Genomic DNA, 576,716 nt, shown 5'->3' on the forward strand with positions numbered 1-576,716 from the left:
CTAATGAACAGGCGAGCGAGTGGTTGGGCCCTAACACTTGGGCCTACCCTACGTATTTTATTGCGTCGCGACGGGACGCTCGAGGGTCTGCGACGCAACACCAAGTGTCGCCAAGATGGTGATCCATCTTGACAATAGATCCTTTAGAACGATACACTGGCTTTCCGAGCAGCCCTTTTTCCAAATTCCAAGTGTCGCCAAGATGGCTCCTCCTGATAACAGATTTCCCAAACACCCCCTTTCTCAAAATTCCTTAGGCTGCTCTCCTACCCTACCTCCCACCCCTTCGGTAGGCCTAAGTTTAAATACCGGTCCCAAAACAGGAGAACGTGCAGTCTTGAACATCAGACCAGCAGGGTCGCATTGTCGTTCCGGGCATCCATTGTAAAATTTACCAATTGTACGAAAAGTCTAATAAACAATCTAACATTCTTTAATTCGGAGTTACCTCGACGACACTGGAAGAAACAAGTATAACAAAGGCACGATATAATCGAGTGATTTATTTATTTAACGTTGCTTCGCGTTTATTTGACTATCACAGAATCTCACATTCTTAAATGTAAATCTTATTTAATGAGTAAATGATTATAAAAGAACGACTCTTTTACTTCCAATTTCACTCTCATCGACAAGTGGTCTGATTCTACTCTATTTTCCATGTGTTTTCAATTCTTCAACTGTATGCGTTTCGTATTCACTACTACGTAATCGATAACTGAATCAGCTTGTCTTTCTACGTATGTATGTATGTTCCCTGCTTTCATTTCCATTTATATTTCCGTTTAATAATCTCCTTTCTTCTTGCTTTACGCTGTTTTCTTCGCTGCACATTCTTCTCTTCATCTTCTTTTATTAATGCATTTCTTCTCTGCTCTATCTTCTTCATACTTTCCCCACGGTCCATAAATTCCATGTTTTTTTTCTGGGTAATTTCTTCTTTTTAACATTTTTCCTTGACATCAGTTATTCCTTTTACTGTTTTTCCTTTATTTGAAAATTTTAATTTTTTTTTGAAGAATGATATTTTTATTTATAAATTTCAGGCATCCTTTTATCCAAATTTTATCACCTCTAATTAATCTCTAATTAATCTCTTCTAAATGAAATCGAATTCCTTAATGTATTGTTTAAAATTTCCTATTTTCCGCCATTTTTCCTTGACATCAGTTTTTCCCCCTTTTTAAATATTTCTTAATTTTTTTTGAAGAATGATATTTTTATTTATAAATTTCAGGCATCCTTTTATCCAAATTTTATCACTTTTAATTAATCTCTAATTAATCTCTTCTAAATGAAATCGAATTCCTTAATGTAGTGTTTAAAATCTCCTATTTTCCGCCATTTTTCCTTGACATCAGTTTTTCCCCCTTTTTAATATTTCTTAATTTTTCAGAATCACATTTTTATTCATTTTCAGGCATCTTTTTACCCAAATTTTATCACTTCTAATTAATCTCTAATTAATCTCTTCTAAATGAAATCGAATTCCTTAATGTAGTGTTTAAAATTTCCTATTTTCCGCCATTTTTCGTCTCCCTTTTTCAATCTTATTATCTAATTTTCTTTTTACCTCGAGGCTCGAATGAAAATTAAATTTTCCTTATACTATAACAAGCCATTTGATCCATTTCCCATCAGTCTCCATTTTCTGACAATCTATCTTATTTTTTTTTTGCTATTTGTATCAATTTTCTTCACACTTATTTTTCCAATCTTGTGAAATCGTGATTAATGAATATTTTCCTATTTTCCAATATACTCCTTTCCTCATTATTATTTTTCTTTTTTTAATTCTGTTATTACATTTTCATTATAGTGCACACTGTAATTATATTTTCACACTTTTCTTATGCATTCCAATCATTAAAATCGATTTCCTTAATTTAGTGTTTAAAATTTCCTATTTTCCGCCATTTTTTATCTTCCTTTTCCAATCTTATTATCTAATTTTCTTTTTACCTCGACGCTCGAATGAAAATTAAATTTTCCTTATACTATAACAAGCCATTTGATCCATTTCAGTCCCCATTTTCTGACAATCTATCTTATTTTTATCTAATTTTGCTATTTGCATCAATTTTCTTTCCATTTATTTTTCCCCTATTGTGAAATCGTAATTAATGAATATTTTCCTATTTTCCAATATACCTTTGCTCCTTACAATTTTTCTTTTTTTAATTCTGTTATTATATTTTCACACTTTTCTTATTTTCCAATATACCTTTCCTTATTATTCTTCTTTTTTTAATTCTGTTATTATATTTTCATTCTGTTATTATATTTTCATTATAATGCACACTGTAATTATATTTTCACACTTTTCTTATGCATTCCAATCATTAAAATCGATTTCCTTAATTTAGTGTTTAAAATTTCCTATTTTCCGCCATTTTTCATCTTCCTTTTCCAATCTTATTATCTAATTTTCTTTTTACCTCGATGCTCGAATGAAAATTAAATTTTCCTTATACTATAACAAGCCATTTGATCCATTTCAGTCCCCATTTTCTGACAATCTATCTTATTTTTATCTAATTTTGCTATTTGCATCAATTTTCTTTCCATTTATTTTTCCCCTATTGTGAAATCGTAATTAATGAATATTTTCCTATTTTCCAATATACCTTTGCTCCTTACAATTTTTCTTTTTTTAATTCTGTTATTATATTTTCACACTTTTCTTATTTTCCAATATACCTTTCCTTATTATTCTTCTTTTTTTAATTCTGTTATTATATTTTCATTCTGTTATTATATTTTCATTATAGTGCACACTGTAATTATATTTTCACACTTTTCTTATGCATTCCAATCATTAAAATCGATTTCCTTAATTTAGTGTTTAAAATTTCCTATTTTCCGCCATTTTTCATCTTCCTTTTCCAATCTTATTATCTAATTTTCTTTTTACCTCGACGCTCGAATGAAAATTAAATTTTCCTTATACTATAACAAGCCATTTGATCCATTTCAGTCTCCATTTTCTGACAATCTATCTTATTTTTATCTAATTTTGCTATTTGCATCAATTTTCTTTCCATTTATTTTTCCCCTATTGTGAAATCGTAATTAATGAATATTTTCCTATTTTCCAATATACCTTTGCTCCTTACAATTTTTCTTTTTTTAATTCTGTTATTATATTTTCACACTTTTCTTATTTTCCAATATACCTTTCCTTATTATTCTTCTTTTTTTAATTCTGTTATTATATTTTCATTATAATGCACACTGTAATTATATTTTCACACTTTTCTTATGCATTCCAATCATTAAAATCGATTTCCTTAATTTAGTGTTTAAAATTTCCTATTTTCCGCCATTTTTCATCTTCCTTTTCCAATCTTATTATCTAATTTTCTTTTTACCTCGATGCTCGAATGAAAATTAAATTTTCCTTATACTATAACAAGCCATTTGATCCATTTCAGTCCCCATTTTCTGACAATCTATCTTATTTTTATCTAATTTTGCTATTTGCATCAATTTTCTTTCCATTTATTTTTCCCCTATTGTGAAATCGTAATTAATGAATATTTTCCTATTTTCCAATATACCTTTGCTCCTTACAATTTTTCTTTTTTTAATTCTGTTATTATATTTTCACACTTTTCTTATTTTCCAATATACCTTTCCTTATTATTCTTCTTTTTTTAATTCTGTTATTATATTTTCATTCTGTTATTATATTTTCATTATAGTGCACACTGTAATTATATTTTCACACTTTTCTTATGCATTCCAATCATTAAAATCGATTTCCTTAAAATCATTAAAATCGATTTTCACACTTTTTTTCTGTATTTTAATATTATTCCTTTCCTCCTTATTATTTTTCTTTTTTTAATTCTGTTATTATATTTTCACACTTTTCTTATGCATTCCAATATACTTTTCCTCATTATTTTTCTTTTTTTAATTCTGTTATTATATTTTCATTCTGTTATTATATTTTCATTATATTTTCATTCTGTTATTATATTTTCATTATATTTTCATTATATTTTCATTCTGTTATTATATTTTCATTATATTTTCATTCTGTTATTATATTTTCATTATATTTTCATTCTGTTATTATATTTTCATTATATTTTCATTCTGTTATTATATTTTCATTATATTTTCATTCTGTTATTATATTTTCATTATATTTTCATTCTGTTATTATATTTTCATTATATTTTCATTATAGTGCACACTATTATTATATTTTCACACTTTTCTTATGTATTTCAATATTATTCCTTTCCTCCTCATTATTTTTCTTTTATTAATTCTGTTATTATATTTTCATTGTTATATCACGTTATTCATGTTATTCACTGTTATATTTTCACACTTTTCTTATAATTTAAAAATCTTCCTCTTCTCTATCTTCTCTTTTACCCTTTTATCCAGCTTTTCTATTGACTTTTCTATTTTTCCAACTCTTCCAACAATTAATTTTCCCCAACCAGTTTACCATTTTGAATTTTAATTTTTCTTTTTATCTCCCTTCCATTTTAGCTTTCAAATTTCTGTTATTTTCTTCTACGCCTCCCATTCATTTCTTTGTTCGATGTTTTGCAACATATTCCCTTATTCTCCTTATTATTTTTCTATTTTTTAATTCTGTTATTATATTTTCACACTTTTCTTATAATTTAAAAATCTCTCTCTTCTTTTTCTTCCCTTTACCCTTTTATCCAGCTTTTCTATTGACTTTTCTATCTTTCCAACTCTTCAAGTTTTTAGTTTTTAGTTTTTAGTTTTCCCCAATCAGTTTACCATTTTGAATTTTAATTTTTCTTTTTATCTCCCTTCCATTTTAGCTTTCAAATTTCTCTTATTTTCTTCTACGCCTCCCATTCATTGCTTTGTTCGATGTTCTTGTAACTTATTCTTTACTTTTTCTTTTTCCGTTAAAAAATTTCTTCATTTTTATTTCTCATCTCACACATATCATCTCAATTTGTTTACCTCTCACTTTCTCCTTCATATTTTTCATTTCCTCCAACACCACCTTTAGCATTTGCAGTATGGCGCTATGCTATACACCCTTCTTTCATTTTCTCCGTCTAAATCCTCCAGTTGCTAACATATTCCTTTCTCTATTCATCCCATTGCATCATCCTTCTCCCTAACGGCTCTTGGGATATTTAATCTCTCTCGTTCTACATTCCTTTTCACTCTTAAATATTCGAATAACGCTTATGGTCTCTCTTTCACGTGTTATTTTTCATTTTTTTTGACAATTTTCTTCACCCACAACAATGTTTATTATATCTCTCTTTCTGCATTCTTAATTACCAAACAGAGCTAGGTAAACATTATTTCAAATAATAAATAATTCAGTCTATTTTAGATCACACGTCTTATTTATTAAACAAATTTTTATAATAATAAAATTTTTTCCCAGGTGTAGCTGAACATCCTCTATAACACATACAAAGAGGCTTCACAATCATTTTACATAAAGTAGAGCTAGGTAAATAATTATTTCAAATAGTAAATGATTCAGTCTATTTTAAATAACAAGTGTACTTTCGATAATAAAATATCCTATTTATCGAACAAATTTTTCTAGTATTAAAAATACAAAGGGTCTTCACAATCATTTTGCATAAAGTAGAGCTAGATAAATAATTATTTCAAATATTAAATGATTCAGTCTATTTTATATCATACGTGTTATTTATTGAACAAATTTTTATAATAGTAAAATTTTTTCCCAGGTGTGAACATCCTGTATACCACAATCATTTTACAAACATTAAAATTCAAGTTGGACAATTGGTGTTCGTGGTGAGAACGGAAAACCAATTTAAGTTACGTTTTCGACGTTCTTTGGTCGACTGTGCGTCGCTGTTTCGGAAGACAGTAGTCGCGGGTCGGTTAGCCGGCGCGCGATGCGCGCGCACGTCGGATTTCCGCGGGAGTTGGCGCCTCCGCCGCGCTCCGTCCGCGCGTCGGCCCCTCAGTAGGCCACTGTCACTCCGTCGAGCTGCATTTGCCCGCGGAGTACACTTTCTCCCGCCCACGCGAGATTACAGCGCGCGAATCCAATCGAATTTTCCCGCGAGTCACTCGATCTCCAGGTTATCCTCTATCTTTCTCTCTCTTTTTCCCCCATCTATCCATCTTTCTCTTTCCCTCTCGAGAGATCGTCAAATCCTTATTACACAAGTACATGTGCAAACAACAACGATACCCTTGAATCACTTCCACCGGTTGTACACTCGATATCCGCGATCTCTACTAAACTCGTATTCTTTGATCGTTGATTTACGCACCGATTTAATCAACCTCGAGGATCGAGCTTCCGTGCACTTCTGACGCTCAGGTTCCTCGTGTCTAGCTGGTGCATCTTTCGTGAACGTAAAAAACGGAGACTTCTCTTCCCTCTAGTTATCGTCTTGTGTCTTTTTAATGGTTGTGGCGTCCAGGAACGGTTTACGGCGACTTTCATTGTCTTTTATATGACTTTTCTCTCTCGGGCGTGCTTGGATTTCATCAGGATGGTAACTCCTATCTACCAGCGCCAAGTTGTGGTCAAGGCGTTCATCCCCTGGTCCGGACGAATTTTGCCTTTCGACGGATCTTCATTGTCCGGAGCAGTCCCTTTTTTTCTTTAAAGAATCCTCATCCTCATTCTTATCAAGTGTGAAGAAGCCTCCAGGCACTACGAACCCAAGAAAGGGAATAGTACCAGAAAACTTGAAACTGTCCTCCTTTTCCTGCAAGTGAAACTTTGCTCGTTGGTAGCAGTGCTTTGTACGAGATTACATCGTTTCGTTCTCTTAATTAGATCGTGATTTTCTCGTGCAACACTTTTAATCTGAATCCGAATGTATCAAGTTCTTTGTTCGCTGAAATAAAGAGGCGAAGCAGAGACACCGAAAATCTACTGGAAGCTGCTCATCCATTAACGCGATGCACGTGCTTCTTTCTCGATTTACCAAAGGCTTCGCGGGCTTTAAACGCGGAAAAAGAATTACGCTTCCGACGCAATGCTTTCGCGACTTCGTAAAAGGCTCCTGGAGGACGTTTGCGGAATAGATTTCCCTTTCCTTTCGGTTCGTTATTATCGAGTAGCGGGATAAAAGGGTCCACAACGTTTCTCTCGTTATCCTGCTTCTCACGTTACGTTACAAAATTCAATTTTATATCAATTTTAATTCTTTTTTGTTCAATTTATAACATCAGCTGCAAGAATATTTCAACCCTCTGCTCTCCTGTGTCGAATTTGACTCGACATTTTTTCAAGTCCAAACCAAAGAGATATACATACACTTGAAAAATTCTTTTTCGTTAAATTTATATTCAGCTGCAAGAAAATTTCATACTATCTGCTCTCCTGTGTCGAATTTGACTTGATATGAGTTTCTATCTCAGAAACTCCTTTTTCAAGTCCAAACCAAAGAGATATACACTTGAAAAATTCTTTTTCGTTAAATTTATAACTTCAGCTGCAAGAATATTTCAACCCTCTGCTCTCCTGTGTCGAATTTGACTCGACATTTTTTCAAGTCCAAACCAAAGAGGTATACATACACTTGAAACATTCTTTTTCGTTAAATTTATATTCAGCTGCAAGAAAATTTCATACTATCTGCTCTCCTGTGTCGAATTTGACTTGATATGAGTTTCTATCTCAGAAACTCCTTTTTCAAGTCCAAACCAAAGAGATATACACTTGAAAAATTCTTTTTCGTTAAATTTATAACTTCAGCTGCAAGAATATTTCAACCCTCTGCTCTCCTGTGTCGAATTTGACTCGACATTTTTTCAAGTCCAAACCAAAGAGGTATACATACACTTGAAACATTCTTTTTCGTTAAATTTATATTCAGCTGCAAGACAATTTCAAACTATCTGCTCTCCTGTGTCGAATTTGACTTGATATGAGTTTCTATCTCAGAAACTCCTTTTTCAAGTCCAAACCAAAGAGATATACACTTGAAAAATTCTTTTTCGTTAAATTTATAACTTCAGCTGCAAGAATATTTCAACCCTCTGCTCTCCTGTGTCGAATTTGACTCGACATTTTTTCAAGTCCAAACCAAAGAGGTATACATACACTTGAAACATTCTTTTTCGTTAAATTTATATTCAGCTGCAAGAAAATTTCATACTATCTGCTCTCCTGTGTCGAATTTGACTTGATATGAGTTTCTATCTCAGAAACTCCTTTTTCAAGTCCAAACCAAAGAGATATACACTTGAAAAATTCTTTTTCGTTAAATTTATAACTTCAGCTGCAAGAATATTTCAACCCTCTGCTCTCCTGTGTCGAATTTGACTCGACATTTTTTCAAGTCCAAACCAAAGAGGTATACATACACTTGAAACATTCTTTTTCGTTAAATTTATATTCAGCTGCAAGACAATTTCAAACTATCTGCTCTCCTGTGTCGAATTTGACTTGATATGAGCTTTTATCTCAGAAACTCCTTTTTCAAGTCCAAACCAAAGAGATATACACTTGAAAAATTCTTTTTCGTTAAATTTATAACTTCAGCTGCAAGAATATTTCAACCCTCTGCTCTCCTGTGTCGAATTTGACTCGACATTTTTTCAAGTCCAAACCAAAGAGATATACATACACTTGAAACATTCTTTTTCGTTAAATTTATATTCAGCTGCAAGAAAATTTCAAACTATCTGCTCTCCTGTGTCGAATTTGACTTGATATGAGTTTTTATCTCAGAAACTCCTTTTTCAAGTCCAAACCAAAGAGATATACACTTGAAAAATTCTTTTTCGTTAAATTTATAACTTCAGCTGCAAGAATATTTTAACCCTCTGCTCTCCTGTGTCGAATTTGACTCGACATTTTTTCAAGTCCAAACCAAAGAGATATACATACACTTGAAACATTCTTTTTCGTTAAATTTATATTCAGCTGCAAGAAAATTTCAATCTATCTGCTCTCCTGCGTCGAATTTGACTTGATATGAGTTTTTATCTCAGAAACTCCTTTTTCAAGTCCAAACCAAAGAGATATACACTTGAAACATTCTTTTTCGTTAAATTTATATTCAGCTGCAAGACAATTTCAAACTATCTGCTCTCCAGTGTCGAATTTGACTTGATATGAGTTTTTATCTCAGAAACTCCCTTTTCAAGACCAAACCAAAGAGATATACACTTGAAAAATTCTTTTTCGTTAAATTTATATTCAGCTGCAAGAAAATTTCAATCTATCTGCTCTCCTGCGTCGAATTTGACTTGATATGAGTTTTTATCTCAGAAACTCCTTTTTCAAGACCAAATCAAAGAAATATACATTTGAAAATTACAAAATATAATAATCTTTAATTAACATAAATTTCAAATAGAACACTTGAAAGCATTGAAATGCAGCTGATAACAAAATTGAAATATAATTCGAAGTGCAAAGGGTTAATAATCCGCCTTGAATTTGAGTCTAGTTTGCTTCTATCTCGAATATCTTTTTGCAACGATCGAATAGTACGAGTAATCCAATTTGCAAAAAAAAAATCTCGCCAAGGGTGGAAGGGAATTCAAGGGTGTCGATTGTAAACGACGTCGACTGATTCGTCCGGCGTGAAAAGTCGCTTTTGGGGATCCAGCGAGCCGGAAGTTCCTTTCCTCGAGCTGTCAAAGGCCTCTCGTACCCCTTTAATCGGCGCGAAGGGGGTGGAAAATCGACTCTTTGATTTAATTCTCGCTTTCAGGCCGGTGAAAGTGTCCCCGAAAATGGAAGACGGGGGAAACGTGAAATTATTCTCGATTTTGGTGCTATTAACGCTGTATCGTTCTTTGCCCCATTGACAGAGCGGACGGAGTGGACCATCCACATAAATAAATGCGAGATCTTTGCAGATGCGCGCGACAGCTGTCGATCCTGCGTCGATCACGTGCATCTCGAGCGGGCTAATGCCACTATCGACGATTTCTCGGTATAATTAACATACTTTCTGTTGATCAGACGGCGGCTGACATCGCGGGGATCCCGATCTACGTAACCAGCAGCGGATATCGATTCAATATCGATCGGATATATCGTTTCTCATCGTTTGACGAACATTTCGCTCCGCCAGGGCTTCATTTTTTCTCACGTACAGGTCTCCCCCTCTGTTTTTCCCCCTCGATCTCTGGTAAACACGTGAAATTCATACACCCTACCCCCTACCGGTAGCCCGCTCCTACGACAGATGCGCACAACGTTTGGAAATAATTTGTGCGAGACCGAACGTGCGGGATCAGAGTTCGATCGAAGTTGGAAAGTTTCGTGATGCAGTGATCCGAGGAGACCGTGACACGCCGACTCTCAGCCGCACCAGAGAGAATGGACAAGGACAGGCATGCGCAAGGTGAGTGGTATTTTTCGTTTTGTTCGTCGATTATTCCGTTCTCGCGGTTTCTCGATCACAGAGGGATGCTACAATTTAAGCGAATTGCCCAGTGTCGCCCAGCGAAATCATTTTTAAGAACGGGGATTCTATAACACCGAACAGTAGCTGGAAAAAGGTCGCCGTAAGCAGACCATAGAAGCAAGGCAATCAAGCATTCTCGCGACTAAAACCGTCCCCATAAACGTGGACTCCTCGACAGCCTGCACCTCGCGTGCAAACACCATACCTGCCCCAACGACAAACATTTTCCCAAAATATTTAAACATTTAAAGAAGAACATTCCTGATACACCCTCCTCCCAAGCACCACCGATTAGAAGCCATCCATCTCGCCCTTTCCACTGATGAAACCAACCATAACTTCACCGAGTCGAAAAGCGCCGAAAAGATACCTCTGTTAGAGAGAAATCAGTCAACGCTCATTCAGAATACACACCAAGAGTCATCTACTTGTTTTCAAATAAAGACTCAACGAACGACGTCTTTGCTTCTGTGAAGCACCCTAACTACTCACACAATTTTAAGTAGGCGTGTGAGGTACGCGTACAAACATCTAGATCCGCGAGATGAGAACGATCTTTAAGTGAATTTCGTGGCAGAGATCAAGCAATTGATGTTCCAGTGTTCACAGAGTGATCTAACTGCAGAGAATTTGGGTGTACTCTCTGAGGAAGCACAACAACACTGTTTCAACCCTTTGCAAATCAATAGAATTCAATTTCATTGTCGTACATTCCCGAAAAAAAGCATAAAGATTGCACAGTTTGCTCGAACTGAGAAATACCTGAAGGAAGAAGGGAAATCAATCTTTTTTGGGGGGGGGAAACAAGTTTCAAGAGATATCATTGTGGGTGGATGTTTGGAACGTTCACCGATTGCCTAGATCCGCGAGATGAGAACGATCTTTAAGTGAATTTCGTGGCAGAGATCAAGCAATTGATGTTCCAGTGTTCACAGAGTGATCTAACTGCAGAGAATTTGGCTGTACTCTCTGAGGAAGCACAACAACACTGTTTCAACCCTTTGCAAATCAATAGAATTCAATTTCATTTTCGTACATTCCCGAAAAAAAGCATAAAGATTGCGCAGTTTGCTCGAACGGAGAAATACCTGAAGGAAGAAGGGAAATCAATCTTTTTTGGGGGGGGGAAACAAGTTTCAAGAGATATCATTGTGGGTGGATGTTTGGAACGTTCACCGATTGCCTAGATCCGCGAGATGAGAACGATCTTTAAGTGAATTTCGTGGCAGAGATCAAGCAATTGATGTTCCAGTGTTCACAGAGTGATCTAACTGCAGAGAATTTGGGTGTACTCTCTGAGGAAGCACAACAACACTGTTTCAACCCTTTGCAAATCAATAGAATTCAATTTCATTTTCGTACATTTCGTACTGTTTCTGTGAGACCAATGATCGGTATCTTGAAGTTCAAATTTTAAAAATATTTCATTTTTGCAATTTCTGCTGCATTAATAAAAACTGAGTTTTTGATGAGATTTATAAATTAATTTGTTCACGAAAGCTTCTAGTTCGTTAATTTCATTAATATTTCTTGTTTTTTTAAGACGAATAGTGATCTTGAAGTTCAAATTTTAACAATGTTTCATTTTTGCAATTTCTACATATTTGCATTAATAAAAGCTGAGTTTTTTATGAGATTTATAAATCAATTTTTCACGAAAGTTTCTAGTTTATTAATTTCATTAATATTTTCTTGTTCCTATAAGACGAATGATCGTTTTATTTTGAAGATTTTTCTGTACTTTCCGGGTGAATTCAGTATTCGAAGAAGTTTATCTTCAACATTGATTTTTGAAAATCAAGGCGGAAATATGTAATTGAAAATCGAGCCGAAAGGAAGCGCAGAAAAGGTCGCAACCATTGAGGCTCGAGATGATGCTTTCAGCCTCCATAAATCCAGGTTTTTATTCAGGAATAATACAGCTACCGGATAATCTCAGGAAGAGTATAAAAATTATAGAAATATTTTATCTGTACAATTAATATAACTTTGATGTCTGATAAATAATACATTTGATGCACGTGAAATTAATAATAACACGAATGACCTACTTTCCATGTTTCACTAAACAAGAGCTATCGTGATAATGATGAATTATATGACGAGAAAAAGTTATTTGTTCGATTATTAAACGAGACTTAGATTCTTTAGTACACTGACTTTTGAGGAAAGAATTGTCATAATTTAATTGACATACGTAGATTTAATAATAAGTCGATATTCTTTTATACAGGGTGTTCGGCCACCTCTAGCAAAAATTTTAATGAGCGGCAGTAGAGGCCAAAATAAGACGAAAATCAAGAATACTAATTTGTTGATGGAAGCTTCGTTAAAAAGTTATTAACAATTAAATTCAAAAATTTCAAATCGTTCTGGAAAAATTATTTTCGGTTGCGGGGGTCAACTATAATCATTTTTGGTGAGTACACATACCTCCGAAATCCTATCTACTTTCGAGAAAAAAAATCGAGTAGGTGCTGAAATTTTTCGGCGAAAAAAAAATTTTCAAATCGTTTTAAAAAAATTATTTTCGGTTGCGGGGATCAATTACAATCATTTTTTATCATTACACATACCTCCGAAATCGTACGCACTTTCGAGAAAAAAATTCCTTACTGAAAATCCAATTAGGTGCCTAAATTTTTCAACGGAGAAAAAAAATTGCAAATCGTTGTGGAAAAATTATTTTCGGTTGCGGGGGTCAATTGCAATCAGTTTTTGTCATTAGACATACCCACGAAATCCTGCCCACTTTCGAGAAAAAAAATAGAGAAGGTGTGAAATTATTCGAGAAAATTAAAAAATTGCAAATCGTTGTGGAAAAATTATTTTCGATTGTAGGGTTCAATTACAGTCATTTTTGGTGAATAGACATACCCCCGAAATCTTGCGCATTTTCGAGAAAAAAATTCAGTAAGGGCGGCACTTTAAACGTTAATAACTTTTTAACGAAGCTTCCATCAACAAATTGGTATTCTTGATTTTCGTCTTATTTTGGCCTCTACTATCGTTTATTAAAATTTTTGCTAGAGGTGGCCGAACACCCTGTATATGTAGGTATATACAATAAACTTTTAATTTAATCAAATTTATTAACGATATTGCAATGTGTAGGACATAACAATTAAAACTAAATTCAAAGATTTTTGTAAATATTAATTTCAAAATTCTTCAATTTTGTAAACATTAATTTCAAAATTCTTCAATTCTGTAAATGTTAATTTCAAAATTCTTCAGTTTGTAAATATTAATTTCACAATTTTTCAATTTTGTAAACATTAATTTCAAAATTCTTGAGTTTTGTAAACATTAATTTCAAAATTCTTCAATTTTGTAAACATTAATTTCAAAATTCTTTAATTTTGTAAATGTTAATTTCAAAATTCTTCAGTTTGTAAATATTAATTTCACAATTTTTCAATTTTGTAAACATTAATTTCAAAATTCTTGAGTTTTGTAAACATTAATTTCAATATTCTTCAATTTTGTAAACATTAATTTCAAAATTCTTTAATTTTGTAAATGTTAATTTCAAAATTCTTCAGTTTGTAAATATTAATTTCACAATTTTTCAATTTTGTAAACATTAATTTCAAAATTCTTGAGTGTTGTAAACATTAATTTCAAAATTCTTTAGTTTTGTAAACATTAATTAAAAAATTCTTCAATTTTATAAACATTAATTTCAAAATTCTTCAATTTTATAAACATTAATTTCAAAATTCTTCAATTCTGTAAATGTTAATTTCAAAATTCTTCAATTCTGTAAATGTTAATTTCAAAATTCTTCAATTCTGTAAACATTAATTTCAAAATTCTTCAATTTTGTAAATATTAATTTCAAAATTCTTCAGTTTTGTAAATATTTCGACGGCAACTCACGTTCGAACTAATAAATTAATGAATTAAAATTGAATTCGTTTCTACATAGATACTCGAAAAAAGTTTTGACATCGTTAACTATCAGTTACTCGACAATTTAATAAAGTAGAAACATAAAATACGTAATTTATTGCAACATTGTACGAAGACTTTTATACAGAAATTGAAACAGTTACGAAGTGATGTAAGCACTTAAAAAGCTCGTAGAATTTTAAGAGAAATTCTCTTTGAGACACGAGGTATAGCATTTTGTAACCTATGTAAAATGTTAATTTCTTGACTGAAGCTTTATTAAAAAGTTATTAAAAAATAAAACTAAAAAATTTCAAATCATTCTAAAAAAATTATTTTCGGTTGCTGGGGTCAATTACAATCATTTTTGGTTATTACACATATCCCCGAATTCCTAATCATTTTCGAGAAAAAAATTCAGCAAGTGGGCAAATTTTTTGACAAAATTGAAAACTTTCGAATCGTTTTAGAAAAATTATTTTCGCTTCCAGGGGTCAATTACAATTATTTTTGGTCATTACACATATCCCCGAAATCCTACGCATTTTCGAGAAAAAAATTCAGTAAGTGGACAAATTTTTTCACAAAATTGAAAATTTTCAAATCATTCTAAAAAAATTATTTTTAGTTGCAGGGGTTGATTGCAATCATTTCTGGTCATTACACATATCTCCGAATTCCTAGCCATTTTCGAGAAAAAAATTCAGTAAGTGAGCATATTTTTTGATAAAATTGAAAACTTTCAAATCATTCTAAAAAAATTATGTTTAGTTGCAGGGGTTGATTGCAATTATTTTTGGTCATTACACATATCCCCGAAATCCTAATCATTTGCGAGAAAAAAATTCAGAAAGTGGGCATATTTTTTGATAAAATTGAAATCTTTGGAATCATTCTAAAAAAATTATGTTGAGTTGCAGGGGTTGATTGCAATCATTTCTGGTCATTACACATATCTCCGAATTCCTAGCCATTTTCGAGAAAAAAATTCAGTAAGTGGACAAATTTTTTGTCAAAATTGAAAATTTTCGAATCGTTTTCGAAAAATTATTTTCGATTGCAAGGGTCAATTACAATCATTTTTGGTGAATAGTCATACCTCCGAGTTCCCAGCCATTTTCGAGAAAAAAATTCAGCAAGTGGGCAAATTTTTTGCCAAATTTGAAACTTTCGAATTACTTAAAAAACTCGTAGTATTTTAAGAGAAATTCTCTTTGAGACACGAGGTACAGTATTTTGTAAGCTTCACATTGGCAAATGCTCGCTTTCCAAAGGTTTCAAACAGAAAGTTGAACCCAATCAAATTGGAAAACTTATTTTTCGATTCACAATGAAAACTGTAACCATAAAGATTTAGCTAATTGTTAAAGCAATTACGCATTTCAACGTTTCTCTAAACAAAATACATTTCTCTACTAGTAGCAAAGTTTCTTGAAACTTCCATAAGTACAATACTGATTAGAATTTTACAATAATTTCTACGTTTACTCGTAGGTTGAAAATTCCCATTTTTTAATTATCAAATTTCCTGGAAAAAAAACTGTCTCAACGTTGTCGTAAGGCTAAAGTGAATTCCCCATTACCATAATTGATTTTGTAGAAATTATTTTCCCACTTCGAAACGTTTTCAGTGGAGACTCGTAAAATGGCGGCACGCGAAAGGTGAACATTAGGGGGAAGCGATTTTAATAGAAATTCTCAGCGAATGAGCTCTCCAAGTATCGAACGACGTTCCACTCGCGTGAGAACAAACACCGTTTACAAGAGAATTACTTTTTTTACGATGATGCCCAGGTAGCTCTATTGTTCAGGCTCGGTACAGCGGGTTTATGGATGTGACTTCTCCGCTATTTTTGAGGATTAGGCCTTCAAGACATTGTTACTTGATAAATTAGGATACGGCCATTAAGGAACCTCCAAACTCCGCACGGGACTTGGAATCCTTGGAGCTCTTCCTTGCCTCAATAGCGATTGACGTATCGTAAACCTACGGGAGCGCACATCTGCAGACCACCGGGGTCTTGGGGGCTTTCGCTTTCCCAAATTGTTTATAAAAAGGGCAACGTTCTCGCTCACTCCTGCATGGTGTACCTGGACACTGGACGGCAGGGCGGGCGGGAATGTTGCAAACTGTTAGGAACCGCCCTGCCAAGGTGACGATGATGAGGATTGGCTTGATCGATCCTCCCTCCGGTAGACAATGTTCGTCGTTGCCACCTTGGCAGGGGAAACCGAGGTTTCCTTATGGGGGAAGTCGGAATGGGAAGGCAGATTGATCAACTAACGTCGTAAGAGAAACCACCTCAAGAATCAGTCTCCGCAGACTTCAGTTTGCGTATCAGAAGCGACATCTTCTGAGGGTTAAGGGCACAGAGTGGCTGTGCAATAAGCAACGACCACGAGCAAGATTTGTGCATCTGCGGATATTTGTTCCTGGCCGAAACATCTATGTTTCTTTTTATCTGGCTTAATCGCTTCGCGACTTACGCTTTGTTCCATTTAAAGTCCTATTCTATTTTTTGTGCCTCGCGTGGTAAATCCCTTTCCTCGAGCATACCTTTTCCGTCCATCCCACTGACCTCCCTAGACGCCGAGGAGAAACCTCAGCTACTTACTTACTTAGGCGCTCTAATTCAGTTAAACGAGAACTTCAGGTTAACCGTCGACTCCAAACCCCGCGGCGGAAGGCTTCCAATATACAAATGATTGCTATTTTACTTCGATAAAACGGTTCGCCATTTTTTCTTCAACCACCAATTGCAAAGTGAACGTTTCAATAATTTATTCACCGCTCAAAATAATTGGATCATTCGTTCCCCACAAGTAGTCTATATTTCGAGAAGATATTACTATCTTTCAGGCATGAATTAATTCTGTTTTAACACATTCACTGTCTGAAATCCTAAAATTGTTTAGGAGACCAAAAACTTTCATTTTAGGCAATTTGTAAACTACACAATTTAAAAGTTGTAGTAGTTTCCTTTGTAAACTCATTAAAATTTACGAAGCCTATTAAAATTGATTTTCTTTAGCATTTTAATTTGAGAATTAATTGTTTTAGTTACACTGTTAAAAGTTCTGTGACCCATATATGGGTCACGTGGCAGTCAAAGTGTTAATTGAGATAAACTACATTTTGTGTAAAATGGGTATGATTTCGGGGATATATCTATTCGCCAGAAATGATTGTAATTGACCACTGCAGTCGAAAATAATTTTTCCAGAACGATTTGAAATTTTTGAATTTGGTTGAAAAATTTCACACTTTCTCGAATTTTTTTCTAGAAAATGGGTAGGATTTCGGGGGTACGTCTCTTGACCAAGAATAATTGTAATTGGCCCCTGTAACCGAAAATAATTTTTCCGGAACGATTTGAAATTTTTGAATTTTGTCGAAAAGTTTCACACCTTCTCGAATTTTTTTCTAGAAACTGAGTAGGATTTCGGGGGTACGTCTCTTGACCAAGAATAACTGTAATTGACCCTTCCAACCGAAAATAATTTTTCCAGAACGATTTGAAATGTTTTTTTTTGCCAGCAGTTTTCCCCTGTTGATTTCTCTTAAAATGTAGTTTTGATTTTTAGTAATTTTATTTGACGCGCCATAGAAAAGTTGTCTAATACTTTTTTATAGGTGTCCATGGGCTTTACTTCAGAAAAAAGTTACATTGAAATATATTCACTATTGTAGGAATTATGGCTGCTTGAAAATTGGCCCATTTTTATGGGGTTTTTGTAATTTTATAGGGTTAGAGAGCAACTTTTCTAATATTTTTGGTATTTCTACATATTCTTGATTAAAAAACGCGTCGTTTGCATTTTTAAACATTAAAATCCTCCAATTCGTTCAGGAGTTATGACGTTTTAAAGAAACGCATGAAATTTCGGAGTAACATTTCTAAGCCTGAAAGTATATTATAGGTAATGAATTTTTTTCTCAAAAATGGGTAGGATTTCGGGGATATGTGTATTCACCAAAAATGATTGTAATTGATCCCTGCAACTAAAAGTAATTTTTTTAGAATGATTTAAAATTTTTTAATTTTGCCAAAAAATATTCACACCTACTCGAATTTTTTTCTCGAAAATGGTTAGGATTTCGAGGTTATGCCAATTCACCAAAATTGATTGTAATTGCCCCCTGCAACTAAAAGTAATTTTTTTAGAAAGTTTTGAAATTTTTTAATTTTGCCAAAATATATTCACACTTACTCGAATTTTTTTCTCGAAAACGCGTAGAAATTCGGGGATATGTCTATTCACCAAAAATGATTATAATTGACTCCTGCAAACGAAAATAATTTTTCCAAAACAATTTAGAATTTTTGAATTTTGTCGAAAAGTTTCACACTTTCTCGAATTTTTTTCTCAAAAATGCGTAGGAATTCGGGGATATGTCTATTCACCAGAAATAATAGCAATTGACTCCTGCGACCGAAAATAATTTTTCTGGAACGATTTGAAATTTTTTAATTTCGTCGAAAAATTTCACACTTTCCCGAATTTTTTTCTCGAAAATGGGTAGGATTTCGGGTGTGATATATGAAGTATATATTGGGAACGGTACTTCAATGTCGTGATCGATTTTGAAATTAAAAACTCTCTCATCAAAATGGCTGAATGGGCGGAAGCATTGTCACGATGCGAAATCCACGACGAAGCAATTTCAGATCGAACCCGTCCGACTCACTTCGCGGAAACTTTTCAAAACTCGATGATAAAAAAGTTGGTTGACACTTTCATTAAGTAAAGAAACTAAAGTTTTCAGAAATACGCAGCTAAGTAGTCTTTTAATCCCTAATAACGATGATTTGTCTCGCTAGGCTTCATTAAAAAGTTATTAAAAATAAGATTAAAAAATTTCATTCGAAAATCATTCTAAAAAAATTATTTTCGGTTGCAGGTGTTGATTGCAATCATTTTTGGTCAATAGACATATCCCCGAAATCCTAACCATTTTCGAGAAAAAAAATTCAGAAAATGGTCAAATTTTTTGACAAAATTGAAAACTTTCGAATCGTGTTAGAAAAATTATTTTCGATTGCAGGGGTCAATTACAATCATTTTTGGTGAATAGTCACACCCTCGAATTCCTAACCATTTTCGAGAAAAAAATTCAATAATTGGGCAAATTTTTTGACAAAATTGAAAGTTGCAATTCATTTAAAAATTAATTATTTTCGTATGCAGGGGTTGATTGCAATTATTTTTGGTCAATAGACATATCCCCGAATTCCTAACCGTTTTCGAGAAAAAAATTCAGTAAGTCGGAAAATTTTTTGATAAAATTGAAAACTTTCGAATCATTTTAAAAAAATTATTTTCAGTTGCAGGGGTTGATTGCAATCATTTTTGGTCATTACGCATGCCCCCGAATTCCTAACCATTTTCGAGAAAAAAATTCAGTAAGTGGGCAAATTTGTAGACAAAATTGAAAATTTTCAAATCGTTTTAGTAAAATTATTTTTAATTACAGGGGTCAATTACAATCTTTTTTGGTCAATAGTCATACCCCCGAATTCATAATCATTTTCGAGAAAAAAAATTCAGAATATGGGCAAATTTTTTGACAAAATTGAAAACTTTCGAATCGTTTTAGAAAAATTATTTTCAATTGCAGGGGTCAATTACAATAATTTTTGGTCAATAAACATATCCCTGAAATCCTGCGCATTTTCGAGAAAAAAATTCAGAACTGTCGGAACTTTAAATGTTAATAACTTTTTAACGAAGCCTCCATCAAAAAATTGATATTCTTGATATTCGTCCTATTTTGGCCTCCAGAATATCCCATTAAAATTTTTCTGTCTGTATGTCAAGGTCAAGTATTAGTTAATGCAATTAATTATCATATTTTTATACTACAATTTATTGTATTTCCAATTTTGCAATTATTTTCATTATTAAATATAAACCTGTAGCCATCTATAACATGACGCAGAATATTTCACGAACGAACGGAATTGAGGCGCTGGGATCGTCAAAACGTGAAGTTTACGCCAACTTTTTTGTTATTTTCATGAACCATCGCGTGTCACTAAATTTTTCGGATATATTTTTGTACAAATTGAAATACAAGCTGAATTGTCATGAAACTCGCTACTCATCTCCACTCGTGGGAAAGTAACCACTTGCGGAGTAACTTTCAACCTGACCTCATTTGAGCAAGTTTACGTTTCCTCTGGTTTTTGAGTCGAAAGCCAAAGCACACATGTAAACTGAATACCTGTGAACTTAAGACAGAAACTAGGTAACAAGAAGATGTGTTACTTGATAAGAACAACACCCGGAATCGACCACGAGCAGTATTTCTGATCCTATTAGGGCACAAATTTCCTCTCTAACATTAATTTCGGCGCAATAACAAGTTTGTCCCATCAACTAGGATTTAATAGTCGAGATCCAATTCATTAGTTTAAGAGTTCGACTCGTTGCATATACGTGCTCACTCTGCAACGTTAGGAAATCAATTCTCCGATTCAATCGAGGACTCCACTGTTCACACGTTCAATTTATGATCGCCAAAGTATCGACTTTACACGTGTCAAATGCTTCTTTTGAAATACAAATTTCTCTTTTGAAATACACATTTTCCGTAGACATCAATTATCAATATTTTCCCCTCTTTTTCGCGAAGAAAGAATGCTATTAATCAATAATAAATAACGTTCACTCATTCCTCCAGAAAAAATCTTAATAATCTGATAAAATATTTAGAAACTAGAAACATTCGTTAACGCGTGTTATGCTTTACGTGTGCACATTGTACTCGTTATTACTGCAATTATAATTTTCGTTTAAAGGGGGCCTGAATTTAAGGGTGAACTATTAACGAAATGAGGAAAATTTCCAGCAGCAGGATGGAAAACAACGATAAATATCGTTCACTCATTCCTCCAGAAAAAAATCTTAATAATCTGATAAAATATTTAGAAACTAGAAACTTTCGTTAACGCGTGTTATGCTTTACGTGTGCACATTGTACTCGTTATTACTGCAATTATAATTTTCGTTTAAAGGGGGCCTGAATTTAAGGGTGAACTATTAACGAAATGAGGAAAATTTCCAGCAGCAGGATGGAAAACAAGAATAAATATCGTTCACTCATTCCTCCAGAAAAAAATCTTAATAATCTGATAAAATATTTAGAAACTAGAAACTTTCGTTAACGCGTGTTATGCTTTACGTGTGCACATTGTACTCGTTATTACTGCAATTATAATTTTCGTTTAAAGGGGGCCTGAATTTAAGGGTGAACTATTAACGAATTGAGGAAAATTTCCAGCAGCAGGATGGAAAACAGAGACGAAATAAAGATGACTGGTAACCTGGAAACGAGTTTTTATTGCTTTCGTGTTTTGGAATCCTTAAAATTACGTCGTCGTTGTACGAACCGAGGGCTTATCGCCTGATTTTTACATTTGTCACGAATGCAAAACATTTTACGATGCATCCGACACTGTATATCGGCGATTCTGACGTCGATAAAACCGTTTTATGTAAACGTGCAATTTTTATGACGTTGATCCTGGCATAAAAATTTATAACGTTTCAGGTTATTCACGCAAAGGTACGACTTTTTCCCTCTGAAGTACGTTAAACAAATGTTTTGTGTGTTTCTTTTTTCAATTTCAATCTACTCGTGTTTCCTTATTGTTAACAAATTGATATTTGTTTGCACGATATCAAATTTGTGAATAACAATCAATGAGAATGCTCGTACAACGCGCCTGTATGACCCCGTATAACGCGTTGTGTGCAAATGATTCACGTTTAGCTTTTCTAGTTAAAGGGACTTTAAATCGAATATTAAGGAAAAACTATGTTATGAACGAAACATGAGCGTTTTATTAAAATCAAACTAAGAACATTTTAAATAAAAAAACTTATACATACGTAACTAAAAAATAGTTAATTTCAAAAATAAATTACATAATTCCAAAAACAGTTTTATTACATGTTAAATTAATGAGGATGTAATTATCGTGCTTTTGCAAACTTTAAATTAAAAGAAGATCGTAGATAGATTAGTACGTGTCAGCTAAATTGCAGTAATTTTATAATTAAATATATAAATTCATTTTTATAATTAAATTCTATAATGAAATAAAAACGGCCATAACTCCTACAATAGTGAATATATTCGATTGAAATTTTGGGAGGAAGTAGAGTTCATGGATACCTATAAAAAAGTATTAAACAACATTTCCGTACAGCGTCAACGAAATTTATTAAAAATCGAAAACGAATTTTTAAGAAAAATCGATGCCTAAATTTTTCGACGACAAAAAAAAATTTTAAATCGTCCTAAAAAAATTCTTTTTAGCCAGAGGGGTTAATTACAATCATTTCTGGTGAGTAGATATACCCTCAAAATCTTACGCACTTTCGAGAAAAAAATTCTTTACCGAAAATACAATGTCTGACTATAAACGATTCCCCATGCGAATGTTTAAAAAATCATAACTTCTGAACGGATTGAAGGATTGTAATGTTTAAAAAAGCAAACAACGCGTATTTTATTGAAGAATACGCAAAAATTCTAAAAATATTGGAAAAGTAGTTGCTTAACCCCGTAAAGTAAGAAAACCCCCATAAAAATGGTCCAATTTTCAAACGACCATAACTCCTAGAATACTGAATATATTGGATTGAAATTTTGGGAGGAAATAGAGTTCATGGATACTTATAAAAAAGTATTAAACAACATTTCCGTACAGCGTCAACCGAATTTATTAAAAATAAAAAACGAATTTCTAAGAAAAATCGACAGGAGTAGGTGCTGAAAGTTTTCGACAAAATTAAAAAATTTCAAATCATTCTAAAAAAATTATTTTATACTGCAGGGGTCAATTACAATCATTTTTGGTGAATACACATACCCTCAAAATCTTACTCACTTTCGAGAAAAAAATTCATAGGTACAGAAATTTTTTGACGAAATTAAAAAATTTCAAATCATTCTAAAAAAATTGTTTTTAGCTAGGGGGGTTAATTACAATCATTTCTGGTGAATAGACATACTGTGGAATTCCTACGCACTTTCGAGAAAAAAATTCATAAGTACAGAAATTTTTTGACGAAATTAAAAAATTTTAAATAATTCTAAAAAAATTCTTTTCAGCTAGGGGGGTTAATTACAATCATTTCTGGTGAATAGACATACTGTGGAATTCCTACGCACTTTCGAGAAAAAAATTCATAAGTACAGAAATTTTTTGACGAAATTAAAAAATTTTAAATAATTCTAAAAAAATTCTTTTCAGCTAGGGGGGTTAATTACAATCATTTCTGGTGAATAGACATACTGTGGAATTCCTGCGCACTTTTGAGAAAAAAATTCATAAGTACAGAAATTTTTTGACGAAATTAAAAAATTTCAAATCATTCTAAAAAAATTATTTTATATTGCAGGGATCAATTACAATCATTTTTGGTGAATACACATACTTTCAAAATCCTACACACTTCCGAGAAAAAAATTCTTTACCGAAAAAAGAATGTCTGACCATAAATGATTCTGAAATTTCATGCAAATGTTTAAAAAATCATATCTTCTGAATGGATTGGACGATTTTAATGTTTCAAGATGCTAAACAATGCTTATTTTGGCGAAGAATATTGAGAAATTCTAAGAATATTGACAGACTATTTTTCTCAGAAAACAAACAATAAGAATAGAAGTTAATATTGAAAAATTCATTCTACATACATTATAAGAAAAGTCGTGAAGTTAAATGGAGCTAAAATAACACGAAATTAGAGTGTTTCAGAAATATTATGCCTCGTGTCATCGTTATTTGTAAATTAGAAGAAAAATATTGTCCCAAAATAGTTTTATTTTCACATTTAATTGGCATAGAATTTTTAGCTTTTAAATTAATGAGGATGTAATTATCGTGTTTTTGCAAACTTTAGATTAAAAGAAGATCCGTGAGCATAGAGGATAGATTAGTACGTGTCAGCTAAATTGCAGTAATTTTTGTCGCGTCGTACAGAGGACGTAGATCATCGTTATTAATGGCGGAAGTATTCCTTCTTCCATCGTCACCTTTAATACGATATATCTGGTAGCTGATAGTTCCTTAGAATATCAGAAAATTGGTCGAAAAACTGAATTTAGGGCAATTTTATGGACCATGTGTCTCTTTTGTTTTCCTTTTGCTTTCAAACCTATGAAAACCAAATTTATTAAAAATCGAAAACGAATTTTTAAGAAAAATCAAGATTTAGATGCCTAAATTTTTCAACGGAAATTTAAAAATTTCAAATCATTCTAAAAAAATTCTTTTTAGCTAGGGGGGGTTAATTACAATCATTTCTAAAAATTTTATGGTATCAATTATAAGGTATCAACATGAAAGGTATCAATAATTATATTAGATTGCTCAAATCTCGATACTTTGCAACACTTTGTATATTTAGAAAATATTTTCTGCAATCAAAACTGCTACCAACCAGGAAAGATTTTGTGATCAGAGACACGTGGATGCATCGATAGTGTTTTTAGAGACGATTGAAACGTGTATTTGTGAATATTTTTTTTTTTTTTTTTAATTCGAGTTTTACGTCGCATCGACCTATGGGTCATTAGCGACGATTAGGATCTGTTTCCTTCTTTCTGGGTATTTTCTATGTGCTTCTTTGTCGTCAGAACTTCTGTCGATGTTATTTTATATTTCCGCCTTTGGGCGTTGAATCTCCTGCATTCGAATAATAGGTGGTTGGTTGTAATGGTTTCCTTGCAGACAGTGCACATTGCTGGTTCTGTTTTCTTAACACTTTACCGACCGATAGCCTATTAATCGACTGTTTTACCGACCAACGCTTACCGACCGATAGCCTATTAATCAACTGTTTTACCGACCAACGCTTACCGACCGATAGCCGATTAAACAACCGCTACCGGTCGGTAAAGTGTTAAGTATTCATGTGTGAGTTTGCAGTGACCAGTTCTATTGTTTCACTGCAATCGAAATCTGTTTCGCCATGTGAAACGTAACTAATACGTCACGATATGAATTGACCTTAAGTATTATGTCGACGGCGAGCAATTCGTCGCAAATATAAGCCGTATATTGGCTAAGATTCCGGTGATATATTCTCCCTTGACATTTAATTAATCCGTCTAGTCAATTTTAGCTGCATCCTGCCGCCTGTCTCCATAATAGGGGTCCTTTGTCTCTGCACTGCTTGATACTAGTAATTTATGCTTTTTGTGGAAAACAAGTCCCTCGTACGTAATCTCTACTTTCGTCATAAAAAATTGAGAAAACGAACGACTTCCCTAACGAGCTTTCCTCGCGAACGTGGAACAAAAGTGTAAACGTTATTTATAATTTGGTACATAAAGGTTGTTCAATCTTTGTATTTAATTAATCCAGTGCAAGGTCATTCGTTCGAAAGAACTATATTGCACAGCAAAACGAGAAAATGTAGAATAAAATAACGAGGTTTCACGAGCTTTTAAACGCGTTTCAAAATTTCTGATGAAAAATGTACGGTCACGTGACTGGCGTTTTTCCATATATTTCAATTATTCGCTCCAGTATTTAGCTTTCCTTGCCAAGCTAAATCGTTCAAACGTCGAAACGTTAAATTTTTCTCTGAAAATTGTCCACTCTTTTTCTTGTTTCCAGGCATTTCTGTGTGATTTATAGCACGTTGCTATCACAGCTGACTTTTTGCAAGAATTTATTAACTGAATAATCATATACAATTTTTATTCTTTTTTAAACACTGTACGTGATACGTAACTCTAAGGCAAAATTTATAAATGACAATTTTATAGAATTTTTCTTAATAGTGATGGATTTATAGACATCGATACAGATGTATGAATAGTTTAATTTTCTTTTTGAACAGATCCATTTTCTACCTTCCTTTTTTTAAATGCTTTATTTTGTCCTTTCTTCTTTTCAATCATTAATTTCTTAGACAAATTCGTTTTTAATTCCTTTCCCTATTTTTTCTCATATTTCTGTGTTATTTTCCTTAAAAAATCATAAAGAATTTATCGTGAATTAAATCTGTGTTATCTTCAATAAAAAAATACATGTCTCTTGCTTTTGGCCATTGTAAAAATCTATAAAATTCTATTAAAATCTGTTGGGGATGGCGAAAGAACATTGTGGATATTTTTTTAGTGAGAAAACAAGGCCAGAACTTGTGTGATCAATACATGAATGTAAACTTGGGCAAATATTGTATTGCAATATGAATTAATGTTCGAAAAATCGTTGGCTCCGAGCAGCGTTTGTATGTGGAGCATTCTTATACAGGGTGTTCGGCCACCTCTAGCAAAAATTTTAATGAGCGATAGTAGAGGCCAAAATAAGACGAAAATCAAGAATACTAATTTGTTGATGGAAGCTTCGTTAAAAAGTTATTAACAATTAAATTCAAAAATTTCAAATCGTTCTGGAAAAATTATTTTCGGTTGCGGGGGTCAACTACAATCATTTTTGGTGAGTACACATACCTCCGAAATCCTATCTAGTTTCGAGAAAAAAAATCGAGTAGGTGGTGAAATTTTTCGGCGAAAAAAAATTTTTCAAATCGTTCTAAAAAAATTATTTTCGGTTGCGGGGATCAATTACAATCATTTTTTATCATTACGCATACCTCCGAAATCGTACGCACTTTCGAGAAAAAAATTCCTTACTGAAAATCCAATTAGGTGCCTAAATTTTTCAACGGAGAAAAAAAATTGCAAATCGTTGTGGAAAAATTATTTTCGGTTGCGGGGTTCAATTACAATCGGTTTTTGTCATTAGACATACCCACGAAATCCTGCCCACTTTCGAGAAAAAAAATAGAGAAGGTGTGAAATTATTCGAGAAAATTAAAAAATTGCAAATCGTTGTGGAAAAATTATTTTCGGTTGTGGGGTTCAATTACAGTCATTTTTGGTGAATAGACATACCCCCGAAATCTTGCGCATTTTCGAGAAAAAAATTCAGTAAGGGCGGCACTTTAAACGTTAATAACTTTTTAACGAAGCTTCCATCAACAAATTGGTATTCTTGATTTTTGTCTTATTTTGGCCTCTACTATCGCTCATTAAAATTTTTGCTAGAGGTGGCCGAACACCCTGTATAGTTTTTGATCGATTGGAACGGAACACGTACCGCTGTAATCGAATGGCGAATCACGTCTGGGGGCAATTCGTAAATAACATAGTGCCACGAAGGATTTCCAAATTACGTAATATTTGATGGATTTCTAGGCAACGCGACGTTATAGAGCGTGTGGAGTATATGGTATTATTTACTAAGCAATCTAAATCACGTTCTGTTAGTGGAAGTACATGCAGATTACGTAATGATACGGGAATATGCATTCGAGTCGAACCATAAACGTTTTTAGCAATCAACGTTGTCGCTTTATTGTATTTTTCAATCTTCTTTTGAATTTTTTGGCTTCACCCTCTCTTTGCATTAGAATCTATTATTTTTTGTGAAATTTTGAGACCAATTGTAGCGTATAAACAGATACCACATGATATTAATGGTATTTAAATTGTTATTTGTTGATCATGATTCGAGATTGATAGCAAATCTTCATTCATCAGCGAACAATTTTAATAGGGAATTCTAGAAGCCAAAATAAGTCGAAAATCAAGAATACCAATTTGTTGATGGAAGCTTCGTTAAAAAGTTATTAACATTTAAAGTTCCGCCAGTACTGAATTTTTTTCTAAAAAATGCGCAGAATTTCGGGGGTATGTCTATTCACCAAAAATGATTGTAATCGACCCCCACAAACGATAATAATATTTTCAAAACGATTTTAAAGTTTTCAATTTTGTCGAAAAATTTCACACCTTCTCGAATTTTTTTCTCGAAAGTGGGTAGGAATTCGAGGGTATGTCAATTCACCAAAAATCCTTATAATTAACCCCTGCAGTTGAAAATAATTTTTCTAAAACGATTCGAAAGTTTTCAATTTTGTCAAAAAAATTTGTCCATTTACTGAATTTTTTTTCTCGAAAATGCGTAGGATTTCGGGGATATGTATAATGACCAAAAATGCTAGTAATTGACCCCTGTAACGAAATATAATTTTTTTAGTATGATTTGAAATTTTTTAATTTCGTCTAAAAATTTCAGTATCTACTCGAATTTTTGTCTCGAAAGTGGGTAGGAATTCGAGGGTATGTCAATTCACCAAAAATCCTTATAATTAACCCCTGCAGTTGAAAATAATTTTTCTAAAACGATTCGAAAGTTTTCAATTTTGTCAAAAAAATTTGTCCATTTACTGAATTTTTTTCTCGAAAATGCGAAGGATTTCGGGGGTATGTGTGAAGACCAAAAATGATTATAATTGACTCCTGGAACCGAGAATAATTTTTCCAGACCGATTTGAAACTTTTGACTTTAATTGTTAATAACTTTTCAACGAAGCCTCCATCGACAAATTGGTATTCTTGATTTTCGTCTTATTTTGGCCCCCAGAGTCCCCCGTTAAAATTTTTCCCAGGTGTATCCCAGCACCCTGTATATAATGTATGCAAAATTAATCTATAGCGACATACCCATTTCTGGGTCATGTGTTAGTTCTTGATCCGCTGAACATTGAAGATATTGGCCACTCTACAGTGCACAATATGCACCAGGTGTTCCATTTTAATCGATACCTGCAAAAGAACATCGTTCGAGTGATTAAGGATGCGAATAAATATTTCGTAAAAGTTATATCGAGTAATTAAGTAAACAAGCTGCAATATTTTATTTAGAACAAATGCATTTTAATTTGCAAAATGTCTCTAAATAATAAGAGACCATGACATTCTTGTCGAAGGTGGAATAAAAAGGATGAAAAAGATATTTTCTTTTGTTATAGGTCCATAAAACAATAAAGATTTGCATAATGCCATAATTGCATTAAATACAATGCTGTAATAGTAGTTTTGTAGAATTAAACTTGTTGTTTTTTTTTTCTCCCCTTTGAAATTGTATCCATATTTGTTTTCCTCTGTTTATTTTAAAAAATTTCTCTTTAGCTTTTTGAAAGAATTATATTTTTTATTTTTGACAAATTATATAAATACAAGGTTTAAATTTAATATGAAGCTAATTCAAATTACATAAAATGACAACTAATTTTTTAACTGAAAATGAAAATGAAAGCATTATTTGACCTCTTCAGGGACATTTGTTTTTTTTGGGGTCTATTTATTATTGACAGTAACTATAATTATAGAAAAAAAAAAAACTCCACATATGTGGCCAAGGGTGTGAAGAGGTTAATTAAAAACCACCAAATTATTACTTTCTACAGGAATATAATGTTTGGGATGGTATGGATATCAAAAACAAGGAGAAGCATTGTCAGTATTAGCCTATTACCTATTTCTCTATGCATAATAAACAAAGAAACAATTACTAGCATCACAAAATATACTTTGTTTTTGAAAAAGTAAAAAGTAGAGTTAGACAAAAATTGGCCAAAAGAACAAATATATGATCTCAAAAAAAAAGAACAGAATTTTAGTTGGGACAGTATAAATAATAATAATTGATACATTCATTGGCCAAAAGAACAAATAAATAATTTCAAAAAAAAAAGAACAAAATTTTAGTTAGGACAGTATAAATAATAATAGTTGATACATTCATCGGCTAGAAGATGAAACGCCCTTGAACATTTTGTTCCAAGTCGATAGCGTATTTAGTTCCGGTGATATAAAGCATCAAAGGTTCTCATTCATGGTGTGGCGTCGCCTTCCATGCTCGCCACCAGAGGGTTCGCGCTCTCACAAGCGCTCGACCAACCCCTCGGTTGCTATATATACAATCTTCAATCGACTTCCCAATATCAAAGTCGTCTAAGGCAGGGCCTGTTAGAATTGGAATTTCAATAATAATCACGACGTCGAAAGGTCAAGAAAATTCTTAGAAATACTACGAATTCTAGGAAACACACACGCGCTCGTAGTAAAAGTAAATTCATAGAAATTGTAGGGGTCATTGTTCACTCCCATTGCTCACGTGGTTAGGCTAAGTCAGCACAACGTGAAAGATAGATAGATAGATAGATAGATAGAGAGAGGGGGGGGGGTTCGTCGTGTGAGACGAAAGTAGAGACACTGGAATTTAAAAAATTACGTCTCCCTTTAAACGACGATATCTCCAGATGGAAAGTGAGATCATCATAAATCAAAAACTACTTTAAAAAGTGGCCCAGGTATGCAGAAAACACGAGCAACGCGTCTAAAGTTTGAATACCATAAATAGGCCAGATTGTTTATTAAAACATTATTATAACCAGTGAGTAAATTATTCCGGATAACTTCTCATTCGATTCTGTTAAATGTTTCTGACGTAACCGGCACATGATTATTTCAGGAAATTTCGTTCGTTCCGAAAGTCCGTTATTCTCTATTTAACAAGACTAACGGGAATTCAATTGTGCCGGTTAAATGAGCTGTCAAAATTTGAATATGCAGTCAACGAGAGCTAATCGGTCTCGCATGGACACAGATTGGATATAAAATACGATCAATGGGAAATCGAACAGCGATTTTGTATTTCTATTTTTCGGAGCAACGATTAGGCTTGTGGATACATCGTTTATTAAATGATTTCGGAGAAAGAATTTCAAAGAAAATTACTGTTTGTGAAGATAATCTAGATAATTAGATATGTAAGCAGTTAATTCTGGAGAAAAGAATTATTTACGAAAAAATGGCTAGTAATTACTCAAATATCCTGAACATAAATTTAGATTCGTTTTTAATTAAATAAACCATTTATAATTCAGTTTTATGACACTCCAGTCGTATAATTAATAGGAATTGCTGAAAGTTCTTTGTGTGTACAGAGTTAAAGTAAATTTCAAAATAAACATAGAAGACAGCATAGAATATGGTAATTGGTATAGTCATTGGATAGAGGATGAAATGCCCTTTAAAATGAGTGTTCATTCAAGTCGATAGCATAATTAGTTCCGGAGATATAAGGGTTCGAAGCGTTTGTTTACTTTTCAAATTGGTGAAACTTCTTTGGATGCACAGAGTCAAAGTAAATTTCAAAATAAACATAGAAGACAGCATAGAATATGGTAATTGGTATAGTCATTGGATAGAGGATGAAATGCCCTTTAAAATGAGTGTTCATTCAAGTCGATAGCCTAATTAGTTCCGGAGATATAAGGGTTCGAAGCGTTTGTTTACTTTTCAAATTGGTGAAACTTCTTTGGATGCACAGAGTCAAAGTAAATTTCAAAATAAACATAGAAGACAGCATAGAATATGGTAATTGGTATAGTCATTGGATAGAGGATGAAATGCCCTTTAAAATGAGTGTTCATTCAAGTCGATAGCCTAATTAGTTCCGGAGATATAAGGGTTCGAAGCGTTTGTTTACTTTTCAAATTGGTGAAACTTCTTTGGATGCACAGAGTCAAAGTAAATTTCAAAATAAACATAGAAGACAGCATAGAATATGGTAATTGGTATAGTCATTGGATAGAGGATGAAATGCCCTTTAAAATGAGTGTTCATTCAAGTCGATAGCCTAATTAGTTCCGGAGATATAAGGGTTCGAAGCGTTTGTTTACTTTTCAAATTGGTGAAACTTCTTTGGATGCACAGAGTCAAAGTAAATTTCAAAATAAACATAGAAGACAGCATAGAATATAGTAATTGGTATAGTCATTGGATAGAGGATGAAATGCCCTTTAAAATGAGTGTTCATTCAAGTCGATAGCATAATTCATTCCGGAGATATAAGGGTCGAAGCGTTTGTTTACTTTTCAAATTGGTGAAACTTCTTTGGATGCACAGAGTCAAAGTAAATTTCAAAATAAACATAGAAGACAGCATAGAATATAGTAATTGGTATAGTCATTGGATAGAGGATGAAATGCCCTTTAAAATGAGTGTTCATTCAAGTCGATAGCCTAATTAGTTCCGGAGATATAAGGGTTCGAAGTGTTTGTTTACTTTTCAAATTGGTGAAACTTCTTTGGATGCACAGAGTCAAAGTAAATTTCAAAATAAACATAGAAGACAGCATAGAATATAGTAATTGGTATAGTCATTGGATAGAGGATGAAATGCCCTTTAAAATGAGTGTTCATTCAAGTCGATAGCATAATTCATTCCGGAGATATAAGGGTTCGAAGCGTTTGTTTACTTTTCAAATTGGTGAAACTTCTTTGGATGCACAGAGTCAAAGTAAATTTCAAAATAAACATAGAAGACAGCATAGAATATGGTAATTGGTATAGTCATTGGATAGAGGATGAAATGCCCTTTAAAATGAGTGTTCATTCAAGTCGATAGCCTAATTAGTTCCGGAGATATAAGGGTTCGAAGTGTTTGTTTACTTTTCAAATTGGTGAAACTTCTTTGGATGCACAGAGTCAAAGTAAATTTCAAAATAAACATAGAAGACAGCATAGAATATAGTAATTGGTATAGTCATTGGATAGAGGATGAAATGCCCTTTAAAATGAGTGTTCATTCAAGTCGATAGCCTAATTAGTTCCGGAGATATAAGGGTTCGAAGTGTTTGTTTACGTTTCATTGTTGACGTCGCGAGGTCAATGAACTCTTCTTGGAAATACTGCGTCACTCTGTCACGACTCATGTGCGAGAGAGAGAGAGAGAGAGAGAGAGAGAGAGAGAGAGAGAGAGAGAGAGAGAGTTGTTTACGACGTGTTAGATGGAGACAGAGATAGTTGAATTTAAAAAATTACTCCTTCATTTAAATTACGATATTTCCAAAACGGAAAGTCGAATCGACATAAAACGGAAGTCATTTTAAAGGAGAGGTATTATCACCTCTAACAGTGGTTCAATTATGAAGAATACACTAATAGTTTTGGAATTGCACGCGTTTAAGGTTTTAGTATTTTTAATACGTGTTAATAGATTGTTGTAATAGTGGCTCAATTATTGGAAAAAACACTATTTTTAATAGGCGTTGTTAGACTGCATTAAGACAATGAAAATTGAATATTCTCCCATTTCATCCTTGCTATATATTTCCTGTTTACATCGGAAGTTACCTAGAATTTCATATCAAATGTTATTCGGTTTTTTTACAAAAAAATATAAATTATTCAACTTGCCAGATTTCTCGACAAAATTAAAAAATGTCAAATCTTTCTGAAAAAATTATTTTTGGTTGCAGGGGGTAATTACAATCATTTTTGGTGAACAATTATACCTCCGAATTCCTAGCCATTTTCGAGAAAAAAATTCAGGAAGTGGGCAAATTTTTTGACAAAATTCAAAACTTTCGAATTGTTCTGGAAAAATTATTTTCGTTTGCAGGGGTCAATTATAATCATTTTTGGTCTTTACACATACCCCCGGAATCCTACGCATTTTCGAGAAAAAAATTCAGTAAATGGAAAAATTTTTTGACAAAATTGAAAACTTTCGAATCGTTTTAGAAAAATTATTTTCGATTACAGGGGACAATTACAATCATTTTTGGTCAATAAACATATCCCCGAAATTCTACGCACTTTTGAGAAAAAAATTCATTACCGAAAAAAGAATGTCTGACCATAAGTGATTCTGAAATTTCATGTAAATATTTAAAAAATCATAACTTCTGAATGGATTGGAGGATTTCAATGTTTCAAGATGCTAAACAATGCTTATTTTAGCGAAGAATATTGAAAAATTCTAAGAATATTGACTATTTTTCTCAGAAATCGAACAATAAGAATAGAAGTTAATATTGAAAAATTCATTCTACATACATTATAAGAAAAATCGAGAAGTTAAATGGAGCTAAAATAACTCGAAATGTTAGAAATTCTAAATGAAATTTTAAAAACGTTCATTCGACCAGTCATAGTAGGTTTATTATTAAAATGATATCAAAACATATCGCTGTTTCTAAGCTACGAAAATTACATTAAATTTCCAAGGCACTGAATACAAGTTTGCTCTTTTTAAGAAGATACATTAACCAATCAAGTTCCTACGTACAATTCTGGAACAATTTCTGTAAACGTTACTATTTAACACAATTACATAGTATCGCGAAACGGGTAGCGATATTAAGTGAAATTTCACCGCGGTACCAGAACCTCTCCCTGTCGCTGTTGCTCTCGAGAAACTCAATAAACTATTTGCAAACTCATTCCCACGAAAATGTCCGATTAACAAGCTCTCGTGGAGCAGGTAATCTGCATAATCGCGGAGGAATTGCAGCCCACCGAACATCACACGTAAAAGTTTCGAGAAAAACCTATTACGCAGCTCGCGGAATTGAATATTCAAAGTGGTTAGAAACAAGTACGAATGTGGAACCGAGGGAACCGCCACTATGTTGTTCCAATCAGGCTCGAGTTGCGCGGCATTATTCTCTTTTTGTCCTCCTCTGCCGCCCGACCGGCTCCCAGTGATCGATACCTATATTTGAATGCAATTTAAATCTCCTTCAATCGCCTCTATTAGACACACAAAGCTTTATACTTGCTAGATTGAAACAATGCAACGTTTGTTACATTAAAAATATTTTTAAAGAAATTTCTTTTTTTCCGTCGAAAAATTGAGGCACATTCTTGAATTTTTTTCTCGAAAATGCGCGAGATTTCAGGAATATGTGTAACGACAAAAAATGATTGTAATTGATCCCTGCAACCGAGAATAATTTTTTTAGAACGATTTAACAAATTTTTTTTCCACCGAAAAATTTCACATATTCTCGAATTTTTTTCTAGAAAGTTGGTAGGATTTCGGGGGTAAGTGTAATGACCAAAAATGATTGTAATTGTCCCACGTAACCGAAAATAATTTTTCCAAAACAATTTGAAATTTTTTTTTCCGTCGAAAAATTTCACAACTTCTCGAATTTTTTTCTCGAAAATGCGCAAGATTTCGGGAATATGTGTAACGACCAAAAATGATTATAATTGATTCCCGTAACCGAGAATAATTTTTTTAGAACGATTTGAAATTTTCTTTTTCCGTCGAAAAATTTCATACCTTCTCGAATTTTTTTCTCGAAAATGCTCAAGATTTCAGGGATATGTCTGATTATAAAAAATGATTATAATTGACCCCCGCAACCGAAAATAATTTTTTTAGAACGATTTGAAATTTTTTAATTTCGTCGAAAAATTTCTGTACCTATGAATTTTTTTCACGAAAATGCGTAAGATTTTGAGAATATGTCTACTCACCAAAAATGATTGTAATTAACACCCATAGCTAAAAATAATTTTTTTAGAATGATTTGAAATTTTTTAATTTCGTCGAAAAATTTCTGTACCTATGAATTTTTTTCACGAAAATGCGTAAGATTTTGAGAATATGTCTACTCACCAAAAATGATTGTAATTAACCCCCCATAGCTAAGAAGAATTTTTTTAAAAAGATTTGAAATTTCTCTTTGTCGTCGAAAAATTTAGGCAACTACACGTTGATTTTTCTTAGAAATTCGTTTTTTATTTTTAATAAATTTGGTTGACGCTGTACGGAAATGTTGTTTAATACATTTTTATAGGTATCCATGAACTCTACTTCCTCCCAAAATTTCAATCCAATATATTCACTATTCTAGGAGTTATGGCCGTTTGGAAATTGGACCATTTTTATGGAGTTTTTCTTATTTTACGGTGTTAAGCAACAACTTTTCCAATATTTTTAAAATTTCTGCGTATTCTTCAATAAAATACGCGTTGTTTGCCTTTTTAAACATTAAAATCCTTCGATCCGTTCAAAAGTTATGATTTTTTAAACATACGCATGAAATTTCAGGTGAATCGTTTATGGTCAGACATTGTATTTTCGGTAAAGAATTTTTTTCTCGAAAGTGCGTAGGATTTCGGGAATATGTCTCTTCATAAAAAATGATTATAATTGACCCATGCAACCGAAAATAATTTTTCCAGAAGGATTTGAAATTTTTGAATTTAATTGTTAATAACTTTTCAACGAAGCCTCCATCAACAAATTGGTATCCTTGATTTTCGTGTTATTTTGGCCTCTAGAATCCCCCATTAAAATTTTCCCCAAGGGTTGCCGAACACCCTGAAAATATAGAATAACTTCTTTTCGTTCAAGGTACATACACTAAAATACGGTATAATTTTGCTCTATTGCTCAGATCAATTGCTCGATTTACTAACAAAAGTACTACTGATCACTCTCACGGAACACCATTCCACGGAAAAAGTGTAATAAAAATCAACGTGTTAATAAAGTCGTTTTGCTTCAAATTGTTCACGTTTCAAACCTACGTTATTCCAATTAGAGCCAAGTAGCTCGAATTTATTCCCTTTGTGTCTTCTTCCGCGGCCCCAGTCGTCTTCCATCGGATACCTGTGCCCGAACACAATTTAAATCAGCCTGGATTGCGTCTATTAGATTTACAAAGGTTTCAGACTTGCAAATGAAAGGGGCGAAAGAACGGTCGCGGGGCGAGGGATTTATTGGACAGTCAGCGCTTTTAGCGCGACTCGATAAGCCGGAATCAATGGCCATCCGAACATCGGTGTGCCTGGTAACTGGCGAACGAAATTCGTTTCCGGAATCAGAATCGATTCGCGAATGCACTCCCCCTCTTTTCACCCGTTTCGAACTCCACGAAACAAGATCCAGGACCGATACATTCGCCCATACTATACGATCCTCCAGCTCCAGCGATTTCTTCGATTCGAGATAACCCTGGAAATCGAGCTTTCAACGTGAAAAATCGTAATCCGTTCATACCGGCTGGCTCGATCCTCTCGATGAGAAATGATACAGTCGTGAACTCGATTCTTTCGATGAAAAATTGACGCGTTGTTGGCGACGATGGCGAAAACTGGGCTCCTTTGAGCGTGATTTTCTCACTGAAACGAGAGAAAATTGAAATTAAGTTGTATTTTACTATTCCCTTTGAGCATCAAACAGTTCTCGTCGAATGAACGTTCGAAGCACTGCAATTTGTTCGATGAGTCCTCAGAAAAAGATAGAAAAACAAATTATTGCCTCGTCGTAGTCTCCTTTTTTAGCTCCACACACTTTTCCAAGCGTTTCTCCAACTTTTTTGATGCATTCAAACAGTAAGGTTTTGGAAGGTCCTCAAAATAAGCGGTGATCTTCTCGTTTGTTCAAGATCCGCGCCAAGTGTCCATTCTAGACTTCGAAGTGAAGAGAAAATTGAAATTAAGTTGTATTTTACTATTCCCTTTGAGCATCAAACAGTTCTCGTCGAATGAACGTTCGAAGCACTGCAATTTGTTCAATGAGTCCTCAGAAGAAGATAGAAAAACAAATTATTGTCTCGTCGTAGTCTCCTTTTTTAGCTCTACACACTTTTCCAAGCGTTTCTCCAACTTTTTTGATGCATTTAAACAGTAAGATTTTGGAAGGTCCTCAAAATAAGCGGTGATCTTCTCGTTTGACATAAATCATTGTCCTTTGAGCCATTTTTTTAAGTTTGAACATAAAAAAAGGCACTGAGAGTTAAATCTGGTGATCACGATGGACGTTGTCACGATTCGAAGTTTAATTCCACGATATTAGGCATCGAAACTGCACATTTGTGCATCCATTGCATCGTCTCGATGCAAGAGGAAGTTTCTTGCTTCGATCGGCAATAAAAATGAAACTATACGGTGGATATAACTGAGACTTTGACAGCTGTCTAGTGTGTCATGGTTCTTACTAAAAACAGACCATTTTCGATGCTACGAGCGCCAGGTCTTGAATTTTTTAAGGCCTCGAACAACCCTCGTATATGAATTTTGCAGGCTCCCACGTTTGACATAAATCATTGTCCTTTGAGCCATTTTTTTAAGTTTGAACATAAAAAAAGGCACTGAGAGCTAAATCTGATGATCACGATGGACGTTGTCACGATTCGAAGTTTAATTCCACGATATTAGGCATCGAAACTGCACATTTGTGCATCCCTTGCATCGTCTCGATGCAAGAGGAAGTTTCTTGCTTCGATCGACAATAAAAATGAAACTATACGGTGGATATAACTGAGACTTTGACAGCTGTCTAGTGTGTCATGGTTCTTACTAAAAACAGACCATTTTCGATGCTACGAGCGCCAGGTCTTGAATTTTTTAAGGACTCGAACAACCCTCGTATATGAATTTTGCAGGCTCCCACGTTTGACATAAATCATTGTCCTTTGAGCCATTTTTTTAAGTTTGAACATAAAAAAAGGCACTGAGAGTTAAATCTGGTGATCACGATGGACGTTGTCACGATTCGAAGTTTAATTCCACGATATTAGGCATCGAAACTGCACATTTGTGCATCCCTTGCATCGTCTCGATGCAAGAGGAAGTTTCTTGCTTCGATCGACAATAAAAATGAAACTATACGGTGGATATAACTGAGACTTTGACAGCTGTCTAGTGTGTCATGGTTCTTACTAAAAACAGACCATTTTCGATGCTACGAGCGCCAGGTCTTGAATTTTTTAAGGACTCGAACAACCCTCGTATATGAATTTTGCAGGCTCCCACGTTTGACATAAATCATTGTCCTTTGAGCCATTTTTTTAAGTTTGAACATAAAAAAAGGCACTGAGAGTTAAATCTGGTGATCACGATGGACGTTGTCACGATTCGAAGTTTAATTCCACGATATTAGGCATCGAAACTGCACATTTGTGCATCCATTGCATCGTCTCGATGCAAGAGGAAGTTTCTTGCTTCGATCGACAATAAAAATGAAACTATACGGTGGATATAACTGAGACTTTGACAGCTGTCTAGTGTGTCATGGTTCTTACTAAAAACAGACCATTTTCGATGCTACGAGCGCCAGGTCTTGAATTTTTTAAGGCCTCGAACAACCCTCGTATATGAATTTTGCATGCTCCCACGTTTGACATAAATCATTGTCCTTTGAGCCATTTTTTTAAGTTTGAACATAAAAAAAGGCACTGAGAGTTAAATCTGGTGATCACGATGGACGTTGTCACGATTCGAAGTTTAATTCCACGATATTAGGCATCGAAACTGCACATTTGTGCATCCCTTGCATCGTCTCGATGCAAGAGGAAGTTTCTTGCTTCGATCGACAATAAAAATGAAACTATACGGTGGATATAACTGAGACTTTGACAGCTGTCTAGTGTGTCATGGTTCTTACTAAAAACAGACCATTTTCGATGCTACGAGCGCCAGGTCTTGAATTTTTTAAGGCCTCGAACAACCCTCGTATATGAATTTTGCAGGCTCCCACGTTTGACATAAATCATTGTCCTTTGAGCCATTTTTTTAAGTTTGAACATAAAAAAAGGCACTGAGAGTTAAATCTGGTGATCACGATGGACGTTGTCACGATTCGAAGTTTAATTCCACGATATTAGGCATCGAAACTGCACATTTGTGCATCCATTGCATCGTCTCGATGCAAGAGGAAGTTTCTTGCTTCGATCGACAATAAAAATGAAACTATACGGTGGATATAACTGAGACTTTGACAGCTGTCTAGTGTGTCATGGTTCTTACTAAAAACAGACCATTTTCGATGCTACGAGCGCCAGGTCTTGAATTTTTTAAGGACTCGAACAACCCTCGTATATGAATTTTGCATGCTCCCACGTTTGACATAAATCATTGTCCTTTGAGCCATTTTTTTAAGTTTGAACATAAAAAAAGGCACTGAGAGCTAAATCTGATGATCACGATGGACGTTGTCACGATTCGAAGTTTAATTCCACGATATTAGGCATCGAAACTGCACATTTGTGCATCCCTTGCATCGTCTCGATGCAAGAGGAAGTTTCTTGCTTCGATCGGCAATAAAAATGAAACTATACGGTGGATATAACTGAGACTTTGACAGCTGTCTAGTGTGTCATGGTTCTTACTAAAAACAGACCATTTTCGATGCTACGAGCGCCAGGTCTTGAATTTTTTAAGGACTCGAACAACCCTCGTATATGAATTTTGCAGGCTCCCACGTTTGACATAAATCATTGTCCTTTGAGCCATTTTTTTAAGTTTGAACATAAAAAAAGGCACTGAGAGTTAAATCTGGTGATCACGATGGACGTTGTCACGATTCGAAGTTTAATTCCACGATATTAGGCATCGAAACTGCACATTTGTGCATCCATTGCATCGTCTCGATGCAAGAGGAAGTTTCTTGCTTCGATCAACAATAAAAATGAAACTATACGGTGGATATAACTGAGACTTTGACAGCTGTCTAGTGTGTCATGGTTCTTACTAAAAACAGACCATTTTCGATGCTACGAGCGCCAGGTCTTGAATTTTTTAAGGACTCGAACAACCCTCGTGTATGAATTTTGCAGGCTCCCACTGTCGCGACAAATTAAAATAGGGTATTGTTGTATTTAAAAATAACCTTTGAAATTGATACTTATATAATTTAGTGTGGTGATATGGTTATCATAGATAAGAAAGTGAATTTTATTTGTAATGGCGATGTATCTAGAGAATATGTGTTTCATGGCTGAGAGAGAGAGAGTGTTTTAAAACAAATGTGAGCTAGAAGACGTGTCTCACTAATTGTAAGAGAGGAGAAAGAGAAAAAATCTTACTCGTTTTTATCAGTTTTTAATTGTTCGTATCTTTTGTATAGTCGTTGTTTAAATAAATACATTTTTGTCCATTTTACTCGCATTTAGTACCGAAACGATGGGACTTAAGATATCGTGTTATAATATTGCGTGTCTTCGAAGATTTTATATTTTAATATTGAATATACAGGGTGTTCGGCCACCTCTAGAAAAAATTTTAATGAGCGATAGTAGAGGCCAAAATAAGACGAAAATCAAGAATACTAATTTGTTGATGGAAGCTTCGTTAAAAAGTTATTAACAATTAAATTCAAGAATTTCAAATCGTTCTGGAAAAATTATTTTCGGTTGCGGGGGTCAACTACAATCATTTTTGGTGAGTACACATACCTCCGAAATCCTATCTACTTTCGAGAAAAAAAATCGAGTAGGTGGTGAAATTTTTCGGCGAAAAAAAATTTTTCAAATCGTTTAAAAAAAATTATTTTCGGTTTGCGGGGATCAATTACAATCATTTTTTATCATTACACATACCTCCGAAATCGTACGCACTTTCGAGAAAAAAATTCCTTACTGAAAATCCAATCAGGTGCCTAAATTTTTCAACGGAGAAAAAAAATTGCAAATCGTTGTGGAAAAATTATTTTCGGTTGCGGGGGTCAATTGCAATCAGTTTTTGTCATTAGACATACCCACGAAATCCTGCCCACTTTCGAGAAAAAAAATAGAGAAGGTGTGAAATTATTCAAGAAAATTAAAAAATTGCAAATCGTTGTGGAAAAATTATTTTCGGTTGTAGGGTTCAATTACAGTCATTTTTGGTGAATAGACATACCCCCGAAATCTTGCGCATTTTCGAGAAAAAAATTCAGTAAGAGCGGCGCTTTAAACGTTAATAACTTTTTAACGAAGCTTCCACCAACAAATTGGTATTCTTGATTTTCGTCTTATTTTGGCCTCTACTATCGCACATTAAAATTTTTGCTAGAGGTGGCCGAACACCCTGTATAGTGATACATACCGTGATTGGTCAGTGTTTTTCGTTAATAATTCAAAAACGAAGCCCCATCCGACATTTTTGCAAAGGGAATTGTTGTTCAGAATCAGTCATTGTCTCAGCTACCCCCCATTTCCGGTTCTTACACTATTTACGGGACACCCTGTATACTGCATATATTACGAACGTGCTTGACATTAACTTTTGGTACCGATAATGAACACTTGATCGATATATTGTATAATGTTGAATAGTAGGCACGAGATCAATCCAATTACATACTCATTAATTCCAATAGGTATCAATTCTCCGAGCATTGTATTGACGTATCAAACAGGGATGGAATTGTTATTGATATTAGCGAGATGTTATTGCGTGCTTGTAGCATCGGCACATTTCACGCATCGAATATCATTGAGATCTCAATAAGACAACGACGTGTATACCTGGTGTAATTCTTGGACCAGGATGGTTAATAAAACGACGCGCATCAAATAAAACACCAACACTTTCCTAATATCTTTATTAATCACTTATCGAATATATCCTTCTCTCCACGCGTGCACGTTTCCCTTTCAATCCTTTTTCGTTCTTCCCGCACTTCTTTTGTTTTTCCCGCTCGTCATTTCTCTGCTCGGCTCCTCTCGGCCGCCTTCGGGCATTTCCGTTCTCTCCGGACACACACACACACATGCATCCACTATTTCTTACACTGGTAATAGTTGTGTGTTCCATTAGTATGATTATTATGGATTGTTTCAATATTTCGTAACTATTTCTCACGTTATTCGTGCGTGTCAGTTTTCATTTTCAAAGAATATTTTGAAAAACCCTATTTTGTATGAATTCTTTTTTCCAACTACTTTAATTAATTTAAAATGAAGGAAGAATTATTTTCGTAACAAAAAATGAAACGTAGTGAGACGTTGTCTCCTAAATTGATATTGAAATTGATAGTTTTATACTATATTATTTTCGTCAGAATTTATTTATTGATCACACATATTTATTGATATCCACGAAATATATAGAATTTTTTTTTTCAATATAAAATTATCATAATTGGCCATTCTGCATGTTCTAAAACGTAGTATAAAAGAAACTTAGTCTTATAATTTCCATAGTAGTTAGACGTTATCTCATATATTGATATCAAGTTTTATACTATACTATTTTCGTCAGAATTTATTTATTCATCACACATATTTATTGAATTACTATAATATTGGTAAAGAAGGTAAAGTTTAAACAATTTTAAACATTTTTAAAAGTAATTACTTTTATCGATTTAGATCACGTAATTTTTGTTGTATCTATTTTCTATTTACTTTTTTATTTCAATTACTATAATATTGGTAAAGAAGGTAAAGTTTAATTATCGAGTTTTCAATGATTTTTTTTTCCATTTTTGCGGACTAGAAAAATATGAAATTGATACGAATCGATACGATAGTTGCATATCCATAAGTCACAAATTGATCGAATATACTCCTCAGGAATGTTTGATACCAAAATATCAAATATAAAAATATATTTCAATTCCACCATTGTCAAATGGCCATCGATATTATCGACGATATATCAAAACTAACAAAAGAAACAATTTTTACAATTTTCATCGATTAGATTTCGTAATTTTTGTTGTTGTATCCATTTTCTATCTGCTTTTTTATTTCAATTACTATTGATAAAGAAGGTTGATACCAAGTGTATCCTACTAAATATTTTGGTGTCGAATTGCCCCGGGAGTATCAACACCTAATCGTGTCAGTCTCCATCGTTAATGACAACATATACTGTTCACGTGTCTTATCGCTGTAGGTTGTGAACCACAGGATGCAGGAAATTCGAGACTCCCTTGCCACTGCTGCACTATCTCGTTCATTGTCCCTGTATCTCGTTTATCCTCCCCGTTTGAAGCTATATACTCGACCTCAACCCAAAACGAAGAGTCCATCCCCCGAACAAAAATTGCTTCCTGATACGGATGCATAAAAACGAACAGATATCTAATCGTGTCTCATAATGTGATCTGGAAAAATTCACTCAAGAACCGATGAAACTACTATTATTATTATTATCAATTGTTCATAAAAGGGATCGTCCTATCGAGTACAATAATCATACAAAAAGCAACGATTTTTCAAAATTGACTTTATTAAACGAACGCAAGGGATTGTATATTTGAAAGATGCATCTATATAAAATAAGAGAGAGCCGATTTTTATGTTCGCGCAAAACTCAAGACCTATTGAACCGATCTTCCTCAAATTTTGACACGTTATTCGTGCATACTCTAGGACGGACATAGGCTATGTAGCGTGTCTCAGAAGCGCGTTATTAACGTGTAATTTATATGCAAAGATTTCATGTGTACGACTGTTTGGCAGACCACGTGACCTCTGTATACGACAGTTTACTGGCGCGCGCATGCGCATATTCGGCTCGCGCGATACCTCGCCCGTAGCAGCACTGCGATGTTACCGCCAGGTGGCGGAGCTTATCGAGCGCTTTCTCGCGAGAGAATTGCATTATCGCGGATATACATGTCAGGACGATCGTCTGGTCTTAAATTGCTTTTGTACAAGGTCGGGGGGAGCCGATACGGGGCATGCTAGTAATTATACAAAAAGCAAGTCGATACTCAGGAGAACGATGTTTCAAAATTGACCTTATTAAACGAACGCAAGGGATTGTGTATTTTAAAGATGCAAAAGTGGATGAGAGAGAATCTATATTTTCAGTGTGTATTCAAAAACATTCTATCGAGTACAATAATTATATAAAAAGCAAGTCGATACTCAGGAGAACGATGTTTCAAAATTGACCTTATTAAACGAACGCAAGGGATTGTGTATTTTAATGATGCAAAAGTGGATGAGAGAGAATCTATATTTTTAGAGGATTTAAGTCAGTGTTGAAACAGGTCGTTGAGAGTTCCACCATTTTATATTATTGGTTGCTTCATTTATTTTCCATATTACATTTAAATCAGTTAATTTGGTTATCTGGCAATAGTAGCCTATTTTACAAAAGGAATTGCCATACATAATTTTGATGTAATTAGATCATTATTTTGCAAAAGTACAATTTTGATAAAATTAACATAAATTCACAAATTCTATTTAAATTTATTTCCCCTCAACGTCTTAAGAGAATTTTTTGAATCTTTTGAGAATTCATTTTTCTAGTATTCTAATGGTAAATCCTGTGACCCATATATGGGCCACGTGTCAGTCAAGGTGTTAATTCGTTAAGTTTGAAAATTACATGGAAATGTAACAGAAACAATTTATCAGCTACAATATAGCATTCTATTATTTTTATTTAATATGAAAAGTTGGAGAACTATTAAAGGCAGCTGTTCTAACGGTTCAGGCGCGTTAATTAAATTTCTCAACGGCAAAGTATATAATGAAAGCAGAGGCGGCCATATTGGATGCGACGGAAAGCGAAAAGTTCCATCGAGTCTTTATCCGTAACATTTTCTTCATTAATTTTCCCTCGTCTTTATCGATTCTTCGGGTGTCTTTGAGGAGTGTTTTATACAGAATCGAAGCAATAGTCTGAATATCTCTCTAAACGATACACAAACGGCGCGTCTAGCTTTCATTATCAACCAATTTAACAAGAAAAGGTAGATTTTCGGTTCAATAACACGTTAGAAGCGTGAAACGCGTTGCAAATTATCATCGTTACGAAATTATTATAGAATTAATAATCGAACGCGCGACTGCAACGATTGCCTGCAGCTAATTGCATTGTTCCGTTACGCTCCGGCGCGAAAACGCGTGTTATCATTCAGAATCCCGTATAAAATGCATTTTGCACCGTAGATTCTATTAATCTCTTCACAGTCAAGAATAATAATGGCGACGCGTCGAAGACGAGCGTGGTAATCAATTTTCAACGTAGCAAGATGGTGCTTTGTCCGTATTTCCCAACATCGTAAATTACGTTATCACAAATTATCTAGTGCGCACAGCTTAATCGGAAGAGCACGTGCTGCTGGGCGAAGCTGTGAAATTAAATTCCGCCACGGAGGTTAGAATGCTCAGTCAAATAGGCAACTTGCTCAATTCGATACTCGCGTTTACAAATTTTCTCTCGTCAAACGTGAATTTCACGAGGCATTCTAAGTTTCTCGAATCAACTTCGGCCTTCTAATTGGACGTTGGGAGTTATTCGTTTAAAGATACCCATTTATCTATATATATAAAAATAAGTTGTCCTATGTTCGTGATTTTATAACTCGAGAACCACTCAACCGATTTTCAAACGAGTACATGCGTTGGAAAGGTCTACTTTCACTGATGGTTTATAAAAAAAAAACATCGAAAAATTTCTACGAATATGCGTTATACGCGCACTTTTATGATGGTGTGTTTTCCCTATATATACTATTATATAAAGAGAGAGCCGATTTTTATGTTCGCGCAAAACTCAAGACCTATTGAACCGATCTTCCTCAAATTTTGACACGATATTTCTGCATACTCTAGGACGGACATAGGTTATGTAGCGTGTCTCAGAAGCGCGTTATTAACATGTAATTTATATGCAAAGATTTCATGTGATCGACTGTTTGGCAGACCACGTGACCCCTGTATACGACAGTCTACTTGCGCGCGCATGCGCGTATTCGGCCCGCGCGATACCTCGCCCGTAGCAGTACTGCGATGTTACCGCCAGGTGGCGAAGCTTCTCGAGCGCTTTCTCGCGAGAGAATTGCATTATCGCGGATATATATGTCAGGACGATCGTCTGGTCATAAATTGCTTTTGCACAAGGTCGAGCGAAGCCGAGACGGGCCATGCTAGTTGATTATATATTCTGACTAAGGAAGAAATTGTCAGAAATTAAACTTTTGATTTCTATTTTGAACTAATTTTATTTTCAAGATAAAGAAGAATATTAATTGTAATTTCGAGGATGAATGTTTATTCTTTCATGAGTAGAAATGTATAAGGTACTCGATACGAAGAAAACAAACACAAAACATAGGAATAATAGCTAAATGTACAGACTTGTTGCATTTGAGATCATTAATAATGTGTATTTAGCCAAAAGATTTACATTAATGGGCAAAAAATGAGCTTCTCTGTCTTTATTGCATTTCAGATTTTATTAGTAATGTGTATTTGGCCAAAAGAATCGCCATTAATGGGCAAAAAATGAGCTTCTTTGTCTTTATTGCATTTGAGATTATTAGTAATGTGTATTTGGCCCAAAAGAATCGCCATTAATGGGCAAAAAATGAGCTTCTCTGTCTTTATTGCATTTCAAATGATTAGTAATGTGTATTTGGCCAAAAGAATCGCCATTAATGGGTAAAAAATGAGCTTCGTTGTCTTTATTGCATTTCAGATCATTAGTAATGTGTATTTGGCCAAAAGAATCGCCATTAATGGGCAAAAATTGAGCTTCTCTGTCTTTATTGCATTTCAAATCATTAGTAATGTGTATTTGGCCAAAAGAATCGCCATTAATGAGCAAAAAATGAGTTTCTTTGTCTTTATTGCATTTCAGATTATTAGTAATGTGTGTTTGACCAAAAGAATCGCCATTAATGGGCAAAAATTGAGCTTCTCTGTCTTTATTGCATTTCAGATTTTATTAGTAATGTGTATTTGGCCAAAAGAATCGCCATTAATGGGCAAAAAATGAGCTCCTCTGTCTTTATTGCATTTCAGATTATTAGTAATGTGTATTTGGCCCAAAAGAATCGCCATTAATGGGCAAAAAATGAGCTTCTCTGTCTTTATTGCATTTCAAATGATTAGTAATGTGTATTTGGCCAAAAGAATCGCCATTAATGGGTAAAAAATGAGCTTCGTTGTCTTTATTGCATTTCAGATCATTAGTAATGTGTATTTGGCCAAAAGAATCGCCATTAATGGGCAAAAATTGAGCTTCTCTGTCTTTATTGCATTTCAAATCATTAGTAATGTGTGTTTGACCAAAAGAATCGCCATTAATGGGCAAAAATGAGCTCCTCTGTCTTTATTGCATTTCAGATTTTATTAGTAATGTGTATTTGGCCAAAAAAATCGCATTAATGGGCAAAAAATGAGCCTCTCTGTCTTTATTGCATTTCAAATGATTAGTAATGTGTATTTGGCCAAAAGAATCGCCATTAATGGGTAAAAAATGAGCTTCGTTGTCTTTATTGCATTTCAGATCATTAGTAATGTGTATTTGGCCAAAAGAATCGCCATTAATGGGCAAAAATTGAGCTTCTCTGTCTTTATTGCATTTCAAATGATTAGTAATGTGTATTTGGCCAAAAGAATCGCCATTAATGGGTAAAAAATGAGCTTCGTTGTCTTTATTGCATTTCAGATCATTAGTAATGTGTATTTGGCCAAAAGAATCGCCATTAATGGGCAAAAAATGAGCTTCTTTGTCTTTATTGCATTTGAGATTATTAGTAATGTGTATTTGGCCCAAAAGAATCGCCATTAATGGGCAAAAAATGAGCTTCTCTGTCTTTATTACATTTTAAATCATTAGTAATGTGTATTTGGCCATGAGAATCGCCATTAATAGGCAAAAAATGAGCTTCTTTGTCTTTATTGCATTTCAAATGATTAGTAATGTGTATTTGGCCAAAAGAATCGCCATTAATGGGTAAAAAATGAGCTTCGTTGTCTTTATTGCATTTCAGATCATTAGTAATGTGTATTTGGCCAAAAGAATCGCCATTAATGGGCAAAAATTGAGCTTCTCTGTCTTTATTGCATTTCAAATGATTAGTAATGTGTGTTTGACCAAAAGAATCGCCATTAATGGGCAAAAAATGAGCTCCTCTGTCTTTATTGCATTTCAGATTTTATTAGTAATGTGTATTTGGCCAAAAAAATCGCATTAATGGGCAAAAAATGAGCTTCTCTGTCTTTATTGCATTTCAAATGATTAGTAATGTGTATTTGGCCAAAAGAATCGCCATTAATGGGTAAAAAATGAGCTTCGTTGTCTTTATTGCATTTCAGATCATTAGTAATGTGTATTTGGCCAAAAGAATCGCCATTAATGGGCAAAAATTGAGCTTCTCTGTCTTTATTGCATTTCAAATGATTAGTAATGTGTATTTGGCCAAAAGAATCGCCATTAATGGGTAAAAAATGAGCTTCGTTGTCTTTATTGCATTTCAGATCATTAGTAATGTGTATTTGGCCAAAAGAATCGCCATTAATGGGCAAAAAATGAGCTTCTTTGTCTTTATTGCATTTGAGATTATTAGTAATGTGTATTTGGCCCAAAAGAATCGCCATTAATGGGCAAAAAATGAGCTTCTCTGTCTTTATTACATTTTAAATCATTAGTAATGTGTATTTGGCCATGAGAATCGCCATTAATAGGCAAAAAATGAGCTTCTTTGTCTTTATTGCATTTCAAATGATTAGTAATGTGTATTTGGCCAAAAGAATCGCCATTAATGGGTAAAAAATGAGCTTCGTTGTCTTTATTGCATTTCAGATCATTAGTAATGTGTATTTGGCCCAAAAGAATCGCCATTAATGGGCAAAAATTGAGCTTCTCTGTCTTTATTGCATTTCAAATGATTAGTAATGTGTGTTTGACCAAAAGAATCGCCATTAATGGGCAAAAAATGAGCTCCTCTGTCTTTATTGCATTTCAGATTTTATTAGTAATGTGTATTTGGCCAAAAAAATCGCATTAATGGGCAAAAAATGAGCTTCTCTGTCTTTATTGCATTTCAGATTATTAGTAATGTGTATTTGGCGAAAAAAGAATCGCCATTAATGGGCAAAAAATGAGCTTCTTTGTCTTTATTGCATTTGAGATCATTAATAATGTGTATTTAGCCAAAAGATTTACATTAATGGGCAAAAAATGAGCTTCTCTGTCTTTATTGCATTTCAGATTTTATTAGTAATGTGTATTTGACCAAAAGAATCGCCATTAATGGGCAAAAATTGAGCTTCTCTGTCTTTATTGCATTTCAGTTTTTATTAGTAATGTGTATTTGGCCAAAAGAATCGCCATTAATGGGCAAAAAATGAGCTTCTTTGTCTTTATTGCATTTGAGATTATTAGTAATGTGTATTTGGCCAAGAAAATCGCCATTAATGGGCAAAAAATGAGCTTCTCTGTCTTTATTGCATTTCAAATGATTAGTAATGAGTGTTTGACCAAAAGAATCGCCATTAATGGGCAAAAAATGAGCTCCTCTGTCTTTATTGCATTTCAAATGATTAGTAATGTGTATTTGGCCAAAAGAATCGCCATTAATGGGTAAAAAATGAGCTTCGTTGTCTTTATTGCATTTCAGATCATTAGTAATGTGTATTTGGCCAAAAGAATCGCCATTAATGTGCAAAAAATGAGTTTCTTTGTCTTTATTGCATTTCAGATTATTAGTAATGTGTGTTTGACCAAAAGAATCGCCATTAATGGGCAAAAATTGAGCTTCTCTGTCTTTATTGCATTTCAGATTTTATTAGTAATGTGTATTTGGCCAAAAGAATCGCCATTAATGGGCAAAAAATGATCTTCTTTGTCTTTATTGCATTTGAGATTATTAGTAATGTGTATTTGGCCCAAAAGAATCGCCATTAATGGGCAAAAAATGAGCTTCTCTGTCTTTATTGCATTTCAAATGATTAGTAATGTGTGTTTGACCAAAAGAATCGCCATTAATGGGCAAAAAATGAGCTCCTCTGTCTTTATTGCATTTCAGATTTTATTAGTAATGTGTATTTGGCCAAAAAAATCGCATTAATGGGCAAAAAATGAGCTTCTCTGTCTTTATTGCATTTCAGATTTTATTAGTAATGTGTATTTGGCCAAAAGAATCGCCATTAACAGGCAAAAAATGAGCTTCTCTGTCTTTATTGCATTTCAAATGATTAGTAATGTGTATTTGGTCAAAAGAATCGCCATTAATGGGTAAAAAATGAGCTTCGTTGTCTTTATTGCATTTCAGATCATTAGTAATGTGTATTTGGCCAAAAGAATCGCCATTAATGGGCAAAAAAATGAGCTTCTCTGTCTTTATTGCATTTCAAATGATTAGTAATGTGTATTTGGCCAAAAGAATCGCCATTAATGGGTAAAAAATGAGCTTCGTTGTCTTTATTGCATTTCAGATCATTAGTAATGTGTATTTGGCCAAAAGAATCGCCATTAATGGGCAAAAAATGAGCTTCGTTGTCTTTATTGCAATTCAGATCATTAGTAATGTGTATTTGGCCAAAAGAATCGCCATTAATGGGCAAAAAATGAGCTTCTCTGTCTTTATTGCATTTCAAATGATTAGTAATGTGTATTTGGCCAAAAGAATCGCCATTAATGGGTAAAAAATGAGCTTCGTTGTCTTTATTGCATTTCAGATCATTAGTAATGTGTATTTGGCCAAAAGAATCGCCATTAATGGGCAAAAAATGAGCTTCTCTGTCTTTATTGCATTTCAGATTTTATTAGTAATGTGTATTTGGCCAAAAGAATCGCCATTAATGGGCAAAAAATGAGCTTCTCTGTCTTTATTACATTTTAAATCATTAGTAATGTGTATTTGGCCATGAGAATCGCCATTAATAGGCAAAAAAATGAGCTTCTTTGTCTTTATTGCATTTCAAATGATTAGTAATGTGTATTTGGCCAAAAGAATCGCCATTAATGGGTAAAAAATGAGCTTCGTTGTCTTTATTGCATTTCAGATCATTAGTAATGTGTATTTGGCCAAAAGAATCGCCATTAATGGGCAAAAATTGAGCTTCTCTGTCTTTATTGCATTTCAAATCATTAGTAATGTGTGTTTGACCAAAAGAATCGCCATTAATGGGCAAAAAATGAGCTCCTCTGTCTTTATTGCATTTCAGATTTTATTAGTAATGTGTATTTGGCCAAAAGAATCGCCATTAACAGGCAAAAAATGAGCTTCTCTGTCTTTATTGCATTTCAAATGATTAGTAATGAGTGTTTGACCAAAAGAATCGCCATTAATGGGCAAAAAATGAGCTCCTCTGTCTTTATTGCATTTCAGATTTTATTAGTAATGTGTATTTGGCCAAAAAAATCGCATTAATGGGCAAAAAATGAGCTTCTCTGTCTTTATTGCATTTCAAATGATTAGTAATGTGTATTTGGCCAAAAGAATCGCCATTAATGGGCAAAAAATGAGCTTCTCTGTCTTTATTGCATTTCAAATGATTAGTAATGTGTATTTGGCCAAAAGAATCGCCATTAATGGGTAAAAAATGAGCTTCGTTGTCTTTATTGCATTTCAGATCATTAGTAATGTGTATTTGGCCAAAAGAATCGCCATTAATGGGCAAAAATTGAGCTTCTCTGTCTTTATTGCATTTCAAATCATTAGTAATGTGTATTTGGCCATGAGAATCTCCATTAACAGGCAAATTGAGCTTCTTTCTCTTTATTTAAATATTATTGCAATATACTTGATTATTATTAATGTATTACGAATACTAGTAATATAGTAAACATGATGCAATTCGTTTTAAATTACTTTAATCTCCAAATAAATAGATAAAATGCCTATATCGAAGCAAAGGAAAAGAATTAGAATTTTTGTTTGTTTCTCTTCAATTAATACATTTCATCGTGTTGACTTTTGTTGTAGCTATAATGAAGCTCCTTTAAACAAAATTACAATGATTTTCGAATGCTTCACACGCATCACATACATCCACTATTCGATATCTGCTCAAAACCTTCTAACTTTCATCAGAAACGTTCTTCAATATCGTTAATAATTCCAAATTGTCTACGAGTGTCGATCGATGAGGGATCGTGGAAGTTATTACTCTGAATTTAACACTAGATTTACGGGCATTGATCGCGCGTATATTTATTGATACCTTTCATGTTGACGATTATCATAAAATACGATTTTTCTTTTAATTAGAATATGCATTCATGCCATTGCATCAAGCAAATTCAACGTAAGTTGTTAAAAAATAATATTTACGCGTTCTGCAATTTTAAATATGGAATCTGGCATCCGTTAAATTGACGGCTTCCGTAAATCTAGTGTTAAAATATATTTTGTTATAAACAATGAATGAACAGACAAGGATTTCAGTATATAGTGATCGTGAGCGCAAAGAATTGATTTATACAGTGAACGTGAGAGGTACAGTGGTTCGATAGAAGCGTCTGAACAGCTTCGATTGGAACAATAATATTCGTCAGCCTTTGATAGAAAGTGGCCCTAGAACAAGGAAGAACGATTCTTTGAAAGTTTAAAGGAAAGTTCAAGGTTGGCTCGTTAGCCAATCGAAATGGGTCGAACGACACTCAAACTGAAAAGAATCGCCTAGCGAAGCTTTCAACGATTCAGCGAAAACCTGCGCAATTATTTTCTAATCAAGCTCGACGAATTGCGATTGGATCACCATTGAGGATCGTGACGGGGGAGCGTAATCGCGGATTAATACCTAACGGAGTGCAAATACTTAACACCATTCAAACAGCGTTAATTAACGAGTCTGTTCAATTTGGAGATAGGCAACAATTCTCTTTCTATATTTGTTTTTTTTTAAGTTTCAAGTTTTACCAGAAATGGTATAGAATTTTTAATCGAACTTATAAAATTCTTGCAATTTAATGCCATTTGATAGAATTTTTATCGAATTTAAAAATAAAAGTTGCTTTTTAAATTTTTAACATAATCATTTTAATAATATTATAATTATAATAATGGATTTTCTTCCAATATTCGAGAAAGCAATTTTTGCTTAAGAAATTCAATTTTTTTAATGATGTATTGCAACTTTTTTCAATTTCGAGTTTTTATATATTTTTTTCTTTTAATTTTTAGCATGATAACTCGATTTTCTTCCAATATTCGAGGAAGCAATATTTGCTTAAGAAATTCAATTTTTTTTTTTTATAATGTATTGTAACTTTTTTCATTTTCGAGTTTTTATATATTTTTTTAAATTTTTAACATGATTTCCATCATTAACATGACTCGATTTTCTTCCAATATTCGAGGAAGCAACATTTGCTTAAGAAATTCAATTTTTTTTTTTATAATGCATTGTAACTTTTTTTATTTTCGAGTTTTTATATTGTTTTTTAAATTTTTAACATGATTTCCATCATTAACATGACTCGATTTTCTTCCAATATTCGAGGAAGCAACATTTGCTTAAGAAGTTCAATTTTTTTTAGCGATAGTCATATTTATATATTTTATATATAAATAGAATTATTATGCCAAACGTGGATCTACGTTTTTGAAATTTGACAAAATTTGTACAGCTTGGAAAACAGGAAGAAATATATGCACAAACTTTGAAATTTATATTTTGAATAAATTTCTAATATAACCGAAGATAGGCTTCTAATCAATTAAATTATCACAATTACAAAGCTTAAATTATTCGTAATTAGTCGTAAAATCATTCAGAATTACACTCGATATTAGTATATCACTAAATTCTATTTTTTTTACGAAAACTAAAATGAATAGAATTTGCATTAAATTCTCATTCACATACTTTTCAAAGAGGGGGCGTTGGGAGCGGGGTTAATAATATTCTAAATAAAATCATTCAGAATTACATTCGATATTAGTACATCACTAAATTCTATTTTTTCTATTTTTTTTTAAGTTCTATTTATTTTACAAGAGGGGGGTTGGGAGGGGGGTTAATAATATTCTAAATAAAATCATTCAGAATTACATACGACATTAGTATATCACTAAATTCTATTTTTTTACGAAAACTAAAATGAATAGAATTTGCATTAAATTCTCATTCACATACTTTTCAAAGAGGGGGCGTTGGGAGGGGGGTTAATAATATTCTAAATAAAATCATTCAGAATTACATTCGATATTAGTACATCACTAAATTCTATTTTATCTATTTTTTTTAAGTTCTATTTATTTTACAAGAGGGGGGTTGGGAGGGGGGTTAATAATATTCTAAATAAAATCATTCAGAATTACATACGACATTAGTATATCACTAAATTCTATTTTTTTACGAAAACTAAAATGAATAGAATTTGCATTAAATTCTCATTCACATACTTTTCAAAAAGGGGGCGTTGGGAGGGGGGTTAATAATATTCTAAATAAAATCATTCAGAATTACATTCGATATGAGTACATCACTAAATTCTATTTTTTCTATTTTTTTTAAGTTCTATTTATTTTACAAGAGGGGGGTTGGGAGGGGGGTTAATAATATTCTAAATAAAATCATTCAGAATTACATACGACATTAGTATATCACTAAATTCTATTTTTTTACGAAAACTAAAATGAATAGAATTTGCATTAAATTCTCATTCACATACTTTTCAAAGAGGGGGCGTTGGGAGGGGGGTTAATAATATTCTAAATAAATCATTCAGAATTACATTCGATATTAGTACATCACTAAATTCTATTTTATCTATTTTTTTTAAGTTCTATTTATTTTACAAGAGGGGGGTTGGGAGGGGGGTTAATAATATTCTAAATAAAATCATTCAGAATTACATACGACATTAGTATATCACTAAATTCTATTTTTTTTACGAAAACTAAAATGAATAGAATTTGCATTAAATTCTCATTCACATACTTTTCAAAGAGGGGGCGTTGGGAGCGGGGTTAATAATATTCTAAATAAAATCATTCAGAATTACATTCGATATTAGTACATCACTAAATTCTATTTTTTCTATTTTTTTTTAAGTTCTATTTATTTTACAAGAGGGGGGTTGGGAGGGGGGTTAATAATATTCTAAATAAAATCATTCAGAATTACATACGACATTAGTATATCACTAAATTCTATTTTTTTACGAAAACTAAAATGAATAGAATTTGCATTAAATTCTCATTCACATACTTTTCAAAGAGGGGGCGTTGGGAGCGGGGTTAATAATATTCTAAATAAAATCATTCAGAATTACATTCGATATTAGTACATCACTAAATTCTATTTTTTCTATTTTTTTTTAAGTTCTATTTATTTTACAAGAGGGGGGTTGGGAGGGGGGTTAATAATATTCTAAATAAAATCATTCAGAATTACATACGACATTAGTATATCACTAAATTCTATTTTTTTTACGAAAACTAAAATGAATAGAATTTGCATTAAATTCTCATTCACATACTTTTCAAAGAGGGGGCGTTGGGAGGGGGGTTAATAATATTCTAAATAAAATCATTCAGAATTACATTCGATATTAGTACATCACTAAATTCTATTTTTTCTATTTTTTTTAAGTTCTATTTATTTTACAAGAGGGGGGTTGGGAGGGGGGTTAATAATATTCTAAATAAAATCATTCAGAATTACATTCGATACTAGTACATCACTAAATTCTATTTTTTCTATTTTTTCTAATTTCTATTTATTTTACAAAAGTAATGATATTCTAAATAAAATCATTCAGAATTAAATTCGACATTAGTATACCACTAAATTATATTTTTTTTACGAGAACTAAAATGAATAGAATTTGCATTAAATTCTCATTCACATACTTTTCAAAGAGGGGGGCGTAATAATTGAATAATATTCTAAATAAAATCATTCAGAATTAAATTCAATATTAATATATAACTAAATTCTATTTCTTTCACGAAACTAAAATGAATAGAATTTGCATTAAATTAAAATACAATGAATTAATTAAAAGATGAAAATGTAAATGTTCTTCAAACAGACATAAGTTACGTTTGACATTTTTAAATTCAACTCGTTTCCATTGCTTTAGAATATTTAATGAATGTATCTCGATGCTTTCTTAAGGCGATGACGATTTCGCTTGGAAAAGTAACTACCGGGACGCGTGGCTACGCTGACGAAACAGTTTTTGCAGCGAAATTCCTGACGCAGGTTGCATTTAATTGCAATTTGAATGCATTATGACAGGGGAGCAAGTACAATGTCGCAATCTGTGAAGCCATTCCGGTCGCGGAGCATCGTGAAAAGTATGAATATAACTGTAAAATTTCTGAAGGGATTTTACTTTAATCTCGCGGGCACTGGCTCTTGTAGCGATGCAATTTATGAAAGAGTCCCTTCTACTGTGCATTTAGAATAAATTCGTGTGTAAGACGGGTTAATTGCGTTGCTAATTTTGCTCGTTAAGGCTCAGAATCTTCCATGCAAATCTTCAAAACGATTTAAGATAAATAAAATTATAACAAGGAAAGAAACCTTAATACTTTTTGGGTAGAGATTAGAAAATTGCTTGGTCCAATAAACACTATAGAATTCAAATTAAAAAAAGTAACAATTACATTCTCCAAGTACACAGATACATAAGAATGCATAAAATCATTTTCAGAGTATGCATTATTCGATTCAATTTTATCTTCATTTCTAATCATTTTGAAGATACAGTTGTTTCAGTTACGCGAGACACCCTCTATATCACACGATCAATATCATGCTTTCAAAATATTTAATTAAATTTTCAGTGTAACAGTTTAAATGAAAAATTACAGTATGCACTTCATGTTTGATACAGAATTATTTTATGAAGCATGTAAAATCTAAAATATAATATGTTAATTCAGCAGCTCCCAACAAAAAAAAAAAGTTATTAATAATTATGTATAATTTTTAGTTTTATAATAACAAATTGACTACAGTGATATCTTAAAATGAAACACAATGAAATTCTTATGAAAGAGCCTTATGGTATAAAAGAAAGTTATTTAATAATAAGAAAAGTTAATTTTTAGTTGGATAATAAAAATTGACTATAGTGATGTTTTAAAATGAAATTACTCGATCGAGTTAAGTGTTTCATTTGAAATTTATCTGTTAAAATATCTGTTTTATTAGATTGTTGGATAGATATATATATAACGGTTTAATAATAATGAACAATACAGAAGTGATACATGTTGGTGCACGCAATAACGCGCGACGACTACACAACGAACTCGGTGGAAAGCGACGCAACGCTCATGCGCGCACACTCCTCTGCGCATACTCACAGGCGCACACTCCTCTGCGCATACTCAGAGGCGCACGCTACCGGGATGTGTGACAAACTTCCATAAGAAATAACGACAATTATCTAATACGATTCATTTAACAAGCTTAACATATAAATAAAGTGAAATAACTCAATAGAAAAAGATTGAAATAATAGTGTCTAAATAATAGAGTCATATAAAGTGATAATAAATTCGTACTATCAGTTGTCACTTAACTTTAGATCCGTTTTTATTTTTCTCTACAGAAATCCATAAGATAAACATATAAATATTTAATTTCACTAATCGTTGGAATGATTAGTAACTGAATTAACTTCCATCATGTTTAATTTACACTGTTGTTGCATTTTCTAATTTTCAAGATATACAAAGGAGCTCCTGAGATAAAAATTTATGTCGAATCACACATAGGAGTGCAAAGGGCTAGAACGTAGGCGATTTTTACTAGTGTTCCGTGTATTTTCTACACGCTGCTAAACGAACTATACGGCGTTACCGGTGGCTCGTAACGACGGCCTTTAATAAACATACGCGCAAAAAACCAATCAACCATACACAGGTTACCGAGATGGAAGCACCCTCGTGTAACAACTAAGCTTCTTAGAGGGCTGGCCGGCTTCGTTTCGCGATTATTGGATTACTTGTTCCGTGTACTTCGGGTCTCCTCGTATTCATACGTGCTCGATTATCGTTGACTCGTTCTACTGTCATTTTTCATTCGCTTCTCGCCTCGCGAAGAGAAATTACGAGCGACAGGGCAGGGGAAACTCGTTCGTTCCAACTTCTGCTTTTTATCGCATTGAAAGTCGATATATTTTAAGGATTTCTAAAGAGATCAAACTGTGGGCAATTTTTCGAAAAAACACGTCTCATTTTATTTGAAATATATTCCTCTTGTGGTTATAAAATGATTTATAAAATAATATCGACATGTCAGCAACAGAGGTGGACGACTATTCGAATAATAATAAACTAGTCGAATTAAAAACTGTTGGAAATGCGGCCAATGTCGGCATTGTTGGCGCGCCTGTAGCCGGTGATGGCGTGGGGTTTCCCCGTTTATCGAGGGCACCACGTAGTCGATCGGTGAGGGCGCCACCATAACGCAAGCGGATGCGCCACCTTGATTTTGGGAGTTCGTCTTGCGACGCGTAAGAGAATGCATCGAAATACAGTTTTACTTTTCCCGGCCATGTGGTGGCATGTAGTATTTCATAACCTCTAATAAAAACTAACGATTTGTTTAATTCAATTCTAATCTGTTGGTTGTAATGTTTCATTTTGTGATTAGAATTTTTATTTTTATTTTGCTTTATTGTTGGAATTACACAAAAGGGTGGCATAAGAGGAGACATCTAGCCATTTAATTAATTAAAATTTGTATTTTTATTTTACTTTATTGTTGAAATTACACAAAATGGTTGCATAAAAAGAGACATCTAGCCATATGCAAAATTAATGGACGTTAATTATTATATTTATAGTTAAACAATATAAACTGATAAGATGAAAATTTTTATTTTTATTTTACTTTATTGTTCAAATTACACAAAATGGTTGCATGAGAAAAGACATCTAGCCATATGCAAAACTGACGTTAATTGTTATACGTATAGTTAAACAATATAAACTGATAAGATGAAAATTTTTATTTTTATTTTACTTTATTGTTGAAATTTGCACAAAATGGTGGCATAAAAAGAGACATCTAGCCATATGAAAAACTGGTGGACGTTAATTATTATATTTATAGTTAAATAGTATAAACTGATACGAAACCTTTGGTAGATAATGTTTTCTAAAAGTTAATTTAGAAACAGAAAAATTCATTATAAAAAGTAGTTTGGGAGATGTAATTATGCTTCTCAATTATGCTACATTTTATTATCGAATAGTCATAGTTGATTATTGTCATAGAAGTTCCAAAATAGCAAGTTACTCCAAATAAATATTTATATTGCCCCCTTTAATATCAAATTACTATTAGTAGATTCCTCAATATAATAAAATCAAAATCTTGGTAATTTTGACAATATTTTCCCAATAGTCATAGTTGGTTACTGTCATAGAACTTCCAAAATGGCAAGTTACTCCAAATAAATATTTATATTGCACCCTTTAATAAAAAATTACTATTAGTAGATTCCCTAATATAATAAAATCAAAATCCTGGTAATTTTGACAATATTTTCCCAATATTTCGTCAGACTTAGCTGTCTGAATGAATTTCTCTGAATGTCTTCTCTTGAGAATTAATTTTTCTAGTATTATAATGGTAAATTAATTTAATTAATTAAGCAATGAAATAAAATTGTTCATTTTTCACATATGCCTAATAATAGAAGAAATAAGTTCGTCACATATTGTGGCGTTGCTTCGATTGTATAGCAATCGAAGGGTCGGTCGAGCGCTTGTGAGAGCGCGAGCCCTCTGGTGGCGAGCATGGGAAGCGACGCCACAATATTTTCCCATTATTTCATCAGACAGCGTCCCAGATAAGTGTAAATTTAAAAAAAACATATTGCACATTTACTAACAAGTGTAATATCAATAATGCAAGTATTTAATACAATTAAATTGGCGGGACATTTGAATTATTAACCCCTCGAATGAAAATAACGAGTCTTGTCCGGATGATTTCATGAATAAATTTATGGAATTTAATAACAACCAAAATTCATATTAAATGATCTGATCAGATTATGCTAGCTCGAAAATAAATCACCAGGCAAGAGGTTAATTCTATATATTTTGATAGTTCTGTTTAAAAAGTCAAAATCTTGTTAATTTTGAGAAAGTAATAATACAAAGGAAAATAGGAAAATAGGAATCTATAGTAATAAAATGGCACAGCGAAATGGCGTTTATGGCACTCGTAAAATGACTAGCCAGCAATCTGAAAATCGTCGAATCTCTTTTTGTCTCTTTTCTCGATTTTTACTCAAACATTGACTACAGATCTTAAAGACAGCTGAAATAGACTGCTGGAATCATTGAAATCAGATCCAAAGTGGTTGTTCGAAGTTATTGAAGTATTAAACTCGACATAACGTTTGAAACTAGAACCATGATTGGAAATAAAATGCTTGTAACAGCTTCTTTTTATAGTAAATATATTTTCTTTGTTTATGAATAAAATTTTCGTGTCTAAGAAATTAAGTTGAAGCTTTTAGAGCCGTAAGGAACAACTCGTTTCTTTTAGAATTAACGTTTCGTCTGAACCTGCTCGTAGTCTCATTAGTATTCCGTGAGCATCGTACTGTTCTATGAATATTTACAGTTTGTTCTCTCGAGAAAAGGGCTGTTTACGTCCAAGTTCGTAAATGTGTAATTTTTCAAACTTAATGCTGTTCATCCGCGACACTTTCTTCATGGTTTCTCTTTTGTACTTCGCCTTCGACAAACCTTTGTTAAATTTCAAGAAAATCCAACGATATAAAAATCAAAAAATATTTCCAAAGCAGTTTCTAAAAATATTGACTCTAGAAACATCACAAAAGTGTTCGAACGACCAAAAATTTTCTTAAAAATTGTGAAATAAAAGCATTGACAAATAAAATAGAAAAAAACAAAGTGTTTATAAAATAAAATCAAATCTAATGACTCTGACTAAATATTGCCTATATTAATAGTTTTGTGTAAAGTGATTTTCATTATTAACGTAAACGACTAAATTCTGCTAAAAAAAAAACTAAAACTTCTTTACCGACCAACGCTTACCGACCGGTAGCCGATTAATCAACCGCTACCGGTCGGTAATGTGTTAAAAACGTGTAATTTTGTCGAGAAAAATAAATTTAATATACTTTAATCAAATAGATGTAATTAAATTTTGGAAAAGAAAAAGTGTACTATTATAAAAGAGTTTGCAACTGTTCGAGACAAAATTATAAATAAAATATTCAGCATTGGGCTTCAATTATTTTTAATTACAAAAAATAAGTATCATTTTTTTAAATTATGAGTTCCAAGAAAGAAAAGATTCTAAGAAGCATCATACTGTCTAAAATGAAATTTATATATCCTACAGGAAAATTTTTCATTTCTTGAAATTACCATACGTGACAAAAAAATGATATATTGTATTAGAGTGCTCGAAATGTCAAGACCTTTTACACCACGTTCATGCTATGAATGTCATTTCACCCCTCACATGCTTCACAGCGTGGATTTTCACCTGGATCTGACAATTTTTCAAAAATTATTCCAAAGATTTTTCGATTTAACAAACAGTTTAAAATTAACTATTATTGTATTTTTCGGAGGCATATTACTTCCTTAAACAGTTTATTATTTTCAAAATTAATAAAAATATAATTAGAATTAATTTTAAAATATTTTTAAAACATCTGTCGAATGCTTTTTAATATCCTAAAAATTTGATATCAGTTTGAATATAATATAATCTTAATTCTTGTAAAAAGAATTAAATCTGGTATAAACATTTCCATAACCTTTGTTTACAATATCTTTTGTACTTTGAATCTACTTTCCAAATTATTTCCATATACTAAAACTCCAGAATGAAAAATCCTTTACATAAAACTTGTACTTTCGATCATCTAATAACAGTTTCCACGGTAATTATTATTTTTTCGTTTCACGGTTAAGTTAAGTTCGTTTAAGCGACACGTTTAACATCGAACGCGCGGTTTCTGTGCAATAAAATATTCAAAGGCCCTGCCACGTATCTGTCCAACGGAAAATTTGATCGAACGTGTACACCTAACCTAATTAACTGCATTGGGTAACTGTTTGACCGTCGACGACCCTAATAGTTCTTCAATTATTCCTCTATTTGCGGAATATTTACAGTGGCTATTAATTGTTGGACCATCAAACGATTGGACGAGCAAACTGCTACGTAACTTTAAACCAATTGTGGAAACTGTACACGTTGGCTCTTTTCCTTAATTGGTATTGTATTTCTATGCTTCTATATTCACTGACAGAATGTTTTTCACTAAAAAAAAAGGTTATTTTAAAAAAATTCAACGTTAATTGAAATGATATTTAGCACTGTTTCTAAACTATTACAGTAGAGGGCGCTTTGGTCGTCTCTCGTGTCGCAGCTCGTAATAAAACAGTTTTTAAGGTTAACCACGCGATACACTATGAAGAATTATTCTAGAGATAATTCTAGACCCAGAAGGTCTATTTTAAATCCCCCACCCTTTATAAAGCTTCATTTTTATACCTTTGAATTTACTTATTTTCAACTTGAGATTCTTCGATACATGTATAGCTTTTTCTCGTTTCAAATTACATTAATTTTTTGTGACCAATTTATCTTAACACTTTACCGACCGGTAGCGGTTTATTAATCGGCTATCGGTCGGTAAGCGTTGGTCGGTAAAACAGTTGATTAATAGGCTATCGGTCGGTAAGCGTTGGCCGGTAAAACAGTCGATTAATAGGCTATCGGTCGGTAAAGTGTTAATAAACGTGACCAGTACAGTTTACCATGTAAAGTAACGACAATATAATTTTATCACAGAAATATAAAAGTTTGATGATAGAGGGAGCAGTTAAATGATGTAACAAGGTTTACCTTTGTATGGCTTCCATGATTTCGTAAGATATGAGTGTTCATGAATAAAATTGCATAGTTTTGTTACGTTTTCCACTCACGAAACGTATTTTATAATTAACACTTTATTATATTAAGTAAATGCATGTATAATAGTTATTTTCGCGTAACTGTTACATCTCCTACGTGTACACTGGAAGCACAGACTCGCGAGAGAGTCGGGAGGAACACAGATGGCGCTGTTGTCGGCAATAGCGGGGACCTATTTAATTTTGGGCCCGGAGTTCCCCCCTTATTGGCCATTCCCGACAGTTTTAAACATATATGTATCGAATAATGCATTTGAATAATCAGAATCAAAACAAAATACTCTTATCACTGATAGTTTCGTTCGATATTGACACATTCGGTGCTTTAAATTCAAGATACAGCGAACAATTTTTCAAAATAAGAAATAGAATAACGTAGAGTTGGAAATTGCATTGGTGACTCATGAAATGTTAACAGAGCTGGAACGAAGTCTCGTCGTACCCTGTACGCATACCAGACTTACAAGGGAAGTTTGGAAATTAAAAAAATTATGAAACTTTACGTACAAGTAGGTCATCCACGACGCATTTTCGTTCCTGCCATAATTCATTTTTAGGGGGTGAAATCAACCCGTGAAGAAAATCGAGAAGTTCATTCCTCGTCGAATATCTCGAGAACGGCGGGGGATATTGAAAAAGTTTCATCAAAGGCTGCATATTTTTTTTTATACACAAAGTAACTGACGTTTTATTCTCGAGATAGCATAATCTGATCAGATCATTTAATATGAATTTTGGTTGTATTTAAATTCCTTAAATTCATTCGTGAAATTTATTATGCCAATTTAATTATTTTAAATATTTATATTATTGATATTAGACTTATTAGTAAATGTGCAATATTTTTTTTTAAATTCACACTTAGCTGTCTGACGAAATATTGGGAAAATATTGTAAAAATTACCAAGATTTTGATTTTTATTAATTATTTGAAAATTTATTATGTCAATTTAATTATTTTAAATACTTCCATTATTGATATTAGACTTATTAGTAAATATGCAATATTTTTTTTTAAATTCACGCTTATCTGGGACGCTGTCTGATGAAATAATGGGGAAAAATTGTGACGTTGCTTTCCATGCTCGCCACCAGAGGGCTGGCGCTCTCACAAGCCTCTCACCCTTCGATTACTATATACAGAATCGAAGCAGCGCTACAATATATGACAAACTTATTTCTTCTATTATCAGGCATAGGTGAAAAATGAACAATTTTATTTCATTGCTTAATTAATTAAATTAATTTACCATTATAATACTAGAAAAATTAATTCTCGAGTGAAGACATCGAGAGAAATAAATTTGAATAGAATTTATGAATTTTAACAAAGTTACGAAAATAAGTAGTAAAACAAATGTTAGGTTATGTAGCCTTACAATGGTCTAAAATTAGCATTTTAATTTTGCAGAATATTTTATACAGTTTTGATCTGACAATGAACGTGTTAATTCGAGGCAATTTAGTAAAAATTCTTCCACAATAACGAAACGATATTAATATTCGGTAGTAATCGGTTCATATCGTCTTAAAAGTCGCATAATTATGTATTTTGTATCACCCAGGATGCAGGTGTCCCGGAAGTGGCGGAATTTCATTAATACAAATTACTGTGTCGTGAATAGTTATTCTCGGTCATAGGCAATATTGTCAATAAATCAATCAGCAATCATAATCGAAACCTGATGCACCCGAAGTTCGGTATATTGCGGTCTCCGCGTGCTGTAATAACTTTATCTCGTTCTCGCTACGTTGACCACAGAACAGTATTGCGCCATTAAGTTTGGCAAATTATATAATGAGATCGGTAATGCACAGTCTGTTACGGCGGACTAGTTAACGAGGAACGCTCGAAATATCGCGTAAGTATTATTGCACAAACGCTCGATAACTGCTCACGGTTCGGAATAATAAATTCAATTCTTTGCAAGGGAAATCGCTTCTTCGAATTATTTTAAGCAGATTATACGAAGATTCGTAAACACATTATACGGTTTAATTGCAATAAATTTATTGGATACACATATAATGGAATTTAATAAAAATAATAAAAAAAGTCCGGTTTACGTCGCTTCTATTAAATCTTTCAATTCTTCACAGTAAAACGAGTCAACATTTGGATGAATTTACTTCTATATGTTGGCCATTTTATGTTCACTTTAGAGATCTCAAACTTGGACAATTGATCTTAGTAGATGAGCTACGATAATTTTGATTTGAGACATGAATGCTGTTGGATGAGCAAGAATTTTAATATTTTATTAGTTTTCTTTTGGTACTATACCGGGTGTTCGGCCACCTCTAGCAAAAATTTTAATAAGCGATAGTAGAGGCCAAAATAAGACAAAAATCAAAAATACTATTTTGTTGGTGGAAGCTTCGTTAAAAAGTTATTAACGTTTAAAGCGCCGCTATTACTGAATTTTTTTCTCGAAAATGCGCAAGATTTCGGGGGTATGTCTATTCACCAAAAATGACTGTAATTGAACCCTACAACCGAAAATAATTTTTCCACAACGATTTGCAATTTTTTAATTTTCTCGAATAATTTCACATCTTCTCTATTTTTTTTCTCGAAAGTGGGCAAGGATTTCGTGGGTATGTCTAATGACAAAAACTGATTGTAATTGACCCCCGCAACCGAAAATAATTTTTCCACAACGATTTGCAATTTTTTTTCTCCCATGAAAAATTTAGGCACCTAATTGGATTTTCAGTAAGGAATTGTTTTCTCGAAAGTGCGTACGATTTCGGAGGTATGTGTGATGATAAAAAATGATTGCAATTGATCCCCGCAACCGAAAATAATTTTTTTAGAACGATTTGAAAAATTTTTTTTCGCCGAAAAATTTCAGCACCTACTCGATTTTTTTTCTCGAAAGTAGATAGGATTTCGGAGGTATGTGTACTCACCAAAAATGATTGTAGTTGACCCCCGCAACCGAAAATAATTTTTCCAGAACGATTTGAAATTTTTGAATTTAATTGTTAATAACTTTTTAACGAAGCTTCCATCGACAAATTAGTATTCTTGGTTTTCGTCTTATTTTGGCCTCTACTATCGCTCATTAAAATTTTTGCTAGAGGTGGCCGAACACCCTGTATAGAGTGAGTCAGTAATCATTGTTATCGTAACGATTTCCAGAATTAATAATTGGACTTTTTGATGGAGACTTTTCTTTCATTTATCGAAATGTTATTCACACTTTTTCACGTTTTTGACGTTTTTTACGTTTTCTATGATCTTCTTATTCCTTATATTTCGTCTGATATTCTGATAAATAATATCAGAGATTTCATTAAATCATTTTAGAGTTTACTTTTAAGCCAATTCAGACTGATTTACATTAAATGTCGAATTTATTTTGAATACTCTGATTGGAAGATTGAAATGACTTGAAATTCTGCTATTATTTGATGGAATTTTGTACATATTACACCAATGAAGCTAGCAAAGTTAGTAGAAACTTTGCATTTGAACAAAGTAAAGTGTTTAGAGTTGTTCTCTGCTTTTATAATTGCAAAAATTGTACAAACTTGCATCAGTTAGCATAAGAAAAGTGTGTTGTTTGGAAACTGTCGAAGACGAAGAATATAAAAAAGTCGTAACGCGGGGTTATAAAACTTGCTACAATACTTACCAATATCCGGTAACCGTCGAACAGATATCGATATTTCATAAAGAATATAAAACTACTCGAAATCAGGTCAAACTCCCCCAACTCATTAAAGGAATCCTTCCTAAGTACAGAAAATGTTAGGAATATCCTTAACTTTATCCAAAGAAACAAACTCCTTTACGGTTCCATTTTAAATATCTTTTATCAATAGTCTAAGTTGTTAATGACTTAATTCTTTAATTAAATGAAAAATAGTGTATTTTATTATACAGGGTGTTAGGCTACTGGGGAAAAAATTTTAATGAGAGGGTTCTAGAGGCCAAAATAAGACGAAAATCAGGAATATCAATTTCTCGATTGAAGCTTCGTTAAAAAGTTATTAACAATTAAATTCAAAAATTTCAATTCGGTCTGGAAAAATTATTTTTGGTTGTGGGGGTCCATTACAATCATTTTTGGTGAATTGAGGTACCCTCGAAATCCTAACCATTTTCGAGAAAAAAATTCATTACTGAAAATATAATGTCTGACCATCACTGTCTGTTTCCCTGAAAATTGAAAAGTTTCAAATAATTCTGGAAAAATTATTTTAGGTTGTAGGGGCCCATTACAATCATTTTTGGTGAACAGACATACCCTTGAAATCCTAACCATTTTCGAGAAAAAAATTCAGTAAGTGGGCAAATTTTTTAGACAAACTTGAACATTTTTGAATTGTTTTGGAAAAATTATTTTCTATTGCAGGGGTAAATTATAATCATTTTTGGTGAATAGACCTACCCCCGAAATCCTAACTATTATCGAGAAAAAAATTCATTACTGGAAATATAATGTCTGACCATTACTGTCTGTTTACCTGAAAATTGAAAAGTTTCAAATAATTCTGGAAAAATTATTTTAGGTTGCAGGGGTCAATTACAATCATTTTTGGTGAACAGATATATCCCCGAAATCTTACCCAGTTTCAAGAAAAAAATTCCAGTAGGTGCGAATGTTTTTTGGCGAAATTAAAAAATATCAAATCAGTCTAAAAAAATTACTTTTAGTTGCAGGGGTCAATTACAATTATTTTTGGTGAATAGACATACCCTCGAAATCCTAGCTATTATCGAGAAAAAAATTCATTACTGAAAATATAATGTCTGACCATCACTGTCTGTTTCCCTGAAAATTGAAAAGTTTCAAATAATTCTGGAAAAATTATTTAAGGTTGTAGGGGTTCATTACAATCATTTTTGGCCATTACACATACTTCCGAATTCCTAACCATTTTCGAGAAAAAAAATTCAGAATGTGGGCAAATTTTTTGCGAAAATTGAAAACTTTCGTATTGTTTTAGAAAAATTATTTTCGGTTGCGGGAGTCAATTATAATCATTTTTTATGATCAGACATATCCCTGAAATCTTGAGCATTTTCGAGAAAAAAATTCGAGAAGATGCCTAAATTTTTCGACGAAAAAGAAAATTTTCAAATCGTTCTGGAAAAATTATGTTCGATTGCAGGGGTCAATTACAATCATTTTTGGTGAATAGACATAACCCCGAAATTCTAACCATTTTCGAGAAAAAAATTCATTACTGCCGGAACTTTAAATATTAATAACTTTTTAACGAAGCCTCCATCAACAAATTGGTATTCTTGATTTTCGTCCTATTTTGGCCTCTAGAATCGCCCATTAAAATTTTTCACAGGGTTAACTGAACATTTTTAATACTTAAGAGAAATTAAATTGTTATTTTGTTGTCTTTTGGTTAGACTAGCAGAAAACTGTAAATATATCTATATATTCTTGCAAAAATTAAAAAATAGAACTTATATAATCGCATTGTTGATTTTTAACCTCTTCAGGAATGATTTTTTTTTTTCTTGTCTTTTTTTGAGTCTATTTATTATTGAAACTAACTATAATTATAAAAAAAAGAAACTAAACGTTCACATATGTGGACAAGGTCGTGAAGAGGTTAATGAATCTGAAGAAATTAGTATCTGTCCTCTGTTAATAAATTTTGCAATTGCATTTCATATCCCAAATATTTATTGATCTGAATATTATTCTATAACTAAGTTATTATATTGCAGTTATGTCACTTTGTACAATTTAAATAAAAATATCTTCTTATCGTAAATAGTTTAAATTTTCCGCGAAACTTCGAGAACTGATCCACAGGGCTAAGGTAGAAAGAAACGTTCCATAAAGTTTGCAAATAAACGCTTTGTCTTAAAGTTCGATACAACGTTGTACCACTCGATTTTTAGACGTTGGGCAACTTTAAAAACAAAAAGTTTACTCGACAGAAGTATCTTCGTACGGGAAACTCGAGCAAAGAATGCCAAGCTTGCATTCAAGCATAAAGATAACATTTTGAAATGAGATTTTAAAAATAGTACGACACCGAATATACTTTGAAATTTTTATCAATAAAAAAACATCTAACTACTTCGATCAGGTAAGCAGAATTCATATAATATTTATTTCTAGGTTTAAAACAAAGTATTTATTCACAAATTTTATCAAATTTTCATATCCTTCATCCATTCGTAAAGAAAAATTTGAATAAAATTGAGTTAACTCCAGAAATAGAGGATTTAAAAAATAGATGATAATTGGTATTATTAGAAAGTCGATAGTGTTAGTATGGCACCCAAAAAAATATAAAATAGAAATAGAAATAGAAGTTAGCTCCTGAAAATTATACAACATTTATTTGAATTAATTAAATTCATAGAAAAAATTTTTTAAATTAGAAAAAATTCCAACAAAAATTAGTTTAAACGAATGTCGTACAATTTTGAGGGGTTAACTTGATTTTATTAAAATTTTCCTTGAAAATTTCCTTGGAAAATGTTATCAAAATGGTTGAAGTTGTGTGCCTCGTCAGTATAGTCTATCAATGGAAGGAAAAATATGGATCCAGAGGAACGACGTCGCTAAGATAAGAGCGGGGAATGCTCGTTACAAAATCACTTGGCAAAGTGAGCCACTTTGTTCGAACTGTTAGACGCTTGATAGTCGTTTAGCGCGTAGCATTGCGGATACGATTACTATTATAGATAGAAGACGCTTCATGCGCGTGCACTCGTCACCATGCTCGCGATTTACGTCCATCTTGAAATGGAGATCATCGAAAGTAGCTTTAATCGACGGATTGCTCCACTTAACGATGTACCCTAATTAGTCTCAGTTTATACGAAGTAAATAATACTTTGCTACTACTCACCCGATTAAATAATATTTTATTTCATATTTATTTCAGCTTTTACTCCAACGTTTACACAAATTTTATATTTACTTCGCACAGATTTCATTGGACGAGTTCTGCAAATTGAAAGGACAATTTATTTTGCAAACAAAATTATTCCATAACTCTAAAAATAGCGGAGATTAACCTAATAATATTTATTGTACTACTCTATATACGATGTGTTTTAAAAAGTTATTAAAGAATGTTAAATCATTCTGGAAAAATTATTTTCGGTTGTAGGGGTCAATTACAATCATTTTTTGTGAATAGACATATCCCCAAATTCCTACGCGTTTTCGAAACAAAAATTCGAGTAGGTGTGAATTTTTTGGGGGGAATTAAAAAATTTCAAAACCTTCTAAAAAAATTACTTTTAGTTGAAGGGGTCAATTACAATCAATTTTGGTGAATAGACATAATCACAAAATCCTAACCATTTTCGAGAAAAAAATTCGAGTAGGTGTGAATATTTTTTGGCAGAATTAAAAAATTTCAAATCCTTCTAAAAAAATTACATTTAGTTGCAGAGGGCAATTACAATCATTTTTGGTGAATACACATATCCCCGAAATCCTACCCATTTTCGAGAAAAAAATTCATTACCCATAATATAATTTCAGGCTTAGAAATGTTACTCCGAAATTTCATGCGAATCTTTAAAATGTCATAACTCCTGAACGGATTGGAGGATTTTAATGTTTAAAAATGCAAACGACGCGTATTTTAATCAAGAATATATAGAAATTCCAAAAATATTAGAAAAGTTGCTCCCTAACACTACAAAATAACAAGAACCCCATAAAAATGGGGAAATTCTCAACCAGCCATAACTCCTACAATAGTGAATATATTTCAATGAAACTTTTTTCTGAAATAGTGCCCATGGGGACCTACAAATAAGTATTAGACAACATTTCGGTAAAGCTTCAAACAAAATAATTAAAAATCAAAAACTAATTTTTAAGAAATATCGACAGGGTGTAGCTGCTGGGCAAAATTAAAAATTTTCAAAACCTTCTAAAAAAATTACTTTTAGTTGCAGGGGTCAATTACAATCATTTTTGGTGAATACACATATCCCCGAAATCCTACCCATTTTCGAGAAAAAAATTCATTACCCATAATATAATTTCAGGCTTAGAAATGTTACTCCGAAATTTCATGCGAATCTTTAAAATGTCATAACTCCTGAACGGATTGGAGGATTTTAATGTTTAAAAATGCAAACGACGCGGTTTTTAATCAATAATATATAGAAATTCTAAAAATATTCTAAAAATTGCCTCCTAACCCCGCGAAATGAAGAAAACCCCATAAAAATGGGCCAATTTTCAAATAGCCATAACTCCTACAATAGTGAATATATTTCAATGAAACTTTTTTCTGAAATAGTGCTCATGAGCACCTACAAATAAGTATTAGACAACATTTCGGTAAAGCTTCAAACAAAATAATTAAAAATCAAAGACTAAATTTTAAGAAATATCGACAGGGTGTAGCTGCTGGGCAAAATTAAAAATTTTCAAAACCTTCTAAAAAAATTACTTTTAGTTACAGAGGTCAATTACAATCATTTTTGGTGAATAGACATATCCCCAAATTCCTACGCGTTTTCGAAAAAAAAATTCGAGTAGGTGTGAATTTTTTGGGGGGAATTAAAAAATTTCAAAACCTTCTAAAAAAATTACTTTTAGTTGAAGGGGTCAATTACAATCAATTTTGGTGAATAGACATAATCACAAAATCCTAACCATTTTCGAGAAAAAAATTCGAGTAGGTGTGAATATTTTTTGGCAGAATTAAAAAATTTCAAATCCTTCTAAAAAAATTACATTTAGTTGCAGAGGGCAATTACAATCATTTTTGGTGAATACACATATCCCCGAAATCCTACCCATTTTCGAGAAAAAAATTCATTACCCATAATATAATTTCAGGCTTAGAAATGTTACTCCGAAATTTCATGCGAATCTTTAAAATGTCATAACTCCTGAACGGATTGGAGGATTTTAATGTTTAAAAATGCAAACGACGCGTATTTTAATCAAGAATATATAGAAATTCCAAAAATATTAGAAAAGTTGCTCCCTAACACTACAAAATAACAAGAACCCCATAAAAATGGGGAAATTCTCAACCAGCCATAACTCCTACAATAGTGAATATATTTCAATGAAACTTTTTTCTGAAATAGTGCCCATGGGGACCTACAAATAAGTATTAGACAACATTTCGGTAAAGCTTCAAACAAAATAATTAAAAATCAAAAACTAATTTTTAAGAAATATCGACAGGGTGTAGCTGCTGGGCAAAATTAAAAATTTTCAAAACCTTCTAAAAAAATTACATTTAGTTGCAGGGGTCAATTACAATCATTTTTGGTGAATACACATATCCCCGAATTCCTACCCACTTTCGAGATAAAAATTCATATATATGGAGAAATTTTATTAATAATTTTTAACAATAATTTTGTTAATAACTTTTTAACGAAGCCTCAATCAACAATTTAACAACATTGAAAATATGTTATATACTAATGTTGTTCATCATTTTAGAATTCATAAATAAAATTGAAAAATTCATTTGATCGACGATGATTACCAGAATATTTCGTATATTAAATTCTAAACAATATTTGTCATTCGAAATTTACATTGCAAAGATACTACACAACAATTTCAGATGGACACACTCGACTGCGAGAAGCACCGGACCGCGCTAACGAGGATACAACAAACAAAGCTTTGACCTCAAATAATTGAACCTAGCGAAATGGATATTTCACACGTTATTACAATCTAGCATGATCGATTGCACGAGAATAGAGGTACAAACGTTGAATGACAGGAATTATTCAATATATCCGCGGTTGTAAAATATTCTCGATCATTTTTAAACAATGCAACAGTCAACTGCGTGATTTGTATTCAAAACAGATCAATGCTATTCAGTCTGATTGGCGTAATAAAAACAATGCAGTGGTACATCGACTAATTAATGCAATTTTATTTACCACGCTCCACGTGTTCCAAAATTTATTTAAACCGTGAAAAATTCGATTCCCTTCCGGTGGAAGAAATTTCCCCGCTCCGTTCCGGAAGTTTGCGAATGCACGCGAATTTCGGAACACGAAACCGGGACAAATGTTTCCCCATCGTATTACACGCACCGTGTAATCGAATCTTTCGCTGTCGAGGGGCAATATTAAGCGTAATTAAGTTTCGCGATGTTATTTCATTATCTACTGGGAAGGCAGAGTACTTTGCATCGCGAATATCAGACGTCTGACACAGTTCGATTGAAAATTTCGTTCTCATTGACCAACGATATTCGATTAAAACGCGTAAAGGATGCATCGTGATCGTGTTAGATTGTTGGATACATATATATACATATATAACGGTTTAATAATAATTGTAAAATGAAAATCAGGTGTCCGTGGTGTGGAGTGCACATCCATTTATTAATGTATCACACATTAATTACAACAGTACAATGAAGAATAAACTATAAAATCATTATAACGAAGTATTCGCTTGAATACGCGAAAGAGAGCACATGCTCGTAAGCGAGACTCGCAGGAAGAGGGCTATGCTGCGCACGCATCGCACATAGGTCGCACGCACACATGCGTATAGCCGGAAGAGCAAACCGCTTCAACACTCAAACGCGCGTTCTCATTCGCGCACACTCCTCTGCGCATACTCACTGGCGCACACTCCACTGCGCATACTCACTGGCGCACACTCCACTGCGCATACTCACTGGCGCACACTCCTCTGCGCATACTCAGAGGCGCACGCTACGGGATGTGTGACAAACTTCCATCAGAACGTCTATTAGAACGAATAATTGATTTCTTTTGCCGCAGACGATCGTTGAATTCTATTTGAATATTATAAACAAGTTTTCTAGTAGATGTTCATAGTATTAACTGATAATATAGTTAATTTGTTGAATTGTATTTCATCCATCGCCATGCCACCTTCCTGAATTCATTATTTTTGAAGGTATGGAAATCTACAGAATTTCTTTCGACAAATTGAAAACTGATACGTGTTTCTACGTCGAGTCCCCTAAATAGCAATGTTAAATTAAAGTTTGTAGAATCAAGATGCACGTAAATATAACCCACACACTTTTAAACAAAAAAATAAATACCACGTGGCATGAAAATCATGGAAAAGAAAGCGAATTCTTTATACGCGCGAACAGACGTATTGAGGTCTAGGTTAGGACTGAATTAGATCTGGGTTAGGTCTGGGTTAGGTCTGGGTTAGGTCTGGGTTAGGTCTGAATTAGATCTGGGTTAGGTCTGGGTTAGGTCTGGTTTAGATCTGGGTTAGATCTGGGTTAGGTCTGGATTAGATCTAGATTAGATCTGGGTTAGGTCTGGGTTAGGTCTGGATTAGATCTGGGTTAGATCTGGGTTAGGTCTGAATTAGGTCTGAATTAGGTATGGGTTAGGTCTGGGTTAGGTCTGAATTAGGTCTGGGTTAGGTCTGAATTAGGTCTGGGTTAGATCTGGGTTAGGTCTGGGTTAGGTCTGAATTAGGTCTGGGTTAGGTCTGGGTTAGGTTACGATATTTGATTAAAACGCATAAAGGATGCATCGTGATCGCCTATTAGAACGAATAATTGATTTCGTTTCTTTTCCCTGACAAAGATTTCTACGTCGTGTCCTCTAAATAGCAATGTTAAATTAAAGTTTGTAGAATCAAGATGGACGTAAATATAACCCCTTGTGTCGCCCACATACCTTTAAACGATAGAAGAATACCACGTGGCAAGAAAATCATGGAAAAGAATGCGAATTCTTTATACGCGCGAACAGACGTATTGAGGTCTAGGTTAGGACTGAATTAGATCTGGGTTAGGTCTGGGTTAGGTCTGGGTTAGGTCTGGGTTAGGTCTGAATTAGATCTGGGTTAGGTCTGGGTTAGGTCTGGTTTAGATCTGGGTTAGATCTGGGTTAGGTCTGGATTAGATCTAGATTAGATCTGGGTTAGGTCTGGGTTAGGTCTGGATTAGATCTGGGTTAGATCTGGGTTAGGTCTGAATTAGGTCTGAATTAGGTATGGGTTAGGTCTGGGTTAGGTCTGAATTAGGTCTGGGTTAGGTCTGAATTAGGTCTGGGTTAGATCTGGGTTAGGTCTGGGTTAGGTCTGAATTAGGTCTGGGTTAGGTCTGGGTTAGGTTACGATATTTGATTAAAACGCATAAAGGATGCATCGTGATCGCCTATTAGAACGAATAATTGATTTCGTTTCTTTTCCCTGACAAAGATTTCTACGTCGTGTCCTCTAAATAGCAATGTTAAATTAAAGTTTGTAGAATCAAGATGGACGTAAATATAACCCCTTGTGTCGCCCACATACCTTTAAACGATAGAAGAATACCACGTGGCAAGAAAATCATGGAAAAGAATGCGAATTCTTTATACGCGCGAACAGACGTATTGAGGTCTAGGTTAGGACTGAATTAGATCTGGGTTAGGTCTGGGTTAGGTCTGGGTTAGGTCTGGGTTAGGTCTGAATTAGATCTGGGTTAGGTCTGGGTTAGGTCTGGTTTAGATCTGGGTTAGATCTGGGTTAGGTCTGGATTAGATCTAGATTAGATCTGGGTTAGGTCTGGGTTAGGTCTGGATTAGATCTGGGTTAGATCTGGGTTAGGTCTGAATTAGGTCTGAATTAGGTATGGGTTAGGTCTGGGTTAGGTCTGAATTAGGTCTGGGTTAGGTCTGAATTAGGTCTGGGTTAGATCTGGGTTAGGTCTGGGTTAGGTCTGAATTAGGTCTGGGTTAGGTCTGGGTTAGGTTACGATATTTGATTAAAACGCATAAAGGATGCATCGTGATCGCCTATTAGAACGAATAATTGATTTCGTTTCTTTTCCCTGACACAGATTTCTACGTCGTGTCCTCTAAATAGCAATGTTAAATTAAAGTTTGTAGAATCAAGATGGACGTAAATATAACCCCTTGTGTCGTCCACATACCTTTAAACGATAAAAGAATACCACGTGGCAAGAAAATCATGGAAAAGAATGCGAATTCTTTATACGCGCGAACAGACGTATTGAGGTCTGGGTTAGGTCTGAATTAGGTCTGGGTTAGGTCTGGGTTAGGTCTGGATTAGGTCTGAATTAGGTCTGGGTTAGATCTGGGTTAGGTCTGAATTAGGTCTGAATTAGGTCTGGGTTAGGTCTGAATTAGGTCTGGGTTAGATCTGGGTTAGGTCTGGGTTAAATATGGGTTAGGTCTGGATTAGGTCTTGTAAGCAACCTTTAGGTTTGTAATGAATGAGTTATATTATGTGAGAGTTTCGATTGAAGGCATTGCCGACTATGTGTGTGCGTTTCGCGTGAAGTATGTATTAGAAGTTGTTCATTTTATTAGTTAATCGTTTGTTAATAATAATTTAGTTAGTTACGTTCGAGCCAGCTTTCTGTACAAAACATTGAATTTAGATATTAAAGGGAAAATATCTCACAGTCTAGGTTAGGTCTGAATTGGGTCTGAATTAGGTCTGGGTTAGGTCTGGGTTAGGTCTCCCATTGCATCAAAAAATGCAGGTACTCTTGTATTAAAATCATTACGACACAACGACTAATAATGTATACTGTGTCATGCTAATATCGGTTAATATTAATAAAGGAAATTGAAATAGAAAATCTAACTTAAACCTAATCCATTATATTAGTTACTAGGTAGAATAGTAAAAAAATTATATTTAGTTACAAGGCTCAATTACAAGCATTTTTAGTGAATAGACATACCCTCGAAATCCCGACCGTTTTCGAGAAAAAAATTCGAGTAGGTATGAAATTTTTGGACGAAATTAAAAAATTTCAAATCATACTAAAAAAATTGTATTTAGTTACAGGGGTCAATTACAAGCATTTTTGGCCAATAGACCATACCCCGAAATCCTATGCATTTTCGAGAAAAAAATTCGAGTAGGTATGAAATTTTTGGACGAAATTAAAAAATTTCAAATCATACTAAAAAAATTATATTTAGTTACAGGGGGCAATTACTAGCATTTTTGGTTTATAGACATAACCTCGATTTCCTATCCACTTCCGAGAAAAAAATTCGTTTCCGAAAATCTAATTGTGAGGCCAGAAATGGTTCCCTGAAATTTCATGTGAAGCTTTAAAATGACATAACTCCTGAACGGATTGGACGATTTTAATGTTTAAAAATGCAAACGACGCGTTTTTTAATCAAGAATATGTAAAAATTCCAAAAATATTCGTAAAGTTGCCCCCTAACCTGGTAAAGTGAAAAAAACCCCACTCAAAATGGTTCAATTTTCAAACAGCCATAATTCCTACAATAGTGAATATATTTCAATGAAACTTTTTTCTGAAGTAAAGCCCATGGGTACCTATAAAAAAGTATTAGACAACTTTTCTATGGCGCGTCAAATAAAATTACTAAAAATGATTAAAAAAATTTTTTGATTGATCAAAAAAATATTGAAATGAGATTTCTATGAAAACGAGAACATACATTGTTTTTGTAACAATTTGAACAAGGAGTAAATAGAAATTAATTTGATCAATTTAATTTGTCGATTGAGATGTTTCAATTCTGATTTGTATAATTAATTTATTTCAATCATTAACAAGATGTAACTTTTCATCACGAAACATGACGAATCTTAATTTGATGAACGTTATTATACTTTTAGTGGTTGTAATTTCCGTATCAATAAATATAAATACAATTTTTCATTTTCACCGATACTGCACTTTTTAATTAATTTTTAAAGTCCTTTGATTATCGCCTGAAAGCACACATTTCAATACTCTGTGTAATCTCTGAAATTTAATTTCTTTCATTTAAATTTTTATTCCGATTTGTAGACCGTGGTCAGCATCGATTAATCTCTAAATTCATTTTGCCAATAAATTCACAGTTTATTTAAGAGTGAAACGCATACGATGTTAAGTAAACATTTTTTAATTTTGTGTTCTCCATTTTCTTTCTAAATAAATACTCAATAAAATTCATTGTATACGCTTCTAATGTGTTATTGCACGTGGCTTCTTTGAAAAGAATATTTGCAATATTTATCGTGATCTGATAAGATTTTTCATTATTATAATTTTCGATCGAAGAACTTGTTTCCTCAGGAGGAAAATCAATATTACTGGTTAGGTTTCCCTCAATGGCTACCTAGCTGGCGCCAGTATACCTCTGAAAGTTCTGTGGTTAAAGATTCAAAGTAGAATGCGTCGGTAAATTATCAGCCGCTGGGTGTCTGACCATATCTCGCCATTTCTACTGACATTTACCAAATTAGAGACTTAAACTTCACGAAACAAAGGCAACCATATTTAAAATACAGAAATTTTACACTAAATGTCATTTAAAATATTATTATTGTCGTAAAATTATCCTAACTTAACTTTTACGTGAAAAGTTGCAGGGAAACTCTATATAGTTAACTCTAGTGGCCAAAAATGCTTATTATCAGACTTTCAAAAGCTCCAAGTTATTTACTTGTTGACAAGTGTTAAACAATCGTGCAAATTTTAATATTTCTATTTTTATTTATAAATGGTGGGATTTTAGAATCCTTGAAATTTCGAAATTCTCAACTCTTTTTTGAATAATTCGGTAAAAAGGATTCTAAAATAATTTTGATCAAACACATTGCACCAAAGAAATCGTTATAATCGAGATAACGTAAATTAGTTTACATCAAATACGACAAAATAATTTTTCTTTTTCTCTGTTTTAGTACCAAGAGTAATTTAATAATTCAAGTATTTTTTATTCATTTAACATTTCGACTAAAAATAAATTCCTTATTTTAAGTATAGAAAAAGACTACGAGTATTCGTTGCAAAACGTAAACAATTTAATAAACAAAGTAAATTAGTAAGCTATGTCACTATAAAGTAAATTAGTAAATTATTATCGACGTAATAAATAATACAAATATTTATTTAAAGTCGAATTAACATTCAAAAGTAACATTTTAATGAAAAAAGACAAGTTACAAGTACTTATATTGTTACTTCTTTATCGAATTATTCAAGATTTCGACTAAAAATAAATTCCTTATTTTAAGTATAGAAAAAGACTACGAGTATTCGTTGCAAAACGTAAACAATTTAATAAACAAAGTAAATTAGTAAGCTATGTCACTATAAAGTAAATTAGTAAATTATTATCGACGTAATAAATAATACAAATATTTATTTAAAGTCAAATTAACATTCAAAAGTAACATTTTAATGAAAAAAGACAAGTTACAAGTACTTATATTGTTACTTCTTTATTGAATTATTCAAGATTTCGACTAAAAATAAATTCCTTATTTTAAGTATAGAAAAAGACTACGAGTATTCGTTGCAAAACGTAAACAATTTAATAAACAAAGTAAATTAGTAAGCTATGTCACTATAAAGTAAATTAGTAAATTATTATCGACGTAATAAATAATACAAATATTTATTTAAAGTCAAATTGACATTCAAAAGTAACATTTTAATGAAAAAAGACAAGTTACAAGTACTTATATTGTTACTTCTTTATCGAATTATTCAAGATTTCGACTAAAAATAAATTCCTTATTTTAAGTATAGAAAAAGACTACGAGTATTCGTTGCAAAACGTAAACAATTTAATAAACAAAGTAAATTAGTAAGCTATGTCACTATAAAGTAAATTAGTAAATTATTATCGACGTAATAAATAATACAAATATTTATTTAAAGTCAAATTAACATTCAAAAGTAACATTTTAATGAAAAAAGACAAGTTACAAGTACTTATATTGTTACTTCTTTATCGAATTATTCAAGATTTCGACTAAAAATAAATTCCTTATTTTAAGTATAGAAAAAGACTACGAGTATTTTTTGCAAAACGTAAACAATTTAATAAACAAAGTAAATTAGTAAGCTATGTCACTATAAAGTAAATTAGTAAATTATTATCGACGTAATAAATAATACAAATATTTATTTAAAGTCGAATTAACATTCAAAAGTAACATTTTAATGAAAAAAGACAAGTTACAAGTACTTATATTGTTACTTTTTTATCGAATTATTCAACCTTGTGTTCGATCGTTCCATAACATCGATATGAATTATTATTATTATTTTTAAGGTGTTTTAATACTGAAGTAAGGAGCGTTAAATCTTTATTTACGTTCACTCATGCTCACTCATAGTAGAACGTTAATTAACTGAAATATTGATCCAAGGAAAGCTTATTATCGGAAATATTGATTATTGGAAGAGGAAAGTCCTGCTTTTAATTAACCTACTTCGATCGATTACACAAAAATTCGTTAAAATACATTATTGAAAATGTTTCGTTTACCTGCTATTTCCTATAATCGACGTTCTTCGCTTAACTAACATTTGTTACATTTAAAAATAATCGTTGAACGATATTTAATAGCTGCTTGCTTCGTTTCAATGGAATTTGCAATGATTTGCAATGGATGTGCAATAAAGTATAAAATTTATTCTCTGAAGAGAAGTATGTCGATATTAAATACAATACTGATTTCATTTCTGTGTTGAATGTTACTTGAAATTAAATTAAATATCGAAGCAATATCGAGGACAGTGCAAACGAAAGTTATTACGTTCGATGGGGAAATAGATCGAAGATCAAAAAATTTGTTCAATGGGGGGACAACAATGTGAAAATTTTAATAAAAGCCACACAGACGATCGACTATGGATCTCATTTGCGGTTTGAACTTTTGAAGTATTCGCTTGCGGGGTGGTCGTTCGAACCTTCGCGAACATCAAGGCTGCAATAATCAGATTCTTGAGAGGGTTCCTGTCACCGCTCCAGGAATATCCACCTACGTGCGAGGAGACGGAATAAGCGAACCTACGTCGCGTAAGTTATTTAACGACACTGCCTGAAAATATCCATTTTCTTTGTGGTATTCTACGTTTCCACGAATGGGTAGACTCGGATAGGACGGTACGATGTAACAAATAGACGCGAATATTGATCTAGAACGTTGCATTTAGGTTCAGAATTAATAAAATGCGAAGGGATGATTCCTAAATTGGAAATTCAAAGAATTCTGAAACTTTGGGGATATACAGGGTGTTCCACCATCACTGGGGGAAATATTAATGGGAGATTTGAGAGGTAAAAATAGGAAGAAAATCAAAAATATTAAATTCTTGATTGAGGTTTTGTGAAAAAGTTGTTAAGAAGTTTTGAATCATTCTGGAAAAATTATTTTACGTTGTGGGGGCCAATTATAAGCATTTTTGGTGAATAGACCATATCCTGAAATTCTACGCATTTTCGAGAAAAAAATTCGAGTAGGTACTGAAATTTTTTGACGAAATTAAAAAATTTCAAATCATACTGAAAAAATTATATTTAGTTACAGGGCTCAATTACAATCATTTTTGGTGAATAGACATAACCTCGAAATCCTAACCATTTTCGAGAAAAAAATTCGAGTAGGCTGTGAATATTTTTTGGCAAAATTAAAAAATTTTCAATCATTCTAAAAAAATTACTTTTAGTTGCAGGGATCAATTACAATCATTTTTGGTGAATACACATATCCCCGAAATCCTACCCATTTTTGAGAAAAAAATTCATTACCCATAATATGATTTCAGGCTTAGAAATGTTACTCCGAAATTTCATGCGAATCTTTAAAATGTCATAACTCCTGAACGGATTGGAGAATTTTAATGTTTAAAAATGCAAACGACGCGTATTTTAATCAAGAATATGTAGAAATTCCAAAAATATTCGAAAAGTTGCTCTCTAATCTTATAAAATTACAAAAACCCCATAAAAATGGACCAATTTTCAAGCAGCCATAACTCCTACAATAGTGAATATATTTCAATGAAACTTTTTTCTGAAATAGTGATCATGGGTACCTACAAATAAGTATTAGACAACATTTCGTTAAAGCTTCAAACAAAATAATTAAAAATCAAAAACTACATTTTAAGAAATATCGACGGGGTATAGCTGCTGGGCAAAATTAAAAATTTTCAAAACCTTCTAAAAAAATTACTTTTAGTTGCAGGGATCAATTACAATGATTTTTGGTGAATACACATATCCCCGAAATCCTACCCATTTTTGAGAAAAAAATTCATTACCCATAATATGATTTCAGGCTTAGAAATGTTACTCCGAAATTTCATGCGAATCTTTAAAATGTCATAACTCCTGAACGGATTGGAGGATTTTAATGTTTAAAAATGCAAACGACGCATTTTTTAATCAAGAATATATAGAAATTCCAAAAATATTCGAAAAGTTGCTCTCTAACCCCATAAAGTAAGAAAAACCCCATAAAAATGGGCCAATTTTCAAATAGCCATAACTCCTAGAATAGTGAATATATTTCAATGAAAATTTTTTCTGAAATAGTGCTCATGGGTACCTGCAAATAACTGTTAGACAACATTTCGGTAAAGCTTCAAACAAAATAATTAAAAATCAAAAACTAATTTTTAAGAAAAATCGACAGGGTGTACCTACTGGGCGAAAAAAAACAGTTCAAATCGTCTTGAAAAAATTATTTTCAGTTGCAGGAATCAATTACAATCATTTTCGATGAACAGAGATATCCCCAAAATCCTACCCAGTTTGGGGAAAAAAATTCGAGTAGGGACAGAAATTTTTGGACGAGATTAAAAAATTTCAAATCATACTAAAAAAATTATATTTAGTTACAGGGGTCAATTACAAGCATTTTTGGTGAATAGACATACACGCGAAATCCTACGCATTTTTGAGAAAAAAAATTCTTTACCGAAAATATAATGTCTGACCATAGCATTGATATGTTTCACTGAAATTTCAAGCAAATCTTTAAAATGGCATAACTCCTGAACGAATTGGACGATCTTAATGTTTAAAAATGCAAACGATGCGTATTTTAATCAAGAATATGTAGAAATTCCAAAAATATTAGAAAAATTATTCCTTGACTTCGTAAAATGAGAAAAACCCCTTAAAAATGGGCCAATTTTCAAACAACCATAATTCCTACAATAGTGAATATATTTCAATGAAACTTTTTTCTGAAGCAGAGCCCATGGGCACCTACAAAAAAGTGTTAGACAACTTTTCTATGGCGCGTCAAATAAAATTACTAAAAATCAAAAACTACGTTTTAAGAAAAATCAACAGGGGGGAAAAATGGGCCAATTTTCAAACAACCATAACTCCTACAATAGTGAATATATTTCAATGAAACTTTTTTCTGAAGCAGAGCCCATGGGCACCTACAAAAAAGTGTTAGACAACTTTTCTATGGCGCGTCAAATAAAATTACTAAAAATCAAAAACTACGTTTTATGAAAAATCAACAGGGTGGAAAAATGGGGCAATTTTCAAACAACCATAACTCCTACAATAGTGAATATATTTCAATGAAACTTTTTTCTGAAGCAGAGCCCATGGGTACCTACAAAAAAGTGTTAGACAACTTTTCTATGGCGCGTCAAATAAAATTACTAAAAATCAAAAACTACGTTTTAAGAAAAATCAACAGGGGGGAAAATGGGCCAATTTTCAAACAACCATAACTCCTACAATAGTGAATATATTTCAATGAAACTTTTTTCTGAAGCAGAGCCCATGGGCACCTACAAAAAAGTGTTAGACAACTTTTCTATGGCGAGTCAAATAAAATTACTAAAAATCAAAAACTACGTTTTATGAAAAATCAACAGGGTTAGGTCTGGATTAGATCTGGGTTAGGTCTGGGTTAGGTCTGGATTAGGTTTGGGTCAGGTCTGGGTTAGGTCTGGATTAGATCTGGATTAGGTCTGGGTTAGGTCTAGGTTAGGTCTGGATTAGGTTTGGGTCAGGTCTGGGTTAGGTCTGGATTAGATCTGGATTAGGTCTGGGTTAGGTCTGGATTAGGTCTGGGTTAGGTCTGGGTTAGGTCTGGATTAGGTCTGGATTAGGTTTGGGTCAGGTCTGGGTTAGATCTGGATTAGGTCTGGGTTAGGTCTGGATTAGGTCTGGGTTAGGTCTAGGTTAGGTCTGAATTAGGTTTGGGTCAGGTCTGGGTTAGGTCTGGATTAGGTTTGGGTCAGGTCTGGGTTAGGTCTGGATTTGATCTGTATTAGGTCTGGGTTAGGTCTGGATTAGGTTTGGGTCAGGTCTGGGTTAGGTCTGGATCAGATCTGGATTAGGTCTGGGTTAGGTCTGGATTAGGTCTGGGTTAAGTCTGGGTTAGGTCTGGGTAGCCCTGCCCCCAAAATCCTACCCAGTTTCAAGAAAAAAATTCGAACAGGCATGAATGTTTTTGGCAAAATTAAACAATTTTAAATCATTCTAAAAAAATTGTATTTAGTTACAGGGGTCAATTACAAGCATTTTTGGTCAAGAGACATACATCGTATATTGAATGGTTTTTTTTGAACACATCATCGTATTTATCAGAGAAATGATGAGGACATATTTTGTTCTTTGGGGGATACCGAAAGATCCTGAATGAATTGTTCATTTTCAAAAAGTGGGTATTGTTTAACGTTCTTCTTTACGCGTCATTCAGATACAAACAATGTGACAATAAATGCGTCAAGGCAGATGGGACCCGTTGCTCGTAAAAGAAAAGGAGCATCCGATTGTCGCAGTTTTCCTGGATTCGCGAAGGGTTCGTGTCTAGAGCATGTCGAAACGAGCTCGTAAATGGAAAAACATCCGGCTGAGACCAACGACCCGATATCGCTTAGCGAGACTTGCGTCAGACGCGGCACGATTTTAGCATGTAATCGATGGCGATATCACGGAATTGACATGCCGCAGAAATGGGAACAGGAAGCACTTTAGAATTGCGAAACTTTTCGCGTACGATTCGGTCGTGAATACTTTTAGAATGTTTCGAACATGTTACGAAACTTGATAAAGACTTGGAAAGGGGTGGAAAACTACGGAGTTTTGTTTAGGACCCTAGGTTCGCAAGGAAACCTAGAATCAGCGCACAGAAATAACGAGAACCCAAAAATTTCGAGTCTGGATTGGATTAGGTTCCCAAAAAATTTTGCAATTCCCCAGAATGTTTGCAATTAGAGAATATTTGGATTTCTGAAGGCGTCGAGAATCCCAAAATTGTCAGTGTACCTAACACAATTAGTGTTTTCAATTTTATATTAATAGACTAAATAAATAAAAATAAATTGCATTGAAAGATGACTCGAAAATCTAAAATCTGAAATTACAATTATATCAAAGCTCTAATTTTGTATTAAAATTGTATCATTCTTTAACTAGTAACTAATTGAAACGAATAATAGCGTAGCAACATGATTAGTTACGAGTACCCAAGTCCAAGTAGAAATGACTAGAAATGGTCAGACGCGTTAGCTCGTTCGTCGCAGAAATTTTAAACTTCTCGTGAAAGTGTTCTATAGCATAACAAAATTAAAATGAACATTGCAAACTCACACAAAAGAAAACCGCGTAAGAAATATTGTAGACTAGTTATAATTCGCGCCGCGTGAAGCAAACAAAGAAAACGCGTGTTATCGAATTCCACCGCTAGGCGGCGCCCTTGTCGCCTCAGCTTGGTCGCTGTATGCGCCGCGTGTGTTATAATAATAATACTTTGATCTTATTAATGCCGATTATTACCAACATATTGCCCCTACTATGTGTTTATACTAAATTTATCATCTTTTTTAACCCTGGTGTCTTTGTTTTTACTCAACACATAGTTTGTGTAAACTTTAAAGTAGAATAGCGACGTTTTGGAGACAGAAGCGAAAGAATTTTTAACACATTACCGACCGATAGCCTATTAATCGACTTTTTTACCGGCCAACGCTTACCGACCGATAGCGTATTAATCAACTTCTTTACCGACCAACGCTTACCGACCGATAGCCGATTAATCGACCGCTACCGGTCGGTAAAGTGTTAATAGAAACGAACTTCAGATATTATGCGGTACCCTTACTTTCTATGAGTGTCATAGTTCGTGAAAATTGGCTCTCTAGTGTCGGAATTCCTAGGAATTCGAGCTAGAGAAGAGCTAGTTTCCAGGAAAACAGCATTGCAATTGGGCTCCGCGACACACGAATGTTCCTATTTTCTCAGACAATTGTGTTCCTACATCTATGTTTCCTCTGTTTATTAGTTAGTTAGTGTTTGTTATTCTATTTATGTCTTCTCTACTTATCTAATTCAAAATCAGCAACAGAAATGAACTTAGAAATTTCGATCGATATAGTGTTCCTTATTGTTTCTTTCATATTGCATTTCGTATGTTTCTTAAAAGCTATTAAATAAAAATAAAACAAATATAAAATGAAAGCTAAAAGAGTTCGTAATTCCCTGAAACAAAATCTACGGCAGCAAATTTAAAAAATTAGTAATTTACTTATAATGTTTCTTTATAAATTTTTAGTTTCTTTTTTAACAATATTGATCCATTACGATCTTTCGTTAGACTGTTTAATACGAATCTTAACAAGGTTTGATTTTTTAGGTTTGCAGAAAACTCGTAAAGTAAAGTGTTCCGAGTTAGTATTGAATTTTATCCTCAGCTATTCTAATTGCAACTATAGCGTGAAATCGAATGGTAGGGAATGACGAAAATTTATCAACAGTTAAACCGGACGTTCCCCAAATGCGCCACGGGGTATCAGGTTAATTAATTTAAGTAATTAACTTTTTTAACAGAATTGGCCCGAGCTCGCTAATTAAATTCCGAAGTGTGAGTTGTGCGTGACCTTAATACACTATGCGTTCATTCGAACGTTTCAAACCGGGTTTTCCGTGCCAAAACATTTTATTGCAAAGCCATACTTCAATGGAGCATTCGAGTCTACAAAGCTGTAGAATTATTTTAGAAATAACGAGATCTATTCGAAAAATAACCAAACTTTTTTAGTTGTGCGTTTGTGTATCGTCATAGCAACGAACAGTTGACTTCTTTTGGCAAAGCCATTGTATCGTTGTTAAAAAATTTCTTTGAATTTTCATTAAAATGTAGTTCAACGCTTTTTTGCCAAGTAATGAACCTGGAGACTGTTGCATTTTATTTCTTATATTCTAACAAATAATATTCATGCGATCAGGCTCAAGCACGATCAAGAAAATTTCGAGCTTCGATACAATTATCTATTTTTGTTTCAAAGTACGAATCGCTGATGTTGATATGTTTGAGATTTTAGAAACCCCCCTTTTGTTTCTTTTCTATTAACACTTTACCGACCGATAGCCTATTAATCGACTGTTTTACCGGCCAACGCTTACCGACCGATAGCGTATTAATCAACTTCTTTACCGACCAACGCTTACCGACCGATAGCCGATTAATCGGTCGGTAAAGTGTTAAATTATACATTTTATCATCAAGTTCAGAATATCGAACGCCACGAACTTATGGGATCACCTAATAATTCTCTTAGAATTGCTCATTGTTTCCAATTCACGCGAAAATCTTGTAATTACGTTCGATTAAATTCGATTTTCATGAAGAATTAATTTCCTGTTTTCTAGTAACCAATAAACGAAATTAAAACTGGAGAAATTCGTTTATGAATCGATGTAGAATATATTATGGTTAGTATTAATATTAAACTTGAAAATAGTTGTTTAAGGTTTTATTTTACGGTTGTATATCGTTTTAAAAAACAGTGTTTCAGATAAATTGCGTTTAAAGTTTCATAATGGAGTGTTCAAACTCGCGTATCGCTGGCGCTAACGAGCCGTAACGTGCTTAATAATGCAAATTCTGATACGAGTTGCATATTATTGTGAAATTGAAAGGAAAATGTTTCAACTTTTAGAACAGCACGTTAACATTCTCGTCCATGTAGATTTTAATAGAAACTTTTCCCAACTGCATGAATAAAATTCGATGCAAGTTTGTTTCGCGTAAAACGATTAAAAACCGACTGATTCTCTCGCTAACGAACATAATCTACACAATTTTCCTTTGTTTAAACATATTTAACCTTTTAAAAATATTGTGTTATTGTTTTACAAATAAAAGAAAACGATTGTTTCGAATTTTATGGTAATCTCCTGGGATCATAATAAAAAAGCATTGCAAATTTCTCAAATTTGGCTCGTTTTAAAAAGAATATTACTAATTTTATCCACCAATTTGTAACTATAGAAAAAACATAAAAAAAAATCAATTTTATCTGCTGGGAAAACTTATGGTTTTTTGGTTTTTCAACAATAATCATGATAATAAAATAATATCATTCGTCAAAAAAATTCACGTTTATTCGAATTTTTTTCTCCGAACTGGGTAGGAATTCGGGGGTGGGTCTATTCACCAAAAATTATTGTAATTGATCCCTGCAACTAAAAGTATTTTTTTCAGAATGATTTAAAATTTTTTAATTTCGTCAACAAAAATTCACGTTTATTCGAATTTTTTTCTCCGAACTGGGTAGGATTTCGGGGGTAGGTCTATTCACCAAAAATTATTGCAATTGACCCCTGCAACTAAAAGTATTTTTTTCAGAATGATTTAAAATTTTTTAATTTCGTCAACAAAAATTCACGTTTATTCGAATTTTTTTCTCCGAACTGGGTAGGATTTCGGGGGTAGGTCTATTCACCAAAAATTATTGCAATTGACCCCTGCAACTAAAAGTATTTTTTTCAGAATGATTTAAAATTTTTTAATTTCGTCAACAAAAATTCACGTTTATTCGAATTTTTTTCTCCGAACTGGGTAGGATTTCGGGGGTGGGTCTATTCACCAAAAATTATTGCAATTGACCCCTGCAACTAAAAGTATTTTTTTTAGAATGATTTAAAATTTTTTAATTTCGTCAACAAAAATTCACGTTTATTCGAATTTTTTTCTCCGAACTGGGTAGGATTTCGGGGGTGGGTCTATTCACCAAAAATTATTGCAATTGAACCCTGCAACCAAAAATAATTTTTTCAAAATGATTTGAAACTTAATTTCGTCGAAATATATATATGGTATATATGGTATATTGTATATACTGTACTGAGTAAAAAAGGTTTAGTAAACGTAGGTCGAAAGGTCAACCGTTTTTGAGATACAAACATTTCTGTTTGCTAGTATCATGATTTAGTTACTTATTTCAACTTCTTGGTGAATACATTACTATCCATAAAATGGTCGATTTTTTTTTTTTACAAAAATTCACGTTATAAAAATAATTCTTCCTTTTTCATATGTCTCTTTATAAGCAAATCAAAATAAATTTTTCAATTTACAATTTATTTAAATGGAACCACCAATTAATTATTTACCAAGTATAACAGTATAGTATAACTAAAACTAAAACTAAACTAAAATTTGTTTTCGATGTATGATTTTAAATTTTCATCACAAAATACATTGCACGTTTGGTTTACGAGATATAATCTTTTTATGCCAGAAATTTGCAAACGATTGTGTTGTTTAACTTTTACCAGGATTGTAGATTACTATTGTGAGAAACTTAGGTTTGAAATACGAACTCGAAGCTTCCTGCAATGCGACATTCCCATTTCCAGGTCACTTTATTTCTTTGCTAAATTCATCCATCTTCTGCGTGCTCCTAACAATCAAACATGGTTAAAAATCCAGCATAGAAATCATTTTATTTGAAAATAGAAATAAAAGTAACATTTCGAACGATTTTGTCACACATATAGCAATAATAGGGGACACAGACGAAGTAATTAAAAGAATCGAAAATGGCGTGAAAGAGGTCAATAAACTGAAACAACATTGAAAAGTGAGGAATGTAGTTTTTGGGCTTAAAAATTGTCGAGCTTTTGTTTCAGTTTTGTTTATAGAGCGATGGAAGGTAACAGTAACAGTGGAATTAAGGCCACGCGGAAAACGCAGAGAAATCCAGTGTTTCACGATGACTTACGAAAGCGGGTAAAATCATTCGGGCGTATTAAGCGCGGTGCAACATTCTTTTTGCCGCCACTCACTTTGGCACTTAGCCGAAAAAGAGGAGAAACATGTGTGCGTGTGTGTGTGTGTGTGTGTTCTGCATTTTCATTAACGGTGAATGGCCTGATTATTCCTCGATCATCTCATGTGTGATGATATCAAACAGTGAGTTACTTTTAAATTTATTAAATTAACTAATATTGAACTAATTTTTTTTGAATAATTACAAAATATAAATAAAATTTCTATAATATTACATTATAAATATAATAATATTTCTATTAAAATTTAATTAATATTTATTTATTTTTGTTAAATTAAAATTAATATTAAACAATTATATAATTATATATTTATAAAATGTAATCAAGATATCAAATTTTTATAATTAGTTCTTTCAACTGAAATAGGTAGAAAACTATGATTTGACTGAACATTGACCAAAAAATAATCCTATAATATATATTTTGCAGTTTCAAACCAATTTAAAATTTCATGTTATTAATCAGCAGAATTTTAGATTTTTGATTATTATTTTTTTTTCTTTCTTCTTCTGTGTTAATTATTCAGATACTTCTTTTTGTAGAATGTTTATTGTTTATCGTGTTTATTAGGAAGTTTTTCATGAGTAATAGTTCGGAAGTTTAATATTAAATTTTTTGAAACACTCTGTTTATGAATAAAAATTGATTTGGTAGATTTCAAATTAATTCATTAAGAATTTTTTCAAAAGTAATATTTCTGAAGTTTGACAACAATTTTTTTTTTTTTTTCTTTCATTAGTTTAGAGTTGCATCAACAATAGGGGTGATTAGCGACTATTATTGGCCTGATTTATCTGTCTATGATAGTTATTTGGTTGGAAGCTTGTGGAAGAAAATTTATAGGATTATCAATTTTTTGAAATAGCCTGTTTATGAATAAAAATTGATTTAGTAGATTTTAAATTGATTAGAAACGAAGAACTCGACAGACAGACGATAATTAGAAAAATTTGTGATTTAGATACCCTATTTCCAAGTGAATTTTGTCTAAAATATAGAAATTACAAAGTAGAAGAAAGTGTATATCTAATCTTATTCCTAAGCATAATTTTAGATTTCTAATTATTAAGTATTTTTCCTCCCTTCTTCTATATTAATTATTCAGATACTTCTTTTTGTAGCATGTTTATTATTTTTCATGTTCATTAAGAATTTTTTCATGAGTAATAGTTCTGAAGTTTAACATTAAATTTTTTGAAACACTCTGTTTATGAATAAAAATTGATTTGGTGGATTTTAAATTGATTAGAAACAAAGAAACTAATAGACAGACGATGATTAGAAAAATGTGTGATTTTAGATACCCTATTTCCAAGTGGAATTTGTCTAAAAATATAGAAATTACAAAGTAGAAAAACATTGTATATCTAATCTTATTCCTAAGCATAATTTTAGATTTCTAATTATTAATTATTTGTTCCTCTCTTCTTCTACATTAATTATTCACATACTTCTTCTCATATCACGTTTATTATTTTTCATGTTAATTAAGAATTTTTTGATGATTAATAGTCCTGAAGTTTAATACAAAATTTTTTGAAACACTCTGTTTATGAATAAAAATTGATTTAGTAGATTTTAGATTTAAATTGACTCTATTTCCAAGTGGAATTTGTCTAAAAATATAGAAATTACAAAGTAGAAAAACATTGTATATCTAATCTTATTCCTAAGCATAATTTTAGATTTCTAATTATTAATTATTTGTTCCTCTCTTCTTCTACATTAATTATTCACATACTTCTTCTCATATCACGTTTATTATTTTTCATGTTAATTAAGAATTTGTTGATGATTAATAGTCCTGAAGTTTAATACAAAATTTTTTGAAACACTCTGTTTATGAATAAAAATTGATTTAGTAGATTTTAGATTTAAATTGACTCTATTTCCAAGTGGAATTTGTCTAAAAATATAGAAATTACAAAGTAGAAAAACATTGTATATCTAATCTTATTCCTAAGCATAATTTTAGATTTCTAATTATTAATTATTTGTTCCTCTCTTCTTCTACATTAATTATTCACATACTTCTTCTCATATCACGTTTATTATTTTTCATGTTAATTAAGAATTTTTTGATGATTAATAGTCCTGAAGTTTAATACAAAATTTTTTGAAACACTCTGTTTATGAATAAAAATTGATTTAGTAGATTTTAGATTTAAATTGACTCTATTTCCAAGTTGAATTTGTCTAAAAATATAAAAATTACAAAGTAGAAAAACATTGTATATCTAATCTTATTCCTAAGCATAATTTTAGATTTCTAATTATTAAGTATTTTTCCTCTCTTCTTCTACATTAATTATTCACATACTTCTTCTCATATCACGTTTATTATTTTTCATGTTAATTAAGAATTTGTTGATGATTAATAGTCCTGAAGTTTAATACAAAATTTTTTGAAACACTCTGTTTATGAATAAAAATTGATTTAGTAGATTTTAGATTTAAATTGACTCTATTTCCAAGTGGAATTTGTCTAAAAATATAGAAATTACAAAGTAGAAAAACATTGTATATCTAATCTTATTCCTAAGCATAATTTTAGATTTCTAATTATTAATTATTTTTCCTCTCTTCTTCTATATTAATTATTCACATACTTCTTCTCATATCACGTTTATTATTTTTCATGTTAATTAAGAATTTTTTGATGATTAATAGTCCTGAAGTTTAATACAAAATTTTTTGAAACACTCTGTTTATGAATAAAAATTGATTTAGTAGATTTTAGATTTAAATTGACTCTATTTCCAAGTGGAATTTGTCTAAAAATATAGAAATTACAAAGTAGAAAAACATTGTATATCTAATCTTATTCCTAAGCATAATTTTAGATTTCTAATTATTAATTATTTGTTCCTCTCTTCTTCTACATTAATTATTCACATACTTCTTCTCATATCACGTTTATTATTTTTCATGTTAATTAAGAATTTTTTGATGATTAATAGTCCTGAAGTTTAATACAAAATTTTTTGAAACACTCTGTTTATGAATAAAAATTGATTTAGTAGATTTTAGATTTAAATTGACTCTATTTCCAAGTGGAATTTGTCTAAAAATATAGAAATTACAAAGTAGAAAAACATTGTATATCTAATCTTATTCCTAAGCATAATTTTAGATTTCTAATTATTAATTATTTTTCCTCCCTTCTTCTATATTAATTATTCAGATACTTCTTCTCATATCACGTTTATTATTTTTCATGTTAATTAAGAATTTTTTGATGATTAATAGTCCTGAAGTTTAATACAAAATTTTTTGAAACACTCTGTTTATGAATAAAAATTGATTTAGTAGATTTTAGATTTAAATTGACTCTATTTCCAAGTGGAATTTGTCTAAAAATATAGAAATTACAAAGTAGAAAAACATTGTATATCTAATCTTATTCCTAAGCATAATTTTAGATTTCTAATTATTAATTATTTGTTCCTCTCTTCTTCTACATTAATTATTCACATACTTTCTTTCTCATATCACGTTTATTATTTTTCATGTTAATTAAGAATTTTTTGATGATTAATAGTCCTGAAGTTTAATACAAAATTTTTTGAAACACTCTGTTTATGAATAAAAATTGATTTAGTAGATTTTAGATTTAAATTGACTCTATTTCCAAGTGGAATTTGTCTAAAAATATAGAAATTACAAAGTAGAAAAACATTGTATATCTAATCTTATTCCTAAGCATAATTTTAGATTTCTAATTATTAATTATTTTTCCTCCCTTCTTCTATATTAATTATTCAGATACTTCTTTTCGTATCACGTTTATTATTTATCATGTTCATTAACCCTTTGCACTCCGAATTATATTTGAATTTTGTTACCAGCAGCTTCCAACGCTTTTAAGTGTTTTATTTGAAATTTACGTTAGCTAAAAAGTAGGAAAAATTTAAACAAATAGAGGAACAAACAAATTCAATTAATCAAATTCAATTTATCTGTTTTATTTACATTATTGTTGTATTTTTTAATTTTCGACTCGACAAAGGAGCTCCTGAGATAAAAATTCAGTCACACTCGACATATGTAGGTGTGCAAAGGGTTAAGAATTGTTTCATGAGTAACACATAATCCTGAAAAGCCAATTTTCAGAAATACCCTGTTTATTAATAAGAATTAATTCAGTAGATTTCAAATTAACCAGAAGCGAAGAAATCGACAGTCAGGGATAATTAAAAAACCGTATAATTTAGATACCCTATATCAAATTTGTCAAAAAGTCCAAAAAAATTACAAAGTAAATATTTCATTCCTATATAACATACCAAACGATCGAATTTGATCAAAGTCTGTACCAAAATATTAAATCGATGGAACAGTCAGCCCCGATGTGAACTCATCCGTGGTAGTGCTTTCGCATTTCATTGTCCAACAAGAAAAATTTCTCATCAGCGATAGCAATAGCGTTTCAAGCAACGCGGAAGACACGAGAAAGGATCTTTCAAATATCAAACGTTGGCGTAAAGCTAATGTATCGAGTCAGTGGTGCTCCGTTCCTCCTTCGAGCCACCCCTTTCGAAGCCCTCGACATAAATCTCTTCTCGCTGAGCAAACGAGCGGAGTAACGGGACTTAGGGACGATAAAAAACGTCCACACTTCGCCCGTGGACATCGTCCATTACGTTTTTACGAATCCCTGCGATCAAATATCATCGACTTTCCTTAATAGCGACCGCTAAATCATTTTTGTACACTCCGGGGGCGCCCTTATTTTCATTCTTTCGTCCTCTGACGCGTGTATATCCGACTTTTATTTGTTGCCTTTCCGCGCAAAAACATTACTCACGCCAGTCAAGGTACATCAAATTAGTGTTTTTTTTTATTGAGTGATCAGAAGGGAGGATAAATCAGAAATTTTGTGGAATGAAGGGGATTGATGGATCTATTGTGTACCTTATTATAACTATAAATAATGATTTTAATCCCGTATACTTGATTTACGGAGTTGTCGGTCTCGTAAGGGAGGAGAAAAATCAAATGAAAATTTTAATCGAAGTTTACTACGTTTATATTAATAATTCATGTTCTATTCATATGTGTACAGTTATTACAATAAATTGAGCTTTCGTTATTATTCGTTTTGTGTTCGAGAAGCTTGCAGCAAAGGGAATTTAATGCACCTCGACTAAATGCTGTATTCTTTCGTTGCTAAGAACAGAAAGCTTTGAAATCTTTGGAGCGTAAAAGTAGATGTTGGAAATAACCTCGTAAACCTTCCTTTTCCCAGACGAACGAAGATTTTCCACATTTTCAACGCCTCGAAGGGAAAAATTATAAAAAAAATACTGTTCTGACTATCTAATAATTGTTAATCATTTCTCTTAAATTTACATTCACGATAAACGAAGGGAGCAATTATAAAAACAATACTGATCTGAGTGTCTGATAATTGTTATTCATTTCTCTTTTTCTCGGCGAAAAAAAACATATCAAATCGTCTTGAAAAAATTATTTTCGGTTACAGGAATTAATTACAATCATTTTCGATGAATTGATATATCCCTGAAATCCTGCCCAGTTTCGAGAAAAAAATTCGAGAAGGGACTGAAATTTTTGGACGAAATTAAAAAATTTCAAATCATACTAAAAAAATTATATTTAGTTACAGGGGTGAATTATAATCATTTTTGGTGAATAGACATACCCCCGAAATTCTACGCATTTTTGAGAAAAAAAATTCCTTACCGAAAATATGTCTGACCATGAATGAATGATTCTCCTGAAATTTCATGTGTTTCAAATTATTCTGAAAAAATTATTGTCGTTTGTGGGGGTCAATTAGAATCATTTTTGGTGAATACACATATTCCCGAAATCCTACGCATTTTCGAGAAAAAAATTCCTAAACGAAAATATAATGAATGGCCCCTGGAAATTTCATGCGAATCTTTAAAACGTCATAACTTCTGAACGGATTGAAGGATTTTAATGTTTAAAAAGGCAAATAACGCGTATTTTGGTAAAGAATATATGGAAATTCCAAAAATATTTGAAAAGTTATTCCTTGACTCTGCAAAATGAGAAAAACCCCATAAAAATGGTCAAATTTCCAAACGGCCATAACTCCTACACTAGTGAATATATTTCGTTGAAATTTTGGGGGGCACTAGAGTTCATCGATACTTACAAAAAAGTGTTAAACAACTTTTCTGTACAACGTTAACCAAATTTATTAAAAATCAAAAACAAATTTCTAAGATAATTAAAGGTGCCTAAATTTTTCGACAAAAAAAAAATTTCAAATCGTTCAACAAAAATTATTTTCTATTCCGGGAGTCAAATACAATCATTTTTGGTCATTAGACATACCCCCGAAATCCTACCCATTTTCTAGAAAAAAATTCGAGAATGTATGAAATTTTTCGACGGGGAAAAAAATTGCAAATTATTTTGGAAAAATTATTTTTGGTTGCGGGGGTCAATTGTAATCATTTTTGGTGAATAGACATACCCCCGAAATCCTGCGCATTTTCGAGAAAAAAATTCATTACTGCCGGAATTTTAAACGTTAATAACTTTTTAACAAAGCCTCCATCAACAAATTGGTATTCTTGATTTTCGTTTTATTTTGGCGTCTAGATTCTCCCATTAAAATTTTTCCCAGGTGTGGCTGAATACCCTGTATAATTACATCCATTAAGTAACAAAATTAACTATCATTAATAAAAACACACTGGAGTAATATTATGAAGTAAGAGTCTCGAGTTGAAGATAATATTCTCTCTCCCAAGAGCAAACGAACGTTGCAGAGGATTCTTAATACCAACAAAAACAATCCTTTCCAACATTATGTGACCATACTCATTAAAAAGCAGAATTAAATAGGATTATCAAAATACTGCGACATTATTACAAACAGAGAGTAATGAACGTGTTTAAATGTTAAGTTCTTTCCTATTAAAAATAAAAGTAAACAAATATTACAGAGAATATTCAATTCCAACAAAAGCTACAACTAAAAAGCTCTTTTTAGTTTATTAAAATGATAATTTGATATTTTCCAATAATAATTCTAAGAGACTATCCTTTCGAATTGTTTACATCGTTGCAACCACCATATAATCAAGTTCCATTTAAACGTGTTTATAGTGTTTTTTGGTCCCATTGGGACTTGAACCCGGATTATTCACTGGGTGGGAGTCCGAGTGCCTAACCACTGGGCCATCGGCCACTATATATATTTATATATAAATATAATATTATAAATTTATATATATTTATAAGTCTTGTGTTTGTTATAGTGTTGGGTTATGATATTGTTGCAAAATTTGCAAATAAAACCTATTTAGTGTTTTTTGGTCCCATTGGGACTTGAACCCGGATTCACTGGGTGGGAGTCCGAGTGCCTAACCACTGGGCCATCGGCCTCTATTAAAACGTGTTTATATAATATTTGAATTTCCAATACCTTTTGTTGGGGTTTTGAATAATTCCACTTGCACACATAACTCAATATTTTAGTTATCACACATAATACAGATATACAATAAGCATAAAAAAATACAAACTCAAATAAGCATACGCCTAAGCACGACTACATGGCGCATACGGTGGGACGAGCAAACCCCCTTCACCTTTTCAATATTATTCGCTTATATTGTGTTGCTACGTTACTCGTGGTTAACGAACAAGGCCAGAATTTTATGCGTCTGAAAATTGACTCGACGCCAACCACGCCACCAGTCAATCCCCCTTTCTTCACCTATTTTCGAGCCCCGACTACATCTCAATCTCCACGGTCTCCCTTCCACGGAACCACTCGGTATACTCATTTTCGTGCACCTATATCTATCTTTGCTCATCCGACCCTTGAATTAAATTACACCCCGGAGGTTGGGAAACGAAGCCGCAACCAGGCTAAAGGGGCGACCACAACGAAGACGTTTCATTTCGTTCCGGTTCCGTGTCGTTTCGCTTTTCCCCCTTTTGTACTTGTTGTTTTTCATTTGCTCTTCGACTGCGGGCGCTGTAATTTTGCAACGAGAACAGAGCTACTCCAACACCAAATCCTCACAGGTCTCATCGTTTCGATTTTATTTCATATTTCTCTCTTACGAGTTATTTAATTTTAATTCTATTTGTTAATAAATTTACTAGTAAAAAATTTATTGGGAAAGTCATTATCTCGTATTGAAAATGCATGTCCTACAGATACCGATAATTGAACAAGTTTCGTATAATTATTCTATCGATCCCCAACGGAGCAAACAGAATTATCTTTATTAATATTGAAATTTCATTTTATACTGCTCTAAATAATTTGGAGATCGTGGATCTAGTACGTTCGAGGGGTTGTTCAGTTTTCTTAGAAATTCGTTTTTGATTTTTAGTAAATATGTTTGACACTCTACAGAAAAGATGTTTAATACTTTTTTGTTGATATAGATGAACTCTACTTCTTCCCAAAATTTCAATGAAATATATTCACTATTGTAGGAGTTATGGCCGTTTGGAAATTTGACCATTTTTATGAGGTTTTCCCTCACTTTACGGGGTCAAGGAACAACTTTTTCAATATTGTCAGAATTGCTACACATTCTTGATCAAAATACGCGTTATTTGCCGTTTGAAACATTAAAATCCCTCAATCGGTTCAGAAGTTATGACATTTTAAAGATACTCATGCAGGGATGATTTATAGCCTCAGATTAGATTTACGGTAAGGAATTTTTTTCTCGAAAATGCGTAGGAATTCGTGGGTATGTGTAATCACCAAAAATGATTGTAATTCACCCTTGCAACTGAAAATAATTTTTTCAAAACAATTTTAAAATTTTCAATCTTGTCAAATAATTTGCCCACTTTCTGAATTTTTTTCTCGAAAATGGTTAGGAATTCGAGGGTAAGTCTATTCACTAAAAATGATTGTAATTGCCTTCTGCAATCGAAAATAATTTTTCCAAAACGATTTCAAATTTTTTTTTTTTAGGCATCTACTCCCTTGTTCAGTTTTCTTAGAAATTCGTTATTGATTTTTAGTAAATATGTTTGACACTCTACAGAAAAGATGTTTAATACTTTTTTGTTGATATAGATGAACTCTACTTCTTCCCAAAATTTCAATGAAATATATTCACTATTGTAGGAGTTATGGCCGTTTGTAAATTTGACCATTTTTATGAGGTTTTCCCTCACTTTACGGGGTCAAGGAACAACTTTTTCAATATTGTCAGAATTGCTACACATTCTTGATCAAAATACGCGTTATTTGCCGTTTGAAACATTAAAATCCCTCAATCGGTTCAGAAGTTATGACATTTTAAAGATACTCATGCAGGGATGATTTATAGCCTCAGATTAGATTTACGGTAAGGAATTTTTTTCTCGAAAATGCGTAGGATTTCGGGGGTATGTGTAATCACCAAAAATGATTGTAATTCACCCTTGCAACTGAAAATAATTTTTTCAAAACAATTTAAAAATTTTCAATCTTGTCAAATAATTTGCCCACTTTCTGAATTTTTTTCTCGAAAATGGTTAGGAATTCGAGGGTAAGTCTATTCACTAAAAATGATTGTAATTGCCTTCTGCAATCGAAAATAATTTTTCCAAAAGGATTTCAAATTTTTTTTTTTTAGGCATCTACTCCCTTGTTCAGTTTTCTTAGAAATTCGTTATTGATTTTTAGTAAATTTGTTTGACACTCTACAGAAAAGATGTTTAATACTTTTTTGTTGATATAGATGAACTCTACTTCTTCCCAAAATTTGAATGAAATATATTCACTATTGTAGGAGTTATGGCCGTTTGTAAATTTGACCATTTTTATGAGGTTTTCCCTCACTTTACGGGGTCAAGGAACAACTTTTTCAATATTGTCAGAATTGCTACACATTCTTGATCAAAATACGCGTTATTTGCCGTTTGAAACATTAAAATTCTTCAATCCGTTCAGAAGTTATGACGTTTTAAAGATTCGCATGCAATTTCCAGGGGCCATTCATTATATTTTCGTTTAGGAATTTTTTTCTCGAAAATGCGTAGGATTTCGGGGGTAGGTCTATTCACCAAAAATGATTGTAATTGATCCCTGCAATAGAAAATAATTTTTCCAAAACAATTCTAAAATTTTCAATCTTGTCAAATAATTTGCCCACTTTCTGAATTTTTTTCTCGAAAATGGTTAGGAATTCGGGGGTATTACTATTCACCAAAAATGATTGTAATTGACCCCTGCAATAGAAAATAATTTTTCCAAAACAATTCTAAAATTTTCAATCTTGTCAAAAAATTTGCCTTCTTTCTGAATTTTTTTCTCGAAAATGGTTAGGAATTCGGGGGTATGACTATTCACCAAAAATGATCGTAATTGACCCCTGCAATAGAAAATAATTTTTCCAAAACAATTCTCCAAAACTTTGGAGTATTCGTATTCGTTATCTCCCATTCAGGGGTTGTTATTACTCAACCCGAAAGTTTTAGTATCCAGTTTTAGAAGTTTAGAGCTGTCATTAGCAGCAGCCCACGACAGAGGAGTATTAGGTCTCCGGAGCTGCAATATTGGAGACGTTAACGACTGTTCGTAGAATCGCGAAGTCGTTAGTACACGCTCTTGCAACCTTGGGGTTATCAGTATTTGCCCTCGCTGCTCGAGAGTTGTCAATATCGACGATTCAAAGAACGTTGCTACGGATTTCTACCTCCCCTTTTTATTTACTGTCAATATCCGGGGATCGACTGTCGTCTTTGCAACTCACGATCGTTAGCAGTGGATCTCGCGACTATTTCTTGGTTCTTGGTGTCCTCTTTCGAGTCTTGAGGATTCCCCATTGCGTCCATGTTAACAACATTTCAATGTGTATTGATTTTTCTTTCAATCTTTACTTGTTAAATAGTGTAGATTATCAGACCATTAGATCGTCAGACTATTGTCATATTAATTGATGAAAATTTGCATGATGTTTGGTGCAAAAATATTGCTTGAAATGTTTCCTTTACTGTTGATATTTCAATCATCAATCTCTACAAAAAGTATTGATTTTTCTTTCAATCTTTACTTGTATACAGTGTAAATTAACGGATAAAAAAATAAGTAGATTTACCAATATATTGTCAGGCTATTGTAATATTAATTGAAGAGAATTTGCAAGATGTCTGATGCATAAATAATGCTTGAAATGTTTCCTTTACTGTTGATATTTATACAGTGTATATTAACAGAAAAAAAATAAGTAGATTTACCATTAGATTGTCAGGCTATTGTAATATTAATTGAAGAGAATTTGCAAGATGTCTGGTGTAGAAATATTGCTTGAAATGTTTCCTTTACTGTTGATATTTCATCAATGATCAATCTCTACAAAAAGTATTGATTTTTCTTTCAATTTTTCCTTGTTAAATAGTGTAGATTATCAGACCATTAGATCGTCAGACTATTGTCATATTAATTGATGAAAATTTGCATGATGTTTGGTGCAAAAATATTGCTTGAAATGTTTCCTTTACTGTTGATATTTCAATCATCAATCTCTACAAAAAGTATTGATTTTTCTTTCAATCTTTACTTGTATACAGTGTAATTTAACAGATAAAAAGATAAGTAGATTCACCATTAGATTGTCAGGCTATTGTCATATTAATTGATGAGAATTTGCAAGATGTCTGGTGCTGAAATATTGCTTGAAATGTTTCCTTTACTGTTGATATTTATACAGTGTATATTAACAGAAAAAAAATAAGTAGATTTACCATTAGATTGTCAGGCTATTGTAATATTAATTGAAGAGAATTTGCAAGATGTCTGGTGTAGAAATATTGCTTGAAATGTTTCCTTTACTGTTGATATTTCATCAATGATCAATCTCTACATAAAGTATTGATTTTTCTTTCAATTTTTCCTTGTTAAATAGTGTAGATTATCAGACCATTAGATTGTCAGACTATTGTCATATTAATTGATGAAAATTTGCATGATGTTTGGTGCAAAAATATTGCTTGAAATGTTTCCTTTACTGTTGATATTTCAATCATCAATCTCTACAAAAAGTATTGATTTTTCTTTCAATCTTTACTTGTATACAGTGTAATTTAACAGATAAAAAGATAAGTAGATTCACCATTAGATTGTCAGGCTATTGTCATATTAATTGATGAGAATTTGCAAGATGTCTGATGCAAAAATATTGCTTGAAATGTTTCCTTTACTGTTGATATTTATACAGTGTATATTAACAGAAAAAAAATAAGTAGATTTACCATTAGATTGTCAGGCTATTGTAATATTAATTGAAGAGAATTTGCAAGATGTCTGGTGCTGAAATATTGCTTGAAATGTTTCCTTTACTGTTGATATTTCATCAATGATCAATCTCTACATAAAGTATTGATTTTTCTTTCAATTTTTCCTTGTTAAATAGTGTAGATTATCAGACCATTAGATTGTCAGACTATTGTCATATTAATTGATGAAAATTTGCATGATGTTTGGTGCAAAAATATTGCTTGAAATGTTTCCTTTACTGTTGATATTTCAATCATCAATCTCTACAAAAAGTATTGATTTTTCTTTCAATCTTTACTTGTATACAGTGTAATTTAACAGATAAAAAGATAAGTAGATTCACCATTAGATTGTCAGGCTATTGTCATATTAATTGAAGAGAATTTGCAAGATGTCTGATGCAAAAATATTGCTTGAAATGTTTCCTTTACTGTTGATATTTATACAGTGTATATTAACAGAAAAAAAATAAGTAGATTTACCATTAGATTGTCAGGCTATTGTAATATTAATTGAAGAGAATTTGCAAGATGTCTGGTGCTGAAATATTGCTTGAAATGTTTCCTTTACTGTTGATATTTCATCAATGATCAATCTCTACAAAAAGTATTGATTTTTCTTTCAATTTTTCCTTGTTAAATAGTGTACATTATCAGACCATTAGATTGTCAGACTATTGTCATATTAATTGATGAAAATTTGCATGATGTTTGGTGCAAAAATATTGCTTGAAATGTTTCCTTTACTGTTGATATTTCAATCATCAATCTCTACAAAAAGTATTGATTTTTCTTTCAATCTTTACTTGTATACAGTGTAATTTAACAGATAAAAAGATAAGTAGATTCACCAATATATTGTCAGGCTATTGTCATATTAATTGATGAGAATTTGCAACATGTCTGATGCTAAAATATTGCTTGAAATGTTTCCTTTACTGTTGATATTTATACAGTGTATATTAACAGAAAAAAAATAAGTAGATTTACCATTAGATTGTCAGGCTATTGTAATATTAATTGAAGAGAATTTGCAAGATGTCTGGTGCTGAAATATTGCTTGAAATGTTTCCTTTACTGTTGATATTTCATCAATGATCAATCTCTACAAAAAGTATTGATTTTTCTTTCAATTTTTCCTTGTTAAATAGTGTAGATTATCAGACCATTAGATCGTCAGACTATTGTCATATTAATTGATGAAAATTTGCATGATGTTTGGTGCAAAAATATTGCTTGAAATGTTTCCTTTACTGTTGATATTTCAATCATCAATCTCTACAAAAAGTATTGATTTTTCTTTCAATCTTTACTTGTATACAGTGTAAATTAACGGATAAAAAAATAAGTAGATTTACCAATATAGTGTCAGACTATTGTCATATTAATTGAAGAGAATTTGCAAGATGTCTGATGCAAAAATATTGCTTGAAATGTTTCCTTTACTGTTGATATTTATACAGTGTATATTAACAGAAAAAAAATAAGTAGATTTACCATTAGATTGTCAGGCTATTGTAATATTAATTGAAGAGAATTTGCAAGATGTCTGGTGCTGAAATATTGCTTGAAATGTTTCCTTTACTGTTGATATTTCATCAATGATCAATCTCTACAAAAAGTATTGATTTTTCTTTCAATTTTTCCTGGTTAAATAGTGTACATTATCAGACCATTAGATTGTCAGACTATTGTCATATTAATTGATGAAAATTTGCATGATGTTTGGTGCAAAAATATTGCTTGAAATGTTTCCTTTACTGTTGATATTTCAATCATCAATCTCTACAAAAAGTATTGATTTTTCTTTCAATCTTTACTTGTATACAGTGTAATTTAACAGATAAAAAGATAAGTAGATTCACCATTAGATTGTCAGGCTATTGTCATATTAATTGATGAGAATTTGCAAGATGTCTGGTGCTGAAATATTGCTTGAAATGTTTCCTTTACTGTTGATATTTCATCAATGATCAATCTCTACAAAAAGTATTGATTTTTCTTTCAATTTTTCCTTGTTAAATAGTGTAGATTATCAGACCATTAGATTGTCAGACTATTGTCATATTAATTGATGAAAATTTGCATGATGTTTGGTGCAAAAATATTGCTTGAAATGTTTCCTTTACTGTTGATATTTCAATCATCAATCTCTACAAAAAGTATTGATTTTTCTTTCAATCTTTACTTGTATACAGTGTAAATTAACGGATAAAAAAATAAGTAGATTTACCAATATATTGTCAGGCTATTGTCATATTAATTGAAGAGAATTTGCAAGATGTCTGATGCAAAAATATTGCTTGAAAATCAAAATCACGTTAATTGACCACACAAATTCAAATCACGTCTGTCTTTTCCAATCACTCGTTACTCTCTCACTTTCAACCCTTTTGCACATAAGTTAACATCGAACCAAACTACAGCGTGACACAAATATTCAACACAAATCTCCTACACTAATTTTATAATCTACTCTGTTCAAAGTTTCTAATAGCCCCCACGAAAGTATCAAAAGTACTAATAGATTCTATACCAGAAAATTATTTTTAATTAAGTGCATTCTGTAGTTCCTTGAGAATTAAAATTCCCCATAAAAGCATAAACATCCGCAGTCTACTAACCAACAAGGTGCACGTGACCTAAAACGCTCAAAAAAAAAGATGGAGGCTACGACAATTAAAAGTTCAGCCATTATTATTGTGAAAAGCCCTGTATTTTCGATTGCCTTGGAAACCAATGCACAGAAATCGTAAAAGTTGATACGAGTATAGCCAATCGAGATATCGTCGAGTAGTATGGCGGATAAAATTCGCTAAACGGTGTCTCGTTTCACAGGAATCGCTAAACTATCTGACTGTGCCGTTAAACAATTTCCAAGGAAACCGATGTTCCCTGAGCTGTGAGAAGTACGCTCCGTCGGTCTTAGGAGCTTTTCCGCTCTATCGGTTCGCCCCTCTTTCCATTGTCGTTCACGGGCTTGGTGGCCGTCTACAAGGTAACACCCGTTACCTTGCCAGCAGCGTAAAAACAGACGCTTACCTTCCGTATTATTACACCAGCAATCGTTGCAGCGTTAACTGAAATTCCACTTTGAAATTGCGCAAACATCCCCCCCTACCCTCTCTTTCTCTCCTCCCCCCTCTTTCGTACGACCTTATTTACAAAGTTCAACTCCGCGTGGCTTTAGCGCTAGCCACCTCTAATTTACCTTTCGGCTCCCATTTGCCTGCGGAAATAATTTGCGCGCTGTTCCTCGAATCGCGTTACGAATCGCGTAACGTTACTATTTGAACGCTGGATTAGTCCAGAACACCGCGAAAGGCGATTAAAAACAAAGGCTTTAACCAAATTTTCGGGGAACTTTGAAAATATTCGTTGGTAATTTTAGGCAAATAGGCGTAACTCTCTTTTTGCGTTTTTTATTTACTTGAGTTTGATTTAAAATGGTTCGTGAAGTGTTTTAATACAATTTTGATTTGGAAACCTTTGTTGTATACCAGGTCTGTAAATATGAAACCGGAATTTCCCCATACGTGGCGCAAGCTGATAATGTTGTTACCTTCAGACCGTTTTATTGGCGCCATTCTTTTGTTTCGACATGTGATAAGGATTTGCAACTCACAACAATGCAAGTTTCATACAATAGCATAGTTTTTAATAGCGTTGAACATGTCGAATTTTGTGCCTGGAAACTACGATTTGCGGACAGCATTGATTTTCTGTTATCATTTGAAGAAAACCGCTGCAGAATCGCATCGAATGCTTGTCGAAGCTTATAGTGAGCATGCTCTTGGCAAATCATAATGCTTTGCGTTTATTGTTTTTGTCCCTTGGTCCAAAGCAAAGAGGTAGTAATTTCCACTGGATATATGAAAATTAATTATAATTGATTTTTTTCTTATTATTACGATAACTTTTTTCTATATCATAAGAGTATTTCATAAGAATTTTATTGTATTCAATTTGAAAATTTAATTATCGAAATATTTGTAAACAGAAAATTGAATTATATTTATTATTTAATTTTTACACTTGAATTTTACAGAAGAATTTAATTGTATTCAATTTAAAAATTGAATTATTGAAATATTTGTAAACAGAAAATTGAATTATATTTATTATTTAATTTTTACACTTGAACTTTACACAAGAATTTAATTGTATACAATTTAAAAATTGAATTATCGAAATATTTGTAAACAGAAAATTGAATTATATTTATTATTTAATTTTTACACTTGAATTTTACACAAGAATTTAATTGTATTCAATTTAAAAATTGAATTATTGAAATATTTGTAAATAGAAAATTGAATTATATTTGTTATTTGATTTTTACACTTGAAAATTACAAAATACAATGATTTTTAATGAACGTAAATTTTAAATAAAACACAACTCTCTTTTCTGCGTTTTACACTTGAAAATTACAAAATACAATGATTTTTAATCAACGTAAATTTCAAATAAAACACAACTCTCTTTTTGCGTTGTTTTTTGTTTAGTAGACTTTGATTCAAAATGGTTCGTAAAGTGTTTTAACACAATTTTAATATACAGGGTGTTCGGCCACCTCTAGCAAAAATTTTAATGAGCGATAGTAGAGGCCAAAATAAGACAAAAATCAAGAATATCAATTTGTTGATGGAAGCTTCGTTAAAAAGTTATTAACGTTTAAAGTGCCGCCCTTACTGAATTTTTTTCTCGAAAATGCGCAAGATTTCGGGGGTATGTCTATTCACCAAAAATGACTGTAATTGAACCCTACAACCGAAAATAATTTTTCCACAACGATTTGCAATTTTTTAATTTTCTCGAATAATTTCACACCTTCTCTATTTTTTTTCTCGAAAGTGGGCAGGATTTCGTGGGTATGTCTAATGACAAAAACTGATTGCAATTGACCCCCGCAACCGAAAATAATTTTTCCACGACGATTTGCAATTTTTTTTCTCCGTTGAAAAATTTAGGCACCTAATTGGATTTTCAGTAAGGAATTTTTTTCTCGAAAGTGCGTACGATTTCGGAGGTATGTGTAATGATAAAAAATGATTGTAATTGATCCCCGCAACCGAAAATAATTTTTTTAGAACGATTTGAAAAATTTTTTTTCGCCGAAAAATTTCAGCACCTACTCGATTTTTTTTCTCGAAAGTAGATAGGATTTCGGAGGTATGTGTACTCACCAAAAATGATTGTAGTTGACCCCCGCAACCGAAAATAATTTTTCCAGAACGATTTGAAATTTTTGAATTTAATTGTTAATAACTTTTTAACGAAGCATCCATCAACAAATTGGTATTCTTGATTTTCGTCTTATTTTGGCCTCTACTATCGCTCATTAAAATTTTTGCTAGAGGTGGCCGAACACCCTGTATATGTTGCTTTGAAAACCTTTGTTATAGATATTTAATGATTTTGTTTATAACATGATCAGGCAATTTGTACAAATGTTTCGACGTTAACCCTCTGCACTCCTCGAATGTGACTCGACATCAGTTTTTATCTGTTGGTCCAAAGCAAAGCGATAATAATTTTCACTGGATATATAAAAATTAATTATAATTGATTTTTTCTTATTATTCGATAACATTTTTCTATACCACAAGACTATTTCATAAGAATTTTATTGTATTCAATTTTAAAATTTAATTATTGAAATATTTGTAAATAGAAAATTGAATTATATTTATTATTTGATTTTTACACTTGAAAATTACGAAATACAATGATTTTTAATCAACGTAAATTTCAAATAAAACACTTAAAGGCGTTGGGGAACTGCTGGTAACAAAATTGAAATATAATTCGGAGTGCAAAGGGTTAATATTCAACGAGAAAAAGGTAATCTACCATAAAAATTATCATTGTGAATCTTTTATTACAAAACCTACGAATTTGTCGATAGTTGCTGTTATATGATTCGTTGCTATGCTGTCGATATTGCATATGGCTCAAAAGCTTATAGTCTCATATTTCTACCCTGTCTCGTAATCTTACACTTGAAAGTTACAAAATGCAACAACGGTGTAAATAAAACAGATATTTCAACAGGTAAATTTCAAATAAAACACTTAAAAGCATTGAGAATCGCTGGTAACAAAATTGAAATATAATTCGAAGTGCAAAGGGTTAAAGGACGAACGTTGTTCTCATTTTATTTTCCCATTATTCCTGTTTCTAACACCAAGTGTTTAAAAGGACGACGAAAAATTCCCAGAAAATGGGAAAACAGAAAGCTTAGAAGCTACTCTTGCGTTCCAAGTTTGAAATGGCGATGCAATGGCCGCCACTTTCATTATATTTTACGTTCACCGTAGATTCTAGTATTCCAAACAGCTTTATTTGTCTGCAAATATTAATGTATCGTTTCAAAATCCATGCAGAAACGTTTGACGTGTGTTTCTCTTGGCTCGAAAATACCAGAGGAGTATCAAGGTTAATAAATTCTTGGCGCTTGGTTCAATCATCTTTTACCACGCACATTTATGCGTGCATTAAACAGTGCACCAACAATAGGACCACTAAAATTTCGTGTTCGAGAACTGCCAAAAGCAAACACAGCCAAGAATTGTTCTAAGCTTTGTCGTGCTTGATTCTTGGCAAACGAGTTTCCCGGAATTATCGTAAACATTTCTAATCTTTCTTTACGATTCAACGATCTTGAAGGATTGTGGGAGTTTTAGAAAGTATCTAATTAGTAATTGCAAAGATTAGAGACGAAAGTAACAAATTTTTAGTTTCTATATTTTCGTGGAAGCTTTTTTTGCGATTATATAAATTAAAATATTAAGATTATAGCAAATTTTTTACGAATATATTTGAAGTATAGAATTTATAGTACTTTTGATACTTTCGTGGGGGTTGTTAGAAACTTTGAACAGAGTAGATTATGAAATTAGTATACAGGGTGTCATGTAAATAGTGTGAGAACCGGAAAATGGGGGGCTGAGACGATTCTGAAGAACAATTTCCTTTGCAAAAATGTCGGATGGGGCTTCTTCTCTTTTTTTTTTGAATTATTCACGGAAAACACTGACCAATGCACAAAGATAAGTGCACAATGAGTTTTTCCAGTGGTATAATAATATCTTCTCATAAAATGAATGAAGATGATGCATTTATGGGAAATTTTAATTTTCAAAAAACTACAGAATTTAGTTAATATGCAAGAATATAAGAAATACTTAAAATGAGGTACGAATTATTATATCTAGGGGTTGAGACAACCCTCTACAAAGCTCCAAATTCATTAATTTTATTAATAAAAACATGAATTTGCATGAAGATTCGCAGTCTAATGATGTCGTTTGAAATATCGAACTTGCCCTAGTTATTATGTTAAATTTAAGTCGTATATTATAAAAAACTATGCTTTTCATCGCGCTCTGCAATCAATTTCAAATTGTCTGTCATCTCTGTGCATGAACGATCGATTACGCGTGCACGAAACGTTCAAACGATGCAATAAAAAAATTTGCACGAACTCGTCGTTAAACTAAAAATTTAGATTTTGTCAAACTAATCGTATGGTTGGAAATATTGATAGCTTTTGAAGTAATTTCATGATATCTTCGAGTGCAATAAATATTCTGTAAATAACATTACGATCGAGTTAATAATGTCTGCAAAATTTTCAGCAAACCAGTAAATTTTTATATTTGAACCTTATCGTGGTTAATAATTTTCGAATTTAAGGAGACTCCGTCATGAGATTAACATAATTTCGTATAATACGGTATAATGGGTAAAAAATGTAACAGTAACAGTAATGGCTACCAGCTTTGTCTTTATTAAGCATGAGAACAGTATTAAAATGAGTATCTATGATTTTTTTCTTTGTAAAATTGCATATATTTTGTTTCGTTCGTTGACCATGAAATTACAACTGAGCTTCAAAACTATAGAAGTTTCTCTTACATGATATCGACGAAACTTATGTTCGTTGACTGAACAAGCTAGTAACGAAGCATGAGAACAGTATTAAAATGAGTATCTATGATTTTTTTCTTTGTAAAATTGCTTATATTTTGTTTCGTTCGTTGACCATGAAATTACAACTGAGCTTCAAAACTATAGAAGTTTCTCTTACATGATATCGACGAAACTTATGTTCGTTGACTGAACAAGCTAGTAACGAAGCATGAGAACAGTATTAAAATGAGTATCTATGATTTTTTTCTTTGTAAAATTGCATATATTTTGTTTCGTTCGTTGACCATGAAATTACAACTGAGCTTCAAAATTATAGAAGTTTCTCTTACATGATATCGACGAAACTTATGTTCGTTGACTGAACAAGCTAGTAACGAAGCATGAGAACAGTATTAAAATGAGTATATATGATTTTTTTCTTTGTAAAATTGCATATATTTTGTTTCGTTCGTTGACCATGAAATTACAACTGAGCTTCAAAATTATAGAAGTTTCTCTTACATGATATCGACGAAACTTATGTTCGTTGACTGAACAAGCTAGTAACGAAGCATGAGAACAGTATTAAAATGAGTATCTATGATTTTTTTCTTTGTAAAATTGCATATATTTTGTTTCGTTCGTTGACCATGAAATTACAACTGAGCTTCAAAATTATAGAAGTTTCTCTTACATGATATCGACGAAACTTATGTTCGTTGACTGAACAAGCTAGTAACGAAGCATGAGAACAGTATTAAAATGAGTATCTATGATTTTTTTCTTTGTAAAATTGCATATATTTTGTTTCGTTCGTTGACCATGAAATTACAACTGAGCTTCAAAACTATAGAAGTTTCTCTTACATGATATCGACGAAACTTATGTTCGTTGACTGAACAAGCTAGTAACGAAGCATGAGAACAGTATTAAAATGAGTATCTATGATTTTTTTCTTTGTAAAATTGCATATATTTTGTTTCGTTCGTTGACCATGAAATTACAACTGAGCTTCAAAACTATAGAAGATTCTCTTACATGATATCAACGAAACTTATGTTCGTTGACTGAACAAGCTAGTAACGAAGCATGAGAACAGTATTAAAATGAGTATATATGATTTTTTTCTTTGTAAAATTGCATATATTTTGTTTCGTTCGTTGACCATGAAATTACAACTGAGCTTCAAAACTATAGAAGTTTCTCTTACATGATATCGACGAAACTTATGTTCGTTGACTGGAAAAGCTAGTAATGATAAAAACATAGATAGTCACTGCAATTTTTACTCTTAAATACCTAGATATCGTTCGTATAAAGTATCGAAGACATTTCAAGATATCAGAGGAACATTTGCTGGAAAATATGAATCCTGAATGGCAGTTTAAATTACGAATACGATATCAAGCTGTTCGATAATAAAATGTTATCGTGGCATTTATCGAAATATCAACCTAATTGAATATTTTGTATAAGCCGTGACTCAATGACCCTAGTTTCAATGATTTCTTTCAAATTAAATTATAGTGTGAATATTAACGCCATTTTACGACGATTTTTAAATTCCTCGTGTATTATATGTAACTTTGAAAAGCGTATAATAATTAACGATTTTATTTTTGCATTTGAATTTATCAATGAATAAATAAATTGCATACACCCTTGAGAAAAATTATATTGGGGGATTCTAGAGGCCAAAATAAGGCGAAAATCAAGAATACCAATTTGTTGATGGAGGCTTCGTTAAAAAGTTATTAACGTTTGAAGTTCCAACCATAATGAATTTTTTTCTCGAAAATGCGCAGGATTTCGGGGGTATGTCTATTCACCAAAAATTATTATAATTGACCCCAGAAACCGAAAATAATTTTTCTAGAAAGATTTGCAATTTTTTTTTTCCCGTCGAAAAATTTTACACCTTCTCGAATTTTTTTCTCGAAAGTGGGTAAGATTTTGGGGGTATGTCTATTCATCAGAAATGATTGTAATTAACCCCCCTAGTTAGAAAGAATTTTTTTAGAACGATTTGAAATTTTTTTTTTGTCGAAAAATTTAGGCACCTTGATTTTTCTTAAAAATTCGTTTTCCATTTTTAATAAATTTGGTTGACGTTATACAGAAAAGTTGTTTTACACTTTTTTGTAGGTATCCATGAACTCTAGTTCTCCCCAAAATTTCAACGAAATATATTCACTATTGTAGGAGTTATGACTGTTTGAAAATTGGACCATTTTTATGGGGGTTTTCTCATTTTGCATAGTCAAGGAATAACATTTCGAATATTTTTTAAATTTCCATATATTCTTTACCAAAATACGCGTTATTTGCCTTTTTAAACATTAAAATCCTTCAATCCGTTCGGAGGTTATGACGTTTTAAAGATTCGCATGAAATTTCCAGGGGCCATTCATTATATTTTCGTTTAGGAATTTTTTTCTCGTAAATGCGTAGGATTTCGGGGATATGTGTATTCATCAAAAATAATTGTAACTGATCCCTGCAACCAAAAATAATTTTTCCAAAACGATTTGAAATTTTTTTTTCCGTCGAAATATTTTACACCTTCTCGAATTTTTTTCTAGAAAGTGGGTAGGATTTCGGGGGTATGTCTATTCACCAAAAATGATTGTAATTGACCCTTGTAATAGAAAATAATTTTTCTAAAACTATTTGAAAATTTTCAATTTTGTCAAAAAATTTGCCCACTTTCTGAATTTTTTTCTCGAAAATGGTTAGGAATTCGAAGGTATGTCTATTCACCAAAAATGATTGTAATTGATCCCCGCAACCGAAAATAAATTTTCCAGAACGATTTGAAACTTTTGACTTTAATTGTTAATAACTTTTTAACGAAGCTTCCATCAACAAATTTGTATTCTTAATTTTTGTCATATTTTGGCCTCTAGAATAAAATAAAATATAGCAGTACAACACGTGGTGAGACAAAAAACGACAATCCAAGAAGAGGCTAGAAAAAGGGAAAAGAGTGGGGGGGGGCAGCAGTCCAACCATACTCAGAAAGAAAGATATTACGCGTTTGCATGTTCAACATAAATAAATTTACAAGACAAATTGTAAATAAAAATAGGCAAATTAAATCATTTAAAAAAACCCCAACAAATTTTCAAAATCAGTTTCGTGGAGACTCGAATAGAAAATTTTGCATATTCTTGATTTATTTTTACGATGCAGAATTAATTTCGATCGTCGCGAATCATTTGATAAAATAAGCGTAACGAAACAGCCTTTTGCTTCGCGTTAGGCGTATAAATTAACTACCAGGTCGATTGAAATTTGCGGTTCTTATCATTAGTATAATTGTTGGCGAGCAAACGAACGCCGGGGAATACAATTTCGTTGATTGCTTTTAATCCAATCGTCGAGGTTCATAGAAATTTACATTTTTCTCCGCGATCGATCGCTCGCTCGTGGCAATTTTTCCAACGCGATGACTTCGATTTCGATCATCGCGAGAAAATCGTCTCCGTGCAATAAATCGAGCTGGTCAGGACCATGGCGACAGAGCATTCGTCAGATTTTATCAGAGTAATGCTCAGCGACATCACGATTTCGTAGACAACACCTACCACGGCTTCTAAGCTCATAATACGGACAAATTGTCGCCGTTTGTACTAAATAATCCCATGGAACTACCCCTTATCGACGATTATTTATTTGTCCATTCGTTTCTTTAACTGGCTGTCGTGAAAAATGAACGTGAAAGTGGAAGAAAAAAGAATTTAGAATTAATTTAATATTTATTTCTGCTAATAATCGATTTAGTAATAATTTGAATAATTTTTAACACTAGAAAGACTGAAACTTAGTATATACCTATATTGGCCAAAAGCAGTCAAAATGACTGCATTGTGAAAGACTAACTAATGTGTAAAGAAATTTGTTTAAAATTAATTTTTAATATTATGTTATAATATTATGAATTTAGAGCGCAGAAATAAAATAAACAACATGTTAGAACAAGTATCACTGCATAAAGATTCGAATAACAAGTACTACTTTAGCTTATTGAGAAACTGTAATTTATCAATAGGTCTGGGTTAGGTCTGGGTTATGTCTGGGTTAGGTCTGAGTTAGATCTGAGTTAGGTCTGGGTTAGGTCTGGATTAGATCTGAGTTAGATCTGGGTTAGGTCTGGGTTAGGTCTGGATTAGGTCTGGGTTAGGTCTGGATTAGATCTGGGTTAGGTCTGGGTTAGGTCTGGATTAGATCTGAGTTAGGTCTGGGTTAGGTCTGGATTAGATCTGGATTAGATCTGGGTTAGGTCTGGATTAGATCTGGGTTAGGTCTGGGTTAGGTCTGGGTTAGGTCTGGATTAGATCTGGGTTAGGTCTGGGTTAGGTCTGGATTAGATCTGAGTTAGGTCTGGATTAGATCTGGATTAGATCTGGGTTAGGTCTGGATTAGATCTGGGTTAGGTCTGGGTTAGGTCTGGGTTAGGTCTCATTTACACTGTTGTTGTATTTTGTAATTTCCAAGTGTATGAGTTGGTTTGGACTCGAAAAAATGTCGAATGGGACTTGACGAACAATGCTTTTAAGTGTTTTATTTGAAATTTACCTGTTAAAATAAGTGTTTTATTTACACTGCTGTTGTATTTTGTAATTTCCAAGTGTATGATATCTGTTTGGTTTGGACTTGAAAGAATGTCGAGTGAGACTTGACGAAGGTGCTCCTGAGATCAAAATTGATGTCGAATCACACTCGACATAGGAGTGCAAAGGGTTAAGATAATTTGGATTATTAACTAATCCAGACCTAACCCAGACCTAACCCAGACCTAAACCGGACCTAACCCAGATCTAATTCAGATCTAATCCAGACCTAACCCAGAGCTACCTCAGATCTAATCCAGACCTAACCCAGACCTAACTCAGATCTAATCCAGACCTAACCCGGACCTAACTCAGATCTAACTCAGATCTAATCCAGACCTAACCCAGATCTAATTCAGATCTAATCCAGACCTAACCCAGAGCTAACTCAGATCTAATCCAGACCTAACCCAGACCTAACTCAGATCTAACTCAGATCTAATCCAGACCTAACCCAGACCTAACCCAGATCTAGGGTCTGGGTTAGGTCTGGGTTAGGTCTGGGTTATGTCTCGGTTAGGTCTAGGTTAGGTCTGGGTTAGGTCTGGGTTAGGTAAGCCCAAATCGACAATTTATCATGTACTTGTATGTTATCATGTGTTGGTAATCGAAAAAAAATTAAAACTGTTATTTCAATACAGAGTCGAACTGGTCATATAAGAAATTTACTCATTTCAATAATAAGAGTCATTTGATTATTTAAAATTTCCCAAGCAGTCAAAATGACTGCTTTTGACCAATATAGGTATAACACATATACCGGAAATGAAGGAGGGAGGAGGTAACTACAATTATTAATAAACGCATTTATATGTTGTGCAAAAAGTGACAAAATTCTAAGAAATTGTGTCATTATATACATAATTGTTTTTCTAATTGAAATTAAAAAGCAGTCAAAATGACTTCCTTGGGCAATCTAGTGTTAAATACGTGTTCGACATAAAAATATTTAATTTAATTTTTTTTGCGTGTTCCACGCAATTTTCCAATTCCTAAATGATTTGGAGTTGCTTTCCTTTAACTATACACTGCTTTCGCTAATTACAATCAACAATTTTCAATGTTGTTGAGGTTTGGTGAACTGACACTCGAATTATCCTGGTGAAAAATAAACTTTTTTTGTTGTTGTTGAGAGAGTTTTAGGTCACATACACTTTGTTGGTTATTAGTGACCACAGTTGGGTATACCTTATTAAGTAAAGCAATTGGTATACTTTAATGTCTTTTAAGAAGTATGGGAAATTTTAATCCTCAAAAAACTACAGAATGCATTTGATATGCAAAAATATAAGAAATACATACAGTAAGATACGAATTATTATATTTAGGGGTTGAGACTATTCTCTTTCTATTAATTCTATTAATAAAAATCTGAATTTGCATAAAGATCCGCAGTCTTTTAATAAGGAATATCATTCGAGTTCCAAAGAGTTCCGCATTTTGTCATATCAGAATGTTTTCAGTATACTTTTCTCTAATTACGTAGGCAGCGCGCCGTAGCGTAAGCGTTTCCCTCTCGATTCCCAAGCTGAAACGGTTCGAGGCATTCGCGAATTGGCTTTCGTCTACTCGTCCCGCGGCACGCTTGCGCGGCTCCCAAGGCGAGCTTTTGAGCTTTCGAGTCGCGCCGCGAGCCGTGGCACGTGGAGTCGTCCGCTCCTCCGCTCGAGGAACTTTCCGCGTTTTTCGGTGCGCGCACACAGTCGCGCCGAAAAGTTCGCCGCGCGATAATACACGACGAGCGACACGTCGACGTCGCCGTCGCGACGCTCCTCGCGTCCCCGTGATCATGTGATCCGTGCCCAATCCCCTGTGTGCCCGCTACTTGTCTCCGAGAGATCGAGGATCGAGAAATCGGTGAGAATCCGCCGCGAGTGGTGATATTTTGTGCCAATCTGTGCTCTCTTCTCCGAAATCGCAAAACTCGAAATTCGAGTCAAAGTACCGAAAGTACCGAAAGATTTATTCAATTTCTCAGGAAAAAAAGCACTTTCAAGTATATGTTTGCTGGTTTGCTCGACCTTGCGCGAGCAAAGGTACTCTGTTCACCCCTACCCCCCCTTCTCCATCGAGAGAGATTTCGTTTAAGCTAGATCTTGGATTTTATTTCATTCCGACGGAGGAAATGTAGGTCGCGGAGCTTAGATCTTTCCTCTTCGCGTATACACCTGTCGTGATTGAATTTTTGCTATTTCAAAGCATAGGCGCGTTCAAGATAGCGCTAAATTAATACTCCGTAGGATGCAATTTTTGTACGTTCAGGGGGGGTGAGAGAATAAATTCTCTGATTTAAACCGCGAAGAATTTGCATCTTGAAGGAGAATTGCAGTCATCTGCTATTCGATTTTTTTTTTTTTGGCATAAATAATAGTTTGAAGCCTTAAAAACATTATGCGAAAGGTCTCAGTGTCGGAAACAATGTTTTTGCTGAAAATTTCGAGCCCCAAACGATGACGTGTATCCGCGTCCTGTAGCGCGTTAAATGCATTTTCCTCGGAACTATGTTTTACAAAACGGTGTGCAGCATTACTCCAGTTCTAATTGATCGATTGCTTTGAAAATTTACAGTTATCTTTACTATTATATTTATCAGGCATTGACGATCCGTTTTTTTCAAAATTGTCAAATAATTCTGCAAAATATTCGTGATAAGAACTCGTTTTTGTGTTAAAGTTCGATTTTAAGTTTCAAATATCTGCCACATTGTTAATTTTTATAGAAATTTAAATGTCTCATCGTCAATGCCTAGGACATTTATCATAGTTAATGGAATATTTCGGTTTTTGTTGTACGTAACAACCATTTTACCACAATCATGCACACCAGCTGGCCATCAAAACAAGAAGTGGCTCGGGGAACATGGCGCTGTGTAGGCTTAATTATAAATATTTTTTAAACATTGCAAAGGGTTTTTTTCAACGTTTGTTATACCTAAATACAGTGCAAAGTTTCAGGATAATTGAATGCTTACTTTATCTTCAGTGTTGCTTTAAAAAATGCCTCGTTTTCCATACCGCTAGAGGTACCAGACCCCTTAATACAATTTTTAACTACCATAGTTTTGATATTATTAAATTCAATATACTTTGACTTTCACTGCCACATCAGAACCGTATAATATATTCTACAAAAGTAAAACTACATAACCAAAAATTAATTTCACTATTTATTTTCGTAACCTTGTTAAAATTCACATTTATTTCTCTTTTATTATTATAATTTATTTTATAAGGTTTTATATAATTGATAAATTAGATTATAAAATTTTTATTTTTTAAATTGTATTTAATTTTTAGTTTTATTGTAAAAATTGACTATAATGATAGCTTAAAATGAAATAGAATTATTAATAGTTTTCACTTGGATATATGAGAACTATTAAATAACTTTTTTCTGTAGCATGATGTCTTAACTTGAGAATGAATTTTTCTAGTATTTTAATGGTAAATCCTGTCGCATATGGGTGACGTGGCAAAGTTTTAATCATTGATTAAAGAAACTTATGTCTTTTAAATATTTTCGATTTAATTTCGTTCAAAAACTACACGTAATCAAATTTGACTTTGATCAATTATTCATTTTTATTCTAAACCACTTGACAAAATGTCTACCGTGTAGTTTCTAAGTCCAAGCTATATATAAATACCATTTGGTGGTATTTTTAGTTATAAAATTGTAAAAAAGCTGTGTGGATTTGTGATTCCGATTATTTCATATGCAACAACGTGACATCCATAGAAATTTGTGTCTTGGTAAAGTGTATTATAGTAAGGAATTTAGGCGCGAATTTGCATTTTTGTGTGTTTAATTTTCTATGGTATTTTTACTTTCTTTTAAGGGGAAATTATTCTACTTTGTAGGCAAAAAAAAAATGTATGTTTATGATTTTTTTTTTGTGGGCTATTAAAGAGCGATTAATTCCAGGTTTTGTGGATATATTTGTTATGTATTTAACTATGTTTAGGAATTTTTGCAACGCATAATATCTATTGATTACGCTGTTTTTTGTTGATCAACGAACAACAGTTTTTTACGAACGGCGCGTAGCTGTTTAGGTGATATCTTGAGAACATGTTATCCAAAATCCAAAAATTAATGATATTGTTAATATAGATGAGTGTGGTTATAGCATGAAGTAGGATTTTTTCAAAAAAAATGAAAATTGGTAAAATGGTAGCTATTTTACGATAAAATATTGAATATTTTCATATATTCGGTTGATTTTTGTTAATAACAGAATAAGTATTGCATATATCGCAATTATCCTAATTTGTGCTATAGAGAGATGAGTTCTAAAGATACTGTATAAATTTCATGTTGATATCTCGAATAGTTTTTCAAGTTTTGAGAAAAACAGCTTTAAACTTTCACGTCCAAGTGTTTTACCTGCGCGCTATACATTTCAGCAAACTATAACTTCGTTAATTTTTCAAATTTCAATTTAATATTTGGTAGATATATCTTGGAGACTACATACTAAAAGGCAATGCAAGAAAAAATTCAATTCTTTTAATCCAACAAAGTAGAAAAACAGCTTTAAAGTTTCACGTTCAGTTCAGGTCCAGTTATACCTGCGCACTGTACATTTCAGCTGGCTATAACTTCCTTATTTTTTCAAATTTCAATTTAATATTTGGCAGACATATTCTCGAGACTAGTCACTAAAAGACCATGCAACAAAAAATTCAATTCTTTTAATCCAACAAAGTAGAAAGACAGCTTTAAAGTTTCACGTTCAGTTCACGTCCAGTTATACCTGCGCACTGTACATTTCAGCTGGCTATAACTTCCCTATTTTTTCAAATTTCAATATAATATTTGGTAGACATATTCTCGAGACTTCACCCTAAAAGACAATGCAAGAAAAAATTCGATTTTTTTAATCCCACAAAGTAAAAACGCCCCTTAACCCTTTGCACTCCGAATTATATTTGAATTTTCAACGCTTTCAAGTGTTTTATTTGAAATTTACTAAAAAATAGGGAAATTTAAACAAATAGAGGAACAAACAAGTTCAATCAAATATCTGTTTTATTTATACTATTGTTATATTTTGTAATTTTGCGATATATCTTTGGTTTGAAATTGAAAAAATAGGAGTGCAAAGGGTTAAGGGTATCCAAATTTTCTAAAATGGATTTTCTAATTGAACAACTCATACTACCGTGTTAACACTTTGACTGCCACGCGTCACCCATATGTTTTATTAACAGTGAAACCAAAACAATTAATTTTCAAGTTAAAATGATAAAGAAAATCAATTTTAATAGGCTTCGTAAATTTTAATGAAGTTACGAAATTAACTACTATGACAACTTTTAAGTTGTGTAATTTACAATTGTCTGAAATCAAAGTTTTGGTCTCCTAAACAATTTTAGAATTTTAGACTGGCAATCAACGTGTTAAATGTTGGTCGTTTAAATGATCTTTTGTGTCAAATTTATATTTAATATTCCCCCTTTTTTGTACGAAAGATTTGACTGTTTAACCCTTTATACACCCATTTACACCGTTGCACAAATTCCTGCTAAATCATGAGCAGAATGATTGCTTCGATTCCATAAAACAATACTAACAGAATTCATTTTTATTCCTTAAAATTTTCAAAATTTGACTTAGCATTATTTCTGAACAATACTACCAAAATTATTAAAAAAAGACATTTTATAGTGCTTTTATAATAAATATAGCCCGTTTCATGTCCATTAAATTATAGTTCCCGACAATAAACATAAAAAATCATGCATCAAAAGAGTAACTAAATAACTAAAGCTAAAATACATAACTAAGTAACTATAAATGGAAAAATGAATCGAAAACGTGGGATACCAGCCTTCCCAACGCGAGAAAATCAATTTCGAAAACGCATGAAGCGCAGTTACAGCTATCTGTCAACTTTATGGAGTTCTTCGAGGATAAATGCGTCGAATGTTGCGTTTGTCAAATCGTGCTGTCACGAGGTGTTTCACGCTCGTGTTTCCATCGCTCTCATCCTCTCTCGAACCGTTTCGTTTCACTTTTCAACGCTGTAAAAGATACACTTTTCCCATTTCCACCTTCTCGCGCTACTCTGATCCTTTGCATCAAATTATATCGACACGAGAAAGCAGATGTCACGCGTTTTGGGTGGCAATTTTTCCCGTGAGACGGGGTACACGATTCTCGAGCTAGAAATCGTTGAATCTGTTACTCCGGAACAGAAATTTTACTGAAACGGTTAATCCGTTACTTCAAGGAAGAATTTTAATTCCTGTCGGCGCTTTAATCTTCGCGACACGCAATCGAGATTCTTGGAATGTTTGAACATCGTTCAGATTCCACGTCTCACGGATGAAAATCTCCGTCTAATCGAAGACTTCGATATCAGTAAATCGATCAGGGAAACGTCGACCCTGTTCCACGAGTTTCCATCGAGATCGCGATCCAGCGACGTTGAACGTTCGGAATTGATCCAGCCACACTTGGAAACGTGCATCGTAATTCGACTCAAGGGGTCATAAGGAGTGTTTCGTTTGGTTAAATCGCGATTGTTCGTCGACTGTTAGCTTGGAAATTTCATTTGGCGCACGGTTTTCTTCTTGTTGTGTCACGAACGAAATCGAGTTCGCTATCGCGATAATTCGAACGGGGAAATCGAAACGACGAATACGAATTCCCTTTCCGATCCCGATCACACGCGTTGAGAGATACGAGACGCAGATTTTAATAAGCTGTCTCGAAGTTGCATGGGATAGAGAAATTTCAATGGGCGGTGAATACCTCGTTCCTTTTGTTCCTCCTATAATAATCGAATGGACGTGGCAAGTGCACACGATCATGCTAGTGGCGGAGTTTGTTTCGATCAGAGAGAAATAAGAGCACCGGGTTTCCATTTTCTGATGAACATTTGCTCCAGATACGATGAAAGAATTGGTTTAGTTGAATATTTATTTATTTATACGAAAATGTTTATTTATGGGTTAGGTTTGGGTTAGATCTGGTTTAGATTTCGGTTAGGTCTGGATTAGATCTAGATTAGATCTGGGTTAGGTCTGGATTAGATCTAGATTAGATCTGGGTTAGGTCTGGGTTAGGTCTGGATTAGATCTAGATTAGATCTGGGTTAGGTCTGGATTAGATCTAGATTAGATCTGGGTTAGGTCTGGATTAGATCTAGATTAGATCTGGGTTAGGTCTGGATTAGATCTAGATTAGATCTGAGTTAGGTCTGGATTAGATCTATATTAGATCTGGGTTAGGTCTGGGTTAGGTCTGGATTAGATCTAGATTAGATCTGGGTTAGGTCTGGATTAGATCTAGATTAGATCTGGGTTAGGTCTGGATTAGATCTATATTAGATCTGGGTTAGGTCTGGGTTAGGTCTGGATTAGATCTAGATTAGATCTGGGTTAGGTCTGGATTAGATCTATATTAGATCTGGGTTAGGTCTGGATTAGATCTAGATTAGATCTGGGTTAGGTCTGGGTTAGGTCTGGATTAGATCTAGATTAGATCTGGGTTAGGTCTGGATTAGATCTAGATTAGATCTGGGTTAGGTCTGGATTAGATCTAGATTAGATCTGGGTTAGGTCTGGGTTAGGTCTGGATTAGATCTAGATTAGATCTGGGTTAGGTCTGGTTTAGGTCTGGGTTACGTCTGATTTACGTCTGGTTTAGGTCTGGGTTAGGTCTGGGTTAGAATTGTTGAGTTTGCACGTGTGTGCCGACTAACACAAACTCGAAGGACCACCTTCGTTTGAAGGAAATTAATGGTTGTGTATTTGGTGTTTATTGAATTCAATAAGTAATACAGTAACGTTTCTAACTATGATTCTGTTGCTAATCTAACTAAACTCTTCCAATGTTCTTCTTATATACTAAAATTGCCGATGAGGCGTAAAGGACCTGACCAATCGGTCGACGTCCCTGGTCGGGGGTTCGATTTCCAAAAACCGCCTAGTCTAGGTTGCCGCCCACCAGTCGGGGTACAGACTAGACCTCCCTGGAAATGGAAAATTCCTATCACCCGACCGGGGACCGTGCCCAGGTACTAAGGTCGTTACTCGACCACGCGACTAGTTGTAAGGTTTATGACACGTCAATCGCTATTGAGGACGACGGAGCAGGGCCCTTCCTAATTGCTTCAATTTTTGTAATGATTCTTTAGGGCCCTGACTCCTCGTTTAGCTGTAACTATTAACAAGCGAATTGAAATTAGCTATCCTAAAAAATAGCGGTATTCACAAGCGACCGTATCGTAAACCTCGCCAAGTTCCTAACAGCAATAGTCGTATTAAAAAAGTATTCATTTATATTTTGTAGTATATCAATACACATACATATTGTATATATCATATGTAATTTTATTCAAGAGAAATAAGAGTACCAGGTTTCCATTTTCTGATGAACATTTGCTCCAGATACGATGAAAGAAATTACTCGAATATTTATTTATTTATTCGAAAATGTTTATTTATTTATACGTTTATGTGCCTATATAAGGCAATAGATGTATTAAAAAAGTATATATTTTAAGAAAAGATGTTTCAGAATTAGAGATATAAATTTAATTGATTGGTAGAATTTGTATAAATAATATTGAAATGAATAATATCGAATTAAGTAATATTGAGAAATATATAATAATACCTTCTTATTTTTAACATGAGAGTAATTTCTAAAATGATGTATTATTAATTAATATAAATTTATACACGTTTTGTCATGATTTTATCATTTCATTCTATTCAAGATATTATTAACAGTGCAGGCAAAAAATGAATCTACAATAAAAAACATATCCAATTCGAGTACATGTATTACGTATTGACACGTTGTATTACTAAGGTACTGAGCATTGTACAGAACAATCTATAAATAATTTTATGAACATTGAAAAGTGAACTATTGAATATTCCTGAAACAATCAAGTTTCAGTCAAACCTATATGAAATCAAACAAATTCATTTTCTCTCGTGAACTTTGCTAATTAGTACACTGTGTATCTATAATTCAGAACACTTGTATTGCATGTAGAGCTTATTAAGGGTTCAAATTAATTACGTAGGTAAACCTCTAATTATTTTGAGCGGTGTGCTAATTAAAGAGATCTAACTACAAGATACGAGCATGGTTTCCTGTCTGAATCGAATGCAATATTTAATTTGAAATTTTACAAAGGCAAATTATCGTAGTCGACTAACAAATAGCCAACAGCTTTCAGAAATTTGTAAAAATATCCATTTTTCATTCGTTATTACACATCGATATTTTATTCTTGATTGATGATCATAATTTATACATCTGTGATATTAAAATAGATATTATTTTACATAAATATGTTTATTATTATAAATTTGCTGCATGAAAGAGCAGCAGTGAATGTAAATCATATGAAATGTACTCTTCGATGGATTCATTAGTATTTTGTTTACGTTATTAAGATATGATTTGTATTCATCGAAACACGGCGAAACCGATAATTGCAATTCCTTTTGTAATCACTTCAGATTGTTTGCCACCGTATTAATCACAGTGATAATAATCAACTATTGGAAAAATAATTATTGGTACTTGTTCTTTCGTTCTTCTGTTTGTGGAAATATAAGTAGACCAGAATGTGGCATTGTTTCGACGACGAATATGCAATTTTTTAAAAAAAGTCAATGTTTTTCAACGCGTTCGCTGTCTGTGACCCGTATATGGGTCACGCCGCCGTGCTATTTGATACGTCGCTGAGAATTTGGACAGTGAACGCGTTAGTGCTCGTTCTAAAGACGTATTACAGAAATGGGTATTGTTTCGACGACGAATATGCAATTTTTTAAAAAAAGTCAATGTTTTTCAGCGTGTTCACTGTCTGTGACCCGTATATGGGTCACGCCGCCGTGCTATTTGATACGTCGCTGAGAATTTGGACAGTGAACGCGTTAGTGCTCGTTCTAAAGACGTATTACAGAAATGGGTATTGTTTCGACGACGAATTTGCAATCTTTTAAAAAAAAGTCAATGTTTTTCAGCGTGTTCGCTGTCTGTGACCCGTATATGGGTCACGTCGCCGTGCTATTTGATACGTCGCTGAGAATTTGGACAGTGAACGCGTTAGTGCTCGTTCTAAAGACGTATTACAGAAATGGGTATTGTTTCGACGACGAATATGCAATTTTTAAAAAAAAGTCAATGTTTTTCAGCGTGTTCGCTGTCTGTGACCCGTATATGGGTCACGCCGCCGTGCTATTTGATACGTCGCTGAGAATTTGGACAGTGAACGCGTTAGTGCTCGTTCTAAAGACGTATTACAGAAATGGGCATTGTTTCGACGACGAATTTGCAATCTTTTAAAAAAAAGTCAATGTTTTTCAACGCGTTCGCTGTCTGTGACCCGTATATGGGTCACGCCGCCGTGCTATTTGATACGTCGCTGAGAATTTGGACAGTGAACGCGTTAGTGCTCGTTCTAAAGACGTATTACAGAAATGGGCATTGTTTCGACGACGAATATGCAATCTTTTAAAAAAAAGTCAATGTTTTTCAACGCGTTCGCTGTCTGTGACCCGTATATGGGTCACGCCGCCGTGCTATTTGATACGTCGCTGAGAATTTGGACAGTGAACGCGTTAGTGCTCGTTCTAAAGACGTATTACAGAAATGGGTATTGTTTCGACGACGAATTTGCAATCTTTTAACAAAAAAACAGTCAAGTAGACCAGAATGTGACAGAAATCTCTTTAGAATTCCAACAAAATTATGCTACAAGTTTTTCTCGCAGTTATTGATTATTTGTTATCTAATTAATTATTTTGCTCTTGAGTTTTGAAGCTTCGCTGAATTCCAGCGAATTCAAATTAATTAAAACATCAATTTAAGGATCTGTTATGATTCTAATTATCGATATTTGTTCACCTTGATTGGAAATAAATTTTAGAAGAAGGTACCATTTTCTGGATCGAGATTTAATATATATAATTTTAATTTGTCAATAATATGTTATAAAACCTTTTTTTTAGCGACTTGTGGTCAATATTTACGTATATCTAGTTGTATTGATGTAAAATTGATGCAAAATTGATGTAAATTTATTTATTTTATTGATGATAAATTTTTATCTAGTCATATTGTAGTAAAATTGATGTAAAATTGATGTAAATTTATTTATTTTATTTTATTCTATTTTATTGATGATAAATTTTTATCTAGTCATATTGATGTAAAATTGATGTAAATTTATTTATTTTATTTTATTCTATTTTATTGATGATAAATTTTTTATTAGACTATTAACATTGTGCTTAGTTACTTATTGTAAAAAGCAACATATATAGTAACTATACTAATAAGTTTGCAATTTATATCAATTCTCTATACTAAAAAATTCCCCAAAAAATTCTTTTTTTTTTTATAGAATTTTTCTATATTTCAGTATTATTCAATTCTAATATCATTATTCTAAAGATCATCGGCTATGAACGAAATGTCGAATGAAAAATGAAAGATTTATTTATTGAATTTTTATTAAAATACTAAGGAAAATTACAAATTATACCTATTCACTTTATTTTGATAATTCTTGAAAAACAAACCTACATTAAGTCACATTTCACAACATTTAACTTTAATTATTAATCATATAAATATCTTACTTACGAAATGATACTTACAATTAGTCTAATTTTGCTTTGTTATGGAAAACACAGCACAGAATATTATTTTATTCAGTGATTTCTAGATCTATACAATGAATTTGATTTTTCTAAGCAGTACCTGATGTACTAATCTGAATCAAACCCAATCAAATTATATAAATTAACGAAATTTCATTATATTTGTGTATTAAATAAATTTCAAGCAAAGATTATGTTCCTATTTTTGGAAAAAAGCAAGTAACAGAAATATCTTGTTATTAGAAATCGAATACATAACAGAAACATCTCGTTATTGGAATGTATTCCATTATATTTGTGTATTAACACTAGAAAGACTGAAACTTAGTATATAGCTATATTGCCCAAAAGCAGTCAAAATGACTGCATCGTGAAAGAATAACTAATGTGTAAAGAAATTTGTTTAAAATTAATTTTTAATATTATGTTATAATATTATGAATTTAGGGCGCAGAAATAAAATAAACAACTTGTTAGAACAAGTATCACTGCATAAAGATTCGAATAACAAGTACTACTTTAGCTTATTGAGAAACTGTAATTTATCAATAGGTCTGGATTAGGTCTGGGTTAGGTCTGGATTAGATCTGAGTTAGATCTGAGTTAGGTCTGGATTAGATCTGGATTAGATCTGGGTTAGGTCTGGATTAGATCTGGATTAGATCTGGGTTAGGTCTGGATTAGATCTGGATTAGATCTGGGTTAGGTCTGGGTTAGGTCTGGGTTAGGTCTGGGTTAGATCTGAGTTAGATCTGAGTTAGGTCTGGGTTAGGTCTGGATTAGATCTGGGTTAGGTCTGGATTAGATCTGGGTTAGGTCTGGGTTAGGTCTGGATTAGATCTGAGTTAGATCTGAGTTAGGTCTGGGTTAGGTCTGGATTAGATCTGGGTTAGGTCTGGATTAGATCTGGATTAGATCTGGGTTAGGTCTGGGTTAGGTCTGGGTTAGGTCTGGGTTAGGTCTGGATTAGATCTGAGTTAGATCTGAGTTAGGTCTGGGTTAGGTCTGGATTAGATCTGGGTTAGGTCTGGATTAGATCTGGGTTAGGTCTGGGTTAGGTCTGGGTTAGGTCTCATTTACACTGTTGTTGCATTTTGTAATTTCCAAGTGTATGATTTGGTTTGGGCTCGAAAAAATGTCGAATGGGACTTGACGAACAATGCTTTTAAGTGTTTTATTTGAAATTTACCTGTTAAAATAAGTGTTTTATTTACACTGTTGTTGTATTTTGTAATTTCCAAGTGTATGATATCTGTTTGGTTTGGACTTGAAAGAATGTCGAGTGAGACTTGACGAAGGTGCTCCTGAGATCAAAATTGATGTCGAATCACACTCGACATAGGAGTGCAAAGGGTTAAGATAATTTGGATTATTAACTAATCCAGACCTAACCCAGACCTAACCCAGACCTAAACCAGACCTAACCCAGATCTAATTCAGATCTTTTATTTTAACGCGGAGGAAATCTTCAAAAAGACACCCTGGCTTTGGGATGCCAGGATAGTGTGGGATTCCTACCCACTAAAACCTCCGCGGTGGCCTTCCTTGGACGTATAGAGGGGAGCTCTGGGAACTGTCGATCCATCCAGTGCCCCCTCACGCCAATGCTCTCGCCCATCTCGGGATCTACCCACTCTTCTCTCCAACAGGCGTCGCACGGACCACTCGTGCTTCGCCCCCTTCCCTGATCGCTTATGTGCAACAGCTACCCAAATCCCCATAACTTGGGCAGCCCGCGATCCGCGATGATCGCCATCCCCGATGAGGCCCAATGCCGCGTCATCGAAGATGGGGATGAATGCGCTCTCGCTCACCCAACACAAGTGAGCAGGATGCTCAGGGGTCGGGAGGTGCCACCAGCCTGTTCCTCCCTCTCCATCTGCCCCTTCCAACTCTTCCTCTGCGATGAGGATCTCCTCTACTCTCTCTTTCTCTTTCCGCGGCCTCCTTCTGTTGCATCACTGCTTCACAGAAGACAGACACCGCCTCCCACGCGCATTGGCTATCCAACATGCGGCCAACCAGCACCTCTAACGTTAGGTTGTCACCAACCACCCTAGTCAGGACTCGACGCTCTCCAGCCCACGCCGGACAGGCTACTAGAGTATGTTGCGCCGAGTCCTGTAGGACCTCGCAATGATGACACCTGGTGGTTGCCTCTTTCCCAATACGCCACAGGTATTCCCCGAAACATCCGTGTCCCGTGAATACCTGGGTCATGCGGTACGTAAGCCGCCCACCAGCTCTGTCCAGCCACGCATTAAAATGCGGAAGGACGGCACCGACAGCTCTCTGCTCGACCCCGGCAGCAATCAGCCGACGAAACCAGCTCTCTCTGAGACACTGCCGGGCCCGGACTCTCACCAACTCGTCCTCCTCTGGTTCTGGGGGTCTGCCCCTATCCCGTAGCTCCCTGAGACCGATATAAACCCTACGGTCCCTCGTCGCAAGGAGCTCAAGTGGTGGCAGGCCAGCCAGAACCGCCGCCGCCTCATGCGAGACGGTCCGGAATCCCCTGATTACCCTGATGGCCAAATTTCTGTGCAACCGGCGCATCAACTCCGAACTGCGTCGGCTGGCCATCAGGTCTGCCGCCCACACGGGTGCTCCATACAATAATATGGACCGCACTACCCCCCAATAAAGGCGGCGCACCACGTCCCCCGGTCCCCCGATGTTCGGCAACAGGCGGCCCAAAGCTGCTGCTACCCTCTCCACTCGCGGGATCAGCCGATCGAAGTGGTCTTCAAATCGCCACCGACCATCCAAAGTGAGGCCCAGATACTTGAAGTTCTTCCCCACTCCAACGTCGACATCACCTACCCTCAAAAGTGCGTTCTGCGGTGGCCTCCCCCTCCGAGCCTGATCAAAGAAGAACATGGCTTCAGTTTTATGGGGGGCCACCCCAAGACCCAGCCCTCTAATTGCCGCGATCACTTTCGCGACTCCCATCTCCGCGAGACGAACGACCCTCCGATAACTCGTCCCACCGGCCTGCACGAGCGTGTCATCAGCATAGCATGTGACACTCACGCCGGCAGGAAGGGCAACACGCAGCACCGAATCGTACGCCACGTCCCACAGGAGCGGTCCCAACACCGACCCCTGCGGGACGCCGCACGTAACCCTATGCTCGTGCCGCTCCTGACCCCGACCCACATACTCTACATATCTCTCGCTGAGATATGACCCCACGAGCTGCCTCAGATAAGGGGGTACTGCATGAAAACGCAACGCCGCCCCTACGGCTTCCCAGGGCAGGGTGTTAAAAGCATTGAAGATCTAATTCAGATCTAATCCAGACCTAACCCAGAGCTAACTCAGATCTAATCCAGACCTAACCCAGACCTAACTCAGATCTAACTCAGATCTAATCCAGACCTAACCCAGACCTAATCCAGACCTAAACCAGACCTAACCCAGATCTAATTCAGATCTAATCCAGACCTAACCCAGAGCTAACTCAGATCTAATCCAGACCTAACCCAGACCTAACTCAGATCTAACTCAGATCTAATCCAGACCTAACTATCTAGGGTCTGGGTTAGGTCTGGGTTAGGTCTGGGTTAGGTAAGCCCAAATCGACAATTTATCATGTACTTGTATGTTATCATGTGTTGGTAATCGAAAAAAAATGAAAACTGTTATTTCAATACAGAGTCGAACTGGTCATATAAGAAATTTACTCAATTCAATAATAAGAGTCATTTGATTATTTAAAATTTCCCAAGCAGTCAAAATGACTGCTTTTTGGGCAATATAGGTATGACACATATATATATACCGGAAATGAAGGAGGGGAGAGGTAACTACAATTATTAATAAACGCATTTATATGTTGTACAAAAAGTCACAAAATTCTAAGAAATTGTGTCATTATATACATAATTGTTTTTCTAATTGAAATTAAAAAGCAGTCAAAATAACTTCCTTGGGCAATCTAGTGTTAAATAAATTTCAAGCAAAGATTATGTTCCTATTCTTGAAAAAAGCAAGTTACAGAAATATCTTGTTATTAGAATCGAATGCATAACAGAAACATCTCGTTATTGGAAGAGAATGTATTCCTAGTTACAGGAAATCCTCTTTGCAGTGGAACATACCGCTATAGTATCCTATGTAAGATTTGCTGTTTCTTCAAGAAGCTTTATACTTTCTCAAGTAGCAGTAACATTATACGGAGATTTCATAGTTTCGTCTACACACGAATACGTTTATCGGAAAGACGCTCCTTTGACATTTTGATATTTTTGATTTTCTTCCGGGACGATGTTTCTTTGAGGGTGAAAGAGTTCGAATCACGATTGTCGAACAGAGACATTCAGTTTCGAATATGGGTTAGTTTAATTAATTCTAGCCAGCATCCTCGTTCTATTTTTCGCTCAGTAGCGTCTCAATATGCAAATGCTTGCTTAACGTAGAATTTACTTAAACAAGCATCCAATTAAAAGCCGTCTCGTAGGTCGAAAATGTATGAAAAAAATCATATAACTGATATTAATATCGATACTAAAATCAGTGATTTTTTTAGAAATCTCACATTTAGCTGATCGAAAGAATTTTGAGAAAAGAATACAAAATTTTTATAAATCTTAGGATCACAAGTTAAATATTTTGTAAATATTTAAGTATTTCAATTTGTATGGTTCGAAAATAGTCTGTATATTATTAATAAAATAAAAGAAGTAATTATATATTAATATCAATTCTAAAATCAGTGATTTTTTAAAAATCTCACATTTAACTGATGAAAAGAACTTTGAAAAAAGAATACAAAATTCTTATAAATCAAAGTTAAATTAAGTATTTAAATTTGTATTTATTATTCGAAAATAGTCTGTATATTATTAATAAAATAGAAGAAGTAATATTAAATTTTAATGGGAGATTCTGGAGACGAAAGTCAAGGGTACTAATTTGTTGATTGAGGCTTCGTTAAAAAGTTATAGAAACATTTCCAGCCATACAGTATATTTTTGGTAAAGAATTTTTGTCTCAAAAGTCATTTCTGGCCAGAAATTATATTTTCGGTGAAGATTTGGAATTTTTTTCTCGAAACTGAGTAGGAATTCGAGGGTATGTGTATTGACCAAGAATGATTGTAATTGACCCCTGCAATTGAGAATAATTTTTTCAGAACGATTTGAAACACATGAAATTTCAGGGGAATCATTTCTTCATGATCAGACATATTTTCGATAAAGAATTTTTTTTCTCGAAAGTGGGTAGAATTTCGGGGTATGTCTATTGACCAAAAATGATTGCAATTTACCCCTGTAACTGAAAATAATTTTTTTGTAATGATTTCAAATTTTTCAATTTTGCCAAAAAATTTGTCCACTTCTCGAATTTTTTTCTCGAAAGTGGGTAGAATTTTGAGGGTATGTCTATTCACCAAAAATGACTGCAATTGACTCCTGCAAACGAAAATAATTTCTCCAGGACGATTTGAAATTTTCTTTTTTCGCCGGAAAATTTCCTGTCGATTTTTCCTAGAAATTCGTTTTTGATGTTTAGTAAATATGTTTAACCCTCTACAGAAAAGTTGTTTAATACTTTTTTGTAGGTATCAATGGATACTACTTTACCAAAAAATTTCAATGAAATATATTCACTATTCTAGAAGTTATAGCCGTTTGAAAATTGGATCATTTTTATGGGGTTTTTCTTATTTTGCGAGGTCAAGGAATAACTTTTCGAATATTTTTGCGATTTCTACATATTCCCCACTAAAATACGCGTTGTTTGCATTTTGAAACTTTAAAATCCGTCAATCCGTTCAGAAGTTATGACGTTTTAAAGATTTGCTTGAAATTTCAGTGAAACATATCAATGGTATGGTCAGACATTATAATTTTCGGTAAAGAATTTTTTTTCTCAAAACTGAGTAGAAATTCAAGGGTATGTGTATTGACCAAAAATGATTATAATTGACCCCTGCAATCGAACATAATTTTTCCAAAACGACTTGAAATTTTTTAATTTCGTCGAAAAATTTGTCCACCTTCCTGAATTTTTTTCTCGAAACTGAGTAGGAATTCAAGGATATGTGTATTGAACAAAAATAATTGTAATTGGCCCCTGCAACTGAAAATAATTTTTTCAGAACGATTTGAAACGCATGAAAATTCAGGGGAATCATTTCTTCATGATCAGACATATTTTCGGTAAAGAATTTTTTTCTCGAAACTGCGTAGAAATTCAAGGGTATGTCTATTGACCAAAAATGATTGTAATTGACCCTTGCAATAGGAAATAATTTTTTCACATCAATTCGAAAGCTTTCAATTTTATCAAAAAATTTGCCTACTTCCTGAATTTTTTTCTCGAAAATGGTTCGGAATTCCGAGGTATGTCTATTCATCAAAAATGACTGTAATTGACCCCCTCAACCGAAAACAATTTTTCCAGAACGATTTGAAATTTTTTAATAACGAAGCCTCAATCAACAAATTAATATTCTTGATTTTCGTCTTATTTTGTCTTCTAGAATCTCTATTATATTAAAATTTTCCCCCAGAGGTGGTCGAACACCCTGTACAAAATATTCTGTCACTAAATTTTAAACAGAGGCCACAAAGGCAGTTGAAAACAGATTAGCCAAAATTGCTTCAGCGCAAGTTTCTCAGCAGCAAGATTTAAATATTGTTGCATTTGCAAGGACCAAGCTTTGCACGAGATTCACAGTTTACAAGTTCATCAATTTCCCATTTAAACACACGGACCGTGTAACGCTTCTTTATCTCTGGAGGGGAAAAAAACAAGTTTTTCTCGTTACGTGGTAATTTAATGCACAATGTTTTCTGTCCCGGCGGAAATGCCGATTATTAATGTCGTATCTGCGTGGAACGCAATTAAACCCGGGCGTAATAGGTTTGGAGAAGTGAATTTACATGATTTCCGCGGAAATTTACCATAACCGATCGAACAAGCCTGCTGGTACAAACCACTTCCATTAAATGGTACAGTCAAGGTATATGAAGGAAACATCGAACATGTCTCTTCATTAACGTATATCGTGGTTCAACCGATTCTGAACAAATCACCGCATTCCTCTTCTGAATTCTAACGCACATACGCGAAATCCTATCCTTGGCTTCAGATTACATTGAAATTGACAGAAAATTCTGGTCTGGACATTTAGAAATTATTACTCTACAAATGAGGTTCGATGGAAGCTGTTTATTATGTTATAATAATTCGTTTTTGTGGCATAGATGCACGTTAGTAACTGCAGGAAGAAAGGAAGCAAACAAAAATAATAAAAAAAAAGGGTGACATTAGTAAAATTGTAGTGTAATGGGCGAGATTCAACGAATAATATTCACATGATTATTAAATATAACCTTGAAAGGGTAGCTACAATTATACTATTAATAAGTGACAGAAAATTCTGGTCTGGACATTTAGAAATTATTACTCTACAAATGAGGTTCGATGGAAGCTGTTTATTATGTTATAATAATTCGTTTTTGTGGCATAGATGCACGTTAGTAACTGCAGAAAGAAAGAAAGCAAACAAAAATAATAAAAAAAGGGTGACATTAGTAAAATTGTAGTGTAATGGGCGAGATTCAACGAATAATATTCAAATGGTTATTAAATATAACCTTGAAAGGGTAGCTACAATTATACTATTAATAAGTGACAGAAAATTCTGGTCTGGACATTTAGAAATTATTACTCTACAAATGAGGTTCGATGGAAGCTGTTTATTATGTTATAATAATTCGTTTTTGTGGCATAGATGCACGTTAGTAACTGCAGAAAGAAAGAAAGCAAACAAAAATAATAAAAAAAGGGTGACATTAGTAAAATTGTAGTGTAATGGGCGAGATTCAACGAATAATATTCAAATGGTTATTAAACATAACCTTGAAAGGGTAGCTACAATTATACTATTAATAAGTGACAGAAAATTCTGGTCTGGACATTTAGAAATTATTACTCTACAAATGAGGTTCGATGGAAGCTGTTTATTATGTTATAATAATTCGTTTTTATGGCATAGATGAACGTTAGTAACTGCAGGAAGAAAGAAAGCAAACAAAAATAATAAAAAAAAGGGTAACATTAGTATAATATAATTAATAAATTAGATTATAGAATTTGTATTTTTTAAATTGAATTCAATTTTTAGTTTTATAGTAAAAATTGACTGCAATGACAACTTAAAATGAAATACAATTATTAATAGTTAATATATTTTCGTAACCTCGTTAAAATTCACATTTATTTCTCTTTTATTATTATAATTATAATTTATTTTATAAAGTTTCATAGAATTAATAAATCAGATTATAAAATTTGTATTTTTTAAATTGAATTCAATTTTTAGTTTTATAGTAAAAATTGACTGCAATGACAACTTAAAATGAAATACAATTATTAATAGTTAGTATATTTTCGTAACCTCGTTAAAATTCACATTTATTTCTCTTTTATTATTATAACTATAATTTATTTTATAAAGTTTCATAGAATTAATAAATCAGATTATAAAATTTGTATTTTTTAAATTGAATTCAATTTTTAGTTTTATAGTAAAAATTGAGTGTAATGACAACTTAAAATGAAATACAATTATTAATAGTTAATATACTTTCGTAACCTCGTTAAAATTCACATTTATTTCTCTTTTATTATTATAACTATAATTTATTTTATAAAGTTTCATAGAATTAATAAATCAGATTATAAAATTTGTATTTTTTAAATTGAATTCAATTTTTAGTTTTATAGTAAAAATTGAGTGTAATGACAACTTAAAATGAAATACAATTATTAATAGTTAATATATTTTCGTAACCTCGTTAAAATTCACATTTATTTCTCTTTTATTATTATAACTATAATTTATTTTATAAAGTTTCATATAACTAATAAATCAGATTATAAAATTTGTATTTTTTAAATTGAATTCAATTTTTAGTTTTATAGTAAAAATTGACTGTAATGACAACTTAAAATGAAATACAATTATTAATAGTTTTCACTTGGATATATGAAAACTAAATATTCTTATTAATAACTTTTTTCTGTAGCATGATGTCTTAACTTGAGAATGAATTTTTCTAGTATCATAATGGTAAATCCTGTCACCCATATATGGGTCACGTGGCAGTCAAAGTGTTAATAAGTGGAGATTCTATAATTATTCTATCTTTACACCATAAAGAATGTAAGAAGATCATTTGAATGATGCTATGATTCGCTTTTTCGGATTTTTTATCCGCAGAAACGAAAGATTTAGCTTTAATAGAATGTCCATATCATTCGTCAAAGATTGTGAAAAATTATACAAGATAAATATCGTTGATTAGACACCGTTTGTGCAAACGCAATAGGAATTGACGGTCAGGTAAAGAATTCGAGCTGACAAAATCTCGACAGATGGGAGGATTCATCGCTGAAAGGGAAGAATTGGAGGCAGCTAGTTTGCAAAGCAAATATCCCTTGAAATCCCTTCTTCCGTCGTTGTCCGAGTTTGGCTTTGAAGCCATTTTAAATTGCGCACTTAATAACGACGTTTGTCGTGCAAAGACGTTGAAATTGTTACAGCGTGGGATGAAATAAACGTCATAAATTGAAATTTAACCCCTTATTCATATTTTTCGGGCTAACCAAGAATGATCAGTTTTCTTTATTGGATCTGTTTCTAAAAATACGGTTTATGTTCATTGCAATGTGGTATAATTTAAAGAAAAACAAATATTGTCAACCCTTAAGCAATTGGATTAAAGAAATATCGTTTTTCAAAGCAGTCGGACTCGAGCATGAGCGTTAAGGGGTTGAACAAAAGCTGAAGTCATGTTTATGTTCTTTAAATTACATATTAATTGCTACTAAGCTGTTAATATTAGATTCCATATTTAAAATTGCAGAACGCGTGAATATTATTTTTTAACAACTTATATCGAATTTGTTTGATGCAATGGAATATTCTAATTAAAAGAAAAATCGTATTTTAAGGTAATCGTCAACACGAAAGGTATCAATAAATAGATTTTGAATCTATTTTCTATATTTTCGTTTTATTTTGTGTCTTCATTACAACTTTCTCATCGAACGTTGATTGAATAACTATTGTTTGCTGATTCCATAAGATGTACAGATCTATACTTCCAACATGTACTAAAAGTAATAATATTCAAACATTCCTCCCAAGATTCGATTTCTCTCTTTTTCTTTTCTAGCATTTCGTCAGTAATACTTCCCCCCTTTCTCCATTTTGTTTTCTCGATCTTTTGCCCCATCATTTACCCTGGATCTTTCTTTGAACGTCTATCGGTTCGCACCTTCAGCCGAGTTTTACGTAAGCATCCGTTTATAACACTCGATTCCTTCTTTTTCCCCGTTTTCTTCCCATCCCGGATCTTCTTTTCATTTTATTGGCTCGAACGTGGCTGAATTTCTCTCGTGTGTAATTTGTATCCCCCCTAGTTTCTTCCGTCGAAAAATAACCTTCTACCCTCGTTTCCTTATTCTGTTCTCGAATACGATGGACTTTCTTCCTTAACTTTTACCAACGTGATTCTATTAAAAAAGTAACATTTCTTTCTTTCCTCTGGTAGAACATACCGAAAGACTAGGACACAATATTTTTGAAAAACGTTTATCAGAATTATTTGTGTACCTGTTAACTGCTATTCGATGACAAGTCAACTATTTTATAAATTTGCTACTATCATAGATGTGAAAATAATTATTAACAAACGAAAACACCGTAGAGCGATTTATTCAGATAAGCTTCTAATCGATTAGTATGAAATTTCATTTTATCATTAAGATTGTAAATTTTATCGAACAAATGACATATCAAGAGTTATTCATTTTTTATTTTTGTAATTTTAAACTTTTACTTTGATGAGAAATTTGTTTATATCTGACAACTATCTATATAAAATTCTCCCTCAGAGGAAATTTATTCAGATAAGCTTCTAATCGATTAGTATGAAATATAATTTCATTTTAAAATCAAGATTCTAAATTTTATCGAACAAACTTAAGAGTTATTTATTTTTTATTTTTGTAATTTTAAACTTTTACTTTGATGAGAAATTTGTTTATATCTGACAACTATCTATATAAAATTCTCCCTCAGAGGAAATTTATTCAGATAAGCTTCTAATCGATTAGTATGAAATATAATTTCATTTTAAAATCAAGATTCTAAATTTTATCGAACAAACTTAAGAGTTATTTATCTTTTACTTGTAATTTTAACTTTGATAAGAAATTTGTTTATATATGACTATTATCTACATAAAATTCTCCCTTGGAATTTGATAAAACTACATAAATTGATTGAAAATAAAGGATACTACTACTTATTATTATTAACGACGTAATTCGAACGTAAGTCATGAAACTACCCTTCAAAATTTCATTTTTTAATGTTACCTTAAAATTATTTGACAGTTTTTTAAACAAGTTCCTCTTTATTTGTGATTGAAAATAAAAACATCGTTTCTACCGTTTACAAGTACAACATTTGTGAAATATAACGAAGTATAGTCATTCTAAATTTTCGATTAGTCACAAGTATATTTATTTTTTACTTATATTAAACACATATTGACAATTGCAAATATAACAAATATTAATCGATACATAGGAATGTTTACAGTGATATTTATTTGTTTCAAAAACTTATCAAAATACCGTAACTTTAGAAAATAGTTTCATCCCTTAAAATTATATCGTTAAGAAAAAAATAAGTAGCATTTGTTTTTTACCGCCTTGGTATTATCAAAATCGAGTAAGAACATTTTATGAATGTTACTTTTCAGTCGTAAAGCCTTCTATCGAGCAATTGTTGCTCAGAGCCATACGTTTTCCAGTTGAAGGGTTAATTTCATGTAAAATTTAACTTCTTACTCGTCGAGTCACCCTTTCTCTATTAAATACTTTACCAAAAAGCTCCACTTTGAAGGAGAATCCGTATTTTCCAAGCGCTCAGCTCGTGCTCGTTTCACAGTAGTTAGCCTCAAAACTTTTGTTCCGAACCGTATTATATTTCGAAACTACCGACAAAATATATTATAAACCTACTAGTTAATAAATCAACGGTCTATGAACTTCCTGCTCAGATTTCAACACTACTTTAGCAAGAGATTAACGCTACAGAAGTTGTTCCTCTCTCGCTAAACTTCCTCGTCTCTGACTAAATAGTGAACTTCTAATGTCTCTGCTGCATTGTTTTCAACAGTGATTGACGCGCAATAAAATTCAAGAACACTTTTGCGAACATTCTAATGTAGTATTACGTGTGACACCATGTCTAAAAAATAAATAGTTTCTAAAAACAACGTTTCTTTCGTTCAACGTTGACCAGCTAATTCGTATCTACCGTACAGAGATTTCGGGTACCGATTTTTCCCCTAACAAATTCGTGTTTCTATCAATTGAATTAATGAAATGGGAGTTTTCCAGAGGGCGTCTTTTTCTTATATTTTTCATTGTCTATTTCTTATATTTTTGCATGTTCAGTGCATTCTGTAGATTTTCGAGAATTAGAATTTCCCATAAATGCTTAAAGAAGTTGCTCCTCCCTCGCTAAACTTCCTCGTCTCTGACCAACTTGAGCACTTCTAATGTCTCTGCTGCATTGTTTTCAACAGTGATTGACGCGCAATAAAATTCAAGAACACTTTTGCGAACATTCTAATGTAGTATTACGTGTGACACCATGTCTCAAAAATAAATAGTTTCTAAAAACAACGTTTCTTTCGTTCAACGTTGACCAGCTAATTCGTATCTACCGCACAGAGATTTCGGGTACCGATTTTTCCCCTAACAAATTCGTGTTTCTATCAATTGAATTAATGAAATGAGAGTTTTCCAGAGGGCTGTCTTTTTCTAATATTTTTCATTGTCTATTTCTTATATTTTTGCATGTTCAGTGCATTCTGTAGATTTTCGAGAATTAGAATTTCCCATAAATGCTTAAAGAAGTTGCTCCTCCCTCGCTAAACTTCCTCGTCTCTGACCAACTTGAGCACTTCTAATGTCTCTGCTGCATTGTTTTCAACAGTGATTGACGCGCAATAAAATTCAAGAACACTTTTGCGAACATTCTAATGTAGTATTACGTGTGATACCATGTCTCAAAAATAAATAGTTTCTAAAAAAAACGTTTCTTTCGTTCAACGTTGACCAGCTAATTCGTATCTACCGCACAGAGATTTCGGGTACCGATTTTTCCCCTAACAAATTCGTGTTTCTATCAATTGAATTAATGAAATGAGAGTTTTCCAGAGGGCTGTCTTTTTCTAATATTTTTCATTGTCTATTTCTTATATTTTTGCATGTTTAGTGCATTCTGTAGATTTTCGAGAATTAAAATTTCCCATAAATGCTTAAAGAAGTTGCTCCTCCCTCGCTAAACTTCCTCGTCTCTGACCAACTTGAGCACTTCTAATGTCTCTGCTGCATTGTTTTCAACAGTGATTGACGCGCAATAAAATTCAAGAACACTTTTGCGAACATTCTAATGTAGTATTACGTGTGACACCATGTCTCAAAAATAAATAGTTTCTAAAAACAACGTTTCTTTCGTTCAACGTTGACCAGCTAATTCGTATCTACCGCACAGAGATTTCGGGTACCGATTTTTCCCCTAACAAATTCGTGTTTCTATCAATTGAATTAATGAAATGAGAGTTTTCCAGAGGGCTGTCTTTTTCTAATATTTTTCATTGTCTATTTCTTATATTTTTGCATGTTCAGTGCATTCTGTAGATTTTCGAGAATTAGAATTTCCCATAAATGCTTAAAGAAGTTGCTCCTCCCTCGCTAAACTTCCTCGTCTCTGACCAACTTGAGCACTTCTAATGTCTCTGCTGCATTGTTTTCAACAGTGATTGACGCGCAATAAAATTCAAGAACACTTTTGCGAACATTCTAATGTAGTATTACGTGTGACACCATGTCTCAAAAATAAATAGCTTCTAAAAACAACGTTTCTTTCGTTCAACGTTGACCAGCTAATTCGTATCTACCGCACAGAGATTTCGGGTACCGATTTTTCCCCTAACAAATTCGTGTTTCTATCAATTGAATTAATGAAATGAGAGTTTTCCAGAGGGCGTCTTTTTCTTATATTTTTCATTGTCTATTTCTTATATTTTTGCATGTTCAGTGCATTCTGTAGATTTTCGAGAATTAGAATTTCCCATAATTGCTTAAAGAAGTTGCTCCTCCCTCGCTAAACTTCCTCGTCTCTGACCAACTTGAGCACTTCTAATGTCTCTGCTGCATTGTTTTCAACAGTGATTGACGCGCAATAAAATTCAAGAACACTTTTGCGAACATTCTAATGTAGTATTACGTGTGACACCATGTCTCAAAAATAAATAGCTTCTAAAAACAACGTTTCTTTCGTTCAACGTTGACCAGCTAATTCGTATCTACCGCACAGAGATTTCGTGTACCGAATTAGAACTCTCGTTCTAATAAAAAAACATGCGAAATATTTCGTCAATGACAGCCTCCATAAAAACTTAAAAATATGAAGATTCGATAAAAAGTATAAATTACGAAAAAGTCTCAAGATCAACAAGAAAATGTTTTTGAAGAAATTGGCCAATAAACGCATTAGTAAAATTTTTCGGTTGGTAAATACGATTCTCTAGCAGATATTCGGTCGAACGAGCAGTGGTGCCAACGTACTAGGTTCGTCCATTTCGTTCGTATTCCCTTTTTTCTATTTTTTCTCGATTCTTACTTTGCTACTCGGTCTCCCGCGCTTCCCATTCTCGCCCTTATCTTCGTTCGTGCATTCACGAACCCTCCCTCTGGCACCGTTCTCTCCGTTCTTTGCCCTCGCCACCCTGGCCGCCCGGTTAAGAGGCCTCGGTGAATTAATAGCTCGCGTGGTATACGTGACTCCGGAACCGAGTGGTCGCATCGAGTGCACTTCCTCGATCGTGACGTATCCCCATCATCGAAGGGCACCAGGTGCAACGAACGAGGGCCCTGCGGTCTCACCTTTCGCCGGCGTACTTCAATCCCCGGTGAAATTATTCCCAAGAATTACCCGGACACGGAAAACCGGTCACTCGCGATCGAAAACCACGATTGTAATAAAGACACAAAATTGGAATACTATAAGGACTATCGAACACTTTTCTTGGAATAACATTTCGAATTTATAGAAGCTTGAATGTGTTGTAGTCGTTAGAAGGAATTTTCAAAATGGTGGAAACTGTTGAGTGTCCAAATTGAATATCAAATTTTTAAATTGGATAATGTCCTTTGGTTTTTCCTATGGAAAGTATCACTTCTACAATAGATTGTAAAATACATATATATCGAAGAATGATTAAAAGTCTTAAGCATTTATGTGAAATTCTAATTCTCGAAAAGCTACAGAATGCACATAACATACAAAAATATAAAAAATAGACAATGAAAAATATAAGAAAGAGACAATCCTCTATAAAACTTCCATCTCATCAATTCAATTACTAAAAATACGAATTTGCACAAAGATCCACAGTTTACCAATGACGAATGTGCAGTCACGAGTAAAAATAATCGATCGCAAATGATCGTTTCGCGAATATTAATTTGCAAAAATACTCTGGTATCAAACACATAGCGCAAATTAAACCATCGTAATTTTCGCGACTTCCTCTAGCTCAGGCGCGCACGAACGCGGAATGTAATTTTCATAGCGCGCGCGTTAGGTGTGAAATCCCCCGAAGCGACGCGCCTCACCGCGAACAATAGTGATTCCACGGAGTTTTGGCGCATCTGTGCGTGCACGTTGCAGCTCGTAGGCGCATCACGGCGCTAATTCTCAGTCCGTGTAGTTCGATGGACTTTCCTCGGGACCCGGCGGTCTACCTAACGGAATTGAACTTTACTCTTTGTCGCTTTTGGCAGACCTACGCCACCCCCCCACTGAACGAGACAAACTCACCTCGTCCCTGGAGGCTCGTGATAAAGTGTTACGCTCCCGGTGCTTCGCGAGATTTTTACTGCGGCTGCACCGTGGCATTCTTCGAGAAATGTGCTGACCACTCGGGAATTTAGTGTTTCGAAAGTTTTATCAGAAACTATTTGTCTGATCGAGTTCCAATCAGATGACAACGGTTGACGAGGGACAAGCAACGTCGAATCTCGATACAACTAAACTCAATCTCCATGTATCTAATAACATCGATAACGATTATAGATCAAGTGCTTCGATTTTCGAAATATTTACTTCATTCGAAAAAGTTTCAAAGCTCAATTAGAGTTCTTACTATTCTAAATATTATATATGTTACCGTGAATGACCGAAATTGGAGAATGTCAACTTTCACCGGTGAATGTCAACAGATACCAAATACGTCGATGAAAGATCGAATATTTCATTACATTGTTGTACATTCGGACCCTCTCCGGTGTGTGTCGACAATCACAGATATGCTCTGGTGGAGGTCAAAAACAGAAGAGTCAAAAAACAAGCGACTGACTCTCTCCTGCCAAATCCTTTGTTCTGCTCGGAGTCAATCAGCTTTGTCAGTCTTATGCAAGCTTTCATAACGCGAGCAACGTTTTCTTAATTTTTTTTCCGATACCCTAATTTATACTAAATGGATACTGCAGTAAATCGTGATCTTTTTCTAACCCAGACCTAACCCAGACCTAACCCAGACTTAATTCAGACTTATTCCAGACCTAACCCAGACCTAACCCAGACCTAACCCAAACCTAGCCCAGACCTAACTCAGATCTAATCCAAACCTAACCCAGACCTAACTCAGATCTAATCCAGACCTAACCCAGACCTAACTCAGATCTAATCCAGACCTAACCCAGACCTAACTCAGATCTAATCCAGACCTAACCCAGACCTAACCCAGACCTAACTCAGATCTAATCCAGACCTAACCCAGACCTAACTCAGATCTAATCCAGACCTAACCCAGACCTAACCCAGACCTAACTCAGATCTAATCCAGACCTAACCCAGACCTAACTCAGATCTAATCCAGACCTAACCCAGACCTAACCCAGACCTAACTCAGATCTAATCCAGACCTAACCCAGACCTAACTCAGATCTAATCCAGACCTAATCCAGACCTAACCCAGACCTAACTCAGATCTAATCCAGACCTAACCCAGACCTAACCCAGACCTAACTCAGATCTAATCCAGACCTAACCCAGACCTAACTCAGATCTAATCCAGACCTAACCCAGACCTAACCCAGACCTAACTCAGATCTAATCCAGACCTAACCCAGACCTAACTCAGATCTAATCCAGACCTAACCCAGACCTAACCCAGACCTAACTCAGATCTAATCCAGACCTAACCCAGACCTAACTCAGATCTAATCCAGACCTAACCCAGACCTAACCCAGACCTAACTCAGATCTAATCCAGACCTAACCCAGACCTAACCCAGACCTAACTCAGATCTAATCCAGACCTAACCCAGACCTAACTCAGATCTAATCCAGACCTAACCCAGACCTGACCCAGACCCTAGATTTGGGTTAGGTCTGGATTAGATCTGAGTTAGGTCTGGATTAGATCTGAGTTAGGTCTGGGTTAGGTCTGGGTTAGGTCTGGATTTGATTTCGGTTAGGTCTGGGTTAGGTCTGGGTTAGGTCTGGGTTATGTCTCGGTTAGGTCTAGGTTAGGTCTGGATTAGATCTGAGTTAGGTCTGGGTTAGGTCTGGATTAGATCTGAGTTAGGTCTGGGTTAGGTCTGGGTTAGGTCTGGGTTAGGTCTGGGTTAGATCCTTTCAGAAAGAGAGGCGAAAAAGTTACGTCACCCTTGTGACGTTTTATAGCGATTGAATTACGGAGAAGAAAATATAAATCTCCAACATGTTCAACACTCACCATTAGTGCATGGTGAATGTCAACATTTACCGGTGTAAGTCAGAAATAAGGGTGTTTAACAAATATTTCGGACATACACTAAGCGACTATGTGAATGTTGACATTCACCGGTGAAAGTCGACATTCTCCAGATTTCGGTGTTTCACTGTAACATATACACATATGTATATACATTATTTTATTAAACAAAAAGGGGCTCATTAATTTGACAACCAAAATTCTCCCACAGTCTTCATGTACAACGATGTGTTTTACGAGTACACAAAAGCCAAAATGAATGGAATCTTTATAAAAGGCTAGTCGATAAACTTTCCATGAAATTTCTTACTCGCTAGTGGTAGGTGGACGTTTAACGTTAAACCTTTTATTAAAGTTCGCGGGACGTAGTAATTTTCTCTAGGGAGCTCAAAGGGGCTTTTTGCCGCGATTTTTTAAAAACAATAGTGCACGCAGGATATCCGGCGAATTTCAGCAAAGGCTTTTTCGTATCGCGGCTCTTTCCTCAGCGCTCTTTCGCTGGAGATAAATTTTAATCTCATTAATATATCGGATCAGTGGCTCGTGAAATTTTTTCCCCCTCTTACAATTTTTGCGTAAAAGTATCTGCTCGCGACGGGTAAAATGCAAATCGAGCATTGATATGTGAAAATTCTCTCTACTTTCTCTCCCGAATGAAACTTTCTATTTCTATATCTTTGAAGACGAATTTAATTTATGAAATTTTTTTGACAAGTACCTGTAGTTATTTCTCTTTTTTAATTGAAGGTATTTCGTTATATTTTATTCACGATTAATTACAGTATTTTCTCTATATAAGGAACTCGTTCACGATATAAGCAAATATAGTATCTCCACTGTGTGTGCCTCCCTATAGGCGATTCCCCAAGACAGCAGCGCCCCTGGCGGCCGATCGTCGAATTAAATTCAAATTACTAATGCAACGCTAGTGCAATAATACAAATTTTGTTATTTTTCCCTTTCCTTGTTTTGAAACTATTAACAAATCTGTGAGAGTTTTCTGATTCAACTAAGATCAAGTACAACATAGTTTTTATTATTGTTTTTCATTAATTATAATATACATTTGTCCTTTCTTTAACACGTTGACTGGCAGACCAAACTCCTCAAATTACAAGGGAAATTGAATTTTGTTTATAGACAACTGGAAACTAGCATACCCATCATTTATTATTGAATTTATTTTTGCATAGACTCGTTAAAATTCAAGGGCTCTACCCAGCTTTATTTTCTTTGACATTTAAGCTTGAGAATTAATTTTTTTAACTCCTTCATGAAAAGTATGTCAATGTGTTAAAGTGTATCCTCATCTGAAAAAAGGAATTGTAATTTAATTGACCTGTCATTTATTTACTAAAATCGTGAGAGAACTCAGAGTAAAATAAGTTGGTTAAACAGTTCAAATTCTCAAGTTGTACCTTTTTGAGTCATAGCACTATTGCACTAAACGATACATACATATATATGTACTGAAGTTATGACACGATTCAACTAGTATATATACAATATTAAATGAACAATAAAATTCATCTTTATTTCTGTTCTTCCTTTTTTCAAACTTCATCGACATATTCGTGACACTTTTCTGATTAAAATGACACCAAACACGATATAACTACGATATTTAGATCCTATTTACTAACGCAATGAGCGATCAAAGGCATGCATCGATAAGGTGACTCCAAGTCGCCTATATCGAAACACAGGCGATGTTTACGAGATCCTACACAGAATTTCATTCTACAACCTCTATTAAGAGAGGTAGAGGTCGAGATTAGAACACCGATTTCGTCTAAGCTCGCGTAAACATCGCCTGTGCTTCGCTATAGGCGACTCTCGAAGCGAAGGAACCGATTTTCGACGATGCTCAGGCTCTCAGTCCCTCTTTGTCATAAGCTCGGTGTTCTTTTCTACACTCACCGTCTCCAGTAGGCGTGAACAAAGTATCAAGAGTCGTTTCTCGTTCACGCTATAGGCGAGTGTCGCCTATATCGAAACACAGGCGATGTTTACGAGATCCTACACAGAATTTCATTCTACAACCTCTATTAAGAGAGGTAGAGGTCGAGATTAGAACACCGATTTCGTCTAGACTCGCGTAAACATCGCCTGTGCTTCGCTATAGGCGACTCTCGAAGCGAAGGAACCGATTTTCGACGATGCTCAGGCTCTCAGTCCCTCTTTGTCATAAGCTCGTTGTTCTTTTCTACACTCACCGTCTCCAGTAGGCGTGAACAAAGTATCAAGAGTCGTTTCTCGTCCTCGCTATAGGCGAGTGTCGCCTATATCGAAACACAGGCGATGTTTACGAGATCCTACACAGAATTTCATTCTACAACCTCTATTAAGAGAGGTAGAGGTCGAGATTAGAACACCGATTTCGTCTAAGCTCGCGTAAACATCGCCTGTGCTTCGCTATAGGCGACTCGAAGCGAAGGAACCGATTTTCGACGATGCTCAGGCTCTCAGTCCCTCTTTGTCATAAGCTCGTTGTTCTTTTCTACACTCACCGTCTCCAGTAGGCGTGAACAAAGTATCAAGAGTCGTTTCTCGTCCTCGCTATAGGCGAGTGTCGCCTATATCGAAACACAGGCGATGTTTACGAGATCCTACACAGAATTTCATTCTACAACCTCTATTAAGAGAGGTAGAGGTCGAGATTAGAACACCGATTTCGTCTAAGCTCGCGTAAACATCGCCTGTGCTTCGCTATAGGCGACTCTCGAAGCGAAGGAACCGATTTTCGACGATGCTCAGGCTCTCAGTCCCTCTTTGTCATAAGCTCGGTGTTCTTTTCTACACTCACCGTCTCCAGTAGGCGTGAACAAAGTATCAAGAATCGTTTCTCGTCCACGCTATAGGCGAGTGTCGCCTATATCGAAACACAGGCGATGTTTACGAGATCCTACACAGAATTTCATTCTACAACCTCTATTAAGAGAGGTAGAGGTCGAGATTAGAACACCGATTTCGTCTAAGCTCGCGTAAACATCGCCTGTGCTTCGCTATAGGCGACTCTCGAAGCGAAGGAACCGATTTTCGACAATGCTCAGGCTCTCAGTCCCTCTTTGTCATAAGCTCGGTGTTCTTTTCTACACTCACCGTCTCCAGTAGGCGTGAACAAAGTATCAAGAATCGTTTCTCGTCCTCGCTATAGGCGAGTGTCGCCTATATCGAAACACAGGCGATGTTTACGAGATCCTACACAGAATTTCATTCTACAACCTCTATTAAGAGAGGTAGAGGTCGAGATTAGAACACCGATTTCGTCTAAGCTCGCGTAAACATCGCCTGTGCTTCGCTATAGGCGACTCTCGAAGCGAAGGAACCGATTTTCGACAATGCTCAGGCTCTCAGTCCCTCTTTGTCATAAGCTCGGTGTTCTTTTCTACACTCACCGTCTCCAGTAGGCGTGAACAAAGTATCAAGAGTCGTTTCTCGTCCTCGCTATAGGCGAGCGTCGCTTCTATAGAGACAATACAGTATTCGTTCGACTCTCAAGGCAACACGATCGTCTTTTGAGCGCGCGTCCGCGAGTGACACGTTGGGAAACAGTGATCGCGAATAATTCATGGTCGGGGAATAAGCGAGAGTGCACACCATGAGTAAACAGGTGCCAAAGGGGCCGCCACCTCCGCCACTTCCACCGCCATATCCCCATCACAAGCTCTTCAAGAAGTGCAAGAGCGCCACTTTTCAGCTGGATGGAGCAACGTACACAATAGGTAATTAGTACAAATGAAACCTGTATTTTTGCTTTTAAAAATTAGTCTTTCAATATTTTCGGTTTTTAACTAATAAAAACATCCATGTTTTTCATGTTGATGAAACTTTAGGGATTTGTGGAACAGCTAATAACAATATTAGTGCTTCTTTAACACCTTGACTGATTAACCATACATTTTGTGATTATTATGATATGTTGCAATTCGAGTCAAAATAAGTAACGAGTTTTCTGTTCTATTTCCTGTTTTGATATAATACATTACTTCTGTTTAAGAATGTATTTTTGGAGATCTTAGTTATAAATCAACCCTCGTAGATCCTGCATACTTTTGTTTTCTTTGTCAAGATTGTATTCTACAATATATATTTCATTATTTTCTTTTTTTTACGCTCTGTGTTCCAAATATTCGAAATTAAGAGAATCAGGGAAAATGAAAACTGCTTTTATGTATAATAATTATAATTATACTCTTGTCCAGCGGAACAATATTGTAAACAAAGCTGAATCGCATAGTTTGTGCAAGGTAACTTGAATGACAAGTATGTTTGCCGAAATAAAACGACGATAATAGCTTGGTAAATATAGACTATCTGGTCCGTTAATGGATTGTTCTGATCGATTAAGTGGTATCTTGGTCCGACAGAGACGCATCGGATTGCTGATGTCAGGAAGAGGTGTTAAATATTGCTTATTTCACAAATACCATCATAAACTACTAATTCTTTCCTCGACATATTTAATATAATAATAGATACAAAATTTAGACTTACATTTAGAATGAATAAACTCTATTAAAATCAATAGAATCGATTAAAAGGAACGAAGATGTCTAAACGATAGATGTACACATACAGAGTGATTGGCCACAACTGGAAAAAAGTTTAATAGCAAATTCTAGAAGCCAAAATAAGACTAACATCAAGAATATCAATTTTTTAATTGAGGCTTCGTTTAAAAGTAGTTAAAAAATTTTAAATCATTCTGAAAAAATTATTTTCGGCTGCGGGGGTCAATTACAAACATTTTTAGTCAACAGACATATCTTCGAAATTCTACTCAGTTTCGAGAAAAAAATTCGTAGGTGCAGAAATTTTTCGAAGAAATTAAAAAATTTCTAATCATTCTAAAAAAATTATTTTTACCTAGGGGGATTGATTGTAGTCATTTTTGGTGAATAGACATACCCCCGAAATCCTACTCAGTTTTGAGAAAAAAATTCAGAAAGAGGGCAAATTTTTTGATAAAATTGAAAGCTTTCGAATTGATTTGAAAAAATTATTTTCTATTGCAAGGGTCAATTACAATCATTTTTGGTGAATAGTTATACCCCTGAATTCCTACCCACTTCCGAGAAAAAAAATTCTTTATCGAAAATCTAATGTGAGGTCCCCTGAAATTTCATGCGAATCTTTAAAATGACATAACTCCTGAACGAATTGAAGGATTTTAATGTTTCAAAATGCAAACAACGCGTATTTTAGTGAGGAATATGTGAAAATTCCAAAAATATTCGAAAAGTTGATCCTTGACCCTGCAAAATGAGGAAAACCCTATAAAAATGATAAAATTTTCATACATCTATAATTCGTACAATAGTGAATATATTTCAATGAAACTTTTTTCTGAAGTAGGTCTCATAGGTACCTACAAAACAGTATTAGACAACTTTTCTATGGCGATTCAAATAAAATTACTAAAAATCAAAAACTACGTTTTAAGAAAAATCAACAGGGGGGTTAGGTCTGGGTTAGTTCTGGATTAGGTCTGGGTTAGGTCTGGATTAGGTCTGGGTTAGGTCTGTGTAGCTGTTGAAATTTTTCGCCGGAAAAAAAAAATTGCAAATCGTTTTAGAAAAATTATTTTCGCTTAAAGGGGTCATTTACAATCATTTTTGGTGAATACACGTACCCCCGAAATCCTACCCACTTTCGAGAAAAAAATTCGAGTAGATGTTGAAATTTTTCAGTAAAAAAAAAATTGTTCAAATCATTCTAAACAAATTGAAGATTTGATTTTTTCCAGTATTGTTAGTTCAAAATGAACACTGTTCTTCAATTTTAAAAGTAACCATCGACTCAAAATTTTATTCCAAATTTTAATACGTTGGTGTCTGTGACAAATTAATAAATTATTTAGCTTATTTTCGTAAAAGTTACAGATATTAATGATACTGGTGCAACTGAAAAATTTCTTTCAAAATATTATCGACTGTAATAACGTAAGACACGGGTACCAAAGTGCAAACTGTTTTACCAAACAGAATTTAACGTTCTGCATGATTGTGTTAACCAATGTCGTAATTTTGAAAACACGAACTCATGTTGAGATCCACGCGTGAAGTATCATACTATCGCGCAACAGGGTCTCCGCTCATTTGCTAATGTATACACAGACCGAAGTGGCTAGTACTACAAGTTTACTCGGTCTGAATGGGTACCGTGTTTCAGCTATCGAATACCTATAAGACCCCTGGAGAAAATCGTTCCGATTCAATGGCTGTGCATCTGCACGTGAGCGAGCAGTACGCGAAATTCACTGCGTTCATTGATCCATGAATAAAGCTCGCAAAGTCGGCCGACTTGTCCTTGTTGAATGCTACAGCTTTCAACGAATACGTGCGGAAAGGGAGCCAGAAAGAAATACAGAGTGGCGGAATGTGCGCTCACAGACGCCGCAACTTATTCGATTCGAGTCACGTATTTGGAACAATGACTTATGTTGTCCTTTGACAAGCAAGTTTTTATCTCGATTCGATTTACCGACGGACATAACTTCTCGTTTCGTCTTTTCATCAACGATAACGTCGAGTCATTGTAGCAAACAAGTTGCAGAAAGTACCATTGCACCAATTATTTATGATTAATAACCGTAGCTTTGTCGAGGATTCTTATTACACAATATTTACGCGAAGTTTTCTTCATCGATTAATGTCTGGCAATGAGCAATACTCAGCTGTGTCAAAGTAATAATGAAAAATTACGTTCGAAACACGTGTCTCATTTTACGACATCTTCTTGCACAACTATGTGTTTCACGAATACCCAAAAGCCAAAAAAAATGAAATATTTATAAAAGGAAAGGTTACTGACAACTAGACTGCGGATCTTTATGAAAATTCATATTTGTATTAATAGATTTAATGAAACGAGAGCTTTGTAGAGTTGTCTTAACACCTAGATATAATAATTCGTATGTTACTTGAAGTATTTCTCATATTTTTGCATATTAAAAGCATTCTGTAGTTTTTTAAGGATTAAAATTTTCCATAAATGCATAAACATCCGCAGTCTACTGATAACCTTTCCAGAAATGTCTTGCTTGCTAGTGGTAGATGAACGTTTAACGTTAAACCTTTTATCAAAGTTCACAGGACATAAGTTCTCGTTTCTTTTCATCAACAGTAACGTCGATTATAGTAAACAAGTTGCAGAAAGTACCATTACACTGTCAGTAATGTATTTACATTGTAATTATCTATGATTGATATAACCGTGTCGAACAAAATGACAAAATCGTGTCACGGAGCCCTGGTAACTTGAAAAGTTTCGAAACCACTGCCCTAAACAGTTGCACTTCGAAGTTCGATGCTTAAGTTCTCGTTTCTTTTCATCAACAGTAACGTCGATTATAGTAAACAAGTTGCAGAAAGTACCATTACACTGTCAGTAATGTATTTACATTGTAATTATCTATGATTGATATAACCGTGTCGAACAAAATGACAAAATCGTGTCACGGAGCCCTGGTAACTTGAAAAGTTTCGAAACCACTGCCCTAAACAGTTGCACTTCGAAGTTCGATGCTTAAGTTCTCGTTTCTTTTCATCAACAGTAACGTCGATTATAGTAAACAAGTTGCAGAAGGTACCATTACACTGTCAGTAATGTATTTACATTGTAATTATCTATGATTGATATAACCGTGTCGAACAAAATGACAAAATCGTGTCACGGAGCCCTGGTAACTTGAAAAGTTTCGAAACCACTGCCCTAAACAGTTGCACTTCGAAGTTCGATGCTTAAGTCCTCGTTTCTTTTCATCAACAGTAACGTCGATTATAGTAAACAAGTTGCAGAAGGTACCATTACACTGTCAGTAATGTATTTACATTGTAATTATCTATGATTGATATAACCGTGTCGAACAAAATGACAAAATCGTGTCACGAAGACCTGGTAACTTGAAAAGTTTCGAAACCACTGCCCTAAACAGTTGCACTTCGAAGTTCGATGCTTAAGTTCTCGTTTCTTTTCATCAACAGTAACGTCGATTATAGTAAACAAGTTGCAGAAAGTACCATTACACTGTCAGTAATGTATTTACATTGTAATTATCTATGATTGATATAACTGTGTCGAACAAAATGACAAAATCGTGTCACGAAGCCCTGGTAACTTGAAAAGTTTCGAATCCACTGCCCTAAACAGTTGCACTTCGAAGTTCGATGCTTAAGTTCTCGTTTCTTTTCATCAACAGTAACGTCGATTATAGTAAACAAGTTGCAGAAAGTACCATTACACTGTCAGTAATGTATTTACATTGTAATTATCTATGATTGATATAACCGTGTCGAACAAAATGACAAAATCGTGTCACGAAGACCTGGTAACTTGAAAAGTTTCGAAACCACTGCCCTAAACAGTTGCACTTCGAAGTTCGATGCTTAAGTCCTCGTTTCTTTTCATCAACAGTAACGTCGATTATAGTAAACAAGTTGCAGAAGGTACCATTACACTGTCAGTAATGTATTTACATTGTAATTATCTATGATTGATATAACCGTGTCGAACAAAATGACAAAATCGTGTCACGAAGACCTGGTAACTTGAAAAGTTTCGAAACCACTGCCCTAAACAGTTGCACTTCGAGGTTCGATGCTTAAGTTCTCGTTTCTTTTCATGAACAGTAACGTCGATTATAGTAAACAAGTTGCAGAAAGTACCATTACACTGTCAGTAATGTATTTACATTGTAATTATCTATGATTGATATAACCGTGTCGAACAAAATGACAAAATCGTGTCACGAAGACCTGGTAACTTGAAAAGTTTCGAAACCACTGCCCTAAACAGTTGCACTTCGAAGTTCGATGCTTAAGTCCTCGTTTCTTTTCATCAACAGTAACGTCGATTATAGTAAACAAGTTGCAGAAGGTACCATTACACTGTCAGTAATGTATTTACATTGTAATTATCTATGATTGATATAACCGTGTCGAACAAAATGACAAAATCGTGTCACGAAGCCCTGGTAACTTGAAAAGTTTCGAAACCACTGCCCTAAACAGTTGCACTTCGAAGTTCGATGCTTAAGTTCTCGTTTCTTTTCATCAACAATAACGTCGATTATAGTAAACAAGTTGCAGAAGGTACCATTACACTGTCAGTAATGTATTTACATTGTAATTATCTATGATTGATATAACCGTGTCGAACAAAATGACAAAATCGTGTCACGAAGCCCTGGTAACTTGAAAAGTTTAGGAAACCACTGCCCTAAACAGTTGCACTTCGAAGTTCGATGCTTAAGTTCTCGTTTCTTTTCATCAACAGTAACGTCGATTATAGTAAACAAGTTGCAGAAGGTACCATTACACTGTCAGTAATGTATTTACAGTGTAATTATCTATGATTGATATAACCGTGTCGAACAAAATGACAAAATCGTGTCACGGAGCCCTGGTAACTTGAAAAGTTTCGAAACCACTGCCCTAAACAGTTGCACTTCGAAGTTCGATGCTTGCGTTGAACTTTGAAACGTTGTTACCATTCGCACAAGCACTTAAAGTGCTCTTAGCTTGGGGAACGTGTACTCCTGACCTTTACGAGGGCCAAGATTATTAGCCACTTTGATCTTCGTAACGGCCACAATCGTCGGACACTTAGGCATTTACGTCGGTCTTCAGCGGACGTTGGTATTTCGTACTCCCATAGTGCCTCGCGACTGTCCTTAACGACGCTTTATTATCATTGATATTCGTTCATATAATGTTGAGTGAAATTTATCTTCTCCCCCATAGTGTGGAATAAATTGATTTTTCTGAGGATAAAACTGAAATAGTAGGTCAACCCATATCTTCGTGTTACAACTTAAACCAATATTTTCATCTCTTTCTCGTTTGAGAATTCTCCTTCCTCTTCTTTTTAATAAAACTATTATATCGTGGCTGCAAAACTTCTTTAATTTTTTATCAAAATGTAGTTCAAACCCTTCAAATTGTCCACGAAAACGAAACTTTATTTTTAGACGATTGGAAACTAGCATACACAGAATTTGTCATAGTATTTATCTTTATTCGTTAAAATTCAAGAGTTCTAATTAGATTTATTTTTCTTAGCATCTGACACTGTGAATTAATTTGTTGAATTCCTTAGTAAAGAATCGTATTGCCCATATGTGGGTGATGTAGCAGTCAATTTGTTAAAATATTGACATTTTCGAATTGTTCTGAAGATTGTTCTCAATTTCTTATTAAGTGGTTTATTATTAAGTGGTTCAGGGAGGATTTGGTTTTATTATATATTAACTAAAATATTCGTGCAATCTGACTTGACACAAAATCTATATTTAAAATTTCGTGAATCCCCTGAACTGATAAATTTTCTTTCTTTTTTGTTACATTATAAATTTCATCCTCGTAAATTTGAGAATGTCGAAGAATTGAAGAGATAACACTCTCAGAATTTGAATCCTCGTCAATTTGAGAATGTCAAAGAGATGATAAGATAACACTCTCAGAATTTGAATCATCGTCAATTTGAGAATATCAAAGAGTTGAAAACATAACTCTCAGAATTTGAATCCTCGTCAACTTGAGAATGTTAAAGAGTTGATAAGATAACACTCTCAGAATTGAAGAGATAACACTCTCAGAATTTGAATCCTCGTCAATTTTAGAATATCAAAGAGTTGAAGAGATAATACTCTCAGAGTTGAAGAGATAACACTCTCAGAATTTAAATCTTCGTCAATTTGAGAATGTCAAAGAATTGAAAAGATAACTCTCAGAGTTTGAATCCTCGTCAATTTGAGAATGTTAAAGAATTGAAGAGATAACACTCTCAGAATTTGAATCCTCCTCAATTTGAGAATGTCAAAGAGTTGATAAGATAACACTCTCAGAATTTGAATCATCGTCAATTTGAGGATATCAAAGAGTTGATAAGATAACACTCTCAGAATTTGAATCATCGTCAATTTGAGGATATCAAAGAGTTGAAAAGATAACTCTCAGAATTTGAATCCTCGTCAACTTGAGAATGTTAAAGAGTTGATAAGATAACACTCTCAGAATTGAAGAGATAACACTCTCAGAATTTGAATCCTCGTCAATTTGAGAATGTTAAAGAATTGAAGAGATAACACTCTCAGAATTTGAATCCTCGTTAATTTGAGAATGTCAAAGAATTGAAGAGATAACACACTCAGAATTTGAATCCTGGTCAATTTGAGAATGTCAAAGAGATGATAAGATAACACTCTCAGATTTTGAATCATCGTCAATTTGAGGATATCAAAGAGTTGAAAAGATAACTCTCAGAATTTGAATCCTCGTCAACTTGAGAATGTTAAAGAGTTGATAAGATAACACTCTCAGAATTGAAGAGATAACACTCTCAGAATTTGAATCCTCGTCAATTTTAGAATATCAAAGAGTTGAAGAGATAATACTCTCAGAGTTGAAGAGATAACACTCTCAGAATTTAAATCTTCATCAATTTGAGAATGTCAAAGAATTGAAAAGATAACTCTCAGAGTTTGAATCCTCGTCAATTTGAGAATGTTAAAGAATTGAAGAGATAACACTCTCAGAATTTGAATTCTCGTCAATTTGAGAATGTCATAGAGTTGAAAAGATAACTCTCAGAATTTGAATCTTCGTCACTTTGAGAATGTCAAAGAGATGATAAGATAACACTCTCAGAATTTGAATCATCGTCAATTTGAGGATATCAAAGAGTTGAAAACATAACTCTCAGAATTTGAATCCTCGTCAACTTGAGAATGTTAAAGAGTTGATAAGATAACACTCTCAGAATTGAAGAGATAACACTCTCAGAATTTGAATCCTCGTCAATTTTAGAATATCAAAGAGTTGAAGAGATAATACTCTCAGAGTTGAAGAGATAACACTCTCAGAATTTAAATCTTCATCAATTTGAGAATGTCAAAGAATTGAAAAGATAACTCTCAGAGTTTGAATCCTCGTCAATTTGAGAATGTTAAAGAATTGAAGAGATAACACTCTCAGAATTTGAATTCTCGTCAATTTGAGAATGTCATAGAGTTGAAAAGATAACTCTCAGAATTTGAATCTTCGTCACTTTGAGAATGTCAAAGAGATGATAAGATAACACTCTCAGAATTTGAATCATCGTCAATTTGAGGATATCAAAGAGTTGAAAACATAACTCTCAGAATTTGAATCCTCGTCAACTTGAGAATGTTAAAGAGTTGATAAGATAACACTCTCAGAATTGAAGAGATAACACTCTCAGAATTTGAATCCTCGTCAATTTTAGAATATCAAAGAGTTGAAGAGATAATACTCTCAGAATTGAAGAGATATCACTCTCAGAATTTAAATCTTCGTCAATTTGAGAATGTCAAAGAATTGAAAAGATAACTCTCAGAGTTTGAATCCTCGTCAATTTGAGAATGTTAAAGAATTGAAGAGATAACACTCTCAGAATTTGAATTCTCGTCAATTTGAGAATGTCATAGAGTTGAAAAGATAACTCTCAGAATTTGAATCTTCGTCACTTTGAGAATGTCAAAGAGATGATAAGATAACACTCTCAGAATTTGAATCATCGTCAATTTGAGGATATCAAAGAGTTGAAAACATAACTCTCAGAATTTGAATCCTCGTCAACTTGAGAATGTTAAAGAGTTGATAAGATAACACTCTCAGAATTGAAGAGATAACACTCTCAGAATTTGAATCCTCGTCAATTTTAGAATATCAAAGAGTTGAAGAGATAATACTCTCAGAGTTGAAGAGATAACACTCTCAGAATTTAAATCTTCGTCAACTTGAGAATGTCAAAGAGTTGAAAAGATAACTCTCAGAATTTGAATCCTCGTCAATTTGAGAATGTCAAAGAATTGAAGAGATAACACTCTCAGAATTTGAATCCTCCTCAATTTGAGAATGTCAACAATTTGAAAGGAATTCTCAGTATTTGAGAGTGTTATCCACGAGCATGTTTGTATTTGTAATTGCGTGGGAGTGTGGACCCTTAAGATCGAGTCAGTATTAGTGAAGTAATCGATTGCAATTTGTATTGGGGGGAATTCCATTTGAGAAAGTTTCGAGAAGATTGACCTATGTGGCGAGGACATGCCATTCGTGTTCGAGAGTTTGGCGAACATTAACGAGTTAGAGTTAGAGAATAGTGATTAATATCTAGACAGTATGAGAACACCAACGAGTATTAGATACATATTCAAATGTAATTTTGCCACTTACCTGTTAAATATATCTGTTATCAGAGACTTCTTCTTCTATCTAAATATGCCTATTAATCAAACATTTCTTCAATAATTTAAATGAATTTTTATCTACTCTTCATGTAAATTTCAAATCAGTGTGTAATAATTTTTCCAATGGGTTTAGATCGAGACGATTCATGAGAACAATTTTTTTCACATTTTTCAATTTTTTTTTTTTTAACCTAAACACTGTTGTATTTGAAGGTAATTCTTTTATTAAAAATGGGGAAGTTAACATTATAAAAAAGGAAATATCATGTTTCTAAAATTATTTCAATTTCAAGTAATTCAATTTCGCGATTTCAAGCATCGAAATGGTCAATGATACTAAACATTGTAATTTTGAATTATTGATTTTCTATACTGTACCTTATTTTATTGCATACTCGCTAATGATTTTTATATTATAATTCACGCAACTTTATTTTCAAATTTAAACGCTATTTAAAGAACAATCACGTTTTCCAGAGATATGTAGCCCATATTACGTGAAAATAAATACGCCAATAGTCTTTAAAAGGCTTTCAATCGTCGTCTACAGGTTCACGAATGCTCTATCACGACGCAGTGTCGTCAAACGCGAAAATTGTACGAAATAGTTAAACACGAGAGAGTTTTCGCGGTGCATTTTGCAAACTGGTCTTTTAAAACGGGAATAAAACAAGCAAATGTTGGCGATGCAAAGGTGATCACCACAGCGAGAGGCTGTTTGCTTATCTTGGACCCGGGGTCACAAATCCAAATAACGTAAATTATTTAACGTCGAGCCGGAGCTTTGACGCAGAACCGGGGTACAGAACTAATGCAATCTCCTATTTACAGCTGGTCTCTCCAGGGATAATGTTTGACTAAATTAATTAATTCTTTCCATGTGATTTTAACACATTATAAATCGTTTAACCGAACCTCTGTAGCTTTATATACTATTTGTGGTGATTAATTAACAGTCCATACGGTAAACTAGCTTGATTTCAGTGAATTTTACTTAATTTTAGTTTGGAAGAGCAAATATTAAGGCAAACAAAATATTTAAAAAAAGAAAAACATATTTTACGAGATTTCAAGGTCAGATAATTAATTTGTGATGCTTAAAATAGTTCATATGGGAAACTAGGTTAATTTCAGTGATAGAAAAAAGGAATTTTACTTAATTTTAGTTCGAAAGAGCAAATATTAAGGCAAATAACATACTTTTTTAAAAAAAAACATATTTTACGAGATTTCAAGGTCAAATAATTAATTTGTTGTCCTTAAAACAGTCCATAAGGTAAACTAGCTTAATTTCATTGATAGAAAAATGTAATTTTACTTAATTTTACTTAATTTTAGTTCGAAAGAGCAAATATTAAGGCAAATAAAATATTTTTTCATAAAAAAACATATTTTACGAGATTTCAAGGTCAGATAACTAATTTATGGTGCTTAGAACAGTTCACATAGAAAACTAGCTTAATTTTAGTGATAGAAAAATGTAATTTTACTTAATTTTACTTATTGTTGGTTAGAAAGAGCAAATATTAGGGCAAACAAAACAATTTTCTCAAAAAAACATATTTTACGAGAAAAGTAGCTTGATTGCAGTTATAAAAAATAATAATTATACTTAATTTTAGTTCGAAAGAGCAAATATTAAGGCAAATAACATATTTTTTTAAAAAAAAACATATTTTACGAGATTTCAAGGTCAAACAATTAATTTGAGGTGCTTAAAATAGTCTATAAGGTAATCTAGCTCAATTTCATTGATAGAAAAATGTAATTTTACTTAATTTTAGTTGGAAAGAGCAAATATTAAGGCAAACAAAACAATTTTCTCAAAAAAACATATTTTACGAGAAAACTAGCTTGATTTCAGTTATAAAAAATAATAATTTTACTTAATTTTAGTTCGAAAGAGCAAATATTAAGGCAAATAACATACTTTTTTAAAAAAAAACATATTTTACGAGATTTCAAGGTCAAATAATTAATTTGTTGTGCTTAAAACAGTCCATAAGGTAAACTAGCTTAATTTCATTGATAGAAAAATGTAATTTTACTTAATTTTACTTAATTTTAGTTCGAAAGAGCAAATATTAAGGCAAATAAAATACTTTTTTCATAAAAAAACATATTTTACGAGATTTCAAGGTCAGATAACTAATTTATGGTGCTTAGAACAGTTCACATAGAAAACTAGCTTAATTTTAGTGATAGAAAAATGTAATTTTACTTAATTTTACTTATTGTTAGTTAGAAAGAGCAAATATTAGGGCAAACAAAACAATTTTCTCAAAGAAACATATTTTACGAGAAAACTAGCTTGATTTCAGTTATAAAAAATAATAATTTTACTTAATTTTAGTTCGAAAGAGCAAATATTAAGGCAAATAACATACTTTTTTAAAAAAAAACATATTTTACGAGATTTCAAGGTCAAATAATTAATTTGTTGTGCTTAAAACAGTCCATAAGGTAAACTAGCTTAATTTCATTGATAGAAAAATGTAATTTTACTTAATTTTACTTAATTTTAGTTCGAAAGAGCAAATATTACGGCAAATAAAATATTTTTTTCATAAAAAAACATATTTTACGAGATTTCAAGGTCAGATAACTAATTTATGGTGCTTAGAACAGTTCACATAGAAAACTAGCTTAATTTTAGTGATAGAAAAATGTAATTTTACTTAATTTTACTTATTGTTGGTTAGAAAGAGCAAATATTAGGGCAAACAAAACAATTTTCTCAAAAAAACATATTTTACGAGAAAACTAGCTTGATTTCAGTTATAAAAAATAATAATTTTACTTAATTTTAGTTCGAAAGAGCAAATATTAAGGCAAATAACATACTTTTTTAAAAAAAAACATATTTTACGAGATTATCAAGGTCAAATAATTAATTTGTTGTGCTTAAAACAGTCCATAAGGTAAACTAGCTTAATTTCATTGATAGAAAAATGTAATTTTACTTAATTTTACTTAATTTTAGTTCGAAAGAGCAAATATTAAGGCAAATAAAATATTTTTTTCATAAAAAAACATATTTTACGAGATTTCAAGGTCAGATAACTAATTTATGGTGCTTAGAACAGTTCACATAGAAAACTAGCTTAATTTTAGTGATAGAAAAATGTAATTTTACTTAATTTTACTTATTGTTGGTTAGAAAGAGCAAATATTAGGGCAAACAAAACAATTTTCTCAAAAAAACATATTTTACGAGAAAACTAGCTTGATTTCAGTTATAAAAAATAATAATTTTACTTAATTTTAGTTCGAAAGAGCAAATATTAAGGCAAATAACATACTTTTTTAAAAAAAAACATATTTTACGAGATTTCAAGGTCAAACAATTAATTTGAGGTGCTTAAAATAGTCTATAAGGTAATCTAGCTCAATTTCATTGATAGAAAAATGTAATTTTACTTAATTTTACTTAATTTTAGTTGGAAAGAGCAAATATTAAGGCAAATAAAATATTTTTTTCATAAAAAAACATATTTTACGAGATTTCAAGGTCAAACAATTAATTTGTTGTTGTTTAAAATAGTCCATAAGGTAAACTAGCTTAATTTCATTGATAGAAAAATGTAATTTTACTTAATTTTACTTAATTTTAGTTCGAAAGAGCAAATATTAAGGCAAACAAAACAATTTTCTCAAAAAAACATATTTTACGAGAAAACTAGCTTGATTTCAGTTATAAAAAATAATAATTATACTTAATTTTAGTTCGAAAAAGCAAATATTAAGGCAAACAAAACAATTTTCTCAAAAAAGCATATTTTACGAAATTTCAATGTCAAACAACTAATTTAACTAAAATTTTGAATTAATCCAAAGGATTGATTATAAAATAATATTTTATTTATATCCATATATGTATATTTACTTACGTGAAGGGTAGAAAGTCTAATATTATCTCGAAGAACCACACGATTTAGGATGAAGAAGCTTTGATCTGCCCATAAGCAACGAAAATGAGAGGAATCATCTTGTTCATGCACCAAATCGTCATCTAAAAAAATAAATGTTACGGTAATTTAAGAGATAAGGAGAATTCCGATGAAAAGTGAGTTTATTTAGACTGCTTTGTAAATACAACCGCTCGCTATCGCTTTTGAAAAGAAGTGACGAATATTAAGAAGACGTCACGCGCTCGTCGCGCTCTGAATCGCGTTGCCCCACTCCTTGGAAGAGTTCGCGCGCGGAATTAGAATGTTTCGGACCCTTTTTTCTCTCAACAACAAATAAACAAATTGTTATTACAGAAGTTGCTCATGTTTGACGCATTTAAATTGTGTGTTGGGACATTTTCATGGTAAATTGTGCAGTGAAAATGGTTACGCTGAAAAAGTGTTTAATAGAATTTGTTCCGTTTTTAAACCGATCGTAATGTCGATAAGACGGAAAGCAGAACAGTCGCAATTACGTGGGGTAATAAGCGCGAGACAAAAGGTGGAATGGTTCTTTGCAACGAGAGGACCCACTCGAGCAGTTTTTTAGGGGTAACATTAGCGGCAAGTGGTCGCCAGCGAGCACTTTAACGAGAGAAATGGTAACAAAGTATCTTTTAACCCGCAATTCCCAGGGTTTCCACGCTTGGGAAAAGTGATTTTTGCAAGCTTTAAAATAAACTCGACATTTTTTCCTTTGAGAGCCAACCGGAAAAGAACACTTTCCACGTCTAATGAGTCCACATTCGCTAGGAAACGAGAACTCCAGAGATAAAAACGAGTAATTATTACCAAACATTAAATTTTACAAGCGTAGATCTTCGGTCGTGTAATTCAAATTGTTTGGATATAAATGAATCTCGATTTTTTGCCAGAAAATTGTTGTCTTTGGTAGTCGATTTTTTTGCCAGAAAATTGTTGTCGTTGGTAGTTGACTTTTCATTTTAATTATAGAGATAAAAACGAGTAATTATTATCGAACATTAAATTTTACAAGTGTAGATCTTCAGTCGTGTAATTCAAATTGTTTGGATATAAATGAATCTCGATTTTTTGCCAGAAAATTGTTGCCTTTGGTAGTCGATTTTTTTGCCAGAAAATTGTTGTCTTTGGTAGTTGACTTTTTATTTTAATTATAGAGATAAAAACGAGAAACTATTATCGAACATTAAATTTTACAAGTGTAGATTTTCAGTCGTATAATTCAAATTGTTTGGATATAAATGAATCTCGATTTTTTGCAAGAAAATTGTTATCATTGATAGTTGACTTTTTATAGATCATCATCAGATCAGATACAAAAATTGAATATAAAATTAGAGTTATATTAAACAAAAGATTCTGAATAAAATTATATAAATACAGAGAATCGTAGCTTCAAGTATGAAGATTTTGAACTCAAATTCACAGCCAAAAAATATCTTTGTACAATAGATATTATAATAAATTCTTTTTACATATATTTTCAATTCCAATGGATCCATTCACTAACAACAATAATTATAACCTGTTTATCATTAGTAAAGTTTCTTCTTTTCTTTGTTCAATCATATTTTAAATAAATTCTAAGAGTAAAAAAATCTTAATTTTTCTTTTCATTTTATTGCAGATTTTTCTATTACAAATTAATAATCCTAACGTCAAGCGAACGTACCAATATTTTCATTCAGCAATGATGTTTACATTCGGTGCAGAGGAAGATGAAAAACTATCAACAGTGTTACAGCGTTCGAATACTATTGTTGTTTTGAGTCGCTCACCATGCCTGTTTCTAATATACAGGGTGTTCGGCCACCTCTAGCAAAAATTTTATGGAGCGATAGTAGAGGCCAAAATAAGACGAAAATCAAGAATACCAATTTGTTGATGGAAGCTTCGTTAAAAAGTTATTAACAATTAAATTCAAAAATTTCAAATCGTTCTGGAAAAATTATTTTCGGTTGCGGGGGTCAACTACAATCATTTTTGGCGAGTACACATACCTCCGAAATCCTATCTACTTTCGAGAAAAAAAATCGAGTAGGTGGTGAAATTTTTCGGCGAAAAAAAATTTTTCAAATCGTTCCAAAAAAATTATTTTCGGTCGCGGGGATCAATTACAATCATTTTTTATCATTACGCATACCTCCGAAATCGTACGCACCTTCGAGAAAAAAATTCCTTGCTGAAAATCCAATCAGGTGCCTAAATTTTTCAACGGAGAAAAAAAATTGCGAATCGTTGTGGAAAAATTATTTTCGGTTGCGGGGGTCAATTGCAATCAGTTTTTGTCGTTAGACATACCCACGAAATCCTGCCCACTTTCGAGAAAAAAAATAGAGAAGGTGTGAAATTATTCGAGAAAATTAAAAAATTCCAAATCGTTGTGGAAAAATTATTTTCGGTTGTAGGGTTCAATTACAGTCATTTTTTGTGAATAGACATACCCCCGAAATCTTGCCCATTTTCGAGAAAAAAATTCAGTAAGGGCGGCACTTTAAACGTTAATAACTTTTTAACGAAGCTTCCATCAACAAATTGGTATTCTTGATTTTCGTCTTATTTTGGCCTCTACTATCGCTCATTAAAATTTTTGCTAGAGGTGGCCGAACACCCTGTATGTATCATAACTTCTCTTTACGTTGTTGAATCCTTTTCAAATTTTACTGTCATAATCTTGAGACTTCCATCTTCCTATCGACATCTACATGTTTCAGGAAATTGCTTTAATGTACATTATTTCGGCCATTCAAGTTTGCATATGTAAGCGTTCGATGGCTGTTCAAGCCCGGCGCATTTGCCAATGCCAAGGAAATATAACCAATTAATTATACAAGGCGAAATAGCTTTCACGGTTATAAATAAGGAACGAGTATAATTAGCATTTTTTCTATTTTTTAGCAACCCGTTATTACTGGAATCGTTACGAACTTTCGCGTGCTTCGCGATTCTTATTCCGCAAACGTGAAGCTCGTAAATTAAACAATTCCGTCGGAGAGGGCATATTAAATGCAAATAGAAATGAACGGTGCAGATTTCTGCTATAAATAGAAGGAAAACGCGTTTTAGACATCGCGCGGAGAAAAATATCTAAGAATAAAAAAATTCATCTCTTCCTTTCTCTTAGAAGATTCATTTTAAAAATTTTACCGATAACTTACTCAAAAACTTTGCTATTTTTTGATAAAAATCTATTTTCCTCTCTTAATTTTGTGGTAATTTTACTTTTTTCGTTCATCAAATTTAAAATATCTCGAAAATATTCGAACACACAGAAGACCATATAAAATTGTAATAATAAACAATTTTATAAAAATTCATCTCTTTCTTTCTCTTAGAAGAATCATTTTAAAAATTTTACCGATAACTTACTCAAAAACTTTGCTATTTTTTGATAAAAATCTATTTTCCTCTCTTAATTTTGTGGTAATTTTACTTTTTTCGTTCATCAAATTTAAAATATCTCGAAAGTATTCGAACACACAGAAGACCATATAAAATTGTAATAATAAACATTTTTATAAAAATTCATCTCTTTCTTTCTCTTAGAAGAATCATTTTAAAAATTACACCGATAATTTACTAAAAAACTTTGTCATTTCTTGATAAAAATCTATTTTTCTTTGTTAATTTTTTGGTAATTTTATTTTCTTCAATCATCAAATCATTGTCGTTATTTAAAATATCTCGAAAGTATTTGAACCATATAAAATTTTAATAATAAACGTTTTTATAAAAAAAAGCAGACACAACTTTAATATAATATACTAGAAAAACGTTGGTACATCGTAAAATTATGAAATATTTTAAAATTGTTACATGTAAACAGTGGTGAATAATAAAAAATTAAAAGTATTAATTATAAAACGAATTACGAAGAAAATAAAACACAATTGCTTTCAATGGACTTATGATTATGCAACGAGTATGAAATATGATTGATATCTGTATCATCGAAGCCATCAAACGTAAATACTGACTATTAAGAACGAAAAGATTTCCATTTTTCCGTCGATTTTCCAAGTTAGAATTCACGAACCATGAAACGAGATTTGACTACTTCCAGCAGGTCGTCGTAATTAACACTAATTCAGGTACACACTTTCGTTTGCACAAAGTTCAAAGCTGCTTCGTGGTCCCGTTTTCGCAGAGTCACGCGAGAACAGAATTTTCGGGAGTTCCCAACTCTCGAATTTCACGTGTTCGTGTAATCGTTTAATGGGGTTAATGTGATACAAAATTTATTGTAACGAGCGGTAGCACATTTCGTGCACCCGGAATTCCTTTATATTTGTCCAGATTATTGCTGCAAATGCAATTGCATAATACTATATTGGTCAGCTTGTTCTTGAAGTACAATGGAACCAACAAAACTATAAAAGTTCAGAGTTTTTGGGACACTATAACTTCGTTTGCTCTAAATAATAGAATATTGGCTGGATAAGAGTTCAGTTCACTATAAAAGTTCAGAGTTTTTCAATAATGATTAATAGTTAAATTATGTAATTCTGTAAAAATTGCAGAAGGGACCCAAATTATGCCCATAGCTCTGAAATCTATTAAAATGATGATTTTGAAGTTATATTATAGTGAAAAGTACACCTGAAATTTAAAATTGATTGTTATCACACTGAACAACCAATTACTGCAAATTGAATATTTAATTTGAATAAATAAAGCAATTCATGTTTCATAGTTTTCACAAACATCGAATTTAATCTAGCGATTTTCAAAACGTATATAAAATGATCGTTTTTATTTTTTAAAAATACGATCAACTATAGTTGGATTAACGTGGTTCATGAAGCTATTTTATTTTTTCCATTTGGATAAGTTGTAATCATTAAATATATATTTCAAAGCTGATGGAAGTTTGTCACACATTCCGTAGCGTGCGCCTCTGAGTATGCGCAGAGGAGTATGCGCAGAGGAGTGTGCGCGAGTGAGTATGCGCAGAGGAGTGTTGCGTCGCTTTCCACCGAGATTGTTCTGCAGTCGTCGTGCGTTGTTGCGTGCACCAACATGTATCGCTTCTGTATTCTTCATTATTATTAAACCGTTATATATATATGTATCCAACAATCTAACAAAAGCAACGTTGACTTAAAAAGTAGAAATATCATTGAAAGTATTGATATACAGATATTTGTTTACATTATATTTGTAACATTGTTTTATTCAATATGATTTATCAGTCCTAGAAACCTGTACTCTGCCTCATTTTCGTACCTATGGACTTTCTACTTTTGTAGCTACTTACTTTTAATTAAATAGAAGATTAATTATTAAACATAAGATTAATTTGTATTCCAGTTTCTTGTAGTAATCATTTCAATTTGCATTTTGTTTCATTCAGAACGTTTTCGACCTCAATTTCCAGCGAAAAACGTAAGAAAATATTAAATTATTTGAAAGCAAAAATTAAAATCGAAAAAAGGTTTTAAATTAGGAATTAATCGACTGGAATACAAAGTAATGTATCACGTTTACATTTGAGAAAATAAACATGGTTCATATAATTAATAATATTTTTAGGCATATAGCTCTTAAGTAGAATTTGATAGCATCGCATTAGATGTCTTTCTCAAATGAAATTTATACACACATCATTTCTAAATACGCTCCAACATACACAAAGCATTATTCCGGAATACAACTCTTGTTATCTATCCCTTTCTGCACGCAAATCCAGTCTAGTCACGTCACCTTCAGAATAGGCTTAAATATTGATTTCCAATTCCTCTTGCGAGTGCCGTGCTATTCTTAACGTTTATAAATATATCGCACTGAACAATTCCCCCGCTGGACTGCCAGCATAAATTTTTAGCAATATCATAATGAAAATATTCTGTCCGCCAATTTTCCTCTTGAACACTGTTCTAAGTTAGATTCGTCGAGACATTCCAAGAAATTCTCTTTTTTATGTTATCTTTCATAAAAATTCTAGAAAAAGTTTATATCCTAGTAGTTTTCAAAATGGAATTAGAGTGACACGACAGTGATAGTTTCTCCCCAAAACAAAAATAGAAATAGAATTGTCTTTTATTCGGGTAAAAATATGAGTATCGTTTATTTTTGGATGCTCTAGTGTGGTGGATCGGCTAGTTACCTGGGTAGTCGCAGCGCCACGCGGCGGAGAGCGAGAGAGTTGAGGAATCGCGACGATGCGAGCTAATTCTTTCTTTGTAATTCACATATACCTATATTAAACTATTCATTCACTACGCAAACCACGACTGGGTTATTCAGACACCACAAAGTTTCGTAAAAAGCAATTTTACAAATATTCCTTCTAAGCGCGTATAAAATTCGTGCAATTAGAAATGAGAGAATTTCACGCGTTCCCAGTGTGGCAACATATGCACGGCCAGCAATTTCTCAGCGGGGGGAAACGCTGTGGCCGGCGTCAAGCGTTTAAATTGCTGGTTTCGCGTTGCAAAGACAAATGGGGATTACCTTCGATATCGCGATATAAATCACCCGCCGGTATCAAGACCACTATAGGCCGACAAAGCGCTTTAGTGGACGCTACCTTTGTTTTTAATCCTTGATATACTATCGCATGACGATTTCAGTAAGGTCCATTTTACATAACAAATCGCTCTCGATAATACTGCCCACGTTTATCGCTAATACAGATTTCAACACAAATAAATTTCAGTACAAAAGTACATTAATTCTGCCATCTGAATTTACTTATAAATTATTTTTTATGTACACAAAAATTGTTTGGTATTAAGAAGAACAATGTAATTAAAAATGCTATGTAATTAAGATCTATGGAATTGGAAAACAATAATTGTCGAAAAATTTATATAAGACTTGTATGCTTGAAATGCGAATTCTGATAAATGAATTCGTGACAAATGTCTCAATAATAATGAAATTTAGTAATATTAGAAATCTCTGCGAGGAAAATTTGTTTATATATCAAATAGTTTACAAAGACATTCAGATGGTAAAGTTAAATGATTCACCCTGTATATTCTTACATATTCTTGTGTAAATTACAATTTGAGCATTCATTATTTTTCAAAAATTCGATACTGGAAAACTATAATTATTTTAGTACTTTACAGTGGAATTTTAAATTCTAAAATTGAAGTGCAATTTGAGAAACTACAAACAGTTAAATTATTTAAATATATTAATTGAAAATACTAAGAATTTCTTGAATAAATTTTACTGAACGATAAAATACTGTAAAAAAATAAAATTAGTATGCCTAGACAGTGAATCCATGTGCTTTGTAGATAAATAATGTAACTATTCTTTTCAACCACTTAAATAACCATTATAAATTACGAATGTTTAACTACGAACGTTATAACAACATTAAACGTTAATAAAAATTAATAGAAAAATTATCTTGTACTCCCCAAAGGATAGCTAAATAAACTGCAAAAAAGAATCATAATCAGATGTAACATTTCCTAAAAAAAAAAATTAAGAAAAATGGTTCAATTTTCTATCATTCACACGAGACAGGATTCACTGGTAACAAGATGCTCGTTGGAAAACTTGATTGGACATAACAGAGAAGACCAAGCGTGACCATGGGACTCATCATTACCGCCCAACGTTGCGCAAGTAGGACACGATTCAGGCGAGCCGGAAAATACAGCAAACGACATAAGCTAGAATCGCAAATCTGACGACCAACATACCAAACTAACTGCTCTCGATTCCAACAGCTTCAGAGACTCGCGAAACTCGATACCAATAACCTGTACCTCTCTCTCGCAAGTGCTCAACGCGGATCACCTATTCCTATGCATATACTATTCGGAGATGAAACGATGGCACACGAACTAAAGCAAAGGGTAAAGGTGAATCATCATCTCTGTAAGCTCCATCTAATCCCCCTCGCTGTTTATGTTCTTGGATAAACCTTGTTCTTAACTTGTTTAGGGACTTGGTTCGTGATAGACTCACTTAATAATAACTAAGAACCTAATAAGTGGAGGGAATTTACATGGATCGTCGTTCCTCCATGCTTTTTGCGTTAGTTTGTAGGTAAAGTGCTAACATCTTGTCCACTAGCAGGGCCTAGTAGGCCCAGTAAGGCCCAGGACCAAACACTTCCCCCTCCTTTTTCCCTTTTCTACTGCTATTTCTTACTTACTCCCTCCATAGACCAAGTTACCACAATACCCACAACTATAGAGAGTTTTTTCAGCTTCTCTTTGAGTTATTTGCGTTTTTTCATTATTCTTTTAACACTATGGTGACATCTTTAAGTAGTTATAATAATTTTGCTGCTGAGATATTGAGAAATCGATCAAAGATTGTATATATAGCAACCGAGGGGTTGGTCGAGCGCTTGTGAGAGCGCGAGCCCTCTGGTGGCGAGCGTGGGAAGCGACGCCGCAATAAGAATTACAAGGCACATGGTATAATCTTCACTACCGAAGCAATTTCATTTTATCAGTCTTTAATTTGTAAACAAAGTTAAATGATAGACTGGAATCAAATGAAGTGCACTATATTAAAGTCAGAAAGCAACTTACCAAAAGAAAAATTTCTGGGGTAGCTCCCAAGCGTAAATGTGTGTCATCGATGTTGGATCTTGCCAAGGTTCCTAAAATATGCAAAAAGTTGATCCTTGACCCCGCAAAATGAGAAAAACCCCATAAAAATGGTCCAATCTTCAAACAGCCATAATTCCTACAATAGTGAATATATTTCAATGAAACTTTTTTCTGAAGTAGAGCTCATAGGTACCTACAAAAAAAGTATTGGCCAACTTTTTTGTAGGGCGTCAAACAAAATTATTAAAAATGAAAAACGAATTTTTAAGAAAAATCGACAGGGCGTAGGTGCCTAAATTTTTCAGCGAAAAAAAAAAATTTCAAATCGTTCTAAAAAAATTATTTTCAGTTGCGGGAGTCAATTTCAATCATTTTTGGTCAATATATATACCCCCGAAATCCTACGCACTTTTGAGAAAAAAATTCGAGAATGTGTGAAATTTTTCAACAAAATTAAAAAATTTCAAACCATTCTGAAAAAATTATTTTCGGTTGCAGGGGTCGATTACAATCATTTTTGGTCATTACACATTCCCCCGAAATCTTGGACATTTCGGAGAAAAAAAATTCAGTACGGGCGGAACTTTAAACGTTAATAATTTCTTAACGAAGCCTCCATCAACAAATTGTTATTCTTGTATTTTTCCCGATTTTGTCCTCTAGAAGTAGTGCGAGCCTACAGTGCTTCATTAAAATCAAAGTTAGAACGTCTACTACCATAATGGATGTGCGCGCAAGATGTAAATCATCAAAATCTGCAAAACTGTAGGAGGCAATTTTAAAAAATCGCATACCAATGGATTTGGAATAAAATGCTCGTCATTTTTTGTCATTATGAAAATTTCAATAAAATGAAAAATTAAGTTAATAAATTTTTTTTTATTATAAACAAATTGTATTTTTTTAAATTTTTTAACACCATGTTATTGTACATAAGAAACCATCAACCTCGCCCATTAACAATTTTTTTGTACGTCTTTCCGTTTTCGAGATAGCCGTTTCGAGCCAAAACTTCAAGGGGTGGTTTCACCCCTTAAACTCGAGTTACCGCAGCTAAAAAAAAATACGTGTCGATTATTTTTGGCTGCTTTATAAGTGTACAAAGTTTCATCAAAATCGAAGCCGGACCGTTCGCGATGGTTCCTTGTTAGTAATAAGACTTTTACTTATAATATCACTAATTTTTACAGTGTATCATTTTAATTACACTAAGGTTCCAGCTCATGTATTTTATATCTTCAATAATGATAAATTCTAAGGTACAACAATCCATCATATAGTAAATGATATTTCGACCGTTTTAAAATTGTATTATTACAATATTTTTAAGACTTACTCATTTAGAGGGCTCGTATTACGCAATTAGGGTAAGCTCAACCTAAACACAAACTTAAAACACACAATACTGTACACCAACATATTAAATAATATTCTGTTTGTAACTGGATCTACGGGCTTAACTGTAATCTATAAAATAGGCTAGATCTTCGTTCAATAAATACAAAATGTCGGAACTACAGCTCCACCTGACGGATCAGGAGAGTAGGGGAAGAGCAGCGCCACTCCTCACTGAAATAGTTTAAAAAAGGTTCAATGAACAAATGTTTTATATAACATACTTTTTGAATTGTGGATGATTAAAAACAATTTTCGAAATGTCCATTGCGTGTCCATCAGCATCAAATTTTGCACTCGGAAAATTCATTTACATATCGTCCTTTGACGAGAAGAAGACACAGTGTGTTTCCATCCCCACTCTTGCTGCAGTCCGCTGATTGGCTCTCACCGATCATCGTCACCGTTCTCGACCAATGCGTGCGAGTCAGCGGACTGCAACGGAAGTGACGATTTAATCCCTTCCTGTACTTCAACGAGTTTGATTTTGGCCCAAACACGAATATCACGAGCCAGACTCGAAAATAGAAGGTCGACCTAAACGTAAACATCACGAGCCAGGCTCGAAGGACAACAAGGACGATCGTGATTGAGTTTTAGTTCCTATCAGTACGCCACAAGAGTCGGTTACGGTTCTTATAACCTTTGTTATGAAGCAGTTTAGCATCAGTCTGGTCTGTTTACCCCGCATTGACGCCTATCATTTCAATTCGGATTTTGTCGAACTAAATGGCACAGTAAGTGGTTAAGCACGCTGTCTTATAATAATATTTCAAGTAATATTTTCTTATTTTATCCATAATTAGTCATAAATATAAACTTTGTTGTTGTTTCTTTGGTTTATAACAAGACTATATCTCTGTCAGATATTAAATTATACATATATATTATTTCTAAACTTCTTGTTTTATCTTAACACACTTTTCTCGGTTCTCTCTATAATTTTTCCTTACATTCGTTCTTTTCCCGTCGCTTCTGTTCGAGCGTCTTCTCTCTATCATTTTCCTTCTTCATAGGTGGCACCACTCATCCACTCTACTCACACACACACAGACTGACGCAGCCATAGATACAGAGGGAAGAGAACCATTATATCTTTAACATTTGTCAACAAGTACTGTTGCTTCTCATAATCAACACTGTATTAGAAATTAGTCTATCGTAGTTAGGTCTGTAGTAGACATTAAAATATTTTTAATACTTTATCATGAAGCCATTATCATACTGTGTAAAGAAATATATTATTTCGTAATTATAAAGTGGTTTTTTTCAGTTAAACAGTTGCACGAAAAATACGAAAACTATATTGTAGCAAGATTCTTGCATTTATAGAAGGTCGTTCGAAATTATTGTTTGGTTAGGGTTAGGTAGTGTCTCTCGATTATCATAGCTTTTAGTATCGTACATTACGAAGTTTTTGCTTCATTTAAGCTTCACAACGAATTTGACTTCTTATCTATACGATTATTATACTTTAATTTTGATTTTAATCGAAGTTATTATAATCGTTCTTCGTCATTAATTCGATGGTTTCTTTCTGTTTCAGGTAAATCACGAAATCTTAAAGTAGACGAATCTGCAGCTAATTTCCAAAGAAAATTCTCATCACAAGTATTTATCATAATTACTCATCGTTACCAAAGAAATATTAAGGTAGGAATAAACAATAATTACTGTTAACGATTAATCAAATATTCATATTATCTGCTTTGGTTTTTGAACTACTTTTTCTATTATTAAGTAAATTTCAAAATTCGTACGCAGTTATGTTATTGTTTGTATTACGAAAAATTTTAATGGGAGATTCTAGAGGCCAAAATAAGACGAAAATTAAGAATATCAATTTTTTGACTGAGGCTTCGTTAAAAAGTTATTAACAATTAAATTCAAAAATTTCAAATCATTCTGGAAAAATTATTTTCGGTTGTAAGGGTCAATTACAATTATTTTTGGTCATTACACATGCCCCCGAAATCCTATGCATTTTCGAGAAAAAAATTCCTTATTGAAAATGTAAGGCCTGACTTTCATGTGAATCTTTGAAACATCATAACTCCTGAACGAATTGGAGGATTTTAATGTTTCAACCGGCAAACTACGCGTATTTTAGTGAAGAATATGTGAAAATTCCAAAAATATTGGAAAAGTTATTCCTTGACTCCGCAAATCGAGAAAAACCCCCATAAAAATGGTCCAATTTTCAAACGGCCATAACTCCTACAATAGTGAATATATTTCATTGAAATTTTGGGGAAAACTAGAGTTCATGGACACCTACAATAAAGTATTAAACAACTTTTTTGTACAGCCCCAACCAAATTTATTAAAAATAAATCTTTCGACGAAAACAAAAGATTTTAGATCGTTCTGGAAAAATTATTATCGGTTGTGGGGGTCAATTACAATCATTTTTTGTCATTACACATGCCCCTGAAATCCTATGCATTTTCGAGAAAAAAATTCCTTATTGAAAATGTAAGGCCTGACTTTCATGTGAATCTTTGAAACATCATAACTCCTGAACGAATTGGAGGATTTTAATGTTTCAAACGGCAAACGACGCATATTTTGTCGAAGAATATATGAAAATTCTAAAAATATTGGAAAAATTATTCCTTGACTCTGCAAAACGAGAAAAACCCCCATAAAAATGGTCCAATATTCAAACCTCCATAACTCCTACAATAGTGAATATATTTCATTGAAATTTTGGGGAAAACTAGAGTTCATGGACACCTACAATAAAGTATTAAACAACTTTTTTGTACAGCCCCAACAAAATTTATTAAAAATAAATCTTTCGACGAAAACAAAAGATTTTAGATCGTTCTGGAAAAATTATTATCGGTTGTGGGGGTCAATTACAATTATTTTTGGTCATTACACATGCCCCTGAAATCCTATGCATTTTCGAGAAAAAAATTCCTTATTGAAAATGTAAGGCCTGACTTTCATGTGAATCTTTGAAACATCATAACTCCTGAATGAATTGGAGGATTTTAATGTTTCAAACGGCAAACGATGCGTATTCTGACGAAGAATATTTGAAAATTCCAAAAATATTGGAAAAATTATTCCTTGACTCCGCAAATCGAGAAAAACCCCCATAATAATGGTCCAATTTTCAAACGGCCATAACTCCTACAATAGTGAATATATTTCATTGAAATTTTGGGGAAAACTAGAGTTCATGGACACCTACAATAAAGTATTAAACAACTTTTTTGTACAGCCCCAATCAAATTTATTAAAAATAAATCTTTCAACGAAAAAAAAAAATTTCAAATCGTTCTGGAAAAATTATTTCCATTTCTGGGGGTCAATTACAATTATTTTTGGTCATTAGACCTACCCCCGAAATCCTACCCACTTTCTAGAAAAAAATTCAGTAAGTGCGGAACTTTAAAAGTTAATAACTTTTTAAGGAAGCCTCCATCAACAAATTAGTATTCTTGATTTTCGTCTTATTTTGGCCTCCAGAATCTCCCATTACAATTTTCCCCATGGGTCGCCGAACACTCTGTAAAATATTTTTTTTTTTTTTTCCAAAGCTCAATTCTGTATTTAATATATTCGTATTTAAATCGATGCTTGTTTCGGATCACACATTTTCCTTTATTGAATGTGTATTTTATCAGCAGCTTGTTATTGAAATTGTGTTGTAATTATTCAGGATGGAGGAACAGTGTCAGGCTTTTCCTCTTTAAACTGTGCCGCGAGCTTGAAAAGGCAAAAAGTCTCCTTGTTAAACTGTGCCGTGGGCTTAAAAAGGTTAAGAACCACTGACGTAGTTTCGCGATTTTTAACGTTATTCTGCTCAGGTCGCGCGACTCTCGTAGTAGATTGTACCGAGTCTGACGAGTTTGCGGTTGGCTATATCGAAGTTCAACGACTTTGTCATCTGCATTGAGTTTCGCAAGTTTGAAAACGTTGACTCATTCGTACGAGGTTCCAAGTTACCCCTTGGTTGTGAGTATTATACTTGATCGATCAAAGGTCATCAATATGCAGTCCATCGGCTAAAAGTGACTCTGTTTTCTCAGAGTCATCGATATAGAATTCAACGTTTCACTTGCAAATTGTTTACTTTTCTGACTTTGTTAGACCTTTATGGATTTATAAAGCAATCAAAAATAAGGGTCATGTGTTTATTTAGCTTTCATTTTATTTATTTGTAAAGCTATGGGATATAAAAGTACTTTCTTCAATACAAATTCTGTTCATAGTTGCTTCTTTCGATAACAGAGTCATAGAAAAGTATTGTATTCTTTATTTTAGATTCAGTGTTGCATAAAAGATTCACTCTGTATGGTACACTTAACAATTTGATGCTAATTCAAGTAAAATAACAATTAATTATGGCATAATTCAATATTAATGTATAACTAGCTATATTGCTATACTCACTGTACAGTTTTTAGATCACGATAGTACCGCATTCTGTTCTATTTATTCGGAGAATTAGGTCAAATGTTTTTGTGAGCAAGCATTTCGTGTAAAAGCTGCATGGATGATTATGGCTCGACTCGTACGTAGAATCGGGCAGAGAAAGTTACACCGTTCTAAATAAAATTCATGGAGTTTGGCACGGGCGTCATGGTTCCAGAATGTGGGTGAATACACACTGCCTTGACATTACTATCACCCACGCATCCCGCAGTCGAATTCGCATTTTCGATAGAAACCACGATCTCCTTGCATAAATTTCAATCCTTCGCTCTATACAGGGTGTTCGGCCACCTCTAGCAAAAATTTTAATGACCGATAGTAGAGGCCAAAATAAGACGAAAATCAAGAATACTAATTTGTTGATGGAAGCTTCGTTAAAAAGTTATTAATTTTTTTGTACGTCTTTCCGTTTTCGAGATAGCCGTTTCGAGTCAAAACTTCAAGGGGTGGTTTCACCCCTTAAACTCGAGTTACCGCAGCTAAAAAAAAATACGTGTCGATTATTTTTGGCTGCTTTATAAGTGTACAAAGTTTCATCAAAATCGAAGCCGGACCGTTCGCGATGGTTCCTTGTTTACGTTCGAAGATATCGATATTGCTATTCAGACCTTTTTGATCAAAAGAAACTTCCAAACATGACGTTTCGACGTGATTTGTATTCAAAGCATTTTTTGTATATTTCGAGAGAAATCTGTCCCGCAATACACCCTTTACGCGCGATCGTTAGCGCGGGCTACGTAGTGAGATAAATGTTGGATAGGAAAAACGTATACGGAGTGGCTATTGAAACAGATGGTACTGTCGTGGCACGGTGGGCTGTTCAGCAGGGGAAAAATAGGATAAAAATGACGAGCCAGAGAAAAGTGCACGCTTCTACTCTTTTTGCAATGGACGACGTTGCTGGATTTTTCGCCCGGGACGATTTATTGTCATCTTCAGGGTAATTTCTCTTCGTCCTGAACGAGTATCCACGATGAATCGATAGCAGTAATAGAGACACATGATCTTCGAACTTTCTACTAAAGCGATGTCGTTCTAATCACGCGTTCGATTTAACAAACTATAGTGCATTTCCACTGCAAATTGAAAATATCACGAATGATATCAATGTAGTCAGAAAGTGAAAATATATTATCCAGCTTTGTCTTTAAAGCTATTTTAGAAGTTATCTTTAACTTTTGTTTTTCCCTTAGAAAATTGAAGCTTCAGAAGGTGGTTAACAAAGTGGCCAAAATGAAATTAATTACATCTCTTCTTTGTACCTCCCGTTGCTAGCAACGATTAAAATGATATTTAAAAAATTAGAATTTAAGGAAGTTTTTTTATCGTTTTCGGATTCCGTATGCATCTGATTCTCACGTAAAGACGTTTCGAAAGTATGTTCTACACGCGCAAAGTGGATTTATCTTTACAAGAAATGTCATTCCACATACGTCTCTTGTATCGGTGTTGCTCTGTATTTCTATTGATATTCATCCGACATGTCGGTCGGGCAACTTTACTCTTTGTTAGCGAGACCTGGCATAAATTGCAGTGAAGTATCATGGAAGTGGTTTGGCCGGGAATCAAGAGGAAATAGAGGTTTACTGACAAGACGAATGGGTACTACGTACGACAACTGACGTCATTCCATCTGGATGCTTTTGTCCATGATGGATTTTACATAAACGAATTTCAATTAATTCCACCTTTTCTCGTTCACGCTGGACTAATGGACATCGACCGATAATCGAGCACTATTCCATGTGCTATCTACGCTTTCATCTCTTACACCCCATTAATTTCAACTTTAAATTTCAAGCTCGAAAGTTCGATATTTTATACGATCCTAACAACAAAATCTTGTCATTCCATTGTTCCTTATTATTGTCGTTTAGTCATAAAAATTCAGAAAATTTATACAGTGTGTACGGTCACACCTGAGAAAAATTTTAATGGGAGATTCTGGAGGCCAAAATAAGACGAAAATGAAGAATATCAATTCCTTGACTGAGGCTTCGTTAAAAAGTTATTAAAAAATTAAATTAAAAAATTTCAAATCAATCTGAAAAAATTACTTTCCTTTGCAGGGGTCAATTACAATTATTTTTGGTGAATAGATATACCTTCGAAATCCCATTCACTTTCGAGAAAAAAATTCGAGAAAATGTGAAATTTTTCGACAAAATTAACAAATTTCAAATCGTTCTGAAAAAATTACTTTCGTTTGCGGGTGTCAATTACAATCATTTTTGGTGATTATAGATACCCCCGAAATCCTTCGCATTTTCGAGAAAAAAATTCCTTATCGTAAATCTAATGTGAGGCTATATATCTTCCCTGAAATTTCATGAGTATCTTTAAAATGTCATAACTTCTGAACCGGTTGAGGGATTTTAATGTTTCAAACGGCAAATAACGCGTATTTTGATCAAGAATATGTAGCAATTCTGGCAATATTGAAAAAGTTGTTCCTTGACCCCGTAAAGTGAGGAAAACCCCCATAAAAACGGTCCAATTTTCAAATAGCCATAATTCCTACAATGGGGACTATATTTGAATGAAACTTTTTTCTGAAGTAGAGCTCATGGGTACCTACAAAAAAGTATTAGACAATTTTTCTGTAGAATGTCAAATAAATTTAATAAAATTCAAAAACCAATTTTTAAGGAAAATCGAAGGGGGTGCCTAAATTCGGCGAAAAAAAAATTTCAAATTATTCTGAAAAAATTACTTTCGTTTGCGGGGGTCAATTACAATCATTTTTGGTGAAAAGATATACCTTCAAAATCCCATTCACTTTCAAGAAAAAAATTCGAGAAAATGTGAAATTTTTCGACAAAATTAACAAATTTCAAATCGTTCTGTAAAAATTATTTTTAGTTGCAAGGGTTAATTGCAATTACTTTTGGTAATTACACATACCCCAGAAATCCTACGCATTTTAGAGAAAAAAATTCAGGAACGTGGACAAATTTTTTAGCGAAATTAAAAATTTTACAATCCTTCTAAAAAAATTATATTTAGTTACAGGGGTCAGTTACAAGCATTTTTGGTGAATAGAGATACCCCTGAAATCTTACCCACTTTCGAGAAAAAAATTCGAGTAGGTATGACATTTTTGGGCGAAATTAAAAAATTTCAAATCATACTAAAAAAATTATATTTAGTTACAGGGGTCAATTACAAGCATTTTTGGTGAATAAACATACCCCGAAATCCAATGCATTTTCGAGAAAAAAATTCTTTACCAAAAATCTAATGCTTCCCTGAAATTTCATGCGAATCTTTAAAATGTCATAAGTTCCGAACGGATTGGAGGATTTTGATTTTTCAAAATGCAAACGACACTTATTTTAGTCGAGAATATGTAGAAATCCTAACAATATTGAAAAAGTCGTTCTTTGACAACGTAAAGTGTAAAAAACTCCCTAAAACTGGTCCAATTTTTGAACGGCCATAACTCCTACAATAGTAAAGGTATCTCATTGAAATTTGGTATGGAAGTAAAGCTCATTTGCACCTACAAAAAAGTATTAGACAACTTTTCTATAGAGTGTCAAACAAAATTACTAAAAATGAAAAACGAATGTTTAAGAAATATCGACAAGGTGCCTAAATTTTTCGACAAAATTCAAAAATTTCAAATCGTCTTGGAAAAATTATTTTCTGTTGCAGGGATCAATTACAATAATGTTTTGTGAATAGACCCATCCTCGAAATCTTACCCACTTTCTAGAAAAAAATTCAAGAAGGTATAAAATTTTTCGACAAAATTAAAAAATTTCAAATCATTCTGAAAAAATTATTTTCGATTGTAGGGGTCGATTACAATTATTTTTGGTCATTACATATACCCCCGAAATCCTGCGCATTTTCGAGAAAAAAATTCAAAACTGACGGAACTTTAAACATTAATAACTTTTTAACAAGGCCTCCATCAACAAATTGGTATTCTTTATTTTCGTCTTATTTTTTCATCTAGAATCCCCCATTAAAATTTTTCCCAGGGTTAGCCGAACACCCTGTATATGAAATAATAAATAATAAATATATTTTTCTAAATATTTCATAATTATTAGGATGATGTTGTGAGCTTCAAAGAAAGATATTTTCTTGTTTAAAAACATCGATCGTTAATTGGCTGGAGACAGAATTATCAGTTTACGAAATAGGATCTTCCTTTTATGGAATATTTAAAAAATCTTGAAAATCGTAAGGCGATTAGAATTGCGTAACGTCTTTGTTCGAGCTTGATTTCCCCATAAAACTTCAATGTCATTACTCACGCTTTTACCATACACGTATTGTGTCTCATCTTATGTGTATCTGCACGCTCGACTCAAGTTTCCAGCCATTCCCTAATTGTCGTAACGAGGAAGTTATGGTCTACGAAATTGTTTCGGTTCCCCAGCCGACGGACGCCCCGTAAGTCAATTAAGGAGCTAGTTAAGTTCCTACGAATACTTAGAAGCTCCCAGAGGAAACTGTCGAGTTAAACGACGCGTTTCAGGAAAACCCCGTCCTTCGTTTCACAAACGTACACGAATGGTAAATTTTGCACGTCGATAAGACAACGATGTATTGCGCAAGATCGCCACGCTGTGAATAAAACGAGACCAGAGTTTTTAAATGTTATACAAACGTCCTCGAAGCTGATACATTTATCATTTCGTCGATTATAATAAAACTAATCCACATAGAATTCTTATTCTAGGGAACAAATACTACTGTGTGAATTATTTTTCCTAGCATTCGACTTTTCACGAAGGATTCATTTGGAAACTAAGATTTTATTTCGCGAAACTTTAGCGTTTACAAATCAGCGCTCTTTTATAATTTGATACTCAAAACTCGTTGAAATTATTTATATTTTCTGAAAATTCTAACTTTTCTTCTATTTAAAGCAATGGAGGTTATAAGAATGCATAATCAGCATTTCATCATACTATTTAATATTATTCTAAACGAAGTTAGCGATGGTGTTCATTAACGAATAAAAGGTTCGTTAGAAAGACTTGTACAAAAACTTGCATCAATATTCAAATTATAAAAGTATAAATTACGTATATTCGAATTATCGAATTAAAATGTACTTTATTTTCACCAATAAATCGAGTTGAAATATATTATTAATTTCCTCGACGAAAGTTGAATAAAACATAAAGAATGTTGTTTTAGTTTGAATTTGCAGAGACTGTTTTTACCATTTGAATAAAATTTTTAAAGTTTCGATACATTTTCTAAGATTCAAGTTGTTTTCGTAGAAATTCGTTATCTTCGACCGAAACCATACCACCAGTATAGAACAATATGTACACTTTATTGTCCAGATTATTATTCAAGACAAGCACTTTCATAACTTGTAAATCTGTGTTTCGTCGTGCATTTGGATTTAACGACGCGCACAACGATCCTCTGTAACTGAAACGAGGCGATTTTCTGTATTCATGCACCAAGTCGTACGTTCAATTTTACAACGTGTAATCAAAGTGCCATACTCGTAAACCTCGGTATCCATCATTTAACGTTCGTTACTTATGCTTGAGAACGATCGAAACGAGGTAGAAATATGTGTAGTATCATAGTACGATAATTAAAAAATTTCCATTTGACGCAATGAAATGTCGAATATAATTTGAAAATGCAAACAAAGGTTGGCTTTTAGTTTAGCTCTCGATAAGAATTTTCAAATCAAATATTTTTTATGATTGTAAGCACAAAATAATATTTTTATTTAACAAGGACTAAGGACACTTACATACAGAGTCTGGATATGTTAAAAATTCTTTAGGAATCCTTCGTTAAAAAGTAAAAATTAATGTGTAATAAGTATGTAAGAATTCGTTAAAATAAATAATAATTACACGTCGAATAAAATAATTTTTGCATACAAACAGGGTGTTTGGCCACCCCTGGGAGATTCTAGAGGCCAAAATAAGACGAAAATCAAGAATACTAATTTGTTGATGAAGGCTTCGTTAAAAAGTTATTAATATTTAAAGTTCCATCTGTACTGAATTTTTTTTCTCGAAAGTGGGTAGGATTTCGGGGGTAGGTCTGATGACCAAAAATTATTGTAATTGACCCCCGCAATCGAAAATAATTTTTCGAGAACGATTTGAAATTTGTTAATTTTGTCGAAAAATTTCATACATTCTTGAATTTTTTTCTAGAAAGTGGGTAGGATTTCGGGGGTATGTCTATTCACCAAAAATGCTTGTAATTGACCCCTGTAACTAGATATCATTTTTTTAGTATGATTTGAAATTTGTTAATTTCGTCGAAAAATTTCATACCTTCTTGAATTTTTTTCTAGAAAGTGGGTAGGATTTCGGGGGTATGTCTATTCACCAAAAATGCTTGTAATTGATCCCTGCAACAGAAAATAATTTTTCCAGAACGATTTGAAATTTGTTAATTTTGTCGAAAAATTTCATACCTTCTTGAATTTTTTTCTAGAAAGTGGGTAAGATTTCGGGGATGGGTCTATTCACAAAACATTATTGTAATTGATCCCTGCAACAGAAAATAATTTTTCCAAGACGATTTGAAATTTTTGAATTTTGTCGAAAAATTTAGGCACCTTGTCGATATTTCTTAAACATTCGTTTTTCATTTTTAGTAATTTTGTTTGACACCCTATAGAAAAGTTGTTTAATACTTTTTTGTAGGTGCAAATAAGCTTTACTTCCATACCAAATTTCAATGAGATACCTTTACTATTGTAGGAGTTATGGCCGTTCAAAAATTGGACCAGTTTTAGGGAGTTTTTTACACTTTACGTTGTCAAAGAACGACTTTTTCAATATTGTTAGGATTTCTACATATTCTCGACTAAAATAAGCGTCGTTTGCATTTTGAAAAATCAAAATCCTCCAATCCGTTCGGAACTTATGCAACTAAAAGTAATTTTTTTAGAAGGATTGTAAAATTTTTAATTTCGCTAAAAAATTTCTCCACGTTCCTGAATTTTTTTCTCGAAAATGCGCAGGATTTCGGGGGTACGTCTATTCACCAAAAATCATTGTAATTAACCCCCTCAATCGAATATAATTTTTCCAGAACAATTTGAAATTTTTTTTCGTTGAATTTAGTCTCCCGAATTAGATTTTTGGTAAGGAATTTTTTTCTCGAAAGTGCCTAGGATTTCGGGGGTACGTCTAGTCACCAAAAATAATTGTAATTCATCCCTGCAACCGAAGATAATTTTTCCAGAAAGATTCGAAATTTTTTTTCGTTGAATTTAGTCCGCCTAATTAAATTTTTGGTAAAGAATTTTTTTCTCGAAAGTGCATAGGATTTCGGGGTTGTGTGTAATGAAAAAAAATGATTGTAATTAACCCCCACAAATGAAAATAATTTTTTCAAAACGATTTGAAATAATTTTTTCCGTCGAAAAATGTCACACCTTCTCGAATTTTTTTATAGAAAATGGGTAGGATTTCGGGGTTATGTCTATTCACCAAAAATGATTGTAATTAACCCCCGCAATTGAAAATAATTTTTCCAAAACGATTTGAATTTTTTTTTTTTCCGTCGAAAAATTTCACACCTTCTCGAATTTTTTTTTAGAAAATGGGTAAGATTTCGGGGTTATGTCTATTCACCAAAAATGATTGTAATTGACCCCCATAATTGAAAATAATTTTTCCAGAACGATTTGAAATGTTTGAATTTAATTGTTAATAACTTTTTAACGAAGCCTCCATCAACAAATTGGTATTCTTGATTTTCGTCTTATTTTGGCCTCTAGAATCCCTCATTAAAAATGAGAGATTTACAGAAGATAGATTTGAGATTAATTGTTCGATTTGAAAGCTTTATTATCTAAGAAGTTTATCAAAGATGTTGTAACTATTCAAAAATTTTATTGTAAATATTTATTTACAATCCTGACGCTTACTTTCGTGTTTCCATATTTTAAATAATATAAAAACTAAGGGTACATTAATATTCTTGAAGAAATTGCAATATTAAAATAGAAAATTTTTGAAGAGTCCCAATATTTTTAATATATCTGAATTAATATCTACCAAATATTTGAGTGTATTTGTTTTTGTGTTAGTATTGCTCAAAGTAGCTTTGTGGTCAATTACGTAACAATAATTAGTGCTCAGAAAGCTCGAAGTTCGTAAGCGAAAAGCGTTCAAAGTCCACCTCTTACGATGAAATGAAAATGTTGGTAATTGTGCTTCGGAGGGTTATTTCTTTTTTCTTGTTTCACTATCGGCTATTTTCTTTCCCACTCTACGTGGCAAACTAGGCGCTGGTGATCTTATTTTTGTCGATACAGTCTTTTAGAGCACTTGCTCGTCTTTGTTCTTTCGCTTATTATGTTGGCACAACGTCTTTGGAAAACTTTCATTCGAAACTAAAAACGTTCAAAGCATTTCTTATTTCAATGTTTCATTGGCTTATTTTTATATTTCGTAATTTTAATAAATACAATATTAAAAATTTCTCGATATTCATTTGTTGATAATATTGTTAATGGGATAGCAATAGGAGATGCACTGTGGTCGAAAGTATAGGCACAGATAACGATAACGAGCAGAAGACTTTATTATACAGGGTGTTCGGACACCTCTAGCAAAAATTTTAATGAGCTATAGTAGAGGCCAAAATAAGACAAAAATCAAGAATACCAATTTGTTGATGGAAGCTTCGTTAAAAAGTTATTAACGTATTGTTGGATTAGCTACATCGATTTTTGTATATATATATATATTATATTAGTTTAATTTGAAATTTTTACACAACAAAATTATAACAAGAAACATTTCTTTAAAATTCGTATATATATTTGAAATTTTAACACAACAAAATTATAACAAGAAACATTTCATTAAAATTCATATACATATATCATGGTTTATCATTGTATATTGTGTATACAGATACACAACCCACACCTAACCCAGACCTAATTCATGCCTAATCCAGACCTAACCCAGACCTAACCAAGATCTAATCCAGACCTAACCAAGATCTAATCCAGACCTAACTCAGACCTAACCCAGATCTAACCCAGACCTAACCCAGACCTAACCCAGATCTAAGCCAGACCTAACCCAGACCTAACCCAGATCTAAGCCAGACCTAACCCAGACCTAACCCAGATCTAAGCCAGACCTAACCCAGACCTAACCCAGACCTAATTCAGGCCTAATCCAGACCTAACCCAGACCTAACCAAGATCTAATCCAGACCTAACCAAGACCTAACCCAGACCTAACCCAGATCTAAGCCAGACCTAACCCAGACCTAACCCAGATCTAACCCAGACCTAACCCAATTTAAAAATGGCAGACTCTATGCCAAATTAAACTAATATGCCAATCAAATATTTTATTAACAAATAGGTTTACATGTTTGTTCATTAAGAACCAAAGACAGAATGAATGAATTCTTTGCTTTTCAAAATAACAAAAATCGAATAAAACAGATGAAACAAATAAGGAATCTTCTTGATCCATAGAAACTAGCAAATCTTCAACTCCAGCAAGCTCCATATATACAGGGTGTTCGGCCACCTATAGCAAAAATTTTAATGAGCGATAGTAGAGGCCAAAATAAGACAAAAATCAAGAATACCAATTTGTCGATGGAAGCTTCGTTAAAAAGTTATTAACGTTTAAAGTGCCGCCCTTACTGAATTTTTTTCTCGAAAATGCGCAAGATTTCGGGGGTATGTCTGTTCACCAAAAATGACTGTAATTGAACCCTACAACCGAAAATAATTTTTCCACAACGATTTGCAATTTTTTAATTTTCTCGAATAATTTCACACCTTCTCTATTTTTTTTCTCGAAAGTGGGCAGGATTTCGTGGGTATGTCTAATGACAAAAACTGATTGTAATTGACCCCCGCAACCGTAAATAATTTTTCCACAACGATTTGCAATTTTTTTTCTCCGTTGAAAAATTTAGGCACCTGATTGGATTTTCAGTAAGGAATTTTTTTCTCGAAAGTGCGTACGATTTCGGAGGTATGCGTAATGATGAAAAATGATTGTAATTGATCCCCGCGACCGAAAATAATTTTTTTAGAACGATTTGAAAAATTTTTTTTCGCCGAAAAATTTCACCACCTACTCGATTTTTTTTCTCGTAAGTAGATAGGATTTCGGAGGTATGTGTACTCACCAAAAATGATTGTAGTTGACCCCCGCAACCGAAAATAATTTCTCCAGAACGATTTGAAATTTTTGAATTTAATTGTTAATAACTTTTTAACGAAGCTTCCATCAACAAATTAGTATTCTTGATTTTCGTCTTATTTTGGCCTCTACTATCGCTCATTAAAATTTTTGCTAGAGGTGGCCGAACACCCTGTATAGTGAACACAAAAACTTGTTGTCATGGTAACTCACAGGCGGGTAGATACGAACAATAGATTCTACTTAGCTGCATCGGAAGTTACTTATGACTCGACCTAATATTTGGACCTAATATTTGTCTGCAGCTTACGGCATAACAGTACGTCGTGTGCGTCTCGAAAGGGTCCGGATGTCTCCTCAGCAAGCATTTCACGGAGACTTCTCCCGATAAACTCCTACGAAGACCCCGAGTACCGCAAATTGACGTTGTTACGCATAAGTAACAACTATTGACCCGAACCGGAACAGTCGCATCTAATTATCAGAGTATTCGGAACAGTCTATATTCGTCCTGCTCTTAGACTAATTGGTATAATGTACAGGCTGAACTTAAACCTGCATCAGGGACTGAATTTCGCGGAGTGGTTTCCACTCATATCGTCTCCTCCTCTGACATGTGAACATGTTCGTCAGTATTAACTTGTTCGGTAATTAACTATGGATTTTGTAACGTTGTACACGCGCCATTCACGCGAAACGAAAATACATTTTGCTCGATTCCATTCGTTAATTTCTTTGATAACAGTCGATTGTGAAATAATTTCTTTGATAACAGTCGATTGTGAAATAATTTCTTTATATGTATGTAGATACGTGTCTTGCAACTGTAGAAGTGTTTCGAGAGGATTCGTAATGAATTTTTCTGTGGTTTATGCACGAAATATAAAACAATATCTTAAGTATCTTAAGTATCGACAATGGTTGATTCGTATAATAGAATATTTTCGGTGTTATTTGATGCTCTTTGATCAGATTGTAACAGCACTCGAAGATGGAGCATTTTATACAGAACGATGTTTTATTCTTCTATAAAAATGGAAAGGTTTATATTAAAATTTTTAAATAATCAGTGAAATAAATGATAACATGTTTCTTTAAACGAGTAATGTAAGATAAAAGTGGAAGGGTTGGATAGTGAAAATAGAGAAAAATTCAGCATATGTTGAGATCATTTTCAGCCCCAAACAAAATTATCTCTGGGTGTCAGATCGCTTTAAATTTCGCAGCTTTAATCGCCTGCAGCTTTGCGTTCTCGGTTTCTCAACTATCACTGCAACCCATCTGGTCGATATTACGAAGTAGATTAGAGAAAAATAATCAAATTTTTTATTTAAATTAAATAATTTATATGAATGACACGTGATATAGTATTTTACAAATATTAACAGTTTACAAGTTATCAAAATAACATTAACGTTAAAATAACGTTAAACTCACATTTAAGAACATTATTTTTCATTTTTATTTTTGAGAAAATTTGAATAATATTATTATACTTGCTATAATTGAATCAAAGCCATCTTTTAAATAAAAACACAATGGATTTGCTATTTTACATTCCACTAATTTATTATGAATATTTTAAAGCCTTCAAAGTGTTCAAAATAGAAAATTTTATTATCAAAGTAGAGGAAAATAAGTGATTAATTGTATAAACTTGCAATGTATCTATGAATTTATTGTTTTCCACTTGTTTTCTTAATAAAATTCATTACATTTTGTTGAAAAATATTAACTAGTAAAATATCAACCGTAAATCATTAACTAGAATATATTATTAATTTTGAAAAAATTATATTTAGTTACAAAGGTCAATTACAATCATTTTTGGTCATTACAGGTACCCTTGAAATCCTACCCAATTCGGAGAAAAAAATTCGAATAGGCGTGAATTTTTTTGGCGAAATTAAAAAATTTCAAATCATACTAAAAAAATTATATTTAGTTACAGGACTCAATTATAAGCATTTTTGGTGAATAGACATACCCCCGAAATCCTACGCATTTTCGAGAAAAAAATTCCTTATTGAAAATGTGAGGCCTGACTTTCATGTGAATCTTTGAAACATCATAACTCCTCAACGAATTGGAGGATTTTAATGTTTCAACCGGCAAACTACGCGTATTTTAGTGAAGAATATGTGAAAATTCCAAAAATATTGAAAAAGTTATTCCTTGACTCCGCAAAAAGAGAAAAAACCCCATAATAATGCTCCAATATTCAAACCTCCATAACTCCTACAATAGTGAATATATTTCATTGAAATTTTGGGGGAGACTAGAGTTCATGGGCACCTACAATAAAGTATAAAACAACTTTTCTCTACAGCCCCAACAAAATTTATTAAAAATAAATCTTCCGACGAAAAAAAAAAATTTCAAATCGTTCTGGAAAAATTATTTTCGGTTGTGGGGGTCAATTACAATCATTTTCGGTCATTACACATGCCCCCGAAATCCTACGCATTTTCGAGAAAAAAATTCCTTATTGAAAATGTAAGGCCTGACTTTCATGTGAATCTTTGAAACATCATAACTCCTGAACGAATTGGAGGATTTTAATGTTTCGACCGGCAAACTACGCGTATTTTAGTGAAGAATATGTGAAAGTTCCAAAAATATTGAAAAAGTTATTCCTTGACTCCGCAAAAAAAGAAAAAACCCCATAATAATGCTCCAATATTCAAACCTCCATAACTCCTACAATAGTGAATATATTTCATTGAAATTTTGGGGGAGACTAGAGTTCATGGGCACCTACAATAAAGTATAAAACAACTTTTCTCTACAGCCCCAACAAAATTTATTAAAAATAAATCTTCCGACGAAAAAAAAAAATTTCAAATCGTTCTGGAAAAATTATTTTCGGTTGTGGGGGTTAATTACAATCATTTTTGGTCATTATACCTATCCCCGAAATCCTACCCACTTTCTAGAAAAAAATTCACTATGAGTGGAACTTTAAACGTTAATAACTTTTTAAGGAAGCCTCCATCAACAAATTGGTATTCTTGATTTTCGCCCTATTTTGGCCTCCAGAATCTCCCATTACAACTTTTCCCAGGGGTCGCCGAACACCCTGTAAAATATATTTTTTTTCTTTTTCAAAGATCAATTCTGTATTTAATATATTCGTATTTAAATCGATGCTTGTTTGGGATCCTACATTTTCCTTTATTGAATTCGTATTTCATCAGCAGCTTGTTATTGAAATTGTGAAACATTATTTGTTACGAGTAACAATAGAAAATCAAGATGTAAAAATCGGCTGAGACACCCTGTATAACCGCATAAAAACAATGGAGCTGTCGAGTGAAGTTTGCAACGAGTATAAAAAGCACGTGCTTATGCAATCATCCAATATCTCCATCAGCGTCTCGAGACTCTGATTTCCCAAATGGGTTCGAAAGCGGATGCATTGATCCTTAAAATGCCGTTGTTGGCATTGCAACGAGGCCCTTGGTGTCGAACAGAAGAGAAGGACCTCGGTCGGTAGCAGTTTAACCACCCATCGCTACAACACTATGCGGAACCATTATCCCGCAATAGAAGGAGGAACCAACAGTATGCAGGCTGCGGTATCGATTGAATCGCGATGGGGTTAGGAGAAACCCAGCTTTGGTTAGCGAAAGGCCAACCCCCCTCCCCCCTGTCTGCCATGTCTGAACTCTGACAACATAAGCCTAAACGCCTACCATTGTCGCCCTTTCTACGGTGACACGCGTTTCTCAAAGTATACGCGAAAATTCCACCTCGATTCTTACTTTTGGCTTCCTCGACCTAGTCCCTGTGCTGGAAACCAACGAATTCTCTGTTTTCTTCCTTCACGCTCCTTTCGTGTGTTTTATCCGGCCATGCGGAAAGATAAACATGGAACACGGAATGCATTTGCAGTTACTGACCCATTTCTTACTTTTCGTCCTCATCGAATGCTCGAGGAATCATGAAAATGGCAGTGGTGTTTCATCGTTTCATTCGCAGCGCGTGAAAGTTCGTGCAACTTAATTAACGCGCTGGGCAATCTTATATATATAAAAATAAGTTGTCCTATGTTCGTGATTTTATAACTCGAGAACCACTCAACCGATTTTCAAACGAGTGCATGCGTTGGAAAGGTCTACTTTCACTGATGGTTTATAAAAAAAAAAACATCGAAAAATTTCTACGAATATGCGTTATACGTGCACTTTTATGATGGTGTTAAATAATGGCTATTATATAAAGAGAGAGCCGATTTTTATGTTCGCGCAAAACTCAAGACCTATTGAACCGATCTTCCTCAAATTTTGACACGTTATTCGTGCATACTCTAGGACGGACATAGGCTATGTAGCGTGTCTCAGAAGCGCGTTATTAACATGTAATTTATATGCAAAGATTTCATGTGTACGACTGTTTGGCAGACCACGTGACCCCTGTATACGACAGTCTATTTGCGCGCGCATGCGCGTATTCGGCCCGCGCGATACATCGCCCGTAGCAGTACTGCGATGTTACCGCCAGGTGGCGAAGCTTCTCGAGCGCTTTCTCGCGAGAGAATTGCATTATCGCGGATATATATGTCAGGACGATCATCTGTTCATTAATTGCATTTCCACAAGGTCGGGCGAAGCCGAGACGGGGCATGCTAGTTAAATATATAACTCTTTGTTGAAACTGACTTGTATCGAACAAATTTTATTATCGTTGTTGCACTGTAGCTGAATGAGTTTATTTCAGAATGGAAACTACTTGTTCGATATACCATAAATTCTTCCTCGCTATATTTTTGGCGAAATGATCTTCGTTAATTCCTGAAATTGCATAGTCGTTAAATGTTCATACATGAGACTGATGTTTCTTTGAAAACATGGAAGACGAAATTTAAAGATAAAAAGAGCAGACATTGAACTCGTTAAAAAGATGTGAAGCGATTAAAAATGCGATAGAAAAGAATAGATTATTGATCACTGACTATGTAACGTCGAAGAATTAGTAGTTCAGTATTTCTCTCCTGCGTTTAACGAGCTTCGTTAAAAGCCTTCATCGCGCAATAATCGCGGTAATGCACGACGGTACGCGATACGCAGAAACACTTTGCATACGCTTGGGCGTTTAGATTTTCCTTAAACGTATGCATACGAACTGTAAAGTTTGAAGTGACGTTGATCACGAATGTACCGTGTATTCAAAACGGACCGGACTAGAACCACGCAGGTTGAATACGATCTCTTTTTATATTTCGTCGAAGACAGGGTCGGCGTAAAAATTTCAACGCCCGTGAATAGCAGTAATTACTGATTTTGAGTCTTGTTAATGATACTTTGTGTTTGTATTTGTAAAGCATACTTTAACTTTTATCTCTGATTAATTTTGCTTATTTTTGGCGAGTTTTGTTCCCTTTTTTTGCTGGAAATTGTTCATAAATATGCTCGTTGACGCTGAACGGGGGAATTGAATTCTTAACTTCAATTTAATTACATCTTTGTTCTGCTTTACAACGCATTCGTCATCCAAACTCGCGTGAAACGCATAAATTTCGCCCCCCACGAAGGAATATCGCAGTTCCGATAGGAAATCCCAGCGTGCATACAAATGGTTTCCGTTTGTAATACCGCTAAAATATTAGGCGTTACCGATAAGCACGTCAGGCTACTCAATTCTAATCTATTTACGTTGCATGATCTTTCCCCCTCCCTATTCTGATAAAGTTTTATAAATTTTGACAGTGACTGAAAATAAGAACATTTTTTTTTAGCAAATTTAGAGGGTGAATGTACCTTCCAAAGTTTCCATAAATCTATCTTGAAAAAGAACTTTTTCAATCAATTTAAAAAAAAATAAATTAAGGGGGACTTCAAAGATTTTTATTCTGCTTTGGTAATTTTATAAAATCTAACTCAAGCAAATAAGGCTGTTTTACAACTTGATTTAATGGGAGATTCCAGAGGCCAAAATAAGACGAAAATCGAGAATATCAATTTGTTGATTGAGGCTTCATTAAAAAGTTATTAAAATATTAAATTAAAAAATTTCAAATCATACTAAAAAAATTATATTTAGTTACAGGGGTTAATTACAAGCATTTTTGGTGAATAGACATACCCCTGAAATCTTGTCCACTTTCGATAAAAAAATTCATGAAGGTATAAAATTTTTGGACAAAATTAAAAAATTTCAAATCATACTAAAAAAATTATACATAGTTACAGAGGTCAATTATAAGCATTTTTGGTGAATAGAGATACCCCTGAAATCCTGTCCATTTTCTAGAAAAAAATTCGAGAATGTATGAAATTTTTCAACAAAATTAAAACATTTCAAATCATACTAAAAAAATTATACATAGTTACAGAGGTCAATTATAAGTATTTTTGGTGAATAGACATACCCCTGAAATCCTGTCCACTTTCTAGAAAAAAATTCATGAAGGTATAAAATTTTTGGACAAAATTAAAAAATTTCAAATCATACTAAAAAAATTATACATAGTTACAAAGGTCAATTATAAGTATTTTTGGTGAATAGACATACCCCTGAAATCTTACTCACTTTCGAGAAAAAAATTCTTTTCCGAATCTCTAATGTGATGTTTCTTGAAATTTCATGCGAATCTTTGAAATGTCATAACTCTTGAACGGATTGGACGATTTTAACGTTTGAAAATGCAAACGACGCGTATTTTAATCAAGAGTATGTAGAAATTCCAAAAATATTCATAAAGTTGCCCCTTATCCCCGTAAATTGAGAAAAACCCCCTAAAACTGATCCAATTTTCAAACAGCCATAACTCCTAGAGTAGTGAATATATTTGATTGAAATTTTGAGAGGAAGTAGAGTTAATGGATACCTACAATAAAGTACTAAACAACTTTTCTGTACAGCCCCAACCAAATTTATTAAAAATGAAAAACACATTTTTAAGAAAAATCGATACTTAAATTTTTTGGCGAAAGAAAAATTTCAAATTATTCTGGAAAATTTATTTTAGGTTGAGGGGTGTCAATTTCAAGTATTTTTGGTGATTAGACACACCTTCGAAATCTAAGTAACGTATATGCAAGTAATAATTTATAATTTTCTCTTTTTTTTTATTTCTCTCATTTATTTTCAATGCGAATATTTTAAATTTAATGGTTTTTCATTTATTATTCTCAAGACCAACTATTTTCTTTTATTTCAATAATTATAGAGAACAAAACATTATTAAACAAGTAATAATTTATAATTTCACTCTTTTTTTTTATTTCTCTCATTTATTTTCAATGCGAATATTTTAAATTTAATGGTTTTTCATTTATTATTCTCAAGACCAACTATTTTCTTTTATTTTAATTATTATAGAGAACAAAAGGAACTTTTATTTTAGTAAAATTCACGTAAAATATTTCCAAGTAGAAAGGAACATTTCTCGAAGAACAGACATCTATTCTTTAGTTTTTCATTCAAATACCGGTCGAAGCATAATGTCTTTCATCTTGGATAAAAGAAGCCGTTGAAGGTCCAACTTTATAACTGAATATCTGCTAAAGAAGTCTGGGTTACGTTATGAATATCCTCAGATTTTTTGTCCAACATTGTGTCAGTCGCATAATAAATCTTGTATGCACTTGTTAGGGGAATATTAATATAATATCGATCCTCACCGATTTTAGAGAAAGACAGATTTATAGATATACATATATCTGTAACAATTTTAACAGTAATTATATCTGTAGATGATCAGTTAGGATCAATTAGGACAAAAATAAACGTAAAGTTTTGAAAAATTGCTTTTCTGTTTATAAGTATCACGCTTAATATTAAAAAAAAAAATTATATTCTTTTAACAAACTTATGCTAACACGAAATTTAATTTTATAGACAGATGTTACTGCTCATAATCGTTTTTTTTTTGCATTTTTAATAATAATAATTTTTAACACTTTACCGACCGGTAGCGGTTGACTAATCGGCTATCGGTCGGTAAGCGTTGGTCGGTAAAACAGTTGATTAATACGCTATCGGTCGGTAAGTGTTGGTCGGTAAAACAGTTGATTAATATTGGTCGGTAATGTGTTAAAATAATAAAATACATTTTTTATGTAAGGTCTACTCATGTACCTCATTTGTTGCATTAGAAAAAGAGTGTAAATGATTTGAAACACAAAAGAAATATAATTTAACGTAGTTAAGTTTGTTAAAAAACACACACATGGATTTTTGCAGTTAAAAAATGTGAGATCTATAAACTTTCATGAAGATCGATGTTTCTATTATTCTTCTATATATGTTATTATTATTTTGTTTTCAATTTACTTCAAATGTGAAACACTCCTTCACTGAATAGTCGTGTTTCCCAAATAGCTCGAATAATAAAAATTCTATTTTTTTTTTTTATTTAATTTTTACTGTTGCATTAGGGTCATTAGGGTCATTATCAACCACAATACCTTACAAACGTTTGATATAGCATCAGGTTATACAAAATGAATAAATTTTATACGTTTAACATAGAAACATAAGGTACGCTAGACACAGAGATTAAGTTAAATTAAATCAACTATCTTTATATGTTTAAGAAATTGTAATCGCTGAAATAACATTTAAAATGCCTGGAGCAGTAACCAAAGCGCCAATAAAACGCGATAATTCGACGAAATATCGTCTTTTAATTCCGTCGAGCTTTAATATCCCCTCGGTTAATAGCTCGAGATTAACCGGAAATGTCGGAGTCTGCGGTAATTTCCGGTGGAGGTCGGTAAAGCAGAAACTACGCAGAGATTGATCGTGCTTTCTGTTTCAATCGTGGTTCGCTCGGGAACCCCGTTGGAACATGTGCAACGATATTACAGGAAACTGCACGGAATCGTTGATAATTGTGCATCAATTTTCGTCGCGCGTATCAATCAAATTGTTCGATTGATTTCAGGAACGAACTTTCCAATAAACGTTCCACGAGGGACAGTTTTTTCTCTTCAATTTACGTACTGGTGGTAAACTACAGTAAACTACAGTGAACTACAGTGGTTCGCTCGATATAATTCTTCCGTGACTTTCTCACATTATCTCCTCCTTTTTTTCTCTCTTAAACACGTATGTATGTATGTAAGTGAACTTTCTGACTGCGTGCCTCGTGGCTTATCTATTGATTAATGAACGTATGCAAATGACAGGGGAAAAAACGCGTATTTAAATGTGCTGTAGAAAGGACTGAGACAGCTGCTTTCTCATTTAAATTTATAACCAACTAGTATTACGTTCGTGCACGTTAATTATATTTGAATATCTGGTGCCTTAAGGAGAGAACGGTATTTGCATAGAACGATCTTGGGGGAAAAAGTTCTTAAACGCTGTTAGCTTTAGGGATTTCATACTAGAGGGGCGTTATTATTCGAAATGATATACAGGGTGTTCGGCCACCTCTAGCAAAAATTTTAATGAACGATAGTAGAGGCCAAAATAAGACGAAAATCAAGAATACTAATTTGTTGATGGAAGCTTCGTTAAAAAGTTATTAACAATTAAATTCAAAAATTTCAAATCGTTCTGGAAAAATTATTTTCGGTTGCGGGGGTCAACTGCAATCATTTTTGGTGAGTACGCATACCTCCGAAATCCTATCTACTTTCGAGAAAAAAAATCGAGTAGTTGCTGAAATTTTTCGGCGAAAAAAAATTTTTCAAATCGTTCTAAAAAAATTATTTTCGGTCGCGGGGATCAATTACAATCATTTTTTATCATTACACATACCACCGAAATCGTACGCACTTTCGAGAAAAAAAATTCCTTACTGAAAATCCAATTAGGTGCCTAAATTTTTCAACGGAGAAAAAAAATTGCAAATCGTTGTGGAAAAATTATTTTCGGTCGCGGGGGTCAATTACAATCAGTTTTTGTCATTAGACATACCCACGAAATCCTGCCCACTTTCGAGAAAAAAAATAGAGAAGGTGTGAAATTATTCGAGAAAATTAAAAAATTGCAAATCGTTGTGGAAAAATTATTTTCGGTTGTAGGGTACAATTACAGTCATTTTTGGTGAACAGACATACCCCCGAAATCCTGCGCATTTTCGAGAAAAAAATTCAGTAAGAGCGGCACTTTAAACGTTAATAACTTTTTAACGAAGCTTCCATCAACAAATTAGTATTCTTGATTTTTGTCTTATTTTGGCCTCTACTGTCGCTCATTAAAATTTTTGCTAGAGGTGGCCGAACACCCTGTATAATCTTCGTAGTTTCGTATTTAACACTTCGATAGCCATGGTGTTATTGGGAAAAAATATTTCTGACTTTTATGAATAAATATGAGATTTTTATTTTTATCTATTTAAACTGCTTTCAAAGAATTTATTAGTAGAAATGCAAGTGTTACTAATATTGATAAAAGTACCATGTTGTCTAAATTGTATTTAACTTTTTAACTGACAAAATTGATTTCTAAATAAGTTATTGTAATTTAGAATCCTTTGTTATACTTCGTTCTTGCAATGAACATATGTTTCGAACTGTTGAATGTCTTTTTCCCTAGTTTTATGCTAAAACCAATTTAATAATAGAGATAGTGATTTAATAATAGAGCAAATTCAATTTTTAAGTGGATATTATAAATTGACTATAGCAATGTCTTGAAACGGTATACAATAAAATTCTTATGAAATAATTTTATATGCTTCAAAAATCCTATTTAATAATAGAGCTAATTCAATTTTAGGTGGATTGTAAGTTGACTATAGCTATATTTTGAAATAGGATAGAATAAATTTCTTATGAAATAATTTTATATGCTTCAAAAATCCTATTTAATAATAGAGCTAATTCAATTTTAGGTGGATTGTAAGTTGACTATAGCTATATTTTGAAATAGGATAGAATAAATTTCTTATGAAATAATTTTATATGCTTCAAAAATCCTATTTAATAATAGAGCTAATTCAATTTTAGGTGGATTGTAAATTGATTGTAGCTATATTTTGAAATAGGATAGAATAAATTTTATATGAAATAATTTTATATGCTTCAAAAATCCTATTTAATAATAGAGCTAATTCAATTTTAGGTGGATTGTAAATTGATTGTAGCTATATTTTGAAATAGGATAGAGTAGATTTTATATGAAATAATTTTATATGCTTCAAAAATCCTATTTAATAATAGAGCTAATTCAATTTTAGGTGGATTGTAAATTGATTGTAGCTATATTTTGAAATAGGATAGAATAGAATTTATATGAAATAATTTTATATGCTTCAAAAATCCTATTTAATAATAGAGCTAATTCAATTTTAGGTGGATTGTAAATTGATTGTAGCTATATTTTGAAATAGGATAGAATAGAATTTATATGAAATAATTTTATATGCTTCAAAAATCCTATTTAATAATAGAGCTAATTCAATTTTAGGTGGATTGTAAATTGATTGTAGCTATATTTTGAAATAGAGTAGAATAAAATTTATATGAAATAATTTTATATGCTTCAAAAATCCTATTTAATAATAGAGCTAATTCAATTTTAGGTGGATTGTAAATTGATTGTAGCTATATTTTGAAATAGAGTAGAATAAATTTTATATGAAATAATTTTATATGCTTCAAAAATCCTATTTAATAATAGAGCTAATTCAATTTTAGGTGGATTGTAAATTGATTGTAGCTATATTTTGAAATAGGATAGAATAGAATTTATATGAAATAATTTTATATGCTTCAAAAATCCTATTTAATAATAGAGCTAATTCAATTTTAGGTGGATTGTAAATTGATTGTAGCTATATTTTGAAATAGGATAGAGTAGATTTTATATGAAATAATTTTATATGCTTCAAAAATCCTATTTAATAATAGAGCTAATTCAATTTTAGGTGGATTGTAAATTGATTGTAGCTATATTTTGAAATAGGATAGAATAAAATTTATATGAAATAATTTTATATGCTTCAAAAATCCTATTTAATAATAGAGCTAATTCAATTTTAGGTGGATTGTAAATTGATTGTAGCTATATTTTGAAATAGAGTAGAATAAAATTTATATGAAATAATTTTATATGCTTCAAAAATCCTATTTAATAATAGAGCTAATTCAATTTTAGGTGGATTGTAAATTGATTGTAGCTATATTTTGAAATAGGATAGAATAAAATTTATATGAAATAATTTTATATGCTTCAAAAATCCTATTTAATAATAGAGCTAATTCAATTTTAGGTGGATTGTAAATTGATTGTAGCTATATTTTGAAATAGGAGTAGAATAAAATTTATATGAAATAATTTTATATGCTTCAAAAATCCTATTTAATAATAGAGCTAATTCAATTTTAGGTGGATTGTAAATTGATTGTAGCTATATTTTGAAATAGGATAGAGTAGATTTTATATGAAATAATTTTATATGCTTCAAAAATCCTATTTAATAATAGAGCTAATTCAATTTTAGGTGGATTGTAAATTGATTGTAGCTATATTTTGAAATAGGATAGAGTAGATTTTATATGAAATAATTTTATATGCTTCAAAAATCCTATTTAATAATAGAGCTAATTCAATTTTAGGTGGATTGTAAATTGATTGTAGCTATATTTTGAAATAGGATAGAGTAGATTTTATATGAAATAATTTTATATGCTTCAAAAATCCTATTTAATAATAGAGCTAATTCAATTTTAGGTGGATTGTAAATTGATTGTAGCTATATTTTGAAATAGGATAGAATAGAATTTATATGAAATAATTTTATATGCTTCAAAAATCCTATTTAATAATAGAGCAGCTTTTTATTCGTTTTATTAGTGATCAATTGTCAATTACAATTAAATCTCTAACTTGTGTTTTGGTAGTCATGGTCTTAATTATTATGCACTGTAAAATAGCATTTTGTTTATTTGAAATATTTAATTGATTATATCCGTGAATTTGTGCATTGATTAATGTTCGAAATTTTACAATTGTAGACGAAATTACAGTTTTATTTGTGTTGATATTCTATGGGCATAGTATTCGGGATAATTTCATACATTTGGAGCCAAATAACAGGGAAGGGTAAAATTAGACACGCTTGACGTTGGCATAATGCGATCAGGGTGTTTGATTTGCGCGTTGACTCGTAATTCCATGCGTGAAACGGATAATAGCGCGTTTTAGACCTCGATGAGCGAGAATTTTGCACAGTGATTGGCGTTCGAGCTGATGTGAACTTATATGCGTTCTCCTATCGTCGACAGACACACTGGCTGTATTTGCAACCATCATAATGTAAGATAGTGCTAATCTGTTTTAAATATTTGAGGTTCGAATCATTTTTGATACATTTTTGATACATTCCAATAGGTCCATGCTCAATTTAATTAATTCTACTTATACTGAGACTTAAGTGCATTTTCTTATTGCAATAATGGACCCCAATTTACAATACAAACGAAACAATAATTAACTAGAATATATTTTACTATTATTCGCAATTTAAAATTAGTCAACAATTTTGTCAACATTAACAATGTTCGGCCACCCGTGGGAAAAATTTTAATGGGAGATTCTGGAGGCCAAAATAGGACGAAAATATAGAATACCAATTTGTTGATGGAGGCTTCGTTAAAAAGTTATTAACGTTTAAAGTTTGGACAGTAATGAATTTTTTTCTCGAAAATGAGTAGGATTTCGGGGGTATGTATATTCACCTAAAACGATTGTAATTGACCCCCGCAACTAAAAACAATTTTTTTAGAAGGATTGTAAATTTTTTAATTTCGCTATAAAATTTGTCGATGTTTCTGAATTTTTTTCTCGAAAATGAGTAGAATTTCGAGGGTATTTCTATTCACCAAAAACGATTGTAATTGACCCCCCCAACTAAACATAATTTTTTTAGAAGGATTGTAAATTTTTTAATTTCGCTATAAAATTTGTCGATGTTTCTGAATTTTTTTCTCGAAAATGAGTAGAATTTCGGGGGTATGTATATTCACCAAAAATGATTGTAATTGATCCCCATAAACGAAAATAATTTTTTTAGAATAATTTGAAACACATGAAATTTCAGGAGAATCATTCATTCATGGTCAGACATTATATATTCGGTAATGAATTTTTTTCTCGAAAGTGCGTAGGATTTCGGGGGTATGTGTAATCACCAAAAATAATTGTAATTGACCCCTGCAACTGAAAATAATTTTTTTAGAACGATTTGAAATTTGTTAATTTTGTCGAAATATTTCATACCTTTTCGAATTTTTTTTCTCGAAAGTGGGTAGGATTTCGAGGGTATTTCTATTCACCAAAAATGATTATAATTGAACCTCGCAAACGATAGCAATTTTTTCAGAATAATTTGAAATTTTTTTTTTCGCCGAAATTAAGCCCCTGTCGATTTTTCTTAAAAATTCGTTTTTCATTTTTAATAAATTTGTTTGACATTCTATAGAAAAGTTGTCTAATACTTTTTTGTAGGTACCCATGAGCTCTACTTCAGAAAAAAGTTTCATTGAAATATAGTCCTCATTGTAGGAATTATGGCTATTTGAAAATTGGACCATTTTTATGTGGTTTTTCTCACTTTACGGGGTCAAGGAACAATTTTTTCAATATTGTCAGAATTTCTAGATATTCTTCACCAAAATACGCGTTGTTTGCCGCTTGAAATATTAAAATCCCCCAATTCGTTCAGAAGTTATGACATTTTAAAGATTCTCATGAATTTTCAGGGAAGCATTTTGTAGTCTCACATTAGATTTACGGTAAGGAATTTTTTTCTCGAAAATGCGTAGGATTTCGGGGGTATGTGTAATCACCAAAAATGATTGTAATTAGCCCCTGCAACAGAAAATAATTTTTTCAGAACGATTTGAAATTTTGTAATTTTGTCGAAAAATTTCATATCTTCTCGAATTTTTTTTTCGAAAGTGGGTAGGATTTCAAGGGTATGTCTATTCATAAAAAATGCTTGTAATTGACCCCTGTAAATATGTATAATTTTTTTAGTATGATTTGAAATTTGTTAATTTTGTCGAAAAATTTCATACCTTCTCGAATTTTTTTCTCAATAGTGGGTAGTATTTCGGGGGTATGTGTAATCACCAAAAATAATTGTAATTGATCCCTGCATCTGAAAATAATTTTTCCAGAACGATTTGAAATTTGTTAATTTTGTCGAAAAATTTCATACCTTCTCGAATTTTTTTCTCGAAAATGCGAAAGATTTTGGGGATATGTCTATTCATAAAAAATTATTATAATTGAACCCCGCAAACGAGAGTAATTTTTTCAGAATGATTTGAAAAATTTTAATTAAATTTTTTTTAATAACTTTTTAATGAAGCCTTAATTAACAAATTTATATTCTTGATTTTCGTCTTATTTTGGCCTCTAGAATCGCCCATTAAAATTTTTCCCAGGGCTGACCAGATTCTCTCTATAACATGATTTTTTTTGTTTTCTTTGGACTTTATGGTTAGAACATATGTTTTTCTCGAGGACGTGAAATAATTATGTTCGATCTTCCGTCTAAACGTTGTTACTAATCAAACAAGGACACTGCTTGCTTTAACTAACAGTGTAATGTAATCATAAATCGACCTAATCTTGTATTAGTCATACTATATTCAAAATACTAATGAAATAATTACTAAAATAATTCTCTGTCGAACTCGATTCGACAAAGGGTTAAACGTCATGGAAAAGAAGACTAATGACTCTCAAAATGAACCTCAAACCCGATTCGTAAGTTAAACATCACTATCCCTCAATTAAAAATAACTATAAAAATCACATTGTTGTCGAATTAAAGTTTTGTAGCATTTCCTGCAGAAGACCACAACAAACGAAAGTCAGAAAATTAATAAAAATATTACTATTAATTTCTCTCGGAAAAATTATATTTCTAATTTAAAAACTTGTTTGTTTTATATGCAAAACTCGACGAAACAACAAGATTAAAAGCCCGTCATTGGAATCGATTTCACCGCGGTTATGAACCAGTTGCAAATAAATTCATTTAGCAAATATTACGCAAGCCTGTTTTATATTAATACCGTCATTACAGCAATTCGTACCGCAAGATTAATTCCATAACATAGATTATTGATGGAAATTACGATATCGCCAAATAATCACGAGCAAGAAATAATATAAACGTTAGCGAACCCGATATCCACGGTACTATTTAGTGCGCTGAATATTTGCACAATATCTCGGGAAAATCAGCCGTAATATTGCCTACGATATCATTTGAATGATTTTACATTTCAATCGTGTATCGCTCATGCGGGAAATGTGGAGCGTCCACGGTATTCGGAAATTTATAGTACGCACACGTATTGCATGAAATAGTCAGTAAAGTTTGGCAAATATGGATCTGGAAATAGAATGTTTACTGGTTATAAAATAAACGCACGCATTATAGGCGTTTCAAAATGTCTGTCGACTCTTTCGATTCGTTCTATTCGAGCTTGAGCAAAAATACGAAATAAGAGAAACAAGAATAAATTGATCAGTGCAATATAATGAATTAGTAATCAATAATACAAAAAAAATGTAACTGATTCCTGATGCTTTAACTTGTAAATAGTTAACATTTTGGACCCACGATCATTAATGTTTTTCTGTCTAATTAAAAACTGTAAGAATTTGACGTTTCACTATTCAAAAAGAATAATAATACATCCGGAGACCATTTGATGTTTGATAGATAACTAAGGTGTGATTTATGAAGAGCAATTATTTACCATTGACACGACAATGCCTGCAAAATTTTCACGATTATTCTGCAGGCGTAGCAATATAATAAACTAATAATAAATAATACAAAAAAATGTAACTGATTCCTGATGCTTTAACTTGTAAATAGTTAACATTTTGGACCCACGATCATTAATGTTTTTCTGTCTAATTAAAAACTGTAAGAATTTGACGTTTCACTATTCAAAAAGAATAATAATACATCGGGGACCATTTGATGTTTGATGGATAACTAAGGTGTGATTTATGAAGAGCAATTATTTACCATTGACACGACCACGACTGCAAAATTTTGATTCCATGCTTTGGAATTTAAATTGTTCTTTATAAATCATATTTTTTTCATTCTTGATTTTCCTGTTTAGTTCGAATCGTGGATTTGTGAACATCCGGTATATCGTGCTCAATAATCTGGCGTCTGCATTTGCTACGAACTGCAACACGAGATGGGTTTATAGGTCAGACGTGACTACTTACTTTCGAGATTTAGAAACTCTGTATCCTGTTATCTCAGTATTGTCAATTCAATTATTTAATGGAAACGATACCCCCAATAATAATTCAGATTTGGAATAATTCAGATTTGGAATAATTCAGAGTTTCTTTCGATTTTTTAATTGTATTCTAAGAGAACTAGAGTTTCGAATTTATTTTTCGTTGCAATTAATTTGCAGTGACCTTGAATAATCCTCCATTATAGGTCATTTTATCACTCAGAATCCTATAAAATGAAGATTTGTTATTTTATTTGTTATTCTTCAGAAAAATCTTGCAAGTCTTATTTGAGTTTCGAAGAATTTATTTTTCGTTGCAATTAATTTGCAGTGACCTTGGATGATCCTCGATTATAGGTCATTTTATCACTCAGAATCCTATAAAATGAAGATTTGTTATTTTATTTGTTATTCTTCAGAAAAATCTTGCAAGTCTTATTTGAGTTTCGAAGAATTTATTTTTCGTTGCAATTAATTTGCAGTGACCTTGGATGATCCTCGATTATAGGTCATTTTATCACTCAGAATCCTATAAAATGAAGATTTGTTATTCTATTTGTTATTCTTCAGAAAAATCTTGGAAGTCCTATTTGAGTTTCGAAGAATTTATTTTTCGTTGCAATTAATTTGCAGTGACCTTGGATGATCCTCAATTATAGGTCATTTTATCACTCAGAATCCTATAAAATGAAGATTTGTTATTTTATTTGTTATTCTTCAGAAAAATCTTGGAAGTCTTATTTGAGTTTCGAAGAATTTATTTTTCGTTGCAATTAATTTGCAGTGACCTTGAATGATCCTCAATTATAGGTCATTATACCACTTAGAATTCTATAGAATTGAAAATTTGCTATTCTTTAGAAAAATCTTGAAAGTCTTATTTGAGTTTCGATCAATTTTCAAGATCACCAGTGCTTTTAAACTCTGTATCCTGTTATCTCAGTATTGTCAATTCAATTATTTAATGGAAGTGATACCCCCAATAATAATTCAGATTTGGAATAATTCAGATTTGGAATAATTCAGAGTTTCTTTCGATTTTTCAATTGTACTCTAAAAGAACTAGAGTTTCGAATTTATTTTTCGTTGCAATTAATTTGCAGTGACCTTGGATGATCCTCAATTATAGGTCATTTTACCACTTAGAATTCTATAGAATTGAAGATTTGCTATTCTTTAGAAAAATCTTGAAAGTCTTATTTGAGTTTCGATCAATTTTCAAGATCACCAGTGCTTTTAAACTCTGTATCCTGTTATCTCAGTACTGTCAATTCAATTATTTAATGGAAGTGATACCCCCAATAATAATTCAGATTTGGAATAATTCAGATTTGGAATAATTCAGAGTTTCTTTCGATTTTTTAATTGTACTCTAAGAGAACTAGAGTTTCGAATTTATTTTTCGTTGCAATTAATTTGCAGTGACCTTGGATAATCCTCAATTATAGGTCATTATACCACTTAGAATTCTATAGAATTGAAGATTTGCTATTCTTTAGAAAAATCTTGAAAGTCTTATTTGAGTTTCGATCAATTTTCAAGATCACCAGTGCTTTTAAACTCTGTATCCTGTTATCTCAGTACTGTCAATTCAATTATTTAATGGAAGTGATACCCCCAATAATAATTCAGATTTGGAATAATTCAGATTTGGAATAATTCAGAGTTTCTTTCGATTTTTTAATTGTACTCTAAGAGAACTAGAGTTTCGAATTTATTTTTCGTTGCAATTAATTTGCAGTGACCTTGAATGATCCTCAATTATAGGTCATTATACCACTTAGAATTCTATAGAATTGAAAATTTGCTATTCTTTAGAAAAATCTTGAAAGTCTTATTTGAGTTTCGATCAATTTTCAAGATCACCAGTGCTTTTAAACTCTGTATCCTGTTATCTCAGTATTGTCAATTCAATTATTTAATGGAAGTGATACCCCCAATAATAATTCAGATTTGGAATAATTCAGATTTGGAATAATTCAGAGTTTCTTTCGATTTTTCAATTGTACTCTAAAAGAACTAGAGTTTCGAATTTATTTTTCGTTGCAATTAATTTGCAGTGACCTTGGATGATCCTCAATTATAGGTCATTTTACCACTTAGAATTCTATAGAATTGAAGATTTGCTATTCTTTAGAAAAATCTTGAAAGTCTTATTTGAGTTTCGATCAATTTTTAAGGTCACCAGTGCTTTTAAACTCTGTATCCTGTTATCTCAGTATTGTCAATTCAATTATTTAATGGAAGTGATACCCCCAATAATAATTCAGATTTGGAATAATTCAGATTTGGAATAATTCAGAGTTTCTTTCGATTTTTCAATTGTACTCTAAGAGAACTAGAGTTTCGAATTTATTTTTCGTTGCAATTAATTTGCAGTGACCTTGGATAATCCTCAATTATAGGTCATTATACCACTTAGAATTCTATAGAATTGAAGATTTGCTATTCTTTAGAAAAATCTTGAAAGTCTTATTTGAGTTTCGATCAATTTTCAAGATCACCAGTGCTTTTAAACTCTGTATCCTGTTATCTCAGTATTGTCAATTCAATTATTTAATGGAAGTGATACCCCCAATAATAATTCAGATTTGGAATAATTCAGATTTGGAATAATTCAGAGTTTCTTTCGATTTTTCAATTGTACTCTAAGAGAACTAGAGTTTCGAATTTATTTTTCGTTGCAATTAATTTGCAGTGACCTTGGATGATCCTCAATTATAGGCCATTTTACCACTTAGAATTCTATAGAATTGAAGATTTGCTATTCTTTAGAAAAATCTTGAAAGTCTTATTTGAGTTTCGATCAATTTTCAAGATCACCAGTGCTTTTAAACTCTGTATCCTGTTATCTCAGTATTGTCAATTCAATTATTTAATGGAAGTGATACCCCCAATAATAATTCAGATTTGGAATAATTCAGATTTGGAATAATTCAGAGTTTCTTTCGATTTTTCAATTGTACTCTAAGAGAACTAGAGTTTCGAATTTATTCTTCGTTGCAATTAATTTGCAGTGACCTTGGATGATCCTCAATTATAGGTCATTTTACCACTTAGAATTCTATAGAATTGAAGATTTGCTATTCTTTAGAAAAATTTAAGCTTGAAACCACTTGATTTCCCGGGGAAGTGGCGCATTTGTCACGTGAAACTGAAAATTCGGAGCTTTAGATCACAGCTGTTAGAGTTTTCTAAATTATTGGACCAAACTTCCGGATCTACTGCACCAAACTTTCGTAACGTAAACATTGGGACTTGAGAGCTCGTAACTATTACATATTATACTCTTTGCATTGCAATTTGATGTATTTCAAGCTTACAAATAGAAATTTTATTGAATGGATGGGTGTATTCAGGTGTGATTTAGATATTTGAATTGAAGTTTCTACGAAAAACGTGTAAAAATCCTTCATTGGGACACGCAACAACGATTTTTCATCCTACTTCACGACTCCATAGCATCAGTCCTATTGATCGAACAGAGTTTTCTGAGAGCTCATATTTCTTGCTATATAAAGTAGTTTAAGGTATGTCTCACGCATTTTTCCGATTCGAGGCATGGGAAGAGTTTGACGAGGCAATATACATATGAAAATAAGGCACATTTACGTGACTTTTCCACACTTTTTACTCCAACTTCGACGCACTATATCACAGAGCTCTGTACATTTTATAGAATTCAATACTAATTTATTTTACTGGTAACGGGCACTTTAAATTTACAACTAGTTTTAAATAATTTAAATAAAATAAAGTTAAATAATCAACTGTGATTGTAAATGAATGTTTTGCTTAAAAATGAAGAGTCATTTAATATTTTTATTTTTCACGATATAATTTGAACAGATGTTTAGCATAAACTTTAGTTACAAACAAATTGTGATGGTCAACGTGCTATTATCTATTAATTATTTAGTATTATTAATTAGTTAACAAAATATAATTTCACACGTTTTACAAAATTATAGATTTTTTCGCTTTTTTGTCTTTTATGTTCACCAATGAATTCGTGGCTACAAAATAATTAATTTGAGACATCTGAATGCACCCAATAATGCAATCAAACTTTATATAATATTCCTTTCTGCTTCTAATCTCTAAATTAAATTCCCGTAGTTTTCTTTATTAATTTATTTTATAGATACACTGTGAGAAGATCTACTAAAATATTAGTGGAAAACCTTTCGTAATTTGTTTATTAAACTGCATTGATTGATAATACATTTTCAGAAAATTACATTTCAAGAAACTTGTCACTTAAAAAAAAAATTATTTTGAGTCGTTGAATGAGAATATTCCTTAAATAATAACTTCAAGTAAAACTTTCAAGTTTTTTCTAAAGAATCGTAAATTAATCTGGCGATGAGAAAATCCATTTTTTAGAATTCTCAATACCTAAATTCTATACTACAGAGATTTAATAAACGTCGAGTTTGCTCAAGCTTAAAGTTATAATAATTAAATAATTTCCAGAAGGTTACACTTCAAGAGACTGGTCACTTAAAAGAAAAATTATTTTGAGTCGTTGGATGAGAATATTCCTTTTATAATAACTTCAAGTAAAACTTTCAAGTTTTTTCTAAAGAATCGTAAATTAATCTGGCGATGAGAAAATCCATTTTTTAGAATTCTCAATACCTAAATTCTATACTATAGAGATTTAATAAACATTGAGTTTGATCAAGCTTAAAGTTATCATTTGTTTTGACAGTCCACTCTTTTCATCCCCCCTCAAAATTAATTAAAATCAATATCGAGAATTTTCAATGCAAATTCGAGAGCTCTGGTGGCTAAAATCAAGCTTCAGTTTGCAATTTTCATATAAAACATCATCAAATATGAAATATGAGATGGAGCAAGTAGTCTTTTGCAGATTTTTGGTGAATCTACTTTACGAACGCGCTGGCATGATCATTAAAACGAAAAGCACCATCGCTATGGCGACGTTAGCTCTCTATATTGACGTTATTAAGGTAGTTATGGCTTGCTCGGAGGAAACGTGAACCGTCATTTTGACGTTTAATGTCCGCGAGCCTCGTAAAGATTTGCTCGTCGTTACGACTCCGTGTCGCGGGGAATAACTTGCCCTCGCTGTCATAACTTTAGAAGTCTCTCGTACCTCGTAACACGAATCGATGCACCTTCCGCGATCGGTTTGTACGTCAACGTCCGTCTCGTGTGTGACGTACGCAAAAAAAATCGACGACAAGCCTCGTCCCATACGAGACGCGTCAGTTATCGAGATGATAGCTCGCGTTGTCGGATCAAATTTAAATCGTCTCGATGATAGCAGTTTGTAATCGATACTAGGTTTGGTAAAGCTTGTTAATTTTCATAAGCAAAATTGCTAGGATCAAACCTTATTACATCGACACGTTTGCTATCACCATTAAACTTAGAAAAGCCTATATTTCTTGTAAAAAATCGTTGCATTACGCCATATCGAACAACAAGCATGGAATAAAATAAGAACCACATCTAAGAAAATAAAAACACACAAAATTACTCGAGACTTCTTTCTAACTATGCCTATAGCAACAATGTGAGAAGGAAAGACAGGATAATCATAGTCAGGCTGAGAACTGGTCGCTGCAAACTCACACGTGAATACCTAATTGAGAAAACAGAACCACCAATGTGCACTGTCTGCGTGGAAATCATTACAACACATAAAAATACACGAAGTTACTCGAGACTTGTTCCAAACTATGCCTATAGCAACAATGTGAGAAGGAAAGACAGGATAGTCATAGTCAGGCTGAGAACTGGTCGCTGCAAACTCACACGTGAATACCTAATTGAGAAAACAGAACCACCAATGTGCACTGTCCGCGTGGAAATCATTACAACACATAAAAATACACGAAGTTACTCGAGACTTCTTCCAAACTATGCCTATAGCAACAATGTGAGAAGGAAAGACAGGATAGTCATAGTCAGGCTGAGAACTGGTCGCTGCAAACTCACACGTGAATACCTAATTGAGAAAACAGAACCACCAATGTGCACTGTCCGCGTGGAAATCATTACAACACATAAAAATACACGAAGTTACTCGAGACTTGTTCCAAACTATGCCTATAGCAACAATGTGAGAAGGAAAGACAGGATAGTCATAGTCAGGCTGAGAACTGGTCGCTGCAAACTCACACGTGAATACCTAATTGAGAAAACAGAACCACCAATGTGCACTGTCTGCGTGGAAATCATTACAACACATAAAAATACACGAAGTTACTCGAGACTTGTTCCAAACTATGCCTATAGCAACAATGTGAGAAGGAAAGACAGGATAGTCATAGTCAGGCTGAGAACTGGTCGCTGCAAACTCACACGTGAATACCTAATTGAGAAAACAGAACCACCAATGTGCACTGTCCGCGTGGAAATCATTACAACACATAAAAATACACGAAGTTACTCGAGACTTGTTCCAAACTATGCCTATAGCAACAATGTGAGAAGGAAAGACAGGATAGTCATAGTCAGGCTGAGAACTGGTCGCTGCAAATTCACACGTGAATACCTAATTGAGAAAACAGAACCACCAATGTGCACTGTCCGCGTGGAAATCATTACAACACATAAAAATACACGAAGTTACTCGAGACTTGTTCCAAACTATGCCTATAGCAACAATGTGAGAAGGAAAGACAGGATAGTCATAGTCAGGCTGAGAACTGGTCGCTGCAAACTCACACGTGAATACCTAATTGAGAAAACAGAACCACCAATGTGCACTGTCCGCGTGGAAATCATTACAACACATAAAAATACACGAAGTTACTCGAGACTTGTTCCAAACTATGCCTATAGCAACAATGTGAGAAGGAAAGACAGGATAGTCATAGTCAGGCTGAGAACTGGTCGCTGCAAACTCACACGTGAATACCTAATTGAGAAAACAGAACCACCAATGTGCACTGTCTGCGTGGAAATCATTACAACCACTTGCTATTCGAATGCAGAAGACACCCTAAGAGAGAAATCTAAAATAACATCGACAGAAGTTCTGGCGACAGAGAAACACATAGAAGACACCCTAAACTACCTAAAGGACATCAACATACACCACTGCATATGACTGGACAGGAAAGAAGGAAACAGGTCCTAAATATGTTGCATTTAAGTGACACTGGTCTATAAATCGTATTTAATTTACTCGTATAAAATAAAAAAGCACATAAATAAAATTTGTTAAATATTGTGAATAATATGTTTTATATTACACTGGACACTGGTCTATAAATCGTATTTAATTTGCTCGTATAAAATAAAAAAGCAAATGAATAAAATTTATTAAATAGCGAATTTATTAAGCTAATATTGTGAATAATATGTTTTATATTACACTGGACACTGGTCTATAGATCTCGTTTCATTTCCTCCTATAAAATAAAAAAGCACACGAATAAAATTTGTTAAATAGCGAATTTATTAAGATAATATTGTGAATAATATGTTGCATATTACACGTGACACTAGCCTATAGATTGCGTTTCATTTGCTCATATGGACATAAAATAGAAAAGCATTCGTGTCACACATACGTGACGTTGGCCCCTTGGGAATCGACATGTAAAGTGTGTTGAACTCGATTACGAGTATAATTTGAAAAGTTCGAGGCTTGAGAGCGAGAACGTCCTATTTCGAGTTTTAAATTATTTTCGTTATGTTCGATCACTCCTGGGAGAAATTTTAATGGGAGATTCTGGAGGCCAAAATGAGACGAAAATCAAGAATAGCAATTTGGTGATCGAGGCTTAGTTAAAAAGTTATTGAAGTTTGAAGCTTCGTCTGTGGAACGGCCACTTGGGAACAGCTGCGCACGCGCGACAGTGACGCTCTCACTCTTTAAACGTTAATAACTTCTTAACGAAGCTTCAATTAAGAAATTTGTATTCTTGATTTTCGTCTTATTTTGGTCTCTAGAATCTTCCGTTAAAATAAATAGTAACGAATAAATGAAACAAACGAAGACAGTTGTGAGTATCCCCGACAATTAAGAAGCGAATAGACAATTTTGAATCGTTATATTCGAAAAATTAGTAGACTTCTGCAACACACAACAATTACTTTCCAAGTTTCTGAATCTCGATACGTTTACTTCGTCGATTCGACATTTATCCAACGTTATCCGTTTCAAACGTGCACAACTTATCCATTGACGTGACATTAATACACTTTAAAAGCGGATATACTTCTGTTTGCTCGAAAAGCACTTTCGTCTTTGAACGAAGTACGTAATGCTTGCTTTTAGCCTATCGACCCTGGAAAAGCAAACCTGGCACGCCGAGAAGTAAGAATGCGGATGGACAATACCGAGTAATATCGAATAATGACGAGAGAGAGAAAAAAAAACATGAAATGCGAAATATCGCCACGGGAATTTAATATAAACGCCACCGTGCCGTTTCGAGGAGGGCGAGAAATATGTACAAACGGAACCGGAAAGATGTAGAAGAATTATTTTTCTTTCGTCGTAATTGCGCACGACGCGTGTTTTTATTTTTTTAAACGTTTCACCCTTTCGCGTTCATTCTTTATCGTTTTCAGTATTTTGGGAAATTGGTGCACCTCTGTACTTAAAAATAACGATAAATCTCTCACCAAACTAATCGATATTCAAGAAGTTCTGCAATATTCGAATGTATTATTAATGTAAACATTTTTTATAATTTATACATCGATTTCAGGGTAAATAATTATGCATATCGAACTCCCTAATGTGGAAACGTATCGTGTAAAAGACTTATATTCCCAGTAAAGTCCAAAATTGGCTAATTTTTATTAATTAACCTTCCTTCGAGAACTTCACGGTGAGTTCGATTTTTCAGATCGTGTCTCTATAGAATATTTTGTAATATCGTGGTCTTTTTGTGATTCTGTTTCTTTATTTAACCCTTTGCAATTATATTTGAATTTTGTTACCAGCAGCTTCCAACGATTTCAAGTGTTTTATTTGATATTTACGTTTGCTAAAAAGTAGGGTAAATTTAAACAAATTCAATTGAATATCTGTTTTATTTACATTATTGTTGTGTTTTTTAATTTTCAAGTGTATGATATCTCCTTGCTTTGGACTTGAAATAGTGTCGAGTGGGACAAAGGAGCTCCTGAGATAAAAATTGATGTCAGTCTAATAACGCGCATTAAAAATAGTTAAACTTTACACACGCGCAGTTCCGAAACTATTAGTGTTTTATTAATTATTAAGGTATCGTTAGAGGCGGTGAACCTTCCCCTTTAAAACGGCTTTTGGTTTTTGTCGATCGGAATATCCGTTTTCGAGATATCGTAATTTATGTGAAAGGTAATTTTTTAAATTCCGCTGTCTCTCGCTTCCCCGTGTTAGACAAGGCTATTAACGCGCATTAAAAATAGTTAAACTTTGGACGCGTGCAGTTCCGAAACTACTAGGGTTTTCTTAATTATCGAACCACCGTTGGCAGCGGTGAACCTTCCCCTTTAAAACGGCTTTTGGTTTTTGTCGATCGGACTATCCGTTTTCGAGATATCGTAATTTATGTAAAGGGGTATTTTTCTTAATTTGACTATCTCTGTCTTCGTCTGACGCGTCGCGCTTGGACCTCTTTGTCGCACGTGAGTCGTGACTGTCGTGACCTACTTCCGCGTAGTATTTCCAAGAATTTACTACGCACTGTTTACTATTTTCACGCGCGCGTTATCAATGAACACTCGCGAGCGCAACGAAACGTAAACAAACCCTATCTCCGAAACTAGCCACTGCATCGACTTGAAACTAAAATCGCTATATCCCCGGAACTAATTACGCTATCCACTCGTACAAACGCTCGTTTTAAAGGGCATTTCATCCCCTTTCTGATGACTATAAAAACTATTCTAATTTATTTTATCTTCCATGTTTATTTTGCAATTTACTTTGACGCGATCGACTTGAAACTAAAATCGCTATATCTCCGGAACTAATTACGCTATCGACTCGTACAAACGCTCATTTTAAAGGGCATTTCATCCTCTATTTAATGACCATATCACCTACTATAATTTACTATAATTTACTTTGACCCGATGCACCCAAAGAAGTTTCACTAATTTTCACTATAAAACTGAATCATAAATTGTATATTTAATTGAAAATTAATTTAAATTTCTATACAGAATGTTTGAGTAATTAACAGTCGACATTTTTTCATAAATAATTATTTTCTCCGGAACTACGGTATAGATATGAAACAAAATTCGTTTTCAAGGGTGTTTTACCCCCTGTCCTATGAAAATTAAAAAATTTCGACATATTGTGTTAATTTTCTGTATCAAAATAAAGTGGTAAGTATGCCTCTTTGGTTGAAAAGTTTTGAATATTTTCGCTTAGATTTTAATAGTGCATGGAAACATTTTTGCGGCCTTAAAAGAGAATTTCTTAACCCTTTGCACTCCGAATTATGTTTGAATTTTGTTTCCAGCAGCTTCCAACGCTTTTAAGTGTTTTATTTGAAATTTACGTTAAAAGTAGGGCAAATTTAAACAAATTCAAGTGAATATCTGTTTTATTTACATTATTGTTTTGTTTTTTAATTTTCAAGTGTATGATATCTCCTTGGTTTGGACTTGAAAATGTGTCGAGTGGGACAAAGGAGCCCCTGAGATAAAAATTGACACAATTTACTGTTTTCTCGTTAGCCTTGATTTTGTATCAAACAAAAAACAAGTAAAATAAATTGAATTAAATGAATTTGAAGAATCTGTGTAACAAAGTAAATTAAATTGAACCCAGTTTTGGGTGAACGCCAAAAGATTCAGAGCATCGTCAGTTCATTTGTGACAACTGTATCCCGAAAAAGGAACTTTTGAATGAAATTTATTTTGTGAGAAGAGCTTTGAAGGTTGTATACAGGGTGTTCGGCCACCTCTAGCAAAAATTTTAATGAGCGATAGTAGAGGCCAAAATAATTGATCGAACGTATGGTTTAATAAAAAAGTTTCTTTCTCTTCGTCAATATTGAAATATCTCACGGAGCATTGACCTCTTAAAGAATACTTTTATACGTAAAGAATTTCGAATAAAACAAACAAAATTCCAATGAAAACAAACATATGTACTTTTTTATTGCATCACTAAAGAAAAACGTGAATTAATAGAAAAGTAGACTTTGCTATACCATTAAACGTTATTATCTATTATCTTTTCTTTCTTCTTATCAAACTACGCTTATTATACTATTGTAAAATCATGTTTTTTTTACTTAGAATTTTTTTGAATTTCAAGGTATGTAAAGACAAATATTTCTTGTCCGATAATTATTCACTATATAATTTATATATTAAATATATAAATACATAGTATCACGTTTTTTTTAATTTGTATTTTTTGAATTTCAACGTATGCGAAGACAAATATTTTTTGTTCGATAATTATTCACTATATAATTTATATATTAAATATATAAAATTGAAATTCAAAAAAATACAAAGTAAGTATTTGTTCAGGGACCGAAAATTAATAAAATTGTATATAATAAAATGCAGAAAGTCGATTTGTATGTTTCGTTAGCACCACGTGATCGAGTAAAATATTTTTTCATATTACTTTGTAACAAAAACTGGGAGACTTCGGAATTTCTCTTAGTGAAATCGAATTTTTTGGAAGAAAGATCAAGATACTTGACATTTGGAGTTAGTAACAGTATTGTTGGATTAGATACATCGATTTTTGTATATATATACATTATATTAGTTTAATTTGAAATTTTTACACAACAAAATTATAACAAGAAACATTTCTTTAAAATTCGTATATATATTTGAAATTTTAACACAACAAAATTATAACAAGAAACATTTCATTAAAATTCATATACATATATCATGGTTTATCATTGTATATTGTGTATACATATACACAACCCACACCTAACCCAGACCTAATTCAGGCCTAATCCAGACCTAACCCAGACCTAACCAAGATCTAATCCAGACCTAACCAAGATCTAATCCAGACCTAACTCAGACCTAACCCAGATCTAACCCAGACCTAACCCAGACCTAACCCAGATCTAAGCCAGACCTAACCCAGATCTAAGCCAGACCTAACCCAGACCTAACCCAGACCTAATTCAGGCCTAATCCAGACCTAACCCAGACCTAACCAAGATCTAATCCAGACCTAACCAAGACCTAACCCAGACCTAACCCAGATCTAAGCCAGACCTAACCCAATTTAAAAATGGCAGACTCTATGCCAAATTAAACTAATATGTCAATCAAATATTTTATTAACAAATAGGTTTACATGTTTGTTCATTAAGAACCAAAGACAGAATGAATGAATTCTTTGCTTTTCAAAATAACAAAAATCGAATAAAACAGATGAAACAAATAAGGAATCTTCTTGATCCATAGAAACTAGCAAATCTTCAACTCCAGCGAGCTCCATATATACAGGGTGTTCGGCCATCTCTAGCAAAAATTTGAATGAGCGATAGTAGAGGCCAAAATAAGACGAAAATCAAGAATACTAATTTGTTGGTGGAAGCTTCGTTAAAAAGTTATTAACGTTTAAAGTGCCGCCCTTACTGAATTTTTTTCTCGAAAATGCGCAAGATTTCGGGGGTATGTCTATTCACCATAAATGACTGTAATTGAACCCTACAACCGAAAATAATTTTTCCACGACGATTTGCAATTTTTTAATTTTCTCGAATAATTTCACACCTTCTCTATTTTTTTTCTCGAAAGTGGGCAGGATTTCGTGGGTATGTCTAATGACAAAAACTGATTGTAATTGACCCCCGCAACCGAAAATAATTTTTCCACGACGATTTGCAATTTTATTTCTCCGTTGAAAAATTTAGGCACCTGATTGGATTTTCAGTAAGGAATTTTTTTCTCGAAAGTGCGTACGATTTCGGAGGTATGCGTAATGATAAAAAATGATTGTAATTGATCCCCGCGACCGAAAATAATTTTTTTAGAACGATTTGAAAAATTTTTTTTCGCCGAAAAATTTCACCACCTACTCGATTTTTTTTCTCGAAAGTAGATAGGATTTCGGAGGTATGCGTACTCACCAAAAATGATTGTAGTTGACCCCCGCAACCGAAAATAATTTTTCCAGAACGATTTGAAATTTTTGAATTTAATTGTTAATAACTTTTTAACGAAGCTTCCATCAACAAATTAGTATTCTTGATTTTCGTCTTATTTTGGCCTCTACTATCGCTCATTAAAATTATTGCTAGAGGTGGTCGAACACCCTGTATACATATACGAAAGCAGGTAGGTACATTAATATTACAATTTTATGCGTGTGTGGTTCAACTGCTGCTGAGTGGAAATGGACGATGACGTTTCGAGGAATGCCCGTAAAATCTGTAAATATTTTCACGAATACCGCCTTTATCCGTGGAAAATGTCGCATTAACAGCGCAAAACGTGTGACGCGTACCAACCTACGAAACACTCAGACCTAACCCGGTACGGCACTCGACTATATTTAAACGATTTCGCTAAATCTTGAATCCCGGCCCAATTTCAAGCGACCTACGTAATCCAAACGCGGAGAACTAATCTTCTCGTTGTTATTTCTAGTTAACTGTACTCGCCTTGTTACAACGCCAACTCAAAATTTCCTGTTAGAATTTAATGGAACACTAACTGGAAATTGCTTACCGAAGGAAACGCCTGTGATATTATTTCGTGGCAGCTTGATCCGAGAAACATAAGCAGCTTTCGAATAAGCATGATATCTCACTAATTACCTACTCTGAGAACGCTATTTTTCTTCTTAACACTTTCACTCTTAACACTTTTAAGTTGTTTAATTTACAATTGTCTGAAATCAAAGTTTTGGTCTCCTAAACAATTTTAGGATTTTAGATAATTGATTCTCAAGTCGAAATGTTAAAGAAAATAAATTTTAATAGACTTCGTAAATTTCAATGAGATCACAAAGGTAATTACTATAACAACTTTTAAGTTGTTTAATTTACAATTGTCTGAAATCAAAGTTTTGGTCTCCTAAACAATTTTAGGATTTTAGACAATTGATTCTCAAGTCGAAATGTTAAAGAAAATCAATTTTAATAGGCTTCGTAAATTTCAATGAGATCACAAAGGTAATTACTATAACAACTTTTATGTTGTTTAATTTACAATTGTCTAAAATCAAAGTTTTGGTCTCCTAAACAATTTTAGGATTTTAGACTAGTAGTCAACGTGTTAGGTCATATATTTTTGTTCGAAAATTTTCAAAATTTTTCACCGAAATCCGATGCAGGGTCCTTTTATCCACTCGGCTTTAAATTGAGCGAGAAACTTTTTTTTTTCGCCAAAAAGACCAATTTTGGGGCAGAGCATGGAAAAAATTCGATGGTTAAAAAGTGAAATCCATCCTATAGTCTCTTAATATCAGGTCGAAGTGCATTTATGGTGGACTCGACTGCATATTCTGCTCGATAAAAGCAAGTTTCCATTCAGCTTGGCTCAGTGAGTTCAGAAGTAGATTTAAATCAAAATTGGGGTGCTTAATTTCCAAAAAAACGACTTTGTACCAAAATTTCAATCAAATATATTTAATATTCTAGGAGTTTGAAAATTGGACCATTTTTACGGGGTTTAGGAACAATTTTTCGAATATTCTTGGAATGTCTACATATTCTGCACCAAAATACGCGTAGTTTGCATTTTGAAACATTGAAATCGTCCAATCCGTTCAGAAGTTATGACGTTTTAAAGATACGCATGAAATTTCGAGGAGACTTTTCTGGCCTGGAATTATATTTTCCGTAATGAATTTTTTTCTCGAAACTGAGTAGGATTTCGGGGGTATGTATAATCACCAAAAATAACTATAATTAATCCCGCTAGGTAAAAATAATTTTTTTAGAACGATTTGAAATTTTTTAATTTCTTTGATAAATTTCTACACCGACGAATTTTTTTCTCGAAACTGAGTAGATTTTCGGAGGTATGTCTGTTGACTAAAAATGCTTGTAACTGACCCCTGTAACTAAATATAATTTTTTTAGTATGATTGGAAATTTTTCAATTTCGTCCAAAAATTTCTGTCCCTACTCGAATTTTTTTCTCGAAAGTGGACAGGATTTCAAGGATATGTCTATTCACCAAAAATGCTTGTAATTTACCCCTGTAACTATGTATAATTTTTTTAGTATGATTTGAAATTTTTTAATTTCGTCCAAAAATTTCTTTCCCTACTCGAATTTTTTTCTCGAAAATGGTTAGGATTTCGAGGGTATGTCTATTCACTAAAAATGCTTATAATTGACCCCTGTAACTAAATATAATTTTTTTAGAACAATTTGAAATGTTTTAATTTTGTTGAAAAATTTCACGTCTTCACGAATTTTTTTCTCGAAAATGGTTAGGATTTCAAGGATATGTTTATTCATAAAAAATGCTTGTAATTGACCCCTGTAACTAAATATAATTTTTTTAGAACAATTTGAAATGTTTTAATTTTGTTGAAAAATTTCACGTCTTCTCGAATTTTTTTCTCGAAAATGGTTAGGATTTCAAGGATATGTCTATTCATAAAAAATGCTTGTAATTTACCCCTGTAACTATGTATAATTTTTTTATTATGATTGGAAATTTTTTAAATTCGTCCAAAAATTTCAGTCCCTACTCGAATATTTTTCTCGAAAGTGGTTAGTATTTCGGAGTCATTGTCGTAATCTCAGTTTGTTAAAGACGTGTAACACTAATCTACGTGTGGCCACACACCCACACCCGCGAATAAACATTTAATGTTTCCAATTGTAGATAGTCGGATCGTTATTTGAACCAGCAGCCCCCTCAATACCTAAATCAAACCATAATACACATACACAAACTTCACGGTTAAAAACTCAATCAATTCCAGACCACTTCAATCATCCGGTCACTCTGACAATTGAAATTCAATAACACTCTGTAATGAGTATGTCAAGTTTTCCAAGTGTTCTTGAATGACACGGTTCCGAACATGCAACAGGTTTCAGTACAAATTACGTATATTCCCCACCAGAATTCGTTCCAAATATAACAATTGGGAACAATGGGAAATCTGGTAATTCCATTTTATTAACCTAATATTTTCCCCATTGTTAATTTGAAGTCTCCATAAGTTAGATTATCTTTTGACTATCAACCACAACGAAATTTACAGTTTTAGAGATATTCGTTGAGGTGGCTGCTAACGTAATTCCATTTTATTAACCTAATATTTTTCCCATTGTTAACACATTACCGACCAATAGTCTATTAATCGACTGTTTTACCGGCCAACGCTTACCGACCGATAGCGTATTAATCAACTTCTTTACCGACCAACGCTTACCGACCGATAGCCGATTAATCAACCGCTACCGGTCGGTAAAGTGTTAATTTGAAGGCTCGATAAGTTAGATCATCGTTTGACTATCAACCACAACGAAATTTACAGTTTTATAAATATTCGTTGAGGTGGCTGGTAACATATTTACTGAATTTTTGGCGATTGTACTGGGAGTATGAAATATTTGGCCGCTGAAGGCCACTGGCCAGCTACTCCCTACTTCATAATTTAGTTATTCTGTCGCCCCAGCAGACGTTTCTTCTCTCCACGTTCGTTCTTCCAGTTCCCTTTGAGACGTGAAAAACGCAAACGTGCTGCATGAAAGCGCCAGTCATCTTTAGCGCAATGCACAATAGGAGAAGCGATATTAAACGTTTAATATTTGCTGCTCTGAATTTTTATTCAAACGCTTAAGGCGTATTCGACGAGAAAGAAGTTTCAAACATTACAGCTCACAGCTACATTGCATCCGTCTTTTTTAACAATATTAGATGTTTAACGTTGCCTGAATGAGCTCATTATCACAAAAAAATTGGTAATTGTTAGGTTTATTGTTCCATAACTTCACTTTTTTCATAAATTTTCACTCTTTTTTAGTGAAATTTTAGATTCTTTTCTACGCTGGTTGTCTCCTCCAAATATTTCACATATAAAAGTATTGAAATATAATGTTAAAAATATTAATACTACCTGAGATATTTCAACCTTTTGATCGAACGTATGGTTTAATAAAAAAGTTTCTTTCTCTTCGTCAATATTGAAATATCTCACGGAGCATTGACCTCTTAAAGAATACTTTTATGCGTAAAGAATTTCGAATAAAACAAACATATATACTTTTTTATTGCATCACTAAATTGAAGAAAAACGTGAACTAATAGAAAAATAGACTTTGCTATACCATTCAACGTTATCCTCTTCTATCCTTTCTTTCTTCTTATCAAATTACGCTTATTATACTTTTGTAAAATCATGGTTTTTTTACTTTGTATTTTTTTGAATTTCAACGTATGTAAAGACAAATATTTCTTGTTCGATAATTATTCACTATATAATTTATATTATATATATATGAATTTTAATGAAATGTTTCTTGTTATAATTTTGTTGTGTTAAAATTTCAAATTAAGCTAATAATACATTGAATTGATCATCGAGTCATGCTTGAGTATTTTTCATATGTCCACACTACGTTTCTACGCATATAAATAATTTGTAAAATAATAAATTGCAAAATGATAAAGGATTCTTCGATTTCATTTCAAATAAGGAATTTTCATATCTATTGGAATCGTATTATTTTGAAACATCCTCACACCATATAGTTTGTCTTTATCATGGCTAATTTATTTTTATATTGATATTAAACTATTAATATTATACAAAAAAAGATTATTAACACACCTTTGAATAAAAAATATAACCCCATTGTCATTTATTATTGAAACCAGCATAAACATTTTATTTTGCATCGAACAAGATCGTTACCATGGGTTCACTATTGAAACAATGTCATAGACAATACAAACAAGCGATATCGCTCACGATATTCAAATCGACGACATCCTAATCATAGAGTCATTTCTCGTTGTATATTACGTGCTCGATAAGGATTCGTATCCAGAAATGTCAATAATGCTATATCAGATTTACAATCTTTGCAAATGGAACGCAACTTGATATTCTTCAAAGCATAGATAGTTAAACTAGTAGTCACGAATACATTTTATCATTTTATATAATTTTGGAATGACCATTGCAACAGTCAAACGTAAAATATTTAAGATTAAGCGTTGAAAATTGCAAATGGAACTCAACTAGATATTCTTCAAAGCATAGATAGTTAAATTAGCAGTCACGAGTATACTTGATCATTTTATATAAGTTTAATTGGAATGATCATTGCAACAGTCAAACGTAAAACGTAAAATATTTAATATTAAGCGTTGAACATTGCAAATGGAACTCAACTAGATATTCTTCAAAGCATAGATAGTTAAACTAGTAGTCACGAATACATTTTATCATTTTATATAAGTTTGGAATGACCATTGCAACAGTCAAACGTAAAATATTTAAGATTAAGCGTTGAACATTGCAAATGGAACGCAACTAGATAGTTAAACTAGTAGTCACGAATATACTTGATCATTTTATATAAGTTTAATTGTAACAGTCAAACATAAAATGTAAAATATTTCAAATTAAGCTTTGAAAATTGAAACTGGAACGCAACTAAGGTATTCTTCAAAGCATAGATAGTTAAATTAGCAGTCACGAGTATACTTGATCATTTTATATAAGTTTAATTGGAATGATCATTGCAACAGTCAAACGTAAAACGTAAAATATTTAATATTAAGCGTTGAACATTGCAAATGGAACTCAACTAGATATTCTTCAAAGCATAGATAGTTAAACTAGTAGTCACGAATACATTTTATCATTTTATATAAGTTTGGAATGACCATTGCAACAGTCAAACGTAAAATATTTAAGATTAAGCGTTGAACATTGCAAATGGAACGCAACTAGATAGTTAAACTAGTAGTCACGAATATACTTGATCATTTTATATAAGTTTAATTGTAACAGTCAAACATAAAATGTAAAATATTTCAAATTAAGCTTTGAAAATTGAAACTGGAACGCAACTAAGGTATTCTTCAAAGCATAGATAGTTAAACTAGTAGTCACGAATATACTTGATCATTTTATATAAGTTTAATTGGAATGATCATTGCAACAGTCAAACGTAAAACGTAAAATATTTAATATTAAGCGTTGAACATTGCAAATGGAACTCAACTAGATATTCTTCAAAGCATAGATAGTTAAACTAGTAGTCACGAATACATTTTATCATTTTACATAAGTTTGGAATGACCATTGCAACAGTCAAACGTAAAATATTTAAGATTAAGCGTTGAACATTGCAAATGGAACGCAACTAGATAGTTAAACTAGTAGTCACGAATATACTTGATCATTTTATATAAGTTTAATTGCAACAGTCAAACATAAAATGTAAAATATTTCAAATTAAGCTTTGAAAATTGAAACTGGAACGCAACTAAGGTATTCTTCAAAGCATAGATAGTTAAACTAGTAGTCACGAATATACTTGATCATTTTATATAAGTTTAATTGGAATGATCATTGCAACAGTCAAACGTAAAACGTAAAATATTTAATATTAAGCGTTGAACATTGCAAATGGAACTCAACTAGATATTCTTCAAAGCATAGATAGTTAAACTAGTAGTCACGAATACATTTTATCATTTTATATAAGTTTGGAATGACCATTGCAACAGTCAAACGTAAAATATTTAAGATTAAGCGTTGAACATTGCAAATGGAACGCAACTAGATAGTTAAACTAGTAGTCACGAATATACTTGATCATTTTATATAAGTTTAATTGTAACAGTCAAACATAAAATGTAAAATATTTCAAATTAAGCTTTGAAAATTGAAACTGGAACGCAACTAAGGTATTCTTCAAAGCATAGATAGTTAAACTAGTAGTCACGAATATACTTGATCATTTTATATAAGTTTAATTGGAATGATCATTGCAACAGTCAAACGTAAAACGTAAAATATTTAATATTAAGCGTTGAACATTGCAAATGGAACTCAACTAGATATTCTTCAAAGCATAGATAGTTAAACTAGTAGTCACGAATACATTTTATCATTTTATATAAGTTTGGAATGACCATTGCAACAGTCAAACGTAAAATATTTAAGATTAAGCGTTGAACATTGCAAATGGAACGCAACTAGATAGTTAAACTAGTAGTCACGAATATACTTGATCATTTTATATAAGTTTAATTGTAACAGTCAAACATAAAATGTAAAATATTTCAAATTAAGCTTTGAAAATTGAAACTGGAACGCAACTAAGGTATTCTTCAAAGCATAGATAGTTAAACTAGTAGTCACGAATATACTTGATCATTTTATATAAGTTTAATTGGAATGATCATTGCAACAGTCAAACGTAAAACGTAAAATATTTAATATTAAGCGTTGAACATTGCAAATGGAACTCAACTAGATATTCTTCACAGCATAGATAGTTAAACTAGTAGTTACAAATATATTTGATCATTTTATATAAGTTTAATTGCAACAGTCAAACGTGATACCTAAAATATTTAACATTACACGTTGAAAATTGCAAATGGAACGCAAAGTGAGATTAAAATTTTCCAAAAAATTGTACCTGAGTTTAGAAAGCACGTTGCAAATGGAATCTGTCGATAGTGAAGTGAAAATATGTTCTAAAATTGGACATCTTGTGTATGGACGTTCGAAATACTCGAGCAGAGGTTGGATCGAACATGCTGCAAAAATTCAGAGAAGAATTCTTAAATCAAAGCTCTGCAAATACTTATAGGAGAACGGTGAAAAAATTGCTTTCGACAGAAATATGATTTATCCGATATTTGTCGTCCAATCCACGTTATAAGTTTCCTCGAAACAATTTAAGTTTTGTGATACAGATCAAATAATTCTAACAGACTTCGGCGAAGTTTCTAAGAGGACGTCGCTTTGTAATCGGATAGTTAAAATGTCTGAAAAGTTACGTGGAGTTTCGTGAAAAAGAATTCACCGTGGAAAGAAGACGGGATAATAAAGTTATGTGCTGTTTATACAGTGAAACCACGATGAATACTATTTCTCAACCATGAGGAAATATTCAGTCTAGTCTATCTTTGTTTGATAGCTAAAAATTATTTAAAAACACAATTAAAAAGCTAGCAATAACTGGAAATAGACGAGAAGAATGTTGTTTTGTGGAAAAAGCACTGTAAGAATAGGATAAATATAGAATAATTTAAACATTTAAATAAATAGAAATTTTCATGGCAAATTTGATTGTTATTTGACTTCTTAGAATTATAGAATTTTTAAGCATTTTTCTATTTATATATATTCTTGTGAATTTTACATAATTTGCATCGAATACTTTATTTTTATAATATTTCAAAAAATTATAATTGCCAAATAACTCTATTTACATAGATTTATGAATTTGTACACAATTTGCATCGAATACTTTATTTTAGAGAAATTAATTTTTATAATACTTGACAAAATTATAATTGCCAAATAACTCTATTTACATAGATTTACGAATTTGTACACAATTTGCATCGAATACTCTATTTTACAGAGATTAATTTTTATAATACTTGACAAAATTATAATTGCCAAATAACTCTATTTACATAGATTTACGAATTTGTACACAATTTGCATCGAATACTTTATTTTAGAGAAATTAATTTTTATAATACTTGACAAAATTATAATTGCCAAATAACTCTATTTACATAGATTTACGAATTTAAAAAAAATTCTAAGTCAAACTATGAAAGAATATAATACAGCACGATCAACCAAATGAATACTTTCTTGAACTATTTTAAGTAACAAAATATTCTCTAATAAAACTGATACAAGTACGAATATAAAATATTAATAATCGACCAAACATTTTAGTATTCGTTTCAAACATTTATCACTCATATTTTCAATTAAATATTGTCGACTACTACATTATTATTTCCATCGAAAATATTATTATTCTAAATTGACCTACTCGTTTCTGAATTACTGTGAATTAAGGATTTAAGAAAAGATTTCATTTGTAAACTGTTTGTTTAGCAAGTATACGTATGTTTATTGTTTTGTTTGTATGTTTGTATTGTATGTTTATTGGATGTTTATTGTATGTTTATGTTTTATTGTATTAGGTGAAGTGTTCTAATGTATTGAAACGTTTGTACAGCACTGCAAAATAATCTCTTTCTTGAGATTCAAATTGCGTTAATAATAACAAATCGAAATAATAATATTTTCGGTTTATCACTCATATTTTCAATTAAATATTCTCGACTACTACATTATTATTTCCATCGAAAATATTATTATTCCAAATTGTTTTAATTGCATTTTTTATTAAATATCAGCGACAAAAGTTCTAATAGAAAATAACAAGCACTAAACGTTTTTGGACAAATGAAACATAGAATGTAACATTCATTTGGCAATATAGTTTTAAATAAACATTACTGTAGGATAATTGTGTTGAATGTTTGTGTCACGCTGTAGTTTGGAGTAATGTTAAGTTATGTGCAAAAGGGTTGAGGAGTGTTTTGTTAAAAAAGAAGAGTGATTGGAAAGAGACAGACGTGATTTGAATTTGTGTGGATAATTAATGAGATTTTGATTTGCGTAAAAAGATTGTGTGTTTGTTGTGTTTCAAATTCGTTCATTTAGTTATATTATTTGTACATTTGTTCCAAATACAATTCTTTTTCGTTAAATCCTGCATTACTGTGTTGTTGGATATTGTAAATTAGAAAATTTGTTCGATCGTCGGGCGTTTCACGTAAGGAAGAAACAAACAAATTCGAATGCGGTCGAGCACGCGGTCGCGTGACGCGATAAAACTTTAAAAAAGTGAAAAAAATAAACGTAGCTCCCGGTCTCTCGTTGAAATGCCCAGAACGCAGACCGACCATGTGATACATCAATGTCGCCGCACACTTCCGCAAACTTTTCGCGCGGAAAACTGCTGCTTGGCGCACGAACTTCGGAGCACAGTAATTCCCCGCAAAGATAGAATTTCAAAACGGGATTAAAGTAACTGTAATCTTCCATACTCAATCGTCAGCGATTTAATATAGTTTAGACGGCTGAGAAATTCGAAATCATCAACTTCAAAGCAATCTTGTGTCAATAGATTATTATTTTCCATTAATACCTTCATTCTCCTCTATAAGAATGCCTTATTACTTCGTAAAATATGTTTGTGAATGTGTACAAACTATATTCATATACAGGGTGTTCGGCCACCTCTAGCAAAAATTTTAATGAGCGATAGTAGAGGCCAAAATAAGACGAAAATCAAGAATACCAATTTGTTGATGGAAGCTTCGTTAAAAAGTTATTAACGTTTAAAGTGCCGCCCTTACTGAATTTTTTTCTCGAAAATGCGCAAGATTTCGGGGGTATGTCTATTCACCAAAAATGACTGTAATTGAACCCTACAAACGAAAATAATTTTTCCACAACGATTTGCAATTTTTTAATTTTCTCGAATAATTTCACACCTTCTCTATTTTTTTTCTCGAAAGTGGGCAGGATTTCGTGGGTATGTCTAATGACAAAAACTGATTGTAATTGACCCCCGCAGCCGGAAATAATTTTTCCACGACGATTCGCAATTTTTTTTCTCCGTTGAAAAAATTTAGGCACCTAATTGGATTTTCAGTAAGGAATTTTTTTCTCGAAAGTGCGTACGATTTCGGAGGTACGTGTAATGATAAAAAATGATTGTAATTGATCCCCGCAACCGAAAATAATTTTTTTAGAACGATTTGAAAAATTTTTTTTCGCCGAAAAATTTCACCACCTACTCGATTTTTTTTCTCGAAAGTAGATAGGATTTCGGAGGTATGTGTACTCGCCAAAAATGATTGTAGTTGACCCCCGCAACCGAAAATAATTTTTCCAGAACGATTTGAAATTTTTGAATTTAATTGTTAATAACTTTTTAACGAAGCTTCCATCAACAAATTGGTATTCTTGATTTTCGTCTTATTTTGGCCTCTACTATCGCTCATTAAAATTTTTGCTAGAGGTGGCCGAACACATTATCATGCAATTTACTTTAATTAAGCCCTGAGAGCAAAGCAACTGTCATGAATAACAAATAATTCTTCGAAGCAATCTTGTGTTGTTTATCAATATGGCAGCCATTGATTCAAATTAACAATTTTTATAGGTGAATATTTCCTGATAAATATAATTTCAAACACGATTTGATTTGGGTTATTTTGAAGAATAGGTTGTTGAAATGTTTTTAAAAATAATTTAAACAAATTATGAATTATAAATAGTATAAAAAAGCATCGTGAGTGGACCAATTTCCAACTGGGTTAACTTTCCTAAATTGATAAATATTGATATTCAACGAATAAAATGAAACTCTTAACATTGTTATCAATTATTTTTCTTTTATTATTCCAACGATTTCGGTATGATTCTTTCAACGTAATACTTAATCATATTTCTAAGTATTTGTGTCCATTGTTTAGGTTTTTTCAAGTTGATCTATTTCAGTGGCCCAGGAACTGTGTAATTAAAATCCCATTTGAATGGCTTAAGACTTTCAAAATTACCGTCTTCCTTAATCATTAATTATGAAAAACAAATTGGTTTCCATTACTGGTAATACCAATATTAGCAGTAAGTAATGGTCAACAATTATTTTGTGTTATTACTGCTATAATAGGATTCTTAAAAACCAATTTACTTTATTATATATATATATATAAAATGGTTAGGAATTCGTGGGTATGTCTATTCACCAAAAATGATTGTAATTGACCCCTGCAACCAAAAATAATTTTTCCAAAACGATTTGATATTTTTGAATTTAATTGTTAATAACTTTTTAACGAAGCCTCCATCAACAAATTGGTATTCTTGATTTTCGTCTTATTTTAGCCTCTAGAGTCCCCCATTAAAATTATTCCCAGCAGTGGCCGAACACCCTGTATATATTTTTTTTTGATTTTTAAAAACCGATTTACTTTATTACTTTTTATATACCACATGGTAAAGTTAATAAATACATAAATAATTACATGCAATTAAATTTTCTAATGTTTCATTCAAATTCAATTTAAATAAAAAAGATATACAACGTGGTCAATATTTTACTATATACTGTTTATGGACTTTTAAATTTTTGTCGAGCATTAAAAAGGAAGTAAATAATTACGTTTTTTTCACGAATTTCATTATTCTATTCATTTCGTCAATATTCATTTTTTATAGGTTTCTCATTTCTGACTACTCTTTTATACTTGCAACCTACTTTCAATTTCATTAACAAAGTACTTAAATTCTTTTATTAAAAATACCATAGTGTCTGTGTTACAGTGAAACACCGAAATCTGGAGAATGTCGACTTTCACCGGTGAATGTCAACATTCACAGAGTCGCTTAGTGTATGTCCGAAATATTTGCTAAACACCCTTATTTCTGACTTACACCGGTAAATGTTGACATTCACCATGCACTAATGGTGAGTGTTGAACATGTTGGAGATTTATATTTTCTTCCCCGTAATTCAGTCGCTATAAAACGTCACAAGGGTGACGTAACTTTTTCGCCTCTCTTTCTGAAAGGATCTAACCCAGACCTAACCCAGACCTAACCCAGACCTAACCCAGACCTAACCCAGACCTAACTCAGATCTAATCCAGACCTAACCCAGACCTAACTCAGATCTAATCCAGACCTAACCTAGACCTAACCGAGACATAACCCAGACCTAACCCAGACCTAACCCAGACCTAACCCAGACCTAACCGAAATCTAATCCAGACCTAACCCAGACCTAACCGAAATCTAATCCAGACCTAACCCAGACCTGACCCAGACCCTAGATTTGGGTTAGGTCTGGGTTAGGTCTGGATTAGATCTGAGTTAGGTCTGGGTTAGGTCTGGGTTAGGTCTGGATTAGATCTGAGTTAGGTCTGGGTTAGGTCTGGGTTAGGTCTGGATTAGATTTGAGTTAGGTCTGGGTTAGGTCTGGATTAGATCTGAGTTAGGTCTGGGTTAGGTTTGGGTTAGGTCTGGGTTAGGTCTGGAATAAGTCTGAATTAAGTCTGGGTTAGGTCTGGGTTAGGTCTGGGTTAGGTCTGGGTTAGGTCTGGATTAGATCTGAGTTAGGTCTGGGTTAGGTCTGGATTAGATTTGAGTTAGGTCTGGGTTAGGTCTGGATTAGATCTGAGTTAGGTCTGGGTTAGGTTTGGGTTAGGTCTGGGTTAGGTCTGGGTTAGGTCTGGAATAAGTCTGAATTAAGTCTGGGTTAGGTCTGGGTTAGGTCTGGGTTAGAAAAAGATCACGATTTACTGCAGTATCCATTTAGTATAAATTAGGGTATCGGAGAAAAAATTAAGAAAACGTTGCTCGCGTTATGAAAGCTTGCATAAGACTGACAAAGCTGATTGACTCCGAGCAGAACAAAGGATTTGGCAGGAGAGAGTCAGTCGCTTGTTTTTTGACTCTTCTGTTTTGGACCTCCACCAGAGCATATCTGTGATTGTCGACAGACACCGGAGAGGGTCCGAATGTACAACAATGTAATGAAATATTCGATCTTTCACCGACGTATTTGGTATCTGTTGACATTCACCGGTGAAAGTTGACATTCTCCAATTTCGGTCATTCACGGTAACATCTATACAAATTTTTTACACTGTACTGTCCCTCCCTATCGTGAACATACTCCCTTTGGGAAGCATATAATCGGTGTTCGTATCTTTAATCGTCCCAGAGATAAAAAGTTTCCCTGTGTGGGTAGTTTTCACAAAGATTGGCGAAAACTGACAACTCCGAGGATTCATATCCTCCGAACAATTTCAAAGATAGCAAACTGAAAACTTCACTCACCGTATATCAGGCGTGTTTTAACATGAAACGAATCCCTGACATCGAGTAATGAAAATGGCCCCTAAAGAACCCTAAAGGACAATCTGAAAGACAACACATCGAATCCAAAATCTACTACAGTACCTAAAAATTACTAAATTGTACAACAACCTCTAACAATGTATTCTCCGAGTCGCTAATAACCCTTAGCGACTTTAAACAAATAAATGAAAGGCAAAGTACACCGCCCAGATGCCAGGTGAGATCCGTCGATGGGGTTGTTGCAGCCCAAGAGGCGTAAAATCATCCCCGAGGCCAATTTTTGAAACGTCTCAACAGCGTTACTCTTCACGCGTTACTTCCTCCGGTGATTTCTCTTTTCCGGTTCTATAAATACGTCGGATCGGCCATTGCTCGGGGTAACTGCTGTAAGCACGAGTTCGTTTCACGGCGAGAGTGAGTCTTTGGTGACTAATTTACTACCCTTTCGAACAGGCTTTATGGATATTTGAGACAGGGTTTCATGGAGCTGTGCCCAAGAAGATGAAGAGAAAGATAGAGGAGGGTGGTACGTATAAAGGATAGGAGAGAAGGGTGGCTGAGGGATATCCACGATAACGTCGGTGGTGAGGCGTGACAGAGCGAGTGGTCTGGGCTTGGTGGTAAAGGATCGCGTCGAAGGGGGTTGGAGCAAGTTCGGTGGTTGCGGTGAGGGATTCTATATGTACACTGGCCTCTCGAAGCCGAGGTTTCTGCACGCGTAACGTCATCGCGTGAAACAGATGTACCCTGCATACCGCGTTTGAATTTCTAATGTCTCGCCGCCGTCCGTGGCTGCACTACGAAAGAGATTCCCGCGGCTCGGTTTTGAAAACTGTTCGATTCGCGATAGGATTCGTCTCGAATGTAATAGTATTGGTAATTACAGCACATGGCTGACCTGGATTTCAACCCTTTGACGCGTAGATTTATCTATCGGTGTATCGAGAAATATGAAACCCGCCGTATCGGGTGTGAAATACATTTTGCGTTTAAAGGGCTGTGGTTAGTCGAGTGTGTCGCGCGATATCAACGACGCGAGATTTTGGATTAAGTTCTTACGACGTGTGTTAGGATAGATTCACGCGCTAATCTATATCCCTGACACGGGAATTGAATTAGGAAGGTTATGTGTTCAGAAAGTTCTCCGTTGACAACTAAAACGCCTTATCTTCTATTACATATGATAATGTTATCGCACAGAATCTGTTTTTCACTGATAATGGGTTCATTATTCCTGTCAGTTCACTCCTTGCAGAAGCTAAGGGATGTCGCGAGAAAGTTTAGTCGAATCAATAAATAATTGTTTCTGGTTTTATGCATTGAGATCTTAGAAATAAAGAACAATTGGTTATACGTTTACATCTACAGTCAAACAGATTATGTTACTTTTTAATCACAAGTACGAAGGAGAATTTTCATGTTTTCTAGTTGAATATTATGTAAATTATTATAGGAAAGCTCGGAAGAAAATTGAATGTGTATTTTCTGTGATCTAGAGATTAAGGTGTGTTCTCATGAAGTTTTATAACAATACTTCGAACATGCAAGGATCAATTACAATCATTTTTGGTGAATAGTCATACCCCCGAATTCCTAACCATTTTCGAGAAAAAAAATTCAGAAAGTGGGCAAATTTTCTGACAAAATTGAGAAATTTCAAATCGTTTTGGAAAAATTATTATCCGTTGCAGGGGTCAATTACAATCATTTTGGGTGAATACACATACCCCCGAAATTCTATTCGCTTTCGAGAAAAAAAATCGAGAAGGTGTGACATTTTTCGACGGAAGAAAAAAATTTCAAATCGTTTTGGAAAAATTATTTTCGGTTGCAGGGGTCAATTATAATCATTTATGGTGAATAGACATATCCCCGAAATCCTACGCACTTTCGAGAAAAAAAATTCTTTACCGAAAATTATAATGTCTGACCATAGCATTGATACGTTTCACTGAAATTTCAAGCAAATCTTTAAAACGTCATAACTTCTGAACGGATTGACGGATTTTAATGTTTCAAAATGCAAACTACGCGTATTTTAGTGTAGAATATGTAGAAATTCTAACAATATTCAAAAAGTTATTCCTTGACCCCGTAAAGTGAAAAAAAACACATAAAAATGGTCCAATTTTCAAACAGCCATAACTCCTGCAATAATGAATATATTTCAATGAAACTTTTTTCTGGAGCAGATCTCGTGGGCACCTACAAAAAGGTATTAGACAAAATTTCCGTACAGTGTCAAATAGAATTACTAAAAATCTAAAACTACTTTTTAAGAAATATCGACGGCTGCTTAAATTCAGCGAAATTAAAAAATTGCAAATCGTTCTAAAAAAATTATTTCCAATTGGAGGGATCAATTACCATCATTTTTTGTCAATAGACATACCCCCGAAATCCTACGCATATTCGAGAAAAAAATTCCATACCGAAAATCTAATGTGAGGCCTGAAATGGTTCCCTATGTGAATCTTTAAAACATCATAACTTCTGAACGGATTGGACGATTTTAATGTTTCAAAATGCAAGCTACGCGTATTTTAGTGGAGAATGTGTACAGATCGCAAAAATATTCGAAAAGTTATTCCTTGACCCCGTAAAGTGAAAAAAAACACATAAAAATGGTCCAATTTTCAAACAGCCATAACTCCTGCAATAATGAATATATTTCAATGAAACTTTTTTCTGGAGCAGATCTCGTGGGTACCTACAAAAAGGTATTAGACAAAATTTCCGTACAGTGTCAAATAGAATTACTAAAAATCTAAAACTACTTTTTAAGAAATATCGACGGCTGCTTAAATTCAGCGAAATTAAAAAATTGCAAATCGTTCTAAAAAATTATTTCCAATTGGAGGGATCAATTACCATCATTTTTTGTCAATAGACATACCCCCGAAATCCTACGCATATTCGAGAAAAAAATTCCATACCGAAAATCTAATGTGAGGCCTGAAATGGTTCCCTATGTGAATCTTTAAAACATCATAACTTCTGAACGGATTGGACGATTTTAATGTTTCAAAATGCAAGCTACGCGTATTTTAGTGGAGAATGTGTACAGATCGCAAAAATATTCGAAAAGTTATTCCTTGACCCCGTAAAGTGAAAAAAAACACATAAAAATGGTCCAATTTTCAAACAGCCGTAACTCCTGCAATAATGAATATATTTCAATGAAACTTTTTTCTGGAGCAGATCTCGTGGGTACCTACAAAAAGGTATTAGACAAAATTTCCGTACAGTGTCAAATAGAATTACTAAAAATCTAAAACTACTTTTTAAGAAATATCGACGGCTGTTTAAATTCAGCGAAATTGAAAAATTGCAAATCGTTCTAAAAAAATTATTTCCAATTGGAGGGATCAATTACCATCATTTTTTGTCAATAGACATACCCCCGAAATCCTACGCATATTCGAGAAAAAAATTCCATACCGAAAATCTAATGTGAGGCCTGAAATGGTTCCCTATGTGAATCTTTAAAACATCATAACTTCTGAACGGATTGGACGATTTTAATGTTTCAAAATGCAAGCTACGCGTATTTTAGTGGAGAATGTGTACAGATCGCAAAAATATTCGAAAAGTTATTCCTTGACCCCGTAAAGTAAAAAAAATCACATAAAAATGGTCCAATTTTCAAACAGCCATAACTCATGCAATAGTGAATATATTTCCATGAAACTTTTTTCTGGAGCAGATCTCGTGGGTACCTACAAAAAGGTATTAGACAAAATTTCCGTACAGTGTCAAATAGAATTACTAAAAATCTAAAACTACTTTTTAAGAAATATCGACGGCTGCTTAAATTCAGCGAAATTAAAAAATTGCAAATCGTTCTAAAAAAATTATTTCCAATTGGAGGGATCAATTACCATCATTTTTTGTCAATAGACATACCCCCGAAATCCTACGCATATTCGAGAAAAAAATTCCATACCGAAAATCTAATGTGAGGCCTGAAATGGTTCCCTATGTGAATCTTTAAAACATCATAACTTCTGAACGGATTGGACGATTTTAATGTTTCAAAATGCAAGCTACGCGTATTTTAGTGGAGAATGTGTACAGATCGCAAAAATATTCGAAAAGTTATTCCTTGACCCCGTAAAGTGAAAAAAAACACATAAAAATGGTCCAATTTTCAAACAGCCATAACTCCTGCAATAATGAATATATTTCAATGAAACTTTTTTCTGGAGCAGATCTCGTGGGTACCTACAAAAAGGTATTAGACAAAATTTCCGTACAGTGTCAAATAGAATTACTAAAAATCTAAAACTACTTTTTAAGAAATATCGACGGCTGCTTAAATTCAGCGAAATTAAAAAATTGCAAATCGTTCTAAAAAAATTATTTCCAATTGGAGGGATCAATTACCATCATTTTTTGTCAATAGACATACCCCCGAAATCCTACGCATATTCGAGAAAAAAATTCCATACCGAAAATCTAATGTGAGGCCTGAAATGGTTCCGTATGTGAATCTTTAAAACATCATAACTTCTGAACGGATTGGACGATTTTAATGTTTCAAAATGCAAGCTACGCGTATTTTAGTGGAGAATGTGTACAGATCGCAAAAATATTCGAAAAGTTATTCCTTGACCCCGTAAAGTGAAAAAAAACACATAAAAATGGTCCAATTTTCAAACAGCCATAACTCATGCAATAGTGAATATATTTCAATGAAACTTTTTCCTGGAGCAGATCTCGTGGGCACCTACAAAAAGGTATTAGACAAAATTTCCGTACAGTGTCAAATAGAATTACTAAAAATGAAAAACTACTTTTTAAGAAATATCGACGGCTGTTTAAATTCAGCGAAATTAAAAAATTGCAAATCGTTCTAAAAAAATTATTTCCAATTGGAGGGATCAATTACCATCATTTTTTGTCAATAGACATACCCCCGAAATCCTACGCATATTCGAGAAAAAAATTCCATACCGAAAATCTAATGTGAGGCCTGAAATGGTTCCCTATGTGAATCTTTAAAACATCATAACTTCTGAACGGATTGGACGATTTTAATGTTTCAAAATGCAAGCTACGCGTATTTTAGTGGAGAATGTGTACAGATCGCAAAAATATTCGAAAAGTTATTCCTTGACCCCGTAAAGTGAAAAAAAACACATAAAAATGGTCCAATTTTCAAACAGCCATAACTCCTGCAATAATGAATATATTTCAATGAAACTTTTTTCTGGAGCAGATCTCGTGGGCACCTACAAAAAGGTATTAGACAAAATTTCCGTACAGTGTCAAATAGAATTACTAAAAATCTAAAACTACTTTTTAAGAAATATCGACGGCTGCTTAAATTCAGCGAAATTAAAAAATTGCAAATCGTTCTAAAAAAATTATTTCCAATTGGAGGGATCAATTACCATCATTTTTTGTCAATAGACATACCCCCGAAATCCTACGCATATTCGAGAAAAAAATTCCATACCGAAAATCTAATGTGAGGCCTGAAATGGTTCCCTATGTGAATCTTTAAAACATCATAACTTCTGAACGGATTGGACGATTTTAATGTTTTAAAATGCAAGCTACGCGTATTTTAGTGGAGAATGTGTACAGATCGCAAAAATATTCGAAAAGTTATTCCTTGACCCCGTAAAGTGAAAAAAAACACATAAAAATGGTCCAATTTTCAAACAGCCATAACTCCTGCAATAATGAATATATTTCAATGAAACTTTTTTCTGGAGCAGAGCCCGTGGGTACCTACGAAAAGGTATTAGACAACTTTTCCATAGTGCGTCAAACAAAATTACTAAAAATGAAAAACGAATTTCTAGGAAAAATCGATAGCTGAAATTTTCCGACGAAAAAAAAAATTTCAAATCATCCTGGAAAAATTATTTTGGGTTGCAAGAATCAATTACAATCATTTTTGGTGAACAGATATATTCCCGAATTCCTACCCAGTTTTGGGAAAAAAATTCGAGTAGATGTGAATTTTTGTTGGCAAAATTAAAAAATTTGAAATCAATCTAAAAAAATTACTTTTAGTTGCAGGAGCTAATTACAATAATTTTTGGTGAATAGACATATCCTCGAAATTCTACACATTTTCGAGAAAAAAATTCAAATAGATGCTGAAATATTTCGGCGAAAAATAAAAATTTCAAATCATTCTAAAAAAATTATTTTCGATTGCGGGGGTTAATTATAATCATTTTTGGTCAATAGACATACCCCCGAAATCTTGCGCATTTTCGAGAAAAAAATTCAATTCGGGCGGAATTTGAAATGTTAATAACTTTTTAACAAACCCTCCATCAACAAATTGATATTCTTGACTTTCGTCTTATTTTGGCCTCTAGAATCCCCCATTAAAGTTTTTTCTAGGGATGACAGGACATCCTGTATACATATATATATCATTAATATTATACCATTTTTTATCATTTTATTATGATGTACAAACACCGTGAATAATAGTAAAAACGACAGCTCTAAAATAAAATTATTGACATCAATGAGAACACTTCTATTCAACAATTTTACCGAAATTACGATCGATGGTGCAAATATGGTTAAGAGAAAGAAAGTAGTCTAAACAACGTATTTATATCAATAAATGGTCAATGGATGGACACCCAAGACGTGAGAATTTTCCTCCAGGAGCGTCCAGTCGATGTAGATGGAGAGAAACTGAAGCAAATGGCAAGGTAACAGAGTGTCAGCATGAGTCAGATTTAGACTCTGGTGTCACACGAGGTATTCATTCGATAAATGAAGATTTATGTAGGAATGATCTTCTAGATCAATGGTCAGGAACCCCTTCAACTTTCAGCAGAGATAGGTGAAACTTTATACTAATAATAGATGAATAAATTCACCATAAAGTGATTTGTTCGCGACATTTATTCAATTCAACAAATTAAGTTTCCATGTATTCATGATAAAAAGTAATATATTAATATATAATAGAGTAATATATTCGATAATTCAGATTCTTTTTCTTATTAAACGATTTACGAATAATCTGTTATCTAATCATTATTATTTGAAGCTTCTTTTTCGTCAAAAATTTGCCCAATTTCTGGCTGAAAGCAACGAACCTAGCCAACTCGTGTTAACTCGAAAAGGTGGAAAGAAAACATGAGTTTATCACCCAATTTATTTTATTTCCTTTTATGCTCCGTAAAATGATCCTCTTCAGAAACAGAGCTGACAGCTCTAGCAACTGTCTTTACGTCTAAAAGTGTTGTTGCAGGAACCATACTTTCGAGAAACAATATTTCACCTGTTTGTTACATTGGACTACACATTTTTTACATATAAATCAATCCTTCTTGCCCCTTCTCAACTATACTTACACACTATTTCGAATAAAAAGCAAACAAAACAAACATTGATAAAATGAAAATATTTTTGCACTTCGAGAATAATATTCACATATTTCAAGAATATTTTCGATCATACAATTACGTTTCAATAAATGTTTACAAGAATCATGAATATTTTACTACTATGAGCTGAGCAGAATCGTTTAGAGTAATTGTGATGATAAAAATATCAAGACTTAATAAATAAGTGGTAATAAATCAGTGATGCTGCTAGTAATTTCATAAAAGAAAACCTTAATATGTTTACCAGCAACGTGTGTACAATTGACAATCGTTAGGCGACTCCAAAAGTGAAATATTAAAACACTTTACCGACCGGTAGTGGTTGATTAATCGGTCGGTAAGCGTTGGTCGGTAAAACAGTTGATTAATACGCTATCGGTCGGTAAGTGTTGGCCGGTAAAACAGTCGATTAATAGGCTATCGGTCGGTAATGTGTTAATAAGAAAATTATGAACGTGTATGATGACAATGAATTTAAACAGCAGAATAACCATTTCATTAACACGTGTATTTCATAAAGAAATAAATTTGAAATTATTACAAATATTTTTCTTTCATTTTCTACAAACAGTTACACAATATTTAATAACACATCTCACGTCACCAATTCATCACTTTTTTCTCCCCAAATATTTCACTTCTTTTGCTCTTTTTCAATAAGAAAATTATGAATGTTTAAATATAGTAAATTCTGACAATGAATTTAAGCAACAGAATAACCATTTCAATGTAATTTAATTCTACAGCTGTATTATATTCTATTTTACAAGTGTGCCAATTTAGAATCGAGTTAACAGGTTAATCGAATGTCAGGATCGAAACGAAAGGGCTTAATTTTAAACCCAACGCAACGTTTCGTGACACGGGTATGTAATTAGAAAAGTTTTCCACACCTATGCAGCCACCTTTTTCGTTTGTTTCGGTCACGCTGTTCCGCAAGGATTCTTTTTTCTCTCATTATCGTACCCTTTTTCCCCCGCCCTTCGACACGCCACTTCTCCACCGTCGTACTTCCTCTTTGAACTTCGAAACACCTCGAGTCTTTTAATATCGTGAATTATCCCTTCACCGTTCGATTTCGCCTTGGAAGAAAAAACTGACGCGACAACGCTTTGCAGTCATCAGTTTTTTGTTCATTTTCCAAATCCCTTCACTCTGATTTCACACCCTCGGTTTCGCCTTTCTTTTGTCGTCGATTTTAATCGAAGCAATCTTTTGATTGCCTTTGCAACCCCCGTGCAATAGCGTTGAGCCGAACGAACTTTTGAGCAGAAAATTGAATTTCGATAGTGGGACTCGGCCATGAACATCAGCGACCTTTCCCCCAACCCTTGTAAGTCTCGAATATTTAACCCCAATCGTTCTCATAGCTTGTCCAACTACTATCGATGCTCTGACATTGTTCTCTCCATTTCTTCTCTCGATTTTATTGGAATATCTACTTCCTCTCAGAATATAATTCAAGAATGCAAAAGAAATGAGCGTAAATTGAGAATCGAATGTTCCTTGACACGAAAAGCTCTCTTTTGAGGAATTGTTCAGGTTTTAACACATTACCGACCGATAGCCTATTAATCGACTGTTTTACCGGCCAACACTTACCGACCGATAGCGTATTAATCGACTGTTTTACCGGCCAACACTTACCGACCGATAGCGTATTAATCAACTTCTTTACCGACCAACGCTTACCGGGTCGGTAAAGTGTTAAAAAAGAGCAAAAAAAGTGAAATACTTGGGGGGAAAAAGTGATGAGTTAACGACATGAGATATGTTATTAAATATTGTGTAACTATTTGTAGAAAATGAAAGAAAAATATTTGTAGTAATTTCAAATTTATTTCTTTATGGAATACATATTATAATATTTAATCCTTATGATATTCCTTTATTAAATTCAATTATTTTAATTTCTTCTGGATTTGTAATTACCATTAAAATTGAAAATACATATGATTGAATTATTGATACTGAAATTTCTAAAATGACATCACTGTGTTAATAAAAATATATTATCACTGGAAAAAAAAGAATCTTCTATATATTAAGTAGCTTCCAAAACTAGTTTTTAAGAAGGGGAACAGAAGATTTGACTATATATTGAACGAACTTGAGAAAAACTAAACTTTACTAGATAAATTATTAATTCTCACGAGCATTATTACATACTATATACCATAATTCTTCTAACGTGTACGAAAAATTCTACATTCGATCTACGTTCGAGAGTTCTGCTTTAGCAATATTCCAAAAGATTGAGTGCAAGAGAGATGAAGGAGGATAAGTCGGTGATAGTGTGGCCCCCAGGCACATAATCTAGTATCATGGGGTCGAAATGACAGAGATAAAGGGGCGAGGTAAGAACAGAGAAGAATAAATGGATATAAAGGGGTAGGCGTAACGGTGTATAAAAAATAAATGTTAGGCGAGAGTGCTTAATTCTAGGAAGGGTGCTCGTTCGATGCAACAATCTCGAGTTCTGATTTTACAAATAGAATGATACAAGTACTATCATCGAGCCTCCTTAGCTAATGTGTGATAGTTCATTTTGTTGACGAGGTCATTAGACACAAACGAACAAAATATGAATTTATATAAGAGCAAGAACTATGGCTGAAACATTCGAGACAAAAAGAATTATTTGTAACAATGTACAATGAATGTACATGTATCCAGTGGCTGAGGAATAATCACGTCCTTTTTCTTAACACATTTTATTCTTTAATTATGTGCAGTAAGTACGATCTTAACGAGCAGGTAAAGCGATCAGGTAGACGCTGGGAGGAAGTTGTTGCTCCAGCATTTACATTTACTCGCCAACTTTACATTTCTGCGATTGTTCCGAATGTTAACAAGTTCCTCGTAACGAGACTTAGGAATTCGCTGGAAAGGTTCGTAGGTTAAGGTAGAAGCGACACACGAGGGGGAAGGAAATTGTTTACGCAAATTACGCTACGACCATCAGTTCCACGAAGTTATTATCGTTAAGAGCAAAAGATAGAATAAACGAATATGTGAAACAAGTTTATTGATACGAACGCTATTCGAAGTTATGGAATCTTGAAAATCTTGATTCTGAATGTAATGATAAATTAGATAAATTATTCAAAGCTTAGATAGTTAAACTAGCAGTCACGAATATACTTGATCATTTTATATATATATTAATTGCAACAGTCAAACATAAAATGTATAATATTTCAAATTACACGTGAAACATTGCAAATGGAACGCAACTGGATATTCTTCAAATCATAAATAGGTAAACTAGTAGTCACGGATATACTTGGTTATTCTGTATAAGTTTAATTGGAACATTGCAACAGTCAATTTTATATTTCGATTTATAATATTTTAAACTCTTCCTTAACTAAATTTAAATTTGTTTTTTTCTTTTTAAATTCGTAGCTTCTTGGTTTAATTAACTCTTTAACTAACTTGGTTTAATTAATTTAAGTGTGGAGATTTTTATGATCACTGTATAGGGGAAGCTACTCATTTTTCAGTGTGTTTGGGATCATGCTTGAAAATCTTGATACGTTCTGAATGTAATGATATATTAGATAAATTATTCAAAGCTTAGATAGTTAAACTAGCAGTCACGAATATACTTGATCATTTTATATATATATTAATTGCAACAGTCAAACATAAAATGTATAATATTTCAAATTACACGTGAAACATTGCAAATGGAACGCAACTGGATATTCTTCAAATCATAAATAGGTAAACTAGTAGTCACGGATATACTTGGTTATTCTGTATAAGTTTAATTGGAACATTGCAACAGTCAATTTTATATTTCGATTTATAATATTTTAAACTCTTCCTTAACTAAATTTAAATTTGTTTTTTTCTTTTTAAATTCGTAGCTTCTTGGTTTAATTAACTCTTTAACTAACTTGGTTTAATTAATTTAAGTGTGGAGATTTTTATGATCACTGTATAGGGGAAGCTACTCATTTTTCAGTGTGTTTGGGATCATGCTTGAAAATCTTGATACGTTCTGAATGTAATGATATATTAGATAAATTATTCAAAGCTTAGATAGTTAAACTAGCAGTCACGAATATACTTGATCATTTTATATATATATTAATTGCAACAGTCAAACATAAAATGTATAATATTTCAAATTACACGTGAAACATTGCAAATGGAACGCAACTAGATATTCTTCAAATCATAAATAGGTAAACTAGTAGTCACGGATATACTTGGTTATTCTGTATAAGTTTAATTGGAACATTGCAACAGTCAATTTTATATTTCGATTTATAATATTTTAAACTCTTCCTTAACTAAATTTAAATTTGTTTTTTTCTTTTTAAATTCGTAGCTTCTTGGTTTAATTAACTCTTTAACTAACTTGGTTTAATTAATTTAAGTGTGGAGATCTTTATGATCACTGTATAGGGGAAGCTACTCATTTTTCAGTGTGTTTGGGATCATGCTTGAAAATCTTGATACGTTCTGAATGTCCTGATTAATTAGATAAATTATTCAAAGCACAGATAGTTAAACTAGCAGTCACGAATATACTTGACTATTTTATATAAGTTTAATTGGAAAGATTATTGTAAAAGTCAATTTTATATTTCGATTTATAATATTTTAAACGATTCCTTGACTTTTTGATTTAAATTTGTTTCTTTTTTTTAAATTGGTAGCTTCTTGGTTTAATTCACTCTAAAAATTTTCGATTTGATTTAAGTGTGGAGATTTTTATGATCACTGTATAGGGGAAGCTACTCATTTTTCAGTGTGTTTGGGATCATGCTTGAAAATCTTGATACGTTCTGAATGTCCTGATTAATTAGATAAATTATTCAAAGCACAGATAGTTAAACTAGCAGTCACGAATATACTTGACTATTTTATATAAGTTTAATTGGAAAGATTATTGCAAAAGTCAATTTTATATTTCGATTTATAATATTTTAAACGATTCCTTGACTTTTTGATTTAAATTTGTTTCCTTTTTTTTAAATTGGTAGCTTCTTGGTTTAATTCACTCTAAAAATTTTTGATTAGATTTAAGTGTGGAGATTTTTATGATCACTGTACAGGGGAAGCTACTCATTCAAAGGTAACGTTCTTATATTTATATTTATTCCTTATATATGGACGTTACCTTTCAACCATTGAAAAATAAATGGTTCCCCTTAGAGTGGCCATAAAAATTTTCAGATTTGAATCTAAGCAAGAATGTTTGGAGTCAATTGATTTTAATATATAATAATAATATGGATTATATGGATGATATGTACTCGAAACTATATTATTCAATTACAACTTATTATATATGGATGATATGGATAAATGGTTCCTCCTAGAAATATAAAAAAATCATAAAAATCTTCAGATTTGAATCTAACCAAGAATGTTTGGAGTCAATTGATTTTAAAAAAACTTTGTCATCATTATGAGAGACTGTATTAAAAAAATGAAAGTAAATTGTTGATGTCAAAATTGGATAGATTAAATATAACCAAATTATATTATTGATGAAACACTAGAAACATTGCCAGACATCATACAATTTGTTAATTAACTAAATTTTTTAATTAACAGATTAGCCTTTAATTTCCTCGAAACAAGAGAAAACGGACTTTCAAAATAAATCATATATCAAGTATGCTTTCAAAAAATTTCTAATCAGACATTATGTTTCGATCGAAAGTAAAGTATAAAAGAGAGAAGAGCTTGACGAGTAGATTTTTCGTTAAAATAAGCGATCTACATAATCCCCTTGGAAATGAAAATTCCCCCTTAACGTCTAAAACTGCGTCCGTATCGCTATATCCCGGATCCGATCTCGTAAAACAATATCCCCCCCTGGCTTCTGCCAAAAGATCTCCCCCACCGTTCTTGAAAGCTGTTCAGCCGTGAGGCTCGATCATCCACGTCCGAGCACGAAGAAAGTGTCCCCGATGCTTACCTGAGGGCGAACTCACGAGGGAAACACGGTAATAGGAGGGAAACGTTGATAGCAGTAGCGGAAGAGAAGGCACAAAGAACCGATGATACAGAACGAACAAATAAGCGCGAGAGAGAAAGATGGTAGAGAGCGAGAGAGGTGAAAGGAAGAGAGAAAGCGGTGATCGACTGTCAAGCAAGGTGGACGAGGAGCGAGTGAGAGGGAGCGAGGGTCGGGTGGGTTCCATGCGGCGGAGGCGAGCGAGAGGGGGGGGAGCCTCGAAGAGAGGTGGAGATTTCGAATGGTTCAGTTGTAGCGGTACCGCGGCTCAGGTCGCACGTGTGTCTCCCGTTTCCGCGTGCTTTCCGCGCGTGCATCTCTCCCGCTCGTCTCTGTCTCTCCCCCACGCTTTCTCACACTCCTCCCACCACCCCCCCTGGGGGGCCCGACAACGCGCACGAGACCCCCCAACTGACGTCTGACCGAACACGCGGTTCCTCCACTGACGAAACTCACACAACGCAGTTTCCTCGGTCAAAGTTCACTAGTTAAAGTTCGAAAGTGATCCTGGATCGAACACCAAGAGAGAGAGAGATAGAGTGAACAGTCGAGATGTTGACAAACACCGTGACGCGGTTTTACGTGCTCGAAGATCCGCGAGGCGTACCGTGATCTTCCCTGGTTCCATCCCAAACCGATACTCGATGATAATTCGCAGAAGAGATTCACTGCGCGGCCAGCAAACTGAGTTTAATGTTATGGTAACGCGAATCGATCGCGGAATATATCCAGCCTTCTCCCCGGCGTGCGTGCAAGAAGCAGAAAGGGGTAATCGAACTATCGTACGAGGCCTCTCTTCCTCTTTCATCGTTCTCCAGCAAATTATTCCGTGGAAGAAGCTTTTTGGCTGTTTGGGATCCATCGATCGTATAGAGAAACAGGCCTGAGGATCTCGTGTCCATCCGTTGAAACGATCCTCGTTCGGAGCAAGTGTTAATCCATCAGCGGAAAGTGTCCCCTGGAGCGAACAGATCGTCCCAAGGGTAAATAGAGATCAACGGTGCTCGTTATTAAAGTCGAACTGCGACTACGTTCGTTGGAAATGAGAAAATTTGCTAAGGCAGACGTGAGACCTGAGAAACAACCAGTCAATAACATCGATCGGAATCTTGACTATTCCAACTGTTTAGACAAAGGGATTGCAAGGCTTTTTAGCTTCGAAAGTAGTCGAAATCGTGGAGCAAGTCGTTCCTGAGAATCGTTGGAAACAACCAGTCAACAAAATCGATTGGAATCTTGACTATTCCAACTGTTTGGACAAAGGGATTGCAAGGTTTGGTAGCTTGGAAAGTAGTCGAAATCGTGGAGCAAGTCGTTCCTGAGAATCGTTGGAAACAACTGTCGACAAAATCGAATCGACTTGATCGATCGGAATCTTGAATATTCCATCTGTTTGGATTGCAAGACCTGGTAGCTTGGATAGTAGTCGAAATCGTGGAGCAAGTCGTGTTCCTGAGAATCGTTAGACGTTAGCAGAGGTCAGTGTCCGCGACGTAAATTTGTGCTAGCGGAAACCTTACTGAGGAAGAGAGGAAGGGAAGAGGAGTTTGTTAGCGTCGTCGCTCGAACGGTGCATTTGTATTAGCGACGACTGGAAGATATCCTCGAAAGGTGTTTAAACACGGGATTAGCGTCGCTGGAACGGTTCTCGGGGGTCCATAGGTCGATTGATCGAGGATCAACGAACCTGAGCACACGTTGAAACGATTAAGAAAGCAGCTGTTCGAGACAGAAAATTAATAACGTAATTTGCGTTCTTGGGTGTCGTGAGATGATTAGAGGATCAGAGGCAGTTAATGGTGTTAATCCGGAACAGTTAGTTGTAAATCAGCGTTGGAAGCAATTGGAGAAGATAAACAAGTTCAGAGGGTGTAACGATTGTCGCTGAAGTTGATCAAAGCTGAGAGTAATTCGCCAGACACGGGTATCCACTTAATCGGGGCTGTGCTCGTTCGAAGCAAACAACGATGACGATACGGTTTAGAGAAAGAATGATTCTACCTGGTTGCTCTCATCGATGAACGTCGGGAGGAATTAAGATTTGACGAAGAAAGCTACCTTTGGACGTCTGACAAATTGCTCGAACGCTGGGAATAGAGAGCAAAGACATCGTCAAACAATAGCGTTGCGAAAAGGTCGGACTTAATCGTCGCGATCGTGTCGCGATCGAAATCCGGCGGATCTCGCGTCGTTCACGATCGACTGATCCCTCGATGGTAGGTAATTCGGACAGCGGGACGAAAGTAGATTAGAATTTAACGCCAGGCATCTAGCGACCAAACAAAGCGTGGATGAGCGTTTCGACTAGCGTTCTACGACGTTGAGGAGGTAAAGGGGGTGGAAGTAGACTGTTGGGAGCTCGCGAGGCAGAGAAAATCGCGTGTGTGGCGGTCAAAGTACTCGGTGTGATACGGTGCAAGTGGTGTCTTTAGGTGGGTGTGCAACAACGGCTATAATGAGTGTCGAACGCGTGACAAAGCGACGCAATGACGACGTGTTCGTCGCGATAGAGTTTCGGGGATCGTCGCGTGGCTAAGTGGGCGAGGACAGCTGGAATGGCGCGGAAGTAGCTTTCCTTTCTTCCGGCTTCCGTTGGAGAAGCTGAGTTACGAGGAGAGTGGAAGAGGACGATGATGTCTAGACAAAGCAAAGACCCTGTGCAGAAGTGCCACTCGGACCCTGGCGGCGCGAGTGCCCCGGGCACTCCTTGCAGCCCTGGTAAGCGAATTTCTCGCCGACTGGTGCCAGGCATTCCGAGCTCCGCGAACACACGCAAGTGTGTCCTCACCTTGGACGGGTACAGCTACGTGATCGGTGAGTACGAAAACCACGATAAGGGCTGAACTCCGTATCATCCGGCAGAGGGTAAGGGTAAGGATAGGGTCGGGAGGGTTCCCAGGTAAAAGAAAGAGGGATCTTTATTTTTTTTTTCTCTTCTCGACGACCTGGAGCGTGAAAACTACGAGGGTCGTTCGATATAAGCGAGACTTTCTTTTTACTACATTTATTGATTGCCATTTTCCTGAAAAACAGCAATTTTAGCTCCCACAAAGTTCGTGAGGACGATTTATTTAGCAAATAGATAAATGTCGCACCTGTTTACCAACACAATAATTTATTAACAATTTGCATATATAGAGTGCTCGGTTATTCCTGGGAAAAATTGTAATGGGAGATTCTAGAGGCCAAAATAAGACGAAAATGAAGAGTACCAATTTGTTGATGGAGGCTTCGTTAAAAAGTTATTAAATTTTAAAGTTTCGACAGTAATGAATTTTTTTCTCGAAAATGCGTAGGAATTCGGGGTTATGTATATTCACCTAAAATTATTGCAATTAACCCCCGCAACTAAGAATAATTTTTTTAGAAGGATTATAAATTTTTTAATTTTGTCGAAAAATTGGTCCACGTTCCTGAATTTTTTTCTCGAAAATGAGTAGGATTTCGGGGGCATGTATATTCACCTAAAATGATTATAATTGAGTCCTGTAACTAAATATAATTTTTTTAGTATGATTTGAAATTTTTTAATTTCGTCGAAAAAATTCACGCCTATTCGAATTTTTTTCTCCGAACTGGGTAGGATTTCAAGGGTACCTGTAATGACCAAAAATGATTGTAATTGACCTTTGTAACTACACATAATTTTTTTAGAAGGATTGTAATTTTTTTAATTTCGCCAAAAAATTTGTCCACGTTCCTGAATTTTTTCCTCGAAAATGAGTAGGATTTCGGGGGTATGTGTAATCACGAAAAATAATTGCAATTAACCCTTGCAACTGGAAATAATTTTTTCAGAACGATTTGAGATTTGTTAATTTTGTCGAAAAGTTTCACACATTCTCGAATTTTTTTCTCGAAAGTGGATAGGATTTTGAGGGTACGTATATTCACCTAAAATGATTGCAATTAACCCTCGCAGCTAAAAATAATTTTTTTAGAAGGATTTGTAAATTTTTTAATTTATATGTATATATATAGATTGAATTTTTAAAATAGTTGTAAATATAAACAAATTTATTCAATTTATATTTTTTGAAATATATTGGACAATATATCCCTGAAAATTCTGAAGCTTAAAATCCACGATATTCATGAATATAGATATTAATTAACGAAAAAGAAAACAAAAGGTTTCATCGATAAATTAAAAAAAAAAAATGCATAAAACAAATGACGTGACTTATGTGTATAACAGAGGGAAATTAGATCATTGCAAAGTATTCTTTACCATCCTATCGATAATATTTTTTTTATCACAGACAAAGGTTGCAATAACTAATCAAGTAACACATAATTTCACATTAAAAAATAGAGAATTAGTACACAATGTTAGAATGAATGATGAATATAGAATATTTGTTTCCCATAATAGAATTCTTATGATTTTCAACTATGTACATTCGTAAAAGTATAAACAAATGCTTCCTAGCAGTTCATATTAGGTATATGTATGTCTAACATTGCATACAATCTCCTTTTATTTATCAAAACAGATTTTTATCCGAGGCCATTAAAGTGAACAACACTGCACGTTTTATAGATTCTAAAAATGCAATAAAGAGGGAAGTCTCGAGATTGGGTCGACGATTCAAAGAGCTCCTTAATTTTACCGATGATACCGAAAGGCTCGATACTTTAACCTGGCCTCATGGGTATACTCGATATTTTTAACACGTTCGGTGTGGGAGTTTCGGAGCGAAATTGTCGCAGAAGTTTAGTCCGATCGCGTGGTAACGCGTCGAATGGGTGGCATCGATTGATGCGGCGATTACATCTGTCGATGCTTTCGCTGCGACACGGGACACTTGTAGAAATACTTTTAACACGATCAATGTGGGAGGATTATTACGATGAATGTTTTCCCTATTCCTTCTCTCCTCAGTTTTAATTTAAAAATGGTAAAACAATATAAAACTTGTAACCAGTAATCATTGAAAAATATTTTTTAAAATATCAATTCACGTATCGAGTTTTTTTATTGGGATATTTTTTGTTTTATTTTATTTTTACTATCGAATGAAACACAAAAATTTAGAATGTTTTCCCTATTCTTTCTTCCCTCATTTTCAATTTAAAAATGGTAAAACAATGTAAAACTTGTAATCAGTAATTATTGAAAAATATTTTAAAAAAATGATATCAATAGATGTGTCGAGTTTTTTATTGGGATATTGTTGGTCAAATGAAACACAAATTTAGAATGTTTTCCCTATTCTTTCTTCCCTCAATTTTCAATTTAAAAATGGTAAAACAGTGTAAAACTTGTAATCAGTAATCATTGAAAAATATTTTTAAAAATATGAATACACATATCGAGTTTTTTTATTGGGATATTGTTGGTTAAATGAAACACAAATTTAGACGATAAAGACACTATACTTGTATCAGACGATAGATGAATAATATTTCATGAAAATTCCAATTAAATGAATTTTTTTAATGATCGTAATAGGGAATACACTATCTTTGCTCGTGTAGATTGAATTCTAATTTGTAGAAGTATATAGTGGTTGTATTAGAAGTATATAGTGGTTGATTTGTAGAAGTATATAGTGAAGAAGTGTACATATAGTGGTTTCCTGTACACTCTAGGAGTATTACAATTATTCAATAGATGTATCGAGTTTTTTATCGGGATATTATTGATCGAATGAAACACAAATTTAGACGATAAAGACACTATACTTGTATCAGACGATAGATGAATAATATTTCATGAAAATTCCAATTAAATGAATTTTTTTAATGATCGTAATAGGGAATACACTATCTTTGCTCGTGTAGATTGAATTCTAATTTGTAGAAGTATATAGTAGTTGCTATTAGAAGTATACAGAAGTATAGTGGTTAATTTGTAGAAATATATAGTGATTTTCTGTACACTCTAGGAGTATTACAATTATTCTAATTTTTTAGGTGTTCTAGGTGTTTTAGGTATTAGGTGTTCGTGAATGATAATAAAATTGAGAAATTTAATCTTATCCTGATTGATTTAGAGAATGATTTAGTAAATTTTTAATTGTTACAACTTTCGAACTTTTTCATACAGATTAAGAAAGATGGATTTATTAGATTCTGTTTAATTTTGCCAGAAATCAATTCTATCCATTTCTAACAGTGACATATGACAATGAATAAATGTTTAAATAATCATATATTTTACTTGACCATGTTTCCAAGTTATAACTATTTTTATACTATAGTAATTATAGTTAATAGTTACTTAACTTCATAGGAAGTACTCTAAATTCAGCATACTAGTCTCTATAGTCTTTGTGTCATAGAGTTTCTAGCTCGATCACGATAGTAATCTTAGAAAAATGTTAGAAGTTTGTTTCAACGTAATAATGAACGATTTTAGAAATAAAAATCAATTTAAACACTGTCTGACTGTCCAATTCAATGGAACTCTTTTCAATATTTTTTTATCATGTCATTTTATTAATATTTTACTAAAAGAAAGGAGGACATATGACAATGAAAAAGTGTTTAAATAATCATATATTTTACTTGACCATGTTTCCAAGTTATAACTATTTTTATACTATAGTAATTATAGTTAATAGTTACTTACCTTCATAGGAAGTACTCTAAATTCAGCATACTAGTCTCTATAGTCTTTGTGTCATAGAGTTTCTAGCTCGATCACGATAGTAATCTTAGAAAAATGTTAGAAGTTTGTTTCAACGTAATAATGAACGATTTCAGAAATAAAAATCAATTTAAACACTGTCTGACTGTCCAATTCAATGGAACTCTTTTCAATATTTTTTTATCATGTCATTTTATTAATATTTTACTAAAAGAAAGGAGGACATATGACAATGAAAAAGTGTTTAAATAATCATATATTTTACTTGACCATGTTTCCAAGTTATAACTATTTTTATACTATAGTAATTATAGTTAATAGTTACTTAACTTCATAGGAAGTACTCTAAATTCAGCATACTAGTCCCTATAGTCTTTGTGTCATAGAGTTTCTAGCTCGATCACGATAGTAATCTTAGAAAAATGTTAGAAGTTTGTTTCAACGTAATAATGAACGATTTCAGAAATAAAAATCAATTTAAACACTGTCTGACTGTCCAATTCAATGGAACTCTTTTCAATATTTTTTTATCATGTCATTTTATTAATATTTTACTAAAAGAAAGGAGGACATATGACAATGAAAAAGTGTTTAAATAATCATATATTTTACTTGACCATGTTTCCAAGTTTTAACTATTTTTATACTATAGTAATTATAGTTAATAGTTACTTAACTTCATAGGAAGTACTCTAAATTCAGCATACTAGTCTCTATAGTCTTTGTGTCATAGAGTTTCTAGCTCGATCACGATAGTAATCTTAGAAAAATGTTAGAAGTTTGTTTCAACGTAATAATGAACGATTTTAGAAATAAAAATCAATTTAAACACTGTCTGACTGTCCAATTCAATGGAACTCTTTTCAATATTTTTTTATCATGTCATTTTATTAATATTTTACTAAAAGAAACATGGAGTTATCGAACATTGTGCACAAAACACTAGAATCAGTTGTACTTCGCTCGAAGCACAAAAATAACTACAACTTGGCAACATGGATAAATAAAACACACGTTTGCATGAACTTTTTCATCGATTTTACACCCTCCACCCCCCCTCGACCACTGAAATAGGCACCACGTGTTGCGAAACACAGCGATTCCAGAAACTCGGATAAGTTGTAACTTTTTTCCCCCCGTGCACAGAGGCGCAAAAAGTTCGCAGAAGAAGTCTAGTCTTCTTCTTTTTATGACTTACATCTTGCTTTGGGTGCCAAAGACAGAAATGCAATATGCAATTTCATCCTTCTTGTCATCAATTGAAACAAAACGAATACACTGTGTTTCGCAAGAAAACACGTTGAAACCCAAAATTGTTAGACTTTGTGTGTCGAGCCATTTGTCTCCATTTTCTATTATGCGTTCCGCCATAATCGGGACGTTATGAACTGGTGCATTATTCCATCGAATGCGTTCGATAGAGAAAGTGGGAATTTCGAGAATTAATATTGCACGAATAATTCTGTAGAGAAGATCTCTTTGTGTATTAATTCATCAAAATCTCTTATTAATTTATCAATAGTCTCGCGTCTCTTTTAGAGTTCATAATGTTGAATATTTTAGTCATCTGTAAATTATAGGTCACAGTTGTTTGGTAGTGAATTAGAGTTACCATTAATAAATAGTATGAATCTTTACTTATTCCAAATATTGCAACTAGATAGATAGAACAGAGCCATTTCAATATGTCGTCATAAATTCCCATATTCGACAGTTTGATGATTGACAGTCTCAAAAGCTTCCTTGGAACCAGTGAAAACTATATTTATCAGGTTAGTAGTCTCTAATTCATCTACTGAACGAAACTATGCTACTTATATACGGTGATCCACCAAGTAACTACCTTATTAATGCATTTAAAACAAATCTAAGAACAGATGTAGTATTTTTCGAGTCATTTACCTTTCTTCTTCGATATTTTTGTAATAAATGCATTAATAACGGAGTTACGACCTAAAACAATCACGTGGACCTCTCTGCATATTTCGTTCTTGGTTATTGCAGTGAAATTTTCAATAATTTCATGTTTCCAGAGTTAAATTGCAAGCGATGGAATTTTTCTCACATTCTTTAACGCTTGAAAGTTCATTCGTGTCGGATTTTCGAACATTTTTGAGCTTCATACAGGAAAAAATCTTCTGCAAAAAATAATGGAATGATCAGAAAACTAATTCAATGCTTTGTGCTAAACAATTTTCATTTCAAACACCTTTCTATGCAACAAATAATAAATTCAGATTAAGATTTAGAGTTAAATGACACTGTACACGTGTAATACAGGTGATTTTCGAGATATAAAACACATAAACATTATTCTCGATAATTTTTAATTAACCTAAGCGAGTCCAGGTTTCTCGAGATTTTATTTAACAAATTTTTAACTACTGACGCTTTTCAGAACCATGAAAAACTAAAATATTTTGAATATTTGGCCCTTTCTGTATTTAAAAGTGGCGATAAATCCCTCTTCTCGTTTAACAACGCCATTAATATTCAAAACGCAATACCTAAAGTGTTCAAAGAGATAATTTCTGGCAAGTTATCGTCTTTATGTAGAAACTTAAGAATCAGTAAGCAATTTAAGTTCGTATCGGGGCAGTTTGTTATAACGAACTCGGTACTTTAACACTACTTTATATGTAACAACACCGGGGGGAAGTTTGTCACGTGGATGCTTAAAGCAGAGATTCTTACAAAGCTTCCGACTGTGTAAATCGTACCCTTTATCGAAACTTGTAGCACTTGGTATGCATGGTGCTTCTTCCGGTTATCTAGTTTTCGAATTAACGGAACTCCCATTGTTAGATTTAATCGTTCCTGTTCCAAAGATATTACTACACTCTCAAGTGTTCCACAGGGATCCATAGATCATTAATTTAGCTGTTAATAATATTAGTTCGTCCCATATGTTCGTGTCCAATTTTCTATTGCAAACTTGAAACAATATTTTAAACATATGATGGAATTTTATGGAAAATGGTAAACCTCTTCTCGTTCAAAGCCATTGCATCGTCTCCAGAAAACTGGTTTAATTTTTTTTTTAATGTAGTTTTCAATGCTTTTCTTTAGTTGACATTTTCAAATTGTTTGTCCACTGATAAGCCTGGAGATTGTTGTATTTTATATCTTATAAGATTCGGTTTTATTATAGCTGGCACGATCAAGAAAATTTTGTTCCATGAGCTAGTGTGGATTCCAAACTTCGAACTATGACACAATATTCATTCGTAGTTCGATGCTTTTCATTCGTTGACATTTCGTGACGAGTTTTCTGTTGCAACTTGAAACAATATTTTAAACATATGATGGAATTTTATGGAAAATGGTAAACCTCTTCTCGTTCAAAGCCATTGCATCGTCTCCAGAAAACTTGTTTAATTTTTTTTTTAATGTAGTTTTCAATGCTTTTCGTTAGTTGACATTTTCAAATTGTTTGTCCACTGATAAACCTGGAGATTGTTATATTTTACATGTTTTTTATTCCATTTTGACACAATATCTATTTATTTCAAATTTCTATGAATTAATGTTACTATCCTATGAGTTTTTGTGTTCCTTCCATTTAAAACCTGTCAATTCACTTTGAAAATGTATATATAAAATGTATATAGAAGTTAATGGGCTCTATACAGGGTGTTCGGCCACCTCTATATTACTTTGTAACAAAAAGTGGGAGACTTCGGAATTTCTCTTAGTGAAATCGAATTTTTTGGAAGAAAGATCAAGATACATGACATTTGGAGTTAGTAACAGTATTGTTGGATTAGCTACATCGATTTTTGTATATATATATACTATATTAGTTTAGTTTGAAATTTTTACACAACAAAATTATAACAAGAAACATTTCTTTAAAATTCGTATATATATTTGAAATTTTAACACAACAAAATTATAACAAGAAACATTTCATTAAAATTCATATACATATATCATGGTTTATCATTGTATATTGTGTATACAGATACACAACCCAGACCTAACCCAGACCTAATTCAGGCCTAATCCAGACCTAACCCAGACCTAACCAAGATCTAATCCAGACCTAACCAAGATCTAATCCAGACCTAACTCAGAACTAACCCAGATCTAACCCAGACCTAACCCAGACCTAACCCAGATCTAAGCCAGATCTAAGCCAGACCTAACCCAGACCTAACCCAGATCTAAGCCAGACCTAACCCAGACCTAACCCAGACCTAATTCAGGCCTAATCCAGACCTAACCCAGACCTAACCAAGATCTAACCAAGATCTAATCCAGACCTAACCAAGATCTAACCAAGATCTAATCCAGACCTAACCAAGATCTAATCCAGACCTAACTCAGACCTAACCCAGATCTAAGCCAGACCTAACCCAGACCTAACCCAGATCTAAGCCAGACCTAACCCAGACCTAACCCAGACCTAATTCAGGCCTAATCCAGACCTAACCCAGACCTAACCAAGATCTAATCCAGACCTAACCAAGACCTAACCCAGACCTAACCCAGATCTAAGCCAGACCTAACCCAGATCTAACCCAGACCTGACCCAGACCTAACCCAGATCTAAGCCAGATTTAAGCCAGACCTAACCCAGACCTAACCCAGATCTAAGCCAGACCTAACCCAGACCTAACCCAGACCTAATTCAGGCCTAATCCAGACCTAACCCAGACCTAACCAAGATCTAACCAAGATCTAATCCAGACCTAACCAAGATCTAATCCAGACCTAACTCAGACCTAACCCAGATCTAAGCCAGACCTAACCCAGACCTAACCCAGATCTAAGCCAGACCTAACCCAGACCTAACCCAGATCTAAGCCAGACCTAACCCAGACCTAACCCAGACCTAATTCAGGCCTAATCCAGACCTAACCCAGACCTAACCAAGATCTAATCCAGACCTAACCAAGACCTAACCCAGACCTAACCCAGATCTAAGCCAGACCTAACCCAGACCTAACCCAGACCTAATTCAGGTCTAATCCAGACCTAACCCAGACCTAACCAAGATCTAATCCAGACCTAACCAAGACCTAACCCAGACCTAACCCAGATCTAAGCCAGACCTAACCCAGACCTAACCCAGATCTAAGCCAGACCTAACCCAGATCTAACCCAGACCTAACCCAATTTAAAAATGGCATACTCTATGCCAAATTAAACTAATATGTCAATCAAATATTTTATTAACAAATAGGTTTACATGTTTGTTCATTAAGAACCAAAGACAGAATGAATGAATTCTTTGCTTTTCAAAATAACAAAAATCGAATAAAACAGATGAAACAAATAAGGAATCTTCTTGATCCATAGAAACTAGCAAATCTTCAACTCCAGCGAGCTCCATATATACATATACTAATTTTGTATTAGTTAGCTGAAATATTTGTTGAATAAATTAATTTTACTAAGGTCTGTTTGAATTTTAACTGTTTTAAGGTTACTGTTGTGAACAAAAATTTCGTTCTGATTAAACAGTTTCGTGTTTGACGCTTCGATCGAAATGTGCGCGATCTTTTGGGATTTCTGTCTCGAAAGTTTCTTCTAACGCCATTTGCCCAATTCCTTCTGGGAGGAAACTCTAGCATGGTGGACAGTTTCTCGAGGTCGACGAAACGACTTCCTTCATTGCTATATTTCGTGCATCGTAAAAATGCTTGATCGTTACTCGAGGCGATTAAAAGTTCCCCCGTCGAAGTTTAACGATAATCTCTCATTTATAGCGTAATTTTACGCTTTTACATATTCTCGGTATTCGTTTAAACTTTATATCGACATATTCACGCGAACTAAGAATAACAATTTAAAGGGCAAGCATTTTTAACCATTTAGTATCATTCAATATGTTTTTAAAAAATAAATTGATACTTTGGAACACTATTTTTGCAATCAAAGCCAGAAATATGCAATTTTTAACGAAACTATTTTTTTTTTATCTTCGATATCGAGAGCTGTTTTCAGCTTTTAGAATTCAAGCTTAGAATCATTTCAGATTGCACAGATCAATATTTTTCCAATTACATTTGTTGCTTATACATATTATTTAATTATTCATATATTCTTTCCGCAATTTTATTCCGTTTCATTACCATATTGGAATCTTTTCTGGAATATCATTTGCTTCGAAACTAGTTTCTCGACGTCAAAACGTCAAGGTTTTATGAGATTCCAGTCTCGAGTTTCTCTGTCAATCAAGCAATGAAACGCGGGTTCGATAAAAATGCAATTAAACTTTCGATCTCGAGTCTTTTAAACAACTTATTGTTAATCAACTATTTCTGCACCATTTCAAAAGTCGTCTTCAAAGTAATAATAAAAATTCTGTACGTTCATGTGTATTAAAAGCCTCTCTGATATGCACATGATTGGTCATCGTGGTCCTAAGAGTATTGATAAGCTTTTACGCCGATTATAGTGCCCACATTCGTCGTAATATGCAGTAATGAGATTCTGCCATCATTGAAAGTACTTGCAGTAATATCCACAATAATTTCAGCCATTGTCGCGCCACTTGGAAACGTTTTCGGTGCCATTTCACACACACGCGAGTTAGAATTTTCATTCTAATTTCGATTGTGGGCGTTAATCCATCGATTAAGCAATTTTTGAAACAATGAACAATGCCTAAAAAAAAAAATTCTAAATCGTTTTGCAAAAATTATTTTCGATTGCAGGGGTCAATTACAATCATTTCCGGTGAACAGACATACCCTCGAAATTCAACGCGTTTTCGAGAAAAAAATTCGAATAGGTGCTGAAGTTTTTTCGAAATTAAAAAATTTCAAATCGTTTTGGAAAAAATATTTTCGATTCTAGGAGTGAATTACAATCATTTCGGGTGAATAGACATACCCTCGAAATTCAACGCGTTTTCGATAAAAAAATTCGAATAGGTGCTGAAGTTTTTTCGAAATTAAAAAATTTCAAATCGTTTTGGAAAAATTATTTTTGGTTGCAGGGGTCAATTACAATCATTTTTGGTGATTACACATACCCTCGAAATCCTACGTATTTTCGAAACAAAAATTCATTACCGAAAATCTAATGTGAGACAATAACATGGTTCCCCAAAATTTCATGTGAATCTTTGAAATGTCATAACTTCTGAACGGATTGGTCGATTTTAATGTTTCAAAATGCAAACTACGCGTATTTTGATGCATAATATGTAGACATTCCAAGAATATTCGAAAAGTTGTTCCCAAACCCCATAAAGTGACAAAAACCTTATAAAAATTGTCCAATTTTCAAACTGCCATAACTCCTACACTAGTGAATATATTTCATTGAAATTTTGGGAAGAATTAGAGTTCATCAATACCTACAAAAAAGTATTAAACAACTTTTCTATAGAGCGTCAAACAAATTTACTAAAAATGAAAAACTAATTTCTAAGAAAACTGATCAAGGGAGTAAGATGCCTAAAAAAAAAAAATTCTAAATCGTTTTGGAAAAATTATTTTTGGTTGCAAGGGTCAATTACAATAATTTTTGGTGAATAGACATATCCTCGAAATCGTACGCATTTTCGAGAAAAAAATTCTTAACCGAAAATATAATTTCTGGTCAGAAATGCTTCCCCAAAATTTCATATGAATCTTTGAAATGTCATAACTTCCGAATGGATTGGACGATTTTAATGTTTAAAAATGCAAATTACGCGTATTTTAGTGAAGAATATATAGACATTACAAAAATATTCGAAAAGTTGTTCCTAAACCCCCGTAAAGTGACAAAATCCTTATAAAAATTGTCCAATTTTCAAACTGCCATAACTCCTACACTAGTGAATATATTTCATTGAAATTTTGGGAAGAATTAGAGTTCATCAATACCTACAAAAAAGTATTAAACAACTTTTCTATAGAGCGTCAAACAAATTTACTAAAAATGAAAAACTAATTTCTAAGAAAACTGATCAAGGGAGTAAGATGCCTAAAAAAAAAAAATTCTAAATCGTTTTGGAAAAATTATTTTTGGTTGCAAGGGTCAATTACAATAATTTTTGGTGAATAGACATATCCTCGAAATCGTACGCATTTTCGAGAAAAAAATTCTTAACCGAAAATATAATTTCTGGTCAGAAATGCTTCCCCAAAATTTCATATGAATCTTTGAAATGTCATAACTTCCGAATGGATTGGACGATTTTAATGTTTAAAAATGCAAATTACGCGTATTTTAGTGAAGAATATATAGACATTACAAAAATATTCGAAAAGTTGTTCCTAAACCCCGTAAAGTGACAAAATCCTTATAAAAATTGTCCAATTTTCAAACTGCCATAACTCCTACACTAGTGAATATATTTCATTGAAATTTTGGGAAGAATTAGAGTTCATCAATACCTACAAAAAAGTATTAAACAACTTTTCTATAGAGCGTTAAACAAATTTACTAAAAATGAAAAACTAATTTCTAAGAAAACTGATCAAGGGAGTAGATGCCTAAAAAAAAATTCTAAATCGTTTTGGAAAAATTATTTTTGGTTGCAAGGGTCAATTACAATAATTTTTGGTGAATAGACATATCCTCGAAATCGTACGCATTTTCGAGAAAAAAATTCTTAACCGAAAATATAATTTCTGGTCAGAAATGCTTCCCCAAAATTTCATATGAATCTTTGAAATGTCATAACTTCCGAATGGATTGGACGATTTTAATGTTTAAAAATGCAAATTACGCGTATTTTAGTGAAGAATATATAGACATTACAAAAATATTCGAAAAGTTGTTCCTAAACCCCGTAAAGTGACAAAAACCTTATAAAAATTGTCCAATTTTCAAACTGCCATAACTCCTACACTAGTGAATATATTTCATTGTAATTTTGGGAAGAATTAGAGTTCATCAATACCTACAAAAAAGTATTAAACAACTTTTCTATAGAGCGTCAAACAAATTTACTAAAAATGAAAAACTAATTTCTAAGAAAACTGATCAAGGGAGTAAGATGCCTAAAAAAAAAAAATTCTAAATCGTTTTGGAAAAATTATTTTTGGTTGCAAGGGTCAATTACAATCATTTTTAGTGAATAGACATACCCTCCAATTCCTAACCATTTTCGAGAAAAAAATTCAGAAAGTTGACAATTTTTTTAACAAAATCGAAAATTATCAAATCGTTTTAGAAAAATTATTCTCGATTGTAAGGGTCAATTACAATCATTTTTAGTGAATAGACATACCCCCGAAATCCTAACCATTTTCGAGAAAAAAATTCAGAAAGTTGACAATTTTTTTAACAAAATTTAAAATTATCAAATCGTTTTAGAAAAATTATTCTCGATTGTAAGGGTCAATTACAATCATTTTTAGTGAATAGTCATACCCTCGAATTCCTAACCATTTTCGAGAAAAAAATTCAGAAAGTTGGCAAATTTTTTGACAAAATTGAAAATTTTCAAATCGTTTTAGAAAAATTATTCTCGATTGCAGGGATCAATTACAATAATTTTTGGTGAATAGTCATACCCCCGAAATCCTACGCATTTTCAAGAAAAAAAATTCTTTACCGAAAATAAACTTTCTGGCCAGAAATATTTCCATAACTTTTTAACAAAGCCTCAATAAACAAATTACTATCCTTGATTTTCACCTTATTTTGGGCTCTAGAATTAATTAAATATTAAATATGAAACATAATTATTACCTGCTCCATTCTTTCTACACAATCGTATTCTCTTATATTATTACTAGACTGCGGATGTTTATGCATTTATGGGAAATTTTAATCCTCAAAAAACTACAAAAAACTTACATTTTATATGCAAAAATATAAGAAATACTTAAAGCAAGATACGAATTATTATATTTAGGGGTTGAAACTGTCAGTGAAATGGACAAAAATGTATTTATTTAAACAACGACTATACAAAAGATACGAACAATTAAAACCCGCTGATAAAAACGAGTACGATTTTTCCTCTTTCTTCTCTCAGTGAGACACGTCTTCCAGCTCACATTTGTTTTAACACTCTCTCTCTCTCGATCCTTGATTCGTACTACCTGTTAGACTCACTCTCTCAGCCATGAAACACATATTCATATTAGACACATCGCCATGCTCACAAAAATAAACACTAGGCCACGACATACAAATAAAGATCACTTTCATATCTATTGTGAGCAATTGGGTGTGTTCACGATGCACGGACATTTTAACACTTTACCGACCGGTAGCCTGTTAATCGACTGTTTTACCGATTAACACTTTATCGACCGGTAGCCTGTTAATCGACTGTTATTACCGATTAACACTTTACCGACCGGTAGCTTATTAATCGGTTGTCATGAAAATAAAAAATATCACTAGATTTAGCTACCCTATAATAACAGAAAGAGAACAATATAGTAACCACTGTCGCAAAGTTTCATTTAACATTCCTATAAGTACAAGAAAAAGTAGATATATATAATCTAGGGTCAATCGGTACCGGTCCGGATATTTGTCCTTGTATTTTGTGTAATTTTTTGTCCAAAAAAGAAACAATATTTTCGTTAACTACGGTTTCATACACAACTCTGTTTTGAAACAGAAAACTTTGCAAAATCGAAGTTTTGCACATCATAACACGTTGACTACCAAAACGAAAACCGTTCAATATTAGAATTATTTTTACGTGAGACAAAAAGTGAAAATAAAAGCACTTCTTTTTATAGTTATAGGTTACTGTGATACTTTGTTGATACATCTAAAATAAGTATTATTAATGTTGCGGTTTATATTTTATGTATTTGTGTGTTTGTTTGGTTTCCACCAGATTTCCAAACAGATTTGTCGAACTTGGTTCTTTTTATTTTTATTTTACTTCGTTAACACATTGATTACCAGACCAAAACTATACAATTCTTTGAATTTAGACAATTTTAACGCTTTACCGACCGGTAGCGGTTGATTAATCGGCTATCGGTCGGTAAGCGTTGGTCGGTAAAAAAGTTGATTAATACGCTATCGGTCGGTAAGTGTTGGTCGGTAAAAAAGTCGATTAAGTGGCTATCGGTCGGTAAAGTGTTAAGAACGCGTCTTTCGGCGCCTACTTGTACCCGTATAGGCATTAGCCTAATCTGTTCTTGTTACTGTTGCTAACAACTGTTTATTCAACCGTTTGTGTTACATGTCGCATCTACGACGAGCTGTTCCGTATTTATGGCGTATATTATATCGGGCTTTTAATAAATATTCCCTTAACTGCGTTTAATAACCAACATCTATGATAACCATATTACAAACAACCCTCTACAAAGCTCTCATTCTGTTAATTCTATCAATCAAAATATGAATTTGCATAGAAATCCTCACTCTATTTATTAAATTACACTCATCCTTTCTCCCCTGGCTGGTCACTTGACCCAAGAAGGCGTCTGGTCGCCAAATGTTGGATGAACGTTCACCAGTTATTCGCATACTCCGCGTCGAATCGTGTTTCAACAGTCTTACTCACGCGTGTCTTAATCGTCGGAGTAATTATTCCGTTTTCTTCTGCGTGTTTTTCGCGCGAGGCAACGTCAAGTCCATAATTACAGCGGCGTCGTAAAATGCATTCGCGCGTACACAAACACCAGCCTTCTGTCTTTTACCCTAATTAAACGTAGCACGCGTGCTGGCAGAGGTGTCGCGCAAAACCTGCATAAGGTTAATTAATCGAGGAACCGCGCGAGAGGTGTAGAAACACTTTTGAATTCCGCGTAGCGCCTCTCGTACGTGGATTTTCATTGAATCGTCCAACGAACGCGGCCCATTCGTTATCATCGACACTGCAGCCAGCTTCACCCGTCAGCTTCAACGTCATTATACGTATTTCGATGCCCTATTAGCGGAACCCCGACAGAAAGGAACTTCGTCGAGCTGTTTGCCCAGTTTATTATTTCTTCCGTTTGGGAATTATACGCAATTAAAGTTCCGATTCATTGTAATATTCAGCCTCCCAGGATAACAAACGATCAATTCTCTGCAATCGACTCTGTGGATGCTGTGGGAGCTCCTAACGAGACTTTTTTATATCCAGTATCCTCATGGATCTGAAAGTAATAATTGTAGAATATTTTGGTCCACGTGTGTTAGAAGACACAATGATCCTAGTTTCTTCCTAAATATTTTTGAGTTTTATTAAACCCTTGCTCTTAAAATTCCAATGAAATGTAAACAGTCACAGAGTGCATATCGAGTACCAGAGACATTAACGTTTTAGAAAACGGGGGGAAAGAATGGATGAAAAATAGGTGTTGGATCTGAAAAGACCCACCAACTGAGGTGGGAGTGTCAACGAGTTTCGATTTACATTGATAATTCGTGGTAATATTAGTTTTATCCCTCAAAGAGTAAGACCCACATCTTACAGTTTGCAATGCTTATGTATTTAGACTTCCAACGTGTAATAATTGTAGAATATTTTGGTCCACGTGTGTTAGAAGACACAATGATCCTAATTTCTTCCTAAATATTTTTGAGTTTTATTAAACCCTTGCTCTTAAAATTCCAATGAAATGTAAACAGTCACAGAGTGCATATCGAGTACCAGAGACATTAACGTTTTAGAAAACGGGGGGAAAGAATGGATGAAAAATAGGTGTTGGATCTGAAAAGACCCACCAACTGAGGTGGGAGTGTCAACGAGTTTCAATTTACATTGATAATTCGTGGTAATATTAGTTTTATCCCTCAAAGAGTAAGACCCACATCTTACAGTTTGCAATGCTTATATATTTAGACTTCCAACGTGTAATAATTGTAGAATATTTTGGTCCACGTGTGTTAGAAGACACAATGATCCTAATTTCTTCCTAAATATTTTTGAGTTTTATTAAACCCTTGCTCTTAAAATTCCAATGAAATGTAAACAGTCACAGAGTGCATATCGAGTACCAGAGACATTAACGTTTTAGAAAACGGGGGGAAAGAATGGATGAAAAATAGGTGTTGGATCTGAAAAGACCCACCAACTGAGGTGGGAGTGTTAACGAGTTTCGATTTACATTGATAATTCGTGGTAATATTAGTTTTATCCCTCAAAGAGTAAGACCCACATCTTACAGTTTGCAATGCTCATATATTTAGACTTCCAACGTGTAATAATTGTAGAATATTTTGGTCCACGTGTGTTAGAAGACACAATGATCCTAGTTTCTTCCTAAATATTTTTGAGTTTTATTAAACCCTTGCTCTTAAAATTCCAATGAAATGTAAACAGTCACAGAGTGCATATCGAGTACCAGAGACATTAACGTTTTAGAAAACGGGGGGAAAGAATGGATGAAAAATAGGTGTTGGATCTGAAAAGACCCACCAACTGAGGTGGGAGTGTCAACGAGTTTCGATTTACATTGATAATTCGTGGTAATATTAGTTTTATCCCTCAAAGAGTAAGACCCACATCTTACAGTTTGCAATGCTTATGTATTTAGACTTCCAACGTGTAATAATTGTAGAATATTTTGGTCCAAGTGTGTTAGAAGACACAATGATCCTAGTTTCTTCCTAAATATTTTTGAGTTTTATTAAACCCTTGCTCTTAAAATTCCAATGAAATGTAAACAGTCACAGAGTGCATATCGAGTACCAGAGACATTAACGTTTTAGAAAACGGGGGGAAAGAATGGATGAAAAATAGGTGTTGGATCTGAAAAGACCCACCAACTGAGGTGGGAGTGTCAACGAGTTTCGATTTACATTGATAATTCGTGGTAATATTAGTTTTATCCCTCAAAGAGTAAGCCTCACATCTTACAGTTTGCAATGCTTATATATTTAGACTTCCAACGTGTAATAATTGTAGAATATTTTGGTCCACGTGTGTTAGAAGACACAATGATCCTAGTTTCTTCCTAAATATTTTTGAGTTTTATTAAACCCTTGCTCTTAAAATTCCAATGAAATGTAAACAGTCACAGAGTGCATATCGAGTACCAGAGACATTAACGTTTTAGAAAACGGGGGGAAAGAATGGATGAAAAATAGGTGTTGGATCTGAAAAGACCCACCAACTGAGGTGGGAGTGTCAACGAGTTTCGATTTACATTGATAATTCGTGGTAATATTAGTTTTATCCCTCAAAGAGTAAGACCCACATCTTACAGTTTGCAATGCTTATGTATTTAGACTTCCAACGTGTAATAATTGTAGAATATTTTGGTCCACGTGTGTTAGAAGACACAATGATCCTAGTTTCTTCCTAAATATTTTTGAGTTTTATTAAACCCTTGCTCTTAAAATTCCAATGAAATGTAAACAGTCACAGAGTGCATATCGAGTACCAGAGACATTAACGTTTTAGAAAACGGGGGGAAAGAATGGATGAAAAATAGGTGTTGGATCTGAAAAGACCCACCAACTGAGGTGGGAGTGTCAACGAGTTTCGATTTACATTGATAATTCGTGGTAATATTAGTTTTATCCCTCAAAGAGTAAGCCTCACATCTTACAGTTTGCAATGCTTATATATTTAGACTTCCAACGTGTAATAATTGTAGAATATTTTGGTCCACGTGTGTTAGAAGACACAATGATCCTAATTTCTTCCTAAATATTTTTGAGTTTTATTAAACCCTTGCTCTTAAAATTCCAATGAAATGTAAACAGTCACAGAGTGCATATCGAGTACCAGAGACATTAACGTTTTAGAAAACGGGGGGAAAGAATGGATGAAAAATAGGTGTTGGATCTGAAAAGACCCACCAACTGAGGTGGGAGTGTCAACGAGTTTCGATTTACATTGATAATTCGTGGTAATATTAGTTTTATCCCTCAAAGAGTAAGCCTCACATCTTACAGTTTGCAATGCTTATATATTTAGACTTCCAACGTGTAATAATTGTAGAATATTTTGGTCCACGTGTGTTAGAAGACACAATGATCCTAATTTCTTCCTAAATATTTTTGAGTTTTATTAAACCCTTGCTCTTAAAATTCCAATGAAATGTAAACAGTCACAGAGTGCATATCCAGTACCAGAGACATTAACGTTTTAGAAAACGGGGGGAAAGAATGGATGAAAAATAGGTGTTGGATCTGAAAAGACCCACCCACTGAGGTGAGAGTGTCAACGAGTTTCGATTTACATTGATAATTCGTGGTAATATTAGTTTTATCCCTCAAAGAGTAAGCCTCACATCTTACAGTTTGCAATGCTTATATATTTAGACTTCCAACGTGTAATAATTGTAGAATATTTTGGTCCACGTGTGTTAGAAGACACAATGATCCTAATTTCTTCCTAAATATTTTTGAGTTTTATTAAACCCTTGCTCTTAAAATTCCAATGAAATGTAAACAGTCACAGAGTGCATATCGAGTACCAGAGACATTAACGTTTTAGAAAACGGGGGGAAAGAATGGATGAAAAATAGGTGTTGGATCTGAAAAGACCCACCAACTGAGGTGAGAGTGTCAACGAGTTTCGATTTACATTGATAATTCGTGGTAATATTAGTTTTATGCTTTAAAAATAGAAGTAACTTAGACATCCTTCGACTTCTTTGATATTATATTTAATTTGACTGCTTAATTTTGAGTTTCAATATCTGGAATTATTTTAAAATAGGTTCTGAGATATGTTAATTGAGATCGTGATTGTTTGAATAATTTGAAACATATTGGAAAATAGAAACCTAACTTGGAATGATTATAATCAAATTATTTGGCAGAATTATTATTTCATCAATATCTTATATACTGGGTGAAACAGAAGAACCTGTTAATTTTCATATTTGTATGGTGGTTTCGAAAAATAGTGTCAACGTGACTTTCTCGTGAAACGTAGTTTTGCAAGCAGCTCCACTCGCGATAATATTGTTTTTTTTTTTTTGTAGAAAAAATTACACAAAATACAAGGACAAATATCCAAGGAAAAAAGGGACAATTTTCCAACAAAACAATTGGAAACACATATTTTTGAAAATTCGTAAAAGATTGTAACATCTTCAACATCCTTCTTGCAATATTTATCAATATTGATATTATAACTATCATAACTATTATAAATTCACTAAGTATTAGAAATATCAGATGATTTTGATTGAATCGTGATCGAACCATGGCCAATTATTTGCTTTGAATCTATCATCTTTGTTACTATCAGTTATTTCTGAGGTGTACGTTTCGAAAAATAGTGTCGACGTGACTTTCACGTGAAACGTAGTTTTGCAACCATGCTCCACACTCGCGAGAGGTAGTCGAGAAAGACGGAAACGCGGCATTAATGTCACTGTGCCGATGCAGCTTACACGCGACACTCGAACACTGTGGGGCTGAAAATGTGCCTCTATTGTGCTAAAACGATGCATTCTTCGTCGAAGACGAGTGTTTGGCTAACCAAACTTCATCGTTCTTACGCCTCGCTTCAATTTATCGGAACAAAGACGCGTTGGTTGCGTTGTGATTTCTGAGAACGTGTTCGACGAGATGCATTGTGCACTGTTTTCGTATATTTGCGATACGATTATAGAAAAGAGTGGTGTGCAAAGATTTCTGGATCATCTTTTCTAATTCTGTATTGGAAGAAGAAACATCCAATAATAATAGAAATTCTTGTCCAAATTTTTATGTGTCCTTGTATGAGCTCCAAATGATAGATCTTCTTTGAAAATTCGATTAATATATTCCTCTTTTAAGCGTAACTGATGGCTAAGATTTGCATTAACTCATTCTCTTAGACTTTGGGATTTTTTTAAAATTGTAGATAGACATTTACATTATAATTTTTATTAAGCAAAGTTGAGTATGTTACATTAGATTAGAGTTTTATAGTACACAGGAGATAATTGATCTATAAAACGTCATAACTTCTGAACGGATTGAAGGATTTTAATGTTTAAAAAGGCAAATAACGCGTATTTTGGTGGGGAATATGTAGGAATCGCAAAAATATTCGAAAAGTTGATCCCTGACCCTGCAAAATGAGGAAAACCCCATGAAAATCGTCCAATTTTCAAACAGCCATAACTCCTAGAATAGTGAATATATTTCAATGAAACTTTTTTCTGAAGTAGAGCTGATGGCTACCTACAAAAAAGTATTAGACAACTTTTCTATAGGGCATTACACAAAATTACTAAAAATCAAAAACGAATTTCTAAGAAAACTGAACAAAGAGGGTAGGCCTAAAAAAAAAAATTTTAAATCGTTTTGGAAAAATTATTTTCAATTGCAGTGGTGAATTACAATCATTTTTGGTGAATAGTTATACCCTCGAATTCCTAACCATTTTCGAGATAAAAATTCAGAAAGTGGGCAATTTTTTTAACAAAATTGAAAGCTTTCGAATTATTTTGGAAAAATTATTCTCGATTGCAGGGGTGAATTACAATCATTTTTGGTGAATAGACATACCCCCGAAATCCTAACCATTTTCGAGATAAAAATTCAGAAAGTGGGCAATTTTTTTAACAAAATTGAAAGCTTTCGAATTATTTTGGAAAAATTATTTTCGATTGCAGGGGTCAATTACAATCATTTTTGGTGAATAGTCATATCCTCAAATTCCTAACTATTTTCGAGAAAAAAATTCAGGAAGTTGACAAAGTCGACAAAATTAAAAAATTTCAAATCTTTCTGGAAAAATTATTCCTGATTACAGGGGTCAATTTAAATCATTTTTAGTCATTAGACATACTTTATTTGTTCAACCAGTCAGCTGTATTTGACGACTATAGTATCCACCATGCATAAAATTTAGTCACCATTTGCCATTTAAATTGCAATTTTAGTGAAAACTAAAATATATTCATTTTCAATATTATTAGAATCCCTTTGGAGGTCAAGAAGAAATAAAACAAAGAAGTTAAAGTCTTATACTTGTTTCAATATTCCAGTAGCTTCTGTTAATTATTTTCTAAATTAAGTAGCCTATAATTTTCGTCAAAAACAGTAACAAACACACAGATTTTAAGTTGTATAATAATATTTAATCGAATACACTTGTAAACCCTTTTTTTAGATAATTTTCATACATTCAGGGTGATTCACGCAACTGTTTCATATCATAACTTCATTTTTAGTACATTTACGAAAAAAGACAAATGACTCGAAGTCCACTGTATTTGTAGGCTTTTAGATTTTTTTTTAAATGTTTTTTTAATTCATAGATATTTTTCTACAGTGTACAGACTTGATTTTCTTTTCAAAATCATTTCATATTAACACTTTACCGACCGATAGCCTATTAATCGACTGTTTTACCGGCCAACGCTTACCGACCGATAGCCTATTAATCAAATGTTTTACCGACCAACGTTTACCGACCGATAGCCGATTAATCAACCGCTATCGGTCGGTAAAGTGTTAATATTTAAAAGGATCCATTTGCATTATATTTAGAAACAAAAATTGTTTCAACAATAATCATATAGTGTCCATGAGATGATTAATTCTGTATCATCCAAAGTAGTTTTATGTTTCCAAAGTAAAGCTACGAAAATCACTACAACAAAGGTGCAAGTGGCGTAAAACGCTCGAAAACAAAAAAAAGAAAGCATTTATAGAAGTTGTTCGTGATTTTAAAAGTTACTCACTGTTTAATATACCAGAGATTTTATATTTGATTTCTTGACCTACTTTATTGAGATCGAACCGATCGTTTTTGGTGCTTATTGATCAATTAAATCTTGATTTCTGTATCCGAAATGCCACGTACGGGCGGATCAAAATCACTTCGGTGCTCCAGGCCATTAGAGGATTATCTTGATGTGATTTACAGTCTGGAGAACGGCCTTTAGCTGCCAATTCAGTTCGATCAGAGTATAATAGAATTTGTGGCAGCACTCTGAGGAAGACTTTTGCTCTATTTTTTGCAATTCTCATAATTGTTAAAAATAGAACAACCTCGAATAATTATCACCTTCTTGTCCTGTTGCTACCTCGTCGTTGCACTCGCATTTAAGAGTATAATCAGTATTGTTTTGTAACGTATATGTACATAAATTAATTTTTCAACGAGACAAACAGTTTCGAGACATTTTCAATTGGAAAAAATTAATTAACAGTGAGCTGATAGTGCATTGCAAAGTCACTGTTATTCACGAATTTAGAGCTTCAGTTCGTAAGATATAAACCTCTAAAATACAAAATGGCTAATTTATTCTGTAAATGACTCGAGTTTGTAAAATGCAATTATTAATTCGCGTTGTAATTTAAAGTATAAAATCTAAAAATCAAATTGATGGATTCCATAATTTATAAAAATTGGTTTAATTATTCATATTGGAACCCCCCCTATATTAACGAAAACATTGAAATGCATGTTTTTTTTTAAATTACATCATAACACATGCAACACAAATTTCTAAAAACTAATATTTATGATTTATGCAATTTAAAGTATAAAATCTAAAAATCAAATTGATGGATTCCATAATTTATAAAAATTGGTTTAATTATTCATATTGGAACCCCCCTATATTAACGAAAACATTGAAATGCATGTTTTTTTTTAAATTACATCATAACACATGCAACACAAATTTCTAAAAACTAATATTTATGATTTATGCAATTTAAAGTATAAAATCTAAAAATCAAATTCATGGATTCCATAGTTTATAAAAATTGGTTTAATTATTCATATTGGAACCCCCCCCTATATTAACGAAAACATTGAAATGCATGTTTTTTTTAAAATTACATCATAACACATGCAACACAAATTTCTAAAAACTAATATTTATTATTTATGCAATTTAAAGTATAAAATCTAAAAATCAAATTCATGGATTCCATAATTTATAAAAATTGGTTTAATTATTCATATTGGAACCCCCCTATATTAACGAAAACATTGAAATGCATGTTTTTTTTTAAATTACATCATAACACATGCAACACAAATTTCTAAAAACTAATATTTATTATTTATGCAATTTAAAGTATAAAATCTAAAAATCAAATTCATGGATTCCATAATTTATAAAAATTGGTTTAATTATTCATATTGGAACCCCCCTATATTAACGAAAACATTGAAATGCATGTTTTTTTTTAAATTACATCATAACACATGCAACACAAATTTCTAAAAACTAATATTTATGATTTATGCAATTTAAAGTATAAAATCTAAAAATCAAATTGATGGATTCCATAATTTATAAAAATTGGTTTAATTATTCATATTGGAACCCCCCTATATTAACGAAAACATTGAAATGCATGTTTTTTTTTAAATTACATCATAACACATGCAACACAAATTTCTAAAAACTAATATTTATGATTTATGCAATTTAAAGTATAAAATCTAAAAATCAAATTCATGGATTCCATAATTTATAAAAATTGGTTTAATTATTCATATTGGAACCCCCCCTATATTAACGAAAACATTGAAATGCATGTTTTTTTTTAAATTACATCATAACACATGCAACACAAATTTCTAAAAACTAATATTTATGATTTATGCAATTTAAAGTATAAAATCTAAAAATCAAATTCATGGATTCCATAATTTATAAAAATTGGTTTAATTATTCATATTGGAACCCCCCTATATTAACGAAAACATTGAAATGCATGTTTTTTTTTAAATTACATCATAACACATGCAACACAAATTTCTAAAAACTAATATTTATGATTTATGCAATTTAAAGTATAAAATCTAAAAATCAAATTGATGGATTCCATAATTTATAAAAATTGGTTTAATTATTCATATTGGAACCCCCCTATATTAACGAAAACATTGAAATGCATGTTTTTTTTTAAATTACATCATAACACATGCAACACAAATTTCTAAAAACTAATATTTATGATTTATGCAATTTAAAGTATAAAATCTGAAAATCAAATTCATGGTTTCTCTAAATCCAGTATTAAATGTAACAGTGAAACAATCTAAAAATCAAATTGATGGATTCTCTAAATCCCAGTATTAAATGTAACAATAAAATATAGTAAGCAAATACAGGATAAGTTAGGTTAAGGAAGGTATGTAGGTGTAAGATAAGGATTAAGTGTAACCCTAAGGGGAAGCATTAAAATGAATACATACATACATACATAGTAAGCAAATACATACATACATAGGTATACAAATATATAGATATAAAATAAATAAATAATGTCACGTTTATTTTACATTATGTTTCAAATGAAATAAAATAAATAAATTAAATTCATATTGCTCACTTCACAAGAAATGCACCAGAAAACCAGCACTTTTAATTTCTTGCAATAGCAATGTAAGAGGGGGATGGGGGGTGGGGGGAGTTAACTAAGATCATTTAAGTGTGAATGCATAACAATTGCTTATATGTATATTAAAATGGTGTATGCTCGTTACTTTTATCTTCCATTTAAGAGGCATTTAATTATGGTCATGCAACCCCGAGTTCACTCATTTATTAAGAGTCACTCATCAGAGAAGCACTAAATATCCCAGAAGCAATCACGCTCCTTACAGATCAGTTTCGGTCGCAGGAGCAATCAGGCTTCTTGCACTAGTAGTTCAGAATCAGTTTCAAAAGTAATCAGGCTTCTCAAATAACTAGTTATAGAAGCATTCAGGCTCCACACAGTATAAGGGGGCAATCAGGTTCATCATACATATCAGCTGTCTCTAAACCACACTATTTTGTGCTCGATATCAACATTTGATTTGATGCTTGTTAAGAAGATCGATATTGGCTGAATTCGCGTGTTTAGAACGCGAATTTCTTGCATAAATGTTTCAAATAAATACGTTGCGACGTGTGATTACAGAAAAAGAGTGATTTTATTAACAGATTAACTGCCATTTGATTTTTATGTTCTTCATTAATAAGCTAATTAATGAAATTTATAATTGAAGCAAATTGCTATCCTACAGGAAAGTTAAAAGAATGGGCGAGTATTGTCAAATTCGATTTGGTTAAGATGGTTTAACACTAAATTTACCGATACTTTAAGTATAATCGATTTTTACTATGTTCTGTTTAGGTATTAGGTGCCTAAATTTTTCGACGAAACTGACAAATTTTTAATCGTTTTGGAAAAATTCTTTTTGGTTGCAGGGGTTAATTATAATCATTTTTGGTGAATAGACATATCCCCGAAATCCTAACCATTTTCGAGAAAAAAATTCAAATTGATGCTGAAATGTTTCGACGAAAAACAAAAATTTCAAATCATTCTGGAAAAATTATTTTCGATTGCAGGAGTTAATTACAATCATTTTTGGTCAATAGACATACCCTCGAAATTCTACGCGTTTTCGAAAAAAAAATTCGAATAGGTGCTGAAATTTTTTCGAAATTAAAAAATATCAAATCGTTTTGGAAAAATTATTTTCGATTGTGGGGGTTAATTACAATCATTTTTGGTGAATAGACATAATCCTGAAATCCTAACCATTTTCGAGAAAAAAATTCCTTAACGATGATATAAATTCAGGCCAGAAATGTCACTCCAAAAGTTCGTGCGTATCTTTAAAACGTCATAACTTCTGAACGGATTGAAGGATTTTAATGTTTATAAAGGCAAATGACGCGTATTTTAGTGAAGAATATGCAGAAATCGCAAAAATAATCAAAAAGTTGTTCCTTAACCCTGCAAAATGAGGAAAACTCCATAAAAATGGTCCAATTTTCAAACGGCCATAACTCCTGCAATAGTGAATCTATTTCAATGAAACTTTTCTCTGAAGTAGGTTTCATAGGTACCTACAAAAAAGTTTTAGACAAGTTTTCTATAGGGCGTTAAACAAAATTACTAAAAATCAAAAACGACTTTTTAAGGACAATCGACGTGCCTTTTTTCGGCGAAAAAAAAAAATTCCAATCATTCTGGAAAAATTATTTTCAATTGCGGGGGTCAATTACAATCATTTTTGGTGATTACACATAACCCCGAAATTCTACCCACTTTTGAGAAAAAAATTCCATACCGAAAATCTAATGTGAGGTTTGAAATGGTTCCCTATGTGAATCTTTAAAACATCATAACTTCTGAACGGATTGGACGATTTTAATGTTTCAAAATGCAAACAACGCGTATTTTAGTAGAGAATATCCACAAATCGCAAAAATATTCGAAAAGTTGATCCTTAACCCTGCAAAATGAGGAGAACTCCATAAAAATGGTCCAATTTTCAAACGGCTATAACTCCTGCAATAGTGAGTCTATTTCAATGAAACTTTTTTCTGAAGTAGGTTTTATAAGTAGCTACAAAAAAGTATTAGACAGGTTTTCTATAGAGCGTCAAACAAAATTACTAAAAATCAAAAACGAATTTCTAAGATAAATCGACAGGGATAGTGCCTAAATTTTTCGACAAAATAAAGAATTTCAGATCGTTTTGGAAAAATTATTTTCGGTTGCAGGAGCCAATTACAATTATTTTTGCTCATTAGATATATCCCCGAAATCCTACCCATTTTCTAGAAAAAAATTCGAGAACATGTGAAACTTTTCGACAAAATTAAAGAATTTCAAATCGTTTTGGAAAAAATATTTTCATTTGCAGGGGTCAATTACAATAATTTTTAGTCATTAGATATATCCCCGAAATCCTACCCATTTTCTCGAAAAAAATTCGAGAAGTTGTGAAATTTGTTGACAAAATCGAGAAGTTTCAAATCATTCCGAAAAAAATATTTTCGTTTGCAGGGGTCAATTACAATAATTTTTGGTCATTAGACATACCCCTGAAATCCTACGCACTTTCGAGAAAAAAATTCGTGTAGATGGCCAAATTTTCTTAATAATTTTGTTAATAACTTTTTAACGGAGCCTCAATCAACAAAATAGTATTCTTGATTTTCGTCTTATTTTGGCCCATAGAATCTCTTATTAAAATTTTTCCTAGGGGTTGCCTAACACTCTGTATACCAACGCGTTGCACAAAAAACTCTCATTCATAATCTTCTAAATTGTGTGTTTCAAATATTTAAATAAAAATATGTACAGCAAAGATGTTCAAAACGAACATCAGAGTCGAAATTCCACACCACTAGAAACCAGAAAAACAGCTCAGGGAACGAGAACAAATGAGAACAAAAGTACAATTGTTTTTTATACAAATCGTCGCCGTCAATTTAGCTCGTAGCGTTTTTTAAATGTCGTTCCTCACGTTTCACTGGCCCAAACAGTATTTCCCCAGTTGGAACAGATAGGAACGTTCAACTTACGAATCACGTCTAGTGTTCATTTTAAGAATCATTATTCCAAGTGCATAACACACGTTACGACATCCATATGGGACAAATTTGTGTGAAAAAAAACAATTCGTGCATTTGGTCCATAAATTGAAAAAATATCTAATTTTTGGGGCTGTGATAACTGTTGCATCAATCGAGGTGTCGTTTACAGCACGGCTTTGATGGATCAGATAGGAACGTTCAACTTACGAATCACGTCTAGTGTTCATTTTAAGAATCATTATTCCAAGTGCATAACACACGTTACGACATCCACATGGGACAAATTTGTGTGAAAAAAAAACAATTCGTCCATTTGGTCCGTAAATTGGAAAAATATCCAAGCGTGTTGAAGGATGCATTTTTGTTGTCGTGATAACTATTGCATCAATCGAGGCGTCGTTTATATCGCGACTGTAGCACCAGGCGTACTGTCACTATAAAATATCGTCGTTCATTTTGCATTCGGAATCGCTGTTAGACGCATGGGTCCGCTGTGGCGCACTTAATTCGCTCAGAGTTCATTTACATTGAACTTTGTTCGAAGCAAATCTATTTACGACGCACCGAGCCGTTACGTTGCACGGCGACGTGCGCTGCACGTGCTCGTTAAAACGCGCGAAAAAACAACAGAGAAGAATGGGACATTTGCATCGCGTGTTCCGCGAGAAATTACGAGGAAATATTTTAACGTAAGAACGGGCGCCGCGATGCACGAAATTACGAAACACCCGAAACGAGGTGATTTTATCATCCCCGTAGCTGACGCGGAGGACACCAGAATTCCACTTTTGTCCTCAGTTCGTAGCAACTGGCTGTGTATTATTGTATTTTCCTCTCCTTTTGCGAATTAACTTCGCGTACGTTGCGTCCAATTTACCAGGAGAAGTATCTCCAGCCGGAATGCGTTGAGTTTTCTATCCGCTACGCCGTGAGCTGTTCCGTATCCTGAATCCTAGATACGCGAACCAACTTCAAACGTATTTATCAAGCCCCGTTGCATACGAGTTTTTTGTTTCAATTGAATGTTTAAGGCCACATGCACCTTCTCAGGTTATGAGTGGCCACGTTTGCTTTGGAACTGTACGGTAATTATGTCATAATCATCTTCAAGGCATACAGTTTGCGATAGATTCCGATATCTTTCAGGCTAGGATTTTCCTGCACGAGTCTGTCTTATGTAGCATGCTTGTTACGCTTGATACATTATGTAGCGGATGTACGAAATCGTTAAAAACTGTAGCACATCAGAAATGTGTTAGAAAAATGATAATGGAACTCGCAAAAGTGGGGAATTGAAGGGGGTGTGCTCGTCCCACCGCAGCGCCATCTTAGTATGCGCCATGTAGTCGTACTTAGGACTTAGATCCTCTTGATAAAATTGAAATCTTAACTAACAAATACTTTCAATCTTAGACAATGAATTTTCAATGAAATTAAATTAGGATGAGCTGGAAATTAGAATCTTGAAGGGGGTTTGCTCGTCCCACCGCAGCGCCATCTTAGTATGCGCCATGTAGTCGTACTTAGGACTTAGATCCTCTTGATAAAATTGAAATCTTAACTAGCAAATACTTTCAATCTTAGACAATGAATTTTCAATGAAATTAAATTAGGATGAGCTGGAAATTAGAATCTTGAAGGGGGTTTGCTCGTCCCACCGCAGTGCCATCTTAGTATGCGCCATGTAGTCGTACTTAGGACTTAGATCCTCTTGATAAAATTGAATTCTTAAGTAACAAATACTTTCAATCTTAGACAATGAATTTTCAATGAAATTAAATTAGGATGAGCTGGAAATTAGAATCTTGAAGGGGGTTTGCTCGTCCCACCGCAGCGCCATCTTAGTATGCGCCATGTAGTCGTACTTAGGACTTAGATCCTCTTGATAAAATTGAAATCTTAAGTAACAAATACTTTCAATCCTAGACAATGAATTTTCAATGAAATTAAATTAGGATGAGCTGGAAATTAGAATCTTGAAGGGGGTTTGCTCGTCCCAATGCAGCGCCATCTTAGTATGCGCCATGTAGTCGTACTTAGGACTTAGATCCTCTTGATAAAATTGAAATCTTAAGTAACAAATACTTTCAATCTTAGACAATGAATTTTCAATGAAATTAAATTAGGATGAGCTGGAAATTAGAATCTTGAAGGGGGTTTGCTCGTCCCAATGCAGCGCCATCTTAGTATGCGCCATGTAGTCGTACTTAGGACTTAGATCCTCTTGATAAAATTGAATTCTTAAGTAACAAATACTTTCAATCTTAGACAATGAATTTTCAATGAAATTAAATTAGGATGAGCTGGAAATTAGAATCTTGAAGGGGGTTTGCTCGTCCCACCGCAGCGCCATCTTAGTATGCGCCATGTAGTCGTACTTAGGACTTAGATCCTCTTGATAAAATTGAAATCTTAAGTAACAAATACTTTCAATCCTAGACAATGAATTTTCAATGAAATTAAATTAGGATGAGCTGGAAATTAGAATCTTGAAGGGGGTTTGCTCGTCCCACCGCAGCGCCATCTTAGTATGCGCCATGTAGTCGTGCTTAGGACTTAGATCCTCTTGATAAAATTGAAATCTTAACTAACAAATACTTTCAATCTTAGACAATGAATTTTCAATGAAATTAAATTAGGATGAGCTGGAAATTAGAATCTTGAAGGGGGTTTGCTCGTCCCAATGCAGCGCCATCTTAGTATGCGCCATGTAGTCGTACTTAGGACTTAGATCCTCTTGATAAAATTGAATTCTTAAGTAACAAATACTTTCAATCTTAGACAATGAATTTTCAATGAAATTAAATTAGGATGAGCTGGAAATTAGAATCTTGAAGGGTGTTTGCTCGTCCCACCGCAGCGCCATCTTAGTATGCGCCATGTAGTCGTGCTTAGGACTTAGATCCTCTTGATAAAATTGAAATCTTAACTAACAAATACTTTCAATCTTAGACAATGAATTTTCAATGAAATTAAATTAGGATGAGCTGGAAATTTTATTATTTAGTAATTTTTTTTTGTCATATACGATATTTTATAATAATTTTATTGTATACTTGATCGTAAACTAATATTCCAATTAATTCTCATTGGTCAATTGAGAATTAATTAAAATCATAATTAAATGTCTGATTTTTTGTTATTATTTAGTCATTTTTTCTTTGTCAAATTCGATATTTCACAATAATTTTATTGAATTTCATCGTAAACTAATATTCCAATTAATTCTCATTGGCCAATTGAAAATTGATTAAAATTGTAATTTAATATCTGATTTTGTTTTTTATTATTTAGTAAATTTTTTTTGTCAAATACGATATTTCACAATAATTTTATTGAACTTCATCGTAAACTAATATACCAATTAACTCTCACTGGCCAATTGAAAATTGATTAAAATTGTAATTCAATATCTGATTTTTTTATTATTATTTTGTCATTTTTTTATTTTGTCAAATACGATATTTTATAATAATTTTATTGAATACTTGATCGTAAACTAATATTCCAATAAATTCTCCTTGGCCAATTGAAAATTAATTAAAATTATAGTTTCGTATTTGATTTTTTTTTTATTATTTAGTCATTTTTTTATTGTCAAATTCGATATTTCACAATAATTTTATTGTACTTGATCATAAACTAATATTCCAATTAATTCTCATTCATTTAATTCCAACTGAAAATTAATTAAAATTATAGTTTCGTTTCTGATTTTTTTTTATTATTCGGTAAAAATTGCAAAAATAGAGAATTTTTGGGGATTAAATTTCAAAGTAACAAAAACACTTTCCTCAAATACCTCTTAACGTATCCATTACGACAACAAAATTTTAACAAAATTACGAATTCTTCTTTAAAAATACATAAAATTTGTGAAGTCTTCCGAATAATATCGGGCTCCCGGAGAAACTGACATTTCTCGTCACTTAAACCACTGCTTAATGAAGTTTACGGAGTTCGGGACAAAGGTGCCGCCATTTTATGGCGTTAAATTAACGCGACTTCCTGTGGTGTCTCATTACTGGGTGCTTACCACGTTCGAACAAAAGACCGTAGTCGTAATTAGTTAAATTATCGATGCTCCACGGACTGGCCACGTTCTCGAATTTCATTTTTACTTTTCATGGACGTGTTTGATCGTGCGAGTTGTTAAACCGTTTAACGGCGCTGAACCTTATTTCGAAGAAACGACCATTCACGCGTATTTCCCTCTGCTTCGAGCAATGTTATCTTTTCCTTTACGCGGATACGGCTTGGCGATATTACGTTCGAGAAATCCGGTTAGAGTAGTTCTGCAGAAACGTTTCGGATTTTTCGCGACAGAGTAGAACATCTGTGTGTGATACTGCAACGATTTCGTTACACTTTCAAGGGGCATTTTCCGTGTCCTCGGAATCGAATCTGTTCCCCTTGAAACGTATCGTAGAATAAAACTCGGGTCACAGGAATAATTCAATGCTTTACCGACCGATAGCCTGTTAATCGACTGTTTTACCGACCAACGCTTACCGACTTACCGGCTGATAGCCTTTTAATCGACTGTTTTACCGACCAACGCTTACCGGCTGATAGTCGATTAATCAACTGTTTTACCGACCAACGCTTACCGACCGATAGCCCATTAATTAACTGTTTTACCGGTCGGTAATGTGTTAAATGTTTCGTAAGTGTTACAAGTTTTCAATTTCGAATGATTTACTATCTGAATTTTGCTGTTCTTGTACCTGATCAAATACGTTCTTTCTTGGTTCTATTATGGAAGTTAATTTAATATGAACTGAGAGTGAACGTCACTGGGCATTTGCAAACGTAGAGACGGTTAAAATCTTGCTTTTTACAATACTTGTAAGCTTTTATAGCGATTTTAATGTCGACGTTTATTGTAACGTTTGAAATATCTAACAATATTTCTAACTATTTTGACTACTTTTGTTGTACTTGGTAAAGCGTCTTCAGCGTTACTTTCCACACACGTGAGTTGAATATTTATTACTTCTTCGATTCAAGAGATTCTATCCTTGAAAGATCTTTGTATACGGACTTGGTTGCTATAGCTATGTACTTTTATGCAAATGTGTTTTATATGTGTACTCGTCTAATTATCAAGTATATTCGCACGTTGTCAAGTGCACCGTGCATTAGCACCTCTGGACAGTAGTATTGTGGTTTTCCGGTGTTAGAAATTCTGAACGGATTGAAGGATTTTAATGTTTAAAAAGGCAAATAACGCGTATTTTAGTGGAGAATATGTACAAATCGCAAAAATATTCGAAAAGTTGATCCTTGACCCTGCAAAATAAGGAAAACCCCATAAAAATGGCCCAATTTTCAAACGGCCATAACTCCTGCAATAGTGAATCTATTTCAATGAAACTTTATTCTGAAGTAGGTCTCATAGGTACCTATGAAAAAGTATTAGACAACTTTTCTGTAGGGCGTCAAACAAATTTACCAAAAATCACAAACGAATTTCTAAGAAAACTGAACAAAGAGGATAGGTGCCTAAAAAAAAAAATTTTAAATCGTTTTGGAAAAATTATTTTCAATTGCAGGGGTGAATTACAATCATTTTTGGTGAATAGACATACCCCCGAAATTCTAACCATTTTCGAGAAAAAAAATTCAGAAAGTGGGCAAATTTTTTGACAAAATTGAAAATTTTCAAATCGTTTCAGAAAAATTATTTTCGATTGCAGGGGTCAATTACAATTATTTTTGGTGAACAGTCATACCCTCGAATTCCTAACCATTTACGAGAAAAAAATTCGAGAAGGTGTGAAACTTTTCGACAAAATTAAAAAATTTCAAATCATTACGAAAAAAATATTTTCGTTTGCAGGGGTCAATTACAATCATTTTTGGTGATTACACATAACCCCGAAATCCTACCCACTTTCGAGAACAAAATTCAGGTTTGTGTTGAAATATTTCGGCGAAAATAAAATTTTTCAAATCGTTCTAAAAAAATTATTTTTGGTTGTAGCGATCAATTACAATAATTTTTAGTCATTAGACATACCACCGAAATCCTACGCATTTTCGAGAAAAAAATTCCATACCGAAAATCTAATATGAGGCCTGAAATGGTTCTCTATGTGAATCTTCAAAACATCATAACTCCTAAACGGATTGGACGATTTTAATGTTCAAAAAGGCAAATAACGCGTATTTTAGTGGAGAATATGTAGAAATCGCAAAAATATTCGAAAAGTTGATCCTTGACCCTGCAAAATAAGGAAAACCCCATAAAAATGGCCCAATTTTCAAACGGCCATAACTCCTGCAATAGTGAATCTATTTCAATGAAACTTTTTTCTGAAGTAGGTCTCATAGGTACCTATGAAAAAGTATTAGACAACTTTTCTGTAGGGCGTCAAACAAATTTACCAAAAATCAAAAACGAATTTCTAAGAAAACTGAACAAAGAGGATAGGTGCCTAAAAAAAAAAATTTTAAATCGTTTTGGAAAAATTATTTTCAATTGCAGGGGTGAATTACAATCATTTTTGGTGAATAGACATACCCCCGAAATTCTAACCATTTTCGAGAAAAAAAATTCAGAAAGTGGGCAAATCTTTTGACAAAATTGAAAATTTTCAAATCGTTTCAGAAAAATTATTTTCGATTGCAGGGGTCAATTACAATTATTTTTGGTGAACAGTCATACCCTCGAATTCCTAACCATTTACGAGAAAAAAATTCGAGAAGGTGTGAAACTTTTCGACAAAATTAAAAAATTTCAAATCATTACGAAAAAAATATTTTCGTTTGCAGGGGTCAATTACAATCATTTTTGGTGATTACACATAACCCCGAAATCCTACCCACTTTCGAGAACAAAATTCAGGTTTGTGTTGAAATATTTCGGCGAAAATAAAATTTTTCAAATCGTTCTAAAAAAATTATTTTTGGTTGTAGCGATCAATTACAATAATTTTTAGTCATTAGACATACCACCGAAATCCTACGCATTTTCGAGAAAAAAATTCCATACCGAAAATCTAATATGAGGCCTGAAATGGTTCTCTATGTGAATCTTCAAAACATCATAACTCCTGAATGGATTGGACGATTTTAATGTTCAAAAAGGCAAATAACGCGTATTTTAGTGGAGAATATGTAGAAATCGCAAAAATAATCGAAAAGTCGAGCTTTGACCCTGCAAAATGAGAAAAACCCCATAAAAATGGTCCAATTTTCAAACAGCCATAACTCCTAGAATAGTGAATATATTTCAATGAAACTTTTTTCTGAAATAGAGCTGATGGCTACCTACAAAAAAGTATTAGATAAAATTTCTGTCAGAAAAGTATAAAATATATGAATATTATTCGAGTAATAGTAGATTAGTAAAGTGATCGAATGATATTGAAATAGTAAAGTTTTCGAATTATAGTTGAATTTTATTCTATATTTGAGAATATTCAAGAGAAAAATGTTCAAGAAGTATTACCAACCTTATTATATATAAATAAAATCTAAGATATACGAACTTTTATGTGATTTATTGTTGCTACTTTGATAAATTATCGTCAAATTCGGAATTATGATTCACGAAAGCATTTTTACAATTCATTTGATTACAAAATAACAGTCTCAAAAAAAAACGTTTCAAATAAAAGAACTTTTACTCTAAAAGCAACGTGTAATCGATATTTCATTATTAAAGTGTCTCTAAAATTAAATTCTGCTAAATTTTCCTACAAATCCATATTTAATTCACAAATATTATTTTTACGGCGATCGTGAAACATATCCATCGTTATTTCAAATTAAATTACAATTTTTACAATTAATTTACAATTAATAAAATTAAATTACATTGTTTTTTTCGTATTATTCGTATTTAATTAAAATTTATTATTATTTTTCAAACACTTATGCTTCAATGAAATCATTTCAGCATTCTGAATATATCAAAGTCTATTTTCGTCACTTAGGTAACAATTCGTAACAGATGAAATGAAAAGAACTCGAAAAAGAATTGTCACTTGCAGCGAGTAACAGAGATTTGGTCGTACAATTCGTGATTAATCAAGAAATGCAATTTAATTTGCTCCTCCATACGAAACGAACGATATTAGTGCTCGGATTTAGAGAATTGGAATTAATAATATAACCTGCGTGCTTCTAATCGACGTATGTTACGAACAACGCGTTAATTGGGCGATTCATTCTGCTCCAAATATTACGATAACTAGTTCGCGATGAAACATAATGCCCATGTAATTGCTGCGCCATTGCGTTCACAATACGAGAAAGAATCATAATTACACGCGAACGTAAATTCACAATCGTTTATTAAGGATTATATAATAACAAATGATTGTAGTTGAGTTCTAGGGTCATTGAAATAAAAAGTATAGCCATTAAATCAAATTGGACAAGCTTCGCTGAAAGTATCGAATTATTCCTATCAATAGAATCAATAAAATAGTATTTCATTTGTGATTTTATAAAGGAAACCCATTAATTAGAAGAATAAAATATTTATGAATCTTGATGTAGCAAATTGCACGTCATTGTGAAATCAGATTACTCGTATTTAACCATACTTGGCCATAGTTGTAACCTCATCCTATCATTACCCTAATTTCACTCCGTTTCTTCATCTCCATTCGTGATCTTATAATCCATTATACAATGTGTGTCATATCATTTTTATCTTTGCTCACATTTTCATTCAAAACGTTTAGAAATAATTCAATTTAACACTTTACCGACCGGTAGCGGTTGATTAATCGGCTATCGGTCGGTAAGCGTTGGTCGGTAAAGAAGTTGATTAATTCGCTATCGGTCGGTAAGTGTTGGTCGGTAAAGAAGTCGATTAATAGGCTATCGGTCGGTAATGTGTTAAAAAATTATGCAAAACATGTTCGTGTTGCTATTTCTGCATTAAAAATCAAAGTTGGAGCAAATGTTTGTCTTATATTAACTTGTATACTCACATACGATCGTAAGAGCAATATTATCGTGAAAGTTTACTATTCAGTTACCAAAGAACCATTTTCAGTACAAAAATATACATCAGAGTGTACAGATTTAGTATAATATCGACAAATAAATATTACATTTAAAATTGCTTTAACAATATTTAATAATATTATGATTCTGTTGGAATTAAATAAAATAAACTCAATTTGTTCGATATTTGTTTATTAATTTAGAAAATGAGAGATAAGTGACAAACAAAAAGACTCTGATAACTTGAAACACATTGTACCATCTTTGTAAAAAACAAAAATAACTTTTGCTACATATTTTTAACAGATTCAGATAAAACGCAACGCTACAATTGATTTCAATATTTAATAATATTATGATTCTGTTGGAATTAAATAAAATAAACTCAATTTGTTCGATATTTGTTTAGTAATTTAGAAGATGAGAGATAAGTGACAAACAAAAAGACTCTGATAACTTGAAACACATTGTACCATCTTTGTAAAAAACAAAAATAACTTTTGCTACATATTTTTAACAGATTCAGATAAAACGCAACGCAACAATTGATTTCAATATTTAATAATATTATGATTCTGTTGGAATTAAATAAAATAAACTCAATTTGTTCGATATTTGTTTATTAATTTAGAAAATGAGAGATAAGTGACAAACAAAAAGACTCTGATAACTTGAAACACATTGTATAATACATACAGCAATGTAGCCAACCACACAAAACAAAAATAACTTTTGCTAGATATTTTTAACAGATTCAGATAAATGGGTCGCTTCGAAAAAATGTATTTTCTCCAGTTTATCGGGACTGTAAAACACTATACCACTACTAAAACACTAAACAGAAAATGTAAATAGTGGTAAAGTAAACAAGTGTATTTAAATAATTTGATAAATTAAATCCAATGTACGCAACACAGGAAAATCTTTAACGATTTAGAATTTTCTGCGATGGTAAGCTCGAAAATCGTCGATTCATGAAAACACCATGAAATCTTGCACCTTATGGCCCCATAATTTTATACAGTGGTCCAGTAACTTCACTACGCCCACAAAAATTTACGCATAGTTAACCCCCTTTCGCCACTTCCGCTCTTCTCGAGCTCTGATATCCGAAAGTGCTGACGCGAAACTTAACTCTTCTCTCCTCCTTGCTTTTTCTTCCTCTGATAAAAATGAGCTTGCAGTTTCGTTGCTGTTCGAGGAAATCGCAGAAAGTAGTTTCGAGGCAGATTATGTCTTTTTCGCGTCTACGTTTGTTAGAATAAATCAGTTGTAACGAAACCCAACGCTCTTTATTTGGTGCACGTTCAATAACCTGCCGTGAATCTCTCCTCACAATGTTTCGAAACGTTTCGAATTTGTTTGAGTTTGAGATCTCACGGATGCTCCCATGATCTCGACACTATCACCGACGTTGATCCAATTACATGTACATCACGCCATTTTTCTGTGGGTGGTTCAAGGGCAGGGATCAATTTACCGAGCAACTACTGTGAACGTTGGATTAAATTTGAGACTGGCGATGCTCGTGGACCCGTCGTCTTGACCCCGGACGTTATCGTCGGATTCAATTTAGGGAGTTGATGCACTCGACTGAAACTATTCCCGACATCGAAGTTAAGACTATTAGTTCTCGGTGTGCGTATCGTTTCGTCTTGATCGCTGGCCATGCAGGAGTTGTTTCAACTTGTCTGTTATTATTTGTTATAGAATCGATGATTCGAGCATATTGTTTTGTTTTTCTTTTGTTGTTCAGTGCAAATATGTCTCCCTGAGAGCACGCGATTAAAGAATTTTAATTTTTAAAAAGGCAAACAACGCGTATTTTAGTGGAGAATATGTAGAAATCGCAAAAATAATCGAAAAGTTGATCCTTGACCCTGCAAAATAAGGAAAACCCCCATAAAAATGGTGCAATTTTCAAACGGCCATAACTCCTGCAATAGTGAATCTATTTCAATGAAACTTTTTTTTGAAGTGAGTCTCATAGGTACCTACAAAAAAGTATTAGATAACATTTCCATACAGTGTCAAATAAAATTACTAAAAATCAAAAACGAATTTATAAGAAAAATCGACAGGGAGTAGCTAACTAAATTTTTCGACAAAATTAAAAAATTTCAAATCGTTTTGGAAAAATTATTTACGTTTGCAGGGGTCAATTACAATTATTCTTGGCCATTAGATACATCCCCGAAATCCTACCCATTTTCTAGAAAAAAATTCGAGAACATGTAAAACTTTCGACAATATTAAAAAATTTCAAATCGTTTTGGAAAAATTATTTTCGTTTGCAGGGGTCAATTACAATTATTCTTGGCCATTAGATACATCCCCGAAATCCTACCCATTTTCTAGAAAAAAATTCGAGAACATGTAAAACTTTTCGACAATATTAAAAAATTTCAAATCGTTTTGGAAAAATTATTTTCGTTTGCAGGGGTCAATTACAATTATTCTTGGTCATTAGATACATCCCCGAAATCCTACCCATTTTCTAGAAAAAAATTCGAGAACATGTGAAACTTTTCGGCAAAATTAAAAAATTTCAAATAGTTCTGGAAAAATTATTTTCAGTCACAGGGGTCAATTACAATCATTTTTGGTGATTACACATAATCTTGAAATCCTACCCACTTTCGAGAAAAAAATTCAGGTTTGTGTTGAAATTTTTCGGCGAAAATAGAATTTTTCAAATCGTTCTGAAAAAATTATTTTTGGTTTTAGAGATCAATTACAATCATTTTTAGTCGTTAGACATATCACCGAATTCCTACGCATTTTCGAGAAAAAAATTCCATACCGAAAATCTAATGTGAGGCTTGAAATGGTTCTCTATGTGAATCTTTAAAACGTCATAACTTCTGAACGGAGTAAAGGATTTTAATGTTTAAAAAGGCAAATAACGCGTATTTTAGTGGAGAATATGTAGAAATCGCAAAAATATTCGAAAAGTTGATCCTTGACGCTGCAAAATGAGAAAAACCACATAAAAATGGTCCAATTTTCAAACGGCCATAACTCCTATAATAGTGAATATATTTCATTGAAATTTTGAGGAGAAATATAGTTCACGGATACCTTCAAAAAAGTATTACACAACTTTTCTGTAGAGCGTTAAACAAAATTACTAAAAATCAAAAACGAATTTTTAAAAAAAATCGACGAGGTGTCTGAACGGATTGGACGATTTTAATGTTTAAAAAGGCAAACGACGCGTATTTTAGTGGAGAATATGTACAGATCACAAAAATATTCGAAAAGTTGATCCTTGACCCGGCAAAATAAGGAAAACCCCATAAAAATGGTCCAATTTTCAAACGGCCATAACTCCTGCAATAGTGAATCTATTTCAATGAAACTTTTTTCTGAAGTAGAGCTCATATGTACCTATAAAAAACTATTAGATAAAATTTCCGTACAGTGTCAAATAGAATTACTAAAAATCTAAAACTACTTTTCAAGAAAAATCGACGGCTGCTTAAATTCGGCGAAATTGAAAAATTGCAAATCGTACTAAAAAAATTATTTCCAATTGTAGGGATCAATTACCATCATTTTTGGTCAATAGACATACCTCCGAAATCCTACGCATATTTGAGAAAAAAATTCCATACCGAAAATCTAATGTGAGGCCTGAAATGGTTCACTATGTGAATCTTTAAAACGTCATAACTTCTGAACGGAGTAAAGGATTTTAATGTTTAAAAAGGCAAATAACGCGTATTTTAGTGGAGAATATGTAGAAATCGCAAAAATATTCGAAAAGTTGATCCTTGACCCTGCAAAATAAGGAAACCCCCATAAAAATGGTCCAATTTTCAAACGGCCATAACTCCTATAATAGTGAATATATTTCATTGAAATTTTGAGGAGAAATATAATTCACGGATACCTTCAAAAAAGTATTACACAACTTTTCTGTAGAGCGTTAAACAAAATTACTAAAAATCAAAAACGAATTTTTAAAAAAAATCGACGAGGTGTCTGAACGGATTGGACGATTTTAATGTTTAAAAAGGCAAATAACGCGTATTTTAGTGGAGAATATGTACAAATCGCAAAAATAATCGAAAAGTTGATCCTTGACGCTGCAAAATGAGGAAAACCACATAAAAATGGTCCAATTTTCAAACGGCCATAACTCCTGCAATAGTGAATCTATTTCAATGAAACTTTTTTCTGAAGTAGAGCTCATATGTACCTATAAAAAACTATTAGATAAAATTTCCGTACAGCGTCAAATAGAATTACTAAAAATCTATAGCTATAATAGTTATTATAGTTGTATTATTATAATTATATAGTTATAATAGTTTTATTATTATAATTATATAGTTATAGTAAGTATTATAGTTATAATTATATAGTTATAGTAAGTATTATAGTTATATTATTATAATTATATAGCTATAATAGCTATTATAGTTATATAGTTATATAGTTATATTATTATAGTTATATAGTTATAATAGTTATTACAGTTATATTAGGGAGCATTGTTTTAAATATTCACAAATACAATTATAATTGCTACTAATATAAAAAATATAATAAACATCAAATTTCTATATAAACTCAGAAATATAAAAATAACATCGATTTTATAGATTTTGTACACTAATATTTGGATATTTACATTTTCTCTGATTTCTGTCTACATATATTTTTAACTAATTCATATTATTTATTCATCGACATTATCTTCGTTTAATTTCATTACATTTTATTTATATTTCTCAACGTCCTTTTAAATATTACTTCATAACTAGTTTCTCATGGCCTAGAACGTCCAAATTTTACAATATTCTGGTGTCAAGTCATTCTGTTAATCAAAGATATAGTTTCGATATAGACACAATTAAACGTCGTTTTTTAATTGCAACCTATAATTAGTTATCTATTACCGTATTATTCTTAAAGTCGTTTTTGGAGTAATAACAAGAATTATGTACCGTGTCTGTTGATTCTGCACCGTCGCGTGCGTCAAGAACTCTCTCCATCTCCGATATGCACACAGTGGCCATCTTGGTTCTCGCAGTATCGATAAGCTTTTACTCCAATTATAATGCTCATATTCGCCGTAATATGTATAGTAATGAGATTCTGCCATCATTGAAAGTACACGTGGCAATGGCTGCATTTCAACGATTTCTGGGCCACTTGAAAGCGTTTCCGGTGCTATTTTCCACGCAAATGAGTTATAACTATCATTATTGCTTTGATTAGAGGCTACGATGCATCGAGCAAGCAATTTCGTTCGAAAACGTACCATATACTTGCATCTACAGTGTTAATTTGTGTTCCTACACAGAAATTTAAGTTTAACTTAATTTTATTAAAACGTATTAATACATTACGTCCTTCACGATTCTCAATCTTCAAAAAACCATACAAGTAAATAAAACAAAATTTTTTCTGTGTAATTAAAATACATTTATTGCGTGATACATATATATTGACTCAAAAAATTAATACTTATATGAACTTGAAGGTTATTAATATTTCTTAGGTTATCCTTTGCCTGAATTATATTTTGTTTATATTTTATCCGATTTTAATTTTAATTTTATCATTTATATTATGATTTGTTTCACATTTCTATTTTAATTTTAATTTTATCATTTATATTATGATTTCTTTCACCTTTCTATTTTAATTTTAATTTTATCATTTATATTATGACTATAATATATACATATATTAATTTTATGTTCTTTTATGAATTCATGTAATGTTACTCTGTAAATATATATATATAGTTGGTTTATTTTTAGTTTGTTTCGAAATCATGCAATTTTATTTTCTTTTATGAATTTCTATATATGTATATATTTACAGAGTAACATTGCATAAATTCATAAAAGAACATAAAATTGCATGGTTTCGAAACAAACTAAAAATAAACCAACTTTGCACCCAATTATCACAGAGAAATAATTGACACTAAATGCTACACAGCCAAAGGAACATTTAAAACATGTGAATATACCTTGTCGAACAAACGTACACAATTATTATTAATTCCACATACTCACGAGTTATTGAAACTTCCATATTCAGAGTAAAGACAAATGTGATATTAGTAACACGCTTTTCAACGTAAATTATTCGCTTCTACAGCTTCGACAGGTCGAACCATTTGCACGAATATGTACCATAATTGCTTAATTACCCGTGGTGTCCTCAGATCTTAGATATTCCGTTGCCTTTCGAAACGCAGACCCATGTAGCCTTGTTCATAGAAATATAACCGGTATTCGTGTTTCCATTTTCAATGTTCCGACGCTTGCATCACACGGTTTGACGACGCCAATCAATTAAACGTGGATATTAGATTCGGGACAAATTTGGAATTCTATGTATCCACCATGAAACACTCGAGTTTCGACATACGACTATCGTTTCATTTCGAATGATTCTGTCGAACGTTGCATCGATGTGTGTTACGAAAAATGTTAACAGTTGCAGCGATTTTAATAATTTTTTAACGTAATTCTAATCTGGTGTCGTTAATGTGAGACAAATTGGAAATTCTATGTATCCACCATGAAACACTCGAGTTTCGACATACGACTATCGTTTCATTTCGAATGATTCTGTCGAACGTTGCATCGATGTGTGTTACGAAAAATGTTAACAGTTGCAACGATTTTAATAATTTTTTAACGTAATTCTAATCTGGTGTCGTTAATGTGGGACAAATTGGAAATTCTAGAGGGTTATCCAAATGAAATGTCACATCTTTAAATTGAAATAAAACACAAACTATCTGAGATATTTCAGGTTTCTTTATTTTAATATAAAGTCCACTTCATAGCATTAATCGTGGAACACGATGTCATTCGAATTTACCTTTTTTTTCACAACCTCGACTCGTTTTACCCAATTTTCTATTATTCTGTTACATAATTGGGATTCTACTTCATTAATGGCGATATCTTAAAATTAAATACAATGAAATTCTTATGAAATAGCCTTATAAAAAAAAGTTGCTTAATAATAAGAATAATTTTCATATATCCAATGAAAATTACTAATAATTGTATTTAATTTCTAGTTTTATAGTGAAACTTGACTATAGTGATATCTTAAAATGAAATACAATGAAATTCTTATGAAATAGCCTTATGGTATAAGAAAAAGTTGCTATAATTTTCATATATCCAATGAAAATTACTAATAATTGTATTTAATTTCTAGTTTTATAGTGAAACTTGACTATAGTGATATCTTAAAATGAAATACAATGAAATTCTTATGAAATAGCCTTATGGTATAAGAAAAAGTTGCTATAATTTTCATATATCCAATGAAAATTACTAATAATTGTATTTAATTTCTAGTTTTATAGTGGAACTTGACTATAGTGATATCTTAAAATGAAATACAATGAAATTCTTATGAAATAGCCTTATGGTATAAGAAAAAGTTGCTATAATTTTCATATATCCAATGAAAATTACTAATAATTGTATTTAATTTCTAGTTTTATAGTGAAACTTGACTATAGTGATGTCTTAAAATGAAATACAATGAAATTCTTATGAAATAGCCTTATGGTATAAGAAAAAGTTGCTATAATTTTCATATATCCAATGAAAATTACTAATAATTGTATTTAATTTCTAGTTTTATAGTGAAACTTGACTATAGTGATGTCTTAAAATGAAATACAATGAAATTCTTATGAAATAGCCTTATGGTATAAGAAAAAGTTGCTATAATTTTCATATATCCAATGAAAATTACTAATAATTGTATTTAATTTTAGTTTTATAGTGAAACTTGACTATAGTGATATCTTAAAATGAAATACAATGAAATTCTTATGAAATAGCCTTATGGTATAAGAAAAAGTTGCTATAATTTTCATATATCCAATGAAAATTACTAATAATTGTATTTAATTTCTAGTTTTATAGTGAAACTTGACTATAGTGATATCTTAAAATGAAATACAATGAAATTCTTATGAAATAGCCTTATGGTATAAGAAAAAGTTGCTATAATTTTCATATATCCAATGAAAATTACTAATAATTGTATTTAATTTCTAGTTTTATAGTGAAACTTGACTATAGTGATGTCTTAAAATGAAATACAATGAAATTCTTATGAAATAGCCTTATGGTATAAGAAAAAGTTGCTATAATTTTCATATATCCAATGAAAATTACTAATAATTGTATTTAATTTCTAGTTTTATAGTGAAACTTGACTATAGTGATGTCTTAAAATGAAATACAATGAAATTCTTATGAAATAGCCTTATGGTATAAGAAAAAGTTGCTATAATTTTCATATATCCAATGAAAATTACTAATAATTGTATTTAATTTCTAGTTTTATAGTGAAACTTGACTATAGTGATGTCTTAAAATGAAATACAATGAAATTCTTATGAAATAGCCTTATGGTATAAGAAAAAGTTGCTATAATTTTCATATATCCAATGAAAATTACTAATAATTGTATTTAATTTCTAGTTTTATAGTGAATCTTGACTATAGTGATATCTTAAAATGAAATACAATGAAATTCTTATGAAATAGCCTTATGGTATAAGAAAAAGTTGCTATAATTTTCATATATCCAATGAAAATTACTAATAATTGTATTTAATTTCTAGTTTTATAGTGAAACTTGACTATAGTGATATCTTAAAATGAAATACAATGAAATTCTTATGAAATAGCCTTATGGTATAAGAAAAAGTTGCTATAATTTTCATATATCCAATGAAAATTACTAATAATTGTATTTCATTTCTAGTTTTATAGTGAAACTTGACTATAGTGATATCTTAAAATGAAATACAATGAAATTCTTATGAAATAGCCTTATGGTATAAGAAAAACTTGCTATAATTTTCATATATCCAATGAAAATTACTAATAATTGCATTTAATTTCTAGTTTTATAGTAAAACTTGAATATAGTGATATCTAAAAATGAAATACAATGAAATTCTTATGAAATAGCCTTATGGTATAAGAAAAAGTTGCTATAATTTTCATATATCCAATGAAAATTACTAATAATTGTATTTAATTTCTAGTTTTATAGTGAAACTTGACTATAGTGATATCTTAAAATGAAATACAATGAAATTCTTATGAAATAGCCTTATGGTATAAGAAAAAGTTGCTATAATTTTCATATATCCAATGAAAATTACTAATAATTGTATTTAATTTCTAGTTTTATAGTGAAACTTGACTATAGTGATGTCTTAAAATGAAATACAATGAAATTCTTATGAAATAGCCTTATGGTATAAGAAAAAGTTGCTATAATTTTCATATATCCAATGAAAATTACTAATAATTGTATTTAATTTCTAGTTTTATAGTGAAACTTGACTATAGTGATGTCTTAAAATGAAATACAATGAAATTCTTATGAAATAGCCTTATGGTATAAGAAAAAGTTGCTATAATTTTCATATATCCAATGAAAATTACTAATAATTGTATTTAATTTCTAGTTTTATAGTGAAACTTGACTATAGTGATGTCTTAAAATGAAATACAATGAAATTCTTATGAAATAGCCTTATGGTATAAGAAAAAGTTGCTATAATTTTCATATATCCAATGAAAATTACTAATAATTGTATTTAATTTCTAGTTTTATAGTGAATCTTGACTATAGTGATATCTTAAAATGAAATACAATGAAATTCTTATGAAATAGCCTTATGGTATAAGAAAAAGTTGCTATAATTTTCATATATCCAATGAAAATTACTAATAATTGTATTTAATTTCTAGTTTTATAGTGAAACTTGACTATAGTGATATCTTAAAATGAAATACAATGAAATTCTTATGAAATAGCCTTATGGTATAAGAAAAAGTTGCTATAATTTTCATATATCCAATGAAAATTACTAATAATTGTATTTCATTTCTAGTTTTATAGTGAAACTTGACTATAGTGATATCTTAAAATGAAATACAATGAAATTCTTATGAAATAGCCTTATGGTATAAGAAAAAACTTGCTATAATTTTCATATATCCAATGAAAATTACTAATAATTGCATTTAATTTCTAGTTTTATAGTAAAACTTGAATATAGTGATATCTAAAAATGAAATACAATGAAATTCTTATGAAATAGCCTTATGGTATAAGAAAAAGTTGCTATAATTTTCATATATCCAATGAAAATTACTAATAATTGTATTTAATTTTAGTTTTATAGTGAAACTTGACTATAGTGATATCTTAAAATGAAATACAATGAAATTCTTATGAAATAGCCTTATGGTATAAGAAAAAGTTGCTATAATTTTCATATATCCAATGAAAATTACTAATAATTGTATTTAATTTCTAGTTTTATAGTGAAACTTGACTATAGTGATATCTTAAAATGAAATACAATGAAATTCTTATGAAATAGCCTTATGGTATAAGAAAAAGTTGCTATAATTTTCATATATCCAATGAAAATTACTAATAATTGTATTTAATTTCTAGTTTTATAGTGAAACTTGACTATAGTGATATCTTAAAATGAAATACAATGAAATTCTTATGAAATAGCCTTATGGTATAAGAAAAAGTTGCTATAATTTTCATATATCCAATGAAAATTACTAATAATTGTATTTAATTTCTAGTTTTATAGTGAAACTTGACTATAGTGATGTCTTAAAATGAAATACAATGAAATTCTTATGAAATAGCCTTATGGTATAAGAAAAAGTTGCTATAATTTTCATATATCCAATGAAAATTACTAATAATTGTATTTAATTTCTAGTTTTATAGTGAAACTTGACTATAGTGATATCTTAAAATGAAATACAATGAAATTCTTATGAAATAGCCTTATGGTATAAGAAAAAGTTGCTATAATTTTCATATATCCAATGAAAATTACTAATAATTGCATTTAATTTCTAGTTTTATAGTAAACCTTGAATATAGTGATATCTAAAAATGAAATACAATGAAATTCTTATGAAATAGCCTTATGGTATAAGAAAAAGTTGCTATAATTTTCATATATCCAATGAAAATTACTAATAATTGTATTTAATTTCTAGTTTTATAGTAAAACTTGAATATAGTGATATCTAAAAATGAAATACAATGAAATTCTTATGAAATAGCCTTATGGTATAAGAAAAAGTTGCTATAATTTTCATATATCCAATGAAAATTACTAATAATTGTATTTAATTTCTAGTTTTATAGTGAAACTTGACTATAGTGATATCTTAAAATGAAATACTATGAAATTCTTATGAAATAGCCTTATAAAAAAAAGTTGCTTAATAATAATAATTTTCATACATCCAATGAAAATTACGAATAATTGTATTATTTTAATAATGTTTAAACAACAATAATTCTATTATTAATTAACTTGACTCTCCATTCAACTCGATTTCGCTATTTAAAGAATACAAATTTTAGTATGGAACGGCAAAAAGATGAATTTGATCGTAATACTTTTTATAAATGTTCTTCAAACTTGTAACAAGTAAGTGTTAATCACATATAATTAAAAACTTCGAATCAGTGCAAAAGACACGAAATTACAAACCAAGAGAATTGTTACTAAGTCTCATAATATTTTCAATTTGGTAAAAATGTAATTACTTTATTATAAGACCAGTTTGAAGGATAAAAATTTCAGTATTGTACGACAAATTTAAGATGAATTTGATCGTAATATTGTTTAAAGCAGAAATAACTCGACCGAATATCACGTTTAACCTTCATCGCGGAAATAAATGAAAAGAAACGCTCGTTTTGTTCCGGCAAATCGTTTCCCCCAAGCTGTGTAACTCGATTGCTTCCATTTTACGAAAAAAGGTTCTCCGTATTAGATTAGATCACATTTACAGACCAGCTGAATTGCTCAATGTTCTCCAGGATAGAATATATTGTTTAAACATGATTAATATCCTTTGTGTAGTGTTTACTCAAAGTCTACACATTCTCAAAAAATCAAATTATAGCGTCTTCGTTTATTAACCTGGTTTTATATAAAGTAATTACATTTTTACCAAATTGAAAATATTATGAGACTTAGTAACAATTCTGTTGATTTGCAATCTCGTCTTTTGTGTCTTTTGCACTGATTCGAAGTTTTTAATTATGTGTGATTAACACTTACTTGTCACAAGTTTGAAGAAGATTTTTTCGTTTTTTTCACGATGATATGAACGATTCGCTGTATGGAAAACGGAGATCACGATGTCCATTAATTTAAAATGTAATTCGGCGTGCAATCATCGTTAAAAAAAAAACGATGCATTATAGCAATTTCGCTCGTTAGTGCGTTAAATCGTTCTATTAAACCGTAATTGTACTGATAACTTCATCCTGCAATTTTCGTTCATCGAATCGTTTACACTCTTACGCTTCGAGTCCTACACATGCTAATTTCGCACTTTGCAGCCTCTAAAATTACCATATTCTCTTCATAACATTGATTATTTTTTCTTTTTGCCATAATACGGTCACTTTGATTGCACACAAATTTTTCAAGATAATTGCTAATCGATAGCATCGATAAAAAATAATTTGATGTCATTTTTGCGATATAATTAACCCCTTAACGTTCATGCTCGAGTCTGACTGCTTTGAAAAACGATATTTCTTTGATCTAATGGTTTAAGGGATGATAATATTTGTTTTCCTTCAAATTATACGTTGGATACAACATTGTAATTAACAAAAACCGCATTTTTAGAAAGAAATCCAATAAAGAAAACTGATTATTCTTAATTAACCCGAAAAATATGAGCGTTAAGGGGTTAATGCACGTCGAAGTATTTGTTACTTTACACTTTTGTTGGATCAGGTAATCTGTTTCGTTTAAAAATCGTCTTATTATATTCGCGTTTAAAGTTTTGCCTGTCAGTTTCCATGAAAAATAAATCGAAAGTGCCTTTCAGATTCCTCGTTGCAGAACCTGTTAAAAGTTTCCGTCGTGCAGCGTGAAAACGTTCCCTGTCATGGCGTATTATTTGCCTTCTGAACAACGTGACTACGTTTCTATTGTGTTTCCTAAAGTTTACGATAACTTGGATGATCGATGCTCTTCGTTTCTGAAATAACAATACCTCTGTCTACTTTATTAATGCAATAACTTAATAATAAATCTAATTATTTACCCTTCTCAATATGTAAGAAGGGTTCTACACTAATAAATAACGAAATCACACAATTTGAAATAATGAAATAATGAAATAATGAAATAATGAAATAATGAAATAATGAAATAGTGAAATAATGAAATAATGAAATCACACAAACCTACATTTTTTGCTACAATAGATTATTATTTTAGAAACATACATAATAATAATCTAATTAGTGTTTTATTTGCTCACCAATAGCTTGTAATTAAACATTTTAACTGGTTAAATTTTCTATCAATCTTGAACATGTATCTAATATTTTTTATTTTTGTGTTACATTTTCATTAACTTTTCTATAAATTCTGCATTTGTTTTGATAGTAACTTTCGTTAATTTTTGATTCCATAATAGATTATGCTTCCAGATGATAAGAGAACAGTTACCTTTTTCTCATGAAAAATTTCATACGTTACAATTTGTTTTTTTTTAAATTCAAAATTATTTTATTTAAGATACATATATTGGAGCTATGCAAATTAATCGATGATAGAATATTCCTATATAGATTTATAAGTGGTCAAAGAGGGTGTGAAATGAACTCTATTTCTCCCCAAAATTTCAATCGAATTCATTCGCTATTGTGGCAACTATGGCTGTTTGAAAATTGGACCATTTTTATGGGGTTTTTCTCACTTTACGGGGTCAAGGGTCAACTTTTCGAATATTTTTTGAATTTCTACATATTTTTGATTAAAATACGCGTCATTTGCATTTTTAAACATTGAAATCGTCCAATCCGTTCAGGAATTATGATAATTCAAAGATTCGCATGAAATTCCGTGCAAACTTTCCTAGTCTGAAATTATATTTTCGTTAAGGAATTTTTTTCTCGAAAATACGTAGGATTTCGGGGCTATGTGTAATGACCAAAAATGATTCTAATCGACCCCTGCAACCTAACATAATTTTTCCAAAACGATTTGAAATTTATTAATTTTGAAAAAAATTCACCATCCATTCGAATTTTTTTTTCTCGAAAACGCGTAGAATTTCGAGGGTATGTCTATTCACCCAAAATGATTGTATTACACTCCTAGAATCGAAAATAATTTTTCCAAAACGATTTGAAATTTTTTTTTTTCGCCCAAAAATTTCAGCATCTATTTGAATTTTTTTCTCGAAAACGCGTAGGATTTCGGTGGTATGTCTAATTACTAAAAATGATTGTAATTGGTCCCAACAACCAAAAATAATTTTTTTAGAACGATTTGAAAAATTTTTTCTTCATCGAAAAATCTCAGCATCTATTTGAATTTTTTTCTCGAAAATGGTCGGGAATTCGAGGGTATGTCTATTCACCAAAAATGCTTATAATTGACCCCTGCAAGTGAATATAATTTTTTTAGTATGATTTGAAATTTTTTAATTTCGTCTAAAAATTTCAATACCTACTCGAATTTTTTTCTCGAAAATGGGTAGGATTTTGAGGGTATGTCTATTCACCAAAAATGCTTATAATTGACCTCTGCAAGTAAATATAATTTTTCCAAAACGATTTGAAAATTTTTTTTTCAGTCGAAAAATTTCACACATTCTCGAATTTTTTTCTCGAAAGTGGGTAGGATTTCAGGGGTATGTGTAATGACCAAAAATGATAGCAATCGACCCCTGCAACGGAAAATAATTTTTTCAGAATGATTTGAAATTTTTTAATAACTCTATTACGAAGCGTCAGTCAAGAAATTGATATTCTTTATTTTGGCCTCTAAAATCTCCCATTAAAATATTTCTAGGGGTGATCGAACACCCTGTACACCATTGGTGGTTCTTCTGAACCCTTACGGAAGTGCAATTTTGATTAATTATTCTATATTTTGAGATTCTATATTTACCTACAAAAAGCGGCGGTTCACGTCGTGAGCTATTTTCATTAAACAGCTGGGTTATAAATTAATTAAAACAGCTGTAGGGAGTAACGTTCCATTTCTCGGTGCCTCGAGGTGTGGATTGAGGTGTCGACGGAAGCCGGTGAAAAAGTCGAGCAATGGAGAAAGACGAAAGACGAAAGACGAAAGGCGAAAGGCGAAGAGGGAAACCTATAGAGTGGAGGAAGTTAGAGAAAAAGGCACTGGTGTAATCTTCTCTAGCGTGACATTGCCTCTGTAGACGTACGTGTATATAGTTGTAGACGCTTTGCCACTCTCGTTCCAAAGAAAAGCGTGTACAATGTACTTTCGAGAACATATAGGGCATCGTCAGAACAGAAAGTAAAAATGTCTACCAGTTGTTAAAGTAACCCATCTTATAATCGATATAATTTTTACAGTTAGCTGGTTGTGATCGATTGAAATACGATTTTGTTGTCGCAGGAAACCGTTCGTGGTATATAACGAGACGGAATCCGTTAACGGTTCAGCGTTGCACACGTCGTGGTTTGCACACGGCGTGCAATCGCCCTTTTCGGTTAGGGCGATCGTCGATTGTTAAATCGAACCGTTCTTAAGACGAGCACCGTGCCGTGCGTTCATCAGATCGTCGCGAGTTCGCGTCCAGACAGAACGTAACAGATCATTATGTGTTTCACCTTATATAATAAAGTCTTCTGCTCGTTATCGTTATCTGTGCCTATACTTTCGACCACAGTGCATCTCCTATTGCTATCCCATTAACAATAGATTTCAAGTAGAATTATGAAACAACGAGTAGTCTAGTAGAAAGCATACGGCGTGATCTGTTAGTTGTGCAATCCTATTCCATACCGAAAATAGCTTCTAAGTAGTCTACTTTGACGAAGCGTGGCACCCAATCGCTTGACCCCGATTCGAACTGGATTCATCAGATGTCTCGGTCCGGAGAAACTCTGCCCGCGTACACCTATTCTCGGTCCGATGGCTTCCTACTATTACAAGAAATAACGCTACCACCAATTTAGCGATACCCATTGTGACGAGACCGGCGTCGATACTTTCGTCCATTCTCCCTGCCATCGATCGTTAATTGGATAATACCATCGCTGATGTGGTGCTTGGAAACGAGAAACTCACAGCATTTTAGTGAACTTCGTCGTTATTGGTTACCTCGTTGACTACGTTACCTCTAATGAACCGAAATACGCACGCAACTAATTGGCTAGCTTCATTAGCGGTGATTTATTAGTCGTTCAACGTTAAACCATATTTAAATCTCTCATAAATCCTTATCTGATATCTAAATTCACGTTTTTCACTTATTTTTCTATCAGAAAAGACGTAATAATTAACACATTACCGACCGATAGCCTATTAATCGACTTTTTTACCGACCAACACTTACCGACCGATAGCGTATTAATCAACTGTTTTACCGACCAACGCTTACCGACCGATAGCCGATTAATCAACCGCTACCGGTCGGTAAAGTGTTAATAATGTTTGAAAATGTAAATTTTATAAACAATGCTTGGTATACGAGATTATTTAAATGGTGGTTATTTGTTTAGGTTATGTGACTTATTTCATTCATTAACGGTGATTTATTAGTCGTTGAACGTCAAACAATATTTAAATCTCTCATAAGTTCTCATCTGATATCTAAATTCACGTTTTTCACTTATTCTTCCCATTAGAAAAGACGTAATAGTTTAATAATGATTGAAAATAAATGTAAATTTTATAAACAATGCTTGGTAGACGAGATTATTTAAATGGTGGTTATTTGCTTACGATTTGTGAATTATTTCATTCATTATCGATGATTTATTAGTCGTGGAACGTTAAACAATATTTAAATCTCTCATAAATTCTTATCTGATAACAAAATTCACGTTTTTCACTTATTTTTCTATCAGAAAAGACTTAATAATAGTTTAATAATGATTGAAAATAAATGTAAATTTTATAAACAATGCTTGGTATACGAGATTATTTAAATGGTGGTTATTTGTTTAGGTTATGTGACTTATTTCATTCATTAACGGTGATTTATTAGTCGTTGAACGTCAAACAATATTTAAATCTCTCATAAGTTCTCATCTGATATCTAAATTCACGTTTTTCACTTATTCTTCCCATTAGAAAAGACGTAATATTTTAATAATGATTGAAAATAAATGTAAATTTTATAAACAATTCTTGGTAGACGAGATTATTTAAATGGTGGTTATTTGTTTACGATTTGTGAATTATTTCATTCATTATCGATGATTTATTAGTCGTGGAACGTTAAACAATATTTAAATCTCTCATAAATTCTTATCTGATAACAAAATTCACGTTTTTCACTTATTTTTCTATCAGAAAAAACTTAATAATAGTTTAATAATGATTGAAAATAAATGTAAATTTTATAAACAATTCTTGGTATACGAGATTATTTAAATGGTGGTTATTTGTTTAGGTTATGTGACTTATTTCATTCATTAACGGTGATTTATTAGTCGTTGAACGTCAAACAATATTTAAATCTCTCATAAGTTCTCATCTGATATCTAAATTCACGTTTTTCACTTATTCTTCCCATTAGAAAAGACGTAATAGTTTAATAATGATTGAAAATAAATGTAAATTTTATAAACAATGCTTGGTAGACGAGATTATTTAAATGGTGGTTATTTGCTTACGATTTGTGAATTATTTCATTCATTATCGATGATTTATTAGTCGTGGAACGTTAAACAATATTTAAATCTCTCATAAATTCTTATCTGATATCTAAATTCACGTTTTTCACTTATTTTTCTATCAGAAAAGACGTAATAATTAACACATTACCGACCGATAGCCTATTAATCGACTTTTTTACCGACCAACACTTACCGACCGATAGCGTATTAATCAACTGTTTTACCGACCAACGCTTACCGACCGATAGCCGATTAATCAACCGCTACCGGTCGGTAAAGTGTTAATAATGTTTGAAAATGTAAATTTTATAAACAATGCTTGGTATACGAGATTATTTAAATGGTGGTTATTTGCTCACGATATGTGAATTATTTATTTATAAAATAGCAGTTATACAAAGTCCAAGAAGATTAATAAGATTAATACGAAATTGTAATATAGCAAATGGGAACAAATAAAACAGCATAATATCATAGGAAATAAACTTTTATATTTTGTAATGTTAGTAATAATGAAATATAAAAAATAATTGAAACTTTGGTTTAATTGAACAATGATACAAACTAACACTGTTGTTACTATGAATGTAATTTGTCAAAAACTAAAATTGATACTTAAATGGATAAATTGCATGATTTTACTTGAAAAAATGTCGAGTGAGATAAAAACTGATGTCGAGTCGCAATTGAATACAATAAAATTCTTACGAAATAGTCTTATGGTATAGAAAAAAGTCATGGAATAATATGAAAAAATTAGTTATATTTCATTTTCATATATCCGGTGGAAATTATAATAACGTTGGTTATTTGCTCACGATATGTGAATTATTTATTTATAAAATAGCTGCAGTACAGAGTCCAAGAAGATTAATACAAAATTGCAATAGCAAATGGGAACAAATAAAACAGCATAATATCATAGAAAATAAACTTTTATATTTTGTAATGTTAGTAATAATGAAATATAAAAAATAATTGAAACTTTGGTTTAATTGAACAATGATACAAACTAACACTGTTGTTACTATGAATGTAATTTGTCAAAAACTAAAATTGATACTGAAATGGATAAATTGCATGATTTACTATAGTATTTTGAGATATTTTAATGGTAATTGCAATGATTGATTTGAATGAATAATTTTTTATTGTTATAAGAATAAGACATTTTTATGTATATATACTTGCTTAATTAAAAATGTTACTTTTTCACATTAAAACAACATTTCGTTGATATATTATAACATACAAATTGTGTATCGCAAATTTGGAAGAAATAATTGTTATATTTATGAGGAGATTAAGTTACAACATACATAATACACAAGAAAGGATTAGTTTCAATTATTTTTATCTTCTTCTTGAAAAATAAATGTCAAATAAATATAATCTAAATTGTAATCTAGGTGTAAAATATTTTAAATTTAGTTCTTCTACATAATTTTCTTTTTGTACATAAACTATTCAGTCGATAGAAATTATGATACTACAAAACAGCATGCAACAACAATAACAAAAATTCTGATTGTACTAAAATATTAGTAGAAACTAAAATAAAAAAGGAAGACAATTTTGACAGTTATGATCCTTGAATTTTTGTCCATTTCCAGAAACACAAAAATATTGACGCATAGACGATTAATAAACTACAAAGAAAAATAGAAACTAAAATAAAAAAGGAAGACAATTTTGACAGTTACGATCCTTGAATTTTTGTCCATTTCCAGAAACACAAAAATATTGACACATAGACGATTATTAAACTACAAAGAAAAATAGAAACTAAAATAAAAAAGGAAGACAATTTTGACAGTTATGATCCTTGAATTTGTGTCCATTTCCAGAAACACAAAAATATTGACGCATAGACGATTATTAAACTACAAAGAAAAATAGAAACTAAAATAAAAAATGAAGACAATTTTGACAGTTATGATCCTTGAATTTTTGTCCATTTCCAGAAACACAAAAATATTGACGCATAGACGATTATTAAACTACAAAGAAAAATAGAAACTAAAATAAAAAAGGAAGACAATTTTGACAGTTATGATCCTTGAATTTTTGTCCATTTCCAGAAACACAAAAATATTAACACATAGACGATTATTAAACTACAAAGAAAAATAGAAACTAAAATAAAAAATGAAGACAATTTTGACAGTTATGATCCTTGAATTTTTGTCCATTTCCAGAAACACAAAAATATTGACACGTAGACGATTATTAAACTACAAAGAAAAATAGAAACTAAAATAAAAAAGGAAGACAATTTTGACAGTTATGATCCTTGAATTTGTGTCCATTTCCAGAAACACAAAAATATTGACAAATAGACGATTATTAAACTACAAAGAAAAATAGAAACTAAAATAAAAAAGGAAGACAATTTTGACAGTTGTGATCCTTGAATTTTTGTCCATTTCCAGAAACACAAAAATATTGACGCATAGACGATTATTAAACTACAAAGAAAAATAGAAACTAAAATAAAAAAGGAAGACAATTTTGACAGTTATGATCCTTGAATTTTTGTCCATTTCCAGAAACACAAAAATATTGACACGTAGACGATTATTAAACTACAAAGAAAAATAGAAACTAAAATAAAAAAGGAAGACAATTTTGACAGTTATGATCCTTGAATTTGTGTCCATTTCCAGAAACACAAAAATATTGACAAATAGACGATTATTAAACTACAAAGAAAAATAGAAACTAAAATAAAAAAGGAAGACAATTTTGACAGTTGTGATCCTTGAATTTGTGTCCATTTCCAGAAACACAAAAATATTGACGCATAGACGATTATTAAACTACAAAGAAAAATAGAAACTAAAATAAAAAATGAAGACAATTTTGACAGTTATGATCCTTGAATTTTTGTCCATTTCCAGAAACACAAAAATATTGACGCATAGACGATTATTAAACTACAAAGAAAAATAGAAACTAAAATAAAAAAGGAAGACAATTTTGACAGTTATGATCCTTGAATTTGTGTCCATTTCCAGAAACACAAAAATATTGACAAATAGACGATTATTAAACTACAAAGAAAAATAGAAACTAAAATAAAAAAGGAAGACAATTTTGACAGTTATGATCCTTGAATTTTTGTCCATTTCCAGAAACACAAAAATATTGACGCATAGACGATTATTAAACTACAAAGAAAAATAGAAACTAAAATAAAAAAGGAAGACAATTTTGACAGTTATGATCCTTGAATTTGTGTCCATTTCCAGAAACACAAAAATATTGACAAATAGACGATTATTAAACTACAAAGAAAAATAGAAACTAAAATAAAAAAGGAAGACAATTTTGACAGTTGTGATCCTTGAATTTTTGTCCATTTCCAGAAACACAAAAATATTGACGCATAGACGATTATTAAACTACAAAGAAAAATAGAAACTAAAATAAAAAAGGAAGACAATTTTGACAGTTGTGATCCTTGAATTTTTGTCCATTTCCAGAAACACAAAAATATTGACGCATAGACGATTATTAAACTACAAAGAAAAATAGAAACTAAAATAAAAAAGGAAGACAATTTTGACAGTTATGATCCTTGAATTTTTGTCCATTTCCAGAAACACAAAAATATTGACGCATAGACGATTATTAAACTACAAAGAAAAATAGAAACTAAAATAAAAAAGGAAGACAATTTTGACAGTTATGATCCTTGAATTTTTGTCCATTTCCAGAAACACAAAAATATTGACGCATAGACGATTATTAAACTACAAAGAAAAATAGAAACTAAAATAAAAAAGGAAGACAATTTTGACAGTTATGATCCTTGAATTTTTGTCCATTTCCAGAAACACAAAAATATTGACGCATAGACGATTATTAAACTACAAAGAAAAATAGAAACTAAAATAAAAAATGAAGACAATTTTGACAGTTATGATCCTTGAATTTGTGTCCATTTCCAGAAACACAAAAATATTGACAAATAGACGATTATTAAACTACAAAGAAAAATAGAAACTAAAATAAAAAAGGAAGACAATTTTGACAGTTACGATCCTTGAATTTGTGTCCATTTCCAGAAACACAAAAATATTGACAAATAGACGATTATTAAACTACAAAGAAAAATAGAAACTAAAATAAAAAAGGAAGACAATTTTGACAGTTATGATCCTTGAATTTTTGTCCATTTCCAGAAACACAAATAAAATTCTTATGAAATAGTCTTATGGTATAGAAAAAAATCATGGAATAATAAGAAAAAATCAGTTATATTTAATTTTCATAAATCCAGTGGAAATTATTATCTCTTTAGTTTGAGTCACATTCAACATAGAAGTGCTGCAGAGGTTTAAAGCGATTCTATCTGCCTGGTCGAGTATTACCGCCAAAAATTAAGCGAACTCGCACAGCAAACTCTTCGTCAACAATTTTTGGTATCGATCGTATCGAAAGAGGCGATTTCTCGAACGATTGGTTCCCCGTTCGTCGATGAAAAACGACGTTTCCTCGAGCGTGGAAGAAAAATACGCGTTGTTCGGCGACGCTGGCCGCTGAGAAACGTTCCTGTCGCCGCGAAAGAGCTTCTGCCGGGTAGTTAAACCTGCCACAGACGCTTCGAACTCAAAACAACCGCGTCGAGAACGGACGACTAAACTTGGAAGAGAACGTGCGCAGCATTTCTCGCGTCGCGAAACGCTTTGGCCAACTGGGGCTTCATTACGATTCCATCGACGCGATTGTCTTCGGTTTTCTCTTTTTCTGTGCGATCAGCATCACTTCTTTCCCTGCAAAACCGTTTTCCAAGCTTTCTTATTTGCGGTGCACTTTTCATTTCGCGGGGAAGTTTCAAAAATATGTGCAAACACTCAATTTTTTGCGCTCAAACATTCCTCCAACTAGGAGGCGTTAGCTTCGTCGAACAGATTTATAACACATTGATAATGTATAATCGATACCGTGACTAGGTAACTATTTCTAAGCTTAACTTCTAAGTTTATTTTCGCGTCTTTAAGTCGAATGTGTCCATAAATCTGGTCGACACATGAAAGAGCTAATAATGTGTCCACCCACGTGCCTCGATACACGTTTTTATATGCTTTAATACTAAACCTATCGACACTTGACACACCATGAGGCATACTTACTACTTTATTTTGATACAGAAAATTAATAAAATATGTCGAAATTTTTTAATTTTCATAGGATAGGGGATGAAACACCCTTGAAAACGAATTTTGTTTCATATCGATACCGTAGTTCCGGAGAAAATAATAATTTATGAAAAAATGTCGACTAGTAATTACTCAAACATCCTGTATAAAAATTTAAATTAATTTTCAATGAAATATATTTAAATTTATGATTCAGTTTTACAGTAAAAATTAGTGAAACTCCTTTGGGTGCATCGGGTCAAAGTAAATTATAGTAAATTATAGTAGGTGATATGGTCATTAGATAGGGGATGAAATGCCCTTTAAAATGAGCGTTTGTGAGAGTCGATAGCGTAATTAGTTCCGGAGATATAGCGATTTTAGTTTCAAGTCGATCGCGTCAAAGTAAATTGCAAAATAAACATGGAAGATAAAATAAATTAGAATAGTTTTTATAGTCATCAGAAAGGGGATGAAATGCCCTTTAAAATGAGCGTTTGTACGAGTGGATAGCGTAATTAGTTCCGGAGATATAGCGATTTTAGTTTCAAGTCGATGCGGTGGCTAGTTTCGGAGATAGGGTTTGTTTACGTTTCGTTGCGCTCGCGAGTGTTCATTGATAAAGCGCGCGTAAAATAGTAAACAGTGCGTAGTAAATTCTTGGAAATACTACGCGGAAGTAGGTCACGACAGTCACGACTCACGTGCGACAAAGAGGTCCAAGCGCGACACGTCAGACGAAGACAGAGATAGTCAAATTAAGAAAAATTACCCCTTTACATAAATTACGATATCTCGAAAACGGTAAGTCCGAGCGACAAAAACCAAAAGCCGTTTTAAAGGGGAAGGTTCACCGCTGCCAACGGTGGTTCGATAATTAAGAAAACCCTAGTAGTTTCGGAACTGCACGCGTCCAAAGTTTAACTATTTTTAATGCGCGTTAATAGCCTTGTCTAACACGGGGAAGCGAGAGACAGCGGAATTTAAAAAATTACCTTTTACATAAATTACGATATCTCGATAACGGATAGTCCGATCGACAAAAACCAAAAGCCGTCTTAAAGGGGAAGGTTCGCCGCCTCTAACGATACCTTAATAATTAATAAAACACTATTAGTTTCGGAACTGCGCGTGTGTAAAGTTTTACTATTTTTAATACGCGTTATTAGACTGTTCTGATACAGTGGAAACTGAAGATTCTCTCTTTTCATCTTTGCTACGTATTTCCTCTTTACACCGGAAGCTAACCAGAATTTTATGTCAAAGTTTGTCCAGTTTTTTTTACATCTATTGTTAGATAATGGCTTGAGAATGAAAGTCTGCTGCTGAAGTGAATCAATTAGAGTTAATTCAAAGAAATATCAGCAAATATGATTATTTACATAACCAAACAAATGTTTTAAAAGCAGATATATGTACGTCACATGCAATAAAATTGTACCTACTGTTCAATTATCCAAAATTGATTAATACACACTCCCAGTTGCTACCATAAATGATCGTTTAATGATATAGAATAGTTTTCTAATAGACACGAGACTCAATATTAGGCTACACTGAAATTCTGTGTCACGATACAGTTGAGAACTATCAGATCACGTAGAAACGATCTCAGCTTTGTGCTATTTAATACAAGCGATCTACGAACAGCGAAATTCGATATAACTTTGATATAGGTAGCATAGATACAATGTAATATCAGTGACAATGGAACTACCAAAGGTCATAAGTGTAACACCAAACTCCACAGACGCAACGAAGAAAATGTGCACCTTTGGTATACGATATAGTTGTCCCTTGGACGAAATGCAGATAGTGTCAATGACGGACTAGTCGTGATTCGAGTGACACTTGACTCGTGAAATTTGACACAGACAAAACAGAACGTGTCAGGCTTGAATCAGATAATCTCAGAATTGCATCTGATATCGATGGTGTCAGACACGCGACACATGATGGCAGAAACAGTCGATAAAGACAGGTTTGAAACTGTCGAAATACACAGAAATATCTACCGTGGACTCATACATATATCACAATAAAGAAAAACTCAGAAATACTCTAAAAATTGTGAATTAAATAGAGATTCATGAAACTCATTATTTGATTCGTACTGGAATTATAGAGTATGTACATACGTTACTCTCTGATCGTTGGAATTCGGTATTAATTGATTTCATGCCCGTATAATACGATAGAAAACGTTAGAGTCGCAGTCAATGATGTTAAATGCACGTTAGATGTACCATATTTGGTACAAAAACGCCTTCAAATGTTTTCTAGCTTTTATCATATATGCAGCTGCATTTGTCAGCAACAATAATACTCTGAAGTAAACAAACGTCAAATTAGTAAACTGAAATAAATATTCGAAAGCCCATATAAGCATTAATATTTCGAAAAGAAATGCAATATATATATGTGACGTATGCAGTATGTTTCGACATATGATTTGTATAAAAAATATATTTTTGAGGAACTCTAGTGATGAAACAAACTTCTATTTAGTTTCGACTCTTTTATCAATTTTCTAGGAATATATGAATTTACATAGAGATCCACAGTCTGTGATGAAACAAACATCTATTTAGCTTTCACTCTTTTATCAATTTTCTAGGAATATATGAATTTACATAGAGATCCACAGTCTATGATGAAACAAACTTCTATTTAGCTTTCACTCTTTTAGCAATTTTCTAGGAATATATGTAGTTACATAGAGATCCACAGTCTATGATGAAACAAACTTTTATTGAGCTTTCACTCTTTTATCAATTTTCTAGGAATATATGAATTTACATAGAGATCCACAGTCTATGATGAAACAAACTTTTATTGAGCTTTCACTCTTTTATCAATTTTCTAGGAATATATGAATTTACATAGAGATCCACAGTCTATGATGAAACAAACTTCTATTTAGCTTTCACTCTTTTATCAATTTTCTAGGAATATATGAATTTACATAGAGATCCACAGTCTGTGATGAAACAAACTTCTATTTAGCTTTCACTCTTTTATCAATTTTCTAGGAATATATGAATTTACATAGAGATCCACAGTCTATGATGAAACAAACTTGTATTGAGCTTTCACTCTTCTATCAATTTTCTAGGAATATATGAGTTTACATAGAGATCCACAGTCTATGATGAAACAAACTTCTATTTAGCTTTCACTCTTTTATCAATTTTCTAGGAATATATTAATTTACATAGAGATCCACAGTCTGTGATGAAACAAACTTCTATTTAGCTTTCACTCTTCTATCAATTTTCTAGGAATATATGAATTTACATAGAGATCCACAGTCTGTGATGAAACAAACTTCTATTTAGCTTTCACTCTTTTATCAATTTTCTAGGAATATATGAATTTACATAGAGATCCACAGTCTGTGATGAAACAAACTTCTATTTAGCTTTCACTCTTCTATCAATTTTCTAGGAATATATGAATTTACATAGAGATCCACAGTCTATGATGAAACAAACTTCTATTTAGCTTTCACTCTTTTATCAATTTTCTAGGAATATATGAATTTACATAGAGATCCACAGTCTATGATGAAACAAACTTCTATTTAGTTTTGACTCTTTTATCAATTTTCTAGGAATATGTGAATTTAAATAGAGATCCACAGTCTATGATGAAACAAACTTCTATTTAGTTTTCACTCTTTTATCAATTTTCTAGGAATATATGAGTTTACATAGAGATCCACAGTCTGTGATGAAACAAACTTCTATTTAGCTTTCACTCTTTTATCAATTTTCTAGGAATATATGAGTTTACATAGAGATCCACAGTCTATGATGAAACAAACTTCTATTTAGCTTTCACTCTTTTATCAATTTTCTAGGAATATATTAATTTACATAGAGATCCACAGTCTATGATGAAACAAACTTCTATTTAGTTTTCACTCTTTTATCAATTATCTAGGAGTATATGAATATACATAGAGATCCACAGTCTATGATGAAACAAACTTCTATTTAGCTTTCACTCTTTTATCAATTTTCTAGGAATATATGAATTTACATAGAGATCCACAGTCTGTGATGAAACAAACTTCTATTTAGCTTTCACTCTTTTATCAATTTTCTAGGAATATATGAATTTACATAGAGATCCACAGTCTGTGATGAAACAAACTTCTATTTAGCTTTCACTCTTTTATCAATTTTCTAGGAATATATGAATTTACATAGAGATCCACAGTCTATGATGAAACAAACTTGTATTGAGCTTTCACTCTTCTATCAATTTTCTAGGAATATATGAGTTTACATAGAGATCCACAGTCTATGATGAAACAAACTTCTATTTAGCTTTCACTCTTTTATCAATTTTCTAGGAATATATGAATTTACATAGAGATCCACAGTCTATGATGAAACAAACTTCTATTTAGCTTTCACTCTTTTATCAATTTTCTAGGAATATATGAATTTACACAGAGATCTACAGTCCATTATTGACTTTGGATCCATATAGACACTTATCTACTTAAATACTGGAAACTATTAACTTGTTTAACACGATCCTATATCGTGAGTGGATCCAAAACCCCAAAAGAGCTTATTTAGAAACCCTGAAAAAGTAAAATTGGTCTCCAAATATATTTTTAATTGGAGTTTTTTATATTTGTAGTCCACAATATTGATAGTAATGTGGCCTTCGAAGCAAAGTTAGTGGCCTTGAACAACGTTTGTGTTTTGTAATTTCGATTGGTGCGTTAGAAAGAAGCAATCGTAAAAACACGGTTCCCGTTTTTCGTCGATTAATCACGAATCAATTCCCCCGTTTGTCACACTCTGATTTGGCTGAGAGTTTTCTTCACGATCGAGTGGTTTCGCGCGAGCACCTAATCGGCCTAGTTCCGCGTCATCTAATCCAAAAGAGGACCGGTTCCACCGGTAATTCGTGGGATCTCTATTTCCGCGGGACGACGAGCAAAACCTATATCGAACAAGTTCGAGTGATCCTGCACAAATTTGTCGACGTTCTGTTTTGTCACGAACTAGCATTTCACGTGTTTTTGGAATGAGAAGCAAATTCATAATGGAATTTTATTCAAATTAATGAAATTTCATCTTTTCATTTTATTAGTCTTCTCTGTGTTCCTTAAAAGAGACAATTCTGATGAAAGCAGAGGTTGTTGATGAATATTTCAGGAGACTGATAGAACTGTTTATTTTGATTGAAAAGTTGCAATAGTTTGCAAGCAAGCAATAAGCAACTATGCAAGTAGTAAGCAAGCAAGCAATAAGCAACTATGCAAGTAGTAAGCAAGCAAGCATTAAGCAAGCAAGCAACATGCAAGCAAGCAAGCAACATGCAAGTAAGCAATAAGCAAACAAGCAATAAGCAAGCATTAAGCAAGCAAACAGTAATCAAGCTAGCAATAAGCAAGTAGTAAGCAAGCAAACAGTAATCAAGCAAGCAATATGCAAGTAAGCAATAAGCAAGCAAGCAGTAAGCAAGCAAGCAATATGTAAGTAAGCAATAAGCAAGCAAGCAATATGCAAGCAATATGCAAGTAAGCAATAAGCAAACAAGCAATAAGCAAGCAATATGAAGAGTTGCAATAGTTTGCAAGGAAGCAAGCAGTAAGCAAGCAAGCAATAAGCACCTATGCAAGTAGTAAGCAAGCAAGCAATAAGCAACTATGCAAGTAGTAAGCAAGCAAGCATTAAGCAAGCAAGCAACATGCAAGCAAGCAAGCAACATGCAAGCAAGCAAGCAACATGCAAGTAAGCAATAAGCAAACAAGCAATAAGCAAGTATTAAGCAAGCAAACAGTAAGCAATCAAGCAATATGCAAGTAAGCAATAAGCAAGTATTAAGCAAGCAAACAGTAAGCAAGCAAGCAATATGCAAGTAAGCAATAAACAAAGAAGCAATAAGCAAGTAAGCGTGAACACTTTTCTTTTTCGACCAAGTATCTCCTCGCTACTGGTTATTTTCGAAATTCCTATAGAAGCATTGTATATATATTTAATCGAAATCAGCTGCTGATTTTCTGTAATTTATAATTCTCTATCGATAAGTGTATTCAGATAATCTTAATGTAGGTATATATCCTAATTGTATTACGCATTTATATGCGTTGATAATAATCCTGTAGAGGGTTAGCATTCAATAAAAAAAAAAAAGTAAGCTTGAAAACAGTAACCAAGCAAGCAATAAGCAATTAAGCAATAAGCAATCAAGCAATAAGCAATAAGCAATTAAGCAATAAGCAATCAAGCGATAAGCAATCAAGCAATAAGCAATAAGCAATCAAGCAATAAGCAATAAGCAATAAGCAATAAGCAATCAAGCAATCAATCAATGAGCAATCAAGCAAGCAGAACACATTGTTTCCCACATATAACAACTTGCAACATCTTCCTCAAGGAAGGCTTCCTTTTAGAAACGTTAGAAAAAGTATATTTTGTTTAAGCAGTTAACTTTTTACTCCCCAAAGCTTGCTTGATTTGTAAACAAGAAAGAATTAATGGCTTCTCAGGCCTGCTCTCGAAATGTCGACTGAGTTCGTTGGCCCGAATTCTCTGTTTGCGAGTAATTTATAACGTTTCCGTTAGAAGCAGAAATTAAAATGCGAAGTATACGGGAATGGAGTGACGTGCAGGGCACGAATGTTGCCAGTCGGGGATGAAGGCACGCAGAAAAGTAATCACAACTCTTAAAGTAGAACCGGAATGAATTTCCAGCTTGGTTTGACGTTATAAGAAAGTTTCCGTGAACAGGGGACGGATATGGGGGGGGTCGCGAAGGGGGTGAAATTTTTATTACGCTGAAACTTATTCTTTCGAACTGTTCGTGAGATGTGTTGCACGCTTTTTCAGTTTTTCATCGATAGTCTTTGTATTAAACTGATACACAAAGGATGAGATCCTCAAAACGTGATCATGTGTCTTATTTTAATCAAGAAATTTAAAAATAAATCAATTTCTCGTCAATTTTATTTAGAAATAGCAGCTTTAATCTTTCAAAAAAGACACAATCAGTTTCCTTAAAGAACTTTTAGTGAATAGACATATCCCTGAAATCCTGCACATTATCGAGAAAAAAATTCTCGAAGATGGACTTTTTCGGCGAAATTAAAAAAAATTTCAAATCATTCTGGAAAAATTATTTTTAGTCGCCGGGGTCAATTACAATCACTTTTGGTGATTAGACGTACCCCAAAAATCCTACACACTTTCGAGAAAAAAATTCCTTACTGAAAATATGTCTGACCATGAATGAATGATTCCCCTGAATTTTCATGTGTTTGGAATCGTTCTGAAAAAATTATTTTCGGTTGCAGGGGTCAATTACAATCATTTTTTGTCAATAGTCACAACCATGAAATCCTACGCACTTTCGAGAAAAAAATTCAGGAAGTTGACAAAATCGACAAAATTAAAAAATTTCAAATCGTTCTGGAAAAATTATTCTCGGTTGCGGGGGTCAATTGCAATCATTTTTGGTGAATAGACATACCCCCGAATTCCTGCGCATTTTCTAGAAAAAAATTCAGGAAGTTGACAAAGTGGTCAAAATAAAAAAATTTCAAATCTTTCTGGAAAAATTATATTTAGTCACAGGGGTCAATTGCAATCATTTTTGGTGAATAGACATACCCCCGAATTCCTGCGCATTTTCTAGAAAAAAATTCAGGAAGTTGACAAAGTGGTCAAAATTAAAAAATTTCAAATCGTTCTGGAAAAATTATTCTCCGTTGCGGGGGTCAATTGCAATCATTTTTGGTGAATAGACATACCCCCGAAATCTTGCGCATTTTCGAGAAAAAAATTCAAGAAGGTGTGAAATATTTCGACGGGAAAAAGGAAATTTCAAATTGTTTTGGAAAAATTATTTTCGATTGCAGGAGTCAATTGCAATCACTTTTGGTGAATACACATACCCTCGAATTCCTGCGCATTTTCGAGAAAAAAATTCGAGAATGATCTCAAGATAAATCGTTGAAAATTATATTACAGAAAACGTGATTATCAAATTTGGATTCCGTTTGAACGTTCATGGATTTTTAAGGGACCTTTCCCTTAAAAATATATTAATTTTGTATCGTTAGCATAACGTATATTGAATCCTGTGGTTTGATGATGGAGCATCCTGCTAATTTTGCAAACGTGACGTAACGTTGAAGCAAAATCAGTTCTCGTGGCTTCGAACCTTCGAACATTTGCGAAACAACCAGATCGCGTTGTATAGCAACAGGCTGTCAGCCACAGGCTCGTTCATTGATGAAGATGATAAGAACGCTCCATATTACTACGAAACATTCCTCTCTGGATGAAATTTTGATGGAAAATAGATGAAGAATTTTGAGCAATTATAACACCGAAATTTATTCAGTACAACTATAATAACGTTGTAATTTACAAAACTATATTCTGATCATTTCTATACTGTTGTTTGAAAGTCTTAATAAATTATTATATTACATCATAACTTTTATTTGAAATATCGTTTCGTAAGACTACTAGTTTACGAGTAATTTTATATACGCTAAAAATTTGTCCTGCTTAATATCGAAACTGTTCTTACAAGCAATGTTCACTTCTAGAAAAACGAACTTACGAGTTCATTGTTCTGTGAATTTGAAGTGTGACTATATAAAATTGTGAAAAGTAGTTATCTGGTTTACGCAGCGAAGCCACGATATATTTTCGTTTTAATGAATTTCTGGTTTAAGATACGCTTCGGTAAGTCCCTATTCTCTCGCTGGCCTTCCTGAATAGACGATGGGAAAACCGATAATCTCGGACATGTGTGATCAGAGATTGTTCAGGACTGGAGATATCGTTTGCAATTCTTTTCTGTGCTCTGATCCAGAGCCCCTTAACACTTTACCGACCGGTAGCGGTTGATTAATCGGCTATCGGTCGGTAAGCGTTGGTCGGTAAAGAAGTTTATTAATACGCTATCGGTCGGTAAGTGTTGGCCGGTAAAAAAGTCGATTAATAGGCTATCGGTCGGTAATGTGTTAAGGTGATTGTCATCGAACGCAAATCCTTACGTTGCACTGCTACTTCGATTCACAGTATGCATCACTATAAATTGTGCTCTCTTTTCTATTTTAAATGAGACTCTGTTTGGAAAAAGAATCTTTAAGATAAGCAGGAGGCAAATCGATGTATTCAAACATTTAGGACTCTGCTAAACTCTTCTGAAGGATTACGAACAATGCACACTTATAAAATTAATCGATTATTACAGTTGTTCAGGAATGAACAGAGCCAAACGAAATAGGTGTTTCAAATGAAAAATAAAAATATTTTTTCACGTTAATGCCTAATAAATGTGTTTTGATACCAAAACTAATTTTGGTGGAGTAACGAATAAAAATAAAACTCTTGAAAACCAATGATAACTGGCAATAATAATTGAAGATAATTATTTCAAGAATCTTCAATAAGAAAAGACAAACTTCTTGAAATAGTTCTTCTTCGATATTCGTCTCGCTACGAAAGATAAAATTAAATGAAAATTTCCTGTCAGAAAGATTTTCTCTATGAAACTAACGTCCGCAGTGATTCAATAGTGTTCGAAAGTGGGACTGTTATAAATAAGATAAGGAAGTAAGAGCAAAAAGGGGCGATAGGATGCATTCCGATTTTTGCTGGCCCCGTGCATTCTCCGTGCTGCTTTCGAAGTATGAATTATGCATTCGCTTTGAAGTATCGACGCCGCCTGAATAGAGGGAGTTTGGAACGCATTATTGCGGTAAATCAATGATTTATCACCAACGATCCTACCAGCATAATTTCGAGCAACTTTTATTCAGATCGAACTACGAAGATGTATTACGAGATACGAATATTTTTAGGAAGACTGGAACCAATTTCTCGACAAGGTTCTTTTTTAATTTCAAATACATGTTGCTACGTGTATTATACAGGGTGTTCGGCCACCTCCAGCAAAAATTTTAATGAGCGATAGTAGAGGCCAAAATAAGACGAAAATCAAGAATACTAATTTGTTGATGGAAGCTTCGTTAAAAAGTTATTAACAATTAAATTCAAAAATTTCAAATCGTTCTGGAAAAATTATTTTCGGTTGCGGGGGTCAACTGCAATCATTTTTGGTGAGTACACATACCTCCGAAATCCTATCTACTTTCGAGAAAAAAAATCGAGTAGGTGGTGAAATTTTTCGGCGAAAAAAAATTTTTCAAATCGTTTTAAAAAAATTATTTTCGATTTCGGGGATCAATTACAATCATTTTTTATCATTACACATACCTCCGAAATCGTACGCACTTTCGAGAAAAAAATTCCTTACTGAAAATCCAATTAGGTGCCTAAATTTTTCAACGGAGAAAAAAAATTGCAAATCGTTGTGGAAAAATTATTTTCGGTTGCGGGGGTCAATTGCAATCAGTTTTTGTCATTAGACATACCCACGAAATCCTGCCCACTTTCGAGAAAAAAAATAGAGAAGGTGTGAAATTATTCGAGAAAATTAAAAAATTGCAAATCGTTGTGGAAAAATTATTTTCGGTTGTAGGGTTCAATTACAGTCATTTTTGGTGAATAGACATACCCCCGAAATCTTGCGCATTTTCGAGAAAAAAATTCAGTAAGAGCGGCACTTTAAACGTTAATAACTTTTTAACGAAGCTTCCACCAACAAATTAGTATTCTTGATTTTCGTCTTATTTTGGCCTCTACTATCGCTCATTAAAATTTTTGCTAGAGGTGGCCGAACACCCTGTATAACATAGTAATTCTTATTATTAATGAGAGATTCTATAGGCCAAAATAAGACGAAAATCAATTACATCAATGTGTTGATCGAGGCTTTGTTAAAAAGTTATAGAAACTTTTCTAGCCACAGAGTATATTTACGGTAAAGAATTTTTTTCTTGAAAGAGCGTAGGATTTTGAGGGTATGTCTATTCACCAAAAACGATTGCAATTGACCCCTGCAATCGAAAATAATTTTTCCAAAATAATTTGAAATTTTCTTTTCTCCGTCAAAAAGTTTCACACTTCTCGAATTTTTTTCTCGAAAATGCGCAGGATTACGGGGGTATGTGTATTCACCAAAAGTGATTGCAATTGACTCCTGCAATCGAAAATAATTTTTCCAAAACAATTTGAAATTTTCATTTTTCCGTTGAAAAATTTCACACTTCTCGAATTTTTTTCTCGAAAATGCGTAGGAATTCGGGGATATGTCTATTCACCAAAAATGCTTGTAATTGACTCTTGTAACTAAATATAATTTTTTTCGTAAGTTTTGAAATTTTTTAATTTCGTTTAAAAATTTCAGTACCTTCTCGAATTTTTTTCTAGAAAGTGGGTAGGATCTCGGGGGTATGTCTAATGACCAAAAATGATTATAATTGACTCCTGCAATCGAAAATAATTTTTCCAAAACAATTTGAAATTTTCATTTTTCCGTTGAAAAATTTCACACTTCTCGAATTTTTTTCTCCAAAATGCGTAGGAATTCGGGGATATGTGTATTCACCAAAAATGCTTGTAATTGACTCTTGTAACTAAATATAATTTTTTTAGTAAATTTTGAAATTTTTTAATTTATTTTAAAAATTTCAGTACCTTCTCGAATTTTTTTTTAGAAAGTGGGTAGGATCTCGGGGGTATGTCTAATGACCAAAAATGATTATAATTGACTCCTGCAATCGAAAATAATTTTTCCAAAACAATTTGAAATTTTCATTTTTCCGTTGAAAAATTTCACACTTCTCGAATTTTTTTCTCGAAAATGCGCAAGATTTCGGGGGTATGTCTTTTCACCAAAAATGATTATAATTGACCCCTGCAACCGGAAACAATTTTTCCAAAACAATTTGAAATTTTCTTTTTTCCGTCGAAAAATTTCACACTTCTCGAATTTTTTTCTCGAAAATGCGCAAGATTTCGGAGGTATGTCTATTCACCAAAAATGATTATAATTGGCCCCTGCAACCAAGAATAATTTTTCCAGAACGATTTGAAATTTTTGAATTTAATTGTTAATAACTTTTTAACGAAGCCTCCGTCAAAGAATTGGTATTCTTGATTTTGCATAATATTTCTGTTGCTTTTCACTCGTAGAACATTCTGATACGGTTTGATCGCGAAATCTTTGAACACTCTGTACAAAATCCAATTGCAATGAAGCTCTTAAACATCGCAGTGTATGTTAAGAAATTTGTACGAGTGTTTACTAGATAAACAACGATAAGTGTGATAAACGGAGGAAGGTTTTTAATAGACATCTGGCACCATCTATAGTTATCAAGAATAAGGATAAAAATGATGTGAACTCAAGTGTTTATGCTTGTTCAGCGTAATAATTTATTATCTCGTTACATCGCTTCACAATAAATAATAACTATCTGTAGCTTATCGTTAAAAAAATTCACTCGGCGCTTACCAGCAATATCGACATCAATCACTGCGATCACTGTTCAACGTCTGCCATTTTATCTTACGTTTCGCTATCTCGTAGCAAAATTTTTCGCACGCAAGATAGATAGAACGTCAAGTTGAAAGATAGTCGCATTCTAATCAACCGAACGTGACGAGACGCAAAATTTTTCATGTTCTTCGTTCCCTACGATCGAAACAGTGAAACGATCGCTGCCAACACAAGAGTCACGATGGAAATGCTAGCTATACTTGACGCCCCACTTTTGGGGTTTCCTGGTGAGACCAAGATGACAGAAGCTTTCGCAGGAACACTGAAAGACTGTATGTTCGCAAGAGTACTGAAAAACAAACGAAAAGTTACCATTAGGAATGGAATTGATCATTCCTTAACACTTTACCGACCGGTAGCGGTTGATTAATCGGCTATCGGTCGGTAAACGCCGGCCGATAAAACAGTTGATTAATAGGCTATCAGTCGGTAAGCGTTAGCCGGTAAAACAGTCGATTAATAGGCTATCGGTCGGTAAAGTGTTAAAACATAGTTATTATTAGACGTTTGAGAGAATTTAAAACATTGTAAACTAAAGTGGATGAAATACTCTGTTACGTTAAAAGTCATTTTTCGATGTTTCGTTCCCTTTATTCGATCTTTTTGAGAATAAAGTTACTCTAGGTTAGAAATAATCCTGTGCAATGTAACATTTTAAATGCAACGTATCTATTCATTTTTTCATTCTATTTTAAGACTTTATTGACTAAATAAAACCATGCAAGACCTTATGTGGTTCATAAATAACTGAAAGCACACATATTTACATAATTTATCCGTTAAAAATGTAATTCACACTGCTTTTTCAATCTAGTATGTGTTAAGCATCGTATAGGATCTTTAATCAACCATAAGCCTAAATTACCTAATTTCAGTTGAATCAAGATAAGTTAAAACTTGTAGACACAGCAGGTTAACACATTACCGACCGATAGACTATTAATCGACTGTTTTACCGGCCAACGCTTACCGACCGATAGCGTATTAATCAACTTCTTTACCGACCAACGCTTACCGACCGATAGCCGATTAATCAACCGCTACCGGTCGGTAAAGTGTTAAATATTATTTGGTCGATTTTGTTTGCTTACTTTGGCTTCAGCCCGGAGCCCACGTTGGTCAGTTCAATCGTTGTTTTGTTCCAATTGGCCAAGCCTGTCAGATTCACCGTAACTTTGTCCTTGTTAGAAAAGTTTATGAGAAGGGCCACGGTGTTGTTACCAGCTCTTCGTAGAACAGTCAACACTTCCTTGTTTAAAACGGCTGTTTGGAGGGTGCCCTCCATGACAGCCTTCGACGAGTTTCGTAGTCCCGTCATTCCCGTGTAAACTTTGTAGTGAGAGTAGCTGTCCTTCTTCTCTTTGAGCAAATTTAGGGTCTTGTAGTTTTTGTGAACGGGCAGCCATGTTTTGCTACTGTTACTAAAGCCTGTGAACAGAAATGGCATTAACAATTAAACACTAGAGATACACGTTCAAAAGTTGTTTATCTTTCTTGGTAGAAACTAAGAAACTTGAGAGGATACATATGCAGAAACCATCTCTTTCGAATTCTTAACACATTACCGACCGGTAGAATATTAATCGACTTCTTTACCGGCCAACACTTACCGACCGATAGCGTATTAATCAACTTCTTTACCGACCAACGCTTACCGACCGATAGCCGATTAATCAACCGCTACCGGTCGGTAAAGTGTTAACTGGGAATTTGTTATAAAAAATTTGGAAGAAAAAGAAAGAAAATTTGTTCATTCTCGACTTGAAGATTCACTTCGTGCATATGCAATTACGGCTAAGATATGATTCATGGATTACAACTGCTGTGAACACACTTTTGTGAATTAAAAATAAATTTGAATACCAAGTGTACTCTTTTATTTCGATCGATGACGTGGATGTTCAGGTTAAAAGTAAATTGCTGTTAGGTGTTAAGGAAACAAAAAATGTAAAAAAGTGTGTAGGAAAATGTTGAGACTACAATAGTAGGAAGTAGACTATCGGTCGGTAAGCGTTGGTCGGTAAAGAAGTTGATTAATACGCTATCGGTCGGTAAGTGTTGGCAAGTAAAGAAGTTGATTAATAGGCTATCAGTCGGTAATGAGTTAAGATATGTAAGTACTTAAGATTTTCATATGGATAATGATGAACAAGAATAGATTACAAACAAACGCATGATTCTATTTGCATTGCACTTTTACACGAAATAGAAAAATCACATTTTCGAGATATAGTCCTCATTGTAGCGACCAACCCTTTTTTTAAATGAATTGTTTCTATATTTTTTTAAAGATAAGAGCAACCTGTATAATAATATGCAGAGTGTACCAATAGTTTGCCTTAAATAACTCCGTTATTTCTAAAAATATAAGAAAATTGTATGGTATGAAGGATCTGTGTGTAATAATTTTTATGTAAGTGGAGAATATTTTACCGTAAATGATTTTGTATCAGTCATTGAAATTGTCTAAACACATGCAATTTTACTAGGAACAGAATACTATATCATGCTATTTAAAAAAATGAATATGACCTTGAAGTCTCTAATACTCCTCCATTTATTTAAAAATTATTACATGCATATTGCGAGCTCCTTCATACCATACAATCTTTACATAAAAAGGTCAAAAGAAGCCCAAATAAGACGAAAATCAAGAGTACCAATTTGTTGATAGAGGCTTCGTTGAAAAGTTATTAACAATTAAATTCAAAAATTTCAAATTTATATGGAAAAATTATTTTCAGTTGTGGGGGTCAATTACAATCATTTTTTATGAATAGACATACCTTCGAAATCCTATCCACTATCGAGAAAAAAATTCGAGAATATTTGAAATTTTACGACTGTAAAAAAAAAATTTCAAATCGTTTTGGAAAAATTATTTTCGGTTGCGAGGTTCAATTGCAATTATTTTTGGTCATTAGTCGTATCCTCGAAATGCTACTCACTTTCGAGAAAAAATTCGAGAATATATGAAATTTTTCGACTGTAAAAAAAAAATTTCAAATCGTTTTGGAAAAATTATTTTCGGTTGCGAGGTTCAATTGCAATTATTTTTGGTCATTAGTCGTATCCTCGAAATACTACTCACTTTCGAGAAAAAAATTCGAGAATATTTGAAATTTTTCGACTGAAAAAAAAAATTTCAAATCGTTTTGAAAAAATTATTTTCATTCGCAGGGGTATATTACAATTATTTTTGGTCATTAGTCGTATCCTCGAAATACTACTCACTTTCGAGAAAAAAATTCGAGAATATTTGAAATTTTTCGACTGAAAAAAAAAATTTCAAATCGTTTTGGAAAAATTATTTTCAATTGCAGGGGTAAATTACAGTCACTTTTGGTGAATAGATATACCCCCAAAATGTTGCTCATTTTCGTTAAAAAAATTCAAAACGAGCGGAACTTTAAATGTTAATAACTTTTTAACAAAGCCTCCATCAACAAATTAGTATTCTTGATTTTCGTCTTATTTTGGCGTCTAGAATCTCCCATTAAAATTTTTCCCAGGTGTGGTCGAACACCCTGTATATATATTTTTCTAATCAACTTGTTTCTACATTAATTAGAAACATGCTATTTTATTCTCGTTTAAATTAAAATTGTCTTGTTTAAATTGTTTAAATTTAAAGACCTGCGAGGAGATATTATTTGATTCCACAGACAGTGGTGCCCTATCAATTTAAAGGAACAACTTTGTATTACAATTTAGATATTAGGATACTGGTACAAATAACGGTGACAATTTAATACAAGAAACAACAGTGAACGAGGACGTAAACGTTCGAATGAAATTGCTTGTCACGCGTGTTGCAATCATTAGATCTTCGAACGAAGATGGATCACACGTGCAACCGAAGAAACAATTTAAGTCGACAAACGAGAAACGAAGTTGAACTGTTTCTTCGGTGGAGTGTTGCGTATCAGCGAATAGCGTGCTTAGACGATTCCTCACTCACCTGCTTGGGCACTGTCGTCCCACTGGAACGGTGTACGGCAAACATCGCGAGAATCGGTCACGTTGATCTCGGTGTTATCCGCCATGCCTATTTCCTCCCCGTAGTACGTTACCGCAACACCTGGCAAGATCATTGCCAACATTATCATCTGATCCTCTCTGTCGGGATAACGGGTGGCAACACGGCTGCGATCGTGATTCCCCATCTGCAATAAACGTATTATTTTTCACATGACAGCACCAGTATAGGTAAATATAGTGTGCTTCTGAACGCGTGTAAAAAAAAATTGGCACAGGCTGTTGAAAATTGGCGACTTTGTGTGAAAGATACACGAAAATAAGTCCTCTAATTACACGTGTAGTTCTTATTGATGTTACTCTCGTTATGGAAACAATAAGTTTGGTACGAAGTGATCTTTAAGATGTTAAAGGAAGAATTCAAGCCACATCAAAACCGTACAAATTTTTATGATGGTCTCTTGGGTCGATGGAACTTTAAAAATGAAATGAACAACAAATTAAAAGCCTTCATTTTTAAAGCCACAATATTTCTAGCACTGAAAAGTATTAGATTTTAATTTTTTGTATGTTCAAATTGTGATAATTTTCCTTAAAGTTATGATTAACACGTTGACTGCCACACCAAAACCACAATTTACAATTTTCTACGAGCTCAAAGCTTCAATTATAACCAATTGTAAACTGCATAACTTAAAATTTGTCTTCGGTATTTATTTTCGTAACCACGTTGAACATGCTCCTATACAAATTTATTTAACGTTTCAATTTCAATTTCAAAATGAATTGTTTCAGTTCCATAGTGGGGAAAATACTTATAATAATATTTATATTATTAATAATGCTTATATTATTAAAATACTTGTTCAGTTATATTTCTCGAAAGCTAATAGAGGTAGAAAAGGAAAGTAAGGGGCGCGTTTTGGTCGAGGATTGAATATATAGCAATCGAGATGTCGTGGGAGCGCTTGTGAGAGCGCGAGCCCTCTGGTGGCGAGCATTGGAAGCGACGCCACAGATGAAAACGTTGAATATGAAGAGTTTTGCGAGTTACAATTTTTTACGAGTCCAGAAACTTGGATTTTAAACAACTGTAACCTGCATAACTTAAAATTTGTCTTCGGTGCTTATTTTCGTAGCCACGTTAAACTTCGTCCCATACAAATTTATTTGACATTTCAATTTCAATTTCAGAATAAATTGTGTTAAAGTCTTGTCACTCATATATGGGTGACGTGGCAGTGAAAGTGTTAATTGTAATAACTATGTAACTACTATTGTTAGATGAGATGATGGCTACTTAGAAACTGAACGACGCAAGAGGCGGCTTCTCTTCTTAGATTCTTGGTTATTATTGGGTAAGTCGATCAGGAAGTCTCTAAAGAAGTCAAGAACCTAAACACTGGAGGGGATTAAGTGGAACTTACGGATAGTTCTTTTTACCCTTTGCGTCGTTTAGTTCGTGGATAGTGTGTCATCATCACATCTGCCAATAGTACATATTGTGAAGGGGGTTTGCTCGCCCCACCGCAGCGCCATCTTAGTATGCGCCATGTAGTCGTACTTAGGACTTAGATCCTCTTGATAAAATTGAAATCTTAAGTAACAAATACTTTCAATCTTAGACAATGAATTTTTAATGAAATTAAATTAGGATGAGCTGGAAATTAGAGTCTTGAAGGGGGATTGCTCGTCCCACCGCAGCGCCATCTTAGTATGCGCCATGTAGTCGTACTTAGGACTTAGATCCTCTTGATAAAATTGAAATCTTAAGTAACAAATACTTTCAATCTTAGACAATGAATTTTTAATGAAATTAAATTAGGATGAGCTGGAAATTAGAGTCTTGAAGGGGGATTGCTCGTCCCACCGCAGCGCCATCTTAGTATGCGCCATGTAGTCGTACTTAGGACTTAGATCCTCTTGATAAAATTGAAATCTTAAGTAACAAATACTTTCAATCTTAGACAATGAATTTTTAATGAAATTAAATTAGGATGAGCTGGAAATTAGAGTCTTGAAGGGGGATTGCTCGTCCCACCGCAGCGCCATCTTAGTATGCGCCATGTAGTCGTACTTAGGACTTAGATTCTCTTGATAAAATTGAAATCTTAAGTAACAAATACTTTCAATCTTAGACAATGAATTTTCAATGAAATTAAATTAGGATGAGCTGGAAATTAGAGTCTTGAAGGGGGATTGCTCGTCCCACCGCAGCGCCATCTTAGTATGCGCCATGTAGTCGTACTTAGGACTTAGATCCTCTTGATAAAATTGAAATCTTAAGTAACAAATACTTTCAATCTTAGACAATGAATTTTTAATGAAATTAAATTAGGATGAGCTGGAAATTAGAATCCCTGGGAACAATTTTAATGGAAGATTCTAGAGGCCAAAATAAGACGAAAATCAAGAATACTAATTCGTTGATGGAGGCTTCGTTAAAAAGTTATTCACAAAGTTGTTAATAAAATTTGCCCATCTACACGAATTTTTTTCTCGAAAGTGGGTAGGATTTTGGGGGTATGTCTATTCACCAAAAATAATTGTAATTGACTCTTGCAAGCGAAAATAATTTTTCCGGAACGATTTGAAATTTTTTAATTTTGTCAAAAAATTCGTCCAATTACTGAATTTTTTTCTCGAAAATGCGTAGGAATTCGGGGGTATGTCTATTCACCAAAAATGATTGTATTTGACCTCAGAAACTAGAAATAATTTTTTTAAAAAGATTTGAAATTTTTTCTTTTTAGGCACCCAACCCCCCGTCGATTTTCCTTAAAAATTGGTTTTTGATTTTTAGTAATTTTGTTTGACACCCTTTAGAAAAATTGTCTAATACTTATTTGTAGGTACCTATGAGCACTACTTTAGAAAAAAATTTCAATGAAATATATTCACTATTGTGGGAGTTCTGACTGTTTGAAAATTGGACCATTTTTATGGGGTTTTTCGCATTTTGCAGGGTCAAGGATCAACTTTTCGAATATTTTTGCAATTTGTACATATTCTCCGCTAAAATACGCGTAGTTTGCATTTTGAAACATTAAAATCGTCCAATCCGTTCAGAAGTTATGATGTTTTAAAGATTCACATGAAATTTTAGGGAAACATTTCAGGCCTCACATTAGAATTTCGGTAAGGAATTTTTTTCTCGAAAATGGTCAGGATTTCGTGGGTATGTCTATTCACAAAAAATGATTGTAATTAACCCGCGCAATAGAAAATAATTTTTCCAGAATGATTTGAAATTTTTTAATTTCGTCTTCAAATTTCAGTACATACTCGAATTTTTTTCTCGAAAGTGGGTATAATTTCAGGTGTATGTGTATTCACCAAAAATGCTTGTAATTAACCCTAGTAACTAAATATATTTTTTTTAGCATAATTTGAAATTTTCTAATTTCGTCTAAAAATTTCAGTACCTACTCGAATTTTTTTCTCGAAAGTGCATAGAAATTCGAGGATATGTCTAGTCACCAAAAATGCTTGTAATTAACCCTTGTAACTAAATATAATTTTTCTAGTATGATTTGAAATTTTTTAATTTCGTCTAAAAATTTCAGTAGCTACTCGAATTTTTTTCTCGAAAATGGTCAGGATTTCGAGGGTATGTCTATTCACCAAAAATGCTTGTAATTGACCCCTGTGACTAAATATAATTTTTTCAGGATGACTTGAAATTTTTCTAATTTAATTTGTTAATAACTTTTTAGTGAAGCCCCAATGAACAGATTGATATTCTTGATTTTCGTCTTATTTTTGCCTCTGGAATCTCCCATTAAAATTTGTTTCAGGTGTGTCTGAACACCCTGTATATTAACATATTTTCATTGAAATTGAAATTGAAAAATTTGATAATTTTGACGTAAGTATTCTTCTATAGATATAAGCTGATCAGTTATTGACATACCACCCAATTCGGGACTTTCTCGTTTGGCGTAAGCTTTATCCAGTTGTCTATAACATTCTGAAAATCGGTCGCAGTGGAGTTCGCGTTCACGTCTGTTATGAATTTGAAGTTGAATGGAACGTTCGCGCCAAAGTTGTAGTACTTGATCGTGTTGTTCAAATTGGTGTATGCCTCCGTCATTAGCACCTGTAATTTGAAACAATAAACAATTACATATTACACCGTTCACACATATCGAATGCAACCGCGGAAAATTTAACTGCTAATTACTATTGTAATATTAAAATCTGTAATATTAACTTATCGTTTCCAAGATTGTCTAAACAATTAAATAAATCTCTGAACATAATAATCTTGCAATGACAAGCAGAAAGATAACTAACAAATGACACTTTCATTGGTAATAAAAACAACTATTGTTTGCTAAAATTCTTCTTATTACAAGATAAAGTAGTTTTTAATTATGTCTCTTCTCATCACTGTGACTATCTCACTCATAATTTTCCAAAATATTTCCACAATAATTTTCATCTAATGTTTCAGTTTTGTACACCTAATCACGCGTTTCGAATTTTCGATTATCCTAATTGATCGTAAAAAAATTGAAATGGAATTTTTTCTTACTATTTCGTCCCTGCTAGAATCTTCAGCGTATTTGTCTACGAAATCCCGCCAACTTTGCACCAGCTTATACGTTTCATCCTGATCCTTAGTATAAATATGATTTAAGTAATTAAAATCGGTTGGTTTAGCACCTGGTGTTCCACTTTCAGGCTCGTCTCGTTTTTGTTTATCCTCGATCAAATGCGGTACAGCATCTATACGGAATCCATCAACCCCGAAGTCCAACCAATATTTGATCACGTCCTAGAAAACGTTTACAATAAATCACGATAAGTAAAATATAATTATCTTCGTGAAGATTCACCGACCGGACGAGCACAAGATATCTATAAAAGTGTTTTGTAATTACACAAATACTTTCAGTGATTCGATTACAAATAGAATCCTAATTAATAAGGCGTTCGTGGAATATATTTTAACTATCTCTGGTAAAGATGATATTACTGTACCTTCATCTCGTTCTGTACGTTCTCGTTTAAGTAATTCAAATCGGGTTGTGCTGGATAGAATTGGTGATAGTAGAATTGTTTTCGATCCTTATTATATGTCCAACCTGAACCATTGAACACACTGAGCCAGTTGTTTGGCTCTTTAGGAACATCATTTACCACAGTTCCGTTATCCCATATGTAATAATCAACATACTTGCCCGTTTTATTTAAACTCAGTTTGAACCAGTCGTGTTCGTCGGAAGTATGATTAGGAACGAGATCTAGAATAACCTGAACACCGAGAAGAAACTTATTTGCATGCTTACAATTATCAACAAATTGAATGGACAATGCGCAAAAGTTTTCGGAAAAATAACAGATCAAAATTAAAATACGCCGAACAAAGATTCTTGTTGACATTTCTAAACTCAAACGTATTATTGCAATGTACATGAGAGACTCGAATAACGTTAACACATTGCCGACCGATAGCCTATTAATCGACTGTTTTACCGACCAACGCTTACCGACCGATAGCGTATTAATCAACTTCTTTACCGACCAACGCTTACCGACCGATAGCCGATTAATCAACCACTACCGGTCGGTAAAGTATTAATATTTTTTGGTAAAGAACATTCATCGACTGTCATCAATATTTAATCGAACGACATATCATAATGTTTTTTTCTGTGTCACCTTTCAAGAAATCATAAATCTATATTAACGTGTGGAAATATCTCGAGAACTAATCATTTTATGGCCATGGTACCCTAATCATTTTTTACGTAGAATGAACAGAGGAATCGATCTGCGCAAAAAAAAATATGCGTTTCTATTTAAAGAAATGATGCAATTGTTAATTGTACATGTACTGTTGCATCTAAAAAAAATTTAAAGGCCTACGGATGTAGTGCTCCTCGAACCATTTATCTTTCTCCTTTGGCATTTTCTCGTAAATGCAATAATAACGGTGTTATAAACAATTGCGTGGACCACCCTGTATATGTGGTTCGATGAAGACATTTTTTGAAAATATCTCGAGATCTAATAATTTTTTGGCCATTGTACCCTAATCATTTTTTACGTAGAATGAACAGAGGAATCGATCTGCGCAAAAAAAAATATGCGTTTCTATTTAAAGAAATGATGCAATTGTTGATTGCACACGCGCTGTTGCATCTAAAAAAAATTTAAAGGCCTACGGATGTAGTGCTCTTCGAACCATTTATCTTTCTCATTTGGCATTTTCTTGTGAATGCAATAATAACGGAGTTATGACTCGAAACGATTACCGCCCTGTATAGCAACCGAGGAGTCGGTCGAGCACTTGTGAGAGCGCGACTCCCTCTGGCGGCGAGCGTGGGAGGTACATTAATCCTTCGAGTATCGAGGAACGAGAAAAATAGAGAAATAATCATGCACTATAAATTTTCTTAGGTTAAAAATTAATGAAAATATTACCAATTGTAACGAATACACGATTCTGCTTTTTTAACCTGATATCTATGAATGCTTCCAATCGTTGTTGGTTTTACTTTATCGAACATTGAGCTGACTTTTCCTTTTAATTTCAAAAAGAAGTCTCCTTTTCGTCATATTTTAATCACACGATATTTAAAATTCAATTTAAATTCCGCTCTCGCTGATCAGAGCAAAATAGTTAAAATTCAAATGTTTATAAACACATTACCGACCGATAGCCTATTAATCGACTGTTTTACCGGCCAACGCTTACCGACCGATAGCCTATTAATCAACTGTTTTACCGACCAACGCTTACCGACCGATAGCCGATTAATCAACCGCTACCGGTCGGTAAAGTGTTAATTTTACGATGTGTTGATTCTATCGTTAGAATCATTGATTGTTTCCTGACGCGTATAATGCAGAATTGACTGATTCTAATTATTGAATTTGAAATATTTCTAATGCAGTAATATCGAGTATGCGTATGCATGATATACCTTTAATTTCAGCTCTTTGGCCTTGGCTATAAGATTCTTCAGATCGTCCAAAGTTCCAAAGATTTTGTCGACACTTTTGAAATCTGATATATCGTATCCGAAATCGCGCATAGGGCTCTTATAGATCGGCGACAACCAGATTGCTCCAATTCCGGAATCCTTAATGTGCGCCAATTTACTCATCATACCTGTCAAAACAATATCAAACGAATGCAAATTAATTTCTATCCGACATTACCGACGAATTTTATTTTCATTCGTTATCTTATTCTCAAGTTAATTCTGTACCGATCGTTAACACATTACCGACCGATAGCCTATTAATCGACTTTTTTACCGGCCAACACTTACCGACCGATAGCGTATTAATCAACTGTTTTACCGACCAGCGCTTACCGACCGATAGCCGATTAATCAACCGCTACCGGTCGGTAAAGTGTTAAAATACATTTCTGCATAAATTATTAACTGATTAAATAAGTAATTAATTATTTGTGTGCATTTATTGACAGATACATAATTCTATAATTCATTTATACAACTTGAATAAGACTTTATACGATAGAATCACTTAACACTTGAAACAATAAAATTTCGTTTCTATCAAATATACACGTGAAATTAGTGTTTGGGATTAGAAATGTGGCTCGAAGCATACTGAAATTTTTCTGAAATTTCTCAGATCAAGTAACACTCGAACAAAGTAAATTCACTCACTTAAATCATTAAAAGAAAATCATTAAAAAACTTAAGATAGATGTTTCTTCTTAATCATTGGGGTGCAAGTAGGTATCTGTTATCTAACACTTCGAGCTAACATATACAGGGTGTTCGGCCACCTCTAGCAAAAATTTTAATGAGCGATAGTAGAGGCCAAAATAAGACAAAAATCAAGAATACCAATTTGTTGATGGAAGCTTCGTTAAAAAGTTATTAACGTTTAAAGTGCCGCCCTTACTGAATTTTTTTCTCGAAAATCCGCAAGATTTCGGGGGTATGTCTATTCACCAAAAATGACTGTAATTGAACCCTACAACCGAAAATAATTTTTCCACAACGATTTGCAATTTTTTAATTTTCTCGAATAATTTCACACCTTCTCTATTTTTTTTCTCGAAAGTGGGCAGGATTTCGTGGGTATGTCTAATGACAAAAACTGATTGTAATTGACCCCCGCAGCCGAAAATAATTTTTCCACAACGATTTGCAATTTTTTTTCTCCGTTGAAAAATTTAGGCACCTAATTGGATTTTCAGTAAGGAATTTTTTTCTCGAAAGTGCGTACGATTTCGGAGGTATGTGTAATGATAAAGAATGATTCTAATTGATCCCCGCAACCGAAAATAATTTTTTTAGAACGATTTGAAAAATTTTTTTTCGCCGAAAAATTTCACCACCTACTCGATTTTTTTTCTCGAAAGTAGATAGGATTTCGGAGGTATGCGTACTCACCAAAAATGATTGTAGTTGACCCCCGCAACCGAAAATAATTTTTCCAGAACGATTTGAAATTTTTGAATTTAATTGTTAATAACTTTTTAACGAAGCTTCCATCAACAAATTAGTATTCTTGATTTTCGTCTTATTTTGGCCTCTACTATCGCTCATTAAAATTTTTGCTAGAGGTGGCCGAACACCCTGTATATATATATGGTAAATTTTTTTTATTTTAATTTCAATTACGAACCCCAATTCGAATTTCCCTCGATTTAGAAAACAATTTTAACGACGATTTCAGTAATTTAAATAGGTTAAAAAGCTCGCGATTTTGTTCCCGACACGCAGTATTGCAAGAACGTTCGTTTTTTTCTGTTTTTATCGGACAAGTGCGACTGATAGTCGCTGTGTGCAGCCTTTCGAAGTATTATCAAATGCCGTATGGCGATAAACTTGAATATCTTGACGCATCAGAACCAAAACAGTTTAATATCGAAGGGCGTGTACGAATGTGCTTATCAGGTTTCGCATTAATATAATGAAATATTCCATTTCTGTATTTTTCATTTCATGATTCGATCTCTTCCTTCTTAGACGAGCATCTTATTAACGTATCTTTCTCTTTTCAGGTAAGTTACGAACCCAAAGAATCTACTCTTCGTGCCAATAAACGTAAGTAGAAGCTCGAAAAGTCCATGATTTTTTATTCTATTAGCACTGAACAACGAGAATAGTGTTTAGAAAAGTGTTGAACTAAGTTTTCGTTGCGATAGGCGTATTTTTATGGCCACTTCCGAATCATTGCCATGTTTCAGACTCCTATAGAAAGAATCGAACTATACAATCGAGAATAAAGTGATTCTACGTGCAAAAAATCAATCTAGAACATAAAATACAATATTTTTCTACTAAAATAACATTCTCTAAATTTGCAATAATCCTTCTAATTACGAACAACACCTAAAGATTAAGCGTTGAACTAAGTTTTCGTTGCGATAAGCGTATTTTTATGGCCACTTCCGAATCATTGCCATGTTTCAGACTCCTATAGAAAGAATCGAACTATACAATCGAGAATAAAGTGATTCTACGTGCAAAAAATCAATCTAGAACATAAAATACAATATTTTTCTACTAAAATAACATTCTCTAAATTTGCAATAATCCTTCTAATTACGAACAACACCTAAAGATTAAGCGTTGAACTAAGTTTTCGTTGCGATAAGCGTATTTTTATGGCCACTTCCGAATCATTGTCATGTTTCAGACTCCTATAGAAAGAATCGAACTATACAATCGAGAAGAAAGTGATTCTACGTGCAAAAAAACAATCTAGAACATAAAATACAATATTTTTCTACTAAAATAACATTCACTAAATTTGCAATAATTACGAATAACACCTAAAGATTGCTTGCACGTTACATCACCAACGTGAACGAAAGGAAGCAGGATGTCAGAAGCATAATTATGCCAGACTCCTCTTCTCACGAGTGATGTCATCCACAAACCTCAAGGAAGCAAAATAGAACAATATGATTTATTATTTCAGAGACGACGATTCTTCGACTTTTGCATTAACAATTCTTTTGTGATCCAAAAGCGTGACCAAATCGTTTCACGTTTTTTTCAACTCCATCTACAGACACGTACAATTTACAAGCTATTTTCAACAAAGAAACTTATTCATCATGAATAATTAACCAGAAATTTTATTACTGGGTAAATAATTAAAATTAATAAAAGTGTTAGGACACTTGACTTGTTTTTTGTAGATTTTTCCAATTCCATTTCCAACTTCATTTTTAGGATTATTTAATTGGACGAATATGATTGATTTAGTTATAGAAACTTTTGAAATTGTTCAATATTTATACAGTTTCTCTTCGCTGTATTTAAACAACAGTGTCTGCGATTAGATTTTAATTCAGGATGACTGCATAACTTCGTTGTGATCCTCTATCTTGATTACTCTTATATAATTATTTAAAACTACTGTGAAGCGTAACAAAATTTTTAATAACAATTTAACATCCTGTGCCTTTTTCCTGTACAAAAGAAGAAGAATTTTAAAATAAAACTATCTCTAAGAATTACCCTATGGTCTAAAGTATATTTCATAATTATTTTGGAGAAATTATAAGGAAAATGGAAATTTCAAAATTGAGCTTATACTGTAAAAAAAGTTTGCTCCTATGTGAAGTAATCAGAACGTTCGAACGGTACAAACCGACATACTAAAACATCCAATAAACGTGATAGAAGACAGACAGCCTTCGAAAGCACTGAAAAATCGAATAAAAATTGAAACGATGCAATTTTGCTAATAAAAAGGTTACTTTTACGGTATCTGTGATCGTTCAGTTGTCGAAAGGCAATCGTTAAAAATGTGAAATCAGGCTGAGAGATTTCAATAGGCTGAATATCACGAAGACTCGACAATGGAAGAGTTTCTTATAATATAGAGTTTCTTATAATTTGAGATATTTATATTCAATACAATGCAAAAAATAAATAAGAGACAGTTAAGCACGAAAGTTCGTCCGTTATAGTGAGATTTTTATATTGGTAACAGTAGAGTTAGAGGTTTAATTGAAATAACTGGAATGTTAAAAAATGAACACATTAAAAATCGAATAATAGGAACCAATTCCACTTTTATGCACGATAACAAGCCAAAGTTAATTGCAAAATTGTGTAAGGATTATTTGTGACAAGTATAAGAAAATTCTAGCATAACAGTGATGAAATAGCCTGATTTTCACCTAATAGAGAAGCTTCTCGAGAGCATTCAGATTGCAATAACGAAAAATATGTCCCAAATCGGAGAAGGATTAATGAAAAATCTTGGAAAAGGAATGAAAATGTCAGAAATCGTTAAAAGAACGAGGCAGATATACACCTCTAGCAAAAATTTTAATGAGCGATAGTAGAGGCCAAAATAAGACGAAAATCAAGAATACTAATTTGTTGATGGAAGCTTCGTTAAAAAGTTATTAACAATTAAATTCAAAAATTTCAAATCGTTCTGGAAAAATTATTTTCGGTTGCGGGGGTCAACTACAATCATTTTTGGTGAGCACGCATACCTCCGAAATCCTATCTACTTTCGAGAAAAAAAATCGAGTAGGTGGTGAAATATTTCGGCGAAAAAAAATTTTTCAAATCGTTCTAAAAAAATTATTTTCGGTTGCGGGGATCAATTACAATCATTCTTTATCATTACGCATACCTCCGAAATCGTACGCACTTTCGAGAAAAAAATTCCTTACTGAAAATCCAATCAGGTGCCTAAATTTTTCAACGGAGAAAAAAAATTGCAAATCGTTGTGGAAAAATTATTTTCGGTTGCGGGGTTCAATTGCAATCAGTTTTTGTCATTAGACATACCCACGAAATCCTGCCCACTTTCGAGAAAAAAAATAAAGAAGGTGTGAAATTATTCGAGAGAATTAAAAAATTGCAAATCGTTGTGGAAAAATTATTTTCGGTTGTGGGGTTCAATTACAGTCATTTTTGGTGAATAGACATACCCCCGAAATCTTGCGCATTTTCGAGAAAAAAATTCAGTAAGGGCGGCACTTTAAACGTTAATAACTTTTTAACGAAGCTTCCATCAACAAATTGGTATTCTTGATTTTTGTCTTATTTTGGCCTCTACTATCGCTCATTAAAATTTTTGCTAGAGGTGGCCGAACACCCTGTATAGATGAAAATGGATTATAATTATAATTTGATGGAATATTCTACTATAATTCAATAGAAAATGCTCTAAGTGTCTAAATACTATTGCTCGTTGTTCCTCAACAACTGATCTCATCGAATTTTCTGATCGAAAACTAAATTCTCGAAACTAGGAACACAATTTTCCGAATTATAGGAAGCTAAATAAAAACAATAGAAATGCATCTCTAATAATATGAGGAATAAAAAATACTCGAAACGAGAGCGACACCTGATAGATTGTGTTTACAGGAACAGAGAGTAATTAGCGCGTTGGAATGATTAATTACAAGGACGTTGGATCTTAGGCGTGACTTTAAACTGATTCACATTCACACATGTGTCAAAGATGGCGGCGTTAATTTCACGACAATCCGTTCACGATGGCGATCGATGGATCGCGAGGACTCCAAGAAAGCACTGTCTTATTTCGAGAAAAACCCCCCGGAGAAAATAGATTCGAGCTGAACGAAAAAAATCGCACGTTTGGTCGAAATGTCGAGGATCATCGTACCTTTCAAGTCCCCGACGCCATCGTTGTCAGAGTCCATGAAGCTTCGCGGGTATATTTGATAGAAGACCATATTTTTCCACCATCCCTTGTTCTTGATTTCGGCGGAAGTCAACGCGACCGCCGCCAGTAGGATGACAATATGACCGATGCTCTTCATGATTACGATTACGTGACGCGCGATCGCGCTGCCCGTTTATATGGAAAGTTCGACGGTAAAAAAGAACAGCCGTTCTAGTATATTTGTTATCATTCGAGCACGGGATAAGTCGCGATAAGGACGCGACGCTAGACTGGTCAGCGGCCATTTTCCACCTTGAAAAATTAAAAATTCGTTTACGACTGGATTAGGACAGCGTCCATTTCTCTACAAATTCATTTTTCTATCGATTTCTCGGATTATATCTGTGTAAAAAGATATCAAGATACAATGAAAAAGTAGTAATTCCTGAGAAATTTTAATTATTGAAGTTATTAAAGTTTGCTTACGTCATGAAATATTTTCTAAAGTTCCTACTTCCTGTTTACGTTATCGTGACGATAAACTATCGATAGCTAAGTGTATTTTAATATTCACTAGAGCTTTTGTCTTCCAAAGATCGAATGTTGTTGATGATTGATAAGTCTTGAAAAATTTGCAATTGCATTTTTCAAATGCATCGTTGCAACTTGTAAAAAGAAATGAAATTATTATACTATTCAACTTTTTCCTCTACTATTTCTTCGTGCAATGGAAGCATTAAAAGTATACTTTGAATTTTTCGTTTTCAAGATCATTTGAAAATCATATTATTATACATATACAGGGTGTTCGACAACCCCTGGGAAAAATTGTAGTGCGAGATTTTAGAGGCCAAAATAGGACGAATATCAAGAATACTAATTTGTTTATGGAGGCTTCGTTAAAAAGTTATTAACTTTTAAAGTTCCGCTCGTTTTGAATTTTTTTCTCGAAAATGCGCAGGAATTCGGGGGTATGTGTAATCACCAAAAATGATTGTAATTGATCCCCACAACTGAAAATAATTTTTTCAGAACGATTTGAAATTCTGTTTTTTCGAAGAAAAATTTAGGCATCTTCTCGAATTTTTTTCTAGATAATGCGTAGGATTTCGGCGATATGTGTAATGACTAAAAATGATTGTAATTGACCCCCACAACTGAAAATAATTTTTTCAAAACGATTTGAAATTCTGATTTTTCGAAGAAAAATTTCGGCACCCTTGACGAATTTTTTTCTGGGAAACGCGTAGGATTTCGGGGGTATGTGTAATGATAAAAAATAATTGTAATTGACCCCTGCAACCGAAAATAATTTTTCCAGGACGATTTGAAATATTTTAATTTTGTCGACAAATTTCAGCACATACTCGAATTTTTTTCTCGAAAATGCGTAGGATTTCGAGGGTATATGTATTAACCAAAAATAGTTGCAATTGATCTTCCTAGCTAAAAATATTTTTTTTAGAACGATTTGGAAATTCTTTTTTTTTGCCGAATTAGGCTTGTCGATTTTTCTTAAAAATTCGTTTCTGATTTTTAGTAATTTTGTTTGACGTCCTATAGGAAAGTTGTCTAATACTTTTTTGTAGGTACTCATGAGCTCTACTTCAGAAAAAAGTTTCATTTAAATATATTCACTATTGTAGGAGTTATGGGTTTTTGAAAATTGGACCATTTTTATGCGGGTTTTCTTATTTTGCGGGGTCAAGGATCAACTTATCGAATACTTTTGCGATTTGTACATATTCTCCGCTAAAATACGCGTTGTTTGCAATTTGAAACATTAAAATCGTCCAATCCGTTCAGAAGTTATGACACTTTAAAGATTCACATGAAATTTCGAGGAACCATTTCTGGCCATAAATTACATTTTCGTTTAGGAATTTTTTTCTCCAAAATGCGCAAGATTTTGGGGGTATGTCTATTCACCAAAAATAATTGTAACTGACCCCTGCAACCAAAAATAATTTTTCCAGAATGATTTGCAATTTTTTTTTTTTTCGTCGAAAAATGTCACACCTTCTGGAATTTTTTTCTCGAAAATGGTCGGGATTTCGAGGGTATGTCTATTCACCAAAAATAATTGTAACTGACCCCTTCAACCGAAAATAATTTTTTCAGAATAATTTGAAATTCTGTTTTTTCGAAGAAAAATTTAGGCATTATTGTCGAATTTTTTTCTAGAAAATGCGTAAGATTTCGACGATATGTGTAATGACTAAAAATGATTGTAATTAACCCCTGCAACCGAAAATAATTTTTTGTAATAGTTTTGAAAATAGTTTTATCAATTTATTTTGAAACAGAAGCGAAACGTGTTGCTACTTGATATTTATTTTACATATTTACGTTCTATCGTGTAAAAATTGAGCAACGTAGAATATTATTTATGTTAATTTGTTTTTTAACGTGGTTGTATGTGTTGTCCATGCACTGGGAATGTATCAAAGTGTTAACAAGGAGCAATCGAACTGGTTCCTCATCGCTCTATGATTAACGCAGCTACGATGTCGATGACGTGAAATGAAACTATAGTTGTAAATGTATTTGTCAATCACTTTAACTCGTAACTCATCTTTTATGGCATCCTTCACGAGCCATTTAATACCGTTTTATCAATTTATTTTGAAACGGAAGCCAAACGTGTTGCTACTTGATATTTATTTTACATATTTACGTTCTATCGTGTAAAAATTGAGCAACGTAGAATATTATTTATGTTAATTTGTTTTTTAACGTGGATGTATGTGTTGTCCATGCACTGGGAATGTATCAAAGTGTTAGCAAGGAGGAATCGGGGTCCGTGAATTAAAATATTAGAAAGCAGCGTCCGCCTTTCGAACGGTCGCGAAATACTTTGGAAAGTTAAGAAGTGAGATTCGTATGGAATCCGGCGATGGGTATCTGCGATTCAGCCGCGATTATAATTGGCAAGTAGATCGACGTGACTGTCGCCGATCCAACCCGGGCGAAACAGCTTCCATCGATCGTCGCTCTTAGGCTGATGCTGCCTTTGGGGAAAAAGTGAAATCGTATCAAGCAATTCGACTGCTGTCTTTCACACGGAGATGCCCCGAGGCGTAACGCTCACTTTTTAACACGTTCACTGCCACACTAAGCCCCTCAAATTGTCCAGGGAAACGAAACTTTGTCGGACAACTGGAAATTAGCATACCAATTCTCATTGAACTTATTTTTAAAAAACTTTAGTTAAAATTCAAGACTTCTATGTGAATTTAGTTTCTTTGATACTTAATCTTGATAATTAATTGTTTTAGCTCTTCAGTGGGAAATCATGTCACCCATATACAGGGTGTTCGGCCACCTCTAGCAAAAATTTTAATGAGCGATAGTAGAGGCCAAAATAATACAAAAATCAAGAATACCAATTTGTTGGTGGAAGCTTCGTTAAAAAGTTATTAACGTTTAAAGTGCCGCTCTTACTGAATTTTTTTCTCGAAAATGCGCAAGATTTCGGGGGTATGTCTATTCACCAAAAATGACTGTAATTGAACCCTACAACCGAAAATAATTTTTCCACAACGATCTGCAATTTTTTAATTTTCTCGAATAATTTCACACCTTCTCTATTTTTTTTCTCGAAAGTGGGCAGGATTTCGTGGGTATGTCTAATGACAAAAACTGATTGCAATTGACCCCCGCAACCGAAAATAATTTTTCCACAACGATTTGCAATTTTTTTTCTCCGTTGAAAAATTTAGGCACCTGATTGGATTTTCAGTAAGGAATTTTTTTCTCGAAAGTGCGTACGATTTCGGAGGTATGCGTAATGATAAAAAATGATTGTAATTGATCCCCGCAACCGAAAATCATTTTTTTAGAACGATTTGAAAAATTTTTTTTCGCCGAAAAATTTCACTACCTACTCGATTTTTTTTCTCGAAAGTAGATAGGATTTCGGAGGTATGTGTACTCGCCAAAAATGATTGTAGTTGATCCCCGCAACCGAAAATAATTTTTCCAGAACGATTTGAAATTTTTGAATTTAATTGTTAATAACTTTTTAACGAAGCTTCCATCAACAAATTAGTATTCTTGATTTTCGTCTTATTTTGGCCTCTACTATCGCTCATTAAAAATTTTGCTAGAGGTGGCCGAACACCCTGTATAGGTGTTAATTGGTCTCAAAATACTCGAACCAACGATACAAGATTTTTAAACAATATAGTATAGTAAAGTGTGATTTTTTAAAACCTTTCTTGGAGAATTTTTTTTAGATAAATTCTATCATCTTTTTGCCATCAAATTTACAAGGTTTATTTACACGCGTTTTAGGGACATTTAAACATTTTTTTTTGGCGAAGAAAAATAGTCAAACTTAGTCTCTGTTGAAGAAGATCTCACGGTGTCCATGATTCTGAAAATTTTGTGTTTGAAATGAAAAAATTTGAATGATGGATTAGTATGAGTGTCTAACTAACTACAAACAAACTAACTAACTGACTAATTGACAAACTGATTAACTAACTGACAAACTAACTAACAGACTGTCAATCGAGAAGTATAGAATTGGTAAAATTATGAAATTATTAAATAGAAGTCAATAGAAATTATTAAATAGATAGTTTAGGATTATTAAAAATTCTAAATCCCGTGGAAAAACTATACCAAGCAGGAGACAAAACGATGAATTAAGGACAAGTATTTTATTTCGATTTTTTATCAAATTGTACTTGTGGCCATTTGATCATATAACTATGAATAACAAATATAAAAAAAAATAATAATAAATAAAAAAAGTAGGTTGAAATTGTTTGGACCACATGGTACATTTACTTTGAATACAAATATAAAAAAAATAGTAATAAATAAAAAAAGTAGGTTGAAATTATTTGGACCACATGGTACATTTACTTTGGAAGTAAACTTTGAATACAAATATAAAAAAAATAGTAATAAATAAAAAAAGTAGGTTGAAATTATTTGGACCACATGGTACATTTACTTTGGAAGTAAACTTTGAATACAAATATAAAAAAAATAGTAATAAATAAAAAAAGTAGGTTGAAATTGTTTGGACCACATGGTACATTTACTTTGAATACAAATATAAAAAAGATAATAATAAATAAAAAGAGTAGGTTGAAATTATTTGGACCACATGGTACATTCACTTTGGAAGTAAACTTTGAATACAAATATAAAAAAAGTAGGTTGAAATTATTTGGATCACATGGTACATTTACTTTGGAAGTTTAATTTGGTATTATTTTGGGATTGAAAATGGGTGGCGATTAGGAATAAAACGCAAGTGTTATGTATAGATAAATATTATTTGCTTAAAGAGGAAATGCGTACATGTGTGTAAACGTGTATATGCAAATTCATAGTATCAGAATTCAGGTAAATCAATGCAAATTAAATATTTAATCACAATTTTAATAATCCGGTGGAACTTCTTCTAAATCCTGAACCGTGACTCCTTTAGTTACGTAAATCACTATTCCTCCAGAGACGACCTTGACCTTGTTCTTCTTCGGGAGAAGCCTAAATTAATAAACAAACAAATTATTTCAACGAACGACCATAAAACATTTTGTATCGCCAAGCAAAATTAATCCACATTTTAAATTGAAAAATTCGACAAATATTGAGTAAATATTAAATTAAAAAATTTTGTTTAAACTACAAACTGTTCAAATTGTACAATGATTATTCATAAAATTAGTATTAACACTTTACCGACCGATAGCCTATTAATCGACTGTTTTACCGGCTAACGCTTACCGACTGATAGCCTATTAATCAACTGTTTTATCGGTCGGTAAGTGTTGGCCGGTAAAACAGTCGATTAATAGGCTATCGGTCGGTAATGTGTTAATTTTCTCGAAAAGCGTGTTGGATTGGAAAGTGGCCAAAAGTATAATCGAAAAAAGGGTTCAATATATTCTCAAAAATAGACGGCATAGTTGTTCAAGGAACATAATTTCGCGATTAAACCTCGTAAATAAAATCAAATACACGTTTGAATTTCATTTCGAAGTGGAATTGAGGTTATCGAAGCTTCGATTCAAATTATTTGTAGGTTATGTTGAATTATTTCACAGAAATTCGTTGCTTTTCACGAAAACTGCATCTGATAAAGAAGTTATTATATTATAGTTAAGTACTCTTCTCTAAAGATCATTCTATCTTAAAATGTTAACGTAATTAAATTAATAATAAGTGAAACAGTCTAAAAAATAGGTTTCCTAGTAAAAGATCGTAATAAATCAATTTCGATACATTTTCGAACGCGATCAATAAATAAAAAAATGATTTCTATACATTTCCTTTCGAAATTCTATATTTATATTTTAGTCATAAAAACGTGAATGTGTGTTTTCTGAATTTCATTCAAATTGTAAATAACTAGCAACCGATTCGTGCTTTTTATTCAATCCTTATTTATTAAATATTTCAATCTTATTAAATATTTCAATCGTTAATTGTAATTTAATTTAACAAATAAGAGATAAAGAATCGATTGTCTTTTATTAGTTATTCGAAGTTGTAAGTTAGATAAAAATCTATATATATAAAAATAAGTTGTCCTATGTTCGTGATTTTATAACTCGAGAACCACTCAACCGATTTTCAAACGAGTACATGCGTTGGAAAGGTCTACTTTCACTGATGGTTTATAAAAAAAAAAACATCGAAAAATTTCTACGAATATGCGTTATACGCGCACTTTTATGATGGTGTTAAATAATGGCTATTATATAAAGAGAGAGCCGATTTTTATGTTCGCGCAAAACTCAAGACCTATTGAACCGATCTTCCTCAAATTTTGACACGTTATTCCTGCATACTCTAAGACGGACATAGGCTATGTAGCATGTCTCAGAAGCGCGTTATTAACATGTAATTTATATGCAAAGATTTCATGTGTACGACTGTTTGGCAGACCACGTGACCCCTGTATACGACAGTCTACTTGCGCGCGCATGCGCATATTCGGCCCGCGCGATACCACGCCTGTAGCAGTACTGCGATGTTACCGCCAGGTGGCGAAGCTTCTCGAGCGCTTTCTCGCGAGAGAATTGCACTATCGCGGTTATATATGTCAGGACGATCGTCTGGCCATAAATTGCTTTTGCACAAGGTCGAGCGAAGCCGAGACGGGGCATGCTAGGTCAATATAATTAAGCTTTGAAGCATGGTTCAGGTAAACAAAATAACCTACAGATAATTGGCTTTCGAAGATAAATTAAATTCGACGTTGATTTACAAACCTTTTTCACTTGAATATTTGTTACTATTAACTCATAAATTCTTCGAACGTTTTTCGAACCACCCTGTATATTTTCGTGGAGTCTATCATGCAATATAGTTCGAGTTTAATGCGACTCCAGAATAGTAAAAGCAGTGAAGCATGTTTCCACAGAAATAATTCTATTTATCACGATCATCGAGGTTCGTTAAATAAATAAATCAGCCTCGCAGCCATATCGTAAAAATTACTCACACTGACGCTGCACCGTCTCCTTTAGTGGCGTAATACAACTGCAATTCGTTCGATACGTTATCGAACACTGATAAGTCGACCATTTCTGTCTTTTTCCCAAGATTTGCTACCGCGTAAAGAGATCCATCCTTGGTTTCCCTGGAAAAGAAAAGAAACAGTAAATCTTCAAATATCTATCGACAATAATCGATCCTCAGTAAATTGCAGATGAAATCTTTGCTGCGATTTATTCGAAATCGAGGGCTTACCTGGCGATCGCTAAAACGTTCGCGTTGATTAATTTCGTGTCGAGAGTTCCAGTTTGAACAATCGGTGTTTTCTTTAGCTTAGCGAGTGCTTTGTAGTAGTGGAAGTAGGAGAATGTGTCTCTTCTTTCTATTGCCAGGTTGACGGTTTTGTAGTTTTTGTTGATCGGAAGCCAGGTTGATGAATTCGTGGAAAATCCTGGAATATCAACGTTATGGATCCAGTCACATTCTATTACTAACTCTCGTAATAGATACTAATGGAAGATTTGAATAATAAAGATAAATAAGTAGGGACTCAAGTCCATATTCACACTTTTTAATCAATTCTCTGTGCATCGCCAAGGCATTAAATTGTTAGTATAAAATTACAAAGAGACAATGTACACTTTTACTGTTTTATTGTTTATTTTATTTTTTTGTCACTTTTTTGTATGTTTTTATGAACTGTTCCGTTTAGTTAGATAAGCTTGCAAGTGACAAGTATGAAACACTATGAATCGTTACAAATTTTTGACAAATTTTGTTAGCTATTATTATATCATTTTGAAATCGATTATTACATTAGAAAGTGTGAACTATATTATTGTGAGATTTGTTTTAGGTATCAAAACGATGAATCCTAGATGTTATTTTTTAGTTGATATTACAAATGACGTTCTCGTCAGCGATTTTCATGTATCCTTGTTCATTATAATCGCAATTTTTCTGTAAAAATGTACGCATTGTACTCGAGTGGACCCTTTTACGTAAGAATTCTATGGGAGACAGGGGAAATTTATTTCATTTTACTCAGACAGCGTCTCTCAACAAGTATCACACAACATCTGTGTCTTGGGGTGAAATCTTGAATCGTAAATCTTTGAATAAATACAGTTTTCCTTCAAACAACACGAAACAAGAGAAACTATTCTGGGGGAAAGCCTTCCTTTCTTATGGCTTGAAGAAAACAATGCAAAATTGAACTTGAAATTGTTAAATTTGGAGGATTGTAAAATCTGTGTCTTGGGGTGAAATCGGGAATCGTAAATCTTTGAATAAATACAGTTTTCCTTCAAACAACACGAAATAAGAGAAACTATTCTGGGGGAAAGCCTTCCTTTCTTATGGCTTGAAGAAAACAATGCAAAATTGAACTTGAAATTGTTAAATTTGGAGGATTGTAAAATCTGTGTCTTGGGGTGAAATCGTGAATCGTAAATCTTTGAATAAATACAGTTTTCCTCCAAACAACACGAAATAAGAGAAATTATTCTAGGGGAAAGCCTTCCTTTCTTATGGCTTGAAGAAAACAATGCAAAATTGAACTTGAAATTGTTAAATTTGGAGGATTGTAAAATCTGTGTCTTGGGGTGAAATCGTGAATCGTAAATCTTTGAATAAATACAGTTTTCCTTCAAACAACACGAAATAAGAGAAATTATTCTGGGGGAAAGCCTTCCTTTCTTATTGCTTGAAGAAAACAATGCAAAATTGAACTTAAAATTGTTAAATTTGGAAGATTGTAAAATCTGTGTCTTGGGGTGAAATCGTGAATCGTAAATCTTTGAATAAATACAGTTTTCCTTCAAACAACACGAAATAAGAGAAACTATTCTGGGGGAAAGCCTTCCTTTCTTATGGCTTGAAGAAAACAATGCAAAATTGAACTTGAAATTGTTAAATTTGGAGGATTGTAAAATCTGTGTCTTGGGGTGAAATCGTGAATCGTAAATCTTTGAATAAATACAGTTTTCCTTCAAACAACACGAAATAAGAGAAACTATTCTGGGGGAAAGCCTTCCTTTCTTATGGCTTGAAGAAAACAATGCAAAATTGAACTTGAAATTGTTAAATTTGGAGGATTGTAAAATCTGTGTCTTGGGATGAAATCTTGAATCGTAAATCTTTGAATAAATACAGTTTTCCTTCAAACAACACGAAATAAGAGAAACTATTATGGGGAAAAGCCTTCCTTTCTTATGGCTTAAAGAAAACAATGCAAAATTAATTGTTCAAAATTGAACTTGAAATTTTTACATTGGAGGATTTCAAAATAACGTGTAATAATTAATAAACTTTTAAATGAGATTCTAAGTGGCCTGTAAACTGCAATATTCTCTCGATAAATGTGAAAACTTCTTTATATTTATGGTGCACGAGACATGAAATTCTGTGCTTTATTAAGACTTATTTAACGAGGTTCATCAGCTTCAAAAGTATATGTTTAGCTTCTAAATGCACCCAGTATAAAGCAATAAAAATCTTTTCTATGGAATTCTAAAATTAAAATAGAAATTTTCCTATTCATAGTCTGAGACACTAAATTTTACACTTAAATGATAGTTGTGTTGAAATTTAGTAAATATTTAAAATCATATTACATGGAAATGACTGTGTCTTCATGTGTCTTAATTGAGTTTCACTTTGTATTCAAAATTGTGTAAAAAGTAGCATAAAAATTCAATAAAAAATTCTGTAAAATTGTGTAAAAAGTAGTATAAAAATTCAATAAAAAATTCTGTAAAATTGTGTAAAAAGTAGTATAAAAATTCAATAAAAAATTGAATCAAAAATTCTGTAAAAAATTCAATGTCTTGTTTGTGACATTTAACTTAAATATGGAATTGAATTAAGTTGATTTATCTTTCTAAATTGTAACTACAGTCCTTGCTGGATGCAGACCTTTCAATCACTATGCAAAAAAGTGCATAAGAACTTGACACAGTTGGTTACACGTCTAGTTTCAATTTTATTTTACTTTCACTACTATTTGCTACTTTATTAGTTTTCTTCTAAGTCACTTTTCAGTACAGTTCAATTAAAATATTAAAAGCAATAAAAAACAGTTAAATTATTTTCTATTAATCGATTAAATTGTTCTTCTATGGCACTTATAGTTAACTATTCTTGTGTTCATCTTTACTACAATCTACATTGATAAATCAAAGTATTATAAATCCATTGATAATTAGTTTAAATCAATGTTAATTACGATTCATTAAAGATTAAGGACTTGCCATTGCCGCTTCTAATTTCCACGCCGTAACGAAAGGATTAACGCATTAAGACGATTGAAAGTGCGATGGGTCAGCAGAAACGTAGGAAATTAGCAACAATCAACCATTTTCTGTAGCCATAATCATTCCATCAATGCATACGATTATTCTTGGTAGACGTTCTCCAAGAATTTCAAATGTTTTGATCTCTATTCTCTTACTTTCTTCCAACCTAAACATTCTAATACATCTAACAACTTTAGTCATACACAGTGATTGTGTTCTCAGAATTCTTAATTTTTCAAGATTCAAGAATTCTGATTTTATTGACGAAGGATTGGAGCAGCAAATAATAGAAAGTCTTCTCAAACTTCATTGTTTTACTCCTCGAAACGTATTGTCATGAATTTTAAATATTTATTACCAATCCATATAAAAATTATTTTTTTCGTCTACCATTATACTTGGTAGACGTTCTTCAAGAATTTCAAATGTTTTGATCTCTATTCTCTTACTTTCTTCCAACCTAAACATTCTAATACATCTAACAACTTTAGTCATACACAGTGATTGTGTTCTCAGAATTCTTAATTTTTCAAGATTCAAGAATTCTGATTTTATTGACGAAGGATTGGAGCAGTAAATAATAGAAAGTCTTCTCAAACTTCATTGTTTTACTCCTCGAAACGTATTGTCATGAATTTTAAATATTTATTACCAATCCATATAAAAATTATTTTTTTCGTCTACCATTATACTTGGTAGACGTCCTTCAAGAATTTCAAATGTTTTGATCTCTATTCTCTTACTTTCTTCCAACCTAAACATTCTAATACATCTAACAACTTTAGTCATACACAGTGATTGTGTTCTCAGAATTCTTAATTTTTCAAGATTCAAGAATTCTGATTTTATTGACGAAGGATTGGAGCAGTAAATAATAGAAAGTCTTCTCAAACTTCATTGTTTTACTCCTCAAAACGTATTGTCATGAATTTTAAATATTTATTACCAATCCATATAAAAATTATTTTTTTCGTCTACCATTATACTTGGTAGACGTTCTTCAAGAATTTCAAATGTTTTGATCTCTATTCTCTTACTTTCTTCCAACCTAAACATTCTAATACATCTAACAACTTTAGTCATACACAGCGATTGTGTTCTCAGAATTCTTAATTTTTCAAGATTCAAGAATTCTGATTTTTTGACGAAGGATTGGAGTAGTAAATAATAGAAAGTCTTCTCAAACTTCATTGTTTTACTCCTCAAAACGTATTGTCATGAATTTTAAATATTTATTACCAATCCATATAAAAATTATTTTTTTCGTCTACCATTATACTTGGTAGACGTTCTTCAAGAATTTCAAATGTTTTGATCTCTATTCTCTTACTTTCTTCCAACCTAAACATTCTAATACATCTAACAACTTTAGTCATACACAGTGATTGTGTTCTCAGAATTCTTAATTTTTCAAGATTCAAGAATTCTGATTTTTTGACGAAGGATTGGAGCAGCAAATAATAGAAAGTCTTCTCAAACTTCATTGTTTTACTCCTCGAAACGTATTGTCATGAATTTTAAATATTTATTACCAATCCATATAAAAATTATTTTTTTCGTCTACCATTATACTTGGTAGACGTCCTTCAAGAATTTCAAATGTTTTGATCTCTATTCTCTTACTTTCTTCCAACCTAAACATTCTAATACATCTAACAACTTTAGTCATACACAGTGATTGTGTTCTCAGAATTCTTAATTTTTCAAGATTCAAGAATTCTGATTTTATTGACGAAGGATTGGAGCAGTAAATAATAGAAAGTCTTCTCAAACTTCATTGTTTTACTCCTCGAAACGTATTGTCATGAATTTTAAATATTTATTACCAATCCATATAAAAATTATTTTTTTCGTCTACCATTATACTTGGTAGACGTTCTTCAAGAATTTCAAATGTTTTGATCTCTATTCTCTTACTTTCTTCCAACCTAAACATTCTAATACATCTAACAACTTTAGTCATACACAGTGATTGTGTTCTCAGAATTCTTAATTTTTCAAGATTCAAGAATTCTGATTTTATTGACGAAGGATTGGAGCAGTAAATAATAGAAAGTCTTCTCAAACTTCATTGTTTTACTCCTCGAAACGTATTGTCATGAATTTTAAATATTTATTACCAATCCATATAAAAATTATTTTTTTCGTCTACCATTATACTTGGTAGACGTTCTTCAAGAATTTCAAATGTTTTGATCTCTATTCTCTTACTTTCTTCCAACCTAAACATTCTAATACATCTAACAACTTTAGTCATACACAGTGATTGTGTTCTCAGAATTCTTAATTTTTCAAGATTCAAGAATTCTGATTTTATTGACGAAGGATTGGAGCAGTAAATAATAGAAAGTCTTCTCAAACTTCATTGTTTTACTCCTCGAAACGTATTGTCATGAATTTTAAATATTTATTACCAATCCATATAAAAATTATTTTTTTCGTCTACCATTATACTTGGTAGACGTTCTTCAAGAATTTCAAATGTTTTGATCTCTATTCTCTTACTTTCTTCCAACCTAAACATTCTAATACATCTAACAACTTTAGTCATACACAGTGATTGTGTTCTCAGAATTCTTAATTTTTCAAGATTCAAGAATTCTGATTTTTTGACGAAGGATTGGAGTAGCAAATAATAGAAAGTCTTCTCAAACTTCATTGTTTTACTCCTCGAAACGTATTGTCTACTATCTCGAAAATGTTATTTTGAAACATTTTCGAGAACCCATAATAAAAATTTGTGAAAAAGTCGAGCACAATCGCCACATAATCGTGTTGTCGTCAATATCAGGACCTTACCTGCAGCTTTACTGCGATCCCACTGGAAGGGAGTCCTGGCGGGGTCTCTGGAGGTGGATTTATACCCTTCTTTTCCAGCAACGCATCCCAACGGATCCTTTGTGTCCTCCCACGAGATCTCAGCGTCCGGCATACCGATCTCATCGCCGTTGTACGTCACGCTAACGCCTGGCAATATTAGCGTAATCAAGGTTGCCACGCGTGCTCGTTGGGATCCAAGTCGCGTCATCGGTCTAGGATTATCGTGATTTCCAGCCTGCACGAACAATTTTCACCTTTCATCCCTCGAACGGAGTCAAACAGATTCGCGAATAACGAATAACGAATAATAATTTTCGATTTTTTCCGAAATTAGCTTTTGGATGGATTCCATTTCACTAATGAATTTACGAATAAAATGTAACGAAAGTTGGTTCAGGAATGAATCTAAAATACATACGTAAGTGTTCGTTCTTCGCGAATAGAATTTGGGTAACCCCCCTGAAAGGGGGTTTTTCACTGAATTTTAAGCGACAACCTTACATTTATTTGTTCATTTTTCGTGTAACGACTCGATTTGCTATATTGAAGAAGGTAAAAGTGGAATATAAATAAGAGAAACATTGAATTTTATGGAAGCAAGGTGAAAATTCTAAAATCTAAAAGTAAGAATATTTATAAGGAGAAGATGAAGCTATGGTATTGTGGGAAATGTGAAAATTGAAAGAATAGAAACCTATGGAACGCATGTAAAGCAACTGAGAGAGAGAGAGTTGAAATTGTAGATTGACGTATACAAGAAAAGGGAAGCTCGAAAATTGGACCATTTTTATGGGGTTTTACTCATTTTACAGGGTCAAGAAATAACTTTTTCAATATTGTTAGAATTTCTACATATTCTTCACTAAAATACGCGTTATTTGCATTTTTAAACTTTAAAATCCGTCAATTCATTTAGAAGTTATGATGATTTAAAGATTCGCATGAAATTTCAGGGCAACATTTCTGGCCATAAATTACACTTTCGATTAGGAATTTTTTTTCTCAAAAGTGCGTAGAAATTCGTGGATATGTGTATCCACCAAAAATGCTTGTAATTGACCCCCGTAACAAAAAATATTTTTTTCAAAATGATTTGAAATTTTTTAATTTCGTCTAAAAACTTCGGTACCTTCTCGAATTTTTTTCTCGAAATTGCGTAGAAATTCGAGGATATGTCTATTCATCAAAAATACTTATAATTGACCCCTGTAACTAAAAATAATTTTTTTAGAATGATTTGAAATTTTTTAATTTTAACCAAAAAATTTCCTAGTCTCTATGGAACTTTAAACGTTAATAACTTTTTAAAGCAGCCTCAATCAACAAATTGCTATTCTTGACTTTTGTCTCATTTTGGTCTCTAGTATCTCCCATTCAAATTTTTCCCAGGTTTGACCAAACACTATGCATATATTTGCATAAACTGTGTTAGTGGTACCAATTGTTGAAATGTTGTGATTTTAGGTGATATACCAAGCTTGAAAAACTGTAGAATCCATAAGTAAATTTACGTAATAACGATATTAGTTTGTACTTTACATAGTACTCTACTGTTAGGCACCATTTAATCCAGAGAAAACAAACTACACATTTGGATACTCATCCTCAAGAAAGTTCCTGTAAATCGTTTGCACTTACCACCCAGTTAGGATCTCCGCCACTCGGCATGTCCTCCATCCAATTATTTATCATCTTGTGGAAATCAGCTGCCGACGAATTCTTAGTCAAGTTCGCGATCATCGCGAAATTGAAGGGGAAGTGTGCTCCGGAAGTGTAATACTTCATGGTCGATGTCATATTCGTGTAAGCTTCGATCATCATGATTCTTTCGGAGTCTTTGTACTCGTCGAGGACTTCCCTCCAACTTTTGATGATGTCATAGGTTTGCGGTTGATCCTTCGTGTATATTCTGTCGGGGTAATTGATATTATAAGGGTCGTCCGTTTTCCCTGATGGGGGCTCGTCCGGGAAGTCCTCATGTTCCCAAAGATAAGCCGCTGAGTCGATCCTGAAGCCATCCACGCCCTTGTTCAGCCAGAATCTCAACACATTCTGCAAAATGTTCGTCATTTTTAAATAAATTTTCTAAATCCTCATTCAATCACCTTCAATCTAATATGACGTTTTTAACACTAGATTTACGGTAGCCGTCAATTTGACGGATGTCTCATTCCATATTTAAAATTGCAGAACACGTAAATATTATTTTTTAACAAATTCTGTTGAATTTGGTTGGTGCAATAGCACGAATATACAGGGTGTTCGGCCACCTCAAGCAAAAATTTTAATGAGCGATAGTAGAGGCCAAAATAAGACGAAAATCAAGAATACCAATTTGTTGATGGAAGCTTCGTTAAAAAGTTATTAACGTTTAAAGTGCCGTCCTTACTGAATTTTTTTCTCGAAAATGCGCAAGATTTCGGGGGTATGTCTATTCACCAAAAATGACTGTAATTGAACCCTACAGCCGAAAATAATTTTTCCACAACGATTTGCAATTTTTTAATTTTCTCGAATAATTTCACACCTTCCCTATTTTTTTTCTCGAAAGTGGGCAGGATTTCGTGGGTATGTCTAATGACAAAAACTGATTGTAATTGACCCCGGCAACCGAAAATAATTTTTCCACAACGATTTGCAATTTTTTTTCTCCGTTGAAAAATTTAGGCACCTAATTGGATTTCCAGTAAGGAATTTTTTTCTCGAAAGTGCGTACGATTTTGGAGATATGTGTAATGATAAAAAATGATTGTAATTGATCCCCGCAACCGAAAATAATTTTTTTAGAACGATTTGAAAAATTTTTTTTCGCCGAAAAATTTCATCACCTACTCGATTTTTTTTCTCGAAAGTAGATAGGATTTCGGAGGTATGTGTACTCACCAAAAATGATTGCAGTTGACCCCCGCAACCGAAAATAATTTTTCCAGAACGATTTGAAATTTTTGAATTTAATTGTTAATAACTTTTTAACGAAGCTTCCATCAACAAATTAGTATTCTTGATTTTCGTCTTATTTTGGCCTCTACTATCGCTCATTAAAATTTTTGCCCGAAATTGTGGCCGAACACCCTGTATATTCTAATTAAAAGAAAAATCGTATTGTAAGGTAATCGTCAACATGAAAGGTATCAATAAATATACGTGCGATCAATGCCCGTAAATCTAGTGTTAATATCAGATGTAAAACAGAATTTATGATGTAATAAGTGGTAATAAATATACAAATTGATTGAAAAGTTGCATTAAAGGCGTGTATACAATGTATATTCATTTTCTCATCAATTAACGTTATTAGATCTGATTTAAACACTATCAGATGAACAGATCATTGCAAATTTAAATTTCTACGCAGTTATATTGCATTTAATCTTGAGATTCATGTGTGTCAAATCCATGTTTGCAACTAAAAATTAGCTTTTACACATATGGGGTTTATTTGATATTTAAATTAATTTAAATAGTGCAACTTCATGATTATATTTCCCCATGAGACAGTGTGGCATAGTTATTATATTATTCGTGAATCTCAGGGATTAGTATCAATTTTAATTGTTGTAAATTTTAAACAAAATACGATTTATCGTTAAATGTCCTAATTAATTGCATGAAATAAACAATTTCGAAATCAAAAACATTTTTTATCCATAGAGTTTATGCATGACCAAAATCAAACTGTTATAATGAGTTTGTCATATCTTTTTTATTAAAAAGTTGCAAAAAAAACGAGGAAATTTTGCAATTTTTACTTTAAGCTTCCACCATTTTGACAATTTTCAACATACATTATCTAAAATCTCATAAATTATAAAAAATATAAGATATATATGCATATATTGCAAAATTACGTCGTTTTTTTTTGCAATTTTTATTTTAAGCTTCCACCATTTTGTCAATTTTCAACATAAATTATCTAAAATCTCATAAATTATAACAAATATATCACATCTTTTTTATTAAAAAGTTTGCAAAAAAAAAACGACGAAATTTTGCAATTTTTATTTTAAGCTTTCACCATTTTGTCAATTTTCAACATAAATTATCTAAAATCTCATAAATCTCATAAGTTGCAAAAAAAAACCACGAAATTTTGCAATTTTTATTTTAAGCTTCCACCATTTTGTCAATTTTCAACATAAATTATCTAAAATCTCATAAGTTGCAAAAAAAAACTCGGAAATTTTGCAATTTTTACTTTAAACTTTCACCATTTTGTCAATTTTCAACATAAATTATCTAAAATCTCATAAGTTGCAAAAAGAAACGACGAAATTTTGCAATTTTTATTTTAAGTTTTCACCATTTTGTCAATTTTCAACATAAATTATCTAAAATCTCATAAGTTGCAAAAAAAAAACGACGAAATTTTGCAATTTTTACTTTAAGCTCCCACCATTTTGTCAATTTTCAACATAAATTATCCAAAATCTCATAAATCTCATAAGTTGCAAAAAGAAACAAGGAAATTTTGCAATTTTTACTTTAAACTTTCACCATTTTGTCAATTTTCAACATAAATTATCTAAAATCTCATAAGTTGCAAAAAAAAACGACGAAATTTTGCAATTTTTATTTTAAGTTTTCACCATTTTGTCAATTTTCAACATAAATTATCTAAAATCTCATAAGTTGCAAACAAAAAACGACGAAATTTTGCAATTTTTACTTTAAGCTTCCACCTTTTTGTCAATTTTCAACATAAATTATCCAAAATCTCATAAATCTCATAAGTTGCAAAAAGAAACAAGGAAATTTTGTAATTTTTACTTTAAGCTTCCACCATTTTGTCAATTTTCAACATAAATTATCTAATATCTCATAAGTTGCAAAAAAAAACGACGAAATTTTGCAATTTTTACTTTAAGCTTCCACCATTTTGTCAATTTTCAACATAAATTATCTAAAATCTCATAAGTTGCAAAAAGAAACGACGAAATTTTGCAATTTTTATTTTAAGTTTTCACCATTTTGTCAATTTTCATCATAAATTATCTAAAATCTCATAAACCTCATAAGTTGCAAAAAAAAACGACAAAATTTTGCAATTTTTATTTTAAGCTTCCACCATTTTGTCAATTTTCAACATAAATTATCCAAAATCTCATAAATCTCATAAGTTGCAAAAAAAAACGAGGAAATTTTGCAATTTTTACTTTAGGCTTCCACCATTTTGTCAATTTTCAACATAAATTATCTAAAATCTCATAAATCTCATAAGTTGCAAAAAGAAACGACGAAATATTGCAATTTTTATTTTAGGCTTCCACCATTTTGTCAATTTTCATCATAAATTATCTAAAATCTCATAAGTTGCAAAAAGAAACGACGAAATTTTGCAATTTTTATTTTAAGTTTTCACCATTTTGTCAATTTTCATCATAAATTATCTAAAATCTCATAAGTTGCAAAAAAAAACGACGAAATTTTGCAATTTTTATTTTAAGCTTCCACCATTTTGTCAATTTTCAACATAAATTATCCAAAATCTCATAAATCTCATAAGTTGCAAAAAGAAACAAGGAAATTTTGCAATTTTTACTTTAAACTTTCACCATTTTGTCAATTTTCAACATAAATTATCTAAAATCTCATAAGTTGCAAAAAGAAACGACGAAATTTTGCAATTTTTATTTTAAGTTTTCACCATTTTGTCAATTTTCAACATAAATTATCTGAAATCTCATAAGTTGCAAACAAAAAACGACGAAATTTTGCAATTTTTACTTTAAGCTTCCACCATTTTGTCAATTTTCAACATAAATTATCCAAAATCTCATAAATCTCATAAGTTGCAAAAAGAAACAAGGAAATTTTGTAATTTTTACTTTAAGCTTCCACCATTTTGTCAATTTTCAACATAAATTATCTAATATCTCATAAGTTGCAAAAAAAAACGACGAAATTTTGCAATTTTTACTTTAAGCTTCCACCATTTTGTCAATTTTCAACATAAATTATCTAAAATCTCATAAGTTGCAAACAAAAAACGACGAAATTTTGCAATTTTTACTTTAAGCTTCCACCTTTTTGTCAATTTTCAACATAAATTATCTAAAATCTCATAAATCTCATAAGTTGCAAAAAAAAAACGAGGAAATTTTGCAATTTTTATTTTAAGCTTCCACCATTTTGTCAATTTTCATCATAAATTATCTAAAATCTCATAAATCTCATAAGTTGCAAAAAGAAACGACGAAATTTTGCAATTTTTACTTTAAGCTTCCACCATTTTGTCAATTTTCAACATAAATTATCCAAAATCTCATAAATCTCATAAGTTGCAAAAAGAAACAAGGAAATTTTGTAATTTTTACTTTAAGTTTTCACCATTTTGTCAATTTTCATCATAAATTATCTAAAATCTCATAAGTTGCAAAAAAAAACGACGAAATTTTGCAATTTTTATTTTAAGCTTCCACCATTTTGTCAATTTTCAACATAAATTATCCAAAATCTCATAAATCTCATAAGTTGCAAAAAGAAACAAGGAAATTTTGCAATTTTTACTTTAAACTTTCACCATTTTGTCAATTTTCAACATAAATTATCTAAAATCTCATAAATTATAAAAAATATTTTGATTTTTTTTATTTAGTCAACCTTGAAAGCTGCAATCGCCTACGTCAGTGATTAACAGTGTATAACAACACTAAAAGTTAATAAAAATTAATAAAAAAATTATCTTGTATTCCCAAGGGATAGCTAAATAAACTGCAAAAAAGAATCATAACGTCAGATGTAGCATTCCCTTAAAAAAAAATTAACAAAATAGCTCAATTTTCTATCATTCACATGAGACTCCCCTCTTAATCAATCACGTGACCAATTAGAAGGTTTATGACACGTTAATTGCTTCAATTTTTGTAATTTTGGGGCCCTGACTCTTTAGCTGTAATTAACAAGCAAATTTGAAATTAGCTATCTTCAAAAATAGTCGTATTCGCAAGCAACCGTATCGTAAACTTCGCCAAGTTTCTAACAAAAGTGACAAATGAATAAAGGAAATAACAAAAGTATCGCTATCGATGTTATCACTCCCGTTGCAATGAAATCTGTTAAGAAAACTGCAGGTAACGAGATAACGAGATCAGGTATCCCTGATTTAATCAGAATCGAGCCGGTTTAAACGATTCTATAACAGACAGCTTCATCTCCAATATAACTTGTCATCGACGGAATCCAATATGATTGTCTCCAATCGTTTAATTTCGACAGGACGAACCCACCAGCGAAATTAGGGTTTCGTTGCTAGATCGGAGGTAATTTAATTACGGGGATAATTCTGCGTGCTGAAACTCTAATCCGGGCGAAACTACTCGATGAACTTATGCGAGGAGATACGATTTTCATATTCACGTCCTTCAGAACTTGTCACTGATTGTCCAAACGTACCCAGAAATAATATGAAGATACAATTTCCATGAATACGATATTTTAAAAATTTTAATAGACTACGTAGGATAAATATTTTGTGGAAATATTCTGTGGAAATAATGTGAAGATACAACTTCCATGAATCCAATATTTAAAAAATTTTTTTTAGTAGGCTAGGATAAATATTCTCTAGAAATATTATGAAGATACAACTTCCATGAATCCAATATTTAAAAAATTTTTTTTAGTAGGCTAGGATAAATATTCTGTGGAAATAATATGAAGATAAAATTTCCATGAATGCAATATTTAAAAAATTTTAATACGTAAGGTAAATATTCTGTGGAAATATTATCATAGTAAATGCAAATTTGTTGACTCTGAAATGTGGACCTCTGATTCAAGGAAATGAGAGGCAAAAGAAATTTGAATGGAGTGCTCATATGAATCTGATGAACAGAATTACCATCAACAAAAGTAGTCAATCAGTGGGAATAGATGATGAAACATTTTCTTTAGAAAATTGCAATCGTTATCGTGACACTCATATGTAATCAGATACTTGATAGAAGATATTTGTAGAGGTAGTTTTATAAAAAATGTTTTCTAGCAGCATAAATATAACATGAAAATCGTAATTTATTGTATCGATAAAAACAGTAATGTTGAAACGCTAATTGTAAAAAGAATAATATATTTTACATGGATTGTAATTTCTAGAAAATAATTTTATAATATTGTGCTTGTTTCTTCAATTGTTATTAGTAAATTTTACGTGTTGATTGTAATTTGTTTAAATGTTTGAAGAGAAATATTCATGGTAAATTATAATCATGGCTGGAAAAATAATATTAACTTGTTTCATTATCATTAGTTTGTCGATCGATTGGACATAGTGTAATCGTAACAAAACTATTATTTAGAAATTTATATTAGTTAAAGGTATAAGTTAATCAATTTTTATGAGTGCATTCACACCTTTTTAAATATTTAATAAAATCCTTTGCAATGCATAATGTGTTGCATTTTTATAATGCAATTTTATAACTTTTATAATGATTGATTTAAAAAAAAATGAAAATTCACGTGACACATCGTTTGAAGCTAAATAAGAGGAATGATATCGTCACGTTCATATGTGTATACATGTGTCACACATCATATGTGTATTCTAGAGGCCAAAATAAGACGAAAATCAAGAATATCAATTTCTTGACTGAGGCTTCGTTAAAAAGTTATTAACAATTAAATTAAAAAATTACAAATCGTTCTGGAAAAATTATTGTCGGTTGCAGGGGTCAATTGCAATTATTTTTCGTCATTAGACGTACCCTCGAATTCCTACAGACTTTCGAGAAAAAAATTCGAGAAGGTGTGAAATTTTACGACGAAAAAAAAAATTTCGAATCATTCTGAAAAAATTATTGCCGACTGTGGGAGTTAATTACAACTATTTTTGGTCATTAGACATACCCCCGAATTCCTATCCACTTTCGAGAAAAAAATTCGAGAATGTGTGAAATTTTACGACGAAAAAACAAATTTCGAATCGTTCTAAAAAAATTATTTCCGTCTGTGAGAGGTAATTACAATTATTTTTTGTGAGTAAACATACCCCCGAATTTCTACTCATTTTCTAGAAAAAAATTCGATAAGGTATGAAATTTGTCGACAAAATTAAAAAATTTCAAATCACTCTAAAAAAAATATTTCCAGTTTAAGGGATCAATTATAATTATTTTTGGTCAATAGACATATCCTCGAATTCCTAATCATTTTTGAGAAAAAAATTCGAAAAGGTGTGAAATTTTACGACGAAAAAAAAAATTTCAAATCGTTCTAAAAAAATTATTGCCGACTACAGCAGTTAATTACAATTACTTTTGGTTAATAGACATACCCCCGAAATCCTATCCACTTTCCAGAAAAAAATTCGAGAATGTATGAAACTTTTCGACAAAATTAAAAAATTTCAAATCGTTTTGGAAAAATTATTGCCGACTACAGGAGGTAATTACAATTATTTTTGGTGAATAGACATACCCCCGAATTCCTGCGCATTTTCGAGAAAAAAATTCATTACCGGTAGAACTTTAATTGTTAATAACTTTTTAACGAAGCCTCCATAAAAAAATTCATATTCTTGATTTTCGTCGTATTTTGGCTTCTAGAATACCCCGTTAAAATTTTTCCCAGGGTTGACCGAACACTCTGTACATAAAAAAAGGCCAAGCAAGAAATCTCATACTATCTTTATAAAAAAATACCAAAAAAACCAAAAAAAACCTCAAAATAGCGAATTAATTAAAGCAATTTTATATTTGAATTTGACACTAAATTTGTTCTTCTCTATGTGACCTAGTTCGATATTTTATTAAGCAAACTAAGAGTTCCAACATCTAGCTAAAATTGCTATTACTAAATTATTTTATAAACCTTCCATATTTATCAATCTCATAGTAACAATTGTCAATTTCAACTTGACACTATCCAAACATATTTTTCCCCACCATGGGACCTCATTTAATATCTTTTTGTTAAGCAGACTAAGAGTTTCACCATCTAGCTAAAATTGCTATTACTAAATTATTTTATAAACCCTCCCTATTTATCAATCTCATAGTAACAATTGTCAATTTCAATTTGACACTATCCAAACATATTTTTCCCCGCCATGGGACCTCATTTAATATCTTTTTATTAAGCAGACTAAGAGTTTCAACATCTAGCTAAAATTGCTATTACTAAATTATTTTATAAACCTTCCATATTTATCAATCTTACAATAAAAATTGTCAATATCAATTCGACACTATCCAAACTAATTTTCCCCCACCATGAAACCCCATTTAATATTTCATTTAGCCTACTATCGACCTGGTACAAGACTCAATCGATGAGCAATAGAGGCACAACAACAAAACAATGCTTAACAATAAAAATAATCGTTGTATCTCACGATGAACCGACATTTTAGCTAAAGATTGACGAAAGTGTCAAGTAGAATGGTGTGTAAAATATAGTTTATGAAATTTAAATTACTTCTGTTTCCTTTAAGATCACGGAATATAATATTAAAATAAAATTACGTCTGTTTACTTTACTTTTTAGTAAACAGAATTCAATTTGAGTTATAATTACGATTGTAAACAGTACCTTCATTTCTTCTGCAACCTTTGGGTTTCTGTAATTTAGATCTGGCTCTTCCGGCATGAATTGGTGAAGATAGAACGCCTGACGTTCTTCTCGCCATTTCCAAGCATGCCCTCCAAGCGCGCTCACCTGCGTGGAAAGAATTCAAAAATTAGAAAAATTAAACAATTATAAAAATAAGAAAAATGCATTTGGAATAGTAAAAGACCACAAAAATTATTGGTAGAAGTTACTCGAAATATAAAATTATATTGAAACAGTGTTGATTGTTTTTGGAAAAATACATTTGCTTTTAATAAAATGTCAAGTCAGGGTTTACTAAACTCTGTTCAATAAATGATACTACATTGAAAAACTAAAAAATTTATGCTCTGTATATAGAAGAAAAATAACATATGCAAGCTTAGAATAAAATGTTGGAGAATTTAGGCTAAATATACATCACTATGATTGCCTGTATAGTAAATGCGTGGAAAGTACTGGATAATAGAAACAACATATCCAAATGTTAGCATTAATCATAAATTTCAGACGTTTGACATTCATAGAGCCCAATAATTTACTCCTCTAAAATTTAGTAACTCAACTTTGCTTTAATAATAATTTTTTATGGTTAATAATACGTTTTTTCACGTTATCCAAGTGTAAAAAGTGTCCAATTTGTCGGATTTCGATCGCTTTAAGACGCAACTTGCCGCACTCGCCACCAGAGGGCTACGCTCTCTCGCAAGTACTCGACTTTTGGAACCAGAGAGACGAGTTTACGCTTGCATGTATACTTTGTACCATAATCCAAGTAAAAATCGTAGTATTTGCAAACAAAATATTATTTAACTTCTCTAACTAGAGACTATTCACTTCATAAAATGAAAAATTACAAATCGAACTGTTATATTTCTACAATTGAAACTTGACGTTAATGAAAAATATTCTCTATACTAATTTTCTTTGAAATTATTCCATGTATATTCTTCGAGGGTCGTATTTTAAGGAAAAAGAATTCATAGAATTTTACATAGAATTTAACACTTTAAAAAAATTAATTCTCAATTTAAGACGCTGGAAAAAAATAAATTTGGATAGAATTTATGAATTTTAACAAGCTTACAAAAATAAATACTGAAACAAATGTTATGTAGCTTACGATGGTCTGAAATCAAAATTTTACTTTTGCAGAAATACGATTTTGGTCTGTCAGTGAACGTCTTAACACATTACCGACCGATAGCCTATTAATCGACTTTTTTACCGACCAACACTTACCGACCGATAGCGTATTAATCAACTTCTTTACCGACCAACGCTTACCGACCGATAGCCGATTAATCAACCGCTACCGGTCGGTAAAGCGTTAAAAAACATTCACAACAGATTATGCAGCCCTCAAAAAACTATTTAATTTTGGTCGCAAATATTTCCACAAATCACGAACCCTTTTCAAATCGATTTAGTATGAAATTCAAATGAAACTCACCCAGTTATTCGGTGGAGCAATAGTGCCGTTTGAAAGCTTCTTGCCGCTGCGCCAGACAAAGAAATCATTGTAGGGTGGAATGTTTTGCAAACTCTTCTGGAACCATTCGTGCTTGTCCGAGGAGTGATTGGGGACAAGATCTATGATCACCTTCAAGTTAAGTTCGTGAGAGCGTTTCACCATATTCTCGAAATCGGTCATTGTACCGAAAACGGGATCCACTCCGTTGAAATCGGCGATGTCATAACCGAAATCGATCATCGGGCTGGGGTAAAAAGGGGACAACCAGAAAGCGTTGACGCCAATCTCTTTGAAGTAAAGCAATTTGTTGGTTATACCTGCAATCAAAAAAACACCGATTGTGGATCGAACTTTGTGGTTAAGTATTATCGATGAAATCCTTAAATATCTATGATTTTACATCAGTTAGACATTACAGTGCATCAAATGTAGCAAAATGAGTAATGTCAAACTCAAATTGTAAACTTAATGGAGGATTTCTAGGAGAACATTGTGGGTAAATTGAATTTACAAGTTTTCTTTGAATTCCTTATTCGACGATTATCCTCAATTTTTAGACTCCTTTACCATCTGCATGATTCTTTATTCATGTGCATTTTTAACACACTATATTATTCTCAGGATTCTCAGGATTTCTGGAGAATATTGTGGGTAAATTGAATTTACAAGTTTTCTTTGAATTCCTTATTCGACGATTATCCTCAATTTTTAGACTCTTCTACCATCTGCATGATTCTTTATTTATGTGCATTTTTAACACACTATATTATTCTCAGGATTCTCAGGATTTCTGGAGAATATTGTGGGTAAATTGAATTTACAAGTTTTCTTTGAATTCCTTATTCGACGATTATCCTCAATTTTTAGACTCTTTTATCATCTGCATGATTCTTTATTTATGTGCATTTTTAACACACTATATTATTCTCAGGATTCTCAGGATTTCTGGAGAATATTGTGGGTAAATTGAATTTACAAGTTTTCTTTGAATTCCTTAATCGACGATTATCCTCAATTTTTAGACTCTTTTACCATCTGCATGATTCTTTATTTATGTGCATTTTTAACACACTATATTATTCTCAGGATTCTCAGGATTTCTGGAGAATATGTCTGGAGAAGTGGTTTGAAAGAGAACACCTTACGTACCTTTCAAATCTCCTACGCCATCTCCATTACCATCTTTAAAGCTTCTAGGATATATTTGGTAAAGTGACATCGACCGCCACCAACCCTTGTTTTTCGGGCCATCTTCAACGGCCACAGACACTGCTACCATACATAGCAGTATTAGGGCCCTCATGCTTCCTAAACACACCAAACAGAGCATCCAATATGTAATTAAAATAATTAAAACAATCATCAAAGCATAAACTTATGGCATCAAATAATATTTTCAAATAATTCACTTCGATTCCCATATAGGAGCAATTTACAGAAAATAATTCCTACTCATGCTTTCTAAACACACCTAACAGAGCATCAAATATGTGATTAAAATAATGAATCATCAAAGCACAAACTTATTGCATCAAATAATATTTTCAAATAATTCACTTCGATTCCCATCTACGAGCAATTTACTGAAAATAATTCCTACCAATACTAGGTAGAGTACTTAGATAGATACCTAATTTAGAGATATTTAGATAGGGTACCTAATTTATGTGGAATAAACGAATAAAAAATATCGATAATCCTTTTCTTTCGAAATGTGGTGTTTCTAATGTCTAATTTAGAGATACTTAGGTAGAGTACCTAATTTATTTGGATTTCTAATGTCTAATTTAGATATACTTAGGTAGAGTACCTGATTTATTTGGATTTCTAATGTCTAATATAGAGATACTTAGGCAGAGTACCTAATTTATTTGGAATAAACGAATGTAAAGTATCAACAATCCTTTTTTTTCGAAAGGTATGGTGTTTCTAATGTCTAATTTAGAGATACTTAGATACAGTACCTAATTTATGTAAAATAAACGAATGTAAAGTATCAACAATCCTTTTTTTATCGAAATGTGGTGTTTCTAATGTCTAATTTAGAGATACTTAGGTAGAGTACCTAATTTATTTGGATTTCTAATGTCTAATTTAGAGATACTTAGGTAGAGTACCTAATTTATTTGGATTTCTAATGTCTAATTTAGAGATACTTAGGTAGAGTGCCTAATTTATTTGAAATAAACGAATAAAAAGTATCAACAATCCTTTTTTTTCGAAAGGTATGGTGTTTCTAATGTCTAATTTAGAAATACTTAGGTAGAGTACCTAATTTATTTGAAATAAACGAATAAAAAGTATCGACAATCCTTTTCTTTCGAAAGATGGTATTTGTAATGTCTAATTTAGAGATACTTAGGTAGAGTACCTAATTTATTTGGATTTCTAATGTCTAATTTAGATATACTTAGGTAGAGTACCTGATTTATTTGGATTTCTAATGTCTAATATAGAGATACTTAGATAGAGTACCTAATTTATTTGAAATAAACGAATGTAAAGTATCAACAATCCTTTTTTTTCGAAAGGTATGGTGTTTCTAATGTCTAATTTAGAGATACTTAGATACAGTACCTAATTTATGTAAAATAAACGAATGTAAAGTATCAACAATCCTTTTTTTATCGAAATGTGGTGTTTCTAATGTCTAATTTAGAGATACTTAGGTAGAGTACCTAATTTATTTGGATTTCTAATGTCTAATTTAGAGATACTTAGGTAGAGTACCTAATTTATTTGGATTTCTAATGTCTAATTTAGAGATACTTAGGTAGAGTGCCTAATTTATTTGAAATAAACGAATAAAAAGTATCAACAATCCTTTTTTTTCGAAAGGTATGGTGTTTCTAATGTCTAATTTAGAAATACTTAGGTAGAGTACCTAATTTATTTGAAATAAACGAATAAAAAGTATCGACAATCCTTTTCTTTCGAAAGATGGTATTTGTAATGTCTAATTTAGAGATACTTAGGTAGAGTACCTAATTTATTTGGATTTCTAATGTCTAATTTAGAGATACTTAGGTAGAATACCTAATTTATGTGGAATAAACGAATAAAAAGTATCAAATATCCTTTTTTTTCGAAATGTGGTTACTAACTAACTGACAAACTAACTAACTAACTGACAAACCATCTAACTAACTGTAAACCAAATAACTAACTGAGAAACTAACTAACTAAGTGACCTACTAACTAACTAACTGACTGCAAACTGACTATCTAACTGACAAACTGACTATCTAACTGACAAACTAACTAACTAACTGACAAACTATCTAATTAACTGAGAAACTAACTAACTAAGTGACCTACTAACTAACTAACTGCAAGCTACCTAACTAACTGACTGCAAGCTACCTAACTAACTGACAAACCAAGTAACTTCCTGACAAACTAACTAACTAACTAACTGACAAACTGACTATCTAACTGACAAACTAACTAACTAACTGTAAACCAACTAATTAACTGAGAAACTAACTAACTAAGTGACCTACTAACTAACTAACTGCAAGCTACCTAACTAACTAACTTCAAGCTACCTAACTAACTGACAAACCAAGTAACTTCCTGACAAACTAACTAACTAACTAACTGACAAACTGACTATCTAACTGACAAACTAACTAACTAACTGTAAACCAACTAATTAACTGAGAAACTAACTAACTAAGTGACCTACTAACTAATTAACTGCAAGCTACCTAACTAACTGACTGCAAGCTACCTAACTAACTGACAAACCAAGTAACTTCCTGACAAACTAACTAACTGACAAAATAACTAACTAATAAACTAACTAACTGACAAACTATCTAACTAACTGAGAAACTAACTAACTAAGTGACCTGCTAACTAACTAACTGCAAGCTACCTAACTAACTCACAAACCAACTAACTTCCTGACAAACTAACTGACAAAATAACTAACTAACAAACTAACTAACTGACAAACTAACTAACTAACTGACAAACTGACTATCTAACTGACAAACTAATTAACTAGCTGACAAACTAACTGAAGGAGGTTTGCTCGTCCCACCGCAGCGCCATCTTAGTATGCGCCATGTAGTCGTGCCCAGGTGTATGCCTATTTCAGTTTGTTCTTTTTATGCTTATTACTTCGTTTTAGGCATTCGCGGCCATAGTGATTACTACTAGAATTGGCTTCCGGTTTGGAGCCGCGTTCAGAAGACGAGAGAGTCCGACGTTTCGCCAGCATTGCAGCTAGCTTCATCAGGGAATCAAATAATCTCTGATACTGATGCTTATTACTTATTATATATATCTGCATTATGTGTAATAACTAAATATATTGAGTTATGCGTGTAAGTGGAGTTATTCAAAACCCCAACAAAGGGTTATGGGCCCAGCACTAACTAACTGACAAACTATCCAACTAACTGCAAACTAATAAGTTTCTAATGTCACTTTTAATCCTGATTCTACAAAGTCTTACTCGATCTTACTGAAAATTGAGGTGTAATTAATATGTAATTGACTACTTGAACGATGTGTATATTAAAAATACCTTTTTTATGGAGTATTCTTGATTGATTTCGAATCACTATGAAGATAGGGGAACGACGAACGTTCCACTGTTAGAGATGAACAGCGCCAGGATGCTTTTAAAGACCTGGACGTAGCCGCTAATGACAATGACGAACAGCTCAATTACGTAACAATAATGCAATTAGTACGGCAAATGCAGCATTACTATTATGAATGTCAGGTGGCTGCGGCGTTGTCGATAAGAACCATTTTCTAGATCATCAATAGGGCGTTTAGAATTGGCGTCGAAGTTCACGATCTTCCGCGTGCATCGGGAGAAACATGTGTAGGTCATTAATACGTATACAGGTAATTGTTAGGTCATTTATCAGACATTTCTACGATATATTGCTAATAAATGACCTTACATTAATTTTTTAGCGAACTCAAAATTCTGAGTGATGGTTTAGATAATTTTAATTATTTTCTAACCTCAAGATTTCATTTTATTTTTGTTTCCTTTATTTTCAGTAATTAGAATATTATTTTTGAGTTTTATATTTTCGAATAATTAAACTTTAATCAATCCAATTAATAACCTCAAGATTTCATTTAATTTTTGTTTCCTTTATTTTCAATAATTACAATATTATTTTTGAGTTTCACATTTTCGAATAATTAAACTTTAATCAATCCAAATAGATTTGATAAATATATTCGTTTTCCAACGAACTCAAAATGCTGGATAGTAGTTCAGATAATTTTAATTATTTTCTAACCTCAAGATTTCATTTTATTTTTGTTTCCTTTATTTTCAATAATTAGAATATTATTTTTGAGCTTCACATTTTCGAATAATTAAACTTTAATCAATCGAAATAGATTTTATAAATATATTCGTTATTTGCAAAATTTATATAAATTGTTTTTAATTGTATCTTGGAAAAAATTAAATTTTAGATAAAGAAATCATGATAAGAATGTACATGATCAATAAGAAACAATAAGAACTGAAATTTTCAATGAAATTTTATTATAAGCGTTGTTTCACACATAAATTATTATAGAAATAATTTTATTTGGATAGTAGTTTAGTTAATTTTAATTATTTTCTAACCTCAAGATTTCATTTAATTTTTTATTCCTCTGATATTCTTTATTTTCAATAATTAAAATATTATTTTTGAGTTTTATATTTTCGAATAATTAAACCTTAATTCATCCAATTAAATAATTTTATTTGGATAGTAGTTTAGATAATTTTAATTATTTTCTAACCTCAAAATTCGATTTAATTTCTGCTTCCTCTGGTATTCTTTATATTCAATAATTACAATATTATTTTTGAGCTTTACATTTTCGAATAATTAAACTTTAATCAATCCAAATAGATTTTATAAATATATTCGTTATTTGCAAAATTTATATGAAATGTTTTTAATTGTATCTTGGAAAAAATTAAATTTTAAATAAAGAAATCATGATAAGAATTAGATTTTATAAATATATTCGTTATTTGCAAAAATTATATATATTATTTTTAATTGTATCTTGGAAAAAATTAAATTTTAGATAAAGAAATCATGATACTAATATATGATCAATAAGAAACACTAAGAACTGAAATTTTCAATTATAAATGAAATTTTATTATAAGCGTTGTTTCACACATAAATTATTACTATTATAAATAATTATTATTTTCAAATAAAATAGTATTATTGAAGTCTCCCTTAATTTCCATTGTTTCTTTAAGACTTAGCAGCCATTTTCTCAAAGTAAACTCTTGGTGGAGCAGAATGAGGAGGCAGTTGATTAAATGCTGCCATTTTTGTAAGGCCTTATGGATTTCTTCTTCCTGATGCGCAAGAGGTCACGCTGCTTTTAAAAAGTACAATTCTACATCAGGGAAACCTTCAATATTTTCACGATTGTTTGGCCTCGTTCGAAGTCTCAATTCCATCGTGCAATTCATCAACGAATGCATTATCGTCGATTGTACATATTATGTAATTTAAAAACAATATGTTAATGGTACTAGAAAAAGATGAGAAGAGTTTTATGTGTAATGCTCTGAAAAAATCAAATCTGTTTTTCCTGCATTTTCTTGTAGCTGAGGGGTGGAAAATATCCGTCAATTTTCTCTGGAAAATAGACCAGTTGTATTTGAAATGCTCAATTTTGAAACAATTTTCAATCGAAATTACTGGAATTGATTTGTTGAAGAATCAATTTGGTTCAAACGTTATTAATAATTTTAAAAATAGCAAATCTTGCTTATAATACTTTGCTTTATAAAATCAATGTTCTGCCAGGTTCTTTGAGAAAAATGTACAAGCTCCAAAAATAACGAAAATTCTATTTAATTAATAAAAATCGCAATTTTAAAAAAATAATATTTTATTGCAAGCAGAAGAAGGAAATTTGTTCGAAATCCGAAAAGAGCAAAAGAAAAATGAAAAGTACACTTAATGGGAAACTGAACAAACCCAAAATCGATCGTTGATTGAAAGAAATTGGTGCCAGAATCAAAAATTTAAGAATTTATGGAATTTTTATTGATCTTAAAATGTTGGATTTTATCAAATTACACATTTTTAGCTCTTTTTCTCCATCTATTCTGATTAGTAACTATTTGTATCGATAAATTAAATCACTTCTGCATTTACATCGATTTTATTGATCTTAAAATGTTGGATTTTATCAAATCTTTGCATTTTGAGCTCTTTTTCTCCATCTATTCTGATTAGTAACTATTTGTATCGATAAATTAAATCACTTCTGCATTTACATCGATTTTATTGATCTTAAAATGTTGGATTTTATCAAATCTTTGCATTTTGAGCTCTTTTTCTCCATCTATTCTGATTAGTAACAGTTTGTATCGATAAATTAAATTACTTCTGCATTTACGAATAACATTTATCATTTACTGTGTAATCATTTACTGTAAAATTTATTCTATAAATACATGCCACGTATGAGTTTGAATCACAAATATAGTAATTGCAGAAGGAAGTGACTCTGTCTTTTAGCAATGATTATAATTACAATGGCGCAGTTCTCACCAATTTCAGCGGCCTTGATGCACGATGGTGGGGGAAATTCACTGAATGTTCTGGAGTGAATTACTTACAATTAGTGATCAAAATAAACGTGACACTTGTAAGTAATTATACAGGGTGTTCGGCCACCTATAGTAAAAATTTTAATGAGCGATAGTAGAGGCCAAAGTAAGTCGAAAATCAAGAATACCAATTTGTTGATGGAAGCTTCGTTAAAAAGTTATTAACAATTAAATTCAAAAATTTCAAATCGTTCTGGAAAAATTATTTTCGTTTGCGGGGGTCAACTACAATCATTTTTGGCGAGTACACATACCTCCGAAATCCTATCTACTTTCGAGAAAAAAAATCGAGTAGGTGTTGAAATTTTTCGGCGAAAAAAAATTTTTCAAATCGTTTTAAAAAAATTATTTTCGGTTGCGGGGATCAATTACAATCATTTTTTATCATTACACATACCTCCGAAATCGTACGCACTTTCGAGAAAAAAATTCCTTACTGAAAATCCAATCAGGTGCCTAAATTTTTCAACGGAGAAAAAAAATTGCAAATCGTTGTGGAAAAATTATTTTCGGTTGCGGGGGTCAATTACAATCGGTTTTTGTCATTAGACATACCCACGAAATCCTGCCCACTTTCGAGAAAAAAAATAGAGAATGTGTGAAATTATTCGAGAAAATTAAAAAATTGCAAATCGTTGTGGAAAAATTATTTTCGGTTGTAGGGTTCAATTACAGTCATTTTTGGTGAATAGACATACGCCCGAAATCTTGCGCATTTTCGAGAAAAAAATTCAGTAAGGGCGGCACTTTAAACGTTAATAACTTTTTAACGAAGCTTCCACCAACAAATTGGTATTCTTGATTTTCGTCTTATTTTGGCCTCTACTATCGCTCATTAAAATTTTTGCTAGAGGTGGCCGAACACCCTGTATACATTTCCGGCGTCATCGTCGATTTTTACGACCGTGAAACTTGTATTGGAGGGAGTAAATGAATATTAATTTGTAAAACACACTTATTAATAAATAATCCAAGTTGCAATGTATACAGACACTGTCATAGGTGTAAACGAAAAAGAAAATAAGAGATAATTGTAACTCATTTAAAATTAAAAATTGTCTATTTATCGTGATTCTCTTGAAAAATGGAATAAGACCAACTTGGATATTAATTTGTAAAATACACTTATTAATAAATAATCGAAGTTGTAATGTATACTATAAAATTATTTGTACCAAATAAATATTGCAAATTACAAGAATATCGATATAAATTTTTTTGATCATTGAGAAACCAAATAATATATTCTTCTGAAGATTTTGCATTGCCATAGGTGCAAACGAAAAAGAAAATGAGAGATATTGTAACTCATTTGAAATTAAAAATTGTCCATTACCAAAATAAATAGCTAGTATCAGTGCAAATAAATTATTTGTACCAAATAAATATTGCAAATTACAGAATATCGATATAAATTTTTTGTGATCATTGAGAAACTAAATAATATATTCTTCTGAAGATTTTGCATTGTCAAAGACAGCTAATTTTTTCATTTCTGAAAATTGTAATAAATTTCATATATAATTTATTAAATTTTAAATATTCATTGCCTCAAAGATACATCATATTTCCAATGAGACAGCTAAAATTTGACCAAAATTTAGCAACTCATATCAAACTTTATTAAAATTGTAATTAAATATAACCATTTTTAAAGGATATTTTGCAAGCCTTGTCTAACAATATCTTCAACGTCGTATAATTATTAATAATCAAAAGGCTGGTTATCTTGCAAACGCGTATGCAAATTATACGTGCACTAAATAAATTACTAGACGTTGCCTGGGATATGAAAACTACAATTTGTATTCATACCATCATACCTAATTAGCGTAGATAGCTGTGTGCTTCGCATTGTTCGTTCCAAGTGTATTTCCTTCAAAAAAAATTAATGAAAGTATCTCGAATGGTGGATTCAACTTGAATTAAACGTACATACGTGTGTTATGTGTATTATTTTCAGATTCCATAATAAAGAAACTTATTATTAGACTGCGGATCTTTATGCAAATTCATATTTTTATTAATAGAATTAATGAGCAGCTTCGTATATGATTGTCTCAACCCTTAAATATAATAATTCGTATCTTACTTTAAGTGTTTCTTATATTTTTGCATATTAAGTGCATTCTGTAGTTTCTTGAGAATTAAAATTCCCCATAAATGCATAAACATCCGCAGTCTACTTATTATACTTACGTGTAAATGATAGCTCTGGCCAAAAATCATACAAAGTTGTCAGTGTGAGAAACTTTCCAAATGGAAATTCAACACTTTACCGACCGATAGCCTATTAATCGACTGTTTTACCGGCCAACGCTTACCGACCGATAGCCTATTAATCAACTGTTTTATCGGTCGACGTTTACCGACCGATAGCCGATTAATCAACCGCTACCGGTCGGTAAAGTGTTAATCTAACATAAAGTATGCTACTGAATGACATCAAAATGAAAAAAAATGGCTAAAATTTTAACCCTGTAATTTATTTTCTTTTTATAGCAAAGTGAACTTTTGAAAAAATCACTTTGCTTGAAAGGCATTTAATTATGGTTTTACTTAGGTATCATGAGACAAAATTACCTCGTCAGTTTTCATAAATTTATATTCGCGATATGAAATGAATTCATTCGTACGAATCGGTATCGAACAATACAATATGAAAATTGAACAATGGTATTAAAAAACGCGCGATGGCGTCATTAATTTTGTCGAGTACAGCTCTATTTTCGTGGAAATCCAATAAACCGAAAACCATCTCTCTTTTCATATTTTCGTGGCAGAGATCTCGCTGGAATCTGCGAAATCGAGCCAGTGTGGTCTTCCGGTTAAAGCCAGGCTTAACTGTACGGCTTACGGGGTCGAGTTAAAATTGAACGAGATTAATCGGAGGTTTAATGTAACACCTTTCGAGATGCAGATCCCTTGCTCAATGGGACACACGAATTCTGCGATTACAAACAGAACAGTTAGTTGATCTACATATAATATGAAATACTAACCCTTTGAAAATTGTCATTTCAGAGCGCAAACATTAAAAGAATGCAGAAAATCAAGAATATCAATTTCTTCGTTAAAAAGTTATTAAAAAATGAAACTACAAAATTTCAAATCGTTCTGAAAAAATTATTCTCGGTAGTGGGAGTCGATTACAATCATTTTTGATGAATAGACATACCCCCGAAATCCTACGCAATTTCGAGAAAAAAATTATTTAACGAAAATATAATGTCTGACCATGAATGAATGATTCCCCTTAAATTTCATGTCATAAATCGTTCTGAAAAAATTATTTTCTGTTGCAGGGGTTAATTATAATTATTTTTGGTGAATAGACTTAACCCCGAATTCCTAAGCACTTTCGAGAAAAAAATTTTGAATGGTAGACTTTTTCGGCTAGATTGAATAATTTCAAATCATTTTAGAAAAATTATTTTTGTTTGCAGGGGTCGATTGCAATCATTTTTGGTGAATAGACATAACCCCGAATTCCTATGCACTTTCGAGAAAAAAATTTAGTAAGGTAGACTTTTTTGGGTAAATTAAAAAATTTCAAATCGTTCTAAAAAAATTATTTGTAGTTACAGGGGTCGATTGCAATCATTTTTGGTGAATTGACATACCCCCGAATTCCTAGCCATTTTTGAGAAAAATATTCTTCAGTAAGTGGGCAAAGTTGACAAAATTGAAAACTTTCAAATAATTTTAGAAAAATTATTTTTGATTGCAGGGGTCAATTACAACCATTTTTAATGAATAGTCATACCTCCGAATTCCTAGCCATTTTCGAGAGAAAAATTCAGCAAGTGGGCAAATTTGTTGACAAAATTGAAAACCTTCGAATCGTTTTAGAAAAATCATTCACTGGGTATTAATAAAGAATTAACATCGTTTGTGAAGAAATATTATTTATCGAAATTATGAATGGTATAAATATATAAGCATCAATTCTGAATGAAGTGGATCATTGCAATAGAAAAATGTAATATCACACGTCAGAAATTATTTTTTACAGTTATTTGTTCTTACAGCTGTTATACGCGTGTTTGAAAAGACACTTATAAAGAGGATACTTATAAATATAGTAGTATATGAGTAGTATGAAAAATGCATGTGTGGAATAGGAGCAAGTCATGAGTAATTGTGAAGTATGGTCTCATGTGTTACGAGCTTTCTCGTCCTATTCAATTTAAAAATCATGTTTACGAATGCACGATGGATTCACAGTAATTGAATTAAATTAGGACAATTAAACATTTGCTAATTTTTTGGTCCATTCGTCACGAACGATATTAACTTTGCCAAAAGTGTAAGATATGACAGAATGGGATTCAGATACTATCGTTTCGTCCTTGCGTCCGTCGCAGCTCGAGCCCTTATTGCTGAGGTAAATTGCTATTCCTGATGAAGGGAGTTTTATCTTTTTATACATCGCCAGAGTCCTATATAAACAAACAAACAAATTATATCGAGCATTCAACCGAAGAGTATCATATAAGTTCAAAAATTCAAGAAATTTAGCTCGAAGTTACATTTTAGAATTGTTGAGAAGCAATTTTCAGCAATTTTATAGACAAACAAACAAATTATATCAAGCATCAACCGAAGTGTATCATATAAGTTGAAAAATTCAGGAAATTTAGCTCGAAGTTACATTTTAGAATTGTTGAGAAGCAATTTTTAGCAATTTTATAGACAATCAAACAAATTATATCAAGCATTCAACCGAAGCGTGTCATATAAGTTGAAAAATTCAAGAAATTTAGCTCGAAGTTACATTTTAGAATTGTTGAGAAGCAATTTTCAGCAATTTTATAGACAAACAAACAAATTATATCAAGCATCAACCGAAGTGTATCATATAAGTTTAAAAATTCAAGAAATTTAGCTCGAAGTTACATTTTAGAATTGTTGAGAAGCAATTTTTAGCAATTTTATAGACAAACAAACAAATTATATCAAGCATCAACCGAAGAGTATCATATAAGTTCAAAAATTCAAGAAATTTAGCTCGAAGTTACATTTTAGAATTGTTGAGAAGCAATTTTTAGCAATTTTATATACAAACAAACAAATTATATCAAGCATCAACCGAAGTGTATCATATAAATTCAAAAATTCAAGAAATTTAGCTCGAAGTTACATTTTAGAATTGTTGAGAAGCAATTTTTAGCAATTTTATAGACAAACAAACAAATTGTATCAAGCATTCAACCGAAGAGTATCATATAAGTTCAAAAATTCATGAAATTTAGCTCGAAGTTACATTTTAGAATTGTTGAGAAGCAATTTTCAGCAATTTTATAGACAAACAAACAAATTATATCAAGCATCAACCGAAGAGTATCATATAAGTTCAAAAATTCAAGAAATTTAGCTCGAAGTTACATTTTAGAATTGTTGAGAAGCAATTTTTAGCAATTTTATAGACAATCAAACAAATTATATCAAGCATTCAACCAAAGTGTATCATATAAGTTCAAAAATTCATGAAATTTAGCTCGAAGTTACATTTTAGAATTGTTGAGAAGCAATTTTCAGCAATTTTATAGACAAACAAACAAATTATATCAAGCATTCAACCAAAGTGTATCATATAAGTTCAAAAATTCATGAAATTTAGCTCGAAGTTACATTTTAGAATTGTTGAGAAGCAATTTTCAGCAATTTTATAGACAAACAAACAAATTATATCAAGCATTCAACCGAAGCGTGTCATATAAGTTGAAAAATTCAAGAAATTTAGCTCGAAGTTACATTTTAGAATTGTTGAGAAGCAATTTTCAGCAATTTTATAGACAAACAAACAAATTATATCAAGCATTCAACCGAAGCGTGTCATATAAGTTGAAAAATTCAAGAAATTTAGCTCGAAGTTACATTTTAGAATTGTTGAGAAGCAATTTTCAGCAATTTTATAGACAAACAAACAAATTATATCAAGCATCAACCGAAGTGTATCATATAAGTTGAAAAATTCAGGAAATTTAGCTCGAAGTTACATTTTAGAATGGTTGAGAAGCAATTTTCAGCAATTTTATAGACAAACAAACAAATTATATCAAGCATCAACCGAAGTGTATCATATAAGTTCAAAAATTCAAGAAATTTAGTTCGTAGTTACATTTTAGAATTGTTGAGAAGCAATTTTCAGCAATTTTATAGACAAACAAACAAATTATATCAAGCATCAACCGAAGTGTATCATATAAATTCAAAAATTCAAGAAATTTAGCTCGAAGTTACATTTTAGAATTGTTGAGAAGCAATTTTTAGCAATTTTATAGACAAACAAACAAATTATATCAAGCATTCAACCGAAGTGTATCATATAAGTTGAAAAATTCAGGAAATTTAGCTCGAAGTTACATTTTAGAATTGTTGAGAAGGAATGTTTAGCAATATTATAGACAAACAAACAAATTGTATCAAGCATTCAACCGAAGTGTGTCATATAAGTTAAAAAATTCAAGGAATTTAGCTCGAAGTTACATTTTAGAATTGTTGAGAAGCAATTTTCAGCAATTTTATAGACAAACAAACAAATTATATCAAGCATCAACCGAAGTGTATCATATAAGTTTAAAAATTCAAGAAATTTAGCTCGAAGTTACATTTTAGAATTGTTGAGAAGCAATTTTTAGCAATTTTATAGACAAACAAACAAATTATATCAAGCATCAACCGAAGAGTATCATATAAGTTCAAAAATTCAAGAAATTTAGCTCGAAGTTACATTTTAGAATTGTTGAGAAGCAATTTTTAGCAATTTTATATACAAACAAACAAATTATATCAAGCATCAACCGAAGTGTATCATATAAATTCAAAAATTCAAGAAATTTAGCTCGAAGTTACATTTTAGAATTGTTGAGAAGCAATTTTCAGCAATTTTATAGACAAACAAACAAATTGTATCAAGCATTCAACCGAAGAGTATCATATAAGTTCAAAAATTCATGAAATTTAGCTCGAAGTTACATTTTAGAATTGTTGAGAAGCAATTTTCAGCAATTTTATAGACAAACAAACAAATTATATCAAGCATCAACCGAAGAGTATCATATAAGTTCAAAAATTCAAGAAATTTAGCTCGAAGTTACATTTTAGAATTGTTGAGAAGCAATTTTTAGCAATTTTATATACAAACAAACAAATTATATCAAGCATCAACCGAAGTGTATCATATAAATTCAAAAATTCAAGAAATTTAGCTCGAAGTTACATTTTAGAATTGTTGAGAAGCAATTTTCAGCAATTTTATAGACAAACAAACAAATTATATCAAGCATTCAACCGAAGCGTGTCATATAAGTTGAAAAATTCAAGAAATTTAGCTCGAAGTTACATTTTAGAATTGTTGAGAAGCAATTTTTAGCAATTTTATAGACAAACAAACAAATTATATCAAGCATTCAACCGAAGCGTGTCATATAAGTTGAAACATCAAGAAATTTAGCTCGAAGTTACATTTTAGAATTGTTGAGAAGCAATTTTTAGCAATTTTATAGACAAACAAACAAATTATATCAAGCATTCAACCGAAGTGTATCATATAAGTTGAAAAATTCAGGAAATTTAGCTCGAAGTTACATTTTAGAATTGTTGAGAAGCAATTTTTAGCAATTTTATAGACAAACAAACAAATTATATCAAGCATTCAACCAAAGTGTATCATATAAATTCAAAAATTCATGAAATTTAGCTCGAAGTTACATTTTAGAATTGTTGAGAAGCAATTTTCAGCAATTTTATAGACAAACAAACAAATTATACCAATAAAAAGCAATTTTTAGCAATCGAAATTTTCCCAACCACTGATACAACTGATACAACTCGTATTTCTTTAAAAAAAAATCGAAAAAAGGGTTCAAGATTATAATACTCGTAAAAATAGGCAATGATAGACAATATAGGTTGCTGATTAACCCCTTAACGCTCATATTTTTCGTATTAATGATCATGTCTCTTTATTGGATTTGTTCCTAAGCTACATTAAAATACAAAATAATGTTATATCTAACCTATAATTTGACTTAAACCGTTAGATTAAACAAATATCGTTTCTCAAAGCAGACAGACTCGAGCATGAACGTTAAGGGGTTAAATCTCAACGCAGATAATCAGACAAAAACAAATGGTTATTTCAAATTGTACAATTTCTGTGAGTTTCAATCTCATTTCGACATAAAGTTAAGACTTAATAAAGTTGAATAACCTCGAAAGTGAGGCCAAAATAAACAAAATACCCTAAAAAACTGGCCTCTGTAGGTAAATATGTAAATTTTCTGTGCTACGTCGAGATTGATTGCTTTTTACCTATTTTTTTGCCTATTTTTGGGAGAATTTCATGTTACTAAATTCTTCGAACATTATTTTTGTATCGTCCTGTATAGTTTCGTGCAGTTACTCATGCAACGCGACGCGAGTTTATTTTTCTTCCCGCGACAGCAACATGACTCTGGAAAAGTATGCAGAAAAGCATGTTTCCACAACATAATTGCGCCGATTTATCACGGGGCTGGCATGGTTTATTACACGAACGAAATTCCATTACAGGCTTTGCAGAAAAATACTCACTTTGGTATCGAATCAGTCACGGGAGTGGCGTAATAGAGATTCCATTGTCTCGATAAGTTATCGAACACTGATAAGTCCACCGTCTCTTCCTCTTTTCCAAGATTCATTATTGCGTAAACAGATCCATCGTTCAAGGTTTCCCTGAAACAACAAAATAACGGAAAATAACAGAATTTTTCCGTTTCGATTCATAATTGACTATCGGTGGAATATTTATACTTAATAATAAGTAATTGATTGGCGGTTCAACAGACAAATTGATGGCGTTCGTTACGATTTATTCGAAGTCATCGTCTTACCTGGCAAACGATAAAACATTCTCGTTCAGTAGCTTCGTGGTAAGGTTTCCATTTTGAACAATCGGTGATTTCTTCAGCTTCGAAACTGCTTCGTAGAAACTGTAGTAAGAGTTAGGGTCTCCCTTCTCTGTGGCCAGATTCACGGTTTTGTAATTCCCGTTAACCGGAAGCCAGGTTTTCGAGCTTGTGGAGAATCCTGGAACATCAAAATTGTCGATTTACAGTTTTAATAATAATATAAAAGTTAGAATCATAGTTGCAAATTCAAATGACTGATGGAGCTCGAAATAATGGTAATTTATAATTTGTCTTCAGGTAAAATTAATTTAAATAATTCTCGGTATTTCACATTAATACAGGAATGAATTATAAACAGAATTAAAAGAAACTTTTAAACAGAAAAGTATTATACATTGTTAAATTGATTCTTGATAGCAAATTGCATTTTATGTGCTATTTATTTATATAAGTATGAGACACATTCTGTTAGAAATTTTTGACACATTTTACACACAAAACGATAAGTTTGAAAATCAATTATTGCATCCAAAATTGCAAAAGACAATGTACCATTAAGAAGACTATACAGTCAAATAATAGATACTTGCAGTTATTATTTTAATAACATTCTTCTAATTTCTTCTTCACAGAGACAGGAAAAATCATAGATTTAAAGAATGATTGACTCTAAGGAAATCTTCATTTTTAAAGCTTAGATATAAAAATGGCGCTTAAATCAATCACAAAGGAAGTCTAGACTTGCATCTATTTCCTTCAAACTAATTATGAAAGAAGACTTTATTTTGGAGCCATTTAATTAGCCCATTAAAACTAGTTTTTTATACAGTTTCCATATACATATTCCTGGCCACTTTTCTTCCCCAATTTTCCATAGACATGTATCAATAAATCTGAGTCTCAGGATGAAACTTAATTTTATCGACACATTCTGATCAGATTCTCGGAATGAATCCTCAAGAATATTGTATTTCAAGCGTTTGTAATGCAAACATAGTCATTAAAGTGTCCCCAACACTATCCAAATCACGTTCGCCCTAATTGTGGATTTCCTTTGTCCACAGAGTGCAGAGTACCCACTTTGCGCGAGCAGTGTTCGACACAACCGCGATTCTCTCGTTCCGTTTCGCCTGATCTAAATATGCAAATGTGTCTCCGACAAGCTCAGCGGGCGGGATCCTGTCAAACGGTGAAAACTCACCTGCGGAGACTGTGTTGTCCCATTGGAATGGGGTCCTGGCAGGATCCCTGGAGTTGGTTTCGTAGCGTTCTTTGCCGGCGTTGCATCCCTGCGGGTCTTTTGTGTCCTCCCACGAGATCCACGTGTCCTTCATGCCGATCTCCTCGCCGTTGTACGTCACGCTGATGCCTGGCAGTAAAAGCGTCATCAGGGTAACGGCGCGAGCTCGTTCCGCACCGAATCGAGTTACCAGCCTTGATTTATCGTGATTCCCAGCCTGCATAAAGAATTTCCGCGTTCGTTCGTTGTACGGAAACAATTTCATGCTAGCTCCGCGTTTTCTCTCTCGATATTTATTAGTTTTACCGCCAACGCGAGAGAGAAGCGATTTTCCAGTGCAAAATTGTACAGTAGAACACGAGTGTGTGTTTACATTTCATTTGACTACACCATTTGCTATTTCATCGTTCTGGAAAAATTATTTTCGGTTGTGGGGGCCAATTACAATAATTCTTGGTGAATAGGCCTACCTCCGAAATCCTAACCATTTTCGAGAAAAAAATTCGAGAATGTATGAAGTTTTTCGACAAAATTCAAAAATTTCAAAACCGTTCTGGAAAAATTATTTTCGATTACGGGGATTAATTACAATAATTTTTGGTGACTAGACCTATCCCCGAAATCCTAACCATTTTCGAGAAAAAAATTCGAGAATGTGTGAAATTTTACGACAAGATTAAAAAATTTCAAATCGTTCTGAAAAAATTATTTTTAGTTACAGGGTTTAATTGCAATTATATTTGGTCATTACTCGTATCATCGAATTCCTATCCACTTTCGAGAAAAAAATTCGAGAATGTATGAAGTTTTTCGACAAAATTCAAAAATTTCAAAACCGTTCTGGAAAAATTATTTTCGATTACGGGGATTAATTACAATAATTTTTGGTGACTAGACCTATCCCCGAAATCCTAACCATTTTCGAGAAAAAAATTCGAGAATGTGTGAAATTTTACGACAAAATTAAAAAATTTCAAATCGTTCTGAAAAAATTATTTTTAGTTACAGGGTTTAATTGCAATTATATTTGGTCATTACTCGTATCATCGAAATCCTATCCACTTTCGAGAAAAAAATTCGAGAATGTATGAAGTTTTTCGACAAAATTCAAAAATTTCAAAACCGTTCTGGAAAAATTATTTTCGATTACGGGGATTAATTACAATAATTTTTGGTGACTAGACCTATCCCCGAAATCCTAACCATTTTCGAGAAAAAAATTCGAGAATATATGAAATATTTCAACAAAATTAAAAAACTTCAAATCTTTCTAAAAAAAATATTTTCAGTTGAAGGGGTCAATTATAATCAATTTTGGTCAATAGACATACCCCCGAAATCCTACCCACTTTCGAGAAAAAAATTCAGTATGATCGGAACTTTAAACGTTAATAACTTTTTAACAAAGGCTCCATAAATAAATTAGTATTTTTGATTTTCGTCTTATTTTGACCTCTAGAATCTCCCATTAAAAGTTTTCATAGGGTTGACTGAACACCCTGTATAATACATATTATAAAGCTTTTATGTTTCTTGACAAATAAAAATTCGAAATTTTGACAAAAAATTTAGTTACTGATTAAATTACGTTTACTTTAATCTGCCTTCAAATAACTGACACCAAACGAAATTTGTGAATGTATCCTCTAAAAATTTAGAAATTCGTTTGCACCTACCACCCAATTAGCTGCATTGCCATGCGGCATATTCGACATCCATTTACTGATCAGATTATTGAAATCCGAAGCCGTCGAATCTTGATTCACGTCCGTGATCATTCCAAAATTGAAAGGGAAGTGTGCACCGGACACGTAATACTTCATTGTCATCGACGTATTTGCATAAGCTTCGACCATCATGATTTTGCTCGAGTTCGTATACTCGTCGAGGACCCCTCTCCAACCTTGCACGATCTCGTACGTACGCGGCTGATCGGTCGTGTATATTTTCTGCGTGTACGTGTAATTTTTAGGGTCGCTGGTTCGTCCTGTCAATGGTTCGTCCAAATATCGGACGTCTTCGGAAATGAAAGGCACAGCGTCGATTCTGAAGCCATCCACGCCTTTGTTCAACCAAAATCTCAGTACATTCTGCAAAACAATGGTGATCATTGCATGTACTTTGACAATTTTAACATTAGTTTCATCAGTTTGATACACACCGAAGCTTTTAATATTAGACATATATATTCTAATGAAAAACGATCCTCGATATACAATTGTACCCGTTGATCTAAACAACGTATGAGACGAATGAACGTCGTGCAAAAATGTCATAACGTTGACATATCATTTTTCAACGTGTAAATGGGAATTTTTTGATGACGATTTATTCCAATCTTCGATGTTTCGTTAAATTCAAACATTCTCTTGACGAAGATTAGCCCTTTGATTTAAGAAGAGAGAAACAAGGAATACCAATACCAGAAAATTCATATAATTAATATACCATCCTCTTAAGCAAGAAAGGTGCTCATTAATCTTAATGGATGAGAATTGCTACGAGTTTTTTACGTCATCTTTTATTCGATTCCTTAATATATAAGCAATCAATAGAACCAATATGCAAGGATTCGTTCGAACAATGAAATTTCATTTTATTTATTTACATAAGTAAAAAATACATGTGTTGTGCTAATTTTATATGAGACGAACAAAACAAAATTTTCACAACATTTACAAATTTTCGAATCTTCTAATTTTCTAATTTGTTCATTTTTAAATTTACCATTTCTACACACTATACAAATACGAGGGCTGAAAGTTGGAGGAATTTTAAGCCGACTAATATTTTATAATAAATATTGATTTAATATACAGTGTGTTACACGAACTCTGTACTGTCTCTGTCCACTTGAATATCTTCCAAAATGTTACATACATATGGAAGTTGTGGGGTTCAAAGTACATTTTCAAGAAATTTAAGTGGACAGAGTTCGTGAGTCACGCTGTAGCCGAGTATGTTTATAGCACGTCGAATGGCACGCAGGCCGAGTATATCTAATAATTTTTGCACACGGACTTCCCCTGATAACAATGCACACTGTTATCCGAATAAAAGTTTCGCTATCGGCGCTACTACTTGCACAAGCGTGATAATCTGTTAAGACGACTGCAAGCAACGAGATAGCGCGATCAGATAACGCGGCTCTCATCCAGGCTGGGGAAATTTAATCAGAGTCAAGCAGGTTTAAGCGGAATTATAATAGTCAGCTTCGTCTCCAATATAACTTGTCATCGACATGATTCGATGGGATTGTCTGCCGGTGCCTAATTTTGCCCAGGAGGAGCCACGAGCGGAATTAGGGGTTCGTTGCCAGGCTGATGGTAATTCGATTCTGGTGAAAATTCTGTGTCCTGAAACTGGGACCCGATTGAATCTACTCGATATACTTACACTGACGAGACGTGCACGTGTACTCTTCGAAAATTGAAAGCAACTTTAATTAACCAGTTAAGTGTGTTTGACGACTATATCCTAAATAATTTTAAGATCATTGACACGTGACTTATAAGTAGACTGCGGATATTCATGCAAGTTCATATTTTTATTAATAAAATTATTGAAATTGGAGCTTTGTAGAGGGTTGTCTCAACCCCTAGACATAATAATTCGTATCTTACTTGAAGTATTTCTTATATTTTTGCATGTTAAATGCATTCTGTAGTTTTTTTGAGGATTAAAATTTCCCATAAATGCATAAACGTCCGCAGTCTACTTATAAGTATACCTTACGTAAATCTAATAATTTGAAAAGAGTAACAGGCTATTTCGATGGAATATTAATACGATGACTATAGTTTCATCGATTAGATCTCCAATTACGATAGTATTCGAAATAGTTCTTATCTCTAGAGCCAATTGTTACACCATCGTGACTCAATGTTGTGATTATACGTCGAAATTGGTAGCAATGCCAATCAGTGTGGTGAACGAAGAAACTTTTCTATGATAAATTACGATCGTTATCGTAACACTTACAGGTTATCTGGAGGATTTGTAAAAGGTGATTCATAGAAAGCGTTGCAAAATGTTGCTAGCGTTGAATATAAATGAAATAGACGATGACGTGGAAATTTATATTCGTTCTTTTAATGTCTAGAGTCAGTCGTGTTGGAAGATTTAATACTTTTGCATGGAATTTCATTTTTTTTGATAGCAATATATAATAGACCTAACCCAGACCTAACCCAGACCTAAATTAGACCTAACCCAGACCTAACCCAGACCTAAATTAGACCTAACCCAGACCTAACCCAGATCTAACCCAGATCTAACCCAGACCTAACCCAGACCTAACCCAGACCTAATTCAGGCCTAATCCAGACCTAATCCAGACCTAAATTAGACCTAATCCAGACCTAACCCAGACCTAACCCAGATCTAACTTAAATATTCACAGTAGAAAGTTTCATTAAATATTTATCTTAATGTGAAACAATAATTTAAAGCTACATTTTACTGGTCTCAAAGTAAATTTTTTGTGCAATCTTTTAGCATAGAAACTCCTTTTTTGAGAACAAAGTTGTAATTCTATGGAACATATTGAAGCAAGCATAACTTTGTGGGTAAATTCATTACGTAAATATAATACAAAATGCTGCTAAACACATTTATCCATCTTGGTTTTGTTTTAGAAGTACAAGGTATTTTGTATTTCAATAACCAGACCTAATTCAGGCCTAATCCAGACCTAACCCAGACCTAATTCAGGCCTAATCCAGACCTAACCCAGGCCTAATTCAGGCCTAATCCAGACCTAACCCAGACCTAATTCAGGCCTAATCCAGACCTAACCCAGACCTAATTCAGGCCTAATCCAGACCTAACCCAGATCTAATCTAGATCTAATCCAGACCTAACCCAGACCTAATTCAGGCCTAATCCAGACCTAACCCAGACCTAATTCAGGCCTAATCCAGACCTAACCCAGATCTAATCTAGATCTAATCCAGACCTAACCCAGACCTAATTCAGGCCTAATCCAGACCTAACCCAGATCTAACTCAGACCTAATTCAGGCCTAATCCAGACCTAACCCAGACCTAATTCAGGCCTAATCCAGACCTAACCCAGACCTAACCCAGACCTAACCCAGACCTAATTCAGGCCTAATCCAGACCTAACCCAGACCTAATTCAGGCCTAATCCAGACCTAACCCAGACCTAATTCAGGCCTAATCCAGACTTAACCCAGATCTAACTCAGGCCTAATCCAGACCTAACCCAGACCTAATTCAGGCCTAATCCAGACCTAACCCAGACCTAATTCAGGCCTAATCCAGACCTAACCCAGATCTAACTCAGACCTAATCCAGACCTAACCCAGATCTAACTCAGACCTAATTCAGGCCTAATCCAGACCTAACCCAGACCTAACCCAGACCTAAATTAGACCTAAATTAGACCTAACCCAGACCTAACCCAGACCTAATTCAGGCCTAATCCAGACCTAACCCAGACCTAATTCAGGCCTAATCCAGACTTAACCCAGATCTAACTCAGGCCTAATCCAGACCTAACCCAGACCTAATTCAGGCCTAATCCAGACCTAACCCAGACCTAATTCAGGCCTAATCCAGACCTAACCCAGACCTAATTCAGGCCTAATCCAGACCTAACCCAGATCTAATCTAGATCTAATCCAGACCTAACCCAGACCTAATTCAGGCCTAATCCAGACCTAACCCAGACCTAATTCAGGCCTAATCCAGACCTAACCCAGATCTAATCTAGATCTAATCCAGACCTAACCCAGACCTAATTCAGGCCTAATCCAGACCTAACCCAGATCTAACTCAGACCTAATTCAGGCCTAATCCAGACCTAACCCAGACCTAATTCAGGCCTAATCCAGACCTAACCCAGACCTAACCCAGACCTAACCCAGACCTAATTCAGGCCTAATCCAGACCTAACCCAGACCTAATTCAGGCCTAATCCAGACCTAACCCAGACCTAATTCAGGCCTAATCCAGACTTAACCCAGATCTAACTCAGGCCTAATCCAGACCTAACCCAGACCTAATTCAGGCCTAATCCAGACCTAACCCAGACCTAATTCAGGCCTAATCCAGACCTAACCCAGATCTAACTCAGACCTAATCCAGACCTAACCCAGATCTAACTCAGACCTAATTCAGGCCTAATCCAGACCTAACCCAGACCTAACCCAGACCTAAATTAGACCTAAATTAGACCTAACCCAGATCTAATCCAGATCTAACCCAGACCTAACCCAAACCTATTTCTTCGATCAATATATTGATAAATTAACGTATCAACTGGCTTTTTAGATCTCTGAACAAATAAAATCTTAACATATTTACGATCAGAGCTAAAAAATTACATCGACTTGATCTATTATTTATTAGAATTTTAAATCTTTTTGTAATATGAATGAAATAGAATGTTTAGAAATGGATTCTCATCTTTTTAAGTATGCAATAAAATTGTTTGCAACACGTTGTTTACATTGCAGCTATGTTTTTCCATTAAAAGGTATTTTTAATAATTCTCCAACTATGCAAAACATGAAAAACAAACTTCAAAATGATGCTTCGTGTTTACAGGAAGTCTGGCCAAAAATGTTCAAATGATATCTCGTTTAAAAAATAAACGAGAATGTAATTGGTTCCAACGAAACATGAAATATGAAACTTATGAATATGAAAACATTTAAAACGTATTACAGCTTGCATAGTGTTTAAAATGCGTGTTCTGAAATTGAAACGTACGATGCGAAATTCCGTTTAAATTTATGCATTTTTAGTAGAGCATGAGGCTTAAAATTTATACGGTTCGCGAGTTACGATATTAAAATGGACAGAATCTCTGCTTAATAATCCGAGTCCTGCGTGAAATTTATCTCGCTTTTGTTAGAGTAATCCAATAATCGGATATCCTGGTTTCGAACAAAGTCACACGCATAATTACGATTATTCCAAAGCACCTACCTGCATTTCTTGTACAACGCCTTCGTTATTGTAATTCAAATCTGGCTGTTCCGGTGCAAATTGGTGAAGGTAATACGCCTGGCGCTCATCTCGCCATGTCCAAGCTGGACCTCCAAACACGCTCACCTGTGAGCAAAAAAATTAAATGAAATTGTTAAAAATATGTAGTAAAAGTTACTTTTTGTTTTGTGTGGTTGGTTACAGTGCTGTGTGTCCCCTTTCTTATGTATTTCAGGTGTCGAGATTCGAGTGTGTGTGTGTGTGCTCACGAGGATGGTAAAATGAGCTTCGAGTTATCACAGTTTTTTGTTTGTTACCTTTATTTAATAATAGAGAAATTTTCATATATCCAGTGAAAATTATCAATAATTGAATATGATTTAAAATTAAATACTATAAATTGACTATTTATTTGTCCAAATTAATAAACAAATATTGAACAAATTGAGCTTATTTTCTTTAATTATAACAGAAACAGTTGCATGTATTATTAGAGGCACCAAAGTAAACGATCATAGTATTGTTCAACGTTTGTTAAAAGTAATATACACATATAGTTATATTAATGATAATCTAAATTGTGATTAGAAAATATTCAGTTTTGTATCGAATAAAATGTCATAATTTTTTCAAATTCTGCAAATCGAACTACCTTTAAACAAAAGTACTATACAGGGTGTTCGTCCACCCCTGGGAAAAATTTTAATGGGAGATTTTAGAAACCAAAATAAAAGTTATATCGAATATTTTCGGTAAATAATTTTTTTCTCGAAAGTGCGTAGGATTTCAGGGGTGTATCTATTCACCAAAAATAATTGTAATTGATCCCTGTAATAGAAAATAATTTTTCCAAAAAGATTAGAAATTTTCTAATTTTGTCAACTTTCTGAATTTTTTTTCTCGAAAGTGCGTAGGATTTCGGCGGTGTGACTATTCACCAAAAATGATTGTAATTGACCCCTGTAATAGAAAATAATTTTTTCAGAAAGATTTGAAATTTTTTAATTTTGTCGATTTTGTCAACTTTCTGAATTTTTTTTCTCGATAGTGCGTAGGATTTCAGGGGTGTATCTATTGACCAAAATTGATTGTAATTGACCCCTGCAATCGAAAATAATTTTTCCAGAAAGATTAGAAATTTTCTAATTTTGTCAACTTTCTGAATTTTTTTCTTGAAAGTACTTAGGATTTCAGGGGTGTATCTATTGACAACAAATGATTGCAATTGACCCCTGCAATCGAAAATAATTTTTTCAGAACGATTCGAAACACATGAAATTTCAGGGGAATCATTCATTCATGATCAGACATCATATTTTCGGTAGGGAATTTTTTTCTCGAAAATGGATAGGATTTCGGGGGTATGTCTATTCACCAAAAATAATTGTGATTCACCCCTGCAACTAAATATAATTTTTTTAATATGATTTGAAATTTTTTAATTTCGTCTAAACATTTCGGTACCTTCTCGAATTTTTTTCTCGAAAGTGTGTAGAAACTCGAGGATATGTGTAATCACCAAAAATGCTTGTAATTGATCCCCGCAATTAAAAATAATTTTTTCAGAATGATTTGAAATTTTTTTTTTCCGTGGAAAAGTTTCACACGTTCTCGAATTTTTTTCTAGAAAGTGGGCAGGATTTCGGGGATATGTCTATTCACCAAAAATTATTGTAATTGACCTCTGCAACTAAAAATAATTTTTTCAGAATGATTTGAAATTTTTTATTTAATTTTTTAACGAAGAAATTGATATTCTTCATTTTCGTCTTATTTTGGCTTGTACAATCTCCCATTAAAATTTTTTCCAGAGATGGTCGAACACCCTGTATTATAATGCATAGAATTACGATAGAATCTATACCAGTTATTGTTTATGCAAAATACTAGACTTTCTAGAGTCCAATTTTGATGGGTTTTTATGGTTTTTTTTAAATATACGTCGAATTTTTTGTATTTTAAATCAGTATGCTTCGAATCACTATTTTTGAATGTATTAATCGATTCAACTCTCCATTCCCAACCAAGAAGTACTGCATTATTTATAACGAAAAGCTATTTGTTTAAAAACTATTTCAATCGAATAATTTAAAAGCTTCAATATTTACGTTTAAATATCCTTTAAACTAACTATTTTTCACCATAAATGAATTAATAGTTTTTCATAGAAAATGGCTGGTTACATCGAACGGTGCATTAAAAAACATATGATTCTATTTTAAAAAGCATTAATAATCTTCTTGCGAAGGAAATAATTATAGCAGATTATGCACCCCTCAAAAAACTATTTAATTTTGCTCTCAAATATTTCCACAAATATGATATCGATTTAATATAAAAATCAAATTAAACTCACCCAGTTATTTGGTGGAGCAAAATAGCCATTTTCAGTCATTGTTCCGTTTTGCCATACATAAAAATCATTGTAGGGTTCGATGTTTTGCAAACTCTTCTGGAACCATTCGTGCTTGTCCGAGGAATGATTTGGAACGAAATCTACGATCACCTTCAAAGATTTCGCGTGTGCAACCGCCACCAACTTCTCGAAATCCTCCATCGTCCCGAAAACGGGATCGATGCTTTCGAAATCGGAAATATCGTAACCGAAATCAACCATCGGACTGGGATAAATGGGGGACAGCCAAAAAGCATCGACGTTCGATTCGGACAGGTGATCCAACTTGCTCGTGATACCTGGAACCGAAGAAAAATTGATTATTCGGTGAAGGATCGATCTCTATGATCGGCCATTATTCCTTCGATTTCTGTGGTTAAATAAATACAAACACTTTGGTACCCCATTTAAAAAATACAACTCTTCCAATTGATTCTACCAAATTATTTCCTTATATTTATTCCTGTATTTTTAATTATTATTTTACTGCAAAGTTTTTAATTTCTAATATCAAAGGACAATTCATGGAGAACATTACAAGATATTTTTTAATTAATTTATTTAGTAGATCTAGCAGAACAAAGAAATTTTGCCCATGGACCTTCTTACTGATATCTTTAATATTTTAAATATCATATAATATCTTTAATATCTTAAAACTTGCAAATAGCAAATATTATTATGAATTATCTATTTGTTCCATTCAGGGACTCATCTCCATTGCTAGAAAAACAAATTACTTCAAATCCATTCTCCTAAATCCGGTTAAAGGAACTCTCTATTAAATATGGGGTCTGTTAAAAAATTCTGAAATTAATTTATAGATTAAAAATGAATAGGAAGTATTAAAAAATTAATATGTAACTATAAATTATTTGTTTAACAAGGAATGATTATACAGTAAAATTACATGGTTTCGTAGGCGTTATTAGATGATTTATTAATTTTTTTTGTTGACGTTTCCAAGATTTGAAGATCAATTTCATTTTTTTGAAAAAAAACTAGTATAATACTTTGGTTGACCTTGATTGATGTTCAATCATAGCTTGCTTCGTAACATTTAAGACCATAAAACATGTACACAGTATAGTAATTTAAAGAGTACAATTCCAATGTTTTTGCATATCTAGATATCTATTATTTTTAATATTGATATACCATTAAAACTTCTATCTTTTGCTAAAATAATAAAACATTAAAAGAATTTTCATTAGGAAAAGAATTCATTGTGCACCTAATGACACTCGAAATCATGCAAATTTTGTATATAACAGTGCTTCGTAAAATGCAGAAATTACAAACTATTTACTATAAATAATTTTTATCGTGTAAGGTACATAATTAACGTTCGTTTAAAATGATGTAGTAAAATTGTTAGTATGGCAAATATTCGTGTATAAAAAATCTTTATTTTTGAAAAGATTTAAACTGGATATTTAAAAATAAGATTATAAGAACGTTTTAGAAACATACAGGGTGCTCGGCCACCTCTAGCAAAAATTTTAATGAGCGATAGTAGAGGCCAAAATAAGACGAAAATCAAGAATACCAATTTGTTGGTGGAAGCTTCGTTAAAAAGTTATTAACGTTTAAAGTGCCGCCCTTACTGAATTTTTTTCTCGAAAATGCGCAAGATTTCGGGGGTATGTCTATTCACCAAAAATGACTGTAATTGAACCCTACAACCGAAAATAATTTTTCCACAACGATTTGCAATTTTTTAATTTTCTCGAATAATTTTCACACCTTCTCTATTTTTTTTCTCGAAATTGGGCAGGATTTCGTGGGTATGTCTAATGACAAAAACTGATTGTAATTGACCCCCGCGACCGAAAATAATTTTTCCACAACGATTTGCAATTTTTTTTCTCCGTTGAAAAATTTAGGCACCTGATTGGATTTTCAGTAAGGAATTTTTTTCTCGAAAGTCCGTACAATTTCGGAGGTATGCGTAATGATAAAAAATGATTGTAATCGATCCCCGCAACCGAAAATAATTTTTTTAGAACGATTTGAAAAATTTCTTTTCGCCGAAAAATTTCAGCACCTACTCGATTTTTTTTCTCGAAAGTAGATAGGATTTCGGAGGTATGTGTACTCACCAAAAATGATTGCAGTTGACCCCCGCAACCGAAAATAATTTTTCCAGAACGATTTGAAATTTTTGAATTTAATTGTTAATAACTTTTTAACGAAGCTTCCATCAACAAATTAGTATTCTTGATTTTCGTCTTATTTTGGCCTCTACTATCGCTCATTAAAATTTTTGCTAGAGGTGGCCGAACACCCTGTATATTGTATCTTAATTTGTATTTTCTAAGCCAGGCACGCCAGTATTCGATTATTTATGTACATCAGTGTATATGTATGTGTATATTTATAGTGTTGAAGAAGTGAAAAATCATTTATATCACATTCAGTTTGAGAAAACAACTATTTAAATTGCTTTCAAAGAGTTCATTAGTAGAAATGCAAGTGTCACTAATATTGATAAAAGTACCATGTTGTCTAAATTGTATTTAACTTTATAATTGATAAAATTGATTTTTAAACAAGTTATTGTAATTTAGAATTCGTTGTTATACTTCGTTCTTGCAATGAACATATGTTTCGAACTGTTGAATGTCTTTTTCCCTAGTTTTATGCTAAAATTAGGAATGTGTAAGTTAGACACTAATGGTGATTATGGTCTAAGCTTAAATCATGAACTGCTGGCCCAGTTTGGCAATGCCAGAACATTGAATCTCAGAATTAATCGAATTTCACATTCGTGGTTCTGGCATTAGAAGAATAATTTGGAATAATCGAAGTCAACATCAACAAAATGTAGAAACATCATCTCAACTTTATCTCGTTTTTTATGGTGAACGAAATTTCCATGTTTAACACGTTCACTGCCAGATTTTAGACAATTCTAAGCTACATAACTTAAAATTTGTGTCAGTATTTATGCTCGTAACCTTATTAAAATTCACAAATTCCATTCAAATTTATTTCCCTCGACATAAGCAGTCAACTTCCGGTTCTTATTCTCAGCCAACTATTAATATTGCCTTCTTTCTCGATATATCAATTTTTACACCGTTAATAACTTCATGGAACACGGTGGATTCGTTCATTTCGAAAAGCAATTAACCTTAGAAAAGGGTGTAGCCGAATGAGGGGGTCAAATGTGGCCCCAAAACCGAATTGAACGAATGACGTGTCATTCGATAGGCTATCCAAAAAAAACCATGTGTATTAATATCGTTAATTTCGTGCAATATGGACGTCGAATAAAAAAAGGAAAAGAAAATTCTAGTATAAAATCTGTCGCCTTTAAGTTAAAATTCATCCTCTTTAAGATCATATACGGTGTAAAATTGTTGAAAATATGAACTCCAGAGAAGACACGTGACCCCATACCTGCCAAATCGCCCACGCCATCCCCGTCGCTGTCCTTAAAGCTCCTAGGATAAATCTGATAAAGCGACATCGTCCTCCACCAGTCCCTGTTGCCCTGATCGCTGCCAGCGACCATGGACAATGATATTACACAAAACACTATTACGGCCTTCATGTTTCCTAAACACACAGAATGTTGAATATGAAATTAGTTGCTTAATCGCGTGACTTTGGGCTTAGGTTTGCGATTGCAACGATTCAAAGTCGCTGAATAAATTTGAACCTCACGGTTGCAATTTTACCGAGGGGGGAGGGGAGGGGGGGGGTGGGGGTGGGGGACGAAAGTAATGGGGGAAAAAATTGCTTTTAACGAGTTTTAACTCCCGAGAAATCGAAATCGCGATGATCTACGGTCGCCATTCGAGTAATTACGAGACGTTTCGTCGCTCCAAGTGTCGCAACGCGTTATTAATTTGGATATCAGTCCGGTTACCTGGCGGCTCTAACATCAACTGCTGCGAAATCTAACGGCAGCTTCCTCCTTTTATAGCCGCGTTGTGTAATTCGAGCGACGCGAGGTCTGAGGTCTTGATGTCTCTATGCGGACGCGGATCGATCTTTATCAAACTCTCCCGATTTGTTATTCGAGAGTATATTCTCTTATCGAGGTATTTTGTTCGGGAACTGGCTCGACTGATAATCGAGCTGCAAATATTCCATGGATTGATTTGATCGAGGAGGATACACTTTTATCGAGCCTTCGAGTGTTTCGTATTCTGATGCAAACGCTGGAATGTTGCACGTTTTTATCATTCAAGGCGCTAATGATGAACAAAATTCTGGTAGATCGTAGTATAATGAGAGCTTAAGAGGTAGAACAAGATTGCGTTAACCCTTTGCACTCCTATGTCGAGTTATTTAAAAAACAAATCAAAAAGATATCATGCACTGGAAAATTAGAAAATACAGCAGTAAATGAAACAGATTTTTAATCGAATTTGCTTGTGTTCCTCTGTTTGTTCAAATTGTCCTATTTTTTAGTTAACGTAAACTTCAAATAAAACACTTAAAAGCGTCTGGAAAATTCTGGCGTGGCTTGAATCGAGTTTTTATCCGATAATTCTTGCGATTCTACGTTTTCCCAAGCGTTCCTTTTCACTGACATTTAATATCGCTACAACTGAACCATCTGAACCAATATTATTGTGTATTATAATATTATAATATGTATATAATATTAGTATGTTTTCACAATCTTTCGATGACTATTTTCTTATTGAAGAAATATAGCAACAAATGTAAAAAATACTTTTTATAGAATTTCATTTTAATTTTTCCAAAAATGCAATTGTTCACGTATTTATAATTTGTAACACACTAAATATTAAACACAATAAATTCAGATTCAATTATTCAAGTCTACAACTAAAACGCTGTATTGGAAGCTGTGAAAATTGATTCACAATTTCTAATAGGAAAAATCGTGTGTTTCGACTTTAAAAGTTCAAGATTCAATTATTTAAAAAAATAAAAAAATAAATATAAAAATATTCGTAAGCTTTAACAATCTTTCGATGACTATTTTCTTCTTATCGAAGAAATATAGCAAGAAATGTAAAAAAATTTCATTTTAATTTTTCCAAAAATGCAATTATTCACGTATTTATAATTTGTAACACACTAAATATTAAACACAATAAATTCAGATTCAATTATTCAAGTCTACAACTAAAACGCTGTATTGGAAGCTGTGAAAATTGATTCACAACTTCTAATAGGAAAAATCGTGTGTTTCGACTTTAAAAATTCAAGATTCAATTATTTAAAAAAATAAAAAAATAAATATAAAAATATTCGTAAGCTTTAACAATCTTTCGATGACTATTTTCTTCTTATCGAAGAAATATAGCAAGAAATGTAAAAAAATTTCATTTTAATTTTTCCAAAAATGCAATTATTCACGTATTTATAATTTGTAACACACTAAATATTAAACACAATAAATTCAGATTCAATTATTCAAGTCTACAACTAAAACGCTGTATTGGAAGCTGTGAAAATTGATTCACAACTTCTAATAGGAAAAATCGTGTGTTTCGACTTTAAAAGTTCAAGATTCAATTATTTAAAAAAATAAAAAAATAAATATAAAAATATTCGTAAGCTTTAACAATCTTTCGATGACCATTTTCTTCTTATCGAAGAAATATAGCAAGAAATGTAAAAAAATTTCATTTTAATTTCTCCAAAAATGCAATTATTCGCGTATTTATAATTTGTAACACACTAAATATTAAACACAATAAATTCAGATTCATTTATTGAAGTCTACAACCAAAACACTGTATTGGAAGCTGTGAAAATTGATTCACAACTTCTAATAGGAAAAATCGTGTGTTTCGACTTTAAAAGTTCAAAATTCAATTATTTAAAAAAATAAAAAAATAAATATAAAAATATTCGTAAGCTTTAACAATCTTTCGATGACCATTTTCTTCTTATCGAAGAAATATAGCAAGAAATGTAAAAAAAACTTCATTTTAATTTTTCCAAAAATGCAATTATTCACGTATTTATAATTTGTAACACACTAAATATTAAATACAATAAATTCAGATTCAATTATTGAAGTCTACAACTAAAACACTGTATTGGAAGCTGTGAAAATTGATTCACAACTTCTAATAGGAAAAATCGTGTGTTTCGACTTTAAAAATTCAAGATTCAATTATTTAAAAAAATAAAAAAATAAATATAAAAATATTCGTAAGTTTTAACAATCTTTCGATGACCATTTTCTTCTTATCGAAGAAATATAGCAAGAAATGTAAAAAAATTTCATTTTAATTTTTCCAAAAATGCAATTATTCACGTGTTTATAATTTGTAACACACTAAATATTAAACACAATAAATTCAGATTCAATTATTGAAGTCTACAACCAAAACACTGTATTGGAAGCTGTGAAAATTGATTAAAAAATTCTAATAGGAAAAGTCGTGTGTTTCAAGATTCAATTATTTAAAAAAAAATAATTTTTCTTTGCCTACAACGGTAAAAGTGTTTTTATTACTAGATAATTGACGATCGAAAATTGATCAATTTTATTTACCTTCTCAAGTGTCAAGAAATATCGCAAGTTAAAAAAAAGATGCAAATATGGTGACAATTTATAATGAATATATTATGAAAATATAGTAAACGGAAGTATAGTATCGTCTTATTTTACTTTTCGTTACCTAACACTGAACTCGACATCAGGAAGCATCTAAATCGAAACTCCATTGCGACACAACGGATTTGTAGCGTTAATAAGCTCGTCGTCTGTCCATTAATAAATCTTCATCGTCGAGAAGACGATATTTGTTTACAATTTAAAATTGTACACCAGGGCCACTGTTCTCTTTCGACTGCGTTTAATAAGGATCTCGTCGAACAAAAGCGGAATATTTTAAAGCTAACGAGTTCCCAGGTAAATTTAGACGAAGCTTCGACTCTGTCGGTGCTCCTGAAATTCATAAATGATCAACAGCGATGGCTACAGGCGCTTCAATTGTTAATCAAAACAACAGACAACGTACACAATAGAGATTTCATCTTATCGGGGAGTTAAAATACCAAACACATGAAATCTTTGTGATTTTGAATAGACTTCTCTGTTTAAGAACAATCATTCTGTCCTCTATTATTATGAAAATACTTTATACGAGGTTTCAAATAAACAAAAATCAAGTTTCTGTTTGAATTCGCGAAATTGAATCGTGTGCGAATTTTTTATTGAAACTAGAATTAATTACAAGGCTTATTACAGGGTTGAGTTAGAATTGAACTAGATTAATCTGGGTTCAAACTTAGAACCTTTCAAGATATTGATCAAGAATCAAGAATATCAATTTCTTTGATAAAAAGTTATTAAAAAATTAAATTAAAAAATTTCAAATCATTCTGAAAAAAATATTTTTGCTTGTGGGGGTCAATTATAAACATTTTTGGTGAATAGATATACCCCCGAAATCCTACGCATTTTCGAGAAAAAAATTCGTTACTGATAGTATAATGTCTGATCATGAATGAATGATTCCCCTGATATTTCATGTGTTTCAAATCGTTCTGAAAAAATTATTCTCGGTTGAAGGGGTAAATTGCAATCATTTTTGGTGAATAGACACAACCCCGAAATCTTACCCACTTTCGAGAAAAAAATTCGAGAAGGTGTGAAATTTATCGACAAAAACCTTTAATTGAATAATTTTGCCTAATATAGTTTCTGGTTAAATTTTGTTAATAGTAATCAAATGAACTGATCCTATGATACATATTGGGATGTGCAATGATCAATAATTTTATGATACCGTAATTTAATAGAATAATTTTGCCTAATATATTTGTCACGCTACGTTGAAGCAAATGATCCAGTAATTCTGCGTGAAAATCACATTTTTGTTTCAATATAAGCTACTGGGTATAACATTATTTTTGGTTCAAACACTATAAATTAGAAAAAAGAACGATTATAGAAATTAAAAGATTATTAATATCTACTTATACCAAAAATCTCATAAATTGTATAGTTGAGCTAATAAGAGAATTGACTCGAAAAACTTTCACTATTTAGTGGCGAAATATATGGAAAATAGTATGGTAAACTGATTTAACATCTTAGTAACCATAAGTTTATGTATACAAAATAAATCTCAGTAGAATCACCGTAAGTACGAACGATACGTAATGTTTTGAATTAAAAAGGAATTATCGAACGGAAGATAAGATGATTGAACCAGATTCCGGCTGAAGTATGATAGATTACACATTTGCTGATTGTAAATCTTATTAATTGACATTCAGTGCGTGTTAATCCAATTCTTTCTTTCACATTTCCGGGTGCTTTTAATATTATTGTAAAAAAGTAATCTTACAAGGAAATTCTTTCTTTTCTTTGTTCGACTGTTGCTTATTCTGATGCAATGTTTTTCATCGTTCGATCAATGTGTCGAAAAGTAATTAATTCGACTGTATCAATAATTCTGAAACGAAAATTCGAAATTCTGATGAAATTCTTTTGGGGTTCGTGAAAAGTGAAACGATTATTTTGTGATATTTCTAAATTTTCCATTAATTCGATAACCTCTACGTCGCCGAAATCTATTGAAATTATCGACGATTAATTATCATGATAATGCGTAGTCGAATAATCTCTAATTAGTATTTCAATATCGCTCTTCCTTTACGTGTGTGCAAATTATAATTTTTTTTTAAATTGATTATTTTTACGTTTCGATAATTAGACACTGCTGTTGGCGCCATTCGATTAAACGATCACTATCTTTCAATCGAACTTGTTTCTGTCTACATCGAGTATAATAGACAAATATTTATGAGTTGCTTTTACGTTTTTCTTTTCTTATAAAATATTTTGTAAGTCTTGTAAATATTTTTCAACTTCTCCACGTGTTATCAGATCTTCTTCAAAACCTTGTTTATGTGATTTAGATCATCGTTTTTATGTCATATTACAATGCTTGGAAAACTTGTATTGATCCCTTCAAAGCTTGTAATTAAACAGAGAAGAGCTAATAACACAGGTAGTAATTTATTTAGACGAATTTAGTCAATTTTATATCGAATTGCCTAAATTTAAATGAAACCACCCCTACTGGTCCAAATAATTACACAAAGAAGAGCTAATAACACAGATAGTAATTTATTTAGACGAATTTAGTCAATTTTATATCGAATTGCCTAAATTTAAATGAAACCACCCCTACTTGTCCAAATAATTACACAAAGAAGAGCTAATAACACAGATAGTAATTTATTTAGACGAATTTAGTCAATTTTATATCGAATTGCCTAAATTTAAATGAAACCACCCCTACTTGTCCAAATAATTACACAAAGAAGAGCTAATAACACAGGTAGTAATTCATTTAGACGAATTTAGTCAATTTTATATCGAATTGCCTAAATTTAAATGAAACCACCCCTACATGTCCAAATAATTACACAAAGAAGAGCTAATAACACAGATAGTAATTTATTTAGACGAATTTAGTCAATTTTATATCGAATTGCCTAAATTTAAATGAAACCACCCCTACTTGTCCAAATAATTACACAAAGAAGAGCTAATAACACATATAGTAATTCATTTAGACGAATTTAGTCAATTTTATATCGAATTGCCTAAATTTAAATGAAACCACCCCTACTTGTCCAAATAATTACACAAAGAAGAGCTAATAACACAGATAGTAATTTATTTAGACGATTTTAGTCAATTTTATATCGAATTGCCTAAATTTAAATGAAACCACCCCTACTTGTCCAAATAATTACACAAAGAAGAGCTAATAACACAGGTAGTAATTCATTTAGACGAATTTAGTCAATTTTATATCGAATTGCCTAAATTTAAATGAAACCACCCCTACATGTCCAAATAATTACACAAAGAAGAGCTAATAACACAGATAGTAATTTATTTAGACGAATTTAGTCAATTTTATATCGAATTGCCTAAATTTAAATGAAACCACCCCTACTTGTCCAAATAATTACACAAAGAAGAGCTAATAACACATATAGTAATTCATTTAGACGAATTTAGTCAATTTTATATCGAATTGCCTAAATTTAAATGAAATCACCCCTACTTGTCCAAATAATTACACAAAGAAGAGCTAATAACACAGATAGTAATTCATTTAGACGATTTTAGTCAATTTTATATCGAATTGCCTAAATTTAAATGAAACCACCCCTACTTGTCCAAATAATTACACAAAGAAGAGCTAATAACACAGGTAGTAATTTATTTAGACGAATTTAGTCAATTTTATATCGAATTGCCTAAATTTAAATGAAACCACCCCTACTTGTCCAAATAATTACACAAAGAAGAGCTAATAACACAGGTAGTAATTCATTTAGACGAATTTAGTCAATTTTATATCGAATTGCCTAAATTTAAATGAAACCACCCCTACATGTCCAAATAATAACACAAAGAAGAGCTAATAACACAGATAGTAATTTATTTAGACGAATTTAGTCAATTTTATATCGAATTGCCTAAATTTAAATGAAACCACCCCTACTTGTCCAAATAATTACACAAAGAAGAGCTAATAACACATATAGTAATTCATTTAGACGAATTTAGTCAATTTTATATCGAATTTCCTAAATTTAAATGAAACCACCCCTACTTGTCCAAATAATTACACAAAGAAGAGCTAATAACACAGATAGTAATTCATTTAGACGATTTTAGTCAATTTTATATCGAATTGCCTAAATTTAAATGAAACCACCCCTACTTGTCCAAATAATTACACAAAGAAGAGCTAATAACACAGGTAGTAATTTATTTAGACGAATTTAGTCAATTTTATATCGAATTGCCTAAATTTAAATGAAACCACCCCTACTTGTCCAAATAATTACACAAAGAAGAGCTAATAACACAGGTAGTAATTCATTTAGACGAATTTAGTCAATTTTATATCGAATTGCCTAAATTTAAATGAAACCACCCCTACATGTCCAAATAATAACACAAAGAAGAGCTAATAACACAGATAGTAATTTATTTAGACGAATTTAGTCAATTTTATATCGAATTGCCTAAATTTAAATGAAACCACCCCTACTTGTCCAAATAATTACACAAAGAAGAGCTAATAACACATATAGTAATTCATTTAGACGAATTTAGTCAATTTTATATCGAATTTCCTAAATTTAAATGAAACCACCCCTACTTGTCCAAATAATTACACAAAGAAGAGCTAATAACACAGATAGTAATTCATTTAGACGAATTTAGTCAATTTTATATCGAATTGCCTAAATTTAAATGAAACCAATCCTACTTGTCCAAATAATATACGAAATTTACGAATAATATGATTATTTAAAAATCTGAAGGATCATTGAAAATTGAAAACTGTTTTAAAAGAGTTTGAAACATTATTCTAAACGAAGTCTTACTTTGCAATTTGGACACCAATAAATTGAGTCTTATTTTATCATTTTTAATGCATTTGACATATTTCTGCTGAGGTTTCGATTCCTTGACCGTTGGAGGATCTTCTCAATAAAATATCTTCCCAGTGAACGTTTACGTAGATCATTTATAGATGACCGAGCCACTGTTCGAGTCATCAAACTTAGACCAGTGAGAAAAATCAATGCCTTCGGTTGATTCGAACAACTTATCTGGGACTATCGCGTGAGATCAATTTAATTTCACTAATATTTGGAGCACAGAGTTGCCATTGCTTATTAAATTACTCTGTAGTACACTCGACGGGACGATCGATATTCGAACGAAAATGTAAATGCTTATCGGCTAATTAGGCGGATGAATAATTTCTATATGGAGTGATCAAATTACACAGATTACGTGCTCGGGTGATTTTATCTTTAAATGAATTAGCCACAAACTCAACGCGTCGATCGCCAATTCTGATTTTATAAAACTTTCCGTGGTTTCCACTTGAGAACACTTCATAATTTAGAGATTTAACTGGATATCGATATTTAGACCGATTTTGATTGACAGTTTCTACAGAAACTATACTTTGAAGCATCTGTTCGATTTTTCCATATAATTGCTGGTATTTAAAAAATGATACGAAGTGAAACAAATGAGAAAATTAAGAAAGCGTTTTCAGGTCGATATTTTGTTGATTTAATCTTTTGATCTTTGGTGCACAAGCACGTAGAATTCTCTCAAATTTTTTCACGTTAATTTCATTTTTCTGCTTTGATTAAAAAACGTATGACTGGAGAGATCGTTATATAACACATTTTTTGGGGCACATTTATTTTTCCATCGAAATAATTAATAGTAAAATGTGTAATAGTTGTAAAAGTCTATTCATGATGGATATTTTGATCAATAAATGTAATTAGAATGAAATAAATCCGTAAATGTTTCGTTATGGCAAGGAAAATTGATTAGAAGAAAATACTGTTTAGAATCTATGAGTATTCCCATTATATATTCAACCAACCCTGGGAAAAATTTTAATGGTGGATTTTAGAGGCCAAAATAAGACGAAAATCAAGAATACCAATTTGTTGATGGAAGCTTTGTTAAAAAGTTATTAACATTTAAAATTTCCCCAGTATTGAATTTTTTTCTCGAAAATGCGCAGGATTTCGAGGGTGAGTCTATTAACCAAAAATTATTATAATTGACCCCTTCAACCGAAAATAATTTTTTTAGAACGGTCTGAAATTTTTTAATTTTGTCGAAAAATTTCATACATTCTCGAATTTTTATCTCGAAAATGCGCAGGAATTCGGGAGTATGTCTATTGACCAAAATTGATTATAATTGACCCTTTCAACTGAAAATATTTTTTTTAGAACGATTTGAAGTTTTTTAATTTTGTCGAAAAATTTCACACCTTCTCGAATTTTTTTCTCGAAAATGCGCAGGAATTCGGGAGTATGTCTATTGACCAAAATTGATTATAATTGACCCTTTCAACTGAAAATATTTTTTTTAGAACGGTCTGAAATTTTTAAATTTTGTCGAAAAATTTCATACATTCTCGAATTTTTTTCTCGAAAATGGGCAGGATTTCGAAGGTATCACTAATGACCAAAAATAATTGCAAAAGAACCCAGCAACGAAAAATAATTTTTCCAGAACGATTTGATATTTTTTAATTCAATTCTCGTTAATTAGTTTGGACAACACTGGAGCGCAAAATTCGAGAGGCAACGTTACAATCGTGACTCACCTGGATTCGGAATAACGTAGGAACGGTGGTTTTAACAGACGTTACTGACCTACGTACGCATCGATCCTTTGTGCAGGCGACAAAAGGAGTAGTCAATAGCGCAACCGTAACTTATTTACCCTATGGCTGTGTGCTTGTTTAATCGAACCGCGCAAACGGGGAGCTAATTTAGCAGGACGTCGTTGCACGCAACGCTGCATGAAACCCGTGATACCGCAATCATAAATCTTCTACGGTCGATGCAACGATCCAGCCAACCGAGTCTTGCGGAATTCGATGGTACCTGATCATCCCCAACCAATTCCTACAACCGATTTGTCTATAGCTCGCGATCAGTGAAAAGAATGAAAATGAAATTGTTGCGTTTTCCGAATTTTCGATTATGAAATTATTTTAATCGCGTTACTGAGCTTCTTCCGAAGAAAATGATACCAAACAAGGCCATATTTGCTCTCACGGATGAGAATTAAGAAACGAATGCAGAATAAATTATGTAGTTTTTGTGATAGTAATGAAAAAATTGAGATTTGTATGAATTTATGTCTTCTGAGTATTCTGGAAGGAATAATGAGCGGTGTTTTTATAGCTTTGTGGTGAAGCTTCCTGCGCTCGCCAGAAGAGGGCTACGCTCTCTCACAAGCGCTCGACCAACCATATTTCTATAGTATGTAGAATAGTTTCAACACAATGGAGGCAACCACCAGACACAAGAGACGCCATAAGAAAGACAAATTCCAGCTAGTGAGACAAAATGGCGGATGAACATGGATACCATATAATAATGCTTCTCTAGGAATTTGAAAATAACCATTAGCGAGGAGATACTTGTCTTAAACAAATTTAAAGAACATTGTTTGGCAATCATTTCACTTAGCACATTTTTATTAAGACTCACAAGGAGAATACAGAGGACCTTCGAGTTAATAAAACCGATTTCATTGAGATTTTGATCACCGATTATCAACCGATTTTTTTAATTTTTTGGGGGGGGAGAAAAAAACTTGCAAATTATTAACAAAATGTATATAAATAGATCCTTGAATTTCTATTAATTTTTCCATAATTACGAAAGATTTATATTGTTTATATTTTATGTTACCTTCGAAGAATAGTTTACGTATGTTCGAGACATAATTTGAAGTGAAACTATTTGCTCTTTGGAAGATTATATTAAAACGACGCCTGAAGGGAAAAACAATTGAAGAAAATAATAATAGGTGGTCGATCGAGTACTTGTGAGAAAGAGTAGCCCTCTGCTGGCCAACGCGGGAACTATCGATGGAGTCAATGGACAGTTTACGCGTTTACTCGATTTTAGTCATTTCCAATCTTGTCTAAGTGAGATTAAACAGCTTTAAATGGAGCTTCATCTAAATGAAATCTGCGTTTTAAGTTTTGTTGTGGATTCATTTTTTCAGACTTTGTTACAGCAGAAAGTTATCAATCAATGTCCCGTGCAGGAACCTAAAATCCAAGTTAATTCGATTTTCCACTCACGTGTGATCCGCAAATCGTCTGGGCATGTCAAACGCTTCAAATTTGGGACGTGTACCAATTACCCTGGCGAGCAAGAAAAGCGGGTTAAATTCGACAAGAATGATGTATAGAGGCGGTCTCCACTTTTGCCAAATATTCATCGCGCGTCGTTGACAACCGCGCGTCGATGGGTAACAAGCAAGAATAAAAGTCGATAGTCATGCTTCCGTGGACGACTAGTCGATAAAAAACCAATCATCTCGACGATGTTCACGTAGCCGCCAGATATTTCGAAGTTGCCTTTTTTTTATACATCTGTTTACCGCCATTGGAGGATGAAGTATAATATTTGATGTATGCGATTGAAGGCTGTCTTCCGGGATAAGAGGGATCCTGAGAGGAAAATTCGATAAGCTTTATACAAGTTATTAACGTTTAAAGTGCCGCCCTTACTGAATTTTTTTCTCGAAAGTGCGCAAGATTTCGGGGGTATGTCTATTCACCAAAAATGACTGTAATTGAACCCTACAACCGAAAATAATTTTTCCACAACGATTTGCAATTTTTTAATTTTCTCGAATAATTTCACACCTTCTCTATTTTTTTTCTCGAAAGTGGGCAGGATTTCGTGGGTATGTCTAATGACAAAAACTGATTGTAATTGACCCCCGCAACCGAAAATAATTTTTCCACAACGATTTGCAATTTTTTTTCTCCGTTGAAAAATTTAGGCACCTAATTGGATTTTCAGTAAGGAATTTTTTTCTCGAAAGTCCGTACAATTTCGGAGGTATGCGTAATGATAAAAAATGATTGTAATTGATCCCCGCGACCGAAAATAATTTTTTTAGAACGATTTGAAAAATTTTTTTTCGCCGAAAAATTTCAGCACCTACTCGATTTTTTTTCTCGAAAGTAGATAGGATTTCGGAGGTATGTGTACTCACCAAAAATGATTGTAGTTGACCCCCGCAACCGAAAATAATTTTTCCAGAACGATTTGAAATTTTTGAATTTAATTGTTAATAACTTTTTAACGAAGCTTCCATCAACAAATTAGTATTCTTGATTTTCGTCTTATTTTGGCCTCTACTATCGCTCATTAAAATTTTTGCTAGAGGTGGCCGAACACCCTGTATAGTAAACCGTATTTATTACTTTGCGTGGAATTTTTTCGACGTTTCAGGGTATTTGCTTTTCAATTTTCCATTTTTTAATCCAGCCTGCTGGATTTACTCATTGCAGTGGATAGGAAATTTAATTGAAATTAAAAGATAGTATATTTTAAAACCATGTTTTAATAAAAACAAATTTGATAATAATTGATATACAGGATGTTTGGTTAATCCTGGAAAAAATTTTATTCTAGGGGCCAAAATAAGACGAAAATCAAGGATACTAATTTGTTGATTGAGGCTTCGTTAAAATGTTATTAACATTTAAAGTTCTGCCCATACTGAATTTTTTTCTCGAAAATGCGCAGGATTTCGGGAGTATGTCTATTCACCAAAAATGATTATAATTGACCCCTTTAACTGAAAATATTTTTTTTAGAACGATTTGAAATTGTTTAATTTTGTCGAAATATTTCATACCTTCTCGAATTTTTTTCTCGAAAATGGGTAGGATTTCAAGGGTATGTCTGTTCACCAAAAATGATTATAATTGACCCCTTTAACCAAAAATAATTTTTTTAGAACGATTAGCAATTTTTTAATTTTGTCGAAAAATTTCATACCTTCTCGAATTTTTTTCTCGAAAGTGCGTAGGATTTTTGGGGTATGTCTATTGATAAAAAATAGTTGTACTTGCCCCTCGCAACTGAAAATAATTTTTCCAGATTGATTTGAAATTTTTTTTCTTCATCAAAAAATTTCAGCAGCTACCCCCCATCGATTTTAATTAAAATTCGTTTTTGATTTTTAGTAATTTTGTTTGACGCTCTACAGAAAAGTTGTTTAAGACTTTTTTGAAGGCACTCATGAGCTCTACTCCCGAAATAAATTTCAATCAAATCCATTCGCTATTGTAGGAATTATGGCTGTTTGAAAATTGGACCATTTTTATGGAGTTTTTCTCATTTTATGGGTTCAAGGAACAACTTTTTTAATATTGTTAGTTTTTCTACGTATTCTTCGCTAAAATACGCGTTATTTGCATTTTGAAACTTTAAAATCCGTCGATTCGTTCAGAAGTTATGATGATTTAAAGGGCAACATTTCTGGCCATAAATTACATTTTCGATTAGGAATTTTTTTCTCAAAAATGCGTAGGAATTCGGGGATATGTGTATTCACCAAAAATGATTATAATTGACCCCTTTATCAGAAAATATTTTTTTTAGAACGATTTGAAATTGTTTAATTTTGTCGAAAAATTTCATACCTTCTCGAATTTTTTTCTCGAAAATGGGTAGGATTTCAAGGGTATATCTATTCACAAAAAATGATTATAATTGACCCCTTAAACTGAAAATATTTTTTTTAGAACGATTTGAAATTATTTAATTTTGTCGAAAAATTTCATACCTTCTCGAATTTTTTTCTCGAAAGTGCGTAGGATTTTGGGGGTATGTCTATTGACCAAAAATAGTTATACTTGCCTCTCGCAACTGAAAATAATTTTTCCAGATTGGTTTGAAATTTTTTTTCTTCATCAAAAAATTTCAGCAGCTACCCCCCATCGATTTTAATTAAAATTCGTTTTTGATTTTTAGTAATTTTGTTTAACGCGCTACAGAAAAGTTGTCTAATACTTTTTTGAAGGCACTCATGTGCTCTACTCCCGAAATAAATTTCAATCAAATCCATTCGCTATTGTAGGAATTATGGCTGTTTGAAAATTGGACCATTTTTATGGAGTTTTTCTCATTTTATGGGTTCAAGGAACAACTTTTTTAATATTGTTAGTTTTTCTACGTATTCATCGCTAAAATACGCGTTATTTGCATTTTGAAACTTTAAAATCCGTCGATTCGTTCAGAAGTTATGATGATTTAAAGATTCGCATGAAATTTCAGGGCAACATTTCTGGCCATAAATTACATTTTCGATTAGGAATTTTTTTCTCAAAAATACGTAGGAATTCGGGGATATGTGTATTCACCAAAAATGATTATAATTGACCCCTTTATCAGAAAATATTTTTTTTAGAACGATTTGGTATTTTTTAATTTTGTCGAAAAATTGCATACATTCTCGAATTTTTTTCTGGGAAGTGGGTAGGATTTCGGTGGTAGGTCTATTCACCAAAAGTGATTGTAATTAACTGTCCTAGCATAAAATATTTTTTTTAGAACGATTTGTAATTTTTTAATTTTGTCGAAAAATTTCATACATTCTCGAATTTTTTTCTCGAAACTGGTTAAGATTTCGGGGGTGCATCTATTGACCAAAAATGATTGTAATTGACCCCCGCAACGGAAAATAATTTTTCCAGAACGATTAGAAATTTTTCAATTTAATTTTTAATAACTTTTTAACGAAGCCTCAATCAACAAACTGAAATTCTTGATTTTTGTCTTATTTTGACCCTTAAAATCTCCCATTAAAATTGTTCACCCTGTATGTAGGTATAGTCACGTGAAAGAACAAATATTAGTTAAGAAAATTGATATTTCTCTTATAAATAAAAACTGCAATATTCCAAAACAAAATATCTAAAATTTAAAAGTTGAATTCGCAGAAATAATGTAGTTACAGAATATTTTATAAGCCCTGTAAAAATGTAAAGCAGCTCGGAGCAGGTGTATCTCGAAACTTTATTAAAAACTTTAAACACGTTTTTCTCAAACTCACATTCTTCAAATTGACGTCTAAAATAACTCAAACAGTATTATTAATTGAACAATTTCAAAAACAGCTCATTTTACCTGAAGTTTTCATTTTTATTTGCAATTTATTTTTTCTCGTCAATGATTTTTCTTTCAAAATAAATTCTTTACTTCAAAAATGGGTTTAATACCAATTTAAGCAAAAAAAACCAATTTGAAGCAAATTCTTTACTCTTTACAGTTTTTACAATCGAATGAGTGTGACAATTGTTACAAAAAAAAAAAGTACAAACCATTCTATATTAATTAATTAATTATAAAAAATTCATACGAATTAACAATTTTTAATGTGTTTTATATATTATCTTTCAATTTAAATAACATTCCTCACAATAACTTTACTGTATTAATATTTTAAATGCAAATGGTGCAATGAACGAATCAAATTAATTTTATAGCGAATTTTACTACTAAATTCAGTTGGTAAACGTATAAAGAGCTAAAAAAAGCAGAAAATTCTAGGACTTTCACGCGCCAAATTTCCAACGAACTATCTAAATTTGATTAGAAGCCAGTAGACCGTAAGAGAAATAATCAAAAACGTTCTCTGCGAAGTTTCAATTACTCCATTACAAAGAAAGAACCTATATGTAACGTAACTAGTTCTAAAATTACGTTTCTGAAAGGTCAGAAGGCGGCAAAACGTCGAATCGCGTCGAAGAAACCTGGCAAAAGGCGGCTGGAGAGAAAGTCTGCGTCCTGCACGGCGCAATCGAAATAGATTTGGGGGGAAAAACGTGTTTGAAGCCCCGGGTAAGAGGATTTTCATACGCTTCGGGGAAATTCCGCTGCATATTCAACGGAAGGGCGAGGTTCCACGCGTTTCCTTCGGGGAATCCAGGCGAATTTCTGCTGCACTTTAACTTTACTCTTTATCGAGCTAAGTTTCTCATTAAAATTTTTATCATTTGAGTTTCCCTGCCTGTCGCAACGGGGAATAGCAATCGTCAATTGGAACAGAACCAGCAAGGTCATAATGGATGTCCGACCATCGCCATTTCATAGCTTGCAGTTAGCTAAAGATGATCTATGGATCCAGCAGAATCGTAAAATCGAGTAGTTTCTGCCTATGTTGTCAATAAAAGAGAATATTTATTGCTCCATAAGGCTACGTTAATGAACGACCCATTATAGACCTGGAATTCCTTTTAATTTTCCTTAGATTTCAGTCTATATTGCCAATAGAAGAGAATATTTATTGCTCAATAAAGCTACGTTAATGAACGACCCATTGTAGACCTGGAGTTCCTTTTAATTTTCCTTAGATTTCCTCTGGTAATCTCTTTTATCGACGTTTTTCGAGTTTCCTTGATCTTCTACCAGTCTTCTTTCTCCAAACAACTAATTGTGCTCCGGGAATTGCAACGAGGAACTTGGAAAGCATTTTTGTTTTTAATTTTAACTGGGAGAAATGTCTGAGTTTACTAAACTGTGCATAGTAAGCGTTCCAAATAAAATACATTGCTTAAAAATTATTTATCGAATTGTGAGGCAAAGTACACCAGACCAGATATATTTATATCATATTGGTAATATTAACACTTTACCGACCGATAGCCTATTAATCGACTGTTTTACCGGCCAACGCTTACCGACCGATAGCCTATTAATCAACTGTTTTATCGGTCGGTAAGCGTTGGCCGATAAAACAGTTGATCGATAGGCTATCGGTCGGTAAAGTGTTAATATTACCAATATTTATTGCTCAATAAAGCTACGTTAATGGACGACCCATTATAGACCTGGAAGTTCCTTTTAATTTTCCTTAAATTTCCTCTGGTAATCTCTTTTATCGACGTTTTTCGAGTTTCCTTGATTTTCTACCAGTCTTCTTTCCCCAAACAACTAATTGTGTTCGCTGAACTGCAACGAGGAACTTGGAAAGTATTTTTGTTTTTAATTTTAACTGGGAGAAATGTCTGAGTTTACTAGATTCTGTATAATTAATATTGATTTTAATTTTAACTGGGAGAAATGTCTGACTTTACTAGATTCTGTATAATTAATATTGTTTTTAATTTTAACTGGGAGAAATGTCTGAGTTTACTAAACTGTGCATAGTAAGCGTTCCAAGTAACACACATTGCTTAAAAATTATTTATCGAATTGTGAGGCAAAGGACACCAGACCAGACGTATATCGTATTGGTAATATTAACACTTTACCGACCGATAGCGTATTAATCGACTGTTTTACCGGCCAACGCTTACCGACCGATAGTCTATTAATCAACTGTTTTATCGGTCGGTAAGCGTTGGCCGATAAAACAGTTGATCGATAGGCTATCGGTCGGTAAAGTGTTAATATTACCAATATTTATTGCTCAATAAAGCTACGTTAATGAACGACCCATTATAGACCTGGAAGTTCCTTTTAATTTTCCTTAAATTTCCTCTGGTAATCTCTTTTATCGACGTTTTTCGAGTTTCCTTGATCTTCTACCAGTCTTCTTTCCCCAAACAACTAATTCTGTTCGCTGAACTGCAACGAGGAACTTGGAAAGTATTTTTGTCTTTAATTTTAACTGGGAGAAATGTCTGAGTTTACTAGATTCTGTATAATTAATATTGTTTTTAATTTTAACTGGGAGAAATGTCTGAGTTTACTAGATTCTGTATAATTAATATTGTTTTTAATTTTAACTGGGAGAAATGTCTAAGTTTACTAAACTGTGCATAGTAAGCGTTCCAAGTAACACACATTGCTTAAAAATTATTTATCGAATTGTGAGGCAAAGGACACCAGACCAGACGTATATCGTATTGGTAATATTAACACTTTACCGACCGATAGCGTATTAATCGACTGTTTTACCGGCCAACGCTTACCGACCGATAGTCTATTAATCAACTGTTTTATCGGTCGGTAAGCGTTGGCCGGTAAAACAGTTGATTGATAGGCTCTCAGCCGGTAAGCGTTCGTCGGTAAAACAGTCGATTAATAGGCTACCGGTCGGTAAAGTGTTAACTCGTGGAAATTTATTGATGTTCAGAATAAAGAGCTCAAGATATAGAATTCCAATATGTCGTGCGTATCAGCAGGTTTGTACGTTGCTCCAGTAAACTTTTTCATTGTAAAGTTTCATCCGTGACAGGGTGTACTCAATGGGTAAAAAATTGTTCAGACAGTGGAGAAGATAACACCTGCAATACGTGAGAAAAACAGGAGTATTGGTTGAACATTGTACACATCACAAAGCGTGAAGGCATTGAGAAATTCTCTTTTGTTTTATATAAATTTCACTATACGTGGCGGATAAAATTACGTAAATAAATTGTTGAGGCTTATATGCAGTGGATAGGTGGATATCAAAGAATGAAACCACACTGTACTATTTGTAACGGCTTTATGAAACGTATTGTATTCGGTATACCGCGACAATATTTGAACTGATACATGTAAACCGTAAACACGGTGGCTCAGAGATTGAGTTCGCTCGTGTTTGCTCGTGTTTGCTCGTGTTTGCTCGCGTTCGCATGTTTTGCCATACATACACTTGTTTTAACACTTTACCGACCGGTAGCGGTTGATTAATCGGCTATCGGTCGGTAAACGTCGGCCGATAAAACAGTTGATTAATCGGCTATCGGTCGGTAAGCGTCGGCCGGTAAAACAGTCGGTTAATAGGCTATCGGTCGGTAAAGTGTTAACACAAATTTTTATCGATATTTACTATTTTCTGTATAATTATGTGACACACTGTATGATGTCTGACTTCTCCCACGCTGTCGTTGAGAAACAGAACTGTTTGGATTTAACGAAATATCTAGCAAATTGTTTGCGAAAGATCGTACTTTATAACATTCCTGTTTATATCGCGCGATAAAATTTCATTCCGTAATAAAATTTCAACGCACGTTTCCTGAGTCTTGAAAATCTTACATTTTACGAGACGTTCATTGGATCGAGAAACATAAATCTGGCTGATGGTGAACCATTAAACTGGCGAACAAAGGGTTGACAATACAATTTCTCCCATTTGCGCTGTAAAACTTGTATCTCTACTAAAAAATATATTGCTTAAACTCTTAAACGTACAGGAAATATAGAATATCACCGGATTTTATGAATTTTGGCCTCTACTATCGATCATTAAAATTTTTGCTAGAGGTGGCCGAACACCCTGTATAAATCTGATTTTCCATGCAGCTTAAAAAAAACTTCGATTCAAGGAGAATGACGTTCCATGAAATTCCAATCTACGAATACGTATCTACGCTGAAAAGGTTCCCGATTGAAGGTGATTTATAAACTTGCATGAGATGCAAATTGAAATACGAGTCCCGCATCGTGTGCTATAGAAAAATTTAATCGACCAAGATTACGTCGAACTCGTATCGAGTTCCCCGCAATTGCTAAATCAACTTTTCATTTGCAGAAAAACAATCAACATTTTTCACTACAAATTGCAATTACATCTATTTTTGAATTAAAAAAAAATAAAATATATTTCTTCTCACGAATATTAATCAATTAAAATTTTTTAATTTATCAATTCTAGAAAAACAATCAACATTTTTCAGTACAAATTGCAATTACATCTATTTTTGAATTAAAAAAAAATAAAATATATTTCTTCTCACGAATATTAATCAATTAAAATTTTTTAATTTATCAATTCTAGAAAAAGAATCAACATTTTTCAGTACAAATTGCTGTTACATCTATTTTTGAATTAAAAAAAAATAAAATATATTTCTTCTCACGAATATTAATCAATTAAAATTTTTTAATTTATCAATTCTAGAAAAACAATCAACATTTTTTAGTACAAATTGCTGTTACATCTATTTTTGAATAAAAAAAAATAAAATATATTTCTTCTCACGAATATTAATCAATTAAAATTTTTTAATTTATCAATTCTAGAAAAACAATCAACATTTTTTAGTACAAATTGCTGTTACATCTATTTTTGAATAAAAAAGAAATAAAATATATTTCTTCTCACGAATATTGATCAATTAAAATTTTTTAATTTATCAAAGAGTTTAATTTTTATAATAGACGACATTTATTATACATTACTTGCTTATATAAATCATGAGAGTTATTTTCATTTGTTCAATTTGCTTTAAAATTACATTAAATGCAACGAAGTGGATTGCTTTAAAGTAATAAGAGTTCGTGAGAATAATTATGGTTAATTCGAAGCAGTAATCATGTTATATTCGTGTTTAAAGCCGTTCGAAACGGTAACACTTAGATTGATTAGTTTTATAGTAATCTAAGCATAAAATCGTTGCACTCAAAGTTGATTATAGATGGTCCTAGATTTTCATTTCCTTGATGGTGCGAAGTAACGCCTTTAAAACGTAGAATGATCACACTTTGCATCCTTAAATACAAGTTGGAGAATCGAGGAGATAATGAGGAAGATTAGTATCTTCATTAGTGGCCACGCCTCCTATATCGACTATTCATTTCTATTTTTTCCTACGAGGAATTGAAAACAGTTACAAAAAGAAAAAATATTCTATTTTATTATTCGATTTATTCTGAAATGAATTAATAATTCAAATTGAACATAAAATGATATTTCACAAGAAACAGATTCTTCAAGCTGTCATAATTAACGTCAGAACATATTCAAATTACTAGAAAAAAATAGAGGAAAACAGTTACCAAACAAAAAGAAAAAAATATTCTATTTCGTCATTCGATTTATTCTGAAATGAATTAATAATTCCAATTGAACATTAAATGATATTTCACAAGAAACAGATTCTTCAAGCTGTCATAATTAACGTCAGAACATATTCAAATTACTAGAAAAAAATAGAGGAAAACAGTTACCAAACAAAAAGAAAAAAATATTCTATTTCGTCATTCGATTTATTCTGAAATGAATTAATAATTTCAATTGAATATAAAATGATATTTCACAAGAAACAGATTCTTCAAGCTGTCATAATTAACGTCAGAACATATTCAAATTACTAGAAAAAAATTGAGTAAAACAGTTACCAAACAAAAAGAAAAAAATATTCTATTTCGTCATTCGATTTATTCTGAAATGAATTAATAATTTCAATTGAACGTAAAATGATATTTCACAAGAAACAGATTCATTAAGCTGTCATAATTAACGTCAGAACATATTCAAATTACTAGAAAAAAATTGAGTAAAGCAGTTACCAAACAAAAGAGAAAAATATTCTATTTCGTCATTCGATTTATTCTGAAATGAATTAATAATTTCAATTGAACGTAAAATGATATTTCACAAGAAACAGATTCTTGAAGCTGTCATAATTAACGTCAGAACATATTCAAATTACTAGAAAAAAAGAGAATAACAAAATGGAGTGGGATATGAATATGTATTAAAAGAGTTCAGAAATGTCGTGATCGATAAAGGGGACAGTTTTATGGAATAAACTCACGCTATACTTAATATTAAATATTAAAGTAATTTGATAATTGAAATGGCTGAAATTCGTGATAATTTAACGATCGTAAATCATTTGTTGTAACTTACATATTTCTAGATATTCACGATGTAATATTTATTCAAATTGTGTACATTTCTTTTGATTTATGATAGTTTAAAGTCGTCTAAAATCTGTTATTATTAAAGCACACGTTAGTACGAAGATCAATGTTAGTTCCACGCATAATATTTTCATTTCTATCAATGGTCTCGACGTAGAACCATAACTTCTGGTTAGTGATGCAATTCAATGACACAGCATTGTATTTCAAGCACAATTGATCGAACTGCAGGCCTAATTTGTAATCCACAGACATATTCCGCAAATCGATAGCTCTTTCAGCGTCCTTCCTCTGCACGAACCTGTTGTTTCAACGTTTGTCGTTTGATCAATCAATTAGAGTGATTATCGTGTCGCTCGTCCCCCCAAGAAGTAGTTTGAATTATGCTTGCGTATAATTAACAACGCTTATTGGTTCGGAAATATTCTCATCAATTATAATCCCGATCGACTATTTTTCTAATTTACTATAGCGATGACTAGACTGCGGATTTTCATGCAAATTCACATTTTTGTTAATAAAATTATTGAAATATAATAATTCGTATCTTACTTTAAGTATTTCATATTATTTTTGCATATTAACACATTACCGACCGATAGCCTATTAATCGACTGTTTTACCGACCAACGCTTACCGACCGATAGCGTATTAATCAACTTTTTTACCGACCAACGCTTACCGACCGATAAAACAGTTGATTAATAGGCTATCGGTCGGTAAGCGTTAGCCGGTAAAACAGTCGATTAATAGGCTATCGGTCGGTAAAGTGTTAAATGCATTCTGTAGTTTCTTGATGATTAAAATTTCCCATAAATGCATAAACATCCGCAGTCTAGCGCTGACAATCGAAGTTTAAACACTCGTAAATATTTACAACTTATTATAACTCGCTTCTGTGCCTTTTATAGGTTTTGATAAACCTAATTTTTGCTTCACGTTTCCTTCGTACTCGAGTACACTTTTCGTTCGAAAGGAATGTAATGCATTGGCAAAGTACCCTAATGCATCGTCTAAATTAAATTTAATAGAATGCTCTGCTTTTGACGTAAATATTTTTAAAATCTGAATCATGAAACTCTTGAAATTATTATTATAAATTAGTATATTGAATTACCATTAAATTGTTAAAATGGAATATTGTTACAAATAATTATTATGTGTCCTCGATCAAATTTTCGATACACAATGCTTCAAATTTATATTGAAAAAAGATCAAGCACTGCATTATTATTATAAATTAGTATATTGAATTACCATTGTTAACATAAAATATTGTTGCAAATAATTATTATGTGTCTTCGATCCAATTTTCGATACACAGTGCCTCAAGTTTATATTGAAAATAGATTAAGCATTATTATTATAAATTAGTATATTGAATTACCATTGTTAACATAAAATATTGTTGCAAATAATTATTATGTGTCTTCGATCCAATTTTCGATACACAGTGCCTCAAGTTTATATTGAAAAAAGATTAAGCATTATTATTATGCATTATTATTATAAATTAGTATATTGAATTACCACTGTTAATATAAAATATTGTTACAAATAATTATTATGTGTTTTCGATCCAATTTTCGATGCACAATGCCTCAAGTTTATATTGAAAAAAATTTTAATGTGTTTCTCGAGCATGAAATTTAAATTAATTATTATAAACAATCAAACAAGCATTCAAATTGAAAATTCAAGTATTAAAAAGTGTTCCCATTGCTTTAGTTTTTGCATATTTGTGGATTGCAGTTGAAATTTGCTTTTTTTATGGTTGCAGTTGCATCTCCGCCGGATCGAAGAGTCACGAGAGACGATATTGCAGTGTCCTCGCCCGGTGCATCACCGAACGTTAATGCACCAACGAGCTGCACTGGTACAACATCGTCTCTGCCCCACAATCCCTCCTCGCCCGGTCGGAATGGCCAGTTACCGAGTAAGTGATACGATTACTATAATTAGACTGCGTATATTTATGCATTTATGGGAAATTTTAATCCTCAAAAAACTACAGAATGCATTCGATATGCAAACATATAAGAAATACTTAAAGCAAGATACGAATTATTATTGTATTTCTTCTTTTAGTCACCCTGACGAATTTATTTAATATTTTCTGATTGTTTTTTTCCCAAAATGAAGGTTATTTAGGGGTTGTATATTTAGGGGTTGAGACAGGCCTTTACAAAGCTCCAATTTCATTAATTTTCGTTAATAAAAATGTGAATTTGCATAAAGATCCGCAGTCTAATTACAAGCTTTCAATTTTTATATACCTCGTGGTAAATTAATTTATAATAGTAAATGTTTATCTCCGTTTCTTGGCCTTGAGATTGAAATTAATTAAAAGCTTAATATTTCACTAAATTACAATTAAAATATCATACTTTTCGATTCTTTAATATAGAAAGTTCCAAATTAGACAAAGGACCCCTCACAGATCTTATGGAAAATGGCCCCCCGGGTTAAATTAGCTGAACTTTTGATGTGATATAGTTCATTATGTCTTGATAAAAAGTTCCAATGGCCCTAAAGCTCGTAAATTGAACAGTTTCCAAGATACGAGGGATCAAAAGTCAATAATAGTGCCATTTATTCTAGACTACCAAGTTTGACCATATTTGAGTGTAAAAAGTGACCTTGTTGGGCCCTTAAATATTACCCTTTGACCCTATAACCTTTTTACTCCCCTTTAGGAGTCATAAAAAAACGCCAAAAATGGTAAAAATGGTAAAAAGGGCCATTTTTATAGTCCTCTCTACATTCATATTGTCTTGATGCCCTCTATCAACGCAAATTGACATTTCGTTGGTAGATAACAGCCTTAATTAACTAATTTTCCTTTCTAAAATTATAAGGGTAGCTTCGTAATATTAAGAAATACAATTAATGGCCCCTAAAGCATTATGCTTTTGATAAAACCAAGGAAATCGATTTCTATAAACAGAAAATTAATAACTATCATTTAAAAAAAGTTCAACTGCACTTTACAACTTCACAGTAGAGGTCATTAAACCATATAAAATTTCCTGTATCTGTAAATGTAAATTGTCTTTACTGTTTTTGCTTAAAATGACCCAGTTACCCAAACATTATACCTTTTTAAGGATATTTGATATTACAATGAATAAAAATGTATTGTGTTACCCCCGACCAGGTCCAAAATTTGTCCAGGAGAGAATATTATTTTATTTCATTTGCCTCAGAAATAAAAAATGGTTACTCTATACCTTCGGTGTAAACATTCGGTGTTTGTTGTTTGTTTTGCGTATGGAAACAAAATAACCGAAGCTAAATAAATGTTCCGGGGTTGTTTGTGTTCCAGAACAAGGCACGCTAACGATAGTACGACGAAGTTCTGGCAAAAATAAAAGTATCGGCGGAAGTTTCGAAAGTTCCCCGCCGCCGCACAGCCCCGACACTCTTTCATCGAGCCAGTCCGTGGATCTCGACGAGATCCTCGATAATGTCGATTTGACGACAGACTCGCTTCCTGCCGTTGACACCCCCGATGCCTGCGACAAAGCTGCCCTCAGGTAAGGGGTCTCGTTAAAACCTTCGTAAACTAACTTGTATTAATGCTTCGAACCTTCGAGCGCTTAAACTTTTTCAATTCACGACCCTCATTCACTACACAAAATTATTAATGGCCATCAGACTCGTAAAAAGGCTACAGATAATGATAAATTCAAGCATTCGCGAACAAAGTAATATTGCAATGATAATGACTATATGTGTTGCATTGTATAAAATATTCGAATACTTCAAGATATTCAAAAATATAGCTTCAATCGTTATCATTGCCAGTATGTTCATTATTAACACGTTGACTGTCCACAGATGACACGAATTCAACCATTCGCGAACAAAGCAATACACAATGATAATGACTATATGTGTTGCATTGTATAAAATATACGAATACTTCAAGATAGTCAAAAATATAGCTTCAATCGTTATCATTGCCAGTATGTTCATTATTAACACGTTGACTGTCCACAGATGACACGAATTCAACCATTCGCGAACAAAGCAATATACAATAATAATGACTATACAAATATATGTGTTGCATTGTATAAAATATTTGAATTCTTCAGGATAATCAAAAACATAGGTTCAATCGTTAGATCATTATTGCCAGTATGTTCATTATTAACACGTTGACTGTCCACAGATGACATGAATTCAACCATTCGCGAACAAAGCAATACACAATGATAATGACTATATGTGTTGCATTGTATAAAATATACGAATACTTCAAGATAGTCAAAAATATAGCTTCAATCGTTATCATTGCCAGTATGTTCATTATTAACACGTTGACTGTCCACAGATGACACGAATTCAACCATTCGCGAACAAAGCAATATACAATAATAATGACTATACAAATATATGTGTTGCATTGTATAAAATATTTGAATTCTTCAGGATAATCAAAAACATAGGTTCAATCGTTAGATCATTATTGAAAGTATGTTCATTACTAACACGTTGACTGTCCACAGATGACATGAATTCAACCATTCGCGAACAAAGCAATACACAATGATAATGACTATATGTGTTGCATTGTATAAAATATTCGAATACTTCAAGATAGTCAAAAATATAGCTTCAATCGTTATCATTGCCAGTATGTTCATTATTAACACGTTGACTGTCCACAGATGACACGAATTCAACCATTCGCGAACAAAGCAATATACAATAATAATGACTATACAAATATATGTGTTGCATTGTATAAAATATTTGAATTCTTCAGGATAATCAAAAACATAGGTTCAATCGTTAGATCATTATTGCCAGTATGTTCATTATTAACACGTTGACTGTCCACAGATGACACGAATTCAACCATTCGCGAACAAAGCAATACACAATGATAATGACTATATGTGTTGCATTGTATAAAATATACGAATACTTCAAGATAGTCAAAAATATAGCTTCAATCGTTATCATTGCCAGTATGTTCATTATTAACACGTTGACTGTCCACAGATGACACGAATTCAACCATTCGCGAACAAAGCAATATACAATAATAATGACTATACAAATATATGTGTTGCATTGTATAAAATATTTGAATTCTTCAGGATAATCAAAAACATAGGTTCAATCGTTAGATCATTATTGAAAGTATGTTCATTACTAACACGTTGACTGTCCACAGATGACATGAATTCAACCATTCGCGAACAAAGCAATACACAATGATAATGACTATATGTGTTGCATTGTATAAAATATACGAATACTTCAAGATAGTCAAAAATATAGCTTCAATCGTTATCATTGCCAGTATGTTCATTATTAACACGTTGACTGTCCACAGATGACACGAATTCAACCATTCGCGAACAAAGCAATATACAATAATAATGACTATACAAATATATGTGTTGCATTGTATAAAATATTTGAATTCTTCAGGATAATCAAAAACATAGGTTCAATCGTTAGATCATTATTGAAAGTATGTTCATTACTAACACGTTGACTGTCCACAGATGACATGAATTCAACCATTCGCGAACAAAGCAATACACAATGATAATGACTATATGTGTTGCATTGTATAAAATATTCGAATACTTCAAGATAGTCAAAAATATAGCTTCAATCGTTATCATTGCCAATATGTTCATTATTAACACGTTGACTGTCCACAGATGACACGAATTCAACCATTCGCGAACAAAGCAATATACAATAATAATGACTATACAAATATATGTGTTGCATTGTATAAAATATTTGAATTCTTCAGGATAATCAAAAACATAGGTTCAATCGTTAGATCATTATTGCCAGTATGTTCATTGTTAACACGTTGACTGTCCACAGATGACACGAATTCAACCATTCGCGAACAAAGCAATACACAATGATAATGACTATATGTGTTGCATTGTATAAAATATTCGAATACTTCAAGATAGTCAAAAATATAGCTTCAATCGTTATCATTGCCAGTATGTTCATTATTAACACGTTGACTGTCCACAGATGACACGAATTCAACCATTCGCGAACAAAGCAATATACAATAATAATGACTATACAAATATATGTGTTGCATTGTATAAAATATTTGAATTCTTCAGGATAATCAAAAACATAGGTTCAATCGTTAGATCATTATTGCCAGTATTTTCATTATTAACACGTTGACTGTCTAAAATCCTAAAATTGGAGACCAAAACTCTGATTTTAGGCAATTGTAAACTGCACAACTTAAAAATTGTCATAACAGTTACTTTTCTAACCCCATTAAAATTTAGAAAGCCTATTAAAATTGATTTTCTTTAACATTTCGACTTGAGAATCAATTGTCTAAAATCCTAAAATTGTTTTCGAGACCAAAATTTTGATTTTAGGCAATTGTAAACTGCACAACTTAAAAATTGTCATAACAGTTACTTTTCTAAGCTCATTAAAATTTAGAAAGCCTATTAAAATTGATTTTTTTTAACATTTCGACTTGAGAATCAATTGTCTAAAATCCTAAAATTGTTTTCGAGACCAAAGCTCTGATTTTAGGCAATTGTAAACTACACAACTTAAAAATTGTCATAACAGTTACTTTTCTAAGCTCATTAAAATTTAGAAAGCCTATTAAAATTGATTTTTTTTAACATTTCGACTTGAGAATCAATTGTCTAAAATCCTAAAATTGTTTAGGAGACCAAAACTTTGATTTTAGGCAATTGTAAACTGCACAACTTAAAAATTGTCATAACAGTTACTTTTCTAACCTCATTAAAATTTAGAAAGCCTATTAAAATTGATTTTTTTTAACATTTCGACTTGAGAATTCATTATTACAGTTAAAGTGTTAAAATCTAGTTTTATTGGACATTATTTTGTCTTCATTTATTTGTTCATGAATGACAATTAAACAAAATGAAAAAAACTATTACTAACTAATTATATAAATATTTAAAAATAATATGATAAGATTATTATAATACAAAATATTGTGCCTGATAAAAGGAATAAATTGTAAATTTATTAATGAAGAATTAACTCTTTCAGTGTTAATAAAATTTATTTTTATAAGTTAACAAAACTATTAAATTGCAAATCTAATCGTCAGTCAACTTCAATTTCATTTTTTATTATTCTATTAACTAATTATATAAATATCTTAAAATAATATAATAAAATTTTTATAATACAAAATATTGTGTCTGATAAAAGGAATAAATTGTAAATTTAAGAAATAACTCTTTCAGTGTTAATAAAATTTATTTTTATAAGTTAAAAAAAACTATTCAATTGCAAATCAAATCGTCAGTCAACTTCAATTTCGTTTTTTATTATTCTATTAACTAATTATATAAATATCTTAAAATAATATAATAAAATTTTTATAATACAAAATATTGTGTCTGATAAAAGGAATAAATTGTAAATTTAAGAAATAACTCTTTCAGTGTTAATAAAATTTATTTTTATAAGTTAACAAAACTATTAAATTGCAAATCAAATCGTCAGTCAACTTCAATTTCGTTTTTTATTATTCTATTAACTAATTATATAAATATCTTAAAATAATATAATAAGATTATTATAATATAAAATATTGTGCCTGATTAAAGGAATAAATTGTAAATTTAAGAAATAACTCTTTCAGTGTTAATAAAATTTATTTTTATAAGTTAACAAAACTATTAAATTGCAAATCAAATCAGTCAACTTCGATTTCATTTTTTATTATTCTTTTCACACTCATTTACGTTTACAAAAATTTCAAACACTCTGTAATTTTATATTTCGTTTTAATTTTTTTTTAAAAGAAGCAAAGCTACAGAAAATAACAATTATTGTTGCAGACTGAGATGTCTATTGAGGCAGCTTCAACATGGCGAAATATCGGCAGAATTGCTCCAACGAAACTTATACTATGCAGCACGCGTCCTCGAAGCAGTCTTCCTCGACGAGACCAAGTAAGTTCTTACTCGAAACGACAATTAACACTGATTTCTTTCGTTTTAAATAATATCGTGTGAGTTGTTTTATTATAGCCACGCGCAGAGAGCTGATTTACTGCTTTATTACCAGACACCCCCACGAGTAGATCTATAAATATTGTAAAAATTTTTAACCTCAATGTTTTAGGTTTTATAGACAAATTCTGAAACCTCTTTAACCTCTTTAAGCGTGATGTTACTTTCTCTTGAAAAAATTTCTCATAAAAGGATGTATTATTAATTGATATTGTTGTTATTATTATTGTTCGCTAAGTAAGTAACGAATTCTATTAATAATTGTGTCGCACAGGGCTCACGACTCTTGGAAACACAGAAAACTATCAAGAAACGTAAATTTCCGTTGTATCGAACTTTTCGAGATAGTTTGTTATTTTTTTTAATGCATCTATCGCGTCGAAATATAAAATTGAGTGTTTACACGAATTATTTCGAAGGGAGTATGAAATTTTACCATGACCTTAATTTCGGAGAATAAGGTCCCAAGAGCGCCTCTTTAGCTCAGTGGTAGAGCACTGGTCTCGTAAACCAGGGGTCGTGAGTTCAATCCTCACAGGAGGCAATTTAATTTTTTTTCCTTTTTTTCTCTTCGAACGCCCTCAAATACCTCAAACAACATTCACTGTCAACGATTTTATGCGTTTCAGCAATTATTTTAACTATTATTTCAAATACCATTGCACGAATACATGTTCTATGCTGTACGATTTCCGGGTCACTTACAATGCTCTAAATTATTAACAATCGTTTCTTTTGCGATCTAAAATAATAGAATTATAGAACAGGAAAATAATAATACTAAAAAAAAATCACGGTTCCATGATGAGACAGAGAATGAACTGATATAATCTGAATTTGATAGTGTCAATAAAAAATTTATTCGAGATTAATTTTTAACGAATTATTTACAAAGATATTTCTCGTCCACGACGTCGAATTATAAATTAACTCATTTATAGTGATTTTATTGTATTTTTAGAAATGAGATACCTTTGGTTTGATATTGAAGGTGTAATATGGGTTTGTTTATTTTTTAACAGTAGTTTCCCAGCATCTTTTTAGCGGGCAGGACGTCGGTTCGAGTTTGAATAGAACGCAGAACGATTACTCGACTTGTTTAATGCCTAGTTTAAGAACTGCTTGCAGAACCGATTTGCAAAGGCTTGGAATAGTTATTTGCCAGATACAGGGACAGGGACGCAGCGAGTTGCACGTTATGCTAATGATAATGATATGGAAAACTGTAATATTCTACTGTTCTGTTCTCTACTTGACACGTGCACTAACAAGCAGTACCGCAGGGTGAATTCAGGCGGGGCTGAGTGCTCTCGGTCATCGCGTAGGGGTGCGGGCCTATCATCTGCATCCTTCGGAAGCGCCTTGGACTCGGATGGACCACAGGGCCACGCGGTGGTAACCCAGAAACGGAAGCTTCGCACCCCCGTATGGGCAAGGTTGCGAAATATTCACATTTCCGACCTCACGCGACTGTTCACCCGAAAAACCCCCCAAACACCCACCGATCCACCCATGTTCGTCCCGTATCGACATCTTCTCTCGATCATTGTCACCGTCAGGCTCACGATCATGCGTCGTTTGCTCGATCATTACCAGGGAATCGAACCTTCCCTCGTGAACCCTCCACCGGAGGGTTTCGGAGAGGTTCGACGGGTTTTGCGGTGAAATATAAATGGACATGGCGGGGGAGAGCGAAAGGGAAACTTTGACGATGCAAATGGCGTCGATAAACTGTAGATCGCGGTCAAAATCGTGCATCGTATGAAAATATGTTTCGTACAAACGATCAGGGATGGTTTAGAAGACAAATGTAACATATATATGTAGATTATAAATGTGTAGTTTATGGTTGTGTAGTATCGAAAGAAACGAATCGTTCTAAATACTTAGCAAAAGAAGATTGTGTTGTTTTAGCTTGCTAATAAACGTGAAAAATACTAAAAAATGAAACAAACAACGTCAGAGGAGCGACAAATTAAATTTTGATTTATTTTTATTAATTTTTTTTGATTTTGAGCTATTGACTGTTTAATCCTTATATTAATATGATAAACTTTGCCTTTTATCTAAACTGAATTCATCTTTAAACTATTTATTTAGCAAGCATACGAATGTTTATAATTTTTATTGTATCGTGTGGAGTATTATAATGTATCGAAACGTTTGTACAGCAAAATAGTCCCTTTCTTGAGATTTAAATTGCATTAATAAAAAAAAAAACACTTTTTGTTTGGGTAAATTGAGGCTATGACAATTTTTTACGTAAACTGAGTTCATTTTTAAACTGTTTAGCAAGCATACGATTGTTTATAGTTTTTATTGTATCGTGTGAAGTATTATAATGTATCGAAACGTTTGTACAGCAAAATAGTCCCTTTCTTGAGATTTAAATTGCATTAATAAAAAAAAAAACACTTTTTGTTTGGGTGAATTGAGGTTATGACAATGAGTTTGCCTCTGTGCTTTCCTTTTAAGTGTATTTTAGCTTTTTTACAATCCACCAAGTGGAGGTGTATGAGATTTGAGCGATAAATAACAATTTTTCACGAAATTTTTACGTAATTTTGGAGTTTATTTGTAATATGGGAGTGAATTCACCGCCATTTTGAAAGTTATTGATGTATCCATGATGGTATGTCTTTCTAATGGATTTTTGAGGTTATTGGTTCACGAATGGAGTAGTATTTCACTTGGAACAAAGTTTTTTTATCATTTTTCAATATTCCATTGGCGTACCCTGATATTCAGTAAACAAATATATAAATAATCTTGAAATTTTCGTACTGAAAGCTCTATAAATGTGTTTTTATTCTGTAAACTAAGTTAGTACAGAATTATCTAACAAATGAGTTTTGCAATATTTTAACAAAAACCACATTTTCCAATAAAAATTCGAAATAGGTATTTGGGTACCCCAATTATTGATAAAAGAGTTAATATATCATAAAATTTTACAAAGAAACAAATAGGATAAAGAATTAGTCAGGAACAGTTCCAAACAAGATGGCTACTTGGACAAATTGTTTAAAATTTTTTAAATTCGAAACTATTTACTTGTAAATTTAAGAAAATTTGTTAATTTAAAAACAGTACAAAGAGATTTGTGAAAGTATAGTTATCATAATAATAAAATAAGAATAAAAGAAAATATTTGGTTAAAAAATTCAATTTTTGAAAGGAAGTAATTTTTACGAATAATTATATTAACTATAATCAAATTATAATAACTTTATAACGAGTTTTTCTATTTTTTCTATTTAGAAGGCTCATTTCTTTCAATATTACTAAACATTAAATAGAAATTCATTTACCAATATATATTTGTCAAATTTGTTTTTTTAAATCATTCCTAATCATTTTTGATAGATAAAACATTATTTTCTACTTTTTAGCAGATTAATTTGCAAGCAATTTTCGTAACATTGCACAGAGAAACAAATTTTTCAATTTTTGGTATTCTGAGCAGAAACATAATTATAAAAAACAATAATTTATAAAACATAGAAAATAATATAAATTTCGTTATTGTTATAATTAATTTACCATTTTAAAAGAGGTAACTCTTTAACTAAAATAAATGGCGTTCATTAATCGTCAGATTTAACACAAATACTCCATTTTTAAGCTTCCATTTTATCAACCATTCTTTAAGAATCTTCTTCGTTGTTATTCCAAAATAAAATTGGTAAAATAAAAACTTAAATATAATTTTTATATCACAAACGTAATTACCAGATTTAGAAAACAGTTTTTCAAAGAATTTCAATCCCTCTTAATTAAAAAAATACACCTGATCACGTTTTGGGAATGTTGCTCCCATTCGACTAAAATTAATTACTTAAAAGCGTAAAATTAACAATCAGAATGACAATTTCGCTCTCTCGGCGTCGATGTGAACTTAGGCTATAATTCGTCTGAACGCTACATTACGTTTTCTTCTTGTCAATACCGTAGTTCAACCCTAAACCAAAAATGTAGCCGTAGATCATGTGCACAGGAGTTAATGTCTCGTAGTACACAGTGTATCGATCGTTAGTGAACTCTATAGTACGAGTACCTATCGTCTTCCTTTCTCTCTACATGCACACGATTAGAGTGCACGATCGCTATTAACAAATTTAGGACTACATACGAAACATTGCATACCAATAACCAGAATCCTAATGGTCGAGTAAGAATTGAGGACAAGTAAGAATTGAGGAGAATTAATCGTCAATTAGGTTAACAACAGAGTCCTCTATCTGGTATAAAACAGTACATACAAAATCCAACGCAGCATCCCTCGCGAGTAGACGAAAGCTTTTAGAAATCGAACAAACGTATGAAAAGCGACAAATTGCGGGACAATCGATACAAACGACAACCGTTATTGCTAGCCAAATACATTCAGACACAGCATGATGACTATCTTGACTATCTCAACCTGCCTGGCCTGTCTCTACCCCCTTTCTAGTCTCTTTTTAGATCTTTCTAGGTGTAACCTGCTCTCTTCCTGGATGTTTACGAGTTTAAAAGCTGAAACTTCCCCCTTCTATGTGTGTTTCCTGCCTCCGTTTCTGAACAAAGTGCATGCGTATAGGGTAAACGTGTCTCGAGACGGGCTGTTACATTGGAATGCTCCGAACATCCCTCTGTACGGCCTCGATAGCCACTCACGACACCGCAAGAGAACTCTGAGCGAAACGGTGACTCGAATAACGCGAAAGCTCTCCCTCTTGCATCAGTTTTCTGTGTTTTCGTTTCTTTTTGGCGTATTCGAGTCACCTGTGGACTTCGAACACGCGGACGGACGTTTCTTGCTTTAGACACCATGGATGTGACCTATCCTTAATGTGACCACACCTTTCTCTTGATGTTTGGGATTATAGAGATGCGGAGCGTGTGGAGTCAGCCGCTACTTGTCGTCAGGGTGTACGCCGTAGGTTCGTTCAACTGTTTGAATAACAATGACCAAATTTCATTCATCTTCACGTCCACGTTCACGTTCACTCTTCGTAAATCGCGATGGCACACTGCATTTCACGTTTTTTGTTTCGTCTCGATGAACTTCGAGACGCGTTTCGATGTTTTCAAACGAGGGATTCGCATCGATGGGCAACGCGAGATTGTTTATCCAACCGAGAAACATTCGATTTTTCAACGATGATAAACCAGTTTGGTTTATTGGAGTATTTTCGATGATATTAGATTGTTGGATACATATATATATATATATAACGGTTTAATAATAATGAACAATACAGAAGCGATACATGTTGGTGCACGCAACAATCTCGGTGGAAAGCGACGCAACGCTCCTCTGCGCATACTCACTCGCGCACACTCCTCTGCGCATACTCACAGGCGCACACGCCTCTGCGCATACTCACAGCATACTGCGCACGCTACGGGATGCGTGACAAACTTCCATCAATACCTAACATCGAATTGAAATTGTTTACAATTGATGGCTATATACACTCGATTTTTATATTACATCTTTTCTATATAGTCAGCGATTATGCTTTCTCAAGAACTGAATTCCTCTTTCTTTGCTCCTCCAGATCAAATTACAAGTGATTTATTGATATATTGTTACTATAGCACACCATGTTAACATAGCTTTTAAACATTTACGAATCAACATATTATTGCCATTATTTATCGACACCGGTGATTACTATACTGCTGATTTTATACACTTTGGCCCATGCCAGTGATACGCAACCGTGCACCTCATCGAGCCAAATTGAACAAAACATCTTCTGCGGGACAAATTTCAACCAAAAACGAAAATAAACACCGAGAAATTTGCATTAGAAATATTCGAAAAAATATCTACATATAATTTTAATGAAAGTGTAACAAGATGTATAAGATTATCCAAATTTGTATTATTCTTTAACTTTATTATCGAGAATATTAAATATACTAGTGGATAATATTATAATAAATAAATTATTAGAAAAATTCGATTTTTCAACGATGATCGAGCAACCAGTTTGGTTTATTGGAGTATTTTCGATGATATTAGATTGTTGGATACATATATATATATATAACGGTTTAATAATAATGAACAATACAGAAGCGATACATGTTGGTGCACGCAACAATCTCGGTGGAAAGCGACGCAACGCTCCTCTGCGCATACTCACTCGCGCACACTCCTCTGCGCATACTCACAGGCGCACGCTCCTCTGCGCATACTCACAGGCGCACGCTACGGGATGTGTGACAAACTTCCATCAATTTTATTTTATTATTTTATTTTCAAAATTCAATTTGTGTTATCATAATGAAGTGCAAAGGGTTGAGTAATTGAAATAATTATCTTACAATTATTTTCCAATAAAATCCTATTTTTTTAATAAACATACTAAAGTATAATATCGAATTGAAATTATTTACGATTGATGACTATATACACTCGATTCTTATGTTTCATCTTTTCTGTATAGTCAGTGATTATGCTTTCTCAAGAACTGAATTCCTCTTTTTTTGCTCATCCAGATCAAATTACAAGCGATTTATTGATATATTGTTACTATTGACATATTAACATAGCTTTTAAACATTTACGAATCAACATATTATGCTTTAGTATACTTATTAGAAAAATAGAATTTTATTGGAAAATAATTGTAGGATAAGTATTTAAAATACTCTATATATTATACTTTAGTATGTTTATTAGAAAAATAGGATTTTATTGGAAAATAATTGTAAAATAAGTATTTAGAATACTCAACCCTTTGCACTTCACTGTTTATGATAACACAAATTAAATTTTGAAAATAAAATTTGAATTATAGGTATTTATACAGTTTTGTGGGGAAAACAATAATTTTTTATTTTTATTTTCGTCACATTGCAAAATTGCATTGCTATTGTTTGTTTGTCATATTAATAAAGATTCTCGAAGTGCACAAAGTTAATATATATGTAAAACAATATAGTATTTTGATATATTTATCTTCATTTTTATTTAGCCTTGAAGTCATTTCTTTTAAGTTTGTTTCTGAGTTGCATCTATAAACTATAGAAAATTTATATACAACAGTAGAGTTTTTCAATTTAATTGCCAAGAAATTATGTCATATTTTGTTCCCATTTGATCAAAATTGATTTAGTAAGTTTGATCTTGATTTTTTGATCCTGATTTTTCAGTAAAAATTTTTAAAATTTGGTTTAGTTACGTCAAAGGTGATAAAATGGCTCTTAAGACGAAATTGCCTAAAAGTTTTACAATTATAGACATAGTTGCAATTTTACAGTATTTATATGGATAATTTATATCAAATATTTTGTTAGAGATTTAAATTTCGCCACAATGATCTTCAATTTTGCTGAATGCATTTTCTAAAACTCTTCAATAGTGTGAAATTATTTTCTCTGCTATATACAAATCTTATTATTTGTGTTTAATAATTTTCTGTTTAATAACTTTAATTTTAAACTGTACGTAAACTCGTATAATAATAAATCTTGAATAAATAGATTTATTATTAAATACCAAATATCAGTAAAATCTCATGATTTAAAATGGTTCAAATATACAAAATAAATAATCTCGCATTGCCTTTCTAAAAATCAAATTACAAGCGTTTCCATGTACTGCATGAAAGACCATTCGAAATTAAATGAAGATCCTTGACTGTACTGTAAATACACTCATAAATACACTCTGTATCAAAAGTATGATTTGTTTTTAATTATTTCACCAAATCGTGTGTGCATGTATGTTCCAGTTTGCGCCTGCGATCCGACAATAATAGCTTTCATTTGTCGAAACGTTTAGTACAATTCCCTACTATTCACTTTTAAAATGTTAACACATTACCGACCGATAGCCTATTAATCGACTGTTTTACCGGCCAACACTTACCGACCGATAGCGTATTAATCAACTGTTTTACCGACCAACGCTTACCGACCGATAGCCGATTAATCAACCGCTAGCGGTCGGTAAAGTGTTAACACCATAATTACTATTATAATAATATCGTGGAAACAACAAAAACAGTCCAATTTCCATGATGGACGCAACAAGGAAATTATTGTCGTTTCATTGTCTTCGCAACAAAAGCACTTGTATCTTTCCAGTATATAAACATTTTTATCGATTGGATGCAAAAGTAATTGAACTCGGCACTCTAAAAAATGAAACGCTGAATTCAGAAGGATTACAGTTTCTTTCTCAGTAACGTATTAACAGTCGATCGTGCTTTACTTTCGAAATGTCACGTCATCCGAGATTTCCTCTGCGATTCTCTACGTCCAACTTAACGGCTGAAAGGAAGTCGAGAAATATTTCAATCAACCCAAACCGATTTTTCATGATAATCGATTACTGCAACGCGGTGGAGTTGAAACCGTTGGATGTGCTTCCTTCACTCTCATTATTTCCTTTACGCGATAATTACACCACTCTAAGAGCATTACATCGAATTATAGAGAATCCATTATTAAATATAAAATGCTTAAACCTATTAAAGTTGCAACTTTGATATCAAGCACTTTCACTAACTTTTAATGCGCTGGAACTATCGACAAAATTTCAGGTAACTTTATTTTAAAAATTAAAAGAGAACTAAAAGAACTAAATACTGTCTTTTAATTATATTAACACATTACCGACCGATATTAATCGACTGTTTTACCGGCCAACACTTACCGACCGATAGCGTATTAATCAACTTCTTTACCGACCAACGCTTACCGACCGATAGCCGATTAATCAACTGTTTTATCGGTCGGTAAAGTGTTAATACTGCAGTTAACAGATGCTGCAATAGATTTTGAAATGTCAATAGCAACCTATAAATTTCTATCTGCATTCAGCGTTTGTTGTTTTTTAGAAAAATTTCACCATTCTTTTTCTGAAGTTCGCAGAACCTGCACTCGAAAGTATCGAAAAATCTTGAAAATATTAATGTGTATTCCTGTATTAATTTTGACAATGAAGAAAACCTTTCGATTCGTGAGAAAGATTAGTAAAAAAGGTTAGATTCCTATTGCAATGGATGCGTGAACACATGATCGTCTATTTCTACGAATATCTACTGACAATATTAGACAGTTTGTTAAAATTCTGTTGTACAATTGCCATAAGAAAAGTTTTAATATACTCCGTAGAACATTATACTTGCTGTTTCTCTTTCAGAAATAATGTGTCGGCTTGCATCGCTTCCGCTGTCATCTCTTCTCTATTCTGCCATCAATTTCTATACCACGCTTAAATATCCTACATACTGTCGACCTTGAGCGCAATTTCAGAGTATAATCACGATTTAGAGTTTCTTTTATTTTATACTCAGGATTAGTGTACAGGGTGTCTCAGCCGATTTTGACATCTTGATTTCCTCGGTATTCTGGCACGTAGAGGAAAATGTTTCATAGGGAACTGAAATGGTATCGGGTGGGGCACATTCTTGTGTTATTTGTTTTTTCGTAGGCGGACCTGTCAAGGATCTATGAAGGTCAACTTTGTTTTTTTAAATGGAACGAGGTACTTTCTTATGCATCGAACGATGCAGCTAGACATTCTTTATAAAAAAGCACTGACCCATGCACGTCGAAAAGTAAGTAGATTAGGAGATATTTCAATTGAAATAATTCTAAAATTCGTACTGACATTAGCGTTTATTTACAAGTATGGTTCGATATAACGACCATTTGCATCACAGCATTTTTGAAATCGATGCAGTAATTAAAAATTTTAATGGGGGATTTTAGAGGCCAAAATAAGACGAAAGTCAAGAATATTAATTTGTTGATTGAGGCTTGGTTAAAAAGTTATTAAAAAATAAAATTAAGAAATTTCAAATCATTCACGGAAAAATTATTTTCGATTTCGGGGGTCAATTATTATAATTTTTGGTCAAAAGACATATCCTCGAATTCCTACAGACTTTCGAGAAAAAAATTCGAAAATTTGTGAAATTTCACATACTTTCGAATTTTTTTCTCGAAACTGTGCAAGATTTCGGGGATATGTCTATTCATAAAAAATTATTATAATTGACCCTCGCAACCGAAAATAATTTTTCCAATACGATTTGAAATTTTTTTTTTCGTCGAAAAATTTCACATTCTCGAATTTTTTTCTCGAAAATGCACAAGATTTCGGGGATATGTCTATTCATAAAAAATTATTATAATTGATCCCCGCAACCGAGAATAATTTTTTTAGAACGATTTGAAAAATTTTCTTTTCGTCGAAAAATTTCACATTCTCGAATTTTTTTCTCGAAAATGCACAAGATTTCGGGGATATGTCTATTCATAAAAAATTATTATAATTGATCCCCGCAACCGAGAATAATTTTTTTAGAACGATTTGAAAAATTTTCTTTTCGTCGAAAAATTTCACATTCTCGAATTTTTTTCTCGAAAATGCGCAAGATTTCGGGGATATGTCTGTTCATCAAAAATGATTGTAATTGACCCCCGCAACCAACCATAATTTTTCCAAAACGATTTGAAATTTTTTTTCCCCGTCGAAAAATTTCACATACTTTCGAATTTTTTTCTAGAAAGTGGGTAGGATTTCGAGGGTATGTGTAATGACCAAAAATGTTTGTAATTGATCCTCGCAACCGAGAATAATTTTTTTAGAACGATTTGAAAAATTTTCTTTTCGTCGAAAAATTTGTCCACTTTCTCAATTTTATTTCTCGAAAATGGATAGGATTTTGAGGGTATCTCTATTCACCAAAAATGTTTGTAATTGATCCTCGCAACGAGAAATAATTTTTTTAGAACGATTTGATAAATTTTTTTTCGCCAAAAAATTTCACCAGCTACCCCCTGTCGATTTTCCTTAAAAATTCATTTTTCATTTTTAATAAATTTGTTTGACGCCCTACACAAAAATTGTTTAATACTTTTTTGAAGGTACCTATGGGCTCTATTTCCATACTAAATTTCATTGAGATTCATTGACTATTGTAGGAGTTATGGCCGTTTGAACATTGGACCTGTTTTATGGGGGTTTTCCTCATTTTACAGGGTCAAGGATCAACTTTTCGAATATTTTTGTGATTCCTACCTATTCTCCACTAAAATACGCGTTGTTTGCCGTTTGAAACATTAAAATCCTCCAATCCGTTCAGGAGTTATGATGTTTTAAACATAAACCTGATATTTCAGTGAAACATATCAATGTATGGTCAGACATATTTTCAGTAACGATTTTTTTTCTCGAATATGCGTAGGATATCGGGGTTATGTCTACTGACCTAAAATGATTGTAATTGACCCTCGCAGCTAAAAATAATTTTTCCAAAACGATTTGAAATTTTTTTTTCTGTCGAAAAATTTCACATACTTTCGAATTTTTTTCTCGAAAGCCTGTAGGAATTCGAGGATATGTCCCTTGACCAAAAATGATTATAATTGACACCCGAAATCGAAAATAATTTTTCCGTGAATGATTTGAAATTTCTTAATTTAATTTTTTAATAACTTTTTAACCAAGCCTCAATCAACAAATTAATATTCTTGATTTTCGTCTTATTTTGGCCTCTAAAATCCCCCATTAAAATTTTTAATTACTGCATCGATTTAAAAAATGCTGTGATGCAAATGGTCGTTATATGGAACCATACTTGTAAATAAACGCTAATGTCAGTACGAATTTTAGAATTATTTGAATTGAAATATCTCCTAATCTACTTACTTCTCGACGTACATGGGTCAGTGCTTTTTTACAAAGAATGTCTAGCTGCATCGTTCGATGCATAAGAAAGTACCCCGTTCCATTTAAAAAAACAAAGTTGACCTTCATATATCCTTGACAGGTCCGTCTACGAAAACGCTAATAACACAAGAATGTGCCCCACTCGATACCATTTAAGTTCCCTATGAAACATTTTCCTCTACGTGCCAGAATACCGAGGAAATCAAGACGTCAAAATCGGCTGAGACATACCACTTTCAATTAAACGCGACAAAAACAGAGAATAGGATTCTTTAATATCCATCAGAGATTAGGTCACAGTAGAAACGTCACGCAATTTCTCCGAATGGGTTACACGCGTATTTCAAAATCGAAACTAAAAGAAAAGCATCGAAAACAAGAGTGTTGTTGCAACTCGACGAGCCCCCCAATTCAAAGCCCCCCAAAAAGAGAAGAGAAATATTTGACCACCTTTAGCCTCACACGCATCCCCGAAACAAGCTTCCCCCCGCGAATCGAAGCATCTCGAGGTAACCCAGGACCACGAAATTGATTAGCGACATCTACGACGAGTGAGCTCATAGCTCGTTTAGCTTCTTCACTCACGATTACAAAAGAGAAATTAAGTACATTGCCTCTATCGATCCACGATGTATGCGTGCGGTGTGTATGTGATGTTTGTTGCAAACTGTTCAACGGAACTCGAGTGAATCTAGCTCCGTTCTCGTTAAAGCGTAGCGAAGGTAGGGATTTCCATCGTGATCCGACTGTTCGCGCAAGTGTCCGGGTCGATCCGCGAATGAATAACGAGGGAATTTATTCTTAGGCGGCTGGCGGACGAGGACGACGAACTGTCGGAGGTACAGCCAGACGCTGTGCCACCGGAAGTACGCGAATGGCTCGCCTCGACCTTCACCAGGCAGCTCGCGACCACCAGACGGAAGGCGGACGAGAAGCCCAAGTTCCGCTCGGTGGCGCACGCCATTAGGGCGGGGATCTTCGTCGATCGGATCTACAGGCGGGTCACCAACACCGCGTTGATGCAGTTCCCCCAGGAAGTGGTCAAAGTACTCAAGGTAGTTCGCTCTGGTGTGCATCCGACAACCTGACTCGGGAGTTCTCTGATGCACCGATTGGGAGTTACGTTGATACGCGCATGATCGATCAACGGAGAATATAAAACACTGTCACAGCTAATTGCACCCCCACTTCCACGTTCTTCGAAAACAAAACTTGTGATATATTCTCTGGATTCTTAGCAACGACTTGGAAAATAGATTATTTAAATTACCACCCAATGATCACGCTTTACTCGATTCTCACGGAGCCGAAATTTCCGTATTGATTTAAGACCCTGGACGACTGGTCGTTCGATGTGTTCTCGTTAAGCGAAGCGGCGATGGGGACTCCGGTGAAGTACCTCGGTTACGATTTACTCAACCGATACGGCATGATACACAAATTCAAAGTGCCCCCCGCGGTGTTGGAGTGCTTTTTGGGGAGGGTCGAGGAGGGTTACTGCAGGCATCGGAACCCTTACCACAACAATCTGCATGCGGCAGACGTCGCGCAGACTATGCACTATATTCTCTGTCAAACAGGACTGATGGTAAGTTGAACAAATCAGATTACGCTCTTGCTACCCCCAAACTTCGCGTGGATTGCACGGAATGGTCGCCTGGAAACAGATCTTTGAAGATGTAAAAGATTGGAATCTTTTAAAACAATTTAAAGAATACTGTTGAATGTTTATTTGATAAATAAATGCAACAGAGTGTCGACTTAAGTATGTATTTAATTAACGTGTAGTTTTACGAAACGAAAATGCTGTTCTTAGCTTGCGAAGACCGTAGTATTTTCGAGAAGAGTTCATTGACCTCGCAACGTAAACAATGAAAAGTAAACAAACTTCGAAGCCTCATATCTCCGGAAGTAATTAGGCTATCGACTTGAACGAACACTCATTTTAAAGGACGTTTCATCCCCTATTCGATGAACATAGAAACTACTATTATTTATTCTATTTTCTATGTTTATTTTGACATTTACTTTGAAGCTATATTATACTATACTCAAAGAAGTTTCAGCAATTTGTATTGAAACTGGATTATAAATAGTTTATTTAATTGAAAATGAGTTTATTTTTGTCGTGGATAATTGTTTTGTCGACTTAAGTATGTATTTGATTAACGTAGATTTACAAAACGAAAATGCTGTTCTTAGCTTGTGAAGACCGTAGTATTTTCGAGAAGAGTTCATTGACCTCGCGACGTAAACAATGGAAAGTAAACAAACTTCGAAGCTTCATATCTCCGGAATTAATTAGGCTATCGACTTGAACGAACACTCATTTTAAAGGACGTTTCATCCCCTATTCGATGAACATAGAAACTACTATTATTTATTCTATTTTCTATGTTTATTTTGACATTTACTTTGATGCTATATTATACTATACTCAAAGAAGTTTCAGCAATTTGTATTGAAACTGGATTATAAATAGTTTATTTAATTGAAAATGAGTTTATTTTTGTCGTGGATAATTGTTTTGTCGACTTAAGTATGTATTTGATTAACGTAGATTTACAAAACGAAAATGCTGTTCTTAGCTTGTGAAGACCGTAGTATTTTCGAGAAGAGTTCATTGACCTCGCAACGTAAACAATGAAAAGTAAACAAACTTCGAAGCCTCATATCTCCGGAAGTAATTAGGCTATCGACTTGAACGAACACTCATTTTAAAGGACGTTTCATCCCCTATTCGATGAACATAGAAACTACTATTATTTATTCTATTTTCTATGTTTATTTTGACATTTACTTTGAAGCTATATTATACTATACTCAAAGAAGTTTCAGCAGTTTGTATTGAAACTGGATTATAAATAGTTTATTTAATTGAAAATGAGTTTATTTTTGTCGTGGATAATTGTTTTGTCGACTTAAGTATGTATTTGATTAACGTAGATTTACAAAACGAAAATGCTGTTCTTAGCTTGCGAAGACCGTAGTATTTTCGAGAAGAGTTCATTGACCTCGCGACGTAAACAATGGAAAGTAAACAAACTTCGAAGCTTCATATCTCCGGAAGTAATTAGGCTATCGACTTGAACGAACACTCATTTTAAAGGACGTTTCATCCCCTATTCGATGAACATAGAAACTACTATTATTTATTCTATTTTCTATGTTTATTTTGACATTTACTTTGAAGCTATATTATACTATACTCAAAGAAGTTTCAGCAATTTGTATTGAAACTGGATTATAAATAGTTTATTTAATTGAAAATGAGTTTATTTTTGTCGTAGATAATTGTTTTGTCGACTTAAGTATGTATTTGATTAACGTAGATTTACAAAACGAAAATGCTGTTCTTAGCTTGTGAAGACCGTAGTATTTTCGAGAAGAGTTCATTGACCTCGCGACGTAAACAATGGAAAGTAAACAAACTTCGAAGCTTCATATCTCCGGAATTAATTAGGCTATCGACTTGAACGAACACTCATTTTAAAGAACGTTTCATCCCCTATTCGATGAACATAGAAACTACTATTATTTATTCTATTTTCTATGTTTATTTTGACATTTACTTTGAAGCTATATTATACTATACTCAAAGAAGTTTCAGCAGTTTGTATTGAAACTGGATTATAAATAGTTTATTTAATTGAAAATGAATTTAAATTTGTATACAGGCATTTTGTCGTAGATAATTGTTTTCTCTGAGACTAATTATGGTATCGACTGGAAACAAAATTCGTTTTCAAGGATATTTTATCTTTTATCTGATGAAAATTTGAAAATTTTGACGTAGTTTTTAAATTTTCTGTGTTAAGTTAAAGTACTAAATATGCACATTTAGAGAGAATTATTGAACATTTTATTTTAGTGCTTTAAGAAGAAATATGCGACATAAAACAGAAAGATAACTTAACTAACAGGTCTGGGTTAGGTCTGCTAGGTTTAGGTAGCTTTAAATTATTGTTTCACATTAAGATAAATATTTAAAGAAATTTGTTGCTGTGAATATTTAAGTTAGGCCTGGGTTAGGTCTGGGTTAGGTCTGGATTAGATCTGGGTTAGGTCTGGATTAGATCTGGGTTAGGTCTGGGTTAGGTCTGGATTAGGTCTGGATTAGGCCTGAATTAGGTCTGGGTTAGGTCTGGATTAGGTCTGAATTAGGTTTGGGTTAGGTCTCGATTAGGCCTGACTTAGATCTGGGTTAGGTCTGGATTAGGCCTGAATTAGATCTGGGTTAGGTCTGGATTAGACCTGACTTAGATCTGGGTTAGGTCTGGATTAGGCCTGACTTAGATCTGGGTTAGGTCTGGATCAGACCTGAATTAGATCTGGGTTAGGTCTGGATTAGACCTGAATTAGGTCTGGGTTAGGTCTGGGTTAGGTCTTATTTCGTAAATACAAAAATTGACAAATAATAACTTCCATGTAAAGCAAAACAAAATTCAAACTACTATCTTTAGCTCTCTGTTGCATATCATGGTCTCGATAAAAACAATTTATTAAGCTTCAATGGGGAAACTTTTCTAAAATAGTATCGAGTAATCAACGAAACCATAAATAACCAACGACGAAAGAAAATTTATAAAAAAAATTCCACTAGAAAATAAACTCTATGAATAATTTACTACAACTAGAGATTAGTATATTACTCATAAAAAGCAAAGAGTAAGCATTTATTCACGAATAAAGTCTTACGAATAAAATCTTACTTTTCCTCATTTCTGGCCATTTCAATATCCTTGAAAACCGTTCAAACTCTGGCAATCCACGCTTAAAGAAGAAATATTTCATCCGATAGTGTTTCAGTAACGCTATTATAACACTTTGACTGCCACATCACCCATATATAGGTGACAGAATTTACCATTATGATTAGACTGCGGATGTTTATGCATTTATGGGAAATTTGAATTCTCAAAAAACTACAGAATGCACTTAACAAGAATAACGCAAGAATATAAGAAATACTTAAAGTAAGGTACTCATTATTCTATCTAGAGGTTGAGACAACCCTCTACAAAGCTCCAACTTCAATAATTTTATTAACAAAAATATGAATTTGCATGAAGATCCTTAGTCTAATTACGATACTAGAAAAATTCATTCTCAAGTCAAGACGTCGAGGAAAATAAATTCGAATAGAATTTGTGAATTTTAACAAAGCTACGAAAATAAGTACTGAAACAAATTTTAAGTTACGTAGCTTGCAACGATTTGAAATCAAAATTTTACTTGTGCAGAATATTACATTTTCGATCAGGCAGTGAAAAAACGAACACCGCGACCCGTAACCCGTAACTTTCGCGTTCAAAAGTTCGCCAGCAGTTGTACACTTCTTGTTGGAAACCTCTGGCGAACGGAAGCCAGAAATAAATCGTCGGTTCCGTCGATTACACGACCTTGGCCGCCCTTTGCTCGGGGGAAATTGCTCATTCGCCGCAAATTATACGAGGATAACGCCGAATGTTTGTCGTAGAATTGGCTGACCGACCTGGAGATTTTCGCCACTCTGGTGGCGGCCATTATTCACGATTACGAGCACACTGGGACCACAAACAATTTCCACGTAATGTCCGGCAGCGATACAGCTCTCCTCTACAACGATCGCGCTGTCCTGGAAAATCACCACATCTCCGCGAGCTTCCGGTACGTATGCACACAGGAACGATGACGTACGCTCAAACGAGTCGACAATTACCGGTAATTTTCGTTCCTATTTCGTCGCTGCTAATCAAAAATCACATGCAAATTTCCTTTGTCCTGCAAAAAATCGTAATTGGTAAATGGTTAGACAGTTTACAAGCAATTTGAGTTCACAAATACAGGATACGATTCACACACACGTGCAAATATTTTAGGGGGGGAGAGTCTCTCTTGTGAATTATAGAAAATTGTACCATTTTTCTTAATTTTTTTTAAGTAAATGTTACATCTGATTTTGTGATTCTTTTTTGCAATTTACTTGGCTATCCTTTGGAAATGCAAGAGAATTTTTTTATTAATTTTCTTAAATTTATACACTTTCAAAAAATTAAGTGAAAAGAAAATTGATATTTTTGAGGTCTACACACTACAATAAAAATGTTTTATATATCTTATAAAAATTCACATTAGTTAGCATTCCATTTGCAATAAAGAAGATTTGAAAGAAAGACATTGTACATTTTCAGACAACTTGGTGAAATTGATATGAAATTTACTCTTATAATTGTTGAGAATGACATAAATTATTCTAGATTATTAATCTATGAAGATGTTATTAGCAATGTGGCGCTGCATTGCTGGTGGTTAGGGTCTCCTGAGAATTGTGGGAGCGCTTGCGAGAGCGCGAGCCCTCTGGTGGCGAGCATAGGAGGCGACGCTACAGAATATTACTTACGTTTACAGAAACCTTATAATTAGGTGCTCTATAGTCTCACATTTAAGCATATAATTCTAAAATCAACTTACTACAGATTCTGACTACGATTTACTATCATACCATATGAAATATGAATGCAAAGTCTAAGCATGGCCTCGAAAATCAACATTGTGAAACTAAAATTGACATTTCATTCTCATTTTTCATCCGTAATTTGCATAAAATATCTCTGGAACTGCGTATTATTTCGATAAACATGGAATAACATATTTATGCAAAATTATGCACATATGTTAAAACAGACACAAGTATGTATTTCACTTGTATCGATTCGTGGGAGCGCTTGTGAGAGCGCGAGCCCTCTAGTGGCGAGCATAGGAGGCGACGCTACAGAATATTACTTACGTTTACAGAAACCTTATAATTAGGTGCTCTATAGTCTCACATTTAAGCATATAATTCTAAAATCAACTTACTACAGATTCTGACTACGATTTACTATCATACCGTATGAAATGTGAATGCAAAGTCTAAGCATGGCCTCGAAAATCAACATTGTGAAACTAAAATTGACATTTCATTCTCATTTTTCATCCGTAATTTGCATAAAATATCTCTGGAACTGCGTATTATTTCGATAAACATGGAATAACATATTTATGCAAAATTATGCACAGATGTTAAAACAGACACAAGTATGTATTTCACTTGTATCGATTCGTGGGAGCGCTTGTGAGAGCGCGAGCCCTCTAGTGGCGAGCAAAGGAGGCGACGCTACAGAATATTACTTACGTTTACAGAAACCTTATAATTAGGTACTCTATAGTCTCACATTTAAGCATATAATTCTAAAATCAACTTACTACAGATTCTGACTACGATTTACTATCATACCATATGAAATGTGAATGCAAAGTCTAAGCATGGCCTCGAAAATCAACATTGTGAAACTAAAATTGACATTTCATTCTCATTTTTCATCCGTAATTTGCATAAAATATCTTTGAAACTGGGTATTAACTTTTCGATAAACATGGAATAACATATTTATGCAAAATTATGCACATATGTTAAAACAGACACAAGTATGTATTTCACTTGTATCGATTCGTGGGAGCGCTTGTGAGAGCGCGAGCCCTCTAGTGGCGAGCAAAGGAGGCGACGCTACAGAATATTACTTACGTTTACAGAAACCTTATAATTAGGTACTCTATAGTCTCACATTTAAGCATATAATTCTAAAATCAACTTACTACAGATTCTGACTACGATTTACTATCATACCGTATGAAATGTGAATGCAAAGTCTAAGCATGGCCTCGAAAATCAACATTGTGAAACTAAAATTGACATTTCATTCTCATTTTTCATCCGTAATTTGCATAAAATATCTCTGGAACTGCGTATTATTTCGATAAACATGGAATAAGGATATTTATGCAAAAATATTTACATATGTTAAAATAGACACAAGTATGTATTTCACTTGTATCAATTCGTGGGAGCGCTTGTGAGAGCGCGAGCCCTCTAGTGGCGAGCAAAGGAGGCGACGCTACAGAATATTACTTACGTTTACAGAAACCTTATAATTAGGTGCTCTATAGTCTCACATTTAAGCATATAATTCTAAAATCAACTTACTACAGATTCTGACTACGATTTACTATCATACCGTATGAAATGTGAATGCAAAGTCTAATCATGGCCTCGAAAATCAACATTGTGAAACTAAAATTGACATTTCATTCTCATTTTTCATCCGTAATTTGCATAAAATATCTCTGGAACTGCGTATTATTTCGATAAACATGGAATAACATATTTATGCAAAATTATGCACAGATGTTAAAATACACACAAGTATGTATTTCACTTGCATCGATTCGCCAGGGAAAAATGTTACATCAGAGAAACGTAATTCCCATTGGAACTTTCAATTACTTCCCTATCTTCGAGAGGCGCTTCTAGTTTCCAGGAAATCTTTCTATTTCTCCGTTAAATAACACGGAACGGGGAGTTATTAAACGAGACAGATTGTCGAGATAAAGCTGCTTTCATATTACGCGCAAACGGAAGTTTTAATAATGCGTTTCGTTGCACCTTGGAGGAGAAAAAATTGTAGAAAGTTTTGCACTGCACAAAGGCGATACTGTATTTCGTAATAAATTCCATCAAAAGGAAATTATAGCATTGATTAAAACATCTGTCTCTTTGAGTTAAACGTAGCTCGATGAAAGTTTTCCTTCTTTTTGCTGGAACTTCGTCTTTTAATTATTTTAAGACGATATTACGAAAGTTTAAACATCCTTTTGTATCATTGTTACTGATAAATCAAAATTATTATTATTATATCTCGAATGAAGTTATTTTTAATATTTTTCAAGTTAAATTGTATTTAAAACGTTGTCTCTCTGGAACGAGTAATTATTTAAAATCAGACAAGTTTCACTAATGAATGGACGTCTGTTTCCAATATTTTTTGCACAACGTTCCGTGATCGAGTTTCCTTCGAATTAATAAAGAGAACAGGAGTTGATTCGACGAGTTAATTGGAGGTAACGCGGTTGGTATTTTTTCAGAATATTGAGGGAGGATGAGTGCAACATACTGCAAAATCTGTCGAGAGAGGAGTTCCGTGAGTTCCGCTCGCTGGTCATCGACATGGTTCTTGCAACTGACATGAGCTTTCATTTCCAACAACTGAAGAATATGAAGAACATTCTGAGCCTGGCGGAGCCCAGCGTCGACAAAAGCAAGGCCGTCAGCCTCGTCCTCCATTGCTGCGACATCTCTCATCCAGCCAAAAGATGGGATCTTCATCACAGGTAGATCACTCAAACTAATTAATTACAATGCACTTTAATGCAATTTAATGCACTGGCAAAATTTAAATAGCCACAACAACACGACAAGTTTTCTAAATCTAATTAAATGTCGAATACGTATTGATAGACTGAGGATGTTTATGAAACCTAAGTAGAAGTTTGTTTCATCGCTAGAGATCCTTAAAAATATATTTCTTATTTTGCATATTTTGTCAAAACATATTGCATATGTCATATATGTTATTGCATTTATTTTCGTAGAATTAATGCTTATATGGGCTTCCAAATATCTATTTCAATCTACTAAGTTTTCTAAATCTAATTAAATGTCAAATACTTATTAGTAAACTGAGGATGTTGATAGACACACCCCCGAAATCTTAACCAGTTTCGAGAAAAAAATTTTAGATGTGAAATTTTTCGACAAAATTAAAAAATTTCAAATCGATTTAACAAAATTATTTTTAGTTGCAGGGGTCCATTACAATCATTTTTAGTGAATAGACATACCCCCGAATTCCTACGCATATTCGAGAAAAAAATTCGTTACCGAAAATATGTCTGACCATATATTGATATGTTTCACTGAAATATCAGGTTTATGTTTGAAACATCATAACTCCTGAACGGATTGAAGGATTTTAATGTTTCAAACGGCAAACGACGCGTATTTTAGTGGAGAATAGGTAGGAAATGCAAAAATATTCGAAAAGTTGATCCTTGACCCTGCAAAATGAGGAAAACCCCCATAAAACACGTCCAATTTTCAAACAGCCATAACTCTTACAATAGTCAATGAATCTCAATGAAATTTAGTATGAAAGTAGAGCTCATAGGTACCTTCAAAAAAGTATTAAACAACATTTCCGTAGGACGTCAAACAAAATTACTAAAAATGAAAAACGAATTTTTAAGTGAAATCGACAGGGGGTAGCTGCTGAAATTTTTCAACGAAAAAAAAATGAATCAAATCGTTCTAAAAAAATTATTTCTACTTCCAAGGATCAATTACAAACAATTTTGGTGAGTAGACATACCCTCAAAATTTTATCCACTTTCGAGAAAAAAATTCAGAAAGTGGACAAATTTTTCGACGAAATTAAAAAATTTCAAATCATTGTAAAAAAAGAAATTTATAAAAAATCTCCTATCTGGTAACATTATTTACTGCACCCAATTTTTCTGTCAGACACTCGCGTTTGTTATAAATTGAAACGTAAAGTGAATAAACGGAAAAAGTATTATAATTAGCTCGCCCGATATGCAGATGGACAATGCAGCTTCTGGAAGAGTTCTTCCGTCAGGGGGACAAGGAAAGGGCCATGGGATTACCATTTTCCCCGTTGTGCGACCGTAACAATACCCTGGTGGCTGAGTCGCAAATAGGATTCATAGAGTTCATCGTAGAGCCCAGCATGCAAGTCTGCAGCGATATGTTGGAGACGGTTCTCACGCCGTTAAATACAAAGGAGAGCGTCGACGAATCCAACAACGGTGAGCCTATCTACGTCACGCTTTAATGCATTTCAACGCGAAACTGTGAACGGTGTTTAAGTAACGAGTAATCTGCAGGGTCGAGCGCGGAGGCCAGGAGGTTCAAGATTGGAAAGCCCTGGATCCCTTGTCTCGCGGAGAATAAGGGCATCTGGAAGGAACAAGCCGTTCGAGGTATTTATCAACGAATATTTTCACTTTCTTCCTTTCAATTTCAGTTGCTACGCTGAGTTTTCCTTCAGAATTTATTTTCTATTCGAAGGGTTCGCGGAAAAGTGTGGGGAACATCAAATTTTCGATTTCAGTTCCCTCGCTACACCGAGTTTTCCTTCAGAATTTATTTTCTATTCGAAGGGTTTATATAATATTTAAATAATAATTGACATGGTATCGAATGCTTGGATACACTTATGTGTATTTTCTTATTTTTTGTCAATACACTTATTCTCGAGATCCTACGCACTTTTGAAAAAAAAAATTCCTTACCAAAAATATAATGTGTGTTTCTTAAAATCTTAAAATGTTTCTCTAATAACTTCTGAATGGATTGAAGGATTTTAATGTTTCAAAATGCAAACAACGCGTATTTTGGCGAGGAATAGTTAGAAATACTAAGAATGTTCGAAAAAGTTGTTTTTTAACTCCATAAAGTGAGAAACCCCCAATTAAAATGGTCCAATATTCGAACGGCTACAACTTCTATAATAGTGAGTGTATTTCACTGAAATTTATTTGTGTAGTAGAGCTCGTGAATGCCTATAAAACAGTATTAAATATTTCCGTAGAATGTCAATCAAATTTATTAACAAACAAAAACAAATTTTCAATGAAAAATCGACAGGGGGTAGGTGCTTAAATTTTTCGGTGAAAAAATTATATTCAGTTGCCGAGGTCAATTACAATTATTTTTGCTTAATAGACACACCCTCGAAATCCTAACCAGTTTCGAGAAAAAAATTCAGAAAGTGGACAATTTTTTCGACGAAATTAAACAATTTCAAATCATTATAAAAAAATTATATTCAACTGCATGGGTCAATTATAATCATTTTTAGTGGATACACATACTCTCAAAATCCTATTCACTTTCGAGAAAAAAATTCAGTAATGACATAATTTTTCGACAAAATTAAGAAATTCCAAATCCTTCGAAAAAAATTATATTTAGTTACAGCGGTCAATTACAATTATTTTTGGTCAACAGATATACCCTCGAAATCTTAACCAGTTTCGAGAAAAAAATTCGAGAATGTGTGAAATTTTTCGACAAAATTAAGAAATTCTAAATCGTTCTAACAAAATTATTTTTAGTTGCAGGAGTTAATTACAATCATTTTTGGTCAATAGACACATCCCCGAAATTTTAACCAGTTACGAGAAAAAAATTCGACAAGATGTGAAATTTTTCGACAAAATTAAAAAATTTCAAATCCTTCTAAAAAAATTATATTTAGTTACAGGGGTCAATTTCAATTATTTTTGGTCAATAGACACACCCCCGAAATCTTAACCAGTTTCGAGAAAAAAAATCGTTACTGAAAATATGTCTGACCATATATTGATATGTTTCACTGAAATATCAGGCGTATGTTTAAAATATCATAACTCCTGAACGGATTGGAGGATTTTGATGTTTCAAACGGCAAACGACGTGTATTTTAGTGGAGAATAGGTAGGAATTGCAAAAATATTCGAAAAGTTGTTCTCTGACCCTGTAAAATGAGAAAACCCCCATACAAATGGTTCAATTTTCAAACTGCCATAACTCCTACAATAGTCAATGAATCTCAATGAAATTTGGTATGGAAGTAAAGCTCATAGGTACCTTCAAAAAAGTCTTAAACAACATTTCCGTAGGACGTCAAACAAATTTATTAAAAATGAAAAACAAATTTTTAAGGAAAATCGACAGGGGGTAGCTGCTGAAATTTTTCGCCGAAAAAAAATTTATCAAATCGTTCTAAAAAAATTATTTCTCATTGCGAGGATCAATTACAAACATTTTGGTGAACAGACATACCCTCAAAATCCTATCCACTTTCGAGAAAAAAATTCAGTAAGTGTACAAATTTTTCGACGAAAAGAAAATTGTTCAAATCGTTCTAAAAAAATTATTTCTCGTTGCGAGGATCAATTACAAACATTTTTAGTCATTACACATACCCTCGAAATCCTACCCACTTTCGAGAAAAAAATTCTCTGTTACAAGAAATCCCCAAAATTTCATACGTAGATATAAAAAATTAAAAAAAAAAACAATAAAATTTCTGTAATTTCATTCTTTGTCCCTGTAACCTGTTGGTAATATTACTAGTGATATAAAAATGGTAATAAAAGATACATTGGGATGCAAGGTCTACTCCTATACTAAGCATGTGCTTAGCTCGTTTATTGATTACTTATGGAATGCATAGAAAATTCTAATGCATCGAGGAGAAATATCAATGTGAGGACTCTTTCTCTTCGTCAACATACATCGAATGTAAGGTCTACCCGTAAACTAAGCATTTGCTTGGTTCGTTTATCGATTATTTATAGAAAACATACAAAATTCTACTAGAATTGGCTTCCGGGTTGGAGCCGCGTTCAGAAGACGAGAGAGTCCAACTGAACGCGGCTCCAACCCGGAAGCCAATTCTAGTACTAATCACTATGGCCGCGAAAGCCTAAAAAGTATTATACAAAATTCTATTGCATCGAGGAGAAATATCAATGTGAGGACTCTTTCTCTTCGTCAACATACATCGAATGTAAGGTCTACCCGTAAACTAAGCATTTGCTTGGTTCGTTTATCGATTATTTATAGAAAACATACAAAATTCTACTAGAATTGGCTTCCGGGTTGGAGCCGCGTTCAGAAGACGAGAGAGTCCAACTGAACGCGGCTCCAACCCGGAAGCCAATTCTAGTAGTAATCACTATGGCCGCGAAAGCCTAAAAAGTATTATACAAAATTCTAATGCATCGAGGAGAAATATCAATGTGAGGACTCTTTCTCTTCGTCAACATACATCGAATGTAAGGTCTACCCGTAAACTAAGCATTTGCTTGGTTCGTTTATCGATTATTTATAGAAAACATACAAAATTCTACTAGAATTGGCTTCCGGGTTGGAGCCGCGTTCAGAAGACGAGAGAGTCCAACTGAACGCGGCTCCAACCTGGAAGCCAATTCTAGTACTAATCACTATGGCCGCGAAAGCCTAAAAAGTATTATACAAAATTCTATTGCATCGAGGAGAAATATCAATGTGAGGACTCTTTCTCTTCGTCAACATACATCGAATGTAAGGTCTACCCGTAAACTAAGCATTTGCTTGGTTCGTTTATCGATTATTTATAGAAAACATACAAAATTCTACTAGAATTGGCTTCCGGGTTGGAGCCGCGTTCAGAAGACGAGAGAGTCCAACTGAACGCGGCTCCAACCCGGAAGCCAATTCTAGTACTAATCACTATGGCCGCGAAAGCCTAAAAAGTATTATACAAAATTCTATTGCATCGAGGAGAAATATCAATGTGAGGACTCTTTCTCTTCGTCAACATACATCGAATGTAAGGTCTACCCGTAAACTAAGCATGTGCTTGGTTCGTTTATCGATTATTTATAGAAAACAAACAAAATTCTATTGCATCTAGGAGAAATATCAATGTGAGGACTCTTTCTCTTCATCAACAGATGCGGAAGCGAGAGCACAAAAGGAACAGGAGCAGAAGGCGAGCGACAGCCGCGAGGATAGCGACACGGTGCAACAAGCTGCACCCGAGGAATGAAAAATCCGGAGAGCCGTCTTGTTTTTCAAGAACATATGTAAGTTTAGGCTACGAGGAGGCTCGTGAACGCGTTGGATGTCACGCGCCGCGAAAATGGCCGCTCGAGCGAACGTCAGTGGTCAGGCTTATCATTAAGAATACCTCCGCAACTTATTTATACTGTTTACCACGACTTTGTTCCATCGTCTGACGTTCCATTGATCTCGTTATTACGACTGCTCCCGCCTTTGTGTCACTTGATCCTTCGAATCGATGTCGCGTGTCCAGAAACCGACAGGAAACGTTTATTTTCGACATTTCCAATTATCCGGCGGTCGTACAACGTTTACCAATTGTACATACAGGCTTTACAGAACTTTCTTATGCTCCGTTCCTACAGGTATCGCGTTCATTTCCAACGAGCTACTAAATGGACGCCTTAATTGCGATGAGAAAGCGCGCGCGGTTTAAAAATTGACCAACGAACGAATGAATTAATTTAAACATTTGGAAATATACACTCTACGAATTTTCATAACTTTCGTGTTCGAAACCCACTAACCTCACCCATGTATTTCGAATTTGCAAAAATGCAATTTTTAATTAAATTTTCCCAACAATTTAGTGAATTACATAATTTTCAATGCACTTGTTAGTAAACCATTGAAATTTGTAATTAATTTTGAGTTAATTCAATTTTGCTTGACTAATGATCCTTGAAAATTTAATTTTTAGTGAAATTTTAGATCAAAATGATATTTGGCTTTGGACACTGATTTAACAATTCCCAAAAATGGCTTCTGGATCGAATAGTTAGTAAAAGAGTCGTTTCAAATATTTACAATTTCCAATTTAATATAATAACAGCCATGTATTTCGAATTAATTATTTCCTGCGAAGAATGAAGCAACAGTAAAGAAAAATGCAATTTTCGATTAAATTTTCCCAACAATTTAGTGAATTACATAATTTTCAATGCACTTGTTAGTAAACCATTGAAATTTGTAATTAATTTTGAGTTAGTTCAATTTTGATTCACTAATGATCCTTGAAAATTTAATTTTTAGTGAAATTTTAGATCAAAATGATATTTGGCTTTGGACACTGATTTGACAATTCCCAAAAATGGCTTCAGGATCGAATAGATAGTAAAAGAGTCGTTTCAAATATTTACAATTTACACTTTAATATAATAACAGCCTTTCAAGGGCTGTGAACCATAATTGCATAAATTTTTACTATTTTTTTTTATTTTCTTATTGAAGTCAGTGCTTAATATTAATTACATAGAATTTTTACTCTCATTTTATCATTAAATTTACAATGTACACTGTTGAAAAGAATTAAAATATATTTAACCCAGAAAATAAAATATTTAAATCGACTAAATATAGAAAAACCATATCAGGAATAAAAAAGTACTGAATTATGTACAATCCAAAGAATATTTATACCTATTACTGATTTTAACAACATTGTTTGATAATTTAATTTAATAAAATATTTAATTTAATTCTTTTCAACAAAGTAAAAGACTTTTCATTTTACCATTACTGACTTTAACAACATTGTTTGATAATTTAATTTAATAAAATATTTAATTTAATTTAATAAAATATTTAATTTAATTTAATAAAATGTTTAACTTAATTTAATTCTTTCCAACAAGACTTTTAATTTTCTACAAAATTAAACTAATTTTATCACTATTTTTGACTCATCAAAAAATATACCAAATTACAATTGTAAAAGTGGAGAAACAATAAGTCAACAATAAAATTCTGTATTTAGAGTACCAAATGTAGTTAATTTAATGAAGATGATAATCGTGATTAAGGCGTTCGTTTCTTGGCTGATTTAGCTCGATCGATTAGCAACTTTGCGTTAACGTTACTATGAAAACGTAGAAATAGTTCGTCTCCCAACGTAAACGTAGCCTAAATCACCTAAACGTTACCTAAGCTGCGTTAGGCAGCGAGAATCGAGCACACAGAAGCGAAAGAAAGTCGTAAACGTACTTAGAGCACAATTGTTCGTTCGCAATGAAGTGGTAACGAGTGAAAGGACACTATGTCGATGTCGACGAGATTTCCATAGGGTTCCCTAACCCGGAACGTCTTTATCCGTACCTGTTTTTTCTTACAATTAGTGTATAATTACGAGCATACGTTTTTTCATAGGAACGAAGACTTTCATCTTGAAAAGAATACGCACTTAATTCAATCCGAACTGAGAACATTCACACAGACTGGGCGATTATTATTAAACTTACTATACACATGGATCACGATAACCTTCTGTTTTCCAAATTTGGTAAAAATAGCAAACGTTATCCTACACGTGATCGTGTGTCTCTATGCTCGAACTGAACATTCACACTGGGCGATTATTATTGAACTTACTATGTACATGATCACGGTAACCTGTTTTCCAAATTTGGTAAAAATAACAAACGTTATCCTACAGGTGATCGTGTGTTTCCACGCAGACTTTTTCTGTGCTCTTTCTCGTAAGGTTAACGCGAGTGTTGAAGCTTTCAGAATTAATTACACGCGCTTGACTAACGCACGAGTGTTGAATTCGATTTCAACAATGAAAGTACCAGCTTTCTGGTAACAGTATCATAGTGTTGAAGTTGAAAGTCTTCGCGCAACGCCAAGCCCCATCATACTAACGCGTCAGACTTCCGCGAAGACAGAAGCTTACACTCGCTTCTTCGATAATTCGACCGGTTGGCAAGGCGAACGACCAAAAAATCGCTTCTTTCACTAGGTCCGATTTCTCCGACTCGATTCACCCGACAAATGTCCCAAATTTCAGTGAAATTCACCAAACGATATTCTCTAGCCAGCCTTTTGACTGCGTCCTAGGGAGAATCCATCGACATAGATGGCGCTGCCACTGGTGACCAAAATGGAGACCATTCTTACGGGTTAAAAAAATAAACTAAAGTATCTAATTCCATGTAGAATCAATGGGTGAAACAGTAAATGGTGTTATAGTAAAATAAAAATTGCAGAGGGCGTAAATTTACGCTTTTCGTATACATGTACGTCTTCAGCAGTCAAAGGGCTAGTCTATAATACGAGAACATAATCGTGAGTAGTAAACACTATCGAAAATGAAAGTAACGTGACCGAGAATCGGAGGAAAGTATAAAAAAATAAGATTTCTAGAACCTCAAACGGAATATTTACGGAATTTTCGATTGCAAATGTTCCAAATTTCAGTGAAATTCACCAAACGATATTCTCTAGCCAGCCTTTTGACTGCGTCCTAGGGAGAATCCATCGACATAGATGGCGCTGCCACTGGTGACCAAAATGGAGACCATTCTTACGGGTTAAAAAAATAAATTAAAGTATCGAATTCCATGTAGAATCAATGGGTGAAACAGTAAATGGTGTTATAGTAAAATAAAAATTGCAGAGGGCGTAAATTTACGCTTTTCGTATACATGTACGTCTTCAGCAGTCAAAGGGCTAGTCTATAATACGAGAACATAATCGTGAGTAGTAAACACTATTGAAAATGAAAGTAACGTGACCGAGAATCGGAGGAAAGTATAAAAAAATAAGATTTCTAGAATCTCAAACGGAATATTTACGGAATTTTCGATTGCAAATGTCCCAAATTTTAGTGAAATTCACCAAACGATATTCTCTAGCCAGCCTTTTGACTGCGTCCAAGGGAGAATCCATCGACATAGATGGCGCTGCGACTGGTGACCAAAATGGAGACCATTCTTACGGGTTAAAAAAATAAACTAAAGTATCTAATTCCATGTAGAATCAATTGGTAAAATAGTAAATGGTGTTATAGTAAAAGAAAAATTGCAGAAGGCGTAAATTTACGCTTTTCGTATACATGTACGTCTTCAGCAGTCAAAGGGCTAGTCTATAATACGAGAACATAATCGTGAGTAGTAAACACTATTGAAAATGAAAGTAACGTGACCGAGAATCGGAGGAAAGTATAAAAAAATAAGATTTCTAGAACCTCAAACGGAATATTTACGGAATTTTCAATTGCAAATTCGAACTCCTGAAGCCTGTCTTCTTTCGCTATTTCTGCGAATAAAGTTTATTCTATTTAATTTGAAATAGACAAAGTCGAACTTTATTGAGTATTCTTGTTCAGTCTACAGTTAGAAAGAGAATGGTTCAAACGTGAATCGTAAGGAACCAAGCATACTTAATAAAAGATGACAATTAAAAGGTGAAATCGAGGTGATGGAACGAATGAACGTCGAATCGCGGAAAAATCGGACCAATGTAGCCGCGTGGGATCTCTGGTAACGCCATTGTACATAGTTACGTTAGATGTGTATTCGTATACACGTAAAGGTGCAGCTTTAATGTATGTAAATGTAATGTAAAAGAGATATCACTAACGTTTACTCGACGTACGCTACGTTTACACGTATATGAACAAAAATGGTGGATCGATGTGTCATTGGACTTCTGAAACGAAAGACGTCGCCTAGGATCAACCAGCGAGATCACGCGTGTATCAAATTTAATCGAACATATCCGTGGAATCGCGTCCGTTTCACGTTACGTGATCGTCGATCGACAAAATGGCGACGAACAATGAATCCACGCGACGTCTTTTCGTGCTCGACTTTGGACCGATGGCGTGCGAATCCTTTGAAGTCGAGGCTGCGGATGCAAATACTCCCGTCAAGAATTAAATGTCGAAGCCTTCGATACGCACGTTATCACGAAAGAGGTATTTTATCGTCATAGAGAGTGTATAGGATAATGTCTCTAGCTCTGGGGTTAAACATATCCGTCCTGTATTTATTTCATTTCTGTCCTTCGGATTCGATTCATACGTATCGATTTATTGAAGCGCGAAATGGTGATCCCTGGTAACGATGATGATTCAAAAAAACTGTATGTCAGACTTTTTTGAAGCAATGACAACGGGTTTTTATTAGTTATGTTACTGGGAATTAGAAATTTTTTAAATTCGAGTTAATCGATCATCTATTCAGAGTAATGTTAGTAAATTAGCTTGATGAGCTTGTGAATTATGCATTGCACGAAGAATTGATATGTACAGAAGTTGCATAATTTTTGGAGGATGATTAGAAGGCGTATGTACCTATTTCTAAACAGAGACACTTGGAAAATCGATTCTTTTAATTAAAATTCTCCATTTTTTATTATATATGTATATTCTGAAGGTATTACGCGAAGAATTGATATGTACAGAAGTTGCATAATTTTTTGAGGATGATTAGAAGGCATATGTACCTATTTCTAAACAGAGACACTTGGAAAATCGATTCTTTTAATTAAAATTCTCTATTTTTTATTATATATACATATTCTGAAGGTAATTTTCGGAGCAAACAATTTTAGTTTGCAAAATAAAACTAGAAGCCACGTTGAACTAACAAAAATCAGTAATTGTCACAATATGGTTCTGATATTGCAATAAAAATAGAAACTAATCGCTTTATAGTATTCTACGTGTAACCATTTGTTGTTTAAAACTGAATGAAACTTAACACTTTACCGACCGATAGCCTATTAATCGACTGTTTTACCGGCCAACGCTTACCGACCGATAGCCTATTAATCAACTGTTTTATCGGCCGACGTTTACCGACCGATAAAACAGTTAAATAGGAATAACTTCAAATTTATGAATATAGAAACATTGAAATTCGAGAAGCTTTCGAAACTTATTGAATCTACTTTTTTATCATTGCTTTGCACGAAATAGTCGTATTTTGAAAATGAAAGCAACAGGACTCGTGTTTTCTAAGCTTTCTCAATTTTATACGAAAGAATTACACATGAATTTGTTTTATTTTTGGATTGAAATTATTTTAACTCCGTTCGAATGTTTATTTTATTGAACTTGAAATCAAGTTAACTTCATTGATTTATAACATCGTAAATAAAAGTGACTGGCTGCGAATGTGTTGAAAAATATGTCATGACACAGGTGTGAAAGTTGAATTTTACAAAATGTTATGAAAAAGAACGAGTTAAGATAGAAACTTATGATTCAAAATCAATGAACCAAAGAAAATGCATACACATACATACATGCCTAATCTATCCTCAAAATTACACAGCTTTCGTGTACAATAATTCTTTATACAACGATTAATTCACAAGCAATTGAGTGAATGTTAAATTACTCACTCTGTATAATATTCTCAAACACGAAACAAATAAAACTAATTCTAAAATAAGAGGGATTTAGGGGACACTTTCAATTTCAGTATTAATTAATAAAAGTGTGCATAACTGAGATATAATTTCGAAATAAAATTCACAGAATGATTATTAATTCCTTGGAAATTAATTAAAATCGACTCGATTTAATAAAGTTAAACAAAAAAAAGAATTTAACTTTTCTAAATGTTAGAGACACTTCCCAACGTGTTTAACTATATTTGCGAGCAACTGAATTTTATTGAATCGAGTCGAACATGATGTAACTCGACAAAGATTGAATTATAAAAATTAATAAAGATTTGAATAAATTACAGATTAAATAAAGAATAAAAAGAACACGATACTTGGGACACCTGTTCGACGTTTAAAAATCGACGGTCTTTCTTTCTATACGAGCAAGTTTATTGTATATAAAAATGGCGGGCGAGATCGGTTGCCAATTCGCGACGGATTAAACCGTGCACCGGGTTGAAACTCGTGAATTGAAATGATTGTTTGAGAGCTCATGCTTTCGTGGTTCTTCGATTGCATCGAGAAGAATTCGTTATCCTTCCTACAGCGGACGAGGGGCCAAATGCGTGATAGAATTAACGGTATATCGAAACCATGATCTTGAGAGAACATTGCATAGAAAATACGCGAGCGAAGATGGAACAATCAAACGCAATAGCTAAACTATGACAAAATTGACAAAATTGCTCAAACTCAATTGCATTTAAAAGCAAGAAGAAACTGTACAGAAAGTCATTTTAGCAATCCTCCAATTCTCAAAGGCTCCAATTCTCATCAATTTCTCAAGAAAGTTAGCTAAACACGCGTTCGTGTTAAATGTACCCCAACTGAATCAATAACATCCGATTTCTCAAACAAATACGCGTCTTCTTAACCCGTGGATTGTTCACCAATCAGATTCGATACGCTTGAGTTTGTTTTCGATCTGTTCAGTTCATTTCATCGATTCGAATCGGGACCACTGACTAGGTATCGACCAACTTTGTCTGCATTTGATTTGTTTGCCTCTCTCGAGCTTGTTTCGATCCCTCTGATTCAATTTGCCTGCGTTTCTACTCTCCCAATACGAACTACACGAGTTTCGATTCGATTTGCATCACTGCAATCTATTTTACTACCATCGACAGACGTACAGACGAAGATTACAGTTAGCTTGGACAGGAAGATACGTTTACAGAGGATCATTCCGCGCCATTACCAAGCGATCCATCGCGTGTGCCAGCATCGAAGTCTCTCGATCTTAAGTTCCGTCTTCGCTCGCGTCACCCCACTCTCACTCTAATCGTCTAGAACTCTGTTTGGACAACTACTGGCCTTTCCTTTTGTAGAGCAACGTGTGTACTACGAATCGAGAATTGCGTTCTCGATGCGTATCGTCTGATATCGCTCTGTTACAGTGAAACACCGAAATCTGGAGAATGTCGACTTTCACCGGTGAATGTCAACATTCACATAGTCGCTTAGTGTATGTCCGAAATATTTGCTAAACACCCTTATTTCTGACTTACACCGGTAAATGTTGGCATTCACCATGCACTAATGGTGAGTGTTGAACATGTTGGAGATTTATATTTTCTTCCCCGTAATTCAGTCGCTATAAAACGTCACAAGGGCGACGTAACTTTTTCGCCTCCCTTTCTGAAAGGATCTAACCCAGACCTAACCCAGATCTAGTCTAGATCTAGTCTAGATCTAATCCAGACCTAACCCAGATCTAATCTAGACCTAACCCAGACCTAACTCAGATCTAACTCAGATCTAATCCAGACCTAACCCAGATCTAACTCAGATCTAATTCAGACCTAACTCAGACCTAACCCAGATCTAACCCAGACTTAACCCAGACCTAACCCAGACCTAACCCAGATCTAGTCTAGATCTAATCCAGACCTAACCCAGATCTAATCTAGATCTAATCCAGACCTAACCCAGACCTAACCCAGATCTAATCCAGACCTAACCCAGACCTAACCCAGATCTAACTCAGATCTAATCCAGACCTAACCCAGACCTAACCCAGATCTAACTCAGATCTAATCCAGACCTAACCCAGACCTAACTCAGATCTAACTCAGATCTAATCCAGACCTAACCCAGATCTAACTCAGATCTAATTCAGACCTAACCCAGACCTAACCCAGATCTAACCCAGACTTAACCCAGACCTAACCCAGATCTAGGGTCTGGGTTAGGTCTGGGTTAGGTCTGGGTTATGTCTCGGTTAGGTCTGGGTTAGGTCTGGATTAGACCTGGATTAGACCTGGGTTAGGTCTGGGTTATGTCTCGGTTAGGTCTGGGTTAGGTCTGGATTAGATCTGGGTTAGGTCTGGGTTAGGTCTGGATTAGACCTGGGTTAGGTCTGGGTTAGGTCTGGGTTAGGTCTGGGTTATGTCTCGGTTAGGTCTGGGTTAGGTCTGGATTAGATCTGGGTTAGGTCTGGGTTAGGTCTGGATTAGACCTGGGTTAGGTCTGGGTTAGGTCTGGGTTATGTCTCGGTTAGGTCTGGATTAGATCTGAGTTAGATCTGGGTTAGGTCTGGATTAGATCTGAGTTAGCTCTGGGTTAGGTCTGGATTAGATCTGAATTAGATCTGGGTTAGGTCTGGGTTAGGTCTGGGTTAGAAAAAGATCACGATTTACTGCAGTATCCATTTAGTATAAATTAGGGTATCGGAAAAAAAATGAAGAAAACGTTGCTCGCGTTATCAAAGCTTGCATAAGACTGACAAAGCTGATTGACTCCGAGCAGAACAAAGGATTTGGCGGGAGAGAGCCAGTCGCTTGTTTTTTGACTCTTCTGTTTTGGACCCCCACCAGAGCATATGTGTGATTGTCGACACACACCGGAGAGGGTCCGAATGTACAACAATGTAATGAAATATTCGATCTTTCACCGACGTATTTGGTATCTGTTGACATTCTCCAATTTCGGTCATTCACGGTAACAGCTCTACCACTAAGTGTACCTAGTAAACCGAGTCGAAATGGGCGAGAGGATGGCTGGACGTACCGCGTTGCGTCGCGAGATATTGATATTAAACTGCAAAGAGGCTACGGACAACAATACTCGACCAATAATCGTAATTCGTAAGATAAGTAACTCTAAAGAAAACACACGTTACACGTACAGACACGCGCACACGCACGTGTGATACCCCTTTTACCCTCGAAAGTACACGCTCTTCATTCGTTCACGTGGATGGAAATGTTTAATTAATCTCGAGTAAATGTGCGCCGCGAGACTGATCGTGGAACCAGTCGAGTGACCGTACGATTCGTTTCTTTCTTTCCAATTCGTACCTCCGACCCGACACTTCCGTTTGTTGGCACAATTTAACCGCAAAATGATGTGTACATAATCAGTAAACTTTCAGCACCGTGTCCGTTTGATGTGATGTAATTAAGCAAAGACGTAACAAAGAGGGAGGAAATATTAATATAAATATGAAATACAAAATATAAATACACCTCGTGTATGATTAGTACTGTATTCTGCATAAATTTACCGAGAAATAAAAGATACTCGATTAGTTATTGTTCTTCGTCTTTTGGTCACCTTGGTCCTTAAAACTTTCAGTAATCTTATTTATTTGATTACTTATTAGAAAGTAATGCACTCTAAAGGACACATGAGTCAACAAATATGCAAGTAATAATTAATTCCATGGAGTATAATAACGAGTTTGACTTGTTACAAGCTCTTAATGTCAAGTTTCATTGATCATGAGGCTACTCAAGTATTATATATTAAAATCAACACATTTTTATGTTGACGAAGTATTTTTAAAACAAATCTATCCTTTTCTGTGGCCATTCCTTGTACGAAGAAATTTAAATAAAATTGAATAGTATTTTCCTTAGGAAAAATTATTTGGAATTAAATTGTATGTCAAGGGGTTAATTACTAAGAGATATGTACACTGAATGACTAAATTTCTATATACGCTTTCTGACAAAAGTTAACACATTACCGACCGATAGCCTATTAATCGACTTTTTTACCGACCAACGCTTACCGACCGATAGCGTATTAATCAACTGTTTTACCGACCAACGCTTACCGACCGATAGCCGATTAATCAACCGCTACCGGTCGGTAAAGTGTTAAGAAACGAAGTAGTTGTGTTAAGAATCATTGTATATTTGTCATTTTCTGAGAAAAATGGGCCAAACAATACATTGGAAGAAAGATCTACCTATATATCTCATCCATTACAATATTCTAGAATCTTTGATGTATCAATGAGGATCAAAATTAACCTAACGAAGAAGCTCTGTATTTATGATGACTAGACTGTGAATTTTTATGAATTTATGGGAAATTTAGATTGTCAAAGAACTACAGAGTGCGTTTAATATGCAAGAATATAACAAAACTCAAGTAAGATAAGAATTATTGTATTTAGGGTAATCTGGTGAAGAAGCTCTATGTTTATGGTGACTAGACGGATATTTATGAATTTACGGGAAATTTAGATTGTCAAAACACTATAGAATGCATTTAATATGCAAGAATATAACAAAAACTCAAGTAAGATAAGAATTATTGTATTTAGGGGTTGAAAGAACCCTCTACGAAGCTTTTATTAATAAATATATGAATTTGCATAAAAATTCGCAGTCCAATGATGACCTATGCGAGGCGGATCGCAGCCAATTAGCTAATATCGTTTAGTTTTCAATTAATAATTGCATTACCCAGCTGAGAGTGACACGATTATTAATTAAACGCTAAATAATATTACCCAGGTCTCACCACGAGGAGGTTGCTGCGAATGGAGACCCGCCCTAACCGATTCCCAACCACCCTCCATTAATAAAGATCTTTTGTGATCAGTGATCGATGATCCAAGAAGCAATAAACGAAAGTGCAACCAATGAAAGGTGCATAACCAACAGAGAGAGTTAAAAGAATTTTCAAAAGAATTTGTCTTCAAATAAAAATAACCTGCCTAACATAATGGTTAACCGAACACCTGCCTAACTATAAATCTAAATTCGTTTATTATATCAAGAAACTTTTTCTGAGAAAAATGGACCAAACAATACATTGGATGAAAGATCTATCCATAAACCTCATCTATTACAATGCTCTAGAATCTTTGATGAATCAATGAGGATCAAAATTAACCTAACGAAGAAGCTCTGTATTTATGATGACTAGACTGTGAATTTTTATGAATTTATGGGAAATTTAGATTGTCAAAGAACTACAGAGTGCATTTAATATGCAAAAATATAACAAAACTCAAGTAAGATAAGAATTATTGTATTTAGGGTAATCTGGTGAAGAAGCTCTATGTTTATGATGACTAGACGGATATTTATGAATTTACGGGAAATTTAGATTGTCAAAACACTATAGAATGCATTTAATATGCAAGAATATAACAAAAACTCAAGTAAGATAAGAATTATTGTATTTAGGGGTTGAAAGAACCCTCTACGAAGCTCTTATTAATAAATATATGAATTTGCATAAAAATTCGCAGTCCAATGATGACCTATGCGAGGCGGATCGCAGCCAATTAGCTAATATCGTTTAGTTTTCAATTAATAATTGCATTACCCAGCTGAGAGTGACAAGATTATTAATTAAACGCTAAATAATATTACCCAGGTCTCACCACGAGGAGGTTGCTGCGAATGGAGACCCGCCCTAACCGATTCCCAACCACCCTCCATTAATAAAGATCTTTTGTGATCAGTGATCGATGATCCAAGAAGCAATAAACGAAAGTGCAACCAATGAAAGGTGCATAACCAACAGAGAGAGTTAAAAGAATTTTCAAAAGAATTTGTCTTCAAATAAAAATAACCTGCCTAACATAATGGTTAACCGAACACCTGCCTAACTATAAATCTAAATTCGTTTATTATATCAAGAAACTTTTTCTGAGAAAAATGGACCAAACAATACATTGGATGAAAGATCTATCCATAAACCTCATCTATTACAATGCTCTAGAATCTTTGATGAATCAATGAGGATCAAAATTAACCTAACGAAGAAGCTCTGTATTTATGATGACTAGACTGTGAATTTTTATGAATTTATGGGAAATTTAGATTGTCAAAGAACTACAGAGTGCATTTAATATGCAAAAATATAACAAAACTCAAGTAAGATAAGAATTATTGTATTTAGGGTAATCTGGTGAAGAAGCTCTATGTTTATGATGACTAGACGGATATTTATGAATTTACGGGAAATTTAGATTGTCAAAACACTATAGAATGCATTTAATATGCAAGAATATAACAAAAACTCAAGTAAGATAAGAATTATTGTATTTAGGGGTTGAAAGAACCCTCTACGAAGCTTTTATTAATAAATATATGAATTTGCATAAAAATTCGCAGTCCAATGATGACCTATGCGAGGCGGATCGCAGCCAATTAGCTAATATCGTTTAGTTTTCAATTAATAATTGCATTACCCAGCTGAGAGTGACACGATTATTAATTAAACGCTAAATAATATTACCCAGGTCTCACCACGAGGAGGTTGCTGCGAATGGAGACCCGCCCTAACCGATTCCCAACCACCCTCCATTAATAAAGATCTTTTGTGATCAGTGATCGATGATCCAAGAAGCAATAAACGAAAGTGCAACCAATGAAAGGTGCATAACCAACAGAGAGAGTTAAAAGAATCTTCAAAAGAATTTGTCTTCAAATAAAAATAACCTGCCTAACATAATGGTTAACCGAACACCTGCCTAACTATAAATCTAAATTCGTTTATTATATCAAGAAACTTTTTCTGAGAAAAATGGACCAAACAATACATTGGATGAAAGATCTATCCATAAACCTCATCTATTACAATGCTCTAGAATCTTTGATGAATCAATGAGGATCAAAATTAACCTAACGAAGAAGCTCTGTATTTATGATGACTAGACTGTGAATTTTTATGAATTTATGGGAAATTTAGATTGTCAAAGAACTACAGAGTGCATTTAATATGCAAAAATATAACAAAACTCAAGTAAGATAAGAATTATTGTATTTAGGGTAATCTGGTGAAGAAGCTCTATGTTTATGATGACTAGACGGATATTTATGAATTTACGGGAAATTTAGATTGTCAAAACACTATAGAATGCATTTAATATGCAAGAATATAACAAAAACTCAAGTAAGATAAGAATTATTGTATTTAGGGGTTGAAAGAACCCTCTACGAAGCTTTTATTAATAAATATATGAATTTGCATAAAAATTCGCAGTCCAATGATGACCTATGCGAGGCGGATCGCAGCCAATTAGCTAATATCGTTTAGTTTTCAATTAATAATTGCATTACCCAGCTGAGAGTGACACGATTATTAATTAAACGCTAAATAATATTACCCAGGTCTCACCACGAGGAGGTTGCTGCGAATGGAGACCCGCCCTAACCGATTCCCAACCACCCTCCATTAATAAAGATCTTTTGTGATCAGTGATCGATGATCCAAGAAGCAATAAACGAAAGTGCAACCAATGAAAGGTGCATCACCAACAGAGAGAGTTAAAAGAATCTTCAAAAGAATTTGTCTTCAAATAAAAATAACCTGCCTAACATAATGGTTAACCGAACACCTGCCTAACTATAAATCTAAATTCGTTTATTATAATAAACAATTCGAAATTCGCAGCCATTAGCTCGGTGTCACCCATGAAGAATAACTTTTCTATCGTGGGGTGACACCGATTACCAGGTCTCACCACGAGGAGGTTGCTGCGAATGGAGACCCGAAGGGAGATAGATGGAATCAAAGGTTCCATCGATCTCCCTTTTAGCTAAGCTTAGCTGGATCACTAAACTAGAGAGATAGAAGTAAGCAATGTTCCTTCGATCTTCTAGTTCAGTTGTACCAAGTAATTATTTCGTTTGAAAAGGGATGAAGCTAAATTATGGGATACGCGACGCGACGCGACGCTGAACCGCGCGGCAGATCCTCGGATCGAATCAACGCTGCCCTTGGTAGATTGATTTCTATTTCTAGAAATCGATCCATCATGGGCAGGCGACTAGATCTTTCGGACAAACTGGACGGCCGATCACATGTTTCGATCGATGAAACAGCGGTGATCGAAGCTAGGGACCAGAGAACGAGTCGAGGGAAGCTACTTGTTAAATAATTACTTGGCAATATTGGGAGACGCGTACAATAGGGACTTAAAATTAACGTCGAAGCTCAAGTTAGAACTAAAATTCGGACGATAGAAGGAAACAAAGTTCCTTGGATGTTCTGGTTTAGTTGTACCGAGCAATTATTTGGTTAAAAAGAGGGACGAAGTTAATTTGAGGGGCACGCGAAGCGACGCGACGCTGAACCGTGCAGCGGATCCGAGGATCGAACCTACTGCCCTTGCTAACTAGATCTCTACAGGATAACGGACGGCTGCGACTCCGAATCTAAGGTCTCCATTGCTCCAACGCAACCCGCCGGGAGCCCGAAGGACCCGACTCAAGTTGTCTGACAAAGAGAGAGTACCTCTGTTTCAGTGTCGACTTCCGCTGGAAGGTATGCGTTTCCGCAGGACACGGAAACTCCACACCTTCCAGCAGAGTACCATTTTCCCTGGATCTAGCTACCAAAGGGAAGGCGATCAGATCTTTCGGATCAGCTACACGGCCGATCACATGTTTCGATCGATGAAACAGCGGTGACCGAAGCAAGAAACGAGAGAAGAAGCTAATTGTTTAATAATTGCTTGGTAGGACGCCGGAGATACGTATAATAAAGAAGGCTTCGACGTTAATTTTAATACTCGCGACGAAGCTTAAGACTAATCGACTTGCAATTAAAGGTCCCTCGGCGGTTGTGGTGTTCTCCTTCGATGTCCTTGCGATTAACTGAAATCAAAACTCATATGTATGTTAGTGAGATATGGTAGGAAATTTAATAAACACTTTAAAATTATCTATCACCTAGCTAAAGGGAATCGAACAAAGTATATTAGCAAAATGTTACAAGAATTTAAGCTGAGAAGTAAAAATAAAAATCTTCTATTAATCAGCGTCGAACAACGAACACGAACGAAAGAACGAGTCAGAGACATCGAAACGAATACGGTATATGCATCGACGCAATGTTATTCGTATCAAAACACTCCTAACGATGAAAGAAACTTGGATCGAGACACCAAGTTGAATCAACACCAAACGATCGAACGAAATGGAAGAATCGAACAAAGTACCTCCGTAGAATATTACGAGAATTCGAGCAAGAACGTAAAAATACGAATTTGTATAGAAACAAATATAGTGTATGATTGGAAACGATATTATATTATTATATCCTGCGATATTATACATATCGAAGCGGTCACGTGAATTCGCAAAACAATGTGAAAGTAGAATCAGAGAAGAGGGACATTCATAATAACTAAATAAAATCAGATAAACTTGAATTCACATCGAACAAACAAATAAAAATGATAAAATATGAATAAGTGGAGTGGACTTACTACTTGTTGTCTGTACATAGGCTAGTTACCACTGGATCAGCTGTAAGGAAAGAAAATATTCATATTATAGCAACATCAGTTAGATAGGGAAGGCAAAATCAGTTGTAGCAAAATTGGTATTAAATGATAGAATAGAAGAGGGGAGAGAATTTTTAAACAGTTCTTACCGTTGGTCATCACCGTCCGGCACTGGTCAGTAGTGGTCAGCAGTGGTCAGTAGTGGCCAACAGAGGTCAGTAGTGGTCAGCAGTGGTCAGCGAGCGCCCAGTAGTGGTCAGTAGTGGCCATCAGAGGTCACTAGCGGTCCCCGGTTCCCTTCTGGCCACTTGTACACTCCCGAATTCGCGACGCGACTGAAGAATTCTTCGCAGTGACCCTGCTTATCTGTCCCAGGTGATGAAAGGGAGGGGAGACCAGTCAGAGCCAACGACAAATGGTCTAAAGTTACCAGTTAACACTGCCTTGTCTACAAAGGAGCTATTTCGATTGGTCCCACCTCCTGGCCATTACTAAACCTTCACTGGACCTCTGATCTTGATATCAGCCTCACTGTTGACCACCAGTGACCATAAGCTAGTCATTGTTGATCATCGACCCATTGAAACCATTAAGAAGATTGAAGCCTTCCTACGAGGATCCCCTTACAATTTGATGCATGATTTGTTCCACTTTGGAAGAGTGTATTTTTATCTTTTTGTACGTCAATTCGACCAATTGCCATACGTGAACGAAAACTTCGAAGGTGATTTTAGCATCCTCTTCTCATGGATGATGGTCAGTTGAGAAACTATTCACAGAATTAGTATTGATACGCAAAGAGCTGTAATTTTGCATAATGTGAGTTGACTATGGGGAAGGGATTGAAATTCATTTCCAATTTAGTTGGTAACGTTGCGAGTGACACGAAAATGGTAATGGGGATCTAGACACAGGTGAAAGGTCTACCTGTACACCTGGTCTGCGTTGCAACGTCTATTGTGTACCATTGAATGGTAAAACTGACGACTTTGCTACCATTGGTCGATACGTTATTAGCCGTTTGTAAGCGAAAAAGCGTTTCTGTCGTATCGACCAACGTCCAGAGCCTACGAAATCTGTATTGATCGCGGGAGGCGCATGCGTACGTGTTAATTGGATCACACGTTGGCAGGATAATGCAAGTCGGGGGCAGATATCAGTAGAAGCAACTGCGCTACACGGAGTACCGAGCTCAAGCGGTCGAAAGAACAGTTCATAGTCGGGCACGTGTTCCACAGTGATCGTGACGAGGTATCGTTCTAACGTCCAAACTGGATCACTAGCTTCACTGAACATCATTTATCTATCGATGATCGGAACGCGTAACAAACATTTAACGAAACTGGTGAAAACAGAGCCAGTACTGTGAAACCGTGACGAGGACCACTTCGAAAGGTACAATACGTTTCTTTTTTTACGATAAAGCTAGATACCTTCATCGATTTAATTTCATGTACATATCAAGCTTGACGTTATTTGGTTGCGTATTAATAAATTCAAGGTACCGTTGCTATCATTCTTTTCTTTGATAAAGCCTTTGATCTCGAAGCACCAATTGATTCTTCGTACAGTATGCGATATGAGTTTCCCAAACTATTGCAATGCATCCTGAGAAGGGGTACAAACCGATAACACTTTGAAGACTATAAATACTTTCTGGGAAATCGTAATTGAGCAATGGCCCGTATGTTGCGGAACAGCGCGGTATAGATAAAGCTGCAATGCAGTGATGTCCTCCTGGAATCTATTCCCAATCGTTTTGTGATACCATTCGATCATTTTTAGCCTCGATCAGACCAAACGATCGAAGCTCAATCGCGATCTGATCATTTCAAACGTTACCATTTGCATCGTGGAATTTTTTCATATAAACACATTAAGATACTCTTATGGCTCTGATTCCTGTTAAAGTGTTATTTTAAATATTTGTCAATGTTGTGTTTTACAAGATTCGAGTAAATAGAATCTATGTTTTTGGTGCTTTTCAACACTGTTCTTCGAAACTGTAAAATAAGTTTGTTACTAATGTTGATGTAATTTTGTTTTTAATATAGTTGGTGTATAGCTTTGGAGAATTATTAGATGTTCGAAAAGAGTGAAGCATGCGGTGAAATGCACGTAAAATTGCAGTTAGAATCTCCCAATAGCCTTGGCACGCTTGTTGCTAGATATTGCTTCCGCCCCCGCCCCCTGCATACTGGTAGATTAATTTGAAATTCTCGTGGCGTCGAACTTTCGATAAAGATGTTGACACGATCGATGATTCACTTTTAGACGTTCCGCGAGGGTTGTGTTCTTTTAACATTAGCTTCCTCGTCCGAATTTTAAAATAAACTTTCATCGATTCTTCTTCCAAAAGCAATAATAGAGTTTCCTTGTGATATAACTTGCAGGAAATTCAATCAGAAATAGAATTTTCTCATGATATGACTTGCAAGATATGTTCTACAATTTTTAAAAATGCTGGTTTAATTAAATATTACAGGATATAATTTACAAGGGGAGACCACGTCCCATGGAACACCGATTTTTTTGAAATTTCACACAGATGTTCTACTCGAAAAATAATTCTACCCATATTTAGCCAAAAGTGTAAATAAGCCCCCGTTTTCGAAAAATTTTAAGTTAAAAATCAAAGTTCTTCGATCGAGCTGAAATTTTACATGGACGCTCTACATGCAATTTTAGGGATCCATATTTTTTATTTTACAAAAATAACGATTTTTAAATATATATGTATCCTTAAAATTGCACGTGGAGCGTCTATGTAAAATTTCAGCTCGATCGAAGAACTTTGATTTTTAAGTCAAAATTTTTCGAAAAAGGGAGCTTATTTATTTATTAAATTTAGTTATTTATTATGACAGATTTTTATAAGGTTTCACATGTTAAACTTGACGTTTCAGAAATTCAATCAGAAATAGAATTTTCTTATATGACTTGCAAGCTTCTTCAATAATTTAAAAAAATGCTATTTTAATTAAATATTACAGGATGTAATTTAGTCATTTATTATGAGAGATTTTTATGAGGTTTCATATGTTAAACTTGACGTTTCAGAAATTCAATCAGAAATAGAATTTTCTTATATGACTTGCAAGCTTCTTCTATAATTTAAAAAGATGCTATTTTAATTAAATATTACAGGATGTAATTTAGTCATTTATTATGACAGATTTTTGTGAGGTTTCATATGTTAAACTTGACGTTTCAGAAATTCAATCAGAAATAGAATTTTCTTATATGACTTGCAAGCTTCTTCTATAATTTAAAAAGATGCTATTTTAATTAAATATTACAGGATGTAATTTAGTCATTTATTATGACAGATTTTTATGAGGTTTCATATGTTAAACTTGACGTTTCAGAAATTCAATCAGAAATAGAATTTTCTTATATGACTTGCAAGCTTCTTCAATAATTTAAAAAAATGCTATTTTAATTAAATATTACAGGATGTAATTTAGTCATTTATTATGAGAGATTTTTATGAGGTTTCATATGTTAAACTTGACGTTTCAGAAATTCAATCAGAAATAGAATTTTCTTATATGACTTGCAAGCTTCTTCTATAATTTAAAAAGATGCTATTTTAATTAAATATTACAGGATGTAATTTAGTCATTTATTATGAGAGATTTTTATGAGGTTTCATATGTTAAACTTGACGTTTCAGAAATTCAATTAGAAATAGAATTTTCTTATATGACTTGCAAGCTTCTTCTATAATTTAAAAAGATGCTATTTTAATTAAATATTACAGGATGTAAATTAGTCATTTATTATGACAGATTTTTGTGAGGTTTCATATGTTAAACTTGACGTTTCAGAAATTCAATCAGAAATAGAATTTTCTTATATGACTTGCAAGCTTCTTCAATAATTTAAAAAAATGCTATTTTAATTAAATATTACAGGATGTAATTTAGTCATTTATTATGAGAGATTTTTGTGAGGTTTCATATGTTAAACTTGACGTTTCAGAAATTCAATCAGAAATAGAATTTTCTTATATGACTTGCAAGCTTCTTCAATAATTTAAAAAAATGCTATTTTAATTAAATATTACAGGATGTAATTTAGTCATTTATTATGACAGATTTTTATGAGGTTTCATATGTTAAACTTGACGTTTCAGAAATTCAATCAGGAATAGAATTTTCTTATATGACTTGCAAGCTTCTTCAATAATTTAAAAAAATGCTATTTTAATTAAATATTACAGGATGTAATTTAGTCATTTATTATGACAGATTTTTATGAGGTTTCATATGTCAAACTTGACGTTTCAGAAATTCAATCAGAAATAGAATTTTCTTATATGACTTGCAAGCTTCTTCTATAATTTAAAAAGATGCTATTTTAATTAAATATTACAGGATGTAATTTAGTCATTTATTATGAGAGATTTTTATGAGGTTTCATATGTTAAACTTGACGTTTCAGAAATTCAATCAGAAATAGAATTTTCTTATATGACTTGCAAGCTTCTTCAATAATTTAAAAAAATGCTATTTTAATTAAATATTACAGGATATAATTTAGTCATTTATTATGACAGATTTTTGTGAGGTTTCATATGTTAAACTTGACGTTTCAGAAATTCAATCAGAAATAGAATTTTCTTATATGACTTGCAAGCTTCTTCTATAATTTAAAAAGATGCTATTTTAATTAAATATTACAGGATGTAATTTAGTCATTTATTATGACAGATTTTTATGAGGTTTCATATGTTAAACTTGACGTTTCAGAAATTCAATCAGAAATAGAATTTTCTTATATGACTTGCAAGCTTCTTCTATAATTTAAAAAGATGCTATTTTAATTAAATATTACAGGATGTAATTTAGTCATTTATTATGAGAGATTTTTATGAGGTTTCATATGTTAAACTTGACGTTTCAGAAATTCAATCAGGAATAGAATTTTCTTATATGACTTGCAAGCTTCTTCAATAATTTAAAAAAATGCTATTTTAATTAAATATTACAGGATGTAATTTAGTCATTTATTATGACAGATTTTTATGAGGTTTCATATGTCAAACTTGACGTTTCAGAAATTCAATCAGAAATAGAATTTTCTTATATGACTTGCAAGCTTCTTCAATAATTTAAAAAGATGCTATTTTAATTAAATATTACAGGATGTAATTTAGTCATTTATTATGACTTTATTTTCCATTTTCCTAAATTATTCCAAAATATTTTAATAAACAACGTTTAATCGAAAGCTATACAAACAAAGATATTAATTAAAATGCAAATTACATAGTTTGTAAATGTTTCTCTCTAATTGTACAATTTTGTTATTTTTTTAAATAACTGTATCATATATTAGGAACTCATTTTCATACTGTGACATTTAAAAAAGATATTAAAAACTAATTTTGGTGCTTTTGACTCGTCGAATAAGAATTATCCTGCTACCAATGTGCGGTTTCGACAGAGCAGGTTATCTCAAAGGATATCCGTGATTGTTTCGTATCTTGGACGGTAATGGCAATGGTCTCGTTCGCTTTACACACACGTAATGCACACACGATAAGAATAACAGAGCGACAGATCGCTGTGAACGTAACAATTGACGTAAATATTAATGGATAGATTGTGTCACGTACGTAAGTTAAAGAGAACAGATAAAAGTGCGCTTTGAAACGATATTGGCACCTGTGATGGTTATATGTATGCAATTCTACACGCGTGGCTTAGAAAATTCTACAGCGTGGCTCATAATCAGCTCGTTATTGACAAAAATTAATCTTCTTATCGACCAGAAAAATAATAATATTTATAATAAATTAATTCTATTAATTTTATTAAATTAATTCTCTCAATTTTATTAAATTAATTTTCTTGATTTTATTAAAATAATTCTCTTGATTTTATTAAATCAATTCTCTTGATTTTATTAAATTAATTTCCTTCCCTTAATTTCTATTAAATTAATTCTCTTCTCTTAATCTTATTAAATTAATTCTCTTCTCTTAATTTTATTAAATTAATTCTCTTGATTTTATTAAATTAATTCTCTTCTCTGAATTTTATTAAATTAATTCTCTTCTCTGAATTTTATTAAATTAATTCTCTTCTCTTAATTTTATTAAATTAATTCTCTTGATTTTATTAAATTAATTCTCTTCTCTCAATTTTATTAAATTAATTCTCTTCTCTTAATTTCTATTAAATTAATTCTCTTCTCTTAATTTCTATTAAATTAATTCTCTTCTCTTAATCTTATTAAATTAATTCTCTTCTCTTAATTTTATTAAATTGATTCTCTTGATTTTATTAAATCAATTCTCTTCTCTTAATTTTATTAAATCAATTCTCTTGATTTTATTAAATTAATTCTCTTGATTTTATTAAATTAATTTTCTTCTCTCAATTTTATTAAATTACTTCTCTTCTCTCAATTTTATTAGATTAATTCTCTTAATTTTATTAAATTAATTCTCTTCTCTTAATTTCTATTAAATTAATTCTCTTCTCTTAATTTCTATTAAATTAATTCTCTTCTCTCAATTGTATTAAATTACTTCTCTTCTCTCAATTTTATTAAATTAATTATAACCTACTATTTAATAATAAATAATTTTTTTTAAATTTCATAGTCATCAATATTCTTGCTCCCACAACGTGTTGTATTAATTATTATTTTATCACTAATATAAATATAATCCCATAATCGTAAGTTTCATTTCTAGCTTTAAAGTTTAAAAAAAACATTATAATATTTTAGATTGTACTATGTGTAACATACGTGTTTGATTAAAATATTTTTTAATTTAAAGCCTAGTATTATTTGCAACTATTAGAAAAATATCAATGACTATAAAAAAACTAATCTTGGAAGGCAATTTCTTTAAATATTTTTAGTATCATCGCAACAATGATCGAACATTAATTGCAACTATTAGAGAAATATCAATAATTTCAATAGAAATAATCTTGGAAATAGAATTGGCAATTTCTTTAAATATTTATAATATCATTTCAACAATGATCGAACAACTAATAATAAAAAGATATTCTGTATAATTTTTTGAAATTATTAGAGTTTTAGAAATTATTAGAATTATTCCTCAGAATTTATAAATTCATGTTTCTATTATTCCTACAAATTAATACTCATAACAATTATTATAGATTTCAATCGAAACACACTTATATATTAATTCATTTAAAGTTACCAATTTGTTAAAAAAACTTGCGTTTGGAAGGTTTGCATTTCTCTTACGAAAACAGTAAAACACATTTGTTATCTTTTTATCGACGCCACAAGCAGAATGATGTTTGTTGTGCAAACATGCCCGATGTTTATACAGTTTCGTTTGTGTGGTTAGTCATTTCCGAAGCAGGAAGATCAATAGCATAAATTTGTCGAGAGAAATAAACCGTGACACAATTTTTCTTCGAATAATGATTACTAATACGAAAGTTAGGAGACCACAAGCTGCGAAACATGTTATTCAAATGCAAAATCTACAATGCTGGAATATCTGATAACGGTATATCTTACTGTATAATTGCTACCTATACGCACGTGTCGATTTAACACGTTACGTGAGTTTCAACTGACGTTGGAACGATAAGTTGGGCACCGAAACGAAGGAAAGCTGCAAACTATTATATAAGAATATTTAAAAACTGACGTAAAACCTTGTTTGCTTAATTTTTCTGACAGACTATATTAGACAAAGTTTACTCAGAAACCTTGAGTCCAAACTTCAAGGAAATTTCCTCAAATGCAACGAATAATTCTTTTTTTATTTTAAAATTTTAATTGCAAAATAAATATTCTTCGAATCATTTCAAAATTTCTTTGCTAACGTGTTTAGATAATATGTGCAATTTTTATGCGCGATAAATGAGGGTTTTTTATTAGTGGGACAAATTTTATGCAATTTTTGACGAATTTGTATCGTCTGTGTAATCAGTAGACTGCGGATGTTTATGCATTTAGGGGGAATTTTAATTCTCAAGAAACTACAGAATGCACTTAACACTTTACCGACCGGTAACGGTTGATAAATCGGCTATCGGTCGGTAAGCGTTGGCCGGTAAAACAGTTGATTGATAGGCTCTCAGCCGGTAAGCGTTGGTCGGTAAAACAGTCGATTAATAGGCTACCGGTCGGTAAAGTGTTAACATGCACAAATATAAGAAATACTTATATTTAAGGGTTGAGACAATCATCTACAAAGCTCCCATTTTACTAATTCTATTAATAAAAATATGAATTTGCATAAAGATTCGCAGTCTAGTAATCAGTATTTCACACTCGACAGAAAGTTACAGAATTCAGCCTTCCATTTTCGCAAACTTTTATCGCCTCGCGTACAATGCTCCAATGTTACGTCAGCACATGCACATAAATGCTTCCAGTGACCTACATACATTCAAAATGTGGGTTCTATTGCTTATCTGAAACTATTTCCAAGTAAGGAAACACCTCAATGATAAAAAAAACATATATTCGTATCGTTCGCGAGATAATTAATGAAATATTTCTTTTAAAAACGATGGTTGATCATTAAGTAAATATTAAAGACGACATTGATTATGCAGATCAAAAGATTCAACTTACTTGATTCGTCTGTATCCAGTCACTCAAAAAGACTAGGAACTAGACTCAAAAACTCGATTACAAAAGTAGAGACTTGGTTACAAATTTTTTTATAAAATATCGAGTCAATATTCTTTGTAATTAACACATTACCGACCGATAGCCTATTAATCGACTTTTTTACCGGCCAACGCTTACCGACCGATAGCCTATTAATCAACTTCTTTACCGACCAACGCTTACCGACCGATAGCCGATTAATCAACCGCTACATGTCGGTAAAGTGTTAAATATAAAACACATTGATTATGCAGATTAGAAGATTCAATTAAATTCGTCTGTGTTCAGTCACTCAAAAAGATAAAAAAATTTGGTCACAAAAGTAAAGACTTGGTTGCAAAATTTTTTATAAAATATCGAGTCAGCAGAGTTTGGGTTATCCAGGAAGGCCGAGGTCTTTTTTATCTTGGCTTACGATCGAACTACGTGTACGTATAGCTTTCAACAAGAAGGTTGAATGGATAGTAAGAGTGAGAAAGATAGACAATAGCAAACGAGACTCTCATTACGTGAGCTTGGGTCGCCAAAAATTTCAAAGCGACAGTCTATGCATTTTGTTTTATCAATCACCAATGAAAATCAACTGTTTTTATATTTTTAATTACATACAGAACAAACAAATAATTCAATTGCGTGTAAATCAGACACTAAATTAATTAAATTAATTAAATTAATTAAATCTTGTTTCAAAACACTGTTTCAAAGCCTTTGAAGCATGTGTACGGACAACTAGAAAGATCGAACAATTTTTGACGACTTTTCACCAGAACAAAAGTATTTTTGCAATTATTTATATGAAACTTTAATGTAAAATGAGACCAAACAGCCTCCTTCGAACTATTTTTAATTAGACGTCCATTTTTGAAAATTTTTCAATTACATATAATTAAAAATTGTAAGAAAAAGGTCGTGTTTCTACTTATTTTCATCGAGAAAACTTCATCGATCCATTAACGATGCATTCCTAAATGTGCATTGGCAAATATAATTATTTCTATGTTCATAAATGGATGAAACATGATTTCGTATGCAACCATATGTTGATATTGGCAAATGAGTCGATTTTATTTAGAAATATTTGACTCATCGTTTTTCCTCATCGATGAAGTGGAATATTCCACTATATATCCAGTCATCAGCATTCGAATAATAAAATGCACTTTCGATCAAATTAATGATCCTCACCGCGACTCTGGTGATTCACTCTGCAAATGTTTCGACTGAAATTTGTTGCGTTGTGGGAATGTAGGTCGATCCATTATTGTCTGTAAGCTGATGTTATACCTGTAGCTGATTCGATCAAGGTTAGAGGACATACTGATAGAGATTCTCACGTTCGAGTTATAAGTTAGGATTAAGTCGAGTTAGGTTATTGATCGGAACTCGCCTTTTCACGTTGTTTACGTTCAAGTTATTTCATTTGGTCAATAAATTCGTTAAATAGAAATACAATCCAATCTAATCTAATTCGATTATATAATAAAATCTAGTAAAATGACTTTGCAATCGTTATTTTATTTGGTGAATAAATTGGTTAAATAGAAATACAATCCAATCTAATCTAATTCGATTATACAATAAAATCTAGTAAAATGACCTTGCAATTGTTATTTTATTTGGTGAATAAATTGGTTAAATAGAAATACAATCAAATCTAATCTAATTCGATTATACAATAAAATCTAGTAAAATGACCTTGCAATTGTTATTTTATTTGGTGAATAAATTGGTTAAACAGAAATATCATCCAACCTAATCTAATTTAATTATACAATGAAATCTAGTAAAATGACCTTGCAGTCGATGCAACATTAAACTGAAGAAAATCAAGAATTTTTCAGAAATTAATAACTTTTACAATGGAAATGAAACACACATAGGTAAAATTTCTAATACTAAAAGTAGAAATAAATGGAAATTGACAACATTTGTGAAGGTTCCACCGATGAAACACAAATTTAAAATGCTAGAATTTTAGAATTAGAATTACTAGACTTCGATTTTAGAAATTTAAATTCGATTATACAATAAAATCTAACAAAATGATCTTGCAGTCGATGCAACATTAAACTGAAGAAAAGAAAAAATTTTCCAGAAGTAAATAACTTTTACAATGGAAACGAAACACTAAAAGTACAAATAAATGGAAAGTGACAACACTTGTGAAGGTTTCACCGATGAAACACAAATTTAAAATGCTAGAATTACGAGACTTCGACTTTAGAAATTTAAATTCAATTATACAATGAAATCTAGTAAAATGACCTTGCAGTCGATGCAACATTAAACTCAAGAAAATCAAGAATTTTTCAGAAATTAATAACTTTTACAATGGAAATGAAACACACATAGGTAAAATTTCTAATACTAAATGTAGAAATAAATGGAAATTGACAACACTTGTGAAGGTTCCACCGATGAAACACAAATTTAAAATATTAGAATTTTAGAATTAGAATTACTAGACTTCGACTTTAGAAATTTAAATTCGATTATACAGGGTGTTCGGCCACCTCTAGCAAAAATTTTAATAAGCGATAGTTGAGGCCAAAATAAGACGAAAATCAAGAATACTAATTTGTTGATGGAAGCTTCATTAAAAAGTTATTAACAATTAAATTCAAAAATTTCATATCGTTCTGGAAAAATTATTTTCGGTTGCGGGGGTCAACTACAATCATTTTTGGTGAGTACACATACCTCCGAAATCCTATCTACTTTCGAGAAAAAAAATCGAGTAGGTGTTGAAATTTTTCGGCGAAAAAAAATTTTTCAAATCGTTCTAAAAAAATTATTTTCGGTTGCGGGGATCAATTACAATCATTTTTTATCATTACACATACCTCCGAAATCGTAAGCACTTTCGAGAAAAAAATTCCTTACTGAAAATCCAATTTGGTGCCTAAATTTTTCAACGGAGAAAAAAAATTGCAAATCGTTGTGGAAAAATTATTTTCGGTTGCGGGGGTCAATTGCAATCAGTTTTTGTCATTAGACATACCCACGAAATCCTGCCCACTTTCGAGAAAAAAAATAGAGAAGGTGCGAAATTATTCGAGAAAATTAAAAAATTGCAAATCGTTGTGGAAAAATTATTTTCGGTTGTAGGGTTCAATTACAGTCATTTTTGGTGAATAGACATACCCCCGAAATCTTGCGCATTTTCGAGAAAAAAATTCAGTAAGGGCGGCACTTTAAACGTTAATAACTTTTTAACGAAGCTTCCATCAACAAATTGGTATTCTTGATTTTTGTCTTACTTTGGCCTCTACTATCGCTCATTAAAATTTTTGCTAGAGGTGGCCGAACACCCTGTATAATGAAATCTAGTAAAATGACCTTGTTGTCGATGCAACATTAAACTGAAGAAAAAAAAGAATTTTCCAGAAATAAATAACTTTTACAATGGAAACTGTAAGAAATAGTGGATGCATGTGTGTGTGTGTGTGTGTGTCCGGAAAGACCGGAAAAAGGATTGAAAGGGAAGCGTGTACGCGTGGAGAGAAGGATATATTCGATAAGTGATTAATAAAAATATTATTAAAGTGTTGGTATTTTATTTGATGCGCGTCGTTTTATTAACCATCCTGGTCCAAGAATTACAAAACGAAACACACATAGCTAAAATGTCTGACATTAAAACTACAAATAAATGGAAAGTGACAACACTTGTGAAGGTTCCACATATGAAACACTAAAATATTAGAATAACGAGACTTTGATTTTAGAAATTTGAACGCTGAAAACGTTAATGAGACGCGTGGAAAATGGTATAGTGCATCGATCGTGATATTAAATGAAACTGTAATGCTTGTGTGTTGCAAAAGATGGTGGACGTAACGACAGCGCTACCATCCACCGGTGGAGCGTCCCTAATTGGACGCACCAGAGGTGCACTCAGGTCTGTCAGGTCTGCGCTGGGAGGCAGCGGAGAGTATCTTCAGGGTCTAGGAAGCAGAATAGGGTCCGCTTTAAGTAGCAGTTTAGAAGAAAGCGAGTTGACCACGAGCCCTTCGACGCCGTCCTCGTCGCCACAAGCACCACCTCAGACTGACAAACCGGAAGAACAGTTGTCTAGAAGAAAATTGAGGCCCCCCAGGTACGCTTCTGTTCCCCTAAATAGCCTCTGACACGATCGACACATTAACAATAGTTTAGTTAGTCTAGTCAGTTAATAGTATTCTTTTAATCTTTACTTCCAACATTCTCGCGAATCAAATTTAATTGCCCCGTTTTCTAAGTTTATTCTCAAATTATAATTTCAACACTGAATTTCGTTATTATTAAGGTTAGTAACGGTATCTTACATGATCTTTGTACCGTAACTTCCTTTTTTTCCCAATTTTTTTTTGAAATTTTCATGAAAAATTCAGTGATTCTACATATTAGGTCGTCGATGTATGAAATATTGGATTTTCTTATCTCTTGATATTATTAATGTATGTTACGATACATTGTCGGTGAATAATTATGCTAAAGTGGTTTTACTTGCTACCCAGATTAGGGCAGAAACTACTTCCACGTGAAATATTAACTAATTTTTGTTTTTTCAATTTATTTGTTTAAAGTCGCATCACCCGCTAAGGGTTATTAGCGACTCTAACTAATTTTGTAGACGCAAAAAGAGAAATATTTTAGTTCGTAGTTGGTCATCTGTGCATAGAATGTGCATACAAATTAGAAATATGAAATATCGTGAAGTATCAAACGTTTAGAATCGATTTTTAAAAAAGGTGACTCCATATGGGGGGTTTTAAAATTTTCTGCGACAAATTATTCTCACCGAAAAGAGCTGCAGCCTGTCAAAACTTGAATGCAACATATGGCGGAGGCAAAATTAATGAACAAACAATACGACGTTTGTTTGTCGAATTTCGTTCTGTTAATACGAACCACGACTGAATTATGTGAATTACGTTGACGACCAGTTTAATTAATTCTGTAACATGTTTGACTGTACGGAAAATTTGTGAAAAACTTGGCATAATTTCAGAATGTTTGACAAGTAATGGGACCGATACATTTTTGCATGGAATTATAACTTGCGATAAAAATAAATTGGTTCAAACGCTTATTAAATATTGAGACACCTGTAGAAGTCGAGTCTTCGCCCAAGGATGGTCATGGTGACTGTTTGGCATAGTGCAATTAGTATTGTTCGTTGTTACTTGAGATCAGGTGAGACCTTGATTAAATATTGCTAATATTATTCATCGAGCAACCTGCGTTAGATAATCGATATGGCGTAATAGTGATCTATGATCATTCCTGGCAGCATGTTGCACAGAGATCGAAGTGGAAAATAAACCAGTTCCGTTAGGAAACTATTCTGGATCTATCTTATTTCCTGTTTTTGGCACTAATTAGTACTTTTTCAAACAGTTAAATCACGCTTTAAAGAAAAAATCGTTGAAGGATTGAACTGGATTAGATAAATTAATCTAAATTTTAGATTTCAATTTAAAACAAAATTCAGCTAAATAAATTATTGTGAATTTTAGATTCAATTTAAAAAAAAAATTCAATTATATAAATTAATGTAAATTTTATATTCAAATTTAAAATAAAATTCAATCAAATAAATTAATGTAAATTTTAGATTCAACTCACATTAATTTTATTTAGGTTTACTACAAATTAACATTCAACTAAATAAATTAATGTAAATTTTAGATTCAAATTGAAATTTAAATCCAATCAAATAAATTAATGTAAAATTTTAGATTCAATTCCTAAGATTTATTCAACTCACATTAATTTTATTTAGGTTTACTACAAATTAAAATTCAGCTAAATAAATTATTGTGAATTTTATATTCAAATTTAAATTAAAATTCAATCAAATAAATTATAGTAAATTTAAAATAAAATTCAATCAAATAAATTAATGTAAATTTTAGATTCAAATTTAAAATAAAATTCAATCAAATAAATTAATGTAAATTTCAGATTCAACTCACATTAATTTTATTTAGGTTTACTACAAATTAACATTCAACTAAATAAATTAATGTAAATTTTAGATTCAAATTTAAATTTAAATTCAATCAAATAAATTAATGTAAATTTTAGATTCAATTCCTAAGATTTATTCAACTCATATTAATTTTATTTAGGTTTACTACAAATTAAAATTCAACTAAATTAATTATAATCGAATTTTAGATTCAAATTTAAATTTAAATTCAGCTAAATAAATTATTGTGAATTTTAGATTTAAATTTAAAATAAAATTCAATCAAATAAATTAATGTAAATTTTAGATTCAATTCCTAAGATTTATTCAACTCACATTAATTTTATTTAGGTTTACTACAAATTAAAATTCAGCTAAATAAATTATTGTGAATTTTAGATTCAATTTAAAAAAATATTCAATTATATAAATTAATGTAAATTTTATATTCAAATTTAAAATAAAATTCAATCAAATAAATTAATGTAAATTTTAGATTCAACTCACATTAATTTTATTTAGGTTTACTACAAATTAACATTCAACTAAATAAATTAATGTAAATTTTAGATTCAAATTGAAATTTAAATCCAATCAAATAAATTAATGTAAAATTTTAGATTCAATTCCTAAGATTTATTCAACTCACATTAATTTTATTTAAGTTTACTATAAATTAAAATTCAGCTAAATAAATTATTGTGAATTTTATATTCAAATTTAAATTAAAATTCAATCAAATAAATTATAGTAAATTTAAAATAAAATTCAATCAAATAAATTAATGTAAATTTTAGATTCAAATTTAAAATAAAATTCAATCAAATAAATTAATGTAAATTTCAGATTCAACTCACATTAATTTTATTTAGGTTTACTACAAATTAACATTCAACTAAATAAATTAATGTAAATTTTAGATTCAAATTTAAATTTAAATTCAATCAAATAAATTAATGTAAATTTTAGATTCAATTCCTAAGTTTTATTCAACTCACATTAATTTTATTTAGGGTTACTAGAAATTAAAATTCAGCTAAATTAATTATAAACGAATTTTAGATTCAAATTTAAATTTAAATTCAGCTAAATAAATTATTGTGAATTTTAGATTTAAATTTAAAATAAAATTCAATCAAATAAATTAATGTAAATTTTAGATTCAATTCCTAAGATTTATTCAACTCACATTAATTTTATTTAGGTTTACTACAAATTAAAATTCAGCTAAATAAATTATTGTGAATTTTAGATTCAATTTAAAAAAAAAATTCAATTATATAAATTCATGTAAATTTTATATTCAAATTTAAAATAAAATTCAATCAAATAAATTAATGTAAATTTCAGATTCAAATTGAAATTTAAATCCAATCAAATAAATTAATGTAAAATTTTAGATTCAATTCCTAAGATTTATTCAACTCACATTAATTTTATTTAAGTTTACTATAAATTAAAATTCAGCTAAATAAATTATTGTGAATTTTATATTCAAATTTAAATTAAAATTCAATCAAATAAATTATAGTAAATTTAAAATAAAATTCAATCAAATAAATTAATGTAAATTTTAGATTCAAATTTAAAATAAAATTCAATCAAATAAATTAATGTAAATTTCAGATTCAACTCACATTAATTTTATTTAGGTTTACTACAAATTAACATTCAACTAAATAAATTAATGTAAATTTTAGATTCAAATTGAAATTTAAATCCAATCAAATAAATTAATGTAAAATTTTAGATTCAATTCCTAAGATTTATTCAACTCACATTAATTTTATTTAAGTTTACTATAAATTAAAATTCAGCTAAATAAATTATTGTGAATTTTATATTCAAATTTAAATTAAAATTCAATCAAATAAATTATAGTAAATTTAAAATAAAATTCAATCAAATAAATTAATGTAAATTTTAGATTCAAATTTAAAATAAAATTCAATCAAATAAATTAATGTAAATTTCAGATTCAACTCACATTAATTTTATTTAGGTTTACTACAAATTAACATTCAATTAAATAAATTAATGTAAATTTTAGATTCAAATTTAAATTTAAATTCAATCAAATAAATTAATGTAAATTTTAGATTCAATTCCTAAGATTTATTCGACTCATATTAATTTTATTTAGGTTTACTACAAATTAAAATTCAACTAAATTAATTATAATCGAATTTTAGATTCAAATTTAAATTTAAATTCAGCTAAATAAATTATTGTGAATTTTAGATTTAAATTTAAAATAAAATTCAATCAAATAAATTAATGTAAATTTTAGATTCAATTCCTAAGATTTATTCAACTCACATTAAATTTATTTAGGTTTACTACAAATTAAAATTCAGCTAAATAAATTATTGTGAATTTTAGATTCAATTTAAAAAAATATTCAATTATATAAATTAATGTAAATTTTATATTCAAATTTAAAATAAAATTCAATCAAATAAATTAATGTAAATTTTAGATTCAACTCACATTAATTTTATTTAGGTTTACTACAAATTAACATTCAACTAAATAAATTAATGTAAATTTTAGATTCAAATTGAAATTTAAATCCAATCAAATAAATTAATGTAAAATTTTAGATTCAATTCCTAAGATTTATTCAACTCACATTAATTTTATTTAGGTTTACTACAAATTAAAATTCAGCTAAATAAATTATTGTGAATTTTATATTCAAATTTAAATTAAAATTCAATCAAATAAATTATAGTAAATTTAAAATAAAATTCAATCAAATAAATTAATGTAAATTTTAGATTCAAATTTAAAATAAAATTCAATCAAATAAATTAATGTAAATTTCAGATTCAACTCACATTAATTTTATTTAGGTTTACTACAAATTAACATTCAACTAAATAAATTAATGTAAATTTTAGATTCAAATTTAAATTTAAATTCAATCAAATAAATTAATGTAAATTTTAGATTCAATTCCTAAGATTTATTCGACTCACATTAATTTTATTTAGGTTTACTACAAATTAAAATTCAACTAAATTAATTATAAACGAATTTTAGATTCAAATTTAAATTTAAATTCAATCAAATAAATTATAGTAAATTTAAAATAAAATTCAATCAAATAAATAAATGTAACTTTTAGGTTAAGTTCACCGATAACGATTATTACAAATTATAGAAACGTAAAGTTTTTCTAGAAAATTCGACATTTCATAGGAACAATTGGATTGTTTAGAGGAAAAAATAAACACGAAAGAAATAATAAATGAAACGACAATTTTAAAATCGAGTTTCACAAAAATAATTAAGCAACATAATGATTAAACAAACCTTACCATGCCTGTGTTTTTATGTTCTAAATAACTATTTTGTGTTTGTTAAAAATGGGATGAAAATCACTTATATATTATTACTTAGAATTTTTCTCTTTTTTTTTTTTAAAAAAAGGAGATAATAATATGAGGCAATATCGCGCCACTTTTGTAGACTGAAAAAAAGATTTCGAAGGTATTAGAAGAGATTAGAAGAGAAGTACGTTGGTACACAATTGTTAGAATGATTTCTACATAAAATCCCTGATTTTTTTTTTTATTATTTAGTTATCGAACTAAAATTTAAAAGATTCTACGACGCTGTATCGACTCTGCAATTGCAGATGCAGTTTATCCCCGTTCTTCGATCGGAAAAGCTGCTTCCTGAATCGATACGAGGCAATCTCATATCGCTACTTGCCATTTCACATTTTACCATTATATCAAACTCAAAACCAGAATATATTTTATATCGAAACTACGATTACTATACAACCAACCTACCCTCTGCATTTTCTTCGAAATCACCACGAGATGCTTCTCAAATATTCAATAGAAAACAATATATGTTTAATTATTGCACTTTTCTAATGTTTGTTGTCCAAATGTGCCAGATAATGTGTCACACTTTAACAAATATTATTTGTTAAGTACAATAGATACTGCTACGTTAACACTTTACCGACCGATAGAATATTAATCGACTGTTTTACCGGCTAACGCTTACCGACTGATAGCCTATTAATCAACTGTTTTACCGACCAACGCTTACCGACCGATAGCCGATTAATCAACCGCTACCGGTCGGTAAAGTGTTAAAGTCATTTTATTTTAAATTTGAACACTATTATACATTTTTTATTTTTATATCATTTACATTGTTTTGAACTACTTTAATCACTGATGCTAATTCTATGTAAAAAAGAAAGCCAAAAAAATGAAATTTACTTCCATTAAAATGAAATCAGTTGTGTTATTTATATTAATATTCGTTGTGGTATAATTCTATAAATTAGAATTCTGCATTTTCTGTGAAATAACAAACTAACCCAGAAAAAATTTCTCTGCAAGCAGAAAACCTTCGTTAAACAAAAGAAGAGTGAAAAGTTCGTTGAAAACCTTGACTCTATCCTATGTTACGTTTCTACCGTTTGCTTCGTGTTTAAAAAAAGGTTGAATTCAACGATGAAATGAAAACCGATCGCGTGATCTATGAGAAAAGTCTCGTGGGATGTCGTATATCAGTGTCATCGTTGTTCAGATTCGGAACTGGATTGTCGTACGAGGATTACGAGGCGATCGCGAGGCACAAACTGGAGCGGCAAGGTAGCGCCAATATGTCGAGGTGCGCGAGGAAATATCCCCCGGGGATGACCTACGAGGAAATAGCATCCTCGAGGACAGCAACGAACAAAAAGCAAGAGAACAAAATCGAGGAAGATAATAGCCCGGATAGAGACAGCCAAGAGAGCATAGAACCTCTTCAGGAAAAAGACATCAAAGCCACGGGACCTGACCCGTACGACAAATTAAATTATAAAGCAGGTGAGCCATAAAAACACATTTCCTTTCTATTTTTTTAAGAAACTTCTACTTGCATCCATTTAGTATATCTCAAAGTAAGTGAAAGGGCTGTTACTGAGCATTCTTTCGAAAATCAACTGTTTTTAAGTTACGAAATGAAGGATTTACAAGCAAAATCAACTGGTCATTAATAGAGAACTATGAGAGAAACTTCTTATATCTCTGAATACTTTTCTTTTCAATTTGATGAGCACTGGAACGCATGCATAGTTGGCTGACAAACTAACTAACTAACTGACAAAGGAACTAACTAACTGTAAACAATCTAACTATATGCAAACTAGCTAATTAACTGTGAAGCTAACTTGGATTTGTTGGGTGGATTGCTAAATGGATTTCTAAACACCCCTAATTCACTCTTGATGTTTTCGTAATTTCCAACGTAAGGACAATGTTAAAAATAGGTCAATTTTGGCATCGACGACCAAAGAATAATTCTTTGATCGATTTTATACCTTCCAAGAAACAAAAAATGCATTGGCCATTTTTCCGAGAAGTGGCGGGAAAGTTGCGAAAAATTAGGCCAAAGTGCAAGAATATGGCTGACAAGGAACCATCGCGAACGGTCCGGCTTCGATTTTGATGAAACTTTGTACACTTATAAAGCAGCCAAAAATAATCGACACGTATTTTTTTTTAGCTGCGGTAACTCGAGTTTAAGGGGTGAAACCACCCCTTGAAGTTTTGGCACGAAACGGCTATCTCGAAAACGGAAAGACGTACAAAAAAATTGTTAATGGGCGAGGTTGATGGTTTCTTATGTACAATAACATGGTGTTAAAAAATTTTAAAAAATACAATTTGTTTATAACAAAAAAAAATTTATTAACTTAATTTTTCATTTTATTGAAATTTTCATAGTGACAAAACATGACGAGCATTTTATTCCAAATCCATTGGTATGCGATTTTTTAAAATTGCCTCCTACAGTTTTGCAGATTTTGATGATTTACATCTTGCGCGCACATCCATTATGGTAGTAGCCGTTCTAACTTTGATTTTAATGAAGCACTGTAGGCTCGCACTACATCTAGAGGACAAAATCGGGAAAAATACAAGAATACCAATTTGTTGATGGAGGCTTCGTTAAGAAATTATTAACGTTTAAAGTTCCGCCCGTACTGAATTTTTTTTCTCCGAAATGCCCAAGATTTCGGGGGAATGTGTAATGACCAAAAATGATTGTAATCGACCCCTGCAACCGAAAATAATTTTTTCAGAATGGTTTGAAATTTTTTAATTTTGTTGAAAAATTTCACACATTCTCGAATTTTTTTCTCAAAAGTGCGTAGGATTTCGGGGGTATATATATTGACCAAAAATGATTGAAATTGACTCCCGCAACTGAAAATAATTTTTTTAGAACGATTTGAAATTTTTTTTTTTCGCTGAAAAATTTAGGCACCTACGCCCTGTCGATTTTTCTTAAAAATTCGTTTTCCATTTTTAATAATTTTATTTGACGCCCTACAAAAAAGTTGGCCAATACTTTTTTGTAGGTACCTATGAGCTCTGCTTCAGAAAAAAGTTTCATTGAAATATATTCACTATTGTAGGAATTATGGCTGTTTGAAGATTGGACCATTTTTATGGGGTTTTTCTCATTTTGCGGGGTCAAGGATCAACTTTTTGCATATTTTTTAAATTTCCATATATTCTTTACCAAAATACGCGTTATTTGCCTTTTTAAACATTAAAATCCTTCAATCCATTCAGAAGTTATGATGTTTTAAAGAAAATTCAGGCAGACATTTCTGACCAGTGAATTATATTTTGGGTGAGGAATTTTTTTCTCGAAACTGAGTAAGAATTCGAGGGTATGTGTATTCATCAAAAATAATTGTAATAGACCCCCTCACCCGCAAATAATTTTTTCAGGACGATTCGAATTTTGTTTTTGCCAAAAAAAGCTACCCCCTGTCGTTTTTTCTTAAAAATTCGTTTTTCATTTTTAATAATTTTGTTTGACGCCCTACAGAAAAGTTGGCCAATACTTTTTTGTAGGTACCTATGAGCTCTGCTTCAGAAAAAAGTTTCATTGAAATATATTCACTATTGTAGGAATTATGGCTGTTTGAAGATTGGACCATTTTTATGGGGTTTTTCTCATTTTGCGGGGTCAAGGATCAACTTTTTGCATATTTTTTAAATTTCCATATATTCTTTACCAAAATACGCGTTATTTGCCATTTTAAACATTAAAATCCTTCAATCCGTTCAGAAATTATGATGTTTTAAAGATTCGCATGAAAATTCAGGCAGACATTTCTGACCAGTGAATTATATTTTGGGTGAGGAATTTTTTTCTCGAAACTGAGTAAGAATTCGAGGGTATGTGTATTCATCAAAAATAATTGTAATAGACCCCTTCACCCGCAAATAATTTTTTCAGGACGATTCGAATTTTGTTTTTGCCAAAAAAAGCTACCCCCTGTCGTTTTTTCTTAAAAATTCGTTTTTCATTTTTAATAATTTTATTTGACGCCCTACAAAAAAGTTGGCCAATACTTTTTTGTAGGTACCTATGAGCTCTGCTTCAGAAAAAAGTTTCATTGAAATATATTCACTATTGTAGGAATTATGGCTGTTTGAAGATTGGACCATTTTTATGGGGTTTTTCTCATTTTGCGGGATCAAGGATCAACTTTTTGCATATTTTTGCGATTTCTACGTATTCTTGATCAAAATACGCGTCGTTTGCATTTTTGAAAATTAAAATCCTTCAATCCGTTTAGAAGTTATGTAATTTTCGGACAACATTTCTGGCCATAAATTACATTTTCGATTAGGAATTTTTTTCTCGAAAGTGCGTAGGATTCCGTGGGTATATGTATTGACCAAAAATGATTGTAATTGGCCCCCGCAACCGAAAATAATTTTCTCCTGGAGGATTTGAAATTTTCTAATTTAATTTTTTAATAACTTTTTAACGAAGGCTCAATCAACAAATTGATATTCTTGATTTTCGTCTTATTTTGTCAGTCATATTCTTGCACTTTGGCCTAATTTTTCGCAACTTTCCCGCCGCTTCTCGGAAAAATAGCCAATGCATTTTTTGTTCCTTGGACGGTATAGAATCGATATGTCAAAGAATTATTCTTTGGTCGTCAATGCCAAAATTGACCTGTTTTTAACATTGTCCTTTATAATTGACTTTGCAAGGATACATTTCTACTACTTTTCAACCTCGAAACGATCTATTTTTTTCGTACAATTACGTATGTATGCTATGTTCAGCATGTTTTTGTATAATACATTTCGTTTTTTTGTTTTTTTCCCACAAAGCAAGGGCCCCGACCCGCTATCAGACGGTCGTTTTTCGTTTAGGTAAATGAACGTTGATGTGAACGTATTGTGAACCACCCTGGGTCCTCCCCCTCACAAGAACCCCCTGTACCTCAATTTCGAGTTACATCGAGAGAAAAGTTTCAGAATCGATATTTCAGAATAAAATATCAGAGAAAATACAGTGGAAACTTTTCTGTCGACGCGAATAAATAAATAGTGTATTTAGATTCCCTCAAAGTCTGTGACCCTTGGTGGAAAATGTCCCTTTGTACGCTTTCATGTAAGTTCACCTTCATTAAAATTATCAATGGTGTAAGTTGATATTCGTTGTGGTGTCTGTAAATTAGAATTCGTGAAAAGTCCTCGCTTTTTAGTGACCAGAGGCAAAGGTAAAGAAAATGTCTATACACAATGGAAAAAAGAATTTTCAAACAAAAGTTTCTTCTCAAAACTAGATTTAAAAAAATTACATAAATTTTATGAACAAAAGTCGCTCGTTTTTAGAGTTTTCATTTTTCATTCTTAATCTCTGATTAAAATAGTTGAAAACAATATAAGCAATATTTTTTAGTTTATTGTATTTGTCAATAGTCCAGCAGCTAGGAGAAGCAATGTTTTTTCAAATATTCGATAGAAAACAATATATTTTCTAATGTTTTTATTTTACATTTGAACAGTAAACAGAGGAGGAAAAGAACAGGAAAAATTTGCACTAAAAAAATATTATTTACATTGTTTTGAACTACTTTAATCACTGATAATGATTCCATGTAAAAAAGGAAGCAAAAAATTGAATTTATTTCCATTAATATAATTATAAATGGTGTTACTTGTAAATAACTAAATTAGATTTCTTGAAAGGCCTCACTTTTTAGTGAACAGAGGCAAAGTTAAAGAAAATTTGTGAAAATACAAGTACACATAATCGATTCACCGTAACCAAGCATTTAAATTTTAGAATATGACAAAATACACTTTTATAGTCTATGTAAATCGTATTTGTTCATAAAGAACAATCAAAAGTCGTCCATACTAATTAAATTATTATCAATCAACAATTTTTTAACGTAACTTCAGAAACACTTCATGGTTTCAATTGTCACTGTTTGCAATTGTCACAGTAGTGCATTCTATTAAATTTGAAGGTAATGTCTGCTCTGTTAGGTGTGCACTGTGTATCTCGAACCTCTAAAACGCAAGAATTTGCGCTTATTCGACCACAATCCGTTCCTAAATTGTGTGAATAGACCTCTACTGTCTAATAGTAAGGTAGCATCACTGTACCTTCCCTGTTTGTGTATACATGTCTCAAACATTAGTTTAGACACATCCCCGAAGGTGTCGAAGCAACAAACTTGACGTGGCACAAGCACTAAATTGGAGTATTAATTAGGAGAGTAGATACATTAGAAGATCAATTAGAAGAGAGTTTCCTGCAGAATGTTGTTTCAGATATGCCATGCAGCAGCGACTCGTTGAGCGATCAGGATGGCTATGGGCCTAGCACGAGTCTAGATTCGAACATGGATGGTCGTCGAATGTGGCACAGATCAGGTGAGATCAATCGAAACGGAAGAATCTTCGTCGAAAATCGAATTATGATAATATCTGCACAGCTGACTTAACAAAATAAGAAACTAATTGGTTATAGAGGAGAATTCATATTGTGTATTATATTGTATTAACACATTACCGACCGATAGCCTATTAATCGACTGTTTTACCGACCAACGCTTACCGACCGATAGCCGATTAATCAACTGTTTTACCGACCAACGCTTACCGACCGATAGCCGATTAATCAACCGCTACATGTCGGTAAAGTGTTAATATAGTTTTCTAAATGAATTGTAGCGTAATCAATCTTGGGAACAAAAGTGTTCAGCTACTGAAGTAATTAAAATCCAAATTTTTGTACACAAAAACTTCAAATTAATGTACACAATGGATATTACACGTAATAAAATTTTAACAATAATTTTACGTAAATATCTATCGTATAACGTGGATATTTAAGATATCAGTCTCTGTCAATAGAGTCATTTATAAGTAATGCTTATAAATTAAAAAGAATTGAATCCAGAAAAAATGATTTTTAAATGCGTTCTATCGTTCTTCGGTTTTTATGATTTTGTATTTATAATTTAGGTTCATCGGGATCCGTCCAATCGTGGGCTTCTAGTTTATCGGCCGACAGCCAATCGGAAGAAGCTGCCGCAGACTTTATGAAAACCTTCGTGCCTCTTTTATTCGACGCTCCGAACAGTATTGATCAAGAACAGAAGGCAAACTTCGGTCAAATGGTTCTCGTACGTATCGCTTAATTAAATTTCGTGAACAAATATCGATGAGAGCTATTTACCCAGGTGTTAGGGAATCGATTTCATTCTTGAAACACGATTGTAGAGACGAAAATCTAAGAAACATCCTTTTCTTTGTACCAGATTTCAAATTGAAAATAAAAAAAAAAAAACAATATTAGAAGACACTAATTGGCATTCCATAAATAATAAATTCCACAAATACTCGTATTTTATAGATTGTAAATCGAACAAGTTATTGTTAATTTCATAAATGACAAAGGGGGGGAGGGGGGCAAGAAGAACTAAAAGCGACAGAAAAGTTGAAAGTAGCCATTTCATTAAGGTACCATTCTCCTTTTCTTCTTCGATTATCATAATTATTATTTAGCAACAAAGTGAAAATTTTATTTATTATATTCGATGCACAAATGATAGTTGTGACATGGAAATAAATTTGAGATTGAGAATAAATATAAAAATACGTCTCCTGGATTATTTTTGTCAATAAAATCAATATCGACCAGTTACCAACATTTGGGTATTATAAAAGTCGCAAATTATTTATGTTAAATTTATTTTAAGTTTATCATTTTCTATCTAAATTCATGAAACTCTTTAATATATATCTATTTGGCAAAATTGAATAAAATTTCACATTAAAATTACACATGCATTAATTGCACAATATTTAGGTAATTATTACATGTTTTAATTGTAATTACAAATGTTTAAAATGAAATCGAGTAAAGTGGGATAATTCCTGGCTATTTAAACAAACTTTGTTATCAAATTTGAATAAGTTAGACATTTTTTAGCTGTTCCCATATATTAAATAATATTTAGAATTTTAAATTGTAACAAAATTCAACCTTTAAGACAAAAAGAAGGTCAAAAATATAATTGTGCTATTTTATCTATTATCATCTTTCCCTTAGTAATTATCTCTATAGTCTTTAATAAGTCTTCATGGCTTCATTTTGCTATTTTCAGAACTCCCTTATGTTTTTATTGATTTTATGTTTAAAAAACAACAATGTTAAAATCTGGCTGGAATTAGCCCCCCATTTTGATTTAGGTATTTGAAATAATACACCAAATTAAATTTAAATATTACTAAAAACCAAATGTGAATTTAAAAGCAGAGATCTTTCTCTATTTAATGAAATTAATATTAAATAAAATTTGTGTCAATTCGAATTACTAATTTATCTTAAATATCGACCATCGTTACAATGTTATATACGAAACTGAACACTCAGGGATTAGCCCCCCATTTTGATTTAGGTATTCGAAATAATACACCAAATTAAATTTAAATATCACTAAAAACCAAATGTGAGTTTAAAAGCAGAGATCTTTCTCTATTTAATGAAATTAATATTAAATAAAATTTGTGTCAATTGCAATTACCAATTTATATTAAATATCGACCATCGTTACAATATTATACAGGGTGTTCCCTTAACTTTTGCCCACCATTTTTCGAACACTTCCGTTAATCTGACAAAGAAATGTTTCCAACAAAAGTTTATCAATGTCTTATGTACTAAAAGATAAAATAGTGAATTTAAAAAAATTATTATTTTTTCAATAAGAAATCGTGGACAACTTGATTTTTTTAAATAGCATTGCATATTTTTTACTTTACATTATTATAGCTTGTCTTAAGACGAATTCAACGACCTGCTATAGCATGACCTTCGGATGACCTTGAACTGAAAAAAGCTCGAAAAAAGGTGGGCAAAAGTTAAGGAAACACTCTGTATACGAAACTGAACACTCATTAATAATGATTAATTTAAAATAAAAATGACAAAAATCTGGAAAACGACGAGCATTAACTAGTCAGATAATTAACTTTGAGGAACAAAGATCGCCAGGAATTACCCTCTTAACACATTACCGACCGATAGCCTATTAATCGACTGTTTTACCGGCCAACACTTACCGACCGATAGCGTATTAATCAACTTCTTTACCGACCGATAGCCGATTAATCAACCGCTACCGGTCGGTAAAGTGTTAATACAGTCTCTTAATACATTTGCAGTTCATATACACTTGAAGAGTGATAAATAAGAGACATGTAAATGTTTTACAGACAGAATCTGGCAGAATATGGTTCTCCCGAGTAGTGAACGCAAGGAGAGCTAGACCCTGCGTGACAGAAGCCTCGTTTTACTCGTTGGCCCAACATTTTGCAGTGGCGCTCTTCGAATGCCACGAGGCTGACGATTTTGCACCCGCGAAAAGTCTCATGAACATGTGTTTCACGTTTTACCACGAAGGTAACTCATTTCTCATTCATGCATCGACAAAAAACTTTGAACTTTGAACCCACGTGTTTGGAACAGTTGGAGTACCAGGATTGGAGCCATATCGAGAATACTTGTACACGCATCTACGAGTACAACCAATATGGACGTCGATGAGATTTTGGACTGCAGCCTTTTTCGACGCTGTCCAATGCGAGAGAGCTTCGAGACCTGTTCCCCCGAGGCCGAAATCCCTCGATCAGGAAGCCATAGCTGCTGAGGATCGTAGATTTCAGGCTAACATTGTTTTCGGGCAACTCGGGTAAATGCATTTGTTAAAAACCATTTCCAGACTGATTAGCCCATGTTCTGTTTGCCAGAATGATCAAATTATACATTTTTAAGGTCAACGTTCTCGAGATGAACCTAACGTTTCCAATTTTCAGGACCTTCACGTGTAATATGCACGCGTTTGGACTTTCTCGGGCTCTCTGCTTGGAATTTCTCAGAAAGCAATGTGTAATTGCTAATCTAACGAAAGGTAAACTCATTAGAAAAGCAACTTAAGTCTAATTAAACCAAAATTAACCAGTGAAAATTTATTCGTTCCTTTCAATATTAAATATTAATGCATGTTTCGAAAGAAGTTTGGAACAAGTATAACACAGCTTGTCTTCCAAACTATAGTCATTCAAAATGATTCTAATATATTCTTTGAACTCTACTTTTGGTAATCTGTGATTTCAAAATTATTAATATAATAGCGTTTAATAAAAAATATCAAATCCTTCTATAACACTTTTAATCCGTTTAACAACCATTTAAATAGAATTTTTCGATGTTGCAGAGCAAGAGAAAATGTTGAGAGACAACATAGAGCGAATGTTCGATGAGACTGAACCCTGGCGGTAGTTTTCCTTCGTCTTGAACTAACAAGTCACGGAAAGAGTTTGACCAAAAGATCTTCGACTAAAACCACGATCCGAAAACAAGATCCACGCGACGTCAATTAAAAGAAATCTCCAGCTGAGAGCGGAACGTGCGATTCTCGATTAAAAGGAAGTCAATTGCATTACGAAACGGTGCAAAATTAACTCTGAGATCAGAGAACACAGCCTGTTCCTAAGCTTAACTAGACAGAACTATGGAAATTCGAACGTATTAGAGATACGATGAGAAATTATAAATGAGATTCCATAATTACAATGTATCCGTCATATATCAATTAATTTATTATATCGTAACTACCGTGATTATGGAATCGCAATTATATTTCCATTTAGGAGGACGTTTTTAATCGAATCGACTCACTTGCTTGAGTCTCTTTGTTGGATTTGATTGTTCGATAACATCGTAAGAACGCGGGCCACGCGAGGTGATAAATAAACCGAATTCAAGAACTATTTTGATCATTGAAACAGAATTGTTCGATTTATTGTAACTGACCAGACATCCGTATTCCAATCGTACTTAAATAGTTAAGCATAAACGGACAATAAATTTTGCGAAACGAACTCGTGATATTGGTAATTACCTACGATAATCAACGGCGATATATTTCTGTATGGAAGAAGGAATCGTTTCACATTCTCGCAATGTGGAAGTGTATGGCTTTTAACACTAAACCTAACGACACTTCATAGATAATCATTTCTACCATGATCGGTCAAATGATCAGTATTTCTTTTTCTCTTTTACGAGGAAACGTACTTCTAATTTTTGCATTATACAGGGTGTTCAACTAACCCTGAGAAAAATTTTAATGAGAGATTTCAGAGGCCAAAATAAGTTGAAAATCAAGAATATTCATTTATGACTGAGGCTTTGTTAAAAAATTTCAAATCATTCTGAAAAAATTATGTTTGGTTGTAGGGGTCAATTACAATCATTTTTGGTCAATAGACATAACCCCGAAATCCTAACCATTTTTGAGAAAAAAATTCGGGAAGCTGTGAAATTTTTCAAGAAAATTAAAAAATTTCAAATCAATCTGAAAAAATTATTTTTGACTGCTGGAGTTAATAACAATCATTTTTGGTCAATAGACATAACCCCGAAATCCTAACCATTTTTTAGAAAAAAATTCGGGAAGGTGTGAAATTTTTCAACAAAATTACAAAATTTCAAATCGTTCTAAAAAAATTATTTTTGTCTGCTGGAGTTAATTACAATTATTTTTGGTCAATAGACATAACCCCGAAATCCTAACCATTTTTGAGAAAAAAATTCGAGAAGGTGTGAAATTTTTCAACAAAATTAAAAAATTTCAAATCGTTCTAAAAAAATTATTTTTGGTTGCAGGGGTCAATTACAATCATTTGTTATCAATAGACATACCCTCGAATTCCTATCCACTTTCGAGAAAAAAATTCGGGAAGGTGTGAAATTGTTCAACAAAATTCAGAAATTTCAAATCGTTCTAAAAAAATTATTTTAGGCTGCTGGGGTCAATTACAATTATTTTTTATCAATAGACATACCCCCAAATTCCTATCCATTTTCTAGAAAAAAATTCGAGAAGGTGTGAAATTTCTCGATAAAATTCAAAAATTTCAAATCGCTCTAGAAAAATTATTTTTAGTTTCGGGGATCAATTACAATAATTTTTGGTGAATAGACCTACCCCCGAAAATCGTCCCACTTTCTAGAAAAAAATTCAATATGAACGGAACTTTGAATGTTAATAACTTTTTAACGAAGCCTCTATCAACAAATTGTTATTCTTGATTTTCGTCTTATACTAGCCTCTAGAATCTCTAATTACAATTTTTCCCAGGAGTGACCGAAGTTGTGCTTCGATTTTTATTCGTAAGATATCCTTCTCTTTGATATGAAAAAATTTTTTAATTTTCATCTAATAGAAGACAAAACGCCCTTGAAAACGAATTTTGTTTGAAGTCGATACCGTAGTTCGTTCTAGAGAAAAGAATTATTTAAGAAAAAGTACTGGCTAGTAATTACGCAAACATCCTGTATTTAAATTTAAACTAATTTTCAATTAAATAAACAATTTGTGATCAGTCGTATGATTAGTAGGAATTGCTGAAACTTCTTTGGGTATGTAGCGTCAAAGTAAATGCAAAAATAAACATGGAAGACAGCATAAATAATGATACTTGATACAGCCATCGGATAGGGGATGTAATGCCCTTTAAAATGAGCGTTTGTGCGAGTCGATAGCTTTATTAGTTCCGGAGATATAGCGATTTTAGTTTCAAGTCGATCGCGTCAAAGTAAATTGCAAAATAAACATAGAAGATAGCATAAATTATAATAGTTTGTATAGTCATCAGATAGAGGATGAAATGCCCTTTAAAACGAGCGTTTGTACGAGTCGATAGCTTTATTAGTTCCGGAGATATAGCGATTTTAATTTCAAGTCGATGCGGTGGCTAGTTTCTTAGATACGAGGGTCCGAAGCCTTTGTTTACGTTCATTGTTATGAATGAACTCGCGCGCGTAAAATAGTAAACATTGCGTAGTAAATTTTTGGAAATACTACGCGGAAGTAGGTCACGACAGTCACGACTCACGTGCGACAAAGAGGTCCAAGCGCGACGCGTCAGACGAAGACAGAGATAGTCAAATTAAGAAAAATACCCCTTTACATAAATTACGATATCTCGAAAACGGATAGTCCGATCGACAAAAACCAAAAAGCGTTTTAAAGGGGAAGGTTCACCGCTGCCAACAGTGGTTCGATAATTAAGAAAACCCTAGTAGTTTCGGAACTGCACGCGTCCAAAGTTTAACTATTTTTAATACGCGTTAATAGCCTTGTCTAACATGGGGAAGCGAGAGACAGCGGAATTTAAAAAATTACCTTTTACATAAATTACGATATCTCGAAAATGGAAAGTCTGATCGACAAAAACCAAAAGCCATTTTAAAGGGGAGGCCTTGCCACTTCTAACGATGGCTCAATAATTAATAAAACCCTAATAGTTTCGGAACTGCACGCGTCTAAAGTTTAACTATTTTTAATACGCATTGTTAGACTTTTCTAAGACAGTAGGCACTAAAGATTCTCTTCTGTCATCTTTGCTATCTATTTTCTATTTACATCGGAAGCTAACCAGAATTTGGTACCAAATTTTGTCCAGTTATTTACAAAAAAAATATAAATCATTTGACCGGTCGTGGTAGACAAGACTACATATTTTTCTCAGAAAACAAACAATAAGAATACATATAAATATTGTAAAATTCATTGTACGTATACTATAAGAAAAGTCGTGAAGTTAAATGGCGGTAAAATAATATTGTGTGTTAAAAATTCTAATCGAAATTTTAAAAACGATAACTTGATCGTTCGCGGTAGGTTTAGTGTTAATACGGAATGTAAATGAAGAAGCATAATAGAATAGATTAGAAATAATAGTTACCACTTTCGAAAGAAATACTTCCACTTGTTTTGTAATTTCAAGTAGAGTCAGAATATGTTAAAATATATCAGATAGTAGTTTGCACGGTATTTGTTGCCGATACTTTTTCGAACGTTACGTTCTAGTAAACAATTTAGCGAATTTCTATAACAATTACTTCATTCTACTTGCAGCTATTGTTGCAACAAATTCTTATAAGCGACGCAGAAATCGATTAGAAAATTAAAAACCTATTCCCATCTAACAGATAATCCCCAACTCGGAGATTTAAAAAATTCAGGAACTGTGAATTGCTCAAATTCACTATAAGGATTAGAAATTCATCTTGAAATATTTGGCTATTTTTTATTTTCCTGTAACTTGGAAACTATAAACGATAGAAAAAAGAATTTTCAAACAAAAGTTTCTTAAAACTACATTTATCGTTTGATGAATGATTTGTCAATTTTTTAAAACAATTATATAAATGTTGCAAACAAAAATCGATCGTTTTTTAAGTTTTTATTTTTAAAAACAATATCTTTTAGAGAAGCTATGTTTTTCAAATATTCAATAGTAAATAATATACGTTTAATTATCCCAATTTTTTAATAATGAAAGATAAACAATATCTTTCAGAGAAGCTATGTTTTTCAAATATTCAATAATAAACAATATACGTCTAATTATCCCAATTTTCTAATGTTCTTTTCTCCAAATGTGCCAGATCATGTATTACACTTCAAAAAATATGTATTAATTACAATAGATACTACTACGTTAAAGTGATTTTATTTTATATTTGAAGAATAAGCAGAGAAGGAACACAACAGGAAAAATTTGTACTAAAAAGATATTATTTACATTGTTTTGAACTACTTTAATCACTAATGATGATTCTATGTAAAAAAGAAAGCAAGAAATTAAAAGAGAATGTTATTTTTGGTTTCTAACACTTAATCGCTTGTTTTAAATATTGACGAATCATGTATCAAATGATAGATCTAGTTTTGAGAAGTGAGTTTTCTCTAAAAACTCATTTTCTATCTTGTATATTTGAGAGTGAATTTCTACATCCCTTAAAATGAATTTGGGCAGTAAAAAATATCTATTCATATACAGTCTATATACTTCCAAGATTTCAGAGTTTGTTGAATTTCTGAATTGAGGATCGTCGCTTTAAGTCGACCATGATACTTTGCAAACATTGTCTCGAAACTGGTTCACAGATCTTCATTGATAAGCTATGCGAATTTCCTTTAACGGCATTCATGTAAATATGTAACGCACGAGTTTGTATTTAAAGACATATCATGAAATTCAAGCGGCGCACTATTTTATTTTGTATATCTGCCTGCACTCTCAGCGAAAATTGTTAGCGTACATTAATAAACTACTTTGCCACAGTGATAAAGTTGACTAATATAACAAACACATTTCATTAATAGATTTAGGTTATTCTCAATAATTAAAGTAAATTATACGAGTACTTTCGTAACTTTTGGCACCTAACGCAGTGATGGATAAAAGATATACCCTAATAAACGCCCCCTACTTGTTCTCGTTTCACAATTATGACCATTTTTGTGTTCCAGTAATGATAATTACCATCTTCCGCTCGAATTTAAAACTATAATCGTCGTATCATAATGTTTCTCAACCTTTCAAATATTCCAGGTATTTTAGCAATTTTAAAATGGTTTTAAGCCTCAAAATTCAGCTGTTTCAAGTCTAAACTAACTACTTGCTCGAAATGAGACGGTGTACATGTTTAAAACACATGTGACGTATGAGGCGTAAGGAAATTATTTTCCTTCTTTTATTGTGATTACTTTTGAATTGACAAGAGAACCATTTAAAAAGTCGTTACCTGCATTAACATTGATCTAAAAAATTTTGGTCAAATTGTATGATAGTAACCACAAACGAGGATAGACCTTTTACCTTATAAACTCTCATGGCTCAATCTGACTGCCATTCCAACTTGAAAATTCGGAGGCGATTTTAGCAGCCTCTTCTCATGGATAGCGGTCAGTTGAGAAACTCACTGAATTAATGCGATAGGTAGCAGCTATCGTACGAATTATTTGCGATTCCTTGACTAGTTAAAGTTGTAAATAATTTGCTAAAAATCAGTCTATCCGCGGTTTCTATCTAAGCCATCACTCGGGTTCGTAAGGCAAGCTTCGGGAGACATCGGAGCTTCCCCCACCACGCCGCCGAATGCGCGAGCATTCCCGAGCAGTGCCGAACACATCGAGCGGCCATCATTCCTACTTCGACGTCAAGACTTAACGGTGCTCCGCGACCGAGGTGCGTATTTCTAACCTGTTGCTCTTTCCAATATTACTACTCGCGTTCTAATTACGAAATTCTCTTGCAATACGGTTCCGATTTAATCATTACATAATTATGATAATCGTTCGTGTACTTTAATGCATCGTTATTTCGTTTCTGTTTCAGTCTCCCATTGGAATTCGAAATCGAGAAGACTTGTTGAAACCTGTAAAGACATGTCGGCGTTTCGCGACCAACGAAGTATGTATTTCTAACATTTTGCTATTTCCTCATTCTAATCAATCATTGTTTAATCATGATTTAATTTGTATTTCATTTCTGTTGCAGTCTCTGATTGAAATTCGACGCCATGGAGAATTCTATTGGCGCGTAAGGTACGCCATTACAGATGGCAGACGAGTCGACAAATTCTGGAGGGAGTATTGGTAACGTTTAAATAATTAGAAGAAAAATTAACATCAATATTAATATTTATACATTTTTATCGCTTAATCACGTTATTAGTTGCAAGCATGATCGTAATTTTCTAATCGGTCATTGTTAAGATAAAATATTAAAATCGTCAACAAACTTTTTGTCCACTTCGATACATATCGAAGTATACAAAAATGGCGTCGGTAGATATTAACGATACATTGGAATAATTTATATCAGACTATTCTGATCGCGATTAACTATTTCCGACTATTATTTATTTAATTGATCGTCTATATTTCTTTATGAATTGTTGTAATTGCAATTTGCATACATATTTCGATACAAGTTTCATAAAACTTAGTAAACTGCGAAGTTGAAATATGCTATTCAAGCATAAATAACTAGCGAACTTTAATTCTTGCAAATTTCGGAATATTTATAAAAATTACCGGATATTCTAACGTTCGATAAAGCAAACATAATCATGCTTACAACTCTAACTATGAAATTTAGTGATATAATATTTATAAATTGAATAATTACTTGTACGTAATTATTTTCGTAGATAATATTTTATCGTTGAAATTCTCATTGAGAATATTTCGCCTTCGTGGCATTGAAAGTTTACGTGGTAAACTATCTGTACAATAGTATTAAGTAAAGCAGTATTTCTGTTGACGAACTTTAGTAAGAAGATGAAAAGAGAAAACCAGTAGGCTAAGCACAGATGTGCTTGTTGTGTTTCTTGTTTCCTGTCCTTTTCTTTCCAGGAAATTTGTTGGCCGCGCGCAATGCGGCCGGTAGATACAGTGATTGAGCGTAGCAAACAAGTTTGTTTCTCGGGGCAAAGTGACCCCGAGCACGTTATCGTTCACGGTGTTAGGCAAACGCGAGCATAGAAGCAGTGTTTTCCTACGCAAATTAAAATTATTTCCAGAGCATCGTGGCTCTCCTTGTTTTCTCAATCGCGATAATAGAGTCATTTGTTCGCCGATTTCAATCTTCGGTCGCGGTAATCTAATTAAATATTTTCCAATCAAAATAATTATTTTTTCAATTTGAAATTTAAACTCCTCGTTACCGGAATTAGAATCAGTGCATCACCGAAGAGGATTATTTGGCGATGCTCCACGAGCAAACAATGTAAATATAAATTTATACTTTGAAATTTTTAATTAAAAATCTCTACAGTTTTAACAATAGATTTTAATTGTTTTCTTACAGTTTTCTTACAGTTTCTGAACATGATCCTGGGAACCAGTAGCAGTACCCGGGGGGTATCGGGCGGTGGATCATGAGCGAACAACGTAAGTATAAATTTATACTTTGAAATTTGTTAATTAAAAATCTCTATAATTTTAACAATAGATTATAATTGCTTTCTTATTCTTTATAGCAGGACCATGCAGGGGGCTTTGATGACTTCCACTGGGCAGCAGCAGCATCATTATGCAGTCATCCCAGAGGCACAAGATCATCACTGGTGAGTCGCATGCTATTTGTGTTCCTCTGGTCCCCAACCATGTTGTAGGATGAAAGATCCGAATCAACACGGGTGACCAGTTGTATACTTAGTATTTTTGACGAGTTAAGTGACCGCGGGTATGAAAAATACCCATGAATTATGTTTTTTTAGTGCAGGCTAGGGTCTTCTTGCACTCGCGTTTTTTAATGTTATCAATAAATATTACACAATTTTGATACAATATATGAAATATGTTTATTAACTTTATATGAATTAAATAGTTGAGTAGAATATGAATTAATACAATGTGAAAACATTATAAATTTCAGTAAAATATCTTACATTATTAATATAATTATTAAATATTCGTTTTATCAATTAATACATCATATGATGTATTTTACGTGCAAGAAGGCGTTTCGCGACTGGTCGATTTTCAACTCAAAGGAACATGCATGTTAATTTTATTTTTTTTTAAATTTACTTTGACGACAGAATCGACCAAGGTTAATTGAATATTTTGAATAATAATTTAACAAATTCATTTCAATTTGCAAAGTAAATTATTTTATCATGAAATCTTTATTAAAGTCTTACATTTTGAAGAATTAAATTTCAGTCACAAATTTTTCTTGAATAATAATATCTTTCAATATTAACGTAGTCTGTTGTTGATATATTATATATAACAAGTCGAGTCATTTCAATTGAGAATAGATACCGTTTAGTTAATTATTAATAACCAGTTTTTCTAGTCAGGATTTTCAGGATACTTTTCCGTGTTCGTTGCCTAAGTTCGTGCACATGCCCAGGTGTTATTTGCACGAGCGAAGGCAACGGGGCACGATGACTTAGTTTGTAACATTTATAATAATAATTTATCCGTGCGACTGACAATGCTGGTGTATCGTGCACGATGTACTGTCCACATATGTGTGTTTGTGGTTAGGATGTGGAAGTGCATCGTATCAAAAGTTCATTACAATTCAGATACAAAATTTTTTCACATTAGATTCATACCAGTCACAATAGTGATATTAAACTTATAGTTATTATTTACTTGGTAATTGTTCGTATTGCATACACGTCGATAATATTGTAAAATGCATAATGAATTAGCTTTTCGATCTTATATGATCATTTATAGAATATATTTTAACAAAGACTATATCAGATATATTAAAATGTTTTACATAAATAATAAAAGTACGCAATGGGCACTAGCTTTGTCAGTCGATTCCAGAAGTGGTACGTACATTTAGAGTATGAATGAGGTTGTGTCCGGGTGTCGGAGGAACCCCGGGGAGTCCTCTCTAGTTTAGGTCGCGCCCGGACATTCAGAATGAGAACCGTGGAGTGTTTGTGTTTGTTTGATTGAGTTTTGCAATTTTTTAAATATAGGGTTAGGTAGGTAGGTAACTTATTCTCTGGTGTGTGTGTTTAAACCTAAGTAGGTAGGGTCAGGGCAGGACTGTCCACATTAGTAATTCGGGTAGGCGCGTTTTCGCGTGGCAGTTCTGTTCCTGTAGTTACGATTTCGAGAGTAGAAATTTTGCTGATTCAAACGGTGTACTTGTGCTGTTTGTTTCGGCTTTATTTTCGACTCCTCGAATCGCGCGACTCTTAAAGTCGCTCTCTCGCGCTCGCGGTCGTGATCAGGTCCCTTTCGAAACGTTCGTTCCCTCGAGATTCACCACGTATGCTCTTGCAACAATTCGTACATTGTTGGAAGACTACGTATTGCACAAAATCTCGAGCCCGGTCTTAAGTAAGTTTCAGGCATCGGCAGGACCGCCGAAGAAAGAAAAGGCTCTATATGAGCTGAAGAGGCCCTGACAAACAGTTTCAAGAGTGGGCTACAACAAATGGCTTTTCATCTTCATCTTTGGATGAGAATGGAAAGTCATTCCTTTACTACTTTGTCACTTAACTCGTCTGTAGTTGTAGTTAGTTTATTTTTCTGGCTGGCTCGCGTATGCATGTACCTGATGGTACATGATTGCACCGTACATGCCAGCCATCCCTCCCCATAACTCGCGGTTATGATATACATAGAGTTGCGAATATCCAATAATCGCGTTTGCTTTTAGAGTTGCGAATTGTTAATTTTCGCGTTTCCTTTTCAGGGTAGTGTTGCGAATAATTACCATTCGCGATTGTTTTCATGCAAACTTAGGTACCGGGAGTTTGCTTTAAAAGTAGCGTTGCGAACTATCGATAAACGCGATTGCTCGTAGAGTTGCGAATTACCATTTTTCGCGTTTCCTTTTCAGGGTAGTGTTGCGAACAATCACGATTCGCGTTGCTTTTTTACTCTTTTATACATATGATGGACATCAACCGCGTTTGCAATTTTCATACTATAAATTAGCGTTGCGATCTTGATCAATCGTGCGATTTTTTCTTTAGCGTTGCGATATTTTCAATACCCAAATTCTACCCCAATTGTAGTACTAGTAGTAGTTAGTTTATTTTGTGGCCAGTACATGTCTATGTACATGTACCAACAGCCCCTGATTAAAGTTAGAGTTGCGAATAATATACAATGTTCGCGTTTGCTCGTAGAGTTGCGAACAAATATTTATCGCGTTGATGTATTAGTGTTGCGACTAAACACGATTCGCGATTGTTTTCATGCAAACCTAGGAACCGGGAGTTTGCTTTAAAAATAGCGTTGCGAATTATTAGTAAACGCGATTGCGAATTAGAGTTGCGAATAACTATTTTTCGCGTTTGCTTTTCAGGGTAGTGTCGCGAATAATTACCATTCGCGGTTACTTTTATTCTTACAAGTCGCGTTTGGAATTTTTCTATTATAAATTAGCGTTGCGATTGTTGATTTATCGCGTTGTTGCCCCGTAGTGTTGCGATATTTAAAACGTCTAACTTCATCCCCATATGTGCCACTCTATTGTAGTTTGAAGTAGCTTGATGTAGTTAGATTATTGTGTGCATGTATGTTTCTAGCTACAACCGAAGACCCCAGCACCTGATCCAGCGTTTTTGGGCAACGCGATTTGCATTAGCGTTGCGAAACATAAATATATTTCCATTAAAGATAGAGTTGCGAATATACAATAATCGCGTTTGCTCGTAGAGTTGCGAATTCCTATTTTTCGCGTTTCCTTTTCAGGGTAGCGTTGCGAATTCCATACGCGATTGCTTTTATCGTTATTTAAGAATAGCATTGCGAATTAACTGATCGGTTTGCTCATAGCGTTGCGAATTACTATTTTTCGCGTTTACTTTTCAGGGTAGTGTTGCGAATAATCACCATTCGCGGTTGCCTTTATTTTTATAAATCGCGTTTGGAATTTTTCTATTATAAATTAGCGTTGCGATCTTGACTTGTCGCGTTTTTTATCAATTAGAGTTGCGATTCAATGCCCAAAAGCTGGCCAAAACGCTGGCCACTGCATCAGGATCATCGAGAAGCAAGATGGGATTCTGCAAAGCCTCGAATGGCTCAACGTCGTTATTAAAATTAGTGTTGCGCATGATTTAATATGGGTGCACGCGATTTCATTAATAAAGGAACCCGGTATGGCTCATTTTACGAATAATAAGCACCATTCGCGTATAGTTTTTTGTTTTATAATTCAGCGTTGCGAAAGAAAGAATGGTCCACTCACGGGTTGTTTGAATTTAAGACGAGTGGACGTTTATTACAACTATCTGTAATATATCTTTTTTTTATATATTTATCAAAAGAAATACTGCTTCAAACTACTATTGTAAATAGACCAATTGTTTTATGTGAATGTATTTTTATCACAGATTTGTGATTCCTTTAAAAGTGCTATATTATGATTAATTTTATTATAGATTGAAATTATGATTCCAATATATACATATATCTATATCACTAATTGTTCATCATTAGAGTTGGTAATTTTTACGGGATATAATAATCTTTGCAACTCAGTTGTTATTTATAAATAGTGAATTTTTTATAAATATTCCGTATTCTTTGCATAAATCAAAGTTTATTCGCGATCATTGTTTTAATTAATGGAACATAGAATGCTTGCATCAAAAGGGTATGCAAATTGCAATTCGACATTTCATATTGAGAGTTAATTTCCGCGTAGAATCGACATTTTCGTTCGTTATTGCTTTTTATCTAATTTAGTTTTGAGTACAGTAAAATATAATTATTTCAATGCATACGTCTTGAAAAATTTTTTATTTGATAAACGAAACGTAAAATAAAATCTACGGTAATGAATAAAATTTTCAATCTATTTCGTATTTATCTTAACATTGAGACGAATTTAATATTTCATTGAATTTCAATTTATGTTTTTAAACTTTTTGATATCAATTTTTACTCGTGGAAGCTTTAGTTCATATATTAATTCCATAATATCACTTTTACTATCTTGACGGTATATAATTATTTTTTTCTGTGTTCATTAATACACTTTCATTTCAGCTATTAATCCTTTGAACAAGTTCTTGTTACAGAATTATAATCGTTGAAGAGTAGAATTGGAAATGGTACACGGATTGCTTCTTGATCGCTCTTAGGGAAATATTTCATACAATTTTATTTATTCTCTGAGTTTATGTTTCAGGGAAACATCGTGGGATTAACCAAGATGCCAAGAAGAAAGTATCTTTTCATATTTCTTTGATTTATATGAGTTATATTTATTGGATATGAATTTTTGTTTTAGGGAAACATCGTGGGATTGTCAAAGACACCAAGAAGAAAATATCTCGTCATATCTTCGTTTTATATCGGTTATATTTATCGTATATGAGTGTATGTTTTAGAAAAACATTGAGGGATTGATGAAGACACCAAGAAGAAAATATTTCCTCGTATTTCTTGCGTACTTCAGATTGCGTTAGAATATAAGTAAAAATGTATGTAGATTATAAGATAAAAAAGCGTTCCTCCAGCGTTTGATTAAATACTACTGAAACGTGTGCGTAAATTTAAGTGGGGATGATTAATATTAAGGTACATATTAGTATTCTAATATGCAAGGTCCGTACGTGCAGTTGCACATTTCTGGTCGGATCTTCAGTGTCTTATTAGGCACTGTCATAATAAAAACATCCATATAAGAAGGAACAATTAATAATAAAGTACATATTGGTACTTTAATAATCAGGATTCGTACGTGCAGTTGCACATTCCAATTTCGTTTCTAAGAAACATGTGATGGATTATCTCACGTGTATCAGCATTTTGTTAGGTTTTCGATCTCTTCGTCAGATTTCGTAAGTGCAGTTGCACATTCCAATTTCGTTTCTAAAAAACATGTGCTGGATTATCTCACATGTATCAACATTTTGTTAGGTTTTCGATCTCTTCATCAGTCAGAGTTCGTGCGTGCAGTTTGCACATTTCAATTTCGTTTTTAGAAAACATGTGTATCATCTCACATGTATTGACATTCTGTTAGGTTCTTCGTCTCTTGATTGGGCAGTTCTTTTAAGAACTCTCCTTTTGTAGCTCGTTTCTGACTTTTCGATAGCTTTTCTCTTAGATAGGTATTCGAATTCCTCGCCAAAGGAAGGGTGGTTGGGGCGAGGCTAGGGCGGGTCTCCATACGCAGCAACCTCCTCGAGGTGAGGCCTGGGGATTATTATTTACCATGTAATTAATATAATTATTAATTACATAGCAAATAATATGAGCTAATGGCTGCGTTCTTCCCATAGTTCCACATAACTCCTTCGCCCTGGTGTTAGGTCTGATATCACTGATTTCGAGTCGCGAATACGTTTCCGCCGAGTTATTTTTTTAATAAATGATATATTAGAATTTAAAATAAGAAATAGAGTCGAACATTTCACGAGAGCTGTATCTGTAGAGGTAACAACGCAAAAACACATTAACGACACAAAGACGAAACGTAACAGATTTATGAAGACATCGTTACACATTTCTCATAATCACATCCAATATTTGTTCGAATCAATGGAAATTGCAAGACTTTTCTTGTCAGAATAATTTTGAAACAATTCACCAAAATAACAGGTCAGGCGTATGTTCTCAATACTTGTGCACAGTGTTCATAGTCTTTCGAAGTTGGTATCGATGCACATCGTCATTTTTAGTCACCGTTCTATTGAAATGACTGATCACTTCCGAAGAGCGTCGCGTGGCCATTTTGTCCGTCGTTCTTTTACACTTCTCTTCGACATTCATTCTCGGTGATGAGCATTTAGTATAAATCCCATATCTCTCGAAAATATCCTCCTTGTCCTCGGGTATCACGAATTTACACTCATTTTTAGTCGACGTAACAGACTTTCTCGTCTTTTGTTTCGATACTTTCTTGCTTTTTAACGTGGAAGACGGATTAGAAACGTCGGACTCCAACGATTTAGCTGTCGAAGGTTCAGATTTCTCGGATAATCGATCTAACGAAGCTCTCACGCGACCGCTTTTCAATGCACTCGAAGGCTCCGCGATTTTTGAACGATCCTCTTGCGTTTTCCCGTCACCAGCGCACGATTTTAGTTTATCGAGACAAGAAGGACCATCGTAATCGAATATGCTCCTCGAGCAGCGATTGTTCTTCATGCATGCTTCGATCAAATCGGCTAGATCGGGACTGTCTCCCCCTATCGAAGAATACTGAGCGACCAGAGCCGTGTTCGTGTTCGTGTTCAAAATCGTCGATTTACTCTGGCCGATCTTCTTCGTTTTGCCCCTCGTTTTTAATTTACTTTGATCGGTAAGTGTCAGACTTGGCGTTGATTGCTCGCTTCTGAGAGCCTTCGATAGCGTCGAACTTCTCGGTTTAGCTGAACCAGGCTTCTCTTCACTCGTATTCGTAATTTTACCATCAGCTCTGAGAACTTTGTTACGCGAATTTTGACCTTTGATCGATTTTGTCTCGACTGTTTTACCGACGAACGAATGTTTGCTCTGAACCTCGCGTCTCGATTCATTCTTGACGATCATCGGTTGATCTTTCAATGCTTTCGTCGGTTTCCTTTCTGACGCTTGAAGCGACCTGAGAATCGGAACCTTCTTCTCCGAAACGATCTTTTCGTTTTCGATCTTCGATCTGTCTAGACGAAAATCTGATAACTTTTTCGTGATTGGAGTTTGAGTGACTTTTTTACGAGCATCTTCGGACAGTTTCTTCGATGCTTTAAGTACCGAGGGAACGATTTTTGTCGTTCCTTTGGAATTTGCATTGCAGTGTTTTGAAACGTCTTCAGGCTTTGAATTCGTTTTTATCTGCTTCGCTGGATTTCGAGCATGGGGCACCTAAAATCGGGGTAGAAATAATAATGTAAGTGTTATGCAACGTTTGCTAATAGAACAGATGTATTAAATATTTTTTTACAGATTTATAAAATATTGTTACGCTCGATGACACGAATTCGGGGCCTGTTGGGGCAAAGACCAAATTTTCGGTTTTTTTTTTACTTCAATTTTCCATACTACGTGTGTTTAATTGTTTAAGTACAAGTAATTATACTGTGGTGATCGTTAATTAAATTTCGATGCAGCTACAGACAATTACTGATGAATAGTTACTACACAAACATAATTCGAGGGTTGGTACACGAACATAATACGAGGGTTGTTCAATAAGTCCTTAGAAAATCCAAAACCTGGCGCTCGTAGCATAAAAAATGGTCGATTTTTAGTTAACATCGTGACTCACTAGACAAATGTCAAAATTTCAGTTATATCCACCACGTGGTTTCATTTTTATTGTTTATGGAAGCTAGGAACTTCCTCTTGCATCAAAATCATGGAATTAAAATTAGAATTATTACAAGATACAATTGTATTCACTGAATTTGGCCCCAAGTGACTTTTTTTTTATTTCAAAATTTTAAAAAATGACTCGATGGACAACGATTCACGACGAACGAGGAGGTCACCGTCCAAACAGACGATTATTTTGAGAATTTTCCGAGATTTTACTATTTAGATGGCTCAAAAAAGGTGGAAAAACGTTTGGAAAAGTGTATAAAGCTAAAAGGAGACTATTATTGAAAAATCTAACTAAAATAATTTGTTTTTCCATTTTTTTTCTAAGCACTTATTGAACGATCCGCCTATTTTGAGAATCTTCCGAAATTTTATTTGTTAGACGGCTCAAAAAAGCTGGAAAAACGCTTGGAAAAGTGCACAAAGCTAAAAAGAGACTATTATTGAAAAATCTACCTAAAATAATTAGTTTTTCTATCTTTTTTCTAAGCTCTTATTGAACGACCCGCCTATTTTGAGAATTTTCCGAAATTTTACTTGTTAGACGGCTCAAAAAAGGTGGAAAAACGCTTGGAAAAGTGTATAAAGCGAAAAAGAGACTATTATTGAAAAATCTACCTAAAATAATTAGTTTTTCTATCTTTTTTCTAAAGACTTATTGAACGACCCGTCTATTTTGAGAATCTTCCGAAATTTTACTATTTAGATAGCTCAAAAAAGGTGGAAAAACGATTGGAAAAGTGTATAAAGCGAAAACGAGACTATTACTGAAAAATGTACCTAAAATAATTTGTTTTTCTATCCTTTTCTAAGCACTTATTGAACGATCCGCCTATTTTGAGAATCTTTCGATATTTTACTTGTTAGACGTCTTAAAAAAAGCAGAGAAACGCTTGGAAAATTGCACAAAGCTAAAAGGAGACTATTACTGAAAAATCTACTTAAAATAATTAGTTTTTCTCTCTTTTTTCTAAAGATTTATTGAACGACCCGTCTATTTTGAGAATCTTCCGAAATTTTACTTGTTAGATGGCTCAAAAACGGTGGAAAAACGCTTAGAAAAGTCTATAAAGCTAAAAAAAGACTATTATTGAAAAATCTACCTAAAATAATTAGTTTTTCTCTCTTTTTTCTAAGCACTTATTGAATGACCCGTCTATTTTGAGGAGCTTTCAGAATTTTACTATTTAGACGGCTCAAAAAAGGTGGAAAAACGCTTGAAAAAGTGTATAAAGCTAAAAGGAGACTATTACTGAAAAATCTACCTAAAATAATTAGTTTTTCTCTCTTTTTCTAAGCACTTATTGAACACCCCTTCCTATTTTGAGAATCTTCCAAAATTTTAGTATTTAGATAGCTCAAAAAAGGTGGAAAAACGCTTGGAAAAGTGCACAAAGCTAAAAAGAGACTATTATTGAAAAATCCACCTAAAATAATTAGTTTTTCCAATCTTTTCTAAGCACTTATCGAACAACCCACCTATACCAGAACCTCAGGAGTTAGTTTGAATTAGATTTTTCCTATTTTTCCTGTTAGTTTGAATTAGAGTGTTTCTTTCCTAATCTTCTAGTTAGTACAAGAAATAATTACCCTTTGTTCGTTCATTACTCTTTCAATTTGTATTTGCTGGAACAGCTGTTTCCAGTCGCGAGTCGTAACATATAATTTCTCGTGCTTGCGTTTCGTAAACGGTTTGTATTTCTTATACAGTGTCTCCCACACGGAATTTCGATCGAATACCTGAAAGTTCGAAACGCGAGATAAACAGGAAGATAAACACTCGATTTGCGTTACCTCTTTCGACACGTGCGACAATGATGTCAGTTTCACGATGTCGTTCACTGTCAGGTATCTAGCCAATCGTTCGATCAAATTTCTTGGCAACGTTAGGAGCGTGTTTCTTCGTCCTGCAGCAATGTTCCTTATGTGCCTTAGTAAATGTTTACCTGTTGATTTTTTAATAATTTTTTATCGTGGAAAAATTCGAGTCGTTTAGTAGAATCTTTACGCGTGAAAATGAGAAAACACATTGCAATGAGATGAAAATATTCTATCTTTTCGATCTTCCTCTACGAAATCTGTATGAATACAGGGTGTTCATTTTAATGGGGGATTCTAGATGCCAAAATAGGGCGAAAATCAAGAATAATATTAATATTATCGTTGCTTAGAAACGGAAGATTTGCAATAAGCATCCAGAAGAGTCACCGCTTTGGTACACGAAAATTTTAGTGTTTTTGCGCGTGAAATATCGAGACTAGATTGAATTTTGAACGCTTGGGAGGTTAATCGAGAGTTTGACATTTCCAGTTACCAAAAATTCGTCGAATTTCGTCCTGCAGCGGTTTGTCTAGCTCGATGTCCTCGAAACTGGTCGTTCGAACGATCGGTGTCTTGTGCGGGCCGTGCGAGATTTTCCAAATATAGAGTATCACCTGGAATAAGGGAGAAAGTTACGAGGCAGAATCGCGAGAAGTTGTTTTTATTCGTCAGCACCTGGTCACGGAGTACTTTTAGCCCGTAGTAATCTCTGCTGGGTGAAGGTGCTACCGAATACTTTTCCAGATACTCGATCTTACCGCTCATGCTCGACGCATCCGAATCGAGAAGACCCTCACCGTTGCACCGTGAAGTTGTTCCGTTGTTCCGTGATCGATGCAACGACACGAACAGCGTCGCGATTATAAATGAAGGTGTTCAGGGTCGGTACAGCGAGGCGGGTTTAGGATACGTACTGTCCTCCGCTCACTTGATGTACCGCGAGACGGCACAGGGGCAAGGGGAGTCGGGCCGCCCATTTATCTGTCTTGCTCACTTGCTCTCAGGCAGTCCACATGTGTGTGTAAAACTGCCGCGACGAACAGCGAGCTAGAGACCAATGTGTGCGTGGGAATACGTGTGCCCCTTCTACTTCTCCCGCATTCCTTCCGCGGGACTTCAAGTGAGCGGAGGACAGTACGTGACTTTACGCTATTTTTGAGGATTAGGCCTTCAAGACATTTTTACTCGATGAATTAGGATATGGTCGTTAAGGAATCTCCAAACTCTACACGGGACTTGGAATCCTTGGAGCTCTTCCTTGCCTCAATAGCGATTGACGTATCGTAAACCCGCGTTGGCGCACATGCTGCGGACCACCGGGGTCTCGCGGTCGTTGGGTATTTCCCAAAAAATTAATAACAACGCAGCGTTCTCGCTCGCTCCTGCATGGTCTACCTGGACACTGGACGGCAGGGTGGACGGGAATGTTGCTGATTGTTAGGAACCGCCCTGCCAAGGTGACGACGATGAGGATTGGTTTGACCAATCCTCCCTCCGGTAGGCAATGTTCGTCGTTGTCACCTTGGCAGGTGAAACCGAGGCTTCCTTGTGGGAAAAATCAGGACTTTTCGTCAGATTACTCTTGGACAAGTAACTTGATCACTAGTTAGTCTCCGCACGAAGACATTCTGCGTATCAGAAGCACCCAGCTTCTGAGGGTTCAACTAAGGGTTAGGAGCACAGAGTGGCTGTGCGATAAGCACGACCACGATCAACGATTGTTCTATCAAGAAGAATTGTTCGTGGCCGAAACAGAAGGTTTTCATCACGTTCGTAATTATTAGAGGTGCGGAATTAAAGCTCGTTGGGAACGTTAGACTTCTGGATCTCGTCTTGGATGAGAAACTGAGATGGATCACACTAGGGTGGTCTTTATTTTATGATTTTCGATTACTTTTTGACGAACTACCCCCCTCCCACACACACACACACACACACGTTGTGACACTTGGAGAAAAAAAGTTCTGTGCAACATTTCAGCAAGATTAGACAACAGAAACACCTGCCACATTTTAATTAGAATTTTGAAATTTTTATTATTTCGCGTTAGAGTCGAATGCACTCCTATCATCTTATATCAAAGTTATGTGATATTTTTTATTGAAATTATAATTCCTTATGTCGAAAACAATAACGTGAGTGTCATTTTCATTGTTATATTTGGAATTCTATACAACGCAGCCTGTCGGGAGTAGAAAAGTATAGTATATATTAGGGTGGCCATTATTTTTCGAACTTACCATCGTTTTACCATCTTAAATAGTGATATTTAGAGAGAAAATAACGTGCAAAATTTTAGAGTGATTGGAAAACTGGAACCTGTGTCAAATTTGACTTGAAATTTTTAAATTATAGGTGATTTCACGTGAATTCAGGAAATAATTGTATTGTGCTATTTTAGAAGTATTAATGAATATTTTTTAATAGAAATACACTTTCTCAGATATACAGGGTGTTTGGACACTATTCTAGAGGCCAAAATAAGACGAAAATCAAGAATATCAATTTCTTGACTGAGGCTTCATTAAAAAGTTATTAAAAAATTTCAAATCATTCTGAAAAAATTATTTTTGTTTGCGGGGTTCAATTACAATCACTTTTGGTGAATACACATACACCTGAAATCCTACCCATTTTCGAGATAAAAATTCGAGTAGGTACTGATACTTTTAGACGAAATTAAAAAATTTCAAATCGTTCTGGAAAAATTATTTTTGATTGCGAGGTTCATTTGCAATTATTTTTGGTCATTAGTGATACCTTCGAAATCCTGCCCATTTTCGAGAAAAAAATTCGAGTAGGTACTGAAATTTTTAGAAGAAATTGAAAAATTTCAAATCGTATTAAAAAAATTATATTTAGTTACAGGGGTCAATTACAAGTATTTTTGGTTAATAGATATACCCCGAATTTTTACGCATTTTCGAGAAAAAAAAAATCTAATGTGAGGCCCAGAAATGCTACCCTGAAATTTCATGCGAATCTTTAAAATGCCATAATTCCTGAACGGATTGGACGATTTTAATGTTTCAAACGGCAAACAACGTGTATTTTAGTGGAAAATACGTAGAAATTCCAAAAATATTCAAAAAGTGGTTCCTTAACTTCGTAAAATGACAAAAACTCCATTTCAAATGGCTCAATATTCAAACGGCCATAACTCCTACAATAGTGAGTATATCTCAATGAAACTTTTTTCTGAAGTAGGGCTCATGGGTACCTACAAAAAAGTATTAGACAACTTTCCTGTAGAGCGTCAAACAAAATGACTAAAAATCAAAAACGAATTTCTAAGAAAAATCGACAGGGGGTAGGTGCCTAAATTTTTCGGTGAAGAAAAAAAATTTCAAATCCTTCTGGAAAAATTATTTTCAGTTTCGGGGGTCAATTACAACGGTTTTTGGTCATTAGACATACCCTCGAATTCCTACCCACTTTTAAGAAAAAAATTTGAGAATGTATGAAATTTTTCGACAAAATTAAAAAATTTCAAATCGTTCTGGAAAAATTATTTTCGGTTTTGAGGGTCAATTGCAATCGTTTTTGGTCATTAGACATATCCTCGAAATCCGACCCTATTTCGAGAAAAAAATTCGAGAAGGTGTGCAATTTTTCAACAAAATTAGAAAATTTCAAATCATTCTAAAAAAAATATTTTCAGTTAAAGGGGTCAATTATAATAATTCTTGGTCAATAGACATACTTTCGAAATCCTACCTACTTTCGAGAAAAAAATTCGAAAAGGTGAAATTTTTCGACAAATTTAAAAAATTTCAAATCGTTCTAAAAAAAATATTTTCGCTTTAAGGGGTCAATTATAGTCATTTTTGGTCAATAGATATACTCTCGAAATCCTGCTCATTTTCGAGAAAAAAATTCAGTATGGGTGGAATTTTAAACGTTAATAACATTTTAACGAAGCCTCCATCAACAAATTAGTATTCTTGATTTTCGTCTTATTTTGGCCTCTAGAATCTCCCATTAAAATTTTTCCCAGGCTTAGCCGAACACCCTGTGTACAATATTTAATAATAAATTGAACGATAGTATTGGAGATCACACGTAGTGTTATTTTACACTAAGAGAATTATAATTTCACCAAAAAATATGTAATATTTAATACGTTCTAAACTTGATTATGTTATTTTCAAAATTAAAATGCAAAATATAAAAAAAACAAATTCTCATATCTTCAATGTATCAAAAATAACATTGTTTATTATTATAGTAATTTCGACGCCTTTCGATTTTCTTTGTTTCTAATTCAAGTCTAATATGCTATAAATTAATATTCAGAAAATCACAGAATTATTTTTTTTTAAACTCGATTAAAACTTGGAAGGAATTGTTAACATTCCAGAAAGAAATTATTTTCCATTTTAAAAGATACTAAACGTAACTTATAAAAATCAAATTAAAAATTCAAACATTCGACAAAAGCGTCTAAAAAGATGCACCAAATTTCTAGCATCATTTTCTACATCAAATTGACAAATTCAGTAAAAATGATCGATAGTATTAAAATCTATGTTTCTTTATTTTAACACTTTGACTGCCACGTGACCCATATGTGGGTGACAGAACTTTTAACAGTGAAACTAAAACAATTAATTCTCAAGTGAAAATGTTACAGAAAATAAATTTTAATAGGCTTCGTAAAATTTAAGTTGTGTAATTTACAATTGTCTAAAATCAAAGTTTTGGTCTGATTGACAATTTTAGGATTTTAGACTGGCAGTGAACGTGTTAGGATATAAGGATTTATAAAACATAGATTTCTATTTTCCACTTTTTGTTTATTGCGCGATACACTGTGATCCGTCGCGAAAGGGTTAATACCAGACTGTTCTACAAGATGTCGACACGAATCATTCGACGGATAACTTGTTGAGCAGCTAGGCTACTTGTCCCCTCTATTTCCGACTATTTCCCGCTCGATGCTGACGACGTTTGATTTCGTCGGTAACGTGGTACGCCCGTTACATAAACATCAAACGGCGGCACTTACGTAATTCGAGGTTTAAGGCATCAGGAGAGGTGCGCATAACGCAACGTATAAACCGTTCGTCGTAAGCGAAATATTTACACGCTCATGTAACCAATCTCGTACACACGAGAATGCCTGTACCCGACCCTCTCCTATATAATACGCCGCTACAAGGTAAGAAGACCCGTTTCGTAACGCGCCAGAACGTTTCAAAGTCAGCGATTCCGCTCGCCTTCTACATAATGTTTGACTATTAACGAAAGTCAAACAGAAACGAGGATATGCATGAGCCGATGGTGTGTGCTTCCCCTCTGGCGAAACCCTCTGTTTCTTTGAATGTAGACCGTGTGGTATACGTGTGACCGCGTCTGTGTTTCGTTTTACATAACGATGAAACAAACGCTGACCGATCGTGTCTTTCGCTGGAAAACTTACGTTTCATAAAAATCCTCGTTTCACCTTCGTTTCATCGACTTTTACCGCGACGAGTCCATACCGTTGTATAGGGCGGTTCAAAATTCGTCGCCAAATGTTTAAAATTACTTCTGCCAATGTGAGAAACGAGACACTCGATTTTCGGGATAGTAAATAGCTATTTTGACGATATTTTCGTTGGGCCAACCGACTCGTCCCGGCGTCGATTGCGTAACTCGACTGTAATATTAAAAAAAAAAAATTCGCGTTGGGCAACGTGGCTGATACTTTGCACCTTTTATCTGCTTATCGATCTTAATCGTTGCCTTACAGATACAAATGGTAATACAATACAAATAGAATACATTGAGGTTAGGCTTGTATGCAGTCCTTGGCTTTATCTCGCTTTAAACACTGCAACTATTGTATAATGCACGTGTATAACATTTTCTTAATATCGCGTAAGAAATGCAACGATAGAATAATAACAAATATCTCGCTTGAGATTGATTCCATCGGCATTAACACTAGATTGCCCAAGGAAGTCATTTTGACTGCTTTTTAATTTCAATTAGAAAAACAATTCTGTATATAATGACACAATTTCTTAGAATTTTGTTACTTTTTGTACAACATATAAATGCGTTTATTAATAATTGTAGTTACCTCTTCCCTCCTTCATTTCCGGTATATATATTATGTGTTATACCTATATTGCCCAAAAAAGCAGTCATTTTGACTGCTTGGGAAATTTTAAATAATCAAATCACTCTTATTATTGAATTGAGTAAATTTCTTATATGACCAGTTCGACTCTGTATTGAAATAACAGTTTTCATTTTTTTTTTATTACCAACACATGATAAATTGTCGATTTGAGCTTACCTAACCCAGACCTAACCCAGACCTAACCCAGACCTAACCCAGATCTAATCCAGACCTAACCGAGACATAACCCAGACCCTAGATCTGCGTTAGGTCTGGGTTAGGTCTGGATTAGATCTGAGTTAGATCTGAGTTAGGTCTGGGTTAGGTCTGAATTAGATCTGAGTTAGATCTGAGTTAGGTCTGGGTTAGGTCTGGATTAGATCTGAATTAGATCTGGGTTAGGTCTGGGTTAGGTCTGAATTAGATCTGGGTTAGGTCTGGGTTAGGTCTGGATTAGATCTGGGTTAGGTCTGGGTTAGGTCTGGATTAGATCTGGGTTAGGTCTGGGTTAGATCTGAGTTAACTCTGGGTTAGGTCTGGATTAGATCTGAATTAGATCTGGGTTAGGTCTGGTTTAGGTCTGGGTTAGGTCTGGGTTAGGTCTGGATTAGTTAATAATCCAAACTATCTTAACCCTTTGCACTCCTATGTCGAGTGTGATTCGACATCAATTTTGATCTCAGGAGCACCTTCGTCAAGTCTCACTCGACATTCTTTCAAGTCCAAACCAAACAGATATCATACACTTGGAAATTACAAAATACAACAACAGTGAAAATAAAACACTTATTTTAACAGGTAAATTTCAAATAGAACACTTAAAAGCATTGTTCGTCAAGTCCCATTCGACATTTTTCGAGTCCAAACCAAATCATACACTTGGAAATTACAAAATACAACAACAGTGTAAATGAGACCTAACCCAGACCTAACCCAGACCTAACCCAGATCTAATCCAGACCTAACCCAGACCTAACTCAGATCTAATCCAGACCTAACCCAGACCTAACTCAGATCTAATCCAGACCTAACCCAGACCTAACCCAGATCTAATCCAGACCTAACCCAGACCTAACCCAGATCTAATCCAGACCTAACCCAGACCTAACTCAGATCTAATCCAGACCTAACCCAGACCTAACTCAGATCTAATCCAGACCTAACCCAGATCTAATCTAGACCTAACCCAGACCTAACTCAGATCTAATCCAGACCTAACCCAGACCTAACTCAGATCTAATCCAGACCTAACCCAGACCTAACCCAGACCTATTGATAAATTACAGTTTCTCAATAAGCTAAAGTAGTACTTGTTATTCGAATCTTTATGCAGTGATACTTGTTCTAACAAGTTGTTTATTTTATTTCTGCGCCCTAAATTCATAATATTATAGCATAATATTAAAAATTAATTTTAAACAAATCTCTTTACAGATTAGTTATTCTTTCACGATGCAGTCATATTGACTGCTTTTGGGCAATATAGGTATATACTAAGTTTCAGTCTTACTAGTGTTAATGGACCTGTAAATTCTGTAACGCTAGTTTGGAGCGGCCTGTAGCCTCAGTCGATGACCAAATCACTGTTTGGTGCAGCGGAACTCGGATGCTGAGAGCTACAAGTTCGATTTTCCTGTATTTCCGAGCGAGTACGCGTTGCGAAATTAATCGAAAAACTGACGCAACAGAAACGCGTTGCACGCCTACGGTTTTAATCACAGAGCCCCTCCCTTCCCCCCCCGAAAGATGCTAGTTATCAAGAAAAACCGGGCGCGCGGAACGCGAGGTCAACTTTTACCCCGCGAATTGTGCAACAGTCGTCCGCCCAGTCGTTTATTTCCCTTCACGTAATCCGAAATAAAGTTTTTTCGACGGGTGCTCGGAATATCGACAATTTGTGACACTTTTCCTCCCTTCGCCTTGTAATCCGCTTTACGTAATGGCGATAATATAACGAAATGTATGTATATAACGCTTGCATAAGGTGTATCCCTACCTCGGCCTACACTCCGAGCGACGGCGCACAGCGGCATAATCTATTGTTTGGCAATAGTTATAGTTCGTTGTGTAACAGACTAGTTAATGGAGACGATCGATAGGTAACGCGGCGTCGCGCTCCCTGATTATCCCGGGAAAGGAAAAGTGTGAAACGACGATGGAAAATCGGGGTCGAAATTAGCCTGAAGGCGTGAAAACTCACTGTCGTCCATATCTGGATGTTCACTGAATTTTTACTGAATTTTTATCGTGTTCTAAATGTCTATTACACCCCCATATATGGGTGACATGATTTTTCACTAAAAAAATTCTCAAGATTAGATGCTAACTAAAATAAATCTAAACAGAATTCTTCGATTTAAACCAGGCAGTAAAAATTCCAATTTTCCCGAAACAAAGTTTCGTTTTCATGGTCAATTTGAGAACTTTGGTCGATCAACGTTTTAATTTCGAAAATAATGACAATATATAGAATTTTTTTTCATTAAAACATAATTTTCTAAGAATTGCAACTCTCATGAACACTTAAAATCAAACATTTTGAACTAGCATTTTTTTGGCAGAAAAAACTCCAAAATAGAAGTCTCAGACAGTCCTGTTTAATATTTTTTTCTTCCCTTTCAACGAAGACAATTTTATGCAGCAGTGATTATATTGATTATAATCTTTGCAAATTATTTTTATAAAAATAGTGTTATATCTCATTGACAAAATTGATGAAACTTTTTTTCAAATGAATTACAGTAGTTAGAAGTTTGAATAAAATGTCCCCCACTTCATGTTCGAGAACCTGACTTCTAAACAGATCGATCGCTTATACGTGTACTTATAACGATTCTTTTTCTGTGGGATTAAAGATCGATTGGTGTTCGTTTGTGACATTGATCGAGCAAGTTTTATCCTTTCTGTGCTAAACATTTAACTTCATATCTCGCATTTAATATTACAAACAAATAAATTGATCACGAAATTGAATTTTATCGCGTTCATATTTCCAATCGACTATCGTCTTTTACGATATTTAAACATTTGAAGAAAAAACGTCCTGAGAACCAGAATTCTAAACTCAATCGTAATCTGGAGATATAAACCGTGGAATTTAATGTAATTTTAATTAAAATGGAAATTAGCTTGATTAAGAAAGTTGTTTCGTTACGAAGTGGGACTGTTCGAATTGCTCTCATAATAAATCATATTACGAATATGAAGAAGTTATGGAACAGATTTTTATACGTCTGTACATAATCGATCACTGGCTGTAAATACGTAACCAGAATTTTAATGGATGCTGCTAGAAGTCGCGTAACACGCTAATCGGTCTTCGTTGTTAATTATGCAGTTTGCTATTGCGTGCGCATTTATTGTGCACTGTCGTTCATTAGTATCTGGCCACTTGATCTTCATTCCGTTTTCGAACAAACTAAAAACAACTCGTAGTTCATTGTTTGCGATTTTATACGTTATTAATTCGGTATAATTATTATCAGTGAGCACCTTTTCTAGTATGAACTTTTTTAAACAATTATTTGAGACCTATGAAACATTTCTAAAAATTAAATTTTGTACATATCTTCATGCTGTTTTTAAATTCACCAAATTTTAGAATTAAGAATAAACAACAGATAATATTAGAAAAATTATATAACTAAGTTTCATGATGAGTTTAAAAATAATTGACTATTTTTTGAGCAAATTTGACTATTTTTCATGTTGTCTTTAAATTCATCAAATTTTGAAAATAAACAACAGATAATATTAGAAGAACTATATAACTAAGTTTCATGATGAGTTTAAAAATAATTGACTATTTTTTGAGCAAATTTGACTATTTTTCATGTTGTCTTTAAATTCACCAAATTTGGAAAATAAACAACAGATAATATTAGAAGAATTATAACTAAGTTTCATGATGAGTTTAAAAATAATTGACTATTTTTTGAGCAAACGATTTTAAGAAACAGACATCATGTAAACGTAGATTCTATTCTAATTGAAAATATTCACCTAACAATAAGTACAACAGATAAAAATTTTACTTCTATCATAATAAAATCAAAGATTAGAAATTAGTTTAACCCTTAACTGATACTAATTGAAAATATTCACCTAACAATAAGTACAACAGATAAAAATTTTACTTCTATCATAATAAAATCAAAGATTAGAAATTAGTTTAACCGATATGGTGTCATATTTTGAATATGAACTATTTTGAACTAAATTAAAGTGTCTAAAGTAATGACAATGATAACAAAAAAGTATGAAACTCGTCCAAGATTCAAATCAAAATTAATTTCTTCACGGATTTCTAAAAATTTTAGATTGTATCGAGAGAATGCAATGAATTAGAGTCAACGATACACTAAAAACAGTGGGTTATGTGTGACCCAACAATACCAACCGAAGATTAATCATAAATACTCATTTTGTTCACTATACAGGGTGTTCGGCCACCTCTAGCAAAAATTTTAATGAGCGATAGTAGAGGCCAAAATAAGACGAAAATCAAGAATACCAATTTGTTGGTGGAAGCTTCGTTAAAAAGTTATTAACGTTTAAAGTGCCGCCCTTACTGAATTTTTTTCTCGAAAATGCGCAAGATTTCGGGGGTATGTCTATTCACCAAAAATGACTGTAATTGAACCCTACAACCGAAAATAATTTTTCCACGACGATTTGCAATTTTTTAATTCTCTCGAATAATTTCACACCTTCTCTATTTTTTTTCTCGAAAGTGGGCAGGATTTCGTGGGTATGTCTAACGACAAAAACTGATTGCAATTGACCCCCGCAACCGAAAATAATTTTTCCACAACGATTTGCAATTTTTTTTCTCCGTTGAAAAATTTAGGCACCTAATTGGATTTTCAGTAAGGAATTTTTTTCTCGAAAGTGCGTACGATTTCGGAGGTATGTGTAATGATAAAAAATGATTGTAATTGATCCCCGCAACCGAAAATAATTTTTTTTAAACGATTTGAAAAATTTTTTTTCGCCGAAAAATTTCAGCACCTACTCGATTTTTTTTCTCGAAAGTAGATAGGATTTCGGAGGTATGTGTACTCACCAAAAATGATTGTAGTTGACCCCCGCAACCGAAAATAATTTTTCCAGAACGATTTGAAATTTTTGAATTTAATTGTTAATAACTTTTTAACGCAGCTTCCATCAACAAATTAGTATTCTTGATTTTCGTCTTATTTTGGCCTCTACTATCGCCCATTAAAATTTTTGCTAGAGGTGGCCGAACACCCTGTATTTACAAGCTCAGACGTATACAACATTGCTTTTGTCTGTAACAGTAAAAAACATAAACTTTATACTCTCTAAATTCGCTGTTATTCTCTCTGTCTCGAAGGAGAGGTCTCGTATGTCAATTTGAATTCACGGGGAAGTAATCGCAAACATTTTATCACCCATAAACATTTCACAATAACGATTCGTTCGCGTTCTGAGAAAGTTTACGAACAACAACGACGCGTCTGCCATAAGTCATAAGTACAGGATGAAGCAACTAGATATTGCAACTGACAAATTAAAGGTTAGACCTTCGATTTATTATTCTTGTTGGGAAAACAAACGTTTCGCGAAAGCGAGAGCCACGATTACTTGAACAAATTAACGTTGAATAATAATATTCGTGATATATTTTTACTGCAGTCTGACGTTCCGCGAACATAATCCAAAGTGTGTATAACTCGAACAGGTCAACTTAATGTGTCGGCGCTATATATCATGGAGAGTATAAATGAATAAGCAACTTTCATGCTGAACTAGTTTCCTTCACACGCGTGTGCAGAGTGTTTCTTAATCGGCGGTCGTAAATTTAATAGCGAATTGAGAACACAAAATGATAATCTGATAATACAGAAAGCAATTACAAAACTGATTCAAGTTAAGACAGTTGGTAGAGGATAGAAGATTAGAAAGAAACAAACTCGATTTTTTACTGGACATAGTAGTTTTTACCTGCATCAAATTAGAGAATATATTTTGTTTCGTTTGAGGTTTTATGTGCATGAAAAGTTCTTGTTAAGGTAGATCTATTACTACTAGTTCGATAACTAGGCAGAAGATTCTTTTAAAAATCGATGTAAGTGTTAAATTACTAGGCTAAACGCGTATAGAAGCGTAAGTATATCAGGGACTGTTCTACGATCGCCTTTGTACCGTCAGATTAATAGTAATGCAAGAGAATACTTTACGAAAGTACGACTGCAAAGCTGATTCTGAACTATTAACTTCGAACCACTTTGCTTGAATAACTACCAGCTGATTATAGACTGTTCTGGAAAAAACTGACCACGAATGAACAACTCGATTGTATTGTTATACAAGGACGAAATAGATAGTTTTCTTAAGGCAATCAGTCTTATAAACATCGTGTCGAAAACGCATTATTAACGAGATAAATGCTATTAAAGATATTGATATTTGATGTAATCTTTAAAATACTTCAATATTTATCTTTAGATTAGGAGTTTAATTTGAGATTTATTTTGAAATCTTTGTGTTTAGTTTTGTTGAAATTTTCGTGGGAATAACTTGAATTGTAACGATTATTAAGTTCTGATATTAGAATTCCAGAATTTTTTATTATAAGAATTTAATAGGTAAATTTTTATTAAATAAAATGGGGTCGATTTTACGATTTGAATGATAAAATTGTAGGATATAGTTGTTCTGTAGGGATAATAACAAAAATAAATAAATTTTGCTGTGATGATATTTCAAAAAATGTTTTAATTTGGGAAACGTGGACAAAGATATGGAAATTCAACAAAATATAGAAGAATTTAATAGTGTTTGGCGAATAAACGTTCGAAAACTCACAAAAGGACATATGTTGTCAGGATTTGCAAAAAGATAGAAAAATTATACAGAAGAAGTATGGGTGAATATAGTTTGATTCGATGAAATAAAGGTAAATAAAAGAGAAAAGGAAAAACAAGAAATTGCAAAAGAAACATGTTAAATTCGAAGGCAGTAAGATTATGATTTGTCTATGACAATCAATGATGTATATCTATTAAAAATTTCGTTTATTACCTAACCCAGACCTAACCCAGACCTAACCCAGATCTAATGTAGATCTAATCCAGACCTAACCCAGATCTAATTCAGGCCTAACCCAGACCTAACTCAGATCTAACTCAGATCTAATCCAGACCTAACCCAGACCTAACCCAGATCTAGGGTCTGGGTTAGGTCTGGGTTAGGTCTGGGTTATGTCTCGGTTAGGTCTGGGTTAGGTCTGGATTAGATCTTGGTTAGATCTGGGTTAGGTCTGGGTTATGTCTCGGTTAGGTCTGGGTTAGGTCTGGGTTATGTCTCGGTTAGGTCTGGGTTAGGTCTGGATTAGATCTGGGTTAGATCTGGGTTAGGTCTGGGTTAGGTCTGGGTTATGTCTCGGTTAGGTCTGGGTTAGGTCTGGATTAGATCTGGGTTAGGTCTGGGTTAGGTCTGGGTTATGTCTCGGTTAGGTCTGGGTTAGGTCTGGATTAGATCTGGGTTAGGTCTGGGTTAGGTCTGGGTTAGGTAAGCTCAAATCGACAATTTATCATGTACTTGTAAAAATTTCGTTTATTACCTAATCCAGACCTAACCCAGACCTAACCCAGACCTAACCCAGACCTAACCCAGACCTAATCAAGACATAACCCAGACCTAACCCAGACCTAACCAAGATCTAATCCAGACCTAACCCAGACCTAACCGAGACATAACCCAGACCTAACCCAGATCTAATCTAGATCTAATCCAGACCTAACCCAGACCTAACCCAGACCTAACCCAGACCTAACCCAGACCTAACCCAGATCTAATCTAGATCTAATCCAGACCTAACCCAGATCTAATCCAGACCTAACCCAGACCTAACCCAGATCTAATCTATATCTAATCCAGACCTAACCCAGACCTAATCCAGGCCTAATCCACACCTAACCCAGACCTAACCCAGACCTAACTCTCAACTAAAATCGTCCAATGTCATAAACGAGGTCGACTCGCCAGAGCTTTTGCAGTATCAATATTTTAGAGACGTTAATGATGTCGTGTTCCAACGCGATAAAGGAAGTACAAAACGACCTAAAGTCTTGGTTGTCAAACAAGGGGGTTGAAGTTGTTAAATGGCTGCACTGAGACTTAAATCTCTTCCCCAATGGGGTGGAGTTCATTGAAAATGTCACTAATTTGGCTCAACAGTGGAAAAATATTGTAAAACACTGGTAAACAGCATATCGAGTATGACAGTTACACAAAACACTACCTACAAACTAAATTTGTGTCAGTTTTAATACTATTTCGGTAGTAAAATGAAGTTTATGCCACAAAACGATGGATCGTTTGATTTGTGAACGTATCACGTACGAAATGCAAAAGTTTTATAATATCAAAACAGAAAATCGTATTTTGGGTCTGTGAGTCACCGTAAGTTCGAAGGATAAATATTGATTTGACTCTTACGTGGTATTTACGTACAATAAGAGCACATTAACCGTTTCCATGTCGATTTTAGTGAAACATCGTGAGTAAATAAGACCGGGAACACGTGTAGAATATTTTGCTCGCGTCCCCGTTTACCTGCATCGTTGTAACATTTCAGTAAAATCGATACATAACACTTGGTGTGGTCTCTTTGTTATTCACTGCTCGGCTCGCATCTACAGCATACATTACAAGTGACGTCTACGCTTCTTAATGGTCACTTTATGTAACAACAATTCTACGCCGTTCGATATCGCGAGCGAACCGTTCGCCTCTTTGGCACTAAATGCATACGCGTGTACCGAGCTATATAATCCTACTTGCATATTGAGTTCACGTAAATGCGACGCGGTATTCGAGGCGCGTAATTCGAGGTACACGCACGAGCTGATTGTTAACAGCGGAGGCGAGTAAGGCTGCCGCCGGTAGGAAAATCGAAAGAACCGGGATCGCGTGCAGAAACTCGATTCCAAAGAGCGAAGAAACCGCAGCAAAAGTGAGGAAATTGTGACTCGTATGTAAACGTAAGCGAGAGGAACGAACATACATACGTAATTTGACAAAATGTTGGAAAGCATATTGTTCTCGCCAATCGTTTTCCCTGGCGATTAACGTCGGGAATTACGTATTGATATAAATTGTGGCCGGTGGAGCAATTATGATCGCGGCTACCACTTTACTGCAAACACGATTGTGCCATCATACACGACAATGATTACGTTTACCGCGGCTGGAAGCTCCGTAGCTCGTAGGAGTTGATTAATCTCGGCGATGCACGCGACCGCATGACGAAACACGATACCGACATTTAAAGGAATACACGATCTTTACCGTACTTTACGATCGCTACTCGAAAAGCTCTATCGTTTTACAATGCACTGACCGCGGTGTTATTGAAACATAAACTTAACTTTTACGTCGATGATAGTTCAATAACCGGGGTATCTGAGCATCCAAGGCGTATTATTCGTATAAATCGAATATAAAATAATTATCTAACCCCCTACGATGCTACTGTTTATAATAAAATTAATGAAATGGGACCTTTCTAGAGGGTTGCCTCAACCTTTAACCCCTCAACGCTCATGCTCGAGTCTGACTGTTTTGAAAAACGATATCTGTTTAATTTGATGGTTCAAGAGATAACAATATTTGTTTTCCTTCAAGTTATACGCTAGATACAACAAAAATCGAATTTTTATGTAGCTTAAAAACAAATCCAATAAAGAACACTGATCACTCTTGGTCAATCCGAAAAATATGAGCGTTGAGGGGTTAAATATAATAATTCGTATCTTACTTTAAGTATTTCTTATATTTTTGTATGTTAAACGCATTCTGTAATTTTTTGGGAATTAAAATTTCCCATAAATGCATAAACATTCGCAATTTAGTTATCAGAAACAATTAAAGTAACAACTTATTAACCCTCTGAGCTTTGTACGGAGTATCTTCGAGAAATTCACGGTTTATGACGCTCGAAATTAGCTATTAAGACTGTCGAAGCCCACCTAAAACATTCCTTAACGAAAACGTGAAAAAACAATCCTTAAAAATAGTTTTCCCGCATGAAATGACGTTCCTATCCTAACCCTCTGGGCCTTGTACGAAGTGTCTTCGAGAAATTCACGGTTTATGACGCTCGAAATTAGCTATTAAGACTGTCGAAGCCCACCTAAAACATTCCTTAACGAAAACGTGAAAAAACAATCCTTAAAAATAGTTTTCCCGCATGAAATGACGTTCCTATCCTAACCCTCTGGGCCTTGTACGAAGTGTCTTCGAGAAATTCACGGTTTATGACGCTCGAAATTAGCTATTAAGACTGTCGAAGCCCACCTAAAACATTCCTTAACGAAAACGTGAAAAAACAATCCTTAAAAATAGTTTTCCCGCATGAAATGACGTTCCTATCCTAACCCTCTGGGCCTTGTACGAAGTGTCTTCGAGAAATTCACGGTTTATGACGCTCGAAATTAGCTATTAAGACTGTCGAAGCCCACCTAAAACATTCCTTAACGAAAACGTGAAAAAACAATCCTTAAAAATAGTTTTCCCGCATGAAATGACGTTCCTATCCTAACCCTCTGGGCCTTGTACGAAGTGTCTTCGAGAAATTCACGGTTTATGACGCTCGAAATTAGCTATTAAGATTGTCGAAGCCCACCTAAAACATTCTTTAACGAAAACGTGAAAAAACAATCCTTAAAAATAGTTTTCCCGCATGAAATGACGTTCCTATCCTAACCCTCTGGGCCTTGTACGAAGTGTCTTCGAGAAATTCACGGTTTATGACGCTCGAAATTAGCTATTAAGATTGTCGAAGCCCACCTAAAACATTCTTTAACGAAAACGTGAAAAAACAATCCTTAAAAATAGTTTTCCCGCATGAAATGACGTTCCTATCCTAACCCTCTGGGCCTTGTACGAAGTGTCTTCGAGAAATTCACGGTTTATGACGCTCGAAATTAGCTATTAAGACTGTCGAAGCCCACCTAAAACATTCCTTAACGAAAACGTGAAAAAACAATCCTTAAAAATAGTTTTCCTGCATGAAATTAATTGTATTACTTCAACGATATCTCGACATATTAGAAGAAATACGATATTTTTGAATATATTGTGTTAAAAACAATAAATGGTGGCAATTAACAAAATATACATTAGAGTTAGACGACATCAAAGCGAAACAGAGTTCTGTAGGGATCGCGCTCGAACCGAGGCATTATCTTCCCATTGTAACAGGCCAGGTTGCAACAGCTGACAGTCTCGTAGAAAATTATTCACAAAGGACAGGTCTGATATCGCGAATTCTCTGGCAGACAATAACACAGAGAGATTAACGTGTCGTTTGTCGTCAGGGATTGCTTTATGATTTAAGTATTTTATTTGCGAAGTAAAAACGGTTTCAGTATCACTGAAAAGCAGTTGTTTATACACAGATTGTCAAATATCTAGGTATATTAACGTAACAAATATGGAACAATGTTTTCTAAAGTCTTGATAGTTTTTCTTGGATAACTTAAATATTTCTTTATACGAATGCATCGATTATCAAAACTTTGAAGAGAACAATAATATAACAGGACGAAACAGGAGAAAAAGATGAAACTGTAACAGATAACTTGTTTCGATAAAATTGTCTTTCTTAACTTTGAAATTAATTATAGTTTGGATCCTAATTAATTGTGTTTATAGGTTCAAAGTAAGTTTTTTTATCATTTTTGATATGCACTATCTTTATCACACAACATAACACAACACAACATAATTTGTATATTTCTGAATGTAAAATTACTGTATTATCTCAATCCATAGCTTCTTTCGAAAAGCTCTATTATTTTCAACATCTTTCCTGTGTTCATTAATACGCCAAATTTCATCGTTTATACTGCAGTCGACGCTAATCTTTTATTTATTATTATTCGTATTTTTTATACTAATTTTTTCGACGTAACTCAGTGCAAAAAGCAATGAATAGACGAAGACGAGAAATTGTAATTGCTACTTTTTTGCTTGGCATTTCAAATAAATGTGTTTGCTTCTAAGTGTCTGTGCATGACATCATAGGTGGCTATGCAACGAATTCGTTCTCACAATTGGTCGCGGTTAAACAGTGTAATACGGTTACAGCTTATTACAATGGGGAGCAAAAATCTGAACGTGAAAGTATCCTGGGTTTGACTTGCTTACGTAAGACGAGTGGGAGTATAACGCTTTAAAAGCGTACGACAGCGCGCGATCGCAATTCGGTTTGGCAAGCAATAACAAAAATGTGAAAACGCACATAAAATTGGGAGAATCATCGATGCACCGATGCCGCGTATCTGGTTTAATAGCACGATCAGAGATTCTTTCGGTTAAACAGATAATTAACCTCCCACGAATGGAAGATGTCGCAACGAGTCACAAAATATCACAGATCAATGTGTACTAAAATTCATATGTATTTTCCAAGACTTTCGCGTCTGGACCTTTTGAATTATGCTAATTACAGTGGTCAACAGTAAATACACGTTGGTATTTATGACGCTCATATTTTTGGAATACATGAAGTAAATGCTATATGAATCGATAACAAATTTTTTTTTTATATCGAAACAATAATATAATCAACAATTTTGTACATATTTATTGGTATCGGAAGCTAAGTTGAAGCTAAACAATATTACGATAAAAATATAAAAATGATATATCTTGAAATGATTAACATAAGGTCCCATAAACTTTCGCTCTTCTAAGTTCTAATGACTGATTAGATATACTGTTTAGTAATTCTCACCGGTTCTTTAAACCTATAGCGACTTGACACTTCGAATGTCTTTTATTTTTTGGAATTTGAAGTAGCAAAAAGAATTGTATTGTTTCTTTCTAAAAATTGTCTAACTACTCTCGTATGTTTTGGGTTATTATCGCGTTATAGTGAAGCCTCCTTCGATGAACTCCGTGGTTGCATTTTCCATTAATAATACCTTAATTTCCAACTTGGTTGTCGTTGAAGCAATACCATATCATTATGCAACCATTGTCGTGTTTTACAGTGTGTGTTATTATAGTCTGTTCAAACTTTTGAAACGATATTGTTTATATAACGACCAGTTATTTAAAATTGGTACATTTACTTTCTGTAAGCAAGTATGCAAAATAAGTTAATTTATTTGGAAAAAGAGTGAAAGACTCTTTAATAAAAATTTCAATTTTGTCGCAAATGTGTCTATAATTTTAAAATTGAATTACCACGCGTAGAAAACTAAAATGTTTGTCGCGGATTCGAGTGAATCAGAGTGTAAATTATGAGCACGTATGATCAGACGCGACAGTGAGACAACAATTTGCTTTTTGCGTTCTTCGATGCCATACTGTTTACTCGGCGTTAATTATTACTGAAAGGTGTATCATGGCGATATCGTACGCCGGGATAATCAGTTTAACTGTGTCGTAATGCAGATTAAAGTGGCCGCGGAGCCACAGCTCTTACGAAATCCGATTAGAAAACTCTTAACTCCCGATATTCTTACTGCGACACCGCTGCATCTGGCGTTGAGGTTACGGAGAAACGATAACTATGAAGGAGTTATGGGTTTGGTGGTTCGTTCGACGATCGAATTGTCGTAACAGAAAATTTATGCACCGCGCAACGATACTCGAGAGATGCTTGTTAATCATACATTTTTCACGGTTGAATACGTCCCTCGATTACGTAACGGATCTCCATTTTCACAAAATGGAGATCCAAGTTAATTCGAACGAAATTAATGGAGTTTCTATTTTATATAACAATTCGAAAACGTCCCTAGTAGCACAAAAATATTGGAAAAATATTTTTTAAGCCACATTTTTTCACACGAGAAAAATATTGGATCTGAATATTGTATACATGTAAAGAAAGTATAAATTGAATGTTTAAAAAAATATAAGCTAAATGTTCAGGCGATATAAACTAGATATTTAAAAACTATAAAGTAAATATTTCAAATATTGGAGTCCAATATTTGAAAAATATAAATTCAATATTTAAATACCATTTAATAAAATCTTGAAATTTAAGAAAAAATTATACAAAAAATTGATCTCTATATATATATATCAACTACTTTCTATGCACTCAATCATATTACACAACTTTGTCGCATTAATGTTCTTATAATATAAATACATGTCGATTAAGTGACATACAATTAAAAGTAAAATCAAAGTAAACAATTTACTTCTCATCATATTCTGGAACAAATATTCATCCATGATGAACATAAAATATTTCCTGCATATTTGAAAGAAAATATTCTACTTCTAATATTACATAAAGATTCATTTTATAATGTGAAAAAATATATATTCCATGATATGTAATAAATATTATCTGCATATTTTAAAAAAATATTCTATTTCTAATATTACATAAAGATTCATTTTATAACAAGAAAAAAAATATTCTATTTCTAATATTACATAAAGGTTCATTTAATATTCAGAAAAACATATTTTTCTCGTAACATGAAATATGAAATTTGATTATTGTTATCTATGTTGCAGTGTTGAATTTGTTATAGAAACACATTAGAAAGTGCTTAATTTTCCCACACGAAACTATCCTAATATTATACTGTTTCTACTAAAATTTGTTAATTTACAATTAATCGAGTGGTCATATGTACAACACTATTGCAAAAATATTTTTCTCAATTTTGGAAGATCCTAACAAATTTTCTATTTATTTTTGCCTTCTAACTATAAAGTTATTTATCAGTTTGAAATTATTCTATTACTGTCTTTGACGCTTACATTGGTCAAAACCATTTAACAAACACCATTAGATGGCGATTTAGCCGAATAAATAAAATATAGAAACCAATTTGCAACATTTACTCGCGTTCATGATGGAGCTTTCAGGATCAACTTTATCGATCATTTCTTTTATAAAACATCTTGTTAATTTGACACACTTGTCAAAAAATCGTCAGTTTTCGGGATCGAGGACCAATTATATTATAATTATAAATTTGTGTTAAAATGTTTAATAAAAATATGAATTTGCATAAAGATCCACAGTCTACTAATAACAGACTCGTAACGTTCCTTTATTCTCAACAGAATCTCTGAAAGATTTCAATAATTACAACTATGATCAATTTATCTAATATTCTTTGAACTTTGCAGTTTAGTCGATAGAAATTAGATTCTCAATAGAATTCGATTCTCAATAAAAACATCATATTTACATTCTCATAAATAGAACAGAATTTTGTGAATATATAAAATGGACTATGAAGTATATTTCAAGATATTGAAAATTGGTATCATTAGAATTGCAGAGTAAAATTAGGGGTATTGTTTTGTGAAAAGTGTAGAAACGACTTGAACACTATGAAGTATATTTCAAGATATTGAAAATAATTATCATTAAAATTGCAGAGTAAAATTTGTACTGTTTGTGAAAATTGTAGAAACGACTCGAACACGGAGGAAATCGCGAATAATAATTGATGCAACACCTTGATATCACTTGCAATTTATAATGTAGAATTTCGATTCCAATCTGAAGCTTCTTCGATCGTTAAAATTGCAATTTCGCGAAGTATTTCGACTAGAATTTTTGGGAGAGGCGTACGAGATGGAACGATGGCGACGTTTGTATAAATACGGTGGTAGTCTATTAGCGGAATAATTACGAACGGATCGCTATTAGCATATCTGGAGCAACGTTCAATTACGATAGCGTAATCCTTTCCGAGCCAACGGGCAAGCAGATCCGTTCGTCGCCCTTCTCACGATCGAAATTCGCTCCGCGGTGCCCTGAACTCGCTGGATAAGAGACGCGATCGGCACGATTCCCTTGATTTATGCACCGTGCAACCGCGCCCCCGATAACTCGTTAGAATATCGTCAGCGGGATACGTATACTCTTGTATTTCGAATACGCGACCAGCATCGATTTATCGAGACTGCGATTTTTAGACCCTCGGCGATTTATTCCCCTCGACGTCGAGAAGTACCGCTTAATTGACGTCTTTAAGCTATCATTACACGTGCCACCATTATAACCAACAGTTTACATATCACAAGTGGACCCATTATAATCGTAAAATCGAAATTTGGTTCGTCGAAGTTGAAGAAAAAAAATATTTCTACACTTCTAATATACTTAACACATTACCGACCGATAGCCTATTAATCGACTGTTTTACCGGCCAACGCTTACCGACCGATAGCGTATTAATCAACTTCTTTACCGACCAACGCTTACCGACCGATAGAAGATTAATCAACCGCTACCGGTCGGTAAAGTGTTAACAAATGGACAGTAAATTGAAAATACAGCGTCCTCGCCTCGCAAACAGATGAGAATCTATTCTCTTACACGATAGACAATTTTCAAATTTAATGATTTCATCGTGTTCATAATGATTATCGTTTTTTTAAACGCTCTTTTAAACGGGAAAAATTTTCTAAACAGAGAAATCAAAGGGTTCGTCCATTTTATCGAGTTTAAAAATTTATATGTTTTGTTTTAATATTATTCTCATTAGTTCAAATTTTTAATATTTGTTTTTTTAAATTAAGCAGTACGTACTTTTATTGCGTACTCTAGCGGCCAGAACTTATGCAACGACATATTAGTTACGTCACGATAGCTGTAACTCGGGAAGAAGTTTAAATAAAAGAAGTGCTTATGTAATTATAATAATAACAAATTACGAGTAATTGTCAGCCTTAAATATTTGTATGTTTTTTTTTAGGGAAATCGAACAATAAAAATAAAGTATACGAATACACTGTATTGAGGTAAACAGTGTTCTCTATCAGGACAATTTAGGTATTATTTTTAGAATCTCTTCTTGTTTATTTCACATCAGAATTTTGTTAAATCGAGCAGAAGGAATAAAAAAAATGAAATTTTAGAAAATAATCACAATTTCAGTTTTCGAGTCACTCATTTCTTATTTCTTATTTCTTTTTAATTTAATATTGCTTTTACAACCTCAGTCTCAGATTTATACGTTGAAATATTTTCCTTAAGGCTGATCATTATTTATTTACTATATCGACACGTATGAATTTACGATAATAATATTTACTATCTCACACTGTGTACAGCGATGATCTGGCAAACTACGATGTAAGATTCTGTTGCATAACTTAACCTCAATCAATTTTTTTTTCTTGCATAACTTAACCTTAATCAATTTTTGTAGGTTTCATTTCTGAAATTTTATCGAATGAAACAGCCCCGCAGATTCTCGTTGAATTCGCCAATAATCGTCAGTTTTCAGCGATCAAAAACGTCGAGAGAGGATCTCTGATTTTCTGTTTGAAAGATGTGATCGCGAATCATGTATTCCGTTGTTACTTTCGAAAGCTGGATCCGCAAAAATCGCCGCGTGACATAACAAAGGTGTACTTTCTTTGGCCAGCGTGTACGTCAGTTGTAATTTTCGAAACTTACCGTCCGGATTTACATTTCACCGCGAAGAGTCGCCACGAAATTATTTGCCACCGCGTTGCGTAAGATGTATAGATATAGGTTATTGCGCAACGGCTATTAATGCATTTAACGACGCTTACGTTGTCGTATATTAGGCGGTTTTGTGCTTAAACGGTCCAACGGGGGATATGTAGATCGTAGTGGAAAACCAGATCGTAAATTTATCGTTTAGATTTTCTGGTTTGCTAACGATACGCCTATCTTGGCTCGAATCGAACCCAATTTCTACGCCAGCGAAATCAATACATCGGAGACGAATGTACTAGTTTAGGAATCTTAGAATTATGATTAGATTCTGCAAATTTATGACTCGATCCGTTATGATCCAAAAACGGTGAAATCATTGACGATCGTTCAGGTTGAAACGGACGAAAAAAATTGCAGTTTGCGAAGGAGCATATATGAATAAGCCAGCTAAGTTCTGGAATAAGTGCTTTTCAGCGAAGAATGTAAATTTGAAATTTGTTATATCAAAGGATGACGAATTTCTGAAGAAAATCTGATCAAGAATTTAATGGAAGATAATACCAGGATGGTATGGGGGTGCATGTCATCCAATGACGTTAGAAAATTGCATTTTATCGAAGGGAAAATCAATACATCAGAGACAACGAAATATATGTACTAGTTTAGGGATCTTAGAATGATGAGTTAGAACGTGGAAATCATTGATGATCGTTCAGGTTGAAACGGACGAAAAAAATTGCAGTTTGCAAAGGAGCATATATGAATAAGCCAGCTAAGTTCTGGAATAAGTGCTTTTCAGCGAAGAATGTAAATTTGAAATTTGTTATATCAAAGGATGACGAATTTCTGAAGAAAATCTGATCAAGAATTTAATGGAAGATAATACCAGGATGGTATGGGGGTGCATGTCATCCAATGACGTTAGAAAATTGCATTTTATCGAAGGGAAAATCAATACATCAGAGACAACGAAATATATGTACTAGTTTAGGGATCTTAGAATGATGAGTTAGAACGTGGAAATCATTGATGATCGTTCAGGTTGAAACGGACGAAAAAAATTGCAGTTTGCGAAGGAGCATATATGAATAAGCCAGCTAAGTTCTGGAATAAGTGCTTTTCAGCGAAGAATGTAAATTTGAAATTTGTTATATCAAAGGATGACGAATTTCTGAAGAAAATCTGATCAAGAATTTAATGGAAGATAATACCAGGATGGTATGGGGGTGCATGTCATCCAATGACGTTAGAAAATTGCATTTTATCGAAGGGAAAATCAATACATCAGAGACAACGAAATATATGTACTAGTTTAGGGATCTTAGAATGATGAGTTAGAACGTGGAAATCATTGATGATCGTTCAGGTTGAAACGGACGAAAAAAATTGCAGTTTGCGAAGGAGCATATATGAATAAGCCAGCTAAGTTCTGGAATAAGTGCTTTTCAGCGAAGAATGTAAATTTGAAATTTGTTATATCAAAGGATGACGAATTTCTGAAGAAAATCTGATCAAGAATTTAATGGAAGATAATACCAGGATGGTATGGGGGTGCATGTCATCCAATGACGTTAGAAAATTGCATTTTATCGAAGGGAAAATCAATACATCAGAGACAACGAAATATATGTACTAGTTTAGGGATCTTAGAATGATGAGTTAGAACGTGGAAATCATTGATGATCGTTCAGGTTGAAACGGACGAAAAAAATTGCAGTTTGCGAAGGAGCATATATGAATAAGCCAGCTAAGTTCTGGAATAAGTGCTTTTCAGCGAAGAATGTAAATTTGAAATTTGTTATATCAAAGGATGACGAATTTCTGAAGAAAATCTGATCAAGAATTTAATGGAAGATAATACCAGGATGGTATGGGGGTGCATGTCATCCAATGACGTTAGAAAATTGCATTTTATCGAAGGGAAAATCAATACATCAGAGACAACGAAATATATGTACTAGTTTAGGGATCTTAGAATGATGAGTTAGAACGTGGAAATCATTGATGATCGTTCAGGTTGAAACGGACGAAAAAAATTGCAGTTTGCGAAGGAGCATATATGAATAAGCCAGCTAAGTTCTGGAATAAGTGCTTTTCAGCGAAGAATGTAAATTTGAAATTTGTTATATCAAAGGATGACGAATTTCTGAAGAAAATCTGATCAAGAATTTAATGGAAGATAATACCAGGATGGTATGGGGGTGCATGTCATCTAATGACGTTAGAAAATTGCATTTTATCGAAGGGAAAATGGACCAATGTGTACACGTAAATATTTTAAAAAATAATTCAAAAACAAGTGTTGAAAAGTTGAGTTATGGGAATGATTTCTTGTGCAGGACAGTGATTCTAAACATTGTGTTAGGAAAACTCAAGAATGGTTACTTTATAATGCATCAAATGAATTAGAAACACTTTTTAACAATTTCCTGATGTTAATGTTATTAAACATATTTGGAAACATTTAAAAATGAAAGAGATCATTAACAAAACACAATATTAGTAATATGAGCATACTCAAGAGTTACCTTCCACATGAATATAATATAAACGTTGAAATTGCCAAAAAGTTGTCAAATCAATTCGAAACAGACTCAAAGCTATTACAAAATCTAAGGAACATCCAACAAAATATTGAATTTATATTTATGGTTGAATACTTTTCTTTCATTTTGCGTTCCATCGTCGAAATATACAGGGTGTTCGGCCACCTCTAGCAAAAATTTTAATGAGCGATAGTAGAGGCCAAAATAAGACGAAAATCAAGAATACCAATTTGTTGGTGGAAGCTTCGTTAAAAAGTTATTAACGTTTAAAGTGCCGCTCTTACTGAATTTTTTTCTCGAAAATGCGCAAGATTTCGGGGGTATGTCTATTCACCAAAAATGACTGTAATTAAACCCTACGACCGAAAATAATTTTTCCACAACGATTTGCAATTTTTTAATTTTCTCGAATAATTTCACACCTTCTCTATTTTTTTTCTCGAAAGTGGGCAGGATTTCGTGGGTATGTCTAATGACAAAAACTGATTGTAATTGACCCCCGCAACCGAAAATAATTTTTCCACAACGGTTTGCAATTTTTTTTCTCCGTTGAAAAATTTAGGCACCTAATTGGATTTTCAGTAAGGAATTTTTTTCTCGAAAGTGCGTACGATTTCGGAGTTATGTGTAATGATAAAAAATGATTGTAATTGATCCCCGCAACCGAAAATAATTTTTTTAGAACGATTTGAAAAATTTTTTTTCGCCGAAAAATTTCAGCACCTACTCGATTTTTTTTCTCGAAAGTAGATAGGATTTCGGAGGTATGTGTACTCACCAAAAATGATTGTAGTTGACCCCCGCAACCGAAAATAATTTTTCCAGAACGATTTGAAATTTTTGAATTTAATTGTTAATAACTTTTTAACGATGCTTCCATCATCAAATTAGTATTCTTGATTTTTGTCTTATTTTGGCCTCTACTATCGCTCATTAAAATTTTTGCTAGAGGTGGCCGAACACCCTGTATAGTTTCCTTTCATAGATCATAATTTGTTTGCAAATTCTCGCTGTTTCGGTCGCGAACAAATATTCGAATGATGCAAATATCCTAAATCTTTGCTGTACTTTAGAGACTAACTATGAAATGCAACTCTCTCGAAAATTAATCCTCAAAAATGGCGGAGAAATCACGTTCGTATCATACATGTACCAATCCTGTACACTCGCTTAATTTAGTAAAATGAAGTAATAAGTGTTCATTAAAAACTAATATTGTTTCAATTTCTACTTACGAACCTACAATTTTACGGAAAAATTCGATACTTAAAATGGCCGGATACTTTAGGGACCAACTGTAATGTTAACATCTTAATAGCTATTAGACACAAGTTTTTAACTTTTTTATAATATAGTGGACTGTGGACACACTTCTACCTACACACTTGGCTATTTCTCGATACGTTTTTCCATCTTTGTGCATCCTCGCTATAATTTCCCTTTCGCATATTTGCGTTTCTGTTCTCTTTGAATTCACTGTCACTGAACACACGATAATCGACAACTAACGACATAGAATTTACCATAAGATGCCTAGGGACTGAATCAACTTACAAATGTTTACATATTTTTAAGCAAAACAATGTTTACTTCAATAAATTCCACGCGTTCGAACACTTTCGTGACCCTCGTGCAGTACGTTTGTATAATAAATGCTTCTTAATTTCAATATACACTGTTGAATCGAGTTGAAATTTTGCACATATTATCCTGATACTTGTGTCTAATAGCTATTAAGATGTTATCATCGAAACTGAACTCTAACATAAATATATCTCTTTCGTTTCATCTATTTCTTGCACGCGTTCGAACACTTTCGTGAGCCACTGTTTTGCAGTGTAAATGAAAATATTATTCTTAAATCGACGGATTAGAAGTACGGTTATCCAATTAGCGGTTCGTCATCGTTGTATCGCTTCCGGCCGATGGACGATTTCCCAATCGCGGCAATTATTTTCTCGTTTCTCTCGGTAACCGTGGATGATTCGCGATAGGATCGGTGACCGATTTCGAGCGTTAAGAAATCGCCGTGTCCCGAGCGTCGCGACGTAACACAGCCGACGCCCTACGAGCGCATCCGGCTGCGTGTCGAAACCGGTCGCGCGCCGCTCGTTACCGTCATTAAAAGGCCCCGTTAATGAGAATTCCATTGTACGCGAGCGTGCACGCACAATGGCTCCTTCTTTTGTCGTCGATTTGTCAATCGGCGTTTCGTTTACGATCGACGATTCGCGCGATTCACGATTTCACCGACTATTATCGAGTTATAGGTTCGAAAATACGCGAGGACGGCCGTTAAAATTGTATTTTTCTTGTCGTTTCTGTCGATCGTTGCGCAATCGGTTTGCGTAATCGGGAGAATCGAGCATTGAACCTCTGAATCGAATTCTCCGCGAAGGCTGGCCCGCGTAGGCGAACGAACGATTATCTCGAACCGAGCGTGGCTCGATCGAGTTTCTATTTCCAGATGGATTTTAGAGTTTTTTCTCGCTCGTTTCTGGATACCGACGATGTTACGTAAGAACGCGTGTCAACGCGGCATTATACGCGCTGATTGAGCAACATTCGTCCGTACAATGGAATCGACAAAACGTACGCGCGGCTACTTTTCTGTTTCCGATCGTAAAATCGTTTACGAGCTCACATTACCAGTTTTTCCGTCGCCCAAGCGCTTTTTCTCGCTAGCAAAACCGTTGGCCTGAAATTTTTAAACTCAACAGGCCGCATTACGGTATTATTAAGTGGTATTATCGGCATTTGCGCGTACATATGTATACGCGATTATAAATAACGTGACCAGTTTTATGAATGAACCGGATAAATGCTGAGAGCATAACGTTGACAAATTACGTAAACGGAAATTGTAGGGTTAACTTGTTTATTATGATAGAAGATAACGAGGCTGGTTTTGTAAACAGAAAATTGATTTATGAAGCAAATTAAATATTGGCAAAATTTGTTAGAAAATAACTGGTTTGTTGTAGAATGTTGCTAGTAAGTATATTTGCAACTAATGGAAATCAAATAATTTTTTAGAGTTTAAGCATATATACAGGGTGCTCGATCAGCTTTGAGGAAAAATTTTAATTGGAGATTTTGGAGGCCAAAATAGGACGAAAATCAAGAATAGCTTTTAAAACGAGTGTTCATTCAAGTCGATAGCATAATTCGATATAACGATTTTTGTTTCGAGTCAATCGCGTGGTTAATTCCGGAGATATGAGAGTTCGATGCGTTTGTTTACTTTTCATTGTTGACATCGCTCGCGAGGTCGTTGACCGTACGTTGCTCGTAGTAAATACTACGTCACTGTCACGACTCACGTGCGAGAGAGAGAGAGAGAGAGAGAGGTCCGTTTGATGAGTTAGACAGAGACAGAGACAGTTGAAATTAAAATCTCCAAAACGGAGAGTCAAATCGACATAAATCGAAAGCCATTTCAAGGGGGAGGCCTTGTCACTTCTAACAATGGCTCAGTTACGAAGAAATCACTAGTATCTTCGAAACTGCATGTGTCTGAAGTTTAACTATTTTTAATAGGCGTTGTCAGACTATTGTGAGACTGTGGAAACTGAAAAATTCTCCTTTCATCTTTGCTTTACATATATTTCCTATTTATATCGGATGGTAACCAAAATTTGATACCAAATATAAATATAAATCGTTCAACCGGTCGTAATAAACAACACACAGTGTATACAGTTTATTTAACATTCTGTGAACATTTATTGTTAATTGAAATACTTTTGGAGAGTGTTTTCACCCTTTAAACTTGAATTTTTCCTGTTTCCTATTCGTTGAATATTCTACCAACCTTCAGTGTGTTATTTAAATCGAAGCTGGACAATTCTCGACATTTAGATGTAAATACCATTTTTATTTTACGTATAATAAACAATATTAATCGTATACTTTTTTAGGGGAAAACAAGGTTAATTCATAGGTTAGTTTTCCCAGTGGCGTTTCTTCCAATACTCTTATTACCTGCCCTGGCAGCACACAATGGCCATCTTTTTGTAAAAATGTACCAACACATACTAGATTCCTTTCGTGGCTATTCACAGATCACGTCACGTTTTTAAAAGAAGAGGGTGGGGGTGGTTTCAAAGAAGATAGCTTGTGACAGAGGGAGAAAAAGAGAGTCGAAATTTGTGATGTAGGGAAAATAAAGAAGGAAAAAATAACAATAAGACAAATGTACCTTGACCTAATTTCGTAAATAGCCTCTTTAAAAATATCATTACTGTATAAATCCTCATTAAAATGCTTCTTCAACATTTTTGTGTCTCTATCATCGTCAGTTTTGTGAATTTTCAAATATAAAAATCTTCCATTATTTCAAATCTCTCGAGTCAGAAGATCCCATGAACAGAGCATACTTGCCAAAAGAAAGAAAGAATAGAACTCGTATTTTTGTTGCCACCGGGGCGAAAAAGTATTTGTGTTCCCAGTGAAAACCGTCTGCAATTTAGAAACGCTAAGAATTCCGCCGTGCTTATATAAATTACTTTCCAAGGAGTTGAAAATGAGGAATTATGCAGCGTGTATCGTAACGCGACCTACTTCAACGATCGATCGAGGGCGCAGAAACAATGAAAAAACTTTGTCCAAACACGTGGCCAATTTCATCTTGACTTCTGGCCATTTTTGCGCCCCAATGTGCCTCGACAGGAAGTGCTCGAAATGCCTACGTTCGATAAAACTGCAAGCCCCAGCGGTTCTGTCACAGAGTCACTCTTATAAATATTCCAGGGATTTGTTGGATCCGTCGTCGGTATTTTTGCGAACACGGAAATATTTCAACACCGAGAGGAAATGTTCGATACGAACGTGCTTTGGTCAGGCATTATTCTGCAAGATCTATTCGTCTGTTAGTAAATTGTTCGCTCGAGAACTGTCTGCTCGACTGAAATGTGGCAGTGTGGCCAGTCATGCATGAATCACATACGACGTACCACATCTAATAAAACGTTATTCAATAATTCATGCGATTGATTGCTCAAGAATTTGACACGAGATTAACCTGTTAATCTCCCATTAGTAAAAACAAGTTGTGGGACATTGTATATAAACAGTTTAACTTAGGTAGACTTAGCTCAGTTTATATGATCCTTTCTTATTATTTGCATCGTGGTAGGAATATTATTTTTCTTTTTCTGATTTAATAGAGGATTATGCTTGAAGGGTTTGCTGATCCTTCTCGTAGCATAGTAAATTAAACGGAAAATCAAACTCCCCGGTTATCGAACGTAAGATGCCGATATTCGAGTCACGTCGTTTCATTTCACGCTTGATCCAACGAATTCGTAACGAGGGACGCTGTAATGCCTTGTTACAGAACTACCGCTCACGTAACAATCAGCACGTTGAGTAACTCGTTCCTTCGAGTTAGACGTTACGAGGTGAGCTTTACATCGGTGCCCACCAGCGTAAGAACGACACGTAACCTGCTTTACGACCATTATGGTCTTCGGGGGAAAAAACAGAAAGAGAGAGAAAGAGTATTTCGACGATGTTACAGCAAAAACATTAGACCCATTTCGTCTTGTTCTTGAGCATACACTCTTATTGTTAGACGTTATGTAACCGCTCAATTCGGTTAAAAAATCCCAAATTTTTTGGTAGGTTACGTTACTATATGCATTTAAAACAATGCTAAGAGGAGTCGTATTTTATGGTATTTTTTGAATCTAGAATCGTTGTTCGAACTATGAGTTGTGTTGTCCCTTTTGGTTTGACAATCTTTCTTTATAGTTTTTTAACGTTTATATGCTTCGATTTAATGCTTCAAATAAAGCAGTATTTGCATGCTCGATTTTCAATTCATGATGGCAGTATGTGCATTCTGCAAAGAATTTTCTCAAATTTCATGTTTTTATCGCATAAATATACCTTCAGAATAACTGATAGAACAGATTTAAAAAATGTTGTCCATCGTGAATTGTTTTCAAAAGTGTTATGTAAACAAACGTGTGAGAAACTCAATCTTCCTATGAATTAGTCGATAAAAGTCTAATCATTGAAGGAAGTTGAAAGTAAATTCATTTGCAATTAACAGGAAGATTATAATTATTTATATAGAACTTCAAGAAATGATCATATTATATGAAAATTGCTCTATTATTAAATAGGATTTTTGAGTCATATAAAATTATTTCATAAGAATTTTATTGTATTTCTATATTCTTACCAATATAAAAACAAAAAAGTCAGCCTGATTAGCTTTTATAATTACATTCGAATCGATTGAAATATAAATTATTATACATCTTGAAAAAAGAAAATTTTCTCTCACATAGGTTTAAACGAGTAACGTAAAAAATTACTTTTTTAATTTATTTTTGGACTCGATTTCGATGACAATCAACGAATAATTAATTGTCACAATACTTGGACTTTTTATTAACATACTAATGCAGCTGCTAAGGACTATATTATCTATGCAAAAGGAATGTCTTACTTATAAATAAACGACGTCGAATACTATGTTTGTCAGATCGTAATCGGTCGAGTGAGATCATAAACGATATTTTGAAACGATATGTCGATATTCAATAAAGTGTGACTAGCAGCGTGGCATGTTGTTGCATGACTGGCCACATTATTCATGGTTTGTTATAACCAATAAGTATAGAATGTCGTTTCGAAATATCATAAGCCTGCAGAAACCTTTGATTAATGACAATACAATTTCTTTCGCCGACACGAATTATTCAATTATTGTCTCGATCTCCTTAACACTAGATTTACGGATATTGATCGCACGTATATTTATTGATACCTTTCATGTTGACAATTACCTTAAAAAACGATTTTTCTTTTAATTCGAATATGTATTCTTGCCATTGCATCGATCAAATTCAACATAAGTTGTTAAAAAGTAATACTTACGCGTTCTGCAATTTTAAATATGGAATCAGACATCCGTCAAATTTACGGCTTCCGTAAATCTAGTGTTAAACGCGTTTTAGATCGTTCTAATTACCGTTGAAATATAAACCCTTCCCAAAGCGTTGACGCATTCTTTTCAAGAAGAATGCAAATTCGTTTCGTAGCTGAGAGTTTACAAAATTTCATAACACAAAACGTTTTATCGTAAACAAAAACATCTGTGTGTCGAATTCTTTGGAATAGTAAATCAAGACAAGACTTTTATAAAATAAATCGTACAGAGGGCAACGTGCATATACAATGTGTACATGCAGCATTGTTTTGATTTACGTTCTAACCCGGTAAATCATTCTCAGCGCCTAAAGGCCGTAATTCTTCGCGATCGTACAGCTCGAACTAGAAATATACACAGTGCGCAGACCAATTTTTAACTTACGCAACGTATAGTTTGCAATATTGTAGTTCAAACCGCATTCCATTATAATATATCTCCACAACGCATACAAATATTCTCTTTTCCAATTCACACTGGCTAGAATGATAAATATAACAAACAAAATGAAAGACAGAAATGTCTGAAACAAATATAATTTTGATAACCAAACTGTATCAATTCTAATTACTTTTATAAAACTATAGTAAAATATATGGGAGTGTATTTATTTATTCTTATGTACAAATAATGTGTTCAGTCATTATTCTCGAATGAAATCACACAATTTTTATTGCATCAATATATACAGGGTGTTCGGCCACCTCTAGCAATAATTTTAATGAGCGATAGTAGAGGCCAAAATAAGACGAAAATCAAGAATACTAATTTGTTGATGGAAGCTTCGTTAAAAAGTTATTAACAATTAAATTCAAAAATTTCAAATCGTTCTGGAAAAATTATTTTCGGTTGCGGGGGTCAACTACAATCATTTTTGGTGAGCACACATACCTCCGAAATCCTATCTACTTTCGAGAAAAAAAATCGAGTAGGTGCTGAAATTTTTCGGCGAAAAAGAATTTTTCAAATCGTTCTAAAAAAATTATTTTCGGTTGCGGGGGTCAATTACAATCATTTTTTATCATTACACATACCTCCGAAATCGTACGCACCTTCGAGAAAAAAATTCCTTACTGAAAATACAATTAAATGCCTAAATTTTTCAACGGAGAAAAAAAATTGCAAATCGTTGTGGAAAAATTATTTTCGGTTGCGGGGGTCAATTACAATCAGTTTTTGTCATTAGACATACCCACGAAATCCTGCTCACTTTCGAGAAAAAAAATAGAGAAGGTGTGAAATTATTCGAGAAAATTAAAAAATTGCAAATCGTTGTGGAAAAATTATTTTCGGTTGTAGGGTTCAATTACAGTCATTTTTGGTGAATAGACATACCCCCGAAATCTTGCGCATTTTCGAGATAAAAATTCAGTAAGGGCGGCACTTTAAACGTTAATAACTTTTTAACGAAGCTTCCATCAACAAATTGGTATCCTTGATTTTCCTCTTATTTTGGCCTCTAGAATCCCCCATTAAAATTTTTCCCAGGGGTGGCCGAACACCCTGTATAGTATAGTAGCTCGTTATTTCCTACAGAAAAAAGAATTATTTGTGTCGAAAAATCATTAGCTTTGAAGATATTTCAATTTCTATCTATCTTCATCTACATTTTTCCAATTGACAGTGGACAATTTTTTTTTGTACAAAATCATGATATTTTTGACTATATAATAATATTGTAATACTTTTAAAGCATTTCAAAGGGTAGTATCGCAAAAAGGAGATTTCAGATCCATGAAGAAGTGCTTTAACCTGAAAATATTCATTACAAAAGTGAGAAATAAGTGAGAACTGTCCTTCGGTGCAACTATACGCGTGACACTGGCGCGACTAATGAACTCATTACGGTTGTTCGCAAGTTGATTCACGTTCATTCGCGGTTGTCATGAAACCAGGCGCGAGACCGTCTCTATCGAGCAAAATGAATACTTTGTATCGACGGCATAATTACTGCGAAATAAATGTTGCGCCGGCGACGGATGAAGGCTTCGCGAGAAAGCTAATCCCAGGAATTCGATGTTGCAACGAACTGGAATTCTCATTTATATTGTGCTGATTTTTTAACAAAATGGCACAACTTGCACTCGCGTTGAAGATAATGTTTCAAAGTCGTCGTTAACGATTTTTCGAGCGCTGAGAAAAGTGTATCGCCTGAACTTGCGTTGGAAAATCTATATATATAAAAATAAGTTGCCCTATGTTCGTGATTTTATAACTCGAGAACCACTCAACCGATTTTCAAACGAGTACATGCGTTGGAAAGGTCTACTTTCACTGATGGTTTATAAAAAAAAAAACATCGAAAAATTTCTACGAATATGCGTTATACGCGCACTTTTATGATGGTGTTAAATAATGGCTATTATATAAAGAGAGAGCCGATTTTTATGTTCGCGCAAAACTCAAGGCCTATTGAACCGATCTTCCTCAAATTTTGACACGTTATTCGTGCATACTCTAGGACGGACATAGGCTATGTAGCGTGTCTCAGAAGCGCGTTATTAACATGTAATTTATATGCAAAGATTTCATGTGTACGACTGTTTGGCAGACCACGTGACCCCTGTATACGACAGTCTACTTGCGCGCGCATGCGCGTATCCGGCCCGTGCGATACCTCGCCCGTAGCAGTACTACGATGTTACCGCCAGGTGGCGAAGCTTCTCGAGCGCTTTCTCGCGAGAGAATTGCATTATCGCGGATATATATGTCAGGACGATCGTATGGTCATAAATTGCTTTTGCACAAGGTCGGGCGAAGCCGAGATGGGGAATGCTAGTAGTCTATAAATCGCGATTCTAGCTGAGTTTACGCGTGATAAGCAGCAAAAGGCTTGTTAAATCCAAGCACAATGAAAGTACCGTAAATCGAAAGGAAGAAGGCGCGAGGAAAGAGTAATCCCTGGCTGGGAATAATGAGTCGCGTAAATTACAAGTAACTGTAGACAATTACGTCGCGTGGGAAAATGCGTGTCGACGTGTTTCAGCGAACGACAGTGATCGTTACGAAGTCGTGGCTGAGATGTGGAGGAACTGTTGGATCAAACACGTTCGATGCGATCGATTAATCATACCACTGTTTAACACCGTCGTTGAGAATAGACGCCGCGAGAGCAATGTCCTGGAGGGTTAATTTACGTAACTCGGCTCCGCAACCTTTTCCAGTCTATGGTGTGGCACAAAAGTTTGCGAAACCGCGAAAATTGTGGCGAAACTGTTATGAATTTCCAGCAACAAACGCATGGCTCGATGTTTAATTCGAATAATTCACGTTACGTTCGTAGAGAATATTCATTATTAAGGGAGTCAAGCTCAGAAAATTGTCAGATAATTATTTTTGAGAATATATTTCAATGGCTACGAGTTTTCTGTGTATTTTGAGCTTTGATTTATTGAAATATTCCAAAAGATGATGAAATGATATCTGAATTCTGAGTGGTTTCATTTCAATTTTAGGGTTGTCGAGGTTTTGTTTTATTGAAGTATTCGATATTCAAGTAAATGAAAGGGAAATGCAATTTTAGAAAGTGAATTATTTGTTGAATATAATTGTAAATGTTGTAAATTGTTCGAAAACCCTGAGAAAAATTTTAATGGGAGATTCTGGATGCCAAAATAAGACGAAAATCAAGGATAATAATTTGTTGATTGAAGCTTCGTTAAAAAGTTATAGAAACATTTCCGGCCACAGAGTATATTTACCATAAAAAATTTTTTTCTCGAAAATACATAGGATTTCGGGGATATGTGTAACGATAAAAAATGATTGTAATTGACCCCCGGAACCGAGAATAATTTTTTCAAAACGATTCGAAATATTTTAATTTTGTCGAAAATTTTCACAAATTCTCGAATTTTTTTCTTGAAAGGGGGTAGGATTTCGAGGGTATGTCTAATGACCAAAAACCATTGTAATTGACCCCCGAAATTGAAAATAATTTTTTCAAAACGATTTGAAATCTTTTTTTTTCGCCGAAAAATTTCACACCTTCTCGAATTTTTTTTTAGGAAGTGGGTAGGAATTCGGGGGTATGTCTATTCGCCAAAAATTATTGTAATTGACCCCTGCAACCGAAAATAATTTTTTTAGAATGATTTGAAATTTTTTAATTTTGCTGAAAAATTTGTCCATTTTCGAATTTTTTTCTCGAAAGTGCGTAGGATTTCGAGGGTATATGTATTGACCAAAAATGGTTGTAATTGACCTCCCTAGCTAAAAATATTTTTTTTAGAACGATTTGGAAATTCTTTTTTTTTGCCGAATTTAGGCACCTTCCTTTTTCTTATAAATTCGTTTTTGATTTGTAGTAATTTTGTTTGATGCGCTATAGAAAAGTTGTTTAATACTTTTTTGTAGGTATCTATGAGCTCTACTTCTTCCCAAAATTTCAATCCAATATATTCACTATTGTAGGAGTTATGGCTTTCTGAAAATTGGACGACTTTTATGGGGTTTTTCTTATTTTGCGGGGTTAAGGATCAAGTTTTCGAATATTTTTGGAATTTCTACATATTCTATACTGAAATACGCGTTGTTTGCCTTTTGAAACATTAAAATCGGCCAATCCGTTCAAAAGTTATGACATTTTAAAGATTCCCATGAAATTTCAGGAAAGCATTTTCTAGCCTCACGTTAGATTTTCGGTAAGGAATTTTTTTCTCGAAAATGCGTAGAATTTCCGCGGTATGTGTAATGACTAAAAATGATTGTAATCGATTCCTGCAATCAAAAATAATTTTTTTATAACGATTTGAAATTTTTTAATTTTGTTGACTTTCACACCTTTCCGAATTTTTTTCTAGAAAGTGGGTAGGATTTCGGGGTTATGTCTATTGACCAAAAATGATTGTAATTAACCCCTGTAATCAAAAATAATTTTTTTAGAACGATTTGATAATTTTTTTTTTTGCAGTTTCCCGTAAAATTTTCAGTTTCCCGAATTTTTTTCTCGAAAGTGGGTAGGATTTCGGGGTTATGTCTGCTCACCAAAAATGATTGCAATTGAACCCCACAACTGAAAATAATTTTTCCAAAACAATTTGAAATTTTTTTTTCTGTTGAAAAATTTCATACACTCTCGAATTTTTTTCTCGAAAATGCGCAAGATTTCAGGAATATGTGTAACGACCAAAAATGATTGTAATTGATCCCTGCAATCGAGAATAATTTTTTTAGAACGATTTGAAATTTTTTAATTTTGTCAAAAAATTTCACACATTCTCGAATTTTTTTCTAGATAGTGGATAGGATTTCGAGGTTATGTCTGTTCACCAAAAATGATTGCAATTGACCCCCGCAACCGAAAATAATTTTTCCGTGAATGATTTGAAATTTTCAATTTAATTTTTTAATAACTTTTTAACGAAGCCTCAATCAACAAATTGATATTCTTGATTTCCTTCTTATTTTAACCTCTAGAATCTCCCATTACAATTTTTTTCAAGGGTGGCCGAACCTAATTTTCGTATATGATCCCAACATTTGTCTACCATAGTTCAGTAATAAAAGAATTTATTATAATTGTTTCTAACGTTAAAATTTTGAGAGTCGTTCGAACACCACGCGTGAGTCGCTATATTTGTCGAAATTTACAAACTCACAGCCATTTAGTTTCCGGCGATTCACTCCGTGTATGAAGTTACGACTCAAAAATTCGCAACCGTAACGAGCCTGAACGAAATTTGATTTATGTAGGAGACGGAATGTAAATAAAAACCAGAAACGAACGGCACCGGCGACGGAAGGTTTGCCATCGGTTTCCTGGAATACAATCGAGTTTCCCTCGATAAACAACGCACGATCGAACGATCCGTCGTCGGTTTCGTCGAAACGCCAAGGATAAACCGAGGCAACGTCCTTTGGCTGCTTACGTAACGCAGTACCAACACCACGGCCGTGAATTTATCGATCCTACGGGTTATCGTCGACTTTGCTAATCTTTCAACCGGGGATCCAAATAGCTCCATGCCCGTGAAATTGGCGTCGACGATTAGAAAAGCGGGAATCTTCGCGAAGCTGACAAGCGGAAGAACGATCTGCTCGACATACACGGAAATCTCTTCACCGTGCTTCGCTGATTTTTCAGTCTCTTATGGCCGCTCATTGTTCGTTTTATCGATATGCAAATCAAGGTCTCGATACCGTTATTTTTCCCCCCCCCCCCAAGAAACTCGATTCGCGTAGCAAATGTTTATTTCACAAATTGTCCTTCCAGTTTCATGATCGGAACCCGTGAAATGTGACGAAATTTGGCAATGCGGAGGTTAAAACCGGAATAGGCCACTTTACGTAATAACACGGCTGCCATTACTCGTACCTAGGTTCCAAAATGTGTAGGCGTTCACGTGCTTACATCGAGCCGGAACCATTGTTCCCGATGGGTAACGGACATTTAGAGGAACAATAGAAATCGACTTCATTATTCCCGCGCTGGTGAAATGAAATTCGACGAAGACGGGGCGCAGCAGATATCTTGAAACGCATTGAAACGCGACTCGATTGTTTCCTGACCCGAGGACAAATTCAAGTACATACACGTACGTACTGCGAACTGGTAAAACATGTAAAAGTCGGTCAATGTTTTATGGAAAAGTGGGCGAGACAATAAAACCGAGCAAGGAAATAATAACAAGAACGTATACAGAGTTTGGAAACTTTTTCGAGAAAGATAAACACAATTATTTTTTTATTGGAAGCTTTCAAAATTATTAGAAGCATAACCTTGATTTTAAAATGGAAATTTATGTTTTTATATACAGATTCTTAGTGTACACAAAAAAGAAACGAACTTTTGCATGGAAAATTTTTTAAAAAGATAGAAAATTTGTTTACTTGTGAAACTTTTATAGTTTTCGATGATTTTATTTACAGATTCTTAGTGTACACAAAAAAGAAACGAACTTTTGCATGGAAAATTTTTTAAAAAGATAGAAAATTTGTTTACTTGTGAAACTTTTATAGTTTTCGATGATTTTATTTACAGATTCTTATTGTAAAAAAGAAACAAACTTTTGTATGAAATATTTTTTAATAAGATAGAAAATTTGTTTACTTGTGAAAATTTTATATTTTTTTATTAATGTTAGTAAATCATAATTCATCGTGTGAGGATAAATAACTTCCTCGAGCATTTTCAAATATTTATTTCCAGTCAAATTTTCATCGATAAATATTCACACACGTAAAATTTCAGCTCGAAGAACTTTGATTTTTGACTCAAAATTTTTCGAAAATGGGGGCTCATCTACGCTTTTGGCGAAATATGGGTGTAACTATTTTTCGAGTAGAATATCTCTGCTAAATTTCAAAAAAATTAGCACTAAAAGTTTACTAAAATTGAAATAAAACAGTTTCGTGAGATTCCGTGCAAATTTTCATTGTATTCAGTGCGTTATGTTTGTGTAAGTCAATTGTGTAAGTCATTTTTCGAGTAGAATATCTATGCCAAATTTCAAAAAAATCAGTGTTCCATGGAAAACTTTACTAAAATTGAAATAAAACAGTTTCGTGAGATTCTGTGCAAATTTTCATTCTATTCAGTGCGTTATGTCTGTGTAAGTCAATTGTGTAAGTCATTTTTCGAGTAGAATATCTCTGCCAAATTTCAAAAAAATCGGTGTTTCATGGAAAACTTTACTAAAATTGAAATAAAACAGTTTCGTGAGATTCTGTGCAAATTTTCACTCTATTCAGTGCATTATGTCTGTGTAAGTCGATGTTTTGAACGTTTTTCGTTGATTGAAAAGTATTAACTAATATTTGGGCCCAAAAAGAAAATTGTAACGTCTTACTGGGATCTGTTTCGTTCGACACCCTATGGAATACGACATAGTAAGGGTGGAATGCACATATTCTGCCTGAATATTCTCGAAACTGTGGATCGTTGCGCATTGTAGTAATTTTCTACTCCATAACTGCAATTTGCAGATTTTCGGAGGGACGTGCCTTACGCTGTCGTAAATATCCCTGTCGAGCACGGATTACGGAATTCCAAGCCACCCCCATGATTCAGATGCCCCCAATTTCAAGTATCTTTCTCCCAATATCAGTATCACAGCCACAATTTCATGTATTGAATAATCCACCCTCGTCGAAGGACGAGTTCTCGATATGAGTACTGAAAATCTTTAGAAAAGATGAGTTTTGAGTTCAGGGGATCGTGTTACCATAAATAGAGCATCGACTAGTTATCGAGTAGTCTTAGATTGAAATTTTTGGCCCAAAACAGCTACAATTCTCCCCAAGACTGACATTTCTTCCCCTCGACGCTACATTCTTACGACGAAGAGCATGGAAGACAGTTTGAGCGACAGAAATGATTCAGATGCCCTCAATTTCAAGTATCTTTCTCCCAATATCAGTAACACAGCCTCAATTTCATGTATTGTATAATCCACCCTCGTTGAAGAACGTGTTCTCGATATGAGTACTGAAAATCTTTAGAAAAGATGAGTTTTGAGTTCAGGGGATCGTGTTACCATAAATAGAGCATCGACTAGTTATCGAGTAGTCTTAGATTGAAATTTTTGGCCCAAAACAGCTACAATTCTCCCCAAGACTGACATTTCTTCCCCTCGACGCTACATTCTTACGATGAAGAGCATGGAAGACAGTTTGAGCGACAGAAATGATTCAGATGCCCTCAATTTCAAGTATCTTTCTCCCAATATCAGTATCACAGCCACAATTTCATGTATTGTATAATCCACCCTCGTTGAAGAACGTGTTCTCTATATGAGTAATGAAAATCTTGAGAAAAGATGAGTCTTGAGTTCAGGGGATTGTGTTACCATAAATAGAGCATCGACTAGTTATCGAGTAGTCTTAGATTGAAATTTTTGGCCCAAAACAGCTACAATTCTCCCCAAGACTGACATTTCTTCCCCTCGACGCTACATTCTTACGATGAAGAGCATGGAAGACAGTTTGAGCGACAGAAATGATTCAGATGTCCTCAATTTCAAGTATCTTTCTCCCAATATCAGTATCACAGCCACAATTTCATGTATTGTATAATCCACCCTCGTTGAAGAACGTGTTCTCTATATGAGTACTGAAAATCTTTGGAAAAGATGAGTCTTGAGTTCAGGGGATCGTGTTACCATAAATAGAGCATCGACTAGTTATCGAGTAGTCTTAGATTGAAATTTTTGGCCCAAAACAGCTACAATTCTCCCCAAGACTGACATTTCTTCCCCTCGACGCTACATTCTTACGATGAAGAGCATGGAAGACAGTTTGAGCGACAGAAATGATTCAGATGCCCTCAATTTCAAGTATCTTTCTCCCAATATCAGTATCACAGCCACAATTTCATGTATTGTATAATCCACCCTCGTTGAAGAACGTGTTCTCGATATGAGTACTGAAAATCTTTAGAAAAGATGAGTTTTGAGTTCAGGGGATCGTGTTACCATAAATAGAGCATCGACTAGTTATCGAGTAGTCTTAGATTGAAATTTTTGGCCCAAAACAGCTACAATTCTCCCCAAGACTGACATTTCTTCCCCTCGACGCTACATTCTTACGATGAAGAGCATGGAAGACAGTTTGAGCGACAGAAATGATTCAGATGCCCTCAATTTCAAGTATCTTTCTCCCAATATCAGTATCACAGCCACAATTTCATGTATTGTATAATCCACCCTCGTTGAAGAACGTGTTCTCGATATGAGTAATGAAAATCTTGAGAAAAGATGAGTCTTGAGTTCAGGGGATCGTGTTACCATAAATAGAGCATCGACTAGTTATCGAGTAGTCTTAGATTGAAATTTTTGGCCCAAAACAGCTACAATTCTCCCCAAGACTGACGTTTCTTTCTCTAGACGCTACGTTCTTATGATGAAGAGCGCGGAAGACAGTTTGAGCGACAGAAATGATTCAGATGCCCTCAATTTCAAGTATCTTTCTCCCAATATCAGTATCACAGCCACAATTTCATGTATTGTATAATCCACCCTCGTTGAAGAACGTGTTCTCGATATGAGTAATGAAAATCTTGAGAAAAGATGAGTCTTGAGTTCAGGGGATCGTGTTACCATAAATAGAGCATCGACTAGTTATCGAGTAGTCTTAGATTGAAATTTTTGGCCCAAAACAGCTACAATTCTCCCCAAGACTGACGTTTCTTTCTCTAGACGCTACGTTCTTATGATGAAGAGCGCGGAAGACAGTTTGAGCGACAGAAATGATTCAGATGCCCTCAATTTCAAGTATCTTTCTCCCAATATCAGTATCACAGCCACAATTTCATGTATTGTATAATCCACCCTCGTTGAAGAACGTGTTCTCGATATGAGTACTGAAAATCTTTAGAAAAGATGAGTTTTGAGTTCAGGGGATCGTGTTACCATAAATAGAGCATCGACTAGTTATCGAGTAGTCTTAGATTGAAATTTTTGGCCCAAAACAGCTACAATTCTCCCCAAGACTGACATTTCTTCCCCTCGACGCTACATTCTTACGATGAAGAGCATGGAAGACAGTTTGAGCGACAGAAATGATTCAGATGCCCTCAATTTCAAGTATCTTTCTCCCAATATCAGTATCACAGCCACAATTTCATGTATTGTATAATCCACCCTCGTTGAAGAACGTGTTCTCGATATGAGTAATGAAAATCTTGAGAAAAGATGAGTCTTGAGTTCAGGGGATCGTGTTACCATAAATAGAGCATCGACTAGTTATCGAGTAGTCTTAGATTGAAATTTTTGGCCCAAAACAGCTACAATTCTCCCCAAGACTGACGTTTCTTTCTCTAGACGCTACGTTCTTATGATGAAGAGCGCGGAAGACAGTTTGAGCGACAGAAATGATTCAGATGCCCTCAATTTCAAGTATCTTTCTCCCAATATCAGTATCACAGCCACAATTTCATGTATTGTATAATCCACCCTCGTTGAAGAACGTGTTCTCGATATGAGTAATGAAAATCTTGAGAAAAGATGAGTCTTGAGTTCAGGGGATCGTGTTACCATAAATAGAGCATCGACTAGTTATCGAGTAGTCTTAGATTGAAATTTTTGGCCCAAAACAGCTACAATTCTCCCCAAGACTGACGTTTCTTTCTCTAGACGCTACGTTCTTATGATGAAGAGCGCGGAAGACAGTTTGAGCGACAGAAATGATTCAGATGCCCTCAATTTCAAGTATCTTTCTCCCAATATCAGTATCACAGCCACAATTTCATGTATTGTATAATCCACCCTCGTTGAAGAACGTGTTCTCGATATGAGTACTGAAAATCTTTAGAAAAGATGAGTTTTGAGTTCAGGGGATCGTGTTACCATAAATAGAGCATCGACTAGTTATCGAGTAGTCCTAGATTGAAATTTTTGGCCCAAAACAGCTACAATTCTCCCCAAGACTGACATTTCTTCCCCTCGACGCTACATTCTTACGATGAAGAGCATGGAAGACAGTTTGAGCGACAGAAATGATTCAGATGCCCTCAATTTCAAGTATCTTTCTCCCAATATCAGTATCACAGCCACAATTTCATGTATTGTATAATCCACCCTCGTTGAAGAACGTGTTCTCGATATGAGTAATGAAAATCTTGAGAAAAGATGAGTCTTGAGTTCAGGGGATCGTGTTACCATAAATAGAGCATCGACTAGTTATCGAGTAGTCTTAGATTGAAATTTTTGGCCCAAAACAGCTACAATTCTCCCCAAGACTGACGTTTCTTTCTCTAGACGCTACGTTCTTATGATGAAGAGCGCGGAAGACAGTTTGAGCGACAGAAATGAAAAATAGTTGCGGTTGATTGTGTGCCAAGTGACTAAAAGCCAGTGAAGTTGAAGACAGATGACTTGATACAACAGCATCGGTGTTATGGAACGTTTCACTCGTGACAAGCAAAGATTCATTAGAGTTAGGTATAGATAGATCGAATATTATAGAACCTGTCACAGATTATCCTTTTATTAAGTTTCTGTACCACTCACCAGACTCTCAAATCGACGATCGATCTTCATCCACGATATTTTCACGATTAAAATGTTTAGTGAACCTTTAAAATCTACACAAAACTGATTTTATCACTTTTGAGGCGGGGAAAGGGTAAATATTTCAAGCAAAGAATGCATTTTTCTATGTTTCAATTTTCGAGTTTGCTTGTGTGAACTTTTAGGAACAAATGATAACAGCTTTTCCTATTTTTTTAGGGTTATTTGAGGTTTTATAGTGATTGTAGAAATGTGGATCCTTACCCTGCTTGTTGTATCAAAACCTTCCATGTATTCAAACAAGATGAGTGTGTGTATGTTTATTATGCAAATTGTTACACTAAATAGCAAGTTTAAATTCACACTATGATTCGCTGAGAAACCATAATATTACCATAAGGAACAAGTTAAAGGCGTTTTTCCCCTAAGAAATTGCGGCTTCGAAGCAATTAGGCTTACTTGTATAGTAAACGTAACCCTGAGCACTACTCGTCGTTTTAAAAACCAAACTGTATTGTAATGCTTTCTGTTACGCATTTTAATAACATTCGATCGAATTATCTCCTTTTGCATACTGTTATGTTGTTACATATTCGATCCTCAATTTGCATTGTCGTTTCAATTCTTGATTTCCTGAGTATTGTTACTGTAATTCGAAACCAAAGAATCAAAAATCCCACGATGTTCTTAACTTAACTATTTTGAGTTCAACTAGTTCATTAATGTCTCTGTTTTCAGCGATCATGTTCACTGAATCATGGATCGAGATGATCATAATCAACCATGTGTTATATTTCAGGAAGTTTAGGATGTTTACATCATTTTCAAGTTCAATTTATATACAATTTTCAATCTTTTTTCACGAATTCAAAGTTTATTAATCTTATTATAAATGGGATTAATAAAACTGCATAATATCATAGGTAAATTAATAAAGTTTTATACTTAGGGGGCTTTGGGGCACGTTTTCTCATTTTCTGAACGAATTAAAATTCTACAAAAGTTTAAAAAGAAAAATTCGTAAAGCAGATAATAACACTTTTTCTTGAAAGAAACTATAATCAATGATGAGACTATAATCACTGATGAGACTATAAAATAAATAGTATATTCCATGTACTACCCTTAATTTGAGCCGCCATTATTATCCTTCTTTTAATCCCAAACTTAACACAGTAAATCATATTCGTAATCGGTAATTTGTTTACAACATGTCTCTCAGTTATATGATTGTTTGTGCCCAACCCTAGAATTCCGATATCTAAATTGAGATACATTAGAGCACGCTCAGGGTTGTTTCTATCCGCTATTATGCGTGCAGAGTTCTCTGTATAGAATCCTGCGAGTCCAACATTATTTGCACCAAGTCCCACGTGTCTGACGTGATCATAGTCTCATGGGTCCAAAATTGTCGTCGTTGTGCGTCACGTATCTTGGATTTATTCGCATTATATAACCTGTGTTTCAAACTTTCAGTATTTTGTTTCGCAATTTTTATGTACGAACTGTCGAGATCATTAAAAATACTTTTAATTTTCTTTTCTCGATGTACCTATGCAAATTCAAGTTACAGACTTCATATCTTAAAACACTATTAACAATCTTTCAGGTATATATTTAACAATTCTTTTTAAGGTGTGTTCGATCTTACAAGAATTTCTTTTTAATTCCTAAATTCAATCGTACTAACTTCATTCCGTCATATTTGTATTATTTCCAACTTTTATTACACATTACAGTTTTACAAATAGGAATTTATTTTTTCTACGATTTTTTGATAGGTACAGAATTTCTTTTTAATCGATAAATTCAATCGTACTAACTTCATTCCGTCATATTTGTATTATTTCCAACTTTTATTACACATTACAGTTTTACAAATAGGAATTTATTTTTTCTACGATTTTTTTATGGGTTTAGAACACTGAAACAAATTAAACAGTTCTTGAAGAGACGAATGCCCTCTATTTTGGTCAATTATAAGAACGTAAAGAATCATTTTCAATTAATAAAGCAATCATTACAAAAACACTGAAAAGACACGAAATTTAGATAGAAACACGCAATAATAGCAACATAGTTTTATATTTCTTTAAAATCTACGAGTATAATCTTGAAATCTGTAGAACCTGTTCACGAATTCTCGAGACTATTATAAATGTAATTTGCTCGCCACCGAAGCAGTAAAGCTTCGTTCGAAGGAAATAAAGATGACATTATATTTATAACTTCTAAAGAAAGATAGCCCCTTGCAGGAAAGCAGTAAAGCTTCGTTCGAAGGAAATAAAGATGACATTATATTTATAGCTTCTAAAGAAATTCAGACCCTCGATGATCGAACGTAGTTTATAAATCAGTGTAACGTTCAACAGCCACTCATAAAGCTGTTTAATGAGCTCACGTGTTAAGTATGTGTCATTAAGATAAGTTCGATCGCGGTAACACTCGAGTTTGGGATCATTCTGTACTGTGAGCCGATAAATCGGTGTGCGAGACAGTGGTAAAAGGCAAATCATAGTCCACGCGAACCTTGAGTCCCCAGAATTCGTTGATGGAGGGAGACGGAACGCGACATTCCTCGCGAGGGTTCGTTAAAAATGAACGTTGCTGGAGCGGATACGCCCGACAGCTGATTAATTGGCACTAAATATAGACGCTATAATAATACGGAGAGCTTACGATCATAGGCGTACACGTGGCCGCGGCTTGCGTTGCAGAATGTATGCTGCAACATGTAACTCACGACATCGGCGGGAAACGAGCGATCGCGTAATGCCGTTAATGAAAACGCGCTGGAAGTACGCTCCGAGCGTTTCTTTGATAGATCGAGAATGGCCAACGTTGATGTCTCCGTGACGATTAATTTTCGTTAAACTGTTCCCTTTGATGGTGACACTAATTACCTACGCGTTGCATGTATCCAGCCTCGTCGCAGAAAAATAGGAGATTAAGTTCGTTTTACGTAATTTTCTAATCAACGAACTCGACGATCATACTAATGGTAATTGCAACGCGTTGATAGCAACGTCCTAAACTTTATAAATTTATTAGAATTCATCCACTATTGAAAATAATCTTTCCAGAAATTTTCTTTTTCCGTCGAAAAATTTCAGCTTCTCGAATTTTTTTCTAGAAAGTGGGTAGGATTTCGGGGATATGTCTATTCACCAAAAATGGTTCTAATTGACTCCTGCGACCGACAATAATTTTTCCAAAACGATTTGAAATTTTCTTTTTACCGTCGAAAAATTTCAGATTCTCGAATTTTTTTCTCGAAAATGGTTAGGAATCCGGTAGTATGACTAATTACCAAAAATGATTGTAATTGACTCCTGCGACCGACAGTAATTTTTCCAAAACGATTTGAAATTTTCTTTTTCCCGTCGAAAAATTTCAGCTTCTCGAATTTTTTTCTAGAAAGTGGGTAGGATTTCGAGGTTATGTCTATTCACCAAAAGTGATTGTAATTGACCCTTGCAATCGAAAATATTTTTTCTAGAGCGTTTCGAAATTTTTTATTTTCGCCGAAAAATTTTGGCATCCTACACCTGTCGATTTTTCTTAAAAATTTGTTTGACGCTCTACAGAAAAGTTGTGTAATACTTTTTTAAAGGTAGCTGTGAACTCTATTTCTCCTAAAAATTTCAATGAAATATATTCACTATTGTAGGAGTTATGGCTGTTTGAAAATTGGACCATTTTTATGAGGTTTTTCTAATTTTAGGGGGTGAAGGAATAATTTTTCGAATGTTTTTGGAATATCCACACATTCTTCATCAAAATACGTGTTGTTTGCATTTCGAAACATTAAAATCGTCCAATCCGTTCAGGAGTTATGACGTTTTAAAGATTAGCATGAAATTTTAGGGAAGCCTTACATTAAATTTTCGGTAAGGAATTTTTTTGTCGAAAATGGATAGGATTTTGGGAGTGTGTGTAATGACCAAAAATGATTGTAATCGACCCTTCCAACCAAAAATAATTTTTTTAGAAAGATTTGCAATTTTTTAATTTTCTCGACAAATTTCAGCACCTTCTCGAATTTTTTTCTCGAAAATGGTTAGGAATTCGAGGTTATGTCTATTCACTAAAAATGATTGTTATTGACCCCTGCAATCGAAAATAATTTTTCCAAAACAATTCGAAAGTTTTCAATTTTGTCAAAAAATTTGACCACTTTCTGAATTTTTTTCTCGAAAATGGTTAGGAATTCGAGGGTATGTCTATTCACCAAAAAAGAAGGTAATTGACCCCTGCAATCGAAAATAATTTTTCCAAAACAATTCGAAAGCTTTCAATTTTGTCAAAAAATTTGCCAAATTTCTGAATTTTTTTCTCGAAAATGGTTAGGAATTCGAGGGTATGTCTGTTCACTAAAAATGATTGTAATTGACCACTGCAATCGAAAATAATTTTTCCAAAACAATTCGAAAGTTTTCAATTTTGTCAAAAAATTTGCCCACTTTCTGAATTTTTTTCTCGAAAATGGTTAGGAATACGGGGGTATGTCTATTCACCAAAAATGATTGTTATTGACCCCTGCAATCGAAAATAATTTTTCCAAAACAATTCGAAAGTTTTCAATTTTGTCAAAAAATTTGACCACTTTCTGAATTTTTTTCTCGAAAATGGTTAGGAATTCGAGGGTATGTCTATTCACTAAAAATGATTGTTATTGACCCCTGCAATCGAAAATAATTTTTCCAAAACAATTCGAAAGTTTTCAATTTTGTCAAAAAATTTGCCCACTTTCTGAATTTTTTTCTCGAAAATGGTTAGGAATCCGGGGGTATGTCTGTTCACTAAAAATGATTGTAATTGACCCCTGCGACCGACAATAATTTTTCCAAAACAATTTGAAAGTTTTCAATTTTGTCGACTTTGTCCACCTACTCGATTTTTTTTCTCGAAAATGCGTACGATTTCGGAGGTGTGTGTATTCACAAAAAATGATTGTAATTGACCCCCTAAACCGAAAATAATTTTTCCAGAATGATTTGAAACTTTTCAATTTCACCGAAAAATTTCACATCTTCTCGAATTTTTTTCTAGAAAATGGGTAAGATTTCGGGGATATGCCTATTGACCAAAAATGATGGTGATTGACCCCGGTAACCGAAAATAATTTTTTCAAAACGATTTAAAAATTTATTAGAATTCATCCACTATTGAATGAATTTCGAGATTTGTGACTTAAAACAGAAACGTTTTCAAACTCACGTTTTGGATTGCATCTTTTCCCAAATTGTAAAGTGCAACAATGTCAGGAATAGAAATTATAATACACGTGGAAGAGAGTATAAGATACGTGCGTTTGCAACAATTAACAATTTTTGAAATTTAGAATACGAGAAAAACAACAAACATTGAGAAATTCGAAACGTGTTAATTTAATTTAATCTGAACTTAAGCATTTTGAAAGGTAGCCATTAACCTCACAGTTGAGAAAGTATTGCATTGGGTTTGCGATGTTTAGGTTATTTTAGCCAGTTTATGAGTATATCATTGATCGTTTGAAACAAGGAACCTTTAAAAAACGTGTGAATGTTGCTCTATGGGCGAAGATACGAGGAACACTCAGCTTTTATTTCCAATCGTTCTCCATCGATTTCGATTGCACACAGAGCATTCATTACTATGTAAATGGAAGGTAACTCGGTATAAAACGGTATTACGCGTTCGCTCGATCCTGCATTCTAATCTGTTTATTTCGAGGCCGTTCTTCACCTCAATAACAAATCTATTGATAACGCCATCGGTGGACTTTTGCAAGGAACGACGAAGATTTGATCGAAGAAAAAAAAGAGGAAACTGTCCGATAAGTCGACAGGGTGATAACTCCAATCGTAAACAACATAGCAATCTGAGAAATTTAACGCCTCGATTGGCGCATCTAAATTCTTGTAAATATAGTGCCGCTGTACGTCGCGTTGCGTAATTAATCGTAAATTACGGCTACACACCGTAATCGCGTTTTTAAAACAAGTCTCGTTACAAAACTGCGAACAGCATTTCGTTCTACGTGCCGTGCCCCTTTCGAATCAATGCAAGCATGAAAGTGGATCTGAGATTTACTCGAATATAATTATTTTTTAACGAGTATTCGAATAATAAATTACTTTGTTCGATCGAAATTGATTTTCAAATATTTCTACGAATTAATTGAATGATTTGTGCTTGTTAATTATTTTGTTATTGTAATCTGATGATTGCAAGTCAGTTTTTATTCAAAATATATACTGAAATAATTTTGCTAATAATTTTTAATAAACTCTGTGACACCAATTGCAATTTTCTACTATTATAATTAATTTCCCCCTTCATAGTCAATATTAATACAGCAATTACACTATTTTCAAGTATAGTTGTATGTAGAAACCCTCCTTTTCTTTGGCACTATAACAAAATTAAGATTTTATTGTCTCTTTAAATATAATTCTGCAAATAAATCTTGTTTGAACACCAAAATAAAAATATTACTTTGCAAGTTTTGTTTGTTGAATTATTTAACACAGTTATTTCGTATAATGAAAATTATTTTGAAATAATTTTAATTGGCTTTGATACAAAATGTGATTATTTTCGATACATTATTGTTTAAATATAAATAAGAAAGTATTTCGAATATTGTTTCCTGTTCTGTATTGAAAGTATTTTGTGCCTAGATTTGTCTTAAATTGACAGTACCGAATGATTACGTTTATCGTAACGAAAAGTCGACGAATCAATTATTGAAGAGGTGATTTCAATTGCAAATGGGACAAGCATGTAGTTCCCAAGCAAGCGAATTAAATGTCACGATACGAACGCATGATATCTTATAAATGTAACATGATTTTTGCACCCCCCAGTTGCGTAATGGGTTGTCTTATTCCAACATGTCATAATTACGTGCTCGTGCTGTCTCGTTTAAGTTTAATAACCAATAAGTCGAGAAAAGACGACTGGATGTTTGCAATCCTTTGAAATTGCATTAAATCATTTTTAACATTCGTTCAAATTGGACTTTCTTTCGCGTTGGAATTATAAAGTAGTCAAAGATTATATATATACTTTAGAACTATAATACATAGCCTTGAAACTAATATAATATAAAAAAACAATGTTTTTTGATTTGTTTGATTTTATGGAAATATAGGGTGTTCAGCAAACCCTGGGAAAAATTCTAATGGGGGATTCTAGAGGCTAAAATAATACGAAAATCAAGAATACCAATTTGTTGATGGAGGCTTTGTTAAAAAGTTATTAATGTTTAAAGTTTCATTAGAACTGAATTTTTTTTTCGAAAATGCGCAGGATTTCGGGGGTATGTCTATTCACCAAAAATGGTTGTAATTGACCCCCACAACCGAAAATAATTTTTCCAAACCGTTTTGAAATTTTTCAATTTTGTCAAAAAATTTGCCCACTTTCTGAATTTTTTTCTCGAAAATGGTTAAGAATCGAGGTTATGTCTATTCACCAAAATTGATTGTAATTGACCCCTGCAATAGAAAATAATTTTTCCAAAACAATTCGAAAGTTTTCAATTTTGTCAACAAATTTGCCCACTTACTGAATTTTTTTCTCGAAAATGGTTAGGAATTCGAGGGTATGTCTGTTCACTAAAAATGATTGTAATTGACCACTGCAATCGAAAATAATTTTTCCAAAACAATTCGAAAGTTTTCAATTTTGTCAAAAAATTGGTTTTTGATTTTTAGTAATTTTGTTTGACACCCTATAGAAAAATTGTCTAATACTTATTTGTAGGTACCCATGAGCACTACTTTAGATAAAAATTTCAATGAAATATATTCACTATTGTGGGAGTTCTGACTGTTTGAAAATTGGACCATTTTTATGGGGTTTTCCTCATTTTGCAGGGTCAAGGATCATCTTTTCGAATATTTTTGCGATTTGTACATATTCTTCGCTAAAATACGCGTAGTTTGCATTTTGAAACATTAAAATCGTCCAATCCGTTCAGAAGTTATGATGTTTTAAAGATTCACATGAAATTTTAGGGAAACATTTCAGACCTCACATTAGAATTTCGGTAAGGAATTTTTTTCTCGAAAATGGCCAGGATTTCGAGGGTATGTCTATTCACAAAAAATGATTGTAATTAACCCCCGCAATAGAAAATAATTTTTCCAGAATGATTTGAAATTTCTTTTTTTCGTCGACAAATTTCAGCATTTATTCGAATTTTTTTCTCGAAAGTGCGTAGGAATTCAAGTGTATGTGTATTCACCAAAAATGCTTGTAATTGACCCCTGTAACTAAATATATTTTTTTTAGCATGATTTGAAATTTCCTAATTTCGTCTAAAAATTTCAATACCTACTGGAATTTTTTTCTCGAATGTGGGTAGGATTTCAGGTGTATGTGTATTCACCAAAAATGCTTGTAATTAACCCTTGTAACTAAATATAATTTTTCTAGTATGATTTGAAACTTTTCAATTTCACCGAAAAATTTCACAATTCTTGAATTTTTTTCTAGAAAATGGGTAAGATTTCGAGGTTATGTCTATTCACCAAAATTTAATGTAATTCACCCCTGCAATCGAAAATAATTTTTCCAAAACAATTCGAAAGTTTTCAATTTTGTCAAAAAATTTGCCCACTTTCCGAATTTTTTTCTCGAAAATGGTTAGGAATTCGAGGTTATGTCTATTCACCAAAAATGATTGTAATTGACACCTGCAATCGAAAATAATTTTTCCAAAACAATTCGAAAGTTTTCAATTTTGTCAAAAAATTTGCCCACTTTCCGAATTTTTTTCTCGAAAATGGTTAGGAATTCGAGGTTATGTCTATTCACCAAAAATGATTGTAATTGACACCTGCAATCAAAAATAATTTTTCCAAACCGATTTGAAATTTTCTTTTTTCCGTCGAAAAATTTCAGCTTCTCGAATTTTTTTCTCGAAAATGCGCAGGATTTCGAGGGTATATCTATTCACCAAAAATGATTGTAATTGACCCTCTTAACCGAAAATAATTTTTCCAAAACGATTTGAAATTTTTGAATTTAATTGTTAATAAAGAAATGGTACTCTTGATTTTCGTCGTATTTTGGCTTCTAAAATACCGCATTAAAATTTTTCCCAGTGTTGCCAGAACACCCTGTATATTGTACCTTATAGAGCATATGTCAAAGACAGTATTACAAATGTTTGGAAGCAAAAAAATTGAAAATGAATCAAAACTGGGCAAAGAAGTTCGAAAATTGCCATTTTCTTATTGGATTGAGAAGTTTTCCCTTACGTGACTTGCTTCTCGATCCATACTTCCGATTGATTTAGAGAATTAACAGAAATATATAAATACTAGTGAAGATTACTAAAAATCTGATTTGATTGCTCGTAAATACACATCAAAGTTACGAAAAAAGGAACTTCGCGTTGTTTGAAATAATTTTTCAGGCTTCTTGACGCGTTTCGAACTGGGCAATATGTAACAAACGTACGGAGGCGTAGGATAGGAGATAGGGGGTAAGAAGAAAGTGAAAAAGAAGATAAGAGAGATAACGAGAAGGGGGAGAGAAAGAGAGGTCTCGTAATATGGTAATGCCACACGTTCGGTGGGGCATAGACGTTACATAATGGCTACACGGGAGCACGAGAGACATCGCGATACACAAACTGGCTGGCTATCAGAAACCTCGAAGCCATTATGCAACAGACACACGACTAACAAAGAATCAAGAACATCATTACGGAGGTGCACGGACGTGATCCGTAAACTCGATCGTCGTTTACAATGATCCGTGGTAATTTCCTTCTACGTCTTCGCCGAGAATCAGTAAATTTCCAACCGCTGTATCTTGAAAACTAATGAAAATCGGGTAAATAAATTGCAGGTTAATGAACTCGTATTGAAAAACACTATCGCATGATCCAAAAAAAAATATATAGCTCCGTTTAAAAAACGAAACCTCATCGTCGTATCTTTGAAATTAATAACATAAATAAAATTTCCGTTTACGCCAGAATAAAGATCCTATTTTATCCTGCAATTTTCATAGAAACTATTTTTCCGTATCATCAATAGTTATTGCAGTATCGCGACTGTCACACTTTAGCTGGGACACCCTGTATTACATACGAGCTCCGTCAGTACAGCGTCGAACGATCGAAGAACCAGTTCAAATTATCGAAAGACACTGTAAGAAGAGGAATTGGAATTCCTTAACGAGCAAACATTTTCAGAATTTATTAAATTGATTAGGAATCATCGATATGTTACGTTACATTCGAGTGGTAGGAGAAATTGACGGATGACTTCATTTCGAAACAGAAAAACAGAGATGTTTTCTTCGCGATTGTAAACAACAGCAATGCCTCTTTTAGCATGAATTTTTTTCGTACTGTATGGATTTAACGAAAAGAATTGTATTTGTAACAAATGTACAAATAATTAAATGGACACAAATATCCTACAGTACAGTCTGTCAAAGGACATTGTCAGTGCCTAATGATTAAAAAGGACCATCTCTGGGGCCCACGATTACCTTAACGCGACGGTTTGACTCATAAACTTGTTAGTCAAATGAGGTCATCCGTTGATCAGTGGACGGAAAGTGATTCACTGACACTTTACGACGAGGATGATGTAACTCAAGATAGTTAGAAGTTAGAAGTTAGAAGTTAGAAGTTAGAAGTTAGAAGCGATGACACAAAGTAGCTCAAAAATCGCCTGTTAGAATTGTCCACGGGGGGGGAAAAATGTTTATAGCGACAATTAATACGTTTATCGATAAATCCGCAAATACCCTGTGAATTTTAAAAACGCCTCTCGCGTGGTCGTACGCTCGGTTACGTAAAGATATATCTAATCAGCTACTCTCCAATTAAAGTTCATCAACAACCGTGGAACATTTTTCTTTTTACGCGGGAGAAAAGAAACGTCACGAGTGTAATTGGCGGTTGATAATCACGGCGATTCCGAATGCGTTCGATTGCATTTTCGAAAGCGACAAATGTCACGCGAGTTCGCGCGTATTAGTTCTATCTCGCACGATTATCATCGGTTTCGTAAGAACCGCAAGAACCGATGCTGGAAACGGTGAAAGTTTGTTTAAATTTTAACGAGCGATCCGTCGCACTTTAAACAATTTCATGAATCATCGAATTATAAATACGCGACGCGGTCAAATAGGTTGACAGCGATACGTAGTAAGTATCAACGTGAAAGCAGTCGATTAGTGAATTCATTGATGATTTCCACGGTTTTTGCGGCGATAAATATTTCACAGATTAAATTACTTTTTGTGATATTAAAGAATCTCTGCTAATAAACTGAAAGAATTCGTTTGCAATGTTTCCTGGACAAATCACTCGTTTATTTTGAGTATCTCGACGTTGTATAGAAATAGTATTTGTGGGAATTGTGGAAAATCAGAATTACTGATTTTAAAAATGGTTTTGGCTTCTATGGAACAATTACATAATCTTGGAATAAACGATAGTAGTAATGTTATCGTAAATAACGTAAAATTCGATCGATGAAAAGAAAATTATTGACTACGAGGCGAAACAAACGATCTCGATATCACTTTTGATGTGTAATTATACGAATAGATTACTTTTGCGATCAATAGCTCGGTAAAAAAGAAGGATTAATATATCTTTTGATGAATTCTGAATTAAAGTATTGGTAATCGATTGCTCATCAATTGTTTTCGTTTAACAAGCATCGGATTACCTCGAATAACCGAATTCAATCGCGAAGAAAATGAATTTTACTTGAAAACGATAGACAGAAATATAGTTTTTTAAATATAGATCACAAAATTTTTGAGCGTATTATTCTTGAAATAAATTATTGCAAACGATTGCTCATCAATTGTTTTCGTTTAACAAGCATCGGATTACCTCGAATAACCGAATTCAATCGCGAAGAAAATGAATTTTACTTGAAAACGATAGACAGAAATATAGTTTTTTAAATATAGAACACAAAATTTTTGAGCGTATTATTCTTGAAATAAATTATTGCAAACGATTGCTCATCAATTGTTTTCGTTTAACAAGCATCGGATTACCTCGAATAACCGAATTCAATCGCGAAGAAAATGAATTTTACTTGAAAACGATAGACAGAAATATAGTTTTTTAAATATAGATCACAAAATTTTTGAGCGTATTATTCTTGAAATAAATTATTGCAAACGATGGCTCATCAATTGTTTTCGTTTAACAAGCATCGGATTACCTCGAATAACCGAATTCAATCGCGAAGAAAATGAATTTTACTTGAAAACGATAGACAGAAATATAGTTTTTTAAATATAGATCACAAAATTTTTGAGCGTATTATTCTTGAAATAAATTATTGCAAACGATTGCTCATCAATTGTTTTCATTTAACAAGCATCGGATTACCTCGAATAACCGAATTCAATCGCGAAGAAAATGAATTTTACTTGAAAACGATAGACAGAAATATAGTTTTTTAAATATAGAACACAAAATTTTTGAGCGTATTATTCTTGAAATAAATTATTGCAAACGATTGCTCATCAATTGTTTTCGTTTAACAAGCATCGGATTACCTCGAATAACCGAATTCAATCGCGAAGAAAATGAATTTTACTTGAAAACGATAGACAGAAATATAGTTTTTTAAATATAGATCACAAAATTTTTGAGCGTATTATTCTTGAAATAAAATATTGTAAATGGTTTAATTGGGCCATAGAAAAAGAATTTTTGAGGAAAGAAATGTGTTAAATGAAAGTTCTTTATTGAAGAATGATAATAATAATAACGAAAACATAACTGTTGAACATAATGTACTAAAAGACGTGTAACAATGCTTTTAATTGCTTAACTGCTAGAGCAGATTAACACACATGCCATCATACGCACGTGAGAAGGGAATCGGAACCAACTTCCGCTTATGTAGAGGTCGCGAACATCCTTCAAAATGTTTAGAGGCCGGAAGTTGTACGGTTTACTAGTGCGAGTGTGCATCCCTCGCGTTTATTCGTCCCCAGGGATGAGTTTCATAGCTCCTGGTTGAGTTTTCGAGTGATTTTGCATCGGTGCAATATCGATATCTCTGATCTCTGTTTATCAAATCATTCTGGCTGAACGCAAAACAGAAATGGATTTTCCATCTCCGCTACATCCTGTATCATACGCTGCCCACTCGTTTGCCAACGTATCTAAATAATTTCATCTATCCTAATCTTTCTTATCGTGCAATTGTTATGCATCTGTTTCCTACAGGGTACATCTATCTGTCGAGATCCACTAATCGTCCAAATTTCGAGACTTCTCCTATAAATCATTCTTCTACGATGAAACTCCCTCTAATATTCGTAACTCCTAAATCTCTGTTTCAATTAATTAATTAATTGTGTTGCTGGTTCCTTTATTCTTCATCAATTTTTTCTAATTCTTATTAACTATCTAATCGTCCAAATTTCGAGACTTCTCCTATAAATCATTCTTCTACGATGAAACTCCCTCTAATATTCGTAACTCCTAAATCTCTGTTTCAATTAATTAATTAATCGTGTTGCTGGTTCCTTTATTCTTCATCATTTTTTCTAATTCTTATTAACTATCTAATCGTCCAAATTTCGAGCTTTCTCCTATAAATCATTCTTCTACGATGAAACTCCCTCTAATATTCGTAACTCCTAAATCTCTGTTTCAATTAATTAATTAATTGTGTTGCTGGTTCCTTTATTCTTCATCAATTTTTTCTAATTCTTATTAACTATCTAATCGTCCAAATTTCGAGCTTTCTCCTATAAATCATTCTTCTACGATGAAACTCCCTCTAATATTCGTAACTCCTAAATCTCTGTTTCAATTAATTAATTAATTGTGTTGCTGGTTCCTTTATTCTTCATCATTTTTTCTAATTCTTATTAACTATCTAATCGTCCGAGACTTCTCCTATAAATCATTGTTCCACGATGAAGCTCCCTCTAATATTCGTAACTCGTAAAACTCTGTTTCAATTAATTAATTAATTGTGTTGCTGGTTCCTTTATTCTTCATCATTTTTTCTAATTCTTATTAACTATCTAATCGTCCAAATTTCGAGCTTTCTCCTATAAATCATTCTTCCACGATGAAGCTCCCTCTAATATTCGTAACTCGTAAAACTCTGTTTCAATTAATTAATTAATTGTGTTGCTGGTTCCTTTATTCTTCATCATTTTTTCTAATTCTTATTAACTATCTAATCGTCCAAATTTCGAGCTTTCTCCTATAAATCATTCTTCTACGATGAAACTCCCTCTAATATTCGTAACTCCTAAATCTCTGTTTCAATTAATTAATTAATTGTGTTGCTGGTTCCTTTATTCTTCATCATTTTTTCTAATTCTTATTAACTATCTAATCGTTCAAATTTCGAGCTTTCTCCTATAAATCATTCTTCTACGATGAAACTCCCTCTAATATTCGTAACTCCTAAATCTCTGTTTCAATTAATTAATTAATTGTGTTGCTGGTTCCTTTATTCTTCATCATTTTTTCTAATTCTTATTAACTATCTAATCGTCCGAGACTTCTCCTATAAATCATTGTTCCACGATGAAGCTCCCTCTAATATTCGTAACTCCTAAATCTCTGTTTCAATTAATTAATTAATTGTGTTGCTGGTTCCTTTATTCTTCATCATTTTTTCTAATTCTTATTAACTATCTAATCGTTCAAATTTCGAGCTTTCTCCTATAAATCATTCTTCTACGATGAAACTCCCTCTAATATTCGTAACTCGTAAATCTCTGTTTCAATTAATTAATTAATTGTGTTGCTGGTTCCTTTATTCTTCATCAATTTTTCTAATTCTTATTAACTATCTAATCGTCCAAATTTCGAGACTTCTCCTATAAATCATTCTTCTACGATGAAACTCCCTCTAATATTCGTAACTCGTAAATCTCGGTTTCAATTAATTAATTAATTGTGTTGCTGGTTCCTTTATTCTTCATCATTTTTTCTAATTCTTATTAACTATCTAATCGTCCAAATTTCGAGCTTTCTCCTATAAATCATTCTTCCACGATGAAACTCCCTCTAATATTCGTAACTCGTAAATCTCTGTTTCAATTAATTAATTAATTGTGTTGCTGGTTCCTTTATTCTTCATCGTTTTTTCTAATTCTTATTAACTATTATGTGGTCAATAAGTTCACTGTGGCACGAATTTTGATAGAAAGGGAGAGTTATCGAAATCGTACTATTTAATTTTATGTTATATTAGACTTTCTGTTTGATGTTTAATTAATTTCTTAATTTTTTCAAATGATTAATACTGAGTATTGTAATTTGACATTTGAGACACTATTATCTAAGTAACTATCCTTTTTTAGAGATTAGAGTAATGTATATCGTATGTGTTATAAACGCCTTTGTCATTGCAATTTTAGAAATATAATTTTGTCGGTTTTCTAAATCATACCTTCTCTAAAAATACTACATTTTCGAATGAAAATAGAAATAAAACTATGGGTTATAGTAATAGACAATGTATTTATTGCTATTAATTTGTAACGTGTATAAAACTCTATTTAAAGAATAATTAGGAACAAAATATTTGTAATAAAGTAATAATTGGAAATGTATTTGTGATTATTTAACGCAGCATTGACAATAATAATCTTTGATATTTTACAATACATTTTCTTCGAATTAATATATGTTAGTTTAATTTTGTTTAGTATTTTATTTTTTAATTTTGGCAGTTTTATTAACTGTTTTTCATACGGAGCAACAACCACAAAACACAATATATTTTTTTGGACCATTTTTTTGGGGGTCTAAAGCCTCATTACGTAAAGAATTTTTTTCTCGAAAGTGCATAGGATTTCAGGGGTATGTCTATCCATAAAAAATGATTGTAATTGACCCTTGCAACCATTTATAATTTTTTCAGAACGAATTGAAATTTTTTAATTTTGTCGACTTTGTCCACCTACTCGAATTTTTTTCTCGAAAATGCGTACGATTATGGAGATGTGTGTATTCACCAAAAATGATTGTAATTGACCCTTGCAATCGAAAATAATTTTTCCAGAATGATTTGAAACTTTTCAATTTCACCGAAAAATTTCACAATTCTTGAATTTTTTTCTAGAAAATGGGTAAAATTTCGGGGATATGTCTATTGACCAAAAATGATTGTAATTGACCCCTGCAATCAAAAATAATTTTTCCAAAACAATTCGAAAGTTTTCAATTTTGTCAACAAATTTGCCCATTTTCTGAATTTTTTTCTCGAAAATGGTTAATAATCGAGGTTATGTCTATTCACCAAAAATTATTGTAATTGAGTCTCGCAACCGAAAATATTTTTTCCAGAGCGATTCGAAATTTTTTAAATTTAGGCACCTACACCCTGTCGATTTTTTTTAAATATTCGTTTCTCATTTTTAATAAATTTGTTTGACGCGCTACAGAAAAGTTGTTTAGTACTTTTTTGTAGGTACTCATGAGCTCTATTTCCCTCCAAAATTTCATTGAAATATATTCACTATTGTAGGAGATATGGTCGTTTGAAAATTGGACCATTTTTATGGGGTTTCTCTCATTTCACGGGGTCAAGGATAAATTTTTCGAATATTTTTACGATTTCTACATATTCTTGATTAAAATACACGTCGTTTGCATTTTTGAAAATTAAAATCCTCCAATCCGTTCAGGAGTTATGATATTTTAAAGGAACCATTTTTCGGGGACATTAAATTTTCCAGTAAGGAATTTTTTTCTCGAAAATGCCTAGAATTTCAGCGGTATGTGTAATGACCAAAAATAATTGTAATCAACCCCCCTAGCAAAAAATAATTTTTTTATAACGATTTGAAAAATTTTTTTTTCGCCGAAAAATTTCACACATTCTCGAATTTTTTTCTCGAAAGTGCGTAGAATTTCAGCTTTATGTGTAATGACCAAAAATGATTGTAATTAACCCCTCTAGCCAAAAATAATTTTTTTATAACGATTTGAAATTTTTTTTTCGCCGAAAAATTTCCACACTAACCCGAATTTTTTTCTCGAAAGTGCGTAGGATTTCGAGGGTATATGTAATGACCAAAAATAATTGTAATTAACCCCCCTAGCTAGGAATAATTTTTTCATAACGATTCGAGAAATTTTAATTTCGCCGAAAAATGTCCACATTTACCCGAATTTTTTTCTCGAAAGTGCGTAGGATTTCGGAGATATGTGCAATGACCAAAAATAATTGTAATCAACCCCCCTAGCTAAAAATAATTTTTTTAGAACGATTTGAAAATTTTTTTTTTCATCGAAAAATATCAGTACCCCCTATTGATTTTTCATAAATATTCGTTATTGATTCTTTACATTTAGTCAGAAGAAAGAGAATGAATGAAAGTGAATAACCTAGAGTTTACTGTATTACTATCCTATTCAATAAAGCCTGCCAGTAAGTAAACAGAAATACTTTTGCTACGACTTCGGTTAAATTTCACTTAAGACGGTTCCGTTCTCGAACCGTTCGAATCGTATTTTCGACACGAGGGTTCCCTCACAGATCACGATCGTGTGTCGCCGGTTACGAAATGGTTCGCGCGTTCGCGTCGCGTCTACGAAACAGGGAGTCTTCTCCTCGAGTCTCACGGGAGCGCATCCTGGTGCATTTCGTAATGCCGATCGCTAGAGGTTCGTCTACGGAGGTCGGTTCTCGGGTTCGTGGCACCTACTCGCGGCTAACCGCTCGGCGAGCCGGCATAATGCACGCCGATTTCGTCACCGTCGAGCCTCGGAACGGTCGACAATAGAAACGCGCACGAAAGGTTACGCGCGCGAAACTCGCCACTGCCGTCGCTGGAATCATTGGGATCGTTATGAAATGCGGGGCAAATCGCTGCAGCTGCACGGCGTTCGTGAAGTCACCTCGTCGTGCGAGATGGGCCTCGTAATCGTCCTACCCACGATCCTTTTTTCGCGAAATATCAGACGGCGATCGTCGTCCATTGTCTCGCGCCCCGAGTCCTCTTCCCCCCAATTGCGAAAGAACGCGTCGCTAGAACATCCACCATTCCCACTCGCGTTCGATAAACAAATAGGGAAGATCAAGTGAAAAGAACCCGATTAAGAATAGGACACTCGAGCTGGGCACACTCGTATCACAAAAACCGAACCAAATTGCTGCCTCACTATTGAACACATCTTGACAATTTGCCCTGAATACAATATGAAGAGGATTCACAACATAAGCTACAAGATTCACTGACGATCCTACGAGATCACTACACACTCATACCTTATCACAAAAACCGAACCAAAATCCTGCCTCACTATTGAACACACCTTGACAATTTGCCCTGAATACAATATGAAGAGGATTCACAACATAAGCTACAAAATTCACTAACGATCCTACGAGATCACTACACACTCATACCTTATCACAAAAACCGAACCAAAATCCTGCCTCACTATTGAACACATCTTGACAATTTGCCCTGAATACAATATGAAGAGGATTCACAACATAAGCTACAAAATTCGCTAACGATCCTACGAGATCACTACACACTCATACCTTATCACAAAAACCGAACCAAAATCCTGCCTCACTATTGAACACATCTTGACAATTTGCCCTGAATACAATATGAAGAGGATTCACAACATGAGCTACAAGATTCACTGACGATCCTACGAGAAATAGACTCGTGCAAAAGAGTTTTAAACTTATTAAAAGACATTAAAGTGTACCAATTGCTCTAAATATGATCACTTCCACTAGGTAACCCAATTGTGGTCACTAATAACCAACAAGGTGCATGTTGACCTAAACTACATACTTTCTCAGTAAATGTAACAATCAGATTAAACTACAGTCGTCTTTCTCTGGTCAAATATAGCTTTATTTTTCAACATAGTGTCTTTTTAAGTCAATACACCTTTCTCTGCGATGCTGTAATCCTTTTAACCCCTCCAAATAGTGGTCTTGCCCTGCAAAATAGGCGTTTATGTGTGAGATGATGTCTCCAAGTGATATTTTAAGGTTAGAAAAGAGGACCAAGTCGCTAGTGGGCTAGATCTGATGAATACAGTGAATGGTCAACCAATTCGAGACGTAATTCGTGAATTTTGGCCATGGCGACCGCAGAAGTCCTCTGATTCGCCTCAGAGTCCTGCTCGTTCTTGCGTTTCGTCCTGTTAAATAACTCAGGATGTAATTAAGTTATTTCATTCACGTTCAGATGCAGACATCATGAGATTTCTATGCACAGTGATTGATGAAACTATTAGAACGGCGGATCAGACCAGGTCTCACTATACAGGGTGTCTTATTTAAATCGATCCAGGTGAATATCTCCGAAACTATCGGCGATACGAAATTATTTTGCAGACTAAAGTTTGATGGTTTGAGGAGGCACATAATCTGACGTAGGTGAATTTTTTCTTCATTTATGCGTAGAGGATATAGGAAGGTCAACTTTATTTTGTTAAATAGCTGTTTTAGTACATTGAAATATACTTACTATTGTTTCTCATTTTTAATAAATTTGTTTGACGCGCTACAGAAAAGTTGTCTAATACTTTTTTATAGCTACCTACGAGCTCTATTTTTTCTAAAAATTTCAATGAAATATATTGACTATTGTAGGAGTTATGGCTGTTTGAAAATTGGGCCATTTTTATGGGGTTTTTCTCATTTTGGGGGATGAAGGAATAGTTTTTCGAATATTTTTGGAATTTTCACATATTCTTCATCAAAATACGCGTTGTTTGCCGCTTGAAACATCAAAATCGTCCAATCCGTTCAGGAATTATGGTATTTTAAAGATTCGCATGAAGTTTCAAAGCATTTCTGGCCTCACATTAGATTATTTTTTTTCTTAAAAGTGCGTAGGATTTCAGGTGTATGTGTATTCACAAAAAATGCTTGTAATTGACCCCTGTAACTAAATATAATTTTTTTAGTATGATTTGGAATTTTTTAATTTCGTCTAAAAATTTCAGTACCTACTCGAATTTTTTTCTCGAAAGTGCGTAGAAATTCGAGGACATGTGTATTCACCAAAAATGCTTGTAATTGAACCCTGTAACTAAATATAATTTTTTTAGTATGATTTGGAATTTTTTAATTTCGTCTAAAAATTTCAGTACCTACTCGAATTTTTTTCTCGAAAGTGCGTAGAAATTCGAGGACATGTGTATTCACCAAAAATGCTTGTAATTGAACCCTGTAACTAAATATAATTTTTTTAGTATGATTTGGAATTTTTTAATTTCGTCTAAAAATTTCAGTACCTACTCGAATTTTTTTCTCGAAAGTGCGTAGAAATTCGAGGACATGTGTATTCACCAAAAATGATTGTAATTGACCCCTGTAACTAAATATATTTTTTCCAGAATGATTTGAAATTTTTTAATTTCGTCTAAATTATTATTATTCTCGAATTTTTTTCTCAAAAGTGGGTACGATTTCGGGGGTATGCGTATTTATAAAGAATGATTGCAATTGATCTCCACAATCAAAAATCATTTTTTCAGAATGATTTGAAATTTTTTAATAACTTTTTGATGAACTCTCGTGACGTTATTATTATTCGTACAAAATTCTTATTAACGAAATTGATTTTGATTTTTGGTAGCAAAGTATTTCAATGTGAGAACAAATATTCCATAAAGATATTCTCAGATAGGTTGATAAAATGTTGGAATAGTAGAAGTTCAATGTTCGAATAAAAAGAATTTTATTTGGTCATTTTGACTCATTTTGAATCGAAGAAATCATTCATACAGAGTTTAGAAGCTAAAAAAGAATAAATCTATTTTCTTGACACTTCAATTTTGTGTGAATCCTAGTCCTAAATTCTATAAAAATATAAAAAGAGCTCTAGATTGAAATTAGAAATTTTGCCTTTATCGAAGAAATCATTCATACAGAATTTAGAAGCCAAAAAAGAATAAGGCCATTGTGACACTTCAATTTTGTGTGAATTCTAGTCCTAAATTCTATAAAATTTCACCAATACACCTAAATTCTATAAAAATATAAAAAGAGCTCTAGATTGAAATTAGAAATTTTGCCTTTATCGAAGAAATCATTCATACAGAATTTAGAAGCTAAAAAAGAATAAATTTATTTTCTTGACACTTCAATTTTGTGTGAATCCTAGTCCTAAATTCTATAAAAATATAAAAAGAGCTCTAGATTGAAATTAGAAATTTTGCCTTTATCGAAGAAATCATTCATACAGAATTTAGAAGCCAAAAAAGAATAAGGCCAGTTTGACACTTCAATTTTGTGTGAATCCTAGTTCTAAATTCTATAAAAATATCAAAAGAGCTCTAAATTGAAATTCGAAATTTTGCCTTTATCGAAGAAATGATTTATATAGAATTTAGAAGCCAAAAAAGAATAAGGCCAGTTTGACACTTCAATTTTGTGTGAATCCTAGTTCTAAATTCTATAAAAATATCAAAAGAGCTCTAAATTGAAATTCGAAATTTTGCCTTTATCGAAGAAATGATTTATATAGAATTTAGAAGCCAAAAAAGAATAAGGCCAGTTTGACATTTCAATTTTGTGTGAATCCTAGTTCTAAATTCTATAAAAATATCAAAAGAGCTCCAAATTGAAATTCGAAATTTTGCCTTTATCGAAGAAATGATTTATATAGAATTTAGAAGCCAAAAAAGAATAAGGCCAGTTTGACACTTCAATTTTGTGTGAATCCTAGTTCTAAATTCTATAAAAATATCAAAAGAGCTCTAAATTGAAATTCGAAATTTTGCCTTTATCGAAGAAATGATTTATATAGAATTTAGAAGCCAAAAAAGAAAATGGCCATTTTGACACTTCAATTTTGTGTGAATCCTAGTTCTAAATTCTATAAAAATATAAAAAGAGCTCTAAATTGAAATAAAAAATACCAATTTGGCTAAGAACAAGAGCTACAAAAACGATCAAGGAATGCAGTTACTAATAATATAGCTGCACTAAATTTTCTTCAGCAATAATTCTTCGTTTTATTTCGGTACCGTGACAGAATGTTTTGGCTTTTCACCGGACGAAAACGGACCATAAAACATTATCGTTCGACCCCGTAGGAAGTCAACGCGTTCCTAAACCCACCAAAGGGGAACGCAAATTGAACATACGTTGGAAGAGTTGTCTAATTTTACCGCTACCTCCCAGTCCGAATTACATAAATTACACACCCGTCGTAAATTTCACTTTTTACGGCCCGCCGTTCTAAAAAGCGATCTTTGTACGCCCTTGTGCCGTTCCAAACATACCAACTTCTCCGTACTTTTACGCGGGTTCTGGAAAAAGATTTGTTTGCTCGGAACAACATCGAGCGTGGCTGTTAGCTCGCTTTGATGCGCGAGAAATATCAATTCCACCGGTGTTTGCCTCGCCTAACGAGAAACGCGCCATGATCAAGTGCTTCTTTCGACAATATCAAGTAAAATAATACATTTTGTTGCGCAATAAGTTCGTCTAGTTTTCTTACGAATTTCTTTTTAATATTCAAAAATCAGGTTAACAAATTCTAATTAAATTATAATTCAATTTATATACAAACATTGTTCTCTATCTCAACTGTAAAAATATTATTAAATTTTCTCTTTTATACTAAAATGGGTTTTTACTTGTATAATAAATAAATAAATAAATATAGTTTCTTTTGGAGCTCTAATTCTTTTCTAAAATTTACATTTAGACATTTCAAACAGGTTAACAAATTATGATTAAATTATAAGTCTCAATATCAATTCAATTTATATACAAACATTGTTCTCTATCTCAACTGTAAAATTCTCTTTTATATCAATGAGTTTTTACTTGTATAATAAATGAATAAATATAGTATAATTCATTAATGTTACAATTTATATTCTATACGCGCTTCAAGCGGTTTTTTAATAGCGTTTGAATATTTATGGTTTGGTGCAATGACAAAACGCAGTTATATCAAATTTAAATTTAATGATTAACACAGTGCGGTTGCGCTTGACTTTTGATTCGAATAAATATTGTAAACCAGAGGTCGCTGTTGACAGTCGTTGCGTTAGTTTCATCGGCGCAAAAGTTTTCACGCGAAACGTTTCTATCGAGCGTTCTGCAATGCGGCCGATTCAAATGTCGGCGGCGAAAGGCGGGTTTTTCGAGTGTCTGGCCGTGACCCGCTTCGAATTACATAAGCGAGCCCGCTCCGCCTCGGCCCCAAAGTCGTGGCGGGCAGCATCGAGCGAGCGACCGAACCAGCACCGTGGGGTGAACACCCAGACAAGGTCAGAGCCGTGCACGATCGAATCACCAGGATGCACTTGCGGTGCAGCCTGTGCGAGATATGCCTCGTTCGAATCCCCCCCTTTTTTTTTTACCAGTCATGTGCACACACGCGTCACCCCCAGGGAAACGCGCGGCCCTTTGTTCGGACTCGTGCGAACGCAGAATTCGAATCTGGACGCCGACTGGAACACAGTAAACATTCCACTAGGCCAGTGTTTCCCAACCTTTTACATCCAAAACCCTCCCTATAACAGAGAAATACTCTCTAACAACCTCCCCCGTGAAAAGATTCATAGAAATGCATTAGAAAATATAATCAAAACACAATTCTAATTTGACACTGTTGACTGTCACGTCAATCATATACAGGGTGCTCTGATACCCCTAGGAAAAATTTTAATGGGAGATTCTAGGGGCCAAAATAAGACGAAAATCAAGAATACCAATTTATTGATGGAGGCTTCGTTAAAAAGTTATTAATGTTTAAAGTTCCATATGTTATGAATTTTTTTCTCGAAAGGGGGTAGGATTTCGGGGGTTTGTCTAATCATCAAAAATGCTTGTAATTGACCCCTGTGACTAAATATAATTTTTTTAGTATGATTTGAAATTTTTTAATTTCGTCTAAAAATTGT

The 576,716-nt window shown here is 32.9% G+C and overlaps 6 protein-coding genes, 1 long non-coding RNA gene and 1 other non-coding gene across 10 annotated transcripts; 4 read left to right on the forward strand and 4 right to left on the reverse strand.

The window, feature by feature from the left end:
• The first annotated feature begins 5,979 nt into the window (after nucleotides 1-5,979).
• On the forward strand, nucleotides 5,980-448,091 carry LOC122401826 (calcium/calmodulin-dependent 3',5'-cyclic nucleotide phosphodiesterase 1-like). The gene is made up of 13 exons (XM_043404206.1): nucleotides 5,980-10,325; nucleotides 414,424-414,579; nucleotides 415,969-416,179; nucleotides 420,497-420,610; nucleotides 421,954-422,106; nucleotides 425,539-425,592; nucleotides 433,159-433,408; nucleotides 433,684-433,941; nucleotides 437,833-438,002; nucleotides 441,297-441,542; nucleotides 442,810-443,036; nucleotides 443,115-443,210; nucleotides 446,715-448,091. The coding sequence occupies exons 1-13, from the start codon at nucleotides 10,301-10,303 to the stop codon at nucleotides 446,807-446,809; spliced, it is 2,055 nt and encodes a 684-aa protein (XP_043260141.1). The 5' UTR covers nucleotides 5,980-10,300; the 3' UTR covers nucleotides 446,810-448,091.
• On the reverse strand, nucleotides 294,450-335,156 carry LOC122401828 (maltase 1-like). Of its 2 annotated transcripts, XR_006259465.1 has the most exons (11): nucleotides 334,985-335,141; nucleotides 329,311-329,498; nucleotides 327,362-327,634; nucleotides 326,913-327,155; nucleotides 326,289-326,474; nucleotides 322,359-322,563; nucleotides 319,489-319,825; nucleotides 318,470-318,686; nucleotides 315,570-315,582; nucleotides 295,234-295,238; nucleotides 294,450-294,462 (listed from the first exon to the last, which is right to left on the reverse strand). XR_006259465.1 is itself a non-coding variant. In XM_043404208.1 (8 exons), exons 1-8 carry the CDS (start codon nucleotides 335,139-335,141, stop codon nucleotides 318,533-318,535), a joined length of 1,743 nt encoding a protein of 580 aa, XP_043260143.1. In that variant the 5' UTR covers nucleotides 335,142-335,156; the 3' UTR covers nucleotides 318,254-318,532. The 2 variants fall into 2 exon arrangements, 1 of the variants encoding a protein (XP_043260143.1); XM_043404208.1 differs by lacking the exons at nucleotides 294,450-294,462; nucleotides 295,234-295,238; nucleotides 315,570-315,582 and having other exon boundaries at nucleotides 318,254-318,686; nucleotides 334,985-335,156.
• Nucleotides 340,260-365,212, reverse strand: LOC122401829 (alpha-glucosidase-like). The gene is made up of 9 exons (XM_043404209.1): nucleotides 365,124-365,212; nucleotides 361,736-361,894; nucleotides 360,566-360,903; nucleotides 359,095-359,220; nucleotides 350,203-350,616; nucleotides 348,544-348,799; nucleotides 342,704-342,899; nucleotides 342,456-342,593; nucleotides 340,260-340,492 (listed from the first exon to the last, which is right to left on the reverse strand). Exons 2-9 carry the CDS (start codon nucleotides 361,887-361,889, stop codon nucleotides 340,384-340,386), a joined length of 1,731 nt encoding a protein of 576 aa, XP_043260144.1. The 5' UTR covers nucleotides 361,890-361,894; nucleotides 365,124-365,212; the 3' UTR covers nucleotides 340,260-340,383.
• Nucleotides 372,123-391,258, reverse strand: LOC122401827 (alpha-glucosidase-like). The gene is made up of 8 exons (XM_043404207.1): nucleotides 391,104-391,258; nucleotides 387,660-387,997; nucleotides 385,304-385,429; nucleotides 380,024-380,437; nucleotides 378,309-378,564; nucleotides 377,090-377,285; nucleotides 376,791-376,931; nucleotides 372,123-372,652 (listed from the first exon to the last, which is right to left on the reverse strand). The coding sequence occupies exons 1-8, from the start codon at nucleotides 391,255-391,257 to the stop codon at nucleotides 372,460-372,462; spliced, it is 1,818 nt and encodes a 605-aa protein (XP_043260142.1). The 5' UTR covers nucleotide 391,258; the 3' UTR covers nucleotides 372,123-372,459.
• On the forward strand, nucleotides 421,143-421,214 carry Trnat-cgu. The gene has a single exon. It is a non-coding gene; the product is annotated as a tRNA-Thr (tRNA).
• A 15,555-nt stretch (nucleotides 448,092-463,646) lies between the features above and the next one.
• On the forward strand, nucleotides 463,647-491,592 carry LOC122401830 (uncharacterized protein KIAA0513). 2 transcript variants are annotated; one of them, XM_043404210.1, is made up of 10 exons: nucleotides 463,647-463,876; nucleotides 474,940-475,211; nucleotides 481,629-481,912; nucleotides 485,237-485,278; nucleotides 486,692-486,793; nucleotides 487,388-487,548; nucleotides 489,644-489,830; nucleotides 489,897-490,119; nucleotides 490,244-490,338; nucleotides 490,645-491,592. In XM_043404210.1, exons 2-10 carry the CDS (start codon nucleotides 474,940-474,942, stop codon nucleotides 490,707-490,709), a joined length of 1,431 nt encoding a protein of 476 aa, XP_043260145.1. In that variant the 5' UTR covers nucleotides 463,647-463,876; the 3' UTR covers nucleotides 490,710-491,592. The 2 variants fall into 2 exon arrangements, with proteins under 2 accessions (XP_043260145.1, XP_043260147.1); XM_043404212.1 differs by lacking the exon at nucleotides 485,237-485,278.
• Nucleotides 491,593-496,445: 4,853 nt separating this feature from the next.
• LOC122401895 lies at nucleotides 496,446-496,879 on the forward strand. The gene is made up of 3 exons (XR_006259475.1): nucleotides 496,446-496,474; nucleotides 496,625-496,699; nucleotides 496,787-496,879. It is a non-coding gene; the product is annotated as an uncharacterized LOC122401895 (long non-coding RNA).
• A 7,141-nt stretch (nucleotides 496,880-504,020) lies between these two features.
• LOC122401893 lies at nucleotides 504,021-510,341 on the reverse strand. The gene is made up of 5 exons (XM_043404318.1): nucleotides 508,534-510,341; nucleotides 508,352-508,472; nucleotides 507,832-507,983; nucleotides 507,628-507,777; nucleotides 504,021-505,581 (listed from the first exon to the last, which is right to left on the reverse strand). Exons 1-5 carry the CDS (start codon nucleotides 508,621-508,623, stop codon nucleotides 504,352-504,354), a joined length of 1,743 nt encoding a protein of 580 aa, XP_043260253.1. The 5' UTR covers nucleotides 508,624-510,341; the 3' UTR covers nucleotides 504,021-504,351.
• Between the last annotated feature and the right edge of the window lie 66,375 nt (nucleotides 510,342-576,716).

This window comes from Colletes gigas, unplaced genomic scaffold (genome assembly GCF_013123115.1).
Source record: "Colletes gigas isolate AHSC1104 unplaced genomic scaffold, ASM1312311v1 Colletes_gigas_Sc00029, whole genome shotgun sequence".
In the NCBI taxonomy this organism is placed as follows: domain Eukaryota; kingdom Metazoa; phylum Arthropoda; class Insecta; order Hymenoptera; family Colletidae; genus Colletes; species Colletes gigas.

Coding starts and splice junctions, on each gene's coding strand:
- LOC122401826 (XM_043404206.1), top strand. CDS start 10,301: ATGGACAAGGACAGGCATGCGCAAG. Junction 438,003..441,296: donor CACATCTCCGCGAGCTTCCG/GTACGTATGCAC, acceptor GTATTTTTTCAG/AATATTGAGGGAGGATGAGT. Junction 443,037..443,114: donor CGTCGACGAATCCAACAACG/GTGAGCCTATCT, acceptor AGTAATCTGCAG/GGTCGAGCGCGGAGGCCAGG.
- LOC122401828 (XM_043404208.1), bottom strand. CDS start 335,141: ATGAAGAGCATCGGTCATATTGTCATCCTACTGGCGGCGGTCGCGTTG. Junction 319,826..322,358: donor GGACGACAGTGCCCAAGCAG/GTGAGTGAGGAA, acceptor TTCTGTTCACAG/GCTTTAGTAACAGTAGCAAA. Junction 318,687..319,488: donor GGCTCCGGGCTGAAGCCAAA/GTAAGCAAACAA, acceptor TTTGTTTTTCAG/TACTCTTGCGAACATACAGT.
- LOC122401829 (XM_043404209.1), bottom strand. CDS start 361,889: ATGAGGGCCCTAATACTGCTATGTATGGTAGCAGTGTCTGTGGCCGTT. Junction 350,617..359,094: donor AGGTTGCAGAAGAAATGAAG/GTACTGTTTACA, acceptor AACATTTTGCAG/AATGTGTTGAGATTCTGGCT. Junction 340,493..342,455: donor GGAGACGGTGCAGCGTCAGT/GTGAGTAATTTT, acceptor TTATTAATTTAG/GCTTCTCCCGAAGAAGAACA.
- LOC122401827 (XM_043404207.1), bottom strand. CDS start 391,257: ATGAAGGCCGTAATAGTGTTTTGTGTAATATCATTGTCCATGGTCGCT. Junction 387,998..391,103: donor TGGCGTGGGCGATTTGGCAG/GTATGGGGTCAC, acceptor CTTCGGTTCCAG/GTATCACGAGCAAGTTGGAT. Junction 376,932..377,089: donor AATGTTTTATCGTTTGCCAG/GTAAGACGATGA, acceptor TTGTTGTTTCAG/GGAAACCTTGAACGATGGAT.
- LOC122401830 (XM_043404210.1), top strand. CDS start 474,940: ATGGTGGACGTAACGACAGCGCTACCATCCACCGGTGGAGCGTCCCTA. Junction 481,913..485,236: donor CAAATTAAATTATAAAGCAG/GTGAGCCATAAA, acceptor TTTCCCACAAAG/CAAGGGCCCCGACCCGCTAT. Junction 485,279..486,691: donor GACGGTCGTTTTTCGTTTAG/GTAAATGAACGT, acceptor ATGTTGTTTCAG/ATATGCCATGCAGCAGCGAC.
- LOC122401893 (XM_043404318.1), bottom strand. CDS start 508,623: ATGAGCGGTAAGATCGAGTATCTGGAAAAGTATTCGGTAGCACCTTCA. Junction 508,473..508,533: donor TAAAAGTACTCCGTGACCAG/GTGCTGACGAAT, acceptor CCCTTATTCCAG/GTGATACTCTATATTTGGAA. Junction 507,778..507,831: donor TGTCGCACGTGTCGAAAGAG/GTAACGCAAATC, acceptor TCGAACTTTCAG/GTATTCGATCGAAATTCCGT.